The sequence below is a fragment of the Pleurodeles waltl genome, chromosome 3_1, assembly GCF_031143425.1.
Source record: "Pleurodeles waltl isolate 20211129_DDA chromosome 3_1, aPleWal1.hap1.20221129, whole genome shotgun sequence".
NCBI lineage: Eukaryota > Metazoa > Chordata > Amphibia > Caudata > Salamandridae > Pleurodeles > Pleurodeles waltl.
In genome coordinates this window covers 530,352,943-530,929,658 of record NC_090440.1, presented here as the reverse complement: position 1 = coordinate 530,929,658, position 576,716 = coordinate 530,352,943, and the positions used below count along the sequence as shown (strand labels likewise).

The window sequence follows — 576,716 nt, the reverse complement described above, 5'->3', positions numbered from 1 at the left end:
CCAAGGTCAAAGCAATCATACTACAAGGAGTACTAGCACACATGCACTGACTACCCAAATCCAAATTTAGAGCATTCATACTACTAAGAGTACTAGTGCACCGGCACTGAGTAGCCACAGCCAAGGTCAAAGCGATCAAACTACAAGGAGCAATCATCTACTCTGGAGACTCGTAAGACCCTTGCCTCCACCATGCCTTTGACACAGGTTCAAGTCCCTTTAGCAAAGCTCCCACCCCCCATCCTCAACACCTTCATTGACTCAGCCATATTCCTCCAAGCCTGGAAGCATGCAGCCCTCGTGAAGAAGCCATCAGCAGAGCCAGCTAAACTTTCAATCTACAGACCGATCTCCCTCCTACCATACCTGGCCAAGGTCCTAGAAAAAGCAATCAACAGATGCCTCGCCGACCACCATGCCAACCACCAGTTCCTTGGTATAATGCAATATGGCTTCATACCTAACTACAGTACAAAGACAGCCCTCATTGCAGCAACAGATGACACCCAGATTATACTTGAAAGAGAAGAAATAACATCCCCCATCCTACTCGACCTCTCTGCAGCCTTTGATGCAGTCCCACACCCCACCCTAATCAGACAACTTCACACGGCTGTCATGGAAGGACTTGCCATCAAATGGATCTGCACCTTCCTCCTCGCTCAGCCCGAACCTCTTCAACATCTACATGACACTGCTGACAGACTTCATTTGCACCCACAACATCAACATGCTAACCTACCCTGATGACACGCAACTGATATTGTCCCACATGGATAAAACATCCATCACCAGGAACAACTTCAACTCATGCATGAGTGAAGTGGCCTCCTAATTGTAGTCCAACTGCCTCAAAATAAACACGGAAAAGAGCAAAATAGTGATCTTCAGAAAGGATGTCTTGCCATGGGACTCTACCTGGTGGCCGAGAGACCTCAGGCAAACTACCACCCCCATCACACAGGCAAGAAACCTCAGGATCACCCTCAAGCTGGATATGCCTGTCCTGGTCAATGGCCAGCTTCCACACCCTGAGGATGATGAAAAAGATAGTTAAGTGGCGACCTAACAGCACTAGGAAAACTGTCACCCAAACTCTCATCACCAGCACACTGGACAATGGAACACTCTCTACACCAGAATCACCATCCAACTCACAAACAAACTTCAGACCATCCAGAACACAGCCACATAACTGCAAAGTGCCACGATACCCTCATGGATCATAGTGTGCTATACAAAGCCACATGACAGAACACAACATAACATAGGGGCTCAGAGGTTGTGTAGCACTGTGTCAGTCCAATAATTTTGTACCTTGTTGTTCTTGATTTGTTTTATCAGATCAATAAAATGAGTACAAAGTTGAAAGAGTGTGTTACTTTTCAAGACTGGACAGCCAACATTGTTGTGAGTGGTTTCTAACTGAGGTGCTTATTTCAATAAGTCCAACACCTCATCGTCAGTCTGGAAATCTATTGTTTGCTAAAGCAACTTCAGACACAAAAGAGCTTCTCAAGGAAATGGAAGTCTGGCTATGAGGGGTTCGGTGAACATCACTGATGGTCCTAGGTATGTGACAGATAACCACAAGAGAATTCCAGAGAGCAAAAGTTCCCACCATCTTCGTGTCAGAACATACATTTGGACACCTCTAAGGAAGTAGGCAGAATGATGAACAGATAGCAGGAGGCTCCTAGAGAATGCAGTTAGTTTAAAATGCCTCTTCCTGCTGGAGAGTTTGAAAATATAGGGTTACATTCACTTCCCCATCATCTTGAACTTCTGCATGGAACTTCACTAAACCATACTCACTGGCAGCAGCATCAAAATCTACACTGTGTCTGGGCTTGTGACTTGTCAATGCAAGATGGAGTGGTTATGTGGCAAGAATCTGCTGGCTTACCCTGCAGTTCAGTGCACCCTGCAGCACTTAAAAAGCAATTACTTTTTTCCCAAATGTGCAGGCTACATCTTCCATTGAAGAAATTGTTGAAGTTAAGACTGTTCTCCTTGGTATTGTGGAGCAGTTGCTACTGATGACCTTCATGTGTTTTCCACCTTTCTGTGGTTGAAGACTTTTTGGGAGGCTGTGAGTAGGACACTTGATGGGGTTCTGCAAATAAGAATAATGGCCATCAATCTCACGCTTTGTTTGTGGTACCTGATGAATTGCTAAGATTGCAAACATCACACAAACAGTTGTTTTGCTATTTTTTATGATCAGGGCTTCCATTTGTAAGTGCTAGCAGGCAGGCACCCACAACCTCTTTTCACAGCTTACAATGAGGTCATGTTACATTATCAAAAAGGAGTGTGGCGATGCCGATGTTTTGTGGCATTCCTTTCTACTATGGAGTTTGGTTCAGTGTTAAGTTTAAATGAGGAGTGATGTCTGGTATACAGAGCATGGTGGAGAATGCAAGATGGATGTTGACCATGAGGTGGATGTTGAATGAGTGTAAAGTGTGGGTGGAATGTATGTGTGAAATTATGTTGTGCGTATCTGCCTAACTCAGAGTGTCGGAGGTGATTTTGATACTGGAGAGTAAAACTGCAGCGTTTGGGAGGGAGCATACCTGTTTCTCTCCACTCCTTATTCTATCATCTTGTTCTTGCAAAAAACTTGGAAAGTCTATTGAAGTGTCTGCTGCATCTTTGTTTTCATTTCCACTTATTGGCAAAAAGTGGACTAAATGGCACAGCAGCATTAACAAGTTAACAACTATAAAGGCTGCTCTCTACTTTACCACAGCACATCGGAATCCAAGATACCTCCTCTGACAGACATCAAAGCAGTGAGGTGCTGCCTCGGGATATTGCTGGAGGTGCAGTAAAAGGCACAATAAGGCTATCAGTGATCCATATATGGACGGGGTGCAGATAATCTGTGGGCCTGACAGTGATTATGGTTTGCCACCACATCACGTTGGTGAGGAAGATACACATCTGTCAGGCAGTATCACACTGCTGCCATATTAGAAGCATTTTGCTGCCTCACCACGGCACATGGCAGAAGGTTCAAAAGGTCCTGTGCTCAGTCTTGATCGCAGGCTCGCGCTCTGTGGACATATCAAAATCATTCTGTTGCCTATCAGAATCTACAAGCTGAAGGACTAGAAGGACTAGTGGGGAGTTGTTGAATGAACGCTCGCATGAGCAATGTGCCGCTCATCTTTGAAACAATGTAATTTACCCATATTGTTGCCCATGTCATCAAAAGAGGGCTGGGGGTTCTAAACACAATATTTTCCCAATTCATCCTCACACACTGGTTTGCCATTTACCTCAGACTTAATATTAACACTTGTAAGCCCAATTTTAAGCTCAACTACAATTGCTGATGATTTGGCACCAATGCAGTGACTATGGTTGCTGACTTTCTTATGTTAGCGGTTTTAAATGCTAGCCTATGATGACAACATCATTTGTGTTACTTGATTGTGTTAAGGTCCAGAGATGTTTTTTATCTGACTACGGCTGATATTCTTTCTACGCTGCCATACTTGCAATCATTTGGTGATCCACCAATGTACTCTGAAATGTGACTACCACTGTTTTTAGTCTATGTAGAAGTATTGGAGAGAGAAGTATATTCAGACTAAAGAAAGCCTTCTCTTTTTAAGCATTGTTTGGGTGGGTCTTGCCACAAAGAGATCAAAAACTTTCCAGTACTAGAAACACAGGGTGATCTAGATGTCTTTGAAAAAGCTACCAAACAAATGGATTAGCAGTATGGGAATAAGGTAAATTTTGTAATATAAAGCTATACATTTTATCACAGGAAGCAGAGTGGCGGTGAAATGATTAAGGAGTATTTGGTAGGATTGAGGGCTCTTCTAAGATTTGCAATAGAAAATGTGTGTAGAGTTTCCGGTTTTCACTTAAAACCGATTCTAACCGAAACACACCACCAAAGAGAAACGTTGTTTTTCCGTAGAACCCAGAGAACACTATGGCGGTCATTCTGACCCTGGCGGTCAAAGACCGCCAGGGCGGAGGACCGCGGGAGCACCGCCGACAGGCCGGCGGTGCTCCAATGGGGATTCCGACCGCGGCGGTAAAGCCGCGGTCGGACCGGCAACACTGGCGGGCTCCCGCCAGTGTACCGCCGCCCCATTGAATCCTCCAAGGCGGCGCAGCTTGCTGCGCCGCCGAGGGGATTCCGACCCCCCCTACCGCCATCCAGATCCCGGCGGTCCGACCGCCGGGATCCGGATGGCGGTAGGGGGGGTCGCGGGGCCCCTGGGGGCCCCTGCAGTGCCCATGCCACTGGCATGGGCATTGCAGGGGCCCCCGTAAGAGGGCCCCTAAATGTATTTCACTGTCTGCTGTGCAGACAGTGAAATACGCGACGGGTGCAACTGCACCCGTCGCACAGCTTCCACTCCGCCGGCTCGATTCCGAGCCGGCTTCATCGTGGAAGCCTCTTTCCCGCTGGGCTGGCGGGCGGCCTGAAGGCGACCGCCCGCCAGCCCAGCGGGTAAGTCAGAATTACCGCCGCGGTCTTTCGACCGCGGAACGGTAACCTGACGGCGGGACTTTGGCGGGCGGCCTCCGCCGCCCGCCAAGGTCAGAATGAGGACCTATATTTTGCATTGGTATCTTCTGGTATCAACTAGTGGAAATGCAGCCCCTATCTCTAAACACTTTTCTGTGATTAACGCTCCTACTATGACCAACTCAGGTCATGCCACTCTAATTAATATGCCTTTCTGGCCACCCAGAATGTCCTCCCACCTTAGGACCAGCTTCCACTTTAGTTCTGGGAACATAGCTCAAAAAATAGAGCTTCAGCTCACAGTTCACTGCATGTTGCTGTGAAGTAGCCAGCAAGATCACAACTGAACTCTGAGTAGTGACTCAGACAAGCAGCGCCTCCATGATTTCAATCTCCTTCATTGAAAGTGGGATACAACTTTGCCATCTGAAAGATTATGTATCAGTATTGTGGCAGCAAAGATCACTGTGCAGATGGATGCCTCCTATAGAAACACTGAACCAAACACTCCTATTCTTTGGTTTACGTTGTGATGATCTAAAACTGCTTAAGGAAGTTATATATCTTTGCACAGAAGGATCAGTACTCATATCGTGAAAATGTTTATACCATACAAAGAAGTAGGTGACCTGGATTTGTTAAAACAGTGCTTCTTTTAGGGCATACATTAACTGTGAATGTTTAACTCAGTTCTTAGAGGTATTTTTGCTGGATTTCAAATATACACAAAATCCCAAGACACAGGCCAAGAAACGTACAGGGAATTGAGAGAAAAATGAAAAGTTACTTGAAATAGCAAAACAATCAAAAGGTACGAAGAAGGGAGTTAAGAACAGGTAAAAATGCAGGAATAAATGACAGTAGGAATAAATGAGGGGAGGAAGGAAATAAAAGCAAATTTATCTATGAGCACTGGAAAAACACCATCTCAGTGATTATATACTGAGACAAAATAAGAAACTTTATTAGCCACAGACTTTAACATTTGTTTTCAAACACTGAGAAAACCCACTGGACATTGCAATAAATGGAAACTGAAAACAGGAACATCTAAAAATATATGAAGATATTTCATAGGTGTGGAAGATAAAATCACTTAAATCAATGCTTCTCAAACTTTTCAGAACCACAACCCACTTTATAGTACAACAAAACTTTGCGACTGGCATAGTTTCAATGAACATGAGATGGGCAATTTTTTTTAAATATAATAAAGCATCACATGGTGGCACATTGTTATTTGCAGACAGCATCTTTTGTATTGAAATGGTAACTAAATTTGCACAGACATTCAGTTTTATAGATAAAATGATGTGCCACACAAATGATAAAGAGTGTAAATTGGGTTTCTGTGAATATTCATCATTTGTGCATCACCAAGCAAAGTGTCTGGATTTGTTCTATTACTGCTAAACTTTATGTTTGCATCATACTTCAGACTTACAAAAAAGTATGCTTAATTTTGCTTTTCTAACTGCTGAATAGGTACAGTTCATTTACAGATAGTTACATTTTGTTATGTGTTACATTGTCTAGCTTTCCTTTCACACTTCATATATCCCAGCAGGAATGCCACATAATTCACTTTATTTTTCTTTCCCTTACTTAAAATGGGAGGAGTTCTCAATGTTACAAAATGAGCAGAAGAATACATGGCTCACATTTGATCTCTGCCTTTGAACCACAGTAAATGTGACCTGATGTATTCAGAATTTAAAGACATTTTTATTTACTGCCTGGACTTTGGTGACTCACCAAAAATTGCCTTGCGGCCCAGGGGGTAGTGACCCTCAGTTTGAGAAACACTGATTTAGGTAATCATACAGGATGTCCCACTTTTGATCAAATCTGTTATAGGTATAAGAAAAGAGTTTGCTATGGAATGGTATGTAAAACTGTTGGTGGGAACAATGTTAATTTAGTGGTGCTTGGGAATAAAGAAGATGATTTAAACCAGATGTTGTCCTGAGCATGGGAGAGGAGCAACGCAAGGGTCTCCAGAAGTGTACTATCTCTGTCGATGGGGTGGAAGTTGAAATGATGGTGGGTTCATGCGCTTGGTTTACCATTCTGGGTATAGACATTAATTCTTGGATTAGTATTAAGTATCTTTTTCTTCTGTTTAGACCACTGTTGAGTGGGCATCCACTACTGTAATGTAATAATTCCTCTTTCGTGTCTTTAAGATTCTTCATTTGATCTGTACAATTTCAGTAACTTTGGGTAAGTTAATCAAGGAAGTCATCTGGACAATATTACAATGATGCTAGGGTTGAATATCTGTTTTTCTTGAGTCTTTTTTTAAGTTAGGTTGCAAAGATGTTGACGCATTTAAATTTAGTTATGTGAGGAGACAAGGACTGCTGTAAGAGACCCCAGTCACATTATAATGAGTAATACGAACTCATCATTTGAAATTGTTTTTTTCCAAAATGCTTAATGTGAGATTGATGATTTGGTGACTTAGAAGATCATGACTCATTAAAAACAATAACTAAAAATAATGTTTCTGAGATCATTCAGGTATTCATTTGTAATAGTGATTCATGAAATGCTGGGTACTTATTTTGAGGATGTTATATGATGCTGGATTTGCTCAGTATCATTATATATGCAATGTTGATGTTTATTTATTCCATATATCTCTGTTAACATGAACTATACTGCAACATTATTAGAAATGTGACAATAATTGTTATTCAGATTGCTTATGTGTAACATGTATTGGTCAATTGACATACATGATATTTGTTTGAATCATTAAGTTTGTTCATGAGGATTGTGAGAATTTGAGATATTATTTGCAGATAATATGTAAGTATATATATTTGTTCTTTGTGGGCTTCCCCTATGAGATCCACTAGACTCAAACATCCAAACTATCTGTATACATCAGACAATTCTGAGAAAGGTGGACTGTTGCCAACTTTTGTTCAAAGAAATGTGTTGACGGTTTTTATTGTACATTGTTGCTGGTCTACGAAAGCAGAATTACAACTTGTTCATTTTCCCTTTAGTAGGGCTTCTGCCACACAACAGGGGCCTTGCTTGCAATGTTTTTGGACTGACTGGACTGTTCATACAATTGTTGGTGGTGGGATCACCAACAAAAGTATATAAATCCCTGTGTCAAATTATATGTCTTGCAAAAAAATAGTTGCGATTTTTTTATTTAATTATATTCACTGTTTGGAGTACAATGATTAAGTTATTCTGTGGCTTAATTATTTGAGATTTGTCTTTGAATGCTGACTACTAAAATACTTATAGAAAATCTGTTGGCAAATTCCTGTGTTGCTAGTGGGTGATCATGTGAGTATAGAAGAGTTACATTCTTGCTGCTGCTGTGGTGGGTATTATTTTACCCTTATTTTTTCCCACATCGTTTTTGTATAACAGAGAAGATCTTTACTGGTGCCAGTAAACAGAATGGAAATGCACGTGCACCAGGGTGTGCTGAACTTGGCTACTGTTAGAGCCAGTGGTACTTATTCCCACCAGGCAGTCTGTGACACTCTCTCTAACCACTTATTTGATCGATCAAACAGCTACTAATATCTTAATAAATGTTAAAAAATAACCTCTTCAAACAAGCTTTTATTGGCACAGAGGGTACAACACGCCACCTGTATGGTACACTTAAGAAACCAGCTGAGATACAAACCTCTTGATACCAGGTCACGCCTTTAAGACACACAGACACACAGAAACAAAGATAATAAACTTTGTTATCAGCACTATAACAGCACTGTAGAAATTGAACAAGTTATTTAAAAAAGCGTGGTTATGATTTAGTATGGGTGAGCTGAGACTCTCTCCTTGTTTGGTTCACCGTTCAACCGTTCAAGAGGGGTTTCCACATTTCAGGGTGGGTTTTATTAGGTAACTCAGTGACAAGGGATGCAATAGTATATATATATATATATATATATGCATATATATATATATATATATATGAAAAAAAACAGGAAAGTAGGAGATCTTGAAAAGAATAAGTATGAAGTTGCATTGAAAGGTAAGATAAAGCTGTTTTTATTTTTTGAAAAAAATTGAGTCTCTCACCTGAATCTGGTGTATTGGCAGTATGCAGGTATGTGATTGAGCTCACGCCCCTTTTTCACACTGAGGTTTGACATACATGACAAGGACTCTACTACTGGACAAAATAAGACCTCTTAGGCATATCTAGAGAATTACACGACAGGATGTTTAACATAGAACACAGCACAATCAATGCTGTGGTGATGTTTTCCTCAAAGAGCTTAAGGCCATTTGTACAAAGCAATTTGCCGTCGCAAACTGCCAGTTTCTAAAATCCAGCCATTTGGGTTGGCAAAAATGCTTTTCCAAATGTACAAACACCCAAACTGTGATTCCCCAGAATTCAGTGTGGGTGTAAAAATCACAATTTGGAAGGGATATGTTTAAGTCTTCCCTTCCAAACAGCTATATCCAGTGTTATGTATCAAGGTTTTCTGATCGAAATGCAGTTACAAAACTTTGATATTTGACCACCAACTCAAAATTGGTGGTAATGCATTTGCAAATTAAAAGGGGTCCCCATGGCACCCCTTCCCCTTTGTGAATGTTGGAAAAACATTTTTAAGAGCAGGCAGTGGTACTCTTAAAAAAATGAAACTTCAAAGTTTAATTGGTTTCTTTTTAATCACATCCTATTTTCCTTTCCTGTGATGCACACAGCAGTTGTAGTGCAGTGGATGTTTTCTCCCCCGAGTTTGAAGATTAAGTTGTCTTTGGTGTTCCCCTGTAGTTGAACCATAGACCTAAACGGGTCTCCTTAGCATTAATTACATTTATGGTGAATGTTACAACTTTGGATTTCTTTATGACCTGTCCACCAGACATCTGCTTGATTCGCTTGGATTCCCATTATCCACCGGTGGAGTCTATTTCTTTCATTGAATGTCAGGATATTATGTGTGTGAGGTGGACAACGCATCCTGAGGAGATCCCTTACAATGTTCAGGGGTTGAAACATCGACAATACTTTCCCATGTGGTTATGAACATGAGAATTAAGGGAATAGTCTTCACACACAGGCTACCCAACGGACTTTCATTTTTGGCAATACTATTGGGGTATGTGTTATGTGCCACTGTGATGTTTTGTTTATATATGTTTTTGTACATTCATGTGAGCACTGTGTTTTCTGCACTATTGATTTTCTTCCTCACACACTGTTTTTGTTGATTTGGAGGTACATGCCCAAGAATTGGATTTAATATATATTCATTTTTCATTAAACCATATGGCATGTCCAGCCTTTTCTTTTTGTGAAACGTGCTACTTTTATATAATCACAGTGATCGTTGGTTTATTTTTATTTTTTGATCAAATAATCGGATAAGTATACGGGGCTTATTCACCCTTCGGAATAACAGCCCTGACTAAAATAAGTCCCACAGGACCACTGTTTGTTGATTTCATTCACCCCAGTCCCGTGGGTGTAACGGGCGGCCTTTCTTTCTATATTTCTGACATTCTACATAGATCACGGTGAATGTAGCATACCTGAGCAGCCAAATATAAGACTGAAATGGGTGTTACTGTTAAAATAGCTGTCAGTGAAATGAGGTGGTGGACAGTGGGTTATAGCTGAAAGAAGTATGGTGGGTCAAAGAGCACTGTTGGCATGTCAACAAAATCATACTAGTAAAAGGGGCTTCCGATGCCCTTTGACCCATCCTTCATGACAACCCAAGCAATGCCATTGTGTGCCCTTTGACCTCTGTAGCGTCACAAGAAGTCCCATCACACAGCAGATGATCCTGGTGAAATTACAGGAGGGGGCAATCTAATAAATAACTTCAAAATTTCACTGAGGCAGATAAAACGAAAGCGTAGGAGTCATATGCGAGGCCACAGCTTGTCACCATGAGGCTTAACAGCACCCGTGGCATGGAAAATTGTGGCACACCATACATCACCATCAGATCCTTGCTGGTGTCAGCGTGAGTGGGTTAGGGCGCACATGCAATAACTCACTGTTACTGCATGCGTGGAATAACTGTACCTCAGCTTCTGTGGGCGCCAGAATGTCCGGAGTTGGCACTGTGAAAGGCGAGTCTCTGGAGCGCAGCGGTTACCAGGGAAACTATAGGGCTCCTAAACAATGTCTATGTTGTTGTGTGGGTGGGAAGTATGGCATGTTACGTTGTTTTTAGACGTTTCCTCGGTGTGGGCGATGAAAATACATGAGACTTAAAGTCTGCCTTGATTTGTCTATTACGATAAAAAAAAAAACGTCTTGGTATGTTAAGAAAGTGATACAGCAGATGGTGAAAGGTTAACTGCATGCCAAAAACAGTGAGTTATTGGATGTATTAGCGTTCGCTGATGGAGGAAGCAAGAGTCAAACAGCAGGCTGCGTGCTTGCACACACAATGCGCCTAACATGAGCACCTACTGTAGAAAGATGAGGGCGTGGCAAAAGACACCGGTCTCCGCGGAGAAACGGAGAAGATTGTGAAGCACATTTTATCGTTGCGGTTCACCCCAGAATCAGGGCCTGTTCTAGGATTTTTGGGGCCCTGGCCAGAAAACAATTGAGCGGGGCCCCTCTAATTTGCATACACATTCAGGGCAGTTTGCATCTCAATAGATGCCCCTGCTCCTGAAGCTGCTTTATGTAGTGGCATAACGAAACTTGCCCCCCCCCCCCCCTTGCAAAGTACCTGGTGGGGACCCACTCCTCTTGGACCCAGTCAGGGGTCTGTGCTGAGGGGGCCTCCATGGAGCTCGGAGGTCCCCCACCACCGAGGGGGCTGTGGGAGCCTTTGTTACGCCACTGGTTTTATGCAGACCACTTCTGGGGTGCAGCCCCCCCCTTCAGCCACCTACAGCCACCTACAAGCACCTATTAACAGCTCAAATAGGGCTGAAGGAGTGAGGATTTCTTATCACAAGAGAGGGTTAAAACTGGCAGGGAGCTAAACAACAGGACAATAGTCACCCCGCACTCCTGTGTGTGTGTGTGGGTGTGTGGGGTGCTCCAAATTTGCAGAATCTGGGGGTTATTCCAACTTTGGAGGAAGTGGTATTCCGTCCCAAAAGTGACGGTAAAGTGACGGATATACCACCAGCCGTATTACGAGTCCATTATATCCTATGGAACTCGTAATACGGCTGGTGGTAAATCCGTCACATTTGGGACGGATTACCACCTCCTCCAAAGTTGGAATAACCCCCTCTGTGTCCTTGAAATTGGGGTGAGTCCCCTCCCCTGGAGTTCACCTGGCTACAACATAGTAGCGAGGACAGGGAAGGGGGTCCCTTCCAGATGGCTCAAATGCAAGGAGACAGCTTTCCTGCAGTGGCCTAGCTGTGTCCGCACTAGTGCGGGGCCCCAAGTTGGTGGGCTGAGTGTGGAGTGCTGGGCAGAAGCCCACACTGCCCATGCCTAGCACGGGCCCTGCCCAGAATCCCATCTTAAGCGTATGTTTGTGTTGTTCTGTAGTTACTGGTGAAAGGCCCCACTTTGTCTCCAAGCGTAAGTCATAAGTAATATCAACATTACGAAGGCTACCAATACATGAGTGCTTTGTAGGGCTGGGAGTTGCTGAAGAAATAACAAATGAGTTACATTTGTTTCCACTATCTGCAAAGTAGTTGGAAATATTAATGCCAAGTTTAGTACCAATTTGATATGATACATATGGATAGATTATAGTCATCTTAGAGTTCGATTTGTGTTCATTGTTATACTTTTAAATGCATTGTTAAATATTATGTAATTCATGTTACTGTAAACTTAAGCAGAAGCTTTAATAAAAATAGTTCATTAAAAATAGAAAAATGGAAACTGAGAAATCTTCTCTAAAGTTTCCAAAAAAACACAGGGCCATCCTCCTCATCTCCTTCTTGGAAAGTTTTAGGGTGATCTGTCAAGCCGGAGCTGAGAAAAAGAGGATCCCAAAAAGCATTTTGCCTATGCATTTTTTTATAGGAAACAGTGATATCACAAAAACGGCTGAAGGGAATTACACCAGATTTAGCAGAAAGCTAGGTCTCGGTCCAGGAAGTTAACTTTTAATGATTTGGTGTACATTGATTCAATAGTTTTGGGGAAATTAAGGTGAAAAACATCCATATTTTGTGCTGCAGAGGATTTGCAGATCCGGCAGATCTAAAGATAAGATCTGATTGGGCGTCACCACATCAAAGAAGATGTGCCAGCAGCCATTTTAGGACTCGGGGACTTAGTCCCCTGTCCTGAAAAAAGGAGAAAAAACATAGGGGCAGGGTAGGGATATCCTACCCTCCTAGTGACCCCTCCTCGGTCAAAAAACCTTCTTTTTAGAAACAGGACCACAGAGCTGTGGATGATCCGCGGACCCATTGTCATGTTTAAAAAAGAAAAAAGTGCAGCCTCCCGTGCTTTTTAAGTGGACCCAGGAAGTTAGCGTGACTTATTTTATGAGGAGGGTGGCATTCAGCCATTCCCCCCCAATTCCTGAACTGTCTACAGGCCCGGGGTCCCCAACTTCAAGGTTTGAATTCATATTATGGGGCCGGGAATGTGGGGCTCCCCACCATAAGAAGTGCACAGGGACCCCGTCCTCGGGGCCAATTTTAATTTAAGGGGACAGTGGATGCAGCCTCCCCTCACCCACTCTTTTAGAGGTGCCAGAGACCCCATCCCCCAAGGCTGATTCATTTGTTTAGGGGAGCGGGGCTTGCAGTCCCCTCACTGAGCATCTTAAAGGATGCAGCGACCCCCATCGGCCAAGGCTGGGTTTTACATTATGGGGAGGAGGGTATTCAGCCCTCCTCCCCATGCCAGTCACCGGCCCCTGGGATCCATACCTCAGGGCCTGATAAGAGGTGTGGAGTCATGGGGAGCCCATCCTGCCTGGAAGAGTGTGGGCAGGGAATATAAACTTTATTCTCTGCTTGCACTCTCCCGAGCAGGAAACCCAGCTTTGCTCCCGTCTGGGCGGGAACAGAGAAATAAGCTGCACTCGAATGGGCAGAAGCAAAGTAATGTAATCAGCTACCACTGACAGCCACGAAGTGTGCTAGCTGGGGAGCCGGCAGGGACCACAGAAGCATTGAGGCACGCCCTGCAGTCCCTATGAAGTAGCAGTGTTGTGAGTGCCCAGGGTGCTGGCTGGGGAGCCGGCAGAAGCTGCAGGGGCTAGCCAACATTCGGATATGTTGTAGGTGCCGTGGGTGGGCCCTGAGGCATCCACTTGAAAAAAACACACACAAAATATTAAATAAGCATTTATTATTCACTGCTTCATGCAAGGAGAACACCAAAATGCCCTAGGCCTTTTTTATTTTATTTTTTCTACTTGGTTGATCTCCGAGAAGGGGCAGGGGCATCACCATCGAACATTTTTTTCAAATTTGTTGGGGGGGCTACAGAGAGTGCACCAGCACCCCCCCCCCCCCCCCGCAACATTAAAGAAACTCTGTAACTCACCTGGGTCATTTAATCCATGACCCCCAAAGAGCTTACCATATTTTATGAAGCACTCAGAGCTGGAGCTAAATACTCTTCAACTGGAGTGCAGGAACCTCTTGTGGTGAGCTATACGGTTGCTTTTTGTGGCCTAAAAAATGTTTTCACAAAAACTCGAAGACATGTTGATTTTGTTTTAAGCAAGGCTTTATTAAAACTATTTTATAGTAATCCCTTTTTAGTAAACATTGTGATGTGTACATTTATAAAATATACATTTGATTATAACCATTGGTGACTTTTTGACAAAGACAATAGGCCTGCTTAGTATACATTATTGTGCTTACCCCTTGATCAAGCCAATAGGCCCTTTTTTATATTTTGTTGTTCTGACCCTTTGACAGAGTACGGCTGTCTTACTAAAATGACACCTATATTGTCATTTCATCACATTGTCAACCATGCGCGCCTATGGGGTTTGGACCATGAGCAGTGGGGCATTGTGTGCCAGCAGGGTTTGGGCTCAGGGCTTGGCAACAGGCCAGGCCTGGCACTCAACCCTACTAAGCACACAGCTGAAGGCTTGCGGAAGGCCATTTAAACATACATAAGGCCAATTTAAATATGCCTAATAGAGGCATAGCTGCCTGGAATTAGTGACTCAACCGTCACTAAGGGCTGAGATTACCCTAGGAGGCAGATATCTAAGATACTAAGGCCTATTACAGGCTTGCCCAGCTCAGGCAAAGGTGATTAGATTTAATGACTTGGAGGGACAAATTGACTTAGACGTCATGCAATACAGCGCAGCAAGCAAAGCTGCTGTTCTGTGTTGTGTGGAAGGAAGGGAGCAGGACAGCACCATATCTACCAAGATATGGAACTATTGGTCTCTACCGAGGGCTGGCATCCACTAGGCTGCCTTTTGCCACGAGCACACCTTTGCACCATAGTGCAAGCTTGTCTGTGTGTTGTGTAGCATAAGGTTTGTACTGGAAGGATACCCTTCAATGACAAAAAGCTATACTTAGACTTGGCTTTAAACTTTTTCAACTTTGTATGTAAGCTGCACAACACAGAACACAATCAAAGTTTGATAAGTTAGGAGAAAAAAATATTTTCTTCAATTTTGCACCTACCTCAAGGAGGCTACATTGTTGGCACAAAACTGTGTCTACAAATGTTAGTAGAGAGGTCTTTGCATCAAAATTCATGGGTGGTTGCATGGGAACGCCCCTGTACCACCCACGGGATTCCCATTGACGGAAAGAAGGACTGAACTGAAATCCCAAATCAACATTTTGTGCTGGTTTGCATCACTTGTGATGACACTGCACCAATGCAAAGTGTTGATAACTCTGGCCCGCTGTCTCCTTCTCCTTAAGAATAGTGGCTGACCAACGGAGGAAATGTTATTTAGCAGCCCCAACTCTAGTCAGGCAAGAGAGACACTATTGCCTACCCGTGGGTACCCACAGTCTTTGTGCACTCTATCAGCTCATGAACGGCTTTCTGCAACATCAACATCGTCCCATTAAGTAATGTAAAAGCTCCTTCTTTAGTTGAGCCCAGTGGCTGCCTCTGGACATCCTCACAGCAGCCAATCAGCACTTCCTTTGATTAGTGTCAGTGCAATGGCATTACATTGCTTTTCTGGTACTTTGTCAGCAACTGCTAAACTATGTGATTACTTTCCATTCACTAAAAGAAGAAAATATGGAGGATGGAAGTTAAGGTTTCAACCTTGTAAATGTTGGAGTGACCACTAGCATACATCTGAGGTATTATGGACCTCACACCATATGCATTGCAAGTTCTCACAAGGATGTACGTAGTGGCAGACTGTCCTATGAGGAAAATGGCCATCTGAAAGGTCAGAACTTCAATACCCTTTAAAACTGACATACACATTACTGAGTACTGACAACACTCCTCACAAAATTAATCCGACTCCTGACTCCAGTGGAAAAGTTTAGAAAGACAAGCCCCCGTGTTTCTGTACCATAATAATTGCAGATGTGATGTTGTAGAAGTGATATTTAGGGATAACAGTAGCACATTAGAGTTATGTGCACTTGGTATGCTGGATGCACCTGGGTACATGGACAGTGTCTTAGGAATATCATCAAATTCTGGGCACTCACTTTCCGTGACCCCAGGGATCTTTAGTATCACAGAAGGGGCCAAAGATGCTTGAAACACAGTTGGCACTGGTGGCTACATGTGCGTTGGCATGATCTCAAAGGTGCCTTCCCTCCTTTGCACTGGTGTGTGGCCACCTGCAAATGAGGGAATATTTTGCCTTTACGCCTGCACCATGCAAAAGAATAAGGCACAAAGGTAAAGAGTTAATGTGCTCCAAGGTCGTCCTTTCTGAGAGGGTCAAAGGGATCCCAGAGACCCACAAGGCATGCCCTTGCATGCAGGTGCACCTGCCTGCAGGGGGCTATCTTCTTCCCCTTTTCACCTGAGGCCAGGGCAGCCTTCTCTGGGAAAGGCAGACCAACAGCTTTTCTCATTGTAGGCAAAGATTCACGACTGCACTGGGAACAGCACTGTGATATCATATGCACACTGTCCTAGTCTATGCCCGGCACATATATTTTCAGTTGCACTAATGTGCATTACGGGGCAGTGTGCCGTATCTATACCAGGGCCCTGATGTTTAGTACATTTGCGGTTGGGTGCATTTAAAGTTGGGCGCAGTTAGGGTTGAGAGCACTTGGGACTGGTACATTTGATGCTGGGTTCACTTTCACATGGGGTAGGTGCAATTGGTTTTACATGGACCTGGAGTTGGGCGTACCTGCAGAATGCACATGGAGTTAGGTATGCTTCGGGCTGAGTGTAATTGGGGTTCAATGCACATGAATGAACACATTTGAGTTTTTGTGCTCCTGGGACCGGGTGCACTGAGGGTGAATGAGATAAGGTTGGATTAACTGCACAAAGAATGTCCTTTGGTGGTGTTTAAATTAGGTTGGGTGCACCTTGAGCTATGTGTACTTGGTGTTGGGTACTCTTAGAATTGGACGCACGTGGGGTTTATGTAGACAAATGATTTTCACTTAAAGTTGTGTGTTCCTAGATGTGTGTGTAATCGGGCTGAGTGCATTTACAGTTGGGTACAATTGGGGTTGAGTATGCTAGGGGCTGAGTGTACTTTGGGTGTGTGCCCTGAAGGCTGGGCTCACTGGAAGTTGAGTACACTTATGGTTGGGTTTGTTTGGGGCTGGGTACACTTGAAGTTGTGTGATCTTGGGATTTTGTGGACGTAGGATTGGGTACACTTGGATTTGAGAACATTGGCTGTCGAGTAAAGTAAACTTGAAGATGACGGCATTCGGGACTGGGTGTATTCAAGCAAGTAAACCAGAATTAAGCCTAAGAGTGCAGAACCCAAGTGACCCATTTAACCATTGTTCACTTTCTCACTAACACAAAACAATGTCTGCTCTTATGCCATTGCACATTACAGGCCTGTCTCTTATTTTGGAATGTATTCTGTGATACAGATACCAAAGCCATGGTGAGATGAAGGTGGCATATCAATTAATTACCAAACGTATAATATTTTTGTTTTAACTTTGGTAGCAAATGATAATATTTTCACTGGAGATATTAAAAGACACTGCAGGTGGAGAAATAAGTGACTGGGAGGTGTAGATTGAGGGACGGGAATGCTTTAAATATATTTATGCTTTCTCTTGTACACTTCCTAGAACTACAAAGTACAGTTGACGGATCTCCCAGGCTTCAAATTGAGACACAGCATTGCATATCTGTCTTCAAATTAGGTGAGTCAGGGAACTGCTAACCTGGTGCGTTTTTACTGTGAAATTCTCCCCTGTGCTTTCTTCTATAGGCTCTTCTGCATTATGTATCTCTCCTGCCAGACACCCCTGGGAAACATTGCACTCCTTTGTGCATTAATTCCTTGCGCACCACACCTCTGGACTGTTGTCACTCCCTTACTCACTCAATCACTTTAGGCTTGATGTCCACGATCCAGAAATCCCAGAAAAATTTGGGCAGGGATCTCCACCTCGGACCCTTTCATACGTCCCAGGTATGCCTAACTGTCGCCCATGCACTTGTTGAGCCACAAGCATATAGAGGAGCCGCAATAGCAGGTCGTAGGTAACCTGTGGTGGTGTCTTGTGTTCCAGTAGGCTTGCTGAGGCCAGTGTAAGCTAAGTGACTTCCGGGACAGGACCATGAGCACCTGTGAAGCGCACCTTCTTAAACCCTAGCTTTGACGTCCATTCCTACATTTTAACTTTCTGAGCTATGTCAGGGAAATACTGGGATGGGCATTGAAGACCTGCTATGCAAACCTCCAATCCTCAAAGCCACACAAAACCTTACTTTTTCCCATGATTTGCATTATATCCATGTGTCCCCTTCCTTAGATCCACTTGTAGTATGCTGGCTACAGAGATTAAGCTTTCCCAGGTCATATGCTCCCTTTACTCTTTGGTGCCTTAGTGTCATTCACTCTCAAGCTTATTTCCTTTGTGAAACGTCGGATATTAATTTAATTTGGGCATTTTAGTACCATCACTCTTTCACTTGCCTCTTGAAGGCTATAGATTGGTCTCCCTGTGGGGGTTTCCATAAATGCACCCTTTGGCTCTAATGATTGAACAGGGTTAATCCCACCTTTCTGGCCTCAGAGACTAATCTCAGCCACTGGTAATCAATCAGGCTGCATCCCAGTGCATTAGTGTGTTGCACACCATGCCACCTCAGTTAAGACACCGGCATATGCAAATGAGTCTTGACCCTGCTACTAAAGGAACAGTCAAGTCCGAACTGGGGGACCAGGTCCTCCCTAAACTGGAACAGAAATAACCCAAGTCCAGTTTCACCCTGCACTAAGAGCATCACACTAGAGTATACAAAAAAAGGGAGATGGAAAGCTTGAATTAATTCAGCATGGCCAAGACGTATTTGCATGTGACTGGGTCTTATCTGAGGTGACAAGGAGAGCACAAAAAAGATGGACTTGGATCGATTTTTCTTTCACTTATGTGCAACGCCCTAAGTGCGACGGTTATGCACAATCCTGGGTCGCATGCTCACTGTGCTATTGGAACCAAGCTGCACCCGACTGAAGAGCCACAAATAGGGCTAAACCAGTCTTGGGTTGCTTGAGGTCTGGTTCAGACAGGACCTGACTTGACAGTTCAACCTGGACTGTTCTTGTTGGAGCAGGGCCAAAGCTGATTTAGCATGTGGCTGGGTCTTCTCTGAAGTGGAATGGGGGTGGGCTCAATGAACTGTGCTGCGGCCTGAGTAGTAACTAGTGCTGAGTTTAATTCAACCATCTCACCCATCACTTTTTTGTTTACTGTAGGGAATAGGTTAAGGTAAGAGGGAGTGAAAACTACAGAGTGTAAACCGGTCTCATAAATGTGCTATGCACTTTGTGTTCCAGAGGTAACAGGGACTGTTCTTGTGGTAGGAAAAGCAAGCCAGGAGTAGCACTGCTGTCTCTGACTACCGCATTTGACCGCCATGCTTACAGTCAAAGTTAGGAGCCTCTCTGCTGCTTAACTGACTTTGATGCAATGTTTTGTGCATGTGAGGGCCTTATTTAAGGTAACCTGTTGTGGATCGCTAATATACGCAAAGAACTATAAGGCTTGGAGATGTGTGCTGTAGCGCCCTAGGAGGTGTGTTTCAGAGACCACAAGCGCCGTGGTGAGGCACCATACCTTATCCCACCACTAGATATGGATCTTTGGACTCAGTGAGGAGTGTGGTAGTCGGAATCATTCAACACAAATCAATAACATAAAACCATAAACAACTTTAGACACCATAGCCAATTTGAACACTAAATCAAACTCCAAACTGAATAAAGTTTCAAAGTTTTATTACAAACCCAAAATCAATGTAATGTGTACGGTGCACCAAACAAAGTTATAAACATACATGAAAACCATAGGCTGACCAAAACGTCTAAAGAGATTTAGCCTACTAAACATCAAAACTGTTGAACACTCCAAAAGAATAACGTAAATTAGTAAAACTACAATATGCACAATAATTTCAGATTTCAAAGCAGATGATGGTGACATCAGTAAATCACCAAAATTCAATTTAACAATCAAATTTCAGGGCTGGGACATACTTATTCCTAATTTGGACTTGCATGTGTGGTAACAGGCTAACACATGTGGGCAAAAACAAAAAAAGAGGCAAAAATAATTTGGAAAAATCATCTAGCTAAGGTAACTCACTATAAAAATATGCTGATGCAATTATCTGAGTTGTAAAGGAAACAAGAAACCACATTTAGTTTATACCTCTCCTCATGGGACAGCAGACTAGAAAGTTTAATCAAGTAGAGCGTTCACCTTCTCACAACATCAGTAGGTAGCAGCATCAGGATAGTGCAGAAAACTGGCTGCATACTGAACAGGGCAGCTGTGCAGAATTGTTTTGGGCATATTAGCACTGAACACCATGAACAAATAGGGCAATTAGGAAGGATGACTTTATTCTGCAGAAGATAGCTAAGGGTTAGAGGGATTCAGATGAAGCAGAGAGCAGCACCACCTGCAGGATCATCAGCATGTCAAGACTGACTAAAAGTTTCAAAAGTCTCTCACTAATTAGAAATGTCCATAAGTTTTTGATTGGTACTCCAGGTGGGCTCATCTTTCGTACAAGGTTCAGCATCCAATGGTAGCCTCTGACACCACTAAGTTTGCAACTATTCTGGATTTTATCAGAGAAAGCACATGGTCATCTCAATGAATTCATACATTTCCACCAAAATATTACATTTTCTAGTTGATTGTTACTTCAGGATCCTTTATCATGGTACACAGGATGAGTTGATCAATTCTCACATGAAAATGAATAAGGTTTCCTGTCTTGTTTGACAGCTAGAACAAATATTGCTACTTAATTAACATTGAAACCTGTTCTCCGTCTTCAATACAATAGGACATTAAACATCACGTCTGCAATCTAGGAATTATTGCAGGTCAGAGGAAACAGAAATACAAGTAATTTTCCTTTACTGCTGCAAAAATGAATCTTCAGGCTTAGTCTAGCTAAGAAAGCCTCAATCCACATTAGTACAGTTAATATACATAAATCCTATTGCTCACCTTACAATTGAAATCAAATAAACAAAGCAAATTATTTGATTGCAAACATGATTGATGATATTAAAACACTTTTAAACATGTGTATATTTTTCTGCATACGTGTAACTAACATTAATAAATTCATTTAATTCAATATAGTACTATAAAGGTAAATTCATTTAGTACTTCTAATATGCTTCTTTTCTACTGTTTCTCTTAAAAGTAATACTTTCAATGGTAATTTTAATCAATAATTCACTCAAATATAAGTGCACAATATCTTTAATGTTAAAATGTGATGTCAAATACGAATGGAGGCCACATTGTCCACCATATTTCAAACATCCACATTTTACATTTCCATGTTAATTTCTCTGTTAGGCTTTTAAATGAAGGTTTGTAAATCACCATATGCTAACTTCTATCCCACCAATGTATTAGTAAAATGTGATCACTATCACATGCTGTGAGCACAGTGGCACCAAGGGATGTGTCTACATTCTACTGTTGGTGTGATAGGACTAAGAATATAACTTCCCATGGAAGAGCCGTTGAGGTGGCAATGTTACCTGAATTAGATGAAAATAGCATTTGGGCAACAAAAGATGTTTCCAAATAATGTCTTAGTTGCAAAAAACATAAGCCATAATTTGGCCAAGAATCTTTAAGTGATATAAAATTGCATAATGCAGGCTTTGGCATCCTTGCAGAAATTGCTGCAGCAGATCGCTAATGATAGCCCACAGATTAGTGCAAAGTGGTGATAAATTTAATCCAAATAAAGATTTACAATGGATTAATTAGAAGGACTGGACAATAGAAGAAAAACACAAAGCAACAGGATTGTTTTTTTACTTTGAAAGGGACTATGTGCCCTGATCTTTTGTCATTTTGACTGCCTCAGGATGATGCTGCATTCCTGCAGCCTACTTGATGCAAGGCTGACCCATACCAGACTTTTGACTTTGATGGAGAGAGGCTCATTTGCTCTAGCCCTAAAGAGTTTAGCAGCACGGATAGGTATTGATAGATCTAGCATGTTAGGAACACTTGCCATGGTATTTCTCTGAGCTTTTAATGGTGTGTGGATCTTTAACGTTAGCCTAAATCTTTATTTGAAATTGACATTATTGGGATCAGTATTTAAGGTATAAGATAAGCTGTAACTGGGGTGTCCTTGAGTGACATGCCAGCCCTCTGTGGGCATTGAGTTCTCTTTTCGAGGCTTTAGTAGTGATACAAATAATTCCAGGTAATCTAGTATGCTCTACTGAATCCTTAGGCTATCCCATGGTCCCCAGCACTAAACGCTGGGCCACATGAGTGGGTAGTGTCCTGGTAGTTGGATTCAGGGCCTTATGTTGTACCTTCTACAAGTCTGTATGCGCTTCTTAAAACTAGACCCTAGGAGTGAAGCTGCACTTTTTGTAGCTATGCAAAAAAGAACAGAGATTTCGGAAAATAGTGATAAATGCATGTCGAAATCTAGCCAGATGCCTGTAATGTTGTGGTTGCAGGGGATCTGATTCCAACGTTATATACAAAACATCTTACGGATGTAGGACTTGCTTTCGCTAGGCAAGATATTGCCAAACTATGGAGAACCAAAAATCGACCCGATTAATTGCGTGGTGTGCTAACAGCGGTGCCTGGAGATAGAAAGAATTCAATATACTGGTAGCAGACGCCCGAAGATATGGGGAAAAATATGGGGCCATGGAGGCAAGTTATGGGTATTAAATATCTTAAAAGATGTCCTTGCAGAGTTAGTGGTTAACGATTGACTGGCAAATTCCTGGAGCAATAAATGAACATGAAAATGCTTCCTTTTTCATGAAATAATAACACTGCTCATTCAAACGGACTGTGTTATAATTTAGGGCCGAGATACGTTTGTGCTACTCGATCAAATTTACCCTATGTTGTTGAGCTGCAATTCTTATTAAAAAAAAAAATGTAAGTCCTTACATTACCCTTGTTCCTATATGCCCCTGGGTATACATAGATGCTTCCCATCTTTCAGCGTAATCAGAAGCGGGATCTTCTGAGAGCTCTGGTGGGACTTAAATAACCTGGTCTCTTTATCAGTAACTGATTTACCTTAAGTAGCTCACTTGGAACGAAACAGAACCTATTCGCCTTAACAACGTAGTTATCATATTGTCCATGTACTGATGTCTGCATTAATTTGCTAATATGACAAATGGAACCTCCAAAATGCTATAGAATTTTGGGAGTAAACTCTAAATATTACACCAGCTAATTGACACAGTTGTATCTAGAATCAATTACATTACTTTTTATATTATATGGGGCAATTTTAAAAACAGGCTGGGAAAAAAATAAAAATAGGAGACAATGAGGCAGTATTAGTATAGTCCTCAGGAAATCACTTACACCCTCCTGCTAAATACTGGGCAAAAGCATTGTGCATAAATAACACAACTTTAGCATCTGCCTACTCTCAGTGTTAGTGAACAATATGTGTTGGCATAAGTGTATTTTGTATTGATGACTACTAACCTTTTTTTAGACTGTTGTGTAGCCATTTTAGTTATAGCTTCATACACATTATTTTAGAGAACTAGGCCTGCAGCTGTGCCCTATAAACAAGATATATTTTATTCAGCGTTGTTTATTATTTTAACACTAGCCACATGTTGCGGTCTTGTTTTATATCTCTCTATCTAGCTGTTATTTGCCTAGGTCAGCACTGAGCTCTTAAAAAATAAATTTCTTCCAATCTCTGCTTTTCTCGCGGCTGCAGTAAGATAGGTTGATGGTAAACGTGGTAACGCTTTGTCTCTAGTTTTTATAGAAACCTACACACTCTCACGTAGGGATCCTTTCTTGGAACATCAGCTGTTTTATTATATTATTATTATTTATTATAAAAACACTACTTTGACCCATGTAGGTTAGAGGGAGATTCCAGCCAGATGACCACGACTGTATGTTGATTGCTGAGTGCTTCGCTGCAGCTGCTTATGTAGACGACAGGCCTCTTGCTCAAGTATGAGGGATGATGTCTTCCCAGGGGAACCTGAAGGGCAGAACTAGAGCTTAACATGCTGTGCTCTAACATAGCCTAGGTAGGAATTATTTTAGCAATTTTTGTGACAATGTGGTAGCATTATTTTTATGCTTCACTTTCTGTGTCACAATTTTAATCCTGTCATGCTTTATTGGCTTAGTCATTGCAGTAGATGCTTTATTATCTAAGATGCAGTTGTTTCATTAAAACCTTATTGAAACATATACTGTCTCTGGTTGTCCTTGTTTATGTGAGACTAATGTAAATGAGAGAAACGGATGCGATCTGAGTGACCACGATTTCCCTGAGGAGTCAATTGTGTCATGCGCTCGGCTGCCCAATCATCCCTGCTCTTGGGTAGAGATGACGCACTGCTAGTTAGCCGGAGCAAAACCCGGATTAGGCCGACAGGTGTCACCTGTAGAGGGTTAGAATCAATCCCCCACAGTGCAAGTGATTCTGACGCCCAAATCCAGTAGTCTCATTAGAATAATGAGAGCCTACACGACAAGACCAAATACAATGTCTGGCTCTTCCTCCAGCTATTGTGTATGAAATGATCTCAGTGGCTTTAATGCTTCATAATATCTACATATTTCTAGACACCACACACCTTTAGTTTTTCTAAATGTGTCATGTTGCAAACCTTCTCATAACCCACTTACAAATCTTCCTTCTCATTCTCTCTATGGATAAGGAAAGTTCACTGAATAATAAAGCAGTGAGCGAGTGCTTTGGCTGCCAAAGTGGTGGTTTGTCCTTCTTCCTATAACAATCCTCGGTCTTGGCTGGAACCATAATGTATGCAGGACAGAGGAGTTCATGTGAGATAGAGGACCCTGAACCTGGGCCCTTCTAAAAGACTCATGTCTGGCATTCATCTAATAAAGGCACATGCCTTACTCTACTAACAACACATCTCCACAAACCTACTCAGTCCTCTGTGTGCTATGGAAACCTCAGAACTGTTTAGAAAGGTATCCCCAGACATCTGAATGAGCTATGTTGCCCTACGAGTGGTTGATAGTGACAAATTGTAATAACAATAAACTGCGATTAGAGCTCACTTCTTACAGGAGTTCATCCTGACTACTTCCACTTCCAAATCCCTCTAAATCCTTGAGAAATGTCACAATGCAGTCTCTGTGCCGCAGCAACCTGACCAACCATATGCACTTCACAGATCATGCACACAACACACAGACAGCAGTGTCAACCAATCCACACACCGCTCATACACAGCAGTGATCAACCAATCCTCACACACCTCACAGACAGCAGTAATCTTCCAATCCACACACCTCACAGACAGCAGTGATCAACCAATCCACACACAGCTCAGGCAGCAGTGATCAACCAATCCTCACACAGCTCACAGACAGCAGTGATCAACCGTCATACTAAATCTAAACACCCTTCTCTTATTGCATGACATAAGCACCTCGCAAAGTTTTGGAGCAAGTAGAACAAACATGGATTTTAAATATAGCTAACTTTCAGCATCTGAATTCGACTTACATCAAGCATTCCATCCTTACAGTAAATTGAGCAATAAAACACTCTTTTTACCTATAATCTCACCTATGGTCATTAGACACCTGTCGAGGAGTGATGTACAAAGTCCCATTAAAACACCTTATTAAAGTGGTACAGTGGAAAAACATGGTTAATTGCTTTTAAGATACTGGCTCTTTAATGTTTAATGTTCCCAAAACATTTTCTGTGACCTTAATATGCATATCATTTTGAATTCTCTTCCTGTAAACCACAATAAAGGCGGCCACAATGATGGATTCATCATTCAAATTCGCAGTGATTGATAAGTCGAGAGTTGTAGACATTCGGATAGCTAACAAGTCATTCTACATACACGCAGGAGTGTGTTTTTAGGTAGTGCAAGCAAATCTTTAAAGGTAAAAGTTTATTAAAACCATAACCACCCATTTCAAAGAGAAAATCATTAAAGATGTATGCAACTAATAAAAATATTGGTAGGTAGTACAAGAGATCTGAAGTTGCTGGTGTTGGTTGCTCTTAAGAATAGAAATAAAAAATGTTAATTTAGGTAAACAGTACATTTAAGAAAATTCCTATGGATTGCTACTGCTTCTAAGTTATCTTTAACCATAATTATTGTAATATCGGCAATGTTGAGAATATTCAATGAAGCGTGATAAAATATATCATGTCCTCCTACTAGTTTGTCACAAAATACCAAAGAGAAACCTGGAAAGCCCAGAGAGATATAATCATGCAGGGGTGAATTGAAATTACACAGGCGATTAGTGAAATTCCAAATTTTCCCTAAATTTGTGAAATTTCTTGAAGTGATTCAGTACGTGATTTCTTCCACGAGGGCAGGGCTAATGCAAAGCAAAATGGCAATGCCCTATTTTTTTAATTCTTGCACTACCCACAGTAGTTGCAGTACTAAACAGTGGTAGCCCAAGAAGGGTACAGCATTTTGATTTATAAAAGTAAGGAAATAATAATGGAATTATTTCCCCCTGGAGTGGAGAAAAGACCTCAATATGATATAAGTGCTAAATATCTGAATGATCCCCTATTTCATTATTAAATTAATTTAAAATGACCTATTATTAAATGGACAATAGTTTAATCAAAAGCCCAGATTGTTGAGTACGGTAAGCCATTTGGACAAGAAATTGCTGCATGTTAGACTGAAATAGAACGAGGACAAATTTTCTTCCCAGGAAAAGAAACACAGCAGTGGTAGATTAATTCAAGCACTGGCAAACACTGGCATAAATTAAGTACTGACTCTGCTCATAGCCTCCTTCATAAGGGATTGTAGATTTGTTGGTGTGCTGCTGTCTAGCTTTTCTAACCTCCTTTTCCATTAGCTTCTCAGAAGATGGATGTGGTTTATGAAAGTATGTTTGAATAGTACTCTTCCTAGGATGCATGCAGAGGAGTCATTAGAAAACATAATTTCTTATAGTTGTATCCATTCCAAAGGCTTCAGGATTGAGGTTTCAACCACTTTGCAGTGCCTTCTTCCCTTTGTGTGTCTCCACATCTGTCTTTCAGTACATGGAAAGTGCTTGTATGCTCTCTCGAAGTTTCATAGAACGCTTTAACCGGAATGATAAAAAGTAAGTTCTTGCAGGTACATAAGAAGCCTTAAGAGTACCCAAAAACATCAACATGTTTGAGATGAAAGAAAGGGGCTGAGTGAGTGAATTAATAGGCAGTGGAGGCAACCACCAATGATGGATTATGCCAGGGATACTCTAGAAGGCAGCGATGGCTTATATGCCATCAGACCACTTATTAACTAAGAAGTGAAGGATCGTCCATCCGAAAGTCAATGACAGTTCTCTTTAATTTGGAAATTACCCATTAAAGAAACAGAGGTCATAAAAAGGCAGTGGCCATTTTGAATCAGGTAGAACTCTCACTGTGCACAAGGCAGAGAGCACGCTGGGCAAACAATATTCATGGAAATCCTGGTGACCATAACCACCTGCTCCCAAAAACTGGCAAGCTCAAACCTCTAACACCATGTAGTGAAGATGGAGAAGCAGGCTGCAACTTGCTCCCACCCCTGGAGTCTCTGGCAGCCCCTGGGAAGTCCTGACTGTAAGGCATCACAACACATGCACCAGAAAGATTTTATTTTAAAAAAAGAAAGTTGGTACACAAGGGAAGAGATTCCATTGTGTCTAGAGGTTTTCTTTTCTATGCATCACTATTAGAGCGCATACCAAACTGATGTCACATAATTGGAACTTAAAATAGTCAGACTTCACTGAATGTCTAGTATTCAGAAATGTCTGGGTTTAGTAGGTTTTCCTGGGTGGTGGCCAGGCCTGGGCCCAAATACCACTGCTAACAATTTTATGGTGAAAACTGGATTTCTCCATGTTGAGTTTTGGGATCTATTGTGTGGTTGACGATAATGTCAACCACAGAAGTGGGATACTGTTTTATCAGGAAAAGTGTGGAAACTCTGCTTGATAGGAATTTGTGGATGCCTGCAGATTTCAGTACTTTCCCATTTGGAAAAGTGAGGAAAATGCATAATTTTAGCCAAAGGTTTAGGTTTGCAGAACATTCTGGGTAAGACATTGTAGTGGGATCTATGCAAGTCACAACAGCCCGGATTTCCCTGAATGTTTAGTTTTCAGAAATATCTTGGTAAGTTGGTTTCACAAATACCAATACTACCCACACCATTAAAATGGGCCATTTTTCTTGCCAAATCTTTTATGTTTCCACGTTGTGTTTTCAGGCCTTTCCTGTCACGAAGCAATAGGCCCGCCCACACAAGTGGGTGTTGTTTTTATCAGCAAAAATGGGGGAACACAAAATACAATAACATTTGTTAATATCAATTGATCATTCCATGTTTGGAAAAAGGAACACATTTTGCTAAATGTATTGAAATCACATGATAATTATGGTAAATCCAAATTCAGAGTTCTACAAATAACCATTAGTACTAAACTTAGTATCTTGGGAAAATGTTATAAATGCATAGGTTTCCTTCATACACATTTTCCATTTATTAGAGTTGACCATATCAGTTAAAACATATGAGCTATACAATGAAAACTTATAAGCTGCAGCTCAGTTGCTGGCTCTGCGTGACTGTGTTTTTGAACAACCAACAAACACTATATATTCCTGTGACCGGAAGGGTCTGATGAATGTAATGGTATATTACTTTTGTAAAGCAGCCATCAGGGCAAGAAATTGCAAATGAACACGTTGTTACTTATTTCTAATTTTCTAAATTATTTTCATTGTTTTTTATTTCAATGATACGTTACTATGAAAACCATGAGTAATGAAAATAAATGACCCCTTGCTGAATTAGGATTTTTTAAAATAATTTTCCAAACCTCTTTCCACCACAAACTGCAAGTAGGTAGAAACATCAGAAAATACAAACGCTGTGAGAAAAAATTTGTTTTTTTTCCCACAATTCAGGTTGTTTCTGAAAGCTGTGAATATTGTGATCTAGGCACATCAAATCTTTTCTTTCAGTAGCACTTTTCCCCACTTTTGTTTTTTTTAAATGGTATATGTTCTTTGTTTTTTCAGTTCCCTATAGGAGAAGCCACAAATACTGGAAACCTTTAGAATCCCCAACACGTAAAAACAAAGAATACACATTTGGCCAGAATACCTTTTGTGAAAAAAAATTCTGATGGGTTAAGTGGGTCAACTATATAAAAAATAGCTTACCCATGCAGCGGGAAAAGCCTAATCAGCTAGGGGTTTAAGCATGTTAAGCTCCTTTTTCCTTCAGACCTGCCCCCTCTATCATCTTAAAGCTGTCGGTCTCCAATGGTGTTCCAGTGTACCTGTTCTGCGTTGTTCTCCACATGGCCACAACCTGCCTGCTACTGTTCTAGCTTCAAAGCTAGATAGGGAGCTGGGAACATGTACATGCAAGGTGGAGTGTGGAGCTTTATGCCACTATAGTGGTCTCACACTCTACTCCAACCCACAGTCAGTGCTGGTTACCATCATCCACTACAACATCCACTACAACTTGCAGGTCAGCACCTTGTTACAATGCTCGCAGCTTCTCTAGACCCCACGTCTGCATGATCTGTAATCACCCTAGTATAAGGGGGCTCACTGCTCTGTGGGTCACCCTTCTCTCTCCATTACGTTTATAAGACAAGTAAGATATCTGCCTTGGAAAGCTGGGGCCAATCTGACCCTCCCAGTGGAATCCGTCACACTGGGCCTCTACCTCAAGGCTTGCAATCTGGTCTCCTGACCACTTTAAAGGGGTGACATATTCATGTCTCAGTTAAAGGAACTGCGTCAATAGGAAGGCAAACACCATGCGGAAAAATGGTTTATTTGTTCTTCACCATTAAGCAGACACACTCCACACTCCATAAAGAGCAACAGAGGAAAGATGTGTACAAGACTATCGTTAGACTCAAGTGAACACAGTTCCACATTCCACTGCAATAGTCCAAACTTTTGCAAACAGTCTGTAATATTGTCATATGATGGAATCTTACAATGAACACCAGACCAGTGATGTATTTGTTTCATCTACCCAGATAGGCAAATATTTTTTCCTCAGGTCGGAGTGCAATTTTGTGCAAGTTACTGAAATCCAGCAGTGACAGCCAACCCATTTCACCGTCCCTTGAGCACGCCCTTAATATAGATGCTCAAAAATATGACGTACAAAGCTAAGATCTCTTAGAAATCTTTTATAAGTTACTTACATTATGTTGAAGACAGTAAACATTATCTTTTAGACATGATTCATATCTTTTTAGCAATAGAGAGGAAACTTAAAACTGTTAGAAACTAAAATATTTCACTATGGAAGAATCTAAAATGTAGAACAAAATTTCCAGAGTAGAAAATATGGCTAGAGAATTATGTATGTCTAACTAGCAATACTTCAAATAAGAAATGATTTAACTGTGTGGAGTAATTGCATTTAATCTCCAATGGCCCTCTTTGGTTTAAATCTATTGATGAATTACGTGCAATTAAACTTCATTCTCAAATTATGAAAACAAGTTTCTATTTACTTAAAACTATTTACAGATGCATGGTAGACCGGAAATGTCCTATCTTTTTGAATAAACTAGATCAGTACTCTTTTGGGGCTATGAAAAATGCATAGTATACGGATTTGGAGGTAGATATAGGCATTGCCAGCAGGACTAAAGTGCTAGAAAGAAAAACAGTGGCATCTGTTTTAAAATCACATTATTTCGTGAAGCACAGGTTTTCAACTAATGGGAAAATGGTGTAGTCAACAAAAAATTACATTTGTTGCCTTCATACATTTGTGGAAGGTAAACATAATGATATGCTCTTGATAGGGCTATGATTCAATCTTTTTGAATAAAATGCTTTTTTATAATTACTAATCTTCCTTTCCCAGCTCTCAGGGAGTGTCACTTGCAGTTGATTCTTTAAGCAGATGATCTGACCATCTTGGACCAGACGCCATTAGGGAGTCGGCGCTCTCTTGTTGCCTTGGATACTTGTGAAGATGAATAAATGGTAAATTACTCAGAAACCAAAGTAATATTTTTAGGGAACAAAAAGTCAAACTACTTAGGAGTGGGATCAACACAATAGGTAGCTACAGACTGCAAATTACAACTGTTTAATCTGAAATCTGAAAGTAGTGCAGCTATTAGCCAGCTCTCTTCGTCCTCTGATTGTTAAGATTAAAAACCTCAGTGTGCTTGACTTCTGTGATTTTGTATCTGTGAGAAACTTGAAATATGTTTGAGAACTTCTCATAACTTGGCATATCTTTAAACTTGCTTAGAGCAGGCTTTGTTTTGAGTTTAGCTTTAACCCACCCTGCACTACTGTTAAAATCTTCTTATATTAAATATATTTATCTTCAGTCTTAGGCTCTAGTTTCAAATGAATGGATATTGAAAATCTCCCCTGTAGGGAGAAGATTTCTAGCAAAGAGCTGCCACCAGGCACTAACTGTGAGGATTTTAGACACTACTGTGTCAGAATGTTTGAAGAGATTGTTCGGGACATAGGCCCCACCGGCAGTCAAATAGAGATTTCACTGAGTTAGCCCCAAAAGAATGAACCCTGGTTCAACTATGAGTGTTATTCATTCATATCCACACACGGGCGTAACAGAGGCTCCACAGTGCAGGGGGGCTCCAACCCTGCAGTGGGCCAACAACCCTTCAAGGAGCCTCATTCAACCTAAGTCCAAAGAATGTGAGATTTGGGAGACTCGGGCTGGGGGGGTCGTCAAATTTTGTGGGGTGGGGGCACCTTTTTGCATTACACCACTGTATCCACGTTTTTCTGTGAATCAGAATTCAGTGTGGGAGATAGGTGAGAAGAGGTGAAGGCAACTACCGCAAGATTCACGATTTCTTCTCTTTAACCCACAGAAGAGAAACCTTGTGCACCTGATGACAGATATACTGACTAGGAGAAAATCAGGAACGGAAGGACATTCCCATTTGGTATTAATTATCATCGCCTGTAAGAAGAGTCTTGAAATTTCATCTTGATCTCAGAAATGCAGAAAGACTAAAGTGAGTGTGCTGTACTTTGGGGGATAGAGGGAGCTAGAGGCACAAGGTGTAATGTTTGGATAGTCTGACCATTTATTGTGATTATTCTAACATACCAACATTGTAATGTTCCATGAGAATAGTTACACTGAATTGCAGCAAAGATGTTCACTGGTGGAAGTCACAATGTTTTTATCTAAATGTTTTCCCATGGGGTCCTTATATCCTCAATTTACATGCTTGGCTTTGAGGTCACTTATTGATTATGTTTTGTGGGCTCCAGAGATTGGAAGAGAGTGTGAATTTATTCGCCCTCTTGGTGAAAGGTACCGGCTTGAGGCATGTAAAGGACCCTTTGAGAAGAAATGAAGGACTATGGTAAGGAAATATGTTATTTAGGGCCAGATTTATCATCAAGGCCATTTGCGAATCGGAAATAGCGATTTTTAAGAAATCGCTATTTCTGACTCGCAAAGTGCCATGTATCACATTTGCGAATCGATAATAGCGATTTCTTACAAATCGCAAATGCTGTTACCTATTTGCAAATTGCGATACCGGCCCTATTCGCACCTACGGGCCTGTGGGCCCATATCTGCGAATTTTTTGCATTTTCGATATTGCGATTTCTGAACCAGAAATCGCAATTTTGGAAATGCAAAACCCCAGGGTGCTGGGGGCTTAAGGCCCCCTCTGCTGCACCCCAAAATTATTTTTTGAGACATGTAAGGTGCACACATGCCAAAAGGGCATGTGTGCTTTACATGTACAATTTAAAAATGCATTTTAAATGCATTTTTAAATTTTGCACATGGTTACCACCAAGTTCAACTTGGTGGTAATTAGCGATTCCTAAATGCCAAAATCGCATTTAGGAATTGCTTCATACATGTGCTAAGGAATCGCAAATAAGGAATCCTTATTTGCGATTTCTAATTTAGAGAGTTGCAATTTGCGACTCTCTAAACAGGGTCACAATTTTAAGGAATCGCTATTTTAGCCTTAAAATTGCGATCAGAATGTATTTCATACATTCTGAAATGGCATTTTGCATTCGCAAACGGGCATTCACACCATTTGCGAATGCAAAATGCGTTCATACTTCTGGCCCTTATTTATTAATTGGAAGGCCGGGGCAGATATAGTTATTTATTTAGTATTTGGAAGGCCTGGGCAGAAATAGTTGTCCGGATCTTATGACAGTATGAAGTGTACACAGCAGGAGGTGTGGCACACATGTCTGCAGCTGATGTCAAACAGGGTGGTCCGCTCAGCATCCTTTTCTAGCGCTTTAGAACTGAAATCAGATCAGAATCCCACTCTCATAAAAATGTAGAGCTAGGGACACCAGGCACTGGCAGCAAGTCATTAAAACGAAAGGTTTCTTTGGAGGTGACACGCTTATCACTGAACAGCTGTGTAGTAAATTTTGGGATGCATGAACATATTTTAAGTAGTGGTTCTATATTTTGTGTTATGCTAGTGAGCATAAGCGAGCAAATGAACAACAGGTAACAAAGAATGTAGTCTAGGCATCTTCAATGTTAATGGACTGAACTTTCTGAAGAAGAGGGTGAAATTCTGAAAGGGCTACCCATATGCAGACATACTTTATCTCCAGAAGACAAACTTAAAGTAGGATAATCACAAAAGCAAAGTAAAACCTGCACCCAAAAGTCTCAAGATTCTTCAGGCACCAAACTATGGGTGTGGAAGTACACTTTAGTAATGATTTGCCTTCTCTGAATGTGTGTCATTTTGTAGGCCCCAAAGGTAGATTTGTGAATGCAAAGAACTGGGTAGGCTGTCTTTAAACAACTGTAATCTTCCCAATCTTTATTGATTTAATTTCTGCAAATGATGGATTGTCAATAGCAAGAGGTTTTAATTTAAAACCGAATAAAGCGTTGGATGGAAAACCAGACAGCAGGATTGCGTAGTGGTGGCTTTTGTTGGAATCAAGGCTGCTGCGTTCTGTGCTACTTATATATTTTTTGTAATCCAAAGTGGACAGACCTGCATTAGTCTAATTTAGAAGATATTCAGGCTTTGACAATAGCAACTGTATGGAAGAATATGAAAAATGCAACAGTGAGAGGATTCAGAGCTGAAAAAGGCACATTCAAGAGACTGATTAGTTTGGGGGGGGGGGGGCGGCATTGTAAGCTGTGAGTCAATCTCATAACCAAGATGTTCAACAGCTGAAATCAGAACATGGGTTGTGCCAAATGGAGGGGGGCAGAAAAAATCTGCCTATAAAAAAGTAGAATGATAAAGGAGAAAAATCTCTGTCTCGCTGCCCTTTAACTTCAGACAGCTTCAGCATATCCACGAGTGTGTGATAAGAAGACTAGATGGAAAGATGCTGTTTGGTCTATCAGGATGTCCCCTACATTGAGGACAATCTGAGTTCATCTGCTCATATGTCAAATAAATGGCCAAATTGCTGAGTCAGCCAGTGTGGTGACATTAATATTAAAAAATTAGCAATATACGCAAACTATGGGAGGATCACGCGATGGGTCTAAAATTGTAACTGCAGATCATTGATAGCCATTGCTCAAGAAAGGGGGTGTCAAAACTAATGCGAAACCCCCGACCAGGCCGATCGAATTCTCAATAGGAACAGCTGAGAATCAACAGAGTTAAAAGCAGGTGAAAGATTTAACAATAAAGACAGTGACACTGCAAACCCCTCATGGCTTAAGACTTCTAGGCAAGTCACATTAGAATCATGTGCTAAGACTGTATTTAGATCACTAAGGGCCAGATGTAGCAAAGGTTTTTCACCATTCTATGTCTATGGGAAAAAGTGTTCGTACATATGGCCCTAAGTGTTAAGAACACAATATTCAAGTTATCTTGTATCTTTTGGCGAATTTCCCTTCCACAAGTGACATTATTGAGTCCTTAGCTGGGTAACTGCTTGCTAACCTTTGTAGAGTGCTCAGCCATCTCTCTAAATCTAGTTCATGTTGTATAAACCACTTATAACTAAATAAATAAATACATCTACAAACATGAAGTATTCCATGCTATCACAACTTACTACTACCAAACTTACTACTGCTAGGCTAAAGACAGCCTGATGTTGAGGAAATCTGTTGTTAGCTTTAATGAAAATGTTAAATTGGTTAATAAGTGCCTTCTCCAACACTTAATGGATTTGGAAATTAGGAAACAAACTAGCACTTTCTTGTCTAGAGCAGGGTTTCTTCAAACCGGGGGGGCCTCAAGTGATTTGGGGGTGCAGGGGGGGGGGGGGTGCAGACTCAACAGTGTTTTGTTTTAAGGAAAAAAACATGTTATTCCATTTTAAAAAGGTAACAGCACTTAACTGCAATGTTTAAATACGTCTAAAGATATTTAAATATTGCCATCTGTATAAATATTTGTGAAAAATTCTGAGGGGGCGAATGTTTTTTATTTTTCAACTGGGGGGGCGCGGCATTAAAATATTTGGAGACCACTGGTCTAGAGGCACCTAGGGTAAATTGTTTAGTGAGACTTCGATCACTACTTCCTTTCAGGCAAGAGGTGCTGTGCCTGCCCAAGAAGCGTTTCATTAAAGCAAATGCCGTAGATTATTCTCTGGCGTTGTTAAGGGACGTTCCAGACTCCTAACTGAGAAGGGAACAAGAGGAGATCCTGACAGGAGACTCTTTACTGGCAGGTTCTTGAACACCACAAAGTTCGATGATAAAAATGTTAGAAGGCAATCAACACAACTTCGTAGGTCTTAGGCCGTTTTAAGAGGATACCCTCATAAGATATTTATAGAGGACTCAATCAGCAGCTTTCAACTGTTTGTCAACTAGTGAACATGTTAAGACTTTTTCACACACAAAGAAGAATGCTAAACTAACTAAATGTGAGCTTTAAATACGTCTGGTCGGTTGAATATTAATTGAGCATTGCAGCCTAACACGTACATTTACATTAAGTACTCAATAAACACAATAAACTACACTTAAAAGCTGCCTTTTATGTAGTAAGTTCATTTGCCTATTCACGAAGCCCAATTGCACACATTGAGGTTTAGTTGAATACTGATTTAGAAATGTGTGACCAGAAAGGAGATAAGAAAGAAAAATGTGGACACGGATTTTTTCAAGATTTCTTCAAGTCCTCTAATATAACGAGTATGGGAGAAATGTACGGTTTACCCAGGATGTTGTCATGGTCACTAAAGAAGGATTTCGTGGGTCAGCGCCTGAAACTGGGAAGTGACTGTGATGATCAGGTAATCGTTATTAGTCTGGTAGTGTCCTAGCATGGGAGGAGACTGTCTGTGCTTTGTTTTAAAGAAGGCCTACTCCTCTGACTTATGGAACAAGTGAGGTAAAAAGGTGTCATGGTCAGCGTGAAGGGCTGCTGTCGTGGCTGAGCACTAGGTTTCCGTGTTTGCTTCCCTGATGTGGAAAATTGAACGGGGATTGTTGGAGCATGAAAGTGGACGAATGATGTTTTATTGCAGTTTGATGTGACAGTTAATAGACAGAGTGAAATGTTTGTGAGCGTTTTTCAGATTTTGTAGAGGTCGTGTTTGTTTCATGTTAAGGTGGAGAGGCAAGGTGAGGTGATGACTAGATCAGGTTACGTCGGACCTCTAAGACACGCGACCACTACTCCCAACCTAGTTTCATCCACCCGATCAGTTGTTGATATTATGGAATTCTGAGTTAGAGGGTTGCCTGTGAGAAAGTAGCCTCTTTCTAGCCTTGTTACCCCCACTTTTGGCCTGTTTGTGAGTGTATCTCAGGGTGTTTTCACTGTCTCACTGGGATCCTGCTAGCCAGGGCCCGGTGCTCATAGTGAAAACAGTATGTTTCAGTATGTTTGTTATGTGTCACTGGGACCCTGCTAGCCAGGACCCCAGTGCTCATAAGTTTGTGACCTATATGTATGTGTTCGGTGTGTAATGCCTAACTGTCCCACTGAGGCTCTGCTATTCAGAACCTCAGTGGTTATGCTCTCTCATTTCTTTCCAAATTGTCACTAACAGGCTAGTGACCAATTTCACCAATATACATTGGCATACTGCAATACCCTTATAATTCCCTAGTATCTGATACTGAGGTACCGAGGGTATTGGGGTTCCAGGAGATCCCTATTGGCTGCAGCATTTCTTGTGCCACCCATAGGGAGATCTGACAATTCTTACACAGGCCTGCCTTTGCAGCCTGAGTGAAATAACGTCCACATTATTTCACAGCCATTTACCACTGCACTTAAGTAACTTATAAGTCACCTATATGTCTAACCTTTACCTGGTAAAGGTTGGGTGCTAAGTTACTTAGTGTGTGGGCACCCTGGCACTAGCCAAGGTGCTCCCACATTGTTCAGGGCAAATTCCCCGGACTTTGTGAGTACGGGGACACAATTACACGCGTGCACTATACATATGACACGACACCCTCTCCCTTTGGAAAAATGGTGTCAGGGCTGGGGAGGAGTAGCCTCTGGAAATGCTTTGATGGGCACAGATGGTGCCCATCTCTGCATACGCCAGTCTGCACCGGTTCAGGGATCCCTCAGCCCTGCTCTGGCCCGAAACTGGACAAAGGAAAGGGGAGTGACCACTCCCCTGACCTGCACCTCCCCTGGGAGGTGCCCAGAGCTCCTCCAGTGTGCTCCAGACCTCTGCCATCTTGGAAACAGAGGTGCTGCTGGCACACTGGACTGCTCTGAGTGGCCAGTGCCAGCAGGTGACATCAGAGACTCCTTCTAATAGGCCTTCAGGTGTTGCTAGCCTATCCTCTCTCCTAAGTAGCCAAACCTCCTTTTCTGGCTATTTAGGGTCTCTGCTTTGGGGAATTCCTTAGATAACGAATGCAAGAGCTCATCAGAGTTCCTCTGCATCTCTCTCTTCACCTTCTGCCAAGGAATCGACTGCTGACCGCGCTGGAAGCCTGCAAAACTGCAACAAAGTAGCAAAGACGACTACTGGGACCTTGTAACGCTGATCCTGCCGCCTTCTCGACTGCTTTCCTGGTGGTGCATGCTGTGGGGGTAGTCTGCCTCCTCTCTGTACTAGAAGCTCTGAAGAAATCTCCCGTGGGTCGACGGAATCTTCCCCCTGCAACGCAGGCACCAAAGAACTGCATCACCGGTCCTCTGGGTCTCCTCTCAGCACGACGAGCGAGGTCCCTTGAACTCAGCAACTCTGTCCAAGTGACTCCCACAGTCCAGTGACTCTTCAGTCCAAGTTTGGTGGAGGTAAGTCCTTGCCTCCTCACGCTAGACTGCATTGCTGGGAACCACGTGTTTTGCAGCTACTCCGGCTCCTGTGCACTCTTCCAGGATTTCCTTTGTGCACAGCCAAGCCTGGGTCCCCAGCACTCTAACCTGCATTGCACGACCTCCTGAGTTGTCCTCCGGCTTCGTGGGACCCTCTTGTGCAACTTCGGGTGAGCTCCGGTTCACTCCACTTTGTAGTGCCTGTTCAGGCACTTCTGCGGGTGCTGCTTGCTTCTGAGTGGGCTCCTTGTCTTGCTGGACACCCCCTCTGTCTCCTCACGCAATTGGCGACATCCTGGTCCCTCCTGCACAGCAGCATCCACAAATCCTAACCGCGACCTTTGCAGCTAGCAAGGCTTGTTGGCGGTCTTTCTGCACGAAAACACCTCTGCACGACTCTTCACGACGTGGGACATCCATCCTCCAAAGGGGAAGTTTCTATCCCTTGCCGTTCGTGCAGAATCCACAGCTTCTACCATCCACTGCCAGCTTCTTTGCACCCACAGCTGGCATTTCCTGGGCATCTGCCCACTCCTGACTTGATCGTGACTTTTGGACTTGGTCCCCTTGTTCCACAGGTACTCTCGTCTGGAAATCCATCGTTGTTGCATTGCTGGTGTTGGTCTTTCCTGCAGAATTCCCCTATCACGACTTCTGTGCTCTTTGGGGAACTTAGGTGCACTTTGCACCCACTTTTCAGGGTCTTGGGGTGGGCTATTTTTCTAACCCTCACTGTTTCTTTAAAGTCCCAGCGAACCTCTACAAGGTCAGATAGGTTTGGGGTCCATTCGTGGTTCGCATTCCACTTCTAGAGTATATGGTTTGTGTTGCCCCTATCCCTATGTGCCCCTATTGCATTCTATTGTGACGATACATTGTTTGCACTGTTTTCTATTGCTATTACTGCATATTTTGGTATTGTATACATATATCTTGTGTATATTTGCTATCCTCATACTGAGGGTACTCACTGAGATACTTTGGCATATTGTCATAAAAATAAAGTACCTTTATTTTTAGTATATCTGTGTATTGTGTTTTCTTATGATATTGTGAAAGTGACACTAGTGGTACTGTAGGAGCTTCACTCTTCTCCTAGTTCAGCCTAAGCTGCTCTGCTAAGCTACCTTTTCTATCAGCCTAAGCTGCTAGACACCCCTCTACACTAATAAGGGATACCTGGGCCTGGTGCAAGGTGTAAGTACCACTTGGTACCCACGACAAGCCAGTCCAGCCTCCTACATTGGTTGTGCAGCGACTTGATAAGTACTTTGCAACTACTTACCACTTTGTCATATTGTACTTTTCATAAGAGAAAAATATACAAAACAAGTTCAGTGTATGTACACCTAACCAAAAAAGTTTTGCTTTTCTTCTCTCACTTCTTTGCTAAGTGCTGAAAAGTACCTCGAAACTTTCAAAAAGTTCTTAAAAAGTTTTAAAAGTTTTTTTTCTGTTCTTTAAAAAGTTCTGAAACTTTTTTCTTTCTTTTTCTGTCCCTTAAACTCTTGTCTATCATGTCTGGTACAGGCCAAACTCTTGATCTGGCCAGCATAGCTTATGACAACCTTAGCTGGAAGGAAGCAAGGAGTCTCTGCGTAGATAGAGGTTTAGGGGTAAGGAAGAATCCCTCAAGACAACTGTTAGTTAAAATGCTCATTGAACAAGATAAGACCTTAGGTGGCACTTCTGGTGAGAAATTGGCTGATGGTTCCCAATCTGATCCTGGGGCACCCCTAGCAAAAGATTTGGGAGGGAATCTTTCCAACCTACCCCTTAGCAGGCCACCTAGCATAGCTGGTACTGATGTGAATTCACATCACAGTAATAGTGTTGCTTCTCATCACAGTAGAAGTGTTCCTTCTGTAGGCCAGAATGTTAGGGTGCCATCTGTAAGGGAAGGGTCTCCCTCTGTTCATTCTCACCATTCATCTGTGTCAAGGCATGCCCAACCCACCCACCCTGATAACAGAGTGTTAGAAAGGGAGCTCAATAGATTGAGAGTGGAACAATCCAGGCTGAAGCTCAAGAAGCAACAGCTGGATTTAGATAGGCAGTCTTTGATTTAGAAAAAAAAAGACAGAGGTTGGGGTTAGGACCCCATGGTGGCAGCAGCAGTATTCCTAATAGTCATCCTGCAAAAGAGCATGATTCTAGGAATCTGCACAAGATAGTTCCCCCTTACAAGGAGGGGGATGACATTAACAAGTGGTTTTCTGCACTTGAGAGGGCCTGTGTTGTACAGGAGGTCCCTCAAAAGCAGTGGGCTGCTATTCTATGGCTATCTTTCAGTGGAAAGGGTAGGGATAGGCTCCTTACTGTTAAAGAAAGTGATGCCAATAATTTTACAGTTCTTAGGAATGCACTCCTAGATGGTTGTGGCTTAACCACTGAACAGTACAGGATCAAGTTCAGAGAAACCAAAAAGGAGTCTTCACAAGACTGGGTAGACTTTGTTGACCATTCAGTGAAGGCCTTGGAGGGGTGGTTACATGGCAGTAAAGTTTCTGACTATGAAAGCCTGTATAACTTAATCATGAGAGAGCATATTCTTAATAATTGTGTGTCTGATTTGTTGCACCAGAATCTAGTGGACTCCGATCTGACCTCTCCCCAAGAATTGGGAAAGAAGGCAGACAAATGGGTCAGAACAAGGGTGAACAGAAAAGTTCATACAGGGGGTGACAAGGATGGCAAGAAGAAGGATGGTAAGTCTTCTGACAAGGGTGGGGACAAATCTAAAAATGAGTCTTCATCAGGCCCACAAAAACACTCTGGTGGGGGTGGTGGGCCCAAATTCTCTTCAAATCAAAACAAAGAAAAAAAAACATGGTGCTATTTATGTAAAATAAAAGGCCATTGGACAACTGATCCCAGTTGCCCAAAGAAAAGCACCAAGCCTCCTACCACTACAACCCCTGCTGCAACACTTAGTGCCCCTAGTAATAGCAGTGGTGGTGGGAGCAAACCTACTAATAGCCAATCCAAGGGAGTAGCTGTGCTCACTTTTGGTAACTTAGTTGGGGTTGGTCTTGTTAGAGAGACCACAGAGGCTGTGTTAGTCTCTGAGGGGGCCATTGATTTGGCCACGTTGGTTGCTTGTCCCCTTAACACGGATAAGTACAAGCAACTACCCCTAATAAATGGTGTTGAGGTTCAGGCCTACAGGGACACAGGTGCCAGTGTTACAATGGTAATAGAGAAACTGGTCCACCCTGAACAACACCTACTTGGTCACCAGTACCAAGTGACTGATGCTCATAACAACACTCTTAGCCACCCCATGGCTGTTGTGAATCTCAACTGGGGGGGAAGGGGTTACTGGTCCAAAGAAAGTTGTGGTTGCCTCAGATTTACCTGTAGACTGTCTACTAGGGAACGATTTAGAGACATCAGCTTGGGCAGAAGTGGAGTTGGAGGCTCATGCAGTAATGCTGGGCATTCCTGGGCATATTTTTGCTTTGACAAGGGCTCAGGCCAAAAAGCAAAAAGGACAGGGTGACTTGGATCCTGGAAGAATGGACCAAGTGCCCCCTAAAGCTAGGGTTAGTAAAGGTAAAACACTACCTACTATCCCTCCCTCTACAGTGGATTCAACTTCTGAGAACGAAGAATTTCCACCCTGTGCAGAACCTACACCAGAGGAGCCGAAAGCAGACACTGCTGAGCTTTTGGGTGAAGGGGGGCCTGCCAGGGAGGAGCTGAGTGTGGCACAGCATACCTGTCCCACACTAGAGGGTCTAAGGCAGCAAGCTGTCAAACAAGCAAATGGGGATGTCAGTGACTCTCACAGAGTTTACTGGGAGGACAACCTTTTGTATACTGAAGCAAGGGATCCAAAACCTGGAGCTGCCAGGAGATTGGTGATTCCTCAGGAATGCAGAAAGTTCCTCCTAACTCTAGCCCACGACATTCCCTTAGCTGGACATTTGGGGCAAATGAAAATTTGGGACAGACTTGTCCCCTTGTTTCATTGGCCTAGAATGTCAGAGGACACAAATGAATTTTGTAAGTCCTGTGAAACCTGTCAAGCCAGTGGCAGGACAGGTGGCACCCCAAAGGCACCACTTATTCAACTGCCTGTGGTTGGGGTTCCCTTTGAAAGGGTAAGGGTTGACATAGTTGGCCCCCTTGACCCTCCTACTGCTTCAGGCAATAGGTTTATCTTGGTGGTAGTGGACCATGCCACCAGATACCCTGAAGCAATTCCTCTAAGGACCACTACAGCTCCTGCAGTGGCAAAGGCCCTCCTGGGAATCTTTTCCAGGGTGGGCTTCCCAAAAGAGGTGGTATCAGACAGAGGAAGCAATTTCATGTCTGCTTACTTAAAGGCCATGTGGAAGGAATGTGGTGTGACATACAAGTTCACCACACCCTATCATCCACAAACAAATGGACTGGTTGAGAGGTTTAATAAAACGCTCAAAGGAATGATAATGGGACTCCCTGACAAACTCCGCAGGAGATGGAATGTCCTGTTACCTTGCCTCCTTTTTGCTTACAGGGAGGTACCCCAAAAAGGAGTGGGCTTCAGCCCATTTGAACTCCTATTTGGACACCCTGTAAGAGGTCCTCTAACACTTGTGAAGGAGGGTTGGGAACAACCTTTAAAAGCTTCCAAGCAAGACATAGTGGACTATGTACTTGGCCTAAGATCTAGGATGGCTGAGTACATGAAAAAGGCCAGTAAAAACCTTCAGGCCAGCCAAGAGCTCCAAAAGCAATGGCATGACCAGAAGGCTGTTTTGGTTCAGTACCAACCAGGGCAGAAAGTGTGGATCTTGGAGCCTGTGGCCCCAAGAGCACTCCAAGACAAATGGAGTGGACCCCACATAATTGTTGAAAAGAAGGGAGAAGTCACCTACTTAGTTGACTTAGGCACTGCCAGGAGTCCCCTTAGGGTGCTCCATGTCAATCGCCTGAAACCCTACTATGACAGGGCTGATCTCACCCTGCTCATGGCAACAGATGAGGGACAGGAAGACGAGAGTGACCCTCTCCCTGATCTCTTCTCTTCACAGAACAAGATGCTCTAGTGGAAGGTGTAGTTTTGGCAGATTGTCTTATGGCTGAGCAGAAAGACCACTGCATAAATCTCCTTGGTCAGTTTTCTGAACTCTTCTCTACTGTGCCAGGCACCACTTCTTAGTGTGAGCACACTATAGATACTGGAGACAGCTTGCCTGTCAAAAGTAAGATCTATAGGCAGCCTGACCGTGTCAGAGACTGCATAAAGTAAGAAGTACAGAAAATGCTTAAACTGGGAGTGGTTGAGCACTCTGAAAGTCCATGGGCCTCTCCTGTGGTACTTGTACCAAAACCTCATTCCAAAGATGGTAAAAGGGAAATGAGATTTTGTGTTGACTACAGAGGTCTCAACCAGGTAACCAAAACTGATACTCACCCTATACCCAGGGCAGATGAGCTAATAGATACACTGGCATCTGCCAAGTATCTAAGCACCTTTGATTTGACTGCAGGGTATTGGCAGATCAAGTTATCAGAGGATGCAAAAGCAAAAACTGCATTTTCAACCATTGGAGGCCATTACCAATTCACAGTAATGCCTTTTGGATTGAAAAATGCACCTGTCACTTTTCAAAGGTTGGTGAATACAGTCCTACAAGGGCTGGAAGCTTTTAGTGCAGCATATCTAGATGATATAGCTGTCTTTAGCTCCAGCTGGGATGATCACCTGGTCCACCTATGGAAAGTTTTGGGGGCCCTGCAAAAGGCAGGCCTCACTATCAAGGCTTCAAAGTGACAGATAGGGCAGGGGAAAGTGGTTTATCTGGGACACCTGGTAGGTGGAGAACAGATTGCACCACTTCAGGGGAAAATCCAAACTATTATAGATTGGGTTCCCCCTACAACTCAGACTCAGGTGAGAGCCTTTTTAGGCCTCACTGGGTATTACAGGAGGTTCATAAAGAACTATGGCTCCATTGCAGCCCTCTCAATGACCTCACATCTAAGAAAATGCCTAAAAAGGTATTATGGACAGCAAACTGTCAGAAAGCTTTTGGGGAGCTGAAGCAGGCCATGTGCTCTGCACCTGTCCTGAAAAGCCCCTGTTACTCCCAAAAAATAATTGTCCAAACTGATGCATCTGAATTAGGGGTAGGGGCAGTCTTATCACAACTTAATTCTGAGGGCCAGGATCAATCTGTTGCTTTTATCAGCAGTAGGTTGACCCCTAGAGAAAAGCGTTGGTCTGCCATAGAGAGGGAGGCCTTTGCTGTGGTCTGGGCACTGAAGAAGTTGAGGTCAAACCTGTTTGGCACTCACTTCATTGTTCAGACAGACCACAAACCTCTACTTTGGCTAAAACAAAGGTGAAAACCCTAAATTGTTGAGGTGGTCCAAATCTCTACAGGGAATGGACTATACAGTGGAACATAGACCTGGGAGTACCCACTCCAATGCAGATGGACTCTCCAGATATTTCCACTTAGACAATGAAGACTCATCAGGTCATGGCTAGTCTTATTGTCCTTCGTTTGGGGGGGGGGGGTTGTGTAGGAAAGTACCATCTTGCCTGGCATGTTACCCCCATATTTCACTGTATATATGTTGTTTTAGTTGTATGTGTCACTGGGACCCTGCCAGCCAGGGCCCCAGTGCTCATAAGTGTGCCCTGTATGTGTTACCTGTGTTATGACTAACTGTCTCACTGAGGCTCTGCTATCCAGAACCTCAGTGGTTATGCTCTCTCATTTCTTTCCAAATTGTCACTAACAGGCTAGTGACCAATTTCACCAATTTACATTGGCATACTGGAACACCCTTATAATTCCCTAGTATATGGTACTGAGGTACCCAGGGTATTGGGGTTCCAGGAGATCCCTATGGGCTGCAGCATTTCTTGTGCCACCCATAGGGAGATCTGACAATTCTTACACAGGCCTGCCAGTGCAGCCTGAGTGAAATAACGTCCACGTTATTTCACAGCCATTTACCACTGCACTTAAGTAACTTATAAGTCACCTATATGTCTAACCTTTACCTGGTAAAGGTTGGGTGCTAAGTTACTTAGTGTGTGGGCACCCTGGCACTAGCCAAGGTGCTCCCACATTGTTCAGGGCAAATTCCCCAGACTTTGTGAGTGCGGGGACACCATTACACGCGGGCACTATACATATGTCACAACATATGTATAGCGTCACAATGGTAACTCCGAACATGGCCATGTAACATGTCTAGGATCATGAAATTGTCACCCCAATGCCATTCTGGCATTGGTGAGACAATTCCATGATCCCCAGAGTCTCTAGCTCAGACCCGGGTACTGCCAAACTACCTTTCCAGGGGTTTCACTGCAGCTGCTGCTGCTGCCAACCCCTCAGACAGGTTTCTGCCCTCCTGGGGTCCAGCCAGGCTTGGCCCAGGAAGGCAGAACAAAGGACTTCCTCAGAGAGAGGGTGTTACACCCTCTCCCTTTGGAAAAAGGTGTCAGGGCTGGGGAGGAGTAGCCTCCCCCAGCCTCTGGAAATGCTTTGATGGGCACAGATGGTGCCCATCTCTGCATAAGCCAGTCTGCACCGGTTCAGGGATCCCTCAGCCCTGCTCTGGCGCGAAACTGGACAAAGGAAAGGGGAGTGACCACTTCCCTAACCTGTACCTCCCCTGGGAGGTGCCCAGAGCTCCTCCAGTGTGCTCCAGACCTCTGCCATCTTGGAAACAGAGGTGCTGCTGGCACACTGGACTGCTCTGAGTGGCCAGTGCCAGCAGGTGACGTCAGAGACTCCTTCTGATAGGCTCCTTCAGGTGTTGCTAGCCTATCCTCTCTCCTAGGTAGCCAAAACTCCTTTTCTGGCTATTTAGGGTCTCTGCTTTGGGGAATTCCTTAGATAACGAATGCAAGAGCTCATCAGAGTTCCTCTGCATCTCTCTCTTCACCTTCTGCCAAAGCATCGACTGCTGACCGCGCTGGAAGCCTGCAAAACTGCAACAAAGTAGCAAAGACGACTACTGCGACCTTGTAACGCTGATCCTGCCGCCTTCTTGACTGTTTTCCTGGTGGTGCATGCTGTGGGGGTCGTCTGCCTCCTCTCTGCACTAGAAGCTCCGAAGAAATATCCCGTGGGTCGACGGAATCTTTCCCCTGCAACCGCAGGCACCTCTGGGTCTCCTCCCAGCACAACGAGCAAGGTCCCTTGAACTCAGCAACTCTGTCCAAGTGACTCACACATTCCAGTGACTCTTCAGTCCAAGTTTGGTGGAGGTAAGTCCTTGCCTCCCCACGCTAGACTGCATTGCTGGGAACCGCGTGTTTTGCAGCTACTCTGGCTCCTGTGCACTCGTCCAGGATTTCCTTTGTGCACAGCCAAGCCTGGGTCCCCGGCACTCTAACCTGCATTGCACGACCTCCTGAGTTGTCCTCCGACTTCGTGGGACCCTCTTGTGCAACTTCGGGTGAGCTCCGGCTCACTCCACTTTGTAGTGCCTGTTCCATCACTTCTGCGGGTGCTGCTTGCTTCTGAGTAGGCTCTTTGTCTTGCTGGACGCCCCCTCTGTCTCCTCACGCAATTGGCGACATCCTGGTCCCTCCTGGGCCACAGCAGCATTCAAAAACCCTAACAGCGACCTTTACAGCTAGCAAGGCTTGTTGGCGGTCTTTCTGCACGGAAACACTTCTGCACGACTCTTCACGACGTGGGACATCTATCCTCCAAAGAGAAAGTTTCTAGCCCATGTCAATCTTGCAGAATCCACAGCTTCTACCATCCAGTGGCAGCTTCTTTGCATCCACAGCTGGCATTTCCTGGGCATCTGCCCACTCCCGACTTGATTGTGACTTTTGGACTTGGTCCCCTTGTTCCACAGGTACTCTCGTCTGGAAATCCATCATTGTTGCATTGCTGGTGTTGGTCTTTCCTGCAGAATTCCCCTATCACAACTTCTGTGCTCTTTGGGGAACTTAGGTGCACTTTGCACCCACTTTTCAGGGTCTTGGGGTTGGCTATTTTTCTAACCCTCACTGTTTCCTTACAGTCCCAGCGACCCTCTACAAGGTCACATAGGTTTGGGGTCCATTCGTGGTTCGCATTCCACTTCTAGAGTATATGGTTTGTGTTTCCCCTATCCCTATGTGCCCCCATTGCATTCTATTGTGACTATACATTGTTTGCACTGTGTTCTATTGCTATTACTGCATATTTTGGTATTGTGTACATATATCTTGTGTGTATTTGCTATCCTCATACTGAGGGTACTCACTGAGATACTTTGGCATATTGTCATAAAAATAAAGTACCTTTATTTTTAGTATATCTGTGTATTGTGTTTTCTTGTGATATTGTGCATATGACACTAGTGGTACTGTAGGAGCTTCACTTGTCTCCTAGTTCAGCCTAAGCTGCTCTGCTAAGCTACCTTTTCTATCAGCCTAAGCTGCTAGACACCCCTCTACACTAATAAGGGATACCTGGGCCTGGTGCAAGGTGTAAGTACCCCTTGGTATCCACTACAAGCCAGTCCAGCCTCCTACACTGAGCATAAGCCCCTTTTAAGTTGTTTATTAACAATAGGTTTGCAAGCAGCGCACAAGTGTGCCTCCAGGTGAAACCTAAAAAGTAAAGAAGGAAACTAGTTGGCAAGTTATGGGTAGGGAGAATGAGCTATTTGGGAGTATGGGGGGATCCATTCTCATGAATAAGGCAGGAGGGAGTGTGCAAGCCCAGACAAATGTGAGGGGATCGAAGGGAATGGATATGTAGGCTGTTGTAATGTCCCTTTAACTGCGATGCACTTAATAGACTCTTGAGAGCATCACAGAGAAGGAACATAGCTGAGCAACGAAGAGAGAACAGAGAGATGACGAGAGAAAGCAGATGTTTATGTGTGGTGACTGTTTACATGTACTACTGAACTGAATAAAGTAATTAAAACATCCTGCTGTGACCAGAGGCCCTCCTTAACATTGGCGGCGAGTTGTTTCATCAACCACATGTGAACTGCACCAGTGAATTGAACCGGTGAAGACTTACGAGACTACAGTTTACCAATCATTTTCTACTTCAGCTGGTGAGTTAATCACTTTGGAAATAACAGTGATATAACCAGGCAGTATGGACCTAATTACGCTTTAATTAGTTTACCCTTGCAGTATATTGGCTTTAAGGCGAGTGCGCATGCATTGACCAAAGTTCAGAAGAGCTACGTGAGATTCAAATGTGAATGAAAAATAAACATCTCACTTGGCTGCTTTTCTCTGCACATGCGAGAATCACTCACTTTTGTTCTTTGGAGAACTGATTAGATGGAGCATTGATTCCTGTTCTCACCTTTTTAATCGGCGTTCTCATGGACCGGGAGGCACTTTAGTGTGCTGTGTGTTCCCAGTGGAGTTTCCAATGAAGCACGCATGCGTCAATCTAATTCCCCAAGGAAGAATTAGTCAACGCACATGAGCTACAGATTTACTGTCAGACAGTGCACACGCGGGGAAAAAAAAAACAATAAGGAATTAACCAACGAAGCGCACATGCGTCAGAGGAATGGAGTCTAATTCCCCAAGGAAGAATTAATCAACACGCATGCGCTACAGGTTTACAGTCAGCCTGTGCAGGGAAAAAAAAGAATAAGAATAAGGAATGGATATAGAAAAGGGACTTTAAAATAAATAACTGTATTATATAAAATAGCACAGCCACCGCAGAGAGATGAAAAAAAGTATAAAATTCATTTATTTTTCTTATTCATTGTTTTTACATATTCTATCATTACTATTTACCTTAACTATGGCAGCAGGAAGCATGTTACGACCTCCACAGTTTCTCTCAGATGCATACTACCTTGGAAAAGATGGAAAAAAATGCTGGACTCCTACTTAACTGCAATAGGTGGAGAAAGTGTTCCCCAGCAAGAAAACAAGGTGTACTATTACATAATTTAGGGATTGAAGGTCGTAATATATATGAAAGTCTTGATGAAATTCCAATAGGAACTGCAGAAGGTGAACCACAAGATAGTTTTGAAATGTCTATGCTGATGTTAGAGAAACATTTTTGGGCCAAAAATCAATGTTGTCTTGGAAAGACACAAGTTCTTTTCCAGAGTCCAAGAGAAAATAGAAAAAGTTGGTAACTATATAGCATCACTTCCGAGTTTAGCACATACATGTGATTTTGGAGATTTGACAGACACGTTAATCAGAGACCAGTTAGTAAGTTGCACTAACAATCCGAGAATCCAAGAGAAGCTACTTGCGAAAAACCCAACGTTGAAAGAAGCATTAGATATAGTAGAGGGAATGGAGCACACGACAAACTGGGTTAAAGAAATGTGGAAAAAACCCACCAATGGAAATTATTTTCAAGTGAACACAATTGAAGTGGAAGAGGAGAATGATAGTATAATTAATAAGGCGGAAGTGACCAGCACCAAAAATACACAGAGTAAGGAAAGAAATAAAGGGAACACAATAAAAGATTCTAAAGAAAATTTCAGAATGAAATGTTATAGGTGTGGCAACCCGAATCACTTATCGAGTAGCCCTTTGTGTTTTTCCAGAAAGGATGTGGGAAAAAAGGACATATTATAAAAGTATGCAGGAGTATGAAAGTAAGCAACATTGAAGGCAAACCAGACATCCATCTACATACTGTAATATGTATATCACAGGACACAAGTGAAATACATGATGACAACATGGATGTCAGTCGTATAAAAATGCCTGAATGTCAAATTACAATTGTTAGTAGTGAGATCACAGTTTTAGCAAACTCAGGGTCGCCTTACACATTAATAGGAGATAAAAACTGGGAACGTATATTTGGAAAAGAAAATATACAATAGAAGGAACCTGATATTAATCCGGGAGGATACGGAGGAGTCAAAATTGATCTTATTGGATACACTATAATGAAAATCTATTTCAAAGTACGGGAAACAGTAGTAAAAGTCTATGTTGCCAAGAGAGGTGACAACCTGTTGGGCTGGAGGCATCAGAAGAATTTGGGTATTATCCTAAACCCTAATGCCACTGGTCAGGTCATGCTGATAGAAAATGCAGGTGGTGGAGAGGATGCAATAAAGGAGTTTCCTGATGTATCTACTGACAAACTTTGAGTACTTAGGAACTTTGAGCATAGAATAATTCTCAAGAATAGTGCCAAACCTGTAGTTCATAAAGTAAGGGAGGTACCAAATCTTATGTTAAGCCTCTTGGAACAGGAGTTAAACAAACTCAAGGAACTAGATGTCAAAGAAAAAATTGAATCTTCAGAATGGTTAGCCCCAGTGGTGCTAGCACCGAAGGATAATGGCACTAAGATAAGAATGTGTGTTGACTTGAGGGACCTAACCAATGTATTTGGGTAGATCGTCAGCCATTACCCAATATAGCAGAAACATTATTCATGCTTAAAGGAGCGAAAATGTTCAGTGTAATAGATTCTAAGGAAGGTTTTAATGAAATTGAGAGACAGTGGACTCACAGTGAAAAGAGAGAAGTGGCAATTTAGGGTGAACTCTGTAACATACATAGGACACATTATTTCGGGGGAGGTATAAAACCCAAAATGAGTTTGGCGGAATCCATCATCAAAGCACCATCTCCTGTTGACAAGGATGGGATTCCTTCTTTCCTTGGGTTGGCAGAATATTATTCAACGTTTATTAGAGGTTTTGCCAGCATTGTCTTGCCCCTAAGGATGTTGCTTAAGAAAGGAAGCAAATGTGTGTGGTCCAATGAGTGTGAGGAAGCGTTTTCAAATTTTAAAGAAGAAATAGGAGATATGCCTAATTTGAACCATTTTGATGTTACTGGGAAAATTATTCTGCCCACAGATGCCAGCCTCAAGGGTCTGGGGGCAGTGTTGACTCAAATCGACAATGATGAGGAAAAAGTGATAGCATTTGCCTCTCGCTCCTTGAAGGGAGCAGAAGAAAATTATTGTCATAGAACGGGAGGCACTTACGTGTGTATGGGCTATCCATCATTTTAAATTCTTTTTTGTGGGGTCTACCTTTTGTCTTAAGGTCTGATCACAAGCCTTTAGTGCATATATTTACATGTAAAGGTCGGATAGAGCTACTCCTAGAATTAAAAAGTGGGTGGAGAGTGTAATGGAATTCAATTTTAAAACGGAGTATCTACCAGGACCTGGGAATGTGACAGCAGACAGTCTTTCCAGATTGCCAGTTGAAAGAAATGGTGATTTGGAAAAGAGGATTCCTGTGATGTGGATGATGGAAACAGCCCTATGTCAGGAAGAATGGGACAAAAAATTTGAAAGATGCCAATCAAGTGGAAGTAAAAAGCATAAGACGCATGATAATTAGAGGTTGGCCTGAATGGAAGAGTTTGGATGCAGAGCTACAAACATTCTGGGAGTGAAATATGTACTAAGTGTGATTGATCATCAGATTTTTAGAGGAGCTCGTGTAATACCACCCGAATGATTAAAAGTGAAAATGATGAATATGGCACATAAGAGATACTCAGGTAGAAATCTTACTAAAGCAAGGATAAGAGAAAAGTATTGGTGGCCAGGTCTTGAAATTTAGTAATGATCTGTTGGTTGTGTGCAAACAGTGATAAGATTAAGGTGGTAAGGACAGCACCCTTATCTCCCATAGAGGTACCTGATGAACCCTGGTTCAAACTATGGCTAAATATTGTGGGACTTTTTAATCTACTGAACGTCAATGAAAGATATGTAATGGTACTGGTGGATTACAGGTCGAAATGGGTAGCTGCTTGTTGTACTACTTCAGTTACTACAAGAGCTGTCATAGAATTTTTGAAAGATGTATTTGAATCTGAAGGAATTCCTAAAATAATAGGCATAGATAATAGTGTTCAATTTGTGTCTGATGAGATGAAAGGGTTTTTAGGGGATTTGTCTATTGAACACCAACGCACAGCATTATATGCTCCTCAAGCCAATGGCCTTGTTGAGAAAATGAATGGAATAATAAGGGACAGTGCTCAGATAGCCATAATGAATAAAACAGCTCTTAAAGGGATCCTGCGAGAAAACCTATGGGCTCATAGGACCACTCCCAGCACCTTAAGAAATGAATCTCCATTTTATTGTATGAGAGGACGTGTGGCAGGATCCAAGTTGAATCCTAAATGGTTAGAATGGAAGAATGAAAAAGGAAGTTTCAACAGGAGTAAGGTGTTTGCCTACCAAAGGAGATATAAGGAATAATTTGATGATAAGCATAGTGCTGTTGCCAAGTACTGGAGACTAGGGGAGATGGTACTTGTGAAAAAACCAAGGTGGTCATCTAAGGGGAGTCTAAGTGTATAGGGCCATTTTGAATCAAAGAAATCAGGAAAAATGTTGTAGTGTTGGAGAATGGAGAAGTATGGGGTATGTCAAGGTTAGCCAAGTACAATTAGAATCCTTAAGTGACAGATGCCAACCAACATTCTGTTGGTTTGGAAAATAGAAGGGAAACCAGTCATGATTTTGAAACAAATATATCACGCAGAGAGGTTCGCATAAAAGGAAGCCTATGTACCTTAAAGACTATTGGGGTCATTATGACCCCAGCAGTCGGAGATAATGTGGCGGTAGTACCGCCAACAGGCTGGGGGTACTTACCGCCACATTATGACTTTGGCGGGTGCCAACCCGCCAATGTACCACTCTGACCACCATGGAGGTACCAGCCGACGGTCTGGAGATAAGAATCTCCAGCCCGGGAGCCGCTATTGTACCGCCTCAGGCATTTTGACCCTGCCTACCGCCATTGTTTTTGTGGCGTTCGTAACGCCACGAAAACCATGGTGGTAGGCCCTATCAGTGACAGGGATTTCTTTCCCTGTCACTGATAGGAGGCTCCCTCTCCCCCAACACTCCCCAGACACCCACACCCCTTTTTATCCACGCTTCCAACCTCCCACATACACACACACACGCAGACACACACTCATCCACACAGACATACACTCATACATACATGCATGCATTCATTCATTCACGCACACATCCGCACACACATCAAACTTACACGCAGACACGCAATCACATTTCCATTCATACACGCACTCACACACATACATAAATGCACTCACACACCTTCATACACGCATACACACATTCATTCACGCACGCAAACAACACTAAACATTCGAGCACACACAACCCCACACACACACACAACACCCCCCTTCCCTGTCGGAAACCCGACTTCCCTGTATCCAGGGGGTTTTCCGGCAGGGGACGGGACGAGGCGCTGCTACCGCCAGCAACGCCCGCCAGAAGAACACCGCCAGTCTTTATTATTTCACATGATAGGGCTGGCGGCGGTCTACTAGAGTGGCGCTGCTGGTGGTAGCAGCGCCACCTTACCACCATCCGCCAGTATGGCCACATCAGGATTTCCGCCCTCCTTGTGGCGGGAATACGGCTGTGGTCATAATTCGGCGAACGTATGGTAGCCACCACAACGGCATCTTGGCGCCCATCGCCGTGGCGGTAGACAGTTTTTACCATCATTGTCATAATGAGGGCCTATGTGTAATATCTCCGAGTATTTCATATTTTGTTAATGTGAGGATTAGATTTAGCATACTAGTACAATCATTATTTAGGTTTTGCTTATATGTCTTTTTTATTATTATTTTAGAGGAAATAAGTACATATAGGCATCTCTGTTAGAATACATCTTATGATTCATTGCTGAATGTATATTTAATTATATATATATTATTTTATCAGTTTTACATGTTTTGTTAAGGGGAAGATGTGTTGTAATGACCCTTTAACTGTGATGCACTTAATAGATTCTTGAGTGTATCACAGAGAAGGAACGTAGCTGAGCAATAGTGAGAGAATAGAGACGAGGAGAGAAAGCAGATGTTTACGTATGGTGGCTATTTACATGTACTACTGAACTGAATAAAGTAGTTAAAACATCCTGCTGTGACCAGAGGCCCTCCTTAACACAGGCTTATAGGGAAGGGGCTCCTATAAGGGATAAGTGGAGGTAGGGAGGGAAGGGAAGGTTTAGGGGCTGAGGCGGAAAAGGATACTGGAAGAGGAGGTAGAGAGGAAAGGGGGGGTACAGGGGCAGAGGTGGAACAGGGTACTGAAAAGGAAGGCAAAAAGAGCAGGAAAATGGAGGGATGAAGGGTGATGGAAGTGCTAATGTCCTTGTTAGTCCCAACACTAGATGCGAGGGGTGCTAGCAATAATGAGCTCTAGTAGGGAGCCGGTTAATGTGAGAATGGCTAGACTGGACTGGGAAGCAGAAAAGCAGAGGGTGGTATGTGCCAAGAAGGAGATGAGGTGCTGGGATTATCAAGGCAAGTACAGACAAAGTAGTTGGGGATGATAGAGGTGATGATGTGAGAGGTATCAGAGGAAAAGGAGGCAGTAGAGACAGTGGACTAAAACCAGATCAAGTGGTAGGTTCAACATGGATGAACCAAGGGGATGGAGTGGTAAAAAAGTGAGTAAGAGTAAAACCAGTGAAGAGGGAAAGAGACAAAGGCCCTCATTATGACATTGGCGGTAAATGCCACTTACCGCCGCGGTGATGGACGCCAACATACTGCCGCAGTGGCGAATATCCGTTCACCATATTATGACACACACACACCAAACTGACAGAATACTGCCACATACACAAATCCACCAGCCCAAGGGTCCGTGTTGAAGTGTTAGTACGAACGCCCATACCGTTACGCTAACAAAACAATGTCCACCACATTATGAACCACGAATCACCACGGCGGACATTCAGTGGTGGTAAACCACTGGTGTACACACCGGCGCACTCACATTGGCAACCCAAATACAAAAAAACACAACATTGGCCTAAATGAAAAATCACACACCTGACACTGATACACACACCACACCCATCCACCCACTGCACTATAAAACACACACCTACATCACCCACAACCCTTTACGAATACCAATAATCGCCACCAGACTAACACGAAGACCACTGAGACAACTACACACACACCACAAACACCCATCCATCTGCCACACACCCCACATCCCACACCTTACCCTATCACTTAACACCCTCTGCACAACACACACCCATGTCCCCACTAAGGCACCCCTGTTTCACTGATGAGGAGTTGCGGGTCATGGTGGAGAAAATAGTCAGGGTAGAGCCACAGCTGTTTGCAGCACAGGTACAGCAAATATCCACTGCCAGGAAGATGGAGCTATGGCGGAGAATAGTGGACCAGGTGAACGCTGTGGACCAGCATCCAGGAACAAGGGATGACATCAGGAAGAGGTAGAATGACCTGTGGGGGAAGGTACATTCCGTGGCAGCAAGGCACCAGTTCGCCATCCAGAGGACTGGTGGGGGACCTCCAACTCCTCCCCACAGCTATACTAATGCATGGACAGCCCTCCCAGCCCTGCATGTACACCCACAACCAAAGCATGCACAGCATGGAGAACTAACAATCCCACAATACATCAACATACACAAAAGAAGGTGGCAGGGCAACAGAAACAATAGAGGGGAAGCTAGGGATGTACAATATGTCACAGACATGAAGTGTAATACACCACTTACATCCCCACAGGTGCCCCAGACAATCTCAGCGGCGAGGCGGTGCCACGATTATCCAGTCCCCCAACAGATGATGCCCCCAGTGATGACAGTAACTCTGGACTTCAGGATCTGGATGAACCACCTGGCCTATCAGGGACCACTGGTCAGTCGGCCACCCCAGTCCACTCACAGTCCACCACAGAGCCTCCCCCATCAGTATCCAACACCACAGCACCCACCCAACGTCCCCACACCTCTGTCCCCAGGACACGTCAATCAGCAGTGGGCCCACCTGTACAGAGACCCCAGTACACACCTTACCCCCAAGACAATCAGGAACCTGGGGTCAGTGGCAGTGGGCACACCTTTCAGGGAACAGAGGCACAGGGGAACAGGGACACTGGGAGGACCGCTGTGCACCAGAGGGAGGAGGGACCCAGGAACCAACTCTCCAGGAGGCACTCACTAATGTCCTGGGGGCTTACCAACAATCCCAGGACAAGATGGGCCAGATCCTTAACAACATGCAGGAGAACAAGAGGCTGCAGGAGATACAACCTCAGGAGATCAGGGAGGATTTGAAGGCCCTCAACACCACCATGGTCTCCATAGCAGGGGTGCTGGCAGATTTGGCCAACATCATGAAGGAATGGCCTCACACCAGCAAGCCTGTACCACTAGCCAGTCTACTGACCAGCCCACCACTTTTGCTGCAGCTAGTGGGCAGGAGGCTCTGCCACAGGACCCACAGGACACCAGCACCCCTCACTCTGCAGAAGGTGAACCACCCCGCAAATGTTCCCTGTGACCCAGACAGAAGCCAGAGACAATTGCCAAGACCAAGACCACTGCCAAGAAATGAGACCCTCCTGAATGTCCCCCTTGTGTCCCACCCTGTCACCTTGTCCACTTTGAACTGCCTTTGCTCCCTTTCCTATGGCCCCTTGGACACTGGAACTGTACTACAAACAGACTGGAACAATTGCCTGGACTTTCCTCAACCATCACCCTATTCCATTGCACTTTTCCATCAATTATTTGCACTACAATAAACACCCTTGAACACAACTTGAGTGAAAGTGTTTTATGTAACAGAAATGTGCATATATGGAAACAGTCACATCATGTGCAAATGATCTGAACACTGTGATAGCATACATTTAATTACCTGTATCTGTCTGTAGTCATCAAATCAGTACACAGTTGTTACATCACCAACATCTGCAAAATGAGAAGGCATAGGTGACAGTAAGTAGAGATGCACAGGAAGTGAATGCCATCCTGCTACAGACACATAGAAAACATCAACAGTCAGAGGGATGGTCAGTTCCACTGTCTCACCTGAGCATCATTGGAAGTATTGATGTATAACTGATGTTCTGTTGTCCACATCCTCATCCTCTGCCTCCTCATCCTCACTGTCCTCAGAGTCCACTGCTGCCACAGGGGCATTTCCAGTCTCCTCCTCCCGCAGATAAGGCAGATGTCATCTGAGGGCCAGGTTGTGCAACATGCAGCATGCCACTACTATCTGGCAGACCTTCTCAGGTGAGTAGCACATGGATCCACTTGTCAGATGGAGGCATCGGAACGTACCCTTCAGGAGGCCAAAAGTTAGTTCAATAATTCTCCTGGTTTGCCCATGTGCATCATTATAACGATTCTCAGCCCCTGTCCTGGCATGCCTCACAGGGGTCAGGAGCCACAATCGGTTAGGGTAGCCAGAGTCACCTGCAAGTATAGAGAGACAAACATTAGCCCTACACATTGGTATGGGGTTACCACCAGAAGGCATACACTGACACACATTGGGTTGGGAGTCAGGCTCACCAATTAGCCACACCCTGTGCCTCTGTAGTTGTGCCATCACATTTGGGATGCTGCTATTCTTCAGGACTAAGACGTCATGCACCGACCCAGGATACTTGGCAGTGACATGGGAGATGTACTGGTCAGCCAGGCACACCATTTGCACATTCAGTGAGTGGAAACTCTTTTGATTCATGAACACCTGTTCATTTCGGGAGAGGGAGGGGGCAAACGCAACATGTGTACCTTCAATGGCCCCAATATTATTGGGTATATATCCTATTGCATAGAATCCTGCCTTCACAGTGGCCATATCTGGGGGAAAACAATGTAGCTGCACGTGTGTTTTATCAGGGCACACAAAACCCTTGCCAGCACGATTGAGAACATTAGCTGTGACATTCAGGCTTCCAAGCCCACTGTCACTTGGAAAGAACCAGTTGCCAGGAAATGTGGCAGTGGTAGAGCCTGCACAAGAGAGGGGATTCCAGTGGAATGACGGATAGCTGATATCAGATCAGGCTCCATTTGAGCACACAGCTCAGTGATAGTGGCCCTGTCCATTCTATAGGTGAGTATTATGTGCCTGTCCTCCAGTGTAGCCAAGTCCACAAGGGGTCTGTACACGGGGTCCTGTCTCCTCCTCCGATTCCTCTGCAGTGGTAGGTATCTAAGGGACACAAGAGTGAGTAGGGGTCACAATTTGAACAATGGAACCACCCCCTCAGTGTACATGGAGCAGTAATGTGAAGGGGCAATGGGAAAGGCAATGTATGTGCAAATTATAGAAATTACGCAGTTCTCATTTATCTGAATGTTGTTCACCACTATAAAATGGCGACCGCCTGTCCTGTATGTTGGGAAAGGTGGAAGTGAGGTAGTTCTGCCGGCGTTGGGTGTCATGGCGGAAGGCAGTCTTGCACAGCTGTGCTATTCCTCATTGGCTAATATAGGGTTCTATGGAGTACAGTGGCCAATGGGGATCACCGGTGTACACTGCCATGGACGTGACTGCCATTTTCTGTCTATAATTTCACTTGATTCCTGACTTTCCACAGGACAACACCTATACTGCATGTGCTGCTGTGACTTGTGTCTGGATCCTGCCATGGCCCCTGTGACCGGGAAAAGGACCCCTGCTTTCACTTCGAAGGAGTTAGAGCATCTGGTGGATAGGTTCCTACCCCTGTATGGACAGCTTTATGGGCCTACAGACCAACAGGTGAGTACACCTTGGGCACAATGCATGTGACAAGGTTGCATGGAGATGTGTGTGCAAGCATCGTGTCATTTAGGGGGGTGGTATGTCTGGTGGTTGTGTATATGGTGGGCACTGGGTGATGTGTGTGCCAACGGAGATGGAAATGGGATTTGTGGGCCATATGTGACAGACTGGATTGTATGTGTAATGGTGTTCACCTGTCTGTGTTTCCTCTGCAGGTCAGCACCCATCAGAAGAAGGGATTGTGACATGCCATCGCCAAGGACTTGCGGACCCTGGGGGTCTACAGCAGGCAGAGCACCCACTGTAGGAAAAGGTGGGAGGACCTGAGATGCTGGGCCTGGAAGACCGCGGAGACCCAGCTGGGGATGGGCTCCCAATGAGGACAGAGTGCCCATCAGAACCTGACCCCCCTGATGGCCCGCATACTGGCGGTGGCCTACCCAGAGCTGGATGGGCGCTTGAGGGCATCACAGCAGCCACAAGTGGTGAGTACAGTGGGCGTTACAACTATAATTGGTAGGTTGCATGGGATCCTGGTGGTGGGTGTCAGTTAGTGGGTCCCTCTGAATGCCAGGTCAGAGATCGCAGCGTGATCCAGATCAAGGGTAATGGTTGTATTGCTAGATCTGGTAACCTAGCTGGGTTGCATTCCATGTCAGACAGGGCTTAGTGACTCCCAGGAGGGGTGCAGTTGGCGGGGGTGGGCTCACATCTTGCTGTGGTACCTAGCCAATGGAATGCTAGTGCGATGCATGGTGCTCTATCCTGATCACTGTGTGTGATGGTAATGTGTATGCCATCTGTGGTGTTGGTGGTTGGCAGCAATTGACCCAGTGCTCCCTTTCTCCCTCCCTCCTTTTTTCTTCTGTCATCTTGTCCATGTGTGCATTAGCATCATCTAGCAGAGAAGCAGGGACACCGGCGACAGAGGTAGCTGCATCCCACAGGACCCAGGAGGCAGAGTCCACCGATGCCAAGGGGACCAGTGGGACGGAGGGCGAGGGGAGCACCACGGCGGAGACAGGAGGTGACAACACCAACTCGGATTCTTCCTTTGATGGAAGCTCCCTGGTGGTGGTGGACACCTCTAGGACCACCCCAGCTACAGGTACAGCCGCCACCCCTGTACCAGCACTGCCCTCCCATTAGCCCCTCACCGAGTTGCCTGTGCCCACTCACCCAGGAGGATGGGCAACTCCTTCACCCCAGGCATCTCAGGCCCTGCCCCAGTCAGCCCTGCTGCCCTCAGTGAGGAAGCTATTGACCTCCTGAGATCTCTTTCTTTAGGACAGTCAACCATTGTGAATGCCATCCAGGTGCTGGCCTCCCAGATGCAGCAATGCAATGCATTCCTGGTGGGCATTCACGTGGATTGGAGGCCCAACAGAGATTGTTCCAGGCTCTGGCCTCCTCTCTGATGGCAGCCATTGTCCCTGTTCCTACCGTCCCCCCTCCAACTACCACTTCCCAGTCCCAATCTCCTCAACCCCAACGCATCCCATGCACACATACAGACAAGCATGCACGCAAAACATCACACAAGAGTGGCACAGACAAACACAGGCAGCACACTTCAGGCCACAAGCACTAACACAAACAACAGACAGTTGCACACTCAACAACATCCATTGCCTCCTCTGTCTCCCCCTCCTCCTCCTTCTCCCTCACTGTCACATCTGCACGCACACCTGCATGCACTGCAACAGCCACCACCACCATCACCACCCCAAGCAGCACACACACCTCACTTGCAGACACCTCCACAACGTCCATCCACGTGTTCCCTGTGTCCTCTCCCACCCTGTCCGCCCGCCTCTTAAGAGACACAAACGCACGCACACAGACACCTAACAGCCATCCACCTCACCTCAGCACACTTGCCATGCACCTGCACCCAAGTCCAGCAGACATACAACTCAAACAACCACTCCCTCAACCTCCACTCCCATCCCTCCCCCGTCATCCCACCACACTGTCCCTAAGAAGCTTTTCCTTGCCCAACTTTACCTCTTCTCTCCCCATCCACCCCCGGGAGTACCCACTCCAATGCAGGTGGACTCTCCAGATATTTCCACTTAGACAATGAAGACTCATCAGGTCATGACTAGTCTTATTGTCCTTCGTTTGGGGGGGGGGGTTGTGTAGGAAAGTACCATCTTGCCTGGCATGTTACCCCCATATTTCACTTTATATATGTTGTTTTAGTGTATGTGTCACTGGGACCCTGCCAGCCAGGGCCCCAGTGCTCATAAGTGTGCCCTGTATGTGTTCCCTGTGTGATGACTGTCTCACTGAGGCTCTGCTAACCAGAACCTCAGTGGTTATGCTCTCTCTGCTTTCCAAATTGTCACTAACAGGCTAGTGACCAATTTCACCAATTCACATTGGCATACTGGAACACCCTTATAATTCCCTAGTATATGGTACTGAGGTACCCAGGGTATTGGGGTTCCAGGAGATCCCTATGGGCTGCAGCATTTCTTTTGCCACCCATATGGAGCTCTGACAATTCTTACACAGGCCTGCCACTGCAGCCTGCGTAAAATAACGTCCACGTTATATCACAGCCATTTACCACTGCACTTAAGCAACTTATAAGTCACCTATATGTCTAACCTTCACCTGGTGAAGGTTGGGTGCAAAGTTACTTAGTGTGTGGGCACCCTGGCACTAGCCAAGGTGCCCCCACATCGTTCAGGGCAAATTCCCCGGACTTTGTGAGTGCGGGGACACCATTTCACGCGTGCACTATACATAGGTCACTACCTATGTATAGCGTCACAATGGTACTTTGAACATGGCCATGTAACATGTCTAAGATCATGGAATTGTCACCCCAATGCCATTCTGGCATTGGGGAGACAATTCCATGATCCCCTGAGTCACTAGCACAGACCCGGGTACTGCCAAACAGCCTTTCCCGGGGTTTCACTGCAGCTGCTGCTGCTGCCAACCCCTCAGACAGGTTTCTGCCCTCCTGGGGTCCAGCCAGGCCTGGCCCAGGAAGGCAGAACAAAGGATTTCCTCAGAGAGAGGGTGTTACACCCTCTCCCTTTGGAAAAAGATGTCAGGGCTGGGGAGGAGCAGCCTCCCCCAGCCTCTGGAAATGCTTTGATATGCACAGATGGTGCCCATCTCTGCATAAGCCAGTCTACACCAGTTCAGGGATCCCCCAGCCCTGCTCTGGCGCGAAACTGAACAAAGGAAAGGGGAGTGATCACTCCCCTGACCTGCACCTCCCAGGGGAGGTGCCCAGAGCTCCTCCAGCGTGCCCCAGACCTCTGCCATCTTGGATTCAGAGGTATGCTGGCACACTGGACTGTCCTGAGTGGCCAGGGCCAGCAGGTGACGTCAGAGACTCCTTCTGATAGGCTCTTACCTGTGTTACTAGCCTATCCTCCTTCCTAGGTAGCCAAACCTCCTTTTCTGGTTATTTAGGGTCTCTGCTTTGGGGAATTCTTCAGATAACGAATGCAAGAGCTCACCAGAGTTCCTCTGCATCTCCCTCTTCACCTTCTGCCAAAGGATCGACCGCTGACTGCTCAGGACGCCTGCAAAACCGCAACAAAGTAGCAAGATGACTACTAGCAACCTTGTATCGCTTCATCCTGCCGGCTTTCACAACTGTTTCCAGGTGGTGCATGCTCTGGGGGTAGCCTGCCTCCTTCTTGCACCAGGAGCTCTGAAGAAATCTCCTGTGGGTCGACGGAATATTCCCCCTGCAACCGCAGGCAACAGAAGACTGCATCACCGGTCTTCTGGGTCCCCTCTTAGCACGACGAGCATGGTCCCTGGAACTCAGCAACTCTATCCAAGTGACTCCCACAGTCCAGTGACTCTTCAGTCCAAGTTTGGTGGAGGTAAGTCCTTGCCTCCTGTAGTGCTTTCCTCTTATCTAGTTTCTAAGCACTAACATAACACAACAGAAATGCACTTCTGAGGTCAAAGAAGACTTTTATTGTTGTTAATTCTTCCCCAACCACAATATTTATGAATGACGAATTAGTAGCTTTCAAGTTTGCAATATACACAGCAGGTTATATTTATAAGATATTGAATGCAAAGCAAAACAAATACTTCACCGTGTGGGAACTATCTACAGTCTAAGGTCTGCAAGCTGATGACCCCTGTCAGCCGCGAGAAAGAGATTCATCTACCCACACGGGATTGCTGGCAGCTGGCGCCAAGCTCCAGCACGAGGTCCGGCAGATTCGAATCTGACTCTCTGCAGCCTGTTACATTCGTTACAAAGGTGTGCCCCCTCCTCTCAGACCTGGGAAACTGAGCAAGCCTTTTGGAGACTGGCCAGGTCTCCAAGACTACTCCTGTTCCCAAGCTCAAGCAGAGAGAACAACACCCATGTACTCTCTCTTATCATGTGATTCTCAACTGCAATGTCTAACTCCACGTTAAAGGCAATAGGCAGCTAACCTAAATATCAAATGCAATGTCATGTTAAAGGCAATAGGCAGCTAACCTAAATATCAAATGCAATGTCTAGTGTCATGTCAAAGCCAATAAGCATCTAAGCTGAATACAAAATGCAATGTCTTATATCATGTCAAAGCCCATAGGCAGCTGAGCTGAATACAAAATGCAATGTATAATATCATGTCAAAGCCAATAGGCAGCTGAGCTGAATATAAAATGCAATATATGATATCATGTCAAAGCCAATAGGCAGAATATCTAATAGCATGTCAAAGTCAATAGGCAGCTAAACTGAATACATCATGTCAAAGCCAATAGGAATGCAATGTCAAAGCCAATAGGCGGCTAGACTGGATACAGCATGTCAAAGCCAATAGGCAGAATACAGAATGTAATGACTAATGCAATGTCAAAGCCCATAGGCGGCTAAACTGAATACAGAAAGCAATGGCTAATGCCATGTCAAAGCCCATAGGCGGCTAAACTGAACAAAACATACCATGTGCTACTGGTGAACATTGAGCAACTAATATGCGCAGTGGTGAAACACAAAGTCATTGGTCAAAACAAACTCCATCAAATGGCAGTACATTCCGCCCTTTGACCAATGAATTTTTGTTTCACATATCTCCTGTTTCAAACAAAAACAAAAAAAACATCAGCACAAAAAAAACATTATCAGCAAGTCATATTTGAATGATCAAAGCAATCCCTGTAAAGCAATAGAAGTGAATTAACACATTGATTTCATAACCTTTCACATCAGATACATCTATACAGAAAAGACTGAGCAATTTGTACTCTGAATGAGTCTCTAATTCAACAGTGTTAGCAATTTGATGTGGCATGAGTTCTACTCATGTAAAGATGCACGGTCCACCTGAAAGGTTTGCTGGAAGGTAAGCAAAAGTCAGAGTTCCATACGAGAGGGAAAAAAAAAAAATCACAGCTTAGTTCCAGTGGAAGAATGCAATCAAACAAGTTGAACTTAAACTGAAGGCGCAGTTTGCGCAAAATGGATCCATGGTGCTGGCACTTTACTCAGCCAGGTTCAGGTTGGGGATTCGGTCCCTTCCCCGACCCCACACGCACACACCGGAAGGGGGACCACACAGCACACTCAGGGACAGTGGCGAAACGTGGTAGGATCTGCAAAAGAAACAAGTATGACTTTTCTTGCAAATAACATTTTTCATTTAAACTGCACCCTTTCTCTTTCTTTCCCTGTTTTATTATCAGCAGGACGTTTTTGGGGCCCTTTGTTATATTCTCTGCAGGTTCTGGAGGGTCACTTGGGGCTTCAGCCCACACACCAGCACTGAGGTTTTTATCTGCTGCACCACAGCTTCCCTTTTCTTGCACTGTCAGAAGGGCTGGGGCAGACTCCTTCTTTAACAAACCTCCATTCACTGCACTTTTGCCAATTTGGGCCATTCTGTCTCCGATTTGTATGAATGAATCAGATTCTTTTCTAGGTATCAGCATAATTTCGATTTTTCCTTGGTAATCTGCAGCAATCACTCTCCCTAAAACCTGATCAATTTGCCATTTCTGTCCTGGTAACTTTCCTCTCCCCAACTGCTCTGTGACTGCTTGCATGACAGATTGCTTTTGTGCGTGCTTCACAGTTTTTATCAAATCTAGGGGAATGTGCATCTTTCTCATCTCTGCCCACCTGTAAGTGGCTTTTTCTCTCAGCTGTTCACATTTCTGGGGCACCCACTTAGCCATCCCCACTAAGGCAGAATTCTGGGTGTACACTTCTCTCTCTGAATTTTTCTCATTAACATCTGCAAGGTAATTGAACCAGTTAGGTACAAGCCATATGTAAAAACAAACAGCTAAAACATTAGCAATAAACCAAAAATCAGCGTAAAAATGACACATCTCACGTAGCTCTTGCTTTAAAATCTGACACACATTATACAACGCTGTTTCTTCTACTGTGCCAGAAAACAACATTTCAGTCAATGAATCATTAGTAAAACAAACATGCTTTTTATCTTCAGTAGACACGAATTCAAATGGTGCACACAATTTCATTGGTAATTCTTTTATCTGTGGTACTCTAGCCCTGTCTTGCAAGTACCAGATCCATTGTATGATCCTAGCTAGGGGCACTATTTTCTTTCCTTATTCTTGATTTACATGTACATCAGTTTTTCCTTCTTGCACTGCGCAGAAACCTGAAGTCTGCATTATTTCATTTGCCAAATCACAAGCGCGCAACTGCATATAATTTTTAACAGTGACCATATACAAAAGTGTTAGGATTTCTCTCAAATGAGGGCTATTCTTTTTCCAAAAATCAAACAAGCTAATGAAACTCGGTGTCTCTTTCTCTAAAATCTTTCGTTTTACTTGTGCATTTTGCAACGGTAACTCGTAAATCACATTCTGAGCTCTCTCGTCCGTGTTATCAGTTAAGGAATGCATTTTGTAAAACCCTGGCTCACACGAAAACTCAGTGTAGCTGGGAGCTGTCTTAACCCCCTCATTACTGGAATGGGAACTTTCAGTCGGGCTAATTTGCTCACGTAAATTCCTATTTTCATGTTCCAACTTCCTACATTTCTCCTGCATTTCTCTGTAAGCAGATAAAGGTATCCAGACCTTTCTGTCATCATTATTTCCAAAAGACACTTTTTCTACATATGTACAACAGAAATTATTTCTCAAAACACTATCAGGCATTTTAGCTACACATGCATCTTCAGACATGGTCTGCAGTGCTTCTGTGATTCCCCAAACAGAAAACAATTTCTGTAATTCTCCAAACAACAAAAAAACAATTACACTTTTAAAGTGTGCACTTAGAAATCTACTAACTCGTCAAACCCCTTCTTAATCACCTCTTAATGACCGACCCCACGACTTCTGGTACCAATTGTATTGCTTTCCTCTTATATAGTTTCTAAGCACTAACATAACACAACAGAAATGCACTTCTGAGGTCAAAGAAGACTTTTATTGTTGTTAATTCTTCCCCAACCACAATATTTATGAATGACGAATTAGTAGCTTTCAAGTCCGCGTTAATCAAACAAAATATATCAGTTTGCAATATACACAGCAGGTTATATTTATAAGATATTGAATGCAAAGCAAAACAAATACTTCACCGTGTGGGAACTATCTACAGTCTAAGGTCTGCAAGCTGATGACCCCTGTCAGCCGCAAGAAAGAGATTCATCTACCCACACAGGATTGCTGGCAGCTGGCGCAAAGCTCCAGCACGAGGTCCGGCAGATTCGAATCTGACTCTCTGCAGCCTGTTACATTCGTTACAAAGGTGTGCCCCCTCCTCTCAGACCTGGGAAACTGAGCAAGCCTTTTGGAGACTGGCCAGGTCTCCAAGACTACTCCTGTTCCCAAGCTCAAGCAGAGAGAACAACACCCATGTACTCTCTCTTATCATGTGATTCTCAACTGCAATGTCTAACTCCACGTTAAAGGCAATAGGCAGCTAACCTAAATATCAAATGCAATGTCATGTTAAAGGCAATAGGCAGCTAACCTAAATATCAAATGCAATGTCTAGTGTCATGTCAAAGCCAATAAGCATCTAAGCTGAATACAAAATGCAATGTCTTATATCATGTCAAAGCCCATAGGCAGCTGAGCTGAATACAAAATGCAATGTATAATATCATGTCAAAGCCAATAGGCAGCTGAGCTGAATATAAAATGCAATATATGATATCATGTCAAAGCCAATAGGCAGAATATCTAATAGCATGTCAAAGTCAATAGGCAGCTAAACTGAATACATCATGTCAAAGCCAATAGGAATGCAATGTCAAAGCCAATAGGCGGCTAGACTGGATACAGCATGTCAAAGCCAATAGGCAGAATACAGAATGTAATGACTAATGCAATGTCAAAGCCCATAGGCGGCTAAACTGAATACAGAAAGCAATGGCTAATGCCATGTCAAAGCCCATAGGCGGCTAAACTGAACAAAACATACCATGTGCTACTGGTGAACATTGAGCAACTAATATGCGCAGTGGTGAAACACAAAGTCATTGGTCAAAACAAACTCCATCAAATGGCAGTACACCTCCCCACACTAGACTGCACTGCTGGGTTACGCGTGATTTGCAGTTGCTCCGCCTCCTCTGCACTCTTCCAGGATTTCCTTCATGCACAGCCAAGCCAGGGTCCCCGACACTCTAACCTGCAGTGCACAACCTTCTGAGTTGTCCTCTGGCATCGTGGGACTCCCTTCTCTGACTTCGGGTGGACTCCGGTTCACTCCTCTTCTAAGTGCCTGTTCTGGTACTTCTGCGGGTGCTGCCTGCTTCTGTGAGGGCTCCCTGACTTGCTGGCCCCCCCCTCTGTCTCCTCATCCAAGTGGCGACATCCTGGTCCCTCCTGGGCCACAGCAGCATCCAAAAACCCTAACAGCGACCCTTGCAGCTACCAAGGCTTGTTTGCGGTGTTTCTGCGTGGGAACACATCTGTAAGCTTCTTCACGACGTGGGACATCCATCCTCCAAAGGGGAAGTTCCTAGTCCTCTTCGTTCTTGAAAAACATTAAGATTCTTCCATCCGGTGGCAGCTCCTTTGCACCCTCAGCTGGCATTTCCTGGGCATCTGCCCACTCTCGACACTGTCACGACTCTTGGACTTGGTCCCCTTGTTTCACAGGTACTCAGGTCCGGAAATCCACTGTTGTTGCTTTGCTGGTGTTGGTTTTCCTTGCAGAATCCCCCTATCACGACTTCAGTGCTCTCTGGGGGTTGTAGGTGCACTTTACTCCTACCTTACAGGGTCTTGGGGTGGGCTATTTTTCTAACCCTCACTGTTTTCTTACAGTCCCCAACGACCCTCTACAAGCTCACATAGGTTTGGAGTCCATTCGTGGTTCGCATTCCACTTTTGGAGTATATGGTTTGTGTTGCCCCTATTCCTATGTGCTCCTATTGCAATCTATTGTAACTTTACACTGCTTGCATTACTTCCTTTTGCTATTACTGCATATTTTTGGTATTGTGTACATATATCTTGAGTATATTTGGCATCCTCATACTGAGGGTACTCACTGAGATACTTTTGGCATATTGTCATAAAAATAAAGTACCTTTATTTTTAGTATATCTGTGTATTGTGTTTTCTTATGATATTGTGCATATGACACCAGTGGTATAGTAGGAGCTTTGCATGTCTCCTAGTTCAGCCTAAGCTGCTCTGCTATAGCTACCTTCTATCAGCCTAATCTGCTAGAAACACCTCTTCTACACTAATAAGGGATAACTGGACCAGGTACAGAGTGTAAGTACCCCTTGGTACCCACTACAAGCCAGGCCAGCCTCCTACATAACCTTGCTACCCCTAGCTTTAGGGAGCACTTGGTCCATTGTTCCAGGATCCAAGTCACCCTGTCCTTTTTGTTTTTTGGCCTGAGCCCTTGTCAAAGCAAAAATATGCCCAGGAATGCCCAGCATTGCTGCATGAGCCTCCAACTCTACTTCTGCCCAAGCTGATGTCTCTAAATCGTTCCCTAGTAGACAGTCTACAGGTAAATCTGAGGCAACCACAACTTTCTTTGGACCAGAACCCCCCCCCCCAGGTGAGATTTACAACAGCCATGGGGTGGCTAAGAGTGTTGTTATGAGCATCAGTCACTTGGTACTGGTGACCAAGTAGGTGTTGTTCAGGGTGGACCAGTTTCTCTATTACCATTGTAACACTGGCACCTGTGTCCCTATAGGCCTGAACCTCAACACCATTGATTAGGGGAAGTTGCTTGTACTTATCCATATTAAGGGGACAAGCAACCAAGGTGGCCAAATCAATGGCACCCTCAGAGACTAGAACAGCCTCTATGGTCTCTCTAACAAGACCAACCCCAACTAAATTACCAAAAGTGAGCCCAGCTACTCCCTTGGATGAGCTATTAGTAGGTTTGCTCCCACCACCACTGCTATTACTAGGGACACTAGAGGTTGCAGTAGAGGTTGTGGTAGTGGGAGGCTTGGTGCTTTTCTTTGGACAACTGGCATCAGTTGTCCAATGGCCTTTTACTTTACATAAATAGCACCATGTTTTTTTTTACTTGATTAGAAGAGGATTTGGAGCCACCGCCCCCACCAGAGTGTTTTTGTGGGCCTGATGAAGACTCATTTTTAGATTTGTCCCCACCCTTCTCTGAAGACTTACCATCCTTCTCCTTGCCATCCTTGTCACCCCCTGTATGAACTTTTCTATTCACTCTTGTTCTGACTCATTTGTCTGCCTTCTTTCCCAATTGTTGGGGAGAGGTCAGATCTGAGTCCACTAGATATTGGTGTAACAAATCAGACACATAGTTATTCAGACTATGCTCTCTCAGGATTAGATTGTACAGGCTTTTATAGTCAGAAACTTTACTGCCATGTAACCACCCCTCCAAGGCCTTCACTGAATAGTCAACAAAGTCTACCCAGTCTTGTGAGGACTCTTTTCTGGTTTCTCTGAACTTAATCCTGTATTGTTCAGTGGTTAAGCCAAATCCATCCAAGAGTGCATCCTTCAAAACTGTAAAATTATTGGCATCACTTTCTTTCACAGTAAGGAGCCTATCCCTATCCTTTCCATTGAAAGATAGCCATACGATAGCAGCCCACTGCCTTTGAGGGACCCACTGTACCATACAGGCCCTCTCAAGTGCAGCAAACCACTTGTTAATGTCATCCCCCTCATTGTAATGGGAAACTATCTTGTGCAGATTCCTGGAATCATGCTCTCTCACAGGATTGCTATCAGGAATACTGCTGCTGCCACTATGGGGTCCAAACCCCAACCTCTGTCTCTCCTTCTCTAAGTCTAGGGATTCCCTGTCTAGAGCCAGCTGTTGCTGTTTAAGCTTCAGCCTGGTCTCTTCCACTCTCAACTTATTGATTTCCCTTTCTAACAATTTGTCTTGAAGGTCTGTGGGTTGGGAATGCTTTGACACAGAAGAAATATTGGATTCAACAGAGGGAGACCTGCCTCTAACAGATTGCACTCTAACAACCTGGCCTTCAGGAACAAAACCATCCCTACGATGATGGGAGCTTCTATTACTACCAGTGTTGCTAGGTGGTCTGCTAAGGGGCAAATTAGGAAGAGAACCCTGTACCACTCTCTCAAGGGGCTCCCCTGAGTCAGAGTGTGAGCTATCTATCAACTTTTCAGATGAGGTGCCACCCTGGTCCTTATCATTCTCAATAAGCATATGTAGCCGGGCGTCCCCAGCAGCCGCGGCTCGGCATGACGCATCGGAGCAGGCCGATGCGTCATGTCCGCGTCTCCCCGTTGTCGGGGCAACGCGCTCCGACCGAGGCAGGGGGCAGGCCGTTGCCCGGGAAACCGGATGGGTTTCCCGGCGCGGCAGAATCAAAAGGGCGGACGGCACCGGAAGAAGGGAGGAGGGGAGGAGACCGGAGACGAAGGAGAGGAGAGCCGAGGAGGAGAGACAGGAGACAGCGGAGGAGGAGAGGAGAACCGAGGAGGAGAGACAGGAGACAGAGGAGCAGGAGAGGAGAGCCAAGGAGGAGAGGCAGGAGGCAGAGGAGCAGGAGAGGAGAGCCCAGGAGAAGGAGCAGGAGAGGAGAGCCCAGGAGAAGGAGCAGGAGCAGGAGAGGAGAGCCCAGGAGAAGGAGAGGAGAGCCCAGGAGAAGGAGCAGGAGCAGGAGAGGAGAGCCCAGGAGAAGGAGCAGGAGAGGAGAGCCCAGGAGAGAGAGACCAAACAAAAGACGGAAGGAGAAGAGACCACATCAGAGGAACGCCACAACGCCAGCCACGACCCAGGAGGGTCGTGGCTCACCAAGGTACGGTCCTTGTGGACCAAAACAAAGGCCACTTCAGACTAAGGGAGGGGGAAGGGAATATCGAAGTGCAAAGGGAGGGGACCGAAAGGGGCACGATAACGAGCACATATGGGCACCCCACAAAATCTATCATTAGAGAGTGAGAGCTCTTATCCCCCCCCCCCTTTCCTCCTCACAGACACCCCTCCTTATCGTTCCTACCCATACCCAGACAAGACTACAGTGAAAGTGTGAAATAATCCTTTAGGTAAAACCCCATACTTACCCGGGTGTTGTTTTCCTTTTGTTTTCCGGTACCGAGAATCCACCTGAGGGGAACCGCCAGACATCTCCCAGGAAAAGAAACATTGAAACTAAATCAACACTACAGGAACTGTACCGCAACACCGAAACCCCTAAGGAAAACCCCGCCCACTTGATTACATACTTCTAGTTTTTGTCTTTATTCCACCTTAAACTTAGAATAAATTCCACCACAAACTAAAACGCATATCTCGTCGTCATTTGTATATTGTTCGATCTGTCACAGTGGTGTCAGAAGTGGGATCAGACTCTAGATCCTCCTCGACAATCGAACGGTATACACAATGAGTGACACCCCCTCGCTAGAAGATATGATAAAACAGTTGGCCGAAGGCCAACGCCACCTTCAACTGGTGTGGGAGGCGCACCAGAGGAGGCTAAGGAGGACCGTGAAGCCTTACAGTCGGCTTTGAAAAGTCAGGCAACCATACTGGCCAATAATCAACTGGTCCACGAGACGGCCATGAAGAAGCTAACAGAGACAATCGCTACTACTAAGGTACATCCCAATGTCCCAAGCTCCGTCCTGCAAAAATATCAAGAAGGGGATGATCCCGACTCCTTTTTCACTAATTTTGAAAGGGTGGCCTCAACCGCACAATGGCCGGAAGATAGATGGGGCCAGTATGTCGCCCCCTTGCTTACAGGAATCCTACAAGCCGCATACCAAGCTGCGAATCCCGGGGGAACAACCCCATATTCCGAAATAAAGACCAGTATATTAGAGCGGGTGGGGCATGACACGGAATATTATAGAATTAAATTCAGGAAAATCAAGTGGGGACCGAACGAGGATCCCCGAACCTTCTACTATCGGGTAAACGATTTGGCTTTAAAATGGTTGGGTCCGTCAGGGAATAGCCGGGAAGACGTAATCCAAACCATTGTCCTCGAACAATATTTAGATGCCTTGCCTACGGCCACAAAACACTGGATCCGTCAACATCCCAAGGTGAATACGGAGACGGCAATTGACTTAGCCTGTGCATACCACCGTTCGGTGGATGTACGAAATATGCCAACCCGCCCCATCATAAAACCGGGGCTCCCCAACCCCAAAAGCACTCCCAGAGTCCTTCCCGAAGAATCCGTACCTCGCAGAACCTACGAGCATCCACCAGTACCGGGTCCCCAGTGTTATAACTGTGGGGAATGGGGACACATTGCCCATATGTGTCCCCGGAAACAAGACACTAGTGAACCCATGGAGGTTGGAGTTACCCGACGACGGGTGCTGTGTACAGGCCAGGGCAACCCCAAATTTAAACAGTCCTTAAATGTCAATGGTCGAATGGTTTACGCCCTTATAGATTCCGGATGCAGTCAATCCGTGATAAGGAAGGATCTCCTAGCCCTAGCAGACCAGGAAGTCGAACATTGGGTGACTATTTGCTGCATTCATGGGGATAAGGAGAGATACCCCTTACAGGCCCTGACCGTAGAGTGGAGGAACTACAGGGACAGTCTTTCTATGGGTATAATCTCAGATCTGATAGAGGAATGTATTATTGGGACAGATTATGAACATTTTTAGGAGATCCTGGATCACGTTCGACAACCAACCCTGACCCAGGACTGGTGGAAGGGTGCCCCCTTTTCGGACAGCAACATAGAGCCCCCCCCTACCCGTAGGAAACTGTCACGTAGAGAGAAACGTGTTGAAAAAGCAACCCACCGAGAGAACGAGGCACATAGCACACCCTCAGGTCTGATTGCTGAGACACATGAAGTGCCTGTCGGGTTTCCCCAAAGACAAAGAGAAGATCCTTCTCTCGCTCAAGCTTGGAAGTCGGCCAAAGCAGAAGAAACCGAAGAGGTGGGTCCCTACTTCTTAATTAGAAAAAACCTCTTATATCGCATAACCACTACTCGCTCCGGGGACCGTAAGCAACAGTTGTTAGTACCCGAGCACTATAGAGAACATGTTTTAACCCTAGCCCACTGTCAACCCGGAGGAGGTCATTTCGGAAGGGAAAAAACAGAAGAGTATCTCCTCCGGCGGTTTTATTGGCCGGGGGTTTTTGCCCACATACGAAAATTTTGCTCCCAATGTTCCAGGTGCCAACTTACCGAACCCGGTAGACCTAGAAAAGCGCCTCTCATGCCATTACCCATCATAGACGTTCCGTTTAGTAGGATGGGAATGGACTTGATAGGTCCCATAGTTCCTTCCACGAAAGGGCACACATATATCCTAGTCATGGTAGATTATGCCACCCGATACCCAGAGGCCATTCCATTAAAAAGTATGACAACCAAAACAGTAGCCCAAGCAATGATTAATGTATTTTCTCGAGTAGGATTTCCACATGAAATACTCACTGATCAGGGAACTCCTTTCATGTCTACCCTCATGAAGCAGGTGTGCAAAACGTTAGGCATTTCCCAAATTCGCACCTCAGTGTACCATCCACAGACCGATGGTCTGGTAGAACGGTACAACCGTACCATAAAAACCCTGCTAAGAAAAGTAGTAGAGGAGTCAGGCAAAAACTGGGATCAAAAATTGCCCTTGGTATTGTATGCTATACGTACCCATGAACAGGCATCTACCGGACACAGTCCTTTTGAACTCGTGTTCGGAAGACAGCCCCGTTCCCTGCTAGACATGGCCATAGAAGCTTGGGAAGAGGAGGCGGAGGAAGGGGGGAAACCCTTGTTAGAATATGCCCACGACTTACGATCTCAGTTACAAGGGTTATGGGATACAGTCCGAGTAAATATGGAACATGCCCAACAGAACCAAAAACAATATTACGATCGAGGGAGTAAATTAAGAGTTCTACTGCCAGGAGATCAGGTACTTATAATGCGCCCCACGTCTGAACGCAAATTGGTAGCAAAATGGCAGGGTCCACATAAAGTACTACGAGCCGTTTCCCCGGTCACTTACCTAATTGAAATCTCGACCACGCCACAGAAAACCCAGATTTATCACATAAATCTATAAAAAAAATGGGAAGAACCCGAGGGCTCTAACTCGACCGAAGCCGTGGGCCGGTTCCTATGTCCCAATGGGAGGGTTCAAATTGAATTTTGCCCGACCGAGACCACTATTGGGGAGAATCTACCCACAGTGAACTCCTCGTTAACAAAATTAGAGAGGGAACAGGTATTCAGTCTACTGGAACATTTCAGATCGTTTTTTTCCATAGTGCCAGGCAAAACCTCTTTGATCGCCCATAAAATACGGACTGCACCAGGTACAATTGTCCGGTTACGACCATATCGTATACCAGAGGCCAGGAAACAGATTATGGAGGACGAGGTCCAAAAGATGCTAGAGTTAGGAGTAATAGAGCCTTCTACTAGTCCCTGGTGCTCCCCAGTTGTCCTGGTACCAAAACCTGATGGTACTATTAGGTTCTGCATCGATTTCAGGAAACTCAACGAACATTCCATGTTCGATACTTATCCGATTCCCAGGGTGGATGATGTATTAGAAAAACTAGGAAAAGCAAAATACATGTCCACCCTAGATTTAACTAAAGGATATTGGCAGATTCCACTAGCCGCAGAAGATAAAGAGAAAACGGCCTTTGCCACGCAGTCAGGCTTGTACCACTTCACAGTGTTGCCGTTCGGACTGCATGGAGCCCCAGCAACATTTCAACGGTTAATGGACAGCCTCCTAAACCCCTTTCGACATTTTTCAGCTGCTTACTTAGACGACGTAGTTATTTTCAGTGAAACATGGAATGATCATCTACTACATTTGCAGCAGATATTCCATACTCTGAGACAGGCAGGGTTAACTGCCAATCCAAAAAAATGCGTTATCGGTCAGCCTGACATATTGTACTTAGGATACAAAATCAGTCAAGGGAACCTCCAGCCACAATCTAAAAAGGTAGAGGCTATTCTCAATGCACCTAACCCTGCAACAAAGAAAGATTTGCGTTCCTTCCTAGGGTTGGTCGGCTACTATCGAAGATTCATTCCCAATTATTCCACCCTAGCCGCCCCCCTTACAGATCTTCTGGCTAAATCTCGTCCTAATCAATTAGCCCCTTTTTCGGATCAACAGGAGACTAGTTTTGAACAGTTAAAAGCCTTTCTGACTAGAGAGCCCATCCTACGGTGCCCCGATTTCTCGAAACCGTTCCACCTCTATACAGACGCCTCTGATGTCGGGCTAGGAGGGGTACTGACCCAGCCCGATGGGGACGGTAGGGATCACCCAATAGTGTATATTAGCAGGAAACTGTTTCCTCGGGAACGCCATTACCCCACGATTGAAAAAGAATGTTTGGCCATCAAATGGGCTGTAGACACCTTGCAGTATTACCTTTTGGGTCACCCTTTTATTCTCTATACGGATCATGCTCCCCTCACTTGGTTGTCGGCTCATAAAGATACGAATTCACGGATCTTGAGGTGGTTCCTTGAACTCCAACCCTTTTCGTTTCAGGTCCGTCACATCCCTGGTCCCCAACAGGCCCCGGCTGATTATCTCTCCAGATACCCGGACTCTACCTCGGTCCTCGATCAGGACCGTTCTTGGGAAGGGGTGTGTAGCCGGGCGTCCCCAGCAGCCGCGGCTCGGCATGACGCATCGGAGCAGGCCGATGCGTCATGTCCGCGTCTCCCCGTTGTCGGGGCAACGCACTCCGACCGAGGCAGGGGGCAGGCCGTTGCCCGGGAAACCGGATGGGTTTCCCGGCGCGGCAGAATCAAAAGGGAGGACGGCACCGGAAGAAGGGAGGAGGGGAGGAGACCGGAGACGAAGGAGAGGAGAGCCGAGGAGGAGAGACAGGAGACAGCGGAGGAGGAGAGGAGAACCGAGGAGGAGAGACAGGAGACAGAGGAGCAGGAGAGGAGAGCCAAGGAGGAGAGGCAGGAGGCAGAGGAGCAGGAGAGGAGAGCCCAGGAGAAGGAGCAGGAGAGGAGAGCCCAGGAGAAGGAGCAGGAGCAGGAGAGGAGAGCCCAGGAGAAGGAGAGGAGAGCTCAGGAGAAGGAGCAGGAGAGGAGAGCCCAGGAGAAGGAGCAGGAGCAGGAGAGGAGAGCCCAGGAGAGAGAGACCAAACAAAAGACGGAAGGAGAAGAGACCACATCAGAGGAACGCCACAACGCCAGCCACGACCCAGGAGGGTCGTGGCTCACCAAGGTACGGTCCTTGTGGACCAAAACAAAGGCCACTTCAGACTAAGGGAGGGGGAAGGGAATATCGAAGTGCAAAGGGAGGGGACCGAAAGGGGCACGATAACGAGCACATATGGGCACCCCACAAAATCTATCATTAGAGAGTGAGAGCTCTTATCCCCCCCCCTTTCCTCCTCACAGACACCCCTCCTTATCGTTCCTACCCATACCCAGACAAGACTACAGTGAAAGTGTGAAATAATCCTTTTGGTAAAACCCCATACTTACCCGGGTGTTGTTTTCCTTTTGTTTTCCGGTACCGAGAATCCACCTGAGGGGAACCGCCAGACGTCTCCCAGGAAAAGAAACATTGAAACTAAATCAACACTACAGGAACTGTACCGCAACACCGAAACCCCTAAGGAAAACCCCGCCCACTTGATTACATACTTCTAGTTTTTGTCTTTATTCCACCTTAAACTTAGAATAAATTCCACCACAAACTAAAACGCATATCTAGTCGTCATTTGTATATTGTTCGATCTGTCACAGCATATTAGACAGAAAATCTCTAGAAGGGTTCTTTCCTACCACTAAACCTCTATCAATGCAGAGACTCCTTAGGCTCTTAAAGTTAAGATGGTCATAAGTTGCATTGACCATTTTAAGAGAAGTTCCTACATCAGACATGATAGAAGAAGGTTTAGGGACAGTGAGAAGAGAGAAAAAGTTTCAGGACTTTTTAAAGAACAGAAAAAAAAACTTTTTCAAACTTTTTAAACTTTTCGAAAGTTTAGGAGTACTTTTCAGCACTTAGCAGATAGTGTAAGAGAAGAAAATGAAAACTTTTTAGTTAGGTGTACATACACTGAACTTGTTTTGTATATTATTCTCTTATGAAAAGTACACAATGACAAAGTGGTAAGTAGTTGCAAGTACTTATCCCACCGCAGCCACCAATGTAGGAGGTTGGCCTGGCTTGTAGTGGGTACCAAGGGGTACTTACACTCTGTACCAGGTCCAGTTATCCCTTATTAGTGTAGAAGAGGTGTTTCTAGCAGATTAGGCTGATAGAAGGTACCTATAGCAGATCAGCTTAGGCTGAACTAGGAGACATGCAAAGCTCCTACTATACCACTGGTGTTATATGCACAATATCATAAGAAAACACAATACACAGATATACTAAAAATAAAGGTACTTTATTTTTATGACAATATGCCAAAAGTATCTCAGTGAGTACCCTTAGTATGAGGATGCCAAATATACACAAGATATATGTACACAATACCAAAAATATGCAGTAATAGCAAAAGGAAGTAATGCAAGCAGTATAAAGTTACAATAGATTGCAATAGGAGCACATAGGTATAGGGGCAACACAAACCATATACTCCAAAAGTGGAAGGCGAACCACGAATGGACCCAAACCTATGTGAGCTTGTAGAGGGTCACTGGGACTGTAAGAAAACAGTGAGGGTTAGAAAAATAGCCCACCCCAAGACCCTGTAAGGTAGGTGTAAAGTGCACCTACAACCCCCAGAGAGCACAGAAGTCGTGATAGGGGGATTCTGCAAGGAAAACCAACACCAGCAAAGCAACAACAGTGGATTTTCGGACCTGAGTACCTGTGAAACAAGGGGGCCAAGCCCAAGAGTCGCGACAGTGTCAACAGTGGGCAGATGCCCAGGAAATGCCAGTTGAGGGTGCAAAGGAGCTGCCACCATATGGAAGAAGGTTGATGTTTTGCAAGAACGAAGAGGATTAGGAACTTCCCTTTTGGAGGATGGATGTCCCACATTGTGAAGAAGCTTGCAGAGGTGTTCCCACACAGAAAGACCGCAAACGAGCCTTGCTAGATGCAAGGGTTGCGGATAGGGTTTTTGGATGCTGCTGTGGCCCAGGAGGGACCAGGATGTCGCCACTTGGATGAGGAGACAGAGGGGGCGCCCAGCAAGTCAGGGAGCCCTCACAGAAGCAGGCAGCACCCGCAGAAGTACCAGAACAGGCACTTAGAAGAGGAGTGAAGCAGAGTCCACCCGAAGTCAGAGAAGGGAGTCCCACGACGCCGGAGGACAACTCAGAAGATTGTGCACTGCAGGTTAGAGTGTCGGGGACCCAGGCTTGGCTGTGCACGAAGGAAATCCGGGAAGAGTGCATAAGAGCGGGAGCAGCTGCAAACCGCCCGGTGCCAGGCAATGCAGTCTAGCGTGGGGAGGCAAGGACTTACCTCCACCAAACTTGGACTGAAGAGTCACTGGACTGTGGGAGTCACTTGGACAGAGTTGCTGAGTTCCAGGGACCACGCTCGTCGTGCTGAGAGGGGCCCAGAGGACTGGTGATGCAGTCTTTTGTTGCCTGCGGTTGCAGGGGGAAGATTCCGTCGACCCACGGGAGATTTCTTCAGAGCTCCTGGTGCAAGAAGGAGGCAGGCTACCCCCAGAGCATGCACCACCTGGAAACAGTTCAGAAAGCCGGTAGGATGAAGCGATACAAGGTTGCTAGTAGCCGTCTTGCTACTTTGGTGCGGTTTTGCAGGCGTCCTGAGCAGTCAGCAGTCGATCCTTTGGCAGAAGGTGAAGAGGGAGATGCAGAGGAGCTCTGGTGAGCTCTTGCATTCATTATCTGAAGAATTCCCCAAAGCAGAGACCCTAAATAGCCAGAAAAGGAGGTTTGGCTACCTAGGAAGGAGGGTAGGCTAGTAACACAGGTAAGAGCCTATCAGAAGGAGTCCCTAACGTCACCTGCTGGCCCTGGCTACTCAGAGCAGTCCAGTGTGCCAGCACACCTCTGAATCCAAGATGGCAGAGGTCTGGGGCACGCCGGAGGAGCTCTGGGCACCTCCCTTGGGAGGTGCAGGACAGGGGAGTGGTCACTCCCCTTTCCTTTGTCCAGTTTCGCGCCAGAGCAGGGCTGGGGGATCCCTGAACCAGTGTAGACTGGCTTATGCAGAGATGGGCACCATCTGTGCCCATCAAAGCATTTCCAGAGGCTGGGGGAGGCTACTCCTCCCCAGCCCTGACACCTTTTTCCAAAGGGAGAGGGTGTAACACCCTCTCTCTGAGGAAGTCCTTTGTTCTGCCTTCCTGGGCCAGGCCTGGCTGGACCCGAGGAGGGCAGAAACCTGTCTGAGGGGTTGGCAGCAGCAGCAGCTGCAGTGAAACCCCGGGAAAGGCTGTTTGGCAGTACCCGGGTCTGTGCTAGTGACTCAGGGGATCATGGAATTGTCTCCCCAATGCCAGAATGGCATTGGGGTGACAATTCCATGATCTTAGACATGTTACATGGCCATGTTCGGAGTTACCATTGTGACGCTATACATAGGTAGTGACCTATGTATAGTGCATGTGTGAAATGGTGTCCCCGCACTCACAAAGTCCGGGGAATTTGCCCTGAACGATGTGGGGGCACCTTGGCTAGTGCCAGGGTGCCCACACACTAAGTAACTTTGCACCCAACCTTCACCAGGTGAAGGTGAGACATATAGGGGACTTATAAGTTACTTAAGTGCAGTGGTAAATGGCTGTGAAATAACATGGACGTTATTTCACGCAGGCTGCAGTGGCAGGCCTGTGTAAGAATTGTCAGAGCTCCCTATGGGTGGCAAAATAAATGCTCCAGCCCATAGGGATCTCCTGGAACCCCAATACCCTGGGTACCTCAGTACCATATACTAGGGAATTATAAGGGTGTTCCAGTATGCCAATGTGAATTGGTGAAATTGGTCACTAGCCTGTTAGTGACAATTTGGAAAGCAGAGAGAGCATAACCACTGAGGTTCTGGTTAGCAGAGCCTCAGTGAGATAGTTAGTCATCACACAGGAAACACATACAGGGCACACTTATAAGCACTGGGGCCCTGGCTGGCAGGGTCCCAGTGACACATACACTAAAACAACATGGATACATTGAAATATGGGGGTAACATGCCAGGCAAGATGGTACTTTCCTACACCCCCGTCCTGCCCAGAAGAGCAGGGTCACAATGACCCAGCCCAGCATCTCAGTCAAACAGTGCATGGGGACAGTGGAGGCACTTCCTAGCCGTAGAGGCAAGAAAGGAAAGGATCCCACTCCACCACCCAAGAGAGGGAAGGACCCCACTTCACCACCCAAGAGAGGGAAGGATCCCACTCCATCACCCAAGAAAGGGATGGATCCCACTCCACACCCAAGAAAGGGAAGGTTTGCACTCCACCGACTAAGAGAGGCAAGGGGCCCCCTCCAACAGCAGTGGGCAAGGAGCCCTCTCCTCAGCTGGGTCATAGCAGCCCTCACCTCCAACTGGGACACAGCAGCTCTCACCTCCAACTGGGACACAGCAGCCCTCACCTCCAGCTGGGACACAGCAGCCCTCGCCTCCAACTGGGACACAGCAGCCCCCAACTCCAACTGGGGCACAGCAGCCCTCACCTCCAACTGGGACACAGCAGCCCTCACCTCCACCTGGGACACAACAGCCCTCACCTCCAGCAGAAGGCATGTAGGCCACCTTCCAAGGACTGTTGTACAAGGAGCCCACTCCAGATCCAGTGGGCAAGTTCCCCACCTCAGAGACTGTGACCTTGCACTCCCCAGCAATGTGAAATGGGAATGGAGCCCCCTCCAGAACCAGTGGGCAAGTTCCCCACCTCAGAGATTGTGTCTTTGCAATCCCCACCAATGTGAAATGTACATGGAGCCCCCTCCAGAACCAGTGGGCAAGTCCCCCACCTCAGAGGCTGTGACCTTGCACTCCCCAGCAATGTGAAATGGGCATGGAGCCCCCTGCAGAACCAGTGGGCAAGTTCCCCACTTCAGCTGAGGTGCCCCCACCACCTTCCCCCTGAGGTGCCAGGCCTTTCCCAACATGATGCCCCTGCACAGTGTAGTGTGGATTTCGTCAGGGAACAAGTTGGGCCTTGGACTGTGCCCTGTGGCCATGTGGGCCTTTTGTACTTTGGACTGGCCATTGGTCCTTTCTGAACAGTGACTCATATTTATCTTGTCACATGGACAATATGGTGGCTGTTGGCATCAAATTACACTATTAGTTCTGGCCAATTGTTGTCCTTGCATTATTATGAACTGTGTCCTGTGAGACTGGTTTTCCTCTGCAGCTGTTTGTGTGTATGGTGTGTGTGTGTGTGTGTGTGTGTGTGTATGGTGTGTGTTGTGTGTGTGTGTCACTCTCCTTTTCCTCCCTCCCTCCCTTGTGTGTTAGGCGGCTGTACTCACCGTTGTCATCTTCGTCGCGTTGGTGTTCCAGGTGGAGCATGGTGTAGATGAGCATCGGGAAGACTTGAAGTTCCGGTTCCATGGCAGCGTTGGTCTTCTCTGTGTCTCTGATGGTGAGTCTTTCGTCTTCTGTGTTCTGTTTCCACCAGGGTTTTGATGGTGTTGGTACCGCCCCAGGAAATTGTGGGGGTTTGCTATGTCATATTATGGTGAGCAGTATGTTGTCTTCTGCCTGGCTGTTGATGGCTACTGCCATGGTCAGTGGTGTTAACACACTTGCGTTTGGTGTGGTACTTTGACTGTCTACGGGAGTTATCACAGCCATGGTCATTATTTGGCGGTAATTATCACCAGCCTGTTGGCAGTATTACCGCCACTTTAACAGTCACCGCCACTGTCATATTGACCACCAAAGGGGTAGATAAATCTTCAGTACAGACAAGTCTACAGCAAACTGGAAATATGTATGCAGTGAAGGTGATTATAGTATTGAGGTGAGGAAAGGGTGTTCAAGATAGTGCCACAGCAAGGGGTGGGCCCAAATGTGACATGGTTGATCAGAACAAAGTAGGGAAAGAGGTGCTGACTCGTGAGAAAAGTGACAGTAGCGGGGAGTACAGGGCCAGAGAAGGAAGAGGAGTTCAGCAGATAAGTGAAGTGATTGCTGCAAGTAGAAACGCAGGGAAGAGAAGAGAGATTGTAGGCGCATAAGAGGAAAAAGAAGATCACAAATGTGAGGGAGCAGCATGAGTAGGAGCAGTGATTCAGAAGTGAGGAAGATGACAGGAATGAGAGTTAGAAAAACTTGAAAATAAGTTGGGTCAGGGTGAAGGAAAGCAGCAGAGGCATGTTGTGAGGAATGGTTTAAGTTGAGAGACTGAGGGAGGAGAAACCAGGAGTGGGAGGCGAAAGCAAGATTTGAAAAGGATGAGTTTGACAGAATTTTAGATGATCTTTAAGTAACTCCTTCAAAGAGACAACTAAACCCCCAGCCATAGCCTATAGGACTATCTCTGCCGTAACCTGGTCCCTGAAGACCAAGAAGAACTGAAAGAAAGGGCCAGAAACCTCACCAAGAAGAATCCAAAGTGGAGAGGGATGGAGTAAGTCATCTGGCGTTCACAACTGAATAGGTTTAAAAATATCCTGGTCCAAAAGTAGGGTTGCCACCTGGCTGGTTTTCTACTGGCATCACTGGTATTTTGATGTCCTGGCTGATATAGAAATAAGCATAATCACCTAAAGTCAGTATTTTTAGCCCTTATTTGTACGTACTTCAAGCAGCGAATATAAATAGAAAGCACTTGTTAATGTATTCTAGAGACAAGGTAATGTTCCCTGTGTGATGACTAACTGTCTCACTGAGGCTCTGTTAACCAGAACCTCAGTGGTTATGCTCTCTCTGCTTTCCAAATTGTCACTAACAGGCTAGTGACCAATTTTACCAATTCACATTGGCATACTGGAACACCCTTATAATTCCCTAGTATATGGTACTGAGGTACCCAGGGTATTGGGGTTCCAGGAGATCCCTATGGGCTGGAGCATTTCTTTTGCCACCCATAGGGAGCTCTGACAATTCTTACACAGGCATGCCACTGCAGCCTGAGTGAAATAACGTCCACGTTATTTCACAGCCATTTACCACTGCACTTAAGTAACTTATAAGTCACCTATATGTCTAACGTTTACCTGGTAAAGGTTGGGTGCTAAGTTACTTAGTGTGTGGGCACCCTGGCACTAACCAAGGTGCCCCCACATCGTTCCGGGCAAATTCCCCGGACTTTGTGAGTGCGGGGACACCATTACACGCGTGCACTGTACATTGGTCACTACCTATGTACAGAGTCACAATGGTAACTCCGAACATGGCCATGTAACATGTCTAAGATCATGGAATTGTCACCCCAATGCTGCCCTGGCATTGGGGAGACAATTCCATGATCCCCCGAGTCTCTAGCACAGATCCGGGTACTGCCAAACTACCTTTCCAGGGGTTTCACTGCAGCTGCTGCTGCTGCCAACCCCTCAGACAGGTTTCTGCCCTCCTGGGGTCCAGCCAGGCTTGGCCGAGGAAGGCAGAACAAAGGACTTCCTCAGAGAGAGGGTGTTACACCCTCTCCTTTTGGAAAAAGGTGTCAGGGCTGGGGAGGAGTAGCCTCCCCCAGCCTCTGGAAATGCTTTGATGGGCACAGATGGTGCCCATCTCTGCATAAGCCAGTCTACACCAGTTCAGGGATCCCCCAGCCCTGCTCTGGCGCAAAACTGGACAAAGGAAAGGGGAGTGACCACTCCCCTGACCTGCACCTCCCAGGGGAGGTGCCAAGAGCTCCACCAGTGTGCTCCAGACCTCTGCTATCTTGGAAACAGAGGGGCTGCTGGCACACTGGACTGCTCTGAGTGGCCAGTGCTAGCAGGTGACGTCAGAGACTCCTTCTGATAGGCTCTTACCTGTGTCGCTAGCCTATACTCCTTCCTAGGTAGCCAAACCTCCTTTTCTGGCTATTTAGGGTCTCTGCTTTGGGGAATTCTTGAGATAACGAATGCAAGAGCTCATCAGAGTTCCTCTGCATCTCTCTCTTCACCTTCTACCAAAGGATCGACCGCTGACTGCTCAGGATGCCTGCAAAACCGTAACAAAGTAGCAAAGACGACTACTGCAACCTTGTATCGCTGATCCTGCCGCCTTCTCGACTGATTTCCTGGTGGTGCATGCTCTGGGGGTAGCCTGCCTCCTCTCTGCACTAGGAGCACTGAAGAAATGCCCCGTGGGTCGACAGAATCTTCCCCCTGCAACCGCAGGCAACAAAAGACTGCATCACCGGTCCTCTGGGTCTCCTCTCAGCACGACGAGCGTGGTCCCTGGAACTCAGCAACTCTGTCCAAGTGACTCCCACAGTCCAGTGACTCTTCAGTCCAAGTTTGGTGGAGGTAAGTCCTTGCCTCCCCATGCTAGACTGCATTGCTGGGTACCGCGTGATCTGCAGCTGCTCCGGCTCCTGTGCACTCTTCCAGGATTTCCTTCATGCACAGCCAAGCCTGCGTCCCGACACTCTAACCTGCAGTGCACAACCTCCTGAGTTGTCCTCCGGCGTCGTGGGACTCCCTTTTGTGTCTTCGGTTGAGCTCTGGTTCACTCCTCTTCTAAGTGCCTGTTCTGGTACTTCTGCGGGTGCTGCCTGTTCTGTGAGGGCTTCCTGACTTGCTGGGCGCCCCCTCTGTTTCCTCATCCAAGTGGCGACATCCTGGTCCCTCCTGGGCCACAGCAGCATCCAAAAACCCTAAACGCAACCCTTGCAGCTAGCAAGGCTCGTTTGCGGTCTTTCTGCTTGGGAACATCTCTGCAAGCTTCTTCACGACGTGGGACATCCATCCTCCAAAGGGGAAGTTTCTAGCCCTCTTCGTTCTTGCAGAATCCACAGCTTCTACCATCCGGTGGCAGCTTCTTTGCACCCTCAGCTGGCATTTGCTGGGCATATGCCCAATCTCGACTTTGTCGCGACTCTTGGACTTGGTCTCCTTGTTCCTCAGGTACTCTCATCCGGAAATCCACTTTGGTTGTATTGCTGGTGTTGGTCTTCCTTGCAGAATTCCCCTATCACAAGTCCTGTGCTCTCTGGGGGATATAGGTGCACTTTACACCTACTTTTCAGGGTCTTGGGGTGGGCTATTTTTCTAACCCTCACTGTTTTCTTACAGCCCCAGCGACCCTCTACAAGCTCACATAGGTTTGGGGTCCATTCGTGGTTCGCATTCCACTTTTGGAGTATATGGGTTGTGTTGCCCCTATACCTATGGGCTCCTATTGCAATCTACTGTAACTTTACATTGCTTGCATTACTTCCTTTTGCTATTACTGCATATTTTTGGTATTGTTTACGTATATCTTGTGTATATTTGGCATCCTCATACTGAGGGTACTCACTGAGATACTTTTGGCATATTATCATAAAAATAAAGTACCTTTATTTTTAGTATATCTGTGTATTGTGTTTTCTTATGATATTGTGCATATGACACCAGTGGTATAGTGGGAGCTTTGCATGTCTCCTAGTTCAGCCTAAGCTGCTCTGCTATAGCTACCTTCTATCAGCCTAAGCTGCTAGAAACACCTCTTCTACACTAATAAGGGATAACTGGACTGGTACAGAGTGTAAGTACCCCTTGGTACCCACTGCAAGCCAGGCCAGCCTCCTACATTGGTTGTGCAGCGATGGGATAAGTACTTGCAACTACTTACCACTTTGTCATTGTGTACTTTTCATAAGAGAATAATATACAAAACAAGTTCAGTGTATGTACACCTAACCAAAAAGTTTTGCTTTTCTTCTCTTATTCTATTTGCTAAGTGCCGAAAAGTACCTCTAAACTTTCAAAAAGTTTCTAAAAAGTTGAAAAAGTTTTTTTTTTCTGTTTGGAAAGGTTGAGGAGTCTCTGCATTGATAGAGGTTTAGGGGTAGGGAAGAATCCCTCTAGAGAATTGTTAAATAACATGCTCATTGAAAATGATAAAGCCTTAGCTGGCACATTAGTTGAGAAGTTAGGAGATGGTTCACACTCTGATTCTGGGGCACCCCCAGTAAGAATGTTAGATGGTATCCTTCCCAACCTGCCCCTTAGCAGACCACCTAGCATAACTGGTACTAATGTGAGCTCTCATCACAGTAGGGATGTTATTCCTGCAAGCCAGGTTGTTAGAGTGCCAACTGTTAGGGACAATTCACCCTCTGTTCAGTCACATCATTCTTCTGTGTCAAAACATGCCCAACCCACCCACCCTGATGACAGAATGTTAGAAAGGGAGCTCAATAGATTGAGAGTGGAAGAGTCCAGACTGAAGCTCAAACAGCAACAGCTGGCTCTAGACAGGGAATCTTTAGACTTAGAAAAAGAAAGACAGAGGTTGGGGTTCGGACCCCATGGTGGCAGCAGCAGTATTCCAAATAGTAATCCTGAGAAAGAGCATGATTCTAGGAATCTGCATAAGATAGTTCCCCCTTACAAGGAGGGGGATGACATTAACAAGTGGTTTGCTGCACTTGAGAGGGCCTGTGTTGTACAGGGGGTCCCTCAAAGGCAGTGGGCTGCTATCCTATGGCTATCTTTCAGTGGAAAGTGTAGGAATAGGCTCCTTACTGTGAAGGAAAGTGATGCCAATAATTTTACAGTTTTGAAGAATGCACTCTTGGATGGATTTGGCTTAACCACTGAACAATACAGGATTAAGTTCAGAGAAACCAGAAAAGAGTCCTCACAAGACTGGGTAGACTTTGTTGACTATTCAGTGAAGGCCTTGGAGGGGTGGTTACATGGCAGTAAAGTTTCTGACTATGAAAGCCTGTATAATCTGATCCTGAGAGAGCATATTCTGAATAACTGTGTGTCTGATTTGTTACACCAATATCTAGTGGACTCAGATCTGACCTCTCCCCAAGAATTGGGAAAGAAGGCAGACAAATGGGTCAGAACAAGAGTGAACAGAAAAGTTCATTAAGGGGGTGACAAGGATGGCAAGAAGAAGGGTGGTAAGTCTTCAGACAAGGGTGGGGACTAATCTAAAAATGAGTCTTCATCAGGCCCACAAAAAAACTCTGGTGGGGGTGGTGGGTCCAAATCCTCTTCTAATCAAGTAAAGAAACCATGGTGCAATTTATGTAAAGTAAAAGGCCATTGGACAACTGATCCCAGTTGTCCAAAGAAAAGCACCAAGCCTCCCACTACCACAACCCCTACTGCTACACCTAGTGACCCTAGTAATAGCAGTGGTGGTGGTGGGAGCAAACCTACCTATAGCCAATCCAAGGGAGTAGCTGGGCTCACCTTTGGTAATTTAGTTAGGGTTGGTCTTGTTAGGGAGACCACAGAGGATGTGCTAGTCTCTGAAGGTGCCATTGATTTGGCCACCTTGGTTGCTTGTCCCCTTAATATGGATAAGTACAAGCAACTTCCCCTAATAAATGGTGTTGAGGTTCAAGCCTACAGGGACACAGGTGCCAGTGTTACCATGGTAATAGAGAAACTGGTGCACCCTGAACAACCCCTACTTGGTCACCAGTACCAAGTGACTGATGCTCATAACAACACTCTTAGCCACCCCATGGCTGTTGTAAATCTCAATTGGGGGGGGGGGGGCTACTGGTCCAAAGAAAGTTGTGGTTGCCTCAGATTTACCTGTAGTCTGTCTACTAGGGAACGATTTAGAGACATCAGCTTGGGCAGAAGTGGAGTTGGAGGCTCATGCAGCAATGCTGGGCATATTTTTGCTTTAACAAGGGCTCAGGCCAAAAAGCAAAAAGGACAGGGTGACTTGGATTCTGGAACAATGGACCAAGTGCTCCCTAAAGCTAGGGTTAGTAAAGGTAAATCCCTACCTACTATCCCTCCCTCTACAGATGATTCAACTTCTGAGGAAGAAGAATTTCCCCCCTGTGCAGAACCTTCACCAGAGGAGCTGGAAGCAGTCACTGCTGAGCTTTTGGGTGGAGGGGGGCCTGCCAGGGAGGAGCTGAGTGTGGCACAGCAAACCTGTCCCACATTAGAGGGTCTAAGACAGCAAGCTGTCAAACAGCGAAATGGGGATGTCAGTGACTCACATAGAGTTTACTGGGAGGACAACCTCTTGTATACAGAGGCAAGGGACCCTAAACCTGGAGCAGCAAGGAGATTGGTCATTCCCCTGCTATACAGAGAGTTCCTCCTAGCTCTAGCCCACGACATTCCCTTGGCTGGACATTTAGGGCAAATTAAAACATGGGAAAAGCTTGTCCCCCTGTTTCATTGGTGTAAAGAAATGGCTCCCTGTTGCAGTTACCCCCCACTTTTTGCCTGATACTGATGCTGACTTGACTGAGAGGTGTGCTGGGACCCTGCTAACCAGGCCCCAGCACCAGTGTTCTTTCACCTAAAATGTACCATTGATTCCACAATTGGCACACCCTGGCATCCAGATAAGTCCCTTGTAACTGGTACCTCTGGTACCAAGGGCCCTGATGCCAGGGAAGGTCTCTAAGGGCTGCAGCATGTATTATGCCACCCTAGAGACCCCTCACTCAGCACAGACACACTGCTTACAAGCCTGTGTGTGCTAGTGAGAACAAAATGAGTAAGTCGACATGGCACTCCCCTCAGGGTGCCATGCCAGCCTCTCACTGCCTATGCAGTATAGGTAAGACACCCCTCTAGCAGGCCTTACAGCCCCAAGGCAGGGTGCACTATACCATAGGTGAGGGTACCAGTGCATGAGCACTGTACCCCTACAGTGTCTAAGCAAAACCTTAGACATTGTAAGTGCAGGGTAGCCATAAGAGTATATGGTCTGGGAGTCTGTTTTACACGAACTCCACAGCACCATAATGGCTACACTGAAAACTGGGAAGTTTGGTATCAAACTTCTCAGCACAATAAATGCACACTGATGCCAGTGTACATTTTATTATAAAATACACCACAGAGGGCACCTTAGAGGTGCCCCCTGAAACTTAACCGACTATCTGTGTAGGCTGACTGGTTCCAGCAGCCTGCCACACTAGAGACATGTTGCTGGCCCCATGGGGAGAGTGCCTTTGTCACTCTGAGGCCAGTAACAAAGCCTGCACTGGGTGGAGATGCTAACACCTCCCCCAGGCAGGAGCTGTAACACCTGGCGGTGAGCCTCAAAGGCTCACCCCTTTGTCACAGCCCAGCAGGGCACTCCAGCTTAGTGGAGTTGCCCGCCCCCTCCGGCCACGGCCCCCACTTTTGGCGGCAAGGCTGGAGGGAACAAAGAAAGCAACAAGGAGGAGTCACTGGCCAGTCAGGACAGCCCCTAAGGTGTCCTGAGCTGAGGTGACTCTAACTTTTAGAAATCCTCCATCTTGCAGATGGAGGATTCCCCCAATAGGATTAGGGATGTGACCCCCTCCCCTTGGGAGGAGGCACAAAGAGGGTGTACCCACCCTCAGGGCTAGTAGCCATTGGCTACTAACCCCCCAGACCTAAACACGCCCTTAAATTTAGTATTTAAGGGCTTCCCTGAACCTAAGAATTTAGATTCCTGCAACAACAAGAAGAAGGACTGCCTAGCTGAAAACCCCTGCAGAGGAAGACCAGAAGACAACAACTGCCTTGGCTCCAGAAACTCACCGGCCTGTCTCCTGCCTTCCAAAGAACTCTGCTCCAGCGACGCCTTCCAAAGGGACCAGCGACCTCTGAATCCTCTGAGGACTGCCCTGCTTCGACGACGACAAGAAACTCCCGAGGACAGCGGACCTGCTCCAAAAAGACTGCAACTTTATCCAAAGGAGCAGCTTTAAAGAACCCTGCAATCTCCCTGCAAGAAGCGTGAGACTTGCAACCCTGCACCCGGCGACCCCGACTCGGCTGGTGGAGAACCAACACCTCAGGGAGGACCCCCGGACTACTCTACGACTGTGAGTACCAAAACCTGTCCCCCCTGAGCTCCCACAGCGCCGCCTGCAGAGGGAATCCCGAGGCTCTCCCTGACCGCGACTCTCTGAAACCTAAGTCCCGACGCCTGGAAAAGACCCTGCACCCGCAGCCCCCAGGACCTGAAGGACCGGACTTTCACTGCAGAAGTGACCCCCAGGAGTCCCTCTCCCTTGCCCAAGTGGAGGTTTCCCCGAGGAAGCCCCCCCTTGCCTGCCTGCAGCGCTGAAGAGATCCCTTGATCTCTCATTGACTTCCATTGCGAAGCCGACGCTTGTTCTAACACTGCACCCGGCCACCCCCGCGCCGCTGAGGGTGAAATTTCTGTGTGGGCTTGTGTCCCCCCCGGTGCCCTACAAAACCCCCCTGGTCTGCCCTCCGAAGACGCGGGTACTTACCTGCTGGCAGACTGGAACCGGGGCACCCCCTTCTCTCCATTGAAGCCTATGCGTTTTGGGCACCACTTTGAACTCTGCACCTGACCGGCCCTGAGCTGCTGGTGTGGTAACTTTGGGGTTGCTCTGAACCCCCAACGGTGGGCTACCTTGGACCAAGAACTGAACCCTGTAAGTGTCGTACTTACCTGGTAAAACTAACAAAAACTTACCTCCCCCAGGAACTGTGAAAATTGCACTGTGTCCACTTTTAAAATAGCTATTTGTGAATAACTTGAAAAGTATACATGCAATTGAAATGATTCAAAGTTCCTAATGTACTTACCTGCAATACCTTTCAAACAAGATATTACATGTTAAATTTGAACCTGTGGTTCTTAAAATAAACTAAGAAAAGATATTTTTCTATACAAAACCTATTGGCTGGATTTGTCTCTGAGTGTGTGTACCTCATTTATTGTCTATGTGTATGTACAACAAATGCTTAACACTACTCCTTGGATAAGCCTACTGCTCGACCACACTACCACAAAATAGAGCATTAGTATTATCTCTTTTTACCGCTATTTTACCTCTAAGGGGAACCCTTGGACTCTGTGCATGCTATTCCTTACTTTGAAATAGCACATACAGAGCCAACGTCCTACATTGGTGGATCAGCGGTGGGGTACAAGACTTTGCATTTGCTGGACTACTCAGCCAATACCTGATCACACGACAAATTCCAAAATTGTCATTAGAAATTGATTTTTGCAATTTGAAAAGTTTTCTAAATTCTTAAAAGTCCTGCTAGGGCCTTGTGTTAGTCCCTGTTAACATTTTCTTTTAGAGTTTAAAAGTTTGGTAAAAGTTTGAATTAGATTCTAGAACTAGTTTTAGTTTCTTAAAAAGTATTCCAACTTTTAGAAGCATAATGTCTAGTACAGATGTGAATGTGGTGGAACTCGACACCACACCTTACCTCCATCTTAAGATGAGGGAGCTAAGGTCACTCTGTAAAATAAAGAAAATAACCATGGGCCCCAGACCTTCCAAACTACAGCTCCAGGAGCTGTTGGCAGAGTTTGAAAAGGCCAACCCCTCTGAGGATGGCAACACAGAGGATGAAGATAGTGACTTGGAGGAAAATTCCCCCCTACCATTCCTATTTAGGGAGAACAGGGCCTCTCAAGCCCTGACTCCACAAATAATAGTCAGAGATGCTGGTTCCCTCACAGGAGGGGCCAACAACTCTGAAATCACTGAGGATAACTCCAGTGAAGAGGACATCCAGTTAGCCAGGATGGCCAAAAGATTGGCTTTGGAAAGACAGATCCTAGCCATAGAAAGGGAAAGGCAAGAGATGGGCCTAGGACCCATCAATGGTGGCAGCAACATAAATAGGGTCAGAGATTCTCCTGACATGTTGAAAATCCCCAAAGGGATTGTAACAAAATATGAAGATGGTGATGACATCACCAAATGGTTCACAGCTTTTGAGAGGGCTTGTGAAACCAGAAAAGTGAACAAATCTCACTGGGGTGCTCTCCTTTGGGAAATGTTCACAGGAAAGTGTAGGGATAGACTCCTCACACTCTCTAAAAAAGATGCAGAATCTTATGACCTCATGAAGGGTACCCTGATTGAGGGCTTTGGATTCTCCACTGAGGAGTATAGAATTAGATTCAGGGGGGCTCAAAAATCCTCGAGCCAGACCTGGGTTGATTATGTTGACTACTCAGTGAAAACACTGGATGGTTGGGTAACTGGAAATGAAGTGTATGACTATGTTGGGCTTTATAATTTGTTTATGAAAGAACACATTTTAAGTAACTGCTTCAATGAAAAGTTGCATCAGTATCTGGTAGACCTAGGTCCAATTTCTCCCCAAGAATTGGGAAAGAAGGCAGACCACTGGGTCAAGACTAGGGTAACCAAAACTTCCACTGGGGGTGACCAAAAGAAAGGGGTTACAAAGCCTCCCCAGGAGAAAGTGGGTGACACTAGAAACAAAGAAAAAGAGTCCCCTGTAGGCCCCCAAAAACCAGACTAGGTGGGTGGGCCCAGAGACACAACCCAAAACAAAGGTGGGTACCAGGGTAAGAGCTGGGATGCCACTAAGGCATGGTGCCATAACTGTAAACAGACAGGGCACCACACCAAGGACACTTCTTGTCCCAAGCACAAACCCCCTAGCAAAATCCCAGGGGTGACCAGTGTAGCCATTGGGGATGACTCCTCAGATGAGGAGGTCTTCATAGCCTTCAACTGGAAAAAGGGCCCAACAGGTGAGTTGGAGATTCCAGAGGGAAGTAGACACTTCCACCACCTACTGGTGAATGGAATCCCAGCCACTGCCCTGAGAGACACTTGTGCCAGTCACACTATTGTGCATGACAGGCTGGTGTTCTCAAACCAGTACATCCCAGGTGAGATGGCCAGAGTAAGAGTTAGCCCAGACAGGGTCACTGATAGGCCTGTGGCTTTTGTGCCCATAGAAGTGGGTGGGACTTTTAGCTGGAGAAGGGTGGTAGTCAGTACAGACCTCCCCCTTGATTGTCTCCTTGGAAATGACTACCCAGAGGTTAGTCAGAGCCCAAGAGAGGAACTGGTCCAGTGCCAGTCCTCTCCCAAGGATTCTGGAGTGCCTGCCTCTGCAGTAAATGCAAGTAGGCCCCAGAAGAAAAAGAAAAGGAAACAGAGTAGGAAAGGTGGACAACCTTTAGCCAAGGTTCCAGCAAGCCAAGGAGATTCTGCTCCAGTAGGGGAGAACTCCAAAAGTGGCTCTGATAAAGTCCAACCTGACCCACAAGAAGTCCTGGCTAGTCAGGCAACTGTTAAGCCTGAGTGGGTGGCTCCTCAGCTAACAGAAGAAAGAGTGGAAGAAGGGTGTTTACTACAAGATGTGGTAACCCCCCACTCTAATACAGCAGACAGGCACCCTGAATCCAAAGAAGCCTGTAACTTAGCCCCTTCCCTTGTAGGTGAAGAGCTAAAGGTGTGGTTCTGGGCACTGATAGCTGTCAGTGGCCTCTGCTGGGTGTTAGCCTTTATGGCTGCACTATCCTTGGCATGGTGGTCTGACCCCATGCCAAATAGCAAGTTAGGCCCCCTGACCCTGTTGGTCATGGTGGGGTTACTCCAGCTCTGGGTAACCTCTTTGGGTAAGCTAGGGGTGACCCTGGCTAAGATACGATTAGCAGAGGTGGATACCTCTAACCTCAAAATAGAGAGAATGGGTGGAGACATTAAAGACACAGACAAGAGGCAATTCAGACTAGGTCCTATCACTGTGGAAGTGGGCCAGTTCCCCAGAGGGAATGACCTGAACAGGAGGATGTAAGGCAGAGTAGGCCCTGCAACAAACCAGCCTATTTCCTCTACTCTTCCTCGCCTGACAGACTAGGAAGACTCTTCCAGCTTTGGCTGAGTCTCCTGGCCTGTGGGCTGGGGGGGGCTTGTGTAAAGAAATGGCTCCCTGTTGCAGTTACCCCCCACTTTTTGCCTGATACTGATGCTGACTTGACTGAGAGGTGTGCTGGGACCCTGCTAACCAGGCCCCAGCACCAGTGTTCTTTCACCTAAAATGTACCATTGATTCCACAATTGGCACACCCTGGCATCCAGATAAGTCCCTTGTAACTGGTACCTCTGGTACCAAGGGCCCTGATGCCAGGGAAGGTCTCTAAGGGCTGCAGCATGTATTATGCCACCCTAGAGACCCCTCACTCAGCACAGACACACTGCTTACAAGCCTGTGTGTGCTAGTGAGAACAAAATGAGTAAGTCGACATGGCACTCCCCTCAGGGTGCCATGCCAGCCTCTCACTGCCTATGCAGTATAGGTAAGACACCCCTCTAGCAGGCCTTACAGCCCCAAGGCAGGGTGCACTATACCATAGGTGAGGGTACCAGTGCATGAGCACTGTACCCCTACAGTGTCTAAGCAAAACCTTAGACATTGTAAGTGCAGGGTAGCCATAAGAGTATATGGTCTGGGAGTCTGTTTTACACGAACTCCACAGCACCATAATGGCTACACTGAAAACTGGGAAGTTTGGTATCAAACTTCTCAGCACAATAAATGCACACTGATGCCAGTGTACATTTTATTATAAAATACACCACAGAGGGCACCTTAGAGGTGCCCCCTGAAACTTAACCGACTATCTGTGTAGGCTGACTGGTTCCAGCAGCCTGCCACACTAGAGACATGTTGCTGGCCCCATGGGGAGAGTGCCTTTGTCACTCTGAGGCCAGTAACAAAGCCTGCACTGGGTGGAGATGCTAACACCTCCCCCAGGCAGGAGCTGTAACACCTGGCGGTGAGCCTCAAAGGCTCACCCCTTTGTCACAGCCCAGCAGGGCACTCCAGCTTAGTGGAGTTGCCCGCCCCCTCCGGCCACGGCCCCCACTTTTGGCGGCAAGGCTGGAGGGACCAAAGAAAGCAACAAGGAGGAGTCACTGGCCAGTCAGGACAGCCCCTAAGGTGTCCTGAGCTGAGGTGACTCTAACTTTTAGAAATCCTCCATCTTGCAGATGGAGGATTCCCCCAATAGGATTAGGGATGTGACCCCCTCCCCTTGGGAGGAGGCACAAAGAGGGTGTACCCACCCTCAGGGCTAGTAGCCATTGGCTACTAACCCCCCAGACCTAAACACGCCCTTAAATTTAGTATTTAAGGGCTTCCCTGAACCTAAGAATTTAGATTCCTGCAACAACAAGAAGAAGGACTGCCTAGCTGAAAACCCCTGCAGAGGAAGACCAGAAGACAACAACTGCCTTGGCTCCAGAAACTCACCGGCCTGTCTCCTGCCTTCCAAAGAACTCTGCTCCAGCGACGCCTTCCAAAGGGACCAGCGACCTCTGAATCCTCTGAGGACTGCCCTGCTTCGACGACGACAAGAAACTCCCGAGGACAGCGGACCTGCTCCAAAAAGACTGCAACTTTATCCAAAGGAGCAGCTTTAAAGAACCCTGCAATCTCCCCGCAAGAAGCGTGAGACTTGCAACCCTGCACCCGGCGACCCCGACTCGGCTGGTGGAGAACCAACACCTCAGGGAGGACCCCCGGACTACTCTACGACTGTGAGTACCAAAACCTGTCCCCCCTGAGCCCCCACAGCGCTGCCTGCAGAGGGAATCCCGAGGCTTTCCCTGACCGCGACTCTCTGAAACCTAAGTCCCGACGCCTGGAAAAGACCCTGCACCCGCAGCCCCCAGGACCTGAAGGACCGGACTTTCACTGCAGAAGTGACCCCCAGGAGTCCCTCTCCCTTGCCCAAGTGGAGGTTTCCCCGAGGAAGCCCCCCCTTGCCTGCCTGCAGCGCTGAAGAGATCCCTTGATCTCTCATTGACTTCCATTGCGAACCCAACGCTTGTTCTAACACTGCACCCGGCCGCCCCCCGCGCCGCTGAGGGTGAAATTTCTGTGTGGGCTTGTGTCCCCCCCGGTGCCCTACAAAACCCCCCTGGTCTGCCCTCCGAAGACGTGGGTACTTACCTGCTGGCAGACTGGAACCGGGGCACCCCCTTCTCTCCATTGAAGCCTATGCGTTTTGGGCACCACTTTGAACTCTGCACCTGACCGGCCCTGAGCTGCTGGTGTGGTAACTTTGGGGTTGCTCTGAACCCCCAACGGTGGGCTACCTTGGACCAAGAACTGAACCCTGTAAGTGTCGTACTTACCTGGTAAAACTAACAAAAACTTACCTCCACCAGGAACTGTGAAAATTGCACTGTGTCCACTTTTAAAATAGCTATTTGTGAATAACTTGAAAAGTATACATGCAATTGAAATGATTCAAAGTTCCTAATGTACTTACCTGCAATACCTTTCAAACAAGATATTACATGTTAAATTTGAACCTGTGGTTCTTAAAATAAACTAAGAAAAGATATTTTTCTATACAAAACCTATTGGCTGGATTTGTCTCTGAGTGTGTGTACCTCATTTATTGTCTATGTGTATGTACAACAAATGCTTAACACTACTCCTTGGATAAGCCTACTGCTCGACCACACTACCACAAAATAGAGCATTAGTATTATCTCTTTTTACCGCTATTTTACCACTAAGGGGAACCCTTGGACTCTGTGCATGCTATTGCTTACTTTGAAATAGCACATACAGAGCCAACTTCCTACAATTGGCCTAAAATGTCAGAGGACACAAAAGATTTTTGTAAGTCCTGTGTCACCTGTCAAGCCAGTGGCAAGACTGGTGGCACCCCAAAGGCTCCCCTTATTCCACTGCCTGTGGTTGGGGTTCCCTTTGAAAGGGTAGGGTTTGACATAGTTGGACCCCTTGACCCTCCTACTGCTTCAGGCAATAGGTTTATCTTGGTGGTAGTAGACCATGCCACAAGATATCCTGAAACAATTCCTCTAAGGACCAATACAGCTCCTGCAGTGGCAAAAGCCTTCCTGGGAATCTTTTCCAGGGTCGGTTTCCCAAAAGAGGTGGTATCAGACAGGGGTAGCAACTTTATGTCTGCATACTTGAAGGCCATGTGGACGAATGTGGTGTAACATACAAATTCACCACACCTTATCATCCACAAACAAATGGACTGGTAGAGAGGTTTAATAAAACTCTCAATGGAAGGATAATGGGACTCCCTGAAAAACTTAGGAGGAGATGGGATGTCCTGTTACCTTGCCTCCTTTTTGCTTACAGGGAGGTACCCCAGAAAGGAGTGGGCTTCAGCCCCTTTGAACTCCTATTTTGGTACCCTGTAAGAGGTCCTCTAACACTTGTAAAGGAGGGTTGGGAACAACCTTTAAAAGCTCCTAAGCAAGACATAGTGGACTATGTACTTGGCCTAAGATCCAGAATGGCTGAGTACATGAAAAAGGCCAGTAAAAACCTTCAGGCCAACCAAGAGCTCCAAAAGCAATGGCATGACCAGAAGGTTGTTCTGATTCAGTACCAACCAGGACAGAAGGTGTGGGTCTTGGAGCCTGTGGCCCCAAGAGCCCTCCAAGACAAATGGAGTGGACCCCACATCATTGTTGAAAAGAAGGGAGAAGTCACCTACTTGGTTGACTTGGGCACTGCCAGGAGTCCCCTTAGGGTGCTCCATGTCAATTGCCTGAAACCCTACTATGACAGGGCTGATCTCACCCTGCTCATGGCAACAGATGAAGGACAGGAAGAAGAGAGTGACCCTCTCCCTGATCTCTTCTCTTCCACAGAACAAGATGCTCTGGTGGAAGGTGTAGTTTTGGCAGACTGTCTTACTGCTGAGCAGAAAGACCACCGCATAAATCTCCTGGGTCAGTTTTCTGAACTCTTCTCTACTGTGCCAGGCACCACTTCTTGGTGTGAGCACACTATAGATACTGGAGACAGGATGCCTGTCAAAAGTAAGATCTATAGGCAGCCTGACCATGTCAGGGACTGCATAAAACAAGAGGTTCAGAAAATGCTTGAACTGGGAGTGGTTGAACACTCTGAAAGCCCATGGGCCTCTCCTGTGGTGCTTGTACCAAAGCCTCACTCAAAAGATGGGAAAAGAGAAATGAGGTTTTGTGTAGATTACAGAGGTCTCAACCAGGTAACTAAAACTGATGCTCACCCTATACCCAGGGCAGATGAGCTCATAGATACACTGGCATCTGCCAAGTATCTAAGCACCTTTGATTTGACTGCAGGGTATTGGCAGATGAAGTCGTCAGAGGATGCTAAAGCAAAAACTGCATTTTCGACTATTGGAGGGCACTACCATTTCACAGTAATGCCCTTTGGTTTGAAAAATGCACCTACCACTTTTCAGAGGTTGGTGAATACAGTCCTGAAAGGGTTGGAGGCTTTTAGTGCAGCATATCTAGATGATATAGCTGTCTTTAGCTCCACCTGGGATGATCACCTGGTCCACCTATGGAAAGTTTTGGAGGCCCTGCAAAAGGCAGGCCTCACTATCAAGGCTTCAAAGTGCCAGATAGGGCAGGGGAATCTGGGACACCTTGTAGGTGGAGAACAGATTGCACCACTTCAGGGGAAAATCCAAACTATTATAGATTGGGTTCCCCCTACAACTCAGACCCAGGTGAGAGCCTTCTTAGGGCTCACTGGGTATTACAGGAGGTTCATAAAGAACTATGGCTCCATAGCAGCCCCTCTTAATGATCTCACTTCTAAGAAAATGCCTAAAAAGGTATTGTGGACAGCTAGTTGTCAGAAAGCTTTTGAGGAGCTGAAACAGGCCATGTGCACTGCACCTGTCCCAAAAAGCCCATGTTACTCCAAGAAATTCATTGTTCAAACTGATGCATCTGAATTAGGGGTAGGGGCAGTTTTATCACAACTCAGTTCTGAGGGCCAGGATCAACCTGTTGCTTTTATCAGCAGGAGGTTGACCCCTAGAGAAAAGCGTTGGTCTGCCAAAGAGAGGGAGGCCTTTGCTGTGGTCTGGGCACTGAAGAAGTTGAGGCCATACCTGTTTGGCACTCACTTCATTGTTCAGACAGACCACAACCCTCTACTTTGGCTAAAACAAATGAAAGGTGAAAACCCTAAATTGTTGAGGTGGTCCATATCTCTACAGGGAATGGACTGGACTATACAGTGGAACATAGACCTGGGAGTACCCACCCCAATGCAGATGGACTCTCCAGATATTTCCACTTAGACAATGAAGACTCATCAGGTCATGGCTAGTCTTATTGTCCTTCGTTTGGGGGGGGGGTTGTGTAGGAAAGTACCATCTTGCCTGGCATGTTACCCCCATATTTCACTGTATATATGTTGTTTTAGTGTATGTGTCACTGGGACCCTGCCAGCCAGGGCCCCAGTGCTCATAAGTGTGCCCTGTATGTGTTCCCTGTGTGATGACTAACTGTCTCACTGAGGCTCTGCTAACCAGAACCTCAGTGGTTATGCTCTCTCTGCTTTCCAAATTGTCACTAACAGGCTAGTGACCAATTTTGCCAATTCACATTGGCATACTGGAACACCCTTATAATTCCCTAGTATATGGTACTGAGGTACCCAGGGTATTGGGGTTCCAGGAGAGCCCTATGGGCTGCAGCATTTCTTTTGCCACCCATAGGGAGCTCTGACAATTCTTACACAGGCATGCCACTGCAGCCTGAGTGAAATAAAGTCCACGTTATTTCACAGCCATTTACCACTGCACTTAAGTAACTTATAAGTCCCCTATATGTCTAACCTTTACCTGGTAAAGGTTGGGTGCTAAGTTACTTAGTGTGTGGGCACCCTGGCACTAGCCAAGGTGCCCCCACATCGTTCAGGGCAAATTCCCCGGACTTTGTGAGTGCGGGGACACCATTACACGCGGGCACTATACATATGTCACAACATATGTATAGCGTCACAATGGTAACTCCGAACATGGCCATGTAACATGTCTAGGATCATGGAATTGTCACCCCAATGCCATTCTGGCATTGGGGAGACAATTCCATGATCCCCAGAGTCTCTAGCTCAGACCCGGGTACTGCCAAACTACCTTTCCAGGGGTTTCACTGCAGCTGCTGCTGCTGCCAACCCCTCAGACAGGTTTCTGCCCTCCTGGGGTCCAGCCAGGCTTGGCCCAGGAATGCAGAACAAAGGACTACCTCAGAGAGAGGGTGTTACACCCTCTCCCTTTGGAAAAAGGTGTCAGGGCTGGGGAGGAGTAGCCTCCTCCAGCCTCTGGAAATGCTTTGATGGGCACAGATGGTGCCCATCTCTGCATAAGCCAGTCTACACCGGTTCAGGGATCCCCCAGCCCTGCTCTGGTGCGAAACTGGACAAAGGAAAGGGGAGTGACCACTCCCCTGACCTGCACCTCCCAGGGGAGGTGACCAGAGCTCCTCCAGTGTGCTCCAGACCTCTGCCATCTTGGAAACAGAGGTGCTGCTGGCACACTGGACTGCTCTGAGTGGCCAGTGCCAGCAGGTGACGTCAGAGACTCCTTCTGATAGGCTCTTACCTATGTTGCTAGCCTATCCTCCTTCCTAGGTAGCTAAACCTCCTTTTCTGGCTATTTAGGGTCTCTGCTTTGGGGAGTTCTTGAGATAACGAATGCAAGAGCTCATCAGAGTTCCTCTGCATCTCTCTCTTCACCTTCTGCCAAAGATCGACCGCTGACTGCTCAGGACGCCTGCAAAACCGCAACAAAGTAGCAAAAACGACTACTGCATCCTTGTATCGCTGATCCTGCCGCCTTCTCGACTGTTTTCCTGGTGGTGCATGCTCTGGGGGTAGCCTGCCTCCTCTCTGCACTAGGAGCTCTGAAGAAACCTCCCGTGGGTCGACGGAATCTTCCCCCTGCAACCGCAGGCAAAAAAAGACTGCATCACCGGTCCTCTGGGTCCCCTCTCAGCACGACGAGCGTGGTCCCTGGAACTCAGCAACTCTGTCCAAGTGTCTCCCACAGTCCATTGACTCTTCAGTCCAGGTTTGGTGGAGGTAAGTCCTTGCCTCCCCACGCTAGACTGCATTGCTGGGTACCGCGTGATCTGCAGCTGCTCCAGCTCCTGTGCACTCTTACAGGATTTCCTTCGTGCACAACCATGCCTGGGTCCCCGACACTCTAACCTGCAGTGCACAACCTCCTGAGTTGTCCTCTGGCGTCGTGGGACTCCCTTTTGTGTCTTCGTGTGAGCTCCAGTTCACTCCTCTTCTAAGTGCCTGTTCCGGTACTTCTGCGGGTGCTGCCTGCTTCTGTGAGGGCTCCCTGACTTGCTGGGCGCCCCCTCTGTCTCCTCATCCAAGTGGCGACATCCTGGTCCCTCCTGGGCCACAGCAGCATCCAAAAACCCTAACCGCGACCCTTGCAGCTAGCAAGGCATGTTTGCAGTCTTTCTGCGTGGGAACACATCTGCAAGCTTCTTCACGACGTGGGACATCCATCCTCCAAAGGGGAAGTTTCAAGCCCTCTTCGTTCTTACAGAATCCACAGCTTCTACCATCCGGTGGCAGCTTCTTTGCACCCTCAGCTGGCATTTCCTGGGCATCTGCCCAATCTCGACTTTGTCGCGACTCTTGGACTTGGTCCCTTTGTTTCACAGGTACTCTCGTCCGGAAATCCACTTTGGTTGCATTGCTGGTGTTGGTCTTCCTTGCAGAATTCCCCTATCACGACTTCTGTGCTCTCTGGGGAATATAGGTGCACTTTACACCTACTTTTCAGGGTCTTGGGGTGGGCTATTTTTCTAACCCTCACTGTTTTCTTACAGCCCCAGCGACCCTCTACAAGCTCACATAGGTTTGGGGTCCATTCGTGGTTCGCATTCCATTTTTTGGAGTATATGGTTTGTGTTGCCCCCATACCTATGGGCTCCTATTGCAATCTACTGTAACTTTACATTGCTTGCATTACTTCCTTTTGCTATTACTGCATATTTTTGGTATTGTGTATATTTGGCATCCTCATAATGAGGGTACTCACTGAGATACTTTTGGCATATTGTCATAAAAATAAAGTAGCTTTATTTTTAGTATATCTGTGTATTGTGTTTTCTTAGGATATTGTGCATATGACACCAGTGGTATAGTGGGAACTTTGCATGTCTCCTAGTTCAGCCTAACCTGCTCTGCTATAGCTACCTTCTATCAGCCTAAGCTGCTAGAAACACCTCTTCTACACTAATAAGGGATAACTGGACTTGGTACAGAGTGTAAGTACCCCTTGGTACCCACTACAAGCCAGGCCAGCCTCCTACAGGTGGTATCTGGTGCATCGTGAGACAGCAGCATGAAGGTGGGCTGCTGGAAGTCTAAGTGTTTGCAGGATGCTGTGCGGAGAGCATTTAGAGGAAGCATGGAATGTGTCCTCTTGTACACAATCAATCAGTCAATTTGTAGAGTGCGTTAATCAACCATGAGGTTATCCAGGCACTCGGAGAGTGCGATAGGCTCAGTTGAAAAGACAGGTCTTGGGTGCTTTCCAGGATTCCAGTAAAGATGGGGAGGTGGGAAGCTTCAGGGGGAGGTTGAGCAATGAGTCTCGGCTTACCATATTACCTCTCTTCCTCTCAGGACTGCAGCTATCAACTGAGCTATCAATTGAGCTCTCAATGGTGCAGAAGCACAGTTGAACCCTAAACATTGCTGTATTTTACAACAGCAGCCAGATAGGTCACTTTCCTTGCTTGCACTGGGGCCCTTAGCGTCCTTGCTAATCTACTGCTTCTGCTTCTCTTCCTCCTTTGTCCCTTTGACTTTGGCTACTGGGAGACCAGCTGGCACCACACATATGGTCGAGGCAACTCCTGATTGAGAGAATCGAACCACACCTGCTGACACAAAAACAGGTCAAAATTTGGCGCCTACATTTACCCTTCCCAGTGTGAGCTTTGCCTTGACTTCATAAAGCACTGGCTGATAATTAACAGCTGTTAATGACTACAGCAAAATAATATCCACATTAAAATTTAAACTTTCGAAACTAAGGATCAAAACATTGCCTTATCCTTTTGGTATCAATAAATCAGGATTAGTAAAGGGTGGCTAATCGCCCTACAGGGTATCCAGGCACTGGAAGGTCCCAGGGGCTCATTCAAACAGCCAGGCCTTGAGGGGCCTTCAGAATTCTTTAAGTGACCTGATAGTCCCGAGTTGCGTGGAGAGGCCGCACAAAAAAACGGGGGAAAAAGCAAGGAGAAAACAGAGAAAATGAGGAAAAAGCTAAGAGAAGGCATAAAGAAGGGGGGGAAGCAAGGAGAGAGTCGTGCGAACGACGGAAAAGCAAGCAGAAGGCAGTCGAAAAACAGGGAAACTGCAAGGAAAAGGAACAGGATTAGAGCGATGCACAAGTATGGGGGAGCTGGGCCTGGAACCTCTAAATCTGTAAAATACGGTCACTGCTGAAAATCTGTTGCAGCAAACGCCTTAACCCCCAAAAGTACCTAACCAGTGCTGGCTTCCCTGCCAGACATGTTCCGGTGTTTTGGCCTTGTGGAACCAGTCGGGAAAGTGGCTTCCCCTCCCACGCTTTATCTGAGCCGGGATGGGGGTGTTTGTGGCATGTTTCAGTCCGGGCTTCCCTCAGCCCACACGTGTTTTCCTCGGTGTCCGATGGCTGGTGCCCCTCCTGGGCGGCGAGCTATGCGGAGTATATAAGGATTTCCCTGCACTCACACGCACACAGAGAGCGACGGCCCTTCTGCTGTCCGACAAGCTGCCTGCCGGTGAAGCTGTGCACACTGTCTGGGAAGGACAGGACACGCTCCCCCGACACTGCTCCCGAGCTGTAAGTCCCTAGAGGGGCGCCTCCCTCCGCATGAACTTTCTAAATTAAGTTTGAAACGGGAAGACTCACTTTTTCTAATATTGACGACATTTCCAATCTGAGTGCGAGTGCCTGATTTATATATATATATTTTTAAACTATTAATGGATTCATATTCTATCTGTATTCGTTGTAATTAGTTTCCGAGACGTGTGGTGAATTTTAATAATTGCATTTGAGAGTTTAGATAATGATATTTTTTTCTGTGAGATTTTGGGTGATTTTAGGTCTAGAAAAGTATGTGAGATGTCGTGTAACCTTTTGGGTGCTCCAGATGAGTGAGAGCGCCGTGGAGACCTCATACCGACTGAGGACAATATCCAGATCGTGCGAGGGTCAACAGTGGTGCAGAAGAGAGGGGGGTTGTGATCTTTGTTAAGCACAGTGCCCACCAGTGCCAGCTTCATAAATTACCCATCAGTGCCCGTTCCTCGAACTGCCCACAGAGAGTTCGTCATGCTACCGGTCGGTTCCAGCGCCACCAGTGCACGTTCCCCATGCTGCCCACCAATGGTAGCGCCTCGCACGAGGAGCTAGTGCCATTCTGTTCACTGACCAGTAGATCCAGCATCTCACACAGCTCTGCAGAACCATCCCCGCACTCTGCCCACCGCATTCACACAGTGGACATCAATGAAGGTGCCTTACCATCTCAGACTACCTAACAGTTCCACCTTCTTACACTGACTGCCAGCTGTAGCAAATATTGCCCACCATTGTCTGGTTTTCACAGAGACCCAAAGTTTCAGCACCTCATACTGCCTATCAGTGTCATCTTCTCAAGCTGATTCCCTAGCCAGCTCTACTGCCCTTCAGTGCCAGCTGTTCACACTGACCCCTAGATCCTCACATTGCCCACCAAAGCCAGCTATTAACACTGACACTCAGTTCCAGCTCCTTATACAGCCCACGAGTGGCATCTTCTTACACTGACCCCCCCAGTCCCAGTTCCTCCCACTTCCCACCAGCGCCACCATCTCACACAGACCCCCAGTTCCAGCTCCTCATGCTGCCCACTGGTGTCATCTTCTTACACTGACCCCCAGTTCCAACTCCTCATCCTACCCACCAGCATCATCTTCTTATACTGACCCCTCCTCCCAGGCTTTATTGCCCAACAGTGCCAGCTTCACACGCTGGCCCTCAGCTCCAGTTACTCAAACTGGCCACAAGTGTCTTTTCCTCACACTGACCCCAGCTCATCATACTTCCTGCTAGTGCTAACGTTTCACACTGATCTCCAGTCCCAGCTCCTCATACTGCCCACCAATGTCATCTAACACTGACCTCCAGCTCCTCATATCGGTCAACCCAGTCACTCTCCGTCAAAGTCCAATGTGTGAGAAATGTATACTTCACATAACACAGAGAGGTGCTCCTTCTTGACTCTAGAAGTAACTTGAAATGTCAGTGGGACCACATGCAACTCCAGTCACAAATCACTGATACATGCCATTCAAAATTGCAAATTTGCAATTTGGAAACAGTCTTAAAGTCATTTTATGAGTTAAAAACATTTTCTGACTCATAAAAGGGCTTTAGGACCAGATGTAGCAAAGGGTTTTACCCATTCTGTGTCCATGGGAAAATGTGTTCGTATATATGGCCCTTAGTACATTGTAAAAATCCCTTTTGCGGTCGCAAACTCTGTGATTGCATGTATCACAAGGTTTGAGACAGCAGAAGGACTTTGCACACATACTGCACATAGACAGACGTGAATGGTAGGTCGCTGAATGTCACCTTCCTTAGTAAAGGCCTGGGCTAGGCATGTGAATTCAGACAGTTTATACGTTTTCAGTCAAGCACCTCAAGTCCCCTGAACTTCCTTCTCTTGCAAGAGGAGCTCCGGTTTCCTGATTCCATCGGAAAAATCAACATAACACAACCGGAGACCAGCAAATCTTTGGTTTGGAAATAGTTGTTGTGTCTGTAACTGAGAACCTAATGCATTTTCCAGGACACCAGTACTTCCTGTGGCAGCTTTTGGAGGGGCTTTCAGATCCAGTTCCAAAGTTTGAAGCAACTGTGGCTTTTCACTGTCTGAGCCTTTGTTGAGCTGGGTGACAGTTTAGTTCAGTGGGTTAATGCACCTGCCTGAAATCTTTAAATGCAGTGCTTAATAAAAAAAAAAAACTAATAATTTGTAGGGTCCAAAGCTTTTTTCTCACATCTGCTGCTGGATCCGCGCTTCTAAATAGTGGGGCTGCTGAATTATGAGGCTGACTAGGCTAGATTCCTTTGAAACCTTCCCCTCAACCCTTTATCTCACTCGTGTAGGCTCTTTCCCTTTGTCACTGTTTTTGCATCTTTCTCTTCCCAATAGACACCTCCTTCGCTGCTTTTCTCTTTTTTTTTGGTCAAAGTTTGATGATGAGAACTCACTTCCAGTGCCCAAAAATTGGTGCTGGTGGGTCCCACCTGCAGCCACCGGCTCACGTTATGCACTCTTTATATGTAAACTGTTGATCAGAGAGGTCTGAGGTGCAGCAGGGCCGACAGAGACCCTCAGCTTTCAGATGTGCTGAGTCCGTAGTTCTTCACAACGTTGGAAGAGGAAATCCATGCACTTTTTCATACCATTCCCCTCTCACCTGAACAAGAAATGACTTGATGGTCATGCATTCAGGGGGATAGAAGCTGATGACAGTAGAATATTTGTGGAGTTAAACGAATTGTAAATACGACCCATGTGTATTCCAGCTGTAACCGGAGTTTATATGATTGTGAAACTATTTATTTATAATACATGTGAGACTGCAGTTCCCGAATAATAGTCTGTATCTGATTTCATTATTACAGGCGACTTCTGACATCGCTAGTCACCTGCAATAATAAAATGATGTAGCTGCTTCATTGTATTAGGTTACTACAACTTAGTTTTAAGTGACAAAGCCAACTACCAGAGCCAGCAGCCAGGCTAGGGAGAAAGGCAGGTAACTGACCAGAATTACAGCTGCAATTGAAACTAAAAAAACAGGAACTGGCATTTTTTTCTTCTGATATCTTTTTCAAAAACAGAAAAAGTCAGCAGAAAGGAGATGTTTATGGAAACATGCTTATATTTCACAGGCTATAGTTAATTACAGGAAAGACAGACTCTGCATGTTTCATCTCATTCTGAGGTACAGCATGCTCGCTTTAGACTGACTTACCTTAAACTGATTGTCAATTATTAACTTCTTTTAGGTGAGTTTAATTTAGCAGTAAAGATTTTGTGTTTATTCTTGTAAGCAATGAACATGAAATACCAAACACCAAGGATTTAAGTGTCTTGAAAGGAGGGTGGTGGCGTGATCGAGCACTCTTAGGAATAAAGTACCCTCTACCTTATATATTAAAAGGAAACTGGAAGTCACCTCAAAGTTCCATGACCTTTTAAAAGAACTCAGCCTTCACCTTCTTTCCTTTATATGGTCATGGAAGTCCTAGTGACTCGCAAAATCCCTATAACGTAAAGCACTGAGTTTTTTTATTCAATATATTATGTTTACCTTTACTATATGACCTTTACCGACTTCCAGTCACCTCATTCAAATGAAATTACCCATACTTAATTTCTTATGAAAAAATTGAGGTCAAAGTTTGCGTAATGTCACATCCTGTGATAGCAGCAACAGATCAAGCGGGTGAAGAATATTACCCCCTCTACTTTTACGCTTTTAATCAACTTATGTGCGCATGACACATCCCTTAATATTCACCTAAGTGAGAACCAGCGAATTAAAAATAGTATTTTTATTTATTTCGCTAATAACGCAGTTATGCGTAATGCACTGAACAGAAAGGTGCAGTGCCTTTAACGATGGCGGCGTATTGTGGGATGTTGTGTACCTTGTAGGGGAGAAGCATTCACGGTGTCACCTTATGAGTTTGCAAGGCCTGAGCAAGAATCATGGCCAGTCATCATCTTAACTGCTGCTTATTGCAGATTATGTTTTGGCCTCTAGGCGCCATGTCGAAAAAATGGATAAACATACTGAAAGCTCCATCCTCCTCCCTTTTACTGGATGTTCTGATAGTGTGCGTTAAAAAAGGAAGCGGAAATCTACAACGAATCCCCTTTGTCTGGAATACGATTTATGTGGAGCCCTGTTCAGAGCCCCTCAAACAGACAGAAAGTCTATCTGCAAAAGCTATTAAGAGACATTGATGGTGTGTGAGCAGAGGGGGAGGGGTTAGCTTCGCCCTTGAAGAATGAACCCCAGGAGTCAGTAGCACTGGATGTATTTCTCATTAAAGGATTATTTCCTGGTACAGGAAACATTAGCTATTCCTTCCACTTCTTCAGTGAAAGTTCCACTCATCATTTTTAGCAAACAAATATACATGTGCTTAGGGGTTGGAACAAATATTTCCTGTCCGTGTTGAAGCCTGTAATTCATGTACTTGTGTTGATTTAAATTAAGGTAAACCCGCAGGGCAATAGCACGTGGGTGTGTGTGTCGGGGGAGTGGTGGGGGGAGGGAGTCTAACTGCAGACAGTCTTCTACCATGAGGTCAAAGGTCACATCTGGACTATGGTGTTTGACCAGCACAAAACTCTCACTCTGTGGGTCCAGTGTGAGTTCAGCTGGTGGTGTCACTAATACGGGGTATTTCTATTTCATGGGCATCTGTTCCATTGCACTCTGGGAGTTCGTGTTAATAGCCTGACACATGGCCTGATGCAATGGCATCTCAGACTCCTCATCTGATCACCAAGTGCAGCTTGGCGATTTCATTATCGTTTTAGAGCAGTGATATATTGTAGATGTGGCACTCTCAGTTATCGTACAGTAATATTTATCATACCCCATTACATTTCCTTAGAAAGAAGTGGAGGGCTTATTGTGCTGGCACCATGAGCAAAACCTACAAAAAATTCAAAAGGCTCAGATTCTGCCTACTCCTAGGCTTAAGAAAGTAAACTTTTTGAGCAGGGGTTTGCGCCCCATACCTCTCTTATGTTCCCAAAAGTGGGCGAGCACCAGTTGGCTGGGCTAGCTCTAGTCAGGTCAAGGCTCCGATTCTAGTCAGACTGGCACCCTCCACATGCAAGGGTGAGAGGGGAAGCTGTCGTTCAGCTGCTGCTGGGACAGCACTAGAATGATTCAGCCCATCCGGAGCTACCCTCCTGTTCCCACCCCTCCACGCGAGCCTCCACGCCCGCCCAATACTTTCCTTAGATGCCAGAGACCCTCCCTCTTTTTACTTTACCTGACATGTCATGTCAACATTCTGCCTTTCTAGAACTTTCCTCCAGACACTATCACTTCATTGTTAGTAATGAATTGCATTTTAGGGTAAAATAAGAGATAAAGAGCTACTATGCTGGAAGGAGACCTATTGGCTTCTCTTTTTTGAGCTAGGACGGCCGCATGTCATGGATTCTCATTTTGCTCAGCCTTAGTCCAGCACTCCTTTGGCCTGCAGACTTTGTGAAAACAGCTTTTCTATGCTTCTTGACATAATAATAATATTGATGTCCCCTACCTGCTTTCTTCCTATTACCCACCGCCCATTAACTCTACCATCACTTATAACAAGTGGGCATTGATCCAAAACAATAATAACCAACAGGTGTTATTTCCTGTGTAGATACCTCCAAATACACCCTCTCTGAATGTCAATCACTCAATCAAGACTTATACAGCATGGCTTGTCATCCCTGGTGGGAGTTTCAGGTGCTGTTGGGGTTCTGCAAACATTGGCTGGGTGGGAATGTTGGTTGGAGAACCAGGTTTTGAGCTTCTTCTGGAAATCCTGTAGGAAAGGGCAGGTTTGCAGATGGAGGGGGAGGTTGTTCCAGTCTTTGGGTGTGATGTGGGAGAAAGATCGGCCTCCGGAGCGGTTGTTTTGGATGTTGAGTACTTGTGCCTGGGCGAGGGAGGAGGAGTGAAGTTCTCTCATTGGTTGGTGGAAGGAAAGGAGGTTGTTGAGGTAGGTGGGACCTGAGTTGTGGAGGGCTTTGTAGGTGTGGGCGAGGAGTGTGTGGATGTCCCCAGCAAAGTGTGCTGATTGAGTCTATTGGGTACTGCAGCTCACGTGCCCTGGCAGAGCAGAGCCCCTGCCTATCGTATTCACCTATGAACTCTGGCCCTGGGTCCTGTAGGAACATTTTTGGAAAGATCAAACAACCCCCTCCTACATCAAGGCTGGTCACAGTGCCTGGGGCTAGCCTTTCTGATTCCTGGGCACTTGGTATCAACCTGCAGATCCTCACCATTGCCAAAATACCACCTACAACCTGCTCTTTTGTTCTTTTGAATTGGAACTACGTAGAGCCCTGCCAACTACAAAAATCTAACCATTCCCTGCTACTTCAAGGCTGGCTTCAGATTCTCAGTCCAATCTGACTTATCATGTACATAATGTGAGTTTACCTCTGTCTTATCAGTGACAGTCTCATTGATGTTCTTGTCTTGTCTGCAGGTGGCAGTCAGCGCATTGGGCGTATTGCGTCTGCTGTTGTTTTCACCCTGTTACAGCTATGATTGAGTAATAAAGGGCAGTCCAGGGCAGTGAGGTTTGTATCCTTTGGCAGCTGGGGAGGAATACTACTCACAATAGTCGCAGTGACATTTTTATCTTCTTACAGCTATGGCTGTACTGCGCTTGTGTTAGTCCCAGTGATTACATCATCATACAGCAGGAGTGTGTAATTTATGTTTGGCTGTTCCAGTGATGTCTTCATTCTCCATCAGTGGGGGTGTTGTGGCTTTGGCAGTCCCAACAATGTCATCTTCCAGTGACAGATGACTATATTGTAACCTGTGGTAGTCCAAATAACGCTCCTATCGTGTAGCAGCGGTCGCTGTATTGCACTTGCTGTTGACCCAGTGATGATATTTCAGTGATAGCTGAAGATTTCTTTTTAACCTCTAACTGCAAGAGCACTTGATATTTCCCTCTTTTGGCATCCTCAGTGGTGATATTACCTTATTACGAGACCCCCTCGGCAAAATCAACTGAACAGTAGTGCATAATAGAACTATGTTGCTCCCTTATGCAGAACCAAATTCCAGCACCTTCATTTTAAGAGGTTTTTACAGCATTTCACTCAACCCATTATCTCGAGGAGAATGCTCTTCATCAATCTGAATAGGCTGGCCCTACACCCTTAAAAGTTATCATCAAAAAAGGAAGAAAGGAAAAACGGGGCTCTAGGCCCTACCCGACTGCCCACCACAATTTTCAAATCAAATAGCCAGTTGTGGACCAAGGCAATGAGCAGGGTCTTCCATAAGCTCTTCTTCAGTGGCTTGGTCCTCCTATCCTGGCAGGTGTCGTATATTGTCCTCATCCACAAAAAGGGAGTAAGGAGGACCAAGCAAACTACAGATTGATAGCCGTGCTTGACATGGAGGCCAACCTCTTTGCATCATTGATTTTGCAGGATTGTGAATTCTGGGCAACCATATGCAGCCTTCATATCATGGTTCTAGACCAGCTTTCGAAAAAACACTGGCACAATTGACAACATCGAGGCCCTCGCCTAACTAATCAGTGCTTCACAGATTACTTTAAACAAATGATAGCATCAACAAAGGCTGCGTATAGCATAAATTGAGCAACTGGGGCTTGCCAGTCAAAATACTAAACCCTACCATTGCTTTGTATTCCAACTGAACACAAGTGAAACTCAGCAGCAATGATACTCTGTCCAACACAATGAATATAAATAAAGGGCTAGAAGAGGGATCAGTGCTCGCCCCATCCTCTTTAATTTATTTATCCCCGACATGGAGCCAGTTGTGAAAAACCCTAAGGCCTACCCCCCAAAACTCAACAGACAACAACTTTACATCCTTCAGTATGCTGATGTCACAATATTGTTGGATTATTCAGCAATTGGTCTTCATGATTCACTTAACAATTTGGGCTCTTATTGCAAGGCCAACAGCCTAGAAATAAATTCTGAAAAAACAAAAATTGTGACCTCCTCACAGATCTGTAAGAAGCACTCTTGGACATGGAAACTAGGGCAACATATCATTTTTAGTACCAATTCATACAAATATCTTGACATTGAATTTAAAGCCTCGGGCATGACCAAACCCCTTATTGAAGCTCTCATAAAGAAGGTGAAAGGCATTGCAGTTGCATTAAGCAAAGTGGCAAATACCCTCACAGGTCCCTCCCTTTGGCCTCTATTGCAGGTCATAAAGCAATCAAGGCTATTTAAATCAATCTTTAGACCCCCAAACTCCACCAGGGAAGCCCAGAGTCATCTGGAATTTGGCTGAAGCTCTGGTTCAAATAAAAAAAAGGGAAAAGGTGGGAGCTTCAAATTCCTTCTCATTCAGGACTTCACAAGCTCCCCTGCATGTCCTTCCCTTGGCAAACTGCCAAAGAGAAGACCCTCATAGTTCTTCAGATGTTCCAACCATGGTCCTTGAACATCTCCTATGGCTGCTTGAAATGTCTCCTGGGAAGAATTTTGAAAACTCAATCAGCGAAAAACAACCAGCTCATGCTACAAGCCAAGACATACAAACATTTTTAGTACCATCCTATGCAGAGCCACATCCAGAACCCTATTTATCACTGCCCTTGTCAAAGTCATCCAAATTGAAAATGTTAAGACTCTGGATGGGCCTGGACATAGGGGAAGTGGCACAAGGATGGAAATATACAAGCCTAGATACCTCCTGTGGCTTTTGCCCGTACCCAAGAGAATCTTTGGCCAATGTGCTGTGCACCTGCCTCACTTTTGAGTGGAAAGAATTTTGCTGCTCAAACCACTTTTCCAGCAACTAAACATTTGATCCTGCCATGAGACATTTAATCACAGCTACCAGGGAAAAGACTGTAGACTTATGGTGAGAGTCTCAAATTTATGACAAAGTCACAGAGAGAACAATCATCCGCTAAAGGCTGTCAGCTGCTCCCATGAAGCATAAATAACAGGACTTGCACTATGCACATAGCACTTTCTCATAGTCGCTCACTTAATCTAATGTAGATATTTTAAGTCCAAAACTCTCTTTAATCTCATTGCATCAGAGCACCACTGCCATTAGACAAAACCACATTTTAACCTTATTTTAGGACATATCTATTCTTTGTATTTTATTTTTATCTTTAAGAATAAATTACATTGGTTCCACTATATTTTAACGGTTTTCATTAACTATTGCATAAAAAATTATATATATTGTTGTGAGTTTACAGTGCGTACCTGTGCTAGTCCCACACTATCTGAGACTTCAATCTATCTGCTATATCTCTTGTTTTTTGCATTTTTAATAGAGTAGTAAATACCTTGTAGGAAACATAACATAATATAACATGATTAATTTTGAAGGTGCCACTGTTAATCTGGGTGAAAATTCTAAACGTAACATGCATCCAGTTATTGGCATACTTGAGAAGTGCTTCACAAATGTTTTAGAACCACAAACCAACTTTTAGAACAAAAAACCTTAACAACCCATCTACCTTTACTTCACATGAGACGGAGTGATTTTGAATGTAACTAAAGCATATTGTGGTAGCCCACGGTCATTTACAGACAGCAAGTTTTCCATCATTGAAATGGCCACTAAATCTGGACAGGCAAATGATAATGTGTGGAAACTGGGGCTCTCTGAATATTTATCATTTGCGCATCACCTAGTAAAGTGCTTAGATTTGTTTTGATCCTACTAAAATCTGTTTCCAGCACACTTCAGAATTACAAAAATGTGCTTCATTTTTGCTTTCCTAACAGCTGAACGAATACAGTTAATTTACAGGTATTTACATTTTGTTGAGTGTTGCAAAAAAACAACGTCCTACAGCCTCTCCTTTCACACTCCCTGTACTCCACAAGATTGTCACATAATTCGCTTTAAAAATTCCCCTCGCTTGGCAGTCAGAGAAAGAAAAGTAAACATCAGTCTCTCTGTTAAATAGCAAAGCAGCAATTTGTCAAAAGAAATAGCTTGAAATTTGATCTCTGTCTCTGAAGCGCCAAATGTGACAAGAAAAACACAGAATTTGAAGGCGTATTAATTTATTGCTCAGATTTTCATGACTCACCAGAAATCGGCTTGTGACTCACAGTTTGGGAAACGGTGTACTGGAGGCATTACTGTTGCATTCTCTAAGTCTTCTATGCCAAACCCACTGACTTGAGAGAAGAGATTTCAAAGATTAAGAACAACGATGGGAAGCCATTCAAGTCAAAATTGCAGCTAAACAAATATGACATGCATCAATCATAGCAAAATGAATATAACACATACCAGAATAAATATTACATGTTTCAAACAAATGTGATACATGGTAGAATCAATATACTGTGTAACAAAACACAGCAGAAGGAATACATTGCTTAGTGAACAAGTCTGAGTAACTCATATGCTACATTAAACAAAATCCATACTAAAAAATATCAACCATAATGAAATGAATGTGGCACTTGAAAAGAACATAGGAAGCGCTTATACTGTATGAATATGACTAGCACTAAAAAGAATATGACACTGGTTGAAGAGACTGACGTGTTAAGAGGAATATGACATGTTTAAATTAATGTGATGTGCATGAACATAACTTTCAATGAAATAAATATGCCACATGTTAAAATAAACATAATGCATTTTGCAAAGTATGCAATACAAGTTGAAAAGAATATGGTACACCTTGAAATGAACATTACACCTATTGTAATGAATGTGACTAGGGTTGAAATTAGTATTAGCCACATTGATATCAATATGACTCATATTCAAATGAAGATAACACACTTTCAAATGTCTAAACCGCAAATGAAGATTAATATGAGTGATGCTGAAATTAAGATAAACCACATTGAAATTAACAGAACATATGTTCACATGAATATGAAATTAATTGCAATGAGTATGGCAATTGTTAAAATGATTGTGACGATTGCTACAATTTAATGTGGCATGCAATGAAATGAATATGGAATGCATTGAGATGAAAATGACACTCCATCAAACTAGCATGATGTGCTGAAATGAAAATACGATGTATTAAAATTACATGAAACACTTTAAAATAAATATGACAATTGTTAAAACCAATATAATCTGTGCTTAAATAAACATGGTATGCATTGAAAGTAATCTGACCACATTGAAATAAATATGACATACATTGAATTAAGTTTTGTTGACTTTTTGAAATGAATATGGCCCATGTCTAAAATAATACAATATTATTATACATGAAATCCTGTCAGGTAAATGCGGCATGCAGTGAAACGAATAAGGCACATGTTGAACTAAATATGAGCCATGCTTAAATGAATATGCTATGCACTGAAATAATGATGGGCTGGTTTGAAATGAATGTGGCATGTTGAGATTTATATTACATGAACTAAAATGGATATGACGTGGATTTATATTACTGCAACATACACTGAAAAGAAAAGAAATCCTTTTAAAATGCAACACACTGATGTATGAGGTGTTTGAGTGTGTGAGCAATACGAGAACAACCCTATATGCCCACGAGGACCAGGGTAATCATACTAAAATGCAGTTATTGTCCAGTGAGACTCATTTTTCAGAATACCTCTCATGTGACTCTGAGGTATGCAATTTAATTAAACCATTCCTTATCAAATAATTACAAAAACGTAGATGACTCTTTCCTCTTTTTAAGATCCTTCATATGCTTTATATAAACTAGGTACAATATATGCAGTGTAAAAATGGTACAGACAACACTTAAGTGATATATATATATATATATATATACACACAAGTTTACAGATAAAAACTGCACAGAATCCCTGACTGTAAGATAATTCTAAGCAGTTGGATTAAGTATTTGTGTAGAATATCTCCTCGCAGAATTCAATACTAAAACAACCGGTCTCGGGAGCGGTCTCGGCATTTCGACCCATTCAGGTCTCAATGTCTTCTGATTAACGTACCTGTATCAAAATAGAAAAGTACATTAAGTCCATGTACCACCGTTGTCCAACACCTAACACCAAATACCAGACTAATTCATCTACTCACCACACTCTGTATTGAATTATGCAAGGAGAGATTGTATGCAGACAGATACTTATTCCAACTGTTTAGAATTATCTTATAACCGGGTATTCTGTACAGGAACTATGTGTATGATTGTGTATGTGTATATATATAGATATATCCTTTCAACATTTGAGCACTGTGTAGTGTGAGCTATTATTACAACTGCATTGCATGCCTCAGAGTCACATGAGAAGTATTGTGATAAATGAGTCCTATGGGATAATTGTTGCATTCTAGTATGAGGACTTTGAGGCACAAAGATGAAGCATGTTGGGTGTTTTCCTCACCCTCCTGGCTTAATCTTAAGTCTATTTTGCCTGGCTTAGACTTAGAAATTGTATCCTTCACTAGGGCTCCAAAGGGGATATTTGTGGGTTCAGATACAGTGGCAATGGATGTAGTGGTACCTGAAGCTTGGGTGCTGGTAACCGTTGCAGATGCAGCCCTTCTGGTGGAGAGGCAAAGACGCCACTGTGTCCAACAGTGTGTTGTATCTGGTAGTTATTGGCTACAGAGTCCACATGATGCTGATCCTCATGTCCATGTATGATATACTACACTTACTACGAAATAACTTTTTTCAAAGACATGCGAGCAGACGTTTGTTACTTTGTGGGTGACTCCCACAGTGGCCTCTAGGCAGGTAACAGTTATTGTGCACTGATCTACTTACATAGCTTGGACGTTGTGGGTGTTCATCCACGATAATAATGGGCCTAGCAACACCAGGTCCATGATTTCCAGGCCTGATAATTCCAGCTCTGGAATTACCAAGCCTAGTGCTGCACCAGGTAATATCAGATGCAATAAAAGGCCTGGTAATTTCAACGCCAACACACCCAGGAAAACATTTAGTGCATGGATATACAGAGAGCAAATTGGAACACATGGTGAGACAGTGAGTGCTTTGGGGTATATTTGCATACAACACAACAGGTATTTGACGTGCGAAAATGCAGCATAGGATGTGTGAGAAGTTTGGGTAAATGGAGTATGGAGAGTTTGAGTAATATGAAAAGAAGGAGAGTGCGTGGAGCTTGGCGACATAAACAGTGTGGGTCTAGATCGGGGCAAACAAAGAGACAGTTTAAAGAGCTTGCTGCTCAAGTTCATCTAGGGGCCTGGTTACAGGTCAGGCAGAGTGGAATTACGGTTCCATGTGTTCATTTTACTCTGCCCTATTACACATTCTTCCACATGTGGTTTTACAGCATTGGAGTATATCATCTGATTTCACTAGCTGTAAAATTACTGTGCAATATGCCCAGGTGAAATAAAGTATGTGGTTACATTTAATGTAGAAACAAAAATGTATTGGTAATACAGAATTCAGGAAGATTAGAACATTAGTGGGACCTGAGGACCCTTTTCTTCTTACTCAGAGCAGCTAGTAATCTTTGCAAACAACTACAAGAACCCTGTCATACCCCCATAAATTGTGACAGCATTGAATCATGATATATAAACACCAAGGACAACATTTGGTACAGATTTATGAAAAGTGCAGCTGCACCTAGTGCAAGCACCCCTTAGCGTCCCCCAACGCCCCATGGTAGCTCCGTATTTAAAATACGGCGTACCATGGAGGTAGTTAGGATGACTAGCATCATAATCGTTTATGCTAACTTGGCGCTTTGCAGGATTAGCATAACAAATTATGACGCTAATCCTGCAAAGCACCCAGAGGCCCATTGTAATCAATGGGAGACTCTGTTTAATGCCTGCCCTTAGCAGACGTTCAAAAATGCTGATAAAAATGGCGCTAAGGAATCTTGTAGATTCCATTGCAGCATTTTTACAGCTTCCTTACCTCCGGAACACTCGCCTTGCATACATTATGCCTGGGGCAGGCACAAATGTGACGCTAATGTGGTGTTGGAATGGCGCAAGGCCAAAATAAATCTGACCCTTAGAATCATGGACCATACAAATATTCGGTTTTGCGCCTACTCCAAAAGATACTGCATGAATACCATGCAATCACATTGCACTGTTAAACCCCGCATGTGGGACTCTGGCCTCCCAATCCTAGCCATTCATTGACAGTGGCACAACACCTTTCTCCCACTTCTACCCTTCCTCCATGATGACATCAGCTGCAGGTTGCAGAATGTGATCAGATAAGGTGATGGCAACAGTGACTGCAGTTGGGACCCCAGGAGTAATAGATGTATTTTAGGACACTGAAGAGGTTGTCAATACCAGGGAACAGGAGTCCTCAACTACTGTGAAGCTGGTGTGTGTTGGTACACTGCTTACTGACAAGAGACAGACAAGCTGACTGTGGTTTGGGTGATTATTGTATGGAGTTACAGATGGAGTGACAAGTGGGCAGTGCTGGAGGTAACAGTGGTAATGATTGTTGAAAGACAAATAGCAACTTCTGACATGCAATAACTGTGGCATTATGTCATGAGTGATATTTGACAATAAGCTACATCAAGCAATGTTTCATCTGCTACCACTTTGAGATTCAATGCCCAAAAATTAAAATGGACTGTCACCTGCATGCACTGTCTCCTCTTTTTGTCATGGGTGAGATCTTCTGTAGCAGTACACTGTTGGCACGTGTGCCCATGCATGTATTGCAAAGGAACATTGCATTTATGCCTCCCAAGTGTTGCACTCAGGCATGACATTTTTCTCTCATGCTGTTGTAATATTTGTGATATGTCTGCTGGATGCAACTACATATCTAGCACTGGGCAAACGTGTATCATTGTTCTATTATAAGTGGGTATTAGTATTCCCTAAAGCGCATGCTATATGCACCTGGTGCGTGTTGCTGCTGCAGTCAAAGTGCTGGCATGGCAGGCTTTGATATTGTTTCTTAAATTCCTCTTACTTTGTCCCTACCCTGTTTGCCCACAAGTGCTGATCAGCCTTATTTTTTTGTGATTCTGCTCCCCTCTGGCAGCAAAGTTAAACTCTGAGTCTCTGCCTGAGTTGCAATGCTCTGAGATCTGAATTTTCAGAAGAGGTTCTTGAGATGAGGTTCAAAGACTTAAAACCTATCTTGCAATGTTCCACTATCCTGGTGTGAAGGGAGACTGCATTGAACTTCTGTGTTAACTACTGCAAGATATTTCCTCTCACTTGGGCCATGACCTTTTGGCGCCAATGGCCAAGTCTCCTTTTTCACAACCTGCAGTTCAGGCACACTGAATTTTAACTTTGTCATGTGTTCAGGGGTCATAGTATACAGTTAACTGGTTTGCAGGAGTGGATGGCTGTTTTGAGCAAAGGATTGAAATGGATTGGAAATTATTGAAATGGCTGCCAGGAGATGTTCTAGTTGTAGCTAGCTTTCAGGAATGATAGATGCTTCCAGGACAGTGCTCAGGTAACTCAGGGATATACTCAGAAGGCTTTCTTACACATTGGCAGTGAAGCCAGAAGGAAAGAATGGCATGCTTCCTGCCTTTTGATGTAATTTCCTTGTGACCAGGCACCATCATGCATGAGCAATAATTCTTGCTACCAGTCCTGACTATAATTCAAAGTATGAAACATATCGGTTGTGATAACACTGCTCAGTATTTCAAATCATTTGGAACCCCAAAACATTCATAATTCTGGGGCTCAATCCAGTGCTGGATTACCAAATAGGCAAAGTAGGCACCAGCCTACGGGCCCCACTCCTTTTAGGGGCACTGTGACAACGAATCAAAATAATATTTATTTGATCTTGAAAGAAAGTTGCAATCAAGCTTTCTTAAATTGTTTCCAAAAGATAAAAAAAATGAATCAACTCAAAGAAACGAAAACTTTACATTAAAGACTCTGTCAAGAAAATACTGTATTAATGTAATATACCCATTAGCAACTTAAAGTACATAAACTATAGACATCAGAGTCACATGACAGTCAGCTGTCAGTTTGTAAAAAGAATCGGTGCAAACTACGTACGTGTAATGTTTGGTTTCATGTAATAAAATTGGTTTATTAAACTGGTTGGTTGGTAAAATTAAAAATGTATTAGGAGATAATTTGCCGGGGGTGAAATTTTGACTGCCTAGGGGCCTCTACAGGGTTTAATCAAAACCTGATGTCTGCTCCCCTCATAACAGGGTCCTAGTGTTGGGAAGGTGGTACTTACTTACTAAAGGACCATATGGGGAAGTTAAGGCCAGGGGACTGAGTTTGACCCACTTTGTGTTTGGGTCCCATATATGTGCAGCACGTTGTGCTACAAGATACTGGCATGCAGTGCAGTGATATTGACATGCAGTGAGTACACAAGGAAATGCACATTGAATACCTTAAAGCTCCAGAATAAGGAGTAGAAGGTGCTAGGGGTAGTGGACATGCAGAGTGAAGAGCCCGAGCACATGTGCATAGTGTGTGAGGAATGTAAGGTGCTGGATGATGAGTAAGCAATAAGTGAGGGATAAGGCATGGGAGATGAGGACTGTGTGAGGTGGGATGAGAGGCCAGTGCTGAGCAATGAGGAATGCGAACTGTTCGGTCACAGTGGAGGAGTGAAAGATAAGGATTTCTGCTGCGTTTGGCATCTGAGGTTCCCCTGCCCTGTTTCCAGGGACTACCAGTCCCGTGGATTTACCCCTCCAGACCTTGTATGGCTGATTTTATCGGAAGTACAAGGTCCATGGTAAATCAAATGCCCAGAAAATTTATTCTAGGGACTCTGGCTACAAAAAGCAGATGAAATCTACAGGTGATGTTTGAAAAGCTGGACAAGTTTTGTCTCCATAGTTGGTCACATGCTGGTGAGGGCAAACCAGTCGACCTGTCATTGAGCTACACTACATGATGACATAAATGCTGCAAATTAGACACCTATTCTTAGAAGGTCCAACAGAATTCTTGCGTAACCTAATTACTTCAATACACATGAAATTTATTGAAGTCTTGGTCCTTTCTTTGTTTTTGTCGTTATAACATAAGTTTCACGATTACTTATTATGTTTCACCTTTAAAAGGTGCGTCTTTATTTATAAAGTGTTTTCTTGCAATCTAACATTAACTACGTGGCTCTGTGTTTTTGTTGGTAGGTCACACTGTATTATGATTCTGGTTTCATTGTATAAGGGGAAGAATTTGTTACACTATCCGTGACATATTATTGGGAATTATTAGTACTCACGCATGGAGCCTGATGTGAAAGGAATGGAATGGTCAAGTGTTAGCCTTTATTTGGTTCTTCTCACTGACATGCCTGTCTTTGTGCTTTGGAGCTCTTCACGCAGAAAGAAATTACACTTCTGACTTATGTTGTTCCTTTCGACTTCTAATAATTTTCACAATTCTTTTTCAAGACGGGACAACAGCTCTGAACCTTTTTATCTGAAAGGAATAGCCTAAGACCATTGTCAATAAACGTTCCTTCATGTGAAGGACGTCATGTCGCTCTTAATACTCAGGACCTTCACCAGGGTGTTTGGAGAAGGATGCCTGTCCATTTCCTCAGTCTAGTTAAAAAACTCCAGAAGTCCAGCTGACCCCTCTGTTTAACCTTAGACAATATTTAATCATCCACTCTCTGACGTAAGCTGCTCTAAAAGTACTAGTTGATTCTGCATTGCTTTCAGGTTGGAAAATACTTTGTGTACCATCAACACGTTTACTAAACAAGAGGTCAGGAGAGCGCATGAAGGTATTCAAGGGAGCCACATAAGTGATTAAGAGATAGGGTGAAAGAGGGGAGCTCATAGAATGCCTGAGGACATGGAGAACACTGTGGAAGGAAAACGAAGTACAGAGACTTACTGAGTCGATCTACCAAAAAAAAGATAAACCATAAAAACACAAACCCTGAAGCTCATATATTAAAGCCTAGATGTCAAAATGTATTAAAACTTTGCCCTCTATAACAAAGTCCTAATATTCCAGTCCTCCAAGGGCCAAAGCCTGGTAGATTCCAGGGAGTAATAATAAGCTACCCAAGTACTTGTTTTGGTTACCTCTGATAAGTATTAGTTATTAAGACTTGATTTTCAGATATCCCAAATTGCCAGTTTCCCTCTTGAGGCAAATCCCCGTCATCTCCCCCAGCCACTTTCGCCAAAGACAAACACCTGCAATTAGACTGACCAACCAGTGGGCTCTGAAATACAAGACATCTGTAATTGTTTTCATGTTTCTGATGGAGTCAATACTAGCACTACAGTGCCTCGATTTTGAAACCGCTATTGCTGTTGCCGTCATGAAGATGAAGCAGTGATGGTGCCATTTAATGTTAACACCGATGCAACCTGCGCTGCTTCTCAGGTTACAGCTCCTCTTTGTGTCTGAGCAGTATTACCCGTGGGACTATCTCCAATGGTTTCAGCAATGTTCTAAGTAGAGTAGCCTTCCCTCGCTGGCTGACCTTAGGTCAGCCAATGACAGGGCTTAAACCTGAAGCACCCAGGTCGAAGTCAATGGGTGATGCTTCCCTCATCACCCGGGGGAGGGCCTCGAGGCACTTTTGCTGAGCCGAGGAGGTCACGCTTACAGGAGCTGTGACCTCTTCAGCCCAGCAAAGTTCAGCTCAGGCAGCCAGGAGTCTGCCCAAATAGCGCATGTCTCGCTCCTGGCTGCCTGAACTGAACATGAAGAGTGTCTGTCAGGCTGACCCTTGTTCAGCCTGACCGGCACTCTTCATAAGGAGGAAAAGGGTGGGGGGCGTGGCCCCTCCGCCCTAAAGGATGGGCCGCGCCTGGTACTGTAAATGCAGACCCTTGTTCCTGCTTTCGTGGTTACCTGCTGCTACTTTCACTGGAGGAACCTGTGATAAAACTCAAATGCAGGAGCTCTGGGCTTAGTGTTGTGGCTGCATCCAGGCTCACTTCAATGAAAGTGCTTATATCTTCTGCAACAGCTGGGAAGAGAAGTGTATGACCCATGACCAAAGACGTCAGGATCCAGCACCAGTGGCAAAACGTCCATATGATCGAGGCCAATAGGGAGAACAAAAAGCATGTGAGAATCCTTCAGGTTTTAGCCCAAACAGGCAAACTTTTAGAAAAAATGAAAAACGAGTGCAAGGATAAAAACTTCTCCTCTTCAGATGAAAAAAGACAGAACATTGCTCTCCAGGGAGGAACGAGATTATGGCGCTTTTAAGCAGCACATCCATCTGGCCACGTTCCTCCCATTGACTGCTAATCGAAATGAGTTCTTGTGATGTATAATGAGAAACCACATAATCTCACTTTTCTTTGAATATAAGTTTGATGGTCTAGGCGAGTGTCCTTGACCCCAGGGCAACCAGCATCTAGAATCTTCAATACCATGTTGTTCCTCTCCTGTATGCATTCACAGCTGTTGCCGATAGATTCTTTCTTCAGATGCAAATAGTGCTATATTTTGAGATCTGGTCTCTGGGGGAAGCGAATACAAACGCACAATCATCCTTCTGAAACGTTTTTAGATGCATAACCAGTGCTTTAAATGGGCTGGTACTGTCCGGTAAAGAGTACCAGCACTTTTTTATTTTAAGAGAGAGAGAGTATCTGCACTTCTTAAGAAAAACGTAATTCTTTTAATAGCAGAGTACCGGCACTGCTTCTATTTTTTCCGTTTCAAGCACTGTGCATAACATTTACAATCGAACAAACATAGTTGGTCACTCTTAGACCCCCATTATGAGTGCCCCAGACGGGCCTAGGGCATTTATTGACATCAGTGGGTGGGGTAGTTAGCGGCTCAAATAAAGACCACTAAATCTGAAACCGGCGTATGTAATAGTGAATTTAGATTTTAGAATCTTGTGAATGGAACGTTTTCTGTCGGCTTACGATCAGAAGCGTTTTGTTCGTTAGGAGCGTGTGTGAGTGCTCCAATAAAGGTTACTTGCTTAAGGACATCGTTGTTCCTGGTGTCATTTGATTACAACATTTTGGCGACGATTTAAAAACCAGGAGCACTCACCACAGACTCGAGGATTTTCACAATATTCAGCAATTTGTAGATGGCAGACGGAGACGGTTTAGGAGTGTTTAGGAGTGTTCCTGCATTCCGGTGATGTTGGATTTCTAGGAGGATAGATTCAAAACTTTCAGGAACTGGAAGTGGTGAGGCAGAACATTTTTTTTTATTTTTTATTTTTGACTGAACTGCATACTATTTCTCAGAATTGGCAGTTGTTTGGCAGCCATCTTAGAGACAGTGTTGTTCGTATGAAAGATTAGTAAGAGAACAACGTCATGAATCGGCGGCCATCTTAGGTTAACAAGTTTTTTTTGTTTTTTTTTGCAATTTCAAAGTGAATTTAAAGGCACATTATCGCAGTTTAAAAATAAAACAAGAAGAAAAACTCTCATTTATATTTTCTATCCTTGACTATTCAGTCATAATGAATAACATTTGTGGTAATCCTCCTCCGCCATTTTTAAACTCTGCTAATGAGGCTACTATGAAATGGGAAAAATGGTTCAGACATTTTAAAAACTACATGTTGGCAATTAATGGAGATTCTTTTGAATCACACAGAAAAAAAGCGTTACTACTCAACTTAATTGGCTTGGAAGCTGAAGACATCTTTGAGCATCTACCTCCAGTTTTACCACCATCTGGCACAGACGCTAGAGATTATGACTGTTTTTCAGAAGCTGTAGATAGGTTTAAAAAAAGGTTTTCAGAGGAACCACACATTGTTATGGAAAGGTATAAGTTTTTCACACGTCATCAACAACTTAATGAGTCAGTTGACTCCTATATTTCTGCTTTACGAATTTTGGCTGCAGACTGTGAATTTGGAGAAACAGCGGATATTTATATTAGAGATCAGTTAATTATTTTCTGTTCGAATAAAAAGATTCAGGAACAATTGCTTAGACAACGCAATCCCACTTTGAGAGAAGCAATTGACACGGCTAAGAGTGTTGAATGTACAATAAAATCTTTCAAAGCCATTAATGTGGATGACATTAACAAAGAGATTGCAGCTGTAGCTTTAAATGATACAGAGAAATATGAGGCTAGTAACAAAGGAAAATTTTCTAAAGGAAAACAAGTCAGTATTAACAAACAAATTTCAGGATACAATGTTAGTAAGACATTTTGTGATAAGTGTGGTTCCAAAACACATGCATCTCAATTCAAGTTTTGCCCAGCCAAAGGCAAAGAATGTTTCAAGTGCAAGAAGATTGGTCATTTTGGCAATGTTTGCAGATCGGTAGCCAACAGAAGAATATCCACGCTGGAGGAATCAAAGTGTGATAACGAGATGGAAGATCATTTCGTTCTCAGTCTTAAGGAAAAGGTTTCATGCACAAATAAGTTTGATACAGAAAAGACCAGGAAGGGTATTAACTGCACTAAAATTGACAAAGAACCCTATATTCCACCTGATTGTGAAATCGTCATTGATGGATTGAATGTGAAAGTTTTGGCAGATTCTGGATCACCATATACTATCTTATCAGATCAGTTTTTTAATGAAAACTGGGATGATAAAAAGTTAGAACCAAATGATGTCAAAGTATATGGTTTTGGGGGCAAAGAGATTGATATGCTTGGATTTTTCATAGCGGATATCAAATTTTTAAACAGGTCAATTATTGGAAAAGTATATGTTGCCATTGATGGGTTACATGTTATTGGTTGGCGTCATCAAAAGAAAATGGGAATGGTGCTCAATCCAAATGCCAAGAACCCAGTGTATCTGTCTGATAATATACAGTCTGTCCAAGTTTTGAACACAAGTACAGATAAGTTGGAGTTGTTATTAGACAAATTTAAAAATTTGTTTAGCAAAGAGTTAGGTAAGGTGACAGGATTTTCACATCACATTCAACTTAAAAAAAATGCTGTTCCTATCAAACACAAATTAAGGCATGTTCCACTTTCGGTCAGTAAGGAGTTATCTGAGATGTTAGTCAGAATGTGTAAGGAGGATATTATTGAGCCTGTTGATGCTGCAGAATGGGTTTCACCAATTGTTCTGGTGCGGAAAAAATCAGGAGATTTGCGTTTGTGTGCTGATTTAAGATCTGTGAACAAGCAAATTTTGGTGGATTGTTTTCCACTTCCACGCATTCAAGAGCTTTTCACAAAGTTAGAGGGTTCTACATTTTTTTCAAAGATTGATCTGAAGGCAGCATACCACCAAGTAGAGTTAACTCCCGAATCTCGTTGCATTACCACTTTTATTACTCCAGATGGTGCTTTTCAATATAAACGCATGCCTTTTGGTTTGGCATCAGCTGCTTCTGTTTTTCAAAAATTGATGCATTGTGTATTTAAGGATGTTGGGAATGTCATTGCTTTTCAGGATGATATTTTGATCTACACAGCTACAAAAGAGGAACACTATACGAAGTTGGACAAGGTGTTGTCAATCCTTAGTGATAGGGGTATGACGATTCAATTCGACAAGTGTACATTGTTAACTAATGAAATAGACTATTTAGGTCATTCTATTTCAGGAAAAGGTATCACACCTATTAAGAATTCTCTACAGGTGATACAAAACATTGAGGAACCCAGAAACAAAGACCAGGTTCATTCCTTTTTAGGCCTATGTGAGTACTATGCTAAATTTGTCAAAAATTTTAGCGATTTAGCTATGCCTTTACGTGTATTACTTAAGAAAAATGAAACATTTAGGTGGTCTAATGATCAGGTTGATGCTTTCAACAAGTTAAAGAAGTCTATTGTAAATTCGAAACCACTTTCTCCATATTCTGGTGATGCAGTAAATGTTATTACTGTGGATGCAAGTTCAACAGGATTAGGAGCAGTATTAACTCAAGTCAAAGGGAATGTTGAACAAACCATTGCTTTTGGTTCTAGGGCATTGTCTGAAGCTGAGTGTAGGTATTCAACTATTGAACGTGAGGCACTTGCCTGTGCGTGGTCCGTTGAACACTTTAAAATATATATATGGGGGAAACATTTCAAATTGAGAACTGATCATAAACCACTGATTTCTTTATTATCTAAAAATGGCATGGGTAGAGCGTCTTCAAGACTCATACGTATTTTAGCAAAATTGTATGAATACAATTTTACTGTGTCTTATTTGCCAGGTACACGGAATACCAGAGCGGATTGTTTTTCGAGATTATCTGGCAGTAAGGAAATGTCTACAGATTCTGAAGTGATTGAAGAATGTGTTGTTGCAAGTGTGAGAGATGCAGTAGTGTCAATTTGTGAAGTCATTTCAGAAAAAGAATGGGTTTCAGCATATGACAAAGATGAAGTTCTTGGAATTGTGAAGGGTTTTATCATAAAAGGTTGGCCACAAGAGAAATCTTTAACAAAGGATTTACAAGTTTTCTGGAAAGTTAGAAATGAATTGTCCATAGAAAATGATTTGTTACTTAAGGGTGAATGTTTTGTACCTCCTACAGAAATAAGAAGAAAGTTGATTTCTATAGCTCATATTGGACATTTAGGACAATCTGGAACTATTAAAAAATTGAGAGATCAGTTTTGGTGGCCGTACATGGATTCAGAGGTAGTTGTTTTCATTAAGAATTGTTTGTTGTGTCAGGATTCTGATAAAGTTTTGAAGACACAGAAAACTGAGGTTAATGTATTACCTTTTCCAGAACAACCATGGAAGGATTTAGCTATGGATTTACTTGGTCCTTATGAAGGTATTAGTTTGGAAAAAGTTTATATATTGGTTATTATTGATTATTTCTCCAAATGGGTTGAGTATAAGTGGATTGAGCGACCCAGTACTGATGAGGTAATTGAGTTTCTAAACAATTGTTTCAGAAAAGAAGGTTATCCTGATAGTATCACTACTGACAATGGTACACAGTTTACTTCTTCTAAATTACAAGATTTCTTGTCTAATTTAGGGGTTAAACATAAACGAACTGCTTTATATGCACCCAATATGAACGGTTTAGTTGAAAGATTCAATAGAACTTTAGTAGAGGCAGTGCAACTGGCTCTAAATGCTAAGATTAATGTTAAGGAACATGTTGCACAAATGATTTGGTCTTATCACTGTACACCTCATTCTTTAACTACATTTTCACCGTTTTTGATGTTGAAAGGAAGGAAACCAAGACTAGGTCTAAATCCATCTTGGTTGCAAAACAATGTACAGAGTTATGATATGAATAGGATATACAATGAGGCCAAGGTGAATGTTGAGTTTAGGAACAAAAATAATTGCAAGGAAAATGGACAAAGGAGTCTAAGTTTAAATGTTGATGATTGGGTTAAGATCAAGCTTCCCACACATGTCAGAAAGGGAGAATCAAAGTATTCAAAACCTTGGAAAGTTATTAGGGTTGGGAGGTCTTCAGCTATGTTGAGTAATGGTTCATGGTGGCATTGTTCCAGATTAGCACGTGTAAACTTTGAAGGCTGTCACAAGTTAAGTCATCTATCTGATCCTGATTTTGGGTGTGAATCATTCAAGGCTTATTCAAACAGTAGAACAGGTTATACCGACAATACTTTGTTGGGTCATCGTGAAGAATATAGTTCTTCAAATGTTAATATGAATGAGTTTGGTGTCAGGGCCAGCAGACATAAAAAATTGCCAAACAAATACAATGATTACTTAATGTATTAGACAACTTTTATTTAGGGTTTAAAAAAAAAAAAAAAAAAAAATTATATTACGAGTTTTTAAGAACGTATATTACAAAGTTTAAGGCAGTTTTTATTTTTTATTTGTTTGGTTTTATTCACTTGTTTATTTCATCTTGTTTGTTTGAAAAGAAGGAGATGTGTAATAGTGAATTTAGATTTTAGAATCTTGTGAATGGAACGTTTTCTGTCGGCTTACGATCAGAAGCGTTTTGTTCGTTAGGAGCGTGTGTGAGTGCTCCAATAAAGGTTACTTGCTTAAGGACATCGTTGTTCCTGGTGTCATTTGATTACAACAGCGTAAAATGCGGAATTCTGTTTCTACCGAACTTCACATTGTCTGAAATGAACATCTTTATACAAGTACATGTCAGAAGCCTTGGCGTGCCGAAATTGGCTTTGGGAAAAATGTGACGGTGTGCTATGTATTTTTTATACTCAGAAACGACCATATTGAATGACAGCATTGGGTGATTTCCACCTGTGGAAAACCTACTGATTTCCAAACAAAGTTAAATGGTCTACCTAAAGCAAACAGAGAAACAGAGTCAGAAATAAAACCTGTCACCGATTCCAATCCATACTTTGTTTCTGCTTTTCTCACCACACTCCTACGTTGTTGATTTGGGGTTCCGAGCTGTGGTGAAAGATACAGAGCCAAGTAGACACCAGGCCTTGTAGACTGGCTGCTCGTTTCCCCACCGGCTGCAATGCATACGACTTTATGAAGTCCCCAATCCAGTGTTGGCTCTTGTACGCTATGGAAGACATCAATTCACTAAACTGTGTGCTTAGGCCATCCCTGCGCCTGTTCTGTTTGTGTTCTATAAGAGAAGCTTTCCCCAACACTACTGTGTGTGTGTGTGCCTGTGTTAGGATGCTCTGCTGCTCCCAGTGTTGTGCATGTCCTAACCTTGCTTTATGCTGATTTTATGTGTTGTGTGTGTAACTCTCGGTTCAGCCCGATCTGTTAGTGCGCTGGTCCTGCTGTGTTGTGTTAGAAAAATTGTGTGTGAGCTGACTTTTCTGTTTGTGTGACGTCCGTGTGTGTGTGCATGCTTGTGTGCGTGTGTGTGGGTGTGTGTGCGCGCGTTTGTGTGTGTCTGCGTGCACAGTTTGCTCTGCTGTTCCCAGTGTTGTACCTGTGCTCTTTGTGACTGATTATTCTGTCATGTAATGCTCGGTGAAATAAGCACTGTACTCTCTATCTGTTATCAGTGGCAGGATAAAGTGATAAAGTAATCTGTGATCTAGTCTAGGGTACACCAAGTGGAGCAATATTTAACAAGTTTAAGTATTTGTGGCAGCTTTCTTAGAAGCAGACTAAAGCATTCAGAGTAATTCCTCTTTGTAGCTCAGTAAAGATGACATAATTAGGGTATTCTCGGTTCCATAATCTAACCAGAGATAGCAAGGTTGCCATTGGCCCTATGAAAGCAAAGAAAATTGCTCCCTTTCCACCTAGTTGTGTAGGAAAAATCTCCATAATTGGGATGTATTGAGCCGCTTGGAGCCCTGGGTCACAATGCCCCTGGACCTGCTGTACCATTGATAGCTATGCCCCTGAATCTAAAGGAGCCTGACATTAAATAATCACCTTCGTTGATCCAATGCATACTAAAGAAATATAAAGCAATAAAGTTACCTTTTGTAATTTATGAAGGGTATAATAATGAGAGTAATGCTATCTTTGAAAAAAGTTTAGAGCAGGTTGACGGATGTACTCTCTGGGCTTCAGGCTAGATTCATCATCACTCTTCCCTAAGAAAATCGCAGTATTTCCACAAGTTCATATGCTCCATTCACTGGAGATGCTGGGCATTGCCTCTTGGCCAAGACACACCCACTTGTGGTGGCTGATGTATATGTTCAGCATAGCCATGACTGTGGCACCCACTTTCCACTGTAGCCCGGCAAAACCATTGTGGACACTATACTACACCTGCAGAGAATGCCAGAGACAACCAGCCAAATATAACATAACATAACCATCAGGCCTTGAAAAGAGCCTGGCCAATGCACAGTCAATTTTTGAGTAATCTTAGAACACTGCCTGCTTCCTGCCACCTCTTTTGAGCTCCACCGGTGACATACTATAATAGAGTGCCCAGTGCCGCTAAGCCGTATCGGCGGAGGACCCGAGAAGTCTATCAAGTCGACAGTTTTCTGCCCACCATCTTTAGATGTTACAGCTCTGCAAGCAGTGGACTGGCTGCGGTTCGCTGACGGAGGGAGGACATCGCAGGACCCAATGGACAGCGGACAACTGTAGTGGCTGTGGAATAGAGGAAACTTACACACATACACACTCTACCTTCGCCATATGTGTCCCCCTGCACAACACATGACACAACACACCACATACACACCATTATCCATTGCTATCCCATCACAACACAACAAGTACATGCCACAAACAAACATTGACGGACATCCGCAACACAACATACATTTGCCATTGACACTGCATCCACACACAACACAACAACCAACACAACTACCCACTCATATACACAAACACACTCACGCACAAGCACTGCACACATCATGCAAAAGATAAAAACAAAACACCACTCACTTAAATGTTGCACGCAGCAACACAACACACAACACATAACAGCCATATGCAGGTGGCACACATACTGAAACAACCACATCACCCACTCCAGCTCCCTCCATCTCACTCAGTCGCACACACACATACACACACTGACTCTGTCACCAGGCAGGTCGCTCCCCCCATCTGCCACGCAGCCCCCTGTGGGTTGAACCTCTGTTGCCGCTTTTGCCGCCTGACTACTCGCTCCCTTTTTTCTGTACCCCTGCGCTTGGCTTCTGTGCCATTTAGTTTTTTCATTCTGTGCCCCTGTGTTTTGCTTTCTGTACCCCTGTGCTCTGTTGTCCCTCTCCCGCCGTCTTTTCCTGCCATTTTTTCCCCTTTTTTTTTTCCCTGGGTTTTTCCCCAGGTTTTTCCCTCACCGCTGAGCCCCTGCTGTCCCGCCCCCTTCACTCCCATTGGCCGCCCCGCTCCCACCTCCCAGCTGCTCCTTCCCCCCTCCGCCCTCATATGGAGGCCGCAAATCGGTGGTAGAGAGCGACCTTGGACCCTGTCACCAGGCAGGTCGTTCCCCTCATCTGCCACGCAGCCCCCTGTGGGTTGAACCTCCGTTGCCGCTTTTGCCGCCTGACTACTCGCTCCCTTTTTTCTGTACCCCTGCGCTTGGCTTCTGTGCCACTTAGTTTTTTCATTCTGTGCCCCTGTGTTTTGCTTTCTGTACCCCTGTGCTCTCTTGTCCCTCTCCCGCCGTCTTTTCCCGCCGTTTTTTCCTGGGTTTTTTCCTCGCCGCTGAGCCCCTGCTGCTCCACCCCCTTCACTCCCATTGGCCGCCCTGCTCCCACCTCCCAGCTGCTCCTCCCTCCCTCTGCCCTCATAGGAGGCCGCGAAGCAGTGGTAGAGAGCGACCTTTCGCCCTGTCACCAGGCAGGTCGCTCCCCCCATCTGCCACGCAGCCCCCTGTGGGTTGAACCTCCGTTGCCGCTTTTGCCGCCTGACTACTCGCTCCCTTTTTTCTGTACCCCTGCGCTTGGCTTCTGTGCCACTTTGTTTTTTCATTCTGTGCCCCTGTGTTTTGCTTTCTGTACCCCGGTGCTCTGTTGTCCCTCTCCCGCCGTCTTTTCCAGCCGTCTTTTCCCGCCGTTTTTCCCCCGGGTTTTTCCCTCACCGCTGAGCGCCTGCTGCCCCGCCCCCTTCACTCCCATTGGCCGCCCCGCTCCCACCTCCCAGCTGCTCCTCCCTCCCTCTGCCCTCATATGGAGGCCGCGCAGCAGGCGCACCTAAGGCAAGCCCGTCTGCGCCCATCCACACCTGGACCGCACCCAGCACCAGAATCCCTGGAACCCGCACCCCCCACAACCCCAACTGCACTACGACGCAAGCACCCTCCACGCACTCAGCACCAGACGAGACCACCCCTGCTAACAGGCCACCATGAAACGCACCCAGGGGCCTTTCACATGCCGGAACTGCAGATTCACCAGCATCCAACCCTCCACACCACCAGCCAGAGAACCCAACCACCTCCGCTGCATCCTCCTCAACACCCTGACGGAGACCTGGCTGAACGCCACCTCAGCACCAGACATCACCATAGCCATCCCACAGGGCTACAAGATCTCCCGCAGAGACCACAACAACGGAGTGGGAGGAGGAATCGCCATCATCCACAAAGACTCCATCAAAATCTCAACGAACACCAATGACACCCTCACCACCGCCGAGCACATGCACTTCCAGATCCACACCGACCCCAACACCACCCTCAGAGGAACTCTCATCTACAGACCTCCCGGACCCTGCCCACAGTTCAGGGACGCCATCGCCGACCTCATCAGCACCCACGCCATCGCTTCCACGGACTACATCCTCCTCAGGGACCTGAACTTCCACCTCGAGAACAACAACGACGCCAACTCCACCGCCCTGATCGACAACCTCGCCAACCTCGGACTCAAACAGATCGTAATGACACCCACTCATGCCGCTGGACAAACGCTCGACCCCATCTTCTCCGCAAGCCCCCACGTCTCCTTCAACCACACCACCAAACCACACTGGACCGACCACAGATGCGTCCACTTCACTTTCAGAAAACCCACCACACACCACCGCACCCAACAGCTACCACGCCGCTGCTGGGGCAAGGTCACAGAGGACCAACTGACTACCGCCCTCGCCCTGAGACCACGCACCGACCCAGACACCGCCACGACCAACCTCACACAGTGGATCAACGACTGTGCCAACACCCTCGCCCTTTCAAGACCTCTACAACCAACCACACCAACAAGAAAGACGCCTGGTTCACCGAGGACCTCCGGATCTCCAAGCACACCTGTCGGAAGCTGGAGAAGAAATGGCTCCACGACCGAACACCAGACAACCACACAGCCCTCAAGAGCGCCACCCGCAGACATCACCAACTCATCAGGACCGCCAAGAAGACCGCCTTCAAGGACCGCCTAGACAACAACGCACACAGCATCGTGAAATTACTCTCCAACCCCAGCTCCATCACCAACGACATCCTGCCATCTCAAGACCTGTGCAACTCCCTGGACACCTTCTTCCACCTCAAGATCACCGACATCCACGACAGCTTCAACCAGACATCCCCGCACCCACCACCGAGTCCACCACCCCTGCGACTACCACTCGCACCAGTCGCCTGACCGTCTGGTCCAACGTCAGCGACGAAGACACAATAAAAACCATGAACTCCATCCACTCCGGATCCCCATCGGACCCCTGCCCTCACCACGTCTTCAACAAAGCCAGCGCAGCCATCGCGCCCCACCTCCGGAAAACAATCAACTGTTCCTTCGAGACAGCAACCTTCCCAGAAAGCTGGAAGCACGCCGCGATCAACGCCCTTCTGAAGAAGCCCAAGGCGGACCCCAAGGACCTCAAGAACTTACGGCCCATCTCCCTGCTTCCTTTCCCGGCAAAAGTGACCGAGAAGATTGTCAACAAACAGCTGACCCGCTACCTCGAAGTCAACAACATCCTGGACCCTTCCCAATCCGGTTTTTGCAGTAACCATAGCACCGAGCCCGCCCTCATCGCCGCCACTGACGACATCCGGACCCTGATGGACAAAGGAGAAACAGCCGCCCTCATCCTCCTGGAGCTATCAGCAGCCTTTGACACGGTCTGCCACCGCACCCTATCAGCACGCCTCCATGACGCCGGTATCCAAGAGAAGGCCCTGGCCTGGACCACATCCTTCCTCTCCAGCAGAACCCAGAGCGTCCGCCTCCCACCCTTCTGCTCCAAAACCACTGAGATCATCTGCGGCGTCCCACAGGGATCCTCCCTCAGCCCGACACTGTTCAATATCTACATGGCCCCCCTCGCCCGCGTCGCACGACAAAACAACCTCCTACGCCGACGACACCCAGCTGATCATATCCCTCACCGAAGATCCCCACACCGCCAAAGCTAACCTCCACCGAGGAATGAAGGCCGTAGCCGACTGGATGAAGGACAGCAGACTGAAGCTGAACTCAGACAAGACAAAGGTCCTCATTCTCGAACCCACCCCATCAGCCTGGGACGACTCTTGGTGGCCCACGTCACTAGGCACAGCCCTGGAACACACGGACCACGCACGCAACCTGGGGTCATCCTCAACTCCACTCTCTCCATGACCAGGCAAGTCAACGCCGTCTCCGCGTCCTGCTTCAACACCCTCCGTATGCTCCGCAGGATCTTCAAATGGATCCCCCTCGACACGAGAATTTTTTTTACCCAGGCCCTCATCACCAACAGACTCGACTACGGGAACGCCCTCTACTCAGGAACTACAAACAAGCTCCTGAGACGACTCCAACGCATCCAGAACGCCTCGGCTTGACTCATCCTCGATGTCCCCCGCCGCAGCAACATCACACTCCACCTGAGAGGCCTGCACTGGCTCCCCATCAACAAAAGGATCACCTTCAAGCTCCTGATCCACACACACAAAGCACTGCACAACACCGGACCCACCTAACTCAACAACTGACTCAGCTTCCACACCCCCACCCGAAGCCTCCGCTCAGCCAACATCACCCTCGCCACAGTTCCCCGCATCCGAAAAACCACCGGCGGCGGCAGATCCTTCTCCTACCTCGCCGCTAAGACCTGTAACACTCTCCCCACCATCCTACGACAGACCCAGGACCTGCTGGCCTTCTGAAGACTCCTCAAGACCTGGCTCTTCGACCAGTAGCACCCCCCCCCCAGCGCTTTGATACCCTCGCGGGTATGTAGCGCGCTTTACAAATGCAGTGATTGATTGATTGATTGATTGACTCTCACACACAACTTGCAGAACAATATGACAGGTTCAGGTCCCCTGGCAATGTGTACACATGGATACAGTTGACTTATGTGAATGTACCATCATTGTGGTGCCAGCATTCATTTGCCAATAAATAATAGCACTATGATGACAGTTGTGTATGTGTGCTGTATGTGTTGTGTACCAGTGTGTCCCCATCCATGTCTAACCTACTTGTGTCCTAGACATATGCATATCACAGTAACTTCAAAAAACTACTGTGACCTGCATATGTCGGAAGCGGTCCCAACCTCACATGCAGTGCCCACCCAACAAATTCTGATAAGGCAGCATAACTACCTTTGAGTCCGGTGATGGAGGGGGGTTGTGTTTTCTCCGGGGTCACTGGCAGCAGTGATGGCAGGTGTTGTCTAGTCATGTCCAGTCGAAGACAGGTGTGGAATGTGGAGAAAAGGTGAGTTTTAGCCCCTTTTCCCCTCCAAATCCGCCAACTAAGAAATGGAGGTTGGACCGCCACTTTTTCCTATGTGGTATGGCACATCCAAATCTGCACGCGTAAAGGATGGCTGGGGTGCTACCAGCATCCCCTTTTCCCTGTCCCTCCGTTGACGTGGGCAGTATTTTTTAGCAGAGAACGTTCGAATGCAGGCTTTCATCTATAGGACTGCCAACATTTAAATACGGCGCGCAGACTGTCACAACTGTGAAAAGTCGATGGCAGGACTGTTACCATCAACATCTAAATTAGGCCCTTAGTGGCTTAGTGTTAGAAATTGGGTCTTTGGTTGTGTAGGAGGCTGGACTGGCTTGTAGTGAGTACCAAGGGGTACTTACACATTGCACCAGGCCCAGTTATCCCTTATTAGTGTATAGGGTGTCTAGCAGCTTAGGCTGATAGATAATGGTAGCTTAGCAGAGCAGCTTAGGCTGAACTAGGAGACGAGTGAAGCTCCTACAGTACCACTAGTGTCATATGCACAATATCATAAGAAAACACAATACACAGATATACTAAAAATAAAGGTACTTTATTTTTATGACAATCTGCCAAAAGTATCTCAGTGAGTACCCTCAGTATGAGGATAGCAAATATACACAAGATATACATACACAATACCAAAAATATGCAGTATAGTATTAGAAAACAGTGCAAACAATGTATAGTTACAATAGGATGCAATGGGGACACATAGGGATAGGGGCAACACAAACCATATACTCCAAAAGTGGAATGTGAACCACGAATGGACCCCAAACCTATGTGACCTTGTAGAGGGTCGCTGGGACTGTAAGAAAACAGTTAGGGTTAGAAAAATAGCCCACCCCAAGACCCTGAAAAGTGAGTGCAAAGTGCACTAAAGTTCCCCAAAGGACATAGAAGTCGTGATAGGGGAATTCTGCAGGAAAGACACAAACCAGCAAGGCAACAACAATGGATTTCCAGTCGAGGGTACCTGTGGAACAAGGGGACCAAGTCCAAAAGTCACAAGCAAGTCGGAGATGGGCAGATGCCCAGGAAATGCCAGCTGTGGATGCAAAGAAGCTGCTACTGGACAGTAGAAGCTGAAGGTTCTGCAGGAACGACAAGGGCTAGGAACTTCCCCTTTGGAGGACGGATCCCTCACGCTGTGGAGAGTCGTGCAGAAGTGTTTCCTGAAGAAAGACCGCAAACAAGCCTTGCTAGCTGCAAGTCGTGCGGTTAGGGTTTTTGGATGCTGCTGTGGCCCAGGAGCGACCAGGATGTCGCCAATTGCGTCTGGGGACAGGGGGGGGGGCAAAAGACAAGGAGCCCTCTCAGAAGCAGGCAGCACCCGCAGAAGTGCCGGAACAGGCACTACGAAGTGGAGTGAAATGGTGCTCACCCGAAGTTGCACAAAGGAGTCCCACGCCGCCGGAGGACAACTTAGGAGGTCGTGCAATGCAGGTTAGAGTGCCGTGGACCCAGGCTGGACTGTGCACAAAGCATTTCCGCTGGAAGTGCACGGAGGCCGGAGTAGCTGCAAAAGTCGTGGTTCCCAGCAATGCAGTCTGGCGTGGGGAGGCAAGGACTTACCTCCACCAAACTTGGACTGAAGAGTCACTGGACTGTGGGAGTCACTTGGACAGAGTTGCTGGATTCAAGGGACCTCGCTCGTCGTGCTGAGAGGAGACCCAGGGTAGCGGTGATGCAGTTCTTTGGTGCCTGCGGTTGCAGGGGGGCGATTCCGTCGACCCACGGGAGATTTCTTCTGAGCTTCTAGTGCAGAGAGGAGGCAGACTACCCCCACAGCATGCACCACCAGGAAAGCAGTTGAGAAGGCGGCAGGATCAGCGTTACAGAGTTGCAGTAGTCGTCTTTGCTACTTTGTTGCAGTTTTGCAGGCTTTCAGCGCAGTCAGCAGTCGATTCCTTGGCAGAAGGTGAAGAGAGAGATGCAGAGGAACTCGGATGAGCTCTTGCATTCGTTATCTAAGGAATTCCCCAAAGCAGAGATCCTAAATAGCCAGAAAAGAGGGTTTGGCTACTTAGGAGAGAAGATAGGCTAGCAACACCTGAAGGAGCCTATCAGAAGGAGTCTCTGACGTCACCTGCTGGCCCTGGCCACTCAGAGCAGTCCAGTGTGCCAGCAGCACCTCTGTTTCCAAGATGGCAGAGGTCTGGAGCACACTGGAGGAGCTCTGGGCACCTCCCAGGGGAGGTGCAGGTCAGGGGAGTGGTCACTCCCCTTTCCTTTGTCCAGTTTCACGCCAGAGCAGGGCTGAGGGGTCCCTGAACCGGTGTAGACTGGCTTATGCAGAAATGGGCACCATCTGTGCCCATGAAAGCATTTCCAGAGGCTGGGGGAGGCTACTCCTCCCCAGCCCTAACACCATTTTCCAAAGGGAGAGGGTGTAACACCCTCTCTCTGAGGAAGTCCTTTGTTCTGCCTTCCTGGGCCAAGCCTGGCTGGACCCCAGGAGGGCAGAAACCTGTCTGAGGGGTTGGCAGCAGCAGCAGCTGCAGTGAAACCCCGGGAAAGGCAGTTTGGCAGTACCCAGGTCTGAGCTACAGACCTGTGGGATCATGGGATTGTGCCAACTATGCCAGGATGGCATAGATGGGGCAATTCCATGATCATAGACATGTTACATGGCCATATTCGGAGTTACCATTGTGAAGCTACATAATAGTAGTGACCTATATGTAGTGCACACGTGTAATGGTGTCCCCGCACTCACAAAGTCCGGGGAATTGGCCCTGAACAATGTGGGGGCTCCTTGGCTAGTGCCAGGGTGCCCACACACTAAGTAACTTAGCACCCAACCTTTACCAGGTAAAGGTTAGACATATAGGTGACTTATAAGTTACTTAAGTGCAGTGTAAAATGGCTGTGAAATAACGTGGACGTTATTTCACTCAGGCTGCAGTGGCAGGCCTGTGTAAGAATTGTCAGAGCTCCCTATGGGTGGCAAAAGAAATGCTGCAGCCCATAGGGATCTCCTGGAACCCCAATACCCTGGGTACCTCAGTACCATATACTAGGGAATTATAAGGGTGTTCCAGTATGCCAATGTAAATTGGTAAAATTGGTCACTAGCCTGTTAGTGACAATTTGAAAGAAATGAGAGAGCATAACCACTGAGGTTCTAGATAGCAGAGCCTCAGTGAGACAGTTAGTCATAACACAGGTAACACATTCAGGGCACACTTATGAGCACTGGGGCCCTGGCTGGCACCCCCTTGGTAGCTTGGCACGAGCAGAATGACCTAACCCAGAGACAATGTGTAAAGTATTTGTATCAACACACACAGTACTAATGTGAAAACACTACAAAATGATTCAACACCAGGTTAGAAAAATACCCAATATTTAAGAAAACAAAACAAGACCAAAATGACAATAATTCAACATACACAAGCAAAGTTATGAATTTTCAAAGTTTAAACACAAAAATAGCGCTTAGAAACACAAATGCTTTGATTAGGTAACATCACGGCATCGTGACAGAGTCGTTCCCAACAATCCCACACCAATGGCGCTGGTCACGGAGTCACACAAACCTCCTATGTACAGTACCTTGTAAAAATGAGGAAACAAGCCGGTGCACGGAGTCGGGGATTGTGGCGTCGCTGCATCCGAGGCGGCGTCGGTTCCGGTGCTACGGAGTGAAGGAGTGGAGGTGTCACAAAGAGTTGTAGGGCCTTTGCTGCAAAGCGGTGGAGGTAAGGCAGTATTGGTGCAAAGCCTTGCATCTGCGTACTTCCAGTAGAGTCGATATCTTGTGGTCATGACATGGTACGGCGACTCCCATGGAGTTGCGGCCTTCAGTGACGCTGCAGTGGCGTCGGGCCTCCGGGGTCATCACTCTCCAGTGAGGACCACCGCTTCGGATGCAGGTGGAGTCACAAGATTTGGCAGCGGTGTTAGTCCGGAGTCGTCCGAAGTTGGGTTTTTTCAATAGCTTTTCCTTCCAAGGTCCCAGGGACTGGATTAGACACCACTTGGCAGAGCAGGAGTCTCAGCAGAGAGTCCAGGTGCTGGCAGAGGAAGTCTTTGATGGCCCTGAAACTTTAGAACAGGGGCAAGCTCAGACCAAGCCCTTGGAGATTCTTCTTAAGCAGGAATACACCACAAAGTCCAGTCGTTGTTCCCTTTCACAGGTAGAAGCAGCAACTGCAGGATAGCTCAACAAAACACAGTCACAGGCAGGGGCAGCACTTCTCCTCACCTCTTCAGCTCTTCTCTTTGGCAGAGGTTCCTCTTGGTTCCAGAAGCAAATCCTGAAAAAATCTAAAGTCTGTGGTTTTGGGTCCAACACTTATACCCCTTTCTGCCTTTGAAGTTGCCCAACTTCAAAGAAAAGTCTCTGTTGTTTACAGGATCCTGCCATGCCCAGGCCAGCCTCCAGACATACACCAGGGGGTTGGAGACTGCATTGTGTGAGGGCAGGCACAACCCATGCACAACCCATTCAGGTGTAAGTGACCACTGCTCCCACCACTCTAGCCTAGATGGCTCATCACAATATGCAGCTACACCCCAGCTCCCTTTGCGTCACTTTCTAGAGGAGATTCACAAACAGCCCAACTGTCAGTCTGACCCAGACAGGGAATCCACAAATGGACAGAGTGACAGAATGGTTAAAGCAAGAGACAGCCCTGTCTCTAAAAGTGGCATTTTCAAACTAACTTTCTAACAATCAACTTCACAAAAACATGTATTTTTAAAATGTGAGTTCAGAGCCCCCAAACTCCATATTTCTATCTGCTGTCAAAGGGAAACTTCACTTTAAGAATATTTAAGGGCAGCCCCCATGTTAACCTATGAGAGAGATAGGCCTTGCAACAGTGAAAAACGAATTTGGCAGAATTTCACTGCTAGGACATGTAAAACACATCAGTACATGTCCCACCTTTAACATACACTGTGCTCTGCCCATAGGGCTACCTAGGGCATACCCTATGGGTGTCTTACATGTATAAAAAGGGAAGGTTTGGACCTGGCAAGTGGATACACTTGCCAGGTCGAATTGGCAGTTTATAACTGCACACACAAACACTGCAGTGGCAGGACTGAGCCATGTATACAGAGCTACTAATGTGGGTGGCACAACCAGTGCTGCAGGCCCACTAGTAGCCTTTGATTTACAGGCCCTAGGCACCTCTAGTGCACTTCACCAGGGACCTACTAACAAATCAAATATGGCAATTGTGGAAAAGCCAATTACACATACAATTTCACATAGGGAGAACTTGCACTTTAGCATTGGTCAGCAGTGGTAAAGTGCCCAGAGTAACAAAAACAGCAAAAACAGAGTCCAGCACACAGCAACAACTTGGGAAGCAGAGGCAAAACGTTAGTGGAGTCCACACCAAGGATGCCAGGTCCAACACTTAGTTTTTGAGAAGTCAGAAAAAGTACATTAAAAACAGCTTTTTTTGTATGTATAAATAAAATATAAACTATATGCTTAGCAGTGTTTCCTAAACTGTGTTTTGCAACACAGTAGTGGGCAGTGATCCTTGGTGGGTTGCAAAAGTTTAAGAAATAAATTAAGTTGCCTTTAAACTGTGTATTTCAATTATCACATTTGCTGCCCTTCAAAGACAGAGGTCAAATTTCAAGCTGTATCGGTTTATGAACTGTACACCTTCTTCAGTTAAGGAATCAAAACTGTATCACACTTTTGTAATTCTGAACTGTGATGGAAGCAGATTTTAATATGATCAAAACATATCAAGGCACTTGGGGCCAGATGTATGAAGAATCCACTTTGCGATTCTCTAATAGCGATTTTTAAGAAATCGCTATTTCTGATTCACAAAATGGCATGTATCATATTTGTGATTCGGTAATAGCGATTTCTTAAAAATCGAAAATGCTATTACCGAATCGCAAAGAGCGATTCTGAGCCCATTCGCACCTATGGCCCATACTTGCGAATTTTATGCATTTCCCAAATTGCGAATTCCTAACTGAAATGCAAAACCCCAGGGTGCTGAAATATTTCAGGGCATGTAAGGGTACACATGCCAAAGGGGCATGTGTGTGTTACATGTCAATTTTAAAAATGCATTTTTTACTTGGTGGTAATTGCGATTCCTTAATGCCCAATTCGCATAAAGGAAAAGCTTTATACATGTGCTTAAGAAATCACAAATAAGGACTCCTTATTTGCGATTTCTAATTTAGAGAATCGCAATTTACGCTTCTCTAAATGGGGTCGCAATTTTAAGGAATCGCTATTTTAGCCATTCCTTAAAATTGCACTGCGAATGCCTTTCATACATACTGAAAGGCATTTTTGCATTCGCAAACGGTCATTCACACCGTTTGCGAATGCAAAAACGCTTGATACATTTGGCCCTTGGTGATGTACAAACGATAAATATTCACGAAACACGATTTCCACACATTATCATTGTGTGCAATTTAGTTGTATCAATAAAAATGTATGTCTGTGCAAATTTAATGGACATTTCAATAAAATTTGCTGTCTGAAAATAACAGTGTACTGCCACAAGATGTTTTAGTTACAATAACAAATCTCCCAGCTAGTTAGGTTGCGAAAGTTTGTGGTACCTAAAAGGTGGGTCGTAGTTCTAAAATATTTTGGAAGCACTGCTTTATTGCATTCAGGAGAAGCTTTGTCCCACTAGCTTTAATGTTTTAATGTTTAGGCCTGATAAAAAATACATATGATTTGCCTATTTTATCAAGTGCTCGGTTTAAGGTGGTGCTAACAATTCCAAATATATAGTTCCAGCAATAACTGAGTGAACACTGACTTGTCATCTATATTGGTGTATAATATGAGGAAAATGTAAATATTACTTAATGTATTGTTGATTTTTGAGGTCTAGCTTTAGTTATGCAGACTTGGTAAGCATGTGCATCATTGTTAGTCATTATATTTTGGGTTTCTTATCTTTGTCAGCAATAGTTCAACTCTGTTTCAACTATTCCCAAAACACCCTTGCCATGGATGTCTGTGCCTTCTCAGCACTCTTTTAACAGTTTGCCCTTTGTTCTGGTTCCCACAACATCAATAATTATTACCATTGACAGAGAATGATTGAGACCGACTCACAGCCTTTTATGCTTAGCTGAATATGTTCCATTTACTCCACAAACCTTGTGTCAGCATAGCAACATTTTGGGAAACTGAGAACCTCCACTTCTTCGAAGGGAATTCCCATGGGCTGTCGGGGATGTGTGTTGCATTACTTATGTATCTGGACTTGGTAGATCACCCTATAGCTGTTAGGCACAAGCTTTCCAGTTCAGGGGGTTTTCTTTTACAACTCCTAGTTATCTGATGTGTTATTCTATTTGGTTCAATTGAAGCAAACCAGAAAATGTAGCAAGAAGCCCCCGGCCCCATTTAATCAGAATTACAGGAAACAATAGTTTGAATATTACCTTTTGACTAAACAGAACATTTTCTAGTGAATAAAAACTTAGACAGGGGACGGCTGGACAAGGTGAGCGGGCTACTTTCTAGATTAGCTTTGTGTGCAGAAAGATACTGTTTAAAACATTTTGCAGCCTTACCTTAAGGAACCAAGAGGTTCTCTCCTGCAGCGAAGGGTCAGTACTGTCCCAAAAATGTAGCTGAGACTGTGGGGAAGTGGAAGTAATGTCCTTATACAGGTATAACGGCCCTGACAAGAAGCACCACTACTGTCCCAGTAAAGATATATTAGACCTGCTCAGAAGTGCCAGTAGTGCCTCAGTAAAGGTTTAACAGACCTGCCTGGAAGTGCATGTTCCGCCACGTAAAGGTATAACAGACCTGCATAGAAGTGTCAGTACTGCCCCAGTAAAGATATACAACAGACTTGCATAGAAGTGTCAGTACTGCCCCAGTAAAGATATACAACAGACTTACATAGAAGTGTCAGTACTGCCCCAGTAAAGATATACGACAGACTTGCATAGAAGTGTCAGTACTGCCCCAGTAAAGGTATACAACAGACTTGGATAGAAGTGTCAGTACTTCCCCAGTAAAGATATACAACAGACTTACATAGAAGTGTCAGTACTGCCCCAGTAAAGATATACAACAGACTTACATAGAAGTGTCAGTACTGCCCCAGTAAAGATATACGACAGACTTGCATAGAAGTGTCAGTACTGCCCCAGTAAAGGTATACAACAGACTTGGATAGAAGTGTCAGTACTGCCCCAGTAAAGATATACAACAGACTTACATAGAAGTGTCAGTACTGCCCCAGTAACGATATATAACAGATCTGCATAGAAGTGTCAGTACTGCCCCAGTAAAGATATACAACAGACTTACATAGAAGTGTCAGTACTGCCCCAGTAAAGATATACGACAGACTTGCATAGAAGTGTCAGTACTGCCGGAGTAAAGGTATACAACAGACTTGGATAGAAGTGTCAGTACTGCCCCAGTAAAGATATACAACAGACTTACATAGAAGTGTCAGTACTGCCCCAGTAAAGATATACAACAGACTTACATAGAAGTGTCAGTACTGCCCCAGTAAAGATATACGACAGACTTGCATAGAAGTGTCAGTACTGCCCCAGTAAAGGTATACAACAGACTTGGATAGAAGTGTCAGTACTGCCCCAGTAAAGATATACAACAGACTTACATAGAAGTGTCAGTACTTCCCCAGTAACGATATATAACAGATCTGCATAGAAGTGTCAGTACTGCCCCAGTAAAGATATACAACAGACTTGCATAGAAGTGTCAGTACTGCCCCAGTAAAGATATACAACAGACTTGCATAGACGTGTCAGTACTGCCCCAGTAAAGATATACAACAGACTTGCATAGAAGTGTCAGTACTGCCCCAGTAAAGATATACAACAGACTTGCATAGAAGTGTCAGTACTGCCCCATTAAAGATATACAACAGACTTGCATAGAAGTATCAGTACTGCCCCAGTAAAGATATACAACAGACTTGCATAGAAGTGTCAGTACAGTCCCTGTAAAAGTGTAACAAGTCTGCTGTGAAATGTTACTGTGCAGGTAAAAGTATAACAGAAGTACACAAAACGTGATGTATGGCACGCATGAATTATTCCCAGCCACTGCTGAACCCGCAAGCTGCATTCAAGTCCATTGTTACTTTGCACAGCATAATACCTCAGACTGGACCCAGCTATATCTAAATCAGCCTCAACCCTGCTCTAATAAGAACAGATCCGCCCGCACTGGCAACCGGAGCACAAGCAACCAGGACCAGTTTTGCCCTTGTTAGGGCTCATCACCCATGTATAGCTTGGTTGCAGTGGCACATATCTCCCTCTGCCTCTCAGTTGTCTATCACCAGCAGTCTCTTTATCACTTTTCCTACACCTTTCTCTCCCTCTTTTACCTATCTCTCATCTCTCATACTGTCACCCCATCTCACCAGTCTTCCCATCTCACTCATGGTTTTCTCTTTGTCACCTCTCTGTGTGTCTATAGCCTGTTACTCTCACCTGTCTCACTCCCTGTCTGTCTATATCTCTCACAGCTGTCACTGGTCTCTGATTCTCTTTAATCCCTCGGTCTGCCTTTCTCTCCCACACACACAATCACACAAGCACACTGTTGTGACAATAATAGTACTGCAAGGAACTGCCACTGCAATGCAAGTGGTAGTTCTGCAAATAAGTGACAATGACAAACCAGTAATGACACTGCACAGACATGTCAATGTAATTCCAGTGTTTGTGCTGCAAAGATGTGGCAGTGCCTGCCAGTATGCTACTGCAAGGATGTGCCACTGTCATGCCAGTGACAATACTGCCAACAACTGCCACTGCTTTGACAGTAATAGTACTGCAAAGAAATGTCAATGTCATGCAAATATTAGTGCTGCAAATAAGTGGCACTGGTTTGTCAGTAACAGTACTGCAAAGAAGTGTCACTGCCATGCCAGTATTAGTACTTCAAAGAAGTACTACAGCCATGCTGGTGGTAGTGATTGTACTGCAAAGAAATTAACACTCCAATGTTATGCTACTGCCATGCTAGTAATAATATTGCAAAGAAATATTACTGTCATGCCAGTAATACTACTGTTAAGAAGTACTACTCCCAAGCCAGCACCAGTACTGTAAAGAGGTGCGATGTCATGCCAGTAAGAGTACTGCAAATAAGTGCCACTGCTGTATCAGCAATTGTACTACTAAACAAAAGTGTCACTGCCATGCCAGTAATAGTATTGCAAAGAAGTGCCAATGGCATGCCAATAATAGCACTGCAAAGAAATATTAGTGCGTTGCATGTATTAGTATTTCAAAGAACTGTCAGAGTCATGCCAGTAACAGTATTTCAAAAAAGTACATGTGCCATGCCAGAAGTAGTACTGCACAGAAGTACCACTGCCATGCCAGTAATAGTACTGCAGGGAAGAGCCACATGTCATGCCAGTAAGGATACTGCGAAGAAGTGCCACAGACATGCGAGTAATACTACTGCAAAAAAGTACTACTGCCATGCCAGTAATAGTACTGGAAAGAAGTGCCACTGCAGTGACACTGATAGTATGCAAAGAAGTATGACTGCCCTGCCAGGACTAGTACTGCAAATAAACATCACTCTTGTGTCAGTATTACTACAGCGAAGATGGGCTACTAGTAATATGCCAATAGTAGTCCTGAAAACAATGTCGCTGTCAGGCCAATAATAGTAGTACTAAATTAGTGCCCCATGCTTTGCCTGTAATAGTACCTCAAAGAAGTGCCAGCACCATACCAATGATACTGATAGCACTGCCAGTTACAATGCCGCAGAGAAATGCTGTTACCATGTCATTAATAGTACTGCAAAGACGAAGCACTGTCACACCAGTAATACTAATACCTAGAGGTGCCACTACCATGCCAGCGATAGTTATAGTACTGCCAGAAGTGCCACTACCATGCCAGTGATGATCCCACATTCCAGTAATAGTACTGCAAAGATGCGAGGAAGTGCCACAACCATGCCAATGTAATGAAAGCACTGCCAGTTACAAAGCTGCAATGAAATGTTGTTACCATACCATTATTAGTGCTGCAAAGACATAGCACTGTCACACCAGTAAAACTACTACCTAGAGGTGACCCAGTCATTTGGGTGATAGTCATAGTAATGCAAGAAGTACCACTGCCATGCCAGTTATGATACTGCATGTATGTACCAATGGCATGCCAGTAATAGTACTGCAAAGACGTGCCACTGACTTACCAGTATTAGTACTGCAAAGACATGCCACAGATTGTCAAGTAATAGTACTGCAAAGAAATGCCACTGTCATGCCAGTAATAGTACTGCAAGGGAGTGCCACTGCCATGCCAGTGATAGTATTATAAAGTAGTGCCACTGCCATGCCAGTAAGGGTACTGCGAAGAAGTGCCAAGAACATGCCAGTAATTGTACTGTAAGGAAGTGCCACTACCATGAGAGTGATAGTGATAGTATTGTCAGGTAATGCCACTACCATGCTAGTAAGGGTACTGGGAAGAAGTGCCATGGACATGCCAGTAATAGTACAGCAAACTAGTGCCACTATTCTGCCAGTAAAAGGAATGGAAAGAAGTGCCACTGCTGTGCCAGCAATAGTATGTAGAGAGGTATGACTGCCCTGCCAGGACTAGTAGTGCAAATACACATCATGTTTGCGCCAGTATTACTACAGCAAAGAAGGACCACTGATATGCCAGTAATAGTACTGCAAACAAATATCACTGTCATGCCACTAATAGTAGTGTGAGTTAGTGCCCCTGCATTGCCTGGATTAGTACTTCAAAGAAATGCCACCATCAGTCCAATTACACCAATAGCACTGCCAGTTACAATACTGAAAAGCAATATCGTTACCTTGCCATTATTAATACTGCAAAGACATTGCATTGTCACAGCAGTAAAACTACTATCTAAAGGTGCCACAGCCATGCGGGTGGTAGTTATAGTACTGCAAAGAAGAGCCACTGTCATGCCAGTGATAATACTGCACATAAGTGTCGCTGGTATGCCAGTAATTGTACTGCAAAGAAATGTCACTGCCTTACAAGTAATACTACTGCAAAGAAATGCCACAGCATTTCCAGTAAAAGTATTACAGAGAAACGCCACTGTCATGCCAGTTATAGGACTGCAAGGAAGTGCCACTGCCTTGAAAGTGACAGTGATGGTATTGTATGGCAGTGCCACTGCCATGCCAGTTAGGGTACTGCAAAGAAGTGCCACTGACATACCAGTAGCAGTACTGCAAACAAATGCCACTGTCCTGCCAGTAATAGTAATGCAAAGTAGAGCCATGCCAGTGATGATCCTGCATGGTAGTGCCATTGGCATACCACAGAGAGTACTGCAAAGAAGAACCACTGTCTAGCAAATTATAGTCATAGTATTGCAAGGATGTGCCACTGACGCGCCAGTAAGCTGACTGTGAAAAAGTGGTACTGACATCTCAGTAATATTTGTGCCAAGAAATTCCATTGTCACGCCGTTGTTAGGACTGCAAAGAAGTGCCACTGCCATGCCAGTGATAGTATTACAAAGAAGTGTCACTCTTTTGCCAGTAATAATGCTGCAAATAAATGTCATGCCATGCCAGTTATAGTACTCTAACAAAGTGTGCCTGCCATACCAGTAATAGTAATGCAAAGAAATGGAACTGCAATACAAGTATTAGTACTGCAAGGAAGGCCTACTGCCGAAAAACTGATGGTAATTCAAAGAAGTGTGCCACTTCAGTACCAGTAATAGTACTTCAATGGGTGTGCGTGCCAAAGCTGCAAACATGTGGGTGACTACTGTGGCAGTAATGGTACTACACAGAAGTGCCACTGCCATGCCAGTAACAGTATTGTAAATAAATGTCACTGCTCTGTCAGTAACAATGCTGCACATAAATACCATTCTGATGCCAGTAAACATGCTGCAATGATATTGCTCTGGCATACTGCTAATAGTGCTACAAAGACACACTACTGACATGCCAGTGGTAGTAAGGTAAAGAAGTGCAACTATCTTGCCAGTGGTAGTACTGTGAAAAAGTACCACAGGCATTCCAGTAATAGTACTGCAAAGACATGTTACTGTCATGCTAGCTATAATACTACAAAGAAATGCCTCATGCCAGTGAGAGTACTGCAGAGACTTACCACTGCAAGGACAGTTGTAGTACTGCAAAAAAGTATGCCTGCCTTGCCAGCAACAATATTGTAAAGAAGTGCCACTGCTATCCCCGTAATAGTAAAGAAATGTCATTGAGGTGCCAATAACAGTATTGCAAAAACGTGTCACTTCCATGCCGGTAACAACATTGCAAATATGTGGCGCTGCCATGACATTCATAATTATAGTACTCAAAGGAAGAGCCATTGTCATGCCAGAAGGGGGACTACTAACAAAAGTCACTGCTCTGCCAGTTACAGTACTGTAAGGACGTGCCACTACCATGAAAGTAGTCATACTGCAAAAAGTCACTGACGTGCCTGTTATGGTACTTCAAAGACATGCCACTGACATGGCAGTGATAGAACTTCAAAAAAACACTAATAATATGCTAGTAGTAGTAGTAGTCGAAAGAACTGTCACAGTCATGCCAGTATTAGTACTACAAAGAAGTGCTACTTATATGCCAGTAACAGTACTAGAAAGAGATGTCACTTTTGTGCCAGTATTAGTACGGCAAAGTCGTGCTACTGGCATGCCAGTGATGGTCCATCAGAGAAATGTCACTGCCATGCCAATAAAGGTCATCTGAAGAAGTGGAATTGTAAGTGTACCCCAAATAAATATTACTGCCATACCATGACGTAATAGTACTGCAATGAAGTGCTACTGCCAATCCAGTACTATATAGAAGTGCCACTCTCATGCCAGTCATAGTACTGCAGAGAATTGTTACTGTGTGAGAAAGTAGCCTCTTTCTAGCCTTGTTACCCCCACTTTTGGCCTGTTTGTGAGTATATGTCAGGGTGTTTTCAATGTCTCACTGGAATCCTGCTAGCCAGGGCCCAGTGCTCATAGTGAAGACCCTATGTTTTCAGTATGTTTGTTATGTGTCACTGGAACCCTGCTAGCCAGGACCCCAGTGCTCATAAGTTTGTGGCCTATATGTCTGTGTTCCCTGTGTGATGCCTAATTGTCTCACTGAGGCTCTGCTAACCAGAACCTCAGTGGTTATGCTCTCTCTTTACAATTTGTCACTAACAGGCTAGTGACCAATTTCACCGATTCACATTGGCATACTGGAACACCCTTATAATTCCCTAGTATATGGTACTGAGGTACCCAGGGTATTGGGGTTCCAGGAGATCCCTATGGGCTGCAGCATTTCTTTTGCCACCCATAGGGAGCTCTGACAATTCTTACACAGGCCTGCCACTGCAGCCTGAGTGAAATAACGTCCACGTTATTTCACAGCCATTTACCACTGCACTTAAGTAACTTATAAGTCACCTATATGTCTAACCTTTACCTGGTAAAGGTTGGGTGCTAAGTTACTTAGTGTGTGGGCACCCTGGCACTAGCCAAGGTGCCCCCACATCGTTCAGAGCAAATTCCCCGGACTTTGTGAGTGCCGGGACACCATTACACGCGTGCACTATACATAGGTCACTACCTATGTATAGCGTCACAATGGTAACTCCGAACATGGCCATGTAACATGTCTAAGATCATGGAATTGTCACCCCAATGCCATTCTGGCATTGGGGAGACAATTCCATGATCCCCCGAGTCTCTGGCACAGACCCGGGTACTGGCAAACTGCCTTTCCCGGGGTTTCACTGCAGCTGCTGCTGCTGCCAACCCCTTACACAGGTTTCTGCCCTCCTAAGGTCCAGCCAGGCTTGGCCCAGGAAGGCAGAACAAAGGACTTCCTCAGAGAGAGGGTGTTACACCCTCTCCCTTTGGAAAAAGGTGTCAGGGCGGGGGAGGAGTAGCCTCCCCCAGCCTCTGGAAATGCTTTGATGGGCACAGATGGTGCCCATCTCTGCATAAGCCAGTCTACACCGGTTCAGGGATCCCCCAGCCCTGCTCTGGCGCGAAACTGGACAAAGGAAAGGGGAGTGACCACTCCCCTGACCTGCACCTCCCAGGGGAGGTGCCCAGAGCTCCTCCAGTGTGCTCCAGACCTCTGCCATCTTGGAAACAGAGGTGCTGCTGGCACACTGGACTGCTCTGAGTGGCCAGTGCCAGCAGGTGACGTCAGAGACTTCTCCTGATAGGCTCTTACCTGTGTTGCTAGCCTATCCTAGCCTAGGTAGCCAAACCTCCTTTTCTGGCTATTTAGGGTCTCTACTTTGGGGAATTCTTTGGATAACGAATGCAAGAGCTCATCAGAGTTCCTCTGCATCTCTCTCTTCACCTTCTGCCGAAGGATCGACCGCTGACTGCTCAGGACGCCTGCAAAACCGCAACAAAGTATCAAAGACGACTACTGCAACCTTGTATCGCTTCATCCTGCCGGCTTTCTCGACTGTTTCCTGGTGGTGCATGCTCTGGGGGTAGCCTGCCTTCTTCTTGCACCAGGAGCTCTGAAGAAATCTCCCGTGGGTCGACGGAATCTTCCCCCTGCAACTGCAGGCAACAAAAGACTGCATCACCGGTCCTCTGGGTCCCCCCTCAGCACGACGAGCGTGGTCCCTGGAACTCAGCAACTCTGTCCAAAAGACTCCCACAGTCCAGTGACTCTTCAGTCCAAGTTTGGTGGAGGTAAGTCCTTGCCTCCCCACGCTAGACTGCATTGCTGGGTACCACGTGATTTGCAGCTGCTCCGGCTCCTGTGCACTCTTCCAGGATTTCCTTGGTGCACAGCCAAGCCTGGGTCCCCGACACTCTAACCTGCAGTGCACAACCTCCTGAGTTGTCCTCCGGCATCGTGGGACTCCCTTTTGTGTCTTTGGGTGAGCTCCGGTTCACTCCTCCTTGTAGTGCCTGTTCTGGCACTTCTGTGGGTGCTGCCTGCTTCTGTGAGGGCTCCCTGACTTGCTGGGCGCCCCCTCTGTCTCCTCATCCAAGTGGCAACATCCTGGTCCCTCCTGGGCCACAGCAGCATCCAAAAACCCTAACCGCAACCCTTGCAGCTAGCAAGGCTTGTTTGCAGCTTTTTCACCACGTGGGACATCCATCCTCCAAAGGGGAAGTTCCTAGTCCTCTTCGTTCTTGCAGAATCCACAGCTTCTACCATCCGGTGGCAGCTTCTTTGCACCCTCAGCTGGCATTTCCTGGGCATCTGCCTTAATCTCGACTTTGTCGCGACTCTTGGACTTGGTCCCCTTGTTCCACAGGTACTCTCATCCAGAAATCCACTTTGGTTGCATTGCTGGTGTTGGTCTTCATTGCAGAATTCCCCTATCACGACTTCTGTGCTCTCTGGGGAATATAGGTGCACTTTACACCTACTTTTCAGGGTCTTGGGGTGGGCTATTTTTCTAACCCTCACTGTTTTCTTACAGTCCCAGCGACCCTCTACAAGCTCACATAGGTTTGGGGTCCATTCGTGGTTCGCATTCCACTTCTAGAGTATATGGTTTGTGTTGCACCTATACCTATGTGCTCCTATTGCAATCTACTGTAACTTTACATTGCTTGCATTACTTCCTTTTGCTATTACTGCATATTTTTGGTATCGTGTACATATATCTTGTGTATATTTGGCATCCTCATACTGAGGGTACTCACTGAGATACTTTTGGCATATTGTCATAAAAATAAAGTACCTTTATTTTTAGTATATCTGTGTATTGTGTTTTCTTATGATATTGTGCATATGACACCAGTGGTATAGTAGGAGCTTTACATGTCTCCTAGTTCAGCCTAAGCTGCTCTGCTATAGCTACCTTCTATCAGCCTAAGCTGCTAGAAACACCTCTTCTACACTAATAAGGGATAACTGGACCTGGTACAGAGTGTAAGTACCCCTTGGTACCCACTACAAGCCAAGCCAGCCTCCTACATACTGCCATACCAATAATGATACTGAAAAGAAGTTCCACTGTCATGCCAGTGATAGCACTGCAACGAAGTGCCTCTACCCTTGCAGTAATAGCACTACAAGAAAATACCTTTGACATGCCAGTAATAAAATTACAAGGAAGTGCAACTGCCGTACCAGCAGTTGTACTGCAATGAATGCCATTATTAGTGCTGCAAAGAAGTGCCACTACTGTACCAGTATTAATACCTCAAAGAAATACCACTGCAATGCCAGTAATAGTACCGCATGGACGTTCAGCTACCATGTAGGTAATAGTACTACGAAGAAGTTCACTGCCATGCAATTATTAGTACTGCAAAATAGTGCTACAGCTATGTCTGTAATAGTACTGCAAAGAAGGGCTGCTGTTGAACCGGAAATAGTACTGCAAAGACATATCACTGTTACTCCAATGATATCACTGCAAAGAAGTGCCACTGCATTGCAAAGAATCGCCAGTATCATGCGAGCGACAGTACTACAAAGAAGTGCCACTTCAGTGCCAGTAATAGTACTGCTAAGATGCATCACTGCCGTGCCAGTTATAGCACTGCAAAGAAACGCCACAGCTGTAATACCTGTATTAATACTGCAAAGAAATGTCACAGTCATGCCAGAGATATTACTGCAAAGAAATGCCACTGCCATGACTGTAATAGTACTGTAATAGTACTGCGAAGAAGTGCAATTTTTTGCCAATAACCGTACTGTAAATCTAGTACTGCAAAGAGGTGTCACTGATATGCCAGTAATAGTAGCGCAAAGAAATATCACTCTTGTGCCACTAGTAGTGCTACAAAGAAGTGCCACTGCCATGTCAGTGACAGTGCTGTAGAGAAGGGCCACTGCCGTGCCTTTGTTAGTGCAGCGAACAAGTGCCACTGAAAAACGCTGCTAGGCATGCACAAGTCGTGCAGAACACTCCCTTGCTTTGCCCATGTGAGTCCTGCAGAGAAGTGCCAGTTTTACCAGTAAAGGTCTGGCAGAGAAGTGATGGCTGATTACCAATGTTCATGCAAGCAGTTTTCCTTTGAATTGTGGTGCTGCTCAAGGACAATTTACATGCATTACGAGGGCATAGTAGCAATCCGTCAATGTTACCAGTAGCGACAAGACAACTCAATAAATAGTTCGTTTGTAAGTGAGAACAAAAGCTCAATAACAGTGACAGTGTGTACAACAGAGGAAAAGAACCAGAATATTTGATTGTATTGAGTCAAACATCTTTAAAACAGAATGTGGAAAAAGGAGGCTGTGTAACAGAATTTGATAACAAGAAAGAAATCAAGTTGAGGGGTATGTGGAAAAGTGAGCAAAAACAGTTAAGGCCAGTGCAGAAGCAAGGATACAAGGCCCAGCTCCCTTTCACGTCACTCATTTAGTGGACATCACGTTGGTGTCTTATCACTATAGTCTTGCTTGACAAATAACCCATACAGGAAGTAATAGCCAGATGTACGGTTTTTGTGGTTGCAAACACTCTGATTTGGTAAAATACAGGGTTTGAGGGTGGAAAAACCTTTTTTACATATTTACTAGTCCCATTTTCTGATTCCAATAAATTCTTTTCTGAATCACAAAAAGTGTTCAGGAATGAATATTGCATCTCAATTTGAAGAGGTGTTTTAGGGACGTCCCTTACAAACTGCGATTTGGTAACCGTTGTATCAATGGTTCGCAACCCTAATTCTGGTTGTAAACCACAGGTCAGCTGACAACTCAAGTTGGATGATAAGTGATTTGCAAAGGTGAAGAGGTCCTGCTTGGAACCCTTCCCCTTTTGAATGGGGTGGTAGTTTCAGGGGGAATAGGTAGTGGTCTAGGGCGCACTGCCTGCTATCATTAACATACCACTACATTAAGGAACCTGAGCTTCTTTTGAATAAACTGTTTTCTGCTTTGGAATCTAATCACAGGAATGGTGGTCTGCTATCCATAGCAGGCCACCATTTATTTGATTGTAATCAATCACAGGGGGGTCACCTAATTAATTTTAATTAAGCAGGTCATTCTGTGACTCTTGTGATTCATTATTTTCCACAATTAACTATTAATACATAGGTAGGTTTGCAAAATAAAACTGTGGTCACAAAAAGCTGGTACAGAATTTTTCGAAGTCACAGTGCCGAAGATGGAGGCGGCAGGGATGTGTAGAGATGGGGGCATTCTAGTGGTTAAGACAGACATCAAGAAAATAAGAATTATGATAAGCAAAAGAAAGGCATTGACTAAAGTCCCCACAAACTGTGTATTCCTTTGTGAAAATAAAAGCACCAAAACAAGCAACTGAGATTTCCCAACCGAAATGTGAATTTATGGCAGTGGGTACACAAAACCAGCTTATTAATTTTATCATATTGTTTTCTCTAAGGTACGCAATAAACAGTTAAGACGATTGCATTGTTATTGGTCTAAGCAAAAATGAAAAGAAGGAAACTGACCCATGTCCTATATCCCCTAGGACAGAGACAGAGAGCTAGAAGGAGGATCCATTGGTGGAACATCTCAAGCAGGAATTGTGAGCCGATCAGAAAAGCCAGAGATGATCACCACAAAGGGATGCGCTCTCTGCCTACTTCTGTTGCACATCGTGTGGGCTTCAGCTCAAGGTAAGTGGTATCAAAGAGGGTCACAAGAGGAAATTCTCGCTTCTGGATAATGAGAACCTGTCATTTGGACTCCAGTGGAATCTTAATTTTCCTTCTTTAGGAACTTGGGATGTTGGGCAGCTCACAATAGCAATGGTGATGAAGACAAACAGAAATCACTGGCAGGCTACGGAGATGATATTGTTGAAAGAACACAAAAAATGTATTGAGTTCAACTTGCTTTCTCTTTCCACATATTAGGTGCTTCCCCAGTAATAATCTATAGAAAGCTAACACAATAACCCTGGAAATGTAAGGCTTCACCCAAAGAATATAAGGGGTGATTTTTCAAGACTTTGTGCCATTGCTTACTTTCCAGTGCAAAAGGCATTTTGCATTGAGAAGGTGCCCTTTTCTCTGCTGCCTTAGGTTAAGCGGTGCATTACGTGGATGGTCTTGGGCGGATCATCACTCGCACCCATGGTTTCCGACGCAAAGCCCATCTACTTAGATAGCCAGACAGGGCTTTGTGTTAAAAAATAACGCATCCTTGAGCAGGTGCAAAGTTGGAGACATTGTCATTTCTCCAAACCTTCAACACATTGCATATTTAGGAACCAAGTGACAGTTTGTAGTGTGTAGTAAATAAGTGGGTGCAACAACTGTTAAAGAGCAATAGACACATCTTTGGCACCGTGTAGTCATCGAGATACCATTGATTAAAATCCAGTCAGATTTCAGAATCAGCAAAAAATATGCAAATGCCGACCCCCTTCAATTATTTACAGGTAGATGTTCCTCACACATGCTGTTGTAGACAGCCTGCATGTCTGACTGTACGTCAGTCTTCGTTGAGACGAGCACCCCATGTTACCGCCATCACTTTATGATTAGGACCAGCACACCTGCAGTTTCCCGACAATTTTAACAGGGCTGGCGGGGACATCGACTTGAAAATAAGTCAAAGTCATCTCTGTCTAGTGTCTGAAGTTAATCAAAGCACTCCACCTCCCTGTTCTTTCTTTCCCCTGCTGTCTTTCGGCGTAAGTTCTTTCGCATTGACGAGGGGAGCCTGGGGGCCCTCAAACAGAATGATTTCCGCTTCACAAACCTGCAGAGAGAAAGCAGCAATTACTGAATTTTCCTAGAGTGATAATTTCCCTAGATTTTGTTCAGTCGAATCATCCTCTTATGAATTATACCGGCAGGCAAGATGTCTGCCTTTCACAATCAGCAGAGAAAGGCTGCTTGATGCATTGGTACCAGAAACCTTTTCTCTATTTTAATGTATATCTGCCCCCCTTGGAGTTTTCCTGATAATCTGTGCCCCATGTCAGTCCCTTTCTTCTCGTATACGCGTGGACATCTCTCTTATGAAAATCTGTCATTCAGTTTAATACGTAAGTTTCATTTGACAACTTATTAACTATGACAGCATTTTTTAAACTTTTTTTAAAGTTAATAAAACTAGTGAAGCGTTCCTGCAGCAGCATAGGCTAGATAGAAGTTTTGATGCACGATTGGCGATGCTTAGGTCACGCCACATTGAGCCTGGTGTAATTGCATATCTGGTCATTTCTAAACCGCTATGATGCCCACAAAATCCGAGGCTCCCAAACGCAGGTCGAGCCATCTATGAGGGTATGGCTCAGATTAAGTTGTATGCCGATGATGCTGCCCTGTTCTTAAAACCCGATAAGGTAACTCATCAGAGTGTTCGGCATTCTTCAGAAATTCCAGCTTGTAGAGGGATATAAACTAAACAGGCTCAAAACCGAGATTCTTTTATGCAGTTGTCTGGTTGACACGCTACCTTAAGAATTATATCCAGTAGTGAATACAAAGCCCAAGAGGTATCTGGGCATTTTCACTACGGAAGAGGTAGACGATCTCCTCGTATATAATTATCTACCTCTTATTAAAAAATGAAGGCCCTCTGTACGAGGTGGACAGGTCTGCCAATCTTTATAATGGGATGGGTTGCTCTAGTTCGTATGTCCATACTGCCGTTATTTAATTTTTTATTGGCTTTGCCCTGCACCCTGCAGATTAAGGGGTCTATTTAAGAGCCCCTAGCGCCTCTTTGCGCCACATTACTGTCATGAGGCCATGAGGCCAAAATCGATGCACCAGATTTACAAAGTGGCACAATGCATGCATTGCACCAATTTGTAACCCTTTGCGGCACAATATGCCTGTGCCAAGAATAATGTATATATGGGGGGGGGGGGCATTTCTCTGTTAGGGGGGGTGAAAAAGTCATTTTTTTTGGCATTTTTAACGCCTGCTCAGAGCAGGCGTTAAAAGGGTGCATGCCATTGTTTTCAATGGGCCTCTGTTACACTTTTCATCCTTGGTGTGGTCTCCCTTAACTTTTTGCCTCTGTTTCCCAGGTTCTAGATGTGTGCTGGACCCTGTTTTTGTTAATCTGGGCACTGTACCACTGCTAACCAGTGCTAAAGTGCAAGTGCTCCTATGCAAAATGTGTATGTAATTGGTTCATCCATGATTGGCATATTTGATTTACTGATAAGTCCCTAGTACAGTGCATTAGAGGTGTCCAGGGCCTGTAAATCAAATGCTACTAGTGGGCCTGCAGCACTGGTTGTGCCACACACCATAGTAGCTCTGTAAACATGGCTCAGACCTGCCAATGCAGTCTCTGTGTGTGCAGATTTAAACTGCCAATTCGACTTGGTAAGTGTACCCACTTGCCAGGCCTAAGCCTTCCCTTTTCTTCCATGTAAGAAACCCCTAAGGTAGGTCCTAGGTAACCCCATGGGCAGGGCAGAGTGCAGTGTATGTTTAAGGTAAGACATATACTAAGGTGTTTTATATGTCTTAACAGCGAAATACTGCTAAATTTGTTTTTCACTGTTGCAAGGTCTATCCCTCTCATAGGTTAACATGGGGGCTGCCTTTAAAATTTATTAAAGCATAGATTCCCTTTGGGAGCAGATAGACATGTGTAGTTTGGGGTCTCTGAGCTCACAATTTCAAATGCATCTTTTAGTAAAGTAGATTTTGAAATTGTGTGTTTGAAAGTGCCACTTTTAGAAAGTGAGCATTTTTTTGCTTAAACCATTCTGTGACTGCCTGTTTGTGGACGCCATGTCTGGATCAGTTTGACAGTTGGGCTGGTTGCACCTCTCTTTAGACAGTGACACAAAGGGAGCAAGGGTGTAGCATGCATATTTTGATGAGCCATCTTTGCTAGGAGGGAGGGGAGGAGTGGTCACTTACACCTGAAAGGGCTGTGCCTGCCCTCACACAATGCAGTCTCCAACCCCCTGGTGTGTGTCTGGGGCCTGGCCAAGGCAGGATTTCACAAACAAGAGAGCAATTTCTTTGAAGTAAGCCTACTTCAAAGGGCAAAATGGGTATAAGAAGGGCACCCAAAAGCACAGACTTTAGATCACTTCTGGAAACCAAGAGGAACCTCTGCCTGGAGAAGAGGTGAAGAGCTGAGGCAGAAGAGCTGCCCTGCCTTTGACTGTACTTTGTAGAGCTATCCTGCAGTTACTCCTTCTGCCTGTGCAAGAGGACAAAGACTGGACTTTGTGTGCCTTCCTGCTTGTGAAGAACTCTCCAGTGGCTTGAAATTGAGCTTGCCTCCTGTCGTTGAAGTCTAAGGGACAGCAAGACTTCTCTCTGCCAGCACCTGGAGCCTCTGCTGAGACTCCTGCCCTGCCAAGTGGTGCCCTATCCAGTTCCTGGGGCCTTGAAAGGAGAAGCCTGCAGGCCAAGTTTGAGAAATCCACGCACAGACTGCCGTGCGGGGAAAAGCCAGTACTGCATTAACTGCAGAGCTGATTGAATCTCATCAAAGTAGGCCTGTCAGATACTGGGTAGCTACGTTTAGGGAGTATCAATCACGAGGCTTGTATAATAAAGCTAAACTAAAATGTCACTCCAGGGGGGAGCCGCTATCATGGCTGAGACATGGAATATGATGAATAGATTTAGGGCCTGATTTATACTTTTTTAGCGCCGCATTTGCATCATTTTTTGACGCAAAAGCAGTGCAAACTTACAAAATTCAATTATATTTTGTACGTTTGCGCCGCTTTTGCGTCAAATAATGATGCAAATGCAGCCCTAAAAAAGATTAAATCAGGCCCTTAATTTCTCCCTGATAAGGGGTGGAAATCTCCATCATATGCAATATTATACAAAGTGGCTAGTATACAGAACTGAATTTTTACATAGGATTAACCCTCAAATGCAGAATAGATGCTTCAGGTGTCGCAGGGAGGGTGAAGGGCACTGGCTGCATATTATTTGGGACTGCCCAAAAATAGCAGGATACTGGACCTCTATTAAAGGATATTGCATTTGTGAACTCAATATAGATTTGGCCCAGGATATTCAAGCTATTTTAATGGGGTTTTCTATGAATCCCAAGCTGCAAGTGGCTGATAAAAGGTGTTTTGTTTTTTGGTCACATTGATAGCCAGATCCTAAATCCTTCAAAATTGGATGTCCGAGGTCCACCCAGCCTTCCCACACTGGTGAGCTAAAATTGAAAAGTTTAGGAGTCTCGAATGTCGTTATTCTTTAAGGACCGGAGCATATAGGTATGGGCCGGGTTGTGATTCATGAGGCTTTGTGCATGCGGATAACTAGGGGCCCCGGTTTTTGGCAGAGGTGGCGCGAGTTGGCTATTTGAGATTGTGTTTTAATGCATCGATGTGTTGTAGTACACTTTTTAACTATGGATGCTATATGATGTAAGTATGTGTGCTCTCTTCCGAGCAACTCACAGTTGAATGTATTGCTAGGTTGTTGCTGCAGTTGCATTTGCATACCCTTGAGTGGATGTCGAAACACAAATTGACAAAGTGGAAGCTTTCTGTGAGGGAAAAGCATCCAGCTACTGAATATGGGCTGTGGGCATTGAAGGAAGTATGCTCCCCCATTGTCCTTCACATCATGACAATTTCTTTCACTGCAACTTTGCAATTGGTGGGTTAGAAGTCCAATACAAAATAGCATTTTGAGATATGGAATACAGGGATATAGGGCTGGTGTCCCTTGCAGGGCTCCTTCTCTACATTCAAAGTCATTTTCAATGGATTCACAAACAGAAGCGGGTCTCATTGTATTATTAGTTCATGATTATAAAAATCCTTTTAAAGGGTCTTTTTTGCTCTGTGATGGATTTGTACCTGAGTCACAGTGCAAACATATTCTCAGGACACAAACCAGCCATTATTTTTTCTCAGAAAATGTTTTTTACCCTGATAATAAGACATTAGACCAATTATTATGTATCCCCAAATTAAATCCTTCTATTATTCTACTGGCAAGCAGCATAGTATGTATGTATTTTGACCCACATAGCACAAACATAGCAAGGGAGTTAAGTAAAGTGCATAGCATTTGTGAGTGTAGCAAACAATTCAGGCCCATATTTATACTTTTTATAGCACCGTATTTGCGCCACTTTTTGACGAAAAAGTGGCTCAAACGTACAAAATACAATTGTATTTTGTAAGTTTGCACAGCTTTCGCGTAAAAAACGACGCAAATGCGGCGCTAAAAAAGTATATATATGGGCCTCAGTGTGAATGCTAAAGAGGGTAGGGAGGGAGGAACAAACATATCTTATGTTGTTAGGCGAGGCAGAGAGGAAAGTAGGAAGGTTCCTGAATGGAGGTCAGGAAGATGCTCTTTGAAGCAATGTTTCAAGATTCTTTCTGAAGCACAGGGCTGTAGAGTTTAGCTGATATGTAAAAGGATGCTGTTCCAGGTCATGGGTGTAGGGCTTGAGAAGAGTTGCCTTCTGGTCACTTCCTTCTTCCAGTTCTTGAGTTCAGGTATGGCTATGTTATCACGTATTGTGCCATGTTGGCCTCCAGGGTTGGTTAGAGTGGCATGGAAGACTGCCTCTAGAGGAGCCTGAATGAAGTAAAGGGTGCAGGTAAGTGGTATAATATCACCATCCAGCTAGGAGAGGACCAGTGCTTGACAGTAATTCTAAAGTCCAAATCAGGACTTTAGGGTACTTTACTGCTTAGGGTGAGTGGGTATCAGACAGCCGTAGCTTTTATGAATGTGTATGTGTCAGAAAGGATAAGAACAAAGGACCAAAAGGAACAAAGATCTATAGAAGGGATTCACCTCCAGTTCCGTGGCGGTCACTTTCAGAAATTTGACCTTGTACTGAAGGTGCTTTCTGGAAATATTGGTTTCACTTTCTTTAGAAGGTGGAGCTGGTAAGAGGACATCTTTCTGTTTTTTCAGTAATGTGTTCCTTGAGGATAAGGTTAGTGTCCAGGATGAATCTAAGTGACTTGCTATTCACTGAAGGCTGGGGTTCAAAATCATCAAGATTCAAGTAATTGAGCCAGATTTATGTTGTTTCTTGCTTTTGTTCTTGGAAAATAACTGGAATTCTGTCTTGGTTGTGTTGAGCATCAGGATGACTCTGGGCATGATGTGCAGGCATAGTTTGGAGCACTGGATATCTGAAGCAGAGGATACTTTCAAGTAGAGTTGCATGTCATTGGCATACTGGTAAATCATGATACTGATATCTGTGAGTAGAGCACCACCCAGATCCTTGTAAAGGATGAAGTTGACAAGAGACAGTATGTAACCCCTTGGGGCTCCACAGGTGATAGGGATCTTTTGTGACCTATAGGTGCCCATGTGAAAAAATGCCATTGGTTGGAAAGATAGGAGGAGAGCCAGAGAAAGACATTTCCAGTGAATCCCATTCAAGATTCCAAGATCTATAAGAGGGAGGAGTGGTTGACTGTATTAAGGGCTTTTGGGAGGTCCAGCAAAATCAGAATCGAGGGGTCATCTTCACCTGTGGCGAGAATGGCATTGTCTACAAATTATAAGAGTGTGATCTGAGGCCAGACTAGTCTCCAGGCAGGAGATGGTTATCATAGACATGATTTTGGAGTTGAACATAGACTGCTTTTTCAGTGATTTTGCCAATGACTGGTAGATGGGCGATGGTCTGGTAGTTAACTAGTTAATCAGGATCTGGTGTAGGTTCTTTAGGAGTGGGGAAATCAAGACTGTCTTGAGAGCTTTTGGGAAGATGTTTTGGATGAGGAAGGCGTTGACAATAGTGAGTAGGAGTGAGACAGCATCCCCAGAGAGAGAGCTTGATGAAAGACGGGGGTAAGACATCATCTTCATAAGAAGTGGTTTTGAGGGAGTTGAGTATGTCAGGGAGAGATGGAGTTGTGAAGGCTGGCCAATGTGGAATTCTATGGCAAGGGGTGGGTGTAAGAGTTGAAGCAGGTTTTGTGTTGTCGATTTTCTGTTGGAGCTTCTGTATTTGTTCACAGAAGATGAGGTTCATGACCTTGCACTTTTTGTGGAGTAAGCAATAGGTGAGCCTGGCAGGGGGTGGACTATGTTTTATCTACTGTATTTATGAGGTGCTTGTTCTCTGACAATTATTTTTATATAGTTTTATTGTAGAGATTTTAAGTAATCAGCAATAAATATTAACTTAAACTTGGCTTGAGTTACAGCCAGGTATTATATGACGGATCTGACAATCATGCAGCAGGGAAAGTTTATATTTTAGATACAAGCAGATTCTCGTCATTGATTCAATGAGAAAGACTCGAAACAGTAAACGAGTGAGGGATTCATCTAATGTGCAAAGGCTGCATAGCTGACCATGTAACAAAGCACCATTAAGCGGAAGTGCTTCCAGGAGCAGACAAATGGAAATGCCTAGTCAAATATCACAAGTTAAGGTACCAAGAAATATCTGCAGATTTAAATTCAGCAGCAGCAGCTGCAGCAGCAATATTTCTGTTTCTTGCAGAATCCAACATCATCTGCAGTGTTTGTCAATTACATTCTACAACATCTTTCAACTGTTGTGCAAATTTACACATCCTCCTAATGGATGGTTGTTGTAAAGCACTCTGTCACCCTTTGGAGTCTAAGGGCCAGATGTATGTAGACATCTGTTTATGATTTCCTAATTGCAAATCTTTGCAACTCGCAATTAGGAAATCACAAACTGTGATGTACAAGAGTGTCTCAGACACTGTTTGTGATTCCCAAATTGGTCGCAAGAGATCTGCCTCATTAATATTCATGAGGCAGGTCTCAATTTGGGACCCATTTGGGAATGGTCACAATCTCAGGAATGGTGACCTGCTGGGGTCAGCATACCACCATGTCTGTGATTGACTTTTAAATGAAATATTTTTTTGTAATGCAGCACTTTTTGATTAAAGGAAAACGAGATGTATTACAAAAACAAAAATGAAAAGTTTTCTTTTCATTTTTTAAAAAGTAGGCAGGGGCGCCCCCATTCCCGTTTGCAAATGGGTTACCACCTACTGCGCGGAGTCAAAAAAGCATGAAAGTTTTGCGACCGCATTCTGGTCACAAAACATTCACTCATGCCAGTGGGATTCGATATTAGGAAAGGATGCCCTAAACACGCCCCTTCCTAATACTGAATTGCAAAATGTGATTTGGTAACAGTTAATGAGTCACTTTTTGCCTTTTTTACATGGCAAAAAGCATTTTACAAATCACAAACAGCCCTATGGGCCATTTGCAACAGGTAGCCCTAATAGTGCTGTATAAAAAAATAATAATAATAAAATAATTTAAAAAAAATTAATATAACGCACATCCCTCACATTAGCAGTGGATATGCAGTAACATGGTCAAATGTGGTGAACCATGTGTCTATCTGGTGCGTGATCTTCTGGAGCACTGTGGAGATCTGCCAAGTAAACACCACCACCCTTGTCTATCCCGCAGGAGTATGGCACATAAGGACTGGTGTGTACAAATTCATCCATGGGGTCTGCATACTAAACGTTAGTGCACAGTATTTTATTAATGAAGTGAGGCTATCATGGCAATTTGTGACAACAGAATGGAATTGTAATCCTCCATAATTTTCAATTGTATCTTTGATAAAAACACAAATGTTGAAAGTTATAATTTCTTGTGAAGTTTCATTGAGTATGCAAATGTGTACACTTGGGATGTTTACCCAAAAGCCAAAGCTAGATTAGATCAACATTGTGGTATTCGCAGCAAAATTGCCAAAGTGAGGAGATGCATGTGTTAACACGGCTGCTGTCCTAAATGTATGTTTTCACAGCAATCACAACACAAATATAATATTTCCATAGACGGTAAGATGTAGAGGCGGTGGTCTCACCTCTAGTAGACATTCACAAGCTGCAATCTGGGGATGAAGGGATTCAGAAGCACAGAGGTCTTTTCAACTGCTCAGTTTATCCAGCTATTTGTGTATGGTAGCTGATAGATTAAAAGTGTTTGGTCTTCTTATCACCTCCTTCCAGATGAGAGCTAAAATTGAGTGTAAACGGAAGGTGTGAATTATGAACATTCCTGCTAGCTCTAGTGCAGTGGGAAGTTTCTTGAATGAAATGTTCTTTGCTAGTGGCATAGGCCACGACTACCAACAATGTTGCGTAACCTTTGAATTAGGGTATTTCTGCACTAAAGTCCATAGAAATCAGAAAGGGGAAACAATATTAAGCACCGTTAGTACATGCAGATTTAATAGTGTGAGTTTATTAAGCATTTTGAGTCTTGTGTAGCCTCAGCCATGTTATTTCCAAGACAAATGCTGGTGCATCAGTCAGATAAAATTATCACAGCTGTTCACCAATCTGTGCTGCCATCACAGGCAGTAAAGTTTCTTTACGTAGAGCTGTTCCATCAATTCCCTGAATTTCCTCATAGAAAGACTTCTCACTGAAAGACAGCTGCAGCCCCATCTGTAGTTTAGAAGTGCTGGAGCATTTTCATCCTTTGCAGGAATCAATGCTCAATGAGATCAATGGATCTTTGGATCCAGTAAAGGGTGTGGTAGAACCAAACAACAGAATTTCATTTCAAGTGAATTAATGTACACAGTATGTCCCATGCGGCCATACAAAGAAAACTCCAGTCAAAGATTAAAGCTTAGGTGTATTATTACAAGCTCAGGCTCAAAGTCATGTAAGCAATTTTCAAGATAAAGTTATAAAGAATCACCAAGGTTGACCAAGGCGACAAAACATATTAAGGCGCACTAACATTAGGAAGACTAAACATTCAATGGAAATCATACAAAACATAAGCAGAAAAATATAATTTACAAGTGTTGCTCAATTCTCCCAGACATTGAATTAGGGGTATCATGTAATTACAGATTTCAGGGCAAGGGATGATCTGATCAATAAGCCATTCAGGAAATAGCATGTGCTGGGCGTAAAATACGCAAACAAAATAGAAGAATCATAAAAAGGGCAAACATAATTTGGAAAAGAAAAATTGTGGGAGTTACAATTCTACGTAGGGTAGGTAAAAGTAAAGTAAAAAGAGAGAGCGTCAACATATCAGATGCTTAGTTAAGAGTTTTCTTTGCGAGGCAGAGGTAAAATCTCTAAGTCTAAGCAAAGCATCCCAAGGGACAAGGATAGAAAGGGCACTACCAGCAAGATTACATATGTTCAGCAAGCAGGGCAGAATGGCAGGAAGGTTCCTGCCATTTGGAAATGCAAGTTTGGCATCCGATCGGCATCTGCAACTCCATCTTCTGACCAAACTCCAACTGGACATCGGTATATTAAAGTTCATAGGACAAGTTGATTCCTCAATTAGTCAGTCCACTTGACATTGCAGGGGTAACATCCAAGAAAAGTCAATCATGTGACTCCAACTTGAAACAAAGGCCAAGGTACCCTAGACTTACATGTGAACAGAACCCATCTGTAATTTTCTATGTTGGATTGTAACAAATGTATAATTTGACAGTTCACAGTGCTAAATGTTCTCTTTCCAAGGGCACCTTCTCACAATTCTCTAGGTGTAGTACAATGATCATCTTATTACAAACCAAGCTTCTACTGAGGCCAAATTCTGAAAGGAAGTTTCACATGAGGAAATAAAATCAACTTCTGCACAGTCATGGAATCAGAGCCTAACAGGCCTCACTTAGGAGAATTCAAAAAGCATTAGAAGAATACAATAATACATTCAATTAAAACACACTATATTATGCGAATATGTTTTCAACATTAATAAATATTTGTTAGATTGTTATAATGATTTTGAGCAACATAACTTTTCAAATTTTCAAATACATTTCCATTCAGAAGATACAGAACTGCATTTTCTCAACATTTTACATGTGTATTTTAAACATTTCTCCTTAGAATTCTAAAATTGTTCCAACGCAAATCATTAATTCAGACTCTAAAATATAACATAATGACAGAGTAATTCTATAAAATCGTAGATTAAATTCTGTACCGCAGGAGTTTAGTCACATACTTTTCAATGAATGCATATTAATACGACTTATCAGTGCATCATTCTACAATTACATTATTAGTTCTGCGATTAACACATGCACAAACTGTCACATTTATCTGGTGACTGCAATATGAGGGGCAGCACCATAATTTCAGCTACATCATAAGCCATGAGCACCCGAAGGGTCCAAGAGTCAATTAAGGCAAAAACTGAAATCGGGGTTCATGGTGTAGCGCAAAAACTGAAATTGGGTTTCATGGTGTACCACAAAAATTGAAATTGGGTTTCATGGTGAAAAAAATAGTTGGTTCTACCAATAACGCACACTTGAGTTATCCCTTGTCTGCTACTCCGTAGGAGCTAATCTGTTTCCTGATGGGTGTGGACACACCCATCAAAAAATCACCCATCTTCCTGCAGTGATGATAAAGCCCTGGCTTCCTCCTCCAGTATTTCTCTTCTATCGTAAGAGTGTTTCGGACTTCCCCTGTCTGAATCGGTTCCTCCAGATTAGCTGGAATCTAAGTGGGTTCCAATGTATTGAGAATCATCCAAGACTGTCAAGTTTGCTCTCCTCTCTGCCTTGCAAGACCTCTGTTGAACATGAGGTTATTAAAGTTGTTGAGAATTTAGATCGGTTGACTACCACAGATGAGGTATTCTTTAACTTTTCATGAAGACCATGCTATAAACCAGCTGCTGTGGCCTCATCAGTCCAGGCTGCAAGTGTTGAAAGTGGATAATATAACTAACAACGTCCTTGTTGCCGTGTAAACGGTCCCGCATGAGCTGATTAGATTGTGTGCTTTGTAGAAAAGAGTGCTTTGAACTGTGCAAGAAACTGATCCCAAGTTAACCAAAAACTGATTTAAAATCAGAGGCCATGTACGTATGTCTGTGTTATAATGCAATAATGCAAAGACCACTTTGGACATATCTTGGATGAAGAAACATTTATAAAACGCCATATCTACCTTACTAGGGTGTATCAGCAGAACTTCACAGTCAAGGTACCAAATGCAGCTGACACTGTTCTAAAATAAATCTCTGAAACTAGTGAGGGCCCCTTCAAATTTTAGATGGTGCTAAATTTAACGTGTTAAGTGGCAGAATATTTCTTTCAGTTCCTATTCTCAAATTACTGTTATTTTCCGTGGTATTGCTGTTATGCGCAGAAATAATTTGCACAGTGGGGGCCGAAGTAGCAGTAGCAATGGAACTGGGTGTCATCTGATCAATTCAGTTCAGGAAAAATGCACTCTCTTGGCAATCATTATCTACATATTTGTTAACCTTGCCAATGGCTTTAGCCATTACTTGAATGGAGTATTCAATTGAGTGGATGGAGGGCTTGCAAAATGTCAAGTTTCGAGTGAGTAGAGTCGCTGAAAGCCCATATCATCCCTAAACACACACTTAAATGTGGGAAGATGGTTTGCACACCTGTGGAAGGAATAAGGAGCAGGAGGACAGGGAAAAGGAGTAAAAGAGAAAGACTGGACTGGATCCCACTTTCAGAATGGTTCCGTCACAGGCGCGAAATGGCACAGACAACCTGGTGCTTGAGGAATTTGAAGTCACTGAACTGGCTGTTGAGAAGAGGACCACAGGGAAGTAAGTAGTTACTAATTGGAGTAAACTAATAATACATACAGGCAACGCAGGCTTTGTGGCTTAAGCAGCAGGTGTTGCTATATTGAGACCTCAAAAAAACAAAACTGTAGCACCCCACCAGACAGACAGAGGCAAACCAGACAGATCAGAGGCTGAAGATGTTATCGGGAGATAGATGCCAAGCAAAAGATAGATATCTCAAGGCCGGGGCGCTGGAAGTAGGTGTGCCAGGGTTGCTGCAGCACCCCACAATTGTTTGGCAGGAGATCGGAGGAAACTTAGTCATAAAGAGTCCTTTAAGTGTTTGTATGTATCTTTTCGCATTTGCTGTGAGTTCAAAGGCAAGGCCAGGTGTCAGACAACGTCTTTCGACAAATTTCTGCTTATTTAACACAGAGATTAGTGTTTATTTTTCATTTTGCTATTTGCAAAGTGCGGCAACTTTGTAATGTGAAATAGATCACAAACTTGCTGGGGTGCAACGTGAAATGAAATAGGATAACAAATGCTTTCTAACATGCATCAAAATTGAAATACTTGTAAATTAACTTTATAACTATTTGAAAAGATACCAGCAGCAAGGGAAGTACAAATGAGGCACATGTTTTTGTAATGGAAACAAAGAATTCGATTTCCACTTTTTAAAGTTTCTGTGTCGCACAAGTTTAGCATGAAAACCGAGTGACCAGTGAAACTTTAATAACCATTTCAAAAGGCAGTTTCATTGGGAAATATGATTTCTGTAAATAATGCACCATGCCTTAGTTATATATTCAGGACAGTGTGGTCAAAAATGCACCACTGGACTCGTTCTGCTCCACCACTGTCCTGCTTAATGGGCCATGCTCATTTGCTACACTTGTTTTTTTTTTAACACTTGAATGCTTCCAGAACTCTATTATTTCATTGACATAACATTGACAGCATCGCCCCCTCTCTGAAAATTGTCCCAGCACCACTGCCTCAAGTTATCAAGCACTAAAAAGCACAAAATAGAGAAAGGAAAACTAGAGAGGAATCTAACACAAGGGGACTGTGAAAGAAGAAAACAACAAACATGAAAGTGAATGGCATGTGTGAACTGGTACAAAACCAAGAGCCACAACAACTCACGACACAGTTCAGGCGAAGGCTCCATGAAAGAAACAGTATTTAATATTGATTTTACTCATTACAACCTAGACATGGTCTAGTAACCAGAAAGTGAATGTATCAGTCAGTCGTGGCTGGTGTCAGGGCAAGGTGGTGGGGCAGAAGGGGACAGGGGGTATGGGGGAAACAACACAAAAAGAAGAAAAAAAGTTTTACTTACCTGCCGCATCACCGGTGTTCAGGCTCCACTGAAGACACAGGTTCCCAGCCTGCCCTGTGGGGGCAAACCTAATGCTGCTCTCATGCTGCTGACAGCATGAGAGCAGCATCAGAATTGGCCTGAGTGCCCTGGCTTTGCGCTCCCAGACAGACTGGGAGCCTGTGCTGGCTGTCTTCAACCCGGCAACACAGCTCAAGGTGGAGAGAGCTCAGTGCACATGTGGGCTTGGCTGTCCTGAGACGGCCGGCCAAACACACATGCGAACTAAGGGGAGTGCACACCACTGCCCTCCCTGCCTGCTATCCCCATGGCCCCACACCCTTGAAAAATAAAACGATAATAAGCATGGTTTATTATCATTTTATGTTTCAAGTTTTGAAGCTGTTGCTGCTGGTGGGGGGAAGACGCTCCTCCACCATAGCAGAGGAACTGCCATTGTTATCAGTGCTTCAGTCAGTTAGTGGTCTAGTGTTCCCGAACACTTTAGCTTTCATTGCCATTTACTCCACAATCTCCAGCCCCTGCTAGCCCTATGTTTGCTCATCTATCTGTGCAGAGGTTGATTCCTAACAACCAGGAATGGCTCCCTTAGAGAATGAAGTAGTTATCACGTTTGTGAAGTCTTCAGCAAGCCAGGGGAGGAACTTTGTAATAAACATGTAAGAAAGCAATGGATAGCACTGCGACCAGAGTGATTGCCAATGGTTGAAAACCTTTCAAGCATTACCTCATCACCTTCTGTTGTTTTGTTCTGGCAGCCTCTCCTGTGTCTTATACAGAAAATCCCATCTTGAGGCCAAGTTGTTGAAGGTTATTTGCATTCTAAGTTGTGACTGTTTTGTCTCAGCTCAGCTACTTCCTCGTTGAACCATTTGTTGGTAGATTAGATGCTCGGATCCTTAGAAGTGTTTTCCTCTTAAGTGTGCTGCAGAATTCAGCATACTTAGAAAGAGGAGAAAACAGGAGAAATACAAATATTTCTCCTAGTTGTACCTCTATCGGGAATGCATATAATTTTGAGGCATACCCAAGTTTGTCTTGGTAAATCTGGGAATATGCATCAATACATGGGTGGATGTTTGGGAACACCCACTCTCCAACCATGTAACGCCTTCCACTGCCTTGCGTTACTCCAGATTTACCACGTCACGCATGGCCAAGCAAGGTGGATTTGCGTGGCTTGGTAAATCTGATTTAAGGATTGCATTGGCTTTGCGTCACCGTGAGTGACGCATGGACGGCACAATCCTTGGATAAATTTGGGCCCACATGTATTGAAACAACACAATGTTGAGAATAAAACTGTTAGTGTGTGCTCGCCCACTAGCTATCTGGTTGAAGCCAAGGGCCTTCATGTTTTTGAGGAAGTTAGTTGTTGATTTATACTCAAATCTCTCGAATTAAAGCTGGAAATTTTGCTTGATCCCTGCTTTCTTTGCTAGGATTTGCTAGTGCAGTTGGGGTGTAGTTTCAAGGAATGCTTCGTTGGTGTGATGAGTTGCATCCATCTGGTCAGATTGCATCTGCAGCGATAAATGATCTGTTACAATTTAAAGTGTAGCGGGCAGGAGGAGGAAGCCATTTAGTATAAGAGTTGAGCTGTTGTCAACCCAAGTCTCCGTGAGAATGAAAATGTGAGTTGGCATCGGACCAGAGGATATAGGTGTCTAAGGAGTGCTTCCGGACAGAGTGAATGTTAATGAGACCTACATTTGTAAAGGAACTAACTTCCACTTGGGAATTGTGGCTGACCTCAGCGATGGCTATCAATAGCGCGGCTTCTGCCTCCTGCCGGGATAAATTCATTTGAGAGCATAACACTACCACAGTCTGAAAGGAGGGAGAGTTTGATTCTTAGAGGATGTAGTGGAAATAAGGCTACTCATGGTGGTCATCAACCCAAGGAGTAAAGAGCGGAGCCATAGTTCATTCGATGTTGAGGCGTATGTTGATGGAATACCGGTGGTAGTGAGACTAAGTTATGGAAAAGCTCAGAGTAGAGGTGCATTCTCATTTGGCCTTTTTTAATGTTCAGAATGTCTCTTTGAATACAGCCAGGCTTTTGTCATTAGCTTGGATGATGACAGTTTCGATGGAGTAAATGTTGGTGATTAGTTCCATGAGAGAAACATGGTTAGAAAAATATTGATTCCGATACCTCCTTAGATATCTGAACTGTGTGTGGTATGAAAGCTAAAGTTACGGGTTATTTTTAGGTTATTATTTTCTGAGTTTTAAAAACCTTAACATTAATTTTACCTGACATGTGCTTCTTTATTTTCCGCCGTGACTGAAACCTGATGTCCAGTTAGTCTGTTAGAACTATGTTTTACTTTCTCCCAGTAGACCTTGCTAATGAAGGCCTGTCCTGACTCCTGACCCTGAGTTTAGACTACTTAGATGTACAACATTAATAACCCTGTAAGGCAGAGAACAGGTCTTTGATGCTGATGCATTTGGCCCAAACTCCAGTGAGTGCAGACAGTTGATATGTGCACTTGTGTTTTGGGTCTCTCTGATGCAAAAATAGGCGTATCAAGTATAAAATATTAAATGGTTCTATATGTCCTTAAAAAAACAAAAACTTTATGAAACCTGTCTGGAGAATCTTTCACAAATAAATTTTCTCTTTTTGGAAATGACTGGCATTTCAATGACGTCGAATACATTTGGTTGAATGTTCATAGACCCTCTGGTTCTCTTTATGGGAAGATATGCCACTGCACCATACTGTTTCCTTCTGTCACAATCCTGTCTTTATTTTTAGTTTTTGGGGACCCCTTACAAGTTCTACACACCTGCTTCCAAATATCCACTGCCTTCTTCCAATAACACGCTCTTATAGATTTGGCTTCACCTTCTTTACTCCTTGTGGAATATTTAAGAGCCCCTAGTGCCACTGGAGCATCACTTTTCGTGACACTCCAGTGGCACTAAGTACTGCTCTATATTCAAAAGGAGTTGTAGCACCACTTTTTTGTGGTGTTACGCCTCCTTGTAAATATGGGCCCGTCCAGCCCAGTTTTCTGCATTAGAGGGGCGTGCAATGGGTGTTGCTGTGGGTGTTCCACCGCAACACCCATTGCTTTTGACGCACCCTCAGATTTATGAGTTGTTGTAAACCTTAGGCAGCGCCCAAAACTAACGGCTCCCCAAAGATGGTGTTAGCATGGCAAAACAAGGAGAAATACTTTTATTCCTCCTCGTTTTCTGCCTTTTCTATAGCAAAATGTCATTGACGATTGTTTATGTGTAGGAAGGGACACCTTCCTGCACATAAACAATCATTCAAATTGATGCTTTGGTACTTCTATGTGTGCTGCATTTTGCCAAATCGCCATCATAGATTGTTTATGTGGAAGAAGGCACATCTTCCTGCACATAAAGAATCTATCCCCTCAACACAAACACCCTTGCACTATGGTGCAAAGATGCCTGTGTTGGTGCTAGACAGCTTAAATCAGTGCCAGCACAGGGGGAAACACAGGGGTGTGCCCTCGTCCTCTAAATATGGCGCACCTCTGTGTTTCTAAACTGAAGCAGCACGGTGCTGCTATTTTTGGCGCAGCGCCACGCTGCAGCATTTTAACATAATTCCGGCCCATTGTTTTTTATTTTTTATTACACAACACAATTCCCACACGTTTCCCTCAGAATTGACTTGACACTCAGGGCAAGATACTGAAGGCGATCAATACTTGCTCTCATTTAAACTGACTTAATTCTGAACGTCGGAGCTCAGACACAGCCCATATTGACTCACTTATCTACACTATCAGCATATTTTATGTATTTTCTTGGCGTTTTCGATATACGATCTTTTGAACCCCATGGGTAACATTTGAGGAAGTATGAAAAATACAGATATTTGCAAAGCATTGGGCAGATTAGGCCTTACAAAGGAACATGGAATGAGACTTCCTACAGTGCATTTCCACGTGAGGACCTCTTTTGATATCGAAAGGCTTACCTGCCTGATACTAAAAGGAACTCTGTGATAGAAAATGAATTAGACTATGCCAGCTGAATTAGTGTTGCGTTTTGTCCTTCGAATTTGACACTTTTACCGTGAGCCTGTTTCAGAAAAATTTATTATTTATCACTGAGATTGTGAAAGCGAGAATGAGAAGTAAAGAGTTGAAGAGTAAAAAATAAATGACGCACAGCCAAATACACAGCAGCCCAGTGCAGACTTCTCATCTCCTGTGTTGTTCCAAAGCCATAATCTCTAATTAGTCTCCATTGCAGTCTTTTCTTGTACATTATAGAGACCATCACTGTCACGGATCGATTGTAACTGGTAAGATATCTCAGCATGCTCAGCAGGTTAAGTACCCACTGCAGAGGTCTGTGTGCAACCTGAAGGACACTGGTTTGACTCCTTGCAACAATGCTGACTCCTGTCTAAGGTTCCTAAATTTGGTCTCACTGGTTTCGGTATTACTAGTAACACTTGAAATTTACAGCACTACAAAACTAGAGATATGTGTGGTAGGAAGTGCTATATACAAAACTCAGTTAATTTAATTACAATTAAAATTAAACGGTTTCTTGTCACACTTATAGCAAAGTGCCACCTTATGTTCTTTCCCTGCCAAATATGCATGCTGTTCATAGTGCTGTTCTTTAGAAACAGCTACTTAAACAATCACAGGCTTGTATTCGGAGTAAACCAGGCCTCTTACCCAACTCAGCATGTTCAGGCACCAGCTCAATTACAAACCTCAACCCATTCATACTCAAGCAACGCTAACAGCAATCCAGTCTGCACGAAAACCACTGCAGACGTGCAGTATACCAAAACCAGTAACATAACATGTGAAGCAAAATAATCTTTGTGTTCGGCATACCAAAGCTGTTTCCTTCCTATTAATGCCAAATGATGTTAATTTCTATACATCCTTAAATTACATGCTGTCTCAAAAATCCTCCTCTACGTTCTTAAAACCCTGCATGAATATTGAAATTTACTTAAAACTTCTCATTTTGACCTCTCCCTTTTCCCTCAAAAGACGCTTTTCTACTTTCCAGTCCCTGCACGCCTTCCTCGCTCTGAACACAGCATAGTGGGCCAGGTGTGTTTTCCTTAATCTCTGTAACTGCATTTCTGCAAATTGCCCACTCCTCATTTACAAGATCACAGTAAACTCCTTTGTAATACCTGTACATCCCCTCTAGCTCATTTATTAATCCCACCAAAGATCTGCACAACTCACGTATCCCGTACAGGTGATCACACCTAATTTTGCTTACTTAAATGCATTGAATGTTTCCTTGAGAGCACAAGATTATTGTCAGCAACCAATAATAATCAATAAATACTTGACTAAACACTAACGTTGGGTTCCCGGAGCAGCGTGCTGCTTGAGGTACAATAGATGACTGGCTGGCTTTGTCTTGCCTTTCTGAAAGGCGGCTTCCTGTGTTTTCACGGAAGGCAGTTTGCTGAGTTGCCTCTTGGTGGCGGTGCACGACACCTCATATTATTAATCCAGTAATTCTCTGGCTCGTTGCCATCGTTGTCCAGGACCACGATCAATTCGGCATGTAACTTGAATGGAAGAACACACTCTCCTCCCAAAGGTTCAAATCTTGCCAGAGCTGTACGCGCCTCAATTGCCACACAAAATAGAGCACGCGCTTAGAAGTGGATAGACAGCGTGATGAAGATGGCTCTTAACCCCTGGTCTGCCAATTTACAAAGTGACACACCAATAGTTATCGAAACGTAAATATGCAGCAAAGTAGCGTAATTCAGTGTATCCAGACTAACCCAGTGTGGTACGCCATGTATGCCCAGGTCTGCTGTATGTATGTCAATGGATCACTTTTGGCGGAGCGCCCTTTCCATATGGTGCAGGGACTTTCATCAGTCAGAGTCAATGTTCGGTGGCAGGTGCCACACCGTAGTCCATAGGCGTGTTATCCGGCGTAGAACCTGGAACAACGGCTGGAAAACGTCCTAAGGAATTTATAGCGAAATTCCTAAATCTTCAGAGAATTGCGGATTTGGCTGTTTTACGCAGATGATTCCATCATTTACGCGAGGTATGTCTGTGTGAAGCAGTGCTGCTCAGACACGTCAGTAATTAAAACTGACACGGAAATGGGTAAATGTAAAGATTTTAGGACCCTTACGGGTCCTAAAATCAGATCATCAACTCCACTGGCAAAACTACTCGATTTCTGAACAAAAACTATAAAAACCGTTGAAATAATCCATGTCTGAAATGCAGTTCTTGTTTATGTTTCACGTTTCTTTTATCTTGTGTTCTCTAAGATTGTTTTTATCCCAAAAAGTTGTTTCTGTAGTTTTTTTCAGGCATCTTATTACTCTCGTATAGGGACTAATGTGAACTGAGTCGCCTCTAGGTGTCTGGGTGAGTTGAGGTTGTGGACGTTTATAACAGACCATGATTGAGAGCTTTGAAGATGAGAATAAGGCAGAGGCATTTTCTCACACTGCCTGTCAGTAGGCCATAAATGTATTCAGAACACACGCTTCTCCAGTCCTTGGCCTCTCTGCAGATCGCACAGCACAGTGATCATGCTTGTCAGTTTTAATTGTGATTCTCTGCAAAAGTGTGTGAAGGATGTGCACAGCTATGAAAATATTGACAGGGTGAAACAAACAAAAAACAAGCATTTGCAATGCAACGGGTCTCGCGTTTGCTCGTGTTAGAGCTGATAGCGTTGTAAACTTTTAACCTGACTTTTCACTCTTCATGAAACCTATCGGCAAAAGTGCAATAACCGGAAAAAGTGCAATTATGTGTGTAACAGGGTCAATATTATGTAAATCGCTCGACTTCTGCCAAGCGAGATCGCGCTGGGGAAATAGAGAAAAAGTAGTCCACGAACCGGACGGAAAACAGCGAGCCTCGTATGTTTTCGGTACTTGGTCCATGCGCTCGAGGAGGGCTATCCACCGGAAAAGGCATGACGTATGCGTGCCTTCCACTAATGAAATCAAGCAGATTCTAACAGGCAAACCCACGAGCCAATGAAAGACACTGACGTGACGTGGACGGGGCTCTGAGCCCTTTTTAATTCCTAAAGCATCTCACTCAGCGAAACGCATGTGCAAGAGCATGCGACGCAGGCTCAACCCTAAAAATGATGGCTTACTTGTGAGTAGGCACTTTGTGTGTGTGGTGGAAGGGTAAATTGAAGGAGATGCAAAGACGTACATGGCGGAGAGAGTGTAAAGAGGGAGCTGAAAATTAAAGAAATCAGTTGTTTGATATGCAGGTGAAGGACTTCAGAAAGATGGGTGAGAAAATGGCGTGTGTCTAAAAGAGAGACTGTAGAAGAAAGGGGTGTGAGGGGAAGAACAGGAGTCGTTGTTACTCACTTATTTGGTACTATTGAAATGCAGTGGCAAAGCCAATAGGTTTGGCTTCTTTCTGGTACATATCAATTAACATGCGTAATATAGCTAAATACAACAGAAAACTCACAGAGTGGTACCAAAATACTGGTCAGGTGTTATAATGTAGGAAGCACTGGAGTTTATTTTGCATGTTTCAACCTGTTCTTTAATTATTTTGGCCAAGCCAATTTGAAAGGAATCCTAATTACCCTTCGTTATCCACGTCCGTTTTAGAGACATCCACTTTTTCATCCTACTTAAAGCCCTGCTGCTGCTTCATGTAGAATTCCTCCAAGGTGGATAGCGTCCACCCGCAAACCCACAGTGAATTCCATACGTGCAATACATTCTGCCTGTCCTACCCTGGTAGAATATTTCTTCCAGGTCTATGTTGTGGTTCCACTAATGGAGTCACGTCAGATGAATTGGTAGACATGATAGTGCAGTACATTATGCCCAGACCCTGTTCTTTGGGATTCAGAATTCAAAGCTGTTGAGGTGCTGTGAATACTCTTTCCAGGGCTGCTGTCATGAAACCAAAAGTAGGTCGCCCATCATATTGTGAACAGTGCCAACAACCCCAATTTATATTTTAAAATCACACACTTCAGGTTTGTGAGTAGTGGGGTGTCTGCCATCCTTTCAGCATTTCCACCAGTTCAGAGTTGTTGGTACCTGTTAAATTACTCTCAGGCTTGACAAAAGGTACTAATGAAAACCAAAGTTTTTTATTTGTGATTTGGTATTTTGCTGGGCATGTTAACTGGAATTGCTCACTTAGGGGCTCATTTACAAGACCCTTGTGCTGCCTTTGTGACTTTTTTTTACGCTACAGCAGTGCAAAACAGTCCCCCACCCAGCACTGTATGCATAAACTAGCGCGTATTCAACATTTGCGCCCAATTGTTTAAATAGAAATGTCAAAGTGCAGGTACTCACTCATCTGAGTACCTGTTTGCTCTTAAGAAGTGCTGGTACTCTCCCATTAAATGTATTACGGCAGTGCTGAGAAGTGCAGGTACTCTTGCTTCCAAATTATAGAAGTGCAGGTACTAAGTACCAGACAGTACCTGCCTATTTAAAGCACTGCTTGCAGCACATTATACCTGCACCAGGTATAATGTATGCTAGGGAGGCATCTCCCCTGCGGGGAGACCCCAAAAAATGGTGCAGTGAAGTCTACAAGATTTCACTGTGCCATTCTAGCGTCAGTTTAACGCCTGCCCAGGCTGATGCTAGGCTCTTTTCATTAGACCTCCCTGAGCTTTGCTGGACTAGCGTCAACATTTTTGACGCTAGTCCAGCAAAGCACCATAACTGCGTCAAACATTTTGATGCAGTTGTGCTAACGAGTCTCATGGTGCGCTGTATTATAAATACAGCGCTACCATGGTGTTGTGAGGGTCTGTAGGGTGACGCAAGGAAACTGGTGCATCGGAGCCGATGCGCCAGTTCTTTGTAAATGAGGCCCTTAGTTTTTTATGTGAACAGTAAATGGAAATTTAGAAGTGGTTGGTATGTAACACATTTCTGTAAACCAAGGTAAGACGTAGAGTGTTACCACCAGACAGTGCCAAATCGCAAGGTAAAAAAAACTGCTTTTTTATTAGGTGACAAGGTGCTGAAACAGCACATTCCGATTTTGTATGGAACACAGACAACCCTACAACTGGTTCTAATGTAGAAGACGTTTGTGTACAAGTTTTGCATTACATTTATACATGTTGAATCAGATGCAATTCATTAAAGTCCAGACGTGTTCAGGTTGCATCTGTGCGCATTACATTAGCTGTGTAAGATTGTGAAGCTAGGTATACTCTTTACGTTGGAAGAGTCAGTGTTTGTTGGTCGTTTTGACCATGTGCTCAAGGACAAGGCAGATGTTTAGTTGGCACGGTTTGAACCACAACCCAAAGAAGTCCTGGAAGACATCATAATCGCTTCCGACTGCACTAGCGAGCTCGACCTTCAACAGCAGGGAACGCTGGATAAATTGGGTTAAATGCTGCATTTTAAAGCAGCTTTCCAAATATTGTGGCCACAAAGCTGGTTCTAAATGGGACGTCATGACGCAGATAGCGTAGAATTTATAATGATGTCGCCATGGAACGGAGATAAAAGGATGGTGTATGGAATGTTGGGGGGCAGAGCGGGGAAGGCTACACAGCTGGATGTGTGGTACCGCGCATTCTCACGTGCGGGTCAGATCTTCCTACAATAAAACTCGAGTAACTAAGATTGGTGTACAGCAGCATTCTTACAGTTTTTCGCGACGAGCTGGCCCCGACACTGGTCCCTTACTGTAACCGCACGTAGACGTCTATGTGGTGCGCACTCATCTGAAAGGCTCTTTGAAGACGTGGTTTTACTTAAAACCACTAAGGACACAGAGCCACCTGCTATCCCCGCAGGCGGCCAACTGTGAGTACTCTTACCACTGTTTTTGGTGATACTCGCCCCTGTGCAATTCGCCCGTTAATAGTCCCACAACCTCGCACATCGGGCCGTAGTGACATTCCCGTTGCTTAGCAACACACAAGCCATCAAAGTCAAAAGCAGATGCGAGCAGCACAAAGCAAAGCCTACATGCTCATTGGATCCTTACTGTGATGTGCAGTTTCTCCTGCTTATCTACCACGCTACGTAGCGCACAGCAAGGCACACACTTCTATATTATCTTGTGCGTTGCAGCCTTTTGGATTTACCAGCGACATGCACGCTTATCTGCTCAGTGCGTATACAGCGAAGCACACGCTTTTAAGTCTGATGCTTGCAGTTACTTGATATTTTAGACTGCGACGGACACACTCGTCAGCACAGCGTGCTTAAGTTTTCCAGTGCGTTTCAGTTTGTTGATATTTTTCCACAGCGATATGCATGTTATAAAATTTCATACTGAATTTTGGAGATCAACATTTTTCAACATGAAGATTGCAGGATTGTTAACCATACACTTGAGTGGCTGCAGTTCAGATAAAAACCCTGTATACAGCGATGCGCATGCTATTTAATTGTGTGTTACCCCATTCCCTCGAGATTTACTTCATTCTTCTTTAACACAGGTGAATTTACCTTATCATTTTTTCCTGTGTTGGATATTAATCTTGAAAGTTTCGGGGTGATCCGTCAAGCCGGGGCTGAGAAAAAGGGGGGTCCCAAGTGGGTTTTCCCCATTAATTTTCCCATAGGGTCTTTGGACATGCCTGCAGCCCAAACTGCTGAACGGAATTACACCAAATTTGGCAGACAGCTAGATCTTGGTACACAGATTACGCTTTTTTGATTTGGTGTAAATCCATTCAGTAGTTGCTGAGATATTAGAGTTTAAAAAATTTAGATATATAGGGAATGAGAACCCACGGATCCAACGTGAAAAAAACTACACGCTGCCTGTTGAAAAGCTGGACTTCCTCAGGTCTAAAAGTCTCTTTGGCAGTACTTTTGGCATAAGGAAAGCTCTTTGCAGGGGCATGGCTTGGTCAGAAAGATTGGGAGGTGAGGGTGTGAGCTTTAGATTTCTCACCAATCATGCTGGGATATTTTGTTAATATACATTATTTGAGAATCAGAACACATGAGGGGGCTTAACGGGTAATGGAAAGGGAGAGCAGTGTGGATTGTTATCAGTACCTAAAACAAAAATAGAGAGTATTGTGTGAGTGTTTGTCTGTGTGTGTGCATGTAAAACTCCAAGGTAAAATCTGAAAGACACCTCACCTTACTCGACTGAAAGCATCCGTTCCCAGCCTCCCAAAGGGCTCCTTGAACAAGCTGAACTTTATTTCTACCAGTATCAGTCGCCCACCAATAAAATAGCAGATATATAAAAATATAGATGGGTAACAGAGCATTACTGGGATGATTTTCAATGAGGGATTTGGAGTGACGTCAAATCGGCAATTACAAGAAAGCTTGATTTGTCTGTGATGAAACTCAGAAACGCACGGTAAATACATCCCCAAAATTCACCTTTTAACCATCTTTCATCTTATGGTATATATGCAGCCCTAAAATGATATGCCCTGCTTTCAGCAGCTACGCAGGGGCAGAGGAGTAACAGGGGAGTCACCCACAACATTGTCTCTCCTTCCTGTCCAAATTAAAACCACCTACACCAACCAGTCTCTGTGTCTTCCCTTGCCTCTAGAAGCTGTGCTCCCTACCCTCCAGCACCCTTCTGACAGGCTGTCAGAGGGTCTTTCCACTGCAGTCTGCTATACCTATATTCCGTAGCAACAGTGGGTTGCAGCTTTTGTTTTGATATCCGGGTTTCACACTGGCAGATTTCATTGGGTGCCATACATACTATGTAATGCCGTGTGAGAAAGTTCAGCTCCATTACAAAGGCATGACTTTTGTACATACAACTTTCTTAATCAATCCTAATGCCAGCAATTCCACATACCAAACTACCACTTGTACAGTACATGCAGTATTTTTGCCATGAATGTCAAAAGTGTTATTAAGGCTAATCTAAAAAGGCAGAAACATGTTCTTCCGATCAGTTGTCATCTATATGTATAATCCTAACCAGGAAATGTTAGGCATTTCTTTGACCAATAGATTACTTCTGGAGTCTCGTACTTATAGCCGTCCAGTCTCACCTCATGGGGTGGAGGAGGTGGTTCTATAATTGACTTGATTCCTGGAGAATGCCTTTTTGACTAGACAATTTTTGTTAGCATTCTTGAAAGCAGACTGTCTGGGACAGCGGTTCTTAACCTTTTGACTTCTGTGTACCTCCACTGAAGCACTATTAGAAGCCAGGGTCCACGATTTGAACCTCTAAACAATATACAAACATACTTAAACAAGTGTGTATCAAACAAAGGCACAAATTATGACATATTTTATAGAGTTGATAATAAAAAAACACAGAAATCAACACTTTAAGTTTAATGGACAGTTACAGCTTTTCAAAATGTAGCTTTATTTCTAATAGACAACGCAATATGCTAAACTCTAGCATATTACTTTGCCTTTCTTTCTCATAATACATGCTGTCTTTTTGTCGATGCACACCAGTGCTTCCAATGAGGCCTCCGATCATCCATACTCGATTCTGTTTGCTGCACCACCACTCAATGCTGGCTTTAGGGCAGTGTGAGTGGTGCAGCCACACTTAATGCTGACCTGGGGAAGAGGGTGCTACCCTCAGGGTGGAAGAATTCATTATCTATTCCTAATGTTGCTAAAAAGGGGTCACTTGGGTATACATACATTCTTATTAGTAAAGACAGCCTCTACCAGCACTTTAAAACAAAATGAAATGTATGTGAGAGAGGGGCTGTGGACAGATAAGGGGCACTTTTGCCTACTGGTATTGAGGGAACCTGAGGAGAAGGTCATGGGGGCACCAAAAAGGATTGCTGCACGGGGCACCACCAGTGCTAAACCCGGCCTTGCACCACTTCTCCTATTAATAAAGGTAAGGATACTAACATCATTTTTATATTCCAGTTTCGAATTCCTTCATATTTACAGACTGCTTTAACTTTTTAAATTTTCCATTTTGTTGTTTCAAGTATATGTTATTTTATTAAACTACTCATATTTTTTAATTCTCTAAACATTCCTGAACCTCACGAGTAGGCCTTGTTGACCCCAGAGGTCCAGTTTAAGAACCAGTGGTCTAGGTCAATGCTGCTTTAAGGTGCTCCAGAGGGCTGTTCTATGGATTCTGATACTTTTAACCTCTTGCTTCACCTGCCTAGATTTGATTAGAAAGATCAGATTTGCATTTCCTACCTGGGAGTGTATTGATGGACTTGTAACTCATTGGCACGGATGATGGTAAATAGTTAAAAATTGTTCCTTTACTCCTTTTGGGGCCCATTGAGGTCCTTCGGGCATGGGTGCTTCCTTAAGTCTTCTTTAAAGTTAGTCCAGTTCTCACTGCTTGTTCTTGAAAGCTCTAGAGCTTCTGAACGTGACTGGCCAGTTTTTAGCAATCTAGAGAAGGCTTGTCCTATTATTTAATTATCAGTATGATTTGATGGCTCATTTGTAGAAAGGGATCAACCTATTAGCTTTATAAACTGATACCTGATGCTTCACATGACAACTGTGATCTGATTGAATGAAAGATAGTTGTACGTCAAGCCAGACTCCAATAACATTGTTCTTTAGAGCAAGCGCGCAAGCGCTCTGGCCTATTGTAATCTATCTGTGAGCTTTTAACCACACCCACCACATGCCCATCACTATTACTCGTTCATGGGCTTGCCTTTCAAAAATCCTTTGTTTTCATTTGTAAATGCTTTACATTTCCCTCCTTGGGCCAGTTTTGTTACTGCCTTGGCCACTGTCCCTGTTACGTGGATAATTGCAGGTTTGCTGTTACGTTAGACTGTGAACAAACTTCTTTTTCCTTTTGTGTCTCTCCTTCCTGCTCATGGCAGCTGTGGCGCTTTGAATCAGCTCCCTTATGTCAACTGTTTTACTTTTCATTTTTAATTTATGTGGCAAGAAAAGTCCAGTTAGGAATTTACAACGCTAATAGCAATAACTTGAGCAAACGTGAGACCCATTGCATTGCAATTGCTTGTATCATTTGTCTTTCTGTTCTGGAATTAATACAATTTCCCCTAATTTGTGTTTAAAATAATAGGAGTGGTTGTCTAAAGCTAGGGGTTTTAATGTTCAGGCACAATCTCAGAGGTTTCCTAAGGATGAGCACGCAATACATTGGTAAAAGCCTCCCCTGGTGACTGAACCAAATGTATAAAACACCCCTGGGTTGCAGGAGTTTACATTATTTATTAGAAGATTTAAACATTTTTTGGACTCAGGTCAAAAAATGTGAAGCTGCTTAATCTTGTGTATGAACTCTACAGTTCTCTGGTACTGAATGTTGCATGCTACAGCAAAACACTGCTACACTGAGCCTTCCCTTCCCTGAGCTGCCAACCAGGAGTTCAGTTTCTTGGACACATTTAGGTTGCTGTAGGCGGGAGACTACAAAACCATGACAATTGTTATGGTTTATTTGTACAGTCTGTAATATATGTGTGATATCTCTTGCAGGAGCTCAAAAAGATGCAGGTCTGCTCAGCCACTCGGCCAAAAAACTACAAAGTGGGAAAAAACAAATTCAAGTATGGCTGAAGAACAGCACATCAGGTGAGAGACGCAACATGGCACCCTGTGAAACCGCCCAGGGCCCCTAGGAAATGTGATTATTTTTCATTGTTAGGCCTCCAACTTGCACGCAAAATAGAAAACATAATGCACACACATATATGGAAGAAGGGCATCCCTTTTAATATAATTGCTAAAGAGATAAACAGATCCTGAGATGAGGAGCATATACTGTACTTCTAGCGGATTAAATCATCAATATTCATCAGTCTGTAGATATAGATATATTACTGATGCCACAATTTAATAAACACCATGGCAAATAACTTTTACTGAGTGTGCTCTAGCTAACTATTTGAAGATGGAAAAGGTTTAATCTATTTATGTCTGTGGTGCTGTTGAGGTCAGTTTAGGCATTAAGGCGCTATACATGAGCTATGTCAGCAGTAAAAGAATATAGCATTCTAGTCTGCAGCAGCAGGTTGTCGTAATTAGGGCCTGCTCCAGAATCATTAGAGGAGGACCAATAACAACAGAGTGGGACTTTGATGGAAGGCACAGCTGGCTGTATTAGAATATTCCACCAGAAGAAAATGGAATGAGGCTTAATGCAAGCAGCCTCTTTGTGTTATTTCATTGTATTTCATATGCAGTTAAAAGAACAGCAAAATAGTTACAGAATATTTTGTTCTTTCAGCCCTTCTTTGATCTCACCCCCAAACTCACTGACCGCCACCTTCGTTGTGTTCAGGACCACAGTTCCTATACTTTTTTATGCACTTCGACCACTGCCTAGCTCCTGCAATATATGCAAATTATTGACATTGTGAGCCGTGAGAGGAGGGACAGGAACCCTTTGCTCTTTTCCCACAATCACTGCCTATTTCGTTCCTTTTTTGCAATCCACCCATCTTAAGGCGAAGAGAAGGGGAGACCAAGGCCATGGAATGGAGCACAAACATGTTGATGGCAATGAGCTCTACAAGTGTTTATGGCCTATTGCCACCCCAGTGCCTTCAGGGGACCTCTCAACATTCCAGTGTCCTAACATAACCTTGGCCTGCAAGTAGTTGTGGGTTCCAGAAGTTTTTTTTCTGCTGACCTGTGTCTGCATCACTATGTATACATTGGTCTACATGTGAGTGAGTGAGTGAGTGAGTGAGTGAGTGAGTGAGTCTCAGTGAGTCATTCACAGAGTCAGCCACTCACCCACTCATTCAACGAGTCATGCGTTAACTTTGTAATTGTTGTGTGTCATAAATTATATTTTTTATATCAGTACTACTTCCAAAGTTATGTAAATTAATCAGCATGCCAAACGTCTTTGTGCCAAAACGCCAGGAGTATCAGAGGAGTCCGCTGGCATCCTTTAACCCCGATAACATCACAGGGCTCAGGAGTAGAAAGGGCTGCTGCACCTGGCTGCCCCATTGACTGACGGTCATGTTACTGTCAGGACAATACTTAATGTCAGAAACAGATAGCCAGGTTGTGCTGGAAATACCGGATGGCTACACCGTTCAGCAACATCTGGTGATGCATTTACTGGTTCTACAAGAAGTTGTTTTTAAGCAGGACATGAGTCGAGGGTACACGGAGGTAGGCGGCGTCTATCCACTATTTTCTTAGCCTTAGGAAACCTATTTTTTTCACTACTGCCATTCATTTGAGCCCCACTAAAATATACAAAGCTTGTCCCTGTGTAATTTTCAAACACCGGGACACATTCAGCAGCGCCTGCACGTTGTCTGCTTTAGTTCAGGCGGGGAAGGGGCTTGTCAGATTTCAGCTGGGCGCATAACAAAGGCCGAAGTTAAGGGGCCAGCAGTCCTCATATTGTTGAAGTATCCTGGCAGGGAGCTATGGGGAGCCAGCCCCACACCTTAAAACAATGGAGTGCATGCGTTTGACTTTATTCAGTCCCTGTATATAAGAGTTATGCATGCAGTATAAGAATGTCAGATGTGTCAGTCTATACTGATTTAAATACCACTGCTTTGTCTATTTCATTTATAGCGCTACTCATCCCAATGAAAGGTGTCAGTGCACTTTACATCACATTGTATATTGACAATAAACCATGTGAGTGTAAATCAATGTACAGGATGTGTTACACACTATATTGGAAGGATTACATTTTATGAACTGCAAGTAACAAAAGGATCTCTATGTTAAAAGCATTAACCCACTCTACTATTCACATAAAATAAAAGTCTATTATCTGCATGTTAAATTATGTGCTTTGAGGGAGACAAATTAACCCTCCATGATACTTTGATTCAAAACTGGAACTAGCAAAAACACAGATCTCTTCAGCAAATATATTAACCTCCAGAGTCATTTTACCATTACTGTTATTCCCTGAGATTTAGTTGCCACACAAAGACCTGTGAAGCATGTACCTTAAACCCTTAAGATATTTTAAAATGCAGACTTTGTAACCAACTAAGCAGAACAGATTTACTGTCATGTTTCCCCTTGTTGCCAATTTCGTTCTGGAAGAATTAAAAAAAAAAATGTAAATGTTGAGGCCCAAACTTTGCATTCGGCTTGTGTCACTTTTTTGGCACAACCCCAACGTAATGCGCTCAAATGTACTCATGATGGACCTACTAAACATATGTGTGAGGTCGTAAGATCTGATGTCACTTCTTGTGATGTCAGGTCCTGTGAGGTCATGGGTTATGATGCCACTTCCTGTGATGCCACATGTAATGTCACGCGCAATGATGTCACGCACTGTGGTCTTGCGCCATGATGTCACTTGCATATCGCCTAACTTGGTTAGTCCCCATTTTAGGACTTGTGCCCCACTCTTAAGAATCCAGAGTTGGAGGCCAATCACAGTGCAATATTGTTTGCCAGTCTATACATCTATCTATTCCTTAGTTTTATGATTTAAGTAAAACAATGTCAAAAAATCATCATGCGATATGTCCTTAAATAGTTTGGTACGACAGGAATTTCTAAGACTGAACTCTTATTTGGCACTAACTCAGTTTTCATACAAGCTTCCGAATATACTGCTGAGAGTTTCCATGCAAATCTATTTCACTTTATTTTGAAACTGATACAATATAAATCTTTTGATTGTGTAAAGTTGTTCCCTTTGTAAGGGAGTAAGTACAGTGAGTAACTAAACATAAAACAGAGACGAAGGACTGAAACTTGAGAACTTTCCGTTGCCTCGTGGAGCTCTGAAATTGCCTCGTTGATGTAATACGTGGTCATGTTTGCTGCCCTCTCCATTTTGTTTCTTAGAGCCCTGGGAGTGGACAAACTGGTTCAACGTCGACCACCCTGGTGGCAACGGAGACTACGAACGCCTGGACGCGATTCGGTTTTACTACCGGGACAAAGTGTGCAAGGCACCGATTAGGGTCGAAGCCAGAACCACTGACTGGATCCCGGCAGAGAAGACGGGGGAAGTGGTGCACGCCAGCCTGGCCCGGGGGTTCTGGTGCATCAACAAGGAGCAGGTGACTGGCAAGAACTGCTCCAACTACGCTGTTCGCTTCCTGTGTCCTAAAGGTGAGTGCCCAGCTGGCTCCTGGGAACGCGAGGGTGTCAACCCACTTAACCACGTTTAATACCTTGTAATATTTGAGCTGGAGACATTTTTTTGTTAACATTTGCAAATTATGCTGCAGGTGATGGATTATGTGGCAAATGCGGCTAATCCATAATTATGCGAAGAAAGCCTCGGATGTGGGATTGAACAGTTCTAGTGGCCCTCCTAATTAGATGTCAGTTTCTGTCCTCTAATACCACGGGGTGTGTACTAATGTACCACTTCTGATGCACTAAAATTCTGGTGCACATAAATTGTAGCAAATGCACGTAATATAATAGTCTCACTGCAGACACTCTGAAGTCGTGCAGCTGGAACATGAGAATCACACCGGAAGTGCACAGTTTGACTGCACTTCTATTACACCTGCTGCAACCACACATCAGATGTTTCTGACTAGCACTCCAGTTTGGCAGTAGTTGTACTCAAAATGCGCTGTTATCGTACACTTCAGAGTCCCTGCATTTCTATTGCGCTTGCACTGAAATCACAGCTCTAATGACGTAACGAAACTTGAGTGCCCCCCCCCCCCCCCCCCCCCTTGCACAGTACATCGCGGGCCACCCCTCCGGACTTACGCAGGAGCTCTGAGGCTAGTACCGTGCTGAGGGAGGCCCCTTGAGTTCGGGGCCTCCCCCACGGGGGCTGCGGGGGACTTTGTTACACCACTGCACAGTCCGCGTGTACTGGAATAATACTGCAGATTCGTAGCAACGTAAAACGCAGTGACCGATGCAGTGGGACAGCAGCCACAGCACATATTGGAATGTTCCATTATAATGTAATCTTGTAGGCGGTCCCTTCACATTCCCATTCCCTTGTATCTGAGATCCCTGCGCTCATGTTACTGTATTTCAGGTGCAGTGCCTGCAGACACTGAAGAGGCCTGGTCTCCGTGGTCCTCGTGGAGCGGGTGTCCTGTAAGATGTGGAGAAGCCGGGGTCCAAACCCGCACCAGGACCTGCATGGCAACAAGTCCGCTTGCGGCCCACTGCACCGGGCCAAGCGTGGAAGGGCGTCTCTGCGAGGGAGTCTCCTGTCAAGCAGGTACTGTGGCCCCGCCAGGTCCAGGTGAGACCACACGGTGTTTTGGCTGCTCACAGGCAAAAAGCATTTACCGTTTTGCGATGCCCTGCTGCATGTCATTCTTCCTAGTGCTTTATGGTTAATGTAGTCCTTTAATTTCTAACTCATTATCATTTAATCTTCATTTGAAGAATCTAAAACAGAGTTTTTTTCCTTCAAGCTGAGCAAACGACTATAGCTTTAATATAAAGTGCCCATATCAATGTACGTGAATGTGAGTAGTTTGGCTGCTTAGAGTCGCGTATAAAATGCATACACTGCACACTCCTGCCATCTAGCGGTTGTCAGAAGAGAATGCTTCTTAATAGAATAGACTTTGCTTCTGCTTGTGATGAAATTCCTCACAAGAGGTCTCCCCTCCAATAAACAGTGCTTAATTTGAGCCGGTGGTACCAGCACTTATTTTTTAGGGCTGGCACTTATTTTTCTGCCTCAAGCATTTACTGCGAGCAAAAGACACATATGGGAAAGACGGAAAAAGAAGAGACATGAAAAAGTGTCACAAAGAGAGAAAGCAGAAAGCTGCAAGAGTGAGCTGTAGGGGCAGCAAGTGGCTGTAAATCGATTTAAGACGCTCAAGATGACTTTAGGATTACCCTGCCTCAGTATTCTGTGCTCAAAAATTTAATTGGAGCAGCTTGGGCACCTGCACGTTTTTAATTGCAAATTAAGCACTGGCAGTAAGAGGTGTATAGGCAAATTTGAGCCATACAAAAAATAAGAACTGAAAGCAGACTTAGCTTTGGAACTGAAACTATTGAACCTATCTATTACTTACTGGTAATATTAATTGCTCTGAATCAAGTACTCCTCTTAACAGTCTGAACTATACAGGTGGATCTGACCCAGACAGCCCCTGGCACATCAGTTCATTTTCAACCATAATCCTCCTACCATTTCGAACTTTCCAATAGGACTGCTCCCTCCCACTGACACATGCTGCTTTCACAAGCAATGAGAGATCCTGCTTTCACAAGCAAAAAATCTGCGGTGCCTTATACAGGAGGGAGGGTGAGGATACGGACTGGGACGAGCAGCACTTGATTCGGAGTAAGGAAGGTTGCTGGTAAGTAAAAGGTTCATTACCTTCCCATCAGTGCTCTTCAATGATTGATGACATAAAAAAGCCTCCAAGGCATCAATAACATTTTCTAGTCATTTATTTACCCACTTGTTTTTTTTTACCTGCATACACTTACTTCATTGCAGCTCACATGTAGAAAAATGGAACAAGTCATCTGCGTGACACAAACGTGTTAGGCATGGGAGAAGTGGTGGCTCTACATATCTCCTGCAGGGAAACCCCAGCTACATTTGGCCAAGGAAGTGGAGACTAACTTGGTAGAGGGACCCTGCAAATTCTCTGAAACTACAAGCCCAGCTAAGACATAAGTCTGTGAGATAGCCTGCTTGACCCATCTACTCAGGGTTGCTATTGTGACTTTCTTCCTCTTATTCGTAGGACTGCAGTACAAGAAGAGTATCAGGGGAACAAAAAGCATTTTGTTCTTTGGAAACAGATCACTAATGCTATTTTAATTGTTAATGATGGAGGAATAATAGTTGCTGATCTTTCTCAAGTACTAGTAGCACAAAGTCCTGTGAACAAAGAAAATGATTTTGGACCTTAGGTTTAATCCTAGGAATAGATCTCAAGATCTTAACCAGAAGCAATTTTGATAGGGATAATTGATCACCAAGGAACCCAGTTTGCCTAAACATTTAGCCAACATTGCAGCTAAAGCACTTTTGCTGAAAGCCATGAAATTTCTGTTGTATCTAAGTAATCAAACCGTTTCTCCGGTACATCCTTAAGCCCAACAGATAAATCCTAGATAGCAGTTGGAGTATTAACTACTGGCTGTTTTAATCTGAAGCTCTTCAAAAATTTGATAACTAGCAGAATGACTAGTGATATTCCTATATGCCACTCTGAAGCCTCTAATTTTCACCCACTGGGGCAACAAAGTAGAGAGGGATTACCCAATGAGAAAGCATGCATCAAAAACCCATTATCTGGAACTGGTTGTATGACCACTTCAAAACCCAAAATCTTGGCACCACATCTCAGAATTTCTACAATTTTTTGAATAAGGCATAAGCATTGAAGGCTTTTAACAAGCATAAATGGCAGTACCAACTTCCTGAGAGCAATCTATCTGCTGGACAGGCGCGGCCCGTCCTTTAGGGCGGAGGGGCCACGCCCCCCCCCACCTTTTGCCCCGCATGAAGAGTGTCTGTCAGGCTGAACAAAGGCCAGCCTTATAGACACTCTTCATTTTCAGCTCAGACAGCCAGGAGTGAGACATGCGCGATTTGCGCAGACTCCTGGCTGCCTGAGCTGAACTTAGCTGGGCTGAGGAGGTCACAGCTCCTATGGGTGTAACCTCCTCGGCTCAGCAAAGGTGCCTCAAGGTCCTTTCCCTCAGTGACTAGGTGAAGCGTCACCCATTGACTTCGACCTGGGCGCTTCAGGTTTAAGCCCTGAAGCGCCCAGGGCGAGTGTCAATCAGTGACACTTCGTCACAAAGTGGGGAGGGGTCAGCAGTCTCACTGACCTCATCCCACTCTGTGACGAGGCTGAGACTGCAATAAGGGAAGGCAGCAGTCCCAACTCTCCTGGGACCTCTGAGGCTGAAGGTAAGTGTGTGTGTGTGTGTGTGATCCTTTAAAATGAATGTTCGGTGCGTGCGTGCATGTTTGAATGTTATGAGTGTTGTTAATGGATGTGCGTGTGTGTGTGAAAGAATGAGTGTGTGTGTGATCCTTTAAAATGAATGTTCGGTGCGTGCGTGCATGTTTGAATGTTATGAGTGTTGTTAATGGATGTGCGTGTGTGTGTGAAAGAATGAGTGTGTGTGTGATCTTTTAAAATGAATGTTCGGTGCGTGCGTGCATGTTTGAATGTTATGAGTGTTGTTAATGGATGTGCGTGTGTGTGTGAAAGAATGAGTGTGTGTGTGATCTTTTATAATGAATGTTCGGTGCGTGCGTGCATGTTTGAATGTTATGAGTGTTGTTAATGGATGTGCGTGTGTGTGTGAAAGAATGAGTGTGTGTGTGATCTTTTATAATGAATGTTCGGTGCGTGCGTGCATGTTTGAATGTTATGAGTGTTGTTAATGGATGTGCGTGTGTGTGTGAAAGAATGAGTGTGTGTGTGATCCTTTAAAATGAATGTTCGGTGCGTGCGTGCATGTTTGAATGTTATGAGTGTTGTTAATGGATGTGCGTGTGTGTGTGAAAGAATGAGTGTGTGTGTGATCTTTTAAAATGAATGTTCGGTGCGTGCGTGCATGTTTGAATGTTATGAGTGTTGTTAATGGATGTGCGTGTGTGTGTGAAAGAATGAGTGTGTGTGTGATCTTTTATAATGAATGTTCGGTGCGTGCGTGCATGTTTGAATGTTATGAGTGTTGTTAATGGATGTGCGTGTGTGTGAAAGAATGAGTGTGTGTGTGCTTCCAGCCCAACCCCTCTCTCCTAAAGCTGCCGGCCGCCACTGCTGCTGGAGGGCTAGCCTTCCCATTTCCATGCTGTTAGGCGCAGATATCTCAGTTGTGTCAGGTCAAGGTTAGAAACTGAAGGGGCAAAGGATTTAAAGGGAGTTGAAGACAATGTCCTTCTGTCAACTGATCAGTGGAAACCATGGACGAGGCCAATATGAGGCAGTCAGATTACCAGCACCAACTCGCTCCGAAACGTTTGTGAGACTTTCATAGGGAGAGGCACTGGGAGCGATGCAAACAGCGCCCCTGAAAGCCATGGGATCGGCATCGCATCCACCGCCACAATATTCCGGTGTCAGGTTTCTACATAAAAGTGCTCCATAATAGCATTGTTCACGGATCCAAATAAATCAAGCCATGGTATTACAAGCGTTTCCACTATTATCTGAAATTAACGAGGGCTTAAATAAAATGGAAATTATTTTGGTAGAGTGCAAATTAGGCTGTCCGCTTGAATGTTGTCCACACCCAGGAAATATGTTACCCTGAGAATTAACATGTGACTTTCTGCCCATGAAGCGATGTCTGTGGCAATTATTGCCAGGGCCATGTTCCTTGCACCCACTTACCTGTTCAAATAGGACTTTGCTACATGGTTGTCATTCTCATCAATACACTAGACATTTCTAGACGAGGAACAAATGTCTGGAGAGCATGCCATACAGCCGTCAACTCCCTCCAACCTGAGGAGTATGATAGCTCTGCTACAGACCACTCCCCATTCTCTTGCAACCCTTCTAGAGTTGCTCTCCACCTCCATGAGCTTACATTTTGGGTTACTACCAGAGGGTTTGGATATTTGAAAAAGATTCCCTTTTTTTAGGTTACATCTGTCTAGCCACAAGTAAAGGTGGGGCTTATTTCCTCCAATACCGTGATTAGTGTCTTGTTCTCCTGTTTCACCGGCAACCAATAGTGAGTTGCCTAAGGAACCACTGATGTTGCTGTCGACATTAGGCCATGGATCTGTAACCAATGCCTCGCTGTCACCATTTGTAAGGATAGTATTTTGTAACACTTCATTCTGCACAGATTGAATCTTGTTTTATGGCAGGACATCTGCCTTCTGAGTGTCTTTGGGTGCCCCATTTTTTGTTTTCTTCTGCTCCAGTAGAAGATTGGACATCTGGTACTTAATGGTGAACCCCATGTTCTAGTCAGGGATATACTTCCATCATAGTGGACAATCATCAAGGTATGAAAATAATTGTATGCCCTATACTTTCAGAGACGCAACAACTGGTGCCTGTACCTTCATAAACACGCTTTGTGATGATACCAGTTTGGAAGGGAGCACTTAGAAGTGAAATAGCAACTCCTGTATCGCAAATCTAAGATACAGTATTGTTGGCTGTTCACTGTTATCATCAAATGGATGTGTCTCATGAAAATCCAAGGTCTCAAGTAAGTCCCCCTTTTAACATATTAGAATTACCATCTTAAGTACCAACATCCTGAAGGCAGTGTAACATATAAGTTTGTTGACACATTTTAGGTCCAGAACTTGCCTCTACTATCCCCCTGGATTTTGGAACCAAATATATTATTGAATGCAGACCACACATTCTCTACCAATACATTAGCAGGACTATGTCACCCTTCTGCAAGAGAGTTTGCACTTCCAAAAATATTGCTTGTCTTTTGCTTGGAACTCAGGGAACCAGACTGGAGCAGAAGTGATGTTCTTGAGGGCGACCTGAAATCTCTATGGAATACCAGTTTCGTATGATGTCCAGAATCCATTGATATGTTATCATGTGTTTCATTCTGCATAATACTTTGATAAACTGCCTCCAACGATCACCCCTGAATACTCAGAATTTTTTTGTTTGCCAGTTATCACACTATGGTTGGCATTTGGAGAAGAAGACAGCCCTGACTTTGTAAGGGAAATTCCTTGTCTTGTAGTATTTGAAAAGGCTTTCTCTGCAAAAAAAGATTTTGTTGATGTAGGGATTCAGAAGAGATAAAGCATTTTCCTCTCTTCAGCTGACTTCTTCACCATTTCTTAAAGCTGAGCATCACACATTTTATCACCCTTTAACAGGAAAAGGTGAATTAGTGATCTTTGTGATTGCTCCACTGTTAGACTTGGCATCCTCAGGATGGTCTTACCCCAGATATTTTGCCTTTACCTCCTGTTCTGCTGCTGTAACCTTTTGTTGGCTTTAGGACTCTGAGCACTGTACCACTGCTAACCAGTGCTTCTCCCCCAAACATGGTAACACTGGTGTATCTATCACTGGCATATTTAATTTACATGTAAGTTCCTTGCAAAGTGGTATACCATAAACCCAGGGCCTGTAAATTAAATGCTACTAGTGGGCCTGCAGAACTGACTATGCCACCCACTTAAGTAGCCCTGTAAACATGTCTCAGGCCTGCCACTGCACAGTCAGTGTGTGCAGTCTCACTACCACCTCAACTTGGCATTCAAAACCTCTTGCCAAGCCTTAAACTGCCCTTTTCTTGCATAGAAGTCACCCCAAGGTAGGCCCTAGGTAGCCCATAGGGCAGGGTGCCATGTATGTAAAAGGCAGGACATGTACATTTTAGTTTTTTGTGTCCTGGTAATGAAAATCTCCCAAAGTCGTTTTCAATTACTGAGGCCTTCTCCTCTCATAGGCCAGCATTGGGAATTCCTTAAAATACCTTGCCACTTTTAGAAAGTGGACATTCCCCTGCACTCACTGTCCTGTGTGCCCACAGTCTGTCTCCAATACATGACTGGCATGGGCTAGGTGACAGCTGCACTTGTGCATTCCCTTCAGTCACTCACAAAACAATACTCAACTGCATCTGCACTCATCTGCATGCAGATGGGTCTTCCTGGGGTGGAGGTTGGGAAGGGCTCACAATTACTGTTCAATGGGTAGTGGCCTGAGCCCACACCGAGGAGCTGGTTACCTCCCACTGATATTCCGGAGCTGGGGCTGGGCTTAAAGAGAGACCTGTGCACTTCGCAGAAAACGTTTGAAGCCATCCCCCGCATTAATCGCACTTGATAGTATAAGTACTGGGTCTCTGACCCACTCAAAGGCATTACACTTCTGAATTGAAGAAACCTGCTGTGTGAAAGGATTGCCACCTTGCTAGGACTGACTGTTGCCAGGAACTGCTGCTTTGTCTCATTGTGCTGCCCTGCTAATCTCTGCCTCGCAGCCCAAGACTCAACAGCTAACCCTACAGTGACCCCAAGGGCTTGCTGACCTGCCTCTCATTCTTTTAAGGGTCTCTAGGACATCAAAGACCCCTGAGTATCTTCTTTGCAACCTGCTGCCTGCTTTTAGCAACAACCCAGAGTGGCTTTTTTGCAACCTGCTGCCCACTGTTATCAACAACCCAGAGCAGCTTCCCTGAAGCCCACCCCCCTTCTCCAGGATCGCAGAGTGGCTTCCCTGCAGCCCGCTACTTTCTTGTCAAGAATCACAGAACTGCTTCAGTTCGACTGGCCACCGGACTCCCTCCTTAACTCTGAAAACCAATGCCTGCGGAGATGATTCCCCCTGTTGTCTCTGGCCCCACATCCCATCAGCCTCCTTATTACTGTGATGGGGGAGAAGTTTTACCTGGGGACAGAACATCCGGTCACTCTCGGTGAAGAGCGCATCCTGGTTATGCCCGTATTATACCTTAACAAAGCACACTCACATCGCAGAGTGCACCCCACCATCTTTTGTCCTATAACAAATTACACACACTGTTTTTTTTTAACATTGTAAAGCGAGATTTCTTAATTGGTTGTTTGTCGCTTTGGTCTCATCCTAATAATAGATAAAGAGTGTCTATTTTCTCAATACTGTCTGGAGTCGTTTTGTGGTGTTCTCATTGTGACTACTGAAGGGGGATTGCACAAATACTTACACATTGCCTTCTAAGTTAAGCCTGCCTGCTCTGTGCAAAGCTACCAGAGGGTGAGCACAGGTTCATTTAGGTTGTGCATTTTGCCTGACCCTGACTAGGATTATGGTCCCTACTTGGACAGGGTGCATACCGCTGCCAACTAGGGACCCAGTTTGAAACATCCACCTTCCAGAGCTTCAACCATAATATCCTGCTTCCAGCTACTGATGCTTCAGCTGACATTTTGGCTGCTCATAAAGACCCAACAGTGGTGTCACACAGAACCTGAGTTAGTTAAAAGTTCCAACTTATCCAGAACTTCAGTGGGAACTTTCCTCTCCTATAAACAATTACATAACTCTTGAAAGTCTTAACATTACCTTTGAGGCAAATGCAGGATATATGTCGGCTCTCACGGCATAATGTATTGTGAATATCTCTTTTAAAACCCCTTTCGGCCTTCCTGTCCATCATAATCCTCCCTATGTAGCTGGGGGTTTTCACCTTCTTATATGTGCTGTAACCTCCAATAACTGCTTCAGTTGGAAGTATTTTACTTTTGGACTACTATCCATACATCCATACATTGTCTCTTTTCAGAAGGTTGCATTATTGCTGTATTCACCACCTCCTTAATCACAGATTCCAACTCTGATCTTGTTATCAAAAACAACTCCTCCCTTCTGAGAGTTCTTTCTATGCTCCATGTCACCAGGGATTACATCAAACGAATGAAGGAAGTGTTACCAGCAAGGTAGTCAGCAGCATATGAGCTACCTCTCTTGGCATGTTTTGGACGGTGAATTCTTTTAAGAATAAAACAGTCTCGCGAGGGCTAGTTAGCTATAACTAGACTCCCCCCTAGCTGTTTGCTTCAATCTCAATGCACAGTTGCACACTTAATTTGAGTGGTGGGCAGGATCTGGGATTCTGACGTGAACGTGGCTCTCAAACTGCACGAAGCCCACTGCCTACAGCTATACTTCAAGCCCAGCACATGATCGGAGACCACAAAAGACTCCGCATAGACATGTACGCCGCCAGCATTGCTCAGTTGAATAAATCCAATACAAAGTGAACTTAAAAAAAAAAAATCTTGTCAACTCTTTTTGTTGGCCTCAGACAGAAACAAGAAGGATGTGTCAGTGGGAAGGAGAGTGATTATGGGGGAGTTCGAAATAGTACTAGGACTAAGGTTGAAACTGAACTGACGTGTAAGAGGGTTGCTTGGGACAAAGCGACCTCAGTCGTTATGACTGTAACCAGGGGCAATGATGAGGCGGTAGTGTCTGAGGAGATGTAACATCTAGGGTTCTCTATACCGCACTACTTGGTTATGCCCTAAGCATGATAACTTTTATGATCAGTATATGGCGCTCTCCAGGCGATGACTGAGTTATTGCTACCCAAAGAAGGTAGAAGAGCAATACTGGGGGAAGGAGGTATCCGTGACAAACCTTACCAGAATACTTCTTTGAAACCTAGGGCTCGTATTGGCACATATGGATCTGGGAAAAGTGTTAGACACTTCTGAAGTACTGAAATTCTAGACACAGTATTCAAATATGGACTGTGGTGTGGAGGCCCAAGAACAATATTTGAAGTACGGGTTTGTCAGATGAAGCGAAGAAAGTGTGTGGAAAGTGAATACAGCGTTACAAACTGAATTAAAATTAGAAGAAATGTGACAACAACCAAAAAAGATTTGGGAAATCTTTGACCTTTCAGGACCAATGTGCTCTTGGAACTGTGCTGCCTGTATGACGTGTTTGTGCTCACCCAAAAATACGTTTGTTTTTGCGGCTTTATATAGTTGAATGAAACATTGAAAACCAATAAAATGTTATTTCAAAACAAAGTATTGAGGATCAAACTAATCCCTTAAAACCTTTCTTCCAAATGCTTCAAGTTCTTGCAGGAAAGAAGGCAAGAGAAGCCAGGGTAGATGCACCAAGGGTGACACATCTTGGTCAAGTGGGGACGAGAGGATTAGGAATCGTATAAGAGCTGATGATTTAACTTCTAGATGTCAGCCTTTTCATAGTGAGCTGATACCAAAACCATCCTCTCAAATAGCTCCAATTAAAAGGATCACAGCATACAGCCAATGGACGCTTCAGCTCTGAAAACCCCACAAGGGTCCTTTGTTTTGTTTTTGGTTTCTTTTCTTTTTCCTCGTTTCTTCTCTTCTTTTCCCTTTAGCTTCCATGAAAGTGACCCACATTGTGTTGCATGATGTTTTATGAGCTCTCTTTGCAGAATCCTTCTGATTACAGCTGACTGTCTCTTTCAGCCTGCAACTTGACCTGCACAATGGGCCAGTTGAATGCAGCCTGTGATTCCTGCCTATGTGAAGATTACCAGCTAAACGGGACAGTCTACCTTCCGGATGGGGCGCTAGCAGAGGGAGCCATTGTCTATCTCCAGACCCAGCAACTTCAGCACATGGCGGAGTCGGACAGACTGGGGCAGTTTAGCATCCCTGGTCTTTGCCCAGATGGAAACACTAAATTGAAAATCAAGAAGGAAAAGTATTCAGCTATCACTTTCACCGTGCCCAAGAGCAGCAACAAGACATATTCTGCCAAGATGTATTTCCGAAGAGAAGGTTAGTTGGAGAATCTCTTATATGTTATTAACACCAAACGATCATTGGTTTTTAACAAAGAGTACTCTGTGTGTTGGTACGTGTAGGCCCATAGGTATAGTGGGAATACTCAAAGTATATTTTTCCACTATCTCTCATTCTTTTCAGCATGTTTATGGCCCCACTATTAGAGCGTATATTTAGTCAGAGCCTCAGAGTTAAGCATATACAGATAATACACAACACTCTCTTTGTATCTCTTTGCTTCTGCAATTCAGAAAATAATTGAAAACAATTCTCTTCAAAGAACACTACCACCCTACATATTAGGATCCTATATACAATCTGCCCCACTTTAAACAATCTTGAATTATATCCTGGACTCTGCATGCTGTTCTCCAAGTAGGTTCACACTATACGAGTACCACTTAATGCATACAGATATACATTGATTCTTTTCCTTGCCAGTGGAACATGACTTAATGAAGTTTCTTTTAGTTCTGGGCACTGGAATTATGTGGCAGGAGAGGACCAAATTATGTGGCAGAGTTGACTACATTTTTGTCAAGAAAAGATAAATTATGTAGCACATTTTGTGAGTATATTACTTCGTTATTTTGTAATTTTTAGGTCGCAGCCTCCCAGACAGCACAGCTGTCTGGTGTGCTAAAGACATCCAGAGCAATTTCAGGAAGTTGACCTAGGAATGCATTCCACTCATTGATTACCATTGGCTTGGTGGTTTGTAACTCACACTTTCTAGCTTTCCCTTTTCTGGATTTATTTGCTCTAGGCTCTCCAGATTCAGTTCATCCCTCTCATTGCCTATAGCAGTGATTCCCAACCTGTGGGCCAGGGATCCCTGGGCCTCCGCAAAGCCTCCTCAGGGGGTCCGCTACTGCTTAGAAAATGTAATAATTTTAACAGATTAGGACCCCAGCATTCAATAATGACTCTGTGGGGGGGTCCCTAGATTCCAATAATGATTCAGTGGGGATCTCTGGGTTCCAGTATTGATAAAGTGGAGGTCCACAGTAGTCCAAGTGTTGGAAACTACTGGCCTAAAGCATGTTTTCTGTACACTTCCATGAACTCACTCTCTGTTAACAGACCTTTACATCTTGTTCTTATCTTGTCACATTTACTGTGCATTCAAAGACTGAGGGCAACTGTCAGGCATTGTCTTATAAGAGCACTTGTTTACGTTTTTGTCTCTGACCTCAAAGTGAGAGGATTTATGTGACAATCTTGCTGGATACTAGGGGTAGGAAATAATTTTTCTCTAGCACATGACGACATTTAAATGTACCGTGTAAGTATTTAAGAATATATAAGAATTATGAACTCACACATGAAACACATTTTTTGTTTTTTCTAAAGTGTGTTGGAAACAAATACTTTAACATGATTAAAAAAAATAATCAAACTAGATAATGCAAACTCCCCACATTTTATTCTGGGCACTGTATAGTTTTATTAGTAAAGCTGTATGTCTGTGGAAATCCAATGGGGATTTCAAGTTAAAATGTGTTGTCTGTAATGGCAGTGTGCTACCACACCATGAATACTCCACTCTACACCACTCCACTCTACTCTGCACCACTCCACACCACTGCACTTTACTCTGCACCGCTCCACTTTACACCACTCCATGGTACTGCACTCTGCACCACTCCACTCTATGCCACCGCACTCTACCCCACTTCTCTCTGTGTCTCTCAACTCTACCCTCTATCACTCTACTCAATGCCAAATATCTCTTTGCCACTCTACCCTAAGCCACTGCACTCTTTGCCACTGCACACTACATCACTCCAGTCTGGGCCACACCAATCTACTCTATACAACTTCACTCTAAGCTACTGCACTTTACACCACTCTGCAACACTACACTATATGCCACTGCACTCTATGGCAATTCACTATATGCCAATGCATTCTACTCTGTAATATTCAACTCTGTGCCTCTGCACTCTACACCAAACCACTGAACGCCACTCTAATCTATGCTGCACTCTTTGCCACTGCATTCTACACCACTTCACTCCATGCCATTACACTCTATGCCAATCTACGGAACTGCACCCCACCTTGCACCACTTCACTCTATGCCACTTCACTCTACTAGAAAACAATCTACTCTGTGCCAGTGCACTCTGTGCCACTCTACTGCACACCACTCCACTCTATGCCACTGCACTAAACACCACTTTACTCTTAACCACTGTACTCTATGCCAGTGTACTCTACAAATTGCACTGTATGTCACTATACCCTTTGCCACCACACTCTGCTCTGCATCACTGCAGTCCACCCTCGCACTATACTGTGCATCATTGTGCTCTACACCACTGCTCATTATGCCGCATTACTCCACTCTACACTCTGGTGCTCTACTCTGCAGCACTGCACTCTCTGCCACTGAACTCCACACCACTCTACTCTGCACTACTCCACTCTACGCCACTGCACTCTATGTCACTCGACTCTACTTCACTGCACTCTATGCCACTTGACTCTAGTCTGCGCCACTGCCCTCTGCATCACTCAAGTCTACGTCACTCTGTACCACTCTATGCCGCTGTACTCTACGCCACTGCATTCTGCGCCACTCTACTCTATGCCACTCTACTCTTTGGCCCATATTTATACTTTTTGACGCTAAACTGCGCTAACGCAGTTTAGCGTCAAAAAATTTAGCGCCGTCTAACGCCATTCTGAAGCGCCATGCGGGCGCCGTATTTATGGAATGGCGTTAGCCGGCGCAAGCAGACCGGCGCTGCCTGGTTTGCGTGGAAAAAAACCACGTAGACCAGGCAGCGCCGGCGTTGGGAAAAAATGACGTTAGGGCGTCTTAAAATGGGGCAAGTCAGGTAGCGTCGAAAAAATCGTCGTAACCAGACTTGCGCCATTTTTTTACGACGCCCATCCCCCATCAACATGACTCCTATCATTGTAAAGATAGGAGTCATGCCCCCTTGCCCAATGGCCATGCCCAGGGGACTTATGTCCCCTGGGCATGGTCATTGGGCATAGTGGCATGTAGGGGGGCACAAATCAGGACCCCTATGCCACAAAAAAAAAAAAAAAAAATACTTACCTGAACTTACCTTAATGTCCATGGGATGGGTCCCTCCGTCCTTGGGTGTCCTCCTGGGGTGGGCAAGGGTGGCAGGGGGGGTCCCTGGGGGCAGGGGAAGGCACTCTGGGCTCATTTTGAGCCCACTTGTCCCTTAACGCCATCCCTGACCCAGGCGTTAAAAAGCGGCGCAAATGCGCCGTTTTTGGCCACGCCCACTCCCGGGCGTCTCTTTTGCCCGGGAGTATAAATTCCACGTAAAGGCCTGGGAGTCATTTTTTAAGACGGGAACGCCTCCCTTGCATATCATTAACGCAAGGAAGGGGTTCACGCTAAAAAATGACGCTCACTCCGGGCACTTTGGCGCCCGAAGCGTCTAACGCCATAGTATAAATATGGCGTTAGTTGGCGTTAGTTTAGCGTCGAATTTGCGTCGAAAAAAACGACGCAAATTCGGCGCAACCAGAGTATAAATACGGCCCTTTGTCTCTCTACTCTGCACCACTCTACTCTGCGTCACTCGACTTTGCACCACTGCAGTCTACTATGCACCACTCAAATCTATGCCACTGTATTCTACGGTGATGCATTGTTTGCCTCTGAATTGAATGCCACTGCCCTCTACACCATTATTCTCTGCAACACTCTACACCAATGCATTCTGCACCAGTCCCCTCTATGCCACTCCAGTGTTTGCCACTGTACGTGAGTACACACAATGCTATTCAATACACAACTTTCTCTGCCACTCCACTCTTCAATGCTTTACTCCATTCTTCTCTATCGCACACTACAACACCCCACGTCACTCTCCTCTATGCCACTAACATTTAGTCATGCTGAACAGCAGACATGCTGATTAACAAAAAGGCTAAAACTGATTGGCAAAGCCAATAGCTCTTGCATAGGCAAGACTTATTGGCTTTGCCAATGCTTGTTGCATGTGTTGACAGTGACTGTACATAGGTTGCACCTCATAAGTATGAGTTTAACACCCAAATATAGCAATTACCAACAAAAAGGTGACCAGTCAACCTTTCCAAAGGCCCTTCTACTGCTCCGCAACACGTTGCTGCATTTTCATTAACTTTTGAACCATTTGAAATAGAAACAATTTTTTTGTTAAAATTTTCGTATTATGCAGCAGATGATGGATTATGTGAGAAATGTGGCAAATCCATAACTATGCAAAAGATGCCACAGCCGCACAATCGTATACTTCCAGTGGCCCTTGTTATAATTAAATGTTGTAAGGGCAGAGATTATCATATGAGGAATCTGAAAGCACTCCAGGGATTTGTTACAAGCCGAGCAGAGCAGTGTCCCTGTGGGGTGTGGGGAAACCGTTCTACCTGATCACAACTTGCCTCTGCACAAAAAACATTCATATGAAGATTACATGCACTTTATGCTTACATCAGCTGCAACCTTTTCTAGTCAAGGTCAATTTTATTCTTCAAAACATGTGATTTGGTTGAACACCTCTAACTGGGTTTAATGAACCTAGCCCCTGTGGTGAACAAGTGCCTGATTTAGAATTTGTTGGTTACTGAAAATATTTTTTTTTTTTAAGGAAATGGTAACTGCGCAAGAGACTCCAGAAACCGAAATTCCTTGTCTTAGAGATATAAGAACGGAAGAAATTTAGTCAGTGTATCCTACTCTGTGTTTAGAGTTTTCCTCTAGAGATTCTTTCATTTCCATCAAACTCTAAATGAGGATCTCAGTTTATGACTGGATCTATTTAAGGTAGTCTTTCTGCTGTAGTTTGCTGAAGGCTAACACCAGTTAGTTCTTTTATGAACCACAAAGCAATAGAAGGTTTTTGTGGTTCAATATACTACAAGTAAAAAAAAAAATTGATCATGGCTTTAAAACAATGAATACATGCCATTTTTCTGGGCGGAGCTCCCATCATATGAGGTTAACTCCAATAAAGAAAGAGCAGATCCACCAGGGACCTTTTAGGCTAGGGCTGCAATTCTTCTGTTTACCTTCATAAATGTGTTATTTTGCCCTCAGATCTAATAGAAACACAAGTTGCTTTCATCACATGCTATGTAGTGCAGAGCCATGAAGAAACATGCTCTACATTCCTAATACGATGAAAGACATACATACACATCATTAAGTGAAACACAAGCAATATTTATAATAATGGTTTACAGTGGTCCTCTTTGTAAGACCGCGACTTCCACAAAGGGACACACCTGTGAAATGGGCTGATGTTATAGCAGCTGCTAACGGAAAATGTAAACAGTTTCTGTCAGATTTTCCAAAGATGGAGGGACGTTTTCTCAGGCCTTGTTGGCATATTGTCAATCCTGGTGTTGTGTTCGACATTAACCTGTCTTCAGGGTAATCAGAAAGAACCAGTCAACAACAATATATGCAGAGAAAATAAATGTACAGATTATTACAAGGGCTAGATCATGTACAGTGGAGCTCTCTGAGTAGCTTCATCACATTGCGAAGTGGTGGTTCAAAGAAACAACAAGTGAAGAATCAGAGTAACTTTAACCCTCTGTTACAGGCAATGGAAAGGCAATGGAAACTGTATTTAGTATTTATATGGTGATGGCAAGTGTAGAAAGGTTTGGGGATTAATACAAAGTGGGCATACTTTTTCATTGTTTGAGAAAGTTTCATCCTCTGTCAAAACTGGGAAGATTGTTTTTTTTAATTTAAAAAGTATTAGAGAAAAAAACAAACACTCTTAAAAGTTACAAGCTCTTCTCTGGATTACAAGTGGCGAAAAAGTTGAGAGTGGATTGTAGTGTGCACATTGACAGACGTGGAAGACGAATATCCGAGGAGTCAATCAATGCTATGTACCCCTAATCTTAAAATACAAGAATGATTGTGGACAGCTGAGAGCCCAAATCTTCAAATAGCCTTGAATATTGCTGAATGGATTGAGTGTTTGTTGTAAGTGTGTAAGATATGTAAATGTGAGTGCTCCAACCTGAACCTGAAGTGGTTCAACGAGTGTAAAGGGATCTGTATGCAATATGTATGGAGGGCCAAAGCCAGCAAGGAACACGTATGCTGGAGTATGTAACCAAGCATACGTGGTTCCATTGTGGATATTCCAATTGTGAAAAACGATTTATTTAATAAAATACAGTGTATATTAGCATAGCAGTGTACAGTGGGCCATTAGTTGCAGAATAGCTAAATAATGTAATTAAGGTACTTAGACACAATACATTCATAGCAGAATGGCAGTGATAATACACACCATGTATTTACATTATACACATTTAAAATTCAGGGTACAGGCAATTAAAGTGGTTTGCCTTGACATACATTGATTGTTGATGAAGTACCAAGGATAGAATTGAAACCTATATCTTTGGGTGTTGAGATCAAAACCATATCCATTAGACCACACCCCCAAACATTTTGGCATTGTGTGTTCTGTAGAGGAATGTATTCAATAAAAATTTGTGTGCATGGATAAGAATAATGATGTGAGAAGGAACAGTGTTCATATGGTGGCTGAGAGGAGTGTGGAATTGGTCATGTGACACTGCAGGTTTCAAAGCCTGGGTTCATGCATGACAACTTGTGGAAAGGTTTATATCATATAGACAAGGATCAATCTACAGTGAAGTCATCAAGATGCTTTAAGGATAATGCTGAAATCTGAGTGTCCCCAGTCAATTCCTAGGATGTTATGAGTAAGAATTTAAAGAAGCTTTTGTTGTAAGTACTTAACATGTAGCAGGCAAGCTGTGAGGATTCTTCCATTTGATAATTCTCATAAATGATGATGTCACTGGCATAGCTGGGGAGAGTGCTGGTGAAGGACCAACATCAGTTGACAGAGGACTTAGAGATTTTGTGTGTGATGGGTGCAGTTCAAGAAATTGAGCTCTTGAGTGGTTAGCTCTGATGATTTTAGTCCTAGCTGTTGCTGGGGAATGAGAATGAGTGTGGATGTCTTCATCCTAAAAAGTATATTGATGATTAAACATCTTTTGACCAACAGTGCATAAAATCCTAACAACCTGGGACACAAGAATTGTTTCACTATACTGGCTTTTTATCTCACTGCATCCAAAATCCAGGTATCTCACATGCTTTGTGATGTCTTCTTTTGAAGCATTTTGATTCCAATTCCTGCCTTTTTGCGCTGGAGTCCATGTTTTGATGAAGTGATGCAGGGGGTGTTTGAAGCAACTGAGATGGCCCATTATTTTCCAGGAAGATATTTTGGTTTGTGGAAACACAGAAGAAGTGCATACCTCCAAATTACAAAAGATTTTGAAGGCTCTGGAGAAGAGAAGAAAAAACAGTCATCAGCCTATGAAGTGTGGTAAATGTGCCCCATATTTTATATGTGGGAGTCATTAAGCCAAAATGATGTTTTGTAGAGGCTGTTTTGAAGGTGGCCGCTATGGATATTAGAGATGAGTTAGAATCTTTTTTAGGATTATGCAAAGATTATAAACTATTTCTTCAAATAAAATACATAAAAAGAGGATGGGACTGAAAAAAGCTGTTGCATTCTATTGGTCAGAAATATCCTGATAGATATGCTGAGTAGAATGGAGACATTGTTCGAGTCCTACCATTGGGAGAGTTTCATCAAAGGCAAAACAGTCTTGACTATTCATGGTAGTAAAAAGGCTTGTAGGACCCAAGTTATGTTAATGCCAGAATGGAAGGTGGCTGACAATGTCCTGTGATTTGAGGGCACTTTGCAATATAGAAAGGAGATATTCCATCATAAATAGAGACACCTCACTCTGTTGGTGAGTAAACCCTCATTACAGATTATTTCTGTGGGCTATTATGTTTGTTAATTGATCAGAAGTTGGGACTTCTTTGCTTTTGTGGACCACAAAAACAACAGGAAGAGCAACACACTGAAATGTGTGTCGGTCTGCAGAGCTATTAGAATTTAATTTTGTGTTTGAACACATCCCAGGAAAAGGGAATGTGTTATCAGAAGCTTAATATGTGTGCTGTGGATAGTGATATCAAGACTGAAGCTAGTGATGTTTAAAGTGACATTTGAACTGCTACTGTTGCTGATGAAAATGCTTGTATAAAATAAGGAGCGATGGATGAGGAATTCAGATGAGGATGTTGAATTGAGTTCTGTTAAGAGGGACTTCTTCAATGTAAGGAAAAGTTGACTTTGGGGTCATCAGTGATTTGGATTTAGGTCATGGGCAATTCAAAGTAATGAGCCATTTGTGGTACCAAAAGAGTTGAGTGGAAGCATTGTAGCTTTATCTCATGAAGGGTGTTTAGGAAATAGTTTAGGCCAGTGATACTCAAAGTATGACCTTTACATGCGGCCCCCACTGCAGCAGTAGCACTAAGCTGCTGTTTACTGGACTCAACAGGCAATACTTCATTTAAACATTATTGAAGAGAAAGAAAGGAAGTAAGGAATTTGTCCTGAACCGCTTACTGCAGGAACACTTTCATTTTTTAAAGAAATCTTGCCGCAAATGTCTGCAACTATGATAAGGGTTCTTAAAAATTCAAAAAGTGTTTTTCATTTACACACAGGACCATTTCATTTTACTACTTCAGATTCTATCAGTGCATGGAGAAGTATTTTTTTTTTAGAACAATAGATTTCAAACATAAATTCAGAAACATTAATTCATACCCCCACCTTGATAACAATGCCAATAATGAATTAACGTCAGTTGTTATCTGCACTCTTTGATAGGCCTGATTTGCTATTATACATGGACAACTTCATAGTTTATTAAATAAAACACAGGAGAAGGGTTCGCACAGCACACATACTGAAGTCATGCATTGTGAGGTCCTCCTACATACAATAATGAAGAAAATTAAGGGAACGTGAAATAAAACAATTGCCTAGGATCACACAATTTGGTAAAGTGGGGAAGCTGGGATTAATGCCAGGTTTTCTGGTTTCACATTGAGCGATTCAGCCACTAGATCTTTATGCTTTGCTGCCCCCTACACCCCCCATAATGCCACAAACCCCCCCCCCCCATCCAGAGCCCTCCCTCTTCCCTTTGATCGCCACGCTGCTAGCATCAGTGTGGCCCTCGGTCACAACACAGACCAAACTTTGTGGCCCCTGGGAAAATGTTTGTGAGTACCCATGGTTTAGGCAAACATAGAGTGATTGAGAGCTATGGGTGAACTAGGCATGATGTAGCAGTCAAACGTGTATTGAAAGGCAGGCACCTGCTTCAAGCGTATGTTAGTGCCACCACTGAAGAGTGTAATGGTGCTAGTTAAAGTCTAGCAGAATTTAGTGATGGACATAATGTGGGATTTTATTATGCTTGAAAAAGGTGCACATTATGTGTGCATTATAGTTTATTGTTTAAGGTCGGCACAGGTGCAGTTTGTAAATGAGATAGCCATGTAAGAAATGATTTTGTTTATTGACTGGGTTACTTTTTTTTATCAGAATGGACTAACCTGATCGCTAAGTACTACAGCAGACTATGATTTTGCTAGAAGTTCATGAAGGAAAGACAATTGAGCTTACACGCACCACACTGTATTAGTTCAATACCGGATTATTGGTGGCTTTGAACAGCAGGTCGTGGTTATTAAAATTTTTTACTGAGTCTATACGAGTTTTGTCATGATACATGGCTATGTGAGAAAGAGTGATATAGATTTGGATCTGGTGCGTACGTCTGTGGGAGAAAGCTGTGTTCAGTCGGATGCCAGAGAAAGCTGCTTCAGGGTTGACCAAATCTCATCCATAGTAAAGTCCAAATTAATTCTTTAAAATGGAGCCTACACCTTTTTCCTATCATGGAGTACAAATTGCTCATACGTTTATTTCTGCCCTTTTACACTATTGTAACTTCATTATCTTCCATCCTATCAGATTCAAAAGTTGCAACTGATTCAAAATTACTCAACAAGATTGGCTGTGGATTTGGCCCCCCAAGATCATATTTCTTCAGTTTTTACATCTCTGTGTTAGTTGCCAGTAGAAGAATGCTTTTAAACAAAAATCATTATGCTTGATCAATAAACATTGTTTTGCCTAATCCCTCACCCTATCCCACCAGTTTCAGTGGTATAAACCTAGATAGTTATTAAGTTCTAAAGACAAATTTCTCACATTCATTCCCAAACATAAATTCAAAACTATTGGTGGTCGGGCATTTTTCTTTGCTGCCGCCTCGAAATGGAACATGTCTCCAACCCCTTTGCCAAGAGTCCATAATACGAAATTTAGGAAGTCACTAAAGACATTGCTTTTTCCATTCAGCTGCCAGTTATGCAGCGACACCTCCCTATATGTTCAACTCAGTTACGCTATGCTATCTAGTTCTGGCTTAAACTTTGCTTTCTTCAAAGCACCAGGATACTCTTTACCGGATGAAGGTTGCACTATATAAAACGTTTTGTGTTACTATTCGTTCGTCTCCTGGCATTTCAAGATGTAGGAGTTCCTTCATTAAAAGCTGAACCACTGTAACTGCCTGCACTTTTCATGATCCACAATCTTCCCACTTTGAAAACCATAGATTTTCCCTTCCCTTACTTGTTACTTCTTTGAGCCATCACTGCAGATGCATTGCTTTGGTGAATTGATGATCCTGTGATGCGTCATTTGTATCCTTGCTATGAATTGGGGTAGGTTTTATCTGTATATGTCAGAGATGACCATTCCTTTATGTCTGACCTCAAGATGAGTTACTACAAACTGATTCCAGGTGTAGCAGTACGCTGACGGAACCTTCCCTTTACTCCCCTGAGTTTCATCTCTGGGGATTGGAAGCACAAATATACTTTGACTTATGTTTTGGAATATTGTATGACTTGAATATAAATGTAGTGTTTTTGTTTTGTTTTCTGCATATGATGTGAATTGATTGAACATAAAAAGCTTCTCGGTGTAATACCCATCTATTAATGCATGTTACTTTTCAATCAGACCTTTTTCTTTTATCCAAAAAACGTGTTAGTCCTTGTAATTTATGGTCTCAATTTTTTTCAAACTCCTAAATAAATTTGATAGCCTTTTAATTACCAGCTCCATTAAAAAAAAAAAAAAACTCTTAGCAAACTGCTATTTTGATTGTCAGTTCCTGTGTTTCTAAATTGCTAAATCATAATTAGGGTTTCCTGTTTTCACTCCATACTGATTTGACAGAAAACCAGATACGTCTCTTTCTGTATTTGTTTATATTACATATACATTTGAACATGGAAAAAGATGGAAAATAGGTCTTTTTCTGAGTGATCTTTGATTGTGTCAGTCATGACTACTAGGCCAATAAATGTGTAGACTTACACTCATGGAAGTTTTAAAAAGGGCATGTCATCTTAAGGAAGATTTAAACAGTTGCATACTTGCATTGTGTAGTGCGCATGAGTGATAGGTAATACATTCTTTTTAAAACCCAGGAGGAATTCCATTGAGAGTGTACCTTGATCGGTTAAATAAATGTGGAATGATAGGTACAAATTTTAACAAAACACAAACTAAATATGGATAAAAACAGATAAAAATAGCTAAAATATAGATAATTACAGACAGAAATGAAAAGTATCATAAAACCGGAAGCCCCTAACATATTGTACTTTGATGGAGACTCCAGGCACCCCCCCCTTCTTACACGACTAACGCACAAAGGTCCAAATTTAAGAAGCACTAGCGCCACATTAGCGTAATTTTATTATGCTAATGTGGTGTTAGGCTTCAAAAATCGGTGCGCCATATTAACAAAGTGGCTCAATGCATGCAGTGCACCACTTTGTGATCCTTTGTGCCACATTGTGCATGCGCCATCCATAATGTATGCAAAGGGGGCGTTCTCCCATTAGGGGGACTGCAAAAATGACACAGTGGAATCTAAGAGATTCTGCTTCATCATTTTTTGCGGCTACTTTTAACGTGGGCACACCATTGGTTACAATGGGCCCCTATGTACTGTTCGGGGTTAGCGCCAGAATTTTGGCACTAACTCTGAACAGTACATCAATAACGTCAAAAATGTTGACACTGTTGCCCCTACCCTGCACCATGGTGCGCCATATTTTAAATACGGTACACACATGGTGGCAGTTTGGTGGGGCCCTAAGGGGCTCAAGAAAAGTGTGCTGCACTGGGTACACCTCCACTTTTCTTAAATCTGCCCCAAAGTGTTCTCTGCTGAATCTGTTTCTGATTTTTGTAGTTCTGCGTTTTTCAGCAGTCACAAATCGCAATAAAGTGGTCAGATGGTGGCATGTGGGCAACAGTACAAAACACTTAAATTAATACATGCTGGCAGATCGCTACTGGTAATGCACACCACCGTCGTTAATTGCCACCTGTGGACATATTACGTCACTGCTGTGATAAGTTGTTTAATCTTCTGTGAGCCATCAAATGGTAAACGATCTTTGCCTTCTACAGAGAAGCCGTACGTGGTGGAGAACCCAGAGGACAAGGCGCGGAGAGAAGGAGAGAGTGTCACTTTCTGCTGCGGAGCCATAGGGGAGCCCCCACCTCACCAATATCTCTGGTAAGAAAGCACTCTCTGGTTCTCGAAACTTCACTGATAGACTTGGACACAAGGACCAAGTGAGTTTTTGCTCAGGTATTTCTGTCCATAATTCCTGCAGTAGTAAGCTGGGATAGTCCCTTTCAGGCAGAGCAACTTGTGGGGAAATTGGGATATTGCCAGCAGGCCCACTGCCTCGGAACACAGGCATGGAAGGGGCTACATACTCAAAAGAATGAAAAGCCAAGTTGGCCCATAAGTCGACAGATTAAATAACAACTGAACTGAATTTACATTGCATTGCTCTCTGAGCAATGATCACTCCATCATTCTAGTCAAGTCTACTTGTCAACAAACTTAAGCACTATTAACCTAGGCATACTACATGTACCTCTAACACCCAAAATTCACAGTTCCAAATTTTTGCTGGCCGGAGTAAGCAGTCTGTTCTTTTGAGTCTAGACAGAAATAACTTAGTACATTTACTTGATGTTGATTACAAATGAAAGCAGCCATCTTAAACTTTAGCAACGTTTTTCCCACTATGACATTTAGTAGAGTAGACTAGCCTTTCTTCTCCTTCACACACCTGTTCTACTATATAGCAGCAAGTCCCTTTGCACCTTCAAGGTCCCCCACATAACAAGAACTTAAATACTTACACTTAGGTATCTGCAGCTGGATCTTGACACAGCCTACTGAGCTATTTAATGCACTTGTGAGGTTCCCTCACTTGCATAATTCTTGCATTCACACATGCTCCCAGTGGAACAGAGAAACAGAATGAACAAATCTGTTGGTATTGTATGCTACTAACAGACTGTTAATATTACTTTAGTGAATTAACAAACAGGTCTAAACTGATGGCAGATGAGGGAGTACAGCACTACCATCGATGTTAATAAATTGTAGACTCTATTCTTGTTGAATTGTAGGTACCACAACGGAACCCTGCTGGACCACGCAGTGTACCGGTACAACAATAACCTGGTACTAAGGAACCTAGACATGAGCCAGGTTGGAGAATACTACTGCTTGGCGAAAAATGAAGCAGGGGCTGCTAAGTCCAAAGTTGCCAAGCTGGCTGTCATTGGTAAGGCCCCTTTGATGATGACATTGAACTTTAAGATCAGAAAGTGTATGAGTATGTGCCCTTGTGAGTGTGTGTGTATATATATATATATGTATAAATACATAGATAGATAGATAGATAGATGGATAGATGGATAGATGGATAGATGGATAGATGGATAGATAGTTAGGACCTAGTTCCTATAGAAAAAGCGTATTTTACTTGCCTATATCTGTGGCCCGGTTGATGAATCTTCACAAAATTTATCAAAAGAATTCACTAGTCACATCAGCTGCTGTCTGGAGAGTTTCGGGGTGGCCCATCAAGTGGGGGCAGAGAAAAAGGGGGATCCCAAAATGCATTTTCCCCATTCATGTTTCCATATTGATTTTGAACAGCAATAGCGCCGAAACCAATGGACGGAATTACAACAAATTTGGCAAAAAGCTAGGTCTTGGCCCAGAAACCAACCTTTTTGTTATTTGGTGTAAATCAGTTCAGTAGTTTTAGAGAAATTAAAAAAAATCCACATTTGTATACATAGGGACGTGAAGAATTTGCAACCCCTCCTGATCTCGTGGTGCCAACACTTCAACAAGGAAGTATTGGTAGCCATCTTGGGACTCGGCTTCAGCCGAGTCCCAGAGAAAAGGTTAAAAATAAAAAAAAGGGGCCAGGGAATGGACACCATGACCCCTTAGCTCTGGTGGTGGGGTTCCAGAGCTAAAAAGGTTTTTTTTTTTTTTTTGCCATGAATTTGCGCTGGGTTAGCGAATCTACTACAAACTTAAAAAAAAAAAACAAAGGGGCATATTTAGGAGCCCCTAGTGCCATTCTAACGACACATTAGAGTCATTTTTTTACACTAATGTGGCGTTAGAAGGCCAAAAACGCCGCCCTAAATTTACAAAGTGGCGCAATCCATGCATCGTGCCACTTTGTAACCCTTTGCGCTACATTATGCCTACGCCAGGCATAATGTATGCAAAGGCGGTGTTCCCCCGGTAGGTGGGGCAAAAAAACTGGTGCAAAGAAATCTAACAGATTTCCTTGCATCTTTTTTTTCGGCACTTTTAACGCCTGCTCAGAGTCCCTAACATTGAGGCCATGGTCAGGTCCCAGGAGTGGGGCCACTCTGCCCTACCCCCCCCAAAAAATGAATAGGCCAGGCTCCTGGGGATGGGGACCCTGGGGCCAAGATCGGCATGGGGCGGGGGGCTCACAGCTCCCCTCCCCCCAAAAATAAATCAGGTCAAGCCTTAGGGGATGGGGTCCCCAGGGCTGAGATCGGTCTGAAGGGGGCATGCAGCCCCCCTCACCCCACAAAATAAAATATTTACAGTGTGCCCCAGTAGATGGGGTCCCCGGACTAATATAGTCCTGAGGAGGTGGTCCATGCAGGGTTGAGTTGTTATATGGGTTGGCCGCAAGGACTGGTCACAGGCCATGCCTTGCGACCAACCGCTTGCATGCACGGCTAAAGACCGTGCGTTGTAGTGGTTGGCTTACTGTATAGTGATGAACATTACTATATGTTAAAAAAACATAGAAATTCACTAAAAAAAACGAAGGTTTCAGGGACATTTTAGTTAGGAAATAGAATTTAAAAAACATAGAAATTCACTTAAAAAACCAAAGGTTACAGGGACTTTATAGTTAGGCTCACATTTTAAACGTATCAAACCATAGATATTCACCAGTTAGTTATCTCAAGAAACCATAATTCATGCCCTAAGGTAACTATAACTCACGCCCTCTCCCGCTTATTACCCCACAAATTAAAGCACTCATGACATCTTTGATAACATCATTGATAATGTCACTGTAACATCTGCAGTAAAATTATTGATTAGATAACTGTGCATGGCGTGGGCGCAAGTTATAGTTACTTTAGGGCACATGTTATAGTTCATTGTAATAACTCTAACTTAAACTGGTGAATTTCCATGATTTGATATGTTTAAAATGTGAGCCTAACTATATCCAAGTTAATACTTCGTTGCCTAGCATCTAATTATCAGAATAGAATGCCCACATTATTTCATTAACATATTCATGAATTCATACTCTCCTACCTTTTCAAGCTAGGCACACTGAATTTATTGAGTATTCTTTGGGTGCCCTCACACAACTGATACAATTATATAATTCTTGTCTGATCTTGATATCAATTCATCAGAAGAGGGTGAAAATTATGTGTTGATGGACTGATAATCACGATCGGGCAAGAATTATATACCCACACAGCCACTCACACATCCATTCACAACCCACTTACACACCCATTCACACATCCACAAAATGACTCATACACCCAATCACACACCCACTCACACACCAACACAATCACTCACAGACCAACAGCAAAGTGTTGGCTGCATGCAGGGGGGCTGGGTGCAGTTTTGATTATCGTATGGTAATTAAATATTACTTTACGTTAACAAAACAGTAGAGGTTTGCTGAAAAAAACAAAGGTTAGAGGGGTATTATAGCTAGGCAATAGAATTACAAAAACCTTAAAAATTTTCTTAAAAATAAAAGGTTACAGGGATGTTATAGTTAGCTCCAGATTTTACACACAAGAAAACATAGAAATTCAGCAATTTCCCATGTTAATTCCCATAGGACCTTTGAAAATGACACAAACCACTGGATGGAATTGCACCAAATGTGGCAGAAATCTAGCTTTCGGTACGCAGATTAAACTTTCTCTTATTTCGAGTAATTCTGTTCAGTATTTTAAGAGAAATTAAAGGGAAAATAAGTTTGTACATCTAGAGACGCAGATACTCCCTGACGACTTCACGGATAATGATGAGCTTATTCAGGGAAATGCAGAGCTCTGATTGGCTCTGATTCACTGCCAACATTTCAACCAGGAAGTGTTGGCAGCCATCTTGGGACTCGGCTTCAGCTAAGTCCCAACAAAAAATGCAAAAAAAAAGGCAAAGGGGCCAGGGTAGGTACACCCTGACCCATTAGCTCTGGTGGGGTCCCAGAGGGACCCCGTCAGAGCAAAAAAAGCACTTTTCAAAAAATATTTTGCTGCAAATTTGCAGCAAATTAAAAAAGTGGGGCTTCCACACTTGTGTTTTTAGAGCCCCTGGGTGGGCAAAGTCCGGTGGGCATGTAAAAAAATAAGGAGGGGGGCACAAGACTTAAAGTATCGTAATGAAAATTACTTTACGTTAAAAAAGCCATAGAAATTCACGGAAAAAACATAGATATCAGGGACGTTCTAGTTAGGAAATAGAATTGGAAAAAACATAGAAATACACTTAAAAAACATAAGTTTACAGGGACATTATAGTTATGCTCACATTTTAAACGTACAAAAACCATAGAAATTCACCTGTTATAGTTGCCCTAAGGTAGCTATAACTCGCGCCCTCACCATGCATAAATACGTTATAGTTAGGTTCAGATTTTACACAGACAAAACCATAGTAATTCAGATGTTATAGTTAGAGTTATTTTAAGTAACTATAACTCGTGCCCTAAAGTAGCTATAACTCACGCCCTCGCCATGCACATGTTTGCTCATCAATAATTTTACTGCAAATGTTACAGTGATATTGTCAATGATGTCAAAGAAGATGTCATAAGTGATGCAATAATTTGGGTAATTAGCAGTGCATGGCAAGGGCGCAAATTATTGTTACCTTAGGGCATGAGTTATAGTTACTTGAAATAACTCTAACTATAGCAGCTAAATTTCTATGGTTTTATGCGTGCAAAATCTGAATCTAACTATAACGGCCTTGTAACCATTGTCTTTTTTAGTGAATTTCTTGGGGTTCTTTTAACGTTAAGTAAGATACCCATTGCAAGGCACGGTGAGTGGGGGGGGGGTGGATGCAGGGCCTGGTGTGCCATTGTGCTGCCCCCACTCAAGCTTGCTGCTCCTGCCCCCCTCTCCTTGCCATCCATTGTCCAAGTCTGTGCCCCTGGTCCCTCATTACAGCCCTGTGTGGCCATTGTTCTGCACAGAAGCGCACTTCGTTTGTCAATTTCAGCACTCGTTGGTAACTCTGCACCTGCGCTGAGTGGTATATTTAATTGTTCTAGAAATAGGACTGCGTGCGTCAGGAAGACGTGCGTAATCGGCTCCCCACTACCGCTCCACAGCGTCCAGAGTGTCAGCAGCCACCCGCTTTGAGAATTGGAGCGAGCGTAGTCTTGTGTGTTAATTGAAACATTCTGGCATAGCACTGATCAGATAACCCTTATCTCCGCATTTATAATGGGAAAGAAATCAATAATACTTCACAATATTATAGTGCATTAAATAATCGGAAAAGTACTTATCTGGCTGCAAAGCAGCCAAAAAAGAGGACACAAACTGGTGGCATCTATATCTATGTGAGGTGATTGCATACTATTGGATCATGTGATATGAGATGTGCTGGGGGACATGGGTAATCTAGTTTTTTGTTTTACTTAATGTGACTGGCTGATAAAACGCTTGAAGTAAAGAAATAGAAGCATAATCAGAGCCTCCGGTCCTGACATAGAATATGCTGGTGGTTTTTTCATGCATGTTTCAGTCGCATGTCAGAATTTTTTAATGAAATAAAATAGAGAGATATTTGAGAACTCATTCAACACATGTCCTAATTTTTCTTTCTACAGCACTAACCATAATTTATATGGCCAAATGAACCCCCTCATTTTGTTCCTTTCTAAGTTAAGTGTTATAAGTTTCACCAGGTTGATTCAATCAAGATGGCTTCAGGTGTGCCACATATTTGTCCTAAGTGAGACTATTAGTGCTCTAGTTGTTCTTTAGAACACTGTGGGAGCAGTGCTGCCAGACTGGGCTGTTTCCCGCACAGATGGGAAAAATATTGGCCATTTGTGCGGGAAAAATCTCACAAGGCGGCTGGGAGAAATATGGGATGCGATGTGCACTATGTGCACAATTTTTTTAAATTTCGTGCCGCCCATACCCACCTAAAATCATTTTCTTGCAGGCAGCCTACACACTGTCCAGTTCCAGGCTGTAACATGTTGTCAATCACTGATAGTGAAAGCACTACCAATGATGGCCTTGCAAGGTATTGGTTTGTACCGTCATGGCTTTTGAGGAGTCTGCCACATGTGCTCAGTCTCCGCCTTTCACCCACCACAGCATACTTCGCATCTAGTTATTTCACAATTAGGCAGCAACCCAAGCCGTCCTGCCACCTACTGTTTGTGAGTAGCACCAGAAATAAATGTGATTGTGCTGGTCACTCACAGATGCAATCAAAGTAAGTCTTTTCATAGTATAGTATATATTGGGGAGAGGATGTGGCATAACAGCCAGAACTGTCGACTTTTGTAACTGAGGAACCAATTACAAATCTCGGCGTTGCAATCTACCCATGCCTTTAAAACAAAAGTATTAACATGTCCTTGTGTAATTTAACTGGTGCTCATGTCAAGTTTGCGCTATATGAAACTGCAAAAAACAAAATACTGTTTTCAGTAATGCACAAAGACAGTAACAGAATTTAGGGCCAGATGTATCAAAGATCCGTTTTGCATTTCTTAAATAGCGAATTTTCTTAAAATTCGCAATCACTATTACCGAATCACAATTAGAGAAGGCGACTCCATTCATCCCTATGGGCCTGTAGGCCCATAAGTGCGAATGGTTTTGCATTTCCCAATTTGCAAATTCCAGTTAGGAATTCGCAGATTAGGCAATGCAAACCTCAGGGTGCTGGGGGCCTAACGCCCCCTCTGATGAACCCCCAAAAAATATTTGCGGACATGTGAAGCACACACATGCCCTAGGGGCATGTGTGCGCTACATGTCATTTTTAAAACTGCATTTATAAAGCATTTTAAAAAATTGCACATGCTTACCATTTTTGGTATTTAGTGGTAATTGCATTTCCTAAATGCCCAATTCGCATTTAGGAAATTCTTGATACATGTGCTTTGGAAATTGCAAATAGGAATTCCCTATTTGCGATTTCCAATTTAGAGAATCGCAATATGCAATTCTCTAAATGGGGTCGCAATTTTAAGGAATCGCTATTTCTGCTATTCCTTAAAATTGCACAGCGAATGCCTTTGATACATCTTAAAAGGCATTTTTGCATTCGCAAACGGACAAATTTTGCGATTCGCACCATTTACGAATGCAAAAAAGTTTTATACATCTGGCCCTTAGTCGAGATCTGTTCTGAAGTGCTCCGGCAAGCTTTGCACAATGTAAAAGTAAAAAAAAATGTGGTTCTGCCTGTTACCTATGCTCTAATCTCATCTCCCAGAACACAGCATTAATGTTTGATCTCCATATGGTATTAATATAGGACTGTGTGAAACTGGAAAACCTGGGTACAATCCTGGCTTCCCTACTTGACCAAACTGTGTGATCCTATTCTCGTGGGTGAATCAGATCCCCTATGAAGTACCCACACTATTCTAAAAATGGGAACCCGTCTCCTTTAGCCTATGGAGGCCGAGAGGTGTTTGTAATGTCACCACTTCATCTACTTGTATTTCGGAAAAGTGTAACGTATCAAGATGTTTTCAAACCTCCATCGTGTTTCATCATTGACTGTCAGGTGTGTTGCATTAAATGATGCTTCCTTAGCTCAGGGAAGTGCCTTCTGCAGAAACAAAGGAACATCAGTTGTGTTTCAGATTTGTTTACATGAGTCATCTCTATTTGTGATGGGAGGATGCTCAAGTTAGTATGTTTTGTGTTGATTACGTAATTGTGTGCATTGAAACTGCTTGGCTTGCAGCAAACAGCAATGCTTAGCACAAAGCCACATTCAACTCACACCGATTCAGTGGATGGTGAGGTACCTATGCATCTGCAGCACCATCTGAGTGATCACATGCAAAAAGTGTAAATAATATAATATACACTGTACTGGGGTAAAGGCACCTTCATGTTCACAGGCAATTTAAAAGATATAACACAGGCAGTACGATCACCGCCAACACAGCATGCAAAGTTAACACGTTCTCTCTCAAATACACACAAAGTATACACATTCAGGATAAACATCATCACACAAACATCATACATTGTAAACACTTATGTACTTGGTCATTTGAAGTGTGTCTTGATTTAAAGAATAAGTCACACTCTTAAGGAACACATAAACACCAGATCCCAAGAGTGAGGTGTTATGGGGCCTAGTAGCAGACAGAGAAGGCACAGATTTAGGAAGTAGACACATCATTGGAGAGGCTTATAGTCATGAAGTACCACATAACACATTGTGAAACTGAAGACTCACAAGCGGATACACAACGTGGTGGGCACAAGTGATCATTAGCCAGAGACTGGCAAGGTGCTCAGGACAGTGATAAACCCTGAGGAATGACAGGCTGAGCTACAGAGATGATGGTAGGACAACAGGCTCTTGGGAGTAACAAGCTGAGAGAATAGACAGGCACAACACAACATAACATGCTGAGAGACTAAGTGAATAGCCACATAAGGCGGGAGGGACCATATGACAGACTAAGACAGATGAGGTATCAGGGGAAAGACAAACAGGAGCGAGCAGATGGTAGACTTTGAGACAGAGGAGACACCAGTATACTGGCTCATATAGACTCTGGAGGGTCACAGAGGCCTGTTTCAAAGACACAGAAAGTTGGGCAGCACATTGGAAGACTGAAAAGGCAGCCAAGGAAGCATTCAATTAGTAGAAACTAGGGTAAGTCTATGTAACAACAGTAACTCCAGGGGACAGACCTTGATGCCCCGGAGCAATAAAGGACCAGTCTACAATATTCATGAGGACCAAAATCCACGCTCAAATACGGAGTAGACCTCGAGGTCCAGAAGGAATCCCAGGGCTGTCTGAGAGAGGCACCAGAGATCTGACCGAGCAAATAATTAAAACTGGCGTGGTTGTCTTGGATTCAGGCCATTTTCAAGTGAAACACATTAGTCAGGCATCTTAGGTTTGGCCTCCCACTTTAGTCCTGACAAAAGCATTAACAAAAATCTTAGTAGCAGTAGAGAAATTTGGGGAAAAATTGTATCTAATGCATGTATAACATCAATAATTAGATTTGTGATAATTGAGTGTTAAATGTAAAATACACTTTTGTGATTTGCAGTTCAAGAACTCCATAAAAGAAATGATACACCAAAAAGCCAATAGAAAGCCTTGGACAACAAAAATACTTTGCAGAAGTCAGTCTATAGAAGTTAAGGAAAGGAATGATCCGACTGAATGATACTGATGGGGTTTGGCTTCTTGTAGCAAAAAGTGGATTGTTAGAATTATGCTTGACATTTTTCCTGATGGCTATTTTTGTTATATTTGAAGGTTGCAACTTTTGGCAGAATTTGAGCTAATGTTGGTCTCTGTTGGGCTGAATTTGGGATTGAAAAGTTTATCAAAATCTGGCAACACTGTGTGGGGGGCTGCAGTAGAACACAAGGTATTCAATTGACAGCCTGTTCCTGTTGGAGGTACAAGTTTTATTGAGAATGTCAGACTTCATTCTCATATGGCTGAGGAAGACAGTGCAAAGTTATAGAAAATATGCTCTCATTTTAGCTTCTGGAGCACCTTCCATCACCTCTATCTCTCAAACAAGATTCACAAACTCACAGCAGGGTAAACTCTTCTTAGAACACACAACAACTCCTAAAATGAATATGGTACCCAAATCATTTATTTTAACTAAAAGGTATCACCCTTCATGCGTTCTCCTTTTAGTGACCCTCAAAACCTGGCATTTTCCTACTGGCAGTCAGCAGTAGGTAGTTAGAGTTAAGACCTAGTTTCCGTAGAAAATTCATTTTTTTTACTAGGCTATATCTTTGGCGCTGTTTTGAAGAATCTTCACAACACTTTTTTTTAAAGTGTGCCTACGGGTCCTATTGTCCATGAAAAGGTTCTGGGTGATATGTCAAGCATGTGCCAAGAAACAGGGGGGTGTCCAAAAAAGTGTGTTTCCCATGTTAATTCCTATGGGACATGTCAACACGTCTACAACCTGAACCACTGGACGGAATTACACGAAATGTGGCAGAAAGCTAGCTGACCCGTACGCAGATTGTGCTGTTTGTTCTTTGGTGTAAATCTGTTAAGTAATTTAGGAGATATTTAAGGGCAAATACATTTGTATATCTCTGCTCGCGATTAATCCCACAATTCTTGAATTGTGACTAATTGTGGCGAATAGACATGCGAAAAGAAGCGCTGCAATTGGCTGACCGCTACCTGACTAGAAAGTTGTGACCGCCATTTTATTTCACGGCATGGCAAGGCACAAGTTATTGTTACCTTAGGGTGCGAGTTATACTTACTTGAAAGAACTCAAACTATAACTGCTGGATTTCTATGGTTTTCTACAAGTAAATTCAGAACCTAACTATAACCTCCCTGTAACCTTTGTTTTTTTTCAGTGAATATATATATACATATATATATATTATATATATCATGATATAGACATAACAAATATTTCAAGCTAGTGGAAATAACATGGAAAACCACACATTATGTAGAATAAGTATAGCGAAAAACATGGATTTCAACATTTATTATTATAGGGCAAAGGGCAATCACATTTTATCATTATAATAGTGGCAATAAGGAACCTAGTCATTAAGCTCAGCAATCATACTCTTGATCTTTACTGTTTCACACTATGGATCTATGTAATGTGCCCTTGGTTGGCTCAAAGACCTTTCTTTCTAATGATGGGACTAGACAGAAACATAAAATCCCCCCTCCCTTTGAACCATATCCTTAATGACAATAAGGGGTTCATTATGAGTGTGTCAGTCTGGACCGCCGGCAACTGCCACATTAAAACCCTCGAGGTCGACCGCCATGGAACCGCCAGCTCCGCCAGGATCTTGGATCCCAGTGGTCTGAAGGTGGCGGAGATCCTAATCCGCCTGGGGATTACGACTTGTTCTCTACCAGCCTTTTCATAGTGATAACACCGCCATGAAAAGGCTGGCAGAGAACAGGTGCAGGAGGGCCACACGGGGGCCCCTGCACTGCCCATGCACATGGCATGGATAGTGTAGGGGCTCTCTACATTGCGAGGGTGCTGGTGCACCCTGCGAGCTACAGCATTGCCGCCGGCTCGATTTTGAGCCAGTGACAATGCTGTAGCCTGTTTCCCACTAGGTTGGTGGGCGAAAACCGAGGTTTCTGTCGGCCAGCCTAGTGGGAAACTCTTAATGGGGCTAGCAGGAAGGTAGCCTTTGTGGCGGCAACCTCCCCGTCGGAAATTTGGCAGGCGGTGAAAAACATCCACCTATCTCGGAATGCCCCTCTTTAGTGGAGGGACGCCTGGCTGCCAAAATAACTTTACAGACTTTGGGAGAAAGGTCAAAAGCCATCAACTGCCGCCACTCAATCTTCATGCATGAAGGTGCAGAGTTGACAGGTTCGGGTGGAGAACCTTCCCCTGCTGCTGCGACAGAAGATCTTCTTGAAGGGACAGCCTGATTGGAGGATCGATGTTCATTTTCAGAAGCTCAGGATACCAAACTCTCCATGCCCAGTCCAGAGCCATTAAGATTGCTTGAGAACTCTGAGCAGAAATGGTATGGGCAGAAAGGCGTACAGGAGGCCTGAACTCCACTCGCGGAGAAAATCATTGCAGAGCGATTGCCGCCTTGGGAACTCCAACTCGTAATACTGCTGACTTTGCGCGTTTTCTGCGGAGCCAAATAGATCTAACCTAGGCTCTCCCCATTGCTGAAAGAGTCCTTGCGCCACCTCTGGGTGGAGACACCATACGTGATCCATTAGGCATTGATGGCTGAGTTCATCCACCCTGGCCTTCAGAGAACCTGCCAGGTGTTGAACCACCAGGGCTATGCCCTGCTGTTTCAGCCATGTCCAGAGACACAAGGCCTCTCGACAAAGGGTCCACTACCCAACACCGCCCTGCTTGTTGCAGTACCACATTGCAGTAGTGTTGTCAATGAATATCTGCATCTTTTACAACAGGAAGAAATGCTTTCAATGCCAGTCGATTCACCCGGAGCTGCAGTAAGTTGATATGGAGTCTGGATTCCACCGGAGACCAGAGGCCTCTGATTTCCACCTCTCCCAGATGGCCGCCCCATTCCTGAAGTGATGCCTCTGTCACTACTGTGAGATCTGGTTGGGGAAGGGAGAGTAGTCTGCCTCTGACACAATCGCAGTTCACTAACCACCACTGCAGGTCTTTTGCAGTTCCCTCCGAGATTTGAACTGTGTCAGTGAGATTCCCCTGATGCTGTGCCCACTGGATCGTCAGGTCCCACTGCAGAGCCCCTATATCCCATCTGGCATGTTTGATTACAGGATGCAGGAGGCTATGAGGCCCAGCAGACTCAGAGTCTGTCTCACAGAAATCCAGGATAGAGGCCGAAACATCAGTATCATAACTTGAATATCCTGGACTCGCTGCTCGGGAGGATAAGCCCGAAACTGCACTGTATCCAGAACAGCCCAGATGAAAGGAAGCTTCTGAGAAGGATTCAGGTGTGGCTTTGGCATGTTTATAGTGAACCCCAGTGAATGCAGGGGATTTGCTGTAGTCTGAAGGTAGGTAGGAGCTTTCAACAGCCAGTCGTCGGGGTAGGGGAAGACTGAGATCCCTAACCTGCGCAGAAGAGCTGCTACCACGTCATCACTTTTGTGAACACCCGAGGAGCACTGGTGAGACCACAGGGAAAAACAATAAACTGAAAGTACTCCTGGCCCACCTTGAACCGCAAGTAATGCTTGTGGGCAGGTAGGATGGGGATGTGAAAATACGCATCCTGCAAGTCCTGCGCTACCATCCAGTCTCCTTGGTATGGGGCAGAGAAGACCTGAGCAAGAGTGAGCATTTAGAATTTCTCCTTTTGAGAAAGAGATTGACGTCCTGCAAATCCAGAATGGGGCAAAGACCTTTGTTCTTTTTGCGAATCAGAAAGTAGTGGGAATAACAACCACTGCCTACTTCTGACATTGAGACCCTTTCTATGGCTCCCTTGGCCAAGAGAGCCATAACTTCCTCGTGGAGCAAGACTCAATGATCCTCCATCAGCCCTCCTTTTAATGGAGGCATAGAGGAAGGGAAAGAATGGAAGGGGAGGGAATATCCCTTCTGTATGATCTGCAAGACCCATTTGTCCAATGTTATGGACTGCCAGTGAGGAGACGAAATTGAATCCTCCCTCCAACTGGACGCGAGTGGTCTTGCAGAATCATACTAGGAGGACTTGGGTGCCGTGGAGGAGGGGGGCTGCCATTGGAGCCGACCTCTGGCTAGCCCTTTTGGTCTGAAGGTACCACAACCTCGTCCTCGCACTGAATGTTGAGTTGATGGAGGATGGTGGCTGATTTGTGGGTGGCATGGTACCACACCCCTTCTGAAGCCTCAAAAGGGGCAAAAGGCAGACTGCTGGCGAGCAGGTGCCAAGAGGCCCATGGATCTGGCCGTGGCCCAAGAGTCCTTAAACTGCTCAAGTGCCAAGTCTGCCTTTTTTCCAAATAAGCACAAGCCATTGAAGAGCATAAGGTTTGCCTGGACATCCCCCAAAAAGCTAGACGTATGGAGCCAGGCATGGTGACGAAGGGCCACCGTCGATGAAATCGCCCTACCCAGCGAGTCAGTCTGGTCCAAACCACACCATATTGTAACCTTTGCTGCATCTCTCCCATCTTTAACAGCTTGTGAGAGAGTGTCCTGCATGCCCTCCGGGTCCTGGGGCAGCACCTGTGCCACTGTATCCCATAAAGTATGGGAAAAACAGCCTAATAGGCATGAGGTGTTTGCAGACCTCAATGCCAGGCTGAAGGAAGAAAACATTTTCTTACCAAGCTGATCCAACCTCTTGGATTTTGTATACGGGGGAGCGGAAGGGAAGGCACTAGGGGAAGTGGAGGCCTAGACGACCAAGCTCTCTGGGTTGGGGTGCTGGATGAGGAAACTAGGATCATTAGGAGCTTGTCGGTGGAAGCGGCCGATTATCCTATATACAGGAGCCCCTGTGCTCGGTTTGGACCACGTCCCCAGCAGGACATCAGTGAGGGCTTCCATGAGGGGTAAAATCGGTTCCAATGTGGAAACCCTTGGCTGAAGCACATCAGTCAGGAGGTTAGTCCTGACTGGCACTGTAGGAAAATCAAGGTCCAAGACCTCCGCTGCCGTACACACCACCATAGCATATGAAGCTCCCTCCTCTGTAGCCACAGTAGGAGGTGGGAGCATGCCAGTATCTGGAGAAGTATCCAGTCCACTGGCCTCCCCTAGTTCCTCATACCAGTCCATATGCTCCAAACCATATTCTAAAGGGTCCTGAGACCCCACCCATTACTCACCTGTACCTGGATGATCATAATAAGCCTCAAGCACTGCTCTGGCCCCTGTCAGTGCTGCTGAAGTCAGAATCAGCATTGTAAGATGTCGTCCCGGATCATCTGGAATGAGGATGGGGCTCACACCACTGGTGGGCCCCGGCTGAGCGGGCAGCTTTGACGTTGGGAACAAAACCCCGGAAGCCGGCTGTGTGCACTTGGCATCGTTCCGGATCCAGTATCGGATCCAGAAATCCCCAACTTCCGCCCGCCGGCCCAGCAGTGATCTCGGCCGCAACACAGGAGCCGGCTCCAAATGAAGCCGGCGGTGTTGCTGCCATGCGACAGGTGCAGTTGCACCCGTCGCTCTTTTCACTGTCTGCTATGCAGACAGTGAAAAGCTGCATGGGGCCCTGTCAGGGGGCCCCTGCGACTCCCCGTACCGCCAGCCTTTTCCTGGCGGTTCAAACCACCAGGAAAAGGCTGGCGGTACGGGGACTCGTAATCCCCTAGGCAGCGCTGCAAGCAGCGCTGCCCAGGTGGATTATCACCACCGGGGCAAATATGGCGGGAAACCGCCGGCCCCGGTGGTGCGACCGCGGCGGGATTGCACCGCCAGCCTGTTGGCGGTGCAATCGCCACAACAGCCCTGGCAGTCTTTGACCGCCAGGGTTGTAATGACCCCCATTATTCTTTGTTGATGTCTGGGTACATGCTTGTGTTAAGGAGTTGTCAGGTAGTGGTGCTACAAACAATTTCATGAAAACTGGAGATTTATAAAGTGCAGATATTTATTTTCAAAGGTTCAATTCTGAAACATACATTGTTGTATAAGTATAATGTATGGGTGACACACAGACGGTCACAAATCACAGTATGGTTGTAAGCGTTCTTAAAATGGTGCAGACCATTTTGCTTATTTCTGAAATATGTGTAAGGTATTTTCATATTTTTAATACTATGAAGGGTTGTCCATAGAGACTGGTAGTGCATGCCTTATAATAGAAATGAAGTTGTTAGCTTAAAATGATATGCCAGATGAGGTATTTAACAGGCACATCTCATTAAGTTTAATAATAACCAAACTCTGTGTTTGAACTATATTCAAGGTTTAATAAGGTGCTGATGTCATTATTTTCGTCAAAGCCACAGCAATTCTTAAACACCACAATGCCAGTAAAAAGAGCATAGTATCTACTTAATGTGTGATATGGGATACACTTCATGTTCTGCTCGTTGTGAAAGGATACACCCATTAGTACTGCAAATGTTAGGGAATATTGGGTCTACATGTATCTTGCTAAATACCTTCCAGTAGGAATGGTTTATAGCCAGGGCCGGCTTTAGCGTTGGTGGCGACTGGTAATACAGTCTTTTTGGCATCCGTTTCCCCGTGACCTTCTCCTCAGGTTCGCTTACTACCACCCAACAAAAGAACCCCTCATCTCTTCGTAGCCCCTCTCTCACATACATTTCATTTGTTTTAAAGTGCTGGCTAAGGCTGGCTTCACTAATCCATATAAGATACAGATCTGTTCTTTGCAGCAGGCATATTAACCCTCTGCACCACTTTATGGAGAGTCAAGACTGTAACTAGACAAAACTCCAATCTCTCGCTCTCTAGCAGGAACGTAAAAGGAGTTATCTTGACATTTGTATTGCTACCTGAAGGCTGGAAGCACAAGGACCTATGTAATAGATGCTTTTAAATCTTAAGTTATCACTAAACATAGCGCTCCCCCCAACCAGGTCTGTGTCCACCCCTTCCAGGTCAGCTTTCAGTGCGGCCAGGCTGGTCACACCATCCTAATGCCTGCCCTGCTTATGGCAAACGGTCATATCTGAAAGTTGATGTCTTGAGTTATTGTCTGAGCTAATTCTGTAGTTTGTAAGATGGATGAGGGAGAAAGTCATAAAAATATGATGTGATGTCACTTAATTATGTCATATGTGATCATATCTCATGGATGATGTCATTTGAGACGTTGTTTGTGTACCCTAACTATAACTGGTCACATTTAGAGGCTTTTTAGTTTTGTTTCCAAACCATAACTTTGCTGAAAGTGTGTTTTGTTATAGGAATTTCTGAGGTTTTTAAATCTCTTATTAGCTTACTTAAATTTTAAATTACTTTCAGCCAGCCTTCATCATTCACTTGTGTGCGGTTGTGTCATTCACATTTTGCTTCTGCTGTCTAGAGAATGCAGCATGGGGCAATGGGTTAGCCGTTGTGAGCCACTGATTATTTTTACTGACAACATTCTCTTCTTTGCATTCACAAGGGCTTTGACAGTGCTTGTTGATACACATGTTAATGTATTAACAGCAAACAAACTACTGAAAAACGAGGGGCCCGATCATAAATACTAAGACAGCAGTAAACCAGGGGAATAAACAAAACAGAAACAACATAAACCACCTTCAAGTTATAGACAAATAAATTAGGTGGTCATTATGACATTGGCGGTGACTGTTAAAGTGGCAGTAATACCGCCAACAGGCTGGTGGTAATTACCACCAAATTAAGACCATGGCGGTGAGAACTCCCATAGACAGCCAATGTACCACACCAACCGCCAGGGCGTTAACACCACGCACCACGGCGGTAGCCATCAACAGCCAGGCAGAAGACAAGGTACCACCCACCATATCATGACACAGCAAACCGCCACGATTTCTGGGCGGTACCAACGCCATCAAAAGCCTGGCGGAAACACATCAAAGAAGACCAAAGACTCACCAACAGAGACACAGAGAACATCAATGCCGCCATGGAATCGCATCTTCAAGTCTTCCCGATGCTCTTCTACGCCATGCTCCACCTAGAACACCAATGCCGATGAAGACGACGACGGTGAGTACAGCCGCCTAGTACACAAGGGAGGGAGGTTGGAAAAGGAGAATGACACACGCAAGCACAACACACACCATTCACACACACACCATACACACAACCAGCTGCAGAGGAAAACCAATGGCACAGGACACATGGCATAATAATACAAGGACTACAGGTTGGCAGTTTTGAGATTGTAATTGCATGGCAACAGCCACCATATGACCCAATTGGAGCACAAAGATATATGCACAATTGTCCAGAAAGGGCCAATGCCCTGTCCAAAGTACATAAGGTCGACATGGCTACAGGGAACCGTCCAAGCCCCAACTTGATCCTGTCTAACTCTGCACAAAACTGTGCAGGGGCAACATCTTGGAAGTGGACAGGCACCTCAGGGGTAAGGGGGTAGGGGGGGCACCTCAGCTGAAGTCGGGAACTTGCCCACTGGTTCTGGAGGGGGCTCCATGCCCATTTCAAATTGCTGGGGAGTGTAAGGTCACAGTCTCTGAGGTGGGGAACTTGCCCACTGGTTATGGAGGGGGCCCTTGCCCATTTCAAATTGCTGGGGAGTGCAAGGTCACAGTCTCTAAGATGGGGAACTTGCCCACTGGTTCTGGAGGGGGCTCCTTGTACATCAGTCCCTGGAGGGTGGCCTACATTCCCTCTGCTGGAGGTGAGGGCTGCTGAGTCTCAGCAGGGGATGAGGGCCCGTACCCACTGGTGGGGGTTGTGTTGGTACCCTGCCAGCCTCTGCAGGGGGTGAGGGCAGCTGTGTCTCAGCAGGGGATGAGGGCTTCTTCCCTTTCCTGGCTGGTGGAGTGGGATACTTCCCTTTCCTGGCTGGTGGAGTGGGATCCTTCCCTTTCCTGGCTGGTGGAGAGGGATCCTTAACTGTCTTGCCTCCACGACTAGGAGGTGCCTCCACTGTCCCCGTGGACTGTTTGGCTGAGGTGCTGTGCTGGGTCGTTGGGACCCTGCTCTTACGGGCACGATGGGGGGGAAGGGGAGGGATAGAGGTCAAGTTGGCCAAGGAAAAGCTTCTTAGGGACTGTGGGGCAGGTTGAGGGAGGAGGACTGGAGGTTGAGGGAGTGGTTGTTGGAGGAGTACGTTTGCTGGACTTGGGTGCAGGTGCATGGGTATTGTGCTGATGTGAGGTGGATGGCTGTTCGGTATCTGAGTGCCTACGTTTGTGTCCGTTAGGAGGGGGGACAGACAGAGTAGGAGAGGACACAGGGGACACATGGATGCATGTTGTGGAGGTGTCTGCTAGTGAGGTGTGTGTGCTGCTTGGTGTGGTGATGCTGGTGGTGGCTTTTGAAGCAGTGCATGCAGGTGTGAGTGTGGACGTGACATGAAGTGAAGGGGGAGGAGGAGGGAGAGGCAGTGGATGTGGATGTGTGCAACTGTCTGTTGTTTGTCTGAGTACTTGTGGACTGAAGTGTGGTGCCTGTGTTTGACTGTGCCACTCTTGTGTGATGTCTTGTGTGCATGCTCGTCCCGTATGTGTGGATGGGTTGGGGTTGAGGAGACTGGGACTGGGACTGGGACTGGAAAATGGTAGTTGGAGTAGGGGTGGTAGGAACAGGGACACTGGCTGCCATCAGAGAGGAGGCCAGAGCTTGAATCGATCTCTGTTAGGCTGCCAATCCACCCTGGATGGCATTCACAATGGTTGACTGCCCTACAGAGATGGCTCTCAGGAGGTCAATAGCTTCCTCACTCAGGGCAGCAGGGATCTCTGGGGCAGGGCCTGAGGTGCCTGGGGCAAAGGATATGCCCACCCTCCTGGGTGAGTGGGATGGACAACTCGCTGAGGGGCTACTGGGAGGGTGGTGCTTGTATGGGTGGTGGCGGCTGTACCTGTAGCTGGGGTGGTCACAGAGGTGTCTGCCACCACCAGGGAGCTTCCATCAGAGGAGGAATCAGAGTCTGTGTTTTCACCTCCTGTCTCCGCAGTGGTGCTCCCCGTGCCCTCAGTACCACTGGTTCCCTTGGCGTTGGTGGACTCTGCCTCCTGGGTCCTGTGGGATGCAGCCCCCTCTGTCGCCGGTGCCCCTGCTCCTCCGCCAGATGATGCTAATGCACATATGAACAGGATGACTGAAGGCGAAAGGGGGGAGGGAGAGAAAGGGAGCACTGGGTCAATTACAGCACCAAGACCGCAGTTGGCATATACAGTACCGTCACACACACGGATCAAGATTGAGCACTATGCATTACACTGGCATTCAATTTGCTATATGCTACTGCAAGATGAGGGCCAAACACCGCCAACTATACCCCTCCTGGGACCCACATAGGATTTTTCAATATATATGTATCTCGTAGTCTTTTTTTTTTCCATTTCTATGCAATCTTATCAGCTTGTCTGTGTGAATTTAATTGACGATTGTTTATTGTAGAAGGAACAATGGATTCATGGAATACAGCATTATCTCATTAATGGCTGACATGGAATGTAACCGAGCTAGGTTACCTGCATTTGCCATACACCCATTACCCTTGAGCTGGATCACGCAGCAATATCTGTCCTGGCATTAAGAGGCACCCACTAACTCACACCCACCACCTGGATCCCATGCCACCTACCAAGTATTGTAGTAATGCCTTCTGTACTCACCCCCTTGTGGCTACTGTGATGCTCACAAGCACCCATCAATCTCTGGGTAGGCTACCACCAGTATGCAGAGCATCAGGGGGGGTCAAGCTCCGACAGGCACCCCTTCCTCGTTGGGAAGCCATCCCTAGCTGGGCCTCCGCGGTCTTCCATGCTCAGCGTCTCAGGTCCTCCCACCGTTTCCTGCAGTGGGTGCTCCGTCTGCTGTAGACCCCAAGGGTCCGCACGTCCTTTGCGATGGCACGCAACAATCCCTTCTTTTGATGGGCGCTGACCTGCAGAGGTAATACAGACAGGAGGACAGCATTACACATACAATCCAGCCTGTCACACATATGGCCCACAAATCCCGTTTCCAGTTCCATTGGCACACACATCATCCGGCGCACACCATGTACACTACCACCAGACATCCCCCCCACAAATGACATGATGCCTGCACACACATCTCCATGCAACCTTCCCACATGCATCATGCCCAAGGTGGACTCACCTGTTGGTCTGGAGGCACATACAGCATTCCATACAGGGGTAGGACCCCATCCACAAAGCGTTCCAACTCCATTGAAGTGAAGGCAGGGGCCCTCACCCTGGTCCCATGGGCATTGGTAGGTTCCAGACGCAGGTCACAGCAGCACACGCAGTGTGTCCTGTGGAAAGTCAGGAATCAAGTGAGGTTATAGACAGAATATGGCAGTCACGTCCACTGCGGTGTACACTGTCACCGCCGCCACTGATCCCCATTGGCCACTGTGCTCCATAGAGCCCCATATTAGCCACTGAGGAATTGCACGGCGGTGCAAGACCACCTTCCGTCACAACGCCCAACTTCGGCGGAGGTACCTCACTTCCACCTGCCCCTAGATACAGGACAGGCAGTCGCCATTTCATGGTGGTGGACAACATTCAGATCTTCCATAACTGCGTCATTGCCAAAAAATGCACATACACTGCCATTCCCACTGTCACATCACATTAATGCTGTATGCACACTGAGGTGGTGGTTCCATTGTTCAAATTGTGACAGCCTACTCACTCATTTGTCCCTTAGATACCTACCACTGCGGATGAATAGGAGGAGGAGACAAACCCCCGTGTACAGACTCCTTGTGGGCTTGGCTACACTGGAGGTCTGGCACATAATACTCACCTATATACTGAACAGGGCCACAATCACAGAGCTGTGTGCCCAATAAGAGCCTAACCTGATATCAGCTATCCACAATCCCACTGGCATTTCCCCCTCTTGTGCAGGTTCTATCAGTGCTCCATTTCCTGGCAACTGGTTCTTTCCAAGTGACAGTGGGCGTGGCAGCAGGAATGTCAGAGCCAATGTTCTCAGTCGTGCTGGCAAGGGTATTGTCTGCCTTTGGTGAAACACATGTGCAGCTACATTGCTTTCCCCCAGGTGGAAGATGTGGCCACTGTGAAGGCAGGATTCTATGCAATGGGACAAATACCCAATATTATTGGGGCAATTGACGGTACACATATTGCGTTTGTTCCCCCCCCCCCCCGCCAGAATAAACAGGTGTTCAGGAATCAGAAGAGTTTCCACTCACTGAATGTGCAAATGGTGTGCCCGGCGGACCAGTACATCTCCCACGTCACAGCCAAATATCCTGGGTCGGTGCATGATGCCTTTGTTCTGTGGACTAGCAGCATCCCAAATGTGATGGCCCAACTACAGAGGCACAGGGTGTGGCCAATAGGTGAGCCAGAGTCCCCACCACTGTAAGTCAGTGTATGCCTTCAAGTGTTATCCCCATAGCATTGTGTAAGGCTGATGTTTGTCCCTCAATACTTGCAGATGACTCTGGCTACCCAAACCTACTGTGGCTGCTGACCCCTGTGAGGAATGCCAAGACAGGCGCTGAGAACCATTATAATGATGCACATGGGCGACCCAGGAGAATAATCAAAAGGGCCTTCGGCCTCCTGAAGGCCAGGTTCAGATGCCTGCATCTGACAGGTGCATCTCTGTGCTACTCACCCGAGAAGGTCTGCCAGATAGTAGTGGCATGTTGCATGTTGTACAACCTGGCCCTCAGATGACATGTGCCTTTTCTGCAGTAGGGGGAGACTGGAGATGATCCTGTGGCAGCAGTGGACCCTGAGGACAGTGAGGATGAGGAGGCAGAGGATGAAGATGTGGTAAACAGAACATCAGTTACACGTAAATACATTTAATGATACACAGGTGAGACAGTGGAACTGACCATTACTCTGACTATTGATTTATCTGTGTGGCTGTAGCATGAAGGCATTCACTTCCTTTGCAACTCAACATACTGTCACCTATGGCTTGTTATTTTACAGATGTTGGTGATATGACAACAGTGTTCTGATATGTTTACTACAGACAGCTGCAGGTCATTATTTGTATGCTATCACACTGTTCACATCATTTACACTAGATATGACTGTCCCCATAAATGCACATTTTCAACACATAAAACAGTGTCACTCAAGTTGTGTTCAAGGGTGTTTATTGTAGTGCAAATAATTGAGGGAAAGGTGCAATGTAATTGGATGATGGTAGAGGAAAGTCCAGGGTATTGTTCCAGTCTGTTTGTAGCACAGGCCCAGTGTCCAAGGGGCCATAAGAAGTGGAGCAAAGGCAGTTCAAAGTGAACAAGGTGACAGGGTGGGACACAAGGGGGACAATCAGGAGAGTCTCATTTACTGGTGGTGGTCTTGGTCTTGTCAAGTGTCCCTGGCTTCCTAAGTCGCAGGGAACATTTGTGGGGTGGTTCACTTTCAGCAGGGGGAGGAGTGGTAGTGGACTGTGGGTCCTGTGGCAGGGCCTCCTGCCCACTAGCTGCAGTGGAAGTGGAAGGTTGGTCAATAGACTGGCTAGTGGTAGGGGCCCGCTGGTGTGCCCTCGATTCCCTCATGATGTTGGCCATGTCTGCCAGCACCCCTGCTATGGAGATCATGGTGGTGTTGACAGCCTGCAAGTCCTCCCTGATCTCCTGATGGTGTTCCTCCTACAGCCGCTTGTTCTCCTGCATGTTGGCAAGGATCTGGCCCATCCTGTCCTGGGATTGTTGGTAGGCCCCCGGGATCTTGGTGAGTGCCACCTGGAGAGTCCCCACCTGGGCAGCCCCAATATTAAAACCAGGGTTCTGTCCTGCCCCTGGTGCACAGCGGTCCTCCCAGTGTCCCTGTTGTCCTGTGCCTATGTCCCCTGAACGGTGTGCCCAATGCCACTGTGCCCAGGTCCCTGATTGTCTTGGGGGCGAGGTGTGGACTGGGGTCTCTGTACAGGTGGGCGCACCGCTGATTGACGTGTCCTGGGGACACTGAGTAGGTGCTGTGGTGTTGGATACTGATGGGGGAGGCTCTGCGGTTGACTGGGACTGGGCTGGGGTGACCGACTGACCAGTGGTCCTTGATGGGCCAGGTAGTTCATCCAGATCCAGAAGTCCAGAGTTACTGTCCTCATTGGGGGCATCTTCTGTTGGGGGATTGGTTTGTTGTGGCACCTTCTCTCCTCTGACATTGGCTGGGGCACCTGTTGGGATGTAAGTGATGTATTATGTTTCATGTCTGTGACATATTGTATATCCCCAGCTTCCCCTCTATCGTTGCTGTTGCCCTGCCACTTTTGTTTGTTTATGGTGATGTATTGTGGGATTGTTAGTTCCCCTATGCTGTGCATGCTTTAGTGATGGGTGTCCATGCAGGGCTGGGAGACATGTCCATGCATTGGTATAGCATGCAGGGCTTGCCATTGGGATTAGTCATGTGTAGGTGCAGTGTGTTGGATGGAGTGGAGTGATGAGAGTGAAGGTGAGGGGGTGAGATGGCATGCAGGTATGGGGGGTGATAAGTAGTAAATGTTGGCTCACCAGTGTCTAGTGAGTCCCTCAGGATGCAAGATTACCAAGAATTGCTCCTCCCATGCTGTGAGCTGTGGGGTAGGTGGTGGAGGTCCACCGCCAGTCCTCTGGATGGTGAGTTGGTGCCTTGTTGCCATGGAAGGTACCTTACCCGTAGGTCGATCCATCTCTTCCTGATGTTGTCCCTTGTTCTTGGATGCTGTCCCACGCCGTTCACCCTGTCCACGATTCTCCACCATAGCTCCACCTTCCTTGCAATGGATATTTGCTGTGCCTGTGCTCCAAACAGCTGTGGCTCTACCCTGACTATTTACTCCACCATGACCCACAACTCCTCATCTGTGAAAAAAGGGTGCCTTTGTGGGGACATGGGTGTTGTGTGGTGTGTGGGTGTTGGGATCTGTGGTTAGGTGTGTGAAGTGGGGTGTGTGGAGGATGTATGGGTGTATGTGGTGTGTGTGTCTAGTTGTCGCAGTGGTCTTGGTGTCAGTCTTGTGGCAATAATGTTCATTCGTAAAGGGTTGTGGGTATTATGGGTGTGTGTTTTATAGTGCTATGGGTGTGTGGGTGTGGTATGTGTACTTGTGGAAGGTGTGTGTTTTAGGTATTGGCCAATGTTGTGTAGTTTAGTATTTGGGTGTCTATTCAGAGCGCGCCGGTGTGTACCGCCAATGGTTTTCCGCCATTGAATGTCCGCCGTGGTGATTCCTGGGTCATGATTTGGTGGGCGTTGTTATGTTGGTGTAACGGTATGGGTGTTCATACCGCCACTTTAGCACTGACCGTTGGGCCAACGGATTTGTGTATGTGGCAATATTCTGTCGGATTTGTGTGTGTCTCATAATTTGGCAAAAGGATGTCCGCCTCCGCAGCAGTATGTTGGCAACTGTCACCACGGATGTTAGAAATGGGGTCTTTGGTTGACAGTAAGGTAACCCCCTGTTCAAGCAAGGACCTTCACTCTAGTAAGGGTAAAAGAGAATCGCCCTCAGCTAACCCCTGTTTACCCCCTTGGTAGCTTGGCAGAGCAGTCGGCTTAACTCCAGAGTGCTAGGTGTAAAGTATTTGTACTAACACACACAGTCATTTGATGAAAACACTACAAAATGACACAACACCAGTTTAGAAAAATAGGAAATATTTATCTAAACAAAACAAGACCAAAACAACAAAAATCCACAATACACAAGTCAAGTTATTCATAAAAATGCAAAGAGTCTTTAAGTGGTTTAAAACACACACTAACGCTGTTAGCGAGAAAAAGTACCTTGGGAGCGTCAAAAATAACCCAGCACGGGCGAGTGCATGTCAAAAAGGGCTTGCGATGCATTGATTCCACTCACGAGCGTGACCTTGCGTTGTTTCTCCTTTCGCCGGGTCGGGCGCGTCGTTTCTTCTCTCCACAGGAGAGTGACGTGTTGATCCAGTCAGCACTCTCAGGTCCGGGCAGGCCTTGCGTTGTTTTTCCACGCCCAGCAGTACTTGAGTCGGAAATCCAGTTGCACGGTGATCCAAAAACCCTGCAGCGCAGGTTGTGATCTCTCAGCCTCCGTCAGCGATACTGCGCGTTGTTGCTCCTGCTCTGTGAGTCGATTCTTCTGTCGCGTTTCCTGCGAGTGTCGATTCTCAGCAGCGGAGCCGGCGGTGCTTTGTTTCTTCAGCTGCAGATCGAAGTTGCGTCAATCTTTTCCTTGCACGGCGCTTTGTGCATTGATTTCCTTGTCTTTAGGCTGCCAGCTTCGCCTTTCATGGTCCCAGGAACTGGATGGGCACCACACTCTCCAGAGACTCCAGGTGCTGGCAGAGAGAAGTCTTTGCTGTCCCTGAGACTTCAAACAGGAGGCAAGCTCTAGATCAATCCCTTGGAGATTTTGTCTCAAGATGGAAGGCACACCAAGTCCAGTCTTTGCCCTCTTACTTTGGCAGAAGCAGCAACTGCAGCATAGCTCCACAAAGCACAGTCACAGGCAGGGCAGCTCTTCTTCCTCAGCTCTTTAGCTCTTCTCCAGGCAGAGGTCCCTCTTGTTTCCAGAAGTGTTTCTAAAGTCTGTGGTTTTGGGTGCCCTTCTTATACCCAATTTCTCCTTTGAAGTAGGCCTACTTCAAAGTAAAGTCCCTTTTGAATGTGAAATCCTGCCTTGCCCAGGCCAGGCCCCAGACACTCACCAGGGAGTTGGGGACTGCATTGTGTGAGGGCAGGCACAGCCCTTTCAGGTGGAAGTAACCCCTCCTCCCTTCCCTCCTAGCACAGATGGCTCATCAGGATATGCAGCTACACCCCAGCTCCCTTTGTGTCACTGTCTAGTGTGAGGTGCTACCAGCCCAACTGTCAAACTGACCCAGACAGGGAATCCACAAACAGGCAGAGTCGCAGAAATGGTATAAGCAAGAAAATGCTTACTTTCTAAAAGTGGCATTTTCAAACACACAATCTTAAAATCAACTTTACTAAAAGATGTACTATTAAATTGTGAGCTCAGAGACCCCAAACTCCACATGTCCATCCGCTCCCAAAGGGAATCTGCATTTTAATCAAATTTAAAGGTCGCCCCCATGTTAACCTATGAGAGTGACAGGCTTTGCAACAGTGAAAAACAAATTTAGCAATATTTCACTGTCAGGACATAATAAAACACATTACTATATGTCCTACCTTAGCCATACGCTGCGCCCTGCCCTTGGGGCTATCTAGGGCCTACCTTAGGGGTGTCTGACATGTAAGAAAAGGGAAGGTTTGGGCCTGGTAAGTGGGTACACTTGCCAAGTCGAATTTACAGTTAAAACAGCACACACAGACAGTGTCAGGTCTGAGACATGATTACAGAGCTACTCATGTGGGTGGCATATCCAGTGCTGCAGGCCCACTAGTAACATCTGATTTATAGACCCTGGCACCTCCAGTGCACTTTACTAGGGACTTACTAGTAAATCAAATATGCCAATCATGGATAAACCAATTACATACACATTTTGTAAAGGAGCACTTGCACTTTAGCACTGGTTAGCAGTGGTAAAGTGCCAGAGTAACAAAAACAGTAAAATCAGAGTCCAGCACACATCAACAACCTGGGGAACAGAGGCAAAAAGTTAAGGGAGACCACAACCAAGGAGGAGAAGTCTAACACGTGTCCCCCCCCAGCTGAAAGTGGGGAGCAACTACCCAACCTCATGGGAGTTGTCATCACTAAGGTGGAAGAACCTTGACAGACCATCAGCATTGGTGTGCTCTGTACCAGGACGGTGTTCCATTGTAAAGTCCATCCCCTGTAGGGAAATGGACCACCTCAACAGTTTTGGATTCTCACCCCTCATCTACATTAACCATCTGAGGGGCCTGTGGTTGGTCTGGTCTGAACTCGGAAGTGAGTCCGAAACAAGTAGGGTCCTAGCTTCTTCAGTGCCCAGACCACAGCAAACGCTTCGTGTTCTGTGGCACTCCACCTACGTTTCCTGGGTAGTAACCTCCTGCTAATGAAGGCTACGGGTTGATCTAGGCCCTCTTCATTAAGATGTGAGAGTACTGCTCCAATACCAGGGCATCAAAAGCGTTCTGGCAAGCCTCTGTCCAGATCACTTTCCTGGGTTGCTTCTTAGAAGTCAACTCAGTTAAGGGGGTAACAATGGTACCATACCCCATAACAAACCTCCTGTAATATCCTGTGAGACTTAAGAAGGCTTTCAGTTCGGTCTGGGTCTTAGGAGGATCCCAAACCAGAATTGTGTCAATCTTAGGCTGTAAGGGTGCCACCTGGCCACTCCCCACCTGGTGCCCTAAGTACACCACAGAACCCTGCCCTATTTGTCACTTGCTCGCCTTAATAGTGAGGCCTGCCTTCTGCAGGGCCTCTAACACTCTCCAGAGGTGTTGCAGGTGTTCCTCCCATGTGGAGCTAATCACAACAATGTCATCCAGGTAGGCGGCACTGAGCTCATCCAGCCCAGCCAACACCTGGTTTACCAACCTCTGAAAGGTGGCAGGGACATCCTTCATCCCAAATGGCATCACTTTAAACTGAAAGTGCCCATCTGGGGTAGAAAATGCTGACCTCTCCTTGGCCCCATCAGTTAAGGCAATCAAGTCAAACCTACTGAAGTACTTGGCAGCCCCTAACCGGCAAATGAGCTCATCAGCTCGGGGGATGGGGTGTGCGTCAGTCTTGATGACCGCATTGAGTCCCCGGTAGTCCACACAGAACCTGAGTTCTGGAGTGGCACCAGGTTCAGCAGCCTTTGGTACTAATACCACTGGGCTGGCCCAAGGACTTCTGGAGTGTTCAATAACCACTAGGGCAAGCATTTTGGATACCTCATCCTTTATGCATGCCCTGACCCTGTCATTCACCCTGTAAACCTTCTGTTTAATGGGTGTACTTTCCCCAGTGTCCACATCATGTGTGCACAAGTGTGTGACTCCTGGGATCAAGGAAAACAGTGAGGAAAACTGTCCCAACACGTGGCGACAGTCACCTTGCTGCTCCTCAGTCAGGGAGGGGGAGAGGATCACTCCATTCTCTAACCCATCTTTTTCTCCTGCAGACAGGGGGTCAGGAAGAGGCTCACTCTCCTCCTCTACCCCATCATCTGTCGCAAGGAGCATGGACAGTTCAGACCGCTCAAAGTGAGGTTTGAGGCAGTTGACATGCAGGACCCTTAAAGGGTTCCTTTGAGACCACAAGTCCACCAGGTAGGTGACTTCACTCTTGCGCTCCACCACCTCAAATGGCCCAGTCCACTTATCTTGGAGCGTCCTAGGCTCCACTGGTGCCATCACCTACACTTTTTGTCCAGGTTGAAACTCGACCAGAGTGGCATTCTGGTCATACCAGTGTTTCATGTCCTCCTGGTTTTCTTCCAGGTTCTCCTGAGCGAGACTCCAGAAGTGGGCAGTCTGGTTTCTCAGAGCCAGCATGTAACTGAATACATCCTGGGGGGGTTTACTAGGAGCTTTCTCCAAAGCTCTTTGACCAGACTCAAAGGTCCCCTCACAGGGTGGCCATAAATCAGCTCAAAGGGACTAAACACAAGTCCCTTTTGAGGCACCTCCCTGTAGGTGAATAAAAGGTATGGCAAGAGGACGTCCCACTTCCGCCTCAAGGGCTCTAACAGGCCCATGATCATGCCTTTCAAGGTGCAGTTCAATCTCTCAACCAGACCATTACTTTGGGGGTGGTAAGGGGTGGTAAACTTGTAGGTTACCCCACACTCCTTCCACAGAGACTTCATATACGTGGATATGAAGTTGGTACCCCTATCAGATACCACTTCCTTGGGGAACCCCATGCAGGTAAAACCCCCATCAAAGCACGACCCACCACAGGGGAAGTGATTGATCTCAAAGGAATTGCTTCTGGGTACCGGGTGGCATGGTCCACCAAGACAGGATAAACATGTTGCCCATGGCTGTCTTAGGATCCAGAGGCCCCACAATGTCAATGCCTACCCTCTCAAAGGGAGTACTGACAACAGGCAAAGGATAGAGAGGAGTCTTACATTTCCTCCCACTCTTGCCACTTGCCTGACAAGTCTGACAAGACCTACAATGTGCATCTGAGTACGCATTAGGGGCCAGTAAAAGTGGGTGACAAGCCTCTCAAAGGTCTTGTCTTCCCCCAAATTTCCAGCTAAGTGCACATCATGAGCCAACCCTAGTAGGAAGGCCCTGAAGCACTGGGGTACCACCAGCACACGGGCTGACCCAGGCTCAGGAACCTTAGGCTCTCTATACAGGGGGTCATCCTCCCAATAGATCAGGTGTGATCCTGGCTCCTTGCCAGCCGCCTGGTCTGCAGCCTGCTGCCGCAAACCCTCCAAGTAGGGCATGTCTTCTGTGCTGCACAGAATGCTTCCCTGGTGGGCCCCCCTTCCTGCTGCCACTGCGACAGCTCAGGGGCCTCCCCCAGTTCAGCCACATGTTCCTCTGTAGGCTCCGGGGTGTCACCCTCAGGCTCTGCCTCCTCCCGGACCGTGGGAACTTCTGGGGCCGGTTTCCCATGCCCCCTGCCCTTCCTCTTCTTGGCTGTCCCCTAGGCCACTATTTCAAGCTCCAAGGGCTCTTGATTACCATGAAGGGCTGCCATCGACCGGGTTGAGAGGCATACCCACCCAGGCAGACTCAACATCTCCAAGTGAGACCTGTGTTCCACCTCCTTCCAAGGGGAATCCTCCAGGTCATTGTCTAGCAAACAATCAACAGGCATGGTTGGACTCACAGCTACCTTCAAGGAACCTGAGACCCTCCCCCATTGAGAGGGAACCTGCGCCACTCTGCACAGGCACTCTGAGTTGTCCACTGCAACTACTTGGTGATGTACCCGGGGATCAATCTGCTCTTCAGACACCAGCTGACTCCTCACTGTAGCCACACTGGCTCCTGTGTCTCTCAGAGACTCTACCCTATGTTTATTAATGGTCACCCACTGCCTGTACTTCTTAGTGTTTTTAGGCACTAGGATTCTCTGGACCATCTCACTGTCCCCTAGTGAGACAAGGGTAATCTCAGCTGGTTCCCACCCACCTGAAACCAACTCCTACCCAAGCGCTAAACTGGCCAAAACCTGGGATGGCGAACCAGTGGGTGCCGTTGTACTTTTGGGGCATTTGGGATCCCCCCTTACATGACCCACCTGGTCACATGCATAGCATTTACGCGGGGGACCACCTGCCACTGGCTTGCCTTTGGAGAACCATGGCTTCTTCTCACTGGGGGGATTGGGAATCCTTACCCTGGGAATCAGTTTGGGGCCCTTTAGAGAATTTCCCCTGTTTCCCCTTACCCCCCTTTATTCTGAGAGGGACCCTGCCCACCCTTGGCGTGATCTCCCCATACCTCTTTTGAACCCTGATGCTCTCCCAGTGGTCTGCTTCCTGCGCAAGCTTCCTGGGGTCAGTCAGCTTGCTGTCAATCAGGTCCTGGTGCAGCTTTGGAAAACATAAACTGTACAAGTGCTCCCAAGCAATCAGATTGTAAAGCCCCTCATACGTAGTTCCCTTACTACCCTTCACCCAACCATCCAGTGACCTGCAATAAGAATCAACACATTCCAACCATGTTTGGGAGTCCTTCTTCTTGTAGGACCTAAACTTATCCTTGTACTGCTCAGGGGTAAGACCATACATTGTAAGCAAGGCATCCTTCATGCTAAAGTAGGTGAGATTCTGAGCATCCCCTAAGGCTGTCAGTGTATCCCTCCCCTCTACCTCAAATTGCTTCCACAGACCCGCCCCCCAATGAGCTTCAGGGACCAGATTCATATGGAGAGCAAACTCATACCCCTTAAACCACAAGTATATGTCGTCCTCCCTTTTATAATCCTTCACAAGATCCTTAGGAATGTGTACCCTCCTTTCAGGCTGCACTGTGATGTGGCTGCCACCATCCCTACTGGACTGGCTCCTCTGATCCAGCTCTCTCAAGCTACGCTCATGAGCCAACAAAAGCTTCTTCTCTTCTAGGGCCATCCTCATTTTCTCCAACTCCCTCTGGTGCTCCCTCTCTGCCTGTCTGTCCTACAATTCTTCAGGGGTCAGACCCTTAGATGAGACACTGCTACCTGCCCGGGAGACCCTCTCCCTAGACATAAAAGGCCCACCCACAATACCATTGTGTATGGATTGCACTTCCTCCTCCTCATTTTTCTCATCCTCTGTGTGCCCTTCAGTGCTCTTGGCTGTCACCCAGGCCCTCACCGCCTTTTGCAGCTCCTCCTTCTTGGATGAGCTCTTAATGGGATAGTCAAAGCTTTTACAGAACTCTTTTAACTGAGGCGTGGTATAGCTATTCAATTTCTCCAGGTCAAAAGTAGCTCCAACTGCTGCATCTCCAGATTGGGTCATGATGAAAGGTCAACAAAAGTGCAAAGTTCCAAAAAGCAGAAAAGTTCCAAAATTAAGTTCAGCAGTCAATCAAAGATTACCACAAAAATGGATTTAGGGAAAAATCAAAGCCAAAGAGAAAAATCAAAGATCACCAAACAAGTAGTATGTGGTCACGTAGTGGTCTGCACTCAAAACAGTAGTGTACACTTAATTACTGTATGTCAAGTACAAATACAAGTCCAAATCCCATCAGCTGATCACCAATATTGGAAATAGGGTCTTTGGTTGACAGTCAGGTTACCCCCTGTTCAAGCAAGGACCCTCACTCTAGTCAGGGTAAAAGAGAATCACCCTCCGCTAACCCCTGCTTACCTCCTTGGTAGCTTGGCAGAGCAGTAGGCTTAACTCCAGAGTGCTAGGTTAAAGTATTTTTACCAACACACACAGTAACTTAATGAAAACACTACAAAATGACACTTCACCAGTTTAGAAAAATATTAATTATTTCCACTGTTAGTGTGAAAAAGTACCTTGGGTGCATCAAAAACAACCCCGCACGGGCGAGTGCACGTCAAAAAGGGCTTGCGATGCATTAATTCCACTCATGAGCGGGACCTTGCGTTGTTTCTTCTTTCGCCGGGTTGGGCATGTTGTTTCTTCTCTCCACAGGAGAGCAACGCATTGATCCAGTCAGCACTCTCGGGTCCGGGCAGGCCTTGCGTTGTTTTTCCAGGCCCAGCAGTTCTTGAGTCAGAAATCCAGCCACACGATGATCCAAAAACCCTGCAGTGCAGGTTGTGATCTCCCAGCCTCCGTCAGCGATGCTGCGCATCGTTTCTCCTGCTCCGTGCGTCGATTCTTCGGTCGCGTTTCCTGCAAGTGTCGATCATCAGCTGTGGAGCCGGTGGCGCGTTGTTTCTTCAGCCGCAGATTGGAGTTGCGTCGATCTTTTCCCCGCACAACGCTTTGTGAGTGGATTTTATTGTCTTTAGACTGCCAGGAACTGGATGGGCACTACAGGGCAGAGTAGGAGTCTCTCCAGAGACTCCAGGTGCTGGCAGGGAGAAGTCTTTGCTGTCCCTGAGACTTCAAACAACAGGAGGCAAGCTCTAGATCAAGCCCTTGGAGATTTCTTCTCAAGATGGAAGGCACAGAAAGTCCAGTCTTTGCCCTCTTACTCTGGTAGAAGCAGCAACTGCAGGATAGCTCCACAAAGCACAGTCACAGGCAGGACAGCTCTTCTTCCTCAGCTCTTCAGCTCTTCTCCAGGCAGAAGTTCCTTTTGTTTCCAGAAGTCTTTCTAAAGTCTGTGGTTTTGGGTGCCCTTCTTATACCCAATTTCTCCTTTGAAGTAGGCCTACTTTAAAGTAAAGTCCCTTTTGAATGTGAAATCCTGCCTTGCCCAGGCCAGGCCCCAGACATTCACCAGGGGGTTGGAGACTGCATTGTGTGAGGGCACTCCTCTCCTCCCTCCTAGCACAGATGGCTCATCAGGATATACAGGCTACACCCCAGCTCGCTTTGTGTCACTGTCTAGTGTGAGGTGCAACCAGCCCAACTGTCAAACTGACCCAGACAGGGAATCCACAAACAGTCACAGAAATGGTATAAGCAAGAAAATGCTCATTTTCTAAAGGTGGCATTTTCAGCACACAATCTTAAAATCAACTTTACTAAAAGAGGTATTTTTAAATTGCGAGCTCAGGGACCCCAAACTCCACATGTCCATCCATTCCCAAAGGGAATCTACACTTTAGTCAGATTTAAAGGTAGCCCCCATATTAACCTATGAGAGGGACAGGCCTTGCAACAGTGAAAAACAAATTTAGCAATATTTCACTGTCAGGACATATAAAACACATTACCATATGTCCTACCTTAACCATACACTGCACCTTGCCCCTTGGGCTACCTAGGGCCTACTTTAGAGGTGTCTGACATGTAAGAAAATGGAAGCTTTAAGCCTGGCAAGTGGGTACACTTGCCAAGTCAAATTTACAGTTAAAACTGCACACACAGACAATGCAATGGCAGGTCTGAGACATGATTACAGAGCTACTCATGTGGGTGGCACAACCAGTGCTGCAGGCCCACTAGAAGAATTTATTTTACAGGCCCTGGCACCTCCAGTGCACTTTACTAGGGACTTACTAGTAAATCAAATATGCCAAATCATGGATAAACCAATTACATACACATTTTGTAAAGGAGCACTTGCACTTTAGCACTGGTTAGCAGTGGTAAAGTGCCAGAGTAACAAAAACAGTAAAATCAGAGTCCAGCACACATCACCAACCTGGGGAAAAGAGGCAAAAAGTTAAGGGAGACCACGCCAAGGATGAATAGTCTAACAACGGCAGTAAGCGGGATTTACTACCAATGTCATGATGAGGGCCTTAATTCCTACTTCTAAATAATATCTCTCATTGCAGCAACCAGTATAAGATTAGAGACAAAACTGAGCAACAAATAATTTGATTAATTACATAATATCATTACAAAAACGTTTCCAATGTATAATGTATTCCACAATAGGTTTGTATAGATGTATAAATATACTTTCAAACTCAATATCCAGCCTGAGAAAATAAATTAATAAATACACACATTATAACAGAAAGAAATAATCCACCTGGAGAATATAGCACTTATTTAAGTATAGCTCCTGATCTGATATATGCATACACAGATAAATACAATAACGGTATATAATTTGTGATCCTAGCTTCCCCTAAGTAGCACGACAAGCATTTTTGTGGGAATGCTCCATGGGAGCCACCTTCCTCAGGGCAAACACGGATGTAGAAAGGCAATATAAATAGAGACTGTGACCCAGAATATGCTATTCTACAGGCAACGAAACTTCGACTTTGTGTCTTTACTCACTGGGTCCACAACAAATGCAAGACCCACAAGGGGGTTCCTCTTCGAGAAAGACCTCAATCATAATAGGGCTTGATATTCAAATAGCTAATTTTCAGTAACAATCCTGAGCTGACTATGCCCATACAAAGGAATATTGGAGCATCACTGCAGGAGTACTTAGTCCAAAAGAGTGTTAAATCCTAAGCATATGTCTCATTCGGACCTAATTTATACCATCCGGAGACCGCACACGGTGGATAGCAGAGTGCACAACAAACAAAGCCATAATCTACCCATAAGAAATATGTCTCAGTGAGTTTGTTTTCATGATATACTGCATTAAACTCTGAGGTTTTCCAGCTGTGCACAGTGGGGGCCAACCTTCCCTGCCCAGGCATTGACTACTATGCAAAGCCAATGGTGAGGCACACCAACCAACAAACTGTGCAGACAACCCCCATGTGCAAGCCAAGAACAACAAGGGATGGCCACAATGATCAGCCAGAAGGCCAGTTTCTTTACCCTTTCCTACATCCAGGTCCCACCCTGTGGCCAATTCCCACTGAGTATGGGCTATGCACAGTAGGGGGGTGTTCAAACTGTGGCCAAACCATTTTGTGCAAGGCCTTTGACTTTATGCAGTGGGGGTTTGGTCAAACTCCCGTGAGCCCCCTATGTGGATAACCTACACTTCCCAACTAACTGTGAATCCAGACCTGCTGTACATGTTCATTGTCTACAGTAGCTATATCAAACCTACTGTGAGCAGTCAGGTCAATGCTCGGAGTGCACAGCCTTTCATCATGCACAACAGGATTTGGGCTCAGAGGGCAGCCATAATGTAGATAATGATAATGTGTACTGTATATATTTTTGTTTAAAAAGGTGTGTGGCGGGGGCGTGGCCGGGCCACGAAGCGAGATGTCCGCCTAGAGCGTGAGCTCTGTGTCGCGGCGACCTCGGGGTGGTGGCGGGGATGCAGCGGCGGCCAGAGAACCCATAATAATCGGCGTCAACCACCCTACCATCCATCGTGCCTCGGCCAGACGCCTGGGAACATCGAAGAAACGAGCCAAAGGACCGGGGACGAGCGACCCGCTTCCGAGGTGGATGGCCTAAGCAGAGGGGCGGAGTCACGTCTTGAGAGGGCCGCAGCCAGGGCAACAACAGCAGACGCAGAGCAGCCCTGCGGGTCGCGAGAGCCGCAGAAGGGCAGAGAAGACCTGCGGCCGCATGTGTCCGATGCCTGACTTCCCCGGACCCCAACGGAGAGACTGGGCGAGGCACCGGGGAACCCCATGGTAAATCCGTCTCTCCGACAGCACGGAACACAGACCTTATGAGAGAGACGAGACCACACCTCTCCAGAAACTAGCCATAGGAGATACCCGGTAAGCGCAAATATCGGCAGTGGAGGCACACATACCCTCCCCCGAGTCTGTATGGTGCTAAGTGGATTTAACATCACGAGGACCACCCTACATTGGGGTACTACGGCCCATACACCCCCCCCTCTCCTTCTTAAAATATAAAGCAAGCAGAACCAGGCAAACAGGAGGACAGGGGGGAGTCCAGTTCAGTTCAGAAGAGGAGAAGAAAGGGGAAGAGAGGAGGGGGGAGAGGAGCAGAGAGGAAGAGACTGAAAAAGGGGAGATTCTAGTTTAAGAAGGTCAAGAGGCAGGAGCTGAAGCCCCACTGCAACTGGCATAAAACGGGGAGGCACCGAAGGCAAATGGTGGACAACACAGCCACATAAAACCCTAACCAGGCAAGACAGCTGGCGAAAGACGTAGAGGAGGGTGAGCCATCCCTATCTCCCCACAAACGTTCCCCACATTCAACACTCGGTATCAATTAAAAGAGGCTGGGCACAACCTCCCAATACTCGGGGCTACAACAACCCGCACCCCGATCCTATAGCAGTGGAACTTGCACCATTACCAGACCCCCCAACCTGAAGACAACGCCAGGCTGCCATAATCTACAACAGCCGCAAGGGGGACACACGCATAAAAATAAAAGAACAAAAGGGAGAAGAGGAGAGACAGAATAGAAACAAGAGCGGACCGACGCAGAAAACCCACGCCACCACCGGCATTCAAGGAGGAAAGCCTGTGCCCTAAGCGGACAACCCCCGGCAATGCCCATCAACAAACCGAATCATAAACCCGCCAGTAAACCTGCACGACAGTTATTGTTCTCAGAAGCGCTGCACCACAAACGCCAAACCCCTAAAACGGCAAACCCTTCTGCACTGTCATCCTCCACCGAATCTACCACAATGACTGACAAAGACCACCCCACAACCATAGATCGGATACTACAAGAGATCACCACTGTTAGTCTCTGCATAGAGGGGATGGACGCTTCTATAATATCGTTAACACTAGAGACCAAATCCATGCGATCTGACATTGCAAGCTTCCAATCCAGAGTGACGGGACTGGAACAACGCATGGGATCATTAGAGGTACAGGCCACTATGTCTCGGGACCATGACCTTCTCTACCTCAGGAGTGAAATAACAGACATGGAGGATAGGAGACGGAGAGATAACATTTGCCTCCACGGGATCCCGGAAAACGAAGAAGGAACGGATATACAGACCTTTCTGAGCTCCACCCTTCCAAAACTGACCCCACTAGACTTCGACCCACCGATAGAATTCCAACGGGCACATAGAATAGGTCCTAAACACTCCAACAACTCTGCAAGGCCTCGGCCAATCATTGCCTGCTTGCTGTGACACAACCAAACCCGTCAAATACTCCAAATGGCGCGCAAACATGGGCCGTTCCGGATAGACCAACATGACATCCGAATAACTGCTGATTACTCCAAGGAGACCAATGAACATAGAAAGGCCTTACTAGCCCTGCGAACTCGGGTCCGGCAGCTAGAGATAAAATATGGCCTCTTTGACCCTGCAAGAATGTGGGTCACCAAAAACAGAGTATCCAAGGACTTCTATAACTTTTCCTTGATTCCTTTCAATCTCAACCTAAGGACCCCACTGACACACACTGCCTGCATGATATTGAAGGAGGCAAAGAAATTGCTGGAACATTTCCCTCAGGAAAGGAAAAGACGAACATGGCTCAATGCGACCTCGAAGCCGGCCAAAGAGACATAGAGAGACTAGCCAGATCCCATGATGACAGGGGTCAGGTCCTACACGCAGTAGTAACCCATACACAACTTTCAGAAAGGGACAAATCCCGCTCCCCTCTAAAACCAACGGCTGCACCCCCTTGAGAAGGAATCAAGATGCTGCGCACAAAAGAGACAATTACTTGAAAATCGAAACATTACAGTAACTGCTGACCCCGAGAACGGATGACTACTTAATTAGATCATATTTGTGTATTTCTCTTATAATTGCATAAGAATGTTAGTGCTGCCGTCAAAATCAGGCGCCTGAAAAGCATAGGTTTTTCATAATCAGAAAGGCCCTACAATGTGAAAGTATCCAGTATATAGTAACATGTCTGAAGGGTGTGACAGAATACACACATCAATGTAAAGATTAGATTCACCACCCCCCGCACACTATACGAGAGTCTAGACTCGGCCTTACTAGATAACGCAAGGGGTACTCAATAACAATCAACCATTGCAGACCATAACACACTCCCAATGCGCCACAGAAGGACCCATAGCAGCAAGGTATCACTATGTGACTTCAACCTATCCCAGTTCACAACACATAAGAATAATACTGATACTAGAATCCACTAATCCTCACAGATCTACCAGGGGCTGCGATAGGGTCCAACAAAGATAAACTAATCCAAGCTCTGGGACGTATAACACAATGGGACCCAGAATACTCCAACGCCACCATCAATACCATGTCATAAAAAAAAAAAAAAAAAAAAATACAACACTATACAATATACCATAATATAGCATAACAAAATGGCACCCCACACTGAGGCACCACAATATATCTGTCCATTACCCCTCCCATGAACGCACAGACTCGCCCGCAGAACAACTGCCACTGACACCCATGACCCCTGCCCAAAGCAGGACGGATAGGCTGGCAGCGCGTACCAAATAAATTAACCAACCGAAAATACCTACATACATTCCTCCTTACAGAATAGTATAGTATTATGATATAATAATATGCGAAAGAATACCAATAGTGGGGTGAGCCACACACATAGCCCTCATATTGCCTAGGGCTCGGCAGCACCCATTATTTAGTCTACGATAAATAGTTTGATATTTAGTGCAACAGTTTATAGTATAATGGTGTGATAAAGCAATAAGATATATTATGTCAAAGGAATTGAAATGTTATAGAAATGTTGAAGTATGCGCTAATACAGCTGGCAAGGAATACTTAGGGCCTCATTCTGACCCTGGCGGACGGCGGAGGCCGTCCGCCAGGGTACCGCCGCTGAATGACCGCACCGCGGTCAAAAGACCGCGGCGGCCATTCAGACATTTCCTCTGGGCCGGCGGGCGCTCTCCAAAAGAGCGCCCGCCGGCCCAGAGGAAATGCCCCTGCAACGAGGACGCCGGCTCAGAATTGAGCCGGCGTAGTTGCAGGGGTGCGACGGGTGCAGTTGCACCCGTCGCGTATTTCAGTGTCTGCTTAGCAGACACTGAAATACTTTTCGGGGCCCTCTTACGGGGGCCCCTGCCGTGCCCATGCCATTGGCATGGGCACGACAGGGGCCCCCAGGGGCCCCGCGGCACCCCCTACCGCCATCCTGTTCCTGGCGGGCGAACCGCCAGGAACAGGATGGCGGAAGGGGGTGTCAGAATCCCCCATGGCGGCGCAGCAAGCTGCGCCGCCATGGGGGATTCTAAGGGCAACGGTAAACCGGCGGTAGACCGCCGGTTTGCCTCTTCTGACCGCGGCCGAACCGCCGTGGTCAGAATGCGCTGCGGGGCACCGCCGGCCTGTCGGCGGTGCTCCCGCCGACCCTGGCCCCGGCGGTCTTAGACCGCCGGGGTCAGAATGACCCCCTTAGTATGTACAATGTATTCACACTTGCATCTCTGCTTGTATCAGAATTATGCCGCCCCGCCTGCTTTCCTGCTTTCTTCCTTTCCAGCCCCAGTCCTCACCCGCCTGAATGCCCCCCCATGCATGAGTACTAACGCCACACGACAATGCCGCTCAGGGCCGGTGTGTACAACCATGAATCCGGCGCCTTCCTCCCCCCCCCCTTATAGTTGCTAACGTATCGACCACCGGCTGGCTGCTGTACACCCACCCCCCTGGGAGGGACCGCCCTGACGGCGCACGAGCTCCGAGAGGAACGGGGCCCGCCGTTTACAGATCTAACTAAAGAGGTAGGACTCCTAGCCTCCTCTTTTTTCCCTCCTACCACACACCCATACCTCCACCCCAGTACCTCTTCACGTTATTCCTTTAATCCCAACTTAAACACCGATCTTTCCACTCTCTTCCCTTTCTTCCCATCCTCCCCCTCCCTTTCTCTTCCCTTCTCCCTCCTTGTCTCCTCTTTCCCCTGAAGCTTCCCTCGTTTTTTTTTTTTTTCACACACCCCCTTCTTTCCTTATCCAGAGAACACCTCCGGCCACCGCCAGCTGCACAGCCCTTGCCATAGCCCGTGGCACCAGAACAACCATAATCCCCACTCTAACACTAGAGATAGTAACTCCCCCCTTCCTCCCTCCCTGCCGCCAGTGCTAAACCCGAAATAAGCGGGATCCTCTACAATCACCCAGGAAGTCGAAGAGGGTCGCTCAAGCGACACGACCACTACGGATCCTCTCCTGGAATGTGCATGGCATGTCGAGCTACGTTAAGCGTAAGAAGATACTGTCCTATTTTCAATCCAAAAAAGCAGATATAGCCCTGATCCAGGAGACCCACCTCGACACTCTGGAATCTAGTAAACTCAAGCAGGACTGGGTGGGGAAGGTGATATTCAGCTGCTGTCCAAAGAACCAGGAACCCGGAAGTAGTACACCTCGCAAATGCGGAGTGGCGATATTAACAAGAAAATCCCTACCGCTCACAGTTATTAAAACATGGAACGATGCAGAAGGGAGGTACATATTCGCTAAACTAAAAATAGGGAACACCTCCATCTGTGTGGGCTCCGTCTATGCTCCGACTGGTCCAAAACGCCCATTCCTCCTACAACTAAATCGCCTTCTGACTGAAATTGGGACCACCCGATACATAATCTGGGGAGACTGGAATCTTACCCAAGACGCCATACTGGATAGAACAGGCCCCATTGACGTAGGCAAGAATCACGACAGGGCACTTTTGACAGACATAACTAAGGACGTCGGTCTAGCTGACTGCTGGAGAATGCTGCATCCGAAAGATAAGGAATATACCTTTATATCCGCCGTCCATGGCACCCAATCACGCCTAGACTACTTTCTGGTGTCACACACAGTAATCCCTAGCATACTGGACACTTGCATCCTAGACAGTGGTCTTTCAGACCATTCTCCAATACTAACCCTGATCCATGGAGGCATATCCTCACCAGGTCGAAAACCATGGCGTCTCGCTGTACGCAGATACCGCTCCCCTCAAGGGAAAGAACAATTAAGAACCCACATAACCATGTACATGACTGAGAACGCCGGTACTGTGGCCTCCAAAAGAGTTTTGTGGGCAGCGGAAAAGGCGACCTTAATAGGGAACATGATGCGAGATGCAGCACTGGCCAACAACGACAGAATAGCCCGTCAGGCCAATTTGGAAACTACAATCCAGAATCTCACTAAACAATACACTGCGCAACCGTCCGTTAGGCTACGCAGCTCTCTTGAACAAGCCCGCATGGCACACAACAACCTCTATACTTCCCAGGCGGAATATGCATTGCAGAAATTGCGAGACCACCACTACGAACAAGGAGAAAAAGCAGGACGCCTCCTAGCGGCTCAACTCCGACAAAGAGAGGCTGCCTCTGCCATATCGGCCATAACATCCTCATCAGAAGGGGTGCTGACTCATCCGCAAGATATTGTGCACAAATTTGCCAAGTACTACCGACATCTTTACACATCAGAAATAATGACTGATCAGACACGGACAGAGGCATTCCTTAACGCGGCTAATCTACCTCGTTTGTCGGAGGCTGGCAGAGCCCTCCTGGAAGGTGACATAAGTAGGGAAGAGATAACACAAGTTATAACAAACCTCCCCTATCACAAATCTCCAGGAGAAGATGGATTCCCAGCAGAATTCTATAAATGGGCTGGAGAAGAGGCAGTCACTCCAGTTCATGAAGCACTGACGGAAGCATGTCAGGAGGACTCCCTGGGCGCACTATCCAACAAAGCTACTATTGTTGTCCTGCCTAGGCCAGGAAGGGACCCCCTCCTCTGTGGCAGCTATCGCCCTATCTCCCTCCTGAACGGAGACATTAAACTCTTAGCTAGTGTCTTAGCAGCACGCTTACGCAAAGTGATACCATCTCTGATCCATAGTACCCAAGTGGGGTTCGTACCGGGCCGTACGTCCAGAAATCACATGCGCACTCTAGGCCACACACTGTTGGAAGCTCTGCAAATGCCGGAGGAGGCCCTGGCCCTATCCCTAGATGCAGAGAAAGCATTCGACCGCATTGAATGGTCCTACCTGTTCACTACCATGAAACACTTTGGCTTAGGGGAACAATTTATTTCTAAAGTACGCCTATTATATGATCATCCAACGGCACAGGTCAACTGTGGGGGCTTTTTATCAGACCCATTTCCCATCGAAAGAGGTACGCGCCAGGGCTGTCCCCTATCACCGCTCCTATTTCTATTGGCCTTGGAACCCCTGGCAGCCACCATACAGAACTCACAACAGATAAAAGGTATCCAAATAACTGGGGGCCTATCCAAAATCTATCTCTATGCAGACGACATCTTACTAACCTTGTCTGATTTAGAAACTTCCCTGCCCGCACTACTCTCAACCATAGAGGACTTCGCACCCCTATCCGTATATCGCGTAAACTGGGACAAAAGTGAAGCATTACCTATACCTCGCATAACGACGAGGGCAGCAATACACGGCCTCCCATTTAAATGGACCCCGACCCGTCTCAAATATCTAGGTACGCTTATAAACCGAGGACTGGAACACATAATCAGGGACAACCTAGACCCCCTCATATCTAAAATGAAACAGGACTTTGCTAAATGGTCACTACTAGGTCTATCAATGTGGGGCAGGACACAGGTGGTTAGAGTGACTATGATACCACGCTTCACATACGTACTAGGTATGCTCCCCTTACAGATACCACCCCCCCTACTCCGCTCGATCGATACATCCATAAGGACTTTTGTGTGGGGCTCTATACGCCCAAGGTTGAAACCTGCAACTATCCTAGCACGACGATTCTACGGAGGCTTTGCTTACCCTCGGTAGAACAATACTCACTAGCCTTACAACTATCACAATTAGCGTATACACTCCCAAATACATCTGATCCACCGCAATGGGTAACCACAGAGCATCTCCTAAGAGGACAACACACAGAGATGGGAGGGATATATGCTGATCACTCCCCACTGTCTAACCCTATCCTCAAAGCCACAAACGTAGCATGGCAAAGAGCCCACCGCTTGTAGGAAAGTACCATCTTGCCTGGCATGTTACCCCCATTTTTCACTGTATATATGTTGTTTTAGTTGTATGTGTCACTGGGACCCTGGTAACCCAGGGCCCCAGTGCTCATAAGTGTGCCTGAATGTGTTACCTGTGTAGTGACTAACTGTCTCACTGAGGCTCTGCTAATCCGAACCTCAGTGGTTATGCTCTCTCATTTCTTTCCAAATTGTCACTAACAGGCTAGTGACCATTTTTACCAATTTACATTGGCTTACTGGAACACCCTTATAATTCCCTAGTATATGGTACTGAGGTACCCAGGGTATTGGGGTTCCAGGAGATCCCTATGGGCTGCAGCATTTCTTTTGCCACCCATAGGGAGCTCTGACAATTCTTACACAGGCCTGCCACTGCAGCCTGAGTGAAATAACGTCCACGTTATTTCACAGCCATTTTACACTGCACTTAAGTAACTTATCAGTCACCTATATGTCTAACCTTTACCTGGTAAAGGTTAGGTGCAAAGTTACTTAGTGTGAGGGCACCCTGGCACTAGCCAAGGTGCCCCCACATTGTTCAGAGCCAATTCCCTGAACTTTGTGAGTGCGGGGACACCATTACACGCGTGCACTACATATAGGTCACTACCTATATGTAGCTTCACAATGGTAACTCCGAATATGGCCATGTAACATGTCTATGATCATGGAATTGCCCCCTCTATGCCATCCTGGCATAGTTGGCACAATCCCATGATCCCAGTGGTCTGTAGCACAGACCCTGGTACTGCCAAACTGCCCTTCCTGGGGTTTCACTGCAGCTGCTGCTGCTGCCAACCCCTCAGACAGGCATCTGCCCTCCTGGGGTCCAGCCAGGCCTGGCCCAGGATGGCAGAACAAAGAACTTCCTCTGAGAGAGGGTGTGACACCCTCTCCCTTTGGAAAATGGTGTGAAGGCAGGGGAGGAGTAGCCTCCCCCAGCCTCTGGAAATGCTTTGTTGGGCACAGATGTGCCCAATTCTGCATAAGCCAGTCTACACCGGTTCAGAGGACCCCTTAGCCCTGCTCTGGCGCGAAACTGGACAAAGGAAAGGGGAGTGACCACTCCCCTGACCTGCACCTCCCATGGGAGGTGTCCAGAGCTCCTCCAGTGTGCTCCAGACCTCTGCTATCTTGGAAACAGAGGTCCTGCTGGCACACTGGAGTGCTCTGAGTGGCCAGTGCCACCAGGTGACGTCAGAGACTCCTTCTGATAGGCTCCTTCAGGTGTTAGTAGCCTATCCTCTCTCCTAGGTAGCCAAACCCTCTTTTCTGGCTATTTAGGGTCTCTGTCTCTGGGGAAACTTTAGATAACGAATGCAAGAGCTCATCCGAGTTCCTCTGCATCTCTCTCTTCACCTTCTGCCAAGGAATCGACTGCTGACCGCGCTGGAAGCCTGCAAACCTGCAACATAGTAGCAAAGACGACTACTGCAACTCTGTAATGCTGATCCTGCCGCCTTCTCGACTGTTTTCCTGCTTGTGCATGCTGTGGGGGTAGTCTGCCTCCTCTCTGCACCAGAAGCTCCGAAGAAATCTCCCGTGGGTCAACGGAATCTTCCCCCTGCAACCGCAGGCACCAAAAAGCTGCATTACCGGTCCCTTGGGTCTCCTCTCAGCACGACGAGCGAGGTCCCTCGAATCCAGCGACTCTGTCCAAGTGACCCCCACAGTCCAGTGACTCTTCAGTCCAAGTTTGGTGGAGGTAAGTCCTTGCCTCACCTCGCTGGGCTGCATTGCTGGGAACCGCGACTTTTGCAGCTACTCCGGCCCCTGTGCACTTCCGGCGGAAATCCTTCGTGCACAGCCAAGCCTGGGTCCACGGCACTCTAACCTGCATTGCACGACTTTCTAAGTTGGTCTCCGGCGACGTGGGACTCCTTTGTGCGACTTCGGGTGAGCACCGTTTCACGCATCCTCATAGTGCCTGTTTCTGGCACTTCTCCGGGTGCTACCTGCTGCTGAGAGGGCTCCTTGTCTTGCTCGACGTCCCCTCTCTCTCCTGGTCCAATTTGCGACCTCCTGGTCCCTCCAGGGCCACAGCAGCGTCCAAAAACGCTAACCACACGATTTGCAGCTAGCAAGGCTTGTTGGCGTTCTTTCGGCGGGAAAACACTTCTGCACAACTCTCCACGGCGAGAGGGATCCGTCCACCAAAGGGGAAGTCTCTAGCCCTTTTCGTTCCTGCAGAAACCTCAGCTTCTTCTGTCCAGTAGAAGCTTCTTTGCACCCGCAGCTGGCATTTCCTGGGCATCTGCCCATCTCCGACTTGCTTGTGACTTTTGGACTTGGTCCCCTTGTTCCACAGGTACCCTAGATTGGAAATCCACAGTTGTTGCGTTGTTGGTTTGTGTCTTTCCTGCATTATTCCTCTAACACGACTTCTTTGTCCTTAGGGGAACTTTAGTGCACTTTGCACTCACTTTTCAGGGTCTTGGGGAGGGTTATTTTTCTAACTCTCACTATTTTCTAATAGTCCCAGCGACTCTCTACAAGGTCACATAGGTTTGGGGTCCATTCGTGGTTCGCATTCCACTTTTGGAGTATATGGTTTGTGTTGCCCCTATCCCTATGTTTCCCCATTGCATCCTATTGTAACTATACATTGTTTGCACTGTTTTCTAAGACTATACTGCATATTTTTGCTATTGTGTATATATATCTTGTGTATATTTCCTATCCTCTCACTGAGGGTACACTCTAAGATACTTTGGCATATTGTCATAAAAATAAAGTACCTTTATTTTTAGTATAACTGTGTATTGTGTTTTCTTATGATATTGTGCAAGTGACACTTGTGGTACTGTAGTAGCTTCACACGTCTCCTAGTTCAGCCTAAGCTGCTCTGCTAAGCTACCATTATCTATCAGCCTAAGCTGCTGGACACCCTATACACTAATAAGGGATAACTGGGCCTGGTGCAAGGTGCAAGTACCCCTTGGTACTCACTACAAGCCAGTCCAGCCTCCTACATTGGTTGTGCAGCGGTGGGATAAGTGCTTTGAGACTGCTTACCACTCTTGTCATTGTACTTTTCATAAGAGAAAAATATACAAAACAAGGTCAGTGTATATACACATAGCCAAAAAGGTTTGCATTTCCTCTTTTCACTCTTTTCTAAGTGCTGAAAAGTACTCCTAAACTTTCAAAAAGTTCTTAAAAGTTTAAAAAGTTTTTTTCTGTCTTTCTAAAAAGTTCTGAAAACTTTTTTCTCTTTTTCTATCACTTTAACTCTCTCTAAAAATGTCTGGCACAGGCCAAAATGTTGACCTGTCTAAGATTGCATATGATCACCTTAGCTGGAAAGGAGCAAGGAGTCTCTGCATAGAGAGAGGTTTGAGTGTAGGGAAGAATCCTTCCTTGGAACTGTTACTTAATATGCTTAGAGAACAAGATAAGGCTAAAAGTGCCCCATCTGTTGAAAAAGTAGCTAATGGTTCTCAATCTGATCCAGGGACTCCCCCAGGAAAAGGTTCAGGAAAGAAACTTCTTAGCCTTCCCATTACAAGACAGTCTAGCATAGTTGGTACTGAGGTGGAGTCACATCATACAGATGATGTGCTCTCACATTACACTGTCAGCCAAGCTGTTAGGGTGCCCTCTGTAAGGGACAGGTCTCTTTCTGTTCATTCCCATCATACCTCTGTATCTAGAAATGTCCCTCCCACCAACCCTGATGACAGATTGTTAGAAAGGGAACTCAATAAGTTGAGGGTGGAACAAACCAGACTGAAGCTTAAAAAGCAACAGCTGGATTTGGATAGACAGTCTTTAGAATTAGAGAAGGAAAGACAGAAGTTGGGTTTAGAAACTCATGGTGGCAGCAGCAGTATTCCCCATAGTCATCCTGCAAAAGAGCATGATTCCAGGAATCTGCACAAGATAGTTCCCCCTTATAAGGAGGGGGATGACATTAACAAGTGGTTTGCTGCACTTGAGAGGGCCTGTGTTGTACAGGATGTCCCTCAAAGGCAGTGGGCTGCTATCCTATGGCTATCATTTAGTGGAAAAGGTAGGGATAGGCTCCTTACTGTGAAAGAAAATGATGCTAATAATTTCCAAGTTCTTAAGAATGCACTCCTGGATGGTTATGGCTTAACCACTGAACAATACAGGATAAAGTTCAGAGAGACCAAAAAGGAGTCTTCACAAGACTGGGTTGATTTCATTGACCATTCAGTGAAGGCCTTGGAGGGGTGGTTACATGGCAGTAAAGTTACTGATTATGACAGCCTGTATAACTTGATCCTGAGAGAGCATATTCCTAATAATTGTGTCTGATTTGTTGCACCAGTACTTGGTGGACTCTGATCTGACCTCTCCCCAAGAATTGGGAAAGAAGGCAGACAAATGGGTCAGAACAAGGGTGAACAGAAAAGTTCATACAGGGGGTGACAAAGATGGCAACAAAAAGAAGGATGGTAAGTCTTCTGACAAGGGTGGGGACAAATCTAAAAATGAGTCTTCATCAGGCCCACAAAAACACTCTGGTGGGGGTGGTGGGCCCAAATCCTCTTTTAATCAGAACAAGGAAATGAAACCATGGTGCTATTTATGTAAAATAAAAGGCCATTGGACAACAGATCCCAGTTGTTCAAAGAAAGGCACCAAGCCTCCTACCACTACAACCCCTACTGCTACACCTAGTGTCCCTACTAATAGCAGTGGTGGTGGGAGCAAACCTACTAATAGCCAATCCAAGGGAGTAGCTGGGCTCACTATTGGTAACTTAGTTGGGGTTGGCCTTGTTAGGGAGGCCACAGAGGCTGTGTTAGTCTCTGAGGGGGCTATTGATTTAGCCACCTTAGTTGCTTGTCCCCTTAATATGGATAAGTACAAGCAGCTACCCCTAATAAATGGTGTTGAGGTTCAGGCCTACAGGGACACTGGTGCCAGTGTGACTATGGTCATAGAGAAACTGGTCCACCCTGAACAACACCTACTTGGTCACCAGTACCAAGTAACCGATGCTCACAACAACACACTTAGCCACCCCATGGCTGTTGTAAATCTCAACTGGGGGGGGGTTACTGGTCCAAAGAAAGTTGTGGTAGCTTCAGATTTACCTGTAGACTGTCTATTAGGGAATGATTTGGAGACATCAGCTTGGTCAGATGTGGAGTTGGAGGCCCATGCAGCAATGCTGGGCATCCCAGGGCATATTTTTGCTTTGACAAGGGCTCAGGCCAAAAAGCAAAAAGGACAGGGAAGCTTGGATCCTGGAACAATGGACCAAGTGCTCCCTAAAGCTCGGGCTAGTAGAAGCAAACCACTTCCTACTATCCCTCCCTCTACAGTGGATTAAACTTCTGAGGAAGAAGAATTCCCTCCCTGTGCAGAACCTACACCAGAGGAGCTGGAAGCAGACACTGCTGAGCTTTTGGGTGAAGGGGGGCCTGCCAGAGAGGAGCTGAGTGTGGCACAGCAAACCTGTCCCACATTAGAGGGTCTCAGACAGCAAGCTGTCAAACAGGCTAATGGGGATGTCAGTGACTCTCACAGAGTTTACTGGGAGGACAACCTCTTGTACACTGAGCATAGGGATCCTAAACCTGGAGCTGCCAGGAGATTGGTGATTCCTCAGGAGTACAGAAAGTTCCTCCTTACGCTGGCACATGACATTCCCCTAGCTGGACACCTGGGTCAAATGAAAACTTGGGACAGACTGGTTCCATTGTTTCATTGGCCTAGGATGTCTGAGGACACAAAGGAATTTTGTAAGTCCTGTGAAACCTGTCAAGCCAGTGGCAAGACAGGTGGCACCCCAAAGGCACCCCTTATTCCACTGCCTGTGGTTGGGGTTCCCTTTGAAAGGGTAGGGGTTGACATAGTTGGCCCCCTTGACCCTCCTACTGCTTCAGGCAATAGATTTATCTTGGTGGTAGTGGACCATGCCACAAGATATCCTGAAGCTATTCCTTTAAGGACCACTACAGCACCTGCAGTGGCAAAGGCCCTCCTGGGAATATTTTCCAGGGTGGGCTTCCCAAAGGAAGTAGTATCAGACAGGGGAAGCAATTTCATGTCTGCATACTTAAAGGCCATGTGGAAGGAGTGTGGTGTAACGTACAAGTTCAAAACACCCTATCATCCACAAACAAATGGACTGGTGGAGAGATTTAATAAAACTCTCAAAGGCATGATTATGGGTCTCCCTGAAAAACTCCGCAGGAGATGGGATATCCTTCTACCATGCCTCCTTTTTGCCTACAGGGAGGTACCCCAGAAAGGAGTGGGCTTCAGCCCCTTTGAACTTCTTTTTGGACACCCTGTTAGGGGTCCACTCACACTTGTAAAGGAGGGTTGGGAACAACCTTTAAAAGCTCCTAAGCAGGATATTGTGGATTATGTACTTGGCCTCAGATCAAGGATGGCTGAGTACATGAAAAAGGCCAGTAAATACCTTCAGGCCAGCCAAGAGCTCCAGAAGCAATGGCATGATCAGAAGGCTGTTTTGGTTCAGTACCAACCAGGGCAGAAAGTGTGGGTCTTGGAGCCTGTGGCCCCAAGAGCACTCCAAGATAAATGGAGTGGTCCCCACACAATTTTTAAAAAGAAGGGAGAAGTCACCTATTTAGTTGACTTAGGCACTGCCAGGAGTCCCCTTAGGGTGCTCCATGTCAACCGCCTGAAACCCTACTATGACAGGGCTGATCTCACCCTGCTCATGGCAACTGATGAAGGACAGGAAGAAGACAGTGATCCTCTACCTGATCTCTTCTCTTCCACAGAACAAGATGCTCTTGTGGAAGGTGTAGTTTTGGCTGATTGTCTTACTGCTGAGCAGAACGATAATTGCATAAATCTCCTAGATCAATTCTCTGAACTCTTCTCTACTGTGCCAGGTACCACTTCTTGGTGTGAGCACACTATAGATACTGGAGACAGTTTACCTGTCAAAAGTAAGATCTATAGGCAGCCTGACCATGTCAGGGACTGCATAAAGCAAGAGGTCCAGAAAATGTTAGAACTAGGAGTAGTTGAGCACTCTGACAGTCCATGGGCTTCTCCTGTGGTACTGGTACCAAAACCCCATTCCAAAGATGGAAAGAAGGAAATGCGGTTTTGTGTAGACTATAGAGGTCTCAACTTGGTAACCAAAACTGATGCTCACCCTATACCCAGGGCAGATGAGCTCATAGATACACTGGCATCTGCCAAGTATCTAAGCACTTTTGATTTGACTGCAGGGTATTGGCAGATCAAATTGTCAGAAGATGCTAAACCTAAGACTGCATTTTCTACCATTGGAGGCCATTACCAGTTTACTGTAATGCCTTTTGGTTTGAAAAATGCACCTGCCACTTTTCAAAGGTTGGTGAACACAGTCCTGCAAGGGCTGGAAGCTTTCAGTGAAGCATATTTGGACGATATAGCTGTCTTTAGCTCCAGCTGGGATGATCACCTGGTCCACCTATGGAAAGTTTTGGAGGCCCTGCAAAAGGCAGGCCTCACTATCAAGGCTTCAAAGTGCCAGATAGGGCAGGGTAAGGTGGTTTATCTGGGACACCTTGTTGGTGGGGAACAGATTGCACCACTTCAGGGGAAAATCCAAACAATTATTGATTGGGTTCCCCCTACCACTCAGACTCAGGTGAGAGCCTTCCTAGGCCTCACTGGGTATTACAGGAGGTTCATTAAGAACTATGGCTCCATTGCAGCCCCTCTTAATGACCTCACATCCAAGAAAATGCCTAAAAAGGTATTATGGACAGCAAACTGTCAGAAAGCTTTTGAGGAGCTGAAGCAGGCCATGTGCTCTGCACCTGTCCTGAAAAGCCCTTGTTACTCTAAAAAATTCTATGTCCAAACTGATGCATCTGAATTAGGAGTAGGGGCAGTCCTATCACAACTTAATTCTGAGGGCCAGGATCAACCTGTTGCTTTTATTAGTAGAAGGTTGACCCCTAGAGAAAAGCGTTGGTCTGCCATAGAGAGGGAGGCCTTTGCTGTGGTCTGGGCTCTGAAGAAGTTGAGGCCATACCTGTTTGGCACTCACTTCATTGTTCAGACAGACCACAAACCTCTACTTTGGCTAAAACAAATGAAAGGTGAAAATCCTAAATTGTTGAGGTGGTCCATATCCCTACAGGGAATGGACTATACAGTGGAACATAGACCTGGGAGTAGCCACTCCAATGCAGATGGACTCTCCAGATATTTCCACTTAGACAATGAAGACTCATCAGGTCATGGCTAGTCTTATTGTCCTTCGTTTGGGGGGGGGGGGTTGTGTAGGAAAGTACCATCTTGCCTGGCATGTTACCCCCATTTTTCACTGTATATATGTTGTTTTAGTTGTATGTGTCACTGGGACCCTGGTAACCCAGGGCCCCACTGCTCATAAGTGTGCCTGAATGTGTTACCTGTGTAGTGACTAACTGTCTCACTGAGGCTCTGCTAATCAGAACCTCAGTGGTTATGCTCTCTCATTTCTTTCCAAATTGTCACTAACAGGCTAGTGACCATTTTTACCAATTTACATTGGCTTACTGGAACACCCTTATAATTCCCTAGTATATGGTACTGAGGTACCCAGGGTATTGGGGTTCCAGGAGATCCCTATGGGCTGCAGCATTTCTTTTGCCACCCATAGGGAGCTCTGACAATTCTTACACAGGCCTGCCACTGCAGCCTGAGTGAAATAACGTCCACGTTATTTCACAGCCATTTTACACTGCACTTAAGTAACTTATCAGTCACCTATATGTCTAACCTTTACCTGGTAAAGGTTAGGTGCAAAGTTACTTAGTGTGAGGGCACCCTGGCACTAGCCAAGGTGCCCCCAGATTGTTCAGAGCCAATTCCCTGAACTTTGTGAGTGCGGGGACACCATTACACGCGTGCACTACATATAGGTCACCACCTATATGTAGCTTCACAATGGTAACTCCGAATATGGCCATGTAACATGTCTATGATCATGGAACTGCCCCCTCTATGCCATCCTGGCATAGTTGGCACAATCCCATGATCCCAGTGGTCTGTAGCACAGACCCTGGTACTGCCAAACTACCCTTCCTGGGGTTTCACTGCAGCTGCTGCTGCCAACCCCTCAGACAGGCATCTGCCCTCCTGGGGTCCAGCCAGGCCTGGCCCAGGATGGCAGAACAAAGAACTTCCTCTGAGAGAGGGTGTGACACCCTCTCCCTTTGGAAAATGGTGTGAAGGCAGGGGAGGAGTAGCCTCCCCCAGCCTCTGGAAATGCTTTGTTGGGCACAGATGTGCCCAATTCTGCATAAGCCAGTCTACACCGGTTCAGGGGACCCCTTAGCCCTGCTCTGGCGCGAAACTGGACAAAGGAAAGGGGAGTGACCACTCCCCTGACCTGCACCTCCCATGGGAGGTGTCCAGAGCTCCTCCAGTGTGCTCCAGACCTCTGCCATCTTGGAAACAGAGGTGCTGCTGGCACACTGGAGTGCTCTGAGTGGCCAGTGCCACCAGGTGACGTCAGAGACTCCTTCTGATAGGCTCCTTCAGGTGTTAGTAGCCTATCCTCTCTCCTAGGTAGCCAAACCCTCTTTTCTGGCTATTTAGGGTCTCTGTCTCTGGGGAAACTTTAGATAACGAATGCAAGAGCTCATCCGAGTTCCTCTGCATCTCTCTCTTCACCTTCTGCCAAGGAATCGACTGCTGACCGCGCTGGAAGCCTGCAAACCTGCAACATAGTAGCAAAGACGACTACTGCAACTCTGTAACGCTGATCCTGCCGCCTTCTCGACTGTTTTCTTGCTTGTGCATGCTGTGGGGGTAGTCTGCCTCCTCTCTGCACCAGAAGCTCCGAAGAAATCTCCCGTGGGTCGACGGAATCTTCCCCCTGCAACCGCAGGCACCAAAAAGCTGCATTACCGGTCCCTTGGGTCTCCTCTCAGCACGACGAGCGAGGTCCCTCGAATCCAGCGACTCTGTCCAAGTGACCCCCACAGTCCAGTGACTCTTCAGTCCAAGTTTGGTGGAGGTAAGTCCTTGCCTCACCTCGCTGGGCTGCATTGCTGGGAACCGTGACTTTTGCAGCTACTCCGGCCCCTGTGCACTTCCGGCGGAAATCCTTCGTGCACAGCCAAGCCTGGGTCCACGGCACTCTAACCTGCATTGCACGACTTTCTAAGTTGGTCTCCGGCGACGTGGGACTCCTTTGTGCGACTTCGGGTGAGCACCGTTTCACGCATCCTCGTAGTGCCTGTTTCTGGCACTTCTCCGGGTGCTACCTGCTGCTGAGAGGGCTCCTTGTCTTGCTCGACGTCCCCTCTCTCTCCTGGTCCAATTTGCGACCTCCTGGTCCCTCCAGGGCCACAGCAGCGTCCAAAAACGCTAACCGCACGATTTGCAGCTAGCAAGGCTTGTTGGCGTTCTTTCGGCGGGAAAACACTTCTGCACGACTCTCCACGGCAAGAGGGATCCGTCCACCAAAGGGGAAGTCTCTAGCCCTTTTCGTTCCTGCAGAAACCTCAGCTTCTTCTGTCCAGTAGAAGCTTCTTTGCACCAGCAGCTGGCATTTCCTGGGCATCTGCCCATCTCCGACTTGCTTGTGACTTTTGGACTTGGTCCCCTTGTTCCACAGGTACCCTAGATTGGAAATCCACAGTTGTTGCATTGTTGGTTTGTGTCTTTCCTGCATTATTCCTCTAACACGACTTTTTTGTCCTTAGGGGAACTTTAGTGCACGTTGCACTCACTTTTCAGGGTCTTGGGGAGGGTTATTTTTCTAACTCTCACTATTTTCTAATAGTCCCAGCGACTCTCTACAAGGTCACATAGGTTTGTGGTCCATTCGTGGTTCGCATTCCACTTTTGGAGTATATGGTTTGTGTTGCCCCTATCCCTATGTTTCCCCATTGCATCCTATTGTAACTATACATTGTTTGCACTGTTTTCTAAGACTATACTGCATATTTTTGCTATTGTGTATATATATCTTGTGTATATTTCCTATCCTCTCACTGAGGGTACACTCTAAGATACTTTGGCATATTGTCATAAAAATAAAGTACCTTTATTTTTAGTATAACTGTGTATTGTATTTTCTTATGATATTGTGCAAGTGACACTTGTGGTACTGTAGTAGCTTCACACGTCTCCTAGTTCAGCCTAAGCTGCTCTGCTAAGCTACCATTATCTATCAGCCTAAGCTGCTAGACACCCTATACACTAATAAGGGATAACTGGGCCTGGTGCAAGGTGCAAGTACCCCTTGGTACTCACTACAAGCCAGTCCAGCCTCCTACACCGCTTGTTAGGAATACACCCCTCCCTACACGTCCAGGCTCCCATAGCAGGGAGTAAAAGCATAAAAATAGGAGGGAATCTCTTCAAGTGGCCCCAATGGCGCGAGGCGGGTATCCACAGCACATCCCATATAATAGATGGAAATAACTTTTGGACCTTTGCCTCCCTCTAAGAAGAGTTCGGTATTCACAGTAACCAAGAATGGCGATATATACAACTCAAACACTGCATGCGTAGAATACTAGGACCACCCCCTTGGACGCTTAAAAATTCACCCATTGTCACTTACCTTCAGAAATGGGGCCGACACAAAGGTGTTATGGACGGTCTCTATGCCGAGTCATCTTTATTCACAGCCTCTCCTTGAACGACTGCGCGTAAAATGGCAGGGCAGACTGGAGATTACCTATACGGATGAAGAATGGTCAGATGCACTAGAAGCCCTTGACAGAGGAGTACGCAAAGCTCGTTTGAAATTTTGTTCATTCAAAATTCTCCAAGAATGGTACTGGACACCCATTAAACTGCTCAGGGCAGGCTTACTGCCACACGCAAAATGTTGGAGATGCATAGAACCCCACTGCGACCTGATACATATCCTATGTCACTGTCCGACGATACAGCTCTTATGGGATGTGGTACGCCTTGCCCTGCAGGATTTTATACAGATGCCAAATCCGATCCCGCCTTCACTTATTCTACTACACAATATACGTCCATACCCCTCCCTATCAAGAGCCCATATAAGGTTACTCCATACAGCACTGGCAACTACCAAAATATGTATACTCCGGCATTGGATATCCAGCATTGCCCCTACACCAACAGAATGGATGACTGCCATGTATCAAACAGCCACCCATGAACGAGTGATTTACAACTTGCAGGACCGAGCGGAGCTATTCATGGAAGTATGGCGCCCATTCTTGACAAAGCCATAAAGCAGCTGGCGGAAGGCCGATGGCCAATGATCAAAGACCGATGAGAATCAACTCTCTCCTCTAGGAACCTTTCATTTCCCTGTATCCTCCCTCCTCGCTCTCCCCCCTATCTCCTCGTTTTTTTTTTTTTTTTTCTCCCTCACGCTCCCTCATCTGGCCAAACATACTAGATCCTGGACTATATCACCTGACTCCCCCTTTCGTCCCACTACACAACACAGGTCTGGGAAATCAGCATTCACAAGGAAAACCCATCCTGCAATTGACCCTTCTTACAATGAATAAACACATTCAGAAGACCTCCTCACTTTTTCCCCATCAATCCCCCCCTCGGCATCACCATCCCATAGAGGCCTGAACTCATACCCCTTACCCAATAATACAACAAGTCAGGCTTAAGTGCCAAACCGTCCATCCGCATTTGACAATTTACCTCGGGTAAGGAATCTCAGACCGACCTACACCCAGACTCTGTCAGCCTGACCGCGGGATCCATGACCCTCCCCCACCCACCTACCCGTTCCTCCATTCCAAGATGCAGCCCCTTTTGTCCCCTTACCTCCGTGTAGCCTCCTTGTGCCTTTCTACACTGCCTTTTCTGGCAACAACTATCTGTCTCCCACTGCCTCCTGCAGCCTGTGTGTAACCACCACCTCCTGTGCATCCCCACTTCATGTTCCAACCTGCAGCTGTATGTGTGCGGCCCCATCTCAACGTTGCTGATCCTCTGTGTGCCCCTCTACCCCCTGCAACACCCCTGTGTTTCTTCACATGTAGCCCCACAGTGCCACTTGTCCCTGGCAGGCCCTCTGTGTTCTGGTATGATTCACTCCTGCAGCCCCTCTGTGTGCCCACTTCCCCTCTATGTGTCCCTGGCCACCTGCTGCCTCTCTGGGTGCCTCAACACACTGCATCCCCTACCTGCCCTCCTGCCCTGGCCCTACAGCCCTTCTGTGTGCCCATACCCCCTTTTCAGGTCCTCTCCATGAGTCCCACCCTCAACAACTCCTAAATGTGCCACCCAGCTCTGCCCTGGCAGCCCGTCTGTGTGCTTTCCAGCCTGAACAATTGCCTACTAGGCCAGACTTAAAAGTTTAAATGCGAGCCAGAACTATTGGCAATTTTTGTTTAAAAAAAATCTCTCTTGTTGTTCACAAACATGATGAAAATACATATATATATATTTAATTTAACCCCACGGATCTGTGCCTTGGCTCTTCCATACCTCACAATTTACAGGCTCATTTGTGAAAGATCTCCCAATATGCATGAACACCAAGAGAGATTTAAATACAAATTCTTGGAATGACTGTATTATAAACCCACTGAAGGACATTAGAGGCCAAAGCGTCTTTGACTTACCCAAGAGTGGGGAGGATTGCAATGAATAATTACTACCTTGCATTGCCCAAGTGCAGGGTAGATCTTATTCCTCCATCTTGCTGAAGGGCAGAGACTGAGGAGTTTCTTAACCAAAATACCTTCATCTTCCCCAAGGGCCAGAGTAATACTTGTACCATTGCTTGTCCTTGCCCTGCGCCCATCTAAATGGAGAAGGGGATTTGGTCTGGCAGTTATGGCAACAGAAGTAGACCAGCGTAAAAGGCAAATGGGAGATTTTACCACAAGCTAGACCTTTTAAAAAATGAGACGGCCTTGGACAGAGCAAGTGCCATGTCATGTATTTGTTTTAATTGTATAAGTCTGCCATTTCTACTTTGTAGAACAATAACAAAGGGAAGGGAGCAAAGGTGAACCTAATTCAATGTTTTGGAAACTGTTCATAGACCAGACCTGCAGTAGCAATGTTACTCACAGTTATAACATCTATTATTGATATTTTGTCTTACAGCAAACACTGGCCCCTCTTGTGAACTGACACCTGAAAGCCACCTCATAAGACTTCCACATGACTGCTTCCAAAACTCGACCAACTCCCTCTACTATGATGTGGGGAAATGCCCTTCAAGCACTTGTGCAGGAGAGCCTGAAAAAGGAATTCGCTGCAAAGATTCAGTGGCCCACTGCTGTGGTGTCACCAAAACAGAAACCAGGGAGATCACATGCCAAGGGTACACACTACCCACAAAAGTAGCAACACAATGTGGCTGTCAAAAATGTACTGAGACGAAGATCATTGTACGAGGAAGGGCCTTTGCATCTGATAACGGTGAACCTCTGAGGTTTGGCCATGTCTATCTTGGGAAAAATAGAGTGAGTATGACAGGATACAAAGGAACCTTCTCTGTCCATGTTCCAGCAGGTACAGAGAGACTAGTTCTCACATTTGTGGATCATCTGCATAGGTTTGTCAACACCACTAAAGTTTTGCCTTTCAATAAAAAAGGAGGAGCAGTCTTCCATGAGGTTCAACTTTTGCGGAAGAAAGCCCCAATCACCATTGACTCTTCTAAGTCGAACCATATTCCACTTGGTGAGGTAGCTGGAATGGAACCCGTTGCTGAACTGGAAATCCCTCCTAACACATTTTATAAGCAAAATGGGCAAATGTATACTGGTAAAGTGAAAGCTAGTGTGTCTTTTCTGGATCCAAGGGACATTGCCACTGCGCCTGCAGCACAAAGTGATCTTAACTTCATCGATGAGGAAGGCGACACCTTCCCACTTCGCTCATATGGTATGTTCTCATTGGACTTCACAGATGAAGCAGCAACTGAAACGCTAAATGCTGGCCAAGTAAAGGTATTTATGGATTCCACACAAATTAAGATGCCAGACCACGTGGAAAAAATGAAACTCTGGTCACTCAACCCAGAGACCGGGTTATGGGAAGAAGAAGGATATTTTCAATTCCAAACTAGAAAACGTGGGAAGAGAGAGGACAGAATCTTTCTGGTTGGGAACATGGAAATTCGAGAAAGGAGGCTTTTCAACTTAGATGTCCCAGAAAGCAGAAGATGTTATGTTAAGATCAGGGCATATAGAAGTGAGAGGTTCTTGCCTAGTGAACAAATTGAAGGTGTTGTGATCAATTTAATTAACTTGGAGCCTGAATCTGGTTTTTCTACTAACCCTAGAGCCTGGGGTAGATTTGATAGCATGGTCACAGGTTCCAATGGGGCATGCTTGCCAGCTTTCTGCGATGACCAAAACCCTGATGCCTACTCAGCCTATGTGACAGCAACCCTGGGAGGAGGAGAAGAACTGGAAGCTGTGGCATCTGCTCCCAAATTCAACCCTAATGCTATTGGTGTTCCACAGCCATACCTCAGCAAGCTTAGCTATTGGAGATCTGATCATAATGATCCTAAAATTAAGAAAACTGCTTTCAGAATCAATGTGGCAAAGCCATCCCCTAATGCTGCTGAAGAAGGCAATGGCCCCATATATGCCTTTGAGAATGCTAGACAGTGTGATGAAGCTCCCTATAGCGATGCACATTTTAGGTTCTACAGAGTGGAAGGTGACCGATATGAGTACAATACAGTTCCTTTTAATGAGGATGATCCAATGAGTTGGACCGCAGATTACCTCGCCTGGTGGCCCAAGCCCTTGGAGTTCAGGGCATGCTACATCAAGGTAAAAGTAATTGGACCCCAGGAAGTCAATCTGAGGTCTCGCAATATGGGAGGTACGCATCCACAAACAGTCGGCAAACTATATGGTATTCGAGATGTGCGTAGTATCCGGGATATGGACCTGTCAAACCTTTCCACAGCCTGTTTAGAGTTCAAATGCAGTGGCATGTTATATGATCAAGATAGAGTAGATCGCACAATGGTGAAAATTCTCCCACAAGGAAGTTGCCGCAGGGAGAATGTGAACAGCATGCTTCATGAATATCTTGTCAACCACTTACCTCTCCCTGTGAATAACGACACCAATGAATATACTATGCTTGCTCCTCTAGACCCACTGGGACATAACTATGGCATCTACACAGTTACTGACCAAGACCCCAGAACGGCAAAGGAAATAGCTTTGGGTAGGTGCTTTGATGGCACTTCAGATGGGTCTTCCAGGGTGATGAAAAGTAACGTAGGCATTGCATTAACTTTCAACTGTGTGGAAAAAGAGGCAAGCCAACAAAGTGTGTTTCAACCCCAACAGAATGTGTTAGACCAGTCTGTGGTGAGTTCTAGGAGAACCAGGGCTGGAAAGAGCCGGCGGCAGAGGGGTAGTGCCACAAACCAATCTGCCCGCAGACTTTCTTCTTCCGCAGTTAACACCAGGCAAACTTAACATTTGCTGAGACATTAAGAAGACAAACAGAGATGTCATCCATTCCTATTTCCTTTTTACCCCGAAATATTCCTCTTCTTCACCCCTAAGATCATCTCACTCTAATATTGGGTGGGAGGTAATGGCATCTTTCTGTCTCTAAGTCTCTTTCCTTAAATTAGTCAAAAGTTGGCATGCATCTAGGCACAGACCTAGAATGGCAAGACTTAAGTAACATGTCACCATCGTTGACCCTGCATAAACTGAAGAGCCATGTAGATAGTGATGTTTTCTATGTCATGAAAGTGGAACTTTAACAGTGAGGAGAAAGTGAAAACAAATGTGTCATTATAATTTAATCTGCAATTCAGGTATCTGTTGTTTTATAAGCTTATAAGTATTATCACTTATTACAATAAAGAAAATGGAAGATCTGTTTCATTTCTGGCAAAAAAAAAAACTTTTACGCTTTGTAAGTATTACAAGGTTTTTGTTTTTACTTTTTAGGTCTCATGTAGACCGCACATACGCTGTCTCTTCAAGATATTTTGTTTACAGTTAGTGGATATGGAGCCCTTACCATTCGTTGGTATCAAATCCACTTCTGATTGCTTGCTTCCTGCTGCTTAGCTCTGAGGTCTTCCCTCCTATTGCATGTGAACAATGGCCCAAGTACTTGTGTCCTTACACTGCTTGCACTTTTGGGAGCTATTTATTTCTTTTTGTTGAGCCATTCCACAGAGTGCTTTTTTTGTAGCTGACTCTGTCGTCTGCTGTCCCTATAACCCTCCCGTTCTCTCTGTCCACTTGTTTATTTAGCTTTTACCACTGTTTGCAGCTGCATCTCGGCCACATCCTTTCTGTGTTTTTAAAACAATTTAAATTTGCCTGAGCTTACGTGTTTAATTAGAGGGACCTTGCACATGAGTGTTTGTTTATTCTTCACTCAAGCAGACATTATCACATTCAAGGAACTGCTTGCCTGTTCTACACACACTCTGCCACGTTTGCTTTGGGATAAGAAAATGTGCTTTCAACACTTTCCTCACTGTGACCTTTACAGCTTCTCCAGCTTCAAAGGCCTCTGACAGCTTTAAACAATAGTTGTGACTGCAAAAACACAGAATGTGTGCAAGGTACACTGGAAAATGTTACCCTTCTCTTATTTTAGCTTATGAGTCTCGAAATAGCGACCAAGAGGGCAACATTTACATTCAGCTTTAAATTTACCATTATTCCACTTCAGACAATGCTGCCTTTCATTTCTTATTTTAGACAGCTTTAAGCAATGGTTGTGACTGTGAAAGTATGTATGCAAGGTACACAGGACGTGGATACCCTTCACTTATTTCATTTGTTAAACAGCTTTAAACAATTTATGCGACTGCATCTCAACCACCGCCTAAGTTTTATTCCCCTTGAATGCTACTTTTCAATTCTTTTCTTTGATAGCTTTAAACAATAGTTGTGACTGCAACAACACAGGCTGGTTGCAAGGTACATGAGAAAAGGTGACCCTTCCCTTATTTTATCTTATGGGTGTCCAGACAGAGGGCAAGAGAACACAATTTGCATTCAGCTTTCAATTAACCTTTATTCCACCTTGAACAATACTGCCTTTCATTTGTTAAGTTAGACAGCTTTAATATTTTCGACTGCACCTCAACCACAAACTATGTTTTATTCACGACTTTGTTGTGCCAAAAATTAACTTCACAGACACTTTTGCTGTGCTTTGAAAAAATAGATTTAATTCTTAGCGCAAGCACACACGTCATCACATTTGGGGAACTGCTTACCTGTTTATACACACACTCTGTTACATTCTGTTTCCTTTGAGATAAGAAAATGTGCTTCTCACCTCTCTTCATTTGCATTGTTACAGGAGAAATGCAATGAATCTTTTTTACATGTACATGTTAATTAATTTGCATCATTGCCATCAACCTAAATTAAATATTTTATGAACTTAAAATGAAACAGTCCTCTCCACTAAACCTGATACATATTTACTATCACACTACCCATTATCCACCTTCTTATTACCTGGCATCCCATTCTATTATCAATATTAAGCACACCAAGCCCGCGAAAATTGCAGTGTTCACTATATCACTATAACTTTTTAAGACAGCTGTTGTTCATGTTATTACTTCCCTCCTATTTCACATTTTAATTCAAAGTTCATTCTATCCCTCACACATTAACAAATAGAAAAAGAATAACGGCTTTTTCACAGCCATTTAGAATAAAACTTTAAACATACTCTACAACCACAGTGCTGTACAACACAACTAAAATAAACTACACAAACTGCTCTTGCAGAGGCAAGACCTATTGGGTTTGCCAATGCTTGTTTAATTTGATAGCTCCTATGACCATTAATAATAGTTTGTGAGAACTGCAGAGAGAGACTTTTTCAAATGTTTGAAAAACATTAAGTATGGCATAGGTAGGGAAGCTTTTTTCATAGTGCCGTTGACCAGCCCTACAGCCAAAAATGTGCAGGACAGGCCCAATGAGTGAAAACTCCGAATTTAATCATTAGAATCTTTTCAAAGACAGACAATTTGTGTCCATAGCAGAGAGGTTTGTTGGCAGTGCAGGCACCTGCCAACTATTTATGAATCGTAAATAGTACAGGATGGGCCCAGTGAGGGAAAATTCAAAATGTAATCATTAAAATCAGTTTAAAGACAATTTGTGTTCACAGCAGAGAGGCTTGTTAGCGATGCAAACACCTGCCAACTATTTATGATCCATAATTGCTCATTTTCTATCAGCACAAAAGAAGGCTAATATGCAACCTTAAGGTTTAGCAAATACATTTCCAGTCATACCAACAACTGATTTTAATTAAAACATTTTAAAAGTTGACCCTTTTGACGAATCTACAGCTGTCGTAATTGCCTGCAGCAAGATAAAATTTGGCCCCACCAAAGGAGCTTCAAATCTATCTATATTAATTTCTGTCACTACCAAATACCAACAGTAATCTCCTATGCCTCACTGGCAGTCACTCATTATCACCTTCACAGAGTAGCAGTCACATACTACCAGAATCATTTCACACCCCTTCACAGATGACCAGCTTTGCATGCTTTTTAAATTATCTTTTTCTTTCTATCTCATACTGGGGTTCAATTAAGCGTTTGTATATTTTTTAATAGAAAGGCTTAATGTGGACAGGGTTGGAGACATTCGTTTAGAGATCTTTGGCTAACCAATGTTATCTGGTGGTTGTTAGTATGGTTGTAAATGTAATTGCTAAGCCCTAAAGCAGCATTCTGCATGCCCCTATGTAATTTGCGAATGAGAAAGTTTGGAGGTTTTGCATCTTAAGTGGCACCTAACAGCCAAAGCTTCAAATGGTCTTTCATTCTTACTAATAGGAAATGAAAGATCATGTGACTTTGACATGACACCGTACTACATTGGGCAGCACTCTCATTCAAGATGGATGCCACGACTCCTTATAAAACAGGCTTTAACAAATCTGCAGGGCAATTTACTTTGAAACTAAAGGCATACTTGAAGTAAATCTACCAAATAGCTTTGAGAAAGTTGCATTAGAAGTCCTCTTAATCAAGTGCTGAGATTTTGGTTATCTGCCTGGTAATATCTAGATGATGCCTAGGAGGGAAAACAAATTCGGTCCTGCTGCAACATTTCTTTAAAAGTACAAGCATAACATTTGTGCCTTTTCAGTTGATAAACTTAGTCAAAAAATGGCTGAAGGAAGGCTTGTCCAACATACAAGTGGTCTCCCAAGGCATTTCATTCAGCATGCACACCCTAAGCAGTGTAGAATTATGACTGATGCACAAAGGTGCAGAAAGGCACCTTCTGGTAACCTAATAAAGTTAACAGTGTTCAGCTGCTGAGCTTCTGGTTTGGAGTGGGTGTGGACATATTATATTTTATGGGTCTCTTTGAGAAAAGCACATGTAGACAAGCCAGAAGAGACAACGGCATGAAATGACACACTGTTGACCATGATACACCAGTCTTTGTGCAAGTAGGCTAGCTGACGTTCGACTCACATTCAGAGAGTAAAGCAAACACCACCTAGTAAAAGTGTGCATGCCTTATCCTCACTTTGTATTGTAGTTCTACTCCAGCTTTGATACCTGAAAATGTTAATTCTATTAAGGTCACAAAGGTAGGTATTATGCTTTCCTCGTTCTTTACTTCACGAATATCAGGCAGATACAATCAACATTAAAAGAACTTCAAGCCTCATAGTCTTTAAACTACTGAAATCAACCAACAGGAAAACAGAATGTGCACCAATCAACAATCTCAATAACAACTTGGCAAAGCATGGTCCTTTTATTTTTTATTTGCTTCTTGAACAGATCAAACAGTCCTCGTTGCACACGTAATATATCTTGTTTTTGACCCCATCCTGCAGAAAACAAAAATAAATAACTCATTACCAAGGCTGCATTATCAACATATTTCAACAATAATAACATTTGGATAGAATAAAAAGGTGATACATTTAAAATGAATCCAAGTACTGAGGGTTAGATAATTCCACTGATTTTGTTTATGTTGTTAATGTTAATGTATGTAAGCGTGAGCCAGTGGGGTGCTAGGTGCTAGAGTGGTGAGTCTAGGGTGTGGAAGAGTGCATGGGTACTTGCAAGGGACATGAAACTTGTCATGAAGAGACTTTGCACCTTGACAGATGCGTCACCATGCAACATGTGGCCACAAAGTAAGTCAAATCCCCCATATAGGGGTCAAGTCATTTAAGGATTCACCAGGGAGCGAGGCAGAAAAATGAATCAGAAAACTGCTTGCTAAGTGACCAAACCAAGGTATATGGAGTACCCATAGATACATTATATGTTTTTTTACAAAAAGAAAATCAATAGCATGACCTTTGGCATGTGACAGGCAGTACAGCATTCGCTTACAGGCTATTGGTGTTAGGTTGTCTGAGAGCACTGGAGATAATTGGGGTGGGGAACCAGCCTCCCCTTGCATTAGGGTTGAATGACACTCCAAATTTGTTAGAAAATTCAGTAACCATGGTGTATTACCACAGTGATGCTCATGAAACATTTGTACGCAAACAAGTGATGTCAGTGTGGCCATACACTTTCACAAATCTGTGCATTTCTTTTTCTGATGATAATATGTAGCCAGATGTCTCTGTCCAGCAGTCTAACTGCAGAAGATTCAGCTATTATGTGTTGCATCTGGGAAGATGGCGTGCACTTGAATGGTATGTATCACAGATTCACTATTCCCTTGAACATTGCTTAATTGCCAGGGTGGTGATTGTGGCACAGATGGTGGTTCTGTCATGGGTAGACTATCGCATGGTGACTTGCTGATGTGCATGGTTTTTGATGCATTACAGCAATGCATTTGGCACTGGCTAGGCTAGGAAATGCTTGCCATAAATACTCTGACTGAAGGAGCCAGTAGGCAAAAAAAGCACATAAGGTATAATATCAAAAGGGCAGAGACGGCATGGGAAGAGAAGATTTGGAATTTGAGCTCACCCTCCCAATCTGTTAATAGTACTCAGATCTCATGTGAAGAAAAGTGAAAACTCCACAACACCACTTCGTCTTCTGGTATTTTGCTTTGTTGGAGTGGCATGGTTGAGTGCGGGGGTTGTCAGTCTGTACTTGCCTTGTACTAATGTTCTCATTGCATTTTTCTTTTTAAAAACTGTGCTCCAAGAGTGACATAGGTTTGGCCGGTAGGTAAATGCGTGTAAAGCTTCCCAAATGGACTTCCTCCAGGATCATGATGAGTGAGGCTTTAAGAGTATGTTCCACTAAAACATTTGGTTGAAAGGGTATAACGGATACACTATTCCCTTCACTATGCCTAAGAAAAACCTCTGAAAGGTCAATGGTAAGTTTGCAGAGGGACAGTAGAGATGAAAGAGCGCAAATCTCACCTTCTATCCAAGTCACTTACTCCCTACTGAGTCTTCTCTCTCCTGAGCCAAAGACACATCAAAGCACCAAAATGCAATGTTATAAAGTAAATTATATCCCAATGATGATAGTATGGCTGGATGTTTGTGCTCTCATACACCCTGACGTGGGAGGTGTTGTGCGTCACTCCAGCGTCATTAATACTGTTTCAGTGCAACAGTGCCCCTTTCCCTGTGTACCTACATTTTAATAGGGTTCTGCTTGTTTTTCTGAGCTCTAAGTTTTATGCTTATCTTCTTTATGTTTGCTATCTTCCTTGTAAAGTGATCAATTTCCTTGTTGATAACTAATAAACAATGTTTATTGGAAAAAGAGTATTTCTACCCCGGAGCTGCCTGCAGGTCTCTCCACCCAACTGCAGATCCAGCCTCCTATGTGCCTGAAAAACAGCTTTGGGCTTGGGTGGGGATAGTCTTAAACAGATACGTGATTTTATTACAAGACTGGAGGCTCATATTATGCAGTCTCTTTCCTCACTTTTTATTTCTCTCAGCACTTAAACAGTACAATACCCACAATCCTGCAGGTCCTAGCATGAAGTGACACATAAATCAATCAATCATACACTAAATAGCATCGATAACTCTTGTCGTGCTGCTAACATAAAGTTTCTGGTGCATGGTGCTGTGGGACATTTTCGAGAAAAGAGTATTGGGATCTGGAGGCCTCCAGACGGCCCACACTCCCCCCACCAGAAATACACAGACCGACAAACTTAACTCGTTGGAAGTGGTTTTTATTATTAAAACATTTCAAAACATCTTATAAATTTTAAAACAAAATTAGTTATAACAAGTGTAGAAAGTTATTCATTCCACAAACATTTTATATTTATATGTCATGAGAGTTTAGTGACCATAAATCAAATCTGACAGGATCCCTTCCTGTCCTGAACCACCATTGGACCACACAGGTGACCCATGTCTCACCTGTATCCATAGGAGGGGCGGTTACCCTGACTACACCGTACCTTGTCCTCATGTTTCGGGTTCCGCCCCCCCTCCAAACACCAATCAGACTCGGGGTGTAACGGGGCGGCCAAGAGCTTGGAGCCCCATGTTCCCCCCAGCGATCTGAGCTCTCTTACCCCCTGATCTGGTGTGTACATCCGCTGGTTGGATCAGAACTTCAGGATCCTATCCCAGGTGTCCTCCCGGGGGCCCAACCTTGGGGACCCCCTCTGTTGTTCCTAGTCACATTTATATCTCAATTTCCGCCATGAGGGCGACCAGGGCCCAAAAGGTCCTTCGCCCTCCCCACCCAAGAAAAGGCTGCGAGCAGAAACCCCACATGTCACGGATAAATTGATCGGTCCCCTCACCGGATAAATGCACCTGGACCTTGTGAAACATGTGGGAGCCCTTCAATGGTTTGTGGGGGGTGTTCCATAAGGGCCCAGGGCCTGGGCAAAGCTTTGCCATCTCGGCGTTAAGCCTGCCTACTGAACCATTGATAGACCTTGATCTGATACGTGTGCCCCATTTTTGACGCTGCACCATGTGTGACCAAGCAATTGCTGCATTTGGAAATTGTTTTGCCAATTTAGTGATTTCTAAGAATACTGTCTCCCTCAGTGCCTCACGGCCCAATCACACCAAGTCGTTGCCTCCTGGTGAATAATGATTAGATCCGGGGACTGCAGCCCCCCACATCCTTTCGCCATATTGACCAAATGCTGTAGTTGAGTGATGCCTGCTCCAACAATTCCATACCAGCGGAACTCCACACCTTGCACGATCGCCGGATTCAACCCACGGAGCTGTTGCACCCGGTACGCCGCCCGTCGAACAAATGAAAGACCCAAAACACAAACTACATGTTTAGACATTTGACTGAAAAGAAAAGAAAAGAGCGTGAGAGATCACATACAAGCACCAGCGGTGCCATTATACCAATTCTGGCCTGATGTACCGCTCGTAACACTCCGACAAGTGAAGCATAAGCAAAGCGAAAATAGCTTCTGTTTTGCAGCGCAGTTCAAATCTAAAGCCAATAGCAGACGGGGGACCAAGCCGCTCGTTTTCATTTCCCCTAAGAATCTACCGGCGTTTTCCACTAAAGCAGCTGCTCCTCTATGAAATTACAAACAAGTAACCAGTTGCCACCCTGCCTGAAGGGAACCAGTACCGAACCAGACACCCTTCACCATCGTGAAAGAAAAACCCTGCTGAGGAAGTGCCCAATTCTCAAACGGGAAAGAAGGTGGCTACATTTCCGAATTCAACGTACACCACAAACAGGGTGTCTTGCTTGCTGCCACACCACAGAATTGAAAGTGTCATCTACACAGGACAGCCTCTGCCCGAACATTTTTCTTTCCATTAGGTCAAATGAGCCGCTGCTCGCCTTGGCCTCAGCAGAATGTAGCACAAGCATCAGAGCTTATGGCTGTCATGGAACAGTCTGTTGCAACAGGCCTCCTAGTGAGCAGCAGCCTGGGGATTCCACAAACCGGACAAGAGAGAGCTGGCCCGCCCGCCAGGGAGAGAAAGAACGAGAGACATCCTGCGCTTGTCTCTGCAAGGGTTTGACGTGCCACCACGCCAGTCTTGCATTGGGCAGGTAAGGGGCCCCGTGATGGGAGTGTCAAGAATACAATGTGCTTTGGCACATGAGATATGAGTGCTGCCCTGGTGGCGCACTACAATGTACTTCAGCGAACAGAAACCAGATGAAGCTCCGCCCTTGACTGGAACGAAGAGATAAGCCCTTGAATTACATACCTAGTAACCTAAGGGCCAGCCACTGAAAAGGTATCACATTCGTATGAATATGCGGGGTCCACTATTCCGTTCACACAAAATCTGTGATGACTAGGCTCCTGGCGTGTAGCTTCTGATGCATGGGTAGTACACTGCAATTAAGTTAAGGATCCCATGACCTAAAGCTATAGTTTTCATACTCCCCTTGTCAGAAGAATTTATTCGTGGTGGTATGGTGACAGAAACAATTAGTCAATGGTTTAATTTACAGACAGAGAGATCATCCTGACTTTTCTTTCTGTAGCGCTTCATACCCTTTTGTAAGTGCTTGTGTGATTTATGGACTCACAGTAATTTGGTTACCGTAAAAATGGCAAGTATTTCACAAATCTTGAAAGGCGAACTTTCGTCAGACTGGAACTATCAAGCTACCAAATGATTAGGTTTTACACTAGCCATAAGGGGTGCCACAGGTGGACAGGCGCAGGAGCCCCGTGTCCCCCTTAATTCAAACAGCTGAGGCAGTGAATTCAATCGTATTTAAGCTTCTTACACAGCAAAATTGGTACTCATTTCCCCAGCCCTGAATGAGCGAACTTTTGTCAGACTGAAACTCTAATTTTGTGCTACCAAATGATTAGGTTTCCCACTAGCCATAGGGGTGCAACGGGGTGGACAGGGGCGGGAGCCTCATGCCCACCTTAATTCAAACAGCTGAGGCAGTGAATTTGTTTGTATTTAAGCTTCTTACACAGCGATGCATCCAACCGGTCATGGAAGCTGTTTCCAAGAGCAACCGTGACTGGTTACCTATGATGTAAATACTGCAGCACAGCAAGGTGACAGGGAGCCTTCCTACATTACTTCCTGCCAGACTTTTCTTAAGTGCCTCCCGGTCACAATGCACCATTGTTGGTTAAATTATCCCCGCTGACAGCATACACCTTCGATTAAGTACATGCATAGAATTCCTCTTTCTCCCGCACAGACTTTAAAAGCTTGAGACACTGTCCCTAGCATAGTAGCACGAGGTTCATCCAAGCGTTGCGCAGTGAACCATGGTACATTGGCACCCTAAGAACACTTATAAGTAATGTGCCCCTAAAATAACACCGAATATTGTTCTTGTGCCAAGTGTGTATTGGAAGTTAGCAGTGCCTTTGCTAAACCTGGCTGCTGAAACCTGACCATGCAACAAGCTTAGAAGCAGGCTCCAGGTTTCCTCGTGTTGTCGCCAGAACTTGATTATTTCTAAATAACACCATTTTAACAGTGGCCAAGAGGCCCAGTTTGCTTCCGAACACTGTGCTCCTACCTATATTGTGCATGTTCAATACCGATACCTATAAAATTGCCAACTTATACAGACCCAGCACAGGCGTAGCAACCTGCAAGACAGAGCCAAACCTCTGCTGCCGGCGCCCCTCTCACGTGCACATCGCGCCTACCAAGGAAGCCGCCTCGCATCTTCCCAAAATTAAAGCCCGGAGCGCTTATGGTACAGGGGAGATCCAAACCCCTGATCGTGGATAGCCTAAGACACCAAAAGAGGTAGAACAACCCTCTGCCTTACAGCTCCTTACGGAAAAGTGACGTGACATTCTGCAGCTACACAGCCATGGTTTCCATAGTTTGGCAGAGGTGGGCACGTTGAGCTGCACCTGTGTCACTCCTCAAACGATGGGTGGGGACTCACCAAGTTCAGGAACACTACCTTTCATAGAGTACTTGCCACTACAGCTTCCAGTTTTACTCAGAATTACGTGGCGAGCCTTAGGATTACCCTACGACTGGATCCTAGTATTATGACCTAAACTTCAAGGGTGAAAATTCACCCCAGTTTTGTAGGGAAAACGTATTGAGTAGTGTGGCCGCCAATACACCGACATGCACCACCCACACTATTACAAGGTACCAATCCGCCAGCTTTTACGGGGCGGTACCAATGCCATCAAAAGCACGGCAGAAACTGTACACAGAAGGGAAACCACTCACCTCTCGACAATCAACGAAGAACCAGGACGCCATGGAGCCCGAGTTACAGGTCCTGCCCATGTTGGTGTATCTATTAATACACAACTAAGTGGAAAGGCGGCGGCGACGATGGTGAGTACTGCACCTAGCACACAGGGGAAAGGGAGGAGGGAAAAGAGAGTGACACACACGCAAAATGCAACATCCACACCCCCCACCCACAACAACACACACATATCCAAAAACATCACAGATACACCCCGTCACCCCCTGGAAGAACGCAAGGACAAACCGAAATGAGTTGAACTAGTGTAATATTCGAACATTCAGATATAGCAAGAGATATTCAAAAAACCAGTATATACAACTATTTACAGCAAGTACACAAGTCTGTACACTGTCCCCTCAAATGTCCGTGGGCCAGTGGTCCCAAAAAGCATTGGCGAAGCCCACACATGACACCTGCCTCAAAACGGAGAGAACACTGCAGGGGCATCAGGTCAAAAGAAATTACAGGCACCTCAGGGAGAAAGGGGGGGGGCACCTCAGCCGGATGATGGTATGACGCCACTGCTCCTCGAGGGGGCTCCATGCCCACTGCTTGGTCCTGGGGAGTGCAAAGCCACAGTACCTCAAGTGGGTGGTTTGCCCACTGCTTGGTCCTGGGGAGTGCAAGGCCACAGTCTCTCAAGTCTCTCAAGTGGGTTCAGTACCCACTGCTTGGTCCTGGGGAGTGCAAAGCCACAGTCTCTCAAGTCTCTCAAGTGGGTTCACTGCCCATTGATTGGTCCTGGGGAATGCAAAGCCACAGTCTCTCAAGTCTCTCAAGTGGGTTCACTGCCCACTGCTTGGTCCTGGGGAGTGCAAAGCCACAGTCTCTCAAGTCTCTCAAGTGGGTTCACTGCCCACTGCTTGGTCCTGGGGAGTGCAAAGCCAGAGTCTCTCAAGTCTCTCAAGTGGGTGGGTTGGCCACTGCCTGGTCCTGGGGAGTGCAAAGCCACAGTCTCACTAATGGATGCCTTCTCCACTGGTTCTGGAGGGGGCTTTGTGCCCAGTGTGCTTCATCCTGCCAATGACTATGTTAGTGGATGCTTTTCTCCACTGGTTCTGGAGGGGGCTTTGTGCCCAGAGTGCTTCATCCTGCCAAGGACTGTGTTAGTGGATGCTTGTCTCCACTGATTCTGGAGGGGGCTTTGTGCCCAGAGTGCTTCATCCTGCCAAAGACTGTGTTAGTGGATGCTAGTCTCCACTGGTTCTGGAGGGGGCCTTGTGCCCAGGGATGCTGTACCTGGGTGTGGCAGTTGACTTCATATCACCTGGGTGTCTTTGCCACGCGATGTACCTGGAACAGGTAGCATGATACTCCATGGAGGCAGAACCACACTCCATCCTGCGGCAACATAGGCTGCCAATTGCTGGTTCGTGTCAGTGCTGGAGTTGGTGTCTCAAGTGATGTGTCCAGGGTCCAGGATGTCACTTGCAGACTCTGACTGCTGCACACTGGGGATGCTGCTGACGTCCGACAGAGTGGTATCGGCTGTGCACGTGGCGGTGCTGATAGTGATGCAGGCGGAGGTGGCTGCGGCAGAGATGCTGCCAGTGCTGGCCGTGGTGCAAGTGACTGTTGTGATGGATGGAGACACCATACCGTCTACGGCAGCCTCGGATGGCTGATCCATGGGGAGGATGCTACCGACTGACGTTGTGGCAGCGGCGGTGCAGGTAGCGGTGCAGGTAGCGGTGCAGGTGGCGGTGCAGGTGGCGGTTGGAGCGGAGGTGGTGACTGTGGTGCATGTGGCTGCCATCCCTGAAGATTTGGTGGTCACCAGCCCCTCACCAGGTGACATCGTGCCCAGAGTTAATGTGCCCTTTGGCTTGTGGCCCTTCCCCATCTTGACAGTCGCTGCAGGGACCTTGGCACTGTCCATTCGGTGTTTGTGCGAGGCCTTGCTGGGTGGCTGGTGTGACTGTCCCCTGCTGGAAGCCGGCCCCTTTTTGACTTTTGCAAGTGGTGGAATAGAGTGGTCCTTCTTTTCCTTCGGTGACACACTGGCAGCTCTGACGGGTGCCCCCTTAGACTGTACTGGAGTAGCACGGACCACAGCAGATGCAGATGTGGTGGCTGAGGTGCTGGGCTGGGATCTAGACATCCTAGCCCTTGGGGAAGGATGGAGGAGGGGGGAGGTGTAGGGAAGAGGTCAAAATTAGCTAGGAATTTTGTTTTGACACACTGGGACGGGAAGATGGAGGGGGTTTGGGAGTGGCGCAAGAGGTAGTGGTTGTAGGAGGTGTACATCTGCTGAGTCTGGGTGAAGGTGCATGGGTTGGAGGCTGTTGTGAGGTGGATGGCTGTTGAGTGGGTGTGTGCCTGCATTTGTGTACTTTGGGAGGAAAGCTTACAGACACACTGGGAGAGGACACAGGGGACGTGTGAATGGTAGTGGGGGTGGTGATTGCACGTGAGCGGTTTGTAGTGATGGGCGTGCTGGTGATGGAGGTAGTGGCTGAGGATGTAGTGCATGCAGGTGTGAGTGGAGAGGCGACTGGGAGGGAGGTGGAGGACGTGGAGGAGGGGGACACAGTGGAGGCAGTGGATGTTGGTGTGTCTGCATGGGTATGGTGCTTGTGTGAGTGCCTGTGGGATGTGTGGTGCTTATGTTTGCCTGAGCCACTTTTGTGTGTTGATGTCTGTGCATGCTGGTCTGATGGTGTGCTTGGGATAGGCTGAGGTAGAGGGGATTGGGTCTGGGTAGTGGAAGTTGGAGGGGGGAGGCTGGACACAGGGACAATGGCTGCCATCAGTGCTGAGGCCAGAGCCTGAAATGCTCTCTGTTGGGCCGCCACGCCAGAATGAATGCCCTCCAGGTATGCATTTGTTTGCTGCAAATGCCTCTCGACACCCTGGATGGCATTCAGAATGGTTGACTGCCCAACAGTCAGGGATCTCAGGAGGTCAATAGCCTCCTCACTGAGGGCCGCAGGGCTAACTGGGGCAGGGCCTGAGGTGCCTGGGGCAAAGGAGATGCCCCCCCCTCCTGGGTGAGCGGGCACGGGAAACACTCTGAGGGGCTGCTGGGAGGGCAGTGCTGGTAGGGGGTGTTGCGGCTGTACCTGTTGTTGCGGTGGGCACAGAGGTGCCTGCCACTGTAAGGGAGCTCCCATCAGAGGAGGAGTCGCTGTCGCCCGCTGCTGTCCCTGTCATGGAGCTCCCCTCGCCCTCCGTCCCACTGGTGCCTTCAGACTCCGTAGGTTCACCCTCCAGGGCCATGTGGGATGCAGCTCCCTCCGTCGCTGGTGCCTCTGCTCCTCCACCAGATGATGCTAATGCACACAAGGCACAAGAACAGGGTGACAAAACAAAAAGGGGAGGAAAGACAGAGGAGACACATGTCAATGCCAGCAACACCACTACCGTTGGCAGACACAACACACAGGGAGCAGCCCTATGCACTAGGCCATGCACTAGCAGTTAGTAGGAAAATCACCTGCCATGGGGTACTATGCCTAACACCATTTGCTGCACACCTGGAACCCACAGGAGCCTGTCTAGTTGTAGATGCCCACTAACACTATTGGGGTTGGAGTGCCTCAGAGCCTGTCTAACAAGGGACCTACCCTACCAAGTTCGCCTTGGCCTAGGGTAACCCACAGCCCACACCCCCCACCCAGACACTATGTAAAGCACGCAGAGTCAGCTGAATGACACTGTACTCACCCCCTTGTGGCTGCTGTGATGCCCTCAAGCGCCCATCCAACTCCGGATATGCCACCGCCAGGATCCGAAACTTCAGGGGGGTCATGGTGCGACGGGCACCCCTTCCACGTTGGGAGGCCAACCCCAGCTGGGCCTCCGCTGTCTTCTTGCTCTAGCGGTGCAGGTCCTCTCATCTCTTGCGGCAGTGGGTGCTCCGTCTATGATAGACCCCCAAGGTCCGCACTACCTTGGCGATGGCACGCCAAATACCCTTCTTCTGGTGGGCGCTGACCTAGAGGAAAGGTACAGGATGAAAGGAAATTACTCTCCCGTCTGGCCCGTCATACTCATTGCCCACCAGTTCCCACCCGTGCCCTGACGCACATACACTCACCATCCTCACATGCAGGCCTCGGACCCACCGGCACATGTATCTTCCATCCACACCACTCCAAACAGGCATTGTCCACGCATCATGCTCACAGTGTACTCACCTGTTTGTCTGGAGGACCGTAGAGTAGCATGTACTGGGGGAGGACCCCATTGACCAGTTTGTCCAACTCCTCCGCGGTGAAGGCAGGGGCCCTTTCCCCAGTCACATGAGCCATTCTCGCTTCCAGACTGAGGTCACAGCAGCACTTGCAGTGTAGGCCCTCTGAAGGTCAGGTATCAAGTGAGTGAAGAGATAGAAAATGGTGGTCAAATCCACGGCGGTGCATATCGTCACCGCCGGAGTACATCGTCATTGGCTCCTGAAACCCATAGGGCCCAATGATAACCAATGCTAAATTGCCCGGCGGTCTTCGACCGCCTACCGCAACACTGCACAACGCCAGCACCGTTATCTAATTTCCCTGTGTCCCTCCTTACAGGTCAGGCAGCCACCATTTCAGGGGGGCACATGGCATGGCACCTAACTGCGTCACAGCACTATTCGACAGATATATGGACAAACAACGCCACACATGGATTTACTCACATTACTGAAAACACACTTGTGCAACCTATGTGTTACATGACCCTCTGCTCACCATTCTCCTCCATAGGGCACATCCGCTGGGGACAGATGATTAGATGGTGTCATCCTCCAGTGTACAGACCCCTGGTGGACCTGTCGACAATGGAAGACAGACACATCATTATCACCTACAGACTTGATCGTTCAACAATCCAAGAACTGTGTGCACAATTAGAGCCAGACCTGATGTCAGCTATCCGTCAGCCCACAGGAATCTCCCCTCTAGTGCAGGTCCTGTCAGTGCTCCATTTCCTGGCAAGCGGCCCCTTTCAAACTACAGTGGCCATGGCATCAGGGATGTCTCAGACAATGTTTTCTAACGTGTTGACCAGAGTGTTGTCAGCCCTGCTGAAACACATGCGCAGCTACATCGTTTTCCCCCAGGTAGAGGATTTGCCCACAGTGAAGGCTGACTTTTATGCCCTGAGACATATCCCCAACATCATTGGTGCCCTTGATGGTACAGAAATCGAAAAAGCTACCATTCTATGAATGTGCAAATGGTGTGTTTGGCAGACCAGTACATCTCTCATGTGAATGCCAAATATCCTGGCTCTGTGCATGATGCTTACATTTTGAGGAATAGAAGTATCCCTTATGTGATGGGCCAACTCCAGAGGCACCGGGTGTGGCTAATAGGTGAGCCCAAGGTCCCCACACAATATGAATAGGTGTCTGGGTATGGGGTAGTCCCTAAGGGTTAGCGTGTGTCTAACAGATATCCCTCGACATTTGCACGTGACTCTGGTTACCCCAACCTCTCATGGCTCCTGACCCCAGTGAGGAATGCCAGGACAAGGGCAGAGGAACGCTACAATAAGGCACATGGGCGAACTAGGCGTATTATTGAAAAGACGTTCGGCCTCCTGAAGGCCAAATTCCGGTGCCTCCATCTAACAGGTGGCTCCCTATACTACTCACCGAAGAAGGTATGCCAGATAATCGTGGCATGCTGCATGTTGCACAACCTGGCATTGCGATGCCAAGTGCCTTTTCTGCAGGAGGATGGGCATGATAAGGGTCTTGTGACAGCTGTGGAGCCTGTGGACAGTGAGGAAGAGGAGGCAGAGGAAGAAGATATTGACAACCGAAATAACATCATCATGCAGTACTTCCAGTGACACACAGGTAAGTGACTGGAAATATCATCATCATGCAGTACTTCCAGTGACACATAGGTAAGTGACTGGCACTGTTTCTCTCATATCTGACTACTATAGGACATTGTATAAGTCAGCCTCTTAACATCTGTCTATGGACACTGACAGGTCACTTTGGCTTTCCATTTCACAGATCTGGGTACCTCATTCTGCCTTCTGCAATATTTACTGCTGCCCAACAACTGTCATACAGTGGTATGAGCAAATGAACATTTACATTGATATTAGTGGATGATGTTGTAATTATACATTTGTGAAAGAACAGACTGACTCCAGATTGGTTTGTGATTCAAGGGTGTTTATTTTTGGGCTAATGTGTATAGGGGTATGTGGAAGGGGCTGGGGTGATGGTGGAGGAAGGTCCATATTAGAGTCCAGTCTATCAGTAGCACAGGTGCATTGTCCAAGGGGGCATAGGAAGGGGAGCAATGTCAGTTCCAGGATGGACAGGGTGACAGAGTGGGACAGGAGGGTGACATTCAGGAGAGTCTTATTTCCTGGCAGGGTCTTGGCAATGTTCTCTGTCTTCTGCCGGGATCGCAGGGACCGTTTGCGGGGTGGTTCTCCTTCTGCAGGGGGTGGGGTTCTGGTTGCCTGTTGGTCCTGTGGCGGGGCCTCCTGTCCACTAGCGCCGGCGGATGTGGAAGGCTGTTCATCGGTTGGGCTGGTGTCAGGGGCCCGGTGGTATGCCACTGTCTCCCTCATGGTGTTGGCAATGTCTGCCAGCAACCCTCCAATGGTGACCAGGGTGGTGTTAATGGACTTCAAGTCCTCCCTGATCCCCAGGTACTGTTCCTCCGGCAGCCGCTGGGTCTCCTGAAACTGGGCCAGTACCGTGCCCATGGTCTCCTGGGAATGGTGGTATGCTCCCATGATGTTTGAGAGTGCCTCGTGGAGAGTGGGTTCCCTTGGCCTGTCCTCCCCTGTCGCACATCAGTCCTCCCAGCTTCCCTGTTGTCCTGTGCCTCCATCCCCTGAACCATGTGCCCACTGGCACTGACCCCAGGTCCCTGATTTGCTTGGGCTAGTGGGTTTGCCTGGGGTCCCTGTAGTGGTGGACACACTGCTGATTGACATGTCCTGGGGACAGTGGCATGGGCCCGCTGGGTGGGTGCTGTAGTGGTGTTTCCTGAGGGGAAGGTTCTGTGGTGGCTTGGGACTGTGGCACGGGAACCGACTGTCCAGAGGTCCATGATGGGCCTGGCTGGTCATCTTGATCCAGGCATGCAGAGCTGCTGTCATTACTGTGGGCCTCTTCTGTGGGGGGACTGGATATGGCTGGCACCTCCTGTCTGGTGACGTTGAGTAGGGGTCCTGTTGGGGTGTAAATGCATTATTATTATATCTGTGTGTGCCATCTTGTGCAATGGGTGTGTTTTCCTCTATTACTGTGCTTGCACTATCGCGTTGGCCCTTGTGTGAGTGGTGATTGTGTGCCCTGGGTGAGTCTCTCTCTTGGACATGCTTTGGTGATGGGTGTCCATGCAGGTCTGTGATAGGTGTCCATGCATTGGTGCTGCATGCAGGGCTTGGGATTGGGATGGGTGGGTTGTGATGGTGGGGTATATGTGAGGTGGTGGAGTGATGGGTGTGAGGGTAGGGGTAGGAGTTTGTGATGGCATGCAGGTAGGCTGGGGGATATATTAGTAAAGATTTGACTTACCAGAGTCCAGTCCTCCTGTTACTCCTGCGAGGCCCTCAGGATGCATGATCGCCAAGACTTTCTCCTCCCATGTTGTTAGTTGTGGGGGAGTTTGTAGGGGTCCACCGCCAGTCCTCTGTACGGCTACCTGGTGTCTGGATACCACGGAACGTACCTTCCCCCGTAGGTCGTTCCACCTCTTCCTGATGTCATCCCGTGTTTTTGAATGCTGACCCACTGAGTTGACCCTGTCAACAATTCTCCGCCATAGCTCCATCTTCCTAGCAATGGACGTCTCCTGCCCCTGTGATCCGAATATCTGTGGCTCTACCCAGATGATTTCCTCCACCATGACCCTGAGCTCCTCCTCAGAAAACGTGGGGTGTCTTTAAAGCGCCATGATGTGATGTGAGTGATGTGTGAGGTGATGTGTGATGTGATGTGTGGGGTGATGTTTTGGGGTGTGTGGTGTTTTGTGCGTGGATGGTGTATGAGTGATGGTGTTGTGTGCCTCTGGATGCTGGTGTGGTCTTTGCTTTTCTCTCTCTCTCTCTGTGAGTTTATGGGTGTGGTGTGTGTATGTGTGTCAGGTGTGTGTAATTTGAATTGTCCAATGTGGATGTGTTTTGTAAGTGTGTATGTATTTTGAGCACGGCGGTGTGTACCGCCAATGGTTTACTGCGGTTGAATGACCGCTGCGTTGATTCGTGGATCGTGATTGTGTGGGCGTATTCCTGTTGGCGTCACTGTGTGGGTTTTGGTACCGCCAATTTATCACTGACCTTTGGTGTGGCAAACTTGTGTGGGTGTCTGTATTGTGGAGGATTTCTCAGTGTGGGTCATAATACCCGTAGCAGATTTCCGCCACAGATACGGTATTTTGGTGGCCGTCGGCACGGCGGTCAGTGCCACTTACCGCCAACGTTGTAATGAGGGCCAGAGGGGAAAGAAAGAGTTTAGGGAAGAGACAAAAAGTTTTGAAAACTTTTAAAGAAAAGAGAAAAACTTTTTCAAACTTTTCTGAAGCTTTTTAGAAAGTTTTTAGAAAGACAATAAGACTGTTAAGGTTACTTGTGTATATTTCTAAGTATTTAGAATATGGTTTTTTTATGAAAAGCACCAATGACAAAGTGGTAAAGCAGTTACAAGTACTTATCCCACCGCTGCACCACCAACGTAGGAGGCTGCCCTGGCTTAAAGTGGGTACCAATGGTACTTACACCTCGTGCCAGGTCCAGTTATCCCTTATTAGTAGATTAGTAGTGTTCTAGCAGTTTAGGCTGATAGAGATAGCTATAGCAGAGCAGCCAAAGCTGAACTAAGAGACATGCAAAACTCCTACTATACCACTTATGTCATATAGGTACTATATCATAAGAAAGACAATACTCAAAGTTACAAAAAATAAAGGTACTTTATTTTAGTGACAATGTGCCAAAAAATATCTCAGAGGATATACTCCCTTAGGAGGTAAGTAAAATACACAAAATATACACACAAACCAAAATCAGGTAAGTAAAACAGTCAGAAAGTAGTGCAAACACTGCAGAATACAATAGGATACAGTAGGCCTAGGGGCAAGACAAACCATATACTAAGAAATAGGAATGTGAACCACGAATGGACCCCTAGGCTAGTGTAGTGGGTAGAGGGTTGCAGGGAATGTAAGAAAACACTAAGGGTGTCCAAGATACCCCACCCCAAGACCCTGGAAAGTAGGAGTAAAGTACTACTATTTCCCCAGAAACACACTAAAGTTGTGATAAGGGATTTTGCAAAGACCACAACAGGCAGCAAAGCACTGAAGACAGATTCCTGAACCTGAGGACATGCAAAGGAAGGGGACCAAGTCAAGAGTTGCAAAGTGTCCAGGGGGGGCAGGAGCCAACTAAACCCCGGATGAAGGTTCAAAATGGCTGCCTCTGGATGGAAGAAACTGAAGATTCTGCAACAACGAAAGGTGCTAGGAACTTCTCCTTTGTGCAGAAGATGTCCCACGGATTGCTGGAGGATGCAGAGTTGTTTTCTTGGCAAAATACTGCAAACAAGCCTTGCTAGCTGCAAGAGTCATGGCTAGAGAAAAAGGGTGCTGCCTGGGCCCAGGAAGGACCAGGATGTCGCCACTTGGGTGGGGAGACAGAAGGGGCCCTCATCAACATACAGAGGCCATGCATAAGCAGGAAGCACCCACAGAAGTCCTTGAACATGGTTCAAGAAGTCTGAACATGGCGGCCATCTCAACACTACAAAAGGAGGTCCCACGACACCGGAGATCAACTCAGAGAGCTGAGCATCACTGGACAGAGTGCTGGAGACCTAGGCTCAGCTGTGCATGCAGGATTTCTTGGAAATGTGTACCAAACCCCTTGTAGCTGCAGATCATGCGGAGCACAGGATTACTTTCTGGAGAGGGGAGGCAAGGACTTACCGCCTCCAAATTTCGACAGTTGGACCACTGGACAGTCTGGGTCACTTGAGTCCACCACCTGTGTTCCAGGGGCCACGCTTGTCAGGATGAGAGGGGTCCCAGAGAAGCTGAAGTTTGGTGCCTGCTGAAGCAGGGGGAAGATTCCGTCGACCCACTGGAGATTTCTTTGTGGCTTTTAGTGCAGGATGAAGGCAGGCAGCCCCCAAAGCATGCATCACCAGGAAACAGTCGAGAAAGCCGGCAGGATTAGGCGTGACAATGTCGCTGGTAATCTTCTTGCTACTTTGTTGCAATTTTGCAGGCATCCTGGAGCAGTCAGCGGTCGATCCTTAGCAGAAGTCGAAGAGAGAGGTTCAGAGAAACTCTGGTGAATTCTTACAAGTCGTTATCTGAGGAAAAGCCTATTGGAGAGACCCTAAATAGCCCTCAGAGGAGGATTGGCCACCTAGTCAGGTAAGCACCTATCAGGAGGGGTCTCTGACATCACCTGCTGGCACTGGCCACTCAGAGGCCTCCAGAGTCCCCTCACACATCTGGAAACAAGATGGCAGAGGTCTGGGACTCACTGGAGGAGCTCTGGGCAACACCCCTGGGGTGGTGATGGACAGGGAGTGGTCACTCCCCTTTCCTTTGTCCAGTTTCGTGCCAGAACAGGGACTGGGGGTTCCTTAAACCGGTGTAGACTGGCTTATGCAAGGAGGGCACTATCTGTGCCCTTCAAAGCATTTCCCGAGGCTGGGAGAGGCTACCCCTCCCCAGCCTTTAACATTTATTTCCAAAGGGAGAGGGTGTAACTCTCCCAGAGGAAATTCTTTGTTCTGCCTTCCTGGGACCAGGCTGCCCAGACCCCAGGAGGGCAGAACCCTGTCTGTGGGATGGCAGCAGTGGTAAGAGCAGACAAAAAACCCAGAGAGCTGGTTTGGCATCACCCGGGGTCCATAGTGGAGCCCTGGGGATCCATGGAATTGGCTCCCCAATACCAGATTTGGCATGGGGAGACAATTCCATGATCTTAGACATGTTAAATGGCCATATTCGGAGTTACCATTGTGAAGCTACATATAGGTATTGACCTATATGTAGTGCACATGTGTAATGGTGTCTCCGCACTCACAAATTTTGGGGAAATGCCCCTGAACGATGTGGGGGCACCTTTGCTAGTGCAAGGGTGTCCTCACACTTAGTAACTTTGCACCTAACCTTCAGCAAGTGAAGGTTGGACATCTTGGTGACTTATAAGTTACTTAAGTGCAGTGAAAATGGCTGTGAAATAACGGAAATAACGTGTGTGTTATTTCACTTAGGCTGCATTGGCAGTCCTGTGTAAAGGCTTGTCTGAGCTCCCTATGGGTGGCAAAAGAAATGCTGCAGTCCGTAGGGATCTCCTGGATCCCCAATACCCGGGGTAGCTAGGTACCATACACTAGGGAATTATAAGGGTGTTCCAATGTGCCAATTGAAATTGGTAAAAGTGGTCACTAGCCTATAGTGACAAATTTAAAGGCAGAGCGAGCATAAGCACTGAGGCACACAGTTAGTCACTACACAGGTATACACATTCAGGCCACAAACTATGAGCACTGGGACCCTGGCTAGCAGGATCCCAGTGAGACAGGCAAAAACAAACTTACATACATGTAAAAATGGGGGGAACATGCCAGGCAAAATTGTACTTTCCTACAGTTGGATTGGAGTGTAATGGATTTATTGTAGTGGGTAGATTGGATTAAAGTGCTTTGGGGTGGATTGGAGTGGATTGTACAGGAGTGGGTGGATTAAGGTGGGCTGTATTGGGCTGGAGTGGGGTGGGTTAAGATGAATTGGAGTGGGATGGATTGGAATGAAGTGGACTGGAGTGGGGTGGACTGACCTGGGGTGGTGCAGATTAGATTGGTAGAGTGGGGTGAATTGAAACAGAATGGAGTGGAGTGGATTGGAGTAGAATGGGCTAGACTGGAGTAGAGTGGGGTGGATAGAAGTAGAGTAGGTAGGACTGGATTAGAGTGGGGTGAATTGGAGAAGACTGGGGTGGATTGGAGAACAGTGAGGTGAGGTGGATTGGAGTGGATGGGGTGGATTGGACTGGAGTGGGGTGGATGGAAATGGGGTGGTATGGATGGGGTGGATTGGAGTGGGCTGGACCGATTGAATTGGGGTGGAATGGGGTGGGTTGAACTGGATTGGGGTGTGGTAGGGTGGATTGGAGTGGGGTGGAATGCTTTGAGGTGGGTTGGATTGGAGTGGGTGAGCTGGATTGAGCGCAGTGAAGTGGAATTGGGTGGACAGGAATGGAGTGAGATACTTTGAGTTGGGTGGATTGGATTAGGGTTGGGTGGGGTAGATTGGATTGGAGTGGGATGGACTGGACTGGAATGGGATGAATTGGATTAGAGTAGGGTTGATTAGATTTGTGTGGAGTGGGGTGGATTGGATTGGTGTGGATTGGAGTGGAGTGGTTTAAGGTGATGTGCTGTGTATTGGTTTGGCGCAGCGGTGGCCAACCTCATAACTCAAGGGGAGGAGTGTGGCGAGGGAGGGGCGGGTTGGACGGACACGAGGTAAAAATAAAGTGGAGTGGAGTGGATTAAGGTGAACTGGATTGGACTGGTGAAGATTAAGGTGGATTGGATTGGAGTTGGATGGATGGAGTGAGGCAGGTGGATTGCAGTGGAGTAGATTGGATTGGGATGGGTTGGATTGGAGTGGGGTGGTTTAGATTGTACTGGGTTGGACTGGAGTGATGTGGGTTGGATTGGAATGTGGTGTATTGGAGTTGGGAGGTTGGACTGTCGTGGGGTGGGTTAAACTGGAGTGGGTTGGATTGTGGTGAACTGGAGTGGAGTAGACTAGATTGGGGTGGATTGGATTGGTCTGGATTGGGGTGGATTAGTGTGGGGGGGATTGTGGTGGATTGGAGTGGGGTGAATTGTGATGGAGTAGGTTGAATTGGGATGGAGTGGGGTGGATAAGAAAAAATTATGTTGCTTTGCAATATTTAGAATAACATAATAGTCATCTTTAGGGAATAGAACCCATGAAGAAAAACAAAACAAAACATGAGTGCAAAGTGAGAAAAGAAGACTGTAAAATAAAACAAAAAGTTAACTGTAGAACATGTCTTCTGTTTGCAGGGCTCAAGAAATTGAAAAGAATAAAACAGTACCTTTGTCATGTTGGGAGCAGCAGACAGGCACTGATTAAGTTGCATCAATCAATACTTGGTCCCTGTGACACGGACAGAAACAGAAATGGTGAAATGCCAGTCATCACCAATTACGGGGCTATAAAGAGTGCCATGCAATCCAACAAATTATAAGCCATGGGTGGGCTCCGAGCCCTTTTATAACTACAACAGGATTCCGCAAGTGATGTGCATGCTATTGCAGGCTCAACCCTAAAAAGAGACTTGGAGCTTTGCAGGCGTAAATCGAATTAATGAAGAAATTAAGGTTAAATTGGATAACTGTCTTCACCCTGTTTTAACAAGACGGGATACTATTGAGGCTCATTTGAGGGCAAATAGGGAAAGTCCAGGTTTAGATGGTGCTCAGGAGAACACCCTGAAAGGACACCAGTATAATCATCCTATACCCCATGCCTCAATCTCTACTCCCTCTTTGTGCAGTCAAAGGACACTTATAGCCAGGGAATCCCTATGCATCCATCTCCTATGAACCAGAACCGGTGAAGAGGTGCAATGTGTTTCAGGAGAAGGTATCATTTCAGTCCACAGTACTACCAGGGAAATCGCACAAGCCTAGCCTGGGTGCTAATTCTTCTAGTAATATAAGGGATCACGGGAGTAGTTTTACAATCCCCCGGTCTGCCATTGACCTCCGGTTGCTTGTTCGAATGTTTTGGTTTTGGCAGATAACCCACGGATCCCAGATTGTAATTTGGAAACCACTGGGCAGCTAATGAAGAAAGTCACCTATTGTCTGCATAGGAATACTGATGATAGACTTTGTGTATTTAATGACATTTTGTGTGCACATAGGATGATTAAGGTGGGCCCTATGTCAGAGGATTTTGAGGGCAATTGTATTATTGTGAATTTTAAAAAGCCATGGATGGTGAGACCCTTGCTGCAAAGGTTTGACCTCTGTGAGGTTGACACGAAGTCCATTAAAGTCCTTTCTTTGAGATTTGTTTTATAGATGCTCGTATAGTGTTAGTGCCGTACCAGGGCCTGGGCTTGACTTTCACATACTCTGTGCCGAAGCAGCTTCCTCCACTTGTTACTCAAAGTCAGTATTCTGTGTTATCGAACATACAGGACCGTGATTGGCAGGGGCGGGGGTCAGCCTTATGTGATCCTAATTTGATACTCCTATCCTCTAGAGTTACTTATGGTGGTATCTCATCATTCTCTAGACTGAGTTTCAATAAGCAGTCTGGTGTCCCTAATGCAAACTGTAATGGCACTGTGAATGTCTCTTAATCAAGGGGTTTTGAAAATCTTAATTTGGAATGTTGCAGGATTTGCTAACACATTGGTAAATGACAATTGGGTGGACTATGTCAGGGAGTTTGACATAATCTTACGTCAAGAAACTTGGTCTACCGAGAAGATTTTTTGCAGTGGTTATTCCTGCTTTTCAGCTGTTGCATTGCCCCTACTGATAGGCCGTGCACAGGCAGGGCTTACTACCTGGTTTATAACAAACCTTAGGTTGCAGTATTAAGGTGCTAAAATCTGGTTCTGACCTGATCGAAGCCTTCCATCTGCAATGGGACATACTTTTGACCAGACCATTATAACTTTTTATGATAATGATTTTGTACGTCCATATAACCCTAACTTCATCAAGCTTTTCAGTTTCCTTCAGCAAATTATCTAGGGATCTCAGCCAAGGATGAGGGGGTTAAACATTGTATTTGAAGAGGATTTCAATGCCAAGCTAAGTCATTATGTCACTGTTTATGATATGAGATTGTTTGATAGAGGGATGTGGGGCCACACCAACCTGGGGCAAGACCACCAAGGACACAGTGATTCTCTTTATATCCCTAATATCGATTTGTGTAATAATATGGAGCTTACAGGTGCACATTTTAAGAACATCCCAGCCTACATTTCCGGTGATTGCCAATCAGTGATCGACTATATTTTAGTTCCTCAACCATTTTTACCTTGGATTATTAATGGAGCATAACATGTTTAGTGACCATAACCTATTAACAATTATGATAGCAATCCCCATAGAGAAACAGGCCTCCTCTGTGGGCAGGAGTGGCGGTTTAGGGTTAACGGATAATGGTAGAAGTAATGGTAGTGGGGGGTAAACATGGCTGAATTCTTTTTAAGTTATGTGCAACACATGTTACTAATTGATTGTTGTCTAACACCTAACCTATGTTGGTTGAGGTAACTATCAATCTGGGCGAGGCAGTCGGAGATTTCTTGTTGAAACCAGCCAAGCGGCAAGAGATAGGCCCTCATTACAACCCTGGTGGTAAAAGCTGCTTACTGCTGTGCAGACGGCCGCCAACATACCATGACCGTGGCGGTAATCCGCCACGGGTATTATGACCCACACATAGAAATCTGCCACTATACAGACACCCACACAAGTCCGCCAGACCAAAGGTCAGTGATAAACTGGCGATAGCAAAACCCACACCGTTGCGCCAACAGGAATATGCCCACTGTATCATGACCCACGAATCACTGCAGCGGTCTTTCAACTGCGGTAAACCATTGGCGGTACACACTGCCACGCTCAAAATACACACACACTTACAAAACTACACCACGTTGGACAATTCCAAATACACACACCTGACACACATACACGCACCACACCCACACACCCACAACACTATAAAACACACACCCACATTACCCACAACCCTTTGCGACCAAAAATAAAATTGCGAACAGAGAGAGACACAAGCCAGGAACACCCACTCAATCTGAGCCACAGAACACCAGCACCCAAACACCATCCACACAACTCACAGCACACACTACAACACAGCACCCCACACCTCACCCCACACATCCTCACACATATCACTCACACCACATCCATGGCACCCCAAAGATACCCCAGGTTCCCAGAGGAGGATCTAAGGGTCATGGTGGAGGAAATCATCCGGGTAGAGCCACAGCTATTCGGATCACAGGTGCAGCAGACATCCATTGCAAGGAAGATGGAGCTATGGCGGAGAATCGTGGACAAGGTCAACGCCGTGGGACAGCATCCAAGAACAAGGGATGACATCAGGAAGAGGTGGAACGACCTACAGGGGAAAGTGCGTTCCGTGGTCTCAAGACACCAAATAGCAGTACAGAGAACTGGCGGTGGACCTGGCGGTGGACCCCCACCTCCTCCCCCACAACTAACAACATGGGAGGAGCAAGTCTTGGCAATAATGCACCCTGATGGCCTCGCAGGAGTAGCAGGAGGACTGGGCTCTGGTAAGTCAAATCTTTACTATTATATCCCCCACCCTACCTGCATGCCATCACAAACTCCTACCCCCAACCCCATAACTCTACCAACTCGCATATACCCCACTAACACAACCCACCCATCCCAATACCAAGCACTGCATGCACCCACAATGCATGGACACCCATCACAGACCTACATGGACACCCATCACCCCAGCATGCCCAATAGAGACACTCACCCAGCCCACAAAATTACCACTCATACAAGTCCAAGACGACAGGGAACTCACATTTATAGAGGGAAACACAGCCATGCACAAGATGGCACATGCAGATACATTGACAATATATTTTTCTCCCAACAGGACCCCTACCCAACGTCACCGGAGAGGAGGTGGCAGCCACATCTAGCCCCCCCCAGAAGAGGCCCACAGTTACGACAGCAGCTCTGCACGCCTGGATCACGATGACCAACCTGGCCCATCTGGGACCTCCGGACAGTCGGCTACCCTGCCACAGTCCCAAACCACCGAGCCTCCCCCTCAGGACACACCACCACAGCACCCACCCAGCGGGCCCATGCCACTGTCCCCAGGACACGTCAATCAGCAGTGTGTCCACCACTACAGGGACCCCAGGCAACCCCACAAACACAGGACGGTCAGGGGACAGAGGCACAGGACAACAGGGAAGCTGGGAGGAGTGCTGTGCGACAGGCAGAGGACAGGCCCAGGGAACCGACCCTCACGAGGCACTCTCAAACATCATGGGAGCGTACCACCATTCCCAGGAAACCATGGGCCAGGTACTGGCCAAGTTACAGGAGACCCAGCGGCTGCAGGAGGGACAGTAACTGGGGATCAGGGAGGACCTAACAAAAATACACACCATCCTGGTCACCATTGCAGGGGTGCTGGCTGACATGGGCAAGCCCATGAGGGAGGCAGTGGCACAACAACGGGCCCCTGACACTAGCCAAACCGAGGAACAGCCTTCCACCTCTGCCAGCGCTAGTGGACAGGAGGTCCCGCCACAGGAACAACAGGCCACCAGCACCCAACCCCCTGCAGAAGGAGAACCACCCCGCAAACGGTCCCTGCGATCCAGGCAGAAGACAGAGAACATTTCCAGACCCCAGCCAGGAAATAAGACCCTCCTGATTGTCACCCTTCTGTCCCACTATGTCACCCTGTCTACCTTGAACGGACATTGCTCCACTTCCTATGTCCCCTTGGACAATGCACCTGTGATACCAATTTCCTGGACTATAATTGGACATTCCTCCACCATCATCCCAGCCCCTTGCAAATACCCCCATACTTATTGGCCCATAAATAAACACCCTTGAAACAAATACCATATTGGAGTCAGTGTCATGAATCGATAAATGTATTAGTACAATATTATCAAAGCATTGCAATGTATATGTACAGTGAAATGTACTACAGGAGCCAAAATGGGGCACACAGATCTGATAATAGAGAATCCAAAGGGTACAGCCAGTGTCCATAGACAGAGGGTAAGAGGCTGCCATTTACAATGTCCAAAACATTACTGAAAAGTAAAGTTGAGTTACAGTCTCATACCTGTGTGTCACTGGAAGTACTGCTGTATAATGTTTGTTCTGTTTTCCACATCTTCTTCATCTGTCTCCTCTTCCTCACTATACACAGGCTCCACCACTGCTGCAAGACCATCCCCAGGCTCATCCTCCTGCAGAAAAGGCACCTGACATCTCAAGGCCAGGTTGTGCAACATACAGCATGCCACGATGACCTGGCACACCTTCTTGGGTGAGTAATACAGGGATCCACCAGTCAGATGGAGGCACCGGAACCTGGCCTTCAGGAGGCCAAAGGTTCTGTTAATAATCCTCCTTGTACTCCCATGTGCCTCATTGTAATCTTCTTCTGCCCTTGTCCTGGGATTCCTCACTGGGGTCAGTAGCCATGAGAGGTTGGGGTAACCAGAGTCACCTGTAAATATCGAGGACCAACTGTTAGACACACACTAACCCTTAGGGACAACCCCATACCCAGACACCTACTTATAGTGGTTGGGGACCTTGGGCTCACCTATTTGCCACACCCGGTGCCTCTGGAGTTGGCCCATCACATAAGGGATGCTGCTATTCCTCAAGATATAGGCGTCATGCACAGAGCCAGGATATTTGGCATTCACATGGGAAATGTACTGATCCGCCAAACACACCATCTGCACATTCATCGAGTGATAGCTTTTTCTATTCCTGTAAACCTGTTCATTTCTCCGGGGGGGGAACAAATGCCACATGTGTACCATCAATGGCACCAATGATGTTGGGGATATGTCCCAGGGCATGGAAGTCAGCTTTCACTGTGGCCAAATCCTCCACCTGGTGGTATACAATGTAGCTGCGCATGTGTTTCAGCAGGGCAGACAACTCTCTGGTCAACACGTTGGAGAACATTGGCTGAGACATTCCTGATACCATGGCCACTGTAGTTTGAAATGAACCACTTGCAAGGAAATGAAGCACTGACAGAACCTGCACTAGAGGGGGTATTCCTGTGGACTGGCAAATAGCTGACATCAGGTCTTGCTCCAATTGGGAACACAGCTCTTGAATTGTGGCACGATCAAGTCTATATGTGATAATAATGTGTCTGTCCTCCATTGTTGACAGGTCCACCAGGGCTCTGTACACTGGAGGATGCCGCCATCTCATCATCTGCCTCAGCGGTTGTAGCCTATGGAGGAGAACGGTGAGCAGAAGGTCATAGAATGCACAACTGTTGCTGAAGTTAGGTCACAGAAGCAGTATGTGAAGTCGAGAGTCAGTTGATGGGCCAATGTCTTCTGTGACACAGTTAGGTGCCATGCCGTGTCCCCCCCTGAAATGGCGGCTTCCTGACCTGTGAGGAAGGACAAGTGGAAATGAGGTAATTGCAGTGGCGATGTGTGCCGTCGCGGTAGGCGGTCGATGACCGCCCGCAACTTCGCATTGGTCATCATTGGGCCCTATGGGTTCCAGCAGCCAATGGTGATGTACGTCGGCGGTGACGGTACGCACTGCCGCAGATGTGACCGCCATTTTCTAACAACTCACTTGCTACCTGACCATCAACAGGAGAGGACATACACTGCAAGGGATGCTGTGACCTGAGTCTGGAAGTGATAATGGCTACAGTGTCTGGGAAAAGGGCCCCTGCCTTCACTGCAGAGGAGTTAGAGAAAAAGGTGGATGGGGTCCTACCTCAGTACACGTTACTCCACGGTCCTCACAAACAGGTGAGTACACTAAGAGCATGATGTGTGGGCAGTGCATGTTTTGAGTGGTGTGGATGTAAGCCACATGTTGGGGGGTGCTGAGGCGTACTGGCCTGAGTGCTGCATGAGAGGTGGTCAGTGTATGTGCATCAGGGCATGGGTGGGAACTGGGAAGCAATGAGTATGCCGGTCCGGACGGGTGAGTAATTTCCTTTCCTCCTGTCTTTTCCCTCTAGGTCAGCGCCCATCAGAAAAAGGGTATTTGGCGTGCCATCACCAAGGAGGTTCGGACCCTGGTGGTCTATCACAGGCGGAGCACCCACTGCCGCAAGAGACGAAAGAAAACGGTGGAGGCCCAGCTGGGGATGGCCTCCCAACGTGGAAGGGGTGCCCGTCGCACCATGACCCCCCTGATGTTCCGCATCCTGGCGGTGGCCTATCCGGAGTTGGATGGGCGCTTGAGGTCTTCACAGCAGCCACAAGGGGGTGAATACAGATTCTGATTCCTGACTTTGCACACTTTAGGAGGTAGCTGGGTGGGGTATGTGGGCTGTGGGTGACCCTAGGCCAGGGCGATCATGGCAGGGTAGGTCCCTTGTGTGCAGGCTCTGAAGCACTCCAAACCCAATGGTGAAAGTAGGCATATATTACTAGACAGGGTCCTGTGGGTGTCAGGTGTGCAGATGCTGGCATTAGCCATTGTACCCCATGGGCTTGTGACTACCTTAGTGACTGTATGGGCATGGCCTAGTGCATAGGGAAGCTCCCTGTATGTTGTGTACGCCAATGATAGTGTTGTTGCTGGCATAGACCAAGTGTATCCTCTGTCTCCCCCCCTTTTTGTTTTGTCACCCTGTCCTTCTGTGCATTAGCATCATCTGGCGGAGGAGCAGAGGCACCGGCGACGGAGGGAGCTGCATCCCACATGGCCCCTGAGGGCGAATCCACTGAGGGTGAAGGCACCAGTGGGACGGAGGGCGAGGGGAGCACCATGACGGGGACAGGAGGGGAGACCAATGGCAGCGACTACTCCTCCGATGGAAGCTCCCTGGCGGTGGCGGACACCTCTGTGCCCACCCCAGCAACAGGTACAGCCGCCACCACCCCTACCAGCACCACCCTCCTAGCAGCCCCTCAGCATGTTTCCCGTGCCCGCTCACCCAGGAGGGTGGGCATCTCCTTCGCCCCAGGTACCTCAGGCTCTGCCCCAGTCAGCCCTGCTACCCTCAGTGAGGAGGCTATTGACCTCCTGAGATCCCTCACTGTTGGGCAGTCAACCATTCTGAATGCCATCCAGGGTGTCGAGGGGCATTTGCAACAAACAAATGCATACCTGGAGGGCATTCACTTTGGCGTGGCAGCCCAACAGAGAGCATTTCAGGCTCTGGCCTTAGCACTGATGGCAACCATTGTCCCTGTGTCTAGCCTCTTCCCTCCAACTTCCTCTACCCAGTCACAATCCCCTCAACCTCAGCCTATCCCAAGCACACCTTCAGACCAGCATTCACCCAAATCAACACACAAAAGTGGCTCAGGCAAACATAAGCACCACACCTCATCTCACAGGCACTCACGCAAGCACCATGCCCATGCAGACACACCAACATCCACTGCCTCCACTGTGTCCCCCTCCTCCTCTTCGTCCACCTCCCTCCCCGTCTTGTCTCCACTCACACCTGCATGCACTACATCCTCATCCACTACCTCCATCTCCAGCACGCCCATCACAATACAGCCCTGATGAGCAGTCACCACCCCCACAACCATGCACATGTCCCCTGTGTCCTCTCCCAGTGTGTCTGCGACCCCTCCTCCCAAAGTACACAAACGTAAGCACCCACCCAACAGCCGTCCACCTCACAACAGCATCCAGCCCATGCACCTTCACCCAAACTCAGCAGAAAGACACTTCCTACAACCACTCCCACTTCTTCCACTCCCAAACCCTCTCCATCTTCCCGTCCCAGTGTGTCTAAAAAACTTTTCCTTGCAAACTTTGACCTCTTCACTACGTCTCCCCCCCGTCCTTCCACTCGGGCCAGGGTGTCAAGATCCCAGGCCAGCACTTCAGCCACCAAGTTGGCATCCGCGGTGGTACCTGCAAGTCCCAGGGGATCAAAGGGAGCACCCGTCAGGGCTGCCAGTGTGCCAGTGACCCCTGCAAAGGACCAACCCATTCCGCGACCTGCCAAGGTGAAGAGGGTGCCAGCAAGCAGCACGGCCAAAAAGCACGACCCACCCAGCAAGGCCTCCTCCAAAACTGCATCTGCCAGTGCCAAGGTTTCAGCAGCGTCTGGCAAGGTGGGGAAGGGGAAGGAAACCCAAGGCAAGGCACTTCAGGCCTCGGACCCTCCAGGTGAGGGACTGGTGCCCACCATAAGTGCTGACAGCCCAGCAACCTGTACCGCGGAAGGCACTGACGCAGGCACTGCCACCTGGACCGCCATCTGCCCCGCCACATGCACTGCCCCCTGCACCGCCACCTGCACCGCCGCTGCCACAACAACTGTCAGCAGCATCATCCCCAGTGGGCAGCCGTCGGAGGCTGCAGGAGACAACCTGGTGTATCCCTCCACAACTACCAGCACCTGCACCACAGCCTGCACCAGTGGCATCTCTGCCGCAGACACAGCCGCAAGCACTGCCACCTGTGCCGCCATATGCACCGCCACATGGCCAGCCAGTGCCACTACATCTGTCATCAGCAGCATCCCCAATGGGCAGCCGTCCGGGGATGCAGGAGGCGGCCTGGACCCTCCACCCACCACTTGAAGCACCACCACCAGCACCAGCACTACCAGCAGTTTGTAGCCTAAGTCGCCGCAGGATGGAGTGTGGCTCTGACTCCATGGAGTATCATGCTACCTGTTCCCTGCACATCTCGTGCCTCAGACACCCAGGTGAGGGAATGGGAACTGCCACACCCCAGGTGCAGCATCACTGGGCACAAGGCCCCTCCAGAACCAGTGGAGATATGCATCCACTATCACTTTCCTTGGCAGGATGAAGCAGACTGGGCATAAGGCCCCCTCCAGAACCAATGGAGATATGCATCCACTGTCACTTTCCCTGGCAGGATGAAGCAGACTGGGCACAAGGCCCCCTCCAGAACCAGTGGAGATATGCATCCACTGTCACTTTCCTTGGCAGGATGAAGCAGACTGGGCACAAGGCCCCCTCCAAAACCAGTGGAGATATGCATCCACTATCACTTTCCTTGGCAGGATGAGGCACACTGGGCACTAAGCCCCCTCCAGAACCAGTGGAACATGTCACCCACTAGAGAGACTGTGGCTTTGCACTCCCAGGACCAAGCAGTGTGCAAACGACCCACTTGAGAGACTTGAGAGGCTGTGGCTTTGCACTCCCCAGCACCAAGCAGTGGGCATGTTGCCCTCTCCAGGAGCAGTGGCGTAGTACCATCTTCCGGCTGAGGTGCCCCACCTCCCCTTCCCCCTGAGGTGCCTGTGTGTTTTCCAACTGATGCCCTGGCCTTCTGTGCATATTGTAAATATTTGTATATACTGTTGTTTACAATCGTTAACTTTATCTGCATATTTCTAAAGATCTCTACTTGCACTCAATTCCTTTCGTCCTTGCGTTCTTCCAGGGGCATATGGGGTGTAAATGTCATGTTGTTGCATGTTTTTGTGTGTATGGTGTTGGGGGTGAGGGTGGTGATGTTGCGTGTTGCATGTGTGTGTCACTCTCTTTTTCCTCCCCCGTGTGCTAGGTGCAGTACTCACCGTGGTCGTCGCCACCGCCTTCTTTGATATTCCTGGTGTACTAGCAGACACACCAACATCGGCAGGACCTGTAGTTCGGGCCGCATGGTGTCCTGGTTCTTAGTTGAGTGCCGAAAGGTGAGTGGTTCCCCTTCTGTGTACTGTTTCCACCGTGCTTTCCAATGGCGAACAGCCCCGGAAAAGCTGGTGGATTGGTGGGTTGGGATAGGGTGGGCGGTACATTGTCTTCCGCCTGTCTGTTGGCGGTGACCGCCCTGGTGTTTGTTGCTACTGCCGTGGTGGTCTGAGTGTTAAAGTGGCTGTCTGTGTTGGCGGTTTCCGCTGTGGTCGTGATCCCTTTTTTTTTTACCGCCGGCCTGTTGGCGGTATTACCGCTGCTTTAACATCTACCGCTATGGTTGTAATGAGGGCCATAGTGTCCTAGTCCTGGTTTGATGGCAGTTGGAGAAGACCATGTGCCAAAATTCCTCAGGTCATTCAGATCAAGCCCAGAGACCGTGCTTCTGTCTCCAGGCTTAGATCTGAGTACAAGCTTGCACTGAAGCGTAGAAAACTGAAATTCAGCAGGATGCTTGGGCCAACTTAATTATAGCCTGTAAGATGAATTATACTAGACTTTTTTGGCACACTGCAAGTGGTATTAGACAGGGGAAGCATAGTCAAACTTCACTAGACTTAAATATTAGCCCAGAACAATCAGTCAGCTATTTTAGTAGGATTCATGATCCTGGTGCGCCCAATAATGCCCTCATATTTTACCTCTCCTCATTCTCTCCAGGAGACTTTGTCACTGAATATTAGTTTCTCCTTGGCTGAAGTAACTGAGGCTATTTCTGTGTGCCTCATTTAGAGGGTGCCTTGCTTGAGGGGGACCCTATGGATCTATACAAATTCAATCCTGATTTTTGGGCCACCTTGACCATTACCTGTATTAATCAGGCATGCAAAGTTGGTTTGCCGCAGTCCTGGAAATCAGCTGTGCTAGTACCAGTCTTTAGAAAGGGGAAAAGGGATGACCCTAGGTGCTATCGACCAACCTCCCTTTTGGAATCATGATTAATATAGTTGGGAAGATTGTTACCAATAAACTGATGACCTGGGCTGAAAACAGGGGTTTTCTTTCTAAATTGCAGTATGGGTTTTGAACTGGTCTGGGAACCGGAACAATGTCTCAAACTTCATCTAGTGATAAGTACACCATTTCTAAGCAGGGGTCAATTTACTTAGGGTTTATGGACCTCTTGTGCACATTTGATTGTGTGACAAGGTCCCTCATGTGGGACAATTTGGAGGTCATGGGGATTGAAAAGGGGCTTGTGGGGTTCTTGTAGGCCATCCACCATGACCTTTGAGCTGTGGTTAGATATGGAGAAAATGGGGAGAGTACCAACTCTTTTAGTTTAGGGCAGGGGTGCAACAAAGGTGCTTGCTTGCCTCAATTCTCTTCCTAGTGTATGTTATGGAGTTGAAGGAGGCTTGGCTAGCTACTGTTGTGTAGCTAACCAAGCAGGGAAGTACCCTGGGCAGGGTGCAAAGTACCTGTATGTGAGGGCACCCCTGCACTAGCAGAGGTGCCCCCATGAACTTCAGGTCCATTTTTCCAGACTTCATGAGTGCGGGGACACCATTTTACGCGTGTACTGGACATAGGTCAATACCCATGTCCAGCAACATAATTGTAACTCAGAACACAGGCATGTTTGGTATCAAACATGTTGGAATCATACCCCAATGCTTTTGTTGTAAGATTCCGTGCACTCTGGGGGCTCCATGGAGGACCAACAGTATTGCCATTTCAGCCTTCTGAGGTTTTCCAGGGAGCCCAAGCTGCTGCCACCTAACAGACAGGTTTCTGCCCTCCTGTTGCTTGAACAGCTCAAGCTCAGGAAGGCAGAATAAAGGATTTTCTTTGGTAGAGGGGTATTACACCCTCTCCCTTTGAAAATAGGTATTACAGGCTTTGGAGGGGTAGCCTCCCCAAGCCCCTAGTATTGCTTTGAAGGGCACATTTGCTGCCCTCCTTACATAAACCAGTCTACACCTGTTCAGGGACACCTAGTCCCTGCTGTGGCGCGAAATTAGACAAAGGAAAGAGGAGTGACCACTCCCCTGTCCATCACCACACCAGTGGTGGTGCTCAGAGCTCCTCCAGAGTCCCTGGGTTTTGCCATCTTTAATTCAAGTTTGGCAGGGAACTCTGGGACCATCTGAGTGTCCAGTGCAGACAGGTGACGTCAGAACCCCCTCCTGATAGGTTGTCACCCAGCTAAGTGACCAATCCCACTTTCAGTGCTATTTAGGGTCTCTCTCTTGGGTGGTTCCTCAGATTTGGTTTGCAAGACTCCAGCAGGATTCCTCTGCAACCTCCACTTCGACTTCTGACAGAAGAAACTGCATCTGGATGCTCCAGGACCCAACAAGCTGCAACAAAGAAGCAAGACGCTGCCTGCAACAGTGTATCCATGACTCCTTCCAGCAACTGCAACATTTCCCCGGTTGTGCATCCTCTGAGGACAGCCCGTCTTCAGCCAGCACAAGAAAGAAGAAGGAATCTCCCTGGGGGTGAAGAAGTCACTCCCCTGCATCTGCAGGCACCAACTGCAATGATGACTGGCTGTGTGGATCCCCTCTCCTGCTGAGTTGCAAGAATTCTGCAACATGGGTGGCGGACTGAAGTGGTCCCAACAGTCCTCTCTTCCAGCTGTCCACTTTGGGTGGAGACAAGCTTTTGCCTTCCCACGCAGGACAATACCCCCATGCACTGCATCATTGGCTTCCTCTCCAAGGGATCTTCAGGCATCTTGAAGCTCCAGTCCCCAGCACTCCATCCTGTGACGCACAGCTTCCTGAGTGGTTCCCCTGCGGCGTGGGACTCCTTTTCGTAGGCTGCATGGGCTCCTTCTTCGACTTCTGTGTCCCTCTCCTGTGGGACTCCTGTGGGTGCTGCCTGTGCTTCTCTGGGCTCTGTGTGTCACTGAGAGCCCCCTCTGAATCCCCCTCCTAGGTAGAGTCCACCTGGTCCTACCTGGTCCCCGGCAGCACCAATTTCCGCCAACCCCAAATTTTGCGTGTGCCAAGGCTTGGTGGTTAAATCTGAAGACGCAAATTCTAATGCAGTCTTCCTTCCAGCGTGGGACATCACCTGCATCCTCCAGGGACTCGACTCCATCTTCTGGGGTGCAGTGCTGACTCTCCTTCCTCACCTTCGACTCTTCTCTTGCACCTTTAGTCTGATTGGTAGGGGCTCCTGCCCTTCCTGGACTCTGCTGTGCTTGTTGGACTTAGTTCCCTTCTTCCACAGGTCCTCTTGTCCAGGAATCCACTGTTGGTGTCTTGCAGTCTCTTCTGGACTTTGTATCATTCTTCTTCTCTTCTAAGTGGGTGTTCTGGGATATTTACAGTGACTTACTCCTGCTTTCCTGGTTTCTGGGGGGTTGTGGTACTTACCTTTGGGCTTTCCTAGTACTCCCAGCTCCCCTCTACACACTCCACTTACCTAGGTGGGGGACCGATCTCGCATTCCATTTGTTTAGTATAGGGTTTGTGCTCCCCCTAGGGCCATTATTCTCTATTGTGATTATCACAATTTTCCTAACTGTTTTTATGCCTATTTCTGCATACTAGTGTATATATATTGTGTATTACTTACCTCCTAAAGGAGTATACCCTCTATGGTATTTTTGGCATTTGTGGCACCAAAATAAAGTACCTTTTTTTTGTAACACTGAGTGTTTTCTTTCATGTGTGTAAGTACTGAGTGTGACTACAGTGGTATTGCATGAGCTTTGCATGTCTCCTAGATAAGCCTTGGCTGCTCATTCATGGCTACCTCTAGAGAGCCTGGCTTCTAGACACTGACTACACTGCAATAATAAGGGATACCTGGACCTGGTATAAGGTATAAGTACCTTAGGTACCCACCACACACCAGGCCAGCCTCCTACACCCCTGTTATTAAAAAGGCTCCTATTCCAGTACTAAGCTGTGCAGATGATGATGTTTTATTGTTAAGGACTCCCAAGGAGATTAAAATTCTGATAGAGGTCTATATTGATGATATGTCTAATTTTAAGTTGGAGGTTAATGCCAACAAAACCTTTGTTATGGCATGTGCCCAACAAAAAATGAGGCAACTCTCAGTTGATCAGAACCCCCATCTCCAGAGTCCACAAGTTCTCTTATTTAGGGGCAAGTCTAGATTCAGATGGCACCTGATGTCCATGTATTACTATGATCAGTAATCGTTTTCTGCATAGTGTATGGTTCTAGGCCACCTTAGACACTAGCGTAGGCAAGAAACCAATCACCCACTTTTTAGAGGTTTATCGGAGGAAGAGTATCTCAGTTTTGACATGCAGATCTGGAATTTGTGGATATAAAAAGGTTCATAGTCTCCAGGTAGAAGAGAACAGAGCTTGTAGAAGATCACTCAGCCTACCATCAAGTTACCCTTCTTAGATTCTGCACAAGGAACTGGGGCCTGGGTATACCAAAGACCTTATACACCGTGCACCACTGTTGCTACGGTGTTCTGTCTGGAGTAATCTCTGGGCTGCCTTAAACAGAGAAGCTATTGATGACCGTTGATCTTGTGCCAGGGAGCATCTTATCCATCGGCTCATTTACGTTAGGGTGACATATATTGCCCTGGGTAAACCATATATTTTGTTTAGTCTGGTGGGACTTTCAAAAGGTGTAAGGAAATGGGCAACAAATCCTTCCTGGCTGTAAGGAGGAGGGTGAGGGCATTATAAGAGCTCACTAAATGCCAGATCATGGATTACATCCTGATTCAAACTTCCTCAGGGATAGATTCCTATTTCGATTTCTATTTGTACTCCTGGAATAGGACCCTTCTTAATAGATTCCATTCAGGAATCATTAGATGGCAATAAAATTTTCCCCTTGAGCAGTTCGACAGCTCTTCAGTTTTGCTTTGTCCATGTGATGAAAGCTTCCCACAAAATCTGCTGCATTTTATTTTTTTCCTGTTGCTTTTATCCCTGTCTTACAAGGTGATTTTTAATTCCTGTTTTAAGAGGATTAGGTTTTAATCAATCAATCAATCAAGTAATTTTTAATGCACACTACTCACCTGTGAGGGTCTCATGGCGCTGAGGGGCTGAGGGGGGTGCTGCTACTGCTCGATCAGCCAAGTCTTGAGAAGTCTCCTGAAGGTAAGGAGGTCCTTGGTCTGACACAGGTGGGTGGGAAGAGTGTTCCACCTCTTGGCGGTGAGGTGCGAGAATGATCTGCTGCCAGTTGTAGTTCTGCGGACGCGTGGGAGGTCAGCGGAGCGGAGCTGTCGGGTCAGGGTGTAGAAGGAGAGCCGTCTGTTGAGGTATTCTGGTCCGGTGTTGTGCAGTGCCTTTTGAGCGTTGGTGAGGAGTTAGAAGGTGATACTCTTTTGTTGACGGGGAGCCAATGCAGGTGTCTCAGGTGGCTTGTGATGTGGCAGTGGTGGGGGATGTCCAGGATGAGGCGTGCGGAGGCGTTCTGGATGCCTTGCAGCCTTTTCTGGAGTTTGGCCGTGGTTCCTGCATAAAGGGCATTGCCGTAGTCCAGTTTGCTGCTTACGAGGGCTTGGGTGACTATTCTTCTGGTTTCCGTGGGGATCCATTTGTAGATCTTTCGGAGCATGAGGAGGGTGTTGAAGCAGGAGGAGGAGATAGTGTTGACTTGCTGGGTCATGGATAGTGAGGAGTCCAGGATGAATCCTAGGTTGCGTGAATGGTCGGTGGGAGTTGGAGCGGTTCCCAGTGTGGCAGGCCACCAGGAGTCATCCCATGCGGAGGGGGTGGAGCCGAAGATGAGGACCTCCGTTTTAAAATATGTAATTTAGCGTTCCCATATTCTCAAAAGCTGAGTACCACAGATAACTATTTAAATGCCTGTTTCTTGATGAATTGTTGTTTGCGTGGGGCAAAGTAATCTGAACAACTCTGACTCCCCTTGACATTGCAAAGGGGTTTTGTAGGATTACAGTGTTCTTATATTTTTTACTTTATTAGGTGATGCCTTTAATTTTAGTGCTTTTCTGATCATTTGTTAATGTTTGTATGAAGTTTGTCATTTATTCATTTATACATGTATTTCTTGATGGTGCTTCAATTCCCTGGGGTTTTAACCAGCAGGTCATTTGGATAATAAAATAGAAAAGACTGTGCGGAAAATATGGAAGAGAAATATGAAGAACTATTTAATAGATACCTTTGTGAGTTTATTTACATATTTCAGTTTCAATCTGTTTCAAATGCAGTATCTTCTTTTCTTAAGTCAGTAGCAATAGATACAGATGATTCAGTCATGACTACTATATGTACTTCCATGGCCATGCCTGTGGGGAGCAAGAAAATCTGAAAGTGTAAGCATTTGGTGGTGCCAGATTGTTAAGAGACATACGATAATTGTTGGAGGTTCAGTTTCCCAATATGAAATGGATTTTGGGTTTAATTGGTATGATTGGTATGATCCATTACTAGGACTATATGGGAGTCAAAATAGAAGGCCATATGATGGTGTGAGGTTATTTTGGATTCAGAGGAAAACCCTATGTTGGGTCCCACTTTATTACAACATACAAATTCTGTAGAGTGATTGTGCCTGTCTTTAGTGGATGGTTGCATAAAGGGCAGATCTAAAAACCCAGTGGATAGGGCTACCTGAGTCAACATGGGGGTGGAATGCCCCAGACCACCAATATCTTATAAAATGGACCTAACGCCTACAATGGATGCAAAAAGATTGTAATTTCTTTAGTAAAAGTGGTAAGGACCTTAGAAAAGAGGTGACCAAAACCTGGGGTTACTGTCAGTATAAATTACTGGACAGCAGAACAAGAAAAATCTACCGGGAAGTCCCTGGACCTAGAGGCAGCCGCAGCTCCTCCACAATGGCAGAGGAGTGTCGCCCCACTGGCTCAGAGCCAGCAGCTGAAAAATAAAATGATATTTTATTATTGTTTTATTTTTCAGCTGCTGGCTGAGCCAGCATGAGCAGGGACGGGTGGGGCTGGGTCACTGACGGGGGGTGAGGACTGGTGTGCCCTTAAGTGCGCATGTCTGTTTGGCCGGCCATTTTAGGCCAAACAGACATGCGTACTTAGGTTTCTCTTACCCAGCTGTATTTGACAGCCAGGTTGGAGAAACAGCACAGACTCCCTGTGCCTGAGCGAGCGGTAAACCAGCCCGCTCAGGCCAATCCCTGCCTGCTCTCATGCTTGGTAATAGCATGACAGCAATGTGGGGATTGGACAGGGAGTCTGTGAAACTGCTGGGACGAGGAAGAGGAGCGCGAGGCAACTGGCAGCACCAGGATTTATTTTTTATTTTTTAATTATTAAACCCTTCACCCGCCCCTCTACTTTCAAATTGCGTTGGTTGCCACAGTCTGGATGTTATACTTAGGTTGGCCCAGAGGGCTATTTGTTTCCTAGGAAATGCCATTGCTTTGAGGAGACAAAGGGCCTGTTGTTGAGAATTGACCTGAAAGTAGGGGAACTAGCTGGTTCTGATATCTCTCTAACTACGCAAAACTCCCTTTTTGGGAATAAATTTATAAAATGAATAGGACGCTACATTCAGGCTCTTTAGTCTCTAGACACATCTCACTCTTCATTGATGAGGTTTTTGGACTGGTTTCTCCCAGAGCCTGAGGATACTGGGGTTGCTTTGCTGTCAAATTATTCCCCTTCAGACACTACTACAACTGACTGCAAGTTCAAATACACAAGGCCTGTGTTATTCCAGCAGAGAAGAAGGTGCATACATTTTCATTGGACTACTATGACAGACAAACAAGGGGAAGGGGAGCACAAGGTATGAGTGCACTATAACCCTTTAGCAAACGTTAGGAGCAGCGTGGCTCTATCTGTGCAGGAGTGGGAAAGTATTTTTAACGATCCATGGGTTTTGCAGATTTTTAAGGGTTTGCAAACAGACTTTTATGCAATTCCCATTCAGGGCAGACTGCCAATGGGGTTCTCCCAGGAAGGGGTGAATTTGATATCTGCAGAAGTAAGAAAGTTTCTGATGTAGGAAGCATTAGAGTGCTGCTATGGACATCCCAGGGTTTTTATCAGCAATATTTTCCAGGTGCAAAAGAAAACTCAAAAACTTTAGTGATAAACTTAAGAGATCTAAATCAATGTGTTCTTTATCGCAATTTCCAGGTGGAAGCAGTAGTTTGTTTAAGGGATACCCAGTGGATGGGATGGGGCACTTAGATTTAAAAGTTGCATATTTAACACTGCCCATCTTTTACAGGAATAGGAACTATATCAGTTCGTTTGGCAGGGGCAAACGTATAGGAGAATGTATAGGTTCAAGTCCCTTCCATTCAGTCTTCCTTCATCACTGAGCAAGGTTGGTATGCGTAGTATCATCATCCATCCAGGCAATATTTTGGGGTCCCTTTATTACAGAGTCCTCCAGCAACTAAAGATAAGACATCGGCAAAGAGGTCTGGGTTACTCACAAATGGTTCTACTGGACGCAGAAGAAAGGGAAGAAGTGTCTTGGTGGCTAGCACTTGAAGAGCCTGGAAAGGGCTGACAATCTTTCCTGCATACCCAGATCTTGTATTAGAATCAGATTCTTCAAGTCAATGGAGATAGAGCGAAAGGTGTGGCACCCTTCAGATTGGAGAAAGATGGTCCAGGAAAGAGTCCTCAAGGCACATAAATTGTTCTATCTATCTATCTGTCTATCTATCTATCTATCTATCTATCTATCTATCTATCTATCTATCTATCTATCTATCTATCCCTTAACCTCTTTGGCTCACTTTTGTTACTTCGTGTTTACCTCGCTCTCTTTCAACATTTCTCTATCATACTTCTCTATCCCTACATGACCTCTCTCTACATCTGAGTCAAATTCACCTCTCTTTCTTCAATCCACCTCTCTCTTTACTTCACCTCATCTATTTCTACAAGTCCCATCTCTTTCTACACTTCACACCTTACTCTACATTTCTGTCTGCCTCACTAATCTCATCTTCCTATTCTTCACTTCTCACCTTGCATCTCTCTATAATGCTCTGACTATTTCTACTCTCTCTCCATCTAACTCTCAGTCGATCCCTCTCTTTAACTCACTTCTCTACCATAACACCCTCTCTACCCCACCCCTCCCTGCTCCTACCTTTCCTTTTCATAATACTTGCTCTTTCTGTCTCTATCCCACTCAAAACCTTACTGACCCTATCTTCCTCTACCTACCTCTTCCTCTTTCCTATCTCTGTATCTTTCTTACTGGCTATCTTACCAATTTTGATTTGCATCCCTCCCTACCTCACCTGTTTCTCTACTCCTCTTTGGATCTCTCTTCCTTCTTTCACTGCTTCACCTCTTTTCTTTGCCATTCCCATTACCTCTCTGCCCTCCTCCAGGATTCTGCTCCTTCACGTCTCTTACTCATCCAAGCTGGCGGTCTCTGTCCAACCAGAAATGTATACACTTAGAAGGACAAAGGGAGGATAGACAAGGAAAAGGAAAAAATGCTGGTTGTGAAGGGAAAATAACCTTTACAAAGCTGTCTTTACCATGCAATGCCTTTACCATACATCCCTTACCAAACATGCTTTTAACATGTAGGCAGGTGCCAAGCATGTCAAGTATTGGTAATGTAAGTATAAAGAAATGAATATGAAATATTTGCGCTTCCTTAGCGTAATTATTTTTTACGCTAAAGTGGCGCAATATTAGTACATATTTATATTTTGAAGCTAAACCCATCTAGCTTCAAAATATAGGAGTTAGTGCCATTTCAAGGGAGCGACAAACCACCTTGTGTCTCATTGCGACAATGAGCTGCAAGTTAGGCGTTCCCTTCCAAAAAATGGAGCTAGCCCTCTAGCATCATATTTACCTATGGACGCAAAAACTATGCTAACCAAAGAAGTGGATTTAGAAAATGGAGCCCAGGAAACCACCAGGACAACATGGAAGTGGTACTGCTCCAGCTTGGCACAAGCCGCAGACGTCAGTGAAGACAGCAGGTCCCTCGACCACCACCGTGCAACCCCAAACCACCACAGCAGCCACAAATGCAGCACAGAAGGCAGGAGAGGATCTTCAGACCATGGACAACCATCATTAGGCTCAGGGAACAAGATGTGATCCAGATGTACAGACTGAGCCGGGAGTCTATTATACGGCAGCTGCACCATATTGCGCCACGCATCACAGCAAGGGTGCAAACACCCACTAACATACCACCCATGACCAAACTCCTCTCTGTCCACATGCTGGAGTTTGGATCTTTTTAGATAGCAGGTGCACAAGTTGCTGGTATCTTCCAGCAATCCTTCTCGGTCCATGTACCTAAGGACCTGGTTGCTATCGTAGGCCTCACACCCCACATCAGCTTCCCAAACACCCAGCATCTGCAGCAGGAGAACAAGAAGGGTTTCTATCAAATTGCTGGGTTTCCGCATGTGATGGGTGCAATGGATTGCATCCAGGTGCAACTGGTGCCACCTGCAGCAACATAACATCTATATAGGATCTGCAAGCATACACATTCAATCAATGTGCAGGCCATTGTGGACCATCGTGGGCTCTTCACCAACATCCTTGCTAAATATCCCGGCAGCGTCCATTATGCAAGTACATAACCCAGTCATGTTTGCCAGTAGCATACCATGGTATTTGCCCATCGCATGCCACCAGGACAGGAGGCAGTGACGGACAACACCATCTGTACCCTGCCACGTTTCCAGTATTGAAGTCACCACAGATATACAAGCCCTAAACAAGCTGCACATGGAAACAACTAAGGACATCAAATAAGGAAACTTGTCCTACATGTGCAACCACCCAAGCTCAGTACATGAGAAAGGAAGGCTGACATCAAGTACTGCAGAGGAAAATAGGAAATCCTTGTCTGTATGACCACAGTTGTGCATGTGTCTATCTGTTGGGGAGTATTTTACAGAAATTACACAACACATGTCTTTACACATACACAGCATATACCAACCTTCACTAACACGTGTACATAACATCTTCTGCAACTTAGATGCATGGAGAACCAAATGGCAAAAGTGTAGCAGAGTAACATGAAGTAAGATCCAGCAACACAGCACAGAGTGGACACACATGCATACTCAAATTGCCAGGGGCTACGTGATGTCAATGCAGACCAAGTACACTGAATACTCTGAGTACAAATTGTCATGGTCATCACATGCCTTGCCATGTGTTGGAATTAAGCCACATATATATTGTGTTGTAGGTATGCGTACATTTGTATCTCAGACATAACAATGTAGTCCACCCACAAATTAGTATACATACTTATGTGTACACACATAGCACACATGTGACAACATGAATGTGGGCACAGTGTAGCTACACATGCACATATGCACAAGGTATGAGTAATCCCATGCAGCAGGTTCATAAACAAACCTATAGGTTCAACATACCAATGTCTCCGTAATGACATTACTGTACCATCATGCACATGTAGCCGTACCACATATACAACATTGTAGCACAGCCTATGTGACATGTTAAGTGAATCAGAGTGCTCTCAAGGTCTACAATGCAAGAATCCACGCAAATCAGTCATGCGTCAAAAAATTATGATGCAAGCGCATCAACTCCACACTGCAATGTAAGTAAAATGATTCCTGGGCCTTGAGCGGCAATTACACGTTCACATGCCTCTTAAGGCACCATGCTGAAAAATCTACGCATGACCATCAATCATCAACATTTTTCACTCTACGCATATACCATACAAAACCCCTAAGCTAAAAGACGCCTTGCCCCTGAACATCTATCGCCCGTCCACAGGAAATTTCACGCTAAAGGTGAGAAAAACGATTTCATGCGTCAAAATTTTTTATGCATGACTGGAAACATGACGCACACTCCCAGGAAGTGATGAAACAGGACATCCTGCATGCAAACATGGTACAGTGAGTTCACTTTCACTTCACAGTCTTTTATTTTTTGGGGTGAACTGCATTTGCAGGCCAGTATGTTTGGGAAAGGAAGGATGGCGCGCATGTTGGCCGATGAGCTAGGAGGGTTCATCTGGCTTGTTCAGCACTACCTCCCCATGATGCTGCAACTGGGTGGCCAGGTCATACTTGGCTACCCCACAGAGGCAAGGTGGCCTCGGTGGGGCAAGGTGCTCCACCACCTCACATGGATCTTTGGCTGTGGAAGGAACGATCACCAACTCAAGCATCGCTGGGCAGATCTGGTTACAAGGGAGCAGGAGCTGCTGGATCATCCGGGTATAGAGATTGGTGGAGCAGTTGGTAAATCTCACAGTTCCATACAAAGTACTTACTTTTGCATGTGCATGACAGTTGCAGACACGGTTAAGTGCTGCATGTAATGCTTGTGGATCAGGACGTGTCATATGCTACCTGTATGAAGAGTCCCAGCACCACCTTGTAGGAGGCCGGCCTGGCTTGTAGTGGGTACCAGAGGTACTTACACCTTGTGCCAGGTCCAGTTATCCCTTATTAGTGTAGAAGAGGTGTTTCTAGCAGCTAAGGCTGATAGAAGGTAGCTATGGCAAAGCAGCTTAGGCTGAACTAGGAGACATGTAAAGCTCCTACTATACCACTGGTGTCATATGCACAATATCATAAGAAAACACAATACACAGAAGTATTAAAAATAAAGGTGCTTTATTTTTATGACAATATGCCAAAAGTATCTCAGTGAGTACCTTCAGTATGAGGATAAGTTATATACACAAGATATATGTACACAAACCAAACTTAGGTAAGTAATAGCAAGAAAAGTATGCAAACAGTGTAGAATTACAGTAGATTGCAATAAGAGCACATAGGTATAGGGACAACACAAACCATATACTCCAAAAGTGAAATGCGAACCACGAATGGACCCCAAACCTATGTGAGCTTGTAGAGGGTTACTGGGACTGTAAGAAGACAGTGAGGGTTAGAAAAATAGCCCACCCCAAGACCCTGAAAGGTAGGTGTAAAGTGCACCTACTACCCCCAGAGAGCACAGAAGTACTGATAGGGGGATTCTGCAGGAAGAACAAACACCAGCAATGCAACAACAGTGGATTTCCAGACCTGAGTACCTGTAAGACAAGGGGACCAAGTCCAATAGTCGCGACAGTGTCGAGAGTGGGCAGGAGCCCAGGAAATGCCAGCTGAGGGTGCAAGGAAGCTTGGAGCTCTGCAAGAAATGAGAGAGCTAGGGGCTTCTCCTATGGAAGACGGATGTCCCACGTTGCGATGAAGCTTGCAGAGGTGTTCCCACGCAGAAAGACCGCAAACAAGCCTTGCTAGCTGCAAGGGTCGCAGTAGAGGTTTTTGGGTGCTGCTGTGGCCCAGGAGGGGCCAGGATGTCGCCACTTGGAGGAGGAGACAGAGGGGGCGCCCAGCAACTCATGGAGCCCTCACAGAAGCAGGCAGCACCCGCAGAAGTACCAGAACAGGCACTTGGAAGGAAAGTGAACTGGAGTCCACCCAAAGTCACAAAAGGGAGTCCCATGACGCCGGAGGACAACTCAGAAGGTTGTGCACTGCAGGAAGGAGTGTGGGGACCCAGGCTTGGCTGTGCACAAAGGAAATCCTGCAAGAGTGCACAGGAGCCGGAGCAGCTGTAAAACATGCAGTACCCAGCAATGCAGTCTAGCCTGGGGAGGCAAGGACTTACCTCCACCAAACTTGGACTGAAGAGTCACTGGACTGGGGGAGTCACTTGGAAAGAGTTGCTGAGTTCCAGGGACCACGCTCGTCAGGATGAGAGGGGACCCAGAGGACCAGTGTTGCAGTCTTTTGGTGCCTGCTTTAGCAGGGGGAAGATTCCGTTGACCCACAGGAGATTTCTTCAGAGCTCCTGGTGCAGGGAGGAGGCAGGCTACCCCCAGAGCATGCACCACCTGGAAACAGTCGAGAAAGCCGGCAGGATGAAGCGATACAAGGTAGTTAGTAGTCGTCTTGCTACTTTGTTGCGGTTTTGCAGGCGTCCTGAGCAGTCACCGGTCGATCCTTTGGCAGAAGGTGAAGAGGGAGATGCAGAGGGACTCTGGTGAGCTCTTGCATTTGTTATCTAAAGAATTCCCCAAAGCAGAGACCCTAAATAGCCAGAAAAGGAGGTTTGGCTACCAACAAAGGAGGATTGGCTACCAAGACAGGTAAGAGCCTATCAGAAGGAGTCTCTGACGTCACCTGCTGGCACTGGCCACTCAGAGCAGTCCAGTGTGCCCCCAGCACCTCTAAATCCAAGATGGCAGAGGTCTGGGAAACACTGGAGGAGCTCTGGGCACCTCCCCTGGGAGGTGCAGGTCAGGAGAGTGGTCACTTCCCTTTCCTTTGTCCAGTTTCACGCCAGAGCAGGGCTGGGGGATCCCTGACCATCTGTGCCCATCAAAGCATTTCCAGAGGCTGGGGGAGGCTACTCCTCCCCAGCCCTCACAGCTATTTCCAAAGGGAGAGGGTGTAACACCCTCTTTCAGAGGAAATCCTTTGTTCTGCCTTCCTGGGCCAGGGCTGCCTGGACCCCAGGAGTGCAGAAACCTGTCTGAGGGGTTGGCAGCAGCTGCAGTGGAGACCCCGGAAAGGCAGTTTGGCAGTACCCGGTTACTATGCTAGAGACCCGGGGGATCATGGAATTGTCCACCCAATGCCAGAATGGCATTGGGTAGACAATTCCATGATCTTAGACATGTTACATGGCCATGTTCGGAGTTACCATTGTGACGCTATACATAGGTAGTGACCTATGTATAGTGCACACGTGTAATTGTGTCCCGCACTCACAAAGTCCGGGGAATTCGCCCCGAACGATGTGGGGGCACCTTGGCTAGTGCCAGGGTGCCCACACACTAAGTAACTTTGCACCCAACCTTCACCAGGTGAAGGTTAGACATATAGGTGACTTATAAGTTACTTAAGTGCAGTGGTAAATGGCTGTGAAATAACGTGGACCTTATTTCACGCAGGCTGCACTGGCAGGCCTGTGTAAGAATTGTCAGAGCTCCCTATGGGTGGCAAAAGAAATGCTGCAGCCCATAGGGATCTCCTGGAACCCCAATACCCTGGGGACCTCAGTACCATATACTAGGGAATTATATGGGTGTACCAGTATGCCAATGTGAATTGGTAAATGTAGTCACTAGCCTGTTAGTGACAAATTTTAAAGTAGAGAGAGAGCATAACCACTGAGGTTCTGGTTATCAGAGCCTCAGTGAGAAAGTTAGGCATCACACAGGGAACACATATAGGCCACAAACTTATGAGCACTGGGGTCCTGGCTAGCAGGGTCCCAGAGACACATAACAAACATACTGACAACATAGGGCCTTCACTATGAGCACTGCGCCCTGGCTAGCAGGATCCCAGTGATACAGTGAAAACACCCTGACATATACTCACAAACAGGCCAAAAGTGGGGGTAACAAGGCTAGAAAGAGGCTACTTTCTCACACACCTTAGGCCTGCAAGTCAGATGTACAATAATGAAGCCGATGCTGGGCAGATGTACCATTTTCCCTTGAGCAACCATTACAAAGTGTTGCAATGCATGCATAGGGCAACTGGGTAATGAGTAGCACCAAATGAGGCCTGCACCATGCATCATGTATGGAATGGGGTCCCAAAACCTGCTTGGGTGGCAAATGTATGAGCCACTTGAGTAACATGAGAAATCCCTTATTTCACTTTTTCTTGCACTCTGAACGGCTGCTGAGAGCAGGTACAATATTGGGGCATACAAATGTATGAGATGGGCCCCCAATGTACTCAGTAAATGTCGTGATGATCTGTTGCAACTCCTGCAGAGTACATTATTTACCTACATATAAGTAGATGCAGTTAGACCCTACCTGCATCATGCGGTGCCTTAATTCTCATGAGGTGGACGCAGGGCAGGGGTAAGGGGCACACTGAGGGCAACAAGGACTGTTCAGATGCAAGTGGTGCTGCACCCCTGTTGTTCTATTGGCCCCTTCGTGTCATTGGCCAAAGCCATGTAAGGGAGCTTGACCCTGCACTGGGTCCAGACTACTAACACTTTCCTGTTCCAGTTCCTTGTGTATCACATACGCCCTATACTATGTATATTATCACACATTTGCAGAGTCAGTTCCACAGGCCTGCCACTACTCACTGACAGTAGGGGGGTCCCCTGCATCTGCTCTGTCACTGGCATATCACTCAGTAACCTGCACCAACAAATGCCTTCTTGGACCACAGCGCAAGTGTTTCTGTGTTGAGGCATATTTCTATGCCCATGTTCTTATCTCTCCCTGGACAAATAATGGTATGCCATGGCAACAATGCCTGGCCAAACACTATTGGCAATACATCCATGATTTCAATCAGTCAATGTGCAGGTAGGTACAACTATCTTCACATGAGTATACTCCCATTGCATTATTGCTCATGTGTGTGCCTTGTGATGGCAGACATATCGCTAACTGCACTAAAGGATGTATCAACTCATTCCTCAACACCTTGGAAAACCTACACAACCCCTGGCCAGTAGTTTGTCAGTTTGATGTGACAATGAGGCAGATGTCTAGAACATCTGAGGCAGGCTCTAATGCTATGAGTGTCACAATGGGACAGCCACTGCAACAACCATTGCATGCCCCTCAGATGCAATATATAGTCACAAGCAGTCCCATATGGTTATGGAGGGGTAGAGCTAACAGACACCTGCATTACAATGCCATGTATAAATGGTACAGTGAGAAGCACCACAGGAGTGTCAGGGAAAGTGATGGTTTGTAGGTCTGTGGGTCTACATTATACGAGACTATGGGGTCATTCTGACCCTGGCGGTCATGGACCGCCAGGGCCGGGGACCGCGGATGCACCGCCAACAGGCTGGCGGTGCATCCAGGCCAATTCTGACCGCGTCTCAGAAAAGGGAAACCAGCGGTTTCCCGCCGGTTTTCCCCTGGCCTGAGGAATCCTCCTTGGCGGCGCTGGAGGCAGCGCTGCCATGGGGATTCCGACCCCCTTACCGCCAGCCTGGTTCTGGCGGTTTTGACTGCCAGAACCTGGCTGGCGGTAACGGGTGTCGTGGGGCCCCTGGGGGCCCCTGCAGTACCCATGCCAAGGGCATGGGCACTGCAGGGGCCCCCTAACAGGGCCCCACCAAGATTTTCAGTGTCTGCATAGCAGACACTGAAAATCGCGACGGGTGCAACTGCACCCGTCGCACCCTTTCCACTCCGCCGGCTCCATTCGGAGCCGGCATCCTCGTGGAAGGGGGTTTCCCGCTGGGCGGGCGGGCGGCCTTCTGGCGGTCGCCCGCCCGCCCAGCGGGAAACTCAGAATTACCACGGCGGTCTTTTGACCACGCAGCGGTATTCTGACGGCGGAACTTTGGCGGGCGGCCTCCGCCGCCCGCCAAAGTCAGAATGACCCCCTATGTGTGATTGCCTGATCATAGAAGTTTGTCAGCTGCTCTACTTTTCCACTAAGATGACTTGCTCACTCAGCCTAACAAGTTAACAGTAAACAATGTTGTCCATCAACTGATATGTACAAATTACACCAAGCATTTTGTTCCATTCATGTCTTGCAGATGGACCTGCGCCCTACACCATAGGAGAGGTTGCCTGTTTTGAAGACCCCATTGTATCTAGTAAGTGTCATCCTGTCCGTCATGTGTGAGTCAATCTGAAGTGTGGAATACTATGAAAGATGGTGTTGCCTGACCAATGGGCTGATATCATTGGAGAATGGATGGTGATATCATGTATTATAGAATGTTGTGCAATGAAAATGACTTGCTTGTAGTTCAAGGGGCAAGGTGGGCTGGCATGGAATTGTGTGAAATAGAAATTGTAATTGCTGGCCAGTTATACATTGATGTCTACCATGATAGGTCTCAGGGCAGCTGTTTATGTACATAGCATGCCTGTTCACAACCACTTTGTCACAGCACCATTGTCAGCACAGTGTGCCACACATAGCTTACACTTACTGACAATACGGTACATATCTGCAGATGTCTCCAGGGGGCTTATGTAGGAGACACATACACCACAGGTGCCTCAGTACCCTTCAGAATATAATGAGTTTCTAGTACTGCAAGGAGCCATATTATGGTGCAGAGCAATCAGTAGTGTACACCATTAGTAGACAACTAAGCTCCAGATGGTTCCCACACCAGATCTCAAGTAGTTTTCACAATATGGTCCTGCCACCATGATATTTGTGAGTGATGTAGGTCACATCACATATGCATATGATGTGAATGCTGTGTGCATACCTGGTACTTTGAAGATGTCTGACATACATGTGCAAATGATGTACAATGTTTCTGCATATTGTTGCAGCACCCACTGCAGTGCCAAACTCACCGTGGCCCTAGGGGCACCCATACAGCCACCATGTGTGTGCCGTTTAACACATGTATCACTACATGGCACAGGGTAGGGGGCGTCAGTACTGTAATGTGTTGACAACTTTGATGTGCAGCTCAGGCTTTAGGCCAAACTTTCTGGAAATATTGCATCAGTTGTACATGTGCGCAAATCATGGGTAATGGTGTGCCACCTTGTAACGTATCTCAGGCCATGTCTTACAACAGGACACATTAATGTTGGATTACCAAACCTTAGAATAGCAGGAGGGAAGTTTCCAGACCCCCTATCATATGACCCACATCTTCCCTCCATGTTGACTGGGCAAGCCTTGATGTTTCACCAAGTGTGTGGAGGTGATGGGTTGCATGCACAGCCCCCCTTATGCACAGGGACATAGGAAATCCAGACTTGTTGGGGCACGTGATCTTCACAAGTTAGAAGAAACAAATGTTGATCATGGACAATTTTGCACAATCAGCTCTGGGCTCTGCTGTTTCAAAATAGATTGCCATCATCCCAGTGACGTGCATGATACTGTTGATGGCTGGTAGGACAAAGTCATAGATGAGGAGTAGGTCATTGTTGAAGAATGTGTGTTGGACTGTATGTGTTATCTGCAGTTGCAGTTTACATTATATGTCTGTATCCCAGTGACATGTACATGGTATTGTTGATGGCTGGTAGGAAATAGTCATAGATGAGAAGTAGGTCATTGTTGAGGAATGTGTGTTGGACTGTATGAGTTATCTGCAGCTGCAGTTTACATTATGGGGGTCATTCTGACCCCGGCGGTCATGGACCGCCGGGGCCAGGGTTGGCGGGAGCACCGCCAACAGGCTGGCGGTGCCCCGCAGGGCATTCTGACCGCGGCGGTTTGGCCGCGGTCAGATGCGGAAAACCGGCGGTCTCCCGCCGGTTTTCCGCTGCCCAAATGAATCCTCCATGGCGGCGCAGCTCGCTGCGCCGCCATGGAGGATTCTGACACCCCATACCGCCATCCTGTTCCTGGCGGTTCGCCCGCCAGGAACAGGATGGCGGTATGGGGTGTCGTGGGGCCCCTGGGGGCCCCTGCAGTGCCCATGCCAATGGCATGGGCACTGCAGGGGCCCCCATAAGAGGGCCCCACTTTGTATTTCAGTGTCTGCTTTGCAGACACTGAAATACGCGACGGGTGCCACTGCACCCGTCGCACCTTCCCACTCCACCGGCTCAATTCTGAGCCGGCGTCCTCGTGGGAAGGGTGTTTTGCACTGGGCTAGCGGGCGGCCTTTTGGCGGTCGCCCGCCAGCCCAGTGCAAAACCCAAAATACCCTCAGCGGTCTTTCGACCGCGGAGCGGTATTTTGGAGGGGGAAGTCTGGCGGGCGGCCTCCGCCGCCCGCCAGACTTAGAATCACCCCCTATATGTCTGTACAAAATACAAGCAATGCTGATACTGATGCTTCCTTCTCCTCATGTTTCAGCTGCCAATATGACAGAAGTAGAGAGGCGAGCATTCCACAAGAGGGCTGAACGCTACTGCTACTGAGAGAAAGCATCAGGGGAATGGCGTGCGTTTCACCATGGTGGAACTCCACTGCAGCCACACAAGGATACTGGAGTCAAGTCATCAGGGATGCAGGGGGCCACCGCTGGCCCAAGGCCGTCAACGTCAGCTGCACCAGCTTTCACGCAGCCACCAGTACAACCACCTGCAGCAGTAGCCCCAAGCCAATTTGAACTGGACATGAGAAGGGACATTGGGCAGATTTTAGCCAGACTGACAAAATTAGAGTAGGATTTAGCAAAGGATCGGAGAATGTTGCAATACATAAAAAAGAAGATTAAGAATAACAGGAAGTGAACATTTTTTATATCATACAACCTCCCAGTTCCTTCCCCTCCCATTTACTGTTTTGAATAGTTTTATTATGGGTTTTAGATGTGTAATTTTAGGTTGGTGTAGGGTAGGCATAGGTTAGGTTAAGTATAGTGGGGGTGGGTTTTTCTACATTATTTTATTGTTGGGGGTTGGGTGTGGGGTAACGTTGGGGTATTTGTGTAGTAAAAATAAATAAATAAAAATTAAAAAAAATATAAAAACAAAAATATATATATTTGTTTAGGCCATAGGTTAGGTTAGTACATGTGTTGTCATAGTTTATGTTGTCCTACTTGTATTTTGTCTCTTAAGGGATTTGGGGGGGCAATGTTTAGAGTGTGGTGCTAGATGTGCAAGATAAGTTTAGAATAGGTGTAGTTATTAATTAAGGATAGTTAGTATAGTTTAGAATAGGGTAGGTTTTAGGTTTTAATTTGGTATATGGTTTTAAAAGAAATCCTGTTAATCTTAGCCTAATCAGTTTTGTAATTTGATTGAGTGTCTGGGGCTTCTCATGAGTGTGCTGGCCAAGTTGTTGGAATGGCCTAGGGTATGCTTACTGTCTTGATTTCTCAGGTTTACCATATGCATCCCCTATGCCCAAGGAGCTGTCAGAATGGCTGCTACATTCTGTCTACTAGTGCATACATTTGCCATACAGTGTTCCAGCCATTTACATTGTGTATGTATTCTTGATCTTGGACAGGTAAATATGGTACTTCACCTGTCATTGGTGGGCTCCTGCTATTTCATTGTTGGCAAGTGTGGTACATTTGACAACAGGCAAATTTGGAACTGTATCCTGCAACACTGACAGGTGGCCATCAGTAATACGATTAGCTTTTCCTGTTCCACACAAATAAGTTGTACTGGTACTCCTTTCTGGGTAAATTACCATTTATTGGGTTCAGAGTCATGCATGCCAGATGTCTACTTCATAGGATATGGGTTCCAAATCATTTAGCATACACAGGAAGCTGGTTGTAGCCGACAACAGCACCATTCAGCTTTCTCGTGTTCAGATCCTAGTGTGTGGCTTAGTGTCTGACAGTCATGCACTCATGTACTGATATTCTGTACACATCGACATGGATTGACACAATGCAATCTTTTAGCTGTGTAGTTCGATCACAGTAAACTTAGAAATGCTATATGTGTACAAGGTGATTTATTTACAGGTGCAATTTTAATTGTGATTTCTATACAATATCCATTTCACAGACCCCACGAGTGAACGTTTGCCATATGTAGCACAATCGGAGTCCAGGGTTGAGGGACATGTCCTGAGACATAGTTAGGAGTAGTGTGCATTAGTGAGGAGTGCATACAATTACTAATTGGTATTGAAGTGACAAGGACAACACATAGCAGACATTACAACAGTGGTTAGGTGAAGAGGGCATATTTCCTACTTAAGCCCAGAACTAAGAAACTGTCCATGTGGCACAGATTGGTGCTACCGGGTGCTTTTCTTTGTGAATGTTATTCCTTCCACATCTTCATCCTCTGATGTGTGTGGTGCCTCCTGTGACATGGCTGATGCTGTTGTAAAGGTAGAGGGGACCACACACACTTCAGAGGATAGAGATATGGAGTCAAAGGTCCAGGCAGCTGCCAATTGTGTAAACACATAAGGCATCAGTGCTGCAAGGAGGAACTGCTTATTTTTCAAGACTGCAACAACATCACGGTGCTAAGCAGCTATGTTTTCCCTGAGGGAGGTCACTTCCCGCTGTATGGACTCCAGGCTATTCTGCATGCTGTTGGCATTTTGGGAGGGCATTTGTTGTAGCCTCTGCTTCATGACAGCAGCTATGTCTGTATGGGTGCCTCTGATGGCAGCTGAGTTGTCCTTATTTGGACAGAGGCATGTCCACACTCCCTCTAGGCTGCCTGCTATGGTCTCCATCCCCACCGAACCTGCTTTGCCAGCTCCCGCTGGACTCCTACCACTGTCATCTGAAAGCTGATCTCTGGGTCCTCAGAGTCCAGGGCTGTGTTAGTACTGGCTGGTGGCGTGTGTTGGTGGCTGGGTGGTTCATGTGGTGACCCAGCAATGTTGTGTGTCCTCCCTGCAACTGGAGGTGGTGTATGGAGTGATCCTAGGACATCCTGGAGAGTCTGTTCATTAATGGTTGGCAGCTGGTCATCCATCTCACCAGAAAAATCCAGGACAGGCAGGTTGGCAGGAGGTAAGCCATCATCCTCTGCAGATAGTGTAAAATCAATATTGGATTGCATTGGCTGTTGACATAGGACATCATGTTTTTGCCACTGGAGGCTCAGTGACATGTCACTGACCCTAGATTGTGGTTGTACTTATGTATAGCATTGTGCATCATACATTGGTCAAGCTCACTAGTAATGGAAAATGACGGATCGCAACGCTGAGCTAAGAGTGGCAGCGCCCCACTGTGTCATTTTCACAATGTAGGGATGCACTGTATTCATTTGCATATGACGTACCCCTGTGTTGTCCCCTACGCTGGCACTAAATAGAGCTGCCTAGCCCCACCGCAGGCATCCTTTCACCATCGTGCAAGGATGTCCTAATTGAAAGGTTTGATTGTTTATGTGTGCGAAGGTGTCCATTCCTGCACATACACAATCACTCATGGCACTTTGGCTCTTCTGTGTGTGCTGCAGAATGCAGCACACATAGGAAAAGAAAAAGACAAGGAGAAATAAATGTATACATCCTCGTAGCGCCTTGCTAACACCAACCCTGGGATGGCATTAGATTTTGGCACTGCCTCAGGTTTACTGATACTCTTTAATCTGAGGCAGCATCAAAATGCAATGGGTGTTGCTGTGGCACACTCATGGCAACACCCATTGCATGCCCCTTCCACACAAAGTGCTGGTTGTGAAGGGGCCGTATTTACAGGGTGGTGTTACGGCACAAAAAGTGGCCTAACACCACCTTGTAAATACGGCACAGGGCATTGCGCCACCGGAGCATCACAAAAAGTGATGCTCCGGTGGTGCTTGGAGCTCATAAATATGCCCCTATGTATTTTGCGGCATATGTAGGTGCCCCAAATGCCACCTGAGTGTAACTTTTGGTGAGGCTCAGGTGGCACAATGCCCTGCCCTATAGGTACTAGGTGGCATGATGCCACTTTTTGTGCCTTGATGCCACTTTGTATATATGACCCCTTCACACTCAACACTTTGCCTGGAAGGTGTGTGCAATGGGTGTTGTTGTGGGCATACCACGGCAACACCCATTGCGTTTTGACACTGCCTCAGAATTTTGACTATTTGTATTCAGGACGCTGGGCCAATATCTGACACCAGCCCAGGGGTGGGTTTAGTATTGCAAAATCTAGGAGTAATGCTTACATTTGTACTGCATTCCTTGCTTGTACTATGTGTGCTGCACTATGCTGCACACAGAGTAAGAGCAAATCGCACTTTAAGGTTGTTATTGTGCAGGATGGTGTTCCTAACAGCACATAAATCAATCAATCAATCAAAAAATTTGTAGAGCGCGCTACTCACCCGTGAGGGTCTCAAGGCGCTGGGGGAGGGGGGAAATGGAAGACCGGGGGGGCAGGGATCGAACAACCATGTCTTGATCCAACAAAAAGACTACCCCAGATGATTGAGAACATGGTTGAAGAAGCCAAAACAAGTAGGTGGATTTCTAAGAAAGAGGCAGATTTCTCTGCACGAGGGAAGCAAAAATACCCTACTTCTACTCTCTTCCAAAAATGCATAAGAATCCATCTCACCAGGCTGGCCGAATGTATCTGATTTAGTTTTGGTTTTGGAATTACTGTCACAATTTGCTGAATTCTTTCTGAGGCTGATAGTGCAGCGGACGACTACATATTTGAAGGGTACATGGAATCTGTTAACATAGCTACAGGATTGTGTGTTTGACCCACATAAAAGCTTGTTAGTGGGTCATGACATTGAAAGTCTGCCCACCAGTCAAACTCATTCCGTGACATTAGACACAATGGAGCAGATGCTTTTTAAGGAAGACTGGGAGTATTGGACACCAAGAAACTTCATTCTTGAATGCTGCAGCCTCATCCTCACTGAAAAAATACTTTGAGTATGAGGGTACACTCTATCTACAAGTCCACAGAACTTCTATGGGCAGTACTTTTGCCCCCAGTTTGGCAGGCTTCTATGTAAGCAATTTTGAGGAAACTCACATGTTTTCCTTAACTAATCCATACCAACAGAGGATTAATTTATGGAAACGTTACATAGATGATGTCCTCATCATCTGGGAAGGTGATGAACAATCTGTTCTAGACTTTCTTGAATGGTTGAACACACCAGATCAATTCCTTAAATTTACCAGCAGCATGAGCAATACTTCCCTACCTTTCTTGGATGTTACGATTTTTGTGAATGATATGCAGCTGGAGACAAGAATGTACCACAAACCCACTAACAAGAATAGTCTACTTTTGTTTGACAGCTTTCATCCTCGAACGTTGAGAGGAAATCTGCCCTATGATCAGTTATTTAAAGGACTAAAAATTTCAAGCTCAGGAATTAACAGAGAACCTAAGAACCAGACACTATCCTGCTTATATTGTTTCTAAATGTAATAAGAAAGCCAGAAATCAGAACAGAGAGGCCTTGTTACAGAAAGCAGAAAGAGCTGAGACACCCAATATACTGACTTGTGTTACAACTTATAACTTAGCATCTACCCAGTTGAAGAAATTGGTGAACAAGAATTTGAACATTATAAACTTCGGCTCATTGAACTGGTCTAGGCCTAGGTTTGCATACAGGAGAGAATGTAATCTGAGAGTTTTTTTGGTACACACACGACCTAGGAAATGACAGAAGAAAGCTGAGACTATTTCAACAGCATGGGGTCTCTCACCTGTCAGGCGCCACTATCCATTCCATGTGGATCATGTGCAGTTGGCACATTACTTGTGTTAGAAAAAACTCTTGATTTGGAGTTGAGCCTCTGATGGACTTTGAGGAAACATACCAACTGCAACACATTACACGTTATCTACATGATGACATGCCCTTTCTATCTTTGTTACATAGGAATGACATGTAGAATGATAAAGACCCAACTGTGAACATGCAGTTTTTAGTGGTTTCGGCTCACTCTGCATGGGATTTAGCATAGTAATTAGTTGTATGTGGATACAGTCTCAGATATATTCTGAACCTGCCTTCTTATTTAGTAGGAGATATACTGCTGCAACTTCAACACCCTGTGTGTGCAGTATTTCTTCTCTTTCTCTGGAACAGCATCAAGGTTGGGAAAGGTGCCTCCTCAGCCAAGTACCCTGACCAGAGCGCTCCGTAGTGAGTCTGGAGGGGGGTCCCTTATGTACTGTGCCGGGGCCCCCCCTCAAGTTTCTTTGTCACTGCATTTAGGACAGCCGAAATTGGGCGGGTTCACATGGATTTTAAGTATGGGTTAAATCTCGATCTGTGTGGTTTCGACCATTCATGTCTCTTGGGCTCACGGATGCGTTGGTAATATTTTTACGAACGTGACTGCAGTAATCAGCCCTTCCATTTAACATTGAGGGCGGGAGAGGTTGTCGATGTTCACTGTTAACACACGCCTTTGAATTTCCAACATTCCCCACTTAGGGGGTCATTTTGACCCCGGCGGTCTTTTGCCAAGACCGCTGAGGGACCACCGTGCGGAAGACCGCCAGTGGTGGCGGTTTGCCGCTCGGCGTATTATGACCGTTGGCAGCTCTCAGTCCTTTATCGGACGGAGAGCCACCAACAGCCATACTGGTGGGTGGCGGGGAAGTGGAGGTTGCTCCACCTCCACCGCCACGTCAACAGACCACTATCAGTGCCAGGGAAGGGAACAGACCGCCAGCCTGTTGGCGGTCTTACCGCCGCTTCTCCGCCTTCCGCCAGGGTCGTAATGACCCCCTTAGTCCTTTGAAGGAGCACACCATGTTTAGCATCTTGTACATTGCAGTAAAGTTCCATATGTCAATGCGGGGCATCTGAGTCAGTATACTGCGCATGCATTGTTTCCTTTTTGAATGAAAAAGGAAGTAATGATTTAGAGCACGTGTTCCTCCCAATCATACTGGGTAGCTATAGAATTACCAAACCAGTTGTACGTCAAGGAGGTTATTAGTTTATAGTTTCTGTTTTACACAGCATGTGTTTTTAGTCACATTGTATGCATACGTAATTAACACGCGTGCATGATTTCGAGGAGGTTAAGGCTTACAGTTCTTTCTGTTTCATGTGACAGACCATCCTGGGATTGTGCTCGCCTCCTCCCCCAGTCCGATGGGGACAGTAACTTTCCCATTCAGAGGTATGTTGCAATTTTGAGTTCACCATTACAAACGTATGGGTCGGTAAGGGATAATAAGCAGCAAACAGTCCAGGGACATTTACATGCATAGTACATAACCGAAGGAGAGGCCATTTCTTCATTTCACTGGATGAAAGTATTGTTCGTACATTACAGATGATATACTTCACCTTTAAAAAAAAAAGTTTTTAAGAACTATTGTGACTCTATTTTTCTATTATTTCCAGAATTGTCTTTAGTTTTTTTTACAATTTAGATTTTTCTGACCACCTAAATCATTATAGCATCGTTCCTTATGGAATATTACTGTGTTTTCATTGCACTCATGTAATGTGGCATATGGTGCTCTTCAGGGCCCCCACGTCCTCCAGACCAAGGACTGGGGTCCACAAGAAGAACGAACTTTATTTTGCTGTTCAATTTAATCCAGGGTCCAAAACTGCCTGATGTGTTTTGTCCATAGCCTTCCTCAGGATCATAGATTACGTGAGCGCAAATAGGCCCTTTTAATGGCACCCACCACCAATTACCCGTGCTCATTAAAAACAATTGGCAACCAGGCGTCATTTTGATCATGCCTGACTGTCTATCCACTTTCATATTTCTCGAATTGCACATATTATTCAGTATATTTTTCTTTTTTCTGCATGTTCATAAATGTTTTCAACACCATTCATCCTGGGATATTGGAATCTTCTCACAATAACCTCTTACAAGGTGACATATTCCATCAGTCCTTAATCTTCTTAAATCCATCAGTCTGGTAAAGTACCCCTACAGCACCTAGTCCCTCTAGTGATTGGGACACAAAAAATACCCATAGATGTTAGGGTACAAAAGTCTTGCAACACTTATTCATTATAAAATTTGGACATACAGTTTTCTAGAAACCCCAGATTGGTGAACGGCTTGATCAAAAATGCCCCCATTAGTCACCATTCTCCAAAAGTGTGTACATCCTACATATAAGGCAAGAGCCCCTATTAACCATCATTCTCCTAAAGTGCACACATCATACAGCACAGCACTTATCATTATTCAAGTGCAAAACATGCAATATGAGGAGGTCCCTGAGCTGATTCCTATGCTGCTGCCGCTATCATATCTTTCAAGAGCCCCTAAAGTGCCCATACATGCAATGCTATCATACAATGCTACCAAATATCAATCTCCAATATATTGCACAGAATGTTCTAGTAAAGTGCATGTGCATGAGATATTGTTTCAAATTGTATAAATATAGCACCACCAGCTAACAGGCACACAGTACTGTAAAGAATCAAGCAAGGAGAGTACTGCTATTCCCATATTACAAAGCGTTTATCAGTTCATTCAAAATATTTCTTATATCTCAAAGATGAATTGAGATGCAGTACGCAGGTAAATTGCTCTATATCAGTTTATAAAGCGCATCTGCTCATAGTACTAAACACCCTTATGTAATATTGCACTTTCCACAATTCAAATGTTATAATATAATGACATGCCATAATTTTATAAGAAAAAGCAACTAATGCATAAAATTTTCCAACCACAAAGTTCCAGTTATTATTCCTGTGTATGGCATCGCATCCTGCAATCAGAGAACCAATACTGATAAGCAGGTAATCAGGTCATCGTCGTCGTCATACAGCAGCCTCTAAAGTGTGTGTGCTTAATAAGAAAAAAAACATAAATGCATCCAATTAACAAATCACAAAAGCCTGTGTGTATGGCATAGCTTCCTGTAAACAAAAGGCCACTGCTGATAAGATTGGGGCAGATAATCAGGTCATTGTTACAGTTTAACAGCAGTCCCTAAGGTGGTTGTGCTCTAGTCCAGTAAGTATCTCAAAGGTGCACATGCAATTCCGCATCTAAATTCAAACCCCATGGCTGCTCTGCTTTTAACAGTATTATCCATCTGGATTCCATTCTCCGTAGCTCCTGCTCCCTATCTCCACCACGGGGTCTCCTCCTTATATTCTGTATGCTGAAAAAAAGGCAAGTGCTTGAAACCCCCATCATGTTCCTCCCACAAGTGTTTGCCCATTGACTATGTAAACGTTTTCTTATATTGGAGGATTCGTAATTTCAGTTTATTCACTGTGCCCCCAATATACCTTAGTTCAGAGGAGCATTCCAATACATAAATTGCAAATGGTGTATCACAAGTTATCCATTCTTTGATTTTCCACACTTTGCCATTTTGTGCCTCAAACTGCGTTTTATTGCGAGCAAAGAGACATGCTTTGCATTTTTGACACTTCTGGAACCCCTTCTTTTCTTTGATAAGCCAATCTGTAATACTTCTCCCCTCCCTCTTCTCCTGTGACTGCATATAACTGCTGGTTAATCTGTCACCTAGGGAGGGAGTTTTTCTTGTATGTAATTCTAGGATGTTCCGCAATTGCACCTCTCACTGTCTGATCCATCTTCAGGATCCACCAGTTAACTCTCTGAGGATCCCATATTTCTCTGTGGAATGTGTTAAATTCCATGATATATCTCACAGGTCTTTCTGCCTCCTTGTCACCCAGGTTTTTTCAATTCTTTGATTTCACTGCCAATAGTTCCTCTATTTTCCTCTTCCTGGCTCTTAGCAGTGCTTCATCCTCGATGTTTTCTGGGTACCGCCTCTCTTGGAAGCGCTGATACATTTCTCCTGTTTGTACCTCAAAATCTTCTAACTCTGAGTAGTTTCTCCTTGCCTGGAAGAATTCCCCGTAAGGTACAGTCTACTTAAGTGCATGTGGCTGCCCCCTATTGGCATGCAGAATGCTGTTAGTGATGAAGGCTTTTCTGTGGATCTATGTGTGTAATAACATGGCATCTTTTACATAAACATTAATGTCCAAGCAATTTATTGCTGCGTTGCTGATCTCAAAGGTGAATTTCAGGTCTTGTGGATTATTGTTTAAAGATCTGATAAAATCCTCATAATCCTCTCTCTCACTTTCCCATATCAAAAAGAGATTGTCAAAATAGCGAACCCACATGTTAACCTGATTTGCTCGAGCCATATGTTGACCAAAAAGGTGCTGCACTCGGTGAACTAAATTTCAAGAATTTATTGCAGCTTTACAAATGCTCCATCAACATGTTTAGACCACTCGGGGTCTTTGTCACAGTAGGTGAGTCTTTCTTCTAGGGCCATTTATACTACTTCCATTACTGCCCATTATGAGGCATTGTGGGAATTGCTCTCCAATTATTATTAAAAACAATTTGCAAATAAGCTCCAAAACTTTTGTTTGACTTAAATGTGATTTGAAAACAACTTGATATCTGTTATACCAATCTATGGTATAGTACCTTATTTTATACAGTACAACTTCATTATACATATACAGTAAACCATATCATGTCACAGTATACTCAAATCATCATATATGCTTCATATTTTGCCATTGAAACCAAAAATATCACTGGTGCCTAATGGCTATCTGTTTGTGTACTAGGTAACCTTTTGTTGCTGAGTGCTTCTTGTGTTCTCCATGTACCATGTGGATCGTAAGTTCTATTGTAATTTAGTGATCCTAATGACCTAGGTTACCTGCCATGACCAGTGTCTGTTAATTGGTTATTGATGTTATGGACAAGCTAATTGGAGGCCAAGTGGCCCACATGGTGTTGCACATAGGAAATACAGCAATTGTTACTATTGTTTTAGATTATCATTTTTGTAAAGATGAAGATACAGAGGGTTGCCCCAGAGCCTCCTGGTTCCACCCTGCTTTGCTCACCTGGGATTTTGGGGCCCACTTCCTTTGTTTGGTTGTCAGATCACACTCCGGTGAGAAAACAGAAGGTACGACTCTCATGAGTTCTGCCTGTCTGCCACTATTCCCTGTATCTATTGGTACCTCTGTAACTTCCTCATCAATTGCCCCAGTGGGGTGATTGAAATTAAGTCAGGGACGCAATAATTGAGACATTGATTGCTTGTGATGGTCTAGGTGGCGTGTGAAATAAAGTTAGTGACAAGGCCAGGTCCTCTGCTGTGAAGGAAAGCCTCCTTTCTGCAACTTTTATCCCATTAGTTATCACACCAACCGCCCTGACCAAATATTTATCATTAGTTGACTGCTGTAATGCCTGAGGGCATGTTACTGCTGAGCTGGCAGATTTTCTCTTCCCCAATTTCACAAGCACAGGGATCAGGCAAGGCCAGCTAGTAGGGCTAAATCGCAAAACGGTGTGGGATGGGTACTCATTGAAAAGAAATATGCACAGTACCTTAATCTTCCTCTTAAGTGACAGGCAAGGGGCACAGGCGGTCAGTGAAGCCTTATGGGCAAATATTAGCGGGCCTCTTAGTGATCTGTTGGATATAAAGTTAAGTGTTCAGTCGGCTTAAGGCTATGGAGACTGATTTAAAATACCTCACAACAGATACTAAAGGGGCCTCAATTTACCCACCATTGGGCCCAATAACAAGGGTGGGCCAGACACCACTGTTACATCAAATATTATACCAAATATCAGATACTAAGTTCCTCAACACATGAGGGAGCAGGAGTTGGCGAGAGCTCACAGATGAGAAATACAAAAGGAAGTCTATTGGGAAAAAAAGCAAAGGCAACAACTTCCACACAGACTAACGGGGGAATCAGACAGCAGCCTCCCTTAACAGCTTCGACAGTAAATCTTATGGCCTTCGAGCCCAAAGAAGTATTGCTGCCAGTGATCCATCTTCCTCCCGCAGCTTGCCCTTACATGATTGTTTTGGCAAATGTTCCCCCTACACTAGATGGTGTGGCTGAGCCAACAAAAGCCATGATAAATAAGGTGGCACATTGGTTGTCACTAAACATGAAGATACACTGGGATTTGCTCCAAAAGATTATTTTTGTGCGAGGTATGGAAGGTATCGGCCTGCTTGAACGCACTTATCCAGGAGATTTAATGATCAAAAATTTCAGAAATCCCAGGCATGGAGGTGACATCTTGGTGATGGCCAAAGCTGCATTGACAAAATTGAGTCCCATAAAAATTCTTACTATGGGCTTCTTTTACAGACATTTAAATCCGTCCATGAGGAGTAACCAATTCTCCTAACTGAGCTTCAATTAGGATAATAGTTGTAATGCAGACGTACAGGTGCTGGCAGGAAATAGATTCCTGGCCCTTGCCTTCTTGAACCAAAATAATTGACTTGTTTCAGAGGAGAATGTATACAATCCTAGCAGCCCTGAACAAAATGGTTTGCCGGTGCCTGAGAGTGGCCTGTTGAATAGTGTGACTACTGTTTGTAATTCAGACTCCCTAGTCAGCAGAGAACCAGTAGTAGATAATTCTGTTTTATTTATGAGTCATTCTGGGGCCTTTTTGGTACCCGAGCCAACTGATGGGATTAGAGCCCCGCAAAGCATGGGAATACACAATGTTTCCCCCCCACTTCTTACGAAACATTAATGATGGCCAAAGAGGATTGAACATGGCTACATGGATCATTGCAGGTGCACGCTGTAAGATGGATAATCCGGATTGGCTACATTTCGTGCCCACCTTTGATGTGATCTCCATGCAAGAGACCTGGATGACTAGTTCTTTTAACATTGATGGTTTTCCATGCCTTGTTCAAACCGGCCCTGCCCTCTAGAGCAGGAAGACCAAGTGTTGGGTTCACCAGCTTTATCTCTGTAAAAATATATAGTGTTAAAGTATCCATTAGATGGTCATCCCAGCAGTTTTTGGTATTGGGCATTTCCATAGGGAGTGACTGGGACATCCTTTTGATACATTTTTACAATAATATTTTTAGCAATCAAGTACTGAAAGCCATCCAGGACTTTGCTGAATTTGTAGATAGCTATTTTCTCCACCTGAACAAGAACGGAATTGTGGTATGGGTGGGGGATTTTAATATTGAACTGGCGTGTGGCATGGCAATGGATGATGAGGGGTTGAATAGGGCGCATTTTTAATCTTCTGGGTGGTGCTCTGAATACAGTTATTTTTAAATTAGATTTACAAATTTATGGGGAATCTAGGGTGACTGTATTGAAATAATCCCCACATTTACATGAGGGACTAGGATGAGCATGTTAGATCTCATAATTATCTCAGCAGATTCTGTCCACATGACTTCAGTCAAAAAACCATCGTCAACTGCGTGAGTGATCACAATCCTGTTTGCACTAACTTACAATTGAACTCTAGGATAAATCCCCCAGACACAGAGCAAAAATAGTTTTTAATAGATGTTAGATCTGGCATTCTTGGCAAATGCTTCCCTGACTTTTTTGCCTCTGCTTCCTGTGTTTTGACTGTGTGCTGGACTTTGTTTTTGCTGGTTTTGGTACTCTGGGCACTTTACCACTGCTGACCAGTGCTAAAGTACAAGTGCTCCCTGTGTACATTGTATGTGTAATTGGTTTTTCCATGATTGGCATATCTGATTTACTAGTAAGTCCCTAGTAAAGTGCACTAAAGATACCCAGGGCCTGAAAATCAAATGCTAGTAGTGGGCCTGCAGCACTGATTGTGCCACCCACATATGTAGCTCTGCAAACATGGCTCAGACCTGCCACTGCAGTGTCTGTGTGCGCAGTTTTAAACTGCCAATTCGACCTGGCCAGTGTACCCACTGGCCAGGCCCAAACCTTCTCTTTTTATACATGTAAGGCACCCCTAATGTAGGCCCTAGGTAGCCCCATGGGCAGGGTGCCGTGTATGTTAAAGGTGGGACATGTACTGATGTGTAACAGTGAAATACTGCCAAAATTGTTTTTCACTGTTGCAGGACCTATTTATCTCATAGGTTAACATGGGGACTGCCTTTAAATATCTTTTAAGTGCAGTTTCCCTTTGGAAGCAGATAGAGATATGGAGTTTGGGGTCTCTGAACTCACAATTTAAACTAAATCTTTTGGTAAAGTTGTTTTTTAGATTGTCAGTATGAAAATGCCACTTTTAGAAAGTGGGCATTTTCTTGATTAAACCACTCTGCCTGCTTGTGTATTCCCTCTCTGGGTCAGAGTGACAGATGGGCTGTGAATCTCCACTAGACAGTGACACAAAGGGAGCTGGGGTGTAGCCGGCCTATCCTGATGGGTCATCTGGGCTAGAGTGGAGGGAGGAGCTGACACTTACACCTGAATGGGTTGTGCCTCCCCTCACACAATGCAGTCTCCAACCCCCTGTTGTGTGTCTGGGGCCAGGCCTAAGCAATACAGGATCATGTGAACAACAGAGACTTTCCTTTGAAGTTTGCCAACTAGTAGTGGACCCAAAAAGCACATATTTATAGATTACTTCTGGAACCAAGAGGAACCCCTGCCAAGGAGAAGAGCGGAAGAGCTGGAGGAGTACTGCCCCTTTCCCTGTGATTGTGCTTTGCTGGGTTGGCCAGCAAGTTGCTGCTTCTGCCTGAAAGAGGATAAAGACTGGACTTTGCAGCATATTCCTGCTTGTGAAGTGTCTCCAAGGCCTTGGTGGACTGAGCTTGCCTCCTGTTGTGAAGTCTCAGAGCCATCAAAGACTTCCTCTGCCAGCACCTGGACTCTCTGCTGAGACTCGTACTCTGCCAAGTGGTGCCCCATCCAGTCCCTGGGCCTTGAAAGGTGAAGCTGATGGAACCAAGGTGGAAACCCACGTACAGGAGCCGTGCAGGAAAAATGTCAGTGCACCACCTGCAACGCAGCTGTAAACACGATGCACCACCACATCACGGCTGAAATCACGCACCACCTGCATCGCGGCTGGGAAACTGAAGCATCACATGCATCGCGGCTGGAGAAACAAAGCAGCACCCTATTGCGGCTGCTAAAATTGACGCAAACCCCACGCAGCGCGTATTCTCATCCTCGCGCAGCTGGATATCGCACGCAACATCGATGGTCATCAAAATTGACGTGAACCTGCCCGGACCCGAGGTGCCTGTCCAGAAATGGACGCATCGCTCTCTTGCGGGAGAGAAATACGTGCATCGGATACCCGACCAGAGAAAAAACGATGCAGTGCCTCACTTGCGATTTTTCTGATGCGCGCTTGCCCGTGCGGCTTTATTTTTTACGCAAGCCAGGTACTTTGTGTAACATTTAACAACAACGTTCCCATTGTTTTCTATGGAGTAAGACCCTTTTTACTTTAAAAATTCATATCTTTACTTGTGTATGTTGGATTTTTGTTGGTTTGGTCTTGTTTGATTTAGATAAGTATTGGCTATTTTTCTAAACTGGTGTGGTGTCCATTTTGTAGTGTTTTTCCTGTATTACTGTGTGTTGGTACAAATACTTTACACGTTGCCATTGGGATAAGCCTGAATGCTTGTGCCAAGCTACCAAGTGGGTGAGCAGGGGTTATCTTAAGTGAGTGTCTTCCATGCCCTGACTAGCGTGAGGGTCCCTGCTTGGACAGAGTGCAAACTGACTGCTAACCAGAGACTCAATTTCTAACACTGGTGACAGAACTTGTATTTGTACTTGACATACAGTGATTTAGGCCCTCATTACAACCCTGGCGGTCGGTATTAAAGCAGCGGTAATACCGCCAACAGGTCAGCGGAAAAAAAATGGAATCACGACCATGGCTGAAACCGCCAACATAGACAGCCACTTTAACACTCCGACCGCCACAGCGGTAGAAACAAACACCGCGGTGGTCACCGCCAAAAAACAGGCGGAACACAAGGTTCTGCCCACTGTATTACAACACACCTATCCGCCACCTTTTCCGGGACGGTACCAACGACAGCAAAAGCACGGCGGAAACAGGACTTAGAACAGAAACCACTCACCTTTCGAGACTTTACGAACAACCAGGACACCATGGAGCCCGAACTACAGGTCCTGCCCATGCTGGTCTATCTCCTCTTGTATCAGGAGCAGCAAAGACGCCGGTGACGACCACGGTGAGTACTGCACCTAGCACACAGGGGCAGGGGGAGGGAAAAGAGAGTGACACACACATGCAAAACACAACACCTGCACCCCCACCCTCACCCACAACCCCATACACACAAATACATGCAGCAAAATTACATATACACCCTGTCACCCCCTGGAAGAACGCAAGGACTAAAGGAAATGATTGTAATGAGTGTAATCAATTAAATAGGCCAGAATCAAAAATCAGTATATACAAATATGTACACCATCTGCACAGGTCCGGATATTAATGAAATCATTGTCCATGGATCAGTGTCCCAAAATGCATTGGCGAAGCCCACAAAGGATACCTGACTCGAAACAGAGAGAACACTGCAGGGGCATCAGATGGAAAATAAACAGGCACCTCAGGGGGAGGGGCGGGACCTCAGCCGGATTAACGGACGACGCCACTGCTCCATGAGGGGGCTCCATGCCCACTGTTTGGTCCTGGGGAGTGCAAAGCCACAGTCTCTCAAGTCTCTCCAGTGGGTGGTTTGCCCACTGCTTGGTCCTGGGGAGTGCAAAGCCACAGTCTCTCAAGTCTCTCCAGTGGGTGGTTTGCCCACTGCTTTATCCTGGGGAACGCAAAGCCACAGTCTCTCAAGTGGATGTCTTTCTCCACTGGTTCTGGAGGGGGCTTTGTGCCCAGAGTGCTTCATCCTGCCAAGGACTTGGGTAGTGGATGTGAATCTCCACTGGTTCTGGAGGGGGCTTTGTGCCCAGAGTGCTTCATCCTGCCAAGGACTGGCGTAGTGGATGTGAATTTCCACTGGTTCTGGAGGGGGCTTTGTGCCCAGAGTGCTTCACCCTGCCAAGGACTGAGGTAGTGGATGCCTTTCTCCACTGGTTCTGGAGGGGGCTTTGTGCCCAGAGTGCTTCATCCTGCCAAGGTCCTGCCAAGGACTGGGGTAGTGGATGTGAATCTCCACTGGTTCTGGAGGGGGCTTTGTGCACAGAGTGCTTCACATGCATTGTGGCAGGTCCCATTCCCTCACCTGGGTGTATGTGCCACGAGATTGCCTGGGAACAGGTAGCATGATACTCCAAGGAGGCAGAGACACACTCCACTCTGCTGCGACTTCGCCTGGCACCTACTGGTACAAACAGTGCTGGGAGTCATGCCTCATGCATGCTGGGCAGGGTCCAGGACGTCTCCTGCAGCCTCGGATGGCTGCCCACTGGGGATGATTGCCATGTCAGCTGTGGTGGCACTGTCTGAGTACACTGCGGGGCTGGTGGCGGTGGTTGTGGTGGTGTCTGTGGCGGAGGTGCTGGCGGTGGTGCATGTGTCTGCACCTGTTGAGGGACACATTCAAAATGGTAGATTGCCCAACAGTGAGGGATCTCAGGAGGTCAATAGCCTCCTCACTGAGGGCAGCAGGGCTGACTGGGGCAGGGGCTGAGGTGCCTAGGGCGAAGGCGATGCCCACCCTCCTGGGTGAGTGGGCACAAGAAACTCGATGAGGGGCTGCTTGGAGGGCGGTGCTGGTAGCGGGGGTGGCGGCTGTACCTGTTGATGCGGTGGGCACAGAGGTGCCCGCCACCGCAAGGGAGCTCCCATCAGAGGAGTCGATGTCGCTTGTGTCTGCTCCTGTCCCCATCGTGGAGCTCCCCTCGCCCTCTGTCCCACTGGTGCCTTCTGACTCCATTACTCCCCCCTCCAGGGCCATGTGGGATGCAGCTCCCTCCTGCTCCGGTGCCACTGCTCCTCCTCCAGATGATGCTAATGCACGCAAGGACAGGGTGACAAAACAAAAGGGGGGGAGACAGAGGAGACACATGGTCAATGCATGCAACAGCACTACCGTTGGCGGACACAACACACAGGGAGCAGCCCTATGCACTAAGCCATGCACTGACAGGGCAGGGGAAAAGCACATGTCCATGGGGGACTCTGCCTAGACCCATTTGATGCACAGCTGGAAGCCATAGGAGCCTGACTAGGTGTAGAGGACAAATACAACCTTTGGGGTTGGACAGGGAATGAGGCTGCAAATCAATGGATCTACCTTTGCGCATCTGTCCTGGCTTAGGGGAACCCACAGACCATCTCCCCCACCCAGACACCTCGTAATGCGCGCAGAGTCAGCTGAATGAGAGTGTACTCACCCCCTTGTGGCTGCTGTGATGCCCTCAAGCGCCCATCCAACTCCGGATATGCCACCGCCAGGATCCAGTACATCAGGGAGGTCATGGTGCGATGGGCACCCCTTCTGCGTTGGGAGGCCATCCCCAGCTGGGCCTCTGCCGTCTTCTTGCTCAAGCGGCGCAGGTCCTCCCATCTTTTCAGGCAGTGGGTGCTCCGTCTATGGTAGACCCCCAGAGTCCGCACTTCCTTGGCGATGGCACGCCAAATACCCTTGTTCTGGTTGGCGCTGACCTAGAGGATAAGTGAAGTTATAATGGATGTTACTCTCCCGTACAGTTCTTCTCACACATTGCCCACAAATCTCCCACCCTGGCCCAGACATACATACACACACCATCCTCACATGCTGGCCTGTCCCCCCGTCTCTTCCTTCCACGACACTCCATACAATCATGTGCCATCCACCATGCACACAGTTTACTCACCTGTTTGTCTGGAGGACCGTACAGTTGCGTGTACTGGGGGAGGACCCCCATCCACCAGTTTCTCCAACTCCTCCTCAGTGAAGGCAGGGGCCCTTTCCCCAGACACTGTAGCCATTGTCGCTTCCAGACCCAGGTCACAGCCGCACTTGCAGTGTAGGTCCTTTCCTGTTGAAGGTCAGGTATCAAGTGAGGGAACTGATAGAAAATGGCAGTCACGTCCGTAGTGGTGCGTACCATCACCGCCGGTGTACCTCGTCATTGGCTCCTGGAACCCATAGGGCCCAATGATAACCAATACTGGATTGCACCGCGGTCTTTGACCGCCTACCGCGAAGCGGTGTACAACGCCAGTGCAGTTACATTATTTCCCCTTGTCCCACCTTACAGGTCAGGCAGACGCCATTTCAGGGGGCCACATGGCAGGCCAAATAACTGCGTCACACCTATTTAGGCCAGGAATACCGACAGACAAAGGCACATAGAGAAATGTTAACGTTAGTGCTAAACAGCCTTGTGAAACCTATGTGTTTTATGACCCTCTGCTCACCGTTCTCCTCCATAGAACACGTCCGCTGGGGCAGGTGATGAGATGGCGGCATCCTATGGTGTATAGACCCCTGGTGGACTTGTCGACAATGGTTGACAGACATATAATTATCACTTACAGACTTGATCGTGCAACAATCCAGGAACTGTGTGCCCAGTTGGAGCCTAACCTGATGTCAGCTATCCGCCATCCCACAGGAATCCCCCTCTAGTGCAGGTCCTGTCAGTACTCCATTTCCTGGCCAGTGGGTCTTTTCAAACAACAGTAGCCATGGCATCAGGGATGTCCCAGCCAATGTTCTCTAACGTGCTGTCCAGAGAGTTATCTGCCCTGCTGAAACACACGCGCAGCTACATTGTTTTCCCTCAGGTGGAGGATTTGCCCACAGTGAAAGGTGACTTCTATGCCCTGGGACATGGCCCCAACATCACTGGTGCCACTGATGGTACACATGTGGCATTTGTCCCCCCCGCAGGAATGAACAGGCATGTAGAAACCGGAAAAGCTACCATTCTATGAATGTGCAGATGGTGTGTTTGGCAGACCAGTACATCTCCCATGGGAATGCCAAGTATCCTGGCTCAGTGCATGAAGCTTACATTTTGAGGAATAGCAGCATCCCTTATGTGATGGGGCAACTCCAGAGGCACAGTGTGTGGCTAATAGGTGAGCCTAAAGTCCCCACACAGTTTCATTTGCTGTCTGGGTATGGGAGATTCCCTAATGTTTGGAGGATGTCTAACTGTTGTCCCTCGATAGTTGAAGGTGACTCTGGTTACCCCAACCAGTCATGGCTACTGACTCCAGTGAGGAATCCCAGGACAAGGGCAGAGGAGCATTACAAAGAGGCACATGGGCGAACTAGGAGGATAATAGAGCGCACCTTCGACCTCCTGAAGGCCAGATTCCGGAGCCTCCATCTGACAGTTGGCTCCCTATACTACTCACGAAGAAGGTGTGCCAGATCATCGTGGCCTTCTGTAAGTTGCACAACCTGGCTTTGAGACGCCAGGTGCCTTTTCTGCAGTAGGATGGGCCTGATGCTGGTCTTGTGGCAGCTGTGGAGCCTGTGGACAGTGAAGAAGAGGAGGCAGAAGAAGATGTAGACAACCGAAACAACATCATCATGCAATACTTCCAGTGAGACACAGGTAAGAGGATGGAACTGCTTCCCACATCTCATACTATTGTAAGACCTAGCATAAGTCTGCCTTTTTCACTCTGTGTATGGACCCTAACTTGTCACTTTGGCTTTCCATTTCTCAGATCTGGGTCCCCTTTGCTATGTTTACTCCTGGCCTACAGCTGTGTAACATTGGTATGTGAACAAGTACATTGACATTGCTATTTTTCAGAGATGTTGCAATTACACATTTGTGAAAGCACAGACTGACTCCAGAGTGTTTGGTGATTCAGGGGTGTTTATTTCAGTGCTAATAAGTGGAGGGGTGTGTGAAATGGGCTGGGGTGATGGTGGAGGAATGTCCATGGCAGAGTCCAGTCTCTTGGTCTCACAGGTGCATTGTCCAATGGGGCATAGGAAGGGGAGCAATGGCAGTTTAAGGTGGACAAGGTGACAAAGTGGGACAGAAGGGTGACATTCAGGAGGGTCTTATTTCCTGGCGGGGGTCTTGGCAATGTTCTCTGTCTTGTTCCTGGATCTCAAGGACCGTTTGCAGGGTGGTTCTCCTTCTGCAGGGGGTGGGGTGCTGGTGGCCTGTTGGTCCCGTGGCGGTGCCTCCTGTCCACTAGTGCCGGCAGAGGTAGAGGGCTGTTTATCATCCAGGCTAGTGTCAGGGGCCCGTTTGTGTCCCACTGTGTCCCTCATGGTGTTGACAAGGTCTGCCAGCACCCCTGCAATGGTGACCAGGGTGGTGTTAATGGACTTCAAGTCCTCCCTGATCCCCAGGTAGTGTTCCTCCTGCAGCCGCTGGATCTCCTGAAACTTGGCCAGTACCGTGCCCATGGTCTCCTGGGAATGGTGGTATGCTCCCGTGATGTTGGAGAGTGCCTCGTGGAGAGTGGGATCCCTGGGCCTGTCCTCCACCTGTCGCACAGCAGTCCTCCCAGCTTCCCTGTAATCCTGTGCCTCTGTCCCCTGAACCGTGTGCCCACTGCCACTGACCCCAGGTCCCTGATTGTCTTGGGCTGGTGGACACACTGCTGATTGACGTGTCCTGGAGACAGAGGGATGGGCCCGCTGGGTGGGTGCTGTGCTGGTGTTTCCTGAGGGGGGAGGGTCTGTGGTGGCTAGTGACAGTGGCAGGAGAACTGACTGTCCAGAGGTCACAGTTGGGGTGAGCTGGGCTGGTCATCTTGATCCAGGCGTGCAGAGCTGCTGTCATCACTGTGGGCCTCTTCTGTGAGGGGACTGGATATGTCTGGCAACTCCTGTCCGGTGATGTTGGGTATGGGTCATGTTGGGGTGTAAATGCATAGTTTTAGTATCTGTGTGTGCCATCTTGTGCATTGGGTGAGGTACTCTCTACTCCTGTGCTTGCATAATTGTGTTTGCCCTTTTGTGATAGTTGGTTTGGGGTCTGTGTGGGTATCTGTACTTGACATGCTTTGGTGACGACGGTGGTCCATGCATAGGTGTTGCATGCAGGACCTTGATGTTGAGATGTGTGGGTTGTGATAGTGGGACATATGTGAGGTGTTTGAGTGATGGGGGTGATGGTGAGGGTTGGGGTATGTGATAACATGCAGGTGGGGTGGGGGGATTTGGAAAATAAGATATGACTTACAAGAGTCCAGTCCTCCTGCTACTCCTGCGAGGCCCTCAGGATGCAATATTGCCAAGACTTGCTCCTCCCATGTTGTCAGTTGTGGGGGAGGAGGTGGGGGTCCACCGCCAGTCCTCTGTACAGCAATCTGGTGTCTGGATACCACTGAACGCACCTTCCCCCGTAGGTCATTCCACGTCTTCCTGATGATTTCCCGTGTTCTTGGATGCTGTCCCACTGCGTTGACCGTCGACGATTCTCCACCATAGCTCCATCTTCCCAGCAATGAAGGTGTGCTGCACCTGTGATCTGAAAATCTGTGGCTCTACCCGGATGATTTCCTCCACCATGACCCTGAGCTCCTCCTCTGAAAACCTAGGGTGTCTTTGAGGTGCCATGATGTGGTGTGGGTGATGTGTGAGGTGCTGTCTGTTGTGATGTGTGGGGGGATGTGTTGGTGTGTGTTGTTTGAGGTGCGTGGATGTTGTATGGGTGATGGTGTTGTGTGTCTGTGGATGCTGGTGTTGTGTTTTCTAATCTCTCTCTCTGTGCTTCTTCCTAAAAATTTGCTGTAAGGGTTTGTGGGTAATGTGGGTGTGTGTTTTATAGTGTTGTGGGTGTGGTGTGTGTATGTGTATCAGGTGTGTGTATTTTGAATTGTCCAATGTAGGTGTGTTTTGTAAATGTGTGTGTATTTTGAGCGCAGCGGTGTGTACCGCCACTGGATTACCGCGGTTGAAAGACCACTGCATTGATTCGTGAGTCGTGATAGTGTGGGCGTATTCTTGTTGGCGTGACGGTGTAGGTTTTGGTATCTCCAGTTTATCACTGACCTTTGGTGTGGCGGACTTGTGTGGGTGTCTGTATTGTGGCGGATTCCGAGATGTGGGTCGTAATTCCTGTAGCGGAATACCGCTGCGCAACGGTATGTTGGCGGTCTTCAGCACGGCGAAAATCGGGATTTACCGCCAGGGTTGTAATGGGGGCCTTAGTGTACACTACTGTTTTCATTGCAGACCATTACGTGATCACATACTACTTGTTTTTGCATTTTCTCTTTTTGGATTTTTTCCAGCTTCCATTTTTTTGTGATATTTGAACTTCTCTTCTGAACTCTCTGAACTACTTTTGGAACTTTGCATTTTTTCAGTACTTTCCAACATGTCTCAATCTGGGGATGTACCAGCTGTGGCTACAAAGGCTGTTTTTGAGTTGGAGAAACTGGAGGAGTATACTGTAACTCAAGTGAAACAGTTTTGCAAGGATCTTGCCTGCCCTATCAGGAGCTCCACCAGAAAGGAGGAGCCGCAAAAGGCATTGAGGGCCTGGGTGGCAGCCAAGGAGGCTAGGGGGCACATAGAGGAGATGAATAAAGGTAAGGAGGTGCAAATCAATGCAGGTGGTGTGTTGGATGTCCCTGTTCTGCCTGTGGGGAGGGTCTCCAGGGCAGGTAGCAGTGTGTCATCCAAGAGTCTCACTCCTGAGGAGTTGCAGGACAGACAGGCAGAGAGGGTGCACCAGTTTGAGCTAGAGAAGCTTAAAATGGAGATGGAAGAGAGGAGGCTGGCCATAGAAGATAAAAATATGCTCTTGGCTGATGAGCTCAGTTTGAGAGAGCTGGATCAGAGGAGCATGTGGCAGCAGTACCTCAGTGCAGCCTGTAAGGAGGGTGCACATTCCTAAAGACCTGGTGAAGGATTACAAGAGTGAGGATGACATCTATCTGTGGTTCAAGGGGTATGAAGGATGCCCTACTCACCAGACTGAGCAGTATAAGGAAAGGTTTAGGTCCTACAAGAAGGAGGAATCCCAAACTTGGAGTGTGTGGACTCTTTTTGCAGTTCACTGGAAGGTTGGGTGAAGGGCAGTAAGGTGACAACTTATGAGGGGCTGTACAATTTGATTGCATGGGAACACATGTATTGTCTTTGTTTTCCAGAGCTGCACCAGCATAACCATAATTGACAGCAAGCTGACTGACCCCAGGAGGCTGGCTCAGGAAGCAGACCAGTGGGAAAGCAACAGGGTCCAGAAGAAGGACGGGGGAGACTCTTCCAAGGGTGGGCAGGGTCCCCATCAGAAGAAGTGTGGTGGGGGGTAAGGGTAAACAGGAGGAGTTCTCTAAAGGGCCCCATCCTAGTTCCCAGGGTAAAGATTCCCAGCCCCCAGTTGAAAAGAAACCATGGGTCTTACAGAGAAACCTGCAGGGAGGAATCCCCACAAGTGCTATGTATGTGGTCAGGTGGGTCACATGAGGGGGGACCCCAAATGTCCCAAGGGGACACAGGCACTCACTGGTGCTCAGTCAAAGGGATTAGCCAGTGTAGCTCTTGTGGAGGCATTGGCTCCAGGTGGGTGGGAGCCAGCTGAAATGACCCTTATCTCACTAGGAGATAGTGAGATGATCCCAAGGACCCTTGTGCCTGAGAACACTAAGAAGTACAGGGAGTGGGTGACCATCAATGGAAAGAGGGTGGAGGCTCTGAGAGACACAGAAGCCAGTTTGACTACTGTGAGAGGTCACCTGGTATCTGAAGAGCAGGTAGTTCCCCATGCACTTCACCAAGTAGTTGCAGTAGACAACTCTGGGCACCTGTGCAAAGTGGTGCAGCTTCCCTTTGAGTGGGGGAGAGTCTCAGGTTCCTTGTGAGTCCAACCATGCCTGTTGATTGTCTGCTTGGCAATGACCTAAAGTATTCCTTTTGAAGGAGTTGGAACACAGGTCTCACTTGGAGATGTTGGGTCTGCCTGGGTGGCTGTGTGTGTCCATCCGATCAATGGCAGCCCGTCAGGGTGATCAGGAGCCTAAAATAAATGGCCCAGGTGCCTGCCAGAAGGAGGAAGGGCAGTGGATGTGGGAAACCTGCCCTAGAAGTTCCTACGGTCCAGGAGAAGGCTGAACTAGGGGGACGCCCCGTAGCCTACAGGGGAACAGGTGACTGAACTGGGGGAGGTGCCCGAGCTGACTCAGTGGCAGCAGGAAGGGAGTCCCACCAGGGAAGCATTCTGTGAGGCACAGAAGTCATGCCCTACTCTGGAGGGTTTGTGGCAGCAGGCTACAGACCAGGCATCTGGCAAGGAGTCTGAACCACACTTGATTTATTGGGAGGATGGCCTCTTATATAGTGAGCCTAAGGTTGCTGAGCCTGGGGCAGCCCGTGTGCTGGTGGTATGCCAGTGCTTCAAAGCCTTCCTACTGGGTTTGGCTCATGATGTGCCTTTAACTGGTCATTTTGGGCAGGACAAGACCTTTGAAAGGCTTGTCACCCATTTTTACTGGCCCGAATGCGCAGGCACTCTGGTGCGCATTGTAGGTCTGGTCAGACTTGTCAGGCAAGTAGCAAGAGTATGGAGAAATTTAAGGCTCCCTTCCAACCTTTTCCTGTAGTCAGCACCCCCTTTGAAAGGGTGGGTATTGACATTGTGGGGCCTCTGGATCCGAAGACAGCCATGGGCAAGAGGTTTATCCTGGTCTTGGTGGACCATGCCACCCGGTATTCAGAAGCTATCCCTCTTATATCAATCACAGCCCCTGTAGTGGGCCGGTCATTGATGGGGGTTTTTACCCGCATGGAGTTCCCCAAGGAGGTGGTATCTGACAGGGGTACCAACTTCATATCTAGTTATATGAAGTCTCTGTGGAAGGAGTGTGGGGTGACCTACAAGTTCACTACTTCTTACCACCCCCAAGAAAATGGCTTGGTTGAGAGATTCAACCGAACCCTGAAGGGTATGATTATGGGCCTGTCAGATCCCATGAGGCGTAAGTGGGATGTCCTCTTGCCATGCCTTCTGTTTGCTTACAGTGAGGTGCCACAGAAGGGACTTGGGTTTAGCCCCTTTGAGTTGTGGTATGGCCACCCTGTGAGGGGAACTGTGAGTCTGGTGAAGGAGGGCTTGGAGAAGGCCTCCAGTAGGCCCCACCAGGATGTGTTTAGTTACATGCTGGCTTTTAGAGACCAGACAACTTGCTTTAGGAAGCTCGCTCAGGAGAACCTGGAAGCAAGCCAGAAAGACATGAAAGGATGGTATAACCAGAATGCCACTCTGGCTGAGTTTCAGTCTGGCCAAAAAGTGTGGGTCATTGCCCCAGCAGAGCCTTGTGCTCTCCAAGATAAGTGAATTGGGCCTTTTGAGGGGGTAGAGCCCAAGAGTGAAGTCACCTATCCGGTGAACTTGGGGAGTCCAAGGAACCTTCTAAGGGTCCTGCATGTAAACTGCCTCAAACCTCCCTTTGAGAGGTCTGAGTTGACAATGCTCCTTGCAACTGATGATGGGATGGAGGAAGAGAGAGAGCCTCTTTCTGACCTCTTGTCTGCTCAGGAGAAGGATGGGTCTGTGGAAGGTGTGAACCTCCTCCCTCACTGAACACAGAGCAACAAAGGGACTGTCACCAGGTGTTAGAACAGTTTGCCTCCTTGTTCTCCTTGACCCAGGGGTCATTCAATTGTGTGCACATGATGTGGACACTGGGAACAGACCACCTGTAAAACACAAGGTTTACAGGGTAACTGACAACGTCAGGGCAGGCATTAAGGATAAGGTGTCCAAAATGTTGGCATTAGGGGTTATTGAGTTCTCCAATAGCCCATGGGCCAGTCCAGTGGTCTTGGTCCCAAAGGCTGCTGCTGCATCCAGTGCCTCTCCAGAACTTGAGTTCTGTGTGGACTACCGTGGAGTCAATGTCGTCACGAAGGCTGACGCGCACCCAATCCCCCGAGCAGATGAGCTTATTGATCGGTTGGGAGCTGCCAAGTTTATCAGCACGTTTGATCTAACGTCTGGGTATTGGCAGACTGCCCTAACTGAGGGTACCAAGGAGAGGTCTGCATTTTCTACCCCAGATGGGCACTGCCAGTTCAGGGCGATGCCCTTTGGGATGAAAAATGCCCCTGCCACCTTTCAGATGTTAGATAACCAGGTTTTAGCTGGGTTGGAGGACTTCACTGCAGCCTACCTGGATGACACTGCTTCGTTCAGCTCCAGCTGGGAAGAACACTTGCATCAGCTCTGCAAAGTGTTGGACGCTTTGCAGAAGGCAGGCCTCACTATTGAGGTAAATAAATGCCATATAGGGCAGGGCTCTATGGTGTACTTGGGACACCAGGTAGGGAGTGGCCAGTTGGCACCCCTACAACCAAAGATTGACACCATTCTGGCTTGGGAGCATCCCAAGACCCAGACAGAGGTGAGAGCTTTTCTAGGACTCACAGTACACTACAGGGGTATGGCACTATTGTTGTTCTCTTGACTGAGTTAACCTCCAAGAAGCAACCCAAAAAGGTGATCTGGACCGAGGCTTGCCAGATAGCTTTTGATGGCCTGGATGCAGCCATGTGCACGACACCCGTGCTGAAGGCACCTGACTACTCTAAGGAGTTTGTCGTGGAGACTGATGCTTCAGAGCATGGTGTGGGAGCAGTACTTGCACAGCTAAATTAAGAGGGCCTAGACCAGCCTGTAACCTTCATTAGTAGGAGGTTACTACCCGGGAACGTAGGTGGAGTGCAAACAATAGACATAAAGGCATTGGGGTTAAATGGGAGCAAACCGACCCAGTCTAATTCATAAAATGATATGGGAAAGCATAGATTATTCAGAACAGTGTTTGGCCGTGGATTCACCTGACCCAACTGTTTTAGAGGGTTTTGGCCATTTATGTGGAGCAATTAGGGAGGGTCCGGTGGCCAATAGATCAGCGCAGGACACTCCTTCACGTCGCTGGTTCAATGCGGCATGCTCATCACCCCATAAACACTTAAAGTTTTCTCTTAAACCAGTTCCACCGTGCCCTATGGCTTTGCGTGATGCAAAAAGAGGCTTTAAGGATATCATGGAAGCAAGGAAAGGGGAGATAAGGGCAAAAGCCTGGGAAGCCTTGACAGCAGCAGCTGCTTTAGAGAACAGTTCGAAGCTCTGGAAGGTTATAAACCACCTCTTCTTTTCAGAACCAGACACCGCCAATGTGGAATCCTTGATTGTGGAGTGGATAACTCACTATACAGGAGTTTTTCAACCAAGTGGGAGAGCTCAGCCTCATATAGATGAGGTAAATTCTCTAGATGTCTCACCAGTGCGCTTATCCACTCCTATTGCACTGGGTGAGGTAGTTAGGGCATTGAACCTTTCAGCATCTGGTAAAGCTCCCAGTCCAGACGGGGTGCCAGTAGATCTTTTCAAATCAGATATACTCCTGTAGGGACTGATCTTGGCTAAACTTTTAAGAAGTGCAGTGGAGGATAAGATCCCATATGAATGGAGATATGCCATTTTAGTTCCCATTCTAAAAAAAGGAGATAACTTATCACCCCCTTGTTATAGGCCAATCTCCCTGATAGACAGCCAAAGTATTGAGGAAGGAAATCTTGGCACATCTAGAAACTTGGGCTGAGGAAAATAGGGTTGTAACCCCAACACAGTCCAGATTTAGCCCAGGCATTGGCACTATTGAGCAAACTTTAAATGTATATCTTATTATTACTAAGTATGTACATGTGAAGAAGTGGGCCATTGAAATGGCTTTCATTGATTTATCTAGCGCATTAGACCTAATCAATAGAGACAAACTTGGGGTAATAATGGAGAATATGGGGATTGAATCAGATGTCCTCACCCTGTTAAAATGTCTGCACTATAATTTAATGGTTGCCGTAAGTAATGGCCAGCAGGGAGGATTTATAATTTAAATAAAATCACTCTGAGGGGTGAGACCGGGATGCATTTTAGCCCTATTTGTGTTCCTTATTTACATCAGTGGCATATCTGAACATCTCACAAATGCAGGGTTGCATGTACCTAAGGTGGGTAGAAATTCACTCCCCATACCCTTATACGCAGATGCTGTGGTTTTAATGGATTGCAGAAATTATTGGATCTCTTCATGGAGTATAAGGAGGGGTTGGACTTATAAATAAACCAGTCAAAATCTTATATTATGACCTGTGGTCCTAAAAGCACCAAAATCTATCTTCAAAGGGTGGGAGGAGCTATATTGAAAAGGGTGGAAGTTTTTAACTATAAAGGTATAACTTTTAGTTCTAATTTAAGTTAGAAAGACCAAATTTTAATGAAATCACAACAAATGGCAAGGAATACAGAAGAGATCTTCCCTTTTTGAGACTGTTAAATCATAAACCATTGTTGAAGATGATAACATTGTTTAAGACAAAGTGTATCTCGTCTGCTTCCTAGGGGTCTGGTGTTTGGGGTACCAAATGTGGATGCACGCCAGTGCATCAAAAATGGTTTTGCTTGTAGATTCTTGGCAGTTCCTAAAACACCACTAATTTTATCAGCCATGACGAGTTGGGCTTGCTTTTTGTGGAGGACCAGATAACAAATGCCCCACTCTTACTATGGGTGAAATGTTGGCTGAACCCTGAAGCAAAACTGGTGAGAGAGTTCATCTCAGATTGCTTACCCTTCAAAATATGAATGAAATACTGTGGCTGGCATATATAAAATCACTTTTCAGCAAACTAGAGCTTACAGATTTGTTTTCACACCCATTATCAATGAAAAGTGATGCTAAAGTCACAGTGAAATCCCATCACACTAATTCTGTATGAATGAAAGATTAAGTAATGTGTTGAGATTAAAGTTTGTGGAGCTATAGAAACTCAGAGTCACTGCAAATTACGCCAAACCATACTTGTCTTGGTTTGCAAACCCAAGCCACTGTTTTTATTTAACTTTGTTTTAGACTGAACCTTATACATTTTAAAGTTGCCTTTCCTATTCAAGGCTCATGGGAACATGATCTACCCCTATACCATTGTAACCACATAGCAAAGCTTGTTTTGTTCTTCATATTCAATTCCCAGAGGTGCTTTCGTAGTACCCCTTCTGCAAAAGGCTGATTTTAACCAATATTTGCCTGCTATGGAGTTTTTACAAAGTCTTTCGTCTATAGATTCATGCTGTGCAACTCTGAACTCTATCAAGAGAGCACTCCTGATAAGAAACTGGTATAAACAGGGAAGCATCTGAACTGGCTGCAAGTCATGCCCTAGTTTCAGGTTTTAGGCCTATCCATTCCTTATTTATTAATATTATCGATCTCATTTTAATATTGTAACTGAATGACTCAAATTGTTTTATTGCTTTGTATATTTATGTTTTATGCTTTTATGGCAATATATGCCGAATAAAGGTGGAATAATGATGAATCAGGTACGTCGATGATTTGTTTCTAATTTGGAATAGAGAATCCAGTGAGTTAATTAAATATTTTAAGAGACTAAATGAAAATGAACTAGGACTACAATTTACATGTGCTACCATCAGATCAAGTATCAACTTTCTAGATGTACAAGTCTATGTATAAGAAGTTCAAATACACATCACATTACATATGAAGGAAACATCCACAAATAGCATACTGCATGGGACAAGCTTCTACCCTAAGCCATTGATCAGAAGTATACCCTATGGGGAACTACTAAGGATGAGAGGAAACTGTTCTAGGAATACAGACACAGAAACAATACAACGTTTGAAACAAAGCGGATATGAGTACAGAGATTTACAAAAAGTAAGAACTAAGGGCCAGATGTAGCAAAAGATTGCGAGTCGCAAATGGCCCGATTCGCTATTTGCAACAGTGCAAATTCGGAAATGGTATGCAAAAACCCCATTTCCGACTTGCAAAAAGCGATGGGAGCCGTTAGCGAGTCGCATCAGTTGCGACCCCATTTTGCGACCCGCAAATAGCAAGACGCAATTTGCGAGTCGCAAAGCTTATGCAATTGCAACTCGCAAATTGCGACTAGTCGCAAAAAGCCCAGTTTGCATGTCCCATTTACCACTAACTCAGAGCAGGTGGTAACCATAACCAAAGCATAAAAGGAGACCCAGAAAGCATCTGGGTTACTCAAGATGGCGGAGATATACCTGATAGCAGTGAGGAGGAGAGTCCACGCCGCACAGCAGAGGAGGAGAAGGGGCCACAGACAGGAGAAGATATATAGAACAAGGCAGACTCTTTTTCAGCAAACTGAGGATGAGATATACGATAAATACCGCCTTAGCAGCGCAGCCACACTAGAATTAATTGAGTTACTGAAACCACAGCTAGAACACCAGACTCTGCGTGGCTGCGCCATCCCTACGCATGTGCAAGTGCTATGCTCACTGCACCTCTTGGCCTCGGGGAGCTATCAGGGGGTCATTGCTATGGCAGGTGGGGTATCCCAAAGTGCAGTGTCCAGGTTCCTCAGGGCCTTCCTAGATGCCTTAGTCACGCACATGTCTCACTTCATATACCTACCAAGGAATGAGGCAGAAATAAACAGCACCAAGCTGGACTTTTACCGCATTGCCAATTTTCCCCATGTCATAGGGTGTGTAGATGGGACACACATTCAAATATGCCCCCCTGCAAATCTGGAACATATTTTCCGCAACAGAAAGTGTACCCACTCACTCAATATTCAGGTTGTTTGTGACGCCCATTATGTCATCACCGACATTGTAGCTAAGTTTCCAGGCAGTACCCATGACTCATACATGTTTAGGCATAGTGGGATACATCAACACCTGGAACGTGGGGAATTTGGAGACGGATACCTCCTAGGTAGAGCTACAGACACCTTGCAGACATACACACAGGTCACTGTGCACAACAATCAGGACTTCCTAACAGTGTACTTTTTGTGCCCAACAGGTGACAGTGCATATGCTCTAAGGCCATGGATTATGACTCCGTTTTTAACACCCAGCAATGAATGTGAGAGGCGATACAACAATGCACATAAGAGGACCAGGAATATGATAGAGCGCACCATCGGACTCCTGAAAGCAAGATTCAGATGCCTCCACCGCAGTGGAGGTGCCCTCCAGTATACCCCCATTACAGCATTCAAAATTGTTGTCGCATGCGCCATCCTGCACAACCTCTCACCCCTGCAGACCCAGATCCTGATGATGAAGAGCAAGAACAACCACATCGCCATCATGGGGATAGGAGTATAGCTAATCAAGGCAGACTGAGACGGGAACACATCGCAACACAATACATTGGAAGGTACGTGTCAACTCCAACCATACTCACCTATTGCCAAAAACTCCATTCGTTAAGTGGAACAAAAAAACAATTTTATTAGTGCAGAAATGAAACTATTTACAAGTACTGAATGTCCATGGGCATGAAAATGCAAACCAGACATGTGGCACATTGGCGTCATGTGCCACTTCTAATGGTCCGGGGTAATCTCTATGACCTTCTGCCCCTCCTGCCAGCCTGGCTGGTCCCTGGTGCTTCCATGGTGCTCTGCCTGCTACTCCTGAGCACCCTGCTGTCAGTGGCAGAGACACTGCTCACTGTCGAGCCCTCCTCACTGTCCTGGGGTGTTTCCCCTGTGCCCCTACACATATTCCGTGCCTCCATCAAGTCAATTATGTGGGTGAGACGTCCCAGGCCCCTAGCCACATCCCCAGCGAAATGGCCCATTTCCACCTGCAGCCCAACTGTCCTCCTCGACAGGCCTGTGGTGTTCATGGCGAGTCTGCCGATGGATGTGGCCATCCTGTCCAGTCTGTGCAGGAGCTGACGGTCCCTGCGCCGCCCACCCTCGGCCTGGGCCAGTAGTCCTCCTGCCAGTTCCCTCATGGCTAGGGCAAGGTCCCCAGTGTTCGTGAAGATCATGTCCATCCTGGAGTTCAGTTGCTGCATGCTGGCCTGGTTATTGCGCACGAAGCGGTGCAGCACACCACTAATCCTCCCTAAAATTCGATTTTGTGGGTGCTGACCATGCAGCAGCTGTGCCTCACTGGTGCTGGGAGGTAGTTGGCCGGATGCAGACTGCAGCCCTGATGTCCTGGACCTGCGACGCCTGCGCAGCGGTGGCTGCCCTGTGATTTCAACTGTCTCATCCCTGCCTGTTGCTGGGGCAGCCTCTTGGGATTCTGTTGCAGCAGGTGTGGATACTGCAGGGATGCTGCTGACCGTGCAGGTGGGAGTGCTGGCGGGTCCTGAGGTGTCCTCATGGGGCTGGCTGATTGGAGTAGTGGTGGTGTCTTGTTGGAGACCTGTGGGACATGGGGACCAGACTGTCAGTGTCTACTATCTGTTGCACACTTCCTAATAAACATTTGCCTATGAACTGCCTACTTGACTACATTTCCCATAATGCATAATTCTGGCGTTTGCTACCCTGAAATGGAGCTATCTTGGTTGTGCATGCCCCTGTGTACATGGTGGGTGGGGGTATGGCATTGATAGGGGTACAGGCATGTCACATGGTACTCACCGGTTGATGTGCTGGGCTCTGAGGTGTCCAGGTCCCCAAATCCAGAAACTGCCTCCTGCTCAAAGGTTTCCTCCACCCTTTCTTCCAGGGGTGTGGGTGGTGGCACAGACAATGGTCCCCCTCCTGTGCCTCTCATCTCCCGGAGCCTTTCAGTCACCCTCTCCTTGGTCTGGGAGCGGAGGTCATACCACCTTTTTTTTATGTCATCTATGCTCCTGTGGCTCACCCCCAGGGAATTTATTTTGTCCTGGATGTCCTGCCACAGCTGTTTCTTGGTGGCTTCAGGAACATTGAGGGCTGATTTTCCAAACAATTCGTCATAGTGCTGACAGCATTCGTCTGTCAGCACCTCCAACTCCCTCTCAGAGAACTTCAGCTTCCTCTTCCTTGGAGTTCCTTCCATGGCAGCTGCTGTTTGTCCTGTGTGTAGTTCAGCAGTTATAAAAGGGTGTGGTCCTCCCTCCTCCCAGGTGTATTTGTAAACTTCCTGGCTGTGATGTCATCATCATGTGCCAGGAAGTGTTTCCAGAGTGTTCTGGAGTGGTTTCTGGAGTGTTCTGCTGCACCTGTAATCAATTAACAGGCGAATCGCAATTTGCGACATCCACTCCCTAATTGCGAGTTCGTTTTTTGCTCAGTCGCAAAAAGCGACCTCGCAATCGGCGGACTCGCACACTGCGTTGCGAGTCCGGGTGCGAGTCGCAATTTCGGCACTGTTTTTTTGCCTGCATTACGATTTGCGACTCGCATTTTGCGAGTCGCACCAACTCGCAAATTCCGAGTCGCAAATTTTTTATTTGCTACATCTGGCCCTAAATCTCGGGCAGAAATGCTAATTACACAGAAAGAGCTCCCAAAAATAACAACAGCTCAAGAAGCGCAGAGATTAGTGACATACACTAAAGAGAGTAGAAAAATCACCAATATAATTAAAAAACATTGGCATTTAATATCTAAAGATCTGGATATTGGTACTCTCTTAGAACATCCTCAAGTTGCTTATAGAAAAGCACAATCAATAAAGGATCAACTGGTTAGGAGTCACTTTCAAGACATTCAACCAACAAAATTGGTTAGAAGAGTGACAGTGTGGATTCACGAAATGTAATAGCTGCAACGCTTGTAAAATTGGCACAAATATGCAGTCCTTTGTGGATAGAGATCAAAAGGTCGTTCTAATTCAAAAGAAAATAACATGCAACACACAATACTCAATGTATATAACTGAGATGCTTATGGTTTACGATATGTGGGAAGTACGATTTGTATGTTAAGAAAATGCAGATTGTAGCATATAACGGCATTAAAACATCATTATCCAACACATGCAGCAGCAAAGCACATAGCACAATGCCAAGGAAATGATTGTCGGACAATGAGATATTATGGCATAGACATGATTCAACCAAGTGAACATGAGGTAAACACGACACAAAAATTGAGACGCTTGGAATCTAAATACGTTATTAGGCTCCAAACCAAGATGCGTAATGGCCTGAACAATGATGAAGAACTTTATGTACATCTATGACATTGATTTTCAATGGTAATGAGAAGAGCTGATATGATGGAACCAATTATGATAAACATCTAAAAAAATAGTAACAATTGTTGCATTTCCTATATGCAACACCATGTGGGGCACTTGGCCTCTAATTAGCTTGTCCATTACATGACTATTCAATTAATAGACACAGGTCATGGCAGGTAACCTAGGTCATGAGCATTATTATATTAGTATAGCGCTTACGATCCACATGGAACATGGAGAACACAAGAAGCACTCATCCACCAAAAAGGTTACCTAGTACACAAATAGATAGCCATTAGAGACTAGTGATGTTTTTGGTTTCAATGATGAAATAGGAAGCATATATGATGATGTGAGTATACTGTGACAAGATATGGTTTACAGTAAATGTATAATGAAGTTGTACTGTATGCGAATTAGGTACAGTACCATAGATTAAATGGACGGATATCTAGTTGGTTTCAAATCATAGCCATAATTGTCAAGCAAAAAGATTTGGAGCTTTTTTGCAATTTTTTTTAAATAATAATTGGACCACATTTCCCACAATGTCTCATATTGGACAGTAATGGGAGTAGTATAAATGGCCGTAGAAGAAAGACTCACCTACTGTGACAAAGACCTTGAGTGTTCGAAACGTGTTGGTGGAGCATTTGTGAACCTGCAATACATTTTTGAAATGCATTTCACTGAGTGCAGTGCTTTTTTGGTCAAAATTAATGTTGAAGGTCAAGCGGTCTAGCCCCAACACTAGCTGGGAACGGGGTGATTGATAGAGACCATTTTGTTTGAAACTCATGCTGTTGAGCTCAGTAGATTCAGTAGATTCTCCACTTGCTGTATGTGCGACACACTTGCAGTCTCTCACTGTGGTTTTCCCAGCTACCTATGCTGCTTCCACAATATCTATTTACCTATCTATCTACCTATCTCTCTCTCTCGCTCTCTCTCTGTATATATATATATATTTATATATATATATATATAACATTGAAAAACCAGGACCTATTTGGTTCCAATTTCACATAGTTAAATTTGGATCTCTGTAAATAATAGACACCAGCAAGAATTATAGTCTGTTTCTAAACCACACTAGTTTGGTGGGTGGCACTGATTTTTTGTATGTATTTTCTTAGGATGATGGACAAGCCAAGGTCCTTGAAGTCACTGCAATCATAAGTATAAAAGTTCCATGTGGTTAATATCCTTCTTATTTTTTGGAGTATGTATTAGAAGGGTCCTGAAAAAAGCAGACAACCTAGTTTTGGGTTCAATTAGGCTGAAACATGTCGACTAGACCATTTGATGTGAAGGACAAGTAATTTGTTCCAATCACATCACACTGTTTTTATCTTTATCTTATCCCAGTTATAATAAATCAACAATTTATCTAGGTATAAATGTAATCTTAATTTATTTTTTCACTTTCACTGTACTTTCTCACAAATTCCAAGAGATCCCAACATGTCTCTGTGACCTCTGGTGACAGTCCCTCCTGGTTGGAGGTATAACATAAGTATGGTGTGTAGACACGTTTTATTATGTAGCTGATTGATGACCTATCAACCAGTTGTGATTAAAGACCAATCCAGTCAAGTTTCTTTGATGATGTGAAGATGGACTTGCTGATTGTTGTAAGGTAGTAGGAGGGAATGAGAGGATGATATCAAAGTGAATCATGTGGTGGGCTCTCAAAATGATGGACTGCTTTTCCTCAAAATGAGAGGGCATCTGTCCTAAGGGCATGATCACAGATCAGTTGAAGAAAGTTAATAGTTTTTTGTTTCATAACAAGGATCTGGTTTGAGGGCAGCATAGTTTGTCAATCCAAATGTTTAGGTCACCCAAAAATGCAGAGGTGGTGTGGATGATGGCAATGACAACAATGTGGGAATCAGAAAAGACTGGGTTCTTCAGTGCATTTGTGCATAATAGAGAGGAATAGAAGTTTGTTGGAAACAGTGAGCAGCCAAGTATATATTTGCATTCTTATGATGAAAATTCATGAAAGCTAGTGATGGGTAAGAAGTTCTTGAAGATGACCATTACTTCTATGTTGGTCTGCTTAGTACATTTCTTTCAAAGGCAATTTTGTTAGCTAGGTGAGATGATGTTATGAGGAGTTGAGACTGCATGGTATGTCAGACTTTTCATTGATGAAGAGAAGGTCTGTGCAGGAGTCAGAGATCAAGTCTTTGATGTTTATTAGTATAGGAGAGATGGAGAGACAGGCAAAGGGTAGAGAGATATGGCACAGTCATCATCAGGCTCCCAAAGGTTAAGAATACGTTTCCTGAGGTTATGAGGGACAAGAATGGGGCCTAGGAGTAGGTAGCTTAAACCACGAATTTGGAAAGAGGCAGAAGGAGATAAAATAGGGGGCGATAGAAAATTAGGAAAAGAGGCAACTGTAGGAGCTCTTAAATATTTGAAGTAGACAGACCTCTGGTATGCTCTGGAGTAACTCTTAGATACCAACAAAGGATTAATTCTGGCTTGCCTAAGCCATTATTTTGAAGACAAGAATGGGGCCAAGGAGCAGCCATGATAGTCAGGTATATTAACAGTAGCTGAAACTCTGCTGTAATTGCTTTCTCTATGGCCCTTAATTGCCTTACTTAGAATTTGGCAGGGGTGTTACTCCATCACAAACATGACGCATATCCGGCCTGCCTTATTACAAGTGCATTATATCCTCATATATTAAGGCAGAAGGGATATCAGTCTTGTTTGTGACAGAGTATCCATCTGCCAGACTCTAAAACTGACCTTAAGTCTTGACTGCTACTAGAAGGTTTGCCTGATGTAACCTTAGGAGAGACAGAAAGATCACCTACTTGCTCAAGAAGCTAGACCTCACTTGCTAGGAGTAGCAGATCTGATTCATGTAAAACCTTGACGAAGCCCAGCTAATGGAGAAATCTAAGTGGGGGACATCTGAGCAGCTGAGGTTGCCAAGTAACCATGTAATCTTAGCTGACCAGAAGAAGACTATTTTTATGACTTTTGTGCTCATCCTTCTCTGAGTAGGTTTCATGGTGATGTATTTATATCAATCACAGAAGCGGCTAGACATACTCGCATCCTACCATACCTCCTGCAGGCACTATTGCCTGCATCCTGTCTGCATGCCATTGCCCTCTGACCTGCCCCTGGAGCCTTTGTATGTACCGCAGCCACCTTACCATTGAGTAGACGAAGCTGGCTTAGCAGTTGAAAAGACACTCTGGCGGGTCTTGGGGTTGGTGTTCGATTCTATAGTGCCGCCCTGTGGGCCTATGGTACTCTGTGATTGTGCAGGCAGGCACTGGCTAGTTCTCCTTCTTCATCCTCCCTATTCCATAACCACCCTCCCCACCTCACCAAATCTTTAATAAAAACACACAAATGGCCGAATCCTGGTTGATAAAGATGTAGGAGACTACAGGGACTAATTTGAGATAACTGAAAGCAGCAGGATGCTCTGGAGGTCAGATGTGGAAATGAAAGAGGCCTGTTGTGGACCAGCTGGTGGTAGATTCAGGAGGAGGTTGGCATTTGGTGCGGGTTGAGGGGGCTCGGTTTGATTAAAGCTATGGAGAGGTAAGCTAAGCTGCAAGCTGCCCACGCCATATGCAAAGTAATTACATTATTTGTCTTGCAACCATCCAGGTTGGCAAAATAAGTCATAGGAATACGCAAGTGCTGTGTTGGAAAACAGATATACACAAGACATATGCAACCCACCACTGCCACCATTGTTCAAAACTAACTCCATGAGTTTTTAATAAATGAATTTTTGTACCAGAGAATCAGCAGCTGAAATTAAGACAGCTCAATTGTTGAGTCTGGTACACAAGAATGGAGAGAGATTAGGCAAAAAAAGACCACATCAGTAATCCTTGTATAAATTGAAACTCCAATGGGAAACAATGCTGGTAAGGAAGAGTGACCGGACGAGTACTGAAGATTCCTGATTAAGTCAAGGAGTAGCCCAGTAAGATTATATTGGCCATAGGTCTAATGTTCTCAAAAATTTAGTCCACAGTGTTTAGAGGCTATAAAAAGAAACGGGGATTGTGCCTCAACAGGAGACGCTTCTGGTGGCATTTCATGAAGGTGTGGATTTGCGCAGAGCACAGTCTGCTCCTGTAAACATGCAATTGTAATGTCTGAAGAGTATATATTTAACTTGGAATTTCTCCACACTAGTGTGTGAGCTGCAGATAGCTCCGCTCAGAAACATTCAACAGTGGTTACTTCTACCTGTTTCTGAGCTATGCTGTCTGCAGCTCATGCACTAACACAGAGAGATTTTGAGTTGAACTTTAATGTATGCGCTTTATGCAGAGCAATCAAATAAGGCAGCTAGACCAGAAAGCAGTGACATTTGCAGGAGGCCACATGTTAACTATAGGGTAGCTGTTTTTGAGTTAATCAGAGTTCAGACTGTTCCATCTCCCTACGTGTAAAAAAAAACACCTTTTCTTCTTTGAAATTATAAGAGGACCCGGACATTGGCCTTATTAAGTGTTGTTTGCTGCCATAACGTTTCAGATTTTGTAAGCCTGCCGCCTACTAGATTAAGCCTTGACCGCTTGCCCTGGCTACCTCAGATTCAAGTGCCCAATAGGAGTAACCTGATGATTAGGTAGACCAGTGTTAAATGCAGTACCAGCACAAGATACCGGCCAATAACCATGACTACCTCAGGACCCCAAGGAGTTTCAATTTCTGAAGCTTCTGTAAACCTTATATGTGAAAAGACGGATTGAAGATCTCTTTCCCAGTGTTCCCAGGAAACAGTTGCACTATTTTATGACAATTACACCAATTCCACAACATTATTTCTCAGATTTACTAGATTCAGAGTACCTACAAGCATATTACTTGTCTAGATTTTCTAAAAATCAGTGCACTCTAAAGTTAGCCCTTTTTAATCCTGCAAGAAAAGGGATTCATGGCCAATGACCATCAATACAATCTATGGTTAATTGTTTAAATGCCCATAAGCGAAACCCAGACACGTTGTCTGAAAGATAAACACGATTAGGATGCACTCAGCCAGTTTACTAACATTTTTAATGCTGAAAAGCAGCTCTATGGATCGATTGGCTCAGATGGACGTTAGTAGATCATTAGCAGTGAAATCAGAAGGGTGATAAGATATTTATAAAAGAACAATCATGGGTAATCCCTCCAAAAATAACTAGAACTATACTATGCAATATACCAAAGATGACCTATCTCGTAGTGATTGACTTAGTTGCTACCCTGCCCTTCCTTCCCTTGTTATGCCATTCAATGTTAGGTAATGAAACACTCAGAATACTTTTCAAAGAGAAATGTTGCTGCAGTCCAATAATTAGCTATCTGTGCGGCCTAATCCACTTGAATTGTTGTGGGGGAACTTTTTAAATGTCAAAATAGTTGATGTGGCATGCACATATACTGCTGTATTAGAAGCCGTTCTCAAAGAGATAAACTACAAAAAAGTAGGTGCCAACACTTTTTGAAATATTCATCATTCATTGTAATTATTAATATTGTAATCACAAACACATACATATAGACTTACATAACTTGAAAATATGGACCTGAATAGTATTGTAAAGAAAAAGTATTATATTTACGCGCAAGTCTTCCTTTAAGTTTGATCTATGTTATAACTTAATTTTATTTTTGCGAGAAAGTTATGACCAATAAACAGATTATCATTATCATGGGTTTAGACTAATTATATGTAATGCTAAGGCTCATGGTCTATTCACAAAGGATTTTACACCCCAAGTGTAAATTAGGAGCACAAAAATAGGAAGCGTTAATTCTACATCTTGATTTACAGACACAGGATAGCTGGATTTTCACGATTATATCGTTCATTTACACATTTAGAAATTCTGCCTGTATGATGAATTAGCTAGCTTGTAGGTTTGTAAAAACTCACATGCTTCTTAACCGTTAGGCCCTCGTTATGAGTCATGGTAGTATCTCTGAACAGCTATGAGTAGTCCAGTGTTTCTGGATCCGAAATTAAGGGTCAGGAAACATTTGACCCAGGTTTTCCAGGGTGGACCAGCACCTTGTAAAATTATGGGTGGCGAGGACCATGGTAGCAAGCAGAGCTCACCTAGCTTCCAAGCCTACCCCATTTAACAATCCCCCTGACATGCCTCAGCCCCTGCAATTATATCTACCACCTGCTAAGTGCAATCAATTTTTAAGTTCCCATCACAGGTAACTCCCTGCAAAGTTACTTGGGAACTCTTAGGGCCAGATTTACAAACCGTTTTGCATGGCGCAAACTGCGAAATTCGCAGTTTGCACCATGCAAAACGGCCATCGCGATGCACATTCCCATTTTGCGAGTCGGTACCGACTCGCAAAATGGGAATGCGACTCGCAAATAGGAAGGGGTGTTCCGTTCCTATTTGCGATTCGTACCGCGATGCAGAATTGCTTTGGTCGCAAAGCAATTCGCAGTTAGCACCCATGTCAAGTGGGTGCTAACTCATTCCAAAAGGGAAGGGGTCCCCATGGGACCTCTTCCCCTTTGTGAATGTCGCCCAAAATATTTTTTCAGAGCAGGCAGGGGTCCGATGGACCACTGCCTGCTCTGAAAAAACGAAACCAAATGGTTTAATTTTTTCTTTTATAATGCAACTCGTTTTCCTTTAAGGAAAACGGGCTGCATTACCCCCAAAAAAAAAATGCTTTATTGAAAAAGCAGTCACAGACATGGAAGTCTGCTGTCTCCAGCAGGCCACCATCCCTGTGAGTGCAGGGAATCGCAAGGGGGTCGCAAATTGCGACCCACCTCATTAATATTAATGAGGTGGGTCTTTGCAACCCCCTTGCGATTCGCAGAAGGTGTCTGAGACACCATTCTGCATACGATTTTGCGAATTGGAAATTGCGAGTTGCACCGACTCGCATTTTCCAATTCGCAAAAACTTATCTTGCTACATCTGGCCTTAATGTGGTTAAGCACAACTTTATTCCCAAGTAGGGCTTTATGGCACTGAGCAACCTATCAAACAGACAATTTTTTGATTCACTACAGAGAATCCCTACAAATATGGATATCTGGAACATGATTCTAACTTCTTATCTTGGTTCTTTGTTGTGAAAAAGACCATTAGTATGCACCTACAATACACCTATCTATTCATCGGGCGTCATTCTGTCATTAATGCAAGGTAAAAAAAGTGTGCATCTATAATCGTGGCCAGCGACTGGGTATGTTAGAGGTGTCCTGCTTTAACCCGGAGCTACAAAAATATGGTTGTGTCCATAACTATCTCCAGAGCACAAAATGAGGGTAAAGGTAGGTGAGAGAAGAAAGGCTAATTGAAAGCATTTTAGATGGAACAAAAGCAACCATAGTTAAGAATAGAGCCTTCATGTTTGCACTGTAGCTCATCAATCTAGACCAGTGGTTCCTAACCTTTTGACTTCTGTGGACCCCCACTTTATCATTACTGGAACCCGGGGACCCCCACTGAATCATTATTTGAATACGGGGACCCCCCCACTGATTCATCACTGAAATCTGGAGACCTAATCTGTTAATATTATTTAATTTTGTAAGCAGTCACTGACCACCTCAGGAGGCTTCACTGACCCCCAGGGGTCCCTGGACCGCAGGTTGGCGAACCACTGATCTAGACCCGAGCTTAGCTGTGAAACATTGCACGAAAATGTCTTTGAAACCACCATAATAGCGGATGCCATGATTGATTTCTTTACTGTGATTTTGTTTGCCCGTGTTGAGAAAAGACTGCACTGCTTCCTTGGCTCTGAAGCATTCAACTTCACTGTTGTGCTGGGCACTACTAAGTAAAGATTCATAAATGACTAGCTTAGCGCCTGGAAGTTTACACTTTCGTGTCAACATCTGGGCAGTGCGCGCTCTACGGGCGGCTGGAGTGCAAAAACTCAGCAATCTCAAGATAACGTAATCTATGCATTGTGCTGATATGCTGTTGTTTAACCTTTTGCATTGCAGAGTTTAATCCTGAAGACTTATGTTCAAGGTGCTTTTAAATACTGTTCATTTCCAATGTATTGCTGCAGGCTTTCAGAGTGTGTCAGGGTGTGGTCCCTTTCCAGGGCCTGCTAGAAGCTTTCCCTGCAGCATGCCTGGGTGTGGTTTGTGGGCTGGGCCAAGAATCTATATAAGGGAGCCAGCCCAGCTTCACATGCTCACTATCAGAGGTCCCGGTGCAGAGCAGCAGCAACTTCCTGAGCTCCTGTTCCGGAGGCCTACTTTGATCTTCCAGGCCTCGCCCTTTCACTTTGCTTGGTGATTCTTGATCTGGGCGGTAAGACGGAGGTCGGGCTGGGCCCCCGATCCCGTTCTCATAGGATTCCGAGTTCTTGGGCCTAATTAGCATGATAAATCTATTTTTGCTCATGTGAGTGTGAAAGTGCGCTTGATGTTTAATGGCATTTACTTGCTGGCATTCGAATCGGCTAGACGTGCGATTCTTTCCTCGTATACAAATCTTGATATTCATTGTGTGCAACCACTTTATGGCATTTACAAGGTTGCATTCGAATCGGCAAGACGTGCGATTCTTTACTCTAGTACAAATCTCGATATTCATTGTGCGCAACCACTTTATGGCATTTACAAGGTTGCATTCGAATCGGCAAGATGCGCGATTCTTTACTCGAGTACAAATCTAGATATTCATTGTGCGCAACCAATTTATGGCATTTACAAGGTTGCATTCGAATCGACAAGACGCGCGATTCTTTACTCAAGAACAAATCTAGATATTAATTGTGTGCAACCATTTTATGGCATTTACAAGGTTGCATTTGAATCGGCAAAACGTGCTATTCTTTACTCGAGTACAAATCTAGATATTCATTGCGTGCAACCATTCTATGGCATTTAAAAGGTTGCATTCGAATCGGCAAGATGCGCGATTAGTTTCCTGTGCTAAATTCATGTTACTCGTTGTACGCTACCATTTCTTGGCATTCACATGGTCGCCTTCGAATCGGCAAGACGCGCAATTCATTTCTTGTGTCTAATTCATGATATTCATTGTGCGCGCTACCATTTCTTGGCATTCACATGGTGGCCTTTGAATCGGCAAGAAGCGCAATTCATTTCTTGTGTCTAATTCATGATATTCATTGTGCGTTACCATTTCATGGCATTCACATGGTGGTATTCGAATTGGCAAGACGTGCGATTCATTTCTTGTGCTTAATTCATGATATTCAGTGTGCGCTACCATTTCTTGGCATTTCACACAGTGGCCTGCGAATCGGCAAGATGAGCGATTCATTTCTTGTGCTTAATCCATGTTATTCATTGTGCGCTACCATTTTACGGCATTCACATGGTGACATTCGAATCGACAAGACGCGCAATTCATTTCTTGTGCTTACTTCATGTTATTCATTGTGCGCAACTATTTCATGGCATTTACAAACTCTTGTGGAAATCCACTATGTGCGCAAGTCATGTTCTTGCATTCTAAGAATCTAAAGTGCTAGAATTCTGGATGTTATATTCTATGTGCATGTAAGGTCTTTAGTACAATTCCTATTGTTTTCCAAGGAATGTTTGGATGGCCTTTATCCTCATGTAATGAGGCCGTGTTTGTTCTAGGACATTGTTCTGGAAGGTTCTTGTATTCCTAGAACAGTATGTTTCAATTCATGAAAATTCCATATGAAACATTGTACTAACCATTTTTGATTCTTTTCCAGGTACCTAGATTTAGTGAGGCATAATTAGAGTCTAGTTTTAGACCATTCATGTTTCCTTAGTCTAGGTATTATTTCATGTTCCGAGTATCACAGAACTCTAGACTCAACAGAGTGTATTTCATGTTCCGAGTATCACTGAACTCTAGACTCAACAGTGTGTTATTACATGTTCTGAGTATCACTGAACTCTAGACTCAACAGAGTGTTATTTCATGTTCCGAGTATCACTGAACTCTAGATTCAACAGAGTGTTATTTCATGTTCCGAGTATCACTGAACTCTAGACTCAACAGAGTGTTATTTCATGTTCTGAGTAACTCTGAACTCTAGATTCGAGTATCACTGAACTCTAGACCCAACAGAGTGTTATTTCATGTTCCGAGTAACTCTGAACTCTAGACTCAACAGTGTGTTATTACATGTTCCGAGTATCACTGAACTCTAGACTCAACAGAGTGTTATTTCATGTTCTGAGTATCACTGAACTCTAGATTCAACAGAGTGTTATTTCATGTTCCGAGTATCACTGAACTCTAGACTCTACAGAGTGTTATTTCATGTTCCGAGTATCACTGAACTCTAGACTCAACAGAGTGTTATTTCATGTTCCGAGTAACTCTGAACTCTAGATTCAACAGAGTGTTATTTCATGTTTCAAGTATCACTGAACTCTAGACACAACAGAGTGTTATTTCATGTTCCGAGTGTCATAGAACTCTGGACTCAATAGAGTGTTATTTCATGTTCCAAGTATCATTGAACCCTTGATTCAACAGAGTTTTTATGAATCTAAATATGGTTTTGAATCTGATGTTGTGTTGTTTAATCTTTTGCTTCCCACAGGTCTCCTTCCCGCTGTTCCCTTCCTAATCCCCTTTTCCCCAGTTGGACTCTCTTAGACTCTGAAATTTTAATCAGAGTATTGGAGCTGTCTTGTGGTGGACGTTTTGGGAATGTGCGCAGACCCCGAGGATCTGGAGACTCTGACATTTCGTACCTTTTTTAAGGTCTTTTTCATGCTTTTCTCATAAGAAACCTGCAGGATTGCTAATCTGAGTTTGGTTTCTGTCACATGCCCTCTCACTTGAAGCAATGTGTGAAGAAAACCATGCAAAAAGTAATGCAACTTGAGGAGGATTGAGCTTAGATGCTCATTGATATGGAGAGGACATGCTACCGCTTTGAATAGCAATAATGCACTGTAGGTTTACTAAATAAACTTGAAAAGACAAGCAGGCTTAGGAATGTTTTTCCTCATCTCAAATATCTGTATAATTGGTTGTTCGCATTCAATACTACATGTAGTACTTTTATACAATACCAGATTAAGAAGATCCATGGCATATGGTAAAACATCCCAATTTACTGCCTCCGCAAAGTGTAGTCCAGATCCATAGCACTCATTTTAGCTATCATCATCCACATCCATCCCATTTTCATGTCTTCCAGGATTCCCTATACAAACTCCCATCCAAACCCTCTTATCTGTAGTCACTCTGAGTCCCTCTGCAAAGACTTCAACCCCCAACAAAACTTTCTGTTGGCTCTTTAGTCTATCCTTCTGGACCACACATCATCCTGCAGTGCTATTAGTACATCAAATTGTCATCAGCCCTCAGAGCTCCTAAGCCAAGCCTCACAGCCCATTCTGTCCCAACCCTTCTGATGGCCCTGAAACCTCTCACCAACTTCAGACATTCTCTCACCAAACCCTTGCACTTGTGGCCACCTTCCACTGGTGGCCATCAAAATCCATGAGCAGTTTTACCACTTCAGAGAGCAAGAATACCTCCTGCCATCGCTCTCTGGCATTTTCGAGGCCCCTCAGAAAATGCTGACGACTTCATCGACAACCTCCACCCCTGGCCTCCTGACCCTGTTTGCATTTAGTGCACTTTCACTGCCACTAAGACGTTCTGGTCTGGTACTTACATATCACTATTGATGCCCATTGCCCCCACCAACTTTCCGACTACATCCAGTAACCCTCAGAAAACCCACAGGCTTTCAGAAATCTCTTGCTGGTCCATTTGCCTTCCAAATGCCCTCAGTAAGAATCCGCCTGGCACTCCACTCTGCCCATGCTATAAGGCCATCTAACCGATTTCTGACAGGTTTTACAGCCCCCTTGGTCTCAAAGATTGTAATATCTTTTCTGTAAGTACTTTGTTCAAATTTGCTACCATAAAAACATATCTGCTACCATTCTATAGATGCTGGTTACGCCTCTGTTGACATAAGAACTCATCCACCTTTGTCTGTCAGCATTACAGCCCTTTGGCTGAGCCACAATACCCATGCTCAGTCCGTCTCCCCATCATTATACCTCAGTACCATTTCTTGCAATCCGAGCCATTTAGCTGATTCTAATCATTTTCTGGCTCTCACAGGAAAAGGCTTTTAAAGAACATGGGTAGGACAATAGTGAGAGGTGTGAGAGACTGCCTTGTTACATTAAAACAATATGCAAGACAAAATGAAATATTTTACCACCTAAGCCTACCATATTGTCAAGAAAATACATTTTTTTCCGAAAAACATTCTGCATACCTAAATTCATGTTGGCATTACTATACAAACCCATTATGGATGACAGAAAGTTTTAACGGAGAGGCCTTAATTTCCACAGCCACAATAGGATGAATTTGATCTGAAACATGTAAACAATGGTGGAGTGGCAATTGCACCACAGCAGAGAAACCTCATGTTGTGTGCTAATCCTCGCTTCTATCTGACTGATGTTTGCATGCTTGGGTTCCTAAATCCCTCCATATAAGGGTAAAACAAAAGTACAAGTCCCAGAATACAAAGAAAGGAGCTATTTATCTCACACTGGTCAAACAGTATTGAATTGCTGTATGTTACGCTATGTTATGTTGATTTCAATAGCACACTAATCACCCTAGAGCGTTTACCATAATCTATCCATCACCCGCCTACTATTTTGCCTGTAGTCAGATAAGCAGCTAAAAAACAGGTCAGTTTCACGAGGCTGTTGCCTAAATACAAGAGATTATGCAAAAGTGGACTGGCCGCCTGAACAACAGTGTGAGGAGATATTTATTTAGCTAGATGCGCATTTGCCATTAACTAAAATAAAAAAAAAGCCTCCATGCAATGGCAAGGAGGTGGTCATAGTACAACAGTAGTTCAGGAAAGTGTGTCAAAGAAGTGCATGTACAACAGATATAAATGGGATTTCGATATTGGCGACAGGAATATCCCTCACCGTTGTGATGGAATAACTCGTCCGCCAATATCTAAATCAGGCCCTAAGTTATTCACAGATAAAAACACAGTCAAATGCATTTGGAATAAATTCCAGAATCACGGTACAAAATTAAAATAAGAAATTCAGAAATCTGTGGTTGCAGACCTGTGTTTTAGAACAGATGAAGAAATCAATGAATGCAAACTGTTGCTTGTGGAGCCACAGTCTATTTCTATGCATATGCTTTATCCTGTTTGGTTGTTTTGGCTGCCTGGAACAATTCATGGGTCCATAATCAATCTAATGGCAGCAAAAAATAAAAGCGATAATCTCCAACTTTTTTTAACCACATTGTTTATTGTGTTTTGAGGTAACATGCTAACAAAACAAATTCAGGCATCTTAACACTGCACAGCAGCAATACAGTACATACATATAAAAGATATCCGTTGGCTGGACCCCCATTGTAGAGAAATAGTTCAACCACATGCCCCTTATTTTTGTGTTTTTGGAACAGCTCCTGGATTTGTAAATATACTCTTCATCACTGGCACACCAGCCCTTTCCATATGTCCATTCCTGTAGAAGGATAGCCCTAACAGAACGCCAGTGGCATGCTGTGTCACGTTTGGCAAGTAAAAGTCTGCATGCCTGCAGGATATTGATTGCACGTGGATGCCCCATTCATCCATCAGTCCCGAGGACCATTCTAGGGTCAGCAGTAACCGTTCCATCCACAAACTCTGTGGTGATTGAATGTATTTGGGACCAATATCCCTGTATTATGTGCAATGCCCACACTCAGTGGTTAAAGGTATCCAGCTCAGCACCGCAACCATGTCAGCTAGGATCAAGGACGTGTTTCATTTTACTATGCCTTAAAGGGCTGTAGTAGACCCTGTGCAGGTATTTCAGATTAATAAGGTGCAGACTTGTGGAGATCGCCAGTGTTCTCCGTGTGATTCTTGCCTCCATCCAATCTGTATCATCTATAGGACCGACGTCCTGCGACCATCTATCGCATAGTGTCACTCGAGAGATGAGCAACTAGTGTGCGGTAAAGCTTGGAGATGCTCTTACTCGTTATGGATGACTGTGCAACTTGTGGCTCCAGTGGATTATGACTGGGGTGTTTGCGAAGGGTGGCTCTATATGCGTCCAGTGCATGGTGCAATTGTAGATAGTGGTAGAATTGTGTGTGATGCATATTGTATGTCTCCACCAGAAACGAGAAAGGACGGATAGGCTCCCCTCCCAGATTCTTCCCACTCTGGATTTGCTAATGAGGTCCAATGCTCTGAAATTGGCTAATTTAATTCTGTGTTCCAACCATGAGCCTTCAGACAGCGGAGTTTCTGCTTTCCGAAGTCTATCCCACTTGATCCATTAGAGAACTCAATGTCAGCAGGCCAAAGCTGTTGCGTGGTTGGAGTGAGATCAGACTGGGTATGTGTCTCATACAATAGGTGTAGGAGGCCGTGCAGTCCTATGCACTCCAGCTTCGCCACCACCGTGGGGTAGAGAATAGCCAGTCAGTCACAGGGAGGACTTGACTCGCCCAACAACAGAGTTGTATGTCTTCCAATTACAGAGGTGACTTATATGGTGATAAGGCACATTTCCAATACACTATTCAAGGTTGCTTGCCGCCCCAGAAGAATCTTAACATTACCGCTCCTAGTGTCTGGAAAAAGGATTAGGGTAGTTCGTATAGGAAGAGAAGTGGGGCTAAGATGCACCCTTGTCTGGTGCCTCCTCGAATGTGGAAATGCTCCGAAACTGCGCCATTGGCGCTTATGAGGTCCCATGGTTCCATATACAGCCGTTTTACGTATCAGTGGAAAGCTGGGCCAAAGTTCATTCTCTCCAGAAGGCGCAACATGAAGGACCAATGCACTGAATCAAAGGCGTTCTTGAAGTCTATGGAGACCAGGGCTTGCTGTTCTCTGCAATCCAGTGACCTAGCCAGGACAGTATTCCATCGCCCCAGGCAGTGCTGAGATTGGGTAGGAAGCCATTTTGGCCCTATCACACTAAACCAGGTATTACAATCAACAATCTGTTGGCCATCTCTTTAGCAAGTATCTTGCCCCCCAGATATACCCCCAGGATATAGGGCAGTAGGATCTTCAATCATTGGGAGGTTTCCCTGGCTTCAGTATAACTGATATAGTTGCCCCCTCAGTTCCTGTGATAATATCCTGGTCCTATGCTCTTGATAACCTCAAATTTAACAAATTTGATAACGTTCTTTCGAACACAATACCTGCACACCAAAGGTTTGTATATCCTACTTGAGCTTAAAAAACTCAAATATGAGTTCAATAAAATTATACGTGAGAAGGCCAATACATGGGTAAATAGAAATAAAGCAAATAAAACAATGAAAACGTGTGAAGGCAACAGAACAGGTGAAATGCTGCCTAAATACTTCAAATTTAACAAAAGCAAATCACCCATGCCAGCCATCAAGGTGTCAAACAACAATACCAAACCATTTACAAAAAGGGAACCTTGAGGTATTAGACTCTTGCTACAAAAATCCACACAACTCAAATGACATGATAACCCTGGAAGAAAGTAATAAGCATTCCAACTTCCTAAACTAGTTGAAGGGGGAAAGGCAACGCTTAAAAAACCTTTTGTAACATCAGAAATCTCTACGACTATGCAGCCTCTAAAATAGGAAAGTGTATGTGACATGGATGGGCTAAACAGAAGGTTCTAAGAATTCTTCTCACACTGTATCATTGATCCACTCAAAGCTCAATAGTATGAATTTGCAAGTTTTAGTAAAATAGAGGGCACTATTGTGAATGCCAATGGAGCGGGTAAGTATCCTTAAGAAACAAAAATACTGTCTTATCTCTCTCCCTCATCGAGATTGATTGCACAAGTGTGCTAAAATACTAGCAACAAAATTCAGTAAAGTATTAAACATACTAACACATCCGGCACAAACAGGCTTTCTAAAAGGTAGATTCGCCGCTGACAACATCTGGCTTGTCTGCCACATGCTGGAAAAAGTCAAACTGCTGAACTCCACCACTGTCATAATACACTTACACGTAGAAAAGTCTTTCAGTTTGCAGCCTGTTTTGCATGCAGTACTCAACAAATTAATTTTAGGCATGGACTTGATACAAATGTGCTTTCCTCCATACTCAAAGCCCTTGGCATGCATAACGATAAATGGAACCCTCCTTCTCCATCTCACACAAGGCACCAGATAGGGTTCCACCGCCCCCCAACCGGACTCCTTTCCCCCTACGTTTCTTACTGGCAACTGTATATATTAATGCATTTATTTTATGTCAGGAATTTATTAAGTGTGGCATTTGCAAATGATGTACTAATCTTTACAGGAGTAGGAAAAACAGCTTTTCCGAAAGCTTTTGATGTTATTGTTAAATATGCTGCAGTATCAGGATACTCTCATAATAAGGAGAAAACCAGTCTTCCCACTGAACAAACCCTGCTCTTCACCCCCAATTTGTTCTACAAATCTGAAATGATAACATAACTAAACATACTACCTCAGCATCTGGTTTTGCAGGGTTCTGAATGACTCAATTGATTAATTACTCAATTTGACAAAAACGCTGGCACTTTGGTCCCCTATATTTACAAGAAGTGGGGCGGGTAGAAATGATTAAAGTGATGACTGTGCCATTAATTAACTTTATGACTAGCATGTTCCTCATACCACTGTCTTGTCATTTCTTAAAGACTACAGATAAGGACATATCTAAGTTTCTATGGAAAAATAAAGCAAGCATTGGCAAAGCCACTCAGTTGCACCCATACATGAGCTATTGGCTTTGGCCACATGCTCTACCATGTTGTACACCAGTGTGGCTCCTGTTCAGCATGGCTAAAAGTTAGTGGCATGGAGTGCCAGAGTGGAGTGGTAGAGTAGAGTGCTGTAGAGTGGATTTGTTGGAGTGTTGTAGAGTGGAGTAGAGGGAGTACAGTGTCGTAGAGTTGAGTAGAGGGGAGTAGAGCTCAGTGGTTCAATGGCAGAGAGTGTCATAGACTGGAGTGGAGTGGGTGGAATAGGGTGGAGTGGGTTGGAGTGGTTTGAGGTAGTGAGGTGGATTGGATTGGAGTTGAGTGGGGTGGATTGGATTGGGGTAGAGTGGGGTGGATGGAGTGGAGTGGGGTGGATTGAATTGGAGTGGGGGAACTGAAATGGGGTGGGTGGATTGGATTGTAATGATAGGACTGGGGTGGACTGGATTGGGTTGGGGTGGACAGAAGTGGGGTGAGGAGGATTGAGGTGGATTGGAGTAGGCAAATTAGATTGGATTGGGGTGGGGATTTGGTTTGGATTGATAGGGCTGGGTGGGGTGGTTTGGGGTAGGGAGAATTGGATTGGAGTGGTGTGGATTAGATTGGACTGGAGTGGGATGGAGTGGAGTGGACTGGACTTGGTGGGGTGGATTGGACTGGAATGGATTAGACTGGAGTGGGGTGGGTTGGATTGGATTGGAGTGGGGGCTTGGATTGAAGTGTGGTGGATTGGAGTAGGGTGGATGGATTGGATTGGAGTGAGGTGGGGTAGACTGAACTGGAATGGGGTGGGGTTGATTGGACTGGGATAGAGTGTGGTGGATTGGAGTGAGTGGGTGGGATGAGGTGGGGTGGGCTGGAGTGGAGTGGATAGAAATGGGGGATTGTATTGGATAGGGGTGTGATGGGCTGCAGTGGGATAGACTGGATTGAGGTGGGTGGACTGAATTGGAGGGGAAGGGGTGAATTGGATTGGATTGGAGTGGGGTATGTTGTATTGGAGTGGATTGGGCTAAGGTGAAAGGAAGTGGGGTGTATAGCAGTGAGATGGATTGGAGTGGGGTGTGGTGAATGGATTGGATTGGAGTGGGGTGGACTGAACTTGGATTGGGGTTGGGTGGAATGTAGTGGGGTGGATTGTAGTGAATTGGATTGGTGTAGGGTGGATTGGAGTGGAGTGGGGTAGGCTGGATGGATTGGAGTGTGTTGGACTGAACTAGGATGGGGTGGGGTGCATTGAATTGGGGTAGAGTGTGGAGTTTTGGAGTAGATTTGTGTAGATTAAAGTGGGGTGGCCTGGAGTGGATTGAAATTAGGTGGGGTGGAGTGGGCTGGTTTAGACTGGAGAGGGTGATGGGGCGGATTGGATTGGGGTCGGTTGGTGTGGGAATGAATTGGATTGGTATGGGGTGGACTGGATTGGAGTGGAGTAATTAAGGTGGTTTGGAGTGGGGTGGGTTGTACTGGATTAGGGTGGATTAATGTGGAGTGGATTGTACTGGAGTGGGATGGATTAAAGTGGGTTGTACTGAAATGGGATGGATACGGGTGGTGTGGGTGGATTGGAGTGAAGTGGATTGGGTAGCAGTGGACTTGATTGGAGTGGATGGTTTGGATTGGAGTGGGGTGGATTGGAATGGAGTAGGTGGGATGGATTGGAGTGGGTTGGATTGGGGTGGATCGGACTGGAGTGGATTGGGGTGGATTGAATTGGGTTGATGTATATTAGATTGAGTGGGTTAAATAGGATTGGGGTGGGTTGGATTGGTGTGGGGTGGACTGCATTGTAGTGGGGTGTGTAGTGGTTGATTGGAGTGGGGTGAATTGGGAATTAGTGGGGTGGATTGTCTTATGGTGAGGTGGGCTGGATTGGAGTGGGGTGAACCGGAAATGGACAGATTGTTTTGGATTGGAGTGGGCCAGATTGTTTTGAATTAAAACATTGAAGTTCGGCAGATGATTTTGGATTGGAATGTGGCAGATTGAAATCGGGCAGATGGTTTTGGATTGGAGTGGGGCAGACTAGAGTGCAGCAGATTGATTTGAATTGGAGTGGGCATAATGGAGAGGGGCAAAATGTATTAGAGTGAATTGGAGAGGGGTAGATTGAATTGGAGTGGGGTGGATTGGAATGGATTGGAGTGGAGTGGCATGGATTGGGTTGATGTGGGGTGGATTGGATCGGAGTGGGTGCACTGGATGAGAGTGTGGTGGATTGAAGTGGGGGGAATTGGAATGGAGTGGGGTGGGTTAGGGTGAGGTGGATTGGATTGGAGTGGGGCAGATTGGAGTGGGACAGGTTGTTTTGGACTGGAATGGGGCAGATTGGAGTGGGGTGTATTTGAGTGGGACAGACTGTTTTGGATTAGCCTGGGGCAGATTGGAGTGAGGCAGGTTGTTTTGGATTGGAGTAGGGAAGATTGTTTTGGATTGGAGTGAGGCATATTGGAGTGGGGAAGACTAGTGTGGGGCAGATTTTTTTGGATTGGAGTGGGCAGATTGGACTAGGGTGGATTGTAGTGGGGTGGATTGGATTGGAGTGGCATGGATTGGGGTAGAGTGGGGTGGATTGGATGGGAGTGCAGTGGACTGGATGGAACTGTGGTCGATTGGAGTGGAGTGAATTTGGATGGAGTGGGGTGGGTTGGGGTGGAGTGGATTGGAGTGGGGCGGAGTGGAGTGGGACATATTGTTTTGGACAGGGGTGTGGCAGATTAGAGTGGGGCGTATTCGAGTGGGACAGATTGTTTTGGACTGGAGTGGGGCAGATTGGAGTGGGGCGGATTTCAGTGGGACAGACTGTTTTGGATTAGCATGGGGCAGATTGGAGAGAGGCAGGTTGTTTTGGATTGGAGTAGGGAAGATTGTTTTGGATTGAAGTTAGGCAGATTGGAGTGGGGCAGACAAGAGTGCAGCAGATTGTTTTGGATTGGAGTGGGCAGATTGGAGTGGGGCAGATTGTACTAGGGTGGATTGGAGTGGGGTGGATTGGATTGGATTTGAGTGGGGAGAATTGGATTGGATTGGGGTGGCATGAATTGGGGTAGGGTGGGGTGATTGGATGGGAATGGAGTGGACTGGATGGAATTGTGGTGGATTGGAGTGGAGTGAATTGGGATGGAGTGTTGTGGGTTCGGTTGGAGTGGATTGGATTGGAGTAGAGCCTATTGTTGTGGATTGGAGTGGGACGGATTTAAGTGGGACACATTGTTTTGGACTGGAGTGTGACGGATTGGAGTTGGGCGGCTTGGAGGGGGGCACATTATTTTGGATTGCTGTGGTGCAGATTGGAGAGGGGCAGATTGTTTTGGATTAAAGTGGGGCAGATTGGAGTGAGGCGGATTGAAGTGGGACAGATTGTTTTGGATTGGAGTGGGGAAGTTTGCTTTGGTTTGCAGTGGAGTAGATTGGAGTGGGGCAGATTGTATTGGATTGGGGCAGATTGTTTTGGACTGGAGTGGGGGATAATGTTTTGGATTGGAGTAGGGCATGTTGTTTTGGATTGGAGTGGGGCAAATTGTTTTGGATTGGAGTGGGGCGGATTGTTTTAGAGTGGTGCAGATTATTTTGGATTGGAGTCGGGCAAACTGGAGTGGGGCAGATTGAATAAGGATGGGAGGATTGGATTGGGATGGGTTGGAGTGGATTGGATTGGGGTGAGTGGTTTGGATTGGGAAGGATTGGTGTAGGGTGAGGTGGGGTGGATTGGGGTGGAAAATAGCATACTACACAATTATGTTTTGCAATATTTAGAACAAGATAATCATTGTCTTTTGAGAACACTGCCCATGAGCAAAAACAAAAGAAATCATGAATACAAAGTGAAAAAAGACAACATGTCAAAATAAAATAAAGTTAGCTATAAAAAATAAAACTTTGCAATCTTGTTTGTCCTGCTGGGCTCGTTTTTACCAGCCAAAAGCCTTCTGTTTTCCGGGCACTAGATGTTAAAAAGCACAAAATAGTATCTCGATCACGATGGGAGCAGCGTCGGGCACTGTTCAAGTTGACTCAATTAGTGCCTAGTCCCTGCTCCACACAGTGGAACAGAAATGATGCTTGGCCTGCAGGGATGAATTACAAGGCTGTAAAGAAGAGTGCCACACAAGCCATCAAATGGTAAGCGAAAGGTGGGATCCAAGCCATTTACTGTACATAACAGAGTCTTGCAAGCAAGACGCATGCCCTTGCACTCGCAGGCTTGACCCTAAAAAGACTCTCATGACAAAAGCTGAGACACAGAATCTGCGGGGCAGCAATCTCACAGACTTTGTAAACTTCCAAGTGGCATTCCTTATTAAACAGGGGACTTGGTGGCTCAGAGGGAAAACGATCTAGGTCCCCACACAGCCCCAAATCAAACCGCACCTACTAGCCCCATGTACAAGCTGTGCTAAGAACAAGACAAATCAAGTTAGAACACTTACATGACATTGTAACTAGACCTGCAGGGGCACTTAAAATGTCAGAGGGCTTGAGTACAAAATGTAAAGGTCTTATTCCACCTCTCTCTTATAAAACTGTGACATCAAGTTAAGTGGTAATGCACCATGTTTGCTAGAGTGGCAGAGATGTGGGTAGTACCAATTAACAACCTGAGCATACAAGAGAAACCTGGCCTACAAAGCAAACACAAACTACCTAATTTGGACAACTTCTTCAAAGCCAAAGTGGCACTAAGTGTATTAGGGAGGTTGCACTTGCTGGACCTAAACTACACCACTGGACAGCTGGTTAAAAGAAGCTATTGACCAGATTGCCCCCCTGGTCATACAAGCTGCTCATAGACAAAATCCCCTCAGCAGGGTGATTTAATGATGAACGTTTTGTCTTGAAAAAGAATTGTAAGAGGCTTGAGCGCCTCTGGTGCAAAAACGATGCCCCCTGTTGTAAGGTGAATTACAAGACAGCATTAAAAGCAAACCATCAGCTTATTGCTCAGGTGAAGCGAGTGTACTAATCGCAGACAATTACAGCTGCTAATAACTGCATGAAATCTTCCCGATTGTAAAATCTCTCTCCTCATTACCTAGTGTTTCACTTTCTTTTGTTCTCATAAGAGAATTGCAATGCACTAGCTTCCTTTTTCGTGGAAAAAGTAGAGCAATTCCATACCGCCTTCCCCACAGAGGCCAGGTGTCATCCACAGCGGGAGTTGTGGTCCGATCCGCCAACCACTAGTGTTAAATTACAATAATTCTGTCCAATCTCACCTACAGATCTGGCTACCCTCTGCTCTACTGGTAAATTTGGCTCTCCTGCAGGTTAAATTTCTCCCACTATCTTGGATCAGAGTGCAAGATCATTCAACCTGTTGTATGTGGAGTGATAAATCTCTCCTCGTCGGATGGCTATGTCCCTGAACAATGGAAACATGCCATGGTGGTTCCTTTGTTGATAAAACCACTATTGGATCCATCTAGGCCTGAAAATGACAGGCCCATTTCATTGTTGTCTGTATTTGGTAAACTAGCAGAAAACATGTAAATAGACAGCTATCCATTTTTTGGGAGGATAATAAGTTCTTACAACAAAAAAAAATCTGTCTTCCGCCCCTCATCCAGTACAGAGTCAGCTCTGCTACTTGCCTCTGAATTGGCAAGACAAATTATGGATGAGGGCAATACAGCGGCCACTCTTATGTTCCATCTCCATGCCACATTTGACACTTTCCCACAATATTTTGATCAAGCAGCTATGGAACTGCTGCAGTAGTGGTAATGCACTACAGTGGCTTTCTTCATTTTTGCAGGGGTGCATCTTTGAGGTGTCACAAAAACCATGTCAGTCATCAACACCCTGTCTGCATCAAAGCGTGCCTCAGAACTCGTCATTGAGTCCAACTCTTTTTAATGCTTATGGCAGCCCGTTGGCTGAGATTATTGAGCAATATGGTTTCACCATTATGTCATATGCTGATGACACTCAACTTGTCATCACTCTGTCCAATAATAATGAGAATATGGCCTCTTTTCTCCGGGTGTGACTGTCAGATGTTACCAACTGGATGGACCATAACTGTGGAATGCTGGGAAGGCAGAAGTTCTGGTATTGGGCAAGCATTTCAATATTTGGTCCAGCTTGTGGTGGCCAGATAAGTTGCGCTCTTTACCTTCCCCTAAGCCCAAAGTTAAGAGCCTGGGTATCTGGTTTGATGAAAAGCTTTTCTTTGATGCTCAGATCAGTTCCCTGGCAGGAAAGCATTTTGGGATGTTGAGATCCCCAAAATAAATATTCACCTTCTTCCTGAGTCCACCCAGAAGACAGTAGCCTGGGCCTTGGTTATATCCAGACTGGACTACTGCAATGTTCTTTATATGGGTGACATTCAAGCGCAACTTAATAGGCTTCAACGTCTGCAGAATGTGGCTGCTCTGACCCTGCTTGAGGTCCCGAGGCAAGCTTCTATTAGCACAGTGTGAGAAAGTAGCCTCTTTCTAGCCTTGTTACCCCCACTTTTGGCCTGTTTGTGAGGGTATGTCAGGGTGTTTTCACTGTCTCACTGGGATCCTGCTAGCCAGGGCCCAGTGCTCATAGTGAAAACCCTATGTTTTCAGTATGTTTGTTATGTGTCACTGGGACCCTGCTAGTCAGGACCCCAGTGCTCATAAGGTTGTGGCCTATATGTATGTGTTCCCTGTGTGGTGCCTAACTGTCTCACTGAGGCTCTGCTAACCAGAACCTCAGTGGTTATGCTCTCTCATTTCTTTCAAATTGTCACTAACAGGCTAGTGACCAATTTTACCAATTTACATTGGCTTACTGGAACACCCTTATAATTCCCTAGTATATGGTACTGAGGTACCCAGGGTATTGGGGTTCCAGGAGATCCCTATGGGCTGCAGCATTTCTTTTGCCACCCATAGGGAGCTCTGACAATTCTTACACAGGCCTGCCACTGCAGCCTGAGTGAAATAACGTCCACGTTATTTCACAGCCATTTTACACTGCACTTAAGTAACTTATAAGTCACCTATATGTCTAACCTTTACCTGGTAAAGGTTAGGTGCAAAGTTACTTAGTGTGAGGGTGCCCTGGCACTAGCCAAGGTGCCCCCACATTGTTCAGGGCCAATTCCCCGGACTTTGTGAGTGCGGGGACACCATTACACGCGTGCACTACATATAGATCACTACCTAGATGTAGCTTCACAATGGTAACTCCGAATATGGCCATGTAACATGTCTATGATCATGGAATTGCCCCCTCTATGCCATCCTGGCATAGTTGGCACAATCCCATGATCCCAGTGGTCTGTAGCACAGACCCTGGTACTGCCAAACTGCCTTTCCTGGGGTTTCACTGCAGCTGCTGCTGCTGCCAACCCCTCAGACAGGTTTCTGCCCTCCTGGGGTCCAGCCAGGCTTGTCCCAGGATGGCAGAACAAAGGACTTCCTCTGAGAGAGGGTGTTACACCCTCTCCCTTTGGAAAATGGTGTGAAGGCAGGGGAGGAGTAGCCTCCCCCAGCCTCTGGAAATGCTTTCATGGGCACATTTGGTGCCCATTTCTGCATAAGCCACGATACACCGGTTAAGGGACCCCTTAGCCCTGCTCTGGCGCGAAACTGGAGAAAGGAAAGGGGAGTGACCACTCCCCTGACCTGCACCTCCCCTGGGAGGTGTCCAGAGCTCCTCTAGTGTGCTCCAGACCTCTGCCATCTTGGAAACAGAGGTGCTGCTGGCACACTGGACTGCTCTGAGTGGCCAGTGCCACCAGGTGACGTCAGAGACTCCTTCTGATAGGCTCCTTCAGGTGTTGCTAGCCTATCCTCTCTCCTAGGTAGCCAAACCCTCTTTTCTGGCTATTTAGGGTCTCTGTCTCTTGGGATTCCTTAGATAACGAATGCAAGAGCTCAGCCGAGTTCCTCTGCATCTCTCTCTTCACCTTCTGCCAAGGAATCAACTGCTGACCGCGCTGGAAGCCTGCAAAACTGCAACATAGTAGCAAAGACGACTACTGCAACTCTGTAACGCTGATCCTGCCGCCTTCTCGACTGTTTTCCTGGTGGTGCATGCTGTGGGGGTAGTGTAGTCTGCCTCCTCTCTGCACTAGAAGCTCCGAAGAAATCGCCCGTGGGTCGACGGAATCGTCCCCCTGCAACCGCAGGCACCAAAGAACTGCATCACCGGTCCCTTGGGTCTCCTCTCAGCACGACGAGCGAGGTCCCTCGAATCCAGCAACTGTGTCCAAGTGACCCCCACAGTCCAGTGACTCTTCAGTCCAAGTTTGGTGGAGGTAAGTCCTTGCCTCCCCAGGCCAGACTGCATTGCTGGGAACCGCGACTTTTGCAGCTACTCCGGCCCCTGTGCACTTCCGGCGGAAATCCTTTGTGCACAGCCAAGCCTGGGTCCACGGCACTCTAACCTGCATTGCACGACTTTCTAAGTTGGTCTCCGGCGACGTGGGACTCCTTTGTGCAACTTCGGGTGAGCACAGTTTCACGCATCCTCGTAGTGCCTGTTTCTGGCACTTCTCCGGGTGCTACCTGCTGTTGAGAGGGCTCCTTGTCTTGCTCGACGTCCCCTCTGTCTCCTGACGCAATTTGCGACATCCTGGTCCTTCCTGGGCCACAGCAGCATCCAAAAACACTTACCGCACGATTTGCAGCTAGCAAGGCTTGTTGGCGGTCTTTCGGCGGGAAAATACTTCTGCACGACTCTCCACGGCGTGAGGGATCCGTCCTCCGAAGGGGAAGTCTCTAGCCCTTGTCGTTCCTGCAGAAACCTCAGCTTCTCTTGTCTAGTAGAAGCTTCTTTGCACCCACAGCTGGCATTTCCTGGGCATCTGCCCATCTCCGACTTGCTTGTGACTTTTGGACTTGGTCCCCTTGTTCCACAGGTACCCTCGACTGGAAATCCATCGTTGTTGCATTGCTGTTTTGTGTCTTTCCTGCGGTATTCCCCTATCACGACTTCTTTGTCCTTTGGGGAACTTCAGTGCACTTTGCACTCACTTTTCAGGGTCTTGGGGTGGGCTATTTTTCTAACCCTCACTATTTTCTAATAGTCCCAGCGACCCTCTACAAGGTCACATAGGTTTGGGGTCCATTCGTGGTTCGCATTCCACTTTTGGAGTATATGGTTTGTGTTGCCCTTATCCCTATGTGTCCCCATTGCATCCTATTGTAACTATACATTGTCTGCACTGTTTTCTAAGACTATACTGCATATTTTTGATATTGTGTATATATATCTTGTGTATATTTCATATCCTCTCACTGAGGGTACACTCTGAGATACTTTGGCATATTGTCATAAAAATAAAGTACCTTTATTTTTAGTATAACTGTGTATTGTGTTTTCTTATGATATTGTGCATATGACACTAAGTGGTACTGTAGGAGCTTCACTCGTCTCCTAGTTCAGCCTAAGCTGCTCTGCTAAGCTACCATTATCTATCAGCCTATGCTGCTAGACACCCTATACACTAATAAGGGATAACTGGGCCTGGTGCAAGGTGCAAGTACCCCTTGGTACTCACTACAAGCCAGTCCAGCCTCCTACACACAGCATTAAACAAACGGCACTGGCTGCTGGTAAAACAGAGAATCACTTTTAAGGTTCTCTGTTATTGCTCTAAGGCATTGTCCTGCCTAGGCCCTGACTATTTACAATCTAGGGTTACTCCCTATATCCCAGCAAAAGATCTTAGCCCAGCTGTTGGTAAACTGAACTCTGTTTCCAGGGTCAAAAAAGCCAGAGTTGGCTTTTAGTCATCTGACCCTTAAAATCTAGAACTCACTACCTCAAGGACTTTGTCTAGCCTCCTTAACCGATATTCAGAAAAAAAAATTCAAACTTTGCTTTTTGGATCCAGCTAAGTCCTCTTGTCTGTGTGCCACTCTATTATATTCAGCCTCCTAGCACTGGGACACTTTGGGGGTCATTCTAACTCTGGCGGGCGGCGGAGGCCGCCCGCCAGAGTTCCCCCGCCAGAACACCGCTCCGCGGTCCGAAGACCGCTGCAGTGATTCTGGGTTTCCCACTGGGCTGCCGGGCGACCGCCAAAAGGCCGCCCGCCAGCCCAGTGGGAAACACCCTCCCACGATGAAGCCGGCTCCAAATGGAGCCGGCGGAGTGGGAGGTGCGCGACGGGTGCAGTAGCACCCTTCGCGAATTTCAGTGTCTGCTAAGCAGACACTGAAATTCAAAGTGGGGCCCTCTTACGGGGGCCCCTGCAGTGCCCATGCCACTGGCATGGGCACTGCAGGGGCCCCCAGGGGCCCCACAACACCCTATACCGCCATCCTGTTCCTGGCAGCCGAACCGCCAGGAACAGGATGGCGGTATGGATTCCTTAGGGCAGCGGAAAACCGGCGGGAGACCGCCGGTTTTCCCTTTCTGACCACGGCCAAACCGCCGCGGTCAGAATGCCCTCAGGAGCACCGCCAGCCTGTTGGCGGTGCTCCCGCCGACCCCGGCCCCGGCGCGGAATGACCCCCTTTGTGTGAAGTAGCCATGAGCTTGACAAATTGCATTATTATTATTATCATAATTTTTTTATTATTATTATTATCATTATTGTTATTATTGTTATTCACAGTAACTCTAGTTATAATCACGGAATCACCAATTCCACCCAATAAAATACCATAATCTGCTATTAACTGACTTTCTTATAGCCCTCAGCTGCAAAAACCATTTTGAAAGACTGGGAAACCTTGAATATGTACATGGTGGGCTTAGCTTTGTTTCGTGGAAAGCAATGATTACATCCTTTTCTCAAAGACCCACTCTATCAAATCCTCCAAATAACTTTGGAAGAAACTTGATCTCTTTGTATTGAAAAGCAAACCCACACGATCTTAAAAACATAGTAAACACCTCCACACCAGACAAAACGGGCATTCTTACACATATGCTAGCTACACCTACCACGCTCTTAGTAAGGTGCCACATGCATGCTTCCTAACATCTGTACCGAATCTGAACATCAAATGATCTTGCCTTTTCTCTCTACAAGGTTCTGTCTATTCTGTCTCATTTCTACTTTTTACATTTTCTCTTACTTTCTTAGACACCATAGAAACTGCTACATCATGTAAGAATCAATCAAGAATTTTCTTGCATTTGTGAAAAGAAATGTTCAGTTCTAGTGAGGACATGGAGGTAAGGTCCGTAATGCTGCATGATAGAGAGAAGGAGTTGGCCAGAGAAAGATGAGCTCAGAGATTCAGGGCCTCATTTACAAGAAACGAGGCCCGATGCGTCAGTTTCCTTGCGCTGCCCAACGATTCTTGCTGTATTTACTATACAGAGTTCAATGGTACACATTTTCACAGATGCATCAGAAATTCTGATGCTAAACTGATGCATTGCTGGACTAGAGTAAAACAAAAAATACACTACTTTAGCACTGAGAGGAAGTCTCTCATAGACAAAAGCCCTGAATCGGTTTAACGCCTGCTCCAAGCAGGCATTAAAATTGTGATGCAGTGAAGTTCAGAATGATGCAGTGAAATATAAATTTCACTGCATCAGTTCTGCATATTTTTTTTGCCTGGGAACACCTACCTTCCATACATTAAATCTAGTACAGGTATAATGTGACGCAAGGCTTTACAAACTGACACATTGGGCCCAAAGCATCAGTTTGTAAAACTGGAGCAGTGTAAAGCACTGCTTAGCGCCACCGCTGTATCAAAAAATAAATGACACAACTGTGGTGCAAAGGCCTTGTAAATGAGGCGGTCAGTGCCACTTTTGTAAGAATGTAAACAATTGATTACACAAGGCTTTGGATCCAGTGGGAAGGCTGAGTAGGAGACTTGCCTTATCTTTTCAGAAATCACGAAAGTGACTACCTGGAGTCAAAAACCTGCCTGCTGAATCAGTTGCAAGGATATCTGAGACTGTACGGCATGAAGCCAAACAAACAAGTGAGGCCAATTTTGCTGGAAGCTGCTTGCGTGACAGCTCATAGTTAGACAGTCAGGACTGAAGGAACCTAAGAACTACTGGTACACCTAAAGTAAGGAGTTTCAGGACCAGAAAATGTGATATCTCATAGTAACTTTTACACCAACGGATGTTCTACCACAGCGTGATATGCTACCAAAAGATGCCCACTGACATAGCAGATCAGTACAAGTTTGTCACTCTGTGAAACAGAGCATCTTCTTCTAAGGAAGCCAGAAGGTTTACTACAAAGGTGAAATCCACTGACACAGGATACAGGTCCCATTCCATGCTCATTTGTGACCATCTATTCTATGAGAAATGGTACCTTTGATGAGCTGGAGCACACCATGCTGTAAAGCCACAAACTTGTTCTGAAAGTCCTGGTTCTTGTCTGCATCTCCAGGAAGTTTCCATACTACTACTTGGGGATAGTAATGAAGAACCAGGGGTTATGATTTTCTTTTTGGGCTCCCTCGGATGGTGGGAATTGATGTAAGAATCTTTGGTGATTGATAAAACAATTCTAGGAGGACTGGAAACCAACTCTGGGTTTTCCACAAGAGCATGCTCAATGCAATTTGCACATTTTGCTTTCTAATTTGGAGTGTCACCCTCAGAATCATAGCAAAGAGGGAAAAGCATAATTCAAACCTGTCCAATCATGAAAAGAGGCATCTGTCACCAAAGCTAAGAAATCTGGCCTCTAACTGTAAAACAATGGAAGTTGAAAAGTCAGTCGATATACAAAGTCATATTTCCATGATTCTTGAAAATAATAACGAGTGAATGTTGGACCTGGCCCTCTTTATAGGATGATCCCCAAACGTTTTGCCTTCCGCCTCCTATTTTTCGGACCTTTTTTGTTGGCTTTAAGACTTTGAGCACTTTATCACTGCTGATCAGTGCTAAAGTGCATGTGCTCCCCCTTCTAAACTTGGTATGATTGGCTTACACCTGATTGGCACATTTAATTTACCTGTAAGTCCCTTGTAAAGTGGCATCCCTTATACCAGGGCCTGTAAATTAAATGCTACTATTATGCCTGCAGCACAGCTTGCGCCTCTCACAGAAGCCTTTCAAACCTGTCTTAGGCCTGCCATCGCAGGGCCTGCATGCGCAGTTTACTGCCACAGGAACCTGGCATCTAAATTTACTTGCCAGGCCTGCAACTCTCCCTTTACTACATATGTCACCCCCAAGGTAGGCCCTAGCTAGCCCTATGGGCAGGGTGCTGTGTATGTAAAAAGTAGAACATATGTTTTTATGTACTACATGTCCTGATAGTGACAAACAAACTATTTAGTTTCTCGCTCCTCTCATAGGATTGCATTGGAAATACCCAAACATATGTCTAAGCGGTATTGTCATATATGTGAGGGGTGGCATAGGCATGTTTGGTATGGTTAAAATGGTAGTGTGAAATGCTACTTACTGGTGTAAGTGGATTCTTTATTACCATTGTAGAAACGCCATTTGTTTAGAAAGTGGTCCTTTCTCTGTGCTTATCACTCTGGTGTTTTGCAGCTTGACTCAAATCCACATATGGGCAGAGTGACAGTTGTGCTTTGGGCATACTTCTCAGACTGCCTGTAAACAGGGAGGGTGGAGGTGTAACAAGAGTACATCTGCATACTGAATGGTCTTCATGGGCTGGGAGAGGTAGAGGTGGGGCACACCTGCATCTGTAAAGGCTGTGTCCTGGCCTTACACAAAGGGCTCCTTTACCCCCTACTGATGTCTGGAGCCAGGGCTGGGGGAGAAAGGGGACATTCCTGGAACCGGTTAGTGCTGGCTGAAACCCCCTCCCCACTTTGTGGAAGTTGTGCAAAAGGAGTATGAGTACAGGGGGCTGTCCTCCACATTTTTAGATACTAATGGACTGGACACTGGATGCTGCTGGCAGGACTTGCCAAGAACCGCCTTGTGACTGCTCTGCTGCTGTGCTGACCTATGATCTGCCAGATCACTGAGAGGGACTGCCACTGCCTTTTGAACCCTTGTGCTGGCCTGCTTGTCTGTGCCTTGCAGCCCTGTGTCCCCATTGGTGTCTACAGGGGCTGGGTGGTGTGCCCTCCTTCTCCCCTGCATTCACATTCCTAAAGCGAGAGGGAAGCACTGTGCTTGTCAGATCAGGAGCGTGGAAGAGTGCTCCATTCTTTCCCCGCAGCACGTGAAGAGTGCTTGGTGTGTGAACCTGAAGCAGTACATGAAGAGTGCTTTGTTTGCTTATTTCCCAGCGCATGAGGAGTGCTGTGGTGTCTCCGTAGGTAGAGTGGAGCGTGAGTAGAGCGCTCCTTGCACCCTGGGCCCAACGTGTGAAGAGTGATGCATTTTTGGACCACGGAAGCACCCTGTGTCCACGTGGCTGTGGGCTCTACTCCATGACACAGGAAGAGTGGAGAGGAGCCTATCGGCAGTCTCTCTCTGAGTGCAAGTGAAGTGCTCACCTGTTGGTGCCCACAGGGCACAATTTGGCCCCTACGTGGGGGAAGATCAGCGCTGCGGCCCAAGTGGGTGTAGTGGACCCAACTGCTGGAGACTGGGCCCGCCTGGAGCATTGCCACCCTGCCCCTGAGTCCGGAAGGGCTCGGGACATGCTCCAGGAGGGACACGTGACCAGAAAGGACGCTGCGGGAGGAAGCAGCTTTCACAGCTAGGCAGGGAGCTGCCTGACAGTTCCTTTCCCCCACGAGGGGGGGTTCCTCGCTGATTGAGACCCCTCGTGTGCCCCCTCCCTCTTCCTTACCCCAAAGGAGAGGTCTGCGGTGATATAGCGCTGCCGATGTTAGTAGCATGCCGGAATGGCGACCCTCAACAGAGGTCCCTGGCTCTGCAAACATTATTGCTCATTTACCTCATGTATTCTGCTCAGAGCGCAGGAGCTCCTGGAGTGGGACACATGCGTCCCTGATTACCTTAATCTCTATGAGGGGAGCGTGGGTGCTCCTGAGTAGGATGGGGTGTATTGTGTTACAACCCTTCCCCCATTGTGAAGAAGCAATGCTTATGGAAAGGGCTTACAGTTGATCCGGTAATAATTATAGTTCATTGCAATAATCTTGCTCTCCTGTACGCTGCATCCTTTTCCACCCTTTGTGACCTGAATATGTTTAGGTCGTGCCTGCCGGGTTGGAGTGGCCAACATATATTCAGGATCTCCCTTTTTTACAGGGGGAGGGTGTGTTCACCCTCCTCCTGTACAAAAGATGTTTCTTTCTATGGGCACTCACAAGGAGGTTGTATAGTACATGTGCTGTTCTTTTTATTGACATGCATGGTACTGTTTCACCTGACTCATACAAAATGAAAATGTTACCTTCTTCTGCATTCATGATGATGTGTTTGTTATGACATGTACCTTTTTGGTGATAATATTTACCTGACTACTGCTTACTTTCGCAGAGTACTAGAAACTGGTGTAATGTTCTGACTACTGCTCAAGTAGCAGGGTATTTCTGATACATGTTGTGTTTTATCTAATGATGTTTTATGCAGTACTGTTTATTTTTATATAACTTGTTGTTGTGTCTCCTTTGTGGTGTACTTCTTGTGTCATGTATGTTGTGTGTTGTGCTTTACACATTGCCTCTGGGATAAGCCTGACTGCTCGTGCTAAGCTACCAAGGGTATGGGCAGGGGTTATCTTGGGTGTGTATCACTCTTTCCCTGACAAGAGTTGTGGTACCTGCCTGGCTGAGGTGCCTATCCTAGCCAACTAGGAACCCCATTTCTAACAGTGACGTTTCCACTAACTGGAGTCCCTGAAAAGATGTGAATTCCAGTCTTTCACGCTGTTCTTCTAGCCCGGAAGGTGCAATGCAAAAACAGATATGCATGGGAGAGGCAGTATTGTCAAATGTCTTTGGCAATATCTGCCAACATCCAAGATCTTGTGTGGTTAATATATTGAACTGCTAAAATGTTGATTTTGAGGAGAATGCAACTGTGGGCTTGATGAGGAGGTAAAGAGCGGACTGCAAATGATCCAACTAGAAACTCAAGACAACTAATGTGAAGGTTTAGTTCTTCTTGTGACCACCTTTGGCTATCTCCCCTCATCTCGCTCAGCATCCAAGACTTCTGATACCTAATCTGATCACTATTTCGGGACCGAATATGAAAATGACTCTTCCACTCCTCCATGTGCTTGAGCCACCATTGTAGCTCTCCACCTACATAAGAACTTGATCTGAGAGCGAAAGACTTTTCACAAGCAGATTCAAACACTAAAGAGCTCTATAGTAAAAAAGATTTCTTGTGTGGATGCTGCTAATAAGCCTGCCAAACCTGGTCACCAATCAGTGGGTCACTTTTTCTTTTGTCAGGACGTTGCAGATCTTCTTCTTGATGTTGTCAATCTTCTGATTTGTTAGGAACAGAGGCTGAAATGCAATCTAATTGGAGAAAATCAAATCCAACTTGATTTGATTGATGAGAAAACTGAGGTTGTGTAGAACAGAAATTCTCAATGCCATTAGTTATGACAATTGAAGAGGGGCCAGAAACCAGATCTGGATTTTGTCTTAATAAATTATTAGACAAAGTCCACAAGAACTTGACAACTTGTTTCATCAGTCTGATGAAGGAGTAAGGGGCTGCGGATAGCCCAAAGGTCATCCCCAGACCACCAGATATGTGTCCTTGAGAATGAGATGAACCATATAGTTGCCTTCTCTTAGAAAGTCTCTTGAAATGTCTGTAAAGGATCCAAGAGTTAAAATCCTTAAGGATGATGACCAGGCACATGCCTCCATGTTATTTATAAGCAAGATGGACACTGATGATGAAGCCTTTGGGATGAGGCGATCACTTGGTAATCACTCTCGTCTTGGTAAGAGATGCAATTTCCAGGTCTATAAATGATTGCTTCTGATGATAAAATTGAATCTGCCTGGGCTACCAAGACTGGGGAGGAGCTGCATAAAACTCCAAATGAAATCTCTGTACCGCCTGCAACACCCAAGCATCCGGAATGATCTGAGCTCAATCATGTATAAAATGTTCTTCCTGGATGGAAAATCTGGTAGCTAGGAGAGTCCACAATGATAACGTACTCTGAAACAAATTGCACTTGAAGGAAAGAATGGATCGCCTCTCTGGAGTTCATTCCAGGAGCTCCACCATCAGTTGTTTCCTCTGAAGGGAGATTGTAAAAGATGAGCGCTTTGAGGAGTGCCCCCATCCTATACCAGCCCTGGTGAGATTGTGAACTTTTTTAGGTGCCACCTGCACTTTGGTGAGTGAAGTCAAAGTATTTAAAACTTGAATTACTTCTTTATCAATGGCTCAGCAATGGCGAGACCCCTGTGGACTGCACAGCCTCATTTGTTTCAGGTTAATTCATAACAGGTTGGACCTGCCCCTTAACGAAGAAATTGTATTGTTTTCATTACCCAGAAGGCAGCTTGCCCTGTGTGTCCAGCCTGACAAGAGATCAGGGCTGATGGGAATCCCTTGCTCCTTAGCCAACAATGCTAGAGCCAGGATTTTAGAAAATAGCCCAAGACGTCTAACAGATTACCTTGGCACGTTTTTCAAGAACAATCAATGGTATTGTTATGGGATGTAATAAACGTTCCTAGAAAAGTGATCAATTCTAGGTCAGTATCTGGTGTCTGAGGGACATGCTCATGTATCCATGGGCGGAGCCACTCTGCACAACTTTGATTTCTCACATAATTAGTAAAAGGCTTTTAAGCCTACCCTGAAAGTAAGCAGCAGTTTCTCGGACAGAGTCCAGAAAAATTACTTGGGGTGAAAATTCTCTTCTGGGTTTTTGAGAAGGGAAGATGAGGTATTGATTCATAACAGGGCCCTTCCTTAGAGTCCAGGTCTACATGTTTCTAACGCTTAGCCAAAGGGTACCATGAACCTATCTGTATCCCGATAAGAGGCATTAGTGTCCCCAACTTTGCCTGGGACGGAGGTCCTGCTCTCAGCAATAGGCTCTATGTCATCTTCTTGAGGAGCATTAGGAGAGATTCTATATACGTTTCTTTGAGCCGTCCAAGATGTATGCCTTCACCTCCTTTTTGTCCCCTTGGAGAGAGGGCCCCAGGCAACATTGAAAGAGTTACAAGAAGGCACGTAAGTAGGCTTTGGTAAGAATTAAAATAGACTTTAAATGTATTGGGCTACCAGGTACAGGGCCTTAGAAATGGATTTCTGAACATAGTTGTGCGAGAGCTGATCCAAAGTAGCTCCCTCGGGACCCACAACATAGTCTGAAACAGTGCCTGTATGCTAATCTACAAGGATTGAGGAGATATTACCCTGCAGCATTGTTGGCCTAAGTACCGGGTCTGGCTGTCTTAAAGTCCCAAAATGATTAACTTCACCCTTTTACCAACTTCACCCACTACCAACAGGAGATTGCTTATTGGAAGGGGAGCACTTTCTGAAGAGAAGCTTCCACAGTTTATAAGACTTAAGGACACTTACATTTTTCAACTCTAGTCTTGCTATGACCAGGGCATCACATAAAGAAAACACCTTCTGACATAGAAAGGAGAGAGTTAAAAGGGAGGCATGTACAAGACTCAGAAGAAGCCGTCTCACAAGCACTGGAATGCTGGCTTGTGTGAATAGATAGGCAGGGTGAAGTAGGACCTTGTTAGAGGGACATTACTGTGAGGGAAGGCATCCAATACTTATGCCAAAATCAGATTGAGCTGGTGCAATTCGGTGAGACTTGGGCAGTCGAGAGGAGAAAAACCAGGCTGAAAGGGCACAATAAAGTAAGACGTGGGCACAAAGAGAGTAATATTGTGCAAAATCTGCTTATTATTTGGGGTGAATGACTACCAACTCAACATTTAATCACACCCTTTGTCAGGGAGAACCCTCAAAGTCACTCAATGCATCTGAACTAAACCCCAGGGTAGCTATGTCACACAGCTGACAGGATTCATGAGGGCAATGTATAAAGTACTTATGCAGTACAAAAACAGTAATAAACTAAAAATGGCAAACAATAAACATCACAAACTGAATTAAAAATTAGAGTAAGATTTAAAAAACACAATTAGGCCAAAAAGACAAGAACCCAACAGGGGAACTGGAGCTATCAGTTTCTGAGGATTTGATAGAAAATAAGTACAGAAAAACACAATGCCAAAGAGTACAACGCATCAATGATAGTCTATGGTCAAGGTACACTGGGACTAGGTGGAACTGCAGGCTGACTATGATGGACCACAGGTCAATACACCAACCAGTATTGTCCTGGTCAAGCATTTTGCCTTCTGAATTAGGGGCAAATTTAATTGTTGACGGAGAAGGAATACTTCAATCTACCCCACTCTACTCCAATTAATGTCACTCCACCCCAACCTACCCCACTCCAATCTATCCCACCCAAGGGGTCAGGATAGAGGTATCCTGACCCCATAGGACAGATGAAGGGGTCCCTGATGGACATTTTGATGGGCAAAAAATTGCCCCAATTTTTTTGTCTGGGCGCCCCACCACTGGGCTCAGTCCGACTCAACCCCCAGTGAGCGCTCCAGGAGCCTGGAGGTATAGAGTGCTATAGGAGTCTGATCAGAGAAAACATTGCCTTGTCCTTTAAAAAGAAGTGAGGGTTACATGAAGTGAAGTAAAGAAAGAGATGCTACAGCCTGATGAGGGTTAACAATGTAGGAGCCAGAAGAAAATGAGGTAACGTTGCAGTAGCAGTGATGCAGAATAATCAAGATCCTAACACTAGGGTGGTAAAATGATTGAGTGCTGCAAAAAGAGGGAAAGCTCATGTTGTGTGGAGGGAGAGAATTGCGACAGGGGCTTGAAAGGGAAAGGCTCACTGAAGGAACCTGGAGGGATGTAGTGATGGCAGTACTCTCTGATGCTGGAAGGGGAGAAAGGGCTAGAAGAGGAATCTGGCAGCCAAGGATGGCGAAATCAAGCACTGTTACACCGCAGACACTCGGGCTATTTTAGTGCTGTGGCAGTTTCTTCTTTTATGGGGGGGCCAGTCGTTCTGCTTGGAATTCACAGACCCTAAAAACTAGGGCAATATGGATAACGGTGTATCATGAATAATTTACCCTAAAGTTTCACACATAAGAGATGGAAATGTCACACATTAGCATGTTCCAAACCTGGAAAAGTCATACATGAGCAGACCTGAACTTGGCAGCTATGTATGGTGACCATGCTTCCCGGATTCGCTGGGACAGTCACGGTTTTTCACAAGCCGTCCCCGCAGATTTCGGCAAATTTGGCTTATGTTCAGTGCTTAATTTGTAAATAAAAACATGCCGGTGCCCAAAGCCCTCCTCTTAAACATGTGGCTGCTGCAATTAAATGTGGGAACAGGGAATACTGAGGCGGCCTCTTCATATAAAGCCACTCCCTGCCCCTTCATCTCACTCTAGCAGCTTTCTACTTTCTCCCTTTGTGACACTTTTACGTTTTTCTCCTCCTCTATCTTTCCCATATGTGTCTTTTGCTCGCAGCAAATGCATGAGACAGAAGAATAAGCCCCGGCCCTCAAAAATAAGTAAGCACAAATTAAGCACTGCTTATGTCCCAGTTTTTAGAGGAAGCGACTGAAAACAGTGAAAGGCACTTAATCAGGTGTTCTAAAGGTATGCTAGTTAAATAACAGGTATGATGCTGGTTTTACAAATTACATTTTATTTATTTTCTTGATGCCTCTTCTGTGTTCCGAAGGTAATTGGAGCTGTCATTGTGCGCCTCTACCTTGATGTAAAATTGTAGTCCTTCTATTTTTGCAAAATGCCCTGATTTTTGGTTCTTAAAATGTAGTCACCCTACAGGTATTTGTATTCCATACAACAGAGGCAAACCTGGAAGTGAAAGAATATGCAATAATTCAAAGACTCTTCTAAAAATACATCTTCTAAAAACCGGGACATGTAGTAATATTTTTATTAATTTATTAAAAAATACTAAAAGTGTCGGGACACTGGGACAGGATTCTAGCCCAGAGGATTTTAGGACATCTGGCCACCCTAACTCTAACCCAATCTACCCCCCTGCAATCTACCACAGCCACTAGCGTAACGTTTGTCCATGCTGGACAGCAGCCATACTGGTGTACAACGTAGCCAAAACACACTGCCAAATCCAATAGCGAGGCCTATTGGCGTAGGCAATGCTTGTTTTAATATCACGCCATCCAGTGAAAACGAAGATCTAGACACGATCTGAGGTTCTTTCCTCGAGAGACATAGGTGAAACGTCCTTTTCAAAGATGGCCGCCATTAGTGTAGTACTAAGGAACCCTTCCCTATCCAAGAAGGCCGCCAGAGCGAGGGATTAGTTCGTTTCTCCTATTTTCCACGTTCTAGGGACAGGCGGCTGATAATGGAAGAGGGTGCCCAGGAGGAATTGGTGCTCGCGCTGCGGGAGGTAGTCAGCAACAGCAACTGGCAGTTCGTGGGAGAGAAAGAGAGTTTCAGGTCTCACTGCACAAAGTAAGGAAGCGCTGTTCATTATGCAAATTGTGTGCATTGGCAACATATCATAAGGCACCGGCATCAGATCGCGCGGCTCTCCCTGTCACTTGACATTTTCAGCGGCACCCTGTTTATTTATTTACTTTTTTTAAATGATGCAAGCCGATTTTCTATAGTGGGACGTGCAGATTTTCTTTTCCATCATCGGTATAGGCTTACAAATCTTAAAACGCGAAATGTTACTTTTTGAAAAACCTGAAGCGACTGGCTAAAGGTGACACATGACAACTAGGCACCGAAATCGACCCCAGCACATGGACAATACGATCAATTTATGCACCTGGAACACCCAGTGTACTCATTAACGAAGCCATTCGTTGGATTTTTATACGGCCAAATGTTTTACCAAGCTTCACTAAATGCACAAAAAGGTACATTTCGGTTATTAGCATACAAGCTCCCAAAACACTAATAACAGCTGAGTGATAGTTGTGCAAACATCCCATATGAACAGAAATACGAAATTTCCTAGCTATCGTGAAGGAAAGTTTCAATTCTATTAAGGACACGGAGGCGAGGATTATGCAGATCTTTCTTCACTTTTTATTAAACAGCAAGTTCAAAGTCAAACAAAACATGAACAAAAAACTACAAGTTCCATGAGCCCGCCGCCATGGTAACGAGTATCCAATGAGGTGCACTCCTTCATGTTGGTATAAATATCCCGAAATGCGTCACACTTCCTCGACTTCACTGCGGAAGGAATCCTGGTAGAGTCAATTGGTTGTAGTTTCGAAACCTACAAAAGAGGTATAATTAGATGCTAATCCAATAGAACACAGAAACATACCGAAGGCAATAAAGTCATGAACCTTAACATACATTTAAATATAAAATGTAAAATACATCTGAATCAAGTGCTGCCGAAAATAAATCAGAACATGAGCAGAATAACAATAAATAAAGGTATAAACGCAAGTATACTACCTTGCTACGCAGATAGATGTAATCGGGAGGGAACATACCAGCGTAATGTATGTGGGTGGGATAATCCTCGCCTCCGTGTCCTTAATAGAATTGAAACTTTCCTTCACGATAGCTAGGAAATTTCGTATTCTATCACAGGACCGGAGGCGAGGATTATGCAAGTTCAAAGCTTACTCACCACTAGTGCAGCTGCTTCATGAATTGGTTTAAAGTAAAACTTCTTAAAAGTAGAATCTGAAGACCAATCAGCAGCATGCATGATGTCCTCTAATCCGCCCCCCACTTGTATGGCTTTGGAAGCCATAGCTCCCCGAGTAGAATGGGCGCCAAAAACTTGAATATCTATTCCTGCCTCAGAGAGAATCCATCGAATCCATCTGGCAATGGAAGGAGAAGAAACCGCCTTGAACGGTCTCTTTATAGAAATCAACAATTGATTCTCACCTGGAGGTCTACAAGAACTGGTCACTTCCTCATAGACTTTGAGACATCTAAACACAGATAGTTTCGGGGAATCAGGAAAAGCGGGATAGGATACCGACCTGGTATTAGTCTTCGTCCTCCTTGCAATAGTAAACGTGACTCCTTCTGGAGTAAAGACTCGAGCGGAAACATCCAGTGCTCTGATATCTGACACTCGCTTACAGGAAATGAGGCAGAGAAGCATGGCTAATTTGGCCGACAATTCTTTCGTCGACAAATACTGGTTGTCCCGCCAAGAGGATAAAAGATTAAGAACTAAGTCCACATCCCAGAGCTCCGAATATCTGGGTTGTGGAGGTCTGGAGAGTCTAATACCCTTAAGAAGTTTACATATCCAGGGATGCTCCCCGATCGGGAGATTGTTCAGGGGAGGGTGGCCCGCGGAGATGGCCGAACGAAAAGAATTGATCGTGCGATACGCCTAGCCGGATTTTGCTAATTCTGCAAGGAAATTGATGATGTCGGTAATACTGGCCCCCATGGGATCGCAGTGTTTGCCCACACACCAACGAGACCATCTATTCCATGCTGATCTATATCGTTTGCATGTACCAGGGGCCCAGGCCTGTGCGATGAAGTTATTAGCTTCCTGCGAAAGTCGGTTGTCTTGCCAACGATGCCGGAAATCTTCCAAGCTATGAGGGAAAGATGACCTAGAAGGACTAGAGGGTGACAGAAACCCGACGGATCCAGGAGTATTGAGGGAAAATCCGGGAGGCGAAGAGGACATTCGCACGAGAGTTCCAGCAGAGTCGGGAACCACGCCTGTGACCTCCACCAGGGGGTTATTAGAATCACCGTCGCCTCTTGGCGGGGGAACTTGAGCAGCAACCCACGGGATAAGAAGAAACGGGGGAAAAGCATAACCCTGAAGGGTCCCCCAATGTTGGAGAAACGCATCTACTGCCGCCGCTCCCGGATCCGGACGCCAGCTGAAGTATAGGGGAAGCTGAGCATTCCAACGAGACGCAAAGAGATCCACTGAGCAGGGACCCCAACGATCCATGATCGCCTGAAAAACCGAGTGATGTAGTCGCCAATCGCTGGGATCCTGGAGAAACCGAGAATTCCAGTCTGCCCAGATATTCTGGGATCCCGGAAGATACTCTGCTGTGACTGAGATTTGGTGTTGAAGGCAAAAATGCCAAAAATCTTTCGCTAGTTCCGCTAGGGCTCTTGATCTTGTCCCCCCAGACGATTTATGTATTGTACTGCCGATACATTGTCCATCCGTAGAACTACACATGAGACTTTGTCACTCGTGAGAGATTTGATCGCAAATGATCCCGCCAGGAGCTCCAGGCAGTTGATATGCATGGTTAGTTCCTGCGGGGTACAGCGACCCCCGAACGAGATGTCCCCGCAACGAGCCCCCCATCCCTGGCGACTGGCGTCTGACTCGATCACCAGATCCGGGGCTGCTCCAAAAATGGCCCTGCCATTCCATGCCTCCATGTGGTCCAGCCACCAAAACAACTCCGTCCTTGCCTCCTGAGACAGGGAGATCAGCTCGGAGTACGTCACCCCTCGGCGAAGGTGAAACGCTTTCAAGCGTTGCAGGGCTTTGTAGTGTAGGGGACCAGGAAAAATGGCCTGAATCGAAGAGGAAAGCAGGCCGACCACTCTGGCTAACTGACGTAGTGAAATCTGGTCTCGTCGAAGGACTTTTCTCAGTTCCTTCTTTATCTTGGAAATCTTCGTCGTCGTGAGACTGAGAGACGCCGATCGGGAATCCACTAGAAACCCTAGGAAGATTAAAGATTGTGCTTTTATCCAAAGCTGAAAAAGTAGCCACAAATTTTCCTAACTCTTTCACAAAAGGGACGCCAAATAAATTGCCTTGGGCAACAGCCCCTGCCTCTGAGTTAGACAGTTCCCCTAACTTGGGGTCGATTTTGATCAATAAAGACCTGCGTCTTTCTGCAGAGATGGCACAGTTCGCGTTGCCCCGGAGACAATCAGCTCTCTGAGCCCATCCTGCTATGATGTCTGTCAGAAGGAGAGTGTTTGCTTGCTTGGCACGCTCCGCTAATTGAATAATCTGTGTGAGGGGACCTAACACATCAAGAAGTTTATCTTGGCATGCCCTCCAGGAGCGATCAATCCCTTTTTTTTGGGATCCTTGGTATACTTGGCAAAAAACGTACACATTTTAGGGTCAATGTCAGGCGTAAAAGCGACCTTATCCGATAAAGACGGGCGTGGGCACTCCGCCCGTAGACGAGTTCGCACCTCTTTGTCCAGAGGTTGCCTAATTTTGCTGGCGACATATTCAGCTACCTTGTGGTCTGGACGTCACTCCGAGGAACGCGGATGGTAGATACCCTCCGGTTCAAACATATCGGAGTCAGAATCGCCGTGATCCGAAGGATCTGGTAGGGTAGCACCAGGACGCCAAGGGCGACCTGAGTCGTCATCCAAAGATGATGAGTCCTCATCTGAACCTCCCATGAAGCCTTTAGGGGATCCCAAATCAGGGTTCCATAGGTGGTGAAGCATGTCACCCATTACCCCGGGCAAACGGCCCTCCCGGGAGGGTAAGCGCTTATGCGCGCGCGCACTCTTGGGGTTGGATAAAAACTCACCATCCTCCAGGTGCCCCGCGTCGCGCTTGCGCATTTTCCTGGGAGCCGAAAGGGTAGAGGAATCACCCTCCGCTCCCGTCACACCAAACATGCCCGTACCCCTGGACACCTGTTCAGTAAGTTTAGCTACAGTATCCCTAAGAGGGGCTAAAGCGTGAGAAATAGCCTGTGAAAATAAAGCGTCCACCCCAGGGGGAAGGGTACGGTGAGAGGGACCCTCACCTGGGGACATGTTGGTAAAGGGTTCATTCACTTGAGAGGATTGCATAATGAGGACTGGACAGAGTATACACCCAACAAAAATATATATAATATATAGGGTAAATCCCTACCCTCTCTGTCACTCAAGTAAAGTCAAGAAATAATGCCTTCCCAATGGGGTAATCCTTACCCAAACGGGTGTCACAGGTAGGGAAAAAACTGCACCAGAGGCACGAAAACGTGCTACTGAGGTAAAAACCCTCAATTCTTAAAGAAAATAACAAACGCGAGGTGCGAGCGCCGAGAGCTGAGAGTAACACGCTCTCTGACGCTGAAAAACGCAGCGCGCGCGCCCTCTGGTGGGTCCGACGCGTATTTAAACACGCCGAGGGCGAAACAGAAAAATGAAACGCTCGAGCGGAAACGTCTGTTCCGGACCGCTCGTAGCAACGAACGTTGCTATAACAATTAAATACACGGAAAACACAATTGAAGCAGTAACGCGAGCCAACAAACAAACTTCTAACCGGAGGCAGAAAAAGGCACTTATCTGACTTGCAGCAGTGAAGAAAGAGGAAGTGTGACGCATTTCGGGATATTTATACTAACATGAAGGAGTGCACCTCATTGGATACTCGTTACCATGGCGGCGGGCTCATGGAACTTGTAGTTTTTTGTTCATGTTTTGTTTGACTTTGAACTTGCTGTTTAATAAAAAGTGAAGAAAGATCTGCATAATCCTCGCCTCCGGTCCTGTGATAGAATTGCACATTCACTGCATCTCGATCAAGCTTTTTCAGGATTCCAACCAATATAAGAAAAGATATCACAGACCATGTATGATAAGAGCATTAGCAATCGAACATTTTCTAGCATTCCTAAACAAACACCTTCTGGTCTACAAACCCTTTAGCTGCTAGCGCCCCTCCCCCAGTGCTAAGCCTTTTTTGGGGGGCAGGGGGCTTTTTGGGGTAGTTTGCGCTTTGGCCCCATACCTTTTTGGCCACAAAAGATATCCATGCCAAATTTGCGTCCTTTTTTCCAATGTTCTAGGCATTCTAAATGTACCCAGTGTTTGTGGATTCCCCTGGAGGGGACACAAAATTAGCCTAAACACAGATAAATTTAGGTTTTTTTTTGGGGGGGGAAATTGGAAAAAAAATGAATGGCGAAGAATGCATCTGTTTTCCCTGCTAATGGCATCAACAGAGGCTTTGCAGTGCTAAAATCACCATCTTCTCGGCTTTCAGGAACCGGTAGACTTGAATCAGAAAGCCACATTTTTCAACACAGTTTTGACATTTTAACGGGACATAGGGGGTTATTCTAACTTTGGAGGAGTGTTAATCCGTCCCAAAAGTGACGGTAAAGTGACGGATATACCACCAGCCGTATTACGAGTTCCATAGGATATAATGGACTCGTAATACGGCTGGTGGTAAATCCGTCACTTTTCCATCACTTTTGGGACGGATTAACACCTCCTCCAAAGTTAGAATAACCCCCATAGTCCTTTTTTCCTATTTTTTGTGCTTTCCTCCTCCTCTCAGTTAGTGGTAGAAATGGGTGTGAAAACAGTGGTGCATCACAGAAAGCTATACATTTCTGAAATGTAGACAACATTTTGAATTCAGCAAGGATTCATTTGTGTGGATCCTTCAAGGTTTTTCTATGGAAAGTAACCCATCCTTCAAGGTTTTCCTATAGAAAGTAACAGTTGAAATAAAAAAAATATTGACATTTAGTTGAAAAAACACCAGCTATTTGTACCTATGTTTTCATCTGTAACTTCTAACTATGGCAGATTTTCGTAATCAATATGCGTTGCATCTGTTGGTCCTCGAAATGGGCACCAGATATGTAGTTTAGAAGCAGTGGTTATCTGCACTTTTCTGAATTTGGGAATACCCATATTAGCATATGAATTAGAGGGCGTTTCTCAAAAAGACTTCTTTCTTACACAATGTCTTACATTTGGAAGGCACAAATGCAGAGAAAAACAATTGGTAATAACACCTGTTCTCCTATTCTCTGTTGCACTAAGTCTCCCTATAAAAACTGTACCTCACTTGTGTGAGTAGGCCTAGTGCCGGAGACAGGAAACTGCCACAAATGCAGTGTAGACATAGCACATTTCTCCACTGAAAACTGACTTTTTTTGCAGTGTACCTAGCTGTGGTCTTTGGGCTCCAGTTTAGCCAGCACTAGGGATAGCTAGCAAACCTGTACATGTTTGCAAACTAGACACCTGGGGAAATCTGTGTGGCTCTCACCAGGTTCAGTTACCCAAAATACCTCACAAACCTCAAAATTTGAGTTAAAAAAAACAAAAAACATTTTCCTCACGCTTCTGTGTTAGAAAGTTCTGGAATCTGAGGGGAGCCACAAATTTCTTCCACTTAGCATTCCCCCAAGTCTCCAGATAAAAATGGTACCACACTTGTGTGGGTAGGCCTAGTTGCCACAACAGGAAATGGCCCAAAACGCAATGTGGACACATCACATTTCTCCACTGAAAACTGACCCATTTTTTGCAATGTGCCTAGCTGTGGATTTTGGGTCCTAGCTCAGCCAGCACCTAAGAAAATCTAGTAAGCCTGTACATTTATGAAAACTAGACAATCAGGGGAATCCAGGACTGGGCAACTTGTGTGGCTCTCACCAGGTTCTGTTAACCAGAGTCCCTTGCAAACCTCAAGATTTGTTTAAAAAAAAAAATCCTCAAATGTCTGTGATGGAAAGTTCTTGAATATGAGGGGAGCCACAAATTTCCTACCATCCAGTGTTCCCCTCTGTCTCCCAATAAAAATGATACCTCACTTGTGTAGGTGGGCCAAGTGCCTGCAACAGGGAAGGGCCAAAAACGTGTAGAAATTGAGGGGAACCAAAGCGGGTCCAAGAGGACAGTTTTTTTTCACGCATTTTTAGGCTGACTCTGCTTTGGCCATCACACAAGTGAGACCCAGATTTTATATCAGTACAGATGGGAAATGCTGTGTGAGAGGAAGTTTGTAGATTCCAGCAGATTCTGTAAGTTTCTATCCCAGAAATGTACGGAAAATGCACAATTTCAGGCAAATGTGGATGTTTGCATGGCAATTTGAGTAAGAAAATGGTGTGGGGTGCACGTGAAGCACACTACCCTGGACTCCCCCAGAAGTTTAGTTTTCAGAAGTGTCCGAGTCTGGTAGGTTTTTCCAGGTGGTAGCGTACCCAAGTCCAGAAAGTGCAGCCGCTCACCATTGCGAGTGGGACGATACTGGGAGTGAGCCAAGCTCTCCTGGCCTATATGTACAATCAACACCCAAAAGAGTCAAATGTCATCTTGCTTGCCTTTGGGAGGAGATGCTTTAGTCTGCAGCGGAGGGTAAAAAAACGGTTGTCCCCTTCATTTGGGGTGTGGCCATAACTATGCCCACCCCTCTATTTTATTTTTTATTCTAGGGCACCTAGTGGGCTTTGTGCCCCCCCCCCCCCCCCAACAGGTGACTGATTGGGGTAATTACGTCGGTCTGCCCCCAAGGAGAGCACAAAGACTGTATCTCCATTTATTTGGGGTGGGGGAATATTTGGCAGCCCCCACCCATCTTAAAAAAAATATATATATACATATATATATATATATATTCCCAGGCATCTACTGCCCCCCCACCCCCCCCCAAGGGGGGCCCAGTAGATGCCAACTGCCCCCCCCCCCCCCCAAAGGGGGCCCAGTAGATGCCAGGGACAGAAAGACTTTGGTACCCATTTATGTTGGGTGGAGGGATGGCTAGGCCCATGGTGGGTAGCCCTCACCCCTCATTTATTTAAAAAAAAAAATCTATGGTTTCTAGTGGACTTTCTGCTCCACCTGGGGGACAGATTGGAGACAGAAAGACTGTGCCTATTTTTTGTGGAGTGGGGGCATTGCCGTGCCAGTTCTGGGCAGCTACCACTCCTAGACCTTTCTAACAAAAATAATCCTTGGTGCCTAGTGGGCTTTCATATTTTCAATTTGTTGAGTGTTACAGAAATGGCAATATTTCCCAACATGATTGTCACATAATTCACTTTACTTTTCTTTCTCTGACTGCAAAGTGAGAGGAGTTTGTAAACACCAAACCCAAATGTTAAAAAACATGCAAGCAGCCATTTTTCCGAAGGAGTAGCCTGAGGTCTATCTTTGAAATGCAGCAAATGTGACCAGATAAATACTTAATTTAAAAGCATCTTTTTTATTTCTTGGACTTTCATGACCCACCAAAATCTAGGGTTATGTCCCACAGTTTGGGAAACACTGCCCTGGAGTGCTGAGCCCTTTTTTTGTTATTTGAGTTAGTACGCACCTTCATAACATTCTTTTCACATACAATATCTTTGCCAGATCTGCATCTTTTTTTTCCCAACATCATAAGGATTCTAAATGTACTCAGGGTTTGCGGATTCCCCTGGAGAGGACCTAGAAAATATCCAAAATATAGCTATGTTTTGGATTTTTTGGGGAAAAATCGGATAAAAGTGCGTGGCAAAAAAAGTGTCTGTTTTCCCCCCTAAAAATGGCCTCAACTAAAGGTTTGCTGTGCTAACACCACCAGCATTCAGGAACATGCATAGCTGAACACATTTTTTTTACCACAGTTTTGGCATTTTTTCAAAGAAGTAGCCAGTTTTTCCTTATTTTTTCTGCTTTCAAACAACTTTGTGGTGGAAACTGGTGTGTAACCCATGGGTGATCCCAGAAAGCTGATTATTTATCAAAAGTTGACATAGAGATCCTTCAATGTTCTATCAAAGAAACTAACTGTTTAGATACAAATATTGCTAATGACTAGGACATCAGACATTTGTAACAATGTTTTCATTTGCATCTTTTTGCTATGAAGCACAATTTACATTGGGTTTGCAGATTCTCCAAGAACCTGAGATACCTAGAGCCAACAACTGAGCTGCACCTTTCAATGTTTTTTTGTCGTGTACCTAGTATACAGTAATTCATGGGCTACAATGTAAAGCGTGAAAATTGGGTATGAAGGAAACCTATATATTTCTGAAATGTACACCAGCAACTGAGTTTAGGGAGCTGTGTTTATTTGTACAGCTCTGAATTTCTGAATACCCATGCTAGCATGTAATTCACAGGGCATTTTTCAAAATTTCTTCTTTCTTGCACACTGGTTTACATGTAAAGCACAAATGTAGAGAAATCTAATTGGTAATAACAAATGTTATACGATTTTTAGTCCTCACATGTTTCCTGATAATAATGGTACCTCACTTGTGTGCGTTGTCATAGTGCCTGTAATAGAAAAGGGCCCAAAACGCAACATGGACACATCCCATTTTACACTGAAAGCTGGCCCTTTTTTGCAGTGTGGGTAGCTGTAGATTTTAGCCCATAGCTCAACCAGCACCTACAGAAACTTAGCAAATTTGCATAATTCTGAAAACTAGACAGAAACAGGGAAGTCCAAATTGAGCAACTTGTGAGGCTCTCAACAGGTTTTCTTACCCAGAAGCCCTTGCAAACCTCAAACGTTGTCTAAAAACACACATTTGCCTCTCATTCCCTGAGAACTTCTGAAATCTGCAGAGAGCCATACATTTCCTACCATCCAACATTCCCCTAAGTATTTTGATAAAAATGGTGTGTCACTTATGTGTGTAGGCCTAGTGCTGGACATATCACATTTTTACACTGAAAAATTACCCTTTGTTTGCAATGTGGGTATCTGTGGATTTTAGGCCCTAGCACTTTTGTTAAAACCAGACATGCGGGAGTCCAGAATGGGGTGACTTACTTGGCTCTAACCAGGTTTTTGTTCCCCAGAAGTCCTTGCAAACCTCAAACTTTGGTTAAAAACACACATGTTCCTCACATTTCTGTGATGGAGATTTCTGGACTCTGTGGGGATCCACAATTTTTCTACCACCGAGCATTCCCCCAAGTCTTCCAAACAAAAATAGTACCTGGCTTGTGTGAGTGGGCCTAGGACCCGAGACAGGAAAGGGCCCAAAATACAGTGTGGGGACATTTCTTGTCACAAAATCGACCTGATTTGGCAATGAGGTAACTGGTTTTCGGGCCTGGGCTCAGTATTCATCTAGGGAAACCTACCAAACCTGGACAATTCTGAAAACTAGACACCCAGAGGAGTCCAGGGTGGTGTGCCTTGTGTGACTCCCACATGTTTTCCTAGCCATGGTGCCATGCAGACCTAAAATGTGCCATATTCATGCATTTCCTTGCATGTCTGTGATGTAAACTTCTGGAATGTGCAGGAATCCACATAATTTCGACCACACAATCTTCATTCACTTGTCCTGATGCAAACACTACCCCACTTGTGTGGCTCGGTCTAGTGCCCGTGGCAGGAGCAGATCAAACCCAGGTCAGCCTGAGTCCCCTTGCTAGGGCTCCCATTGATCCTGTTTGATCCATTCCTGTGGTCTGCTAAATGGTCAAGGACACGCCACATCTTCAAGAGACTATCACAAACAGGGTGATCTCATGGCAGTGCTGTAGCATTATTCCCAAAATGCTGCATCTGCTGCAGAAGCAAATACCTATCTTGACTCATTGTTGCTGGAAAAATTGCAGTTGCCATTGTGGGACTAGTAGACCAATATAAAGATACTGATGGCTTCCTCAGTAACCCCATTAAAAAACAGTTAAGGCAACAGAACTGTTTCATGATGTGGACATTTTTAGGCGTTCACTGGTAGCTCTGGAATGGGTCTCCCAGGGCATGGAAGTGAAACTAGTGGCGGGATTCCTCCCTGTTGCATGAAAATAACTGACCCGTGGATAAAGCTCAATGTGCTCCTGGTGGCCCTAGTCTGAGGCTCATCGGGTCTTCCGGACAACAGGGGAGGAGCATGGAGAGAAGAGGTCCACGTGCTGGGGTGGATGGATGAATGACATATACCAGGGAGAGATCCAAAGGCCCTAGTGATTGAGTGCAAGAGCCATCAAGTACGAAGAATCTGGGCCGGTACACTGAGAAGAGGTGGCCCTGGCCTGCTTGACTGTAGCCGCCAGTGGGGCGAGTGGGTATAAGAGGCCCCAAGGAATGGCAGGCACACCAAAACAGCAACAGTACTGTCTGTGTCACTGCATTCCACAAGTCGGTGGCTCATCTACACCTGGGCTGCTTGATCTGGGGAGAATGGAGCCACCCCCACCCAGCCAAAGAGAACAATGAGTGGGCAGTAAAAGCCAAAAGTCTTTGAGGGTGGGGAACCGCAAACTGTCTCTGCTAGGGACTGAGGGATCTCCCCACCATCAGCAGGCGGCAGTGAGTAGCACCTCTCAGGGCGTTTGACTACCTGCGTACTCACCACCAGTGTGGGAGGGGGTGAGTGCAGGTCCTTACCCCTCTCAAAAAAGTACATGGTGCGTGGTGGACCTAGTAAAGGGGGACAATCCAATAAAGTGGACAAGTACGCAATGCCAAAACTGCTGACTATGGCTGCACCATGAATGGCCACAGCCGTTCATCAAGCAGAGGTGGGAGAGAGCAGAGAAGATATGGAATCCTTCCTGTTGGACTTCATGAAAGCCATACATAATGTCAAACATACATTAGAGCCCAAGATCGACTCGGTGACAGAGTGATGAGATGAAAACAATGGTGATGCGTTTGATGCACAATACCGAGGCCCTACGAGAGCAGATGGACCAACTCCTTAAAGAAAATGACTGCATAATGCCACTACTTGAAGACTACGTAGGTCGATCATGGAAGAATCATTTTAGAGTGATCTGGATGCCTGAAAAAGCAGAGAAACCCAGCGCCGAGCTCTTCAAGGAGGACTTCATCCTCAATACCCTGAAGCAAATGGGATCACTAAATTAATTTCAATTGAGAAGACTTACAGGGTCCCCCTTTTGCAGCTGCAGCCACCTCAGAGAAACAAAGGAACAAAAACAAGAGGGTCTTGAATCTCCCTTCGTCAGAAGGGGAAGGCAACAGGACAGTTCTGAGAATAAATAGAGAGTTTACTGAAGATGGAAACATTATCAGCTCTACTTGTTGTGTCGCCTCTGAAACCATAGCCTGTGTGGCCTTATAGCATATCTGTTTTGGACAGCAAAAAATCATGCATTCTCTACGCATTGGTCAGACTGCACCTATAATGCCATTACTTTTCCCCTCTTTGGAATCGTCATATCACAGATTTATGGCCATTCAGCATACCTATTCCGCATTAGAACATATAACTTCCACAGGGAGCTCAAATGAATAATCCAAATAGCTATAGTTCAAATGTCTGCTTCTCTTCCTATTGAAAGAAACAATATAAGAGAAATGCTTTCTTTTATTCAACTAGGCCTATATTTAAATGCGGTATTTACTGAGAATATTAAAGGCTGGCTAGATCTTAACTAGAAATATTTATGGATAACAAATTCACCCTCACTCACCCTCTTCAATCTGTCAGACATACCTGCTGCACTTCGACGTCTTATGGATCAAAACGTCCAGTAGTGCCACTATAGTAGGGTCTTAATGACTCGCTTACAGTCCTGTGATTGTAGAGACGACCTCCAGTCATTACATCATGTCCTCACAGCCACTCTATTGAAATGGCTGACTTTAGAGCGTTGCCCTGGATGAAAACACACACACCACCACACACGTGCACAACACCCCTCATCCACACAGTTCAAATGTACACACCAAAACATATTAGGAATATGCCTTTAAAACATACAAAGACTAAAATAAAACCAAGTCGCAGGTCAGTGTATCTCATATTCATTTATGTGAGGCAGCTCCAATATCCAGGTTGTTTGCTTTCAGTGCGCTGCAGATGGTTATGTATTGGTAGTTGAGGGGCACTAGTCATCGAAGCATGGGCCTATATGCAGACATTGATCATCATGCCTGGTCCCACCAGCAAAAAAAAGTTTCTTTGCTTTGCAGATTGTATTCACAAGATGGAGAGCACATTGTACTCGTGCACACAAGAGATGACAAATTCTATGCAATGGATTCTGCTTGCCCTCATGAAGGTTAGTTGCAACACTTCTCAAAGTTTGGTTAATTATGCATGGTTCATTGTGATCGATGTTAGTTCATGAGCAGACGTGCTTTAAACAATAGGGAACAGTTATGGAGCAGTTCTTTTTATTATCTTGTTTTGTACATAAATACATACACACCCATTTACAACCACCAGCTGATGGGAAGACCTTCAATTATCAATATAGTTTTAGAGAAATTATAACACCTTTTATATTTTAATTTAATCAGTACTTCTCTCACCCTTAAAGAGGCCCACGCTCTTGATGTAATTTGGTGTGATAATGAACTGTGTGCTATCAACTCAGTCGACCAAGTTCCCTGGCCGGATCATTTTGTTATTTTGTTTTTTGTTTGGAAATGGCTTTGCACTTCAAGCACAGCTAAATAAAAAAAAGCAGACCAACCGAGAATAATAAGAAATTTGTGCTATTTCTTATCCTCTGCAGCGGCAGCTTTAGGTGAGACGAGTAAGCAGTGGTGGCTGGTGGCAGGCATAAGTGGTGGAGAAAATAATTCTGTCATTTGACCCACCGACAGGCACTGAGATGTTGTGCATGCCTTTAGGGTCAACACCAAAGCTCTCAATCATGGCTTGTTATAAACTGTTTATATCAGACCATGACTGAGAGCTCTGGAGTTGAGGCTCAAGACAGTGCGAGTTTCTCACAGTGCCTGTCAGTCAGTATGTCATGACACTAAAAGTAAAACATATACTTACCCACCGGCTTCTCCGGTACTCCTCAGTGTTCTCCAGTGGGGGGGCATGTGGTTTCAGAGGCAGCACTCTTATCCACTCCAGACACTTTTCTCATGTTGCTTATAATATTAAGCATCATGAGAAAAGTGCCAGGATTGGTTTGAGTGTGCTGGCGTGACACTCCCCCAGGCACTAGGGGCCTGTGCCTGCCCCACCCAACTGTCTAAGACAGCTTGGGTTGCATTTTAAACTTAAGTTTAAAGTGCCCATGTGTAGGAGGCTGGCCTGGCTTATAGTGGGTACCTGACGGTACTTACACCTTGTGCCAAGTCCAATTATCCCTTATTAGTAGATTAGTAGTGTTCTAGCAGCTTAGGCTCATAGAGGTAGCTATAGCAGAGCAGCTTAAGCTGAACTAGGAGTCATGCAAAGCTCCTACTATACCACTTATATCATATAGCACTATATCATAAGAAATCACAACACTCAGAGGTACTAAAAATAAAGGTACTTTATTTTAGTGACAATATGCCTAAAGTATCTCAGAGGATATGCTCCCTTAGGAGGGAAGTAATATACACAAAATATACACACAAACCAAAATCAGGTAAGTAAAACACTTAGAAAAGTAGTGCAAACACTGTAGAACACAATAGAATGCAATAGGAGAAAATAGGCCTAGGGCCAACACAAACCATATACTCCAAAAGTGGAATGCCAACCACAAATGGACCCCAGGCCTAGTGTAGTGTGTAGAGGGTCGTGAGAGTGTAAGAAAACACTAAAGGTGTCCAAGATACCCCACCCCAAGGCCCTGAAAAGTAGGAGTAAAGTTACCCTACTACCCCAGAAATACAGTAAAGTCAAGATAGGGGATTGTGCAAGGACAACAACTGACTGCAAAGCACTGAAGACGGATTCCTGGACCTGAGGACCCGCAAAGGAAGGGGACCAAGTCCAAGAGTCCCGCAAATGTCCAGGGGGGGCAGGAGCCCACTAAACCCCAGATGAAGGTGCAAAAGGCGGTGGAAGAAGCCGAAGTCCAGCAACAACGGAAGGTGCCAGGAACTTCTCCTTTGGTCAGAAGATGTCCCCCGGCGTGCTGGAGGATGCAGAGTTGTTTCCACGCAGAAAGACAGCAGACAAGCCTTGCTAGCTGCAAGAGTCGCAGTTGAAGATTTTGGGTGCTGCCAGGGCCCAGGAAGGACCAGGAGGTCGCCCCTTGGAGGAGGAGACAGAGGGGGCGATCAGCAACAGAGAGAGCCCACGCAGAAGCAGGCAGCACCCGCAGAAGCACCTGAACAGGCATTCAAGAAATCTGAGCACAGCGGTCGTCTCAGCACAACAAAAGAGGGTCCCACGAAGTCGGAGGTCAACTCAGCGAGTTGGGCAATGCAGGACAGAGTGCTGGGGACCTGGGCTGTGCTGTGCACGCAGGAAGTCTTGCAAAAGTGCACAAAAGCCCCAGTAGCTGCAGATCACGCAGTACACAGGATTACTGTCTGGCGTGGGGAGGCAAGGACTTACCTCTACCGAATTTGCACAGAAGGACCACTGGACTGTCGGGTCACTTGGATCCAGCTCCTGTGTTCCAGGGACCATGCTTGTCAAGATGAGAGGGGACCCAGAGGACCGGTGATGCAGAAGTTTGGGGCCTGTGTTAGCAGGGGGAAGATTCCGTCGACCCACGGGAGATTTCTTCTTGGCTTCCAGTGCAGGGTGAAGGCAGACAGCCCTCAGAGCATGCACCACCAGGAAACAGTCGAGAAAGCTGGCAGGATTAGGCGCTACAATGTTGCTGGTAGTCTTCTTGCTACTTTGTTGCGGTTTTGCAGGCGTCCTGGAGCAGTCAATGGTCGATCCTTGGCAGAAGTCGAAGAGAGAAGTGCAGAGGAACTCTGGTGAGCTCTTGCATTCGTTATCTGAAAAGAAACCCACAGGAGAGACCCTAAATAGCCCTCAGAGGAGGATTGGCTACCTAACCCGGTAAGAGCCTATCAGGAGGGGTCTCTGACGTCACCTCCTGGCACTGGCCACTCAGAGGCCTCCATTGTGCCTTCAGACCTCTGCATCCAAAATGGCAGAGGTCTGGGACACACTGGAGGAGATCTGGACACCACCCCTGGGGTGGTGATGGACAGGGAAGTGGTCACTCCCCTTTCCTTTGTCTAGTTGCGCGCCAGAGCAGGGACTGGGTGTTCCCTGAACCGGTGTAGACTGGCTTATGCAAGGAGGGCACCATATGTGCCCTTCAAAGCATTTCCAGAGGCCGGGGGAGGCTACTCCTCCCCAGCCCTTAACACCTATTTCCAAAGTGAGAGGGTGTAATACCCTCTCTCAGAGGAAATCCTTTGTTCTGCCTTCCTGGGACTGGGCTTCCCAGACCCCAGGAGGACAGAAACCTGTCTGAGGGTTGGCAGCAGCGGTAGCTGCAGAGAAAACCCCAGAGAGGTAGTTTGGCAGTACCCGGGGTCCATGCTGGAGCCCCGGGGATGCATGGGATTGGCACCCCAATACAGATTTGGCTTTGGGGGACAATTTCATGATCTTAGACATGTTACATGGCCATGTTTGGAGTTACCATTGTGAAGCTACACATAGGTATTGACCTATATGTAGTTTACACGTGTAATGGTGTCCCCGCACTCACAAAGTCCGGGGAAATTGCCCTGAACAATGTGGTGGCACCTTTGCTAGTGCCAGGGTGCCCTCACACTAAATAACTTTGTACTTAACCTTCACTAAATGAGGGCTAGACATATAGGTGACTTATAAGTTACTTAAGTGCAGTGTAAAATGGCTGTGAAATAACGTGAACGTTATTTCACCCAGGCTGCAGTGGCAGTCCTGTGTAAGAATTGTCTGAGCTCCCTGTGGGTGACAAAAGAAATGCTGCAGCCCATAGTGATCTCCTGGAACCCCAATACTCTGGGTACCTAGGTACCATATACTAGGGAATTATAAGGATGTTCCAGTGTGCCAATCAGAATTGGTAAAATTAGTCACTAGCCTGCAGTGACAATTTTAAAAGCAGAGAGAGCATAAACACTGAGGTTCTGGTTAGCAGAGCCTCAGTGATACAGTTAGGCACCACACAGGGAACACATACATGGCATACGTTATGAGCACTGGATCCTGGCTAGCAGGATCCCAGTGACACAGGCAAAAACAAACATACACACAAGTAAAAATGGGGGTAACATGCCAGGCAAGATGGTACTTTCCTACACCATATCACTTTGGCTCTCTGTCTTGTGATGCCTTTGAGTTAAAAAGTTGCACAAGTCATTCCATTGATGAAAGAAAAATTGGACCAAAATGACCTAGAAAACTATAAGTCTGTGTCTCAGTTGCCCTTTCTCGTGAAACATCTCAAACATGCTATTTTTAGTCAATTGTCAAGCTGTATGGAATCTCTTGTGCTTTTATATCCATCACAAGCAGGATCTAGGGCAGCTGTAGTAGGAAATATGTGATTACTGTGGTTCTACAGGATTTTCGGACAGGTGCTGATCAAAATATCTCAGTGGCACTACTTTGCCTGGATTATTCTGCAGTATTTGTCACCCTGGACCTCCAGATCATGTTCGATATGATGGTGGTCCTCTCCATAGGAGATATTATACTTAACTAGTTCCACAATTCCCTGTGCAAGCATTCTGCTCTAGTGAAATTGGATAGGCAACATTCAGATGGAAAACAACTAACTTGTACAGGTCCATGAGAATCTGACCTTTCTCCCCTTGTTATTTAACTTGATTCCACTGGCTAAATTGATTCAATCATTAAGACTGTCATCAATTGTGTGTCTAGGAAGACACACAGATTTTTGTTTTACTATCTGTGATAATCCGGACCTGAGTACAGATACTCTTAGGTTCTGCTTAGCTAATGTGCATAGGTGGATGGCCTCTAAAGAGGCCAAAGCTGAATAGAGGGGAAACTAAGGTTCTCTTACCTTTTAGGCTGACTCAAATTTGGGAGGACGATATGTGTCTACTTCAACGGGCAGAAAGCCTCTTCCCATCCAAAAAGGCCAAAATCGAATCTGAGTCCAAGTTGTTGTTAGAAGATCAAATAAAGTCTGTGTTGAGGAATTGCTTTTTCATTTGCAAGCTTTGAAGAGATTAATTCAGTCACTCAAAACGAGTATAAATACTGAATGCCTTTGTCTCAGGTAGGCTCGACTAACGCAATGTATTTTATCTCATCCTGCTTGTTAAATCGTTAAAGAAATTGCAACAAGTTCAAAATGGGGCAGATAGGTTAATTTTTTACATAAAAAATTTGAATCTGTTGCTTCTCGCTTAATAAAACTATGTTGATTGGAAGTTGCTCAAAAGACAAACTTTAAAGTTTTATGCTTAGTCCTTAAATCTGTGTATGAACGGATTATGCGCCCTCTTCATGGAATAGCCTTTTTTCATGAGCCGGGGCGCTACTCAAGATCCAAAAAGGCCTGTTGGCTCAGTGTTGCCAAGTTTAATGCGTGATTTTGGACAGCAGATTATTCTCTGTTGCATTAGCTAAGATGTGGCATTCTCTCCATCTTTCTCTTTAGAGGGGATTCAGAATTCCTGGAATTAATTTTTTTTCTAAAAAGTGGTTATTTTCTACATTAGAGATGATGCAATAAAATTGATTTTTAGTGACAATTTGATTACATTTTTAGCAGCAAGGTACTTATAGGTGTATATGTGCTTTAAAAAAATATCATAAAATGAATAAATAAAAACATAAATTAGACAGGCATTTGCAATGCAGTAGGTCTTGCATTGTCTTGAGTTAGAGCTATTGGCATTGTAAATTCGTAACTGGACTTTTGTTACCATATAAATTGGTTAACCCTGTCTCATAATTTCATCTTTTCCTGCCATGTTTTAGTGGTCACTGGCGGCTATTGACATCAGAAATCACAAGCCCTTTAGGAGAGACAAGACTGCACCACCTCATGTTGTGTAAACGTCTGAACAGAAATTGGAAAATAAGGCTGGAAAAAGATATTTTATTTTTATTTTAACAGAATGAAAAGTCTTGCAAGCATTCGTGCCTCACAATTCAATGAGCAGAGCAGCCTGAGAAGATTTATGGCCCCAATAAAGGAGATAAGCAATGCCCTGTGTGCGATGTTGTGAGTGCCGGCAGGCAGGGACCTTGGACAGAGAGAATCAAGATGCAATTCGGGGCTAAGCAAGTTTAGCATCATTGCTTCTAGGTTTAGCTACATTCTACCTGAAAGGGCATATTGTGGCTTTCATGAGCATTGAGCTTAATGACCAGGTGTTTCTTTTGTAAAGTAAGCTTATGTTAGGAGCCAGTGATAAACGAGGACAGCACTGGATTAAAGCTAAAACAAATGTCAGGAACATGGGAGGAGGTGGAATGAAGGGAATGATTTAATAAAACACAGGCAGCTACCAGCCTAAAAAACCCACAGTCCAAGGGGAGCTCCAGAGAAATAACAAAAATAGCCGTCACAGCAACAGATAAAGAAGCCAAAGTAGAATAATACAGTAGTTGGTCACTGCTCTCAAACAGGAAAAGGAGGGAGAAAAAGGCAGAACTGGCCACTAGTGAGCAAGAAGTTTCAAAGGACACTGCAACCAACAAATGAAAATGCTTTAAGCCATAAGAAGTATACTAAAAGTATACACAAAGTTGAACGCTTACGCTCAACCTAAAAACTGAATTTAGCTCCACTCCTTTTCCTTTTCTCCAATGAATCGCTAAGTCAAGTCTATCAAATGATGTATATATTCAGCATCGTCGAGCAGTGTTCAAGGGATATTCTATTCTTGTCTGCACTTACTTGATGTGTGGGACTAACTCTTTCTAGCAGGGTTGCATGCCCTTGTTCCTCCCACCTGTGTTCACTTCTATGAAGTACATTATAAGATTCTTAAATATTTGTGACATGAGAACTCCAGTAACTCATTTGCTAGAAATATTTTAAATGGTGCCAATAGGTCCTTGTCGCTGCCATTTTGGTTATTAATTGACGTGATTTTCTCCATGCCCAACAGTTTCCATATGCTTATTAACCACGTTTTCTTGTCTGGTCCTCAAAAAGAAGTGATGGCTTGTTTGGCGTGTAATGGTAATGTATCCTTGTTGGGCAGGCTGAGGATCAAACATAGAGTCTGTGTTGTTCAGGATTCTGCAGAGTCTCGCGTCTTTTCGGTGCAATGCTAGAGTACGTGACGCAGGGTACCTGTCGCACCACAGCCTTTCTAGCTCTCTTCTGACCTCTCTTGATTCTATTTATGTATTCTTTCTGGGGTCAGGTACCAATAGTGAGCTATTTTCACTTTACATGTTTTGCTTCTGGATATTATTCAGGTTCTATGAAAACTCATTATCCATTTTTTTTGATGATGTTCTGTCCTATATCCTTTGGTCAGGTGTTTTACTAAAGTGTGTGGGTCCTTCTGCAGTAGGCCTTCCATCCATTCAGGGTGCATTACATTACAAATCAGGGCATATATGCATATGAGCAGCCTGTGTATGTTTGAGAGGAGATGCTTGCTAGCGTCATTACTGATTTGTTGGCAACTCAGTGTTGAATCTCAATATATCTTAGCCTCTCTGTTTTAGGAAAGTTGTAGTCTGTTTTGAGCTTCTCAAAGGGCATCATTTATTCCAGTTGAACAGGCTTCCTCCCTTTTGTTTGTGATGTTCGTCACAAATGCCAGCATAAGCTCGGAATCTTTCATTACACACCTGAGCAGTGAGGGAAAAGATATTAGTGCCTCCCTCAAACCCGTACCACAAGGGTGGCATTTGTCACAGGGTAGGAATAAAGTCTGCATGCTCTGTTTTTAGGCAACCATAGTACCCTCCAGATATGTGTCCCAGTGATTGGTTTGGGTATAAAGCACCAACCCTTCTATGATTAAATTCTACCTCACTTCCCCATGTATGTTAATTATGTAGCCTAGTAGTTTGAAATAATGTTTGGAATACCCAGTCCTCCTCTTTGTGGGAGTCTCTGTAGTATCTTTCATGGTGATTGAGGTTCCTTTCTAGTCCAAATAAAATCATCAATGGTTTAATTCAGTTTTGTCCACCAGTGGTGGTGGATGCTGAATGGAAGAAACAGGAACATGAATAAAACCCTGGGCAAGGGCGTAATTTTAATGTTCCCAAGCCTCACCAGACATGTTAGGTCCTGAAAGTGTCATGTTTGCAGCTCACAGCGCATGGATTGCAGCTGGGTAATTTACATTGATAGTGGGTGATGAGTAGCCATTAGCTGTATCCCAAAATATGGAATTGAGTGGGAAGTCTAGATAATGGTCCTGAGTCTTCCCAGCCATTATATTGGCACAGAATGTTTACATCTGCCAAGAGCTGTAAAATGGAATACAGTTGGAAGCCCACGTAAAGGGATGCTGTCTTTTAAGAGTTTGTTTCTTCTGGAGAACTTGAGATGTATGTAGATGTAAAGAAAACCTGGTGACTTCGTCAAATTGAGTGACTTTCATTTTCAACTACAGAGGTGTTGCACTCGATAGGGTAGTTGTCTGAATACTTACTCAGCTCTCCACCTAGCTCCACATAGAGAACAAAATTAAGGAGCAAATGAGGGCAGGCTTAGATTGTTGCCCTCTGTGTAGAGAACAGACTAGAGGGCAATTGACTGACTCCAACCTTTGCTGTTGGCTTGTTTTAACTGCAGAATACCCATTTGCAAATTTGGACTCAAATCTGAATCTGCTCAGTGCCCCTTCCAAATAAGGCAGATAAACTTTGTTGAATGCCCTTTTAGCATCAATTGTTTAGAGCAAGATTTTTTGCCCGATATTTTTACATCCTCATAGATGTAAAACATAATTTTTGTATTTGTATGGAGCTGGGATGATGTTGCAGTACTCCTTCCCCCCGTCGCCTCCCCCCCCTCCCCCCCCCCCCCCACACACACACACACACTTTTTGCCTGGGTTTTAGAAGCTACTTTGATTGAAGTGCAATGGTTTCTGCTAACCAGGTCCCCAATGCCAGTGGTCCTTCCCCAAAACAAGACACCTGGTCCCTTGACCCCCAAGAGACCAGGCCCTTCAGCACCTCTAAGTCCCTACTAAATGGTACCCCTGGCACCAGGGCATGGTAACTGAAGAGTGCTCCTCATAGCTTCAGCAAACGTGTGCCACTCTGAGGGACTCTGCACCAACTTTCTGCAGACTGCTCCCATAATTGAAAACACAAAATGGCACACACTTGTGTGTCATGTCCCCTAAAACACTGCTTGTAATATCTGTAAGTCACTCCTACAGTAGGCCTTCCATCCATTCAGGGTGCATTATATTACAAATCAGGGCATATATGCATGAGCAAATATGCCCCTACTATGTTTTTTTTTATTTTTAGACATAGCAAGTGTGCAGGGAAGCCATTTATTTTAAATACATGTGCTGGACACTGGTCACTATAAGTTCCCCAGGTACACAATGGCTTCTCTGAACATAGAGAGGTTTGGTATCAAACATCTCGTATTAATAAACCTTCACTGATTCCAGTGATGGATTTATTAATACATTTATTAATACATGCACACAGAGGGCACCTTAGAGGTGCCGGCTGAAAAACCTGCCAGCTGCTGGTGAGCTCACTGACTGGGTCTGGCCAGCCTGCCACCAACAGAGGAGAATCTGACCTCCCAGGGTGAGAGCTTCCACTCTCGGGAGATCAGAAACAAAAGCCTGTCCGGGCAGTGGTGTTACCCACCCTCCCCACAGGATGACCTGCATTCCAAGGCAGGAGCTTCATAGAAGCCTACTGCATTTGGTGTGCAGATATGGCCTTCCTCAGAGGAAGATGTCATCCTCCCTGCCCCAGGGCCCATCTAGCACCTTGACGGGCGGTAAAATTAGCAATGCAGAAGGCGTGTCACAATTCTAGACTGGGAACACCCCTAGGGGAACTAACCTGAAGTGGATATGACTCAGGAAATTCCACCATCTTGTGTGTGGTGGAATTTAGGAACTGTGGACAGTTTGATGCCCACTCCCCACAGGAAGTGGTCATCTAGGGGGTACAGTGACCCCAAGGGTAATTCTATTGCCTACTACACTTCACTCCCCTTAACACTCCCTAAGTTGAGTATTTAGTTGACTCCCCTGATACCAGTGCCTCAGATCTTCGCTGGACACAAAAGGAGTGGACAAGAAGCCTGCTGAACCCAAGAACCAAGGAGCAGGACTGACTTGGGGGCAACCATGCCGGCCTGCCTGCTGCACCCAACTCTCGAGGACCAACTGGCCTGTCCTGCCGCTGCAGCCTCCAAGAAATTGGGAGAGGTGTCAGTGCTTCGCCAGTCGCCAGGAGGAACTCCCTAGGAGTAGAAGAGCTGTTCCCTTGAATCCGTAGGCACCCAAGAAAGACCTGAGAGAACTCGCACTACCAGAAACCAGACGCAGGACATCAGCACTGCACCCCTACCGCCCAGCCTGTGTTGAGGTGGGCCACTGGTGTCAGCGTGGTCTCCAGGCCCTCCGGAGACGAAGCCCACTATGTGCTCACCCAGTGGGGATTTCACAACGCTGTCTGCAGACTGTTTCTACAGACCCTGCAGCAACCATGAGTGACCAAGAGCCGGTGCTTTAGGACACATCTGTACTTGTCTGCCCCAGACCAAAGAGAAGAGAACCAAGGGTGTCCACACATCTCCCGTGAGACCTGAGCCCACTTGTTGGCTTGGTCGGACTAGACCCGGAGTCCATGCCTGCGGGTGTTTCTGCGGGCCTCCCTGCAACCTCAATGAACTCCAGCACCAGACCCGATGTCAGAAGACACCTTTGCACCCGTGCCCTACAGCCTGAGGAGGAGTGACTGACAGTGTCCACCATGTGCCCTCTGGACTGCCCTTCCAGTTCATCCCTGCAGCAACTTTGTAACCAGACCAATCCTCATGCACTTATATGGGACCCCCAATTCCGTAGCACACCTCTGCACCCAGGCACACCAGGGCTTCCCGAGGTAACCTGTTGGTGTGGCCTTGGTCCTTGCCCCAAAGTCACCTTAAGTCCAGGAGATTGGTCCCGTAAATTGTTGTACTCTACCTGGTTTGCCGTCTTTGTTTTCCTCCATAGGACTGCAGTGAAGCTTCCTGAAAAATGACCTGTCTACTTTTAAAAACTCTAAAAATTCATAACTCAGAAAGTACACACCTGCTTCTGGTGATCATGGTATCAACGTTTATATAAAAGTATGTGTTATTTTTATAAATTGGTTTTGGATTTCTTTATTGAGTGTGTGTCTTACTTACTGCATGAGTGTGTGCCTTACATGCTTATCACTACCCTCTGATATGCCTAACTGCTCGGCCATACTACCCAAAAAGAGAGCATTTGGGATGTCATTTGTGCTTCTGTGATACCTCTGGAGATTGCTGGACTCTTTACACTGTGAACCTCATTTGGTCCACTATATAAAGAACCAGCTTTCTACATTGGCGGCACAGCGGTGGGAAGAAGACATTGCTTGTACTGCACCACTTTGTCAATATTGTGATTCCACTAAAGAATCCACAATTGACTTTAGTTGCCAAAATTAGTTTTTAAAATGTGTTTTTGCATTTGTTCTTAATTTCTATCTGTTAGGGCTTTGGTTAAGTCGCCAAGTCCTGTTGTATTTAGAAATTGAAAAAGTTACTAGATAGGCCTTAAAAACTGTTTAGATTTTTTGGGGCAAGATTCTCAAAAGGTCCCAACTATATTAAAAACCATGTCTGAGGCAGCAGGTTCCTCCCGGGAGCTCTGCCTGGGCCCCTCCAAAAATGTTAACGTGTGCCTAACCTAAGTGCTCGACCACACTACTCAAAGAGACAACATTTGGGATGTCTTTTGTGCCTCTGTTATACACCTGGTGAATGCTTAGACTCTTTACACAGTGTACCTCATGTTGGTACACTACATACAGAGACAGCTTCCTACAGAGTTGTCTTAACAATTCTGGCCAAGTATGAATCCTGATTGATCATGGTCAATTAGTCTTCACATTGAGGGATTACGTCTTTGGGCTAGGAACCCAGTAAATAATTTAGCATTCAGATTTATGAGGGAAACAGATCTGTAAAACAAGGACAGTTATCTATCTTTCCCTTGTTTGGGGCACAAATGTGGCAGAATGTTTTATAAAAGAGGAGGTGAAGCCATCTAAGCCTGGAGATTTGCTGGTCTGAAATTTGGGTTTGCTGGAGGTAAACTGTTCTTGTTTAATAGGGAAGTACAGAGATTGTTCTTGCCAGAGTGCTGTTTTCTGAACCCACAACAAGTATTCTTGGGCCCATTATAAAGACTTGTTTTTGGCTGAATATGGTACCCTATAAAAGTTTCTAAATTCATGAGGGATCTCCTGATCATCCTTGATCAGACTATCTCCTTGGCCCTTCACCTCACCAATTCTACATGTGCCCCATTTATCTTTTAATCTACAAGCAATCTTCCTGCTTGTTCCCACCCATGTAATATCCTTGTTTTGTCAGGAGCAAGGTGTACTGCTGTGCTTTGTCTAGCATTTTGAGTTGAACCCTGGCTATGATGAGTTTAAGCCATGTTTTAGGTGCCCTGTTCTTGGGCACCGCTGGCCTGCATGACTATCTTCTCACATCCGCCTAATGCGTATCACCACATGTTGCTTCAGAACGGCTTTTCAATCTGCACCCTAAAAAGCAAATGGGTTGTTTCTTTTGCCCCGTAGTGTTCTTTGTTCCTTCCAGTGCAGAGCGTGGGCAGGGCCCTCTGGCCAGGTCAATACATGTGGGCTTCAGTTTGAAGTCTGGAGAATTCAAGTGTATTGCTCTTTTGCTTTGTCTAGGACCACTGCCTGTGATGTCCCCCTGTGGGTTCTGATGGGGATGCTGGAGAGCCCTGTTGTGCTGTGCTTAGGGAGCCCAACAGCACAGTTATAGCAAAGACAGAGTGCAGGAGCAATGGATGCATCTTACTTCTCTATTGTTTTGACTGTCCCTGGGGAAAGTTATGTATATCTGCAAAACCCTAGATGCTAAAGTTCAGTTGAAGAAATATAGAACTAAAATTACTGTTTTGTGTGGATGCTTAAAGTTTGTTTGTTTAGTGTGTGTATAAAATTACAAATCTTCTCCATGTATTACCTCTACGTCCATGAATATAGATTACATGTCCAGTATCCAGGATCATTATTTAACTAAGCTCTACTCTACTAACAATGATGGAATGCCTGAACTAGTCAGGCCATTGTTAATACGAATTGACAATAAATAAGGAAGGGATAACTGATTACTTGGAGAAATTTGTATCTGAGGAAAAAACTTCCTAAAACAAATTGAAACAAAGCTCTAATTATTTTGCTATTGTTATAACATGTTGATCATGTTCCAACCTATGTTTGGCATACAGGAGGGCCGCTGGAATTGGGTGACATAGAAGAGATGGGCAACGGGCGGTTCGCATTGATCTGCCCTTGGCATGATTTTGATTTCTTTTTGGACGATGGCTCATCTTCATCCGGTTTACAGGTGAGTGTGGGCATTGCGACAGTTGCAGATACACTGATGGTATCAGTTAGAATTGATGGCATGATATGAAGGATTGGGGGGCCACCAAGAAGTTCAGCTCAGGAACTGGATGAGCTTATCTCACTCCATTGGGAATAGATGACATGCCCTGGGCATCTTTTGAAGAAGGAATGGGAGTAATTCATAAATGAGCCATTAGCATGAACATGTGTGCGGACCTAGTCATACATTAGACATCCTCAGGAAACTCAGCAGCAGCATACCAAGGAATAGGTAAGACTGCCAAAGGAGCAACAGGTGAAGCAGACGGTGAGGTGAGCTGACACAGAAAAAGGAGAGGTGATTGGGGGTCATATGACTGAGAAATAGGAGTGGTAGCACCAGGACTCAAATTATTTCAGACTGAGGTGTATATCAAATTTGCTGGTGTGAGCAGTCGGCTTGAAAGCGGCAGAAGGACTCTTTGTACACGTTCTTGTTCAGGAACGTTTCGGGCAAATTTCTTAACTGTGCACCCATTTAATTCCTAAAGTATTTCAGGCCTCCATTCTTATCTCAATGTTTAACATTTTGTCTAGTCTTTAATTTGGATGTATACTTGCCATTTTTATAACAGTTTGGGTGTGTGTCAGACTTACTGGCAACCTGCGGTGGCTAGTGAACATTCAAACTGACAAGGTGTAAATCCCTATCCCAACTAGCACTAAGGGCCAGATGTACCAAAGGGTTTTACCCATTCTGTGTCTATGGGAAAATGTGTTTGTACATATGGCCCTAAGTGAGCCAGCCTGTAGATATACGGTTTGGAAAAAATGCTTGATGTTCCTGACATGTTAAATAGAAAGCTGGAGGTTTAACGGAGAGATTAATTTAAAATTATAATGCAACTTTCTTCACTTCTGCCTGCCACTTTATTTAATTTTCTGACAGAGCTTATCCTCCTAGGCTATAGGATAGTAAAAGTACCATATTTTAGCTTTTTATATATATGTTTGTATTTGTATATATATATAATAATAATAATATAATATCTTGGAATTACACCTGCGTCGTCCTGAAACAGCAGCTTCGTAGTTTCTGACAATGAACCAGTGTTTCTCTCAAATATGAGTTTGTTGTCTTCAGTAAATAAACACATTGCTGTTTTCTGAAAGTACTAACATTTGGATCTCCAATGCTGCTTTTCCCTTTTTTTTGTTTTAAATAATCTAATCTTCATCAAACAATCGATTACCAAATTCTGAAAACTGACTAACGTTTCCACAAACATTAGGCGTTTTGTCACATGACTAATTATGCTAGCTTGTGTTTTTAGCACTTGTACATGTTACTCCCTAAACAAAAAAATGGAATTTTATGAAAACTCACTCCTTATGCCCCAAATTATCAGGATTTCAATTGTAAAAAATACATTATTTCGGTCCCTAAATAATAGTCTGTCATTTTATGAGAACACGATAAATACCAGCTTTTCCTTTTCAGTAAACTATTCATAATTTATTGATGGCTATAAACATAGGTATATGACAGAAAATACCTCAAATACACGTTTCAGGGGTTTACAAAAGGATTCCTTGTAGGTGTAAATGGATCTCGTCAGGTTGTCTTTTAGGCTTGGTAATTAAGTGGAGCAGTCCAGACTCCACAGTTGTACCTGTACAGGTGTCTGGAGATTCACTGCTCTTCCTCTTGATTACTCTACCCTTACAAGCACACCTTAGGAAATTGGATTATTATTTGGGTTAGGTAACCCATGAAATAATTGCAACCCTTGTCAGGGTGAACAAGTTACTCTGAGCGTAATGCTTGATAACTATGCCACAGAGCAGACAAGCTTAATTTAGGGTAATGTGTAAAGTATTTTACACACTAAAAGTGCAAAAAAATGAAAAACCCAAACTAAATTAGAAAAGTATAGTAAAATGCAATAAACAAAAGGACACCAAAATGACAAAAATCCAATAAGGGGCAGTGCATATAAGAATGTTGAAAGCTGTAAGTAGAAATAGCACCAAAACGAGCAAATCAATAGTCGGTGGTCGCAATAGATCGGGAGCTAAGCACTTTTAAATGCTGACTGCAACCTAGTGCGAGTCAGATACACTAACTAGGTTCTTTCTGGTCAAATACTTTCTCTTCTAGTGTAGTCTTCTAAGCCCTCCTTAGTATACTTCTAGACCCCCAGGGCCTCATAAGAGACATACAGGGTGCCGGGCAGAGCCCAACAACACGGTCCAGTTGCCACTGGTCAGGTGGATCTTTCCAGGAAAAGGCCTCTTGCAGCTTGTTGTCTCCCTTTAGCTACGCAGAACGTAAGCCAACTGACCCTTGGAGTCTACGTTTTTGACCTGATTACAAGAGGGAGTAGGTCCAATCTTTCAAGGCTCCTTTCAGATCACAGACAGCAGGACCAGTCCTCTTCTGCAGATCTGGAAAATGTTCTGTAGTGGGTGCTTGTTGGTACCACTGTCATGCCTAGAACAAGCTGGAGTTAGGGTGGGAGGAGTAGAGGCTGGTGTTGACTCTGGGACAAGCCCGACCCAACTGGGCAAAAGTTCCCCAGGCCAACCCTACCCACATCTGGATAGACAGTGAAAAACCAGGCAATGTGTTCCATCCCCTGTTGCTCACTGGATAGCGACCCCTGTTCAAAGGATGGGCTCAGTGGGCCAGGCTTATGTGTTGACAGTATTCATCTCTATCTCTCCTCAAACAGAACCAAGTGTATGATGTCAAAGAATGTGATGGAAATGTGTACGTGAAGATGCAAAGTAGTCTCTCGAGGATTCCCATCAAGGAAACTGAAGTCAGGCTATGTGGTAAGAAACATCCTAGGCGATATAGAAGACTTGGTGTGTTTTTTGTTGTTTTTTTATATTCTGATCAATCAAACGTCCCAATTTGCCATGAAGTCCCTTTGAGGTATATCAATTCATTCACAATCGAGTCCAGAATAGGTGTATTCCGATGATGTAAGAGTGTTGTACATTTATTAGGTGTATTAAGCAGTGCTTTTGAAATGGTAAGGGATATAGGTTCCGAGTTCTGTTTGTAGTGAACCTGTTAGCTAATAACGGCCTTCAAAAGAGGATGTTTATGAGATTCTTTTAGAAGTATAAGTGCTGTTTTGAGTTCTCTGAAATTCATTTTAATTTAACATTTTCTATTCAAAACAGTTTTCAATGGAAGACAATTTGAGCGATGGTCTTATATATCAGAGAAACCTCTTACAAAGAGACATACAGCCATTGTTACTTAAAAGATCAAACAAGTTGATAAAATCATTTAATAAAATCAATTAAAAAAACAACTAAAGGATACAGATATTATAAGAAAAAGGTATATGCCAGCTAACGTGGCTCGAGATGGCGTTGGCTAAACTGACAACAAAAGCCAAGCAATCTCAGAGATGGCATGCACATTTCCAAATTTAGTTTGGGGCAAATTGCAGTCTGAGACAGCAAAGGGATGAAAGGGTAGGATAGCAGCTAACGTTAATGTGCAATTGTCTACTCTCGTGCAGTGTCCTGTTAGACAAAAATTGAGTTCAGCACAGTTGGAGCATGACTGATAGGGTCACTTTTTAAAAGTGAAAACGTAAGCCACTCATCTTTTTTTTTCCTTTTCCCATTCTGCCTTTTCAAGCTATACAGGTGGCTTAATGTTGGAGCAATGGCATTCCTTTCCTGCACTTAGGCTTATCCTTCCTTTGTTTGCTTTTCTGTGCCACTTACTGAACAACTGCTTTCATGAACTGCTAACAGAAACCACATAATGTATTCTGTAAATCTGACCCAGAGTATGTTTTGCATTAGGCAATTTCTCACCTTCCCATATTTGGCACAGACCAGGATAAAAGGTTGTAATCATTCTCTAGTATTGATTTTCAGTGAAACCTCCCCCTTTTTGATTAGAACTATTTTAGAAATGTCTTGCTAGCTTTATCTTCCCAAAAAGAACACTCATTTCTAACATTAGCCCAAATTTTAAAACTCATTTAATGCTACATCTTGTTCTTAATCCTGAACCTAACCCACCCCTGACTCTAACTTTGTCTGTTTTTTAGTTATGCTGCCTGTTACGAACACTTATGTTTACTCTTTTTTTCCAGGACCAACAGTAATCTAATTTTGACCTCCAAATCTTACCGCAAACCTAACCTAACTCTGACCTTAAATTTCACTTGACTCTTACGCCTACCTTGACCATAATCTCACATTTGACCTGTACCTTTACTGTAACCCAAACTGTACTCCACATATTTTCTTAAGGTCAATTGCAGTTATTCTGGTATTTTTTCTCAGATGAATTGATTGAAGTGTGTGATAACATTTAATGTGATGAAAAGATACAGGAATGGCAGCAGCACCTATGTAAACTCTGTTAACAGGTGTTGAAGTTTACGATATTACAACTTGTCTGAAATTATATAATTGACCGTTTGAATATGTATACAGTACACTTCATGGACTGAATTCTTTTTGGTGCTGAAGTAGTAAGACTTGTAATTACCCAACTTAGTTGTAACTGTTGTGTAGAGGTCCAGCAAAAAGAAACAGCAGAGTTGATCTCAAGAAAAACACACAAAAAACACAAGGAGGCAGGGTAGGAATACCCTGCCCCCCTAGGTCTGGTGGTAGGGTCCCTCAGGAACCGCGTCTGGGGCCAAAAACATTTTTTTTCAATTTTGCTGCAAATTCACAGCGGACCTGCGGCAGCATTTTTAAAAAAATGTTTTAATGTTCTCCAGATAGGCCAGGTCCCGGTGGTACAATATACATATTTGGGGGACTGCGTGCCTCCCCTCCCTGGGTGGATTTCAGCCCTAAGGACCCCATTTCCCTGCCCATTAGTAATGGAGAGGGAACCTTGCAGGCCCCCTCCTCAGGCCATTTAAGGCCCTGAGGACCCCATCCCCAGGGCAGGCTCCTTCAGTGTCACAGGGTTCCCACCCTGAGACTTAAGGGTTTCCCTCCCGCACTGGATCATACAGCCAGGACCTGGCTAAAAAAACAAAAGGTACAGAGATGTTATAGTTAGGTTCAGATTTCACACACACAAAACCATAGAAATTCAGCCTCAAGAAATTATAACTTGTGTCCTAAGGTAGCTATAACTCATGCCCTTGCCGTGCATTGTTAATTACCCCACATATTACACCACTCATGACATCCTCTGTGACATCATTGATATCGCTCCATCACTTGCTGTAAAGTTATTGATGATAAAACTATGCATGTCGGGAGCACAAGTTATAGTTACTTGACATTTCTATTGTTTGTGTGTATAATAACTAAACCTAACTATAATGTCCCTGCAATCTTTATTTTTAGTGGATTTCTTTGTTTTTTTTAAATTCTATTTCCTAACTGTAACATCCCTGTAACCTTTGAGAGACTGTTTAACAACAAAACTTTAACCCACACTGTAATAGTTTCAAATAAACTCCAAACCAATTAAATTCAAAACATATCAATGTTGCACGACCAGTCAATATAAATGCACAGATAATTCTTCATCCTTATTCAAGCCCATAGGTTCCATTTTGTTGCATCTAATAAACAGCCGTGATTCCAGTTTCCTTAAGTCCAGCGTCCTGTTACCACCTCTTAATTTCATTATGACCCTATCCACGACCATAAATTGTAATTTTCTTTCATCTTTGTCATGATATTCCTTAAAATGACTAGCCACAGGATATGATTTGTCTTCATTTCTTCATCGCTCTTGTATGTTCCAGAATGCGCTTTTTTGCTATATGTATAGTACTACCAATGTAAAATTTATTACAGGGACATTTATTTATATATATATCTCTGTAAATTACCTAGTGATGGTTACCAATAGGTAGTTATAGTTAGGACCTAGTTTTCACAGGAAAAGTGTTTTTTGTTCTGCCAATAACTTTGGCTCCCTTTGAAGAATCTTCACGAAATGTTCAAAATTGATACGACAGCTGGTTCAGCTGCTTTCTTGAAAGTTTCGGGGTGATGCATCGAGCTGGAGCTGAGAAAAAGTGGAGGTGCCAAAATGCATTTTCCCCATGCATTTTCCTAAAGGGATTTAGAACACGACTGCAGCCCAAACCGCTGGACGGAATTACACCAAGCTAGCTCTTGGTGCAGAAAACATGCTTTTTGATATTTGGTGTCAATTTGTTCAGTGGATTTTGAGATACTAAAGGAAAAATAAATGTGTATATCTGGACGTAGCCTAAGCACAGATCTCATGGTGAGATCTGATTGGCTGTCAGCACTTCAACCAGAAAGTGATGGCAGCCATCTTGGGACCAATGTACATGATAGCACCCCAGTACAATATAAATCATTTGTTGCTGAGGTGATTTTACCCTGTTGAAAAGCCTTCTGCTTCGATTTCATGACTCATGTTTGAGATAAAGCTGTTTTCTCACGATTGTCCCTTTGAGGTTATGGAAGGTGTCCAAAAGTTAAAATGAGCATATTTCCTGTAAATTAACACTGTCTTTCTCTGCCATTTGAGAATGAAGTCTGACATTGTCATTAAAATATGTACTTCCCATAAGAGCAGCCTGTCAGTTGACATAAAATTTCTAGCATACGCATCAATAATTTTCAGTTCTATTAAGGACATGAAGGCGACGATTATGCTTTTCCTTCTTTGCTGTTTATTACTCTCCAAAATACAGCAGCCAATAAAAACTTAACTTTTTTCAAAACTACAATACCCATAGTATTCAAATGTTACATCATAACCTCAGTACCAATCACAGTACACCTATATGTATAAAACAGCATGTAGACATAAATCATCCTCTTTCTTTGCTCTAGAATGAATAAGTCTTATCAACCCGCAATGTCCCAACAAAAAACGTCTTCGTGTCGCATCCAAGTGAGAACTTGAGCTGTCCCCTAAATTGGCAGGACAAGCCGGTCCAGATCAAACAAGGGTAGTTCCTCACTTCTAAATTACCCAGTCTTCTGGTCAGAGACTACGAAAGAGAAAAATAACTTCATCAAAATCTTCTGCTGTGATCATAAAGAACTCATACAACAACACTGTTATGAATCACCAAGCTCAGAATAACTGCGCAAGTACTTATTATATAAATATCATATACAAAGTCTTAAACATATTCCTGAAAGTAAAAACCATTAACAGTATCATATCAATGACATAATTCATCATGCAGAAATCAATGGGTGGGAATGACCCATAGTGGGGTGGGATAATCCTCACCTCCCTGTCCTTAATAGAATTGAACATTCTTGACGCGTATGCTAGAAAAAGTTATATTCTATGTCAGGACCGGAGGCTTCAGATTATGCTTGTTTAAAGCTATTTTAGTACAATGGAGGCTAACACTAGAATAGTTTTATAGTAAAACCTTTCAAATGTAGAGTCTACTGACCAACCTGCTGCTCTCATTATGGCCTGTAATTGCGATCCTAGAGAATATGTTTTTGAGGCCATGGCAACTCTCAGAGAATGAGTCCAAATTCAAAAATGTCCATGCCTTCTTCAGACAGAATCCATTTCACCCAACGAACTAAAGTAGCTAAAGACACTAGATGGAAGGGCTTCTGTAGGGCAATCAAAAGTTGGCCTGCAAGAGACTGCCGGAATTCCCTAGTGTAATCTTCATGCTGTCTTAAACATTGCACAATGCATAACGTAGGATCTTGTGGAAAACTAGGATAAGTTACTTGCCTGGAAAAAGTTTTAGTTCTAGAGTTGGAGAAGGTAACACCATCAGGAGAATAGACCCTACCTGAAATATCCAGGGCGTGAACATCTGAAACCCTTCTGTAAGATACAAGGCACAGTAAAATGGTTAGTTTTGCTGACAGTTATTTCCTGGACAAATCTGAATTGCATGGCCACCTTTGCAAAAAAAAATGTAGGATGATGTTAACATCACATAAATAAGAATATTTAGGCTGTGGAGGGTTGGCTAATCGAATACTTCTCATCACCCTACTTACCAACGGGTGCTCTCCCACTGGTTTCCCATCTATAGACATATGACCTGCTGAAATAGCTGATCTTTGGTTGTTGACAGAAAAATAGCTTAGACCTTCTGATGCAGTCTCCGCTAGAAAGTTGATCACAAAGATATTCAGGGTCCCCAAGGGATCCAGGTCTTGTGTGTTGCACCAACCCACCCATTTACGCCAGGCAGATAAGTACCGCATTTAAGTGGAGTCTGCCCAGGAAGCGGCTATAAAGGAGATAGCTTGCTCAAAAAGCTGTGGCACAAACCAACGTTGCCTGAAATGTTCCAGGCCATGAGCTGGAGATTGTCCTGAATGAGGAGAGGGTGAAGATGACCCGATGGATCAGATAAAAAATTGGGAATTGGAGGAATTTGAACTGGATGGCCTTGAGGTGTTTCCAGTAGAATTGGGAACCAAGCCTGGAATCTCCATATCGGAATGACCAGGTTCAGCTCTGCTGTCTGTTGTAGGGCCTGTGTCGCATCTCTCTGGATCATTATAAATGGAAGAAGAGGCCCTGTCCATTGTTGGCGAAATGCATCTCTGGTTATGACCATAGGGTCCAGTCTCCAAGAGAAGAAGTGGTCAAATTGGTGTGAGAGACAAGAGGCAAACAGGTCTATGTGGCATTGGCCTCATCTCAGTTGAAGTGCCTGAAAAACTGACAGGCGGCGTTTCCATTCACTGGGGTCCTTGAGGAATCTGGAATTCCAATATGACACCACATTGAGATGGCCTGGTAAATATTCTGTAGTCACAGAAATTTGATTCTGAAGGCAGTTTTGTGAAAAGCTTTTTGCTATTTATACTAGGACATGTGATTTTGTCCTCTCTTGTTTGTTGATGTAACGGACTGCAGATATATTGTCCATTCGTAGAAGTATGCAATAATTGGAACAAGGGGCCAGTGTCCTTACTGCGGAGGAGCCTGCCAAAGCGCTCTAAACAATTTATGTGGAGCTGTGATTCTTTGCGAGGCCATTGGCCGCCTGTGGAGGTAGTGTCACAGCTGCCACCCCACCCCAAACCCGCTGGCGTCTGCTTCTAGGATGACATCTGGACAAGAGCCGAAAATGGCTGTGCTGTTCCAGGCCGACATGTGGTCCAGCCACAACTGCAATTTGTTGCGGGTCTCTGGAGTGAGGTCTATGAGATCTGCATATGTTCGGCCCTTCTGAAGATGAAACTTTAGGCGTTGGAGAGCTCTGTAATGTAGGGGATCTGGAAATATGGCTTGAATGGATGACGCTAGAAACCCTACTATCCTGGCTAATATCCTGAGGGATATCCTGTCTTTGCAGAGAGTGGATCGGATCTCCTTCTGGATTGTGTGTAACTTCCGGGCCGGTAGAGATAGAAGAGAAGTAGAAGAGTCAATTTGGAATCTAAGGAATTCCATCTGACAGGAAGGGGTCAGATCGGACTTCTTTGCGTTGATCAGGAAGCCCAAGTCCTGCAGCAATTGAATGGTCCACTCTAGATGTTCCATAATGGATTGGAAATCTTGGGCCATGAAAAGAATCTCGTCTAGATAGACAATCATTTGAACTCATCTGGAACGGAGTTTTTCTGTCACTAGACTTATAACCTTGGTCAAGCACCAAGGAGCAGAGGGGAGACCGAAGGGGAGGACTTTGAAGTGGAACCATTGGTTGTTCAATTGGAACTGCAGATATTTCCTGTGCGGGGGAAAGATCATGATCGATAGATAGGTGTTTTTGAGGCCCAAGCATACCATTCAGTCTCCTCCCCTTGGGGATGCCCCTGAGGCGATGGATCCTCTACATCTTGAAGTGACGATGAAGGATCCACCTGTTGAAATCGTTCAAACTGATTACTAAACAGGAACCCCTCTCCCTTGTTCACTGCAAATATATTGCTGCAAATTCCTGAGGGGGTGGCCTGGCACGGCCAATCGCATCTTTGCTCAAATGTTGGTCTATTTCTTGTTGAATAAAGGAGCGATCTACTAGGGAAAAATGGATCGGTTGCGGAACGTATGTTTGAGGTTCTCCAAAGAATTCTAGATGAAAACCAGTTATCGTCTCTAGTACCCACTGATCGGAGGTTAACAGTGACCAATTGTGTAGGAAGTGTGTGGTTCTGCCCCCCAGTGTTACTGACGAAGGTGGTATCAGGCTTATCTTGAGGGCTGACACTAGAGTTGAAGTTTACCTGGGAGCGGAAGCTGCGGCTAAAGCGGGCTTGTCCTATTTGCACTCTAACAGTGTTGAAGGTGTCTCTGGCCTGTGACATTTATCCCCTGCCTGAGGTACTGTACCCTGTGAGAGGGCTGCAGGTGGTGGAGTTGCCGGACAGACGTCCTCGATGTCTGCCGGCCCTGGCAAAAATGTGTTGCTGGAACACTTTATTCAGTGATGTCTGGGCTTTATCCAAGGCTGTAAATGTGTGGACAAACCTGCCCAGGTCTTTAACAAATTGACCATTGGCCAGGCACCCTGGCTCTGCGTTGGGTAGATCTATTAGCTTGGCATTGATACGCAGTAATATTGATTTTCTTCTCTCCATGGAGAGCGTGCAATCAGCATTGCCGAGCTTACATAAGAGACGGTTCCTGACCTCTTTGTCTAGGGGCTTCCTGAGGCGTGTATGGGCATACTCTGTGACTACTGGTAGAGGTTTCCAGTCAGAGGATCTAGGGTGCATGATTGCGTCAGGGTCAAAAGTAAGGGGCGAAGTTGGGTCTACAGCCTCATTTGTTGGAGTGAGGCAGTCAAAAGGATGGCGTCTTCATTTTTGGAGTTGGAAAACGTCGTCGTCAGAGTCAATGTGGGGGAAAGGGAGTCATCTGATGCGTCGTCTGGAGGTGGACTAGGAGTAGCCTGGGCGCTGGTGGAAGGTTGCGCCACATATTCGTGGTCTGTGGCTATATTTTGGGAAAGTCAAGCCAAGGGAGCTGGGAGGGGCCAATCTGTTGGGGGAGGAACGTGGACGTCCGTTCAGGAAGTAGAAGGAGTGGGACTGGGCTGCCCATAGGTGGGGACTATCAGAAGGAACTCCTTAGTTGGCTGGCAATTGGCTGTAGTGCTATTGCTAGGGCCCTGTTCACTGACTGGGCCACTGAGGCGTCTAGCGCATGCACAATGTCTTCAGCCAGGAGTAGGTCTTCTTGCTCCTGGAAAAGCGCTGCCTCGTCAGGGGTCTGCCATGGTAAAGGCTTGAAATGTATTAAGCCTTCTTTTATGTTAATAATTAATTAAATGGTTAATTAATGGAGTAATGTAGGCCAAGAAAAACAACTTTGTGCAATGCTCGTAATAGGCTGGGGAGCGGGTAAGACCCCAGAACATAGGCTGCTAGGGAGGCCCAAGTAACTTCCTTAATAAACGTAGGAAGATTAATAATAATTTTCTTCCACTCCGGAATGAACCTGCACTAGCCGAATTACAGCCCAGACACACGGGCATAGTAGGGACGCTCCGCTCAACTGCAAAGCTGACAGTGGGAGCCAACACCAAACTTGCTGAGTCGGGGCGTGGGCTCGCTTTCTAATTAGCAAATGATAACTGACACGCTGTGTTTCACATGCGTACAGGCAGCAAGCCAAAAAGAGGACAAGTGTCCTCACGCCGAAGCAGTCCGTTCCTCCACCTCCCTGCACCTAGCCTGGTTCAACAAACAAATGCAGCCTGAAAGAAAATGTGACAAGGCACGGGTGAATGCAGAGAACATGGAAAGAGTAACTGTTACGCCACGTCACACAGTAAGGCGTTTTCGCTGAACTTAAGTCGCATGCGCAAGAGCGATTGTGAGCGCAGTGGAACACTATCAGATCAAATAGAGATAAAATGAAAGCAATACTCATCTCTTTCATGGAGCAGCAAAGCAAGAGGATGATTTATGGGTCCTTGCTGCTTTATACATATTGGTGTGCCGTGATTGGTACTGAGGTTATGATGTAACGTTTTAATATTATGGGTATTGCAGTTTTGAAAAAAGTTACATTTTTATTGGCTGCTGTATTTTGGTAGAGAGTAATAAACAGCAAAGAAGGTGAAGCATAATCTGAAGCCTCCGGTCTTGACATAGAATTCCCTTGTGTTCTACTGCAGCCTCCCTGAGTATTCGAAAAAACAACTAGAGAGCTAACAGTCTTACTTTTGATAAAAGTGTGGCAAACCTGAAGCCATCTTGATTGAATAAACCTCTTAAAACCTAAAACATTTAATTTAGAAATTAACAAAATTAGGGGGTTTATTTTGCCATAGAAATTATGGTGTGTGCTGTAGAAAGAAAAATTAGGGTACGTTTGAAGTAAGTTCTCAAATATCTTCCTGTTGTACTTCCAACAGGAGCAGCCTGTCCATTAATTCCCTTGTGTTGTACTGCAGCCTCCTAGAGTGTTCTTTAGAACAAGTAAAATGCTAACAGTCTTACTTATGACAAACAAGTGGCACACCTCAAGCCACCTTGATTGAATCAAACTGGTAAAACGTAAGACATTTAATTTAAAAAGGAACAAAGTGAGGGGTTTTATTTTGTCATAGAATTTATGGTTAGTGCTGTAGAAAAAAACTAGCACATGTTTTGAGTGAGTTCTCAAATATCTACCTATTCTATTTCATTAAAACATTCTGACATGCGGACTAAAACATGCACTTTCAACACCAGCAGCAGACTGCCAGTTAACTCCCTGGTGATCAGCAGGTTTACTAGAGTGATCTAATGAGCAACTAGAGTGCTAGCATTCTGAATTTATGCCAAAAGTGTGGTACATCTGACCGCCATCTTGATGGAATCGAAGTGGAAAACTGAAAGCATTTTCATCTGAGGATACTGCAGTAAATGAGGAAAATACAGAGCTTTGTAACAAATAAGTCTTCACAACAGACGACATATTAGGCAGGAGGAGCAGTTGCAGCACAACAGAGTTTAGTAGGCAGAAGGAAGTAGCAACAAAATGGACCATGGTGGGCAGGAGGGAGGGGATGGGGCATGGAACATGGAGTGGCAGAGTGGAGGTGGCAGGGACATGTGCAGTCATCTGATCATGCTAGGCAGGTGGGAGGGACAGCGGCAGCACAACAGAACACTCAGAGTAGATAGGAGGCGCAGTGGCAGGTCCGTGGAACATGGTGGGGAAAAAAGAGGGAGTAGGGCAAGCACACAGACATCAGAGTGGAGGGAGAAGGCGGTTAGTGGCAGCAAGCTGAGCACATAGGCTGAGTAGGAGGGCAATGATGGAGCATGGAGGGCAGGAGAAGTTGACAGGGACATCAAGCGAAATGGAGGGCAGTGGCAGCACATCCCTGCATACCGTCTTAATGCTTGTACAAACATGATTCCATTTCTCTCCAAATGCCCCAACCAAAAAAACATGTTTCTATGGACACTAGGTCGTAACTATAAATACCTATTGGCGACGGCCAGTAGGTTATATATGTAAATTTATTAACCCTGAATAAACCCTTATATGCCTTCACCTCTGCCCACCCTGAACCCTAAAAACTCCTCATCTTCCTTTACTTCTACCCACTCTTGAACCCTAACAACCCATCAAAACCCTCACCCCCTTTACCTCTACCCACCCTGGACCCCAAAATGTATTAACCACGAATAAACCCTTACACCCTTTTACCTCTGCCCACCTCTGAACCCTAAAAACACCTTATCCTCCTTTACCTCTATCCACTCCTAAACCCTAAAAAACCCTCACCCACCTATACCTCTACTGGCCCCAAACCTTAAAAATTGCTTTACATCTACTTGCCCTTGAAAGTTAAACAAATTATTACCTTCCTCTATTTCTACTTGCCCATAAAGTTTAAAAAAAACTTTGGTGGTCATTACAAACATGGTAATTGCCGCCAACTGCATGGGGGTCCAGACCGCCATATTACAAAAGCGGCTGAACCGCTACAAATGAAACGCCGCCACCACCAGGCTCCCGCCCCCAGGCAGCTTGGCAGTGGCGGCATTTCAGATCCAACAGGGCATCGCTGTCCTCTGGATAAAGTCATATTTATGGTTTACACCAGCCAGGGAAAGGCTGGTGGAATGAGTGACTCGGGGGGCCCCCATGCACAGCCCCGTTGCGCATTTCACTGCCTGAATTACGGGCAGTGAAACGCGCGATGGGTGCTGCTGCACCTGCCGCACTTCCACATTGCTGCCGGCTCCAATCTTCAGGCCCTGTTTCCAGCTGGGTCGGCGGGCGCAAACACTGTTTCCGCCCGCCGGCCCAGCTGGATGTTCTTTATGTGGCCGGTGGGGGGTTCTTCGCACTGGCGGAATGACCCCCTTTATCTCCCTTTACCGCTACCCTCCCCATAACTCTTAAAACAACAAAAACAGCCCTCAACTACCCTTTTGTAAAGGACAATAAAAATGTAATAAAAAAAAATTGTTACTTGCGTGGTAAAGTACCACATTGTAAACAGGCCAAAGATGACCCACATGTGGTGCTGACCTGTTTTGCAGCACGTGCATAATAAATGCTGTGTGTTGAACATTACATACCAGCCTCATTGCCCTACCAAAGCCTGTAGAGCACAACAAAGAACAGTCCCACTGTACAACAGGCATACCACTTTAAAGACACTTACAGGGATGCCTTACACTAAAAAGAAAATTTGGTAGGGTCAGGCAGGGTGAGACGACCATTTAGTCCTAGGACCAGTGCCTTTTCCTTGCTCTGATGCACCTTTTTACGCACACACGTGTGTTCTTTGTGTACGGTGCACTTGAAAAGGTAACAGTATGGTAGGAACTGCCAAGAACTAAGCTTGATTTACTTAGTAAGGTTCATGAACCAATGACAAGCGTTTTGTACACATTTCTTCCTATTGTACACCCATTAAAGGACCTTTAGTGGGTGTACAATGGGAATGTTCCACAATAAAGAACTCACTAGAAGGCAATTGCTCCCAGTTGCTGAAAAAATAAAGTCCATGCTTTTTTTTCTACTGTTTTGCAGATACCAACCTGTCCATAGAGCACTCCCAGTACTCAGACTCAGAAAATTCTCTTTCGTTTTGGGCTGCAAAAATACTGTGCACCCCTGATCCAGAGGAAAAGGTAAGTGAGCCTTGGACTGTTTTCCTCATCTTTCACATGTAGTAGTGGTACTGGGAATCCCGTCTTTGAAGGGAAAGTTCTGGCAGGGCTCAGCTCTATTTGTGACCATTCTTCATAAGTTTATCACCCAGCATCCTAGTTTCAGTGGCTTACAGCACACTAGCACCTGGAACTGCAGAATGCATGGCCTTTTGTCAAGAGGACAAGCTGCAGAATTTTCCCATCTTTCGCTGTAACACAAATTTAAACATACTAAGTAGGATGTTCATGCTAACTAACTAGGTTTGCATACAGTTAAGACTGAGGTGTTACTATCCGATAAGTTATCTATCTGGATCTCATGATAGTGGACCTCCATGTTGAGCTTTTCTCCTGATCTGGCAACTTCCACCTGGAATCAAGGCTTTAAATTTGATAGTCAGCTCTCACTCAGGAGACAAAGTGACAGACTCACCTCTGTTTCGTTATGCTTTTGGCTTCAAGAAAGATCATTCCTGTCCTTCCTTCAATCCTTCAGATTATCGCACAACAGTATTAAAGGATTTGGTTAAATTCCGCCCGGACTGCTGCAGTTCATTGTACCTTGATCTCTCAGCCAGCTTGAAACCAGACTGCAGCACATTCAGAATGCAGTCACTCTCCTTGTCCTGGGGCTTAAAAGACGATTGCATGTTTGTTCTCATTTGATCTGACTACATTGTTTACATGTGCACAAGCTTTGCCATCTCTGCCATGAGGTGATTAATCTGCAGAATTATTTTTGTAGTATAAACCTATTAGGAATTTGTGGCCTGCGACTGCTAATCTTATCATAGTTCCAAAATGTCACCCTATAGGAGTAGGTGGCCTTCCTCTAATGTGATGCGTCATCCTGCACACTTTTCCCCAACAATTTTAAACATCTTTCTTTCTGTGGATAATGTACATCCAAAATCTCTGGCATTTAGTGCTAGGCCACCTTGTTCCTGGGTATTTGAGCGCTTTACAAAATAAGTTTATGTATTTACGTATTGATTGATTGATTCATTCATTCAATGCAGTCACCAACACAAGACTCACGGATCACTGGGAGAAATCAGAAAAAATGCAGCACATCATATCTAGACCACCCATTGTTTTCTCTTTTTTTTATTCTGTATTTTAGCCCTATCACTTCATCCTTTATTTACACCGTAGCATTATCAGCGAGGAGGAGCATGGAAGGGGTGTGAAAGGTTGCAGGAACATAAAAGCCATCTGAAGTCTGGAGGAAAGTGAAGGGTGTGGAGTGTGGAAGTTTCACATAACTCTATATTCAAGTTGATTCTGTTGTACATATTACGTAGCACATACTTTACCTAAAGATATGCCCAAAAGCCCCCTCCCCACACTGCTTTTGCTCTCAAGAGGTTGGCTTTCTACACTTGCTGGGGACTTGCCCCATTCTGATCCGATACTGGGGAAGTGTCACGGAAATTCTTTCCTGAAGCACGGAGGTGCCCAGTTTACACCCTCCTGAAGTCAGTTTATTCGGAGCTGTTAAACAACCTAACACTGGCACGGTGTTGGCGAGGTTCGTTGACCTTGCCTGGTACTTGCTGGATGCAACATCACCATTGCATGGAAAAGTACTGCAGCTCCTGCCCTGGCCAAATGGCACAACACGTTCGCATTTTAGTCCACGGCTGAAAGTCGCTCACTTCATAGTAAAGAACTTAGGGGATTGCGTAAATTCCCCACAGCGCATCTTTGGAAAGAATGAATAGAGCAACTATAAACACAAAATATAAAATGATAATATGCCTTCTTGAGGTCTAACTCACTTGTCTGAATTGTCTACTGATCTAAACTTACATTACATATGTCTCTGGTACTTTTTCTGTACACTCACTAGTTTTGCTGCTGGTTCTGGCCTACACCACAGGATGTCAGATCATTGGATTGTGGCTCGGTCTACTCTGAGTCAATAACCAGGTGTGCCATGACTTGGGGGGGGGGGGGTGTGTGTCTGCAGATACCTGTCTTCAAGAGGTGGGATCCACCCCCACCATCCTCGGCTTATGCCCTTTGACTACCCTGTTCAGAGTTTGCTGCTTGTCCTATTGTTTGTTTGATACTGGGGGAATGTATCTTCACAGGGTTCGATCAGGTTAACTTTAAACGAAAAGGTTTTTTAATGATTTTTGTAAATGACACTGAACGATGATACACTCTCAAAACTCCTGTTTTTACACTGTTGTATGTGGAACAGACTATAGATTGTTGGCAATAATTTCTTTTTTAAAAGGGTGTGGAATGGAAATAAGTAATGACAGAGGAGATGGATCCATCATTAGGGGAGAAGCAAAGATATGGGGCACTGGGGAGCGTATGGAGCGAAATCAAATGATGTTTGTTCGAGCATTAGGACGGTATGCAGGGAAGAGAGTGGTCACAGGCACAGTAAGGGAGGGCAGGTGGGGTATACTTGGGATAAAGGGCATGAAGTAATGGACATAAAAATTGCAAGCAGGTGAAGAGGTGAACACAGCGAGCCTAGCATGCCTCGGTAGATTTTATTGTGTGGACTGCAACAGTAATTATTTAAATGTTCGATGCATTTGTGGTATAATTTCAGACACTGAGACAAGAAAAATATCTGCTTTATGGTGTTAGCGAGTGTAAAAAATGAATATGAAATGGAAGCAAGAGATTTGTTTCAAGAGAAATTGTGAAGAAAGGAATGTTTAAGCTCACAACTAAAGTTGTGCTCTCTGGGCATGACATTGTGTCTTTTACTCACATGTTTCTGAAAACGCAGGGGCCTCTGAATCCAACAGATACTATAATTCCTATCATAAAGGTGCGAATTCAACGTCTGAGAAATCAATGAAACATAAAAGAGATGAATAGTGCGAGGATTCATGAAGATCCACTGTTCTATAACATCTGTGTGTGTATAGACAACGTTATGCTCTATTTAACATGTCACAAGCTATGTTATTTTGCGAATAACTTCATGTCACGTATTTGTCTGAGATTCCAGTAAAATCTTTATTCTTATTAGTTTTGCCAGTATATTATAAACAGTGAGCGGAGGGTGATGATTAACTGGGTCCGTACTACAGATGGGTGAAATGTCCTTGTTTGCGCCACAGTGCACTTGTGATGACTGCGCTGTCCGCAGGACAGCTGAGAGCTTGTGCTGCCTTTGGAGCAGTGCATTCAATGCAAAACAGAGTAGCTGCTTCAAAGCAGGACCCTGTTCCTCGGTGCAGGGAGCAATCATCCTGCACTTTTAAAAGGCATTAGAGATCCCCCTGCAGGCCGGAGAACTGTGTGACTGCACCGGTCTGCAGGGATATGTCTAGTGGGTCCACAGGACCCTCCTTTCCCACTCCAGAGAGTTGCCCTCGGGCACACTCACAGTGCACCACCTTTTTGTGGCACACTATCAGTGTGTCTCCTAGGGGCATGTTTTCCTCTGCCCCTGCTTCCGTAATACAGCACAAGCACAAAGGGAAAGTGAATCCCTCATTTGAATGGGGCCATGCCCCCATTCAAATGAGGGAACAACCTCTGAAGATAGCCCTGGTGCTACTTGTGCAGCAGTGCTATCAGTATTGCAGAAGGGGCCTCACAAGTTTCATTGGCCCCACCTGTAATACCATAGTGTCCTGAGAGGCACAAACAGCGGGTGCAGACACCTGGTGCACCCCAGGGGCACTGTGTAATGCAGTTTCTTGACATCATCTGATTAGGGCAATGCACTAGCCATACTTGTGCTGCTGAGGCAACTCATAGCTGGCAGACATTGCATTGAGATTACCTTCTCTATGAAAGAGAATGTCAGATTAGTAGCTTTTCATCTCATATATTGTGAGACATTTGGCCTCCTTGTCCATGTGAACAAAGATTGTCTTGCATTCAAAGAAGTAGCGATCACCAGCAAAAACTGATCTGATGGGTCCCTAAAGAAAGAAACAGGCCTGTATTTATTGCCCGAAGGCTTGAGATTGTCAGTATAGGGAATGGTGATCTCCGAATTCTGTGATCCTGCTTAAGGACTCGGAACTCAGTGAATGCTTTGGTCGGGGAGTTTTGGCTGCCACCAGTGCATAAAGAACCTCATTCTCCAGAAAGGGGTGCTGGGTCTTCTCTGGACAGTGCCACCAAAGCCTTGGTCATGACTGACAGGTAGCATCTGGTTGGGTGCAGGTCTTTGTAGTCTCTAGTACCAACATCCATATGGTTGTCCAAGTTGGATCACCTCAGAACAGCATCTTCCAGGACGTATCTAGAGACGCCTTTCCCATCCATTAGGTCCCAGCTAGAGTGGCTTAAAAGCTATAGGCAACTGATCTGTTTCTTTTGATCTTTTGTCCCTCTGCTATTCTCGAAACTTCAGTTCAAAGTGACCGATGTGGGTGGTTTTAAGGCCTGATTAATTTATTTTCCTACTTGCAGTTCAGTTCACAGGTGGGGCAAGGAACCCTTTTGTCTCAGACCAGTACAAGAAAGGGACATTTCTTCTTCATTTGTTCTGTCTCAGGAAGACTTGCTCACTTAATACTTCTTTCAATCTCAGGGCAGGTGTGTGCATGTGAGGTAGATGGAGGGGGCGGAGCATTCTTTGAGGGCCATAGGAACGTCTTACACAGTTGGTTAGAGGAAATTTGTTATACATTGTACATTGAGGTTTCGGCTGTGTGCTGATGAAATGCAAGGAATTAAGTACCTACAATTAGATGAGTCCTTAGGAAGCAGACACTTGCATACTGAATCATGTCCTGGAATGCCAGTAGTCTTAATAATAGATGTAAAAGGGGGTGGTATTGCTGTTTGCAAAGCGCTCTTCAGATATCCTCCTTTTACAGGAACCTCACCCCTTGGAGCACATTGCAACTCTTTGAAAGCTTTGTGTACAAGTGTGTTGCATGGTGTTTGCAAAGAACAAGGAGAGTAGCAGACCTGTTATATAGGACTTTCCAATTAGTTGTGTCACAGCTACGTACAGACAAGTTAGGGAGCCACATTCTTGTAATCAGCCATTTTGAGGACCATCTGTGGATGTTTTTTAAGTGTATATGGTCCACTCTCTCTCACCTAGGAGACCCTGCACAAGCTAAACGACTTACTGGCGAACATGCCTGACGAGACCAACTTATTGGGGACAACGTCAATACAGCTATGAATGATGGCCTCATTCTGATTCTGTCCTACAAAGACAGACAGAGAAATGTTGGTCTTAGTTTGGGTTAACTTTATTAGGGTAATTGAACATATGGAAAATATATCACTCGGACCAGAAAATCTATGGCTTTTACTCAACGTCTCTATGATCATTCCTTCATATTGACCATTTCCTCTATTTGGCTACTGTTTTTGCTCATTGCCTCTGTGGGCATGTCTAGCCTTATATTTCTTTTGATAATTTATTTATAAGATGACACGAATAGGGCAACCATCAATTACTCTTAGAGGTTGAAACATATCTTTGGACTCAGATAGGAGTGACATGGTTAACAGTAATGAAATCAAATCAATAAACATCACTTATTTGGAGTCAGTAACTTATACGCACCAAGACCAATGTGGCCATGAATCACCACACCAGTTTAGTAAAATTTAAACATTTATTGCCCTTTAGATTATTGCTAAGATCACCTAGACCAAACGCAAAACCAAATGTTAAAAGTACATGAATAACCCAATCTGACCAAACCTTTGGAATAATCTCAGTCTAGACAAAATCATTATCATTAAGCATTCAAGAACCACCATACAGAATAACAATAATAGCAAATGAATGATAGACACAGAATACATTTTGTCATTGCAGATGAATTGTTTACAGTCAATTTATATAAAACAGTCAAATTTAGAATGTGACATCCTTAACAGCTACCCTAATCTGATAAGCATGTTTGGGCTTCATACAAAAAGAAAATAAGACAAAAATGAATTTGGAAAACATCTGACTATGGCACTAACCAAAAATAGCGGTGTTTTTTCTAAAAGAGAGAACATAAAAATCTGAAAGAAAAATAAATGCACATTTTGGTTATACCTCTCCTAAATGGATCAGCAGGCAGCAATGTCTTCATCAGTGGAGCATCTTCTGGTCATCTTCATTGGAAAGTGAAATATTAGGGAACAGTTCAGTAAGTTTGGCCTTAATACATCTGAACTGTCAGTGGCAGAAAGCTAAAACACAGTACATTATTACACTAGCAGAATAAAAGAGCACAACTGAACACAGCAAAGATTTGAGCAGAACGGACTGTACTTACATCGCCCAATTCTGTTATATTAAACTCCTAGAAAGCAACTAGCTAAAACTCTTTTGGGTAGTTTGTGGAGTGGCTTAGGTCAAAACCAAATAGCCCTTCTCCAAGGTTCACCTATAACTTTCTTTTTCTGCGTTCACCATTGGTTCATCCTTTCTCAATGCAGTCACCAGTTTCTGTAGCAAAATACAAATGTTGCAGATTACACACAAGCCTATTCATAAAGTCAGTAAGTTGTTATTCCACGAGTACACATTTTCTTCAGGAAGCCAGACCAAATGTTACAGCACTGGAACATAACTTTCCACAGTGCAAAATCAAAATACAGGATGCTTAGAAAAATAATTTCACAACGTTAGCATTTTAAACATTTCAGCTGCTGCAATTTCTAACATGAGGCCTTTTTAAAACGAATGCTAAAACATAGTACATTGAACATTTCACAATTCTTCAATCCTTTAATTCTTTTAGTACATTTTAATCACTCTTTTTCAGTACATTTAATTATGCACACACAAAATACATTACATTAGACAGTTATTATTATTGAACTAAATTGATGGTTGCCACCAGACTGCTCATGTTTTCTAAAGCATACGTTTTTGTAAAACACACGTTTTCAGCATTACACATTTTAAACATGTTATTTCATTTAGTTTCAGTAGCACATTTGTATTAATGATGTTTGTGCTCCAGCACCTCCCACATTCTTCTTAGGGGCATATCTTATCACTCCCTGTTGAAACTGTCCCTTAGAGTACAATGACCTTTGTGCCTCGATTATTGTCTAAATAACTAGTACCTGGTGCAGAGAGACTTCTTTTTGTACATGAAGAAAATAAGCCCTACTGTGCAGTAAACAGAGGTACAGGGTATTATAGGAAGCCTGTAAAACAGTGCTATGGGAAAACTGTGGCATAAGGATGAAAAACAGGACTTGGAGACAATGGTAGTAGTTATTGAGACTAATTCCTGGCTTTGGATCATGTATTTGCCTCTACCAAAGAGATTGCTCGCTCAGACTACTCAAGGAGAGTCAACTTGATCTTAAATATTTCTAATATGGCCTGATTGACTTGTATAACAGCACAAAAAAAGTTATATATGAAACCTAGGGGACAAGGCAGATGAGCTTCTCTGCTGGTTAGATAACCATGATCTATCCTCCAGAAAATGGCAGTGGTTAGGGACTCCTCAGGAATGTTGGTCAATAGCATATTCAAGATTACCTCTGCATTTGCAGAGTACTATACATTTCTATTGTGAACTTCCAGAATATCGAGTTTGAAAGTATTTGTGAGTGTTGTGTGTGTGTGTGTGTGTATATAGTTACTTTAGAGCATGGGTACTCGCAAACATTTCCCCGGGGGCCACAAAACACTGTCTGTTGCATGCCCGAGGGCCACACTGATGCCAGTAGGCCGAGATGGAAGGTGGGCACAATGGGGAGGGGGGGGCTCAAAGTAAGGTAAAACGCTCATGTATTTAAACACTTTTTTTGAAGTTTATCGTGTTATTACATGTCTAGTGCAAGATATATTTAAAACTAATGATAAGCTGTCTAGCCCATTTAGTTAATGTGTAAATAAAGTATGCCCATTTCACAGCTTTCAGAATTTTTCTGCTTTGTCAAGTGAACAGGTGCTGTTCACGAGAGGGCCACAATTAAAGTTAGGAGGACCGCATGCGGCCCCCGGGCCATACTTTGAGTATCCCTGCTTTAGAGCATTTAGAGCATTTAGAGCATTTAGAGCACAAGATATAGGGGGTCATTCTGACCCCAGCCGGCGGCGGAAGCCGCCGGCCTTGCTGGAACCGCCAAAATACCGCTGCGCGGTCAAAAGACCGCCGCGGGTATTCTGGGTTTCCCGCTGGGCTGGCGGGCGACCGCCAGAAGGCCGCCCGCCAGCCCAGCGGGAAACACCCTTCCATGAGGATGCCGGCTCCGAATGGAGCCGGCGGAGTGGAAGGGGTGCGACGGGTGCAGGTGCACCCGTCGCGATTTTCAGAGTCTGCATAGCAGACACTGAAAATCTTGGTGGGGCCCTGTTACGGGGGCCCCTGCAGTGCCCATGCCATTGGCATGGGCACTGCAGGGGCCCCCAGGGGCCCCACGACACCCCATACCGCCATCCTGTGCCTGGCAGCCAAAACCGCCAGGGACAGGATGGCGGTATGGGGGTCGGAATCCCCATGGCGGCGCAGCAACCTGCGCCACCATGGAGGATTCCCCAGGGCAGCGGAAAACCGGTGGTACACCGCCGGTTTTCTGTTTCTGACCGCGGCTGTACCGCCGCGGTCAGAATGCCCAAGGGAGCACTGCCAGCCTGTTGGCGGTGCTCCCGCGGTCCCCGGCCCTGGCGGTTTTTACCGCCAGGGTCGGAATGACCCCCATAGTTCATTGAAATAAGTATAACTGGTGAATTTCAGCGGTTTTGTTTAAAACGGTTTGTTTTAAATTACATTTTCATCTAACTATTAAGCCCCCTTATTTTTTTCTGTCAATTTTTAAGTTTTATTTTAATGCAGATTAAGATATTATTACTCCTAATTATAACGGCACTTCAACATTTGTTTTTTCAGTGAATTTCTACCGTAATTGTAAGATAATGTAATATTTTATTCCGATAGATAACACCAACTCCATGCTGTGCATAGCCTTCGGCTGTGGACAACATGGGGTTGCCTGCAGGGCCTGCGTCCAAACCCTCCATTCCCTGGACAGCCAGCTCTGCAAGATGTCTATTCCCACAGCGCACGGCCTGTAACGATGCACATCATGGGGTTGGCTGCAGAACTTGGCCTGTAGCCAGGCCTTGCGTCTAACTCCCTTGCGGAAAACCAACCCCAAAGCTGTGCATGGATCCTACAGGCTGCCATGAAGCTTTCCAAGAAGGAGCTGCGAAAAAAGAGCAGTATTTTGGATTTTTTTTTGAAGATTTGTCAAACAGCACCAACGTTATTAACAAATCAAAAAAGCCATTCCTATGGAAACATAGGCCCTCATTATGACATTGGTGGTGACTGTTAAAGTGGCGGTAATACTGCAAACGGGCTGGCTGTAATTACCGCCAAATTATGACCATGGCGGTGATCCCTCCCATAGACAGCCAGTGTACCACACCAATCGTCAGGGCGTTAACACCACTGACCATGGTGGTAGCCAACAACAGCCAGGTGGAAGACAAGGTACCGCTCACCATATTATGACACCGCAAACCGCCAGGATTTTCAAGGCGGTACCAACGCCATCAAAAGCCTGGCACTAACAGAACACAGAAAACAAAAGACTCACCAACAGGTACACAGAGGACTCCGCCACCGCCATGGAACTGGAACTTCAGTTCTTCCTGATGCTCTTCTACCCCATGGTCCTTCTGGAACACCAACGCCGACGAAGACAACAACGGTGAGTACAGCCCCCTAGCACACAAGGGAGGGAGGGAGGAAAAGGAGAGTGACACACACACACAGCACACACCATTCACACACAACCAGCTGCAAACTAAAACCGATGTCCCAGGATACACGTCTAATTAAAACAAGGACCATATTAAGGTTGAAGTGACACTGTTATTTGATGCCAACAGCCACCATATTGTCCAGATGAAAACAAAAGCATCCGTCAATGTTCAGAAAGGGCCAATGGCCACAGGGCACAGTCCACAGCCCAACTTGACTCCTGACTATCCGGACTCCACTGTGTAGGGGCATCATGTTGGAAATGGGCAGGCGCCTCAGAGAGAAGGGGAGTGGGGGGAGGATGGCCCTCAGCTAAAGTGGGGAACATGCCCACTGGTTCTGGAGTGGGCTCCATGCCTCTTTGTCTCTGATGGGTGGTCTACATGCTCTCTGCGGGAGGTGAGGGCTCCTTGCGCACTGCTGGTGAAGGGGACCTCTTGCCTCTCTTTGCTGGTGGAGTAGGAACCTTCCCTTTCATGGGTGGTGGAGTGGGTACCTTCCCTTTCTTGGGTGGTCTAGTGGTAACTTTCCCTTTCTTGCCTACAGGACTAGGAGGTGACTCCACTGTCCCCATCTTGGTTTTCACCACCCTAGTCCTCCCTTTCTGAGGCGGAGGTGTGCTCACAGTAGGAGTGGCATCCATCAAACTCTGGGGCCCCATTGTGCCAGCAGCTGAGGATTTGATGGGAGCAGTGGCAGATTGTTTGGCCGAGTTGCTGTGCTGAGTCGTTGGGACCCTGCTCTTACGGCCAGGACAGGGTGGTGGAGGGGGACGGAAGAGGTCAAGATGGGCAAGGAAACGTTTCTTAGGGGCATTGGGGTGGGATGTGGGAGGAGGGATGGGAGTGGAGGTTGAGGTATAGGTTGTCGGAGGTGTACCTTTGCTGGACTTTGGTGCAGGTGCATGGACAGTGTGCATGTGTGAGGTGGATGGCTGTCGGGAGTCGCTGAGTGCGTGCGTTTGTGCCTCTTAGGAGGGTGGCAGACATGGTGGGAGAGGACAAAGGGGACGCATGGATGGAAGTTGTGGAGGTGTCTGCAAGTGAGGTGTGGGTGCTGCATGATGGGGTGATGGTGGTAGTGGCTGTTGATGCAGTGCTTGCAGATGTGAGTGCGGATGTGACCCTGAGGAAGGAGGAGGGGGAGACAGTGGAGACAGTGGAGGCAGTGGATGTGGTTGTGTGTGCAACTACCTGTTGTTTGTGTGAGTGCTTGTGACCTGAAGGGTGCTGCCTGTGTTTGACTGTGCTACTCTTGTCTGATGTTTTGTGTGGATGCTTGTCGGTATATTTGCATGGGGTGGGTTGGGGTTGAGGAGACTGGGAAGTGGTAGTTGGAGGGGGGCGGTAGGGACAGGGACACTGGCTTACATCAGAGAGGAGGCCAGAGCCTGAAACGATCTCTGTAGGGCCGCCAAGCCACCCTGGATGCCCTCCAGGAACGCACTGCATTGTTGCATCTTGGATGCCAGCCCCTGGATGGCATTCACTATGGTTGACTACCCTACAGAGATGGATCTCAGGAGGTCAATAGCTTCCCCACTGAGGGCAGCAGGGCTCACTGGGGCAGGGCCTGAGGTGCCTGGGCGAAGGAGCTTCCCACCCTCCTGGGTGAGCGGGCACTAGCAACTCGGTGGGGGGCTACTGGGAGGGGCGGCACTGGTACAGGGGTGGCAGCTGTACCTGTTGCTGGGGCAGTTCCAGAGGTGTATGCCACCACCAGGAATTTCAAATCAGAGGAGTTATCAGAGTCAGTGTTGTCACCTCCTGTCTCCGCCGTGGTGCTCCCCTTGCCTTCCGTCCCACTGGTCCCCTCAGTGACGGTGGACTCTGCATCCTGGGTCCTGTGGGATGCAGCTCCCTCAGTCGCTGGTGCCCCTGCTTCTCAGCCAGATGATGCTAATGCACACATGGACAAGATGACAGAAGAAAATAGGGGGAGAGAGAGAAAGGGAGCACTGGATCAATTACAGCACCAACACCAGAGATGGCATACACATTACCATCACACACAGGGATCACGATTGGGCACTATGCATCGCACTGGCATTCCATTGGCTAGATACCACAGCAAGGTGAGAGCCAACCACTGCCAACTGCACCCCTCCTGGGACCCACTAAACCCTGTCTGACCTGGAATGCCACCTAGCTGGAATATAAGATTTTGCTATACACCCATTTACCTTGTGCTGGACCACGCAGCAGTGTGTGAGCTGGCATTAAGGGGCATCCACTTACTGAAACCCACCACCTGGATCCCTTGCCAGCCAACAAAAATGGTTGTCACGCTCACAGTACTCACCTCCTTGCAGCTGCTGTACTGCCCTCAAGCGCCCATCCAGCTCTGGGTAGGCCACAGCCAGTATGCAGGCCATCTCAGGGGGGTCAGGTTCCGACGGACACCCCACCCTCGTTGGGAGGCCATCCCAGCTGGGCCTCCGCAGTCTTCCGGGCCAAGCGTCTCAGGTCCTCCCACCTTTTCCTGCTGCGGGTTCTCCGCCTGCTCTAGACCCCCTGGGTGTGCATGTCCTTGTCGATGGCACATCACAATCCCTTCTTCTGATGGGCGCTGACCTGCAGAGATAATACAGACAGGAGGACACCATTAACCATACAATTTGGCCTGTCACACATATGGCCCACAAATTACATTTCCATCTCCATTGGAACACACATCACCCAGAGCCCTGCATGTACACAACCACCACACATACCACACACCTTGTCGCATGCATCGTCCCCATGGTATACTTACCTGTTGGTCTGGAGGCCAATACAGGAGTAGGACCCCATCCACCAGGTGCTCCAACTGCTCCGAAGTGAAGGCAGGGGACCTTTCCCCAGTCACACGGGCCATGGAAGGATCCAGACACCGGTCACAGCAGCACACGCGCAGTGTATGTGTTGTCCTGTGGAAAGTCAGCAAGTGAGGTTACACCGTCACCGCTGCCGGTGATCCTCATTGGATGCTGAACTCCATAGAGGCCCATGTTAGCCAATGAGGAATAGCAACGCGGTGCAAGACCGCCTTCTGCCATGATGCCCCACGCCGGCGGAGTTACATCACTTCCACCTGTCCATACTTACAGGACAGGAGGTCGCCATTTATGGCGGTGCACAACAATCAGAAGATTGAAACTGCGTCATTGCTGTGAATTGTACATACATTATCATTCACATAGTCCAATTACATACATGCCCAGTTGCACTGGGGTGGTGGTTCCATTGTTCAGTTTGTGACACCTTTCTCACTCTTGTGTCCCTTTGATGCCTACCACTGCGGAGGAATAGGAGGAGATGGCAAGCCCTCGTGTACAGACCCCTTGTGGACTTGGCTACACTGGAGGAGAGGCATATAATACTGACCTATAGGCTGGACAGGGCCACAATCACAGAGCTGTGTACTCAATTGGAGCCTGTCCTAATATCAGCTGTCCGTCATCCCACTGGGATTCCCACTCTTGTGCAAGTTCTGTCAGTGCTCCATTTCCTGGCAACTGGTTCTTTCCAAGTGACAATGGGCTTGGCAGCAGGAATGTCACAGCCAGTGTTCTCAGTAGTGCTGACAAGGATTTTGTCTGCCTTGGTCAAACACATAGGCAGCTACATCGCTTTCCCCAAGTGGAAGATTTTGCCACTAAGAAGGCTGCATTCTATGAAATGGGACATATTCCTAATATTATTGGGACGATTGACAAGACACATATTGCATTTGTCAACCCCCCACCCCCCGCCACAATCACTTCCTTTGCATCTCAACTGACTGTCACCTATGCCTTCTCTATTTGCAGATATTGGTGTAATTACTACTGTGCACTGATGTCATGACTACAGACAGCTATATCTCATCATTTGTATTCTATACCAAAGTTCATGTCAATTGCACAAGATGTAACTGTTAACATAAGTGCACATTTTCATCACATAAAGCACTATCACTCACGTTGTGTCTGAGGGTGTTTATTTTAGTGCACTGGTGAGTTACTTATAGTAGTAAATATTGACTCACCAGTGTCCTGTCCACTGGCAACTCCAGTGAGTCCCTCAGGATGTAGGATTGCCATGACTTGATCCTCCTATTCTGTCAACTGTTGGGGAGGAGGTAAGGGTCCACGATCAGTCCTCTGGATGGCGAACTGGTGCCTTGCTGCCATGGAACGTACCTTCCCCCGTAGGTCGTTCCACCTCTTCCTGATGTCGTCCCTTGTGCTTGGATGCTGTCCCACAGCGTTCATCCTGTCCACGATTCTCTGCCATAGCTCCATCTTCCTGGCAGTGGATATTTGCTGTACCCGTGCTCCGAAGAGCTGTGGCTCTACCCTGACTATTTCCTCCACCATGACCTGTAACTCCTCATCTGTGAAATGGGGGTGCCTTAGTGTGGACATGGGTGTTGTGCAGAGGGTGACGAGTAATGTGGTGGGGGTGGGATGTGGAGTGTGAGACGGATGTATGGGTGGTTGTGGTGTGTGTGTGTAGTTGCCTCTATGATTTGCGTGGCTATCAATTGCAGTCTTTTCGTGTTGGAAAGGGTAATGTGGATGTGTGTGTGTGTTTCATAGTGCTGTGGGTGGGTGTGTGTGGTGTGTGTGTATGGTGTGTGATTTTAGTTGTGGCCAATGTAGTGTTGTTTTGTATTTGGGTGGCCATTCTGACCGCGCGGTGAGTACCGCCAATGGTTTACCGCCGCTGAATGTCCGTTGTGGTGATTCGTGGGTCATAATGTGGTGGGCGTTGTTTTGTTGGCGTAACAGTATGGGTGTTCGTAACAACACTTTACCACTGACCTTTGGTCTGGCAGATTTGTGATTGTGGCAGTATTCTGTCAGTTTACTGTGTGTGTCATAATATGACGAACGGATGTTCGCCTCCGCGATGGTATGTTGGCAGTTGTCACTGCGGCGGTAGGCGGCATTTACCACCAATGTCATAATGACGGCCTTAGTCATTAGGAAAGCTACAGTGTGGTGACCAACATTTTATAATATAAATATATACATACATATGTGATGGAAATCTCGTCTTCCTTATTACTAATCCATTATATCCTGTGGCACTTGCAATAAGGTGGACGGGATATTGTCATGTTTGTAACAGACTACCATCTGACAAACTCTAAATCAGGCTCTAAATCTACACTTACCAATACATATATTTAGCTTCACAATATTATGGTAATCAATATGGTTGCAACAATTTTTATAGCACAATATTTTTGTGCTCAATATTCTAACATACTTTCAATTTTGCGCCCACCCTCTGACCAGCCGTGAAACTGATGTTACGTTTTGCTGATACGTGGCCTGCTGCACTTGGAAAAGGGAAGGTTGATTTCCCCATTCAAGGAGGAGGTGGTTATGGACACGATGAGTGCCATGCAGAGTCATCATATCTGTGTTATGTATGAACAAGAGGTAATCTTGTCTATATACCCTCTTGAATCACTAAATGCGTTGGGCATACAAATTTCACTGAAATGGGAATACAAAAACCTCAGATATTTGGCATAATTTACTGCTTAAAGCTGGCTTAATAAGTGGAAATCTGATGAAAACTGGTTTGGTGACGTTCCACAAGAAATCAATCGTTTAAGTGATGGGGAGAATAGGCATTGCCAAGATGGTGTCAACCCCCGTCTTTTATCCATTTGCCACCATACCTGTCCAGGTGCTTTTTTTTGCAGATGCTATGCTGAAGGCTTTCATGTGGGGAAGCCAGACACATAAATTAGCCCTTAAGAAGCTATAGATGCATCTCACGGAGGGAGGTCTAAGCTAGAAAACTGCTATCCAGCTGCTCAGAGCAATGGATTGGACAGTGGGCTACAGAACCACCGCCTCCGAGGCTTGTCATACACAGGAGATGTTTGTAGAAAAGCCACTATTGACTAGTGCTTTCTCACGCATTCCACTCTCTACAACAGGGATACTCCGTCCTGGCAGGGCAATTCATAACCTTAATGCCTTGATCCTAAGGTAATGAAAACATGGCCTTAAAATGCAAAATTCTTCTAAAACCATACTGTGATGGAATGTGTATTGAGATTGGGAAATGCCAGAAAAGCAGTATCGATGTTATAGGCTGCAATAATACAGATGGCACAGTCAAGCTTGCAAAGTCTAAGAGATACTTGGGTGACAGATTTAAACAGGAATAAATTCGACCAAGATCAAATAATTGCATACCTGAAAATAGTGTAAAAAAAGGCTAGATGCAGATTACCACACTATAAGATACAACATAGCATATATGTGACTCCTAGCTGTCCATACAAAATATATTGCACAGCCCCAGATAAAGGTCCAAAAGGAGCCATGAACACAAGCCTTATACACATGTTGTGGACTTGCACTAAAATACATCCGCTCTGGGGAATTGGTCACTCAAAAGCAAAATTGGTTAATGTAAAAATAGAGAACACTCTGGAAGCCTGCTTCCTACGATTAAGAACATAAACTAAGAAAAACAAGTATGAATGCAGATTTGTAGATCTAACCCTCATTAAATTGACAATTGGCTTAGCAGTAGAAATCAGCTATCAAACCTAACACAAAGGAGAATGGAATTAGGTAATTGGAAAGAAGCAGAGAGTCTGGGATCGGAACACAACAAAGGTAGAAAGATGAACAGATAACTTGTTGGGACACAATATTCTTGAAAAACTGTACACAATTTTGGCAAGGCCCCATGAATTTGCTGGATACACAACCACAAGTCCCTGTCTTTAGCTGAATAGATACTTGTGGCAACCTGATATCAACTCCACCACCACCCCCTACGCTGACACCCTGATTCTAGTTTAATAATTGATTGAATTGCTAGCTCAATTTCTGACAGACAGAAGTACCAGTACTTAATAATTGGATATGTGATGGAGAGCTGTAGGTAAGCCATCTGCTGTCTTTAATGTATATTTGATATGCCCGCTGTTATCATTAGAGAGTTAAACTAACTACTTCTCTGTGGACAATATAATGTGACTGTATCAATGATCTTGTTAAAAACGTACAATGCTGTGGATCGTGCTCAGACACCGGCTGCTATTTCCACTGCGCACCCTACCACACATCTTTAAGTATTTGGGTATGTATGTCAGCCTCGTACAGGAATTGTGCTGAAACTTACCATTTCCCTTTTTTATTTGGAGTTTTTCAAGGATTGAATATGGTTATGAGGACTTTTTTCAAGCCCTCTTGCAGGGATGTGGAATTTCTAGTGTCCGATGCCCAGGACATACTGTTTGGGGTCAAGGGCAACAAGTTTACATATTTATTCTGTCCTTTGGATGCCAGTTTACAGAGAAGAGAACTGTCTGCAGTTATGTGTGTCAATATGTTAATGCTGTTTGAACTTGTATTTATGATTCATTATTGAAAAGCCTTCATTATTAGGGTGTGTGCTGTAAATAAATGTTTTAAGGTCACACTGCACTAATGTCAGATAGGCAAAGACAACCTATCTGACATTTTTTGTGAGTTTTTTGGTTTTGTCAATGCGTGTCTTGTTTCGACATAGCTTTTGTAACTCTTTATTGTTGTGGGAGCTGCCAGGCCCTCACCTTTGTAACAAACACTGGCAAAAAGAAAAAAACAAATTTTTGGTCTCAAAAAGCACACTTTGCCACCAGTGGCGTAAAAAAGGCCTCGCAGCCCCCCTCCAGGCGGCTCCTCAGCCCAGAACCTGCCCTAAGTGAGTCTGGAGGGGGGTCCCTCCATGTTCTTTACAGGGGGCCCACCTCCAATTTTGTTACACCACTGATTGCCACAGTAGTTCCTGGCACTGAACAAAACTACTTTGTGTTCTAATATGCTCCTTGTGGAAGAGCAGAATGTGATCACTCCCAGTAAAGCCAGCCAATAGATAGAGAGAGAAATAGAAGTTTGATAAAAACAAAATGTCTTTGTTAACGACAGACCTAATTAAGGACCCAATTTTTAAAGAAATTCACAAAAGTGTACCTACGGTATACGTCTTTGAATTAGTGACTTTCATGAATTCACAAGAACTTACAGAAGTAGACCAGGAAATCATACTCCTAGAAAATATTTGTGAACTGTATTTTAGCATGAGCAAATATGCATGTGTAGATTTTCTCATGTGAAAATCTTTTGAGCGTTTACAAGTTAATTTTCCCTCCAACCACTTTTTTCCCTAGCCCTGGAAGAACTTCTACTTCTACCATTGTCAGGAGTAAATTTCTACCTTTCTGATTATGGAAAAAGATTAGAGAAGAGCTGGTGAAAATTCTTAAAACATGCAAGTTAGCAGACTCAAAGGCATTCCAGCCCTGGAACTGTTGCTTACTGCTTACTACAGCCCTAGTATGTAGATCTGCGGAAAGGTGGCAAAATAAGGAAATTGCTATAGTAGGGATTGGAATTACAAGTATGTAAGCCTACTATAGTAGTCGCACCAGCATAATCAGAGAGGCTTTTATCAGAGCTCTTAATTACATCATATGATTGCTGCCATAATTTGTCATCACACTACATAGCACCAAAGGGACAAATAGATTTTTTCCACATGACAAGTAAATTTAAGAAGCAACATGTCCTATGGACAAGTAGATATTTTATTGAATTCCACACCCCTGCTCTTGTAACTCCTTGACGTAATCCAAAATTACCATCACAAGTCCCCTGAACAATTCTCTGGCACAAGTTTAGCTGTGTCTCATTATTTCCTGTGGGTGATTAAACAACCCAGGACTAAATGCGTCTAGACAGTATATGATGGTGGGCCAGCTATTACAGATATGTGCTTGCACTACTAGGCCTCACAGTTAGTTGCCATAAACAACTTATCCTTGAAGTCCAGAAATGACCTTGCCTTCCACTTGGAATTAAAACTGTTCAACAGCTGTGCCCTGTCTGGAAATCTGTACAACTTCACTACTCCAGACTCCCTACCTCACTTAACTAAAGTTGTTCTCAGCTGCTGACAGAATAGATCCCCCGTCTGTACTAAGAGCGAGTGAGGGAAATGCCACTTTCAGACATGTGATATGGGTATGTAATCCTATTTCGAGCTCGTGGGAAGGATGCGTTTAAATACCTAAAACAATAACAGTCATTGGGTTTTAGGTTGCTGTTTATGTGAAATTATTCCAAAACCAAAGAAAGGAAAGATAGAACATAGATTTCCTACCTTGGGTTCGTTGTTCGGAAAAAAGCAAAACATAGACTATCAATACATTAGTCCCCTACCAGATCACCCACGATTTCTTCATGGTTGGGATACGTCATGGAGTGGGCCTGAGAAGAAACATATGAGGAAAAGGAGAAATTATGAGCGAGCAGCCGAAGATCTGACTCTGTAGGCGGAAATGACACATTCACTGTGGTACACTAGAAGCAGACAGACACACCAACAGGTCACAATCAATTAGCCTTTGATGGGACACCCTTGGAACTTGCACCTACTCCCCTAACACTATCTGAACCCTCACATAAGTAGAATGTGGTAGCCTGGAAGATAGATGTACAGTGCTTGTCTCCCTTAAGAAATTGAAACAAAGCATTAGGCATATCAGTATCTGATGACATAATTTACAATATGAAGAGGGGATTGTTGCAGACTATGGGTGGTAGATGATTAGAATTTGTGATGGGTATATAATTGAAGTGATGAACAGCTGTGCTTAGTTGAGGCATCATTTTCTCTTTTTGGTTTTCAAAAAACTAAATCAAAATTATAAAAATAAATCCTGATAGATTACCCTATACTGAACAGAGTGTGAGGACAAATTAACGTAAGAGACTACTATGTAGTTTGGCTCGTGGTTGGTGCATTTGGCTAGGCTGGAGTGGTTCCAGACATGGGATATCATTAGAATATCCACCTTGATCGGTTCAAGGATTTACAGTCTTGTTCGCAGTGTCTCAGGGGGGAGAGCTAGAGGATGAGGGTTCGATGAAGGCAAATAGGCACCTCTGGAATTTGCAATTCTGGCAAATCTGTAGCTAATCCAGTTTAAAGTTCTACACATAATTATTACACCCTAGCGAAGTTGTGGAAAATGAACAGAGGTCACTCCTCGGTGTGTCAAAGATATGGTGCAGAAGAGGGTGACTTCCTCCACATGTTGCGAAATTGTCCATGAATACAGGCGCATTGGCATGAGGTTAGAGACCGCCTCATATGTGTCTTGGGACTTTCATTTGAACTGTCCTCAAAAATTAATCTTCTAGAAATTATGGAGGACTAGGAGGGCTCACGTAGAGCTTGGTCCCTAGTTGGCATAGGATTCCTTCTGGACAAGCTTGTCATTACACACTACTGGCAGCCCGAAATTCCCCATGTCCTGTATCCCCTTTAATGCCTAGTTGAGGAAAATGGAAAAAAATCTTTATGCCGTGAAGGTGATTTACCAAGCCATAGGAAGATATGGGGTCCTTGGCTGAATCATTTTGGTCTAAGAATATCATGACATGCCTGGTTGCCGTTGCACACTATCCACATGTATGCCCGTTTTCTTAATTTTATATGATGCTCATTTCTATTCTGTTATTTGTGTATACATCACTACTGTAGTACCTGCTTGGTTTGGTTTTCAAATCAATAAACATAGTTTTATAAACAAACAAAATAACCCCCTTTTTACAAAGGAACCAGACGTGCTCTCGTGACTGGAGGAAGGCAGGGACTTTACTCGTTTTTTAGCATAGTAAGGTGGGAGAGTTTGAAACATGGTGACCCAAGTGATAATACTAGCTTCCGACATAAATGAAGGTCCCCCTGGGCTACTCTCATTATCCTCCTAAATTCAGTTTTGATTTGAAGTGGCTGATTGCAGCAGTGGAAGAGCCTGAATGTCATTAGGTTTTATCTATAAGAAGATGCTGACTGACTGAAAAGAGATAACGGAAATGAACCTTGGGGCAGCTGAAAATGTTTGCATTATTTCTCCCCAATGGCCAATTTTAATCCTTTGACATTTAAGAGAAACGATATAATGCTAAGTAGAGAGGTAATGTCATTTAACTATGGAATTAATAAGACTTTCCAACAGTTCAGTATTTAATCATTGCCATACAATCATTGACAAAGCTGTTGTGCATGCGTGTATGTGTAAGTTGCATTTATATAGCACGAACCTTGCCAAAAGGCAAAGGAGCACTGTACAAGGCCAAAGGTACAGATAAGTTAAAGGGGTGACGGAAAAGGGGTAGCTGGGTTTTGAGAGCGGAAGTGGTCTGTCACTGTAAGATTCCATAGTGTTCTTTAAAAAGATGCGTCATCTGCTCTCTCCTAAATTTGAGCAGATTTGGAGCTGAGCTTTTGGAAACAGGGATGCCTGTGCATAGATGGAAAAGTACTGTTGTCTCGTTTTTTTCCCTTTTTTCACTTCATCAGCAGTGTTATAATGTCCTTGCTGCAGGTGTGCCAAGAGCCACTAGCGCTAGGAGGTGGGCACCCAAATAGGCGGGGTTGCCGGTCGTGGTGGCTTTGTAAATGATGCTACTGATTTTGTAAATGTGCAGGCTGTCAGGGTGGTGTGATGTGGGCAGATATATTTTTCCCCAAGGGAGGGTGGGAAATATAGAGTCCGAGGAAGCGTGGCTGGGGCTTGTCACTGTCCTGTGTACTTCGCTCCGAGTTTGAGATACTGTTGCTTCAAGTAAAGAATGTTCTCTTTAAAGCAGGGTGCTGCTATATGGTCTGTTCCATATCAATATGTTTGAAAGAAACAGATGCACCTTCATTTGCCGGGTGGATGTGTATCCTGCACATTTTCCCAAACATCTGTCACAATCCTGTATCCTTAAGCCTGGAAAGTTTTTATTGAGGCAAAAAAGGTTTGTCTGATTGCCTAGAGCTGTATGGACAGCGTTGATAACATTGATCGCCCAACTCCGAAGGGACTGTGCTAATATACTATGAAAGTTACCTGGTTTCTTTATTGATAGTTCAAATTAAGCATTTAGCTAAGATGTACTCCTTACTGGAAGATATTATGCCCTGTGTAATCATTGCAGGCAAGCAGAGTTTAGTAATGGCAGATATGGGGATGTTGATGTAAGAGATTTTGAGCCAGATCTATCAAGCAGTTTTGCCCATTCTGTGTCAATGGGAAAATGTGTCCATACATATGGCCCCTTGTTTGCTTTATTAATTAGCCTCAGTTACTCTTTTCTTGTGCTGTTATTTTTGTTGATGCAGAGAAAGAATATGGAGGTGTTAATAGGTTCTATCTAGAAATTATGTTATAAAAGTTATTCCATATTTTTCCTGCCCTTATTGTCTGAATCTTCAACAAATATAATATCTTGGGAGATGATTTCAATGAATGTCTCCTTAAAGCCGGGACCTCAGGGGTGTTCTCTTTGCCTTTTTTCTTTTTTGTTATTGAAGCACATGCAAGTGCTGAGCAATACTGTTAAAAAAATATTTTTGTGAAGTTTTTGGTTAAAATCAAGTTCCACGCGGATGATATTTGATTTGTTGATGGCCCAGTCAGATTCTTCTAATAATGTTTTATTTGATTTTTAAACATTTAAGAATGTACAATTAACTCACAGGACAATAGATTTGCTAAATGGTACAAGAAATTGGAATCTCTAATGGGCTAAGTACAGTTTAAAATATTTTGGGGTTCAGAAACTACTACACTAGGTCTGCAAGCCAGACTATAATAGTACAAAGGGTAAAGATTGCAAACATCCGGAATATCCAACCATCGATTTAACTAATGTTTGCACGGTACCTTTCCCAGTAAATGGAGCTTATATAGCTTTGATTCATAGAGGTTTTGTTAATGCTATGTGGTGTCTATACAGCTCACAATTGACTATTAGTGTGGTATTGCATTCGCTAGGTCGAACGTGACTTTCCAAACACTTCTGAAGTTTCCATCACAGACCAGTCTTAGTAGGTCTGTGGAGTGTCAGTATGTGACACTTTCTACCCCGAGAAGGTTTATGCAGATGAAGTGCCATCAGGCGATCCTTTCTCTTGGAAAGAGGTGTGTGGCGATGTGGTTCAGAAAGTGTTTTTCTTTTGCGTGTAAAGGTCTATATAAATTTACAGCAGAGCCCGAATGGGGAACCAAAAGCAGCTCTGGTTAAACTTCTCAAACAAACCTTCTCCCTTCGTGTCCTTGTGCAGTCTCTCACTTTCCGTCCATTCATACTCTCTCCTCCATCCTTCTCTTCTCCAACCGCTTTCTCTCTCCCTTCCCCTACTTCCCTCTCTCTTGAACACTCCCAGAGCCTGCTGCAGGGGGAGCTGGGAAAAAGTGACCGAAGCACCATGGGCGGCCCGACTTTTGAAATCGGCCTCCAAGAGCTCGAGCCGAGCAGAGAAATGCCCGGTGGAACAAAAGCCCCGCCTTCCCCGATTCACAGCTCGATTCCCGCTCAGCTACCACTGACAGAGCGCGCGCGTGTGTTAACGCACCAGGGTCAAACCTACTAAATTTGAAAAGGCGTTCTTACGGGTCCCAGGCCTTCCATATATTTATAATAACACAATTCAGACAGTAATATTTATGAACAGTCCTCGGCATTCCAACCTGTGCAAATAATATTTAAATAGAAGTGAAAAGGAAATAATAGGGCTGTAGAGTGGTGGGAATTATTCTACATACTGTTGGCTCCCACTGAGGCAGGACTGCCAAGTGTTTATTCTGCTTAAGTGAGTTTCATGTTTGCAGCATGCTAACGTGACATTCCCTCGTTTGCCGTGAGCTGCTATGTAACAATCTCACAGGTGTATTTGCTGAAGCGCAATATTGCCTTTTGTTGCACTAGGTTGATGCGTGGCCAAGGTTTGCAGTACGCAGGTCTGTCAGATTTCCACCTTTGCAGGATGCTGGTGGGTGCCCCTCCCTTACGTTGCAGGGTGCAGATGTGTGGTACTCCCTCACCTGCAGGATGTTCTTGTGCACTAGTCTCACGTTTTCGGAATGCTGACAGGGGCGTAGGAGACAATACATTTCTGGTGGGGACAGGGACAGCCTTGGGGACTTTCAATCAACCCTATACAAATCGCTCGTTGTTTACGAACTGCAGGCTCCGATAAATATACACAATCATATATATTGGAAGAGAAATAGGGAGAAAGGAAGGCATGTTTTCACAGTCTGAAAGTATCTTTAATTGTTATTTACATTCACAAAGTAATTAGCTAAAATGTGAAAATAACATGTTGATTAACCTTGCATCTTCATGCACCAAGCAAATAAAGGTAGGAGGGTAAAAAGGAAGAACATACCCTTTGCGCCCCACACCCACCATGCTCTTCGCCTCATGCCAATTGGAACCGCACTGGAGATATCAAAAGCGATTACGTACAAGAGTTGTAAACTGTGCTCGGAAACCATAGTTCTAATAACACTTCTACTCCTGTGTGTGATCTTGGGCAGCTCAGCTCCACATCAGTCATAACTAGAAGCATTTCAACTTTAGAAGCTCTTGCAGTTACAGGCTATATAAACATGGATTCTCTAATCTCTGTATAAACTGCAGTCACTAATTTCTCTAGAAACGGCTGTTTGTGATGCACCAAGTCACTGCGTGTAAAGAAAAGACATTCACTGATTATAAAGAAAAGACATCGGAAAATGACTATGATAGGGTTATTACAGTCGAGTTCTGACATTACAATGCCTTCTGCCAGAGCTAGCAGCCAAGGTAAAAGGCAGACCAGGTCACAGAGCATAATTAATGCAGCTGTTTAAAGCAAAACATGGAATGTTGCTTTTCTTTCTTCTGCTCTACTTTCATAGCTTTGAATGTCAGAAGCTATGCACTAAGGTATTAAGTGGTTTTTGGGAAAGTTGGTGGTGTGACCATGTATTATATGGGGTAAAATACCCCCTGCGTACATAAGGATATTGCAAGTCACCTTGAAGTTCATACCTTACAAACAAGCATTGGCAAAGCCAATAGGTCTCGCCTATGCAAGTTCTATTGCCTTTGCCAATGTGTTTTAGCCATGCTGTACACTAGTGAGACTACTATTCAGCATGGCTCAAAGTTAATGGCATAAAGGAGAATGATGTGTCATCGACTGGTGTGGTGTAGTGTCATAGAGTAAGTAGAGTGTCCTAAAATGGAGCAGTAAACTAACTTTAAAGGAACAGGGGTCCCTTGAATAAAATGCAACACCACTCCCATAAACAATGATATTAAAGTAGTATGCAAATGGATTGTTTCATACATTTATTCAATCACAATATAAAAGATCAAATGTAGTGGGAAAACATCAACAGGGGAAATCGAGAAAGACTGGTATTCGGGCATTACACAAGTTATCTGGATGACCCAATGTCACCAATTACAAGAAAAATGTAAAAAGTAACCTGTATAGTACAGTGGTTTAGAGGAGGCTGGCCTGGTTTGTATTGGGTACCTATGGTACTTACACCTTATACCAGGTCCAGTTATCCCTTATTAGTGAAATGTAGGCAGTGTCTAGAAGTCAGGCTCTCTAGGGGTAGCTGTAGCCAAGGCTTATCTAGGAGACGTGCAAAGCTCATGCAATACCACTGTAGTCACACAGCACTCACACACATGAAAGAAAATACTCAGTGTTAAAAAAATAAAGGTACTTTATTTTAGTGACACAAATGCCAAAAATACCATAGAGACTATACTCCCTTAGGAGGTAAGTAATACACCAATTATATACACTAGTATGCAGCAATAGCAATAAAAAGTTAGAAAAGTGCAATTAGTGAAAATCACAATGGTTAGAAATGGGCCTAGGGTAAACACAAACCATATACTAAGAAAGTAGAATACGAATGTCGGTTTTCCACCTAGACAAGTGTGGTGTGTAGAGGGGTGCTGGGAGTATTAGAAAACACCAAAGGTAAGTAATAGAACCCACCTCAGAGCCCAGGAAAGCAGGAGTAAATGACAGTAACTTTCCTAGAACACACACGAACATGAGAAAGAAGATAATGCAAGAACCAGAAGATACTTCAAGACACAAAGGGTGGATTCCTGGACCTAAAGACCTGTGGAAGAATGGGACTAGGTCCAAGAAGCACAGAAGAGTCCAGGGAGGACAGGAGCCCCTGCTAACCCGAATCAAGGTGCAAAAGAAGAACCACTGGTGAAGAACAACAGTCAGTACTGCACCCAAGAAGATGGATGCGGGTTCCTGGTTGGTGCAGATGATATCCCACACCGGATGGATGATTGCAGTCTGGTTGCGTCGCTGGATTCTGCCAACAAACATTGGCACAAGCAAAGCTCACGGTTAGCGGAAAATGGCACTGCCTGGGACCAGGAGGGACCTGGTGGACTCTACCCAGGAGGAGGAGTCAGATGGGGCTCTCAGCAACTCAGAGAGCCCACAGAAGAAAAGGCAGTGCACACAGGAGTCCTCCAGCACAGGGACAAAGGAGTTGCAAAAGGAGGCCCACGCAGCACAAAAACAAAGGATCCCACATCGCCAGAGAACCGCTCAGGAAGCTGTGCATTGCCGGAAGGAGTGCTGGGGGCCAGAGTTACATTGTGCACAAAGAATTTCATAGAAGGATGCCAACAAGCCTTGGCAACTGAAAAACACGTGGTGAACAGGGTTACTGTCTTGCGTGGGAAGGCAAGCTCTTACCTCCACCAAAGTTGGACAGTAGGACGTCAGGACCATCGGGACCACTTCAGTCCACCACCCGTGATGTAGGATCCATGCAACTCAACAGGAGAGGGGACCCAAGCAGATGGTCGTCGTTGAAGAGAGGTGCCTGCTGAAGCAGGGGAGTGACTCCTTCACTCCAAGGGAGATTCGTTCATTCTTCTGGTGCAGGCTGAAGACAGGCTGTCCTCTGAGGATGCACGACCGGGAAACAGTTGCATATGCTGGCAAGAGCTGAAGATACAATGTTGCAGAAGTCGTCTTTGCTTCGTTGTTGCAGTTTGTGGAGTTCCTGGAGGGTCCAGATGCAGTTTCTTCAGTGAGAAGGTGAAGTAAAGGATGCAGAGGACTCCTGCTGGAGTCTTGCAATCCGAATCTGAAGAACCTCCCAAAGGAGAGACCCTAAATAGCCATGAAAGGGGGATTGGTCTGCTAAACAGGTAAGCACCTATCAGGGGACGGCTCAGACACCACCTGCTGGCACTGCCCACTCAGATGCTCCCAGAGTTTGCTGCCAACTTGGAATCCATGATGGCAAAACACAGGGACCCTCTGGAGGAGTTCTGAGCACCACACCTGGGGTGGTGATGCACAGGGGAGTGGTCACTCCCCTTTCCTTTGTCCAGTTTCGTGCCAGAGCAGGGACAGGGGGTAGCTGAACCGGTGTAGACTGGATTATGCAAGGAGGGCACCAAATGTGCCCTTCAAAGCATTTCCAGTGGCCTGGGGAAGGAAGCTACCCCTCCCAAGCCTGTAACTCCTATTTCTAAAGGGAGAGGGTGTAACACCCCTCTCCCAAAGGAAATCCTTTGTTCTGCCTTCATGGGCTTGAGCTTCTCAAGCAACAGGAGGGCAGAACCCTGTCCGAGAGGTGGCAGCAGCTGGGCCTGCCTGGAAAACCTCAGAAGGCTGGAATGGCAATACTGGGGGTCCTCTAAGGAGCCCCCAGAGTGCATAAAATCATACAACCAATGCTTGCAAAAGCCTTGGGTTATGATTCCAACATGTTTGATACTAAACATACCTATGTTCCGAGTTACCATTATGTAGCTGGGAATAGGTAGTGACCTATTTCAAGTACATGTGTAAAATGGCATCCCGCACTCAGGAAGTCTGGGAAAATGGTCCTGGAGGTCGTGGGGGCACCTCTGCTAGTGCAGGGGTGCCCTCACACACAGTTACTCTGCACCCTGCCCTCAGGGCTGGAGGGCCTGCTATAGGGGTGACTTATAAGTGACCTGGTGCAGTGCAACTGGCAGTGAAAGGATGCATGCACCTTTTCACGCAGGCTGCAATAGCAGTCCTGCAGAAGCCTTTGCATGGGCTCCCTATGGGTGGCAAAAGAAATGCTGCAGCCCATATGGATCTCCTGGAACCCCAATGCCCTGGGTACCTAAGTACCATATACTAAGGACTTATAAGGGGGCACCAATATGCCAATTTTGGGTGAAATACTGGGTTACCAGTATGCAAAAAACATAATTTAAGGGACATAGCATAACTACTGGGGTCCTGATTAGCAGGATCCCAGTAGACACACGCAAACACACTGGCAAACAGGCCAAATGTGGGGGTAACCAAGCTAGAAAGAGGCTACTTTCCTACAAGGTTAGCATCCACAACAATGATTTACAAGCTTTTATACACCGACTTTTACATGAATGACTCAAATTGTGAATCAAGAAGTCATTAGCTCATAGTACCTATGCTAATGCCAACTTATGTACAATATCACAAATTCAAGTCAAGGTACTTTGGCCGACAATATTTTGATCCCCTAGACAAGTATCAGGATCATCCTAAGCCTTCGTTAAGCTTGAGTTAAAAGGGTTACAGAGTGCTTGTAACCATAACGGCGAAGATAAATCGGCCTCACGTCTCATATGAGTGAGAAGGCAATCAATGGAGATCTGAATCTCTAATCAAGCGCCAATGCCATAAAGTAGTATTAGAGTGGAGTAGTGTCACAGTGTAATAGAGTGTCATAGAGTGGAGTGGCAGAGTGTCGTAGAGTGGAAAGGCATAAAGAAGAGTGAACTGGAGTAGAGTGAAGTAAAGTAACGTGAACTAGCATAGAGAAAGTTGGGTAGAGTGTTGTTGAGCACAGTACATTGTTGTATATTGGAGTGGCGTAGAGGGTTGTGCAGTGGCATTGAGCAGAGTATCGTAGATTGAAGTTGCATAGAGTGGTGTGGAGTGGCATACAGTGGAGTAAAGTGGAATGGAGTGGCGTATAGGGAGTTGTGTAGGGAGTTACAGAGTGGAGAAAGTGTTCGAGTTTAATGGAATAGAGTGTCAGAGTCTAATATCATGGAGTGTAATGTCATAGTGAAGTGTCATAGAGTGGAGTTGGGTGGTCTAGAGTGAAGTGGCATAGAGTACAGTGGTGCAAACTAGATTGGTGTAGAGTGTAGTGGTATAGAGTGCATTGGTTTTGAGTAAAGTGGTGTAGAGTGCATTGGCGAATACTGCACTGGTTTAGCGTACAGTGCAGTAGCGTAGAGTGGTGAAGAGTAGAGGGGAGCACAGAATAGATTGCAGTGGTTCAGAGTACTGTGTCATAGAGTGATGCGGTGCATGGTAGAGTGGAGTGGTGCAAGGTAGAGTAGACTAGTGTAGAGTGCAGTGGTGGAGTGCAGTGATGCAGAGTAGAGTGGCATAGAGTGTAGTGGCATATAGTACGCTGGTGTAGAGTGCAGTAGAGTGGCATATAGTTGAGCGGTGCAGAGTAGAGTGCTGTGGTGCAGAGTAGAGAGGAGTATAGTTCAGTGGCAGAGTGCAGTGTTGCAGAGTAGAGTGTCATAAAGGGCAGTGGTGTAGAGTAGAGTGGCATAGAATGCATTGGTGTAGACTGCAGTGATGCAGAGTAGAGAAGAGTGGCTTGGAGTACAGAGGTGCAGAGTAGATTAGAGTTGCATAGAGTGCCGTGGCATAGAGTAGATTGCTGCAGAGTACAGTATAGTGGTGAAGAGTAGATTGTTGCAGAGTGGAGCATAGTGATGTAGAGTGCAGTAGCATAGAGTGGTGCAGAGCAGATTGGAGTGGTGCAGGGTACATTGGCGTGGTGCAAGATAGATTCGACTGGCATAGCATAGAGTAGAGTTGCGTAGATTGCAGTGGCATAGAGGAGATGATTTCAAAGTAGAGTGAAGTGCCCTACAGTGGAGTGGTGTAGAGTAGATTACAGTGCAGTGGTGCAGAAAAGAGTGCAGTGGGACAGAGCACAGTGGCATTGAGTGCAGTGGTGCAGAGTAGAGTGGCGTGGAGTTCAGTGGCAGAAAGTGCAATGTTGCAGATTAGAGGGTCGCAGAGTACAGTGGTGTATTGTAGAGTGACATAGAGTGCAGTTGCATAGAGTGCTGTGGTGCAGAGTACAGTGGCATTGAAAACAGTGGAATAGAGTGCTGTGGTGCAGAGTAGATTGGCAGTGGGATAGAGTGCATTGGTTTTGAGTAAAGTGGTGAATAGTGCACTGGCAGAGTGCAGGGGTGTAGTGTACAATGGTTAGAGTAGAATAGCATAGATTGCAGTGGTGTAGAGTGGAGTGGTACAGCATAGATTGCAGTGGCGTAGTGTGGCACAGAGTGGAGAAAAGTGGTGTAGGGTGCAGTGGCATAGGGTAGATTGTTTCAGAGTAGAGTGAAGAAAAGATAGAGAAAAGATAATATACTTCAATATACTGAAGTATGTAACGATAACAACAACATAAATACTAACGCTAGGCATAACGGCCCAAAATGAAATATGGCTTCTCCCTGTTAGCCACGCTGTAATCAAGCACTTCATTACCTAGAAAACAAAACATTAAACATAAATGTTAGAAAAATATACCCTTCTAATAGCTAAATTGTTGTGTAAAAATGTAAAATCTGGGCTCAGTCTCGACTTCACTGTTTCACCAACTGGTGTGATCTTAGGCAAATACAAATATTGTGTTTCACAGAGTCTCCTTTCTAGCCTGCAGGCATCACGGTGAGTGGGACTCTGTTCTCTCTTTAGATCTTCCTCATTGTTTTGCAGCTCCTCTTGAAGGCATCCTGCAGTGCTCCTCTTCAAGGCAGCAGGTGACAGTAATCATCCAAAACTCTTTTCTCCTCCTGTGCCCTTTGTTCTTATGAGCACCCTTAGAACAGGACAAAAGGGCAGAGGGCGCAGGGGGCCTCCTGACTCACCTTCATTTGGTTACCATCAGCTTGGAGGATTTGTCTGTACAGGGCTATCGTAAGTAGCGCTTTTGTGCGCTAATGGCCCTCTGAATGACAGATGTGAGAGGGGAAATTATTGTGTCCCCTTGTCCCCCCCACCTTCGTCCCCCGTGTCCCCCACCCTCCAAAATCTGGGGGGGATACATCCCCCGCGTCCCCCACACTTCCTACGCCCATGAATGCTGATACGAGGTACTTCAGTTTTTGCCTTATGCTTCTATGCTGCATTCTTAGGTTTGCTTTATGCTGATGTGCAGCATTTCACCTATGCAACATTTCCAATTTAAATGCAACACTATCGCAATGACTTCTATTTCTAAAACTATTGAAAACCTTGTAGATATTAGGACTGTTGGTTTGCTGGAACTTCAGCATTTCCATTATGCAGTGATCGGTTAAGTTGCAGTCCTTAATGAAAGACACAATTTCAAAAGGGACACAATATTAATAGCAATGCACCAGCTAAGCACGGGAGGTGGGGTAAGATCCCTATGCATGCACGAGGAACAGCTTATCCTCCTAGTACAAAAATTCACTCCATCATTCATGATACACTGACAGAATGTGGAGGGAGGGATACTATTAGCCCCGAGTTCCAGTGGCATACTTTGCTCCTCAGAACATTAACGTTCCAAAATGTGAAGATTTACTATTTTACCCTCACTTAGATTGCTGCTTTAAGACCTAAAATAAATGGGAGCAAAATTGTTTTAACTATTACATAATAAGATACACTATCGTTTATGGTGGATTTGGGATCCACACAGTGGGTTGTTGGGATAATCATCTACAGGAGACTATCACGATAAATGTCTTGCATTTATGGTAAAAAGAGATAAAATAAGATTCTTACCTCTTTGTAAAGTTAACCCATTCCCACAAAGTATGATAGTATATTCCCTTACTGCGGAGGCCATCAAAGTATCAAATACTTTTCCTACATCTGACAAACTCAAACAATACAGTAATATTGTGATTATACTACAGAACTTGTGCACCACATCACTGAAAATACCACCAGCAAGGGGAGGGCAGCAACAACATGGTCATAAATGTGGAAGACATTTGGTAAAAGTACTGACAGTTATTCCTCAATACCTGCACTGAAATTCCAGAGTCGATACTGTTCAAAAACATTTTCTAACACTCAGACCTGAACGAGGGCTCTTAAATGCAAATGCCTATTTTTATTTAGTTAAATGTCACAAATTGACATAACAAAGTACTAATTTGATCAGGCTGTAACCTATATATGGCAAGTGTGCAATTAGTCAACACTAGATTAACGTTTGACACAAAGTTCCTATAGTGTATTACGCGCTGTACTTTCTTCTGGTTGGCTAAGTGAATGTGTTTTCCTTTTGAAGATGATTGTTTTCCCCTTGCAGGCCAAACTCACCCATCAGATTCAGGAGTTGTGGAATACAGAGCAGATCACAGAGATTGGGCAGACGGAACCTCCACCTCAACCCAGCAGGAAAACCAACCTGAGAATCGTGGAGCCCGGGAAAATCAAGAGGGGGAAAGGAGGCACCTTAGTGAGTGGTGGTCAATGAGTGGGCGAGTAAAATCATTTGCAAAACACACTCTGCAGAGCAAACTGGCTGAGAGGTGGATGTCTTAAAAAAAGACTGATTGATGACAAAAATCACCATGTCGACTCTGCTTTCCTATTCTCCAATTTATTTCTGACACAAAGACCTCATGCTGTCCTCATGAACCAGGCCACTATAACTTAATGCGCAGATTTTGTCCCTATCGCTTATTGCCATCATATTCTGTGATAAAATGTCTCAGACTCATACTTCTAGTTGCAGAAATGTTATTCCACTGAAAAAGGCAACCATGTATGCTTGACTAATTTAATTTAGTCGTTTGAATAGCTCGGTCATTGTCACCCTCTTATTTCCCCGTAGTGTGTACACATTCTATTCTTGAGCATTTCATCAACAGACTTGCGGTTTCACAGGCACCATTTTTATTTATTTATTGTCTTGCTCCAACTCATTTTCTTTGTTCTAAAGATATGACATTCAGAAGTGTACACAATTACTCCAGAAATGGCCCAGGAAGAGAGCACAGCATTTCACTTACCACTTTGAGTACTGGGCAAAGTACTTCCTGTATGGCCTAAAACTAGAAAGAATAGTCCTTTGAAGTCTTTTCAACTAAACACACTACCCCAATGCGTCTTCCAGAAATGCATGCAATATTGCATAAGATGCACTTAGAACTGGCTACCTTAACTGGTTTGACGTTATTCGCCCTGCACACACTAGTCCCGAGAAGGCTGTCAGAACTGGACACAGGCCTCTGGATATTTCTTCCTGGACGCAGTACTCCATATGAGTCTACCAGAACAGTATATTTTTCTCCAGAAGAGGTCTCAAGAATTGGGCACTGTTCTCAACTAGTAGTCTACAGAACAAGACACAATATTCTATGCCTCCCCTGCAAACGTTAGCTCAGTGTTTAAAGTTGTGGCCTTTGGAACTGAACACTGGAGTCCAGATGTGGTATCAGAGAATGCATTTGACACAATACTCCAGATGTTCATTCCAGACCTGGATGCTATACATAAGATGAGACCTCGAGAAGTGGACGCAGTGTTAGGATCTCAGTGAAAGAATGGGCACTGTTTAGTTGGTATGGGTGCGTCTGTGTTACAGCCCTATAAAGACCCTTGAACTTCAGTTTATTTCAGACCTCTCATTCACCACATGAGGCTCAGAACAATCACCAACTCTTCCAGACAAACGACTGGGTGAGCTTACAACGGGTCATGTACCTTCAAGCCTAGACACTGTAACACCAATAACGTCAGTACAGTCAAAAAGCACCCCCAACAATGTCATATTCAGCAGGCCTACCCTAACTAACCATATTACACCTGGCATTAGAGCATCCGACTGAATCCCAGCAGAAATGGGTTAAAGCCGCTATGCACCATACATAATGACTATGGGAGCAAAGGGGATGACCTGCTAATAGAATGAGGCCCTCGCAACAGCCCTGTAACAAGGAAAACCTTCCAGGTAGAGTTCAAATGGAATAAGCACACCCATCATGGTAGAAGGCCTCCCCGACTTTGTGGCAACCATGTAAGAGCCCATACTACCTTGTGTGCCTTTGAAAAGAACATTGAAAATATCTCTCTTAAAGGAGATTTCCCTTGATAACCTTTTCTCTCATGCTAGGGATCAAACACTATTTAAAAGAAAATTTTTGTCTGATATTCTCAATAAATTTCGCTGAAGGGCTAGCAGGTTTAGAACACAAACATACTTTCCCCACAAAAGCAATGTATCTGCCACTGAGGCAGCATGGGCATTCTTGTTGCTATAATGTGGCTCCATTGCAAAAAGCTGGTGCTCCACAAAACACCCAAATGAATAAACGCAACACGTGCTGGTTTTAATTCTGCCTATACATCACAACATCGGATCTGAAAATCTCTTTCTGATTTGGAGAGACTTCCTAAACCCCATCAATTATAATTGAGTCAAATACATAAATACTAGAATACCCATTACTGTAGCATGTATGCCTCTGGCATTCTTTCGCTGTGTTATAGTATAACATTTTCTAAGGTGCATATTCAAGAAAAAGGTGTCACAGTGTTCGAGATACAAAAAGGCTGAAGTGTGTCATGATCAGAAAATAGAGAACCCATTGTGGAAAGAAGGTACGTTTGATCTTTTTGTGAAACATTAGGCTGTCTATCCCCTTAACCTTTAAGGCAGAATTTAGAGGATAGGTTTAGAAGATGATTCTAGGAATTACTTTGAAGATATTTTAACTTTAAGAAGGCAGGACCTGAGTTATAAAGGATCAGGTGAAACAAACAAAGTACTTTAAACTGAACTTGATTTTGCAAGACGACCAGTGAAGATACCAAATTAATAAGGAGTCTGTTCATGCATTTTTAAACAAAATAGCCAAGTTTTAGTATTAGTAGTAAGAGTCGCACAGAATAGTTGCGTAGGTCCCAATAAATTTCGTTACCACAACCAATCCTCAAAGATCCACCAGCATTTACAGTCGAGACCTGATCGGAAAAGGAGAAAAAGGCAAAATGTTTCTTTATTGTTTTAGGTAGATAAAATAATGCATTTATACAGGTGAGTTTTGTGTTGCTAAAGACAGGTCTGAGTTAACAAGATTTCCAAGTTTCCTCAACACAGTGATATGGAACGGACATTGGCAAAATACGTGACTACATTTAGTCAAATCATTTTGTAACAGGAGAGTTTCTGATTTTGTGGAATTCATTTTGAGAGAGGGTATGGAAATCCGCTGCTAGAATACTATCAAAATTCAAACAATACCAGTAGAGCTAACACCACGTTTTTCAGACAATAAATGATCTGGATGTCATTGGTATGTATGAAAAGGTTAACAACCTTGTAATAGAGCTAGAGGGTCAGGGGATGAATATAATGTGGAAGGAAAGGGTATGAATTCACAGATCCCTGCTGTACTCTGCATTTTATAGAATTAGGAGCTGATTCAAAAGAAGGCAAAGCTACTGGCATAGTCTGAGATGACAGGAAATACTCAAAAAGGTCTGGGCCAGATCCCAAAAGATGGCCTATAAAAGGTTGTTTGAGGAGACAATGGTCAGTGGTGACGAAGGCAGGTGACTGGTCTAGCTAAGTCAGCACTCATGTTTCAGCACTCAGCTCAGTTCCAAGAGCCTGAAATTCTGTGTGGTCCCAAGAGTGACGCTGCTTTTCAACATGTTGTAATCTATTCTGTGGGCTTTAAACACACACCATCTCAAGCCGATCACTTTCATTTATTAGTGAGCTTGCCTTTCAACAATCCCTTGATGTCATTGGTAAATGCTGTATTTTTGATGGATACAACTACCTGTGGATTCCTCACCTTATGAATTCTCCCAATGCGCCAGCATTCAACGAAAAATTTCTTCCCAGCTCCTCACATTGACGAGGACGTCACAATTGCCAGACTCCCATGCGACTCTGACTGATGTCATTGTGGCAATAAGAGTTCCTCGTCGGCTTGCTGACATCAGTTCCCTTTTTTTAGTGCATTTGAAGCGTAACGTTTTTTTCCTAGTTCTTGGGAGTTACTGTTGTCGAAGGTGTTTAATTGTAGGTTATAATGTCTCCTCCTCGGAAATCTGGATTCAAGCCTTGTCGGGAGTGCGGGGGGCACATGTCGGTGACGGACCCGCACAATGACTGCCTGTGGTGCTTGAGTTCTGAGCACGATGTGGAGGAGTGTGGTTCATGCCAGAAGATTACCCTTTAAATCAAACTTCCACAGGAGCAGATGCCTTTTACCCAACTCCCTCCAACAGATTCGTGCTCAGACTTTTTAACTGATTATCTGAACCCTGCATCCGCTATGGGGAAAGGGGAATGGGAATAGAAAAATAGAGACTGCCTCTTTTCTTTCTAGCTGTCCACGTCAACAAGGACGTTACAATGGAACGGCTTCGCACACGACTCCGTTTGACGTCATACGAGACATAAGAAGGCCTCGGCAGCAAGCTGACGTCAGTTTCCTATTTTCCGCATCTTCAACGCTAACAGTTCTTCTACCTCTCTAGGTATTACAGTGTATCGAGGGAGCTTTTTTGTTGAGTTTTATTCATGCTACAATGTCTCCGCCGATTCATTCTAGCTTTAAGCATTTTATGGAGGGTGGAGGTCATATGTCAGTCACTGACCCATGTGAAAATTGCCTCTGGTGCCTGAGTTCCTATCACAACGTTGGGGGATGCTCTCCTTGCCAGAGTATGAACCCGAAGACATTGAGAGGAGTTGTCTTTCCATAGATCTTCGAAATCGCATAATAAAAGGTGTCGCCACAACTCTTGGTGTCGCTACCCAGAGATTCTAGCCCGAGGTCCTTGTCACCGGCTTCCAAGTCTCAGCACCATTCGACCTGGGAAGAGAGCCCCACCCTTTCGCCTCCACAACCGAAGCTATCAGAGGGCTGACCGGCTCCGTCTTTGGTTGAAATCTTGTTGTCGCCTTCAAGTCCTGCGACGCAGTTCTCTCCTGTTACTCCACAGGCGATGGGGGAGCGAAGCTCAGGTCAGGTCCCGCTTCAGCAAAAATATCTGGCCTTCCTGACTCGTGGGGCGACTCCTTCTGCCTTTTTAAATCTATGTTCAGCATTTTTAACAGGGCGATGGCCCCTCCTGTGCGCCTGCGGGCCCACAGGTCCATTAGCCTTCAATCTAGGTTGCCTGGATCTGTATAAACAGGCTCCTATGCCCTATTTGCTCACAGCACCACCATCATCAGAGATGCCAGCACCCCTGTACTGATGCAGATGTCTGATAATGTTGTCCAACGTCGAGTCATTCAACGCCTACCTGAGGAAAGGTCACCACATTGTGCAATGCGACAGTGAATGGCTATCTGTCTGCACTGTCAGCATTTATTTGTTTACTTGATCAACCCTCTTTATTTAAATCCCCTATAGTTCAAATGTCTCTTGAGGGTTTGACTAATGGGTTTCCTCCCACTCTGTTTATTATGCCTCAGTGGGATTTAAATTTAGTTTTATCGTACCTGATGGGTACCCTGTTTGAGCCTTTACATAGTTGCCCATTGAAGTTCCTTGCGTTTAAAACTGTTTTTTCTTAAAGCCATCACATCAGCTGGCGTGTTAGTGAGCTGAAAGCTCTAAATGTAAAACCCCTTTTAGACTTTCCATGCTAATAAGGTTGTTTTGAGAATCATGGCGCCTTTCTTACCAAAGGTGGTGATTTCTTTCAATTTTGGGCAGTCTATCACCCTTCCGTCCTTTTACCCTCCTTCCCATCCCTCTAATGAGGAAAGGCTGCACAGCCTGGATCCAAAGGGAGCACTGAGCTTCTATGTGGACAGGACTAGAGACTTCAGGACGGATGATCAGCTTTTTGTTGGTTACATGGGCAAATGAGGAGCAAAGGCATCCACAAAAGAACACTATCAAGTTGGGTCATTCTTTGCATTAAAATGTTGTCCACTGGCAAAGAAGGATCCTCCCGAGGGTATTAGAGCTCATTCGACAAGAGCTAAGTATACTGCTTCTGCTTTTGCTAGAGGTGTACCTGTTGTAGATATTTGCAAAGCAGCAACTTGGGCTTCCCTCCACACTTTTGCGAAGCATTACTACTTGGACTCAGAAGTGAGGAGGGACTGTCATTTTGCCCGTTCAATGCTGCAGGATTTCTTGGCCAGACACCCACCCACCTCTGAGTGCGGGACTGCTTTGGGATTCTATTCAAAAGGTGAGGAATCCACAGATGGATGTACCCATCAGAAGAACAAGTTACATACCTTCGGTAACGCATTTTCTGGTGGATACAGTATCTAACTGTGAGTTCCTCAAGGTCCCACCGGCCTCCCCATTGTCCGTCTGGTTATGCCAAGAAAGATTTGAATATATTGTATATATGTTTGTGAAGTCGTATGTTCAGAGTGTGTATTTATATATAGAAGTAAATATATAAATTAATGTGTTGAGTTTGCACATGTTGTACTTGTGATGTTGGTGTTCACCTGTTCGCCTCGAAGACATGGTAAAAAAAAAAGTGGGTGAAACTAACGTCAGCATTCCAGCGAGGACTTCTTATGGCTCCGATCACGTCAGACAGAGTCACGTGCAGATTCTTTTGATTGTGACATCCTCGTCGACGTGGAGAGCTAGAAAGAAAAGATTTCCCTCGAATGCTGGCACATTCGGAGTATTTATAAGGTGAAGAATCCACAGGTAGATACTGTATCCACCAGAAAAAGCATTACCAAAGGTAAGTAGCCTGTTCTCTAAGGACCTTGTTTGTAACATCATAGTAGTATGCCTGCTAGCTCTTAAAATATATAATACATTATGTCCTCTAGGAACTAAATATATGGTTACATGACTATGTTTCTTGGAAATGCTATTTTTATTGTGGTTCCCTCTGGGTGCTATTCTGAGCATTACAGTCAATACACGACAATAAGCGCAGCTCTTGGAAACCTGCCCCATAATGCTTTGCAGGGCTTTTTTTCTTTTTTTTCTTTTTACAAATCATTTCCCCTCATAACTCAGCCTGTGGTGGTGATAGGATAATGGGACCACCTTTAAAATGTTCACCTGAATGTCCTCTTTCTGTCTAGATCATTAGGTTAGTGGGACCCCAAAATAATAACCCATCCCATCATTCAGTGTATTTTTAAGCTCTCTTGTGGCTGGAACTTTTGTTTTGCATCAGGGAGTAGTTGTGTTTTAAGTGTCTTGTATTAAAAGATATTCCAGTAAGCCTACTTGCCCTTTAGTTATATGCCGGCCACTGGAATTCTCTGGCAGGAAGGACCAAAATTTGCAGCACGGTTGATTATGTGGTAAAAAAATCCAGTTATGCATTTACAATGCCAAGCGCTCCAACTCAAGTAAATGTGAGACATTTTGCATTGCAAATGCTTGTTTTATGTGGCACAATTATCCAAAAAAGGTATTGGTACACCCTGGGGAGTATGGAATGGTTCAAATATGGGGAGCGTGCTTTTCATCTAGTGTATATTGTGGACAAAATAGATTCTAAATGCTTGGGCAGTAGTGCTAATGAAACAGAATTATTTGAGAACCCTGTAGTCTATATTTCCTGAAAGGTTTTCCATTTTAAGGAAGACTTCATCTCAGCTATAGATATTATTACTTCAGTTGTACTTCTTTTACTGATCCATAATGAATCTGGCATTTTCAATTTTTTGACCCTCCAAGGCCAGCCGGATAGCACTCTTGCACTCCCTTGCCAACATTGAACAGTGGGCCATAGACCTCTCCTGGGACATAATTGTTCGCTTTGCAGCAGCACAGCAACCAAACGGAGTCCAGCTACCTCGAGAGTTCTTCAGTGACTTCGTCAAAGTTGCAGGTGATGAAGCAAAGGTCAGTAATTTTACTGTTTTTGCGGGGGTGCACTGGGTTAGAACAAAGGTGGAAATTAGGTGTTTGGAGGCTACAGTTCCCCTTCCATGCACCCTCTAGTCGCTTGGCCAAGTTTGTTTCCCTACTGACAGCACCACTGAGATCTGTGTGGGACAGGGACAGAAGGCCAGGTTTCTGACTAAGTAGCAGTGCTTTACTTCTTTTAGGAGGAGGGCTTCATCTGTGTAACATGGAATTTACTTTGATTTTTTGGTGTACCCGAGTAGTTATTTAAGATCTGCTTGGTATACTAGAGATTGCTAATACATTTTATGATTCCTATCCTATGAGCCCTTCTTATGCCATATTCTAAGCGCATTTTTCACAGTTAATGTTATGGCATTTTTAGATTAAAACGTTGAGTGCACAATTTACATATGTGAGGATGAGATGTTCCTCAATCAAATTTTTATTCAGCTTACTAGTAGCATGCCATCTTCCTTTTTAACTGTGCTGGGTCTTGTTCAAAGTTGCTAGCTTTGTAGTGCTTGAGACTCTAGACTCTAATCTCAGACTGCTGTTGTTGTAATCAATAAAACAGGGTTTCAGTGGACTAACAGTCCTGATGGAGTGGTATTCTATCTGAAGGTTCTGCACTTTTGCTAGAACCTCATATCATCACTATAGTCAAGACTGGTGTTAGTTATCTTTTTGTAATGAAGCAAGGGAATCTTTCCAGGCTAGTAGAACCCCTTTCTGGGTGCTTTGCAAAAATTGCTGGTCGGTGAAGGGAGTCACTTGCAACCCCTATGGCCACTGGAGCTCTGACCAGTTACCACTCAGAGTCTTCTAACTTGGGAAACCAGGGAGCCCTCACAGGGTTTGCAGAACAGGTCTGGGGTACTTAGTGACATAGCAGCTAGGCGGATGGATCCCAGTCCCCGGGGTGCATGTCCCTGGGCCCTCTAGTGCTCTGACCTGGGTCTCTGTCAGAGGTTTCCACTCTGTTGAAGCATGATGGTGGTGCCATGGATGAAGCCTGACCCTGCTTGAGCCCTGACCCAGAACCCAGACAAAGCTTTCCACCCTGCGTGGATCAGAGAATGGCCATCTGGTTGCTTGCATAGGCTTACCAAAACACAAACAGATGAAATGTAGGTCACCCATACCCTGTCCCTGCTAAACGAAGGAAAGCCATTAACCTTCCATTTTAAAGGGGGATGTTCAAGGAAATATACCTGATCTCATCAAGCTGGACTCGAAGCTCCAAATTAGCTCCAGAAATTCAGGGCAGCTCAGAATTCTGAACGCTGAGTCACGTATTTTCTTTTATTTACTGTCATGTTTGCTTGTTTCCTTATTTTCCCCCAATGAAAAAAAATGGCACTAGTGACGTTGGCATAGCAATTGTCCCGTGTACCTGGTTGTAATGAATGTCACACAGGAGTAATTTTGCACTTACACAGGCTTAATTGCACACACCCCTAGTCCTTACTGACAAAAGTATCTTTGTTTATCTATGGAGATCATCAAAACTGCTTTAGAATGACCTGAATCTTCATTAACTCACAATATATGTAACATATTCGCTGTTATTGTTGATGAGTTTTCAGGGTGTCACAATATACATTATTTTAGCAATCTGGTTTAAATATTTACAGCAGTATAGTAATATTAGGCATCTACATAGCAGCTAACAGTTTAATATTTTAACATCCTTAGTATTGATGCATTATAGTTCATGGAATGATAATAAATGTTGCATCTTGATTAGCTAATATGTGGTCATTGCCACATAATGAAAAATCAACTTTTTCTTAATCCAAGCACAATCTATTTTATGAACTATGAAGTCCTAAAAGTTCACTTCTATAATCTCTTTTAGCATTACAAGATGCTTCAAAAGCGGCTAATAGAACTTGGCAGTGATTTTGGAACACTTCCTGTGCATAATGGTAAGACTTTTATAATCATTTTACTGCTCAGACAGTGTCAGGATTGTTTTCATATATGTGCTTTGCCAGTTTCTCTTACTTTCTATTGGAGTTTTTGTGTAAAAATAATTTGCAAGTACAATTTCACACACAAAAAATATGTTTGACAGCATGTGTGGCTGTACATACACATGCTCTGCATACTCCTGCCATCTAGTGTTGGGTCCGCTCTATGATTATTATGCCTAGAGTTGACAAAAAATACAAATCTGCTTCCTCTGACCCTATATATATATTAGGTCTCAGGCCCCCCGACTCAATTGTAGCTACCACAGCTAGAAAATGAGCTAACAGCCAGGCTACTGGAGACTCTCCTCCTCCTGAGAAGGAGAGTAAGAAAATTGGTGCTTCGGACAAACGGGTAGCTGCACAGGCAGCCAATCATTGGTGCATCGCCAACTCACAAGCATTGTTGGCCAGATACGACTCGACTTACTGGGATGAAATGGAGGAGCTCCTCCAGTTCTTACCAGATGAGCACCGGAAAAGAGGACAGCAAATATTTGCTGAGGGACAGACAATCTCTAATAATTCTATTCTCTGTGCCCTTGATGCCGATGTGGCATCAACAACAGCGCCCTTCTCTAAAGGCATGCTTGGATGCGTTGCTCTTGTTTCAAACCAGTGGTCCAGCAAGGCCTCCTTAATATGCCCTTTGACAAAGAGCATCTTTTTGTCCTCAGGTGAACACTACCCTTGAGGAGCTCAAAAATGACACGGACACAGCAAAAGCTTTTGGTGTCCTTCAGTCCCTTTGAGGCACTTTGGGTTTAGAGGTTCTTTGAAACCCACCTCGTCTGAACTATCTACATCTCACTCCTCAAACCACCTGTTTTAGGGGCTTCTACAGAGGCTCCTATAGAGGTACTCCCAATAAGGGACGAGCAAAGAGCTCCACCTCACATGGCTCTTCCTCCACTGCAAAGCAGTGCCAACCTCCATCTTCCCCCTTCTCATTCAACACCTGTAGAGGGAAAACAACAACATTTTTGTTCACATTGTGACAATTTTACCACGGACCAATGGGTCTTCTCCATCATCCAACATGATTCTCTGGAGCTCACCACTACTCCTCCCAATATTTCCTCTCGCGATCACAGGCTATCTCAGTAATAACTAAAACTTCTCAAACAAGGGGTTCACGCCCTTCTTCTCAAAGGGGCCATAGAGCTGGTTCCCCTACAACACCAAGGGACAGGATTTCCAAAAAGGATGGTTCTCTCAGGTCCATTCTCGACCTCAGACCATTAAACAAATGCATCCTGTCAGAACACTTTCACATGGCTACCCTTCAGAACGTTATTCCACTTCTACAGCAAGGCAACTTTATGACAGCCCTAGATGTAAAGGATGCCTACTTTCATATTCCCACTCACCCTGCACACCCAAAATACCTAAGGTTCGTTATTGCAGACAAACATTACCAGTTCAAGGTCCTGCCTTTCGGGTTCACTACCTCTCCCAGAGTCCTCACAAAGTGTTTAGCAGTGGTTGCAGCACACCTCAGAAGGCAGAACATCCACGTGCTCCCTTATCTAGACAACTGGCTCATCAAAGCCAGTACCTTACAACAGTACCAACATCACACCCAGTTGACAGTGGACCTCCCTCACACTCTGGGTTTCACTCTGAACTTCTCCAAGTCCCATCTTAAACCTTTTCAGTTACAGCCTTATCTAGGGGCCATCCTGAATGCAGAGTTAGGTTTAGCATACCCCAACCCGGCTCATGTCCAGAGTTTTCAGACTCTTCTTCAATTTCAGGAGAATCATACTTACACAATTTGGACCATTATGCAGCTGTTGGGGATGATGGTGTCTTGCGTCACCATCGTTCCCCATGCCAGACTACTCAGGCATCCCCTGCAGCCATGTCTGTCTCGTCCGTGGTCTCAATCGCAGGGTCACCTGGAAGTTCTAATGTTGTTAGACCGCCATACTCTCTGTTCTCTGCAATGGTGGAACACCACCAACCTGTTGAAAGGGTGGCCTTTTCTGGACCCTATGCTGCAGGTCATACTGACCACAGATGCATCACTGACAGGCTGGGGCACTCACTTTCAATACCTCACTGTACAGGGCCTCTGGGATCCCAGTTACACATCAATTACATCGAGCTTCAGGCAGTTTCTGTAGCCCTGAAACATTTCTTCATTACCTATTTCGCAAGGTTGTCTTAGTCCGCACGGACAACATGATAGTTTTTAGAAATGGGGTCTTTGGTTGGCAGTCAGGTTACCCCCTGTCCAAGCAAGGACCCACACTCTAGTCACGGTAAAGGAGAATCACCCTCAGCTAACCCCCCCTCACCCTCTTGGTAGCTTGGCATGAGCAGGCAGGCTTACCTTCAAAAGCAATGTGTAAAGTATTTGTACCAACATACACAGTGAAAACACTACAAAATGGACACCACACCAGTTTAGATAAATAGGTAATACGTATCTAAATCAAAAAAGGGCCTCGAGGCCGGCGCGTCGTTTATCAGCCGCGTTGCAGATGGTACGTTGTAAATTTCCCCGCCTGGCGTTCTGTGTGTGGATTTTCAGCTCTTGTCTGCCAACTTCAGCTGTCAAGTGCCCAGGGTCCGGATAGGACACCAATTAGTAGGGCAGGAGTCTCAGCAGAGAGTCCAGATGTTAGCAGTGGAAGTCTTTGATGGCCCTGGGACTTCAAAACAGGAGGCAAGTTCAGTTCAAGTCCTTGAAGATTCTTCACAAGCAGGAATGTACAACAACGTCCAGTCTTCGTCCCCTTTCACAGGCAGAAGCAGCAACTGCAGGATAGCCCAACAAAGCACAGTCACATGCAGGGGCAGCACTTCTCCTCAGCTCTTCTCCTTGACAGAGGTTCCTCTTAAATCCAGAAGTGATCTAATTTTCAGGGGTTTTAGGTCCAATACTTATACCCCTTTCTGCCTTTGAAGTAGGCCTACTTCAAAGGAAAGTCTCTGTTGTTCACATGATCCTGCCTAGCCCAGGCCAGGCCCCAGACACACACAAGACTGCATTGTGTAAAGACAGGCACAGACCTTTCAGGTGTGAGTGACCACTCCTCCTTCCCCTCCTATCACAGATGGCTCATCAGGATATGCAGGCTACACCCCAGCTCCCTTTCACTGTCTAGAGGAGATTCACAAACAGCCCAACTGTCAATCTGACCCTGGCAGGCAATGCTTTGACAGGCAGAGTTACAGAATGGTTTAAGAAAGAAAATGCCTACTTTCTAAAAGTGGCATTTTCAAACCAACAATCTAAAAAACAACTTCATTAAAAGATGTATTTTTAAATGGTGAGTTCACAGACCGTAGACTCCACATTTCTATCTGTTCTCAAAGGGAATCTGCACTTTAAGGTTATTTAAAGGCATCCCCCATGTTATACTGTTGCAAGGCCTATCTCTCTCATAGTTTAAGACTGAATTTAGCAGTATTTCACAGTTAGGACATGTAACACACACCAGTACATGTCCCACATTTAACATACACTGCACCCAGCCCATAGGGCTGCCTAGGGCCTACCTTAGGGGTGCATTACATGTATGAAAAGGGAAGGTTTAGGCCTGGCAAGTGGGTACACCTGCCAAGTCGAATTGGCAGTTTAAAACCGCACACACAGACACTGCAGTGGCAGGTCTAAGCCATGTTTATAGGGCTACGTGTGTGGGTGGCACAACCAGTGCTGCAGGCCCACTAGTAGCATTTGATTTACAGGCCCTGGCCACCTCTAGTGCACTTTACTAGGGACTTACTAGTAAATCAAATCTGCCAATCACGGATAAGCCAATTTACACATACATTTTACAAAGGAGCACTTGTACTTTAGCACAGGTTAGTAGTGGTCAAGTGCCCAGAGTATCAAAAACAGCAAAAAGAGAGTCCAGCACACATTGACAACCTGGGAAGCAGAGGCAAAAGGTTAGGGGAGACCACAGCAAGGATGCCAAGTCAAACAATAGTCATGTACTACTAGCTGAAACGGGGGGACACGGTTGTCCCAATTGTCACAACTCTCTCATACAATATGGAGGCGGGCTCTCCACCACCACATTCACCTGGTGACAGAGTATCTCCCAGGGATGGACAACAACTTTGCAGACCTGCTCAGCAGGATGCAGCAACAAGTCCATGGGTGGGAAGTGCACCCACAAGTCCTTCAACCACACTTTGTCAAGTGGAGAACTCCTCACATAGATCCTTTTGCCACAGCAGAAAACGCAAAATACCCAAGCTTCTCCTTGAGGTATCCACACCCTCTATCCAAGGGCAACGCCCTATGGATGAACTGGTCATTATAAATATGCCTGTTTGTTTGCTACTGTCAGCCCAAAGGTATTAACCCCATGAAAGCTACTGTTCAACACATTATTTATCTGCTCCATTTACAGATCTACCTAGCCTACACTTCCATTTGCCTATATCTCGCAGCCATAGCTGCATATCTACAGAACATACAACTTATTTATTTGTTCAAAATCCCAGTCATTAAGGCTTTCATGGAATGCCTTAAAAGGGTCATTCCACCCAGGGTACCCCCTGCACCATTGTGGAACCTCACCATTGTGCTTACCAGGCTCATGGATCCTTCTTTTAAGCCACTTCATTCATGCCCTCTTCAATACCTGGTCAACACCACATACATTCACAAAACATTGTGTGGATGTGCTATCATGCCAACAAGCCAATGTAGGCCAGGCTGTTCTACGAACACTTTTTCAGTCAACTGCAACCCGAACAGGCTAGCCATCGCTTTTATGGAGGGACTGCTTTACAGTCTATGCAGAGCATGTGTATCTATAGCCACACATGCCATCAAAAAGATTGTGTTACGTACCCCGTAAGCATCTGTTTGTGGCATGTAATGCAGTGGATTTACATGCGTCCTCCCCCGACACCTGTGGGCGTTGCAGTTACTATACCCTTGTATATATTTGTACATATGTATATATACATTGCATGGACATACTTTTCCTTCCCTCTCCTTCCTTCTACTTCTTTCTCACCCACTTGCTGGAAAACAATCTATCAAAGGAGTCGATGCCCATGCGCATTATCACAGAGAGGAGGAGTCACTCGATCCTGTGACGTGGAACACTTCTTCAGAGAAAAACAACTTTCACCACTCCGGACCCAACACTAGATGGCAGGAGTACGCAGAACATATGAATCTACAGCACTACATGCCACGAACAGATGCTTACAGGGTAAGTAACATAATCCTTATAATTTTAGGTCCATTAATTTTGGGTAAATTGGGTTTTTAACAGCCATACATATCGTTAGGATAACATTTTCAATATATGATTATCTATTTTTCAAAGCAGACAGGATTGAGACATAAGAATAAACAGAAACAGGAAATTGTAAAAAAAAATGCTATCTTCAAATGTTTGTTAACGTATACCCATCTCTGGGTACTTCATAATACAAAAATCCTGCTAACACTTTTAGAACTGTTCTACTGATTTAAATATTTCATTTGGAATTTCAAACTTTTTTAATGACTATAAATAAAGCCCCTATACAACTGGAATCGTATGAGACTCATAACAGGCCATATTTCTTAAAATCTTTGTATCATATTCCCCAGTTCTACCTAAACAACTTACTCAGTCTTACAGCACACCAACCTCCTCAGGACAGCAATGAGAGGGAAGGGTAGACAAGAAGTGGAAAAGGACTCACCACCCCTCCAATGTTCTTCTTTAGAGATTCAACACCAAAATGACACACCCCTATCCCGGGACCACAATTTAGTGACACAACATCCCACACTGTGTTTGAATTGTATCAATCCCCAAAGTCAATTTAGATCTCCATCGTAGTTTCATTTTTTTGGTTTATGTACACTCTATCCTTACTTTCTGGATACTCCTCAGTTTTATATTATACTCAGATTTGACCCTAACAACATCTCCGTTCTACCCTTTTCTCCTAGAGATCGTCTTCGCCATAAGAGCTATATTCCTGTTCCTTGGAATAGAGTCCCTTTAGTTCCCATAACCTCTTTTCATTTACTTGACGACTTTTGCCCTTTAGAGCTTTGATCTCAAATGTACACATACCTCCAAACCCATCAGTCCCTTTTATGCTTAACTATTTTTAGAAGGGGATGTAACTCTTGGTGCATAATTGGTTACTTCTATTAAGTTTAGTTTTGCCTTCATGCTGTTTAGGGATTTAAGGAAGAGTCTATGTCCCTATTTCAAAACTGGAGATGTAAACTTGTCATTGTCAGTCCACACATCAATGTCATTTCTTACAAGTCCTAACCTCCTTCACATTTCTCTGCCCAAAGCAAATTTATCTTGAAGACGCTTGCTGCATTTTTGGCCAGATGTATCAAACGCATCTTGGTAGGTAGCAAGTCCAATTTGCGATTCTGTAACTTGTTAAAAACCTCTTAAAAAATGAAAAGAAAACTTCATTTTTCAATTTTAAACACATCCTGTTTTCCTTTAAGGAAAATGGGCTGCATTAAACAAAAAAAACAATTGCTTGGTGGTCTGCTGAGCCCAGCGGGCCACCATCCCTGAGATTGTAGCCATTTGCAATGGCTCACAAATTGCGACCTACCTCATGAATATTAAAGAGGTAAGTCCATTTGCGAGCCCTTGTGAATCGCAGTATGAAACTCCTGGAGTTTCATATGTTCCAATAGCGATTACTTAATTGTGATTTGCTAAGAATCACAATTAGGTAATCGCTATTGTGACGAATAATACATCTGTCCCTTTATATTTCCTTTCCTAGACCAACCTGAACAGTTTTGTGGGGACTGCACTTGGACCGCTCTGAATTTTCCCATTGCAGGGCTGCATATATCTCCTTTACCTGCATTTTACCACTGCCACTCCACTGTTTTCATCACAGTCTAACTACTTCCCAGGGTGGCTGTCCAAGTGTTTCCAGTTTTATTGCTGTAATTCTGTTGGTGCTTCCCAGTTTGAGAGGGGCAAAATTTTACATCTCCACTTTGACAACAACCAGTATCGATACAGAAGCATAAAGTGCGGAGTGCAATTGAGATAACTTTTGTTTAGTGATTCTCTCATCTCATTTACATCCAGGGTGTATCTCCAGATTCTCCACTCTGTTTTGTGGCTGGTATCTTAAACATCAAGCACACAAAAAGTAATGGGAGAAATGCTTGCAGTAAACCTAACCACTGGCAATCGCTCGGGTAGCATTCCAACCGGGAAACGTCATGAACAATGATTCCGGAACAACGATTACATTGTTAACGCTTGTGTGAACTATGACTCCCTTTTTCCCTGCCTTAACCACGCATGTGCTGAACAACGCACATGCATGGTTAAGGCAGAGAAAAAGGGAGAGTCCATCGAGAGAGGAGGCAGTCAGGTAAGTGGGGCTGGGGCATGGTTGGGCGGTAGTTTGTTTTTTAAGGGTGGGGGATTGGGGTAGTTCTGGTTTTTAGGGGTGGAGGGATCAGAGCAGTTCTGTTTTTAGGGGTGAGGGGATCGGGGTAGTTCTGTTTTTAGGGGCAGGGTAGTTTTGTTTTGGGGTGTGGGGGTCTGGTGATTTTGTTTATGGGGTTGGGGTAGTTTGGTTTTTGGGGGTGGAGGGATCGTGGTAATTTTGTTTTTGGGGGTGAGGGGGTCGGTAGTTTTTGTTTTTGGGGGTGAGGGGGTCAGGTTAGTTTTGTTTTTAGGGGCGGGTAGGGGGTCTTTTGTTTTTAGGGCGGGTGGGGGAGGTCAGGGAAGGGTTTCGGGCTCATGGTGGGTGGGAGGATATCCGGGGAATTTTCGTTTTAGTGGTGGAGGGTCGGAGTAGTTTTATTATTAGGGGTGGGGTACTTCTGGGCCTTAGGGCGGGGGGGGGGTTGCATGCTAGAACTATGCATACCGTTCCCATACATGCCTTTACTAGGCATGCTTTTACATCAAAAAATCGTTGTAAAGGCATGTGTGGTAAAGGCATTCGTGGTAACAACTCGGTCGTTGTTCCGACCGAGTTGTTCAGGCATGCGTGGTTCCAGCATTCGTTTTTCCATCATACATTCATTCCAACCCATTGTTTTTTTGCCCATCATGTCACATCAGTTTGGACCCAGCCATAAGCAAATCAGGCTTGACCTTCTTCCAGTAGCAACTGTTGAGCCCGAATTGCCAGGCCAGGTCCTCCCTGAAGCAGAACACAAGCAACCCAAGACCAGTTTTCTCCATGATTGGGGCACATCCGTCGGGTGTAGCTTGGTTCCAGCAACAAAATAAGCATGGGACCCATGTCTGGGCATATTCTTGCCACTCTTGGTGTTCCTTACACCACTTTGTGATAAGTGCAATGGGTATGACCAGGTGTGGGCCCCATGCTCACTGTCCTTTGCAACTCAAGCTATAACTCACTGTGAGACCTAAGTAGGTTTATCTATTCCATTAGGGGTTTGAATGTGCACCCACAAACATGCAGAAGATTTTCCGAACAAGAGGATGCCCAATCTTAAAGGTTTTGAAAATAATCTATGCAGATGAAATCACCCATGTGGCTACTGGCAAATTGTTTACCTATATCTGTTCAAAAGAAGAGGGGGTAAGGTGGTGTCACCGTACTAACATCTGTCTTGCTGAGTGACAATTTAATGTTTTGTTGCTTGGAACTATTTATCCCTTTAAGATACATAGGGATTCCATGCAAGCCCAAGGCAATGTGGGTGACGCAAATATAATAAAGTGGGGTTGCTTGTGTGCCCATTTGTAGGGGACCAGGCCTGGCAAATCGAATTGGGCTGTTTCTGTTGGAGCAGGACAAAGACTGATATGTATAAAATGGCTCCCTGTCTAGAATGGCACAGTGGGTGAAAAACAGTTGTCTGGAATGCTGCCTGGACCGATTTCCATTGGCTGAGATTAATTCAAGCATTCCTTCAATCACCTTGCTTTTTTGCAGCATCTTAAACATGGCATCCACCATCGTTTAGCCCAACTTAAGAGACCTTGAAATGGAACTTTGCCAAAGCTCTATAAGAGCATGCTTGTCTCTTTATCCCTTAAGTTTGAATTCTTCAATTATAATTTTAGGCAACTTCTCTTACCTGTATTTGTCTACTCTTAAATATTGTCTGTAGGAGGCATGTGTTTTGTATTTTAAAAAGATCTGTGTCCTTGCACCTTTTCAGATAGTGCCAAATCTTTGGTATTTCTCTTTCTGATACATTACTCAGCCTACACCATTTATTTGCATCAGAGAGAATATTGAGAGCTTATCGCTTGACAGGTGTGAATCTCATTTTTACCCACGCTTCCATGCCCCTCCCAGTGCTCCGCAGTAATATAAATATGTGAATGGCTATGAGATGCCTCTGAAACCTCCCCTCTGTTTGTTCTAGGTTTGTGGCAGTCTGCTGCAGATACTTCGCACAACCTTCTTGCACGCCTAGCCATTGTGCACATGGTGCATGAAGCCAGGTAAGAACATGCATTGCACTGGGTTAGCAAACCAAGAATCGTCTGATAATCCTACAGATGCGTCTCTGACAATCCTAGTCAAAGTTGCCACAATATTGAACTATAGCACTATTATTATCACTCCACGTAAATGTTAAATTACTAGTTTTTGTTGCTTGGTGATTTTTGCCCATGCAGCCTAGTAATCAGATAACTTGAGACTTTGCCCAGTCTTAAGGGGTCTTTCACTGTCTATGCCTATATTGGATTTTGTACAGGTGGGATTCACAGAGCATGTTTTTCTTGTAGGGTGACCTTTGCACACTTTTAACAGACATTATGTTTTTCTTAAGTGCATCTTACAAAATTATTTAGTGCAGTAAGTGCAGGGTTTGGATGTTGCCTTCTGCCTCTTCTCTGTAGAAGACTATCTCAGAATGTTTCTCTGTTCCATCAGGGGTTTGGATGTTCACCCACAGACATTGAGAAGATTTGCTGCACAAGGGGATGACGAATCCGTAAAGGTTTTGGAAGTAATCTATGGAGATGAAATCACCCATGTGGCTGCTGGCCTCAAATGGTTTACCTATATCTGTTCAAAAGAGGAGAGGGTAAGGTGGCTCCCCGTACTAGCATCTGCCTTGCTGTGTGACAATTAAATTTTTTGTTGCCTGGAATTATTTATCCCTTTAAGATACATAGGGATTCCATGCAAGCCCAAGGAAATGCGGGGGACACAAATTGAATAAAGTCCAATTCCACAGGTAAAATAAATATCTTCTAATTTGTAGCTCTTTGCAATCCAGATTTAGATCAGAAATAAACTTTACGCATTACTGAATGCAGATTCCCATTAGTTCCACTACATTCATGAATGGCTCATCATGTTAGCAGTATATGGCAACTAAAATGTTCACAATTTTCTAAGCAAAAATATGCAAAACTGAAAAAAATGTTATTTTATGGAAAAATTATCTCTTGGTTATCCAGTTGAAACAAAGACACAGAGACCACATCGCATCTCTGGGGTCTTTTAAAGAAAATAAACACAGATTACTTGTTTCCTCAGAGCATACCTACAAAGGGGAAAGGCTAAGTTAGCATGTTAACCAAATCAGTATTACTTTTGAATGGCCTCTATATTATAAAAAAGTATTGTCAGTGTTTTCCCTTATGGATTTTGTGTTGTACTTCATTAAGCCATTAAGAACACAGCCCGGTTAAAAAAATTAAACCACCATTGCTCACTGTAGTTTTCCAGGCAGACTAATAACAACTGTCAATAAATTCTTATTATGCTTACCATATTGGATATTAATAAGTCTGTTTTTATTAGGTTACAAATAACGCTGTAGTACGTGGCATATAATCACAATCTATAATTTGCAAATTGTTTTCATTTCTGATATTGCTGATTATTTTATGTTATTTGAAGACCATTACTGTCTTTACATTGTTTTCAAATTATATATGCAATTAAATATAATGTTATTGATCTAGTTGGTTACTTTCGCTCTCAGACGTTTCTCCATTAACTAGCTATAACAGGTCTCTTATGTCTATTACATAGAGCTAAGTCTTTCGTCCAGTTTCTAAAGCTGCAGGTCCTGCTTCTGTCACTGCATCAACAAAAAGCTGCACTCACATGCAGTCTGCACAGCTCTTGTTCAAAGTCAGAGTTGGTATCCTGTGGTACTTTCTCACCCTTTCCCGATTGATGACTCATTCTGAGTATATTAATCTGCCTTAACAGAGGGCTTCACAAGTTCCCTAGAATGCATCTGTGTTGTGTTTGCTCATTGTTTATAGTCTGTTAGAAATGGGGTCTCATTTGGCAGTCAGTTTGCACCCTGTCCAAGTAGGGACCCTCACTCTAGTCAGGGTAAGGGAGATACACAGCTCAGATAACCTCTGCTCACCCCAATGGTAGCTTGGCACAAACAGTCAGGCTTATCTCAGAGAATGTGTAAAGTATTGTACAGACACACACAGTAACACCGCGAAAACACCACAAAAGGACTCCATGCCAGTTTAGCAAAATAGCCAATATTTATCTAAATCAAACAAGACCAAAATGACCAAAATCCAACATACACAAGCAAAGATGTGATTTTTTTAAATTCAAAAAGTCTTCATCTATAGAAATCAATGGATGAGTTATTTTAGCACAAAGTACCTGTTATGCGTCAAAAATAAAGCCGCAAGGACGAGTGTGTGTCGGAAAAACAAGCAATGCATCAATTCCATACTCGCAAGTGAGGCCGTGAGTCAGTTCTTTTTCCACTGGGTAAGAATCGATTCTTTCCTTGCAGAGAAGGGATGCATCAATTTCCAGACAAGCAGCCTTAGGTCCGTGCAGTGATGTTGAAGATTGTGACACCCAGGGTTGATGCGTGGAAAATTCAAACGCACTGTACAAAGGGTCTGCATTGACAACAGGCATTGTGTCGATTCTCCGGCAGTGAGGCAGGAGCTGCGTTTAATTTTCTGCTGCGGGCCAAGCACTGCATCGATGTTTGTAATGCACACACAGTGGTGCCTGAGTTTTCCCCCGCGGGTTACCAGCTTCCACTTCTAAGGGTCCAGGGACTGGATTTGGCACCACTTAGCAAGTCAGAACTCTCAGGAAAAGAGACAGGTACTGGCAGATAAAGGCACACCGGCTAGAGGAGGCTGCCTACGACGCTCTGCTACACCCAAAGGCACATAACTTAAGACTTTCGCTTCTGCTGTGCGGAACGCAACCGGACACCTGCCCGGATTAAGACTGAGTCAAGACTGGGTCCATCTGCACCTGGCCGAGGCTGTGCTGGGCCTACCCTCTTGGTTTTGGCTCCTGCCTTTTTTCAATTTAAATTTTTATGTTGTGTGGTAAAAGCAATTAGGTGGGGCCGTTCTCCTTATAATTTCACTCTTATCTCCGTAGAGGTGTATTCAGGTTTCCAGAGCCCTGGGGTAACAAAATGTGGAAGTGCAAATTGCAGGAGAGTAAGGGAGCATCACCAACGCCTCAAAAGAGATCTACAATTGACTTTTTCTTAACCCAGGCGATGGGTGTGATTGCAAAAGAAATTGATTTGGCTGAAGAAGGTTATCAATGGAGATGGGGAAGGGTCTAAGCGGTGGCCCACTTGTGGGTCCTTCCATGGTCCCAAATTTCCTCCACTGTTCTATTGGGTCCCCTGATATTTTGTCCTTGGCACTCCTTGATGGCACCCACTCAAGAGAGGTAGTAGTTGGGACAGAGCATTTGGAGGCATCATTAGCCCAGACTGCCCCCTATGACCAAAGCGAGTGCCCTGGCAGTAAAAGGGAAGTGACAGCCCAAGAAATCAGAGAAGATGTTTTATGAGCAGTAAAGTAGGGGTCCCGGGTGGCAGCCAGGAGTGGGATCATATAACAGATAAATTTAAATCTGTTCGAGAAAGGTTATCTAAATTGGAGATGTCAATCTCCACTTTGAACACGCCAGATCCTGCTGCGACCACTCTTGGGACCCCTGTGTTGGATGAAAGAAGGTACAAGGATAGTTGCTGGCAGGGAGAGGCTGTGAGTAATCCAGAGCTTAGGGAGGGGGGACAACCTTTCTCTGGAGTTTTGCCCTCTGCCCTACCCTATGTTCAGTCCTCCCAGTTTTGTGCTGCGGGGTCTTCATTAGGTATTATAAGGGTCTCCTTGTCCTGTGATGTTGGGAGGGAAATACTGAATCAGGGGAAACCCATAGAGGGGGCCCTAGAAATTACGGGGGCACGGATGCTCGAAATGCGCCATCTAGAAGATTGCTCTGTTTGAATTTGCCACCTGAGTGCCTCCCATATGTGGCAGTATTAGCTGGAGCCCCGCCTCTTGACTCTCCCCAGGTTGAGACAATTGCAAACCTGCAGAATAAGGTTGGTCATTGGTTGAGCCAAAACACAACTTTTCACCCTATGGAATCTAGGAATATACTATTTGTGCGGAGAGTTGAGTGGATCGGTCCTAGGTATAAGTCCATGTAGGGTGACTGTGTGGTGATTAATTGTAGAAGCCCGGATATGGTGGGGAGGTTGATTGTCACTGCCAGGCAACATTTTAGGATGGGACCTGGCATTAGGATTTTGCCACTAGGATTTTTCTGTAAGCCTAGCACCCCGTCGTCGGCTAGGGGTTTTAATTATCTGGAGCAGAGATCAGGGCTGTGTTCTGTTCCCACGAAACCCACCAGAAACAGATTCACCCCCCTGTCTGATCTTGGTGAAATCGACTGACAAATTATTACTGTGCCTATGGGTGTCCGGCTGGGGTTAAGCCAGATGTATGGGGCCCTCGGGAGGGTAATTCCACATGTGCATCCAGGGAACTTAGTTTCCTTTTGTGGAATTGTGCGGGTCTGGGGAATAAAATCTCCGACCCTCAGTGGATTACGTTCATCTCCCAGTATGACATCATATTACTTCAAGAAACATGGGCACAGGAGTCGCTTTTTGTGGAGGGTTTTGAGACCCATGTTGTATTCGCACCTTCTTCACAAGGGCCAAGAGCTAATAGTGGTTTGGCTCTATTATTTTGAGTATCTGCACAGCTGCGAGTTGTTCCAGTTCCTTTTAGGCACAGTGGAATACAGATATTTTGGGTCGTGGCTTCTGAAGTTTTTCATTTTTTTGTTGTAACTTTTTATAACTCAGTTTGTCACCTGGGGTATCAGATCAGGACTTTATTTCAAGCACTTTCTACTTTGGAAGAAAGAGTGGCTTCTAAATTGGGCTGTTTTAATGTCCTTATAGCAGGGGATTTCAATGCCAAAATAGGAACGGTCCCTCTGGACGTAGATCCTGTCCTTATGGAAGGAGGGGTGTCGCCTGGAGAGCCCCTGGACCCTAGAGGCAAGCTGCTGGTTACCAAAGTTAGGCGTGCCGGCCTCTGAAATATGCTGGAGAGAGTGGCAAGCTGTGATTTATAAAACAACACATTTGTTGGGTGGGGAAAGGGACTATAATTGATTATGTTTTGATTTCTCATAGTTTTGCTGAGTGTTTTACCAAGGGGCTGATTCGTGACCAATTGCTTAGTGACCATAACGCTGTCAAAGCTAGAATGGTTATTTCTGCCACAGGGATTATGGGATCAACTCCAGGTGTGTTAGGGCAGATTCCAAAAGACGAGGGTAAGAGGCTCAGCTGGCGGAAAGTTGCGATCCTTATCTTATTGGTAGAGGTTGTTAAGAGATGCAGGACTGTGTTTCTTAGCTCCCTCTTACTATTTAAGGCCCCACCACTTGTTATTCTGGCTGCTTTTCAGTCTCTGAATAGCAGCCTTAAATCTATTATGTTGGCTCTTTAAGGACCGTTAGGGGACCATTAAGCGGGATGGTTTGATAAGAAATGCCATAGTGCTAGTAAGCGCCTCCATAAAGTCCTTAAGGACAACCCAAGGAACCCCCATTCTATCAGTGAAGCTAGGGCTGCTTACAAGAAGGCAATAAAACTTAGAAAGCAATGTCTCAAAGAAGAGAGGTGGGAGCAGTTAGTGGGTGCTTGCAAGCTCGGGATGTGAGGTCCTTCTGGAGTATAGTGAATAGGAAGCCTGCTCATCAAGCTTCCCCTGACATTTTAGGGACTACCATAGCCGCCCAGAAATGGGTTGCCCATTTCAAGAGGGTTTACTCACTAGATAGTGCAGAATAACTGGTGGAGGTGGACGCTGTAGTTTCCTTTCATTTGGGCTTAAATTTTAATTTGGAGGAAGTTCAGGTTGCCATCATGGGAAACCCCTTTAACAAATCCCCTGGCCCAGATGGAGTCCCTATGGACTTATATAAGGAAAATGTTGCCTTGTGGACCCTGCTGCTGCCGAATGTACTTAACGCTGTAAAGCAAACCGGTAAACCTAGCTCATGGAAGTCAGCAGTAATAGTGCTCGGTTTTAAAAAAGGGGTGTAGGCTGGGCCCAGCGTTTTACCGCCCTCTTTTCTTGCTGGACTCCACGGTTAAGATAGTGGGACGTATTGTCCTTCTTCGTAGTGAAGAATGGATCCAAGCAAATAATATTATTTGCCCGGCCCAATATGGCTTTAGAGAGGTCATAAGGACAATGGAACAGTGTCTTAATCTCAATCTACTGGTGGGTAAATATGTGGTGGCAAGAAGGGCACTGTCTACCTGGCTTTTATGGACCTGAGCTGTGCCTTTGATAGTGTTATTTAGTCAAAGCTATGGTCAATTCTGGAAGGTCTTGGGCTGCCCCAACCTTTTGTAAACTTCGCTCGGGTGCTACATCAAGATGTTAATGCCTCAGTTAGATTTGGGAAGGCAGGGGAATGCTCTGATGTCTTTAAACTGGCAAGGGGAGTTAGGCAGAGGTGCGTTATGGGGCCAAGTCTATTTTTATTATATACCAATGGCCTGAATCTGCATCTTGTTACCCATGGTAAAGACTTTTTAAAAGTCAAAAACAACCCTGTCCCCTCTTTATTATGTGCAGATGACACAGTCATCCTCTCTCGCACACTAACTGGTCTTAAAGTTCTGGTAGATCTCTTTGTTGATTTTATGGGCGACCTACAACTGGATGGTAATACTTCCAAAACGCATTTTATGGTTTGTGGGAAGCAGAATTCAAAACTTAGACCGATCACAATTAAGGATCAGGTAATAACAAGGGTAACCTCTGTCACATATTTGGGTGTCACCTTTGATGAGCACTGTACATGGGCCTAATGTCTCGCAAACCGTTGTCAGCACTTTGACCAGTCATGTGGGGCGCTCTTTATATTTGCTTGAGCAAACCTGTTCTACCGCTGCTGCCGATCTACAAGATGAAATGTTTACCTGTACTACTATATGGTGCAGGAATCTGGGGGTACTCTATTTGTAAATCCATTCAGCATGAAGAAAATCGTTTTTATAGAAAGGTATTGGAGTGGGACAGGCTAGTCCAAGTATGTTTATGCATGAGGAGCTGGGTCTGAATTTTGCGGAAGATTATGCAAAAATTGCTCCTATGTTGCTGTGGATATCAGTCATCAGTGGGAAATGGCAAATTTTAATAGGGAAGTCATTGAGGACTGCCTCAGTTGTGATTTAGGCCACAAAATCCCATGGCTTAACCATATTAGATCTACAGCCTTATCATTAGGACGCCAGAGTTATTTCCTCTGCCTTCCTCGGCATGGTTACCCCCTGACTTTTTGCCTTTTGTTGATGCCAGTTATGATTGAAAGTGTGCTGGGACCCTGCTAACCAGACCCCAGCACCAGTGCTCTTTCCCTAAACTGTACCTTTGTTCCCACAATTGGCACAACCCTGGCACACAGATAAGTCCCTGGTACCAAGGGCTTTGTTGCCAGGGAAGGTCTCTAAGGGCTGCAGTTTGTCTTATGACACCTTGGGGACCCCTCACTCAGCACACGCACACTGCCTCACAGCTTGTGTGTGCTGGTGGGGGAGAAAATGACTCCCCTCAGAGTGCCATGCCCACCTCACATTGCCTGTGGCATAGGTAAGTCACCCCTCTAGCAGGCCTTACAGCGCTAAGGCAGGGTGCACTATACCACAGGTGAGGGTATATGTGCATGAGCACTATGCTACTACAGTGTCTAAGCAAAAACTTAGACATTGCAAGTGCAGGGTAGCCATAAAGAGTATATGGTCTGGGAGTTTGTCAAACACGAACTCCACAGTTCCATAATGACTACACTGAAATCTGGGAAGTTTGGCATCAAACTTCTCAGCACAATAAATGCACACTGATGCACTGGTGGGATTGTAAAATACACCCAGAGGGCATCTTAGAGATGCCCCCTGAATACCAGTCCGACTCCTAGTGCTGGGCTTCCCAGTTTCTGCCAGCCTGCCACAACCAGACGAGTTTCTGGCCTCATGGGGAGAGTGCCTTTTGTCACTCTGTGGCCAGGAACAAAGCCTGTACTGGGTGGAGGTGCTTCTCACCTCCCCCTGCAGGATCTGTAACACCTGGCGGTGAGCCTCAAAGGCTCATGCCTTTTGTTACAACACCCCAGGGCATCCCAGCTAGTGGAGATGCCTGCCCCTCTGGCCACAGCCCCCACTTTTGGCAGCAAGGCAGGAGAGGATAATGAGAAAAACAAGGAGGAGTCAACCACCATTCAGGGCTGCTCCTAAGACGTCCTGAGCTGAGGTGACCCCTGCCTTTAGACATCCTCTGTCTTGAGATTGGAGGATTCCCCCAATAGGATTAGGGATGTGCCCCCCTCCCCTCAGGGAGGAGGCACAAAGAGGGTGTAGCCACCATCCGGGACAGTAGCCATTGGCTACTGCCCACCAGACCTAAACACACCCTTAAATTTTGTATTTAGGGGGCGGCCCTGAAACCAGGAAATCAGATTCCTGCAACCTACACAAAGAAGGACTGCTGACCTGAAAACCCCGCAGAGACGACAGAGACGACAACTGACTGGGCCCCAGCCCTACCGGCCTCTCTCCAGACTCAAAGAACCTGCACAGCGACGCATCCGACAGGGACCAGCGACCTCTGGGGGCTCAGAGGACTGCCCTGAACCCGAAGGACCAAGAAACTCCTGAGCACAGCGGCACTGTTAACAAACTGCAACATTTTTGCAACTTTTTTGCAATTTTGAAAGAACTCTCCCTTCCCGCCGGAAGTGTGAGACTTTTCACTCTGCAACCGACACCCCCGGCTCGAGCTCCAGAGAACAAACACCGCAGAGAGGACTCCCAGGCGACTGCGACGACGTGAGTAACCTGAGTCGACCCCCCTGCACCCCCACAGCGATGCATACAGAGAGGATCCAGAGGCTCCCCCTGACCGCGACTGCCTGGTAACAAGGAACCCGATGCCTGGACCAAGCACTGCACCTGCAGCCCCCAGGACCGAGAGGAACCACCTTCCAGTGCAGGAGTGACCAGCAGGTGGCTGGCCCGAGAAGCCCCACTGTGCCCTGCCTGCATCGCCTAAGTGACCCCCGAGTCCCTACATTGCTTCCTATAGCAAACCAGATGTCTACTTTGCACACTGCACCAGGCCGCCGCAATGCCGCTGAGGGTGTGGTTTGTGTGCCTGTTTCCCCCCACCCCCATCCCCGCTGCTCCACACGCTGCTCTACAAAACCCCCCTCCTGGTCTGCTCCCCGAGGACGCAGGTACTTACCTGCCAGCAGACCAGAACTGGAGCACCCCTGTTCTCCATAGGCGCCTATGTGTTTTGGGCCCTCCTTTGACCACTGCTCCTGACCGGCCCTGTTTTGCTGGTGCAGTGACTTTGGGGTTGCCTTGAACCCCCAACGGTGGGCTGCCTATGCCCAGGAGACTGACTGTGTAAGTGCGTTACTTACCTGAAAAACTTAACAAAACTTACCTCCCCAGGAACTGTTGATTTTTGCTGTGTGTCCACTTTTAAAATAGCTTATTGCCAGTTTAACCTAAACTGTGTGTACTACTATTTTAAATCAAAGTTCCCTACTAACCTGTGTGAAGTACCTTGCATTTTATGTACTTACCTCAAATCTTGAATCTTGTGGTTTTAAAATAAATTAGGAAAATATATCTTTCTATATAAAACTATTGGCCTGGATTTAAGTCTTTGAGTACGTGTTCCTCATTTATTACCTGTGTGTGTACAACAAATGCTTAACACTACCCTCTGATAAGCCTACTGCTCTACCACACTACCACAAAATAGAGCATTAGTATTATCTAATTTTGCGACTATCAACCTCTAAGGGGAACCCTTGGACTCTGTGCCCACTATCTCTCACTTTGAGATAGTATATACAGAGCCAACTTCCTACAACTAGGGACTTACTTGTAAATCAGATATACCAGTCATGGGTCAACCAATCACCATTAAAATTTAGGCAGAGAGCATATGCACTTTAGCACTAGTTAGCAGTGGTAAAGTGCACAGAGTCCTAAAGCCAACAAAAACAGATCAGAAAAAGTAGGAGGAAGGCGGCAAAAAGTTTGGGGATGACCCTGCAAAAAGGGCCAGGTCCAACACAACCCCCCACCAGCTTAAAGCCAGGGGAGACTAATCAATACTTTGATGGACTTCCCTGATTGGGGCGATAGAACATGGATCCTGGGGCGATAGAACATGTATCCTGGCCCACAACAGCAGGGGCGCGTTCCAGTTCTACGCCTTTCTGAACATAGTTGGATCCCTCTGTCCATAATCTCAGGGTCCACCAAGCTAACCCATGGTAAATCTTTCTCCTCACCTGGGGACCCCATCTGTGCAGCACCTATCCTTAATTGGCTAACAGATGTATCCCAGTAGGCAGACAGTACCACCATGGCCAACATAGGGGTATGGCCCATTCCACCCTCAGGGTGTGACTCCTGCCCCCAACCCAAGGGCAATCCTGTCCACAAGGACAGCAACCCACATTGGCCACTTACAGCTGTCAGTGCTGAGAGCTAGACCCTATGCCTTGGAGAGTGGAGGGCGGTAGCCCCAGGTGCCTGGCTCCCTTTGCCCACTCTTGCTTCCACCAGGTCAGAGATGGCAGCCTGACACTGGTTCTCCCCTTGGGGCCCTGTACCATCCACCCAGGAGCAGCACCCCCGATTACAGAATTGTCAGGGTGCTTGAGGAAGCAGTCCCACTAGTGCAGGGATGTCAACCTGACACACGTCTCACAACCCAGGGGCTGTACCCTTAGATTGAATTGGGGACAGAGGTGAGTCTCTCTACCCTGCCCTTCTTCCTGAGTTCTGCACCCCACCTCCCCCTCAAGGAAAGTACCCCAGAAGATAACACAGTACGGACATTGTTAGCAGTCGCCCCTCCCTCCAGGTCAGGGGGGGACACCCTGAACCTGGTCCTCCAACCTAGGGTCTGTACCCCCAGGTTGGACCTGTTCCTGGAAAGCCAGGACTTCTGGGTAGTATTCCTAAACCCCACTCCCACCCCACCAAGGGAAATACCGTCTACAGGTGTTGCTCAAGAGTATGTATGGCACAGGTCTCCCGATTCCTACCCATCCAGCAGAGCATGAAGCCCCCCAGAACAGAAGTGGTATCACCAGGGTCATTCCTCTAGAGCCCTGACCTCAGAGCTGACCCCTGACCCCCAGGTTCTCCACTGCGGACTGTCTCCCCTTCTCACCCCTCCATCTGGACTTCTGCACCCTCCTCCCAGGAGTGGTACTGCCAGACACCAAACCTGGTGGAACGCTTGTGCAAGTTCTCCTGACACTATGGAGTCCCTCTCAGCAGATGGCCTTATGGTACAGGCTAGGCTCCTTCCCTCATGGAACCCTCCAGGCTCTGGGACTTGGTCTCGGGCATCCTCAGCCTCGGCCCACTCCCATTCGCTCTCCTCTGAGATGGGACAGGGGACCCGGGACCCATCACCCACCCCACTACATTGGGACCTACCTGGGTCACTGCAAACCTCCTTTGGTTCGGGAAAACCTGAGCTACTCCCTTCAGAGCACCCCCAAATTCCTCTTAAGATGCTCTGGTACTCACCCAGAGGTCTGCCTCCAGTGCAAGTTCCCTGGGGTCAGAAAACCCACACTCCACCTGGTTTTGGCGAAGCTCAGGAAAACAAGTACTGAACTTATGTTCTCCAGCAATCACATCACACAGCCCCTCATGTGTTAACCAAACTACCCTCCATCTCACCATCCAGTGCCTTGAAAAAGTACCCCACATCACCTTCCTCAGACGGGTGACACAATATCTGACTGTCCCTGGCACTCAACCCACACTCTTCTGGGGTGTCTCCATACTTCACTATCAGGACTTCTACTGGGGGGAACCCCTCTCCCTGTCACTCTCACCTAGAGCCAGTAGAAGGTCCCTCCCACTGCTAGGAATATGAGTCCCGTGCCAGTTCCCCAGACCACCTCCGAGATCCTGCGTGCCACTTGAGCTACCTACCTCATAAACCTGAACCTCATAGTGTATGTCATCCCCCCTCTTCAAATTGGGCACCAAGTCTCTGGAAATGTGCACCACTGCCACAGTTCTGGATGTACCACTTTTGCTGCCACCATCTGTGCTGGACCCAGCCCTCCTGGCTGTCCGGTCCAGCTCCATCAGCCAAGCTCCTGAGCCAAAAGAGCTTTTTTCTCTGCATGGGCCTTTCTCTTTTCCTCCAAAGCTTTTTCTCTCTCCTCTCTCCTGCTTTAACCTAAGCTTTAGCTGCTTCAACTGGGCTCCCTGGCTCTCCGTATATATTCTCCAGCTCCTCTGGAGAGGAAACACTGCTGTCAACTCTGGAGAGAGCTCCTCCTTCTCCACAACCTCATTCCCCTCCTCTGTGTGTTCACCAGCTTTCCTGGGTACGAACCAGGCCCTCTGCGCCTTTTGCAGTTCCTCCTTCCTAGTGAGGCCTTTAAAAGATCACTTGAACTCTCTGCAGAACTTTTTGAGCTGAAGCACGGTATAGGTTTCTAACCTCTCCAGATCTGCAGCTACTGCTGATGGCTCACCAGACTGAGACATGATTGTGGTCCAGACTCAAGAGTTACAAAAAACACAGAAGGAGAAAAACAGTATGCTGGTATGTAATGGTCTGCGATAAAACGGTAGTGTACACCAATCACTGTATGTCAAGTACAAATACAAGTCCTATCCTTACCATTGATCATCAGTGTTAGAAATGGGGTCTCACGTTGGTAGTCACTTTGCACCCGGTCCAAGTAGGGACTCACACTCTTTTTTTTTTTTTGTGTTGTGATTTTTTATTATTGATAATACGGAATGATACAGAGCTGAAAAAGGGATCGAAGTCCCAGTACGTTGTGGAAATCGTACAAACTGTGTCTCATGGGTAGCGGGATGGGCCAAATACATTCAACAGCAATTCTAAATAGTTGTAAAAAGGCAATGTCGATTAAGAGATTGAGTAATGGGGGAGGGGTAACAGCACGGGGGAAGCAGAGGTGTAGGCTGCGAGGTTCTGTGTTGCCGAAGATAACATGTTGTACAGTGTTGGGCCGTAACCTGGGAGGCACTCTCCTTGCATGTCTATGATGCCCCTGTGGGTTGTTTACCCTCACACCTAAGGTCGGGATGTCCGGAGTCGCTTCAATACGTCTATGGTCAGTATGTAGGTAGGGTCTATCGTTCTGTGTTGCATTTGTGCTTCCTTGAGACCCAGGGTTAAGGGTACCGCTTGCGGAAGGGAGTGGAGAGCTGGGGTGGATTATCATCAGCAAAAGACATCTGTGAAGTCTGCGTTTAAATGTACCAGATAGGTGGCGTTTCCAAAGAGGAGTAGGGGGATTGTGGGGGGAGGGGAGAAGCGGTGAGCAGTCAGCAATCGGCCCGGTTGATGAGAGGGCGGGTAAGTCGTGAGACAATTGATATGGGGGGGGGGGATGTGTTTGGGAGGAGCAGTCCACAGATCATATACTGTATTGTGAGATAATTTGAGGGGTAATGTGATAGTGCATTAGCGCTGCGTCGCTACCTGGGATGTGGATGCTAAGGTCTTCACGGTACTAAAGCAGATCAGCCCTTGTTGCTGGGAGAGGGATGATGGAAAAGGAGAGACGGAGGAGAAAAGGTGGGAGTGGAGAGAGGAGGGGAGGGGCTGGTGTCAAAGAAATCGAAGGAGACATTTTGGGGGGGGAGGGGACGGAGTGGTGGTGCTACGTGGCTGTTGGCGCGGTCTTCAGAGTGTCAACCATAGTAAACTCCACCGTCTGTGAAGGGAGGGGGGAAGGGAGGATGGGGCGAGGGAGGGGTGCGGGAGATGCAGGGTGGTAGTGCACATGTACGTGAGAGGTGTTTGGGGTGGAAATGGGTGAGGGATGGGAGATAGTGAGGCTTTCTTTAAGGAGACAGCTAAAACATGGGCGGGGAGGGACGTGTAGCAAGAGAAGCTAACAGCGGGCAAGATGTGGCAGAGTTTCTGCAAGGAAGGGGGCCCATACTTGATTAAATAGGGCAGCCTCATTCTGTAGATTTTAGATGACTCTCTCGTGTGCGGCTATGCAAGTCATTGCCTCTATCCATTCCTCTGGGGTTGGAGGGGCTACCGATCTCCAATGTCGGAGGATACATATTTTTGCAGTTGCTAGTGCTGTGTGTAACAGTCTTTGTTGCAGTTTTGACAGGGCCGGGAGAGAGTCCGTGTAGTGCATGATGATAAGAATGGAGGACAGCGGTGTTGGAAGCGGCATTGATTCAGCCAGGTTGAGTCTCACAGCGTCCTTTAAAGGCTGGACCGACGGACATCACTTAGGATATGGAGCAGATCGCAGTGTGTCTCTGTGTAGCGCCAGCAGTTCGCATGTGGAAGAAGCCCAGTCCTGTGTAACCTCACCGGGGTCCAGTACCAGTCATGGATTATCTTGGAGAGACAGAATTTTAATCGAGCTTCGCGAGTGCCCCTGTCTAGAGCATCAAAGATGTCTATCCAGTCTTCTGAGTCAAAGGTCCGCTGTAGGAGGGCTTGCCATTGTAGGAGTAATTTTTCTAGGAGAGGTTGCGAGTATAGGTGACGTGTAATGACCTCATAGAGGCCTCTGCCATAACATCTATGTGTTTCCACCACAGGCGAAGCCTGAAGTCCCCAAGATCGGGTTAGCTACGTTAGGTGGTGAGGAATTATTACAGTAGAGCCCACTGAGTCGTCCACCATGGGAAAGCAGCGTCCTCTCCACAGACACCCATTGCTGTGGCTCCATTGACCCAGCCAGTGAGTTAGCCAGTGGTGACAAGTGTAGGGCTAGGGCGTAATGCTCCACCGAGGGGAGCCCCATTCCCCCATGAGAGCGGCACGCCATCAGTTTAGTCGTGGGCGTGTAGAGCCCCACACGAAAGCTCTGATTGCTGCGTCAATTGGCCTCAATGTTGAGAGGTACTTGAAGGGGTAGCAGACCCAAAACGTAAGTGAAGCGTGGTACCGTGACCATTCTCACCGCCTCTATCTTGCCCCACATGGAGAGGCCCAGATGGGTCCATTTCTCGAAGTCGAGCCTCATTCCCGTAATGAAGGGGCCTAGGTTGTCTGCCACCTTACGGTCTAGACCTCGTTGACTAGTACTCCCAGATATTTGAGGTGTTTTGGGGTCCATCGAAATGGGAAGCCTAAAAGTGCGGCTTTCGTTGTCACCTGTGAAAGGGGGTGGGCCTCACTTTTGTCCCAGTTCACCCGGTAGCCGGAGAGGGGTGCAAATCCATCAATGATCTCCAATAGAGCTGGTAGGGCACGCTCCAGGTCAGTTATGGTTAGGAGGATGTCAGCGGCGTATAAGTATATTTTGGAGGTTCTGCCCGGCAGAGGGAGGCCTACTGTCGAGGGAGAGTTACGAATAGCGGCTGCTAACAGCTCCATTGTCAGCAGGAACAAAAGGGACGAGAGGGGTCCCTCTGCGGATGGGGAAGGGGTCCGAGAGGAATCCCTAGCAGTTAGCCTGCGCCTTGGGGTGTTCATAGAGCAGGCGAACTTTGGAGATGAACTGGTCCCCCAAGCCGAATTTCACCAGTGTTGCAAATAAGTATGGCCATTCTATGCGATCAAACACCTTCTCGGTGTCTAGGGAGAGGGCTAGTGCGGCCTCCGGTGCGTTTCTAGCTTCCCATAGGGTATGGCAGAGAGTTCGTAGGCGGTTTCTAGAAATGCAGCCCAGCACAAATCCCACTTGAGTATGATGTATTAAAGATGGAATGACTTTACACAGGCGACTTGCTAGGGCGCTAGCCAATACCTTAATGTTGCTGTTCAGGAGAGATATAGGCTGGGTAGGTACTGCAGAGAAGGGGGTCCCGTCCTGGTTTTGGCATGACCGCTATCGTGGCACTGTTGGGTAATGCACCCAGAAAGCCCGTCTTGCATGCCTCGTTCAGTGCTTCATGTAGGACATCCAGCATCTCCTCCCCCGCCAATTTAAAAGATTCCGTAGGGAATCCGTTTTTCCCGGGCGATTTGTGGTAAGGGAGATCACAGATGACCTGCGCAATTTCCAGCCGGCTAATGCCCCCTTCCAAAAGGTTGCGGCCCTCGTCTGAGAGAGAGGGTAAGGCAATGTTGGCGAGAAAGGACTCGATTTGGGCGGGGGTGGATGTTGATTCCGGGGTGTATCGGTGTCGGTAGAAGGTTGCAAATTCATTGACTTTTTCCTGTGGGTGCGTGAGTGTCACTCCTGTGCAGGCGTTGATAGCCGGCATGGTTAGGGCCGTTGTTCTCGGGCAGAGAGCCTTCTCTCCTTGTACGTAGAGTCGTCCTTGCAAGCGTTGCAGCGCGTATTCAGCCTGGGAGGTGTTTAGCTCGTTTAAGACCATGCGGGTGCGTTCCAAGCGTTTGTGTGGGGAGAGATGGGTGGTCCGTATATTGTCACGTTAGGCGCTGAATATCAGTTTACAGAGTCACTTGTTGTACTTTTCTTTCCTTGTTTGCCAGCGCCGCGTCACGCATCATTTGTCCACGTATGGTCACCTTGGCCGCCGCCCACATGACCCTCCTGGAATCTACAGAGCCGAGGTTATCCTGAACGTAGGTGGATGTGTGAGCTCGCAGCTGTGCTTTACTGTGTGGTGAGCGATAGTGTTGAACAGCAAATCGCCATGCTTTGCTACCTGGGGACACCAGGCCCACTTGGACAGCTATATGGATTTGGGAGTGGTCTGACAGACCCCCTTCCAGTATGCGGGCGTCCTGGGCATGCGCCGCTATGCTGTGTGAAATGAGAAAATAATCCAAACGGGATTGGGTGCCGTGCACCAGTGACAGGAAAGTATATTCTCTGTCGACCGGGTGTGTCAGCCTCCAGTGGTCCACCAAACCGTTCTCCCGCATTATATCAGACTGTAGGGCCCTGTCACTGTTGTTAACATCCAGCGGTCCAGTCCTGTCCAGTACTGCGTCTCTAGTCAGGTTCCAGTATCCCCCGATTACGTAGCGAGTTGCCCCTTTTACCATCACAAGGCGGTTGATTTGTAGAAAAAATTGTCGTTTAGAACCGATCGGTGCATAGATGGAGCCCACTCAAATTGAGGAGTCTCCTAGCTTTAGTTTGGTGAACACGTATCGCCCCTCTGGGTCAACCCATGATTTAATGACAGTGAGAGGTATACTCTTTCGTAGCAATATCACAACGCTGCATTTTCGTGGGGTGCCACCACCTAGGTCCTGCGAGGTGGGGCCTCAGGTAAATAACGCTGTTGCCACCCAGTCCCGGTGCAGTTTGTCAGATTCAGCCCCATCAAGGTGTGTCTCCTGAAGAAGGGCTATATGCTATATAAGCCCATTTAAAGTGAAGGTATGAGAGTATTTTCTTCAGCTTTATTAAGTGAGCTAGGCCATTGACGTTCCAGGATATGATCCGTGTTGGGGAGGGCTAGCCATGATGGGACCCAGAAGTGGGGGCGAGGGTAGGTAGGGTTAGGGGACGAAGTGAATGTGTAGGGGAGGGTAGGGGTCAGTATGGGCTGTTGAGGGCTGGGTGGGCAAGGGGGGGGAAGAAGGAGACGGCAGATAAGCACAGATGTCTGAAGAGGAGGGCTGTCGTGGGAGGTTGGTGAGGTGGTGGGGGGAAGAGGGTGAGTCAGCGGTGTAAAGAGAAGAAAGAGATAGAAAGACACCAGGGAAGAGGAAGAAAGAAAGTGAGGGAGAGAGAGGAGAGAAGAGAGAAGGGGGAAAGACAAAGGCGGGGAGAGGGATAGGAGTACTAGACGCAAACCCAAAAGATAGAAGGGTGTCAGTACAAACCTCAAAATACGAGGAAGGGGAGAAGGCAGAGCAGAAAAGCCCAGTGAGTCCTGAACTGTAGTCTGCAGGTCTAAGCCTGAACCTATGGAGCCCAAACACTTGGCCAGCGGACCCCCAGCCGGGAGGGGACACGCAAGACACTCCAGGTCTATCGATGCAAGCGCCTCATGTCTGCAGAGCAACAATAGCCTGGCGTGTTAGCTTGTAGTAGGAGCCGATGCAGCGCAGTGCCTGGGGAGGACCGCCGCAACGGAGAGTGTCGGGATGGATGCGGCGGGCCATCCAGGGGTGGGGTAGAGGGCGGGTAGGGAGGGGGTGGTGAGAGCAGTGGTAGTATCATTGCCGCTACGTGCGTAGTGGGTGACAGTTGGCCAGTATGGCAGTGGTGGTGTCTAGCCATATGGATGCGGCGGCAGTGGGACATCAGGGTGAGGGCGTAGGGTAGAAGCGTCCATCGTCACATCTGCTGGGGTCCCCTCAACTCACAGTATGGTGATTCCCAGGCGACAGATGCAAGTTGTAATGGCCTTCGATGATGGCTAGCAGTGGGAGGGGGAATGCTGTGGCCATGATGGGACTGGACAGGCAGCGTGGTTAAAATAATGGGCTCAATGGATTCAGTCGGTTCGATGTCTGGGGAGGGGTGCGTTGGCAAGGGGGGAGGGAGGAGGGAGGAAAAAAGATGAGGTTTGTGACCACGTTAACTTTATAACATTGGTTCATTAAAACATCAAACAACAATCTTCTGAATGTGATCAAACTGTAAGCATTCAAAAACTGGTAGGCACGTTAGGCACAGGGCTCAGACTGTCTTGATGGGTACTGGACAGCAGAGTGTTTTTTTTTCTTCCCCTTCAAATCTGTAGGAGTACATTTCAACTGCAAAACAACAAAGGCAACATGTATATATTGGCAGTTACTCATCCGTCCTTTGGTGCGGTAGAAAGCCTATTGTTCCATGCACAGGACTCCAGGATCGCCAACGGCTTGACTCTTGTGGTGCACTAGGTGGCTTTGTCTTCAGGTGAGGGTCGTGGTGGGCTTCAGTCTTAAAGGGGTGGGGAACAAGATTTGTCTCGGTCTGTTACTTGCGTGTGCATCGCCACTGCGTGCAGTACCTGTCATCGTGGTTCTTCGTGAGTCTCTCTAGGTCTTTCCCCCTAGGGTGAAAGTCTGCAGCAAGCTGGCCCGTCCCCCCAGGGGCAGGGCTCTGGGATGACCCATACTGAGCCACCACAGACAAGTTCTGGGTCGGATTGGCAGTGTCCATGGTCTGGGTCTGGAGGCCCTCTAGGAAAAAGTGCAGGTCTTCAGGATCGTAGAAGTCTTTGGACACACCATTTTTAGTGATCCACATTCTCGGCGGTTCGAACAGGCCGTACTTCACCTCCAGCTGGCACAGTCTAGGTCTAAGGGCCAGGAATGCCTTCCTACGGTCGCTGGTCTCTTTTGAGAAGTCCGCAGTCATCCATATCTCCTGCCCGTCCATCTGAAATGGTCCATGCATGCAGGCCACCTGTAGGAGTTGGCGGGTCTGTGTGTTTCGCAGGAGGAAGGCTATGATTGGGCAGGGACGGTTGGCTTGAGACCAAGTCTGTGCGCTCTTTGAAACTCCAGGGGGTGGGGGGTGTCAAAAGACAGGCCAGTGAGCTTGGGTAGGGTCTCCCGGAGGAAGGAGTGGATATCTGTACCTTCGATGTTTTCAGGAAATCCAAGAAATCTGACATTTTCTCTGCGGCTCCTATCCTCCAAGTCTATTAACTTGTTGCGGAGATACAGAAGTTCCTGGTCCATGTCCCGGGAGGAGGTGATGTGTGTTTCCACCGTTGCAACACGCTGTTCTAGCCTCATCACTCGTGACTGAAAGCCTGCGATATCCAGGCACCTGGATTTCGTTTATGCCGTCAGCGAGGCCATAAAATTGTCCATCCCCTCCAGCCTGCGACCCACCGCCGAGATCTCTTGGAGGATGCGGTCCTTGGTTGTTTCCTGTGTTTGGTCTGCCATGTTGTAGGGCTAAGCTGTAGGATGCACTTCTGAGGCCGAGGGTGGTGTCCACGAGTTTAGTAGGGCTTCAGATAGAAGTAATTGTCTCACCGGCTTGCCTGAGTTCTTGCTCAACGACCTGCCACCTGGCATCGCAAACTCCTTGGTGCGGATATGGCGTGATGGTTTGGAGGCCCAGGAGTCTCTCACTTAGTGCTGGCGTATGTTACGATTGCTGCGTGGGGGTGAGCAAAAGATGTGGAAGAGGGAGGGAGGTTGCGGTCTCCTGTCGCTCCCAGCAGTAAGTCCGGTGCCTAATGGAGGCCGGGGGCGGTCTGCGGCAGAGCCAGTGCCTAGAGAGAAGGAAGGTACGTGGCTCACAGGTGTGGGTTTAGCGAGAGTGGGAGGCTCGGTGCGTGAGGTCTCCGATCCTCACACAGTGGTCTTGACACCCTGCAGGCCTGCAGATCATACGGTAATGGTAATGGTACTGATCCTGACAGGTTCAGTGGCCCATGGCCTGTGCTTCCCCCATTCGTCGTGCTCAGTGGAGGAGGGGGTGGTCGGTCCGCGCTATCCGTTAGCCTGGTTTGCGATGGCTCGGAATAGTGGCCCTTTTTGGTTCTTCCCAGGTTTGGTGGGTCGCGCTTCTCCTGGACTGTGTGTGCGGTGGGGAGGATTCCCTCCACCCCTAGGGTCCAAGGGCCGAAGCAGTGTGAGGACAAGGGCCTGACTGGCTGGAGAGGCACACCACCACTGTTGTGCTGTGGCTGTTACGTCATCTCGCCCCAGTGTGCGCACTCCGTCGCCTCTGCTTAGTCGAAAGTCGTCTGAAAATCGCCCTGGGGTTGGCCTCCACGCCCTCAAGTTGCAGGTGCTCAGCGCTCTCGTCTGTTCTGGTGCCTGGCAGTGCTGGCCGTACTTAGTCCCAAGCACCCCTTGCCTCATGGGTAAGATCTTCTGAAAAAGGGGGCGGGGGCAAAGAAATGTGGGGAGTGGGGTCACTAGCATTGGGGGCAGCTCACTGTGGGTCCCCGCCGCGGCATGCACCCCTCCTGGGGCCACCCGGGGTCTCTCCGTCCTCCTTATGCTGGGCCGGGCCACCACAGGAGACCGCGGCTCAGGCGCAGGCCGTGTCGGAGCGCACTACGTGTGTAAGGGGCTGCAAGTGCGCTCCACTTCCGGCGAGCAGCCCCTTCGAAGGTGTCCGTCTCGCCATCCGGCAGTGCCGGTCTCTCTTAGGCGTAGGCGTCCCTGCCCCTTGGGTAAGGTCCTCTGGAGGGGAGGAGGGGGCAGGGTGAGGAGAGGTGGGGAGTAGGGTCTCAGGTGTTGGGGGGGCTCACTGCCAGGTCTCCGCCATGGCGTGCACCCCTCCTGGTGCCGCTCAGCGCCACCCCGTTCTCTTCTTCGTGTCGGGCCGGGTTGCGTTGCCACGAGAGACCGTGGCTCAGATCTAGGCAGCAGGCCGCAACGGAGCGTCCCGTGTATGTAAGGAACTGCGGGCGGGCTCCGTGTCCGATGAGTGGCTCGCCCGAGGCAGCATTTCACGTCTCACCCTCGGCGGCAGAATGGAGAGGCACACTGCCACTGCAGCACCTCCGCTCCCGGCCTGAGGCCCGCCGCCTCGCAGATCTCCGTTCTCAGGCAGCCATCAACGATTGTGGCCAGACCACGCAGGGACCCTCACTCTTGTCATGGTAAGGGAAATACGCAGCTCAGATAACCTCTGCTCACTACCTTGGTAGCTTGGCACAAGCAGTCGGGCTTATCTCAGAGGCAATGTGTAAAGTATTTGTACAAACACACACAGTAACACAGTGAAAATACCACAAAAGGACAAAATAGCCAATATTTACCTAAATCAAACAAGACCAAAACGACAGAAATCCAACATACACAAACAAAGATGATTTTTTAAAGTAAAAAGTGTCTTAATCCATAGAAATCAATGGATGTGTTGTTTTAGCACAAGTATCTGGTATGTGTAAAAAATAAAGCTGCACGGGCGAGCGTGCATCAGAAAAGTAAACGATGCATTGATTCCTTACTCGCAAATTAGGCAGTGCGTCAGTTCTTTCTCTGCCGGGTAAGCAATGCATTGATTCTTTCCTTGCAGGGAAGGGATGCATCAATTTCCAGACAAGCAGCTTCAGGGAGGTGCGGTGATGTTGAAGATTTTGATGCCCAGGGTCGATGTGTGGAAAATTCTGACGTTGGAATACATGAAGAGGAAGTTCATGTGAAAAGATCAACTCAAACCTGCCAATGTTGACCGTCCTCAAAAAACATCAGGAATTTTTGATGGGAAGGCAAAATATTTCTGTGAAGCTAAGTGTCCTTGATATCTAATGCTCTCATCCACTCTCCTGGAGGTGGAATGATCCACTGTAATGATGTAATGACTCCATTTTAAATTGATTATTTCTAAGTCTGAAATTTTCCAAAGATGTTTGCACCAGGAACAGATTAGAATAAAAGTATTCTCTTTCTTGAGTTTTCAGAACAGGTCAAAATCGCTTTCTTTGAGTACAACGCTGAGATCTCTTAAGTTAAAGCATGATGTTTTACAGGGCATTGAGCATAAGAAAGATGAACCAGACCTTGTAAGATCTGCTTGACATCCAGTGAACAACCTTTCTTTATTATTCGTAAGACCCAGACATCCAAAACATTTCTTTGTCAGATTGGATGAAAGTATGAAAGGCATCCTCTGACATACTTTACAGGTCCCTTACCTACCTCTATTATCGAACAAATCATCTCTTCCCTAACACCTTTCTGAAACTGCTTGATATATGCTTCACTTTCTCAAGACTGCCTTGTAATCATCTAAATCACTCCCCATCTGAAAAAATGATCTAGCCTATCATGGCCAAAAATTTGGAAAGCTTTGTTGAGAATCAGTGTAAACAATTTCTAAGGGACAGCCACCTCCTGTATGACTTCCAACCCAGTTACCGGCTGGGTTGCAGCACTGAAACAGTGATGTCCAAGTCATTTATGATTATCCTAGCATGCATGACAAAGGAGACTCATACCTTCTTAGTCTCATTGATTCATCTGCAGTCCACTCTTTTTAAGATTCAGTGAAAGAGTGAGATTCAAATGGTGGGGCCTGAAATGGTTCACATCATATGTAGATAATTTGTCAATGCATAAAATCTCTGTCACTCTTACCTTTCTCCCCTTCTGTCGGGTGTTTCACAAAGTGCAGAGTTCTGCCCTACTCTGTTCAGTTTAGACATTAAATTGATTGGTCCTCCTAATTATATTCTATGGGCTGGTATTGGACATGTGGTATTAGGTGGAATATAGAATGTTACAGGTTTTCTAAGTTAGGCAGTTGGGAAGGACCGGCATGGACTGGTGGTCGGTTGCAAGTCTGCTCCTGCTACATGAAATAAATCCGATTCACAGCTACTTTGTTATAGGCATCTTCTTCATACTGTTGAGGAATGGGAGAGCAGGAATGGACCAACCTCCACAGCTGTGAAGAGGCATTAAGGCAGTCTATACCTCTTTTGAAGGTGGTGTGAATCTGGATCGTCGCAAACTGTCTTGGTGTGGAGTAGTTGTGAGATGTCGCCAAGCAATCAGAAAGAAGTCAATAAGAAAACACCTGTTCTGCAGTTTGTTTGTGGTACAAATACCAGGAGGGGACGAACTATCAATTGTCACGTAGGTTTCCATTATGGTAATGAGGCTACTGGATTTGGGTGGTAGGATCGCCTGGATTGCGGGCACTAAGTACGATTCCACACCAAGTGACACCTGTCGGCCTAATCCGGGTTTTCTGGCTAACTAGCAGCACCTCATGTCTTACCGAGATGATTGTGGCAACCGGGCACATGGCAAGATAGACTCCTCAGGGAATCGTGGTAAATCAGATTGCATCCCATTCTCTCAGTTACCAAAATCTCAGTCAGGCAAAGACAACAGAGGCAGAGTATAGTTCAATAAGCATTTATTGAAATAACTGCATCTTAGATAAAAGCGTGTGTATAGCAATAACTAGGATGATAAAACACAATAAAAGCAAGCACATGACTAGAAGTGTAAAACACAAAAACAGTCCTACCATGCTGACAAAAATGTGTTTAGGTGAAAGGGCGCAGCAACAGGCTAATTCGCTAAAATAATGTGTATAAAATATGGCTAAAATAGCTATACAACACAATGAACCATTCAGGTAGCCTCAAAGTTTGACTTGTGCAGACAGTGCTGTCAGCGTAGTGTGTGAATAAAGTTTTGGCCATCTATTGTCATACGCAGTAGATTCATACACTATGGGGGTGATTCTAACCCTGACGGGCGGCGTAGGCCGCCCGCCAGAGTTCCCCCCTCCAGAACACCGCTCCGCGGTCCTAAGACCGCTGCGGTGATTCTGGGTTTTCCACTGGGCTGGCGGGCGACCGCCAAAAGGCCGCCCGCCAGCCCAGTGGAAAACACCCTTCCCACGAGGACGCCGGCTCCGAATGGAGCCGGCGGAGTGGGAAGGTGCGACGGGTGCAGTTGCACCCGTCGCGAATTTCAGTGTCTGCTGAGCAGACACTGAAATTCTTTGTGGGGCCCTCTTACGGGGGCCCCTGCAGTGCCCATGCCATGGCATGGGCACTGCAGGGGCCCCCACGACACCCCATACCGCCATCCTGTTCCTGGCGGGAGAACCGCCAGGAACAGGATGGCGGAATGGGGAGTCAGAATCCCCATGGCAGCGCAGCGAGCTGCGCCGCCATGGAGGATTCATTTGGGCAGCGGAAAACCGGCGGGAGACCGCCGGTTTTCCACTTCTGACCGCAGCAAAACCGCCGCGGTCAGAATGCCCTGCGGGGCACCGCCAGCCTGTTGGCGGTGCTCCCACCAACCCTGGCCCCGGCGGTCCATGACCGCCGGGGTCAGAATGACCCCCTATATGTCTGCCATATTTCATGTTTGAGCTGCTGTGGATTCTCTTCTATGTGCGCGATATCCACAGTGCACAAGGTTACATGCACTGGATGCATGTGCTTCTGGTGCGGTATGCAAAAGGAATATTTGGAGCTCCTTTGTTCTTGTCATTAACTATCATCTCCAGGAATGTAGTGGCAATAATTTTCTCAAGTGTCGCCTCCATTAACTTCCTCTATTTGGTTGAAATAAACCCAATCAAGTACCTTGTTTCTTTCAAGGTACTATCTTAGAATGGTGAGAGGAATGATTTCATTCCTTATCTCAATTACTCAACTCTTGCACTAGCCATATATTTTTTCTGAGAATCTCGCAGCATAGTATTTCTAGAAGACTTTTTAGATTGTTTGTTTCTCTGCATTTCCTGTGTCATGGAGGTATTGCAACTTCACCTTCCTTTCTCCAAGTGGTTGGAGAACCTTCGATGGATTGGAAACTGTGGTATCTTGTGTTTCTTGCGTATGTAGGCGTTCTGGAAGGGGAAGAATTTTCACCACAAAGGAAGTTATCCTTTCTTAAATATTGCCTTAGTGTGGTGTTGGACTAAAAAAAAATTGAAAAATGTACCACCCTGAAATTTTTAATAAGCAGTTAGGCAACTAAATTTGATATACAGTAAAAAGTTGATCACCGCTATAGAGATACAAGTGTTGTTCAGAAGCACAAAGAGAGGATAAAACCATCAAATATTATGTCACCAATCTAGGAGCTTTAGCATTGCAATGTGAATTTGAAACTATAGCATATGACCAAGTATTAAGGGACCAGGTTAAGAACAGAACTAAAAGTAAGAAAGTCTATGAAAGGTTGTTGTTGGGCACTGAAATTACATTGAAATCTACAGTGAATATTGATAAAGTAATTGAACAATCTGAAAAATGTGTTCCCGGTATTAGTGGTCATAGCGAGGTGTGCAAAAACAGAAGTTTTAACCATGTAGGGAACGTCAGATGTCCTTCAACTAATAAAATATGCAAACAATGTACGTGAAAAGGACATTTTGAAAGAGTATGCAAAGCTAAGATGGAAAGCTAAATTAATTGTGTCAAGGAAGTTGAGGAGGAGGTGGACAAATTGAATCCTAAACCTGTGTTATGTTTGAGTGAGGGTAAACCCGATTGTTTTCCCATGGGTGTAGTGCAGATGGATGGTGAGAATGTAGAAAAAACGATGGTGGACCTTTCTGTTTGGTTTAGCATATTGGATAAATGCTTGATGGAGAAGAGATTGGAAAAGAAGGGTTTTGTAATCTACTGGTGTCGTACTGTAACTTACACAGGACACACAATTGATTTGCTGGGGTATGTTTGGACCAAATTTGAGTGCTCAAGCTCAAAAACTAAAGAGAAGATTTATATTGCTACAAGAAGTGATTCTAATTTGGGGTGGCCCCACCAACAGCATCCGTTTAGATCCAAATGCAGTGGCAACTGTATAGAAACTTTTGCGAGGATGATGCAGTTGACGAATTTGCACCCATTTGGAACTAAACCTTTCTAGGATATTTCAAGATGAGTTGGGGAGATTTGAGGAATTTAGGCCTAAAATTATACTGATGGGCAGTTCCACCCCAGTTTGACACAAAGTCTATAACATTCCCTTAACATATTAGGAAAAACTCAAGGATATTCTAGATGATTTGTATTCCAAGCTGATTATTGAGCCAACAGAATCTTCACCTTGGGTTTCTCCAGGGCATGCCTTAGTTCTGTCTGATGTAATTACATACCATCAAATTGAATTGCACGATAAATCTAAACACCAGACAGCATTTGTAACACCTGAGGGCATGCTTAGTTCTGTAGGATGCCATTTGGTTTGGCCAGAGCATCAGTCTTCCAGCGATGAAGAAAACCTTGGAGATCTAAATTGTAAATGTAAATAGGCACAGAAAAGGTTAGAAAACAGTGCAAATAGCAATAACAAATAGTCACCGAGGGGGAGCCCAAACCATATACTAATAAAATGAAATGCGAACACAGGACTCCCACTTAGGTAAGTGGAATGTGTAGAGGGGAGCTGGAGTACTAGAAAACCACAGAGGTAAGTAACACTTTACCCCCCCAACGACCAGGAAAGCAGGAGTAAGTCACTGGAATTTCCCCAAACCACCCAAAAGGAAGGAAAAGAAGAAGAGAAGACACCCAGACTAGACTGCAAGGAACTAGTGGTGGATTCCTGAAGAAGACGACCTGTGGAGAGAGGGGACCAAGTCCAAGAGTCAGAGTGAAGCCCAGGAGGAGTAGGAGCTCCTACCCACCCAGCTTTATTTGCAGGAGTTGGTCGACGGTGAGGAAGAATAGGTCAGCTCTGCAGCCCTGGAACCGTAGAAGAGTTCCTGATGGATGCAGAAGTTGTCCCACGCTGGAGTGAAGATTGCAGACAAGCCTTGGCAAAGGCAAACTCACGGTTAGTGGAAAAGTGGACCTGCCGGGCACCAGCAAGGCCCAGGAGGACTCAATCCAGGAGGGGGAGTCACAGGGGACACTCAGCATCGGAGAGAGGGTGCAGGAGCAGAGGCAGCGCCCACAGGATGGGGACACAGGAGTTGCAGAAGGAGCCCAAAGGAATTACTCTGTTCTGCCCTCCCGGACAAGCAGCAGAAGGGCAGAAACCCGTGTTAGGGGTGGCAGCAGCTTGGGCTGCCCAGAAAACCCTGTAAGACTGGTGGTAGCAATGCTGGGGGTCCTCTAAGGAGCCCCCATAGTGCATGGAATCATACTTCCAATACCTGCAACAGTATTGGGGTATGATTCCGACATGTTTAATACCAAACATGCCCAGGTTCGGTTTTACCATTATGTAGCTGGACATAGGTAGGGACCTATGTCCAGTACACGCATACATTGGCGTTCCCTGCACTCTAAAGTCAAGGAAAATGGGCCTCAAGTTTGTGGGGGCACCTCTGCTAGTGCAGGGGTGCCCTTACGCACAGGTACCTGCACACTGCCCTCTGGTGTGAGAGAGCCTACCATAGGGGTGGCTTATAGTGACCTGGTGCACTGACCAGTAGTGAAAATGGGTGCATGCACCCGTTTCAAGCAGACTGCAATGGCAAGCCTGCAGAACCCTTTGCATGGGCTTGCTATGGGTGGCAAAATAACTGCTGCAGCCCAGAGGGATCCCCTGGAACCCCAAATGCCCTTGGTACCTAGGTACCATATACTAGGGACTTACATGGGGGACCAGTATGCCAATTGTGGGAAGAAAAAGGTACAGTTACCAAGTTAGAAGAGAGAGCATATTCCTGGGGTCTTGGGTAGCAGGCTCCCAGTTAACACAGTCAAACACACTGAAAACAGGCAGAAAATGGGTAACCAAGCCAAGAAAGAGGGCACTTTCCTACACCTATGAACATGTTAAGCATGGGATAATATACACATAAATGTATACATGCATTGTACACATACTTGAATATAATATATGCACACACATATATATGCACACACACACACACACACACACACACATATATACATTTAACCGTGAGTAAATGTCCATTTGTTAAACAGGCTTAAAGAGTATGTACATATTTTATTATGAAATAGTAAATATACATAAGTCTTAAAGAAATACACATAACCAGATATATATACATAATCAGATTACATATGTTTACCAACACAGGCATATGAAGCCCATTGCTGTTTGGATATGGTGGTTATGGAGGAAAGAGCCAACTCTTAAATAGTCTTCAGAAGACAGGATAGTTATCTGTGAATCTTATATTTGGGGGTAATGAATTCCATAGTTTGGCCTCATGGAACAGAGAAGGATGTACCACCTATAATCTTTTTCTTGTATGGTGGTGTTTTAAGGTGGGTTACCAATCTTGAGCGGATGTTTGCTGAATATATTTGGTGATTTTTATTCCTGATGAAAAGTGGTCCTTTTCCATGTATTTCTTTGTGGGTGATACAAAGCAGCATGAAGGCGGATCTTCTGGCAACCGGTAACCAATGTAGTGCCTTCAAGACAGGGTAGATGTGAGCTTGTGGCTTTACATTTAGTAGTAGTCTGGCAGCTGAGTTCTGAATTCGTTGTAGTTTTTTCATAATAGATCGAGATGATCCATGGTACAGGCCATTGGTGTAATCTAGTTTAGGTAGTGTAGCTTGGACCTTGTGTGGAAATCGGAGGTTAGGGAAGATGTGTGAAAGAGTTTTCAAGGTGATGAAGCTTGATCGTGCTGATGTGTCCACTTAGGCATTTATTGTTAACTTGGAGTCCATGATAATTCCAAGGTTTTTAACATCCTGAGGTGGTCCCAGATTGCCAGGCGCACAGTGGGTCATAATGTTTCCAGTCGCCACATGTGAGTTTTTCGTTTTGGAAGCATTCAATTTGAGATGGCTCCACTTCATCCACTGATCAACAAATCTGAGGCAACTGAAGATTTGTGAGTTTCCAATGTCTTTGAGGCATTCCAATGTAAGGAGTATTTGTGTGTCATCTGCATAGGTGTAGCATGTGAGTTGAAATTCATTGATCAGTTCTGGTAATGACATAATGTAGATGTTGAAGAGCATAGGTGAGACGATTGATCCTAGAGGGACCCTTGCTTTTGTTAGGGGGATAATAGATGACATTTGTTCTGTTTTGAAGTTAGGATGTGATCCACTTGAGAGCAGCTCCTACTATGCTGGCTTTGTGAATTTTTGAATTAGGGTATAATGGTCAACAGTGTCAAAGGCAGCTGAGAGGTCCAAGAGGAGTAGTAAGGGAACTCCATTGTAGTCAGCTGTGCTTTTTAGATCATCCCAGATTGCGATGAGTGCAGATTCAGTGCCTCTTCCTGGGCGGAATCAAGTTTGGTAGTCTGAAAGTATGGAGTTATCTTCAGTGAATTCTGACATCTGGGTGAATACTGCTAATAATGTGAATTTATGGCAGGTCCTGTGTCATTTGGAAGAAAGTGCTAACTTTAAAAGAGCTCAAGTGTGGTCAAGTAGAATATTTAGATTAGCAAGGACGGAGTTAAGCTTAAACAAAACCATTGGTTTGAATTCCCCAATAAATTAAACAAAAGAACAGTTACCATTTCTTGGCCTACAGGAGTTCTATTCCAAGTTTGTTGACAGTTATGCTACCAAGGCTATTTATTTAAAAAAGAAGCCGGTTCACGTGGGGTATAAAACTGCATAAAGCATTTGCAGAACTTAAGAATCAGTTAGTGGTGTCCCTTTTTAGAAGTCATTTGAGTTAGGAAAGAATGTCCAGTGGCTGTGGACACCAGTGCTTGTAGCCTTGCGGTGGCATTATTGCAGCATAACATAACAAAAGAATGGGTAGTATCTCATGCTTCAAAGACTCTCAAAACATGTTTAGGACAGATCACAGACTACTGGCCAGTGCTCTTTCATCTGTAATGGAAGGTCTTTCACTGCCAGGTTGACTCGCTTGGCTATTATTCAGTCTTATTAGTTCACAGTGGAGGGCCAATGTGCATGCAGATTCCATGCCACAATTGCCTTTAGAGCCTGGTTTTGTTTCTGAGAAAGATGAAGAGGAGTGTGAAGCTGCTTATGATGAAATATGGATAGGGTGTGTATGAGGCAATTTTTCCTACTATTTATAGAGAACTGTGGGAGAGGATGATGTTGAAAAGAATTTGGATTCAGAGTATACGTTTAAAGGTTGGCAAGGCGAAAGCAGGCTTAGTGGTGATTTAGGTTCTTTCTTCAAATTGAAGGGGAGGTAATGATGTCAGATGGGATCTTGATGAGAGGCTATAAGGTAGTGCCTCCAGTGGGATTGAAGAAGAAAAGTTTCAACATGGGCCACAAAGGGCACATAAGAATATCTGGAACTAACAGACAACTTTGGGAATTCTGTTGGTCGTCTGGTATAGACAATTTTGTTGATTCTTGGGTGTGTGATTGTCATGTTTGCGCAGGCAGTGATAAATCTACTGAACCTTGTTATGGAGTGCTTACCTGTGGAGTGTGGTCCAAGGGCTTGGAGAAAACTGTGTGTTGAAATTGTAAGTCCTTTTAATGCAGTGCCCAAAAAGAAGCTATTGCTTTGGTTCTGGTAGAGTATGTTACAAAATGGACTTCAGCTCAGGAAGACGGAGAGTTACGAGTGAGGTAATGATTGATTGAGTTTCTAGGGGAATGTGTTTTGTGAGGAAGATCTGCTAGAAGAAATGATTTTGCACAATGGACATCAATGTGTAAGCGAGGAGTTTAGGGACTCCCTTCCTAGATCTGGGATAAAGCGCAAGAGGACAGCAAATTATTACCCACAATTGTATGGCCAAGTGGAAAGATTTAAACATGTGGGGAAAAAGTCTATTCAGCTTTCAGTAAAGGGCGGATTATCATGGAGAAAGGTTGCACAGACCACATTGTTGACTTACAGAACCACACCAAATTTGGTGAGGGTATGTTTGTTCACCTTTTGCACTAGTGAACATCTGCTTCTAAGCTTGCTCTTTGGAGTCTCAAAAATAGTAGCAGGAAAGGTAAGGATCTTAATCTGAGGAAAATTCTGAAATGTGTGGAGAAATAGTGAGATAAAATGAGGAAGATGGTTGATTGCAAGAGGTAAACATAGTAAAAATCAGTTTAGAGTGGCTTATTGGGTTCGCATCAAAAAGCCAGTAACCAGTGGTAACGAGTTGCAAAGGTGCTCTGATCTGGTTAGAGTTACTGAAACATTTGGTTGATATCTAAGGGTTGTGGGAGGTGCTATTTGGAATTTGAGTAGAATTTCAGTGTACAAGAGTGCTGGCGAAAAGAACATGGGTTCTGAGGTGAATATGGATGTGAATATTGGTGAAGGCAGTAAGGATGTGTGTGTGGATAATGTTTTTCTTAATGTTCAGTCTAGCAGGTTCTCTGCTGCTGATACTGGAATTTACAAGAATCTCAAATCCTGTGAGACTATTACTGTGGAGGAAACTGTTTGTCAGGATGTGTCGGGTTTACACATCTTTAAAAATCCTGCTTCTGGTTGGCAGTCTTTTGAAAAGACTCCTGACAAGTTTTGGGAAATTTTCAGATTTTGAAATATTGTACAGGAGATAGACTTGTGGTTTCATTTTCTTTTTTTTTTTTACAGTACACGTTTTTATTGGCATTTAACAGCATCAAGACATATTGGTGACAAATCAGCACAATGCCATAGCAGTATACAGTCACAAACGTGGAGGATCCCCCCCCTCCGCCCGAGGACGCCTCCAGTATGTTCCTGGTCTGAACCCAACATAAAGGGGAACCAGCCAGATCATCCATTTTGGAACCAGATCCATTATTATTCCCCATCCCCACTCCAGGTTTACCCCTGACAATCCCTCCCCATCTCAGAGTGGAGACCCACTTTTCTTACAGTTCATGGGGTAGGGCATCCGTGGGAACTAGTAACTCAGTAAGCATCACAGTCCAAGCACTTCGGTCATCAGCAAGTTTATCATCCCTGCGGGTTTTCTGCATGTGGAACTCTTCCGCGTTTCCCCATTTAACCATGTCTCTCTTCCATTCAGCAAACGTTGGGACCGTCTGGGTAAACAATCGGATAGTTATCCTACATTTAGCCAGTGTGAGTCCCAGAATTAGGAACGTCCTGCTTCATTTCTTTTTCTTTTTAAGTGGGACCCACCCCAAAAGGCACTGCCCTATGTCCCTGGGGGTGGACCACCTAGTGGCTCTGCCTAAAGAGGCCAGTATCTTGTCCTAGTACCCCCTGAGGCATGGGCAGCCCCATATCATAGTATGAAGTCTGCATCCATATGGTTTCATCTGGGATACGAAGAGGGTCTAGTAGGATAAATGTTATACAAAGTGATCTGAATTCAGTGGGTGCCTCCAGGAAGGATGGCCAGACTGCATGGACTGTTGCATCTATTTTAGCATATTGAAGAAATTGCCCCGTGCCAAAGGAAGCTATGGAGTCAGCTAATGTTATAAATTGGCCATCCATGTACAAGTCCCTCAGAGTCTCACAGTCCCCCTCACGTCACCTAGCAACAGACATCGAGCCGGCAATCAGGGAAAAAGGTCGGAGTGCCCATAGTGGCATATCAAAGGCAAATGGGGCTCTTCACAACACCCACTTGACCGTTCGCTCCCAAGTTGCATAAACTTGTTTAACCATAGCTGGTACTTCAGGTACCCATCATCAGTAGTTCAGTAAGGGTAGAGTCCCCACAGGTGTCCCTTAGCAATTGGGTTTCCCAGTTCTCGCTATCATCAAACCAACAAACTGCATGCGGCAGTTGGGCAGCAAAATAATATAATTCTGCATATATAGCAGTTCCAGGCCTCCCTCACCACAGGTGCATTTAAGTGTGGCTAGGCTCACCGCTTCCTTCCCAACGCCCATAAAATCTCTATGATTAGTTTATCTAGTTCTATGAACACCTACCTGGGGATCTCATATAGGGTCCTCTGGAAAATATATAGACAGCGGGGCAATATAATAATTTTGACTAGTGCCATTTTCGCTATTAAAGATAAATGTAGAGTGTTCCAGAACTTTATTGATGGTTTCAGCCTCTCCATCACCCTCCCCATGTTGATAGCCCCAAACCATGGGCCAATCTGATCCCCAAATACCGGACGCTCTTAGTCTCCCAGGGTAAGTCCATCTGAGGGAGAGTCTACAGAGGCTTGCCTGCTAGACCTCCCATGGGGAACAGCTTAGATTCAGTGCAGTTAACAGTAGTGCCAGCATGATGGGGACAGAATATTCGGATTGTCCTAAATAGATTAGCGCATCGTCTGTGTATAAGAGGATCACATGCGTGTGCTCTCTCGCTTGCATGCCCCAGCCCCACAATGCATCCCTAAGCCAGCAAGCCACCGGCTCCATCTCTGTCGTGAACAGCAGGGGGGGTGGGGGTGGACGACAAAGGGCACCCTTTTCTAGTCTTGTGATATAAAGAGAACTGGTGAGACACCGTCCCGCCCACCCACACCCTCATTCGATTTCACATAAAGCAACTGAACCCATCTCAAGGAGGTGTCCTCAATACCTACTTTACGTAACACATCCCACAGATAGTCCCATGATAGGGAATCAAAGGCTTGTTCCATATCTGGGAGGGCCAGTGCAAGCATGATCACTTAGAGCCTCCTCGGTAGAAAACTGCATTGATCCTCGTGAATTAATCGGGGCATGTATGGCAAGAGTCACTGTGTTAGAACCTTACTCAGGATTTTTATATTGACTTTCAACAGGGATAGGGGACTTTACAAAGTGACCTCCACTCTATCCTTATCCGGTTTGGGTAGCATGACTATGATGGCTTCCCTCATGGATGTTGCAAGTATCCCTTTTCTGTATGCTTCTCAACCATTGCCCTCGTCCTACGCTGATGAAATTCCACTGGCAAGCCGTCGCCGCCAGGGGCCTCAGCAGTCTTCAGTGCCCATATATCCGCCACTGTCTCCTCTTTGGACAAGGGGGCACCCAATCTATCTTTCTCTTCCCTAGGTAGAAATGTTCACTCTACACCCTCAAAATAAGTGAGCCTCGACCACGCCAAGCATGGCGGCGGAGTTGTGCATAGCTTCCCCAGATAAGAGGCAAACACCACCATGATGCCCTGTTGCGTGCATACCCTGTTAACTGTCTTATCATGGATCCCCGACAGTGGTGGCACACGCATTTCACTACGGAAGAGATTGGCAAGCAGTCTACTAGCCTTGTCTCCCTCCATATGGAGGTGCTGTCTATAATTGGTGCAGTCAAATTTGTCTAGACGGTCCCATGTTTCAAGTAACTCCTGCTTCCACTCCTTCCACTCAACCAGTTTCTGTGGCTGTTCTACCACAATGGTCTTTAGGGTGGCCAGTCTTTGTTCTAAAGTATCTAGCGACTTGTATAGTTGTTTCTTTACCCCATAAGTCACCCATGTAGCACCACCTTCATGGCGTCCCACTCAGTCGCTCTCGTCGATGGACCATCCCAGTTCTCAGTAAAGTAGTGGTCAACTGTCTCTATCACAGCCCCATTAAATATTAGGTCTGTGAGGGCGTCGGCCTTCATCTGCCACAGGGGTATACTCGTGGCCTCTCTGGACTTCTTGAATGTTACTAATAAGGGGGAATGATGAGAAATGTAACGTGCCAGGTAAGCCACGGGATACACACAGTGGAGCAAAGCACCAGACAGCAAACAATAATCCAAGCAACTGTACGTCCCAGGAGCGGGCCCAAAGCAGGTATAACCCCTGGTATTTGGATTTCTCACTCTGCAAACATCCTGTGAGCTGGCACCAATTATCACTTCTTTAAGGGCACCAGACAGTGCTGGCTTAGTATCTGATCTAGGAGGGAGGCGATCTATCTCCCCATCTAGCACACAATTGAGATCCCCGCAAATAGGACCTCTATATCCAGATAATCGGCCACTGAGCCCATCACTGATCACTGTTCCAAAGAAGTTTCCAGCATCCATATTATGCTTATATACATTTACCATACAAATATCCCTAGCATCTAGCGCTCCCGAGACAATCACATACCTCTCTTGGTGATCCAGATTAACCCCCTTGGCCATAAAGGGGAATCCCGGGGCTACCCAGATAAGTACGCCTCTGCCTTAGCTGGAATAGCATGTTGCAAAGAGTTGACCCATCTATCTGCACTTCAGTGATGTGATACGGTCTCCCCAGATGTGGGTCTCCTGCAAAAATGCCACTGACACCCCATACCGTCGTAAGTAAAAGTACACTCTCCTCCATTTTTCAGACTGGCCCAAACCACGTACATTCCTGGTCAAAACCTTCCAGTTATAAGCGATAGATCACAGAATCAAGATCTCACATCCTGTTGCAGGACCGAGGTTCATACTAACAGCCACCCCAAAGGCTCCTGTGCAGGAGCTCAAAAGCACAATCACCATACAGCCAATACCCATACAGGACTTAAACAGTAACACCAAGCAAAAATAGAAAACAGTGCCCCCTCTCAAAGGCAGTGAGTCCAAACAACTTGGACCCCCCAACAGTTACGTAGTCCCACTGCCCCAGTGTCTCCCCACCCCGAAGTTTAAGCCTCAACTTTATGAGTTACTTCTTGCTGTGATCCTTGCATCCCATGCAGGTGGTGAGGCCGAAGGCACTCTAACCACCTAAAACAAGACCGCAGCCCAACATAACCCACCTGCCAGCAAATGTTCAATCAATCCCCCTTACAAAAACAATATACATAAACTCATTACTGATGCATCCTCTGGAAATCGCCCCCACACGGAAGTCACATATATGTTGCATTCATCTATTTGTGTGCCCAAACAAGTACAAAACAATCACAGGCAAAGTTGTGAATTCTCAACCCCAAATGGCAATGTAGTTCCAAACCAACTGGGGAAGTCCAAGATAGCCATACCACTCATTTTCATTCCGGCAACGGCAGTTAGTCCGTGCCATAACTGCAATATTCAGTACCTTTCCTGTGCCCCTAAAAGGAGTCGCTAGTGTCTGGCACAAAGTTCTCCAAGGTTCCATCTGAACACACTAGTACCTTCCCCGTCTGCCAGCTGTCTGCACTGTGAGCTGAGTCTGTCAAGGGTCTCTGAGTTCTCAGGCTCCTCCAGGGGTTCCTGGTACCACCCGACTTGGAAGTAGTCTGTGTTTTGAGGGGTGCATGGCCCAAGTTGTCAACCAATCATTAGCTGCCTCTGGGTTGACAAAAGACAGTGCTCGACTCCCATGTTATACCCTCCTCTTCACCAGGAACATGAGAATGTATCAAATGCCTTGGTCGCGCAGTCACTTTTTAGTTGACATATAGGGGGTTATTACAACTTTGGAGGAGGTGTTAATCCGTCCCAAAAGTGACGGTAAAGGGACGGATATACCACCAGCCGTATTACGAGTTCCATAGGATATAATGGACTCGTAATACGGCTGGTGGTATATCCGTCACTCTACCGTCACTTTTGGGACGGATTAACACCTCCTCCAAAGTTGTAATAACCCCCATAGTCTCTGCTGAGATCTTGAACCCTTCAGGTGTAGTCCAGAAAGATTATGATGTTCCTGTTCTCGAACTGGGCCTCCCCCCCGGATTCAGACATGTTGTAGTATGGCATCTCTGTTCCAGAAATTAAATAAACGGGCAGTTATGGAACGAGGTGGCGCCCGAAGCCTAAGCATCGGCACCAATGCAGGTTGGGCACGCTCAATAGTAAAAGATTTTGGGAGGCACCTACGTTTCAAAACCGCAGTTATCCATTCATCCTAAAACAGTTCTACGGATTGCCCCTCTGCTTTCTCAGGAAAGCCTACAAATCGAAGGTTGTTCCTCCTGGAACGGTCCTTCACATCATCCACCCAGTCATCCAGTCTAGCTGCAGGGGATGGAAGTTCTACAACTCTTTTCTAGAGAGAGCACACCTCTTGATGGTTTGAGACCTATCCCTCAGCCTCAGTGCCTCTCTCTCTGAAATCTTTCAGATCGGCACGTAGTAGGCCCACTTCAAGCACCACCGTGTCTATCTTTGCCAATGTAAGTTTTTAGGACCCCTTGATTTCTGCCATTAGATCAGCCAGTGTAGGAGGCAATGGTTCCTCAGGTGGTGGCTGCTTGGTCTGTTACCCCACCATCCCACCCTGTGGCAGGGGGAGTGCATAATTATATATTTTGTTGGCCTGCACCATTTGTGTAGGCTTAGCTTTTGCCATAGCGGCCACCCAGGATGCCCAGGCTATTCACAGCAGACGCGGTCCCCATGGGCAAACAATCAGCTGGTCCCAGAGCGGTCCACCTCCAGCCCAGGGTCCAAAGGTCAGACAGCCCAGGTCCTAGGCCCTCGGCTCAGTATCATACCAACAGCACACCAGAGGAGGCAGATATGTATTAGGGCCTGCGACTTCCACCTGATGTGAGTTCTTCCACCAAGAAGTGTGCCCGAATCACAAGGCCTGAAGAACGAGTTACTTACCTTCGGTAACGACTTTTCTGGTGGATACATTAGCTACCTGTGGATTCCTCACCTCATGAATACTCCCATGGCGCCAGCATTCAACGGAAATCTTCTTACTAGTCTCTGCACGTCGACGAGGACGTCACTGTCTCGCACGCGACGCCGTCTGACGTCATACAGGCAATAAGAGGTCCTCGACGACGTGCAGACGTCAGTACCAATCATTTTTTACGTGCATGAGAACAACCAGGCAATGCAATGAAAGAGCAAGGCAACATCCATTATATTGTAAAAATACACCACATTGTATGAATAACTGTAAATCTTTTTATGTACATATATATATATATAAAACTCTCTCTTTTAAAATATATACACACACCAAGTATATACATAAAGATATATACACATATACATATATATATATATAAATATATTATATATACATCTATTGCACCCTCAAAGACCAAGAGGAGCGCACTCAAGGATTACTTGGCAAGACCATAAAGGCAACGGGGAGGCGGGTGGGACCGTGAGGAATCCACAGGTAGCTAATGTATCCACCAGAAAAGTCGTTACCGAAGGTAAGTAACTCGTTCTTCTGATGGATACAACTACCTGTGGATTCCTCACCTCATGAATAGAGTCCCAAAGCAGTACCACGCCCGGCGGTGGGTGCCTAAATGGTCAAACCAAGAAATCCTGCAGCACTGACCGTGCAAAATGGCCGTCCCTTCTAACCTCAGAATCTAAACAGTAATGTTTTGCAAAAGTGTGAAGGGACGACCAAGTTGCGGCCTTGCAGATATCGACCACAGGAACACCTCTGGCTAAGGCCGAAGTGGCCAACTTAGCTCTGGTGGAATGAGCTCTAATGCCCTCAGGAGGATCCTTCTTTGCCAAAGAGTAACATATTTTAATGCAAAGAACAACCCACCTGGATAGTGTTCTCTTGTGGACTGCCTTTCCTCTCCTCTTGCCCACGTAACCAATAAACAGCTGATCCTCCAGCCTGAAATCCTTTGTTCTATCGATAAAGAAGCTCAACGCTCTCTTTGGGTCCAGACGGTGCAGTCTTTCTTCCTCTTTGGAAGGATGAGGCGGAGGATAGAACGTGGACAAAGTAATTGCCTGAGCCAAATGGAAGGGTGAAACAACCTTCGGGAGGAAAGCAGCCTTGGTCCTCAACACCACCTTATCCCCATAAAAAGTTGTATAAGGGGGCTTTACTGATAAGGCCTGCAACTCACTCACTCTCCTTGCTGATGTTATAGCTATCAGGAAGACTGTTTTTAAAACCAAATACCTCAAGGGGCAAGAATGCATAGGTTCAAAAGGGGACCCCATAAGGAAAGTCAGGACTAAGGACAAATCCCATTGCGGCATAACGAATGGCTTTGGAGGATATTGATTTAGAAGACCTTTCAAGAATCTGATAACAATAGGGGATTTAAATAAAGATGGTTGGTCTGGAAGACATATGAAGGCTGACAAGGCCGATAAATAACCTTTAATGGTAGCCACTGCACAACCTTTCTGCGCCAGAGATAGAGCAAAAGACAAAACGTCCGATAGATGAGCATGTAAAGGATCAATCTGCCTCTCTCCACACCACGCAACAAATTTAGACCACCTATTAGCGTAGATAGATTTAGTGGAGTGTCGCCTGGCCGCTAATATAACATCCACTACCTCAGGCGGGAGAGAGAAGGAACTCAGGTTGCCCCGTTCAATCTCCAGGCATGTAGGTGCAGACTCTGGAGGTTGGGGTGTAGAACCTACCTGCCCCTGCGACTGTGAGAGGAGGTCTGCCCTGAAAGGGAGACGGAGCGGCGGGCACGTTGAGAGTTGGAGAAGGTCGGAGTACCACACCCTCCTTGGCCAATCCGGAGCTATTAAGATTACTAGAGCCCGGTCTTGGCGAATCTTCCTCAATACTCGAGGAATCAAGGGTATGGGAGGAAACGCGTAAAGCAACTGGCCGCACCAGGTCATTTGAAACGCGTCCCCCAACGCTTCCTGCATCGGATACTGAAGGCTGCAGAACAACGGACAATGCGCGTTCTCTCGAGTGGCGAACAGATCTACCCGAGGAAACCCCCACTTCTGGAAGATTAAACGGACTTGATCTGGATGGAGACGCCACTCGTGGTCTGCCGAGAAGTGGCGACTGAGACTGTCCGCACGCACGTTCAAAACTCCGGCCAGATGGTTTGCTATCAAGCAAATCCGATGGTCCTTTGCCCAGGACCATAGTCGAAGAGCTTCTCTGCAGAGAAGGTACGACCCCACTCCTCCCTGCTTGTTTATGTACCACATCGTGGTAGTATTGTCCGTTAGGACCTGTACCGACTGACCACGAAGGGAAGGGAGGAAGGCCTTGAGAGCCAGACGTACAGCCCGTAACTCTAACAGATTGATGTGAAAAATCTGTTCCTCTGGAGACCAAAGACCTTTGATCTCCAGATCCCCCAGATGAGCTCCCCACCCTAGAGTGGAAGCATCCGTTATGACTGTGGCCACTGGTGGCGACTGCTGGAACGGCTTTCCTTGTGAAAGATTGTTGCTTGCAATCCACCACTTCAAATCCACAGCAGCATCTCTGGAGATCTTGACAGTACCCTCTAGATCCCCTCTGTGTTGAGACCACTGCCTTCGGAGGCACCACTGAAGAGCCCTCATGTGCCAGCGAGCATGCGTGACCAACAGAATGCAGGAGGCAAAAAGACCGAGCAGACGAAGGACCTTGAGGACTGGAACTACCGCTCCATTTCGAAACATTGGAACCAAATCCTGAATATCTTGAATCCGCTGAGGCGGAGGAAAGGCCCGACCCAATGTTGTATCCAGTACTGCCCCTATGAACAGGAGGCGCTGAGAGGGCTCTAGGTGAGATTTGGGCTCGTTCACCGAAAAGCCCAGGTCGAACAACAACTGGGTTATTGACTGCAGATGACGCAACACAAGCTCCGGGGACTTGGCTTTGATCAACCAATCGTCCAAGTAAGGGAATACTGCTATCCCCTTCCTTCTGAGCTCTGCCGCAACCACCGACATCACCTTCGTGAAGACTCGAGGTGCTGAAGTAAGACCAAACGGAAGGACCGCAAACTGGTAGTGTTGCGATCCCACCACAAACCGGAGATACTTCCTGTGTGACTTGAGTATCGGGATATGAAAGTAAGCATCCTGCAAGTCGACAGACACCATCCAGTCTTCCATGTTCAACGCCAAAAGCACCTGTGCTAGGGTCAGCATCTTGAACTTTTCCTGCTTGAGGAACCAATTCAAGATCCTCAGGTCCAGAATTGGTCTCAAACGACCATCCTTCTTGGGAATCAGGAAATACCTTGAGTAAACTCCTTGACCCCTTTCCTGCTCCGGGACCAACTCCACCGCGCCCTTTAAAAGGAGGACTTCTACCTCCTGTTCTAGCAACAGGAGGTGTTCTTGTGAACAATACGAAGGGCGGGGCGGGATGAGGGGCGGAAACTCCCGAAAGGGAAGGGTGTAGCCTTTTCCCACAACACTGAGAACCCAAGTGTCCGACGTAACAGTCTCCCATTTGGTGAGAAAATGCTGTAATCTTCCCCCTACAGGAGAGGAGTGAGTGGGAAATGGTGGAAGCCTAAGGCTGCTTCCCCTGCTGCACCCCGCCAGAGGATGAGGAAGAGGCAGAGTGCTGCTGAGAAGCTCCCCTGGTGCGGACCCTACCCCTCCCCCTAAAAGATCTATAGGGATGGGAAGAGGCAGGTTGCTGATATCTTCCCCGAAAGGAAGAGGAGGAAGAGCCACGCCCAAATCCACGAAACCTCCTGAAGAATCTGGAAGAGGCCGTGGAAGAAGGAGCTTGGAGTCCCAACGACTTAGCCGTGGCCCTGCTCTCCTTAAACCGTTCCAAGGCCGAATCAGCCTTAGCCCCAAACAGTTTGTCCCCATCAAACGGGAGATCCAACAATGTGGACTGTACATCTGCCGAAAAGCCCGAGTTACGGAGCCAGGCCTGTCTCCTTTCCACCACAGTTGTGCCCATTGCTCTGGCTACCGAGTCGGTGGTATCCAGTCCCGTCTGGATAATTTGGGTCGCAGCAGCCTGGGCATCAGAGACAAGATCCAAAAGACCCTGGGGAAGCTCTGTAAACGAAGAGGAGATGTCATCCATCAGAGCATGAATATACCTCCCCAGGATACAGGTTGCATTGGTGGCTTTTAATGCCAGACTGCAGGACGAAAAAATCTTCTTCGACTGCGCCTCCAGCTTTTTTGAATCTCTGTCCGCAGGCACCGTCGGAAAAGAACCAGGCGCTGACTTGGACGAACAGGAGGCCTGCACAACCAAGCTCTCCGGCGTAGGGTGCCTAGATAGGAAACCAGGATCAGTTGGAGCCGTCCGATACCTCCTGGCCACGGCTCTGTGAACTGCTGGGGAAGATGCCGGCTTCTTCCACACCTCTAAAACCGGATCCAGCAGAGCGTCATTAAAAGGTAATAGAGGCTCCGCCGCGGCTGAGGCCGGATGCAACACCTCTGTCAAAAGGTTTTGTTTCGCCTCCACCACCGGCAAAGGCAGGTCCAAAAAACTAGCTGCCTTCCGTACCACTGTATGAAAGGAAGCAGCTTCCTCGGTATATTCCCCCGGGGACGAAAGGTCCCACTCAGGGGAAGTGTCCAGCCCACTGGCCGACTCCAGTCCACGCAGCCCATCACCCGAGTCCTCTAGCTCTCCTTCCTCTAGGGCTCGTTGGTACTCCTGCTCTTCTAGTACCCGGAGAGCACGCCTCCTTGAATGCAGTCGTTGCTCAATCCGCGGAGTCGACAATACCTCCGCCGAAGTCGGAGATCGGCGCCGATCTTCCGAAGCCACCGACGCCGCATCCGGCGCCACAGGTAACTTCGGCGCCGACTGAAGAGCAGTTGAAACGGATGGACCCACCGGAGTCACAGGCCGAAATCTCGACGTCGACGGGATGGAAATCCCTGGGGCCAATCCCTCCGAAGCCACCGGAGCGGCCACCGGCGCCGACACTGGCGCCGAGCCCACGTTCCCAAACGGGAGAAAGGGCATAAAGGGTGCCGGCCGAAGAGGCGCAGGATCACCCAAAGAAAAGGCCAAAGGCCCAGCCGGAGCACCCCCTGGAGCCATCTGTTGGAAGATGGCATACATCGCATTCAAGAATGCGGAACTATCGGCTCCAGGGGTGGGAAAAGCCGGATACTGGGGTGCCTGACTCGGAGGCGACCCCGACGCCGGCCTCGGCGTCTGCGCCGGAGAAAACACTTGAGGCTCCAATACCTCAATCACCGACGCCTGTCCAGGCGAAGTTGGAGACGCCGGAGAGGGCAACGGCGTCGAAGGATGCGGCGTCACCGTGGGGCTGACCTCCCATGTCCTTCGGCGCCGATCCGGAGACCTGGAACGAGCCTCCCTTGAATGACGCCGAGATTCTCTACGGCGCCGGGAGTCTCGATGACGCCGATGTCTTAGAGAAGACTTTTTCTTGTGATGCTTCTCCTTTGACTTGGCCATAAACAGCTTCGCCTCGCGTTCTTTAAGGGCCTTCGGATTCATGTGCTGACATGAATCACAAGTCGAGACGTCGTGGTCGGAGCTCAAACACCAAAGGCAATCGGAATGAGGATCCGTCACCGACATCTTGCCTCCACACTCACGACAAGGCTTAAATCCAGACTTTCTCTGCGACATTATTTCCACAGAGAAAGAGTACGCAGCAAGATATACACTGTAACCGCAAGAGTAACAGTTGCTCCCTCGAAGATAACCGTTTCGAATGCACGGAAAAAAGGGAACTGACGTCTGCACGTCGTCGAGGACCTCTTATTGCCTGTATGACGTCAGACGGCGTCGCGTGCGAGACAGTGACGTCCTCGTCGACGTGCAGAGACTAGTAAGAAGATTTCCGTCGAATGCTGGCGCCATGGGAGTATTCATGAGGTGAGGAATCCACAGGTAGTTGTATCCATCAGAATGGGGCAGTGCCTAGCTTTTTAGCCCAGGATGAGTAGGACCCACAGACCAATCCACTCCCCTCATGTCCCACAAAGGCACCTTCAGATAAGGCCAGAGGAATTAAAGCAGGGGCCCTGATGGAGTGTGACGTGATTCCAGAGTCCAGATGCAATATAAGGCAGTTCAAGGTCCCAAGCGTATCAAATGCATACTCACAGGAAACTTCGGCATGCACCTTTCAGTTCGGGGGGGGGGGGGGGGGGGGAGGGAGGCCCCCACTGCAGGCAGGATCTTGTGCGTCCGCATGGCCCCCAAGCCGGCGCCACCGTAGGCTCCCCGCACAGCAACGGGTCCACTTCCTCAGCACATTCACATACATGAAAAAGAGGGGCCTCCAGATGCCAAGAGGTTCTGCTGGCCGGCCAGACCCAACCGTCTCAACGACTGCCATCCTCAACCCGCATAGTCGTGGGCAAGGCCGGATGGCTGCCCAGCTTCCTCCAAATCAGCGCCGCCCACTCAGGCAACACAGGGTCACGGCACCCAGCAACCAACCACAGGCCACAGCATCAATGTTCCACAGCTCTAGAGGGGCTTTTGGCAAGTGTCTCGGGCTTACACTCCCTCTGTGCGATCAAACCTTCCTCCGACAACCCAGCCACGAGGTGAGTCTCAGTCCAACGTCTGCCACTGCTCGCCAGGATTGTAAAACGCCAATCGGGGAGGCAGGGGTGGACACGCACTGTTGATCTGTTGAGAGTCTGCTCGTACTGTATGAAATAAATCTTTTCCACTTACTGTGTTACCTGAGTTCTTGAGTTCTCTCATCTAAAAAAAATATACCTTTATCTACCACTTATATGCTGATGACACTCAGCTGTCCTTGTAAGAATTGAGTAGACATTCCCTTCCTATCAGAGACTCTTGAGAAAAATATCAATCTTAAATGACCCTAAATTTATTTGATCGAAAACCAATTTCCTCCTGATCTCTTCTCCTAACTCTTCAACTCTGATGCAGTCCTGACTGAATACAGTCAACATTCTGGATTGTCATATGTTTATCACTGATTGCAAGATCCATGGTCTTCTTGCTTGAAAAGAATCTTAATCTGAAAACACACTATTTAGCTAAAGGAACATCATTCCCAATTAAAGTCATTGTGGAATAAAACCTTGCTGCCCAGAAGAATAATTTACAAAAGTGGTCAAAGGACTAGTGTTAGGAAGACTTGACTATTGCGATTCCCCACTTCCATGAAGTCTTAAATTACCAGGTATTCAATGTGAGATGAAAAAAAAACTGTACAACAATAACAATGTTACTGAAATTAGTTAAAAATTCCCAGCGGGGCTAACTTTCCTGATATTTCATCTGATGCCACCTCTCTTTTTCACAGTTGTTTATCCCCATAAAATGTGCCTTTCCTTGTTTTTTAACAGTCTATATTGGTTGTATTTTCACTTCCCTGTATCTGAAAATTGCTCATAATGTTGTATTTTCTAAATGTAACTCCTGTAAGGCGCTGTGCCACCCAGGAGTCTTGTCTGCGCTATATAAAACTACAAATACATAACTTGCTTGAACTCAGATTTGTTGAGGAATGTATTGCAAGGGCATTAGACTAGAAGGCTGCCTTTCTATGCTGTTGGGTCACAAGTGGCAAAGTTGAGAAGGATATAGATAGGACGAATATTTAGATTGGATTTAGCAAAATAGAAGTGGCACAACAGAGAATGGAGGCAAATGCAAGATTAGGTGTTTCTGAAATTTAAGGATTGGGTGATGTTTGGGTGGCCGAGAAACTGGTGTCTGACAGGAGCAATACAATTATTTACTGAGGCGTAATGAAAGTTGTCCACTGAAAATAGTTTTTGTGTTGAGAGGGGAGAAATTCGTATCACTTTCAAATTTGAGTTTTAAGTTGGCGGATATTGTACCTTTGGGAATTAAACTAAGCAGAAAATAATCAAGAGAAACTTATTGATATCCTTCCGTGAAAAGATTTGTGAAGTTTAATATTGAGAGGAGTAGTGAAAGTAAAGTTTCTTGCTGTTATGCTTGGGAAGTGAGATGGCTCTTGAACATTTTTAAAATACTTGATGGCTGTTTTAGGCACAGGCAGTTTTAATTTTAAGAGTAGCTTACTTAAATACTGTATTCTATATAATCATGTTGAACTTTTTGAGCTATGAATTTTTAATTTGTAACTTCAGAAATAGATGTTGATTGATAAATTGAGAAATGTAGAAAACAACATACATACTTTGTTTTTTTAATTTGTGTGTATATGAGCTACGTTACCTCAATCAATTTTTGCTGAATTTCTGTGCTCTGTATGTTTTAACCCTGGTTTAAGAAAATCAGATTGTATAAGTTGTTTTTTTGGGCAGGTTACCCTAAACTATTTAAACTGAACTGAACTACCTGTAAGAGTCTGAGGTGCAGGATGGCGACCATGCTACCTGTAGATTTACCTGAGGAACCCCAGCATAATGGGTAGTGAATTTTTTGGACCTTTTCATGTGTTACCCCAGGGGAAGCACTTTTCAGTAGTTTTAACTGACTTGTCTAGAGGCCAGATTTTTTTATATGTCATTTTCCAAAAAAAGAAACAAAAACAATAAACGAATAGGGAGCATTATTCAGGCAGCAATACCTCACAGTGGAAGAGTGAGACAGTACACAATTAATACATCAGGAGTTTCAACAAGGATCCAGGCACCTGTACAACTCGGATAGTGAGGGAAACATGGCGGAACCAAAGCAAACAAATGATTGAGTACTAGAAAGGACCTCAGCATGCTTTGGAAAGAGAGGGCACAAGGTACGTAGGAGGTTCGCAAAGCAAAGATCAGCAAGTCAGTGCTGTTCATCTGAGTCCAGTGTGAGCAAATAGTCTGGGAGGTGCTGCCAAATTAACTTCGGCCTAGAGGCAGGTGGCTGCAATGCAGCATATAATTCGCTTGCCGTATCATAGTATGGCATGCTGGTTAACCAGGCATCCACTGTGGTGTGAATACTACTGCCCCAATACAGTGCTAATTCACTTTTTGCTTGGAATAGAGCACTAGCAGTAAATCTACGAATTACCTTCGGCACATCAGCTACATATCCCAGAATCACAAAGAGGGGGTCAGGTTCAAGTAAGAAAGTGAAGCATTTGTAAAGCTCATTGCAACCAAAAACTGTGGTATCCTGGTGCTGCAACAATTGTTTGATATAGAAAGGAGGGAAAAGCTGAGGAACAATGCAAGGAGAAGGCAAATTACTGTTTTGGGCATAGCCATGTCAAGGTTTTCCTGAATTTCAGCATCTCAATATGCACTCTCAAGGTAGAGCTGGAAGCACATTCCACAACTGAGCCGCTTCAGTAGAGAAGGCTCGGCCCCACCAAGCGTGCTCTATGAATTCTGGGTACCTGCACAAGATTAGCAGTAGCAGAGCTCAGGACTCTTTGGAACATATCTTTTCAATCTGTGTGGTAGCAGTACTGGGCCTTTCCCATGCAAGGCTCTAAACACAATGCACATTGATTTAAAGAGGATCCACAGTGAGCCAATGCAGTTTCCTGAAGGCGTTGGAAGCAGAGGATCTTCGCCGCCTCAAGGGCTATCTCAGTCATCAATGAGAGACAGTCAAATACCTCCCTCCAGTACATACTTACATGCAGACATTTCCAGTTAAATGAGCAAAGTTGGCATCCTCCACACAACATTTTGTGTATTGAGGAAATCTGGAGGGATCAAGTTTGATCAAAGCACTTTGGGTTGTGTATGCCCTGTGTAAAAATTTGAAGTGGAAGAGTTTGTGCGTGTGGTTGGGAGGTACTAATTTGGTCTGGGCGCATAATAGTACCATATGGTCCGTGCCAAATCACACTCACATGTTTTCCCATCACATGTAGGTTTCATAGCCATAGAGGCGTGATAGATTTTAGAAACCATTCTCACCCAGTCTGAGTCTATTGCATAGCGTTAGCGAATCAATTGTCATCTGTAAGGGTGCATTGAACCAGTTTCTCTTGTTTCAAGGAGAACCAGGGGTTATTGGCTAGTGGAAGAGCAAAGTAGTGCAAGGGACTGCCGCACCACCCCAGGTACAGCGAAGCTCAGCCCACGCCCAGCTTGTAGTACTAAATAAGGTTTGAATGTCAAGGGGGGTCTAATTTTAAGCCCTGCGGTAATATGGAGGCCAGGGGGACTTCCCCACCTGATCACATTCAAGTTTAGCAAAGGAAAAACGGGCATCTGCACGGTACCAATGATGCATAAATTGTCACTGAGCAGCCAGGTAATATAACTGAAAGTCCGGGACCCCAAACCCACCATGTTAATAGGGAAGTACTAAAGTATCCCATTTTATACAGGGGCGACGGCCAGCCCAAACAATCTGCAGTAGGAGGCTTCTTAGGTTAAGGAAGAATGCATTGGTCAGGGGTATCAGTATGTAATGGACTAGATACAGAACACAAGGGAGGATGGCCATTTTAATGATAGCAATACAGCCAGCCATGTACAGAGCAAGGTGCAACCATCTCTCAATTTGAAAGGACAACCTGTCAACAGTGGAGCCATAGTTCAGGCGAATTACTTGCTCATTATGCCGGTGCAAAATAATGCCCAGGTATTTAGTGGAGTCGGTGCACCATGTTAGTGGTACTCACTGGGCACAGGCATGGTGACATCTGTAAGAGGAAGTAGTTCTGACTTGGCTCAATTTCTATTAAGGCCGGAGATGCCACCGAACTGGATTATCTTGTGTAGAGTAGGAGCAAGATTGTCCAATGGATTGCGAATAAATAATCGAATATTGTCTGCGTACATAGAGGAGAGTAAGGGATCCAGGCTAATAGATCGTGGTACATGTGGTTTTTCCTGGAGGTGGCGAACTAGAGGGCCCATAGTGATTAGAAAAAGTGGTGACAGGGGTCAGCCCTGCCTGGTTTTCTGACTTATAGCAAAGGGCTCAGACAGTGAGCCATTCACCCATAGCCGAACTACTGGGTTGGAGTAAAAGAGCATTATCAGGGCGATGAAGCCCCAGGGAGTTGCAGTTTTTGCAAAGCAAAATGTAGCAAGCGCCACTCTAAGGAGTCAAAGGCCTTCTCTGCATCTAGCAGAGCAACTGCTGCAAGTACATCTGCAGACATCCTATTTAACACTGCAAAGTGGTGCAGAGGTTAAAGGATGTGGATCTACAAGGAACAAACCCAGCTTGTATGTGTGAGATGTTATGTTATTTGAATTTGTAGAGCGCTGAAACTATCCGGAGGCCTCGCATCGCTGTAGGACCACAATAAAAGCCAGAGACGCGAACTAGAGTTTAAAAAGCCAGGTTTTAATTGCTTCCCGAAAGTTCAGTTCGTGACTAATTAGTCGGATATTAAGGGGGAGGGAGGTCCATAGTATAGCTCCCCGATATTCCATAGTGGCACCACCCCATCTAGCTTTCTTAACCTCGGGGAGTATGACTAAGGCTGTGGATGCCAATCTAAGGGCTCTAGCTGGTTTGTAGAAAGTTGCCAAAGACTTTAACAGATGAGGTCCTCTATTATCTAGTGATATGTGGATGATGCAAAGAGTCTTAAAGTTCACACGCTGTTCCACCGGAAGCCAGTGGAGTGCGGACAAAGCCCGTTTAACCGAGCTATACCTTGGAATGTCGAGCAGGAGACGAGCTGCTGTATTCTGAACCACCTGCAATTTGTTGACCACGTATCTAGGGGAACCGAGAAATAGACTATTACCATAGTCGAGTCGAGACAGAATGATCGCCTGTACAATAAGTCGTCTCGCCACTGGGGGGAGAATTCCTAATACCTTTCTCAAAAGTCTTAATGATCCAAAACAGGCAGCAGCAATTTTCTGGGCCTGATATTCCAGAGTGAGAAAGGGGTCAAGCCAAATTCCTAGACTCTTAATATTGTTCTTAGGAGATGGCAAAGACTCCAAAGGGGAGATGATCAATTAATTAATGCCCAGATTAGACTGATAGCCAAGGATCATTATTTCTGTCTTATCCCCATTGAGCGGGAGCCTACTATGGGTCATCCAACTAGATATTGCCTGTAAACCTGAAGACAAAACCACTCCATCTGATCCCTCCGTCATGGAGAAAGAGACCACCAGCTGGGTATCATCTGCGTAGCAGACTAGTGACAATCCGAAGGACTCCACTAGTTCTCCTAAGGGGGCCATGTATATATTAAATAGAGTAGGACTAAGTGATGAGCCCTGTGGGACCCCACAGCTTTGTTTTATACTGATCCAAAAAGTAAGAGCGGTCCAAGACCTGAAAAGATCTATCCTCCAAGAATGAGGTGACCCATTTGAGAGCGGGACCTTTAATTCCCATTGCCTTTATCCTTTGAATCAAGAGATAATGATCTACTGTATCAAAGGCAGCACTTAGATCGAGAAGTATAATGGCTGTCATATGGCCCTGATCCATGCGTTTCCTGGCCTCTTCCGTGACCGCTATCAGTGCCGACTCTATACTGTGAAGCGGCCTGAAGCCCATCTGAGTGGGATGTAAAGCATTGTTCTCTTCCAAAAAAGTGGAAATTTGGGAATTGACGTATTTGTCTAATATTTTAGACATTGAAGGAAGTAAGGATATGGACCTATAGTTCATGAGGTCTCCAGCCTCTAGTTTTTTTTTTTTTAACAGGGGCTTCACTATCGTGTGTTTCGATAGGTCCGGAACACAACCACTCCGCAGGGAGGAGTTCAGTTAAGACAGGTACAATAACAGGAGCTCCAAGAGCCAACACATGAGCTAACAGATGTGGGAGTGACAGCCGAGTAGGCAATTACCTTAGCCAAGATTTTGTTATAGAAATTGATGAGCACATCTAGGATGTGCAGATATGTGGGTCCCTACCAGGCTTCAGCAATAGTGTAATAACGGCTTTGCGTAGTGAGGGTGGGAGGACCCCCACCTATACGGCCTCAGCATACGTATCTGAGAAGTGCGAAGCAAGATGATGTTTGTACTCCTCGTGGAAAGCAGTCCATCCAGGACTGGTGCCTTGGACCTGTCCAGCGAGTCAATGGCCTGGATTATCTCCTGATTGGAGATAGGTTCACTCAGGAATTGTCTTCACACGTTAGTGATCCACACCATTGCAATATCTGCTAAGTGTGCTGCCCTGACGCCAGCGTCTTAATCAGTTCCGGGGGAGTATAAACATTGAGCGTATTGAAGGAGTTCGCTGATATCTTCATTAGCAGTGACCCTTCTGCCATTGTTCAAGCATAACTTGGATATATATTCAGGGCCACTGTTTGTGTGTAAAAGTAGTGCCAGCGTTTGACCCAGTTGTTCTCTCTCCCTATACCATCAGACCTTGGCATATTTCCCCAGGTATGTGATGTCTTGATTGGCAACAGAGCGGAACTCCTCCAACAGCACAGAGCGGCGATGCATCTGGGGCCGCAACTACTCCACAAGTCCACCTTGTCTGTGTCCCTCAACTTGTTTTCTATACAGGTTAGGCTATTGCGAATATCTCTGAGGAAATGTATTTAGAAATACATACCCCTCTGTATACAAGTCTTAAAGGCATCCCGTAAAGTATCCTGAAGTGCGACGGAGCTCGAACTGTATGCAAAAAACTCTGATATGGAGTCCCGATGTTCAGAGCGGAACATGTCATTCAGGAGGACAGTGCTTAGGAAGCATCACCTATGTTCCAGATCTCTCCCTCACAGCACCTTCAGTACCATCCATACTGGAGAGTGGTCGAACAAGGTACACAGAAGATGCTGCACCTCATCCAACCAGACGGCGGCTTCGCGGATATGAATCAGTATTCCATACATGTCCACACTGCATGTGGTGCGGAGTAGAACTTGTACCCAGGGGTGTTTGTGTGTTTTGAGATGCTGCACATCTTTTAAGGTGTAGATGTTTCAGATGTCTTGGAGAACACAGAAGGCATGTGGTTTACCACCAGCACAGACATTGGTAGAGTCTGTCAGAGCGTTATGAGCCATGTTGAGATCCTCCAGTAGATCAATGTCAGCGTCTAAATAACCCATCAGAGACGAGATGGCCTGAAAGAAGGCAGGGGTATCTACATTAGGAGCATAGACGGTAACGAGGAGGATAGGCTGCCCAGCCAGCATGCCTCTAGTGATAACACAGTGTCTTGATCAAGAAATTCGGCAAAAAGGCTAAAAGAAACACTTTTGTGGATGAAAGTGCATGAGAAATATCAGGCCCCAAGAAGTCGCAAATGAGGATGATTGCGGGGTGGGGGGGTTCAGTTGAGTTTCCTGTAAGAAAGCAAATTTCACGTTATGTCTCTTAAGATATGATAGTACTTGCTTGCCCTTGCAAGGGTTACTGAGGCCTCTGATGTTCCACGTCATGAATGTAAGCTCAGCCAGTCAGTCAGTCCCGAAATGTGGGATTTGCGGTCAAGTAGGGGAAAGTAGGTATCGAGTTGTGTGCAGGCTAACCGTGATGTCCCCTTCCAAAAAGACAACATAAGTACATGGAAAATACAATGCCCTGACAAACAACCCAACCCCCAACTTTACTAACACCAGGCAGCAAATTACCCAGCAAGTCCCAATACAATCCCATAAATATACAAAAACCCCAACAAGTGTCAGTGAGGTATACACCTCAGAGCTGGACAATGCTACTGCACAGGCCCATTAGATGAGTGAGACCTGATGAATAATACAGATAAAAGGGTTAGAGTACAGTGATTCGTGTTTGCCGAGGCCTGCAAGTCCCGAGGGACACGTTCCAGGGTAGCACAGGGAGAGCTGGATTTGTCACCACTATGTTGTTTGCAGAAGCACATTGCCTTGGCTGGGATTTAGAAGACTCAAGCCTTCCTGTTGTCCTCCATTCGGAGTCTAGTGGGTACCGCATGCCATATTTCAGTCCCTGCTTGCGGTGTAGAGATTTGACATCAGCAAATTTACGTAGCAACCTCCTGTTACCCCCTAGTGCGCAGGGGCCCGGCAAGGCTCACTAGCCTTCGGGGTCGGATTGGTAAGGCGGGCACTCGGGCAATGGCCGATGGGCCAATGTCTTAGATGCAGCTGTGGGCCGCTTTTTAGGGTAGAGTGGTGGCCGATTTGAAATCGATCTGTGCCTGTTCAGATGCTACTAGCGGCCCAGAGGGAGACTAAGCGGCCTTTCTGGAGGCCTTGATACCTCCCCTTCACCAACAGAACAGGAGTCGTCAATCCCAGCCCCTCGCTGGGCCGGCACATTGATACAAAAAGCTAACTTGGGCCGGCTAGGGGCACATTAATGTATGTAGTTTGAGCAATGTACCTGAACAGAAGTGACCTCAATGATATTAAGCTGTGGAATCCATAACAAAGGAGTGCTGGCAAAGTTTGCTTTTTTTTTTTTTATCTCAGTGGAGCTAAGAAAACAAAAGTTATACTCGTATATCTTGACAGCTAGATAGATCATTCTGTTGCAGTTTTTTGGACATGTCTCTTTTAGACAACTCCCCTCCTAATTTTGATACTACTTCAAACACTGAAGCAGTGTTATGCGAAAAGGCATACTCCGCAATCGGGCCGAAACGTGAAATGACCACAACACTTGCTTAAAGGGGTAAAAGGCCGCTTTAATAGAACAGGTCTGGCAAAATACAACCTTGGCATAATAGCCTCACAAAACTACCCAATCCTCACTAATACAAAATTCATCACCTAACCCTTCCCCCTCCCTCTAAAGTGACCCCACTGCACTACCCCTTGTCCCATCCCCACCTTAACCCGACCAACCATTAACCCATGTGTCCTGCAGTCACCTTCTCCAGTTCCCCTTGTCTGTGCAAGGCCGAAAAGCCAATTGTTAAACAACTTACCCAACCAGACCTGCCTATCAGCGGCAAAAATACCCCCCCCCTTATTCACATTATCCCTGAAGTCATCAGCATAAACAAAAACAAAATAGAATTAGACCTGTCTCATTAGAACAAAAGTTAACCGCTCAACCCAGGAAAAAACTCACGAACAGAAATAAAGTTCAAATCTACAAAAAACCCTCCTCAAAAAAGAAACAACACATGTATGAAAGAATTACGGGAGGGCGGGCGGGCACAAAGACAAAACGCCCACTGGGTGTGACAACGGCCAAAGAGGCCGCCCACACCCAGCCCTTGCCTTTTATCCTCCTGCCTAAGCCACCGCCCTATCCTGCCCAGCAAACCAATCCCCGTTCGGGATCGTGGTTCATACCACGACAGCCCGATAAGCCCGGGGGGAGACCGGGCAAGCCCTTTGCTCCCCCTCAAGCCCCCATTGTGGGCCACTTTTCCTTAGGGTGCCCGGGCATATTTTTCATCCCAATCCAACCCTGCTAGCCTTTGACCTCAGGCTCACTTGCAGCCCCTGTCGCCGTGAGATCTCCTAGGTTGCGCTCGGCCTCAGCTGCCCACCAGTGGCATATAACGAAATTGTAGGCGGCCCCCCGGCAAAGAACACGGAGGCCCTCCACACTCACTCGTAAGCTTGCAGGCCATGGTGCTGGCTGAGGGGGCTCCCTGGAGCTTGTGCCCCCCCGCTCCACTAGGGCCTTTGTTACACCACTGCCGCCCACTCACGATGTTCCGCTCAAACGCGCCATTCCGCACTAAAATAGCATCAGTCAGCTCCGCTTGCTGTATTGATGCATTACCTTACGTGTGCGATGCACGTGGATGGCATTGCGGGCCGAAACCCTTCTAATGGTGGCTGACGGAGCCTGAGCTTCACTTCTGAGCGGCCATCTTGGTCGCCGACGTGGCCACGCCCTAGAGGCCAGGTTTGTTAAAGACCGAGATATTAAGACTATAGCTTTCAAGGAAAGGAGTTCCAAAAGTGCTTATGTCGGACATGTTAGGCTATATGCAGATACTGCAGTAACATATAACCGTTGCTGTTTGTAATACCTCACTTGTCACCAACAAGTTAATGAATAGATTCAGTGCATGAATATAAAAGTGGGTGTGTGCAGTGGCAACGAACAGAATATTTTTTGTAGATGCTCTGTATGAAAGTTTGCTGGATCATCACAATACTCTGCACTCATTCACAGGAGTTTTGGCATTTGAGGCAAACAAAATACTTGTGTTAACCCAGGAAAGCTGCCAGTGACTAGAGGACTGAAGGTTTGTATTTCACACGTACACATTGCATGCTAAATAGGTCAGAGCGATGGTACACAAAGCTCCACCCTATAATCCTAGAGTTCTCAAGTATTGTAGCTAATGTTGTTCAGTCGGTCGGGCCTATCAACGTGTCAGAGCCCGAGATTCTTAGATCATAACAACCAGGATGTATTTGAAGACTACATGGTGCTAATACAGACCATTAGGCATCATAGTAATAGAAAGCAAAAATGTAGTCAGAACATTTAAATATCTATTTTCTGCCTCACGAGTCACACATGTCAAGATATGCACATATGCATTAGTGTGTTGTATACGTGTATTGTGACTACATGAATTTACTTAATTAGGTCCCAAGATGAACACTACATCTCACAACACGCTTTAATACCATGTGATCTTCTTAATTTGGACCCTCAAATTAAGACTATAGTTAAAGAAAACCCAGGGGAAGAAAACTGTGGCTTTAAACAATTATTGTCCCATGGAATGAATGGAACCAATGAGAAATGGCACTGTGGAATTACTGTAACCACCCTGGCCTTTTGTAGCCTCAGTCAGATTTTGGCGGTCATTCTGACCGCGGCGGTCGGCGGTCACCGCCCGCCAAGCGGTTCCCGCCGAAAGACCGCACCGCGGTCAAAAGACCGCGGCGGTCATTCCGGCTTTCCCGCTGGGCCGGCGGGCGACCGCCAGAAGACCGCCGGCCGGCCCAGCGGGACAGCCCCTTCAACGATGAAGCCGGCTCGGAATGGAGCCGGCGGAGTTGAAGGGGTGCGACGGGTGCAGTGGCACCCGTCGCGATTTTCACTGTCTGCTAAGCAGACAGTGAAAATCTTTGTGGGGCCCTGTTAGGGGGCCCCTGCACTGCCCATGCCAGTGGCATGGGCAGTGCAGGGGCCCCCAGGGGCCCCACGGCACCCGTTCCCGTCATGCTGGTTCCGGCGGTGGACACCGCCAGAAACAGGCTGGCGGTAAGAGGGTCGGAATCCCCATGGCGGTGCTGCAAGCAGCGCCGCCATGGCGGGTTCCCTAGGCCAGCGGGAAACCGCCGGCTCCCCTTTTCCGACCGCGGCTTTACCGCCGCAGTCAGAATCGCCCAGGAAGCACCGCCAGCCTGTTGGCGGTGCTTCCGCCGCACTCCGCCATGGCGGTCATGGACCGCCAAGGTCAGAATGACCCCCTTTATCCATCAAGAAGTCAAATAGGGAAATTAGTGCCATCTCAAACAAGTTCAATGATTACAATCCTACACCTTTGTGTATTTGTTTATTGTCTGTTTTGCAGAGCCCCCATCTATTTACATGACAGAAGGGCATTCAATTATATCAGAGACACATCTGTTGAAGGGGTGGGGCTAGGGACATTCCTTTCCAGAATTGTGAAGGGTTTTCGAGGGACTGGGGCATGTTTAAATCGGCCATATAGGGTGGGTCAGGATGGTCAGTGGGACAACCGGGGCGGGATGAAAGAGGGTAGGACTGGCAATTGATATGTGAGAGCCTCCAGGTGGTTGATTGAGAGTGGTGAAAAAGTTGTCGATGGCTTGAAGTTTGGGCATAGCAAGTTGTTGTTAAAGGTCCAGAGTTGTGATGGGTTAGAAGTGTTTAAAGAAGGTGAGTAATTATTACCTTTGGGCCAGTAAAAAAAACAAAAGGATGTCGCTCCTGTGTGTTAAACATAAATTGCCCAATTACTTTCTAGCAGATGAAAATATTTCCAATTATTTCCTACATGTTTTATCCATACTTTGTTTAATAAAACCACCCAGGTACAATCCTGCAGTGTGGAGGGGGAGAGATCTTAATTCTGGTCCCCTGAACGGATTGAAAGCCTTTTCAGTGGACGATATAAAATAACCCAACCTTTGAAACCAGCTCTCTAAATTAAGAAGCAGTCAGTAGAATCTTGCTACATAAATGCAAATATTGCACTCCAGGTTTTCCATGTGTTCCTTGATGTGACAGGAGAATCATACCTTATTCCTGATAAACTAGCTGAGAGAGCAAGCAGAACGGTTCAGTGATGAAAATGCATCTTGTCCCAGCATTCCAAGTCAAAGGCAAAACTGGGGAGTCATTAGAAACCTACGCAGGGCAACTGGCTTCAGTACCAAACTGACACACTTTGTGTACAAGAAATAGGCACTGGAACCTGCCCCGTTATAAAATTAAATGATTACAATATTTTGGAGCAACATCATCAAGACTGCAGACATTGAATCAAGTAGATGATTGATTTGACTGTAATTCAACCAGGTCGTTTTAGGTGGCCCATAGTATCCTACTTTTTGCCAAAAATAAACATCCTGCTTGTTTTGCATATAATTTGAATATTTACATAGGATTGTAGTATCTGATGCACAGCCTCACCCCAGGCAGATGATACCCTGTACCACTTATGTTGTGTGGTATTTCTAACCAGCATGGCTCCGCACAAGCCATATTGGCAGTTGTTGCCGACTAATACATTTCAGCAGAAAACAGCCTTCATTTGTCTCCATGGCCTGTCTGACTTCACAGTAAAACCTCTGAAGAAGAAAACTATTGAGTGACTGCATTTATACAACACACACCAATCCGGAGGCCTGTTGGCGCTGATCTAAAATGTGGTCAGGCCAATCAGGTAGGCCTAGAGGTTTTCCCTGAACCCAACAGGGATTTTTGCACTTCAGCCATTTTTTATTAATTCCTGACCTACTTAGAGCCCACCATTATTGTAAAGCAAATGCATCTGAGGAATGTTTGTACTCTCACAAATACAGTGTGATGAGAATAGCAACTAACTGTTTACTTTTCCCAAAACAAAAAGAGAAAACCAGAAGAAATAATATTCCACTGCCAAAAGAGAACATTTAGTAATTGTTTTGGCCTTTTAATTTCCTGTTTAACTCTTTGGAGCCAAATTTACAGTTGAAACTGATAAGACATCTACATTTACACTTCATCCCTGTCTCACTCCCAGAGACGATTTTTCGTAGCTACATACGTCATGTTCTTAAAAAAAAAAAAAAAAAAAAAGCTCAACTATTAAAATGCAACAGTTTTATCAGTAGTCCTTAACAGGTTGATGAAACGTGTACCCGTTTAGTATTTTTTTTTACAAAGGTTTTCAGGAGCTCGAACAACACCATAGGCTTTTTATCGACTGTCCACATTTACTGAGCGCTGTAAAATGTTTAGCTAATTGACTTGAAATTAATGCGAATTAGTTTGACTGTTTATAGTAATGTATGACTACTGGGCTTGCCCTGAACATTGAACGTAATATATTGTACAATGTAAGTTATGAAGTAAGCAATGGTTTTGTTTCTGAGAGTCTTGTGTTCTATGCTTTGCTGAGCACTAAAGTTTCTTCCATTGAATTTTATGTGCAGGACTGTCTGTCTACCTTCCATGAACTTGTACCCTTATATTTCAAAGGGTACCTAAAACCGCCGTTCAACACAGAAGGTCGAAAAACTGCAGGAATGACTGAGGAGGTAATAAAGTTTCATACCTATTAATGCGTTTTCCTAGATGCATTGTGCAACTTGCAATGGAAATTATTCCCATATATTTGTGAATGTGCAACTAAAACATGCATTAGCCACGCCAATACTACTGGCTTTAAAGGAATGTTGCATTGCAATGTGGAACATTACAAGTAGTAGCATGGGAATGAATATGTATTTGTGTGGAAGCAAAGACCTGTTGAATAATATTGCCGTAGGCTAAAAGGACAGATGACAGTTAAAAGGGCAAGCCAGACCTAAACATCCAAATAGGTTAATGACTGCCCTCCTTCCATGTGTGCTGCTATCAGAGAAAAACACAGGAAATAATCTAGTTATCTAAGACACTTTTACAGCATTACAAAGTCATGTGTGTGCCCTGAGAGTTTGATCTCAGGCAGCTAAATAAGTAAATGATCACAGCTGTGTGAAGGGCAAGCACTTTTTTCGTGGAAGCTAACAACGTCTGCCCAGTTCAATCATGTACTCCTGGCTCCCAACATGTGGGTAGAGCCAAATCCACTCTGGTGGTGCTCACATAATTGTCTGGCGACATCTGCTCTGTCAATATAGACCATAAAAATGAAATCTGCCTCAAAGGCCTATTTAGAAAACTGTATTTACACTTTTATTGCACATGGGTTTTGCAGCATGAATCTATTTGGAATTCACATGCTGTGCACTATTCCGCCATCTAGTAGTTGGGTCTGGAATATTTCCTTTTTAGTTGTATTCCTCCTTCTCTTTATTATTTATTTTTTTGTTGGGCGTCGATAGGTCCACCATATGGTGCTTTGTTCAGCTTCCTGTGACATCATACGTCCTCTCCTTACACTGTTTTCGTGGTTGCCATCCTCAGATTCGTTTTTTCTGCCATTGGGTCTGGATGCACAGCTGAAGGGTTCCCAGGTCGTGAAAAAAAAGTAAGATTGCTTCAAAGATTTTGTCAAGGAGTCGGAGGAAATCCATGGAGCATCGTCGATGAAGGTACCGCTAAAAACAACACCGTTGATAAGAGAACCACTCAGTGTGAAGAATTCCCAGATGGGCGAATTTCAGATCCCCGTTATGGGGAAGATAGTATTCAAGTTATGCACCAGCTGCCACCACAAATTTGCGCAATAAGATCAACACCTGGTTGGTAATCTTTGCCTACCTCTCAACCACCAGAGTGAGAATTGTGAAGCACGTGCGGCGTTCAAGTCAAAAACTTTAAAAGTGAGGGAAAAACTAAGGCAGGTACACCATGGCATGCAGGGACAGAAGACCGCACCTTACCTGAAAGATCTCGGACTCTCTGTCGACAAAGATGACAACATTGAGGAGGGGTCTGAAGGTGAGAGCTCAGACGCGAAGCAAAAAATCGTCGAGGGGAAGCCAAAAAAATAGAAACGAAAACACAATTCTGGTAACCCCGAAAATGTACTTGGGCGGGAAACAATGTTTGAGAAGTCGAAATTGATAAAACATACCTCAGCAAATACAAAAGATGTCAACCAAAGGCAAGATTTACCAAAAAGATCCACTCTGGTCCCTTCGTAGAGATACCGCATGAGGAAAGCATAAAGATAAGACCAAGACGTCCAAGGACGATCAAGGTCGAGACATTTCCACATCGAAAGACTCAAAGGCGGCAGGAACGCCAATAAAGACGGTGGTCGTCGAGACCCTGAAAAAAGACAATTTGACATCAGAGAAAAAAATCGACAGGCATCTATGTAGAAGATTGGTCTGCCATATTAGAATGGAAGAAGAAATGTCTTGAAGCTGAAATGGTGGCTTTATTCCAGAAGATGAACGATTTCAACGCTTCACTGAGGAAATACAAAATCCCATATAAAACTCAGCCAGAAAGGGAAGACAACAAATAGATGTTGAAGATTTAGAACCACCATTAATTCCTGAACCCAGAAGGAGGAGGACAAACAACAGATTTTCTTCGAGGAAGAAGAAGAGGGAGGAGAGAGTGTCCAAGTCATCCAGGTTGAGGAGGGTCCCGAGTTTACAGAAGCTCAGTGGCAGGATCTAGAGACAGACTCTCTCGAAGAGGATATCGACAGTTATCCATCAAGACCTTCCCCACCTGATGACATCATCATATTTGGGTAGGTAATAGAGAACAGCAGACAGCTACGTGTACAACTAGAAGAAGAAAAAAACTCAATCATGTTTTTTTATTAGTAACTCTTTTACCATCCCAGACAAAAAAAAAAATTTTGCCCATGCTTAAAAGCATTTTAGATCAAGGCAGAGAACTGTTAAGGAGCCTGCAACATGCAGAGCCATAAGACCACGAGCATAGAAAATGTATAAGTATTCGAGCACAGATCAAGCTTACATTAAGGGCACAGTATCGGCTGACTCAATAGCAACAGCAACTGCTAGAAAAAGAGCCAGTATCCCGGCAACTTTAGGGCCACCCTGTGATGAAGAAAATAAAAAGATGGACTTGGTTGGGAGGAAGTACGAAAGGGGTGCAGCTAATCTGTGGAGGATAGCTAATGCATATGCCCTCCTTAACGGATATGCCTATCAGTAATGATAAGAAATTACTAAATTAATGAAGCATCTTCCAGAGCAATATAGAAAAAGAGCTGCAGCAATTGCAGAGGAAGGCAAAAATAAAGCCAATTCGTGCTTCAAATCAGCATTAGAGGCTGCTGACACAGCAAGCAAACAAATGATAAATGGAACTGCTCTAAGGCACCACGCATGGTACAGAATTTCAGGCTTTAAGCCAGAGATGGGAGCAAGTATCAGAAACCTGCAGTTTAATCAACACCTATTTGGAAGTTCTGTAGATGACACACTTCAGCAAATTAAAAAAAGATAATGAAACAGCAAAATCAAAGGGGGCAGTACAATTTAGAAGTAGTATAAGAAGAGGAACTCCTGTCACCAGAAGACCTTCAGTGAGAGGAAGCGTCATTTCTGCAACATCCAATGAATGATTTTAAACCAGTTCACAGACATCATTGCATCAATGGCAGTTCCAGTCACTGCAACCCTTTTGAGGTCAAGCACGAGGGAACACTCAAACACATAGAGGAGGAACAACCCTTACTTCTAAGTGACTGCATAACGCAAATAAATCTCTCACACAAAACACTGGTGGGAGGAAGAATAAATACTTTTTCCCATGAATGGAGGAAAATAATATCAGACAAGTGGATTCTAAATATAATTAAAAAATTCTGATATTGCGTAGTATTGTTAAAGTTTCCTCCAACAAAAAAAAACAAATAAAAAGAAACACCCAGAAGAGACTTCAAGATTAATAAAGGAAATGGAAGAGTTATTTCAAAAAGATGCAACAGAGAGAGGGTTCCACAGAAAGAAAACAACAAACCAGATGGAAGTCTTCGTCCAATCTTCGATTTAAGATTCATAAAAAAATCCATCAAATCACAAACATTTTAAATGACAACTCTATAAGGGGACATGTTTTTTGCTCTTCCCTGTCACAATCACTTGGCACACCTACTCAAGTGAGGTATCTTTTTTTTTCGGGAGACTGAGGGGAATGTTGAGTGGTAGGAAATTTGTCCCCGTGCGGTGATCCCACACAGAAATGTGGGAAAAATTTGATTTCTTTCTTTAGCTAAATGTGAGGTTTGCTGAGGATTCTGGGTAAGAAAACACTGGGGGATCCACACAAGTTAAACCTCCCTGGACTCCCTCAGGTGTCTAGTTTTCAGAAGTGTTTGGGTTTGGTAGGTTTCCCTAGATGGCTGCTGAGCCCAGGACCAAAAACGCAAGTGCCCTCCCCCCCCCCCAAACAGGTAGTTTTGTATTTGATATTTTTGTGTCCACGTAGTCTTTTGGGGCATTTCCTGTCACTGGCACTAGGCCTACCCACACAAGTGAGGTACCATTTTTAGCTGGAGACCTGAGGGAACGCTGGGTAGAATGAAGTTGTGGCTTCCCTTAGATTCCAGAACTTTGCAGCACCGAAATGTGAGGGAAAAGTTTTTTGTTTTTTTTTGCCAAATTTTGAAGTTTGCAAAGGATTCTGGGTACCAGAACCTGGTGTGATCACCACAAGTTACGCTATTCTGGGTTTCCCTAGGTGTCTAGTTTTCAGAAATGTTCAGGTTTTTCTAGGTGCCGTCTGAGCTAGAGGTCAAAATCCACTTTGCAAAAAACAGATCAGTTTTCTTTAGGAGAATGTGATGTGTCCTTGTTGTGTTTTGGGGCATTCCCTGTTGCGGGAAGTAGGCCTACCCCCACAAGTGAGGTACCATTTTTATCGGTATATCTGGGGGAACGCTGGGTAGAAGGACGTTTGTGGCCTGTCTTAGATTCCAGAACTTTGTAGGACCGAAATGTGGGGGGAAAGTTTTTTTTGTTTTGGCCAAAGTTTGAGGTTTGCAAAGGATTCTGGGTAACAGAACCTGGTGCACAAGTTACCCCATCCTGGGTTCCCCTAGGTGTCTAGTTTTCAAAAACATCCAGGTTTGCTAGCTTTTCCTAGGTGCTGGATGAGCTAGAGGCCAAAATCCACAGCTAGGCACTTTGCAAAAAAACACGTCAGATTTCAATTTAAAAATGTGATGTGTCCCTGTTGCTTTTTCTGTCACTGGCACTAGGCCTGCCCACACAAGTGAAGGTACCATTTTTATTGGGAGACTTGGGGGAAAACAGAATAGAAGAACAAGTGTTATTGCACCTTGTCTTTCTCTACATTTTTTTCCTTTCAAATGTAAGACAGTGTGTAAAAAATACATCTATTTGAGAAATGCCCTGTAATTCACATGCTAGTATGAGGACCCCGAAATTCAGAGATGTGTAAATAACCACTGCTTCTCAACACCTTATCTTGTGCTCATTTTGGAAATACAAAGGCTTCCTTGATACCTATTTTTCACTCTTTACATTTCACCAAATGAATTGCTGTATACCCGGTATACAATGAAAACCCATTGCAAGATGCAGCTCTTTTATTGGCTCTGGGTACCTAAGGTTCTTGATGAAGCTACAAGCCCTATATATCCTCGCAACCACAAGAGTCCAGCAGATGTAACAGTATGTTGCTTTACAGAATCTGACATCGCAGGAAAAAGTTACAGAGTAAAACATGGAGAGAAATGGCTTTTTTACACCTCAATTTCAATATTTTTATATTTCCGCTGTTATTTTCTATTGGAAAACCTTGTAGGATCTACACAAATGACCCCTTGCTGAATTCAGAATTTTGTTTACTTTTCAGAAATATTTAGCTTTCCGGGCTCCAGCATTGGTTTCACACCCATTTCTGTTACTAACTGGAAGGAGGCTAGAAGCACTAAAAATAGTAAAAATGGAGTATGTCCCAGTAAGATGCCAAAAATGTGTTGAAAAATGTGGTTTTCTAATTCAAGTCTGCCTGTTCCTGAAAGCTGGGAAGATGGTGGTTCTAGCACCACAAACCCTTTGTTGATGCCATTTTCATGGGAAAAAAAACAGAAGCCTTCTTCTGCAGCCCTTTTTTCCCATTTTGTTTATAAATGTAATTTTTGCTGTATTTTGTCTAATTTCTTTGTCTCCTCCAGGGGAACCCACAAACTCTGGGTACCTCTAGAATCTCTAGGATGTTGAAAAACATGGACACACATTTGCCGTGGGTAGCTTATCTGGACAAAATGTTATGAGGGCCTAAGCGGGAACTGCCCCAAATAGCCAAAAAAAAGACCTGCCACCTCAGGGGGAAAAGGCCTGGCAGCAAAGGGTTTAAATCTCTACCAAGGTTGTTTACAAAATATCTGTCAATAGTGACAGCATATCAGAGAAGACTGGGCATACATGTATACCCTTACTTAGATGACTGGCTTATAAGAGCAAACTCTTATAAACACAAAAAAAATATTAAAAAATGCAATGAAGATGTTCAAAAAGTGGTATCAACTCCATAAAATCTATGGTTTTCAATAAATATAGAAAAATTATCAACAAAATAAGAAAAGTTGTTTCTAGGAGCAAGAATCAACACAATAGAGGGAAGAGCATGCACCAGCAAAAAGAGAATAGAATCCATTCTACAGGAAACTCCCCTCTACCAGAAGGATCACTCTCTGACAGCAAGGGCAGTGGGGAAAATAATAGGAAACATTGCATCTTGTATTCCTTTAATACCAAATGCAGGACTGCATATGAAGCTAATTCAGGAATGGCTACAGTCAAAATGGTCACAAGCAACAGGAAGGTTGGAAGATCTAGTGGTTGTAACTCAGAAGATACAGGAGGAATAAGCATGGTGGAACAGAATTCCTTTAACAGAGAGAAGATTATTCATGTATCCAACTCCAGAAGTATTCATCAGTACTAATGCCTCTCACTTGGGTTGGGGTGCTCACATGGGCACTTTGAAAACCAGAGGAATTTGGAAGGAGCAAGAGGCAGTACAACATATCAACATCCTGGAACTAAGGACTGTGTTCCTAGCCTTAAAAGCCTTTTCGATGCGGTTGTGGGGAAATGTCATTCTAACCCAAACATAAAATAAAACAGCAGTGTTTTATATCAACAAACAGGGGGACGTCAATCTTACCACTTAACAAGACTAGTGCAAAAAATATGGATTTGGGCAATACAAAGGTAGATACCCCTAACAGTGCTTCATCTTCCAGGGAGAGACATTGTTCAAGCAGACAGATTAAGCAGAAAGGATACATCCACTCACAAGTGGGAGCTTAATCAGTCATCCCCAGACGATTTTTCATCAATGGGGAACACCAGAAATAGATCTATTTGCAACATACGCAAATGGAAAATGCCCAAACTTCGCGTCCAGGCATCCACACCACCGGTCCCTGGGGAATGCCCTGTCAATAAATTTGTAAGGGAAATTTGCATACGCTTTTCCCCAATTCCTCTATTACACAGAGATATAAACAAATGCAAACAAAACAAAGTAAAAAATAATTTTTATTGCACCACAATGGCCAAGACAAACATGGCACTCAGAGCTAATACAAAGGTCTCAGGGAAACATTCTAAAACTTCCATAAAGAGAAGATAATCTATCAGTGCAAGAAGGCAGGGTGCTTCATCCCAAACCCGATTCATTGAATCTAGCAGCCTGGATACTGAAGATTTATAATTTGGACATCTAAACGTACCTGAAAAGACAATGCCAGTATTAAGAGAAGCAAGAAGATCAACATCCAGAAGGTGTTACAAAGCAAAATGGCAAAAATACTCAAATTAGTGCAAGAGTTCAGGATCTTTACATCAGATCGCTTCGGAGTTAACAGTGCTTAAATACCTCCCATATCTCTTAGATTGCACCCTCAGATATACCTCTGTAAGAGTACTCCTGGCTGTAACTGTAGCATACACAAGAGATTGTACAGGGAAAGGTTTCTTTACATCCCCAGTTGTAAAACGTTTTTTGGAGGGAGCAAAGAAAATATCACCACCAAGACAGGCGCCAATGCCAGCATGGAGCCTAAATTTGGTGTTACCACAACTCATGACTAATCCTTTTGAGCCTTTACATAGAGCTTCTTTAAAAATGCTTGCAAACAAAACTCTCTTTTAGTGGTTATGACATCTCTCCGCAGAGTAAGTGAACTACTGGCACATACAGTTCAGGAACCATTTCTACAAAGACAGAGTGGTCTTAAAAACAGACCCTGATTTTCTTCCAAAAGCAAATTTTCAATTTCATATTAATCAATCGATTCAAATACCACGTTTTTTCCAGGAACCAAAAAATAAAGCGGAGAAGGCATTACACACATGTGATGCAAGAACAATCATGTATAACATTGAAAGGCAGTAAGAAAGAGAAAACAGCTGTTTGAGTTGCAAACAATAACATGGGAAAAGCAGTGACAAAAGGAACTATTGCCAAATGGATATCTCAGACTATCGAATTTTGTCATACAAATGCTGGACTATCTAGCATGCCAAGGGCACATTCTACAAGAAAGAAAGGAGCAACTATTGCCTTTATAGCAAATATTCCAATTCAGGACATCTGCATGGCAGCTACTTGGTCATCAATTTATTCATTTACAAAATACTCTTGTATAAATATTCAAATGAACAAGGAAGTGCAGTTGGGAAAGAAGGTTTTAAAACATATCTTTACAAATTAAAGCCCATTCTTAACCCAAACACCACAATGAAGGGGGGAAAGTGCTATAATATCAATGCACAGCATGTGAATCCAGAAAAGATTCATGATGCAAAACAAAATGGTTCCTTACAAGTAATAGCAGTTTTGCAGCCTGAAGGATTGTCTGGATTCACAAGTGACCCACCCACCTCCCCAAGAAGGTGGGGGAGAAGAAGAAAACAAAATCAGCAAGAAGAAAGAAAGGAATCTGAAGATGGTGACCACGAGAAACAGCATAAGGAGAGGGCTTATAACGTTACACGAGGCTGGATACAGCATAAAATCTTGGACCTGTCAACGCCCAAAAAAAAGAAAGAGAAGAATGACTAAAGGCCAAAAGGGAAATATTCCGGATCCCACCACTAAAAGGCAGAATAATGAACTCCATGTGAATCCAGAAAAGTCTTCAAGCTGCAAAACTACTTTTATAGGTAAGAAACCATTTCGATAATAGGCTCAACCAAAGAAATATCAGAAAAGGAAGAGGCATTACTGACTGCAAGGTACAGCATAAGGTTGGGTTCTAAGAGGCTTATTATTAACTTTAAAATCAAAAGAAGGTGACACAAATGGAATAATAGTGCAGGTCAAGGTGGAATTATATATCTCTGTCCATGGTTCCACAGAAAGCTGTGATGTAAGGAACAGAGTGCAAGGTCTGCCTAGGTAAAGGCATTGCACAACTCTAAATTACTCAATTCATTTTACTTCCACACCCCACGGTGTTTACCTTTGGGTGCCTTGCTTGGTGGCATGGGGACTACCAGTAATGGGACAAGCTTCAGGGTTTTAACGAGGATAGGTCTATCTAAGCCATGGTCGGATCACCTTCTGAGAAAGCCTGTTCCCTCCAAACCCTTTGTTTGCCTGAGGCTGTGCCTCCCTTCCCCTGGATATTGCTGAGAGGGCGTGCAGGTGGGTGACATTTTTGGTCTAACGGGTAAGGCCATCAACCCTCTAGGGGGATGCGCATTCATACAGCCAGCTTCCTTAGTCCATGTTGTGTCCTGGCTCCCACAGATTAGGTTAGAAGACTATTTAGAGAGATTGCTCAGACACCAATTGCAGTTTATTGGAGAGCGCACACAGAAAAAGCAGAGAGAGGGATAGTATCCCCATAAGTATTCTACAGTGTAAGATGCAACCCCATAATCCCGCTGTTCCAGAATGTGTGACCTGGTTTTGGATTATGAGATTCAAGTTAGAGGATAGTTTGGAGTAACCGATCTAGAACCCCTTCAGATAATATAGGAAGCATTAAGGCACATTATACGTGTTCCTCATGTGTGAGAAGAAGTGGGTCAGAATGAATGAAAAAATTACCTGCACCCACCCAATTTGAGTAGGTAGTAGGATCTTGGCTTGTCTCCAAGGCCCCCAAATGTTATCCTCTTTTATACTGCAGAAAAGTCACCATTGTGAGGTTCCTGTAATAATGGCATTTGAATTCAAGCAGAAGTGAGTGTAGGTTTATTGTAGAAGATTCTGGATTATTTATTTTACGAGTGGGAGCACTGCATGCCTCAAAAGGAACGTGCACACCGTCAATCACATTTCACTATGAAAGCTCTCACCATCTACATCAACAGAATAGTCTTTCATGTTAACTCACCACTCACACTTCATAGCAGGACAAAGAACTACAACCTACAGGTTTATATGGAGGTACCAGGAGCTACTATTCCAAGTGACCTAAAACGTTCAGTAAAATCAGTTGAGATTTTCATGAAACTGATGATGAAACAGATGATGACAGAAGGCAAATTGGTGATGGAAGTGGATGCGCTACCTGGCAGATCGAAATATGCAGGCTATGAAAAAAGGTTGAGAAAGTGGATCTAAACGTTGCAAATAACTTGTACCTTAAAGTTGACAATACTTGCTGAAGTTAATCATACATATTTATTAAGCAAATACATTCACAATACAGAACCACGTTTACATTTATTTTCTTGACAGGGAAGATTTTTCTGGTGAAGGGACTGATTTCCTTACAACCATGTCAAGTATGGAAGTACCCACTTAATGACATGCTTAGTTTTCCAGGGTGGGAAATTACCTACAAACTGTTTTTAATACTAGCAAAAGTATTCGGTTTGTTGGCTCTAACTCTAAACTTATGACAATGAACATTTATACTGGCAGATGTTATGCTGTCTTAAGTGCAATTTGTGACATGGAACCACTAATTCTGACTTTGTAAATCTTAGTGAGGTGTCTCTAACTACACCAGGGGATCTTAGAATGCCTACAAGTTGGAGCACTGATTACAACATGTAGAAGATTTTTCTGAAGACTTTCATACCTTTGTGTGTCTATATAATAGGCATGTATTATTGCTATGAGAAATAAAAAATACCCATCATGATCTATTAGCTTGCACAACCATGTAGCGGTAACAATGGAGTTAATACATAATATATGGAAAACATTACCCTGTAATTGTCTGTTTGCAGAATGTCGTTGTAGGAAAATGGCTCCCTGTTGCAGTTACCCTCCACTTTTTGCCTGATATTGATGCTGACTTGACTGAGAAGTGTGCTTGGACCCTGCTAACCAGGCCCCATCACCAGTGTTCTTTCACTAAAAATGTACAGTTGTTTCCACAATTGGCACACCCCTGGCACACAGATAAGTCCCTTGTAAAAGCTACCAGTGGTACCAAGGGCCCTGTGACCAGGGAAGATCCCTAAGGGCTGCAGCATGTGTTGTGCCACCCTAAGGGACACCTCACCTAACACATGCACACTGCCATTGCAGATTGTGTGTGTTGGTGGGGAGAAAAAGGCAAAGTCGGCATGGCATCCCCCTCAGGATGCGATGCACACAAAATACTGCCTGTGGCACAGGTAAGTCACCCCTCTAGCACGCCTTACAGCCCTAAGGCAGACTGCACTATACCACAGGTCAGGGCATAGCTGCATGAGCAATATGCCCCTACAGTGTCTAAGCCTATCCTTAGACATTGTAAGTACAGTGTGGCCATATTAAGTATATGGTCTGGAAGTTTGTCAAAACGAGATCCACAGCTCCATAATGGCTACACTGAATACTGGGAAGTTTGGTATCAAGCTTCTCAGAATAATAAACCCACACTGATGCCAGTGTTGGACTTATTACAAAATGCACACAGAGGGCATCTTACAAGATGCCCCCTGTATTTTACCCAATCATTCAGTGCAGGACTGACTGGTCTGTGCCAGCCTGATACTGAGACAAGTTTCTGCCCCCCTGGGGTGAGAGCCCTTGTGCTCTCTGAGGACAGAAACAAAGCCTGCACTGGGAGGAGGTGCTTCTCACCTCCCCCTGCAGGAACTGTAATACCTGGCAGTGAGCCTCCAAGGCTCATGCCTTTTGTTACAGCTCCCCAGGGCATCCCAGCTAGTAGAGATGCCCGCCCCTCCGGCCACTGCCCCCACTTTTGGCAGCAAGGCAGCAGAGGATAATGAGAAAAACAAGGAGGAGTCACCCATCAGTCAGGCCATCCCCTAAGGTGCCCTGAGCTGAGGTGAACCCTGTCTTTAGAAATCCTCCATCTTGGTTTTGGAGGATTCCCCCACTAGGAATAGGGATGTGCCCCCTTCCCCTCAGGGAGGAGGCACAAAGAGGGTGTAGCCACACTGAAGGACAGTAGTCATTGGCTACTGTCCCCCCCCAGACCTAAACACACCCCTAAATGTTGTATTTAGGGGTGACCCTTAACCCAGGAAATCAGATTCCTGCAACCTACACAAATAAGAAGGACTGCTGACCTGAAAGCCCTGCAGAGACGACGGAGATGACAACTGACTTGGCCCCGTCCCTACCGGCCTGTCTCCAGACTGAAAAAACCTCCACAGTGACGCATCCGACAGGGACCCGCGACCTCTGAGGACTCAGAGGACTGCCCTGAAACCAAAGGACCAAGAAACTCCAAAGAACAGCGGCACTGTTCAGCAATAGCAACATTTTTGCAACAAAGAAACAACTTTGAAAGAACTCTTTCTTCCCGCCGGAATCGTGAGACCTCTCACTCTGCACCCGACGCCCCCGGCTCGAGCTCCAGAGAACAAACACTTCAGAGAGGACTCCCAGGCAACTGCGATGACGTGAGTAACCTGAGTCGATCCCCCTGCACTCCCCTAGATATGCCTGCAGAGAGGATCCAGAGGCTACCCCTGACCGCGACTAACTGGTAACAAGGAACCCGACGCCTGGACCAAGCACTGCACCCGCAACCCCCAGGACCGAAAAGAACCAACCTCCAGTGCAGGAGTGTGTGTTTTGTGTGCCTGTTTGTGTCCCCCCTCAGTGCGCTACAAAACCCCCCTGGTCTGCTCCCCGAGGACGAGGGCACTTAACTGCCAGCAGACCAGTACCGGAGCACCCCTGTTCTCCATAGGTGCCTATGTGTTTTGGGCCCTCCTTTGACCTCTGCACCTGACCGGTGTTGGTGGTGCAGTGACTTTGGGGTTGCCTTGAACCCCCAACAGTGGGCTGCCTATGCCCAGGAGACTGACTGTGTAAGTGCTTTACTTACCTAAGAAACTTAACCATACTTACCTCCCCCAGGAACTGTTGATTTTTGCACTGTGTCCACTTTTAAAATAGCTTATTGCCACTTTTACCTATACTGTGTGTACTACTGCTTTAATTCAAAGTTCCCTACTTACCTGTGTGGAGTACCTTGCATTTTATGTATTAACTTCAAACCTTGAATCTTGTGGTTTTAAAACAAATTAAGAAAATATATTTTTCTATATAAAAACTATTGGCCTGGAGTTAAGTCTTTGAGCGTGTGTTCCTCATTTATTGCCTGTGTGTGTACAACAAATGCTTAACACTACCCTCTGATACGCCTACTGCTCGGCCACACTACCCCAAAATAGAGCATTCGAATTATCTAATTTTGCCACTATCAACCTCTAAGGGGAACCCTTGGACTCTGTGCACACTATCTCTCACTTTGAGATAGTATATACAGCAACAACTCCCTACAGTTGTGTTGTACATTCACACATGCACTGCATGCTCTTGCCTTATTGGTCTAGTTTTGTTTCTGGACATTTGCAACTTTTACTTCTTAGAAAAAATCTGAGTCAAAAGATCTGTTGTGACATACTGGCTCCACTTCAGATTGTTTTCCATTCAGCGCGAGAGTAGTGTAAGTTGAGTGCATTGTCAAATACATTGTGGCCAGTGCATAGTAACCCGGATGAAAAAGACACAGAAAACATCTGCAGTCATCGCTGACTTCTGGGTACAAGGGTTGGTGCATGTGAATCTACAGCACTACATGCTACAAGCAGATGGTTACAGGGTAAGTTACAGTTTCCGTCGTAGTCATGTAGCTGTAGATATACATGATCTGTGTAAACTATAAAGCAGCCCTCTCCAAAGCGGTGGCTGGGGAGATGATGCAGAGTATTCTTAGAACAGCTTGGCCAACTAACGCTTGCTGATGTGCTAGAACGCTGACACAATAATTCTTGGTAAAAGTGTGAGGAATTGACCAAGTAGCTGCCACCACGTAACCACACCCAAACAGGTTAGGATAGATCCCTTTTGGGTCTACAGTGAATTCTACTGGGCTTTGGGAACATGCACTTGGCCTTAGCATAACAAGCCTACATGCACTTAACTATTCATCTCACGGTGCCTGCTTTAGCAATGGCATGACCTCTGTTGCGTTTGGCGAAGGCTACAAAATGTTGATTGGACTTTCTAAAAGGTTTTGTTTGGTCAGTATGGTACATGGATGCCCTCTTAACATTCAGACTATGGTTATGGGAAACAACTGTTAGCTTAATGGTCTGGTTCATGTGAAAAGTTGAGACAACCTTGGTCAGAAATTTGGGGATGGTAAGATGGTATCCTTGTGCACCTCGATAAATGGTTTCTGTACTGTAAGTGCTTAAAGCTCTCTAATGCGTCTGAGGAAGTGATTGCAACTAGGAAGGCCACCTTACAAAACATGAACAAAACAAAACATGAACTGTGAGTCACATGCAGTGGGGGTTCAAAGGGAGGGCCCAGGAATCATGTGAGGACCATATTAAAGTTCCACATTGGTGCGAGGGTATTACCCTCGTTGGCACTATCTTACCAGATAATCTTAGATAAAGTACCTACGCAGGATCAGGGACGTTGTCTACAGGAACATGAGGCACTATGTCCCTATGGAGATCAGATAGACAGCAAATAAGTCAGCATAGTCAATTAAATAAGCTTCATAGATACCAGTAACAATTAGAAACCATGAAGATGTATTAAATAATTTAAAGTGCAATACAGAAGGCAAAATATTGGTTAGTCTCAGTCAAATGCAGCAAAAAGTCTGACATGAAGTCAAGTCCCACAGTAAATATTCTAAGTCCTAAGCAAGCGACAGACTGACAAGGGTCTGCCCGCTAAGGGTCAGGGCAAGACAGACTGGCTTACCTCCAGATTTGTGTTCTTTTATAGCAAATCACACAGGAAAAGTTCATATAACATGAAATAAATTAAATGATACAAGGTTCAACCAATTGCAGTACAGTGTTATGCAACAATAGTGAGCTAAATAAAATAATAATTCATCCTCATTTGACCTCATGTCAACGGATGCAGTAGTACAAATCTCGTTACGCAAAACAACAACAAGCTTATGAATGACTAGCAGTACAATGGCCACAGTAGTTGCAACAGAAGGCAAACTTCCACCCATGAGGACTTTAAGAACAGCATGTCAATACAGAGCATTTCACTAGTGCACATTTTGTTGTGTGCAAGGAGAGGAGAAATAACACACCTGCATCATGGCTGCTTTTAAAATCGAAATGGAGTTAGAACTAGTTTGGCAAGCTCATGAAAATATAATTTTACCAAATGCATTGTTTTCGTTTCTTAATGCTAAATGTTCATGATGTTAAGCGCATATTATTCAATAATCAGAAATATCTTCTTCATCCTCTAAGACCCTTCATGAAGGTTTTGATGACTTGGAGCCTAACAAGAGATGAGTGTTTATTTTGCAATCACTCGGCAACCGATTAAGTACAAGCGGATGGAGATATACAAAAGGCCTGCCTTTTGTAGGTTCAGAAGGTAGCATACAATCTCCTGGAGAAAACCTTAAAGGGATCTGACTGCTTAGACATGCAGTAATGCATGGATCTTTTCCACTTGGCTGTGTAACATGCGTGATTAGTGGGCTTGATCTTCTTGCAGAATAAGTATGGATTCCCATGGAATCTTGAGAAAACTTAATTCTGAGTTTTCAAGTGCCAGATTGGGAAGTTCAGCAGTTTGGAATCTCGGTGTCTGAGCTGGCTGGGATGCTGAGTGAGAGGGTCCAGCCCAGTCAGACACTTCTAATGGGAACAGACTGACATCTGTAGGAGCATTGACTAAGAGGGGTGTCTTGGGCAGGGTGGTGCCTCTAGTATGAGGGATATGGGTACTTGCCTCACCTTCCTTGCTACTTAAGGGATGAGGGAGAGAAGTGGCACAGGTAAATATTCCTGGATAATTTATCTATAGTGAATTGACCATGGACTGGGACCAGGACCTGGACCTGGAGGCAAGGTTTTGTCGTTTTGCATGTTCGCAAGTTGCAAACAGGTTAACAAGTGGGGTCCCTCACCATTGAAAGTACGAATGAAGAATTTGAGGGTAGAGTTTCCACACATGGACTTGCAAATGCATCCTGCTGAGCAGGGCCAGAAAGTCATTCTCCACTCCTAACAAATGCTCTACCAACAGGTGGATGTTGTTACAGGTTGCCCAGTGTTAATTTTCATGAACTTGTACAGAGGGCTAGGCAGAGTGGGTGTCCCCCACCCTGCTTCTGGATGTCATATGTTGCTGTCAAATTGTGTCTTTATTAATACAGTCATGTCCTAAAAATGTTTGAAGGACACTTTGCGAACTAGGCTGGTGGCTGTTTGTGGGGTGACCCTGATATTGAAAGGTCCAGGTGCCTTCAACAGTCATCTTGTGGAAGTGAGCTCCTCACCCCATGAGACACTTGTCTGATGTGACTTTTGTCTGCGAAAGAGGGGTCTAGAAATGGCTGCTGAGCAACAGGTTGTTGCTGGTTCACCAAAGCAGGGTGCTGAGCGTTAGTTATTCAGTATGTACCCATAACATCAAGAGGCAGTCTTGGAGCAGGTGCACGTATAACCTGGTGCATAGCACAATTGCTGTGCATGAAGCCATCATCCCTAACAGTTTCATCACGGATCAGACGGTGGGTCTGTAAAAAAAGGCAGCAGCTGTTGGAATGCCATCACCCTCTTTTTGTTGGAGTATGCTTTCCTATCACTGCATTTAGAATAGGCTTTACCTGCTGCAGGTGAAGGTGCAACTTTGTTGCATTGATGGTGAGACCTAGTCTGTGAAGAAGGGACACTGTGCTTGGCATTGACGTTTGTTGCTGCTTTTGATCAGCCAATCCTCTAAGTATGGAAAGTTGTATGGCGTTTCTACACAAGAGCACTACCATTACCACTAGGTACTTTGAACTGATAGTGCCATCCACTTACCACATATTGAAAGTACTGGTGATGAACGGGGTGGATCAGGATGTGAATACGTGTTCTTCAGATCTAGCGCTAACATGAAGTCCCCTCAGCGGATCAACGACCAGACGTCCTGCAGGGTGACCATGTGAAAGTGTTCAGAGAGGATGAACCTGTTCAGTAGCCAAATGTCTAGGATCAGCCACAGGGAGAAGACAGTTTTTTGGGGGTGCGGGAATATATCCCTCTCCCGCTTTGTTATACAGGTACTGGTTTGATGGCGCCCTTTATGAAGAGCACTTTAACATCTTCCTCTGAACTTAGGATGAATGAATGAATAAATGACAGGGTTTTATAGAGCACAACTGTCACTCCCAAAGGAGCATCCTGCGCTGTACGAGCAGTTATCGTTGTTAGTGACCAAGAAAGAGCCCTACCTCAGATCATTAAAGAGTAGTGCGTCTGATGGATGTGAAGGCTGGGTGAGACGTTGGACGGGATGGTGTGGAAGTACCCTTGTTGCACAATTGAAAGGACTCCGTGAATAGAGGTGATGTCGTTCAGCCGAGAGAAGAAGTATCTTGGTCTTCTGACAGGTGTGCCAAGATTGGGGGAAAGGAAGGGAAGTAACTCCTTGCTGACAGAGGTTCCCAGAGCAGAACAACTTCTGCCAGTACCATGGTTGTTTCCCCCTGGAAGGTCTTGGTTTGCAAGGGACCCAGAAAGGATTGGTTGTGTTATTAGTATGGGGGTCTCTAGCATGCATCTGCTGTTTTAGTACCACCCCACTTACCTGCCTGCGAAAGGCAGAACTGGAACTTCATGACACCCATGCACTTTGCAATGCCTGTATTCTTGATTTGTTTCGAGCATCTGATCCAACTAGGAGACGAACAGTTGGTGGCCATCAAACAGGACATTCAAGAGGTGCTATTGCACCTCAGGTCTAAACTCTAATACCCTGAGTCAAACATGCCTGTGGAGGAGGATGCTGTTGTTAATTCCTCTAACTGCAGCATTTGCTGTGTCAAAGACGCATCTGGGGTTAGTGTTACTGATGGCTTTATCACCAGCAACTAGGTCCTGTCTTCCTTTTTGGTGGGCCTCCTCGAGGTGCTTCACCAGTTCCATTTTCTCCCAGTGGTAGCAGTAGTACCTAGAGAGGAGTCCTATAGAACTGGCAATGTGCCAGTGGGTGGCTGCTCCAAGCAATACATGCTTTTCTGCTGCATTGATGCTCTTGGACTCTTGATCACGGCATCCACTGTTGCCTGCGTAGATACCCTTTTGCTGGAAGTGTGGACGACTAGGGAGTTGAGGGTGACTTGCCCACGGATTTACACAGTCATTGGGGACAGCTTATAATGCTTTTGACCTGTTGCCTTTGCCTCTCATTAAAGTGGTCAGTGGCTAACCGAAGCATCCCCTTCAACATGGGAAAGTACTGTACTGTCTGTCCTCTCTTGGACAGGGCCTCAACCAAGAAGTCGTCTTGTGTGCCTTTATACCTAATGGTGTTGGGCTGGCTCGTTGTATTACTGGATAGTAGACAGCAGTGTTGTCAAGCAATTTTGGTTTTGCACTGTAGGGGTCACGATCCTGTGAGTGGGAGTGAGCTATGTAGCCCTCTTAAAGGTCATTTTCCTCCTGGGCATGAAAGGCTCATCATATAGGTCCTGCAGGGAATAAAGGCTTCCAATATCGGAGCCAATGTGCTATTAGTTGGGAGGGGAATGAGAGGTGTTGGTGGTGGTGAAGGTGTTATGGTTAAGGGTTGGAAAGGTGTTAGGCCAGTGACTGAATCCCTGACCCCAAGGCCTGGTTCCTTTTCGAAGACCAGCCAGTGTTTCTTTGTTATGTGGATGCCTAGGCGCTAAGGGTTTTTCAAAAATCTTGCTGATGTCCAGATGAGTAAACAGTTTCTTAAATTTTGCATGGAGTGCCTCCAACAGGTTCTCGAAGATCAACCTCTCAGTGGTGTCTAATTTTGCCATCAAGGGGTCTTCTTTGCTGGTGTCCTTACTGGAGGCATTGATTTTGGTTCTGAGTGTGGCTATTCGAGCCTCTGGGTTGAGGCGGCCTTCACTGGTGTTGACCCAATCTCTTGAATCCAGGTGGGGGTTCCATTTTATGTTGACTGAGGGCTCAAGCCCCCCCTACCACAGGAGCAGTGTTCTGTGTCTGTCTGAGGAAGTTGGAGGTTCAAGTCTGACCTTGGGGTGCCTATGGTGCAATTGTGGCAGAACAAGTCTATCTGTCTTCGTGCTCGGGCTGGGTTCTGTTTCACTGTGAGCTGTTTACCCATCTTCAGCTTATTAACGCCTTTTCAATGCCAAAGAATACAGGGGAATGCAAAATGAGTCAAAAACTCAATCTCTCTGTTTTCCACTAGATAAACAAGCACTAAAGATATTTCACTTGGATCTTGATTTTCAGACTGCCCCACCCCCATGCACCCCTTTGGTGCTCCCCCTACCTCTCACCGGGATTTTGTTTTTTAGGCCAAGCCTAGGCAGCGCTCTCTGCAAGACAGGCTGTAATCAGTCTATGGCTTTAACCATGCCCACTATTGCCATTTGTTATTTGTTGTGCTTGTCTTAAATGCTTCCTTTTTATTGGTGCATTTTTTTAATGTCCCTCCTTTGCGTGCTTAGTTCCCTCCCAGGCAATTTAACTAAGAGAAAATGTTTGTTGGTCATCACACTACATTCACGCTTCCTCCTGTTACAGTCTGTGATGGCCCCTCATGCCTCGTCCCATCTGGGCATTGCCGTCTTAGTGTTCTTTTGGTTGTCCAGAGCAATGTGTTCATACCACACCAGTGAAAACACTGTTTAGAAAGGCACCAAAGGTTACAGGTTTTGTTTGTTTTTGTGCTTCTGCTCGGGTATACTTATTTGATGTTTTCCAAGTTACTTTTCCCTCCACTGCTGTTTTAGAAATGATTGGCTCTGTGTGCGTGTTTTGCACCCTCAGACACACACTCATCCACTTTCAGTCTTCCTCATGCTAAAGTCCTCTAAACAGTGCTGCGGCTGCCTTTCTGGTCCCAGTGGTAAATCCTCATTCTTAATCTTGTAGGCAGTGCTGCAGCTGCTTCTCTGGTGCCAGTGATGATTCCCCATTCGAAGTCCTCTAGACAGTTCTGCTAGCTGATTCTCTGGTCCCAGTGGTAATCCTCAATGTAAGTCCTCTAGACATTGCTGCTAGCTGCTTCTCTAGTTCCAGTGATAATTCCTCATTCTTAGTCTTATAGACAATGCTGCAGCTGCCTCTCTGCTGCCAGTGGTAGTTCCTCATTCTAAGTCCTCTAGATAGCGCTGCAGCTGCTTCTCTGGTCCCAGTGGACATTCCTCATTGTTAGGCCTGTAGACAATGCTGCCGCTGCATCTCTGGTTCCAGTGGTAATTCCTCATTCTTAGGCCTCTAGAATGTGCTGCTAGCTGCTTCTCTGGTCCGGTCGATAGTTCCTCATTCTAAGTCCTCTAGACTGTGCTGTATGCTGCTTCTCAAGGCCCGTCGGTCATTCCTATTTCTAAGTCCTCAGGCAGTGCTGCTAGCTGCTTCTCTGGTCCCAGTGGTAATTCCTCATTCTAAGTCCTATAGACTGTGCTGCTTGCTGCTTCTCTGGTCCAAGTGGTAATTCCTCATTCTTACTCCTCTAGACAGCACTGCAGCAGCTTCTCTAGTTCCAGTGATAATTCCTCATTTTTAGTCCTCTAGGAAGTGATGCTAGCTGCTTACCATATTACGAGTTCCATAGGATATAATGGACTCGTAATACGGTAGGTGGTATATCTGTCACATTTGGGACGGATTAACACCGTCCTCCAAAGTTGTAATCAAGCCCTTAATATTTTGGCAAGCTCAACTGTTGCACGAGGACATGTGGCCTATATGCGTCTTTATTTGTTATCAATACTATGCTTGTAATGCATATTTATGAAACTTTTTTTGCAGTGGTACTTGCCCTTGGTGAAGCCTGCACAGTGACAATGCCCTTCCCGTCCGGACCTGTGGTTTGAGCAACTGCTGGACACCATAATGACCACGGTGGGGGCAGCAGCTCGTCTGCATCCCTAATTATTCAAGTACAGCAGGATTATACGAACCAGTTCACTATGTCTACCGTCCGAAGAATACAGAGGAACGTCGCCAACCCTGCTGTAGCACTCAGTGAATTCTAAAGCAACTTTATCCAGTTCCAATAAAAAATCGACAGACTTTGCAATTCCACAGAACACCTTTGCACAGAAGGCAGAATAACCGACTTAGTACTGTGTAATACATGAAAAGACTTTTAAGGCAGTTATTTTATTCAATATTAATATTTTATTTTTGTGTGTTGATTTTCTGTTTTATTACTTACAGATGTTTAGCAGCAAGCAAAACGTGCAGAAACATGTAGCCATAGCCAGGACTGGAACCAAACGTTACCTTTTTCCGTTTGTGGTCTGTTCTGACAACCAAATCTATCAGTTTCTTTTTTTGCCTTTTGTATTATTTAAATGAAGGTGCCTTTCTGTCCCCCAATTTTCACCTGATCTGCCTGTTGCAGAGTTTGTGTATGCAGCGAGGTACGTTTGTGGAGAACGCATGCATGTGACAACTGTATACCTTTGAGCAGAACACTTATCCTCTTGGGCTTTTTTTACCAGAATTTAGCAACTATATTGGCAAATGGCAGAAGCCTTCAAGGTAACGGTGAGGAGACTGCATCACAAACGGGGGATGAATATTCTGAGGTCCCTTAGGAAAACTGGGGCAGGACATTAAGGAGTTCGACACCTGTGAGCTGTTGGCTTCTACTCTGTTGCTTATTAGGGACAAGATGTCTGAGCACTCGGAGGTGGTGGAGTGGGAATGCCACTTTCGGTGGAGGCACACCAGGGCCAGAGTCGACGGCGAAGGAGAATGGCCTGGCAGGTTGTTGTCTTGCACTGTTAAACGTCCCAGGGCGGCCAGCAACATTATTTCAGGATGACTCAGGAGCGCCTCACCAAACAGCAAAAGCTATTTTGCAAATGTTTCATTCCCATTATACACAGCTGTCTTCCTCCAGGGGAGCCACCCCAGACGGTGTGATTACAAACTACCAGGAGACACCCGCTCTGGGCCGGCTGAGCAGTGCTCAGCATACATTCTCATCAGAGCTCAGCATACATTCTCATCAGAGCTCAGCATACATTCTCATCAGTGCTCAGCATACATTCTCATCAGAGCTCAGCATACATTCTCATCAGAGCTCAGCATACATTCTCATCAGTGCTCAGCATACATTCTCATCAGAGCTCAGCATACATTCTCATCATACATTCTCATCAGAGCTCAGCATACATTCTCATCAGAGCTCTTCACTACGGATGAACTAAAAGAGGCTGCCCATGGGGTACCTACTTCCAGGCCTCCAGGGTCAGATGGGCTACCTGCTGAGTACTGTTCAGCTCTACTTTTGCCTCACTCGCTGGCCGTGTTTGAGGAGGTTCAGCAGCAGTGGGAACTACCCCATTCAGTGCATGAGGTCGTTATTGTTACTCTTTTGAAACCTGGAAAGGACCCCCGCGCCCTCCCAGTCCTGGGAATCATATATTCAGTAGTCCCTTATTAATTGTGATGTAAAGCTAATGGCGAGTCATCTCAATTTGTTGTTGCCGAACCTGATCCAGCCGCACCATTCTGGTTTTGTGCTGGGCAGTTCGACGGCACAGAATATGCATACTTTTGTTTCCATCTTTTTATTTGTTTAATATTCTGGGTAGAATGGGGCTCCCGCAAGCCTTTCTGGGATGGAGCCATCTACTGCACGCTTCCCTTGTGATGCAGATCTATATTATTGTGCAGATGTCAACGTTGAGCAAGAAAATTATATATATATATATATATATATATATATATATATATATATATATATATATATATTTCTGATGGATACAACTACCTGTGGATTCCTCACCTAATGAATACTCCCATGGCGCCAGCATTCGACGAAAATCTTCTTCCTAGTCTCTGCACGTCGACGAGGACGTCACTCTAGCCCACGCGACGCTGTCTGACGTCATACAGGCAATAAGAGGTCCTCGACGACGTGCCGACGTCAGTTCCCTTTTTTCCGTGCATTCGAAACGGTTATCTTCGAGGGAGCAACTGTTACTTTTGTGGTTACAGTGTATTTTTTGCTGCGTAGTCCTTCTCTGCAGTAATAATGTCGCAGAGAAAGTCGGGTTTCAAGCCTTGTCGAGAGTGTGGGGGCAAGATGTCAGTTACAGATCCTCACTCCGACTGCCTTTGGTGTTTGAGCTCCGACCACGACGTCTCAACTTGCGATTCATGCCAGCACATGAATCCGAAGGCCCTCAAGGAACGTGAGGCTAAGTTGTTTATGGCGAAGTCGAAGAAAGAAGAGCATCACAAGAAGTCTTCTTCGCCAAGGCATCGGCGTCATCGAGACTCCCGGCGCCGTAGAGATTCACGGCGCCATTCAAGCAAGGAGACTCGTTCCAGGTCGCCTTCGGATCGGCGCCGGAGGACTTGGGAGGTAACAGTCCCACGGTCACGCCGCATCCGTCGACGCCGTTGCCCTCTCCGGCGTCACCGACTTCACCTGGGCAGGCGTCGGTGATTGAGGTGATGCAGCCTCTTGTGTTGTCTCCGGCGTCGCAGACGTCGAGGCCGGCGTCTGGGTCGCCTTCGATACAGGCACCCCAGTATGCGGCTTTTCCCACCCCTGGAGCCGATAGTACCGCATTCCTAAATGCGATGTATACCATCTTCCAACAGATGGCTCCAGGGGGTGCTCCGGCTGGTCCTTTGGCCTTTTCATTGGGTGATCCTGCGCCTCTACGGCCGGCACCCTTTATGCCCTTTCTCCCTTTTGGGAACGTGGGCTCGGCGCCGGTGTCGGCGCCGGTGGCCGCTCCGGTGGCTTCAGAGGGATTGGCCCCGGAGATTTCCATCCCGTCGAAGTCGGGATTTCGTCCTGTGACTCCGGTGGGTCCATCTGCTCCAAGTTCTCTTCGTCCTGCTCTTTCATCAGCGTCTAAGTTGCCTGTGGCGCCGGACGCGGCGTCGGTTGCTTCTGGGGATCGGCGCCGATCTTCGACTTCGGCGGAGGCCATGTCGACTCCGCGTATCGAGCAGAGGCTACATTCGAGGAGACGGGCTCTTCGTCTATTGGAAGAGCAGGAGTACCAACGAGTCCTGGAGGAAGGAGAACTGGAGGACTCTGGTGATGGACTGCATGGTCTGGATACAGCCAGTGGGCTGGACACTTCCCCTGAGTGGAATCTTTCGTCTCCAGGGGAATATACGGAGGAGGCGGCTTCCTTTCACGCTGTAGTACGGAAGGCAGCTCAGAAGGAAGGGGATAGCAGTATTCCCTTACTTGGACGACTGGTTGATCAAAGCCAAGTCTCCGGAGCTTGTGTTGCATCATCTGCAGTCAACGACTCAGTTGTTGTTCGACCTGGGCTTTTCGGTGAACGAGCCCAAATCTCACCTGGAGCCCTCTCAGCGCCTCCTGTTCATAGGGGCAGTACTGGATACAACATTGAGACGAGCCTTTCCTCCGCCTCAGCGGATTCAAGATATTCAGGAATTGGTTCCAATGTTTCGAAGTGGAGCGGTAGTTCCAGTCCTCAAGGTCCTTCGTCTGCTCGGTCTGTTTGCCTCCTGCATTCGGTTGGTCACGCATGCTCGCTGGCATATGAGGGCTCTTCAGTGGTGCCTCCGAAGGCAGTGGTCTCAACACAAAGGAGATCTAGAAGGTGCTGTCAAGATCTGTCAAGATCTCCAGAGATGCTGCTGTGGACTTGAAGTGGTGGATTGCGAGCAACAATCTTTCACAAGGAAAGCAGTTCGCGCAGTCGCCACCAGTGGCCACGGTCATAACGGATGCTTCCACTCTAGGGTGGGGAGCTCATCTGGGGGATCTGGAGATCAAAGGCCTTTGGTCTCCAGAGGAACAGATGTTTCATATCAATCTGTTAGAGTTACGGGCTGTACGTCTGGCTCTCAAGGCCTTCCTCTCTTCCCTTCGTGGTCAGTCGGTACAGGTCCTGACGGACAATACTACCACGATGTGGTACATAAACAAACAGGGAGGAGTAGGGTCGTACCTTCTCTGCAGAGAAGCTCTTCGACTATGGTCCTGAGCAAAGGACCATCAGATTTGCTTGGTAGCAAATCATCTGGCCGGGGTCTTGAATGTACGTGCGGACAGTCTCAGTTGCCAATTCTCGGCAGACCACGAGTGGCGTCTCCATCCAGATCAAGCCCGTTTGATCTTCCAAAGGTGGGGGTTTCCTCGGGTAGACCTGTTTGCCACTCTGGAGAACACGCATTGTCCGTTATTCTGCAGCCTCCAGTATCCGATGCAGGGAGCGTTGGGGGACGCGTTTCAAATAACCTAGTGCGGCCAGTTGCTTTACGCGTTTCCTCCCATACCCTTGATTCCTCGAGTATTGAGGAAGATTCGCCAAGACCGGGCCCAAGTCATCTTAATAGCTCCGGATTGGCCAAGGAGGGTGTGGTACTCCGACCTTCTCCAACTCTCAATGTGCCCTCCGCTCCGTCTCCCTTTCAGGGCAGACCTCCTCTCGCAGTCGCAGGGGCAGGTTTTACACCCCAACCTCCAGAGCATGCCTGGAGATTGAACGGGGCAACCTGAGTTCCTTCTCTCTCCCGCCTGATGTAGTGGATGTTATATTAGCAGCCAGACGACACTCCACTAAATCTATCTACGCTAATAGGTGGTCTAAATTTGTTGCGTGGTGTGGAGAGAGGCAGATTGATCCCTTACATGCTCATCTATCGGACATTTTGGGGGTCATTCTGACCCTGGCGGTCGGTGATAAAGCGGCGGCCAACCCGCCAACAGGCCGGCGGTCAAAAAAATGCAATTCTGACCCTGGCGGGAACCGCCAAGACAGCCCGCCGCATTAACACTCCGACCGCCACGGCGGAACAAACAAACAGCGCGGCGGTCACCGCCAACAGCCAGGCGGCAGACAATGTACCGCCCACCCTATCACGACCCACCAATCCGCCACCTTTTCCGGGGCGGGAGCCCCGCCGATAAAAACACGGCGGAAACAGACATTTTCAATGGAAAACGCTCACCTCGACACACTCCACGCGGAATCCGGACAGCATGGAACCCGAATTGAACATCATACCTGCTCTCGTCTACCTGCTCATCTACCACGAGTACGAACTCCGGCGCAGACGTCAACGGTGAGTACTGCACCTACGACACACGGGAGGGGGGAGGAAGAAAGGTTATGGTCATACACATATGCGACCCCTCCCACCCCCCCAATATGTACACACCAATGCAGAGCAGGAAGTCACAGTGACACCACACAAAGCCCCTTTAAAAATACAATGACACAACCAAATTTGGAATAAATTTTCATGTACAAAAAAAGCACCTGGAAATAATTGAGCAACCGTGAAAAATATTTACAAAAACCAAAAAGATATACACATCAGTGTATCACTGAAGTAACAAGTCCTGCACATCCTACGAATCTAACATGTCCATGGGCCAAGGTTCTGCGAAACAAGGGCAAAGCCCACACACGAGACCTGAGTCCTTTGGAGAGAACACTGCAGGGGCATCTGATGTCAAAACTACAGGCACCTCAGGGGGAAGGGAAGGGGGGGCCACCACAGCCACATGAGTCCACGACGCCAGATCCACGAGGAGCCACCATGCCCACTGTACCATCCTGGGGAGTGCAAAGCCACAGTCTCTCAAGTCTCTGCAGTGGGTGGGTTGCCCACTGGACCATCCTGGGGAGTGCAAAGCCACAGTCTCTCAATGTCTCTACAGTGGGTGGGTTGCCCACTGTACCATCCTGGGGAGTGCAAAGCCACAGTCTCTCAAGTCTCTGCAGTGGGTGGGTTGCCCACTGCACCATCCTGGGGAGTGCAAAGCCACAGTCTCTCAAGTCTCTACAGTGGGTGGATTGCCCACTGTGCCATCCTGGGGAGTGCAAAGCCACAGTCTCTCAGGTGGATTACAGAGTCCACTGGTCAAGGAGGCGGCATGGTGGGCACAGTGAACCATAAACAGTGCCTGAGACGGCGGGACCCAGCGCAGCGGTGCATGACATGGCGATGTCCAGCGGAGCGGTGCTTGAGACGGCGGGGCCCAGCGGAGTGGTGCTTGAGACGGCGGGGCCCAGCGGAGCGGTGCTTGACAGGAAGGGCCCAGCGGAGCGGTGCTTGACAGGAAGGGCCCAGCGGAGCGGTGCTTGAGACGGCGGGGCCCAGCGGAGCGGTGCTTGAGACGGCGGGGCCCAGCGGAGCGGTGCTTGAGACGGCGGGGCCCAGCGGAGCGGTGCTTGAGACGGCGGGGCCCAGCGGAGCGGTGCTTGACAGGAAGGGCCCAGCGGAGCGGTGCTTGAGACGGCGGGGCCCAGCGGAGCGGTGCTTGACAGGAAGGGCCCAGCGGAGCGGTGCTTGACAGGAAGGGCCCAGCGGAGCGGTGCTTGACAGGAAGGGCCCAGCGGAGCGGTGCTTGACAGGAAGGGCCCAGCGGAGCGGTGCTTGACAGGAAGGGCCCAGCGGAGCGGTGCTTGAGATGGCGGGGCCCAACGGAGCGGTGCTTGAGACGGCGGGGCCCAGCGGAGCGGTGCTTGACAGGAAGGGCCCAGCGGAGCGGTGCTTGACAGGAAGGGCCCAGCGGAGCGGTGCTTGACAGGAAGGGCCCAGCGGAGCGGTGCTTGAGACGGCGGGGCCCAGCGGAGCGGTGCTTGACAGGGCGGGGCCCAGCGGAGCGGTGCTTGAGACGGCGGGGCCCAGCGGAGCGGTGCTTGAGACGGCGGGGCCCAGCGGAGCGGTGCTTGACAGGAAGGGCCCAGCGGAGCGGTGCTTGACAGGAAGGGCCCAGCGGAGCGGTGCTTGAGACGGCGGGGCCCTGTTCAGCGGTACCTGTCTTCACGGCGGGGCCCTGTTCAGCGGTACCTGTCTTCACGGCGGGGCCCTGTTCAGCGGTACCTGTCTTCACGGCGGGGCCCTGTTCAGCGGTACCTGTCTTCACGGCGGGGCCCTGTTCAGCGGTACCTGTCTTCACGGCGGGGCCCTGGTCAGCGGTACCTGTCTTCACGGCGGGGCCCTGGTCAGCGGTACCTGTCTTCACGGCGGGCCCTGTTCAGCGGTACCTGTCTTCACGGCGGGGCCCTGTTTAAGCGGGAACTGCCCCAAATAGCCAAAAAAAAGACCTGCCACCTCAGGGGGAAAAGGCCTGGCAGCAAAGGGGTTAAATCTCTACCAAGGTTGTTTACAAAATATCTGTCAATAGTGACAGCATATCAGAGAAGACTGGGCATACATGTATACCCTTACTTAGATGACTGGCTTATAAGAGCAAACTCTTATAAACACAAAAAAAATATAAAAAAATGCAATGAAGATGTTCAAAAAGTGGTATCAGCTCCATAAAATCTATGGTTTTCAATAAATATAGAAAAATTATCAACAAAATAAGAAAAGTTGTTTCTAGGAGCAAGAATCAACACAATAGAGGGAAGAGCATGCACCAGCAAAAAGAGAATAGAATCCATTCTACAGGAAACTCCCCTCTACCAGAAGGATCACTCTCTGACAGCAAGGGCAGTGGGGAAAATAATAGGAAACATTGCATCTTGCATTCCTTTAATACCAAATGCAGGACTGCATATGAAGCTAATTCAGGAATGGCTACAGTCAAAATGGTCACAAGCAACAGGAAGGTTGGAAGATCTAGTGGTTGTAACTCAGAAGATACAGGAGGAATAAGCATGGTGGAACAGAATTCCTTTAACAGAGAGAAGATTATTCATGTATCCAACTCCAGAAGTATTCATCAGTACTAATGCCTCTCACTTGGGTTGGGGTGCTCACATGGGCACTTTGAAAACCAGAGGAATTTGGAAGGAGCAAGAGGCAGTACAACATATCAACATCCTGGAACTAAGGACTGTGTTCCTAGCCTTAAAAGCCTTTTCGATGCGGTTGTGGGGAAATGTCATTCTAACCCAAACATAAAATAAAACAGCAGTGTTTTATATCAACAAACAGGGGGACGTCAATCTTACCACTTAACAAGACTAGTGCAAAAAATATGGATTTGGGCAATACAAAGGAAGATACCCCTAACAGTGCTTCATCTTCCAGGGAGAGACATTGTTCAAGCAGACAGATTAAGCAGAAAGGATACATCCACTCACAAGTGGGAGCTTAATCAGTCATCCCCAGACGATTTTTCATCAATGGGGAACACCAGAAATAGATCTATTTGCAACATACGCAAATGGAAAATGCCCAAACTTCGCGTCCAGGCATCCACACCACCGGTCCCTGGGGAATGCCCTGTCAATAAATTTGTAAGGGAAATTTGCATACGCTTTTCCCCAATTCCTCTATTACACAGAGATATAAACAAATGCAAACAAAACAAAGTAAAAAATAATTTTGATTGCACCACAATGGCCAAGACAAACATGGCACTCAGAGCTAATACAAAGGTCTCAGGGAAACATTCTAAAACTTCCATAAAGAGAAGATAATCTATCAGTGCAAGAAGGCAGGGTGCTTCATCCCAAACCCGATTCATTGAATCTAGCAGCCTGGATACTGAAGATTTATAATTTGGACATCTAAACGTACCTGAAAAGACAATGCCAGTATTAAGAGAAGCAAGAAGATCAACATCCAGAAGGTGTTACAAAGCAAAATGGCAAAAATACTCAAATTAGTGCAAGAGTTCAGGATCTTTACATCAGATCGCTTCGGAGTTAACAGTGCTTAAATACCTCCCATATCTCTTAGATTGCACCCTCAGATATACCTCTGTAAGAGTACTCCTGGCTGTAACTGTAGCATACACAAGAGATTGTACAGGGAAAGGTTTCTTTACATCCCCAGTTGTAAAACGTTTTTGGAGGGAGCAAAGAAAATATCACCACCAAGACAGGCGCCAATGCCAGCATGGAGCCTAAATTTGGTGTTACCACAACTCATGACTAATCCTTTTGAGCCTTTACATAGAGCTTCTTTAAAAATGCTTGCAAACAAAACTCTCTTTTAGTGGTTATGACATCTCTCCGCAGAGTAAGTGAACTACTGGCACATACAGTTCAGGAACCATTTCTACAAAGACAGAGTGGTCTTAAAAACAGACCCTGATTTTCTTCCAAAAGCAAATTTTCAATTTCATATTAATCAATCGATTCAAATACCACGTTTTTTCCAGGAACCAAAAAATAAAGCGGAGAAGGCATTACACACATGTGATGCAAGAACAATCATGTATAACATTGAAAGGCAGTAAGAAAGAGAAAACAGCTGTTTGAGTTGCAAACAATAACATGGGAAAAGCAGTGACAAAAGGAACTATTGCCAAATGGATATCTCAGACTATCGAATTTTGTCATACAAATGCTGGACTATCTAGCATGCCAAGGGCACATTCTACAAGAAAGAAAGGAGCAACTATTGCCTTTATAGCAAATATTCCAATTCAGGACATCTGCATGGCAGCTACTTGGTCATCAATTTATTCATTTACAAAATACTCTTGTATAAATATTCAAATGAACAAGGAAGTGCAGTTGGGAAAGAAGGTTTTAAAACATATCTTTACAAATTAAAGCCCATTCTTAACCCAAACACCACAATGAAGGGGGGAAAGTGCTATAATATCAATGCACAGCATGTGAATCCAGAAAAGATTCATGATGCAAAACAAAATGGTTCCTTACAAGTAATAG

At 45.6% G+C, this 576,716-nt stretch overlaps 2 protein-coding genes and 1 long non-coding RNA gene across 4 annotated transcripts; 2 read left to right on the top strand and 1 right to left on the bottom strand.

Moving 5' to 3' along the window:
• The first annotated feature begins 103,531 nt into the window (after positions 1–103,531).
• Positions 103,532–270,567, top strand: CILP (cartilage intermediate layer protein). Its single transcript, XM_069222834.1, has 9 exons — positions 103,532–103,679; positions 154,922–155,069; positions 183,650–183,745; positions 186,965–187,234; positions 188,133–188,321; positions 198,006–198,320; positions 210,755–210,863; positions 211,778–211,935; positions 267,785–270,567. Exons 2-9 carry the CDS (start codon positions 155,003–155,005, stop codon positions 270,133–270,135), a joined length of 3,555 nt encoding a protein of 1,184 aa, XP_069078935.1. The 5' UTR covers positions 103,532–103,679; positions 154,922–155,002; the 3' UTR covers positions 270,136–270,567.
• Positions 270,568–274,324: 3,757 nt separating this feature from the next.
• Positions 274,325–389,246, bottom strand: LOC138283225 (uncharacterized). Its single transcript, XR_011201138.1, has 3 exons — positions 389,119–389,246; positions 293,862–293,923; positions 274,325–274,522 (listed from the first exon to the last, which is right to left on the bottom strand). It is a non-coding gene; the product is annotated as an uncharacterized lncRNA (long non-coding RNA).
• Positions 389,247–395,889: 6,643 nt separating this feature from the next.
• On the top strand, positions 395,890–567,506 carry LOC138284261 (uncharacterized protein HI_0077-like). 2 transcript variants are annotated; one of them, XM_069222833.1, is made up of 12 exons: positions 395,890–396,111; positions 409,256–409,344; positions 422,432–422,550; positions 425,267–425,369; positions 437,464–437,564; positions 469,454–469,603; positions 476,796–476,963; positions 478,828–478,897; positions 488,277–488,355; positions 488,792–488,945; positions 546,265–546,369; positions 566,923–567,506. In XM_069222833.1, exons 1-12 carry the CDS (start codon positions 396,002–396,004, stop codon positions 566,953–566,955), a joined length of 1,281 nt encoding a protein of 426 aa, XP_069078934.1. In that variant the 5' UTR covers positions 395,890–396,001; the 3' UTR covers positions 566,956–567,506. The 2 variants fall into 2 exon arrangements, with proteins under 2 accessions (XP_069078934.1, XP_069078933.1); XM_069222832.1 differs by lacking the exons at positions 546,265–546,369; positions 566,923–567,506 and adding an exon at positions 510,080–510,370.
• Positions 567,507–576,716: the final 9,210 nt, after the last annotated feature.

What these genes read in the sequence shown, in the direction of transcription:
- CILP (XM_069222834.1), top strand. Translation starts at nt 155,003, where the DNA reads ATGATCACCACAAAGGGATGCGCTCTCTGCCTACTTCTGTTGCACATC. An exon ending in GGGAGTCTCCTGTCAAGCAG is followed by an intron (nt 188,322 to 198,005) that starts GTACTGTGGCCC and finishes TGTCTCTTTCAG; the next exon opens with CCTGCAACTTGACCTGCACA. An exon ending in TGCCAAGCTGGCTGTCATTG is followed by an intron (nt 211,936 to 267,784) that starts GTAAGGCCCCTT and finishes TTTGTCTTACAG; the next exon opens with CAAACACTGGCCCCTCTTGT.
- LOC138284261 (XM_069222832.1), top strand. Translation starts at nt 396,002, where the DNA reads ATGGAAGAGGGTGCCCAGGAGGAATTGGTGCTCGCGCTGCGGGAGGTA. An exon ending in TTGCAGGTGATGAAGCAAAG is followed by an intron (nt 476,964 to 478,827) that starts GTCAGTAATTTT and finishes AATCTCTTTTAG; the next exon opens with CATTACAAGATGCTTCAAAA. An exon ending in TCTGTTCAAAAGAGGAGAGG is followed by an intron (nt 488,946 to 510,079) that starts GTAAGGTGGCTC and finishes CTTTCCTTGCAG; the next exon opens with GGAAGGGATGCATCAATTTC.